Below are 561,161 nucleotides of genomic sequence, written 5' to 3'. Positions count from 1 at the left end.
GTCAGGCTTTTCTGCCCTTCCGCCATCAGGATAGATGATGGATCCTTGTCCTGAATGCATGCCTGATGGCGGGCACCTGGAATAGGGTGCGGGCATAGGTAGATGGGATTCAGCTGAGTTAAGACTGTGCTTTTTAAGGGCGGCGTCACGGGGGGACGCCAGCAGCAGCAGCACCAGCACCAGCAGCAGCAGCCGCCGCAGCCGAAGCCGAAGCCGAGAAGCAGCAGAACGAACGCTAGAGAGCCCAGATAGAGTGAGGACTTGCTGGGGGCTGGGAGGCCTGCCAGCCTCCCAGCCAGCACCCCTGCCTGCCATATGCCTGGTGAACCCCAAATAAAAAACCTGCAAAACTACTGAGGACTCTGACTCCTCCTTTACCCGATCTGCATGGGATCAGAAAACCTGCACTGTATCCAGTCCTGCCCTTACAGGCCTCAAGCAAGAACTCAGTGTTGAAAACAGTGGCCTGTCCTGGACCAGGGCCTGAGCATTAGCGGGAAGGGGTGGCTGCATGTTCAGGATGTCAACTGGGGGCTGAACTCACCTGTCCCGCGGCCTTGGAAAGAGGTTTGACACACACTGGTGGCTGCAGCATCCAGGGCATGAGATGAGGCAGGAAGGTCTTTGTTTCCCAAGGGCAGCAGTGAGGTTTCTGGCCTCAGCACCAGCAGTTCTCTGGCCCCGCAGCTGCAGGGGTAAGATTCCGGGCTGCACCTGGGCGTGCTGTCAAGGACCAGACAGAAGCCCGATGACCAGATTCTGGACTGACCCACAGGCCCACGAACATGCCCTGGAGGGCGAGAGCCTGACCTTTGTCCCCTCAAGCAGGGGGGTTCTGGTGGCCAAGGCAAGGTGAGCTTCCAGTTAACAGGCACGTGTTCGTTCTCACCACTAGGAAGATCTGGAGAGGCTCCAGACAGCAGCCTGGGGGTCGGAGGTCCAGTGAGAGAGGAACAGCCTCATAAGAGGGAAGGCAGGGGTTGGGGCCAGAAGTGGAGCAGGCAAAGGCGGTCGCCCCAGTCACCTACAACCTACGTCCCATACAGAGCCCACCAGTGAAGGCAGGTTTCCCTAAGATGGGAAGGTAGATCCCTGAGATGTGCCACTTTGGCCTGTGAATTATTTTGATTATTCAATCAAGGCCCTGCAGGCTCACAGGAAATTTACCACTCCCTTAACTACCTTGAAGAATGAAAATTGGAGGTATTACCCAGAATTGGGATTTTTACCAGAAATGACCTTTCTGTGGGGGAAACCATCCTGCATGGCAGAGCAAGTATCTAATGACATGCAACAGAGTATCTGGTTGAATTACGCAGTCACCTCTCCCAGCCACGCCAGTCCCTGCCTTGCTCTGTGAAGCCCCCGGCCCCCATGCCAGGAAACCTCACACAGCCTCATTTTACCCCACTGATTTTGGAACCCACATCTATATAGATTTCCCAAGCACATTTAATTAAATTTGTTTTTTCTTCCTACTAATCTGCTATTGCTAATTTGATTACTTGCCCAATCTGAGAAAAACCCAGAAAGGTAGGGCAATTTCCTGTCCTCTCTGACAGATGTGTTTATTTCTGTATCCAGATCATGACCCAGTTTATATGACCACCAAATAGCAAAGCCAGTTCCTGGCCCTCCTAGTCTGAGTCTGAGCTCTTTGGAGGGTTCCAGGCTGGGAGAATGCAAAGAAGAGGTTGTCCTGTTCTCCCAGGACAGGCTGGGAAGCCAACTCTGAGAGCAGGCGGTGGGCTCTCTGGACTTCCACAGGTGTCTGCACAAGGCTGCCTGCCCACCAGGGGGCAGTCTGAACCCTCTCCAGAGACGGAAAGGCACTGGGGTAGGACAGGCAGCAACTAGCTATCCCGTAAAGAACCAGTGAGGGTCCTTCCCAGGACAAAGACCCTCTCAGGCCAACCTGCCAGATCTTCCCCAGATTAGGCAGGCTGGCAGCCAGTTGGACGTCAGATGAGCCACATGAAAGTTAAGTGACTCCTCACTGTCCCTTCTGTTCTTTACCATGAGTTTCAAACCCCATAGCTTTCGTGACATGACAACTGAGGTGCACCAAGCAATGTGGACTGGAAATAGGCTGGTTCAGTCTGGTTTCCCAGGGGGGCTGGAGGTTGGCCTGGCCTGGGGAAGGCAGACAGCTCACTTAGCCTGAATCTAGAGTGTTCCAGCTGCAAGAATACCTCCTAGGATTTGCTCTCTAGGATGCTGAAGACCCAGGGTCAGATGAAGAAGCCGCACCACCAGAAGGATCTATGGTTCCAACAAAGAAAAATTTGATCAGGTGTTTAGAGGCAGGTCCTGGGCCAGGGCTTCCTATGAACCACCAGGGAGCTGGCTAAAATCTAGATTTGGGGCTCCTGGTCCTGGATGAGAAACTCTAGGATTGACAGAGGCCCAGGAAGTGGTATTTTTAACAAGTTTAACAAGTCTGCTAGGTACCCTTTTGGACCACAATTAAGTTTGACATCCATGGCCCTAAGATAAGGCCTCTATTATCTGACTCTAACTTCCCACAAAGGAACCAATGTAGCCGATATGTCTGCTGTAGGGAGGTCTGCACCATTTAACCAGAACTCAGGGGAGGCCCTGCTTTCCTGGCTTGGGTTATTTCCCCAGTTGTTTTGCTTGGTTGTTTGATGTTTCACAGTGTGTTTAAACATTTATTTAAATAGAACTGAAATAATAATAAGAATGAAGCTATTTGCAGAAGAAAAAGCTAAACCAGGAGGAGAAAGGAGTTGAGAGAGAAAGAGAAAAAGCAGCAGGTAGGCTGGATTGGGGGCCAGGGGACCCCTGGGGGTGGGGGCTGTGCACAGGGCATCAGAGGCGCCTGTAAGGTGTTTTATTTTATTTATTTATTTATTTATTTTTTTTTTGAGGCACAACTATTTTTTTATTCCTAAAACAAATTAATGCTTTTTTCTTTTCTCTCATTTCAAACTTATTTTACTGTTAAATGTCCAAAACAAATACAGAAAACTTCATAACACATGTACAAAATCATGAGGCCGACACCCTTGTCATAAACCCCCAGTGAAGCTATGTGATCATTTTGTGCTCCCTCCTAATCACCTTCCCTTCCCCCAAGGGTAACCTTGATCCTGAATTGTAAGAAATTAAATTTAATGTGAAAGATTAGACACCCTTGTGTCCAACAGTAAAGGGAATATATATAGGCATAGTTTTTCCCAGCTACACGGTTTTGTCTTTTTTTTTTTTAAGGTGTTTTAAAACACCTGTAAGGTGTTTTACTGGCCCCAATTTTGAGGGACTTGCGAAAGTCCCTGAGATTCATCCCGAGGCTTTTTTTGGATGTTGGACTGGTTATAACTGAATGTGAATCACCCTGAGTGGCTGCCAGGCACTCCCATTAAATATGAGCCGCAGGCAGTTGTGAAAAGCACAGGACTATGCTTCACACCCAGCTTCGGAGGAGGGGCCCAGGCTGAGGACCCTTTTGCTGGCATGGCCAGCACCTGCCTGGCGTGGTCTGGTTTCAGGGCTTTGTCCACCCTCACTGCTCTCCCTTGGTGATTGGATAGGTACAGGGGCCAGAAACTCCTGTAGGGAAGGAGGTCCCGGCTTCCACCCAGCCCTGGCTCTGTCCACCATCCACACTCTCCTGATACCATGGTTGATGACAGGGTAGACCCAACAGCTGGAGAACCAGAATGCGCTACAAAGAGTCCCCAGAAGGGGATGCTCAGGTGCCTCACAACACAATCCCTGAGAGACTAATTCTTCATAGCGCGCACACGCGCACGCACGCGCGCGCACACACACACACACACACAAACACAGAGGAAATTTCAGGGGCCATCTCAGGTCTGGTCCCTGTTGTGCCTTCATTCTGACCCTAGCTTAGGGACAGTTGCTTCAGACTATTCTGCTCAAAGATTTTGAAGAAAGAAGAGGCTTTTGACTCAGTAAGCTTATCCACTGCCACTTTTGGTTTTACTTGGAAAAGAAATAGATTAAAATTTCAAGACTCCTCCCCCTGCCCTCATGTATTGATCTGCCTTAGTCCTTTGATGCCAAAGGCAGGTCTGGGCTATGAGCCAGGATGGAGAGTTTACATTAGCTCTTAATGGATCTCTTCAGTAGCAACCCTGCTTGAGGCAACAAGGCCTCAAGACAAAGAAATTCCTATTTTAAGTAGCATGAGCTGTGATCCATCTGAGGATGGGCCATTTTAGCTTATTCCTTTCCTGTCTACCTGTCCTGTCTGTGCCCCACCCCAACAACCTCTACAGTGCCACCATCTAGAACTGACCCTCTATTTCCAGTCCTGCCTACAACGTCTAACTTATACCATGTCTTAAAAAGATGGATGCCTCTTTTAGAGGAGCAAAATTTTTGGACACTGCCCCACCCCCATTTATGTCTTTGGCAAATGGTTGATTTCATTGGAGGGGCTCTGAAGGCTGGATGCAGGTTGATTTTGAAAAAGATAGTTATATATAAATTTCTCTCTATAAGGGTATCTCCTCCTCAGAAGATTTAATCTCCTATTGCTTTTAAATGAAGAAGTCAGAACATAAATCTGCATATCTTTGTTTACTGTGGCTTCCTTGGAAACTCTGTAAAGGACCCTTTGCTTTCTTCCCCCAAACTCGCTTATCTTAACTAGGCTATTAAGATGGTGTCTGAAGTCATGCTGTAAGTCACTGCTGGGAACACGTATACAGGAAGCAAACTCATTATTATTCAACTTGTTTTTGGCTTTTTCTCTTATCAATCTGTCTGATACTTTTTTTGATTATTTGCCAGACTAGAATAACCCAGAGGGGTAAAGGATGATTTATTTTTTTGTCCCCACATCCTCCTCAGTATGTCTTCTCAAATGCTCCAGAGAAATGCCTACCTACCTCTAAAGGAGCAAGAAGGAGGGAACCATGGATCTTCTAAATTCCTTCAAGTTCTGGTTGTAGAGCACCCCTGGGCCCACTAGCCATGGGTTCCATGGCCATATATCTAAATGCTGGGTGTGTGTATAAGGTGAGGCAGGGAACAGGGGAATATGCCCCAACTCCTAGGACTTCCCAGAAAACAAATTGATAAGGAAAAGGGGGGATTCGGATCTCAATCATTAGTCTCATACCATATACAAAATTTAGTTTTAAGTTGATCATAGACCAAATTCTAACAGCTAAAATGATAAAGCTGCTAGGAGAAGCATGGAAGAAAACATTTGAGACTAAAGCCCTCTTCCTAATCTCTAGAGCCTATAAATTATGTTATGTTATATGGCAAAAGGGACTTTGCAGATGTAATTAATAACAGCATTTAAAATAAGCGGTATAGCCTAGATTTTCCAAAATGACCCCTGCAAAGCAGAGAAATTTCTCCAGCTATAACAGAAGGGAAAATTAAATATTCCAATTGTGAGAAGAATTAGCATGTTTTTACTGGCCCTGAGAGCTAGGAGCCATGTATGAGGATCAGAGTGAGGCATCTAGGAAGCAACGGCAGACCTACATGATAGTAGCAAGGAGATGGGACCTCCATCCTACAGCCTCTAGGAACTGGATTCTGTCAACAACCTGAATGAGCTTTGAAGTGAACTCTTCTCAGTAAGAACCCAGGCAACCAATCTTATGAAACCCTGACAAAGAAACCAGTCAAGGAACTTAGACTTCGAACTTAAAGAACAGTGAGATAACAAAGTTGTGTTGTCTTACAGTACTAAATTTGAGGTAATTTTTTATGGCAGTAATAGAAAACTAGTAAAAAGAGTTTGAGTTAGGGAAAGATTCCTTAGAACATATAAAACAAGAAACAGAAGAGAAAAAAATTGACAAATTGAACACCATCAAAATTAAACCCTCAGTTCTTTCAAACATGCTTGTAAGATAATAAACAATAAAGTCAACCCGAAGTATTTACAATGCACCTATCTGATGAAGGAATTGAATCCAGAATATACATAGAAATTTTACAACCCTAAAATTAAGAAGACAAAACAACATTTTTTTAACTGAGGAGGACAAAAGACCTCTATCATAAAAGAAGATATACAAATGACAGATTAAAGGACATAAATAGATGATCAACATCCATGGCATCAGAGAAATGCAAATAAAATAACACTACATACCTAACAGAATGGCTAAAATCACAGGACTGACAATATCAAGAGCAGACAAGGAGGTAAAGGATTTATATAATGAAAATTATAGGATCTTACTAAAGGATTTAGATCATAGCATAAGGGTGTAGAAAGACATTCCATGTTCATGGATGGGAAGAATTAATATAGTCAAAGTTACTATTCTACCAAAAACAATATATAATTTAATGCTACTGATGTCGTTTTTGGAGTCAGTAGGTTAGGAGTGTGAAAGGTTTGGCATGGGAAAGAAAAGGAAGGGAAAATTTACTGCGCCCCCGGGGCGAGCTCCGAGGACCCAAGGTGGGGGTCCCTGAAGTCACGCCCGTTGTGGGGGGAGATGTCCTTTTATAGGATGAGGAGAGGTTAGGCAGGAAAACTGGGGTGGCAGCAGGGGAAACAGGTTTCGGCGGAACAAAGTTGTTTTTCATGGAGCCGAGTTGTTTTCCTCCTGTTTAAGGCTTCAGTTTCAGTTGGATGGTATCTGTGGCACTGGTGTCAGGGCCATCTTGTTCTTTCTATGTGGGCTTCCTCATTCCTGACCCCTGCATCGACCTTTCAGAGGGCAGGGTCCTTGGGTTCACTCTGGGAAAGAGCTCCCCTTTCAGTGAGTTTCCCAGGTGAATTTCTCCACAAGACAGAGACGGCACTTATATTTAATTAACAGGTTTGTTAGAAAAGGGATAGAACAGTAAAAGACACTTGCATAGACACAAGCAGGCAGGAGGAGCTGCTCCTCTGTTGGGGGCTCATCTTTGTGAGCCACAGGTGGTTACTGATTTTGGATAACTTTGTAGAATTTGAAAGGGAACGGAGATTCTTCTATGGGCTCAATCTCCATATCTTTACCTTTGGATGCCTCTAGGGTCAATGGCTATGTTAATCTCTTCTCCCCACCTCCAGCCCTTGGCACTGTGTGAGCCAGGTTTCCGGTCTTATGGCATCTCCTTTCCAGCTTTTTTCCTATTCTCGTCCTCCATCAAGTACCAGAGTGACCGCAACACCCAATACCTCCAACAGGCAGTCACCAAGAGCTCCTTGGTCTCCATTCTGCCCTTTTCCTCTTTAAAGACCCTTCCAAGCCTGGGCCTCCCCTAGTGGCGCAGCGGTTGAGCGCTGGGTTGCGAAAGCTGCCCGCAGCCTCTGCAGCACCGGTTCAATCCCTGGCCGTCGGCGAGGGTCCCACATGGCTCGACAGACCTCTCCTGCCGCCCGCTGCTCCCCTCAGCAGTGTATTTCGTCGGTCTGCCTGTTCTGTTCCCCGCTCTGGCTCTGGTGAATCTGTTATAGGACAGGGAGAGGGGCAGCCCAAACCCCGCAAACCTGCCTATTCTAAATGGGTTCTGCCATCCGCCGCATCAACACAAAACATATGAGACTTTAATGGGAAGGAACTTTAATAAAACTAGCAAACAATACAGGAAAGGCAAAGAGTCCAGTTTCTAAATCAAGCACCCAAAGTCACCCGTCCCCTCGTGGGTAAAAGTCCATCCATATGGGATCGGCCCAGAACAAGGCCCCAAAGCCTGCCACAAGTCTAAAGCATCTTCCAGTGGGGACCCACAGAAAAGGGTCAGAAACAACCAGACAAGCACGGAAGGAAAAGGGCAAAATCAACATCAAGATAAAAGCTGCCATTGTCACCTCCCCACGGGTCTCACCCACATCTGTGTCACCCCGTCCACGACCAAAAGACAAGGCAGTTTCTTCACGTGTCTCTAGGCTCCATGTGCCTCCTCCAGGTCTCCTTCTGGCTCCATCCTGCTTCCTTCCTCAGTCTCTTCTGCAGCTTCTCCTCTCCCTGCTCAGCTCCACCCTCCCTTGGGTGGGGCAGGGAACCTCCCCCTTTCCTGGGGACCACCCTGTTACAAATCCACTCACCCTCTGGTGCTTCTGACTGTACCCAGTGCTTGTATAAATAAATAAATAAATAAATCTTAAAAAAAAAAAAAAAGACCCTTCCAAGCCTGACCTGATGAAAGACAGTCTGTGGAGGATTTCATTTTCTCTGTCACAATTATCTGCATATAATAATTTTTTCTTTCTGATAAAATCTGGGCCTGACCTATGGAGGGACATCTGAGGCAGCACCTATTGAGTTTGGCAGCACTGGCACATGGAAAGGGTTCACTGATGAGGAGAGGATCAAGAGGATGAGGCCTGTCCACACGATGGAACCCACTCAGCCACCAGGAACAAGAAGGCTGCTATTCACAGCAGGATGGAGGGCGTCCAAGAGAATCATGGGTGGAAAGTGCGTCAGAATGACAATGTCAAAACTGGACATTCACAGAGTTGACACTTCAACAAAGCAAAATACTTACAAAAACTGGCAGACATTAGCAAGGGAAGTGAGATTTCTGAATTAAAGGAGGAGGAGGAAGAGAATGAGTGCCAGGACAGTGGCGAGAAAAACATGAAAACAGGCATTAAAGGGCTTAGAAAACCTAAGGGAAATCATTTCTTTGGGTAAAAATTCTTTGCAGGGACTTGTCAGCTAGAACCGTGGTTCCCTTGGGGCCTGCCCCATGGAGCAAGGGGTTAAGACGCAGCGCTATAAAGCTATGGCAGCCACTGCAGCACGAGTTTGATCCCTGGCCAGGGAGAAACCGCATGGCACAGCAGACCTCTCCTGCCTCCCTGCTGCTCCCCTCAGCAGTGGATTTCAGTGGATCTGCCTGTTCTGCTCCCCACTCTGTCTGGTGAATCCTCACACCCATCCCCCACTTCTGGCCTGTACCCCAGTTCTTGTATGTATAAATAAATCTTAAAAAAAAAAAAAAAGAACAGTGGTTCCCGAGCATTTATACCAGTCATGAGTCCATGACAAAATGAGAGGGGACATAAAAAGATTAAAAAACTGATATTGACTTCAAACAAGGCAATTGGCTGTTCAGACATCAGGGTTTATTGGTAAACAAAACAACAGAAGCGCAGGCAGAATGGACAGTGGTGATTGGGGGAGCCACAGCCACCCCCAATCCTGGTGTCACACCCACCTAGATGCTCTGGAGGACCCCCAAGTGGCACCAGAAGGCAGCCAGTGGGAAAGGAAGGCGTGCTGGGCCTGTCATTTGCTGACTCACTCACGTGGGGGGAGGCTCTAGCTCCAGCCCTCGTTTAAACAGGGCTCTAAATATTAATGTTTACACTATCAATACAAGCGACAACATGGAAGAGCCCCAAATTAAAATATACTCATTTTAAAAAGCCAGATGCAGAAAAGCTGTTGTATTAGTCACCTGGGCGGCCATAAGAAAATACCACCGGCTTCTTGGCTTCCACAACAGGAATTTATTTTCTTACATTTCTGGCGACTACAAGCCCAAAATCAAGGTGTTGGCAAGGTTTGTCTCTGGCGAGAGCTCTCTTCCTGGCTGGCTGTGTCCTCACATGGCCTCTCCTCCACGTGGACACTTCCCTGATTCTCTCTCTTCATATAAAAAACACCAGTTATATGGACGAGGGCCCATTCATATGGCCTCATTTAACCTTAATTATTTCATTAAAGGCCTTATTTCCAAATACGGCCCTATTCTTAAGTACTGGGGATTAGGACTTTAATATATGTATGGGGGAGAGGGAAGAATTCAGTTCCTAACAGCTGCTAAAGTAAAATTTCATTTCTATGATGACAGCCTAGAGAAGGAGAAACCACAGGGACAAACCACAGATTGTGGGGGAAGGACTCTGATTCCCAAAGGGCCAGAAAACTTCCTGGGGGATGGAACTCTTGTAGTCGTCATTGTATTCACGTCATGTGGCTCTATACATTTGTCAAACCCATCAAATGTACATTTAAAGGGAGGGATGTTTTATTGTAGGTAAATTAACCTGACTCCCAACAAAAATACAAGATCAAGTCATCTGAACCCCCCACATTTACCCAGAGTCAGACCCCACATTTTGGTTCCTCTTGGCCCATAGGTTCCCCCCTTGATTATTTTTGTTTTTTGTACTTTCCGAAGTAACAAACGTATTTTATAGGCTTCTGCAAATACCTCTGTACACCCATTTAAAGGCACAATTCTCAGGATACTGAGTATTTACTAGGCCTTCTCCCTTTAACCCAGAGGTGGAATTCAGAATGAATGGCCTGCTTCCTTCCTGTCATCCAGGCGAAAATTTCATTGCCAGAGTGAGTAAAGATTAAAAAAAAAAAAAAAAAGCACAGCTTATCTCATCTTAGAGCTGTTGTTTTCCTTTGTTTTACCAAAAAGCAACATCTGAATTCTCTAACAGGAGGACACACTGGCTGCATTCCTTAGAAATGCTAACAGAAGATATGACAGAAAACAAATTAGCACTCCTCACAGACATGTTAGCACAGTTACCCCTCTTGGGGTCTAAATGAGCACTTCTCAGCAGGAGTCAGGGCTGCAGCTGCCAGGGCACTCCCCCGGCTGCTCTCCAGTCCAAGAACCCTAAATGAAATCCAGAGAATACCCTGCCCGGAACACCCATCCTGATGCTCTAACTAGATAGCTAAGGCCCTGTAAGAAGTTACCAATCTGCGATTATTCTGCCAACTGCCGTGGGTGGAGTAAGTTCCAGAAAGAGCAAGTGACTCAGAAAGCCTGCAAATTACAATTAGCCTTTCAAAGCCTTTTCCAGAGAATTGTTTCTCTCACTATTTATCTGTTATGCTACCATACTGTATTGCTTCTAACCCACCACAGATTGTAAGGAAAGCGGGAAAGTTGCAATGAAAACCATGCTTTCTTATTTCTTAGGAGTTGCATGGTGTACTTATTCAAAAAACTTTTAAACGTATGGTTTGTAGGCTAAAGATGATGTAATATAAAAATCATCTTTGGTCACATAAAAACATAGATGCAAAGAAAAATTAGTTAATTGGGGTATTCCTTACATTTATTCATTCATGTCTACTTTTCCTGAATCAATTTGCAATTCTAAGTCATCAACTTTCCAGTTTTGTGAGACTACTATCTTACAGGCCGCGGGAGGGGTGTGTGTGTGTGTGTGTGTGTGTGTGTGTGTGTGTGTGTGTATGTAAACTTTTCTGCAAGGGGCCAGATGGCAAATAATTTTGGCTCTGTAGGTCTCGTGTTCTCTGCTGGACCTGCTCACCTGTTGCAGTGATCTATCCTCACGAACTCTTCTCGTAAAGGCCCTATCTCCTAAAACCATCTCACTGAGGCTTAAGTTTCAACACATGATTTGGGGGGAAGACAACACAGCCTAGGGCACAAGTGATTGAGCAATTTTTCTGAATTACAAAAAAAATGTTTAGTGCAACATAAACGATAGCATAATGAACACAACTATGGTCAAACTGATCTTACTCATAGAAATACAACAGATTCGATTGGCTAAGAAAGTCCTATAACTGTTTATGTATAGGTAGGTAGAGAAATGTAAATTTCTCTGTTCTCTCAGTCTCTGTCTAAACATACCTATGTATACAATGTACATGTGTATGTGCATATAGGTATATAATGTGTTGGTATATTGTATTGATATGTATGTATATTGATATATATAATATGTTTGTGTAAACATATATATATCTATAATAATTACCCTTAGATTATGTGTCTATCAATATGTCATCACCAAAAATGGAATTTCCCCTTAAAATTAACCTTTAATAAATCTTTACTGAACACCAGCCTTGTTTATAGCTGACTGGTAACCATTGCACCGAGAGAGCAGGACATTAACATGCTAGAATGTGAGCAAGAAACAACTTGATTCTTTTCCTGGGGCCCATTCAAATCCTATTTGTGGACTCAACTTTTACCTTCCGTTAGATGAAAACTTGGGTGAGTTCTTGGATCCCATAAATTTATATATCACTCTGTCTTATTTAAGTTGTAGTTTAAGAAAAACATATGACATAAAATCAGCCATCTTAAGCATTTTAAGTGTAGTGTTAAGTATATTTTCATTGCTGGAAACAGGTCTCCAGAACTATCTCATCTGAAGAAAAAGTTCATCTGAAACCATATAACCATTAAACTACTCCCAATTCCACCTCTCCTCAGCCCCTGGTAACTGCCATTCTATTTTCTGAGTCCATGGATTTGACTACTGTAGATATTTTATAGAAGTGGAATCAGACAGTATTTGTCTTTTGTCACGGGCCTGTTTCACTTAGCATACTGTCCTCAAGGACAGTATTCATAGTATTCACATTGTAGCATGTGATTCACAGTATTCACATTGTAGCATGTGATAAAAATCTTTTTGAAGGTGGAATAATATTCCATTGTATGTATACACCACATACACAGTGGTGAAGTGATAACTTTGATTTGCTCATATTACTTTCAAAGTCAAATCGAGGCTCTAATTAAAAGGCAAATCCCCAACCCTAGCTGGCGGATGGTTTATCAGCACTAATTATTGATTCAAAGTGGCAGTTTTACTTAAACGGGTCCTCTGCTGTTGATTGTGTGCCCACACGACAGCTGACAGTCCAGCCAGTGAGAGATCCTGCTTTGCAACTCTCGATTCCAAAGTCCATAGACCAGAGGGTTGAAGCACTGGGCAAATGCAAAGACTCCAAAAAGCACCAGATTTAAAACAAAGTAAAACACGCCACACATCTTTCCCAAACCTATGAATATCAGGGTTGGTATTACATGTAAGCCCATCTGCACTAAGTGAATAAGGACTGTTTTTCTTGCTTTGATATTTGACCTACTAAAATGGCCAGACCGTTTCCCTTCTTGGTATATGAGATAGTAACTAACAAGAATGATAGACAAAGGAAGGAAAAGGAAAACCAGGCCAATGGCTCTGGCAGGAATCCCATTTAAGATCACTGGGCAAAGAGGTTGAGATTTTAAAATAGCAACTTGAGTGAAGCTAGTGCCTTCTATGAGGAATAAGCAAACATTCTTAAATATAATGAGCACCCAAGTGCCCACCAGAATCCTATACTTCAGTAAATCTACACAGGACAGAGATTTCAATGGCCAGCAAATCACCAGGTAGGTGTTGACCACCATTAGGGTCAGAGTGAAGAGGATCCCTTCACCAACACATAGCTGTACCCCAAACACCACCCAGCACATCAGCACAGGGACGTTTGCCAACAGGGCCCTCATCCCCTGATAAACCACCCCTAGGCCACAGTAGGAGGAAATGCACAGCAGATGATGGCAGAGGAGGATGTACCGGACCTCTTGCTTCAGTTTCGAATTTTGTGACACTATTGCAATAATGATGGCAGTGATGATTGTGGCAAAAGAGAAAGTGACCATGTACACAGAGGCCTTCACTGTTGCTTCTAGTCTCAGCCAATCTGTTATGTTACAGGGCTCAGAAGACAAATTCATGGTCTTCAGGGGATCTTGACTCCTGCAGGAGAAAAGAACAATAAAGAATGAATTTGTGTTAAAACTTCATATGGGATTTTCTAGCTCTCTGGCCTGTGTAGAGTCTCAGGAAATAGATAGCACCCTTCTTTGCTGTATGAAACATCACAACCTTAGATAGTATTGGCGTGGATCAAAGATGGAGAAATCATCTGGAGTCTTCTCTTCATTTCAGGGCAGGGCATTGTACTATTACAACATTCAAGAAATATACGTATTATATACATATATACACGTTTGGTCTTCATCCCATTTCTGGCATAGAGCTCCTAAAACCTTTGAAATTTCCCAGTGGACAGTAACAAACATCTTTTTTTATGCCAATGAGGTGATTTTTTGAATGTCCCTAGGTTATCCAGAGGCAGAGACTGATCTCTTGGTCCACCCGTGTGATTAAAGGGTTGGAACTTTGAGTCCCATACCCTCCGCCACCCCTCCCCACCACCCATCAAGTCCAGAGAGGGGAGAAAAACTGATTGCTCTATCAATGACCAAGGCTGATGATTTAATTGATCATGCCTACACAATGAAGTCTCCATAAAAATCCAAAAGATGCTCAAAAAACTCTCAGGATTTGCTGAAGGAGGAACTGTGATCACTGAAATGGTAAGGCACATAAAATCTCAAGTGTGCATAGCAGTGGCAACCTGTGCAGCAGCCTGGGGGACTGGAACCATGGCAACTCCCATCAAAAGGAATATTTGGGTGTGGTTAACTATCTTTTTTTTTAAAAAGGATTTATTTATTTATTTATTTATACAAGCACTGGGTACAGTCAGAAGCACGGGAGGGTGAGAGAATTCACCAGAGCCAGAGCGGGGAGCAGAGCAGGCAGAAGGACTGAAGTACACTGCTGAGGGGAGCAGCGGGCGGCAGGAGAGGTCTGCGCGCCATGTGGGACCCTCCTCCGGTGGCCGGGGAGCAGCCAGGGATCGAACCAGCGTCGCAGAGCTGCAGGCAGCTTCGCCACCCAGCACTCAACCACTGCGCCACCGGGGAGACCACCATCTTTTAACTATCTTGTCTTCACAAAAACAACAGCACATGATGCTCAGCTATGAGTCATACATCCTGCATGCAACTGCTGACGCAGAACCAAGAAGCCAGGAAAGAGGACCACATTCAGAAGCAAAGGAGTCTGTCCACCAAGAAGGTCCAGTCATCTAAAAAGGAGCTGGCCCCAAATATGGCAGTTTGTAACTATCCAGTAGACGTCAGCTAAATTCACTTCTTATCCTACAATATTTTACTTTTGTGTTCTCAGGCCTGCTTCCCAAAATACAAATCCCTCCCCTTTCCTAGGTAGAAAGACAGATTTGAGTTTTGGGCTCCTGTCTTCTTGACAGCTAACTGCCAATAAACCCTTTCTTCTCTCAAAATGTTGGTGTCATAATATTGGCCTTCTGCACATCAGGCAGCAGACTCCTTGGCTTGGTATCAGAACCTGCAAACTACAGTATCGGTGTTGCCTCTGTGAAAGTCTACTATAGAGAGACTTTTGAGTCTCATAGGTTTGGAGTCTTAACATCTCAAGTCCTATAGTATTCCCTCCCCCCTGTCAAAACTGATTGTACGTGGGGTAGACATCTTGTTTGTAGATTTTGGGGTTCCTGGATATTCCTGAGTTTTGGAACTCCTCAGTCCTTGACAATGGCCATGCAAGAATTCAAAGCTATATGTCTTAGCAGAAGCAAAGGCAAAGTTTATTTAGAGACAGCAGGAAAGTTCACCCACGGAGAGGTCCCAGGCAAGTGGAGTCCAGGGAAAACAGCTGCAGGGAGAGGTGGGAGGATCCAGGGTATATGGTGTGCGGGAGGCTGCTCACTCCATCCCTTGCTGCAGTATATCGCGCAAGTGCTCCCAGGGTGTTGGCTTATTGATCTGGGCAGCAGTTTTTAAGTCATCCCCATCCTGTGCTCCCTGAGGTGGTTTTATCAGCTCTCGCAAGGTTGGGGCAGAGGTCTGCCTGTCTCCCTTTGCTGCTTATTGCTCTCCTTGGGCTTTATCATCCTGCCTGGAGATTGTGGTGGAGGGCTGCCTTTCTCCCCTCTGGAGAGTCTCTTGACTCTCCTTGGTTTTATCAACTCAGGCAAGTGTTTCCTGTGGACCTGGGAGTAGCTGGCCATTAAATTTTCTTTAGGCACTGCCCTCCCCAATCTAACTGCTGAGTAATCTGACTTGGGAAAAATTCAGTAGCCTGTGCTGAGTCCGCCAGCATTTGTCTCTTTAAAAATCGGACCCCAGTATTCTCAGAGATGGTCGTCTGAGTGTGATGTCATGTAACTGACCTGCCAGTCATGTCAGTGTGGACAAGTAGGGGAGACAGAGATGTGGGAGAGAAGCAGCGAGGAACGGAGACAAAGGAGGCCACAAGAGACCACAGAGTTCCAAAACATATAAAATGGACTCTGAAGAGGCACAATAATTATATACCGATGTCCTAAAGGCATATGGAGATGCAGCTACTACAATGTCCTAAGAATCTAAAATGCCATAGCTCTTTGCGAAATCTTTTGCTGAAGGCAGAAATTTTTCCCCTGCGTATTGTGTTGTCAGCCTTTGTGAAGAATTTTCCCTATTCTGATGGACTATTGTGCCATTATCTGCTACTGAACTCCAGATACGTATTTCCCCTAATTTCCAGTTCTCCAGAGACAACCAGAAATGATAATTGTCATCATCAAGCTTTGTTTTAACTGCAAATTTTTTTAATCAAAAGCTTACATGGAATGTCTCCATGATAAACAGATACATTCACGTCTGCTCTCATAAATGCCTCCTTCTTAATGACACACCCTGCACACACCCCTGGAATGTCTTCAGGGCACCAATATGGAAACTGAGGGGACCCAATGAAGATGCCAGGGAGACCCTGACAAGTGGGAACAAGCCCTGGATCCCTGGTCTTGGGGAATACAGTGACTGGAGACTGACCTCAGGGCTCTTCTCTGGCCCTTGCTTCCTACACCACGGGCACACAGCATCGCCAAGCTCCACGTCCTTTCTCTCTCAATTCAGAGCCACCATTACTCACATATTCGGGAGGCAACTCTTAACTTGGGCTTGGAGTATCTGGGGCTTTTATCTCATTATTACGACCAAAATTGCTCCATACCTCCCCCCAGAACTCTATCTTATTCCCCATGCCTGAGACTTGAACCGAACCTATGACTCAAAACATATGGCCCTGTCCTGCCAGCAGCCCTCGCAGGAGTTGAAACCCACCCTGAGTCCTAGGCTAAGGGTGGTCCTGCTGGCAGGGTGTGCCCTGGTGCCAGCCTTCCCGTCCCCCTGGGCCACCCAACAACAACCTCTCCTGGGATTCTGTTGCCAGGTTTCACTCAGTTAATGGGCTGTGTTCTCCATTATTTGGTCTTGCTCCCCACCCCACATTCTGCCTAAAGCCCCAGTCATCTGCTGTAGCACCCCCTTCATTGCTGATGAAGCCATAACTGGCTGGATCCCTTATTCCTGCTCAGCGAGACTTCCCCGTCCCTGCATGTGCCGCCACCCCTTGGAGCTCTCCCACCCCTTCCATTCTCCACCCGTCTAGTTTATGTGACGACACACTCCCATGGCAATGAGCCGGCTGTGTTCTAAGACTCAAAACCCTACGCAGAGCCTGAGGGACTGTCACTGTGTTTCCTTTAGAATAAAACTTTAAAAGCTAGCCTTTCCACCCCAATGACTGCAGCTGCAGTTATAATACAAGCTAAACCACCAATCCCCCTCCCTCCACATCTAAAATGCTTTCAGGGAATTATTCATTGAGACCAGGCAAGGACTAGTTTCTTCAAGTTTATTTTTTTTTTCCTAATAGGTTTAACTCAAAGATGACACACCGTTGCATCATTATTCTCAACCAATGGCTTTGAGCATTGAATCATACAGCGTGTCCTCTTAAGCAGAGATGTGAAAAGTAGTAAAATACAGTGTTGACACAGAGAGGCTCATTGTTCAGTGGAAGAGGCTAAAGGCACTATAATTACATAGTAACAGCCAAAAACAGCAGGTCTAGTTTTATATAGTTACCAAATCAGTAAGAAAGCTGGGTGTGTGTTGGGAGAGTTCCAGAAGTAGAAGCCACTGTTACAGAGAGGAATCTCCATAAAAGAGGGAGGTGTCATGTTCCCTGTCCCACCTTGCTGAGGGGCAAGGCGAAGACACAGGAGACTTGAGGACACTTGGAGAGAGACGCAAGCGGAGAGATGTGTCTGGCTTCTCAGCTTTGGACTTGCACCAGGGACTTGGGGGACACGGAGGAGACGTGTCATTGAAACATGTGGAGACACTTGGGAGAGACATGGGGTGAGAGAGACGTGGGGGGCTGACAATGGCAGCTTGTATCTTGATCTGGACTTGAAGTTTGCTCCTATTGCTACAGGCAACCCCAGTGTGAAATGACTGCACACTGGAAAGGGACTTATTTTTTTTTTTAAGATTTATTTTTATTTATTTTATTTATTTATACAAGCACTGGGTACAGTCAGAAGCGCGGGAGGGTGAGAGAATTCACCAGAGCCAGAGCGGGGAGCAGAGCAGGTAGAAGGACGGAAGTACACTGCTGAGGGGAGCAGCGGGCGGCAGGAGAGGTCTGCGCGCCATGCGGGACCCTCCTCTGGTGGCCGGGGAGCAGCCGGGGATCGAACCGGCACTGCAGAGACTGTGGGCAGCTTCGCAACCCAGCGCTCAACTGCTGTGCCATCGGGGAGGCCCTGGAAAGGGACTTATAATGAGACTCAACTGCTGGCACACACAAAAAGGGTAAGAAAGGGGTTATTTACAAAAAGGGGGAAAGGAAGAAAGGAATAACTCAGGGAGAAAGATAAAGTGGTCTATGTGTCCTACCAGTCCCACTGAGCTGGGACCCCAACAGCACGCTGAAAGCCAGCGAAAAACCAAGGTCCCCCCAAGGCCCACATGTCTGGTTCTACCAAGCCTGGCTGCTTGACTCCACGCTCAGTTCCCAGCACCCTCCCTGTGGTAGTGATGACATTATGGATTTGTAGTCCTTGGATCTCTTTGGTCTGGGGGCGGGGGTTGGGGGTCTGTAAAACCTATTTGTGGAGTTTGTTCAGGACATCCTCTCCCCACAACACCATCATCCCAATGTTGCCTGGTTTATTCTGCCCCTTTCCTATGGTTCCCTGCCAAAAGGTGCCTTATAATCGTGGCAAGCTTTTTGATCTCAGTGGCCCTATTTTGGGCCAACCTGTTTGGCTGGGCATGTCATGGGTTAAGAGCCAGCACGAGAAGCTCCCCCATGCCCACACCCCCGCTCCCTCACCGCCTTTGCCTGGTATTCGATAGGAGCTGAGCAAAGCAGGCAGCTGCTGGGAGAAATGTGTGTGATGAAACTAGCCGGTGGTTTGGAATACTTTTACGCACATGAACTCTCCAGGAGGGCTGCAAAACTGCCTGATCAATGGGACAAGTTTTATTGTCTTTAATTTATTTATGAGCCCCCACGGAGATCAGCCAGAGGACTCTCCCAGCCTCCAAATTCCATCTCAGAGGTATATTTGCTTATATACATAGAGTTCAAGGCAACCAAACCCATATAATAACCCCTCACTGATACATAAGACCTCCACTTAATGACAGATCTTAGAGACTGTTTCTACTTCCAAAATGAAGAATACCTGTTTCCTTCTAGCCCAAAATGGCTCCAGCTTTGAAATAAAACCCTGGAGCTAAGAGACTTCAGCAAAGAATTGCAGTGTAATCCACAACTGCCCTGTCAGAGTCAGATCAGCTACCACAACTCCCAGCAAAAACCCTGTAGGGAGCAAATGTGTGGGAGGGTTAGATTGGGTGCAGTCAAGACCAGAGGAGACCATAGGTTTCAGTCCTAAGGCAAACCCATGAGGGCAACACAGATAGGACCAGACCACACTCACAAACAGAACCAGACCCACAACCTACGGCAAACCTGCCCAGGAAACCAGCGCGGTATCTGCAGTAACCGGCCCAGCAAGGTGGCCTGCCTCTCCTGGCGTGCCCACTCTTGGGCCTTGTCCTGCGTTCTCAAGCGTGTGGGTGAGGACTCCCACCCAGGTCACCCGTTTTCCCTTGGGGTTGCCCTGTAACACTGCAAGAAATTAAATTCTGTTGCTGAAGTCAGTGCTCCTTTGCTGTGGTAGCCCGAGTAGACTAACACACCAGCGAAAGCAGCAACCGCCCTTCTCCAGGTAGCTGAGAATGGCTTCCTGTGGGCTCAGCCAGCCTCCCCCAGAATCTGCCCCTGGACATTTCTTAAGGAAGAAAGTTCTTTGAACTTTGAGAGGGAGGAGAGCCTTTGGGCACTCACAGTCAGCCCAGAGGTCCGGGTTGGGGCCAGGTTCTGACTTACCGCCATGGAAATAACTCGTCAGCTGAGAACAAACTCCTGAAATGACTTCAAGTGCTCAGTGCAGAAGGTCAAAGAGTCATGGGTGCTTTCAGAAAGGCTCATGGTCGGACCATCTCTGCCCCCCGACAAGCATGTCCCCTTCTGTTGAAAGTATCTTCCCCTTGGCACTAATTGTGGCCTTGCTTCTTAGGTATTTTAAAAGTCACTCCAATTCCTGAAGCTTCTGTGGTCTCCCCAGTTATTCTCCTCAGTGAGAAGAGTGGGAACCAGCATTTACTGAGCGCCGGACTCCTGACACCAAGAATAAGCACTGACTACATATTCGCTGTGTTAACCATCTGGAAACAGCTCCCAGAGGTGCCGGAGAAGTGGGTGAAATCACCAAGCCTCTCAGGTGTATGCTGGGACTCCCGCAGATAGGAAAAATGACCCGTTTCTAGCAAGTGCTTTCTCGGTCAGTTAACTTACTTAGCTTTAATCTAATATATATATGTGTGTGTGTGTATATATATATATATATATATACACATGTATATATGTATACATACATATAGGTATGTATGTTTGTATATCTATAAAGGGAAATTCTCTAACTTCCTTCCCCATTTTTTTCTGACCAAAATTTTGATCTAGTGATGTTCTTTCACATCCTCACCAGACTCATTAATCTAGAGACCCCCTACCTTGGTTTAATAGAAACTAGTCCTTTTCTAAACTACTTAATGTTTAAAAACATGAGCTTTTGAGACAGCAGGAAGACAAAGCAGGATGAAACAAACCCCCAAACTGGGATAGAAGTAAATATTCAGGAAGGAGGGTTGGAAAGACGCTGGCTAGTAAAAGTGATGACGACGGTTTTTTTCATTTTTTAATCCAGAGAAGTGATCCAAATGTTCACAGCATGTTAATATCGAGAGCAAGTGTAGGGTAACGAAAAATGTCAGGCTTTTCTGCCCTCCCGCCATCAGGATAGATGATGGATCCTTGCAGTCCTGAATGCATGCCTGATGGCGGCACCTGGACTAGGGTGTGGGCATAGGTAGATGGGATTCACCTGGGCTGAGACTGGGCTTTTAAGGGCGGCGTCATGGGGACGCCAGCAGAAGCTGAGAGAGAAGCAAGAGCAGCAGAAGCCAAGAGAAGGCCAGAGAGCCCAGAGTGAAGACCTGTAGGAGGCTGGGAGGCCTGCCAGCCTACCAGCCCCCCAGCACCCCTGCCTGCCATGTACCTGGTAATCCCAATAAAAACCTGCAAAACCACTGAGGACTCCGATTCCTACTTTACCCGGTCTGCATGGGATCAGAAAACCTGCTTAGTGGTCATTCCTGCCCTTTACAGCAAGAAAGCATCATGCACAAGAATCATTCCAGGATTTCAGGAAAAAAATAGCTCAATGCTAAGTTTGATGGTAGACTGGGCCCCAGCCTGAATACATGAGCTCATTGCAGTTTCAGCCCCTCCCAAAAGCATCCTCCTAAACCATCAACAAGGAATTTCCAGTCAGCACCAGTGAGGTCATCTCCCTGATAAGAACCCCTGCCTTCCTGAGGGGAGGTGGCTTTACCTGAAATAACCTTTTTTCTTTTGCTAATACCTTCCCTCCCCCCTTTCCATCTATAAATACCCTCCATTTGGTGTAATCCCTTGCAGGATCTCAATGGGATGCTGCCCAGTCTATGAATCATTTCATAAAGTCAATTAGATCTCTAAATTTGTAAATTTTGCTTTTAACAATATGAAATTATGGTGTAGTGGCTGAAATAAAAGTTGTTCCACTCACTTGGCTTGAGCTCTCAGCCTCTGCAGGGGACTCACCAAGGAACAAGAGCGGCAGACTCAACAGACACGTATTCAGTTGGTGAATTCCAAAAACCTGTGTGGCCCCCGCCTGGCTCTGAGGGCTGGGGATATCACAGCATCGACACTCGCCAAGTCTGAGTTCACAGTTTCCACAATCCTGAGTCTTCTGATGGTTACCAAGCAGGCAGAAAACAGATGGTCTTTCTCTCTCTCTCCCTCTCTCTCTAGATGCCAAAGATCGATATTTATAAACCACAAAGAACAAACAGCAATCTATTTGTTGGTGAACATGAGTCACCGCCTTCCTATGTGCCAGAATATGAAAGGATTTTGTCTTTGGTCTACTGGCTTATCTCTACTGAGTTCATCATGCAATGTTTACTTTTAAAATATGCTGGAGCTCTTTCAATGTTGTGTTATTGCAGTTATTAAACTAGCTAGAAGTTAAATTACCCGTGAATGACTGTAACATTGTTAAAACTTAGAAAACAAGACACAGCAGCCAGGATGGCAAGTCCTTGTGTTTCCTAGTGGGCATATGCTACTCCACAGTGGGTTTCTTCCACTGCACCACCCTAAGCCACAAGACACACCTTTCTTTCTCAGCAAACCACACCTGGCTGTAGCCATAGTCCTGGTAGCTTGTAATACTATAATGGGGGTCCCCAGAAAAAGGGGAGGTTCCAGGTTCCCTGCCCCACCCAAGGGAGGGTGGAGCTGAGCTGGAAGGAGGAGAAGCTGGAGAGGAAATTGGGGAAGGAAGGAAGTAGGATGGAGGAGTCAGAAGGAGACCTGGACGAGGCACTTGGAGCAGAGTCATGTGAAGAAGCTGCGTTTGCTTCTTGGTCCTGGACTGGTTGAAACTGACGTGGGTGAGAGACTGGTGGGGAGGTGAACAATGGCAGCTTTTATCTTGACTCTGATTTTGCTCTTTTCCCTCCAGACTTGTCTGGCTGCTTCTGACCCTTTTCTGTGGATACCTACCAGGAGGTGTCTTAGACTTGGGGCAGGACTTCGGGTCTCAGAGGCCTTGCTTTGGGCCAACTCTGTTTGGCTGGGCACTTACCCACAAGGGGATGGGTAACGTCAGGTGCTTGATTTGAAAACTATATTCTTTGTCTTTTCTTTGTTGTACACTAATTGTATTAAAGTTCCTTTCCATTGAAGGTCTTATATGTTTTGTCTTGATGCAGTGGATGGCAGAACCTATTTGGAGTGGGCAGTTGCAGGGGTTTGGGGGTACCCAACTCCCTGTCCTATAACAATACAATCTTGGTAAAGTTAGAATCAACTCTCTCTGATTCAGCATTATAAACTTTATGTCAGGTTTAATTCTATTTCCCCCAATTAAGTAGTACAACTTAATTATAGCTATTGTTACTAACACCTTTATATGCTATGATTTCTTTCACTGATGAAAAAAGAACTCTCTTTGTTTTGAAATCTACCTATAGTATGTATTGCTCACTTAAATACTCCTACCCTTATTTGATCTCTTTGCATGACACATTATACACTTGATTATACATGCCAGGCAAAGTAGACCCTCTGGACCAGAAGACCATGATTTTTAGATAAATCCTATAATTGAAAGTGAAAATTCATGGACTACCTCAATCTCTTACCTGCTCTAAGAACTTTTACTTAGTGCATAATACATTAACTTTTACTTAATGCATAACTGATTTCTCTCTATTGTCATATGCATATATATTTTGTAATTTTTTTTAGCTAAGATATACCACATCTATCACAGCAATTATATTGCCATTTTAATGGCCTTCCATTTTTCCATAGCAAGGTCCACTTATGGTTGGCTATTTTCATTAACATTTATATCTGTCTTTTGGAATTTTCATAAAATTTGAATCATATTTATAGAATAAATGGCTAGTTCAATCTTACTCTGCTATTATCTTAAAATGTGACCATTAAATTTATCTTTTTATTTAATGGACTTATTCCTTAATAGGAAATGTGTTATTGTTATTAATGTTTTTTTGTGACTGTATTCTGTGTCTTTCAAAAGAACTTACATTTGTAGTATTGGTGACAAAATTATTATTAACCTTGAACACCCCAGTTATACTGTCACCTATATTTTGAATGAGCAAAAAACGTGTAAGCAGAATTTAAAATTTTATGCCCACAGCCAACTGCTCCATTTATACATCCACTCATTCACTCTCTCACTCATTTATGCATTCATGCATTCATTCATTCATTCAGTCGGGGGAGGACCATGTTACCCTCCCCACTTAATGATGGGCAGAGCTGAGCAGCCAGGGGAAGCTGTATAACACATAAGGCAGGAGGGGAGGAGAATTCTTTGCAGAAGCAGCTTGACATGTACCCTGGCGGTGTTGGGAAGGAGACATGGTAGGAGACACATGGAGGAGAGACATGTAGAGACACCTGGAAGACACACATCGGTAAGAGAAATGTGGGGGGGCTGACAATCGTGGCTGTTATCTTGATGTGCTATCACCTTTAGTCCCAGCTTTTTGGGACCTGCTTCAGGACCCCTTTCCAATGAGACGCCCCCCACACACACCGAAACTCACATACCACAAGGTGCTTTGACTATGGCAAGCTTTTGGGCTTCAGTGCCTTTCCCTTAGGCCAGCTTTCTTTGTTGTTTTGTTTTTTTTTTATTTATGCATGCATGCAAGAACTGGGGTACAGGCTAGAGGTGCGGGGGTGGGGTGAGAGGATTCACCAGAGACAGAGTGGGAAGCAGAACAGGTGGATTGACTGAAATGCACTGCTGGGGGAGCAGCGGGGAGACAAGAGAGGTCTGCTGCGCCATGTGAGTTGCTCCCTGCCTGGGGATTGAACTCATACTGCACAGGCTGCTGATAGTTTCATAGTGCTATGCTTAACCCCTTGTGCCACCAGGGAGGCCCAGGCCAACCCTCTTTGGCTGGGCATTTACCCATAAGGGAATGGGTAATTTTGAGTGTCTTGTTGGGAAACTATTATCCTTTCTTCTCTTCTCCCTCTATGCACACTAATTCTAGTAAAGTTCTTTCACACTAAGAACCTGCTTTGCCTTGTGGCTGGACCTGTGTTATAACATGCAGGTTTGGAGGTCCCAGGGTGCCCCTGGGTCCAGCTAAAAATTCATTCACTGAACCTGTATTGTGCACCTACCAGTCATTGTGATAGATGCTGGGGTTGCAGAGATGAGTGAGATAGGGCTTCTGTCTTAAGAAATTTACTTTATTGGGCCTCCCCAGTGGCACAGCGCTGTGAAGCTGTCAGCAGCCTCTGCAGCGCCAGTTCAATTCCCGGCCAGGGAGATTCCCATATGGCACGACAGACCTCTCCTGTCTCTCTGCTGTTCCCCTCAGCAGTGTACTTCAGTCCTTCTGCCTGTTCTGCTCCCTGCTCTGTCTCTGGTGAATCCTTTCACCCTCCCATGCCTCTGGCCTGTACCTCAGTGCTTGTATAAATAAATAAATCTTTAAAAAAAAAAAAAAAGAAATTTGGGCCTCCCCGGTGGCGCAGTGGCTGAGCGCTGGGTTGCGAAGCTGCCCTCAGCCTCTGCAGCGCTGGTTCGATTCCCGGCTGCTCCCCGGCCACCGGAGGAGGGTCCCCCATGGCGCGCAGACCTCTCCTGCCGCCCGCTGCTCCCCTCAGCAGTGTACCTCGGTCCTTCTGCCTGCTCTGCTCCCCGCTCTGGCTCTGGTGAATCCTCTCACCCTCCCGTGCTTCTGACTGTACCCAGTGCTTGTATAAATAAATAAATAAATCTTTAAAAAAAAAAAAAAGAAATTTACTTTATTAACTTGGAAAAGAGGACAAAATGAACTCTAACGTAGTTTATGCGAGAGGGCAAAACATAACATAGGTGAGGGCCTCCCCGCTGGCGCAGCGGTTGAGCGCTGGGTTGCGAAGCTGCCCGCGGCCTCTGCGGCGCCGGTTCGGTCCCCGGCTGCTCCCCGGCCACCGGAGGAGGGTCCCGCATGGCGCGCAGACCTCTCCTGCCGCCCGCTGCTCCCCTCAGCAGTGTACTCGGTCCTTCTGCCTGCTCTGCTCCCCGCTCTGGCTCTGGTGAATTCTCTCACCCTCCCGTGCTTCTGACTGTGCCCAGTGCTTGTATAAATAAATAAATAAATAAAAAGTAATCTTAAAAAAAAAAAAAAAAACATAACATAGGTGAATTTCACATATTTGGAATTGGAGAAACCACAAACCTTTGCTCATAGGAAGATACGGTCCTTCTCCTTTCCCCAAGAATCCAGGGAAGTTATTCTTCCTTCTCTTGCTTGAAAAGCCAGGACGTAAGCTGTTGAGATGAATCCCAGACAACACAGGCATGGGGCTAACTGGAGAAGCTTCCTGGAAAAGGCAAGAACATCAAATACAGTTAAGAGAGGCTGTTTGGAGAAAAAGGGAAGAGAGTGGAGAAACCCTTCAGGAAGCCACACTGCACCAGAAAAGGCCAACAGTGTGACAGGAAATGAGGGCAAATCTGACAAAGGCAAGCTTGTAAATGATTTTTGCAGAAAGCAAACTGTCAAAAATGAAGTGAATGTATTCGAAGAGTATCGTCTGTAGATCTAGATACTGGCGAACTTTCGGGTTCAACCCAAATGACAAAGAGGCTTGCCAAGACATGGTGATGGGGGGAGTCCCGCACGACAGTGGCAGAGTGAAGACATCTGTCTCGCCTCCTCCCTATGCTCACAGCTAGACGGTAGCAGAGCGCAGCCAGAAGCTCTGGGGAAAAACACATGACAAGAACACATACTAGCAACCATGGTCTGGTGGACAGGGGTAAGGAAAATTTTAGGTGAACTGTGTTTATAGCGACCCAGGGGCAGTACAACCCAGCTGCTGAGCAGAGCCCCCTAAAGTTGCTGAATCAGGGCACCCACCAACACAGGAATCTCCAGCCAGCACTGCACTGAACACAAGAGGGCAGAGCTGATGCCCAGGGCGCCCTTGGGGAGTTACAGAAGCAAGAGGGCAAAGTGAGGATTACAGGCTTGAGTCAGAGGCTCTCAATACGGAACTGCAGCCTGAGCCAGGGGAGAAGAAAACAGTCAGATCACCTGTGTCTTCTCGTAGAAAAGGCTACTACTAAGGCCGAGGCTGAAATATTCAAGACACCTGCTATCCCACATTTTAGGGATAAAGCTGCTGCACCCCCCCCTGCAGTGACCCTCAGGGCTAATGGCTGTTGCCATGGTCCCTGAGGTCCGGCGTGGGCAAGGAACCATGCGCGCAGGGGGAGAACAGCAAACTCCCTAAGATGCAGAGAAGCCGAATGCCTGTCAAGAAATAATGACCACCAGAAGCTGCCACAAAGATGATTAAAAGAAATGCTGACCACTTGGAACCTTATCTCGCTTTCTCAAGGCCCATAAACTTTATTCTGCTACAACTGTCTCTCTAAAATCTTTCCTTTTTCTGGTCATTGATTGCTAATTAAAAAACATACCTAATTTAATAATTAGGTTAATGCAAATGAAACATTACTAAACACTGTGTTATAATAGAATTGTTAGTTTAATAATCTTTCTATTATGTGCTTAACTTTAGTACCTTTGATATTAACTGCATTATAAAATAAATTCACCCATGACAATTAATTATGATAGTTAATGCAACTAGAAAATAATTATATAGAACAGTAAAAAGAATTTATAGCCTGTCCAAATTAGGAATGAGGCTAGATGTAACTTCGGACATAAATCACTGCCCTGTCAATTAAGCTAAATTTATGAGCAAACTGATCTCTTTGATGCTTTTAGAAAAACATATATATACTGACCACTAACTTAATAAAGACGCACTCAGATTTTCACTCTCTTGAAGTGTGTCTGTGTGTCATTTATTCATCGAATCCCTGACCACCCTGCGCAGTCTCTCAACCCTGAGACGGCCTCATCGTCCATCGCTGTGCTGGTCCGCGGCAGGTGGCGCCCAACGTGGGGCTCGACCTTCATTTCATTGTTTTCACCCAAAGGAGAGGTAAGTAACGAAGAGGTTGCGTTGGGTAAGCTATCTCCTTCTTGTGTGAGTGTGTGAGTGAATTTCTCCTAAAATACCCTTCTTTTTTAGACAGTCAGGGATAGAATCCTCACTGGGGCGTCCGGAGCTCGCTGATAAAGGGTGATCAGTTTGAGACAGTGAGAAGTTTTTCTAAACTGGAAAACATACTCGTGGTGCTGAGTGTGTGTGAGAGTGCATGAATACGGCTCCACGGCCTTAGGGCTACGGAGTCTGAGTGGGCTGCACCCGCGGTTCCCGTGGAGGACGTCATAAGGCATAACGGTCATCTGCTCCTTGGAGCAGCCTGGTCCGGGGTTTATACGGACAGACCTTAGCTAAGACGCCTCCGCAAGTTCCCGCGAGGGACACGGGCCGGACAGCACAGTTGAAATAAAGATCTTGTGTGAGTGAACAAAGCACCACGAGGTCATGGGTCAACAACAGACCAAAAACAGAGATCTTTTTCTTTCTATACTGAAAAATATGATTGAAGCACATGGTATTAAAGTAAATAAAAAAGATTTGTTGTAACTTTATGAATTTATAATATGGGTATGCCCATGGTTTCCAGAAGAAGACAGTTTATCACTAGAAACCTAGAAAAAAGTAGGAAAAGAAGTACAAGAATTCTATGCCCTTCATGGCCCATTACTAATTCCTCATCTACTTTAATTGGTTTAGGCATGGCAGACAATGTAGCTCAAAGCTCTCAGGTTTTACATTGGCAAATGAATGAGCATTCTGGTCTCTTTCAGCCATATGTGATTCCTTCCTTGCCCTTTTCGTTATGGGGCCGTGATGTGATGGAATCTATGGGGTTAACTCTCACCGCTCCTGATTTAATTGATGAACCGGCTTTTTCTTAGGGGCCATTGCGGAAAATTTATTTGCTGATAATATCGCTTGGAAAAACAATGATCCTGTCTGGATACCTCAATGGCCCCTTACATCTGACAAAATCCAGGCTATACATGACATTGTCTCTGACCAATTACAAAAAGGGCATTTAGAGCCCTCTAACAGTCCGTGGAACATGCCTGTCTTTGTAATTAAAAAGAAGTCAGGAAAATGGAGGCTTCTTCAGGACCTCCGCTCAATTAACGACACTATGCATGATATGGGAGCGCTTCAACCTGGACTCCCCTCCCCTGTAGCTGTTCCAAAACAAAATCATATCATAATTATCGATTTGCAGGACTGCTTTTTCACCATTAAACTACACCCTGATGATTCTCCTCGGTTTGCCTTTAGTGTTCCATCTGCTAATTTTAGCCAACCCTGGCAACACTTTCAATGGAAAGTCCTGCCTCAAGGCATGAAAAATTCTCCTACTTTATGTCAAAAATTTGTTGATCAGGCTTTACAAGCTACCAGACATAAATTTCCTGATGCATATATCATTCATTACATGGATGACATTCTCCTGAGCCACTCCTCTAAGGAAGGTGTGGAGACGCTTTTACAATGTGTAATTACTGACCTGACCTCCTTTGGTCTTGTCATTGCTCCTGACAAAATTCAGCGTGATCGACCACTTAACTATCTGGGAAAAACCATTCATGATGATTTCATCATGACTCAAAATCTTCAAATCCGCCTTGATAAACTTTCCACATTAAATGATTTTCAAAAATTGCTTGGAAACATTAATTGGATTCGTCCTTATCTTAAAATTACTACAGGTGATTTACACCCTCTTTTCCAGATATTACAGGGAGATCCTAACCCTAAATCACCTAGGTCCTTGACACCCGAGGCTCTCTCAAAACTGCATTTGGTTGAACAAAAACTTTCTGAAGCTAAGTTTCTCAAATTGATTATTCATCACCATGGGAATTACTTGTCCTTAAAACTGAATTCACCCCTACTGCCTGCCTGTGGCAATCAGGTATTCTTGAATGGCTTTATTTAGCACACAATCAAACAAAAATGGTTACATCTTATACATCTATGTGTGCATTTCTGATAATGAAAGGATTGACACGTTCTAAAGAACTGTTTGCCAGACTTCCTGCCACTATTGTTGTCCCATATACTAGAACACAGTTTGAATTTCTGCTTCAAAATGATGATGACTGGGGCATAGCCTTGCTCAATTTTCCTGGTCAGGTCAAATTCCACCTGCCACAGCACCCTATTTTAAAATTTGCGACGGAAACTGCTTTAACTTTTCCAAAAATTGTTTCCTCGCAGCCTCTGCCCGGAGCTGCCGTTGTTTTTACTGACGGTTCCTCCTCTGGAATTTTGGCAGTATATCATCCTGATCAGCCTCCTATACAGCGTTTCTCTAAAGGAATTTCTGCTCTCCCGCCCAGCCACCACTCTTTTTCCAGTCGTTACTAAACCTACAACTGCATCACATAAAAATCTTGTTCATGAAAGTTCCCTTAAATGCTTCCCCCGTGGCACTAAATCAAGGGTCTAAAAAAAAATAAAAAAATAAATAAATAATAAATAAATAAATAAAAAACTCAAAAACTTATGGCTGTCTGTATCCCTAAATAACATCAAAGAGGACTCAGCTGACAGCCCCATATTAATAAAACAATTGCCTGAACAAATAGGTCGTTTTTGCCTGGCTGGAGGCAAAAATAAAACATGCAAAACAAAAGGTAAAAGAAAAAATAGCCTGCAATATTAAAAAAAAAAAAAAAAAAAAAGTGATCAGGATTATTGGGATAGTAAAACTGTTTTTCAAAAGCCAAAAGTTAATTCTAGAGCCAATACTGACCTCTTTGCAGAGGCATCGGCTCCCAATTATGAGACCATTCCAAAATCCAGCCCAAATTTCCAGCTCAAACTTGGCTAAAATTGTTGAAATAAAAATAAAAACTCAAAAACAAATAACAAATAATGTGTCATAATCTTAAATAAAACAAACAAACAAACAAAAAAATGCTCCAATCTTTTCCTGCTAATTATTTGGGGAGGAGGCTAGGTTCCCCCTGGTGGAGTTTTGCCATTTGTTTCTTTAAAAATAAATAAATAGATAAATAAGGCATTTATAAATTCAAAGTTCATTCACAATTGTTAAAGTGATAAAAATGGTTAAATATGAGTGTATGAGACTATATGACTATAATATGAATAAAAAGTTTTTATTAAAATAGTATAAACCCACTGCAGTGGGCTGGTGGGGGCTGCCCTTGATCTCAACAAGCAGCTGCCTGGATTTTTTCTCCAGTGTTGGGATCACTGACAGGTCTCTACTACCGTCCTGCTGTGGGGAACTAAACTTTTCTATTATCCACCTTAAATAACTATTTTGGTTCATTCTACCAAAAAGTTCCATTTCCCTGTGTTTCTCTGATTTTAAAATCTACATTGTCTTAGGCAAAAACTGCTGAGTTACTTTTGACCTGCTAACAAGCTATACAGAATGCTTATTGGTTGAATAAAAGCTTTTAATTTTACTTATGGGACCTGTAAAACATTAAGTTTCTTGTTAAAACAAACTAACCTGGTAAAACATAAAGTGATAATACAAACATTTTTGAGCTAAATTCTAAACCTCAAATTTTACAGGCAGACTGTAAAAATTTACCTCTTCTGTTCTCAAAATAAGTGTTCTTTTATGTTTTAATATATGACCGTTCCCAGTGACATAATGTGTTAACAACCTAAAGCCAAAAAATCATTTCTTAAAAATGTAAACTCCAAAAATATTTTCTTATCAAAAAAGTTAGTAAAAACTGCCATGACTGCTGTGGTCTCGAGCCCAAGGTCTTTGGTAATAATTAAGATTAGACACTTATTCTGTGTACAGATTTTAGCTGTTAACTCATTAAAAACCTCAGTATCTTCACACATATTGATAAAATAACTATGTTTCAAAATATATGCACATGGCCAAAATTTTAAATGTATATCAAGAGATCTCTGTTTCTGTTTGTCTTTCTTTGTGTTTGTTTTTTACCTCCGGAGGACTAATTATAGATGGCGCCTTTATAAATTATCACAGAACAAATCTTGACATCTTGATCAAACAATTTTTTAATAAACAAAAACTAGTTTAAATTTTATAATATAATTCAAAGCATATATGCCTTAAAGTTATGTTAAGTATTAATACTTTGTTTAAATGTGTTTATTTCAAAAGAAATTTCTGGTATAAAAGGTACTTTTTTCTTTCCTACTGAGTCACATGTATGTGAAAAATGTACATAGTATCTATATGATGCTCTGATTTCTTTTTGTTTTTATTGATTTGCCTAATTGCTTCTTTATTAGCCATCCTAGAAAAACCTAGGTATGTGCCATTTATGTTATTAACAGCCATGCAAAATGGAATTCCAGTCATAACAGAAACTAAAGCTACAACTAAACTTTCAGGTTTACTTTTTGCAACTATTTATAAAAGCTAAAAATTCTAATGTCATATTACCTTGTGTGTTCACATTTAAGTCATCTAGTTCAAAGAGATGACAGTATTATAATATATTATAATGCCTTACTGCTAATGAAATATGTAACAATCCTAAATCAATGTAATGTGAAATGTGTGTTTAAAAAAAAAAAAAACATGTATTAAAAATAGATATTTTAATGGTCTTAAAAGTAAAGTGATAAGTGTTAAAACAAATATTAAAAGGTCTAAAAAAATTAAAAGTAACAAAGCTAAGTAAAGTGTTGAACATCTGAAAAAGGAATTTTAAGAAAACAAATTTTGTATACTCAAATGATTTATATTATTTTAGTGTTTTGGGAACACATTAGCTGAAATAATTTTTGGTTAATAGTAACTGAGTTATAATCTAATGGGTTGTTTCAAAACATGTACTTATACACTAGCATTGGGTATAATCTTGGCCCTTGTCTAGGTTAATAATGTTGGGTACATAATGTCTTTTAGTGTCTAAAGAACTAAGGTTTTTGAGATGACAATTAAAGGTTATGATTTAATTGTCAATATTATCACTTAGGGCTAGAATTTTTATAGAGATTAAATATGGTTGTTTTTGCTGTTTTCTAGTATTTATGACACAGCTTCCCAAACATTTAATTAAAGTAAAATTTGGTAGCCTGTCATTTAATCAATTAAAGGAAATTTTGTGGAACCTCAGCAAAGCTTTAGAGACACTCCACAAACTTTCTCCCTTTCCTCCTGGGAAGGACATTAGATAAATTTATCCTATCTGGTTTACCTGGTAAAGTTACACTACAAGGGAAGCACTGTCACTTGGGAAAATGGAAAAACTCTAATATGTACAAAAATGTTAACATTGGTTTTCTTAAACAAAATCTTTCAATACCTGATATGTATGTAAATTGTCAATGATTATTGTTGCCTTGCAATATTATATACTTCAATGGTTTAATGTCTGCAGGACTTGTTTCTACACACACACACACACACACACACACACACACACACATAAAAGGCCTCAATTGATTCAAAATGATAAACTTTTGAGAGTAAAAATCTTTCTACAAAGGACTGTATAGACTGTTGGAAATACACCTGATTTTTACTGTTTTGTTTGGCATAACATTGAAAATGTTTTTTTACATTTTGCCTTGATTCAACAAAGTTTTCTTGTTTTGACTGACCAGACTCTACAACAATGTTATAGATATATATTTTTTTTTCTTTTTCTAGCAGAGCTAACCTTTTGTGTGACTTTGAGTACAATTCTTCCAGGGAGTTGACATAGAGCTAAACTAAAATGTGGAGAAACTGCTGCTTTGTTCGTAGGGTTCCAGAAACCTCTGAAAATGATGACAAAGCTTGCCTCCATTGGCAGGACTGAATAACCCGGTTCCCTGGACAGAAAGCTCTGTCATAAATCCTGAACTTTTTCGTCTTTTCACTGCCATTAATGATGTACACTTCAAACAACCTGGACAGGACACCGATAAGATCCCAGTGCGTGCCTACGTTGGATACCCCTTCGTTATACTTCTGGGGAATGCCTCAGCTACACGCATTCAATTGCGTGGGACTTCTTACTCTGTACATTGTTCTGGCTGTGTTATTACTAATTGTATTACCCCCTCTCTTGCTCGTATATATCCTGTGGTGGTCTTACTTAAAAGATCCCCCTATGTTATGTTACCTGTTGATTTACATGATATGCCTTGGTATGATAATACTGCCATGCAAGTTTTAGATGAAGTACATGCCCTTCTTCGTCCTAAACGTTTTATTGCCACCCTTATTCTAGGAATTGCTGCTCTAATTTCCCTGGTTACCTCCTTAGCTACTTCCTCTGTTGCTTTAATTCAGGAAACTAAGACAGCTTCTTTTGTAAATGACCTTACCAAAAATGTGACCATGGCACTCTCTGTGCAGCGGGACATTGACTACAAGTTAGAAAGAAAGATAAATGCCCTGGAAGAAATTGTTATTGCCATTGGAGATGAAGTTCAGCTGCTTAAGCAGCAATTATCCACTCGCTGCCACGTTCACTTTCGTTTCATTTGTGTTACACCTTTGCGTTATAATTCCTCTCTACATTGGAATCCTACTAAACATCACCTATTGGGCATCTGGTATGACAATGACCTCTCTCATGACCTTGCATCTCTTCAGTCTGAAATCTCTGCTGTCAGTAAATCTCACCTAGATACTTCAGTCTCTTCCTTTGCCCATTCTCTGGCTTCCACTCTCCAATCTTTAACTCCTACTCACTGGTATCATCTTGTTCTCTCCTTCCTTGTTCTTTCCCTACTTGTCCTGCTTCTCTGTTTGTTTATTCCCTTCTGTGTCCGCTCACTTCACAGGTCCATCTACTGCATCCAGTGTGACATGTATGCTTACCAACTTCGTTCTAAAATCAAAGGGGGACCTGCTGCACCCCCCCCTGCAGTGACCCTCAGGGCTAATGGCTGTTGCCATGGTCCCTGAGGTCCGGCGTGGGCAAGGAACCATGCGCGCAGGGGGAGAACAGCAAACTCCCTAAGATGCAGAGAAGCCGAATGCCTGTCAAGAAATAATGACCACCAGAAGCTGCCACAAAGATGATTAAAAGAAATGCTGACCACTTGGAACCTTATCTCGCTTTCTCAAGGCCCATAAACTTTATTCTGCTACAACTGTCTCTCTAAAATCTTTCCTTTTTCTGGTCATTGATTGCTAATTAAAAAACATACCTAATTTAATAATTAGGTTAATGCAAATGAAACATTACTAAACACTGTGTTATAATAGAATTGTTAGTTTAATAATCTTTCTATTATGTGCTTAACTTTAGTACCTTTGATATTAACTGCATTATAAAATAAATTCACCCATGACAATTAATTATGATAGTTAGTGCAACTAGAAAATAATTATATAGAACAGTAAAAAGAATTTATAGCCTGTCCAAATTAGGAATGAGGCTAGATGTAACTTCGGACATAAATCACTGCCCTGTCAATTAAGCTAAATTTATGAGCAAACTGATCTCTTTGATGCTTTTAGAAAAACATATATATACTGACCACTAACTTAATAAAGACGCACTCAGATTTTCACTCTCTTGAAGTGTGTCTGTGTGTCATTTATTCATCGAATCCCTGACCACCCTGCGCAGTCTCTCAACCCTGAGACGGCCTCATCGTCCATCGCTGTGCTGGTCCGCGGCATAAAGCCAAAATGATGAATGAATGTTTGTGTAAATCAGAGTATGACACCTGTTAGCAATAGGCACATACACCCCAGGATAAAACTCTGTTCTGGAAAAGAACAACTCCTGGTCTGTGACCCCATATTAAAAACAATCCCACCAAGCACTACATCTACTGCTCAGAAACAGTCTAGACAGCTAGAGTGGGGTGTAAGGGGCACAACAGACTATGGTAGAAGGTTAGGGGTACCATGGTGGTGGGTGTGGTAACATACATCTGTAGAAGTGTGAACCTGTACACTTAAATCATACACAGTGTTATAAACTAGCGCTACCTTTAATAAAGTTAGAAGGAAAAAATAGCCTAGAGATGGAAGCTGTAAGCTGACATGAGTATGCAAGAGACACTAAGGCTGAGAAGCTGGCCTAGAGGAGGGGCACTCTGGCTCCCACCATACACCCCTGGTAGCCACAGCACAGCAGGAAGTCTGAATCCCTGAAGTTCACTGGAGATGATTCTTTGGTGGCCTACTACCCCAGTCCTTTTTTACCTACTAACCTTGCCAACACCAGTTCTCCAATTACTTCAACCGCTGCAAAGGCAACAGTCTGAAAGTCCATGACTATTACAACCCAGAGAGAATAATATCAGATAGACACACAATAAGAATTATTATACTAAAGTGGTTGGAAGCCAATGACAAGGTCATGATACTAAAAAATCAAGAGAAAAAAGGGTAACCTATAAGGCAACACCAATCAGACTGAGCAGACGTTTCAGTAGAAAATTACAAGCACAAAGGGATACTTGTTTATCCCTTTTTTTATTATTATTTTGTTATTGTTTCATTTAAAGTACTTATTTTTTTAAATATTTATTTATTTATACAAGAACTGGGGTACAGGTCAAAGATGCAGGGGATGAGAGGGCTCACCAGAGACAGAGTGGGGAACGGAACAGGCAGCCTGACCAAAGTACACTGCTGAGGAGAGCAACGGCGAGACAGAAGAGATCTGCTGCGCCATGTTGGTTGCTCCCTGGCCAGCCAGGGATCGAACTCATGCTGCAGAGGCTGCAGATTACTTCATAGTGTAGTGCTTAACCCCTTGCGCCACCAGGGAGGCCCTTATTTAAAGTACTTAAAGAAAAATATTTCCAGCTTAGAATCCTTACCCTGCAGGATTGACTATCAAGGCTGAAGGAAGTGTAAGATGCTGCACTAAAAAGCAAAAACTAAAATCATTTATCAATACCAAACCACACATAAAAGAAGTCTTAAGGAGGTTATTAGAAAGCAACAGAACGAAGAACATAGAAATAACAACACATGAATCATTTGACACAGGGGGAAAAGAGACTAATAGGTGACGCATCAGAACAAGTCAGGGACAAGACCGTACAACAGTCTCATCTATTCGTACAACAGTCTCGTCTATTCGTACAACACGAATAGCCCATCATATACTAATATCAACAGAAGCCTCAAACAATAATTAATTGACATAACACAAAAGACAATGGAAATATAACCTAAACAAAACATAAAAGGAAGATCTTAAAAATAAGGCAAACCAAAACAAAATGACAATGAGCACTTTTGTCTCAATAATCACCTTAAGTGTAAACGACCTAAACTCACCAGTCAAAGGGATAGAGTAGCTGAATGAATTTCAAAGCAAAATCTAACCTGCTTTTCACAAGAAAATTTATCTCACCAAAAAGACAAACATAGGCTTAGAATTTGACTAGACAACACTTACATAAGCAAATGGCAACCAAAAAGCCGGGATCAACTATACTTCTATCAGGTACAATGGACTTCCAATTAGAAAAGGGAATATGATTCAGGACCCAGTACAACAACTAGAAATAGCACTATAAATATATATGCACCAAAATGATGGAGGACAAAGATACGTTAAGACAATAACAAAACTGAAGAGCAATCATGACAAAAACACAACAATACTAGGAGATTTTAATGTCCTACTTAAAACAATGGGCACATCAATAAGACAATAGTCTTAAATAAGGAGCTAGATCACAGAATTCACAGACATCTACAGAATCCTCCTTTGAAAGCTACTGCATACACATTTTTTTACAAAGGTACATTTATAGCGACCCAGGGGCAGTACAACCCAGCTGCTCAGCAGAGCCCCCTAAGGTTGCTGAATCAGGGCACCCACCAACACAGGGTACATAGAGCATTTTTAAGAATAGGCCATATATTGGGACACAAGTCAACCGTCAATAAAATGACAAAGACCAAAATTGTACAAGTACTTTCTCTGCCCACAATGCCATAAAATTAGAAATCAACTACTGGAAAGAAAGAAAAAACAGAAAAAACTATGACTGTGTGGAGAATAAACAATATGCTATATAATAGCTATTGAATAAAAGAAAATTAAAGCAGAAATCAAAAAATACCTGAGACATATGAAAATGAGGGTGCAAGTTACCAGGATCTGTGGAATGCAGCAAAAGTGATTTTAAGAGGGAAGATAATTGCAGGCCCACAAGAAGCAAGAAAAATCCCAAATAAATTACCCCATACTAACGCAAATACAGTGTGAAAAAAAAAAGAACAAACAAGACCCAAAGGAGAAAATTATAAAGATAAGAGTGGCTTTAAATAAAATAGAGATCAAAAAGACTACACACACACACACACACACACACACACATACACACACACACATACCCCAGTCAAAGGGGATAGAGAAGCTGAATGAATTTCTAAACAAAATCTAACCACACATAAAAAAAGTCCAGAGCACCATAAAAAAAAGACAAATTTCTTTTTTTTCCTTTTATTAATTTTTAATTTTTTTTTTTTACATTCCTGGTCATTTTTGTACAGTATTTGATTTCTCCCCTCAGGTGCAGTCCCTGTAAATATCCCACCCCACATCACCTGTGACCATCACCATGAGAGATGCACAAATTTCTAGATCAATATAGTCTACCCAGACTAACCTAGGAAGAAAGAGATAAGTTGAACAAACTAATCACAATCACAGAAATAGAAATTGCAATAAAAAAATCTTCCCCAAAACAAAAACCCAGGACAAGACAACTTCACAAATGAATATTATCAAAGCTTTAAAGAAGAACAAAGGTCCATCTTGTTCAAATTATTTTGAAAAATATAAGAGGGATGCTCCTAATACACTTTGCAGTACAAACATTACCCTAATACTGACAACGCAAGACAGGGAAGTTATACAACCAATATCCCTGATGAACATTGATGCAAAAATCTTTAACAAAATACTCACAAATTGAATTCAACAAGGATGGTTTAATACATGTAAAGTAGTCAATGTGTTACATCATATCGACGAAAGCTAAGGTAAAAATCATGTGATCATATCAATAGATGCAGAGAAAGCATTTGACAACATTTATTATCCATTTATGATTAAAACTCTAAAACAAGGTGGGAATAGAATGAAAGCCACATATCACAAGCCAACAGCAATGTAATACTCATTGATTGAAAACTGAAAATTTTCCCCTTAAGATCAGGAACAAGAAAAGGATGCCCAGTGTCACCTCCTCTGCTTAACTTAGTATTAAAGGTTTTGACCAGAGCTATCAGACAAAAATAGGAAATAAAGGGAATTCAAGTTGGAGAAGTGAAACTATTGTTATTGTAGACAGCGTGATATTATATGTAGAAAATCCCAACATAAAACCGTTATTAGTAACAACAGATGAATACAGAAAGTGGTAGTTTCCAAAATCAACATACAAAAATCCTTAATTTTTTTACATACAATGAACAAGGAGAATAAGAAAGTAAGAAAATGATTCCATTTATAATTGCTTCAAAATGCAGAGATCAAAAAGAAGGTAAAAGAACTACACAATGAGAACTACAGCATGTCATTACAGGAGTTAGATAGTGACACAAGGAGATGGAAGGACATCCCCTGCTCATGGACATCCCCTGCTCATTTTAATATAATCAAAATGACTGCCCTGCCTTGTATAACATATAAATTTAATAACAATAGCAGCAGTAGTTTTTAAAGGAATTAAACCAAAATATTGAAATTTATAAGGTACCACGGAAGACTAAACTGACAAAATAAAAAAAGATCAATTCTGATTAAAAAAAAGAATAGAAAAGTACATTACCTGATTTCAAACTTTAAAACAACAGTATTAAAAACTGTATGGCATTGGCACAAAAATAGACACATGGATCAGTGGAATAGAATCAAAATCCCAGATGTCTATGTAAAATGCATACAAAAATTTGGACATCAATAAACACTATGAGGACTCAAAGGTTAAGAGAAAGGGGGCAGGAAAGGGACCAGGGGGCACAGGAGATGGTGGTAGGGAAAATAATGTAGAAACTTTAAAAAACAAAGAATAACTTGTCAAAGCAAAGTAAAGGTTGATATAAAAGGAGGGAGAGGTGTCAGGATGCAGACGTAAGAAGCTACAGATGACCAGTATCACAGAAATGTGTGGTGCTTGACACAACTGGAGCAATCCAGGTGACAACACAAGTGCAGGATGTAGGGCCTGGTCCTTCAATAAGGGAATGATGCTTTGAAGGATAAATCCCAGTGGTGGGCACCATAAAAGCATGCCTGTGTCACTCTGGGCTAATGAGACTTGCTCCATTACTCAAAGAACCTTCCAAGAGAACTCTAAATGTCCTGCCTTCCTTTTCCCCACCAACTTGGGCATTTAAATCATCCATTTCCTTGGACTGAGCCTCACAAATCAACAGAGAATGTGGAATCCTTGGCTGTGGCAACTCTGCTAAAGAATCAGGTTCATATCTCAGTCTCCAGTTCTTGCCAATATTATGGAACTTGAGTATCTACTATCACCCTGCCTTGATCTTAAATATGTTTTCTATTTGGTCTATGTCTTTACTTCCTAAATTCCTGGTCTCAAAACACTGACTATTATGTCTGATCCAGGTCTGGGGGATCACCTGGAGCCACTGGCTTTCACAGGTGTCGGAGTGGTGCCTTGCAAACCCCCACCTGGATCCAAGGAAATGCGACCTTATCGGAAGGCAAGCATACCTACCAGAGGAAGGGCAGCCTCCACACAGAGGACAATAGGAGATAAAAGAGTTGAGCCGTGAGTGAGTAGGGTCCACACTGGGACTTGAGTTTGCACGACCAAAACTGTAAGAACACACATAACCCAAGAGGGATATGCTCTTTCGTCATAGCCCGCCTCTTGGTATAACCTCAGGAAGTGACTAATTTGATGCTGGAAATGTAACGCATGGCATCCACCCCGTGGATTGGTTCACAGAGAGGATATTGAAATAACAGCTAAAAATAAAAGGGTTTTTGTTCCCTTAGAACAACGGCTAGCAAAGAGTAACAAAGTAGTAACGATCACCAACACTGAAGACGCAAAAGGGCCTGATTAATGTAATAGGCTGATCCACTCACAAATATATCCCACAAGCTGAGAGATCGTCATGAGGCCACCACAGTATTATTTTATTCAATGAGTAGCTACTGTGAGCCAGACTACTGTGAAAAGTGCCAGTAGTTAGTTAAATGGAAAAATAAGACAGACTCCCTACATTTGTGGAGTTTACAATCTTTCAGCAGAGAGATAAGCAAATAGTTTCAACACTGTGAGTTAAATGCTTTAATTCAAAGAATTAAAGAAACCAAGAGTGGGGAGTCTAATATTCCTAGAAAGGAAACTTTTCAGAGGACAATGACTCTTGAAAATGATAAGGATTCGTTCATGTAGAGAGCCAGCTTTCCATGCGTTCATTCCTCACAACTGTGTTGAGTACCTCCTGCTGTTCTAGGTGCGATGGACTCAAAATTGAATAGACAGGCATGGTCCTTACTCTAGTGAAATTTACACTGGTTGGGGGTGGCTGACATTCCCAGGAGAAACACAGGATAGTTAGGAGCATCTAAGACCCACCTTCTGGCCTTGTTTCCCCTCCCAAATGTCTTTTCCTACTGAGACCATTCAGCTTTGACCACTCAACCCAGAGCATATCTATCCTTTTGGCAAGTAGAGCTCTCCTCGTGAAACTGAAAAAAAAATGCTTGTCTATTGTTTGACATCACCATGGGATAATTCCAGAAGGGCATGATGAGATAAAATCAGGTTTCTGAAAATGAAGACCTGAGAATTCATTCCAAGCCGCCCTAACAGGGAGAATTGGCATGACATGAGAACTCCTTACCTTACTTGATGAGGGGAGGTCTTTTCTGCCAGTAGAAAGACGAGTTCTCTATTCCAGAAAAAAGTACGTAGGAGAGCAGCAAAAGTTACTTTGCAAATCCTAAGAAGAACTTCAACACCCAGCATCAAAGTGAATTAAGGGGCAGGCATGCTCCACCTGCAATTCTCCCAGAATCTTGAATCTTCAGCCCCGAGGCCCTTCCATGGCGCCTGCATCGCGTGTCACACTGTGATTCAACATATGAAGAGCTGCAAGATCTCGGGGAATGCTGAGAGTCTGGTGGCCACTTCCTAAAAAAATGTTCAGTATTTTCTGTCCAAGAAGGAAGTGGAAGAAGCCAGTCAGCACCTCCCTTTCCACAAACAGGGGTCCCTAGGCAAAAAAGATGCTTACTCTGTACCCCTTCTGGGCTTGAGAACTATTTTCTGGTATTTGAAAGTGACATGGGGAAATTTTTCTGAATTTTTCTAAGTGACGTGGGGAAAAATTCAAGCCACTACGACTAGTGGTTTTAAGGCAGACCAACTTTCAAAGATCTCAGACTGTGCGCATAGAAATGACCACAATTTCAAAACAGGCAAGAGAAGAACAGTTAGAAGCTTCTGCAAGGAACAGTTGGTAGCATTCTGAAAACTCAGATTTCCTGTTTGCCAACATGTTTGCTATAAATACCTCAAGCTGCTAATTACAAGTGTTATACACCAGCTTTCCTGCATATTTATAGCCTTCTTTTCTTTTTGAAGTTTTTCAAGTAATCCCTGTTTGTTGTCAAAAATGTTAAATACAGATAAACATAAAAAAGAACATCGGGGCCTCCCCGGTGGTACAGTGGGTTAAGCGCAGCACTGTGAAGCTGTCTGCAGCCTCTGCAGCGCTGGTTCAATTCCCAGCCAGCCAGGGAGCAACCCACATGGCACGGCAGACCTCTCTGGCCCCATCCGCTGCTCCCTTCAGCAGTGTCTTCAGTCCGTCTGCCTGTTCCGCTCCCCGCTCTGTCTCTGGTGAATCCTCTCACCCCACACGCCTCTGACTATACCCCAGTTCTTATATAAATAAAATAAAATCTAAAATAAAAAAAAAGAACATCAAAATTCCCCATAGTTCCACCACAAGACGATAACTGCTGCTGATGCTTGCACACACAACCCCTCAGCCTTAGAATGGCACATGTTAGGATGAGCTTCTCAACATCCTTCCTTCCCACACCGCCGTGGAGCATCCATACATTTTGTTGCCATTAACCCCACATCCAGTTGCGGTGTAGGTCCTGTGTTGCCTAAACTAAACTATTATACAATAATCTCACACTCTTGACACAGTGCTTGGTTAGAAACCAGCCCCTAACCCAGACCTAAGCCAATCAAAAGAATGTATTTCTTTGGCCTCCAGGAAAGGCACATATTCAAGATGGTCCAATCAGAGCAAGCCTGGGGCTTCTGGCAAAGGCCTGGCAGAGACCCTGGCTCCTTCTCTGCCTGGACAAGGTGTCCTGGGAGCTGCTGGCGCCATCTTGCCCCTACAAGACACCTGCTTTTGGATGAAGAGATGTTTCAAAAAGTAAAAACAATATATAAAAGGAAATCAAATCTTTCAGAAATTTTAAAACGATGTCTGAGTTGCTAAATTAAACTGACACCAGGGCCTTCCCTGGTGGCGCAGGCGGTTGAGCGCCACGCTATGAAACTGTCAGCAGCCCCTGCACCACAGGTTTGATCCCTGCCAGGCGGCGAGGGTCCCACATGGCCCTGCAGATCTCTCCTGTCTTGCCCGCTGCTCCCCTCAGCAGAGTATTTCATCAGTCTGCCTGTTCTGTTCCCCGCTCTGTCTCTGATGAATCCTCTCACCCTCCCAGGCATCTGGCCTGTACCCCGGTTCTTGTATAAAATAAAATAAATAAATCTTTAAAAAAAAGAAAAAAGAAATAAACTGACACCAAAGTTGGTCTTACTTTTGGATTTTCTAGTTATACAAACTAGTAAATTTCCTTATTGAAGTCACTTTAAAATTGGATTTTCTATTAATTGTAGTTGAATTAATTGTAATTGTACAATTTTCTATTAATTGTAATTGAAATTGTAAGTGACTTTTTCCTGCATGTTTTTCTCTCACGGTTAATGATTAGTATAAGTGAAAGCAGTAATTCCCTTCCTGTTGCCAAGGTTGTAAGTGAAATTATAAGTCATTTTTATGATAATGGGTTCATGATTTATATTAAATATGAAAGAGATGTTTTACTGTATTTTCATCAGTCCAAGAGACTCAATAACTCTCTTGTCCCCAACTTGTTAAACACTTTCTTATTTGAAAAAAACATATTCACTTAAAGTCATAGCCCTCACACTCTGAGTGGAAGAAAAGTGTAATTGAGAAATGGTTACAAAAATTATGACAGGTAGAATAGCCTGTAAGTCTAACAGGACTGGCCGAGATTGGAATTAAATCATTCATAGTTCATGTGTATTTTCTAACCACTGTGCGTCAGTATTCAATGAGATCAGTATATTTCCTTTTAAATGCATGTTTTAATTTTTTAAAAGGTTCTAGAAAGTTATTGCAGTTCTACCTGTTGTATTCTAAGAGAGAACACCAAAAATGAATCACAAATAATGTTTTTCCTATAAAGCAAAAATTTCAAATAATTTCAATTCACTTGTGAAAAAAATTTGTATATTTTATAAGGTTTTTCTAGGCTTTAAGTATTCATCTTTTTTGTAAATATTCAAATAAGTTATGTTTTTTAAATACATACGTGTCACTTTCATGCACAGAACAAGATCTGGAAGGATACACAGTAAATTAACAATGGTTGTTTCCCAGTGAGGATGTGTGATTAGCTCGGGAGGAAAGGAGGCACCAAAGGAAACCTCTGGCTTGTTATATTAATCATATTCATATTGTTTGCCCTTCCATACTGAGACAGCTCATATATTTACTTTATAAATCTGCAAACAATATTAAAGTTTTAAGTACAGAATGGGAAAAATAAAATTTTCCTTAAATAAAAATTGATAGCTTGTGATTTTTTTTTGTTTTTTTTTAATTTAATTTTATTTTTATATTCCCCATACAATTGCAACCCCCTGATTTTGACCCCAATTCCTCCTTTCCCCGCCCCCCCAAAGTGTGTCTCTGGTTCATAGTTGTTTGTTGATTTTGACTTTTTTCTTTCTTATAGTTATTCTTTTTCTTGGTCCATTATTTAGGTTTTCTAGATGCCTGCTATGAGTGAGACCATCCGGGATTTTTCTTTTTCTTTCTGGCTTATTTCGCTGAGCATGATCCCTTCCAGATAGCTTGTGATTTTTTTAAGAGATGTGTTTTAGCTACTTGATAAGAATGACTTTCAATATGAATAACAGAAAAACCCAAGTCAAACGGGCATTTCTCACTTCACAAGGTATCATGGGGCAGACGCCGAGGTTGGTGTGTTACTTCAGGGGTTCATTGTGGTCATCAAGGTCCAGGGTCTTTCTATCTTTTTTGTTTGGTCATCCTCTGTGTGTTGGCTCTTTGCCCTCATTCTGGTTTCCTGACAAAATCACTGCAATAATTTCTGGTATCATAGCTGGTCATTACCACATCCAGAGAATGAGAGAGGCCTGTCTTCCTGTGTATCAGTACAGAGACACCTTTGCCAGAAATCACAGAGCTGATTTTGCTCCAGCCTCATGGGCTAGAGTTGAGTCATAAGCCCTTTCCTGAGCCAACCTTGGCAACAGGAAGGGAATTACCACTTTCACTTATACTAATCATCAACCATGAGAGAAAAACATCCAGGAACAGGAAAAAACAATGAGGCTTCCTGAAAACTATCTGTTCAAGTATATGTTCATAAATCATAGACCTTGGTATTGTTAAAATGTTAATTCTCCCCAAATTGATCCATATATTTAAAGCAATTTTGATCAAAACACTTGCAACCTTTTTTAAAAAATAGAAATTAACAAGTTATTTATAAGATGTATGTAGAAAAACAAGGAACACAGACTACCCAAAACAACTTTGGAAACGTTGAAAGAATAATACTGCCACATTTGAGATTTACTCTTTTACAATAATTAAGACAGTGCAGGTTGAGGTATAGATAGACCTATTCAGATCGATGAAGCAGAATATAGTCCAGAAAGACTCATGTATATATTATAAACTGTTTATTGACAAAGATGTTAAGGTAAATCTATATTAAATGGAGAACTTTTTAACAAATAGCACTGAAATATTGATTGATAGATAGATGCAAAACAACGAACTTTGACTTGTACCTTGAATCATATACAAAATTAATTTAAATGGATTATAGAACTGAATATAAAATCAACAACTCTACAACTTCTAGAAGAAAACATGAGGAAAATTTTTGCAACCTTAGGTTAGACAAATATTGTTTAGATAGGACACAACTCAAATCATAAAACTTCTAAACAAAGGGTCAGGAAAATGACAAAACTTGCAAATTGATCATAGATCTGAGGCATCCAGCAGGGGAGGGAAAGGGATCAAAACAGTTGTGCTGCCCCTGAGGGTGCTGGAGCCTCTGTTTCTGCTCAGGCCCCTGCACAGCCCTCCAGCTGGCTCCTGCCGTGGCCCTTTTCCTGGCTTCAGGGCCAGGCAGGCAGCACCCCGTTCTCTTGAGAAACTATGGCAGCTGCCATCTTGACTGCATGGTAGATTCAGCTTGGGTGGCACATTCTAAACTTTGGTTATATTCTTCCCTCCCAACCCTTCGGGTCCTGCAAAACCTCTTGCTTGTGTTTCCTGCTGGGAGGTGCCCTGGATTCATCCTCCTGGAGGCTCTGCTTTTGGGCCTGGTTTGCTCTGCTCTGCTCTGGGTCCTGCCTGTTTGCTGAATGTTACCTTATAGTTGTGGGGGGGGGGTAGGTTGTTGTGAAGGGCAACACCACGCTGACAGTCATGGGAGTCGTGGAGCGGGCTACATAATGCAGGATGCTGCTGAGGGCTAGATCCTGGCCATTTTTATTGATAGAACAATCATAGAGCATCAGCTCTGTGCGTTAGGAGGACAAGGAGAAAGGATGGTGACACTCAGGAATGTCATCTAGGGCTTGGGGGACAATGAGTCTGCTGACCATGTTATCAGCTTGATGACCAAGTGTTGTCATCGAAACTGGACCCCAGACCCCCAGCCATGGTCCTAATCTTATCAACAAAGCGTTCCACTGGTCAGCTTCTGGGGTCCCTTGTCATACATCGGTCCTCGGCCCCCCAGGCGTTCCTCGTGACGTATGAGTCGGGAGTAAGTTGATGCATCCGTCCTCAGCCCCCTGGGCATTCCCGGTCATACCTCGTGATGCACACCCTTCCAGGGTGATCAGGCTCTCTGCTCTTGATTGCCTCCCGGTCATACCTCGTGATGCACACCCTTCCAGGGTGATCAGGCTCTCTGCTCTTGATTGCTATGAAAGGCGACTTGTAAGGTTTGTCTCCTGTGGCTGATTGACGGTTCTGAAGGGCAGTTCTGCCCTTGGATAGGAATGCAGGACTGCGGGTAGCCATAATGGCAGCCGAACAGGCTGCTTAAGTTTCACAGGCCCACAGGGTCTGATTTCAGAGTCTGAGTGGGGGTCTTACTGGAAATTCCTTCTCTCCCCTACCCCTCTTCTCTCTCTATTCCCTTTGAACCTCTCACCAGTTATAAATCTTTGAGAACAGGAGATTCCCATTACTTTAATGCACATGAATGGCCACAAACCTTAGACCTAGACACATGGGTTTTTTCCCTTAAGAGTTTGGGGTCCCTGGGCACCCCTAAGTTTTGTCCAGTATCATATCCTATATCTCTACTTACTAATCTGGCAACCGCACCCCTGGGACCAGAGTCTGGAGGAGAGCGGTGGCCCCCGCCACGGTCGGCTCTCCAAATGGTGTTGCTGAAAAGTCCCCGTGGGCCAGCCCTTTGCTGCTCAGGCTGTTTGCCCCCCATCCTGCTCTCTGCCTGTTGCCCTGACGTGCTTGACCTGCCCACATTTGGGGGAAACTTCAGTCCCGAAGTTCACTTAATGACCCCCCTGCTCCTGTCTAACCATCCCTTGATGGACCACCTGTTGAGAACTTGGCACTTGCTCCCAAGGACACTGGCATTTGCTCACCCTTAAGCAGCTTCAGAACAATCCAAGGGCTGGTTAAGGACACAGTCTCCAGACCCGGTAAGTAAGACCTTGTCACAAGATTCCAGGCGATTCATAGGCACACGAAAGTTCCAGAGGTCACTGAGACTTTTATAAGGATCATCTTAACTCCCCTTTTGTTTTATTGTTTGTTTTGTTTTGTTTTAAAGATTTATTTATTTTTGCTTAGAAGAGCTGGGGTACAGGCCAGAGGTGTGGGGGTGAGAGGATTCACCAGAGGCAGAGTGGGGAGCAGAAAGGCAGACGGACTGAAATCCACTGCTGAGGGGAGCAGCGGGGAGTCAGGAGAGGTCTGCTGCATGATGTGTTGCTCCTTGGTCAGGGATGGAACTTGTGCTTTGGTGGCTGCGGACAGCTTCATAGTTTGTGTCTTAACCCCTTGAGCACCAGGAAGCGCCCTTAACTCCCCTTTTGAATCCAGAAAGGTAGAGGAAACTTCTGGCTCTTGACCTTGAGCTCATCTCCTCCCAGCTTCCTAGGTTCACCCCCTGAAATGACTCTGTGCTGCCTGGTCATTTCACAGATGGCACAGGACCTGCCTCGCAAGAGAGTGGTGAGAAGAACTCATTTCACAAAATGCTTATTTAGCCAACTCCACCCCTGGCCAGATGCACTCAGGAATCAGGTTTTTGCTCAACTAAACGAAGGCCATAGACAAAGGGGTTCATGCCTTTGCCCCTCAGTTCTCTTTCTCTTTTTTCTTCCTTCCCCCTTTCTCTCTACTTACAGCAACCAAGACATAACCCAGCAGAAAGCAGAACCTCGAGATAAAGGGGAGAGGGTGTAAGGGTCCAGGTGTCGCTAGGTGGAGAGCTGGAATGGGCAGAATATTTGGCAAAGTATGATCTGCGGATCACGTCAAAACCATTCCTGGGTCCTGTCCTCGACCTTCAACAAACAGCTGCAGTGATTAGTTCGATGTAAATAAACTTTGGGTTCAGGGCTCCCTGGTGACGCAGGGGTTAATTCTCAGCACTGTGAAGCTGTCCTCAGCCACTGTGGCACGAGTTTGATCCCCAGCCAGGAAGATACCCACATGGCACAGCAGACCTCTTCTGTCTCCCCGCTGGTCCCCTCAGCAGTGTGTTTCAGTGGATCCACCTGTTCTGTTCCCCACTCTGTCTCTGGGGAATCCTCTCAGCCCCTGTACCTCTGGCCTACACCCCAGTTATTGTATGCATAAAAAAATAAATCTTTAATAAAAAAACAACTTGGGGTTCATTTATAGCATAAGAAAATGCCTCTGCAGCTGCAGAATGGAGAATTAGATCCTGGGCATGACCGATACCCTCGCACCTCCCACCATCCCGTTGCATCTTCTACTTTCTCCTAAAGCCCTGAACACCGCGCGACAGCGCCAGGCCGCGAAGGAAGGAAGCAGAATGGAAAGCAGAGAGGCCTGGACTCGCCGCAGCAAGACACACACGAGCACAGCGAGCCCCAGCATGAGGGGTGGGAAGTGTTCACGGGCCTTGGGCGCAGGAACCTCAGGCTTAGTGTTCATGCCTGGCCAGCTGGGGCAGGAGATGAGTGGACCAAGCTCATCTTGCGGCTCCTCTGTCTCACCCCCTTCCCGTCCCTGGCCTCCCTGGGCCCTGGGCGCTCTGTTCACGTGCTCCCTATGGGAGATGCCTCCATGGCACCGAGGAGAATCTCATGTTCTCGATACATGCACCCCACAGCTAACTTCCTGCCTGTGTTTCCTGCCCTCACTTCCCTCCACCCCACGAAGGAATGGAGAAACAGATCTGAGTTTAGATGCTTACCGTTCAGAGGACAGTCTCTCCCCAGGTAGTGAAAACTTCTGTGAATGTTTTCAAAAGATAAGCTCCCAAGGGTCCATGGGGGTGGTATTTGGGGAGAAATGCTTCGGAGTGCACTTCGTGGTCTGGGAAGGAGGTGGTGAATAAAGTCAGCCCTGGTGCCTGGGAGCAGTTCCTCACAGGGCCTTGCAGGATTAAGTCAGATGAACCGGGTGCCTCCCTGGCTGTGCCCCTCTCTGTCCACAAAGCAGTCTGATTGGCGAGAGCCAGGTCAGCAGGCTGCCCTGGGATCCAGCCAGCACCAAGTGTCTGAGCTTGAGGACGACCTCACCAGAACTTAGACTTGATCTGAGAACCTGAGAACAGGGCACAACATGAGGAGAGGCGTAGGGGGAGCCGAGAAGATGCGCCCTGTCTCAAAGTCTTCCGGCCCACCTCCTGTCAGATACCTGACAAGCGTTGCCTCATCAGCTGCTCCAGATTCTAGAATCAGTGAGAACAAGCGCGACCCTTGCAGCAATATGGTAACTCACCGTTGGTTCATCTACTCATCTTTCCCAGTGTGTTTGACCACGGGGACGATGCGAGGCACCTGAGATTTATATCATTTAAGAGTCATCAAAAATATGTCACCGAGCCTCCAAGAGCCTCTCCGCCACATCATCTTACTGTGCTTTCACTTGTCACTTGCCTGCCTTTATCACTGTCTGATTAGGCCATCCATCCATCCGTTTCCTTGTCCGTTTGTCTGCTGATTCCTCTCCCCTACTATGAACCTGACGGTGATGTCGATGGTGATGATGGTGATGGTGATAAGTGACTACTCTGTGCCAGGCACTGTTGTGGTCTCTTTACATATATATATATTTAATCCTCATGACAATCTAATGAGGTAGGTGCTAATATTATCCTCCTTTAATGGGCCACCAGACATATTAAAACCCAAGGTCACACGACCAGACTTCAAGGCCAGAGTCCGTGATCGCTAGGGGGGCAGTGGGGAGCAAACTCCGGGTCAGCGAGTGTGTCCTAAACAGGCATCTCAGCCACCTTCCCAGCACCGTCTCCGTGCCAACATCTCTGGTGTCTAGGCTACAATTCTGAACCTGAATGGGGGCTCCTGGGAAGGAGAAAGGAGCAGGGTGGCTGTGTGGAAAGGGGAGAGGGAGCGCAGTCCCACAGGCAGACGCTTCTGCTGGTCTTTCTGCTTGTACGTTTCTGGCTTGAGTGCCTTGGCAAGCCGGTGAGCCTGTTCTCTTGAGAGACGAGGGCAGCCTTCCTCTGGACTTCGTGCTTTGCTTATCTCCTTCCCTCCCGGCCCTGCAGACCCTGCTCAACCCCTTACTTGCATTTTCTGCCAGGAGGTTGCTTCGGTTTGTTCTCCTGGTGTCCGGCTCTTAGGTTTCGGCCACTCCACTTTGGGCCCTGTCTGTTTGGTTGAACTTTTGCCTGCGAGGGAATGGCTGGTTTTGGAGTTTGATCAGTTCATATTTTGAAATCCTTTTCTCCCCTACTCTTCTTCTCTCTCTATTCCCTTTGAACCTCTCACTGATGAAAAATCTCTGAGCATACCAGGGTTCAAATACTTTGCTTTGATGTTGTGGATGGGCACGAACCCTTAGAACTGGTAAGGTGGGATTTTCCCCTGAAAGTTTGGGGATCCCTGGACACCCCTCAGTTTGCCCAGTAGCATGAGCATAACCACTTAGCTACAATGCCCTGCAAGGTTGAGTTAGACAGACCCAGTCCCATAAGAAAAAGTCTGGTGGGGAACATGACACAAGAGATGAATGGCTCTACCAAAAGCAGAATGTGCTAGAACAGACCAGGTGATGGACTGGCTCGAGGAACAGTGAGAACATCCTTGCTCAGTGACAGAATAGGTGCAAGGTGTCCTAGAAGTACAGAGAGGACCAAGAGGGAAAGAAGAGAGAGGCTTCACGTGACCGAGAACTTGGATGACGAAGGCCCAGACACACGAGACCATAAGGCCAGGTTCAGAGCGCGAGGAGAGGAAGGGAGAAGGACCCCATCTGACGGAGACCCGGGTCGCGCAGCCGCCCCAGAGCCAGACAGGGCCGAGACTGGGAGGGGAGGAGGTGGGTGTGGGTGCTCAGGTGGAAGGCATGAAACCACAGCAACACAGCATCATGTGTGGGCAGACTGAGGGGCACCCAGGGATCCCCAAACCTGCAGACTCTGGGTGGGCTCTGCCATCTGCCACACAAAGACAAGACATAATCTCGGTGCATGAGACCTTCAGTGGGAAAGAACTTTAATAGAATTAATGTGTGATAGTGGTTTCCAATAAAACACCCAAAGTCACCCATCCCCTCGTGGGTTCATGCCCAGCCAGACAAGAGGACCCAAGAGCGCAGGGAAGGTGTTAATTCTGAGCAAAGGAAACTCCTTGTAGCTTTCCTGTATTTTCGGGACTGCCTGAGATCCCGGGCTGGAAAGAGGAAAAGAAAAGACAGTGAGATTAGCTACACCTTCTCCCACCCTTGCTGACGAAGGCAACGCTGCCTGCTCGCGCCCAAGGGACTCTGCCATGGACAGCAGATGGAGAATGACCCTGGGCCTTCGTGGAGCACAGGCCTGGCGTGGTTCTGAGACTTCCCATATTTAAAAAATCTTCCTGAATTCTTCCTCTGAATCTTCAGAGAGCATTTCCTAAAAATGGAGTCATTTTCTATAATGACCCCAGCACCATTTTCAAAATCAAGAATGTAACAAGGTTATAGTACTCTGACCTCATCTCCTGCCAGAGACAGAACTGACCCCGGCCACTCCTCGGGGAAGTACAGGCACCTGGACTCGGCCCCGCTCCCGCCTCCTTCCCTGGACCATCCCTAACCTGTGTCGATCTTCCAAGATAGGGGCTTCCTGGACGAGGACAGCCAGTTATTTTTTTCACATAAAGTTTTGCCTGGGGCTGCCTCACAATGAGAGGGATGCTGTGTCTCTCAGCCCCTCACACTGGGAGGCCCATGTCCACCCACTTAACGCGCTCCAAGTCGTCTACACCTTGCAGCAACCCCAGAGGTAAATATCCTCACTGGTATTATGACTATTATGAGCCCCCCCTGCCTCCTCATTTTGTAGATGTAGAAATGCCGATCAACCTCATTAACAGATGACGTAAGTGATGAGATTGGGATTGGAATCCTGGCCACGAGGTTCTACTCTTACAAGAGTGGACAGCCCATGTCTCTGCTCTCCTAGGCCCTGCTCTCGGGAGTTTGTCCATGAGGCACAGTGGGTTCAGAGGTTGCCCTGAGATTAGGGGTTTGGGGCAAGGAAAATTTTGGAGTTATTTGATTCAGGTGCCACAGACAGGCTAAAACCCATCAAATTGTACATTTCAATACATTCAGCTCATACTATATCAATTATACCTCAAAATTTTATAAAGTTTCAGGGCAAATAGCTGACAAGATCTTACAGACCTCTTTCGAACAAGAGCGACCATCTGTACTTACCGTACTTGCTGGGAACCCCAACCTTGACTTGCTGACAAAAGCCGGGTTAAATGAGTAATTTCTGAGAAGACCAGGCCCCGGGAACACTAACAATCCATTTGCTCAAGTTCCCATCAGCAAAAGGAGAGCATTTGGACCACATGAGCCTGTATCTTGCCAAAACAACCTCACTTAGCCATAATTTCTCAATTATTTTTTAATCAAGAGGTGATTATCAGAAGGGGTAAGGGGAAATCTCCATGAATATTCTTTTGCACAAAAAAGAAAAGAGAAACAAGAAAGGGAGGGAAGAAAAAAGGAAGGAGGAACCCGTGGCAGACAGATCAAAGATGCCCACGTCCCAACCCTTAAAATCTGAGAATAGGCTACCTTGGCTGACAAAGGGGAAATTAAGATCGCAGGAGGCACTGCGTCGGCTAACCAGCTGACCTTAAAGCAGAGGGATTATTTAGACTGATCAGTTAAGCTGAATGCAACCCCAAGGGTGCTTAAAAGCGGAAGCGGGAGACAGCAGGAGAGAGAGGAGCACTGTCACTGGAGGAAAGAGGGCACCACGCAATGTTACTGGCTATGAAGACAGAGGATGTGGCCACGCGCCAAAGAATGTGGACACCCTCTGGTCTGCAGATGTAGAAGCTGGCTGCTCTTCCCTAGAGCTGCCAAGAGGAACACAGCCCTGCCAACACCTTGGTTTTAGCCCAGCAGGGCCCATTTCAGAAGCCTCACCTCCAGAACTGTAAGATGATGAATCTGTGTTAGGGGGATGTATTACAAGAGCAACAAAGAAGGACTATAAAAGGCTTCCGGTGAGTAACCTGACACCTGCTTCAGTTATTCACACATTCACTTAACACATACTGAGAACTTTCCATGGCAAAGCACTGGGTGGGGTGCCCTATGGAAAAAGGGTAGGTGTACAAGTAAAAACTGTGCCTGGGGCCATTGTTAGGGGGGAAAAGGCTGTCCTCAAGCTAATTCCATACAGGCTTTGTGGACGCCACCCCCACCCCAGGCCAAAGCCAAAGACACTGGGAACTCCAAATCCCATCCCCACCCAAGGGAAGGTGGCTGGGACCTGAGGGTGGGGTTCAGCACCCAGGTTGGGATAAAGCCAGACACGTGGGCTTTGGGGATTCCCATTTTGGCTCTCCTCCAGCGCAGCGTCGGGCCAGCTCTGAGAGTGCCTTTGGGGTTCCAGGTCGGCGGATCGGTAGGACGCATGAAAGACTTTATTTCCCTATTTTCTCCCTGAGTTGTCCATTTTCCTTCTTTCCTTTTCCCTTGTAAATAAACCTTTTATGAACCTTTTGTATGTAGTGGAGTATTAATAAATCCCTTTTAAGCGCGCGGGTGAGGACCCACAGCCAGGAACCCGTTCAACATCGGGGCTGCCCTATAATAGCGTGAGTGGAGGTGACAGACAAAAATCAGATGCAGGAGAGCGAAGGGAACGGCAGGAGCCAGAGCGCCAGGGAGGACAAGGTGTTGTAGAGCAACCCCGATACAAAACAGGGCGCACCATTTCTCCCTAACAAAGGGACTATCACCGCTCCCCATCAAGAATAAAACTGCAGGCCCTGCTGACGCTGCCCATTCCCAAGTGGCCCCGACTTGGGTGAGGGTCACTTTTGTCTCCTGTCCCCAGCTCGGAATGGGAAGCTGCTTTTGCCCTCCGCTGGATCTTGGTGAGGCTTCGGCCCTTTGCTCCGGTTCCGAATCTGCGAGCGCTCGCGGGCCGGGCGCCTTCGGCTGCAGCAGCGCTTTCCACGTCAGCCGCCGCCAGAGTGTGCACGCGAGGTGGCTGCAATTTTTTTTCTGCCAAACCAGAATTAGCCGGTCCAGGCATGAGCGAGCGTGGAGATCCGAAATCGCACGGATTGGAAGGAAGCGCGGCGAAGGCTCCGGCCCCTCCAAAGCCACCCGGACCGCAGCCTCGAGCCCGGGGCGCCGGCGGGGCCGGGTGACCGCGGAGCGGGGAGCCCGGGAGCCCCGGAGCGCGCGGAGCCGGGCGGAGCGCCGCAGCCACCGCGTCCCCAGCATGGTCGGCGCCCTCGCAGCCGTTCGCTGCGCGCGGCGGCTCGGGGGGCCCCGAGGAGCACCGCCCGCTCGGGGATCCGGGCCCGGGGCCGAGTGAGGCGCCGCTGGGGGGCCGCGGGCGGTGAGTACCCCGAGGCCGCCAGCCGCGGCCGGCCGGGGATGGAGGGCGCGCGAGGGGCCCTCGGAGCGGGACGCGGGCGGCCGCTGCACCCCTCACCTCGGCCAGCAGCGGCGCAGGCCCGGGCCCAAGCCCGGGTCGCGGGGAGCCGCCGCGCGGTGCACCCCAAGACCGCGCCGAGGCTCGGGGGTCGCGCCGGGCGGCCGGCCCTGGGGCTCCGGGGCTGCCGGGACACGCGCCCGGCCCCCCAAGGGCCCCGCGCCCTGGAAAGTGGGGCGCTTCGCCCCGCGCCCAGCCCCGCTCCCCGGCTCCGCGCGCGCGGCCGGGCTGGGAGACGCGCATCTGGCGACGCTGGAGCGCGGAGGGGGCGCTTGGGGCTCAGGGAGGCTCCTCGCGCCGGGACTGCCGTCCACCTCCCTCCCTCGAGCGGGGGCCCCGGCGCGCCGGGGACAGACGGGTGCGGGGGGCGCGGGGGGCGGCCCGGGAAAGGCGGGGACCGCGCGCCCTGGAGGGGCCGGGGCGGGATCCCGCGGGGTCGCTCGGGCGTCAGATCCCGACCCCCTGGCGCTCCGGATCGAGGCTCCTCCGGGAAGAAGAGACGAAAACGGGTCGAGGAACCGGGGTGCGGGGCGTCGCCGTCGGGGGCCGCGAGCGCCGGGCCGTGCGGGGGGGCGTCTGGGGCGCGGGCTCCGCTGCCCGGGACCCGCTTTCTTCTGCGGAAAAGTTGCTTCCGTCTCATTAGCGAGGTGGAGAGGCTTGTTGTTGGGGATTATAAGATTCCCTTTCGCCTCGTCTGACTTGAGGTTTAACAAGGCGGGGAGAACGGGGGGCACGAGGGTGGGGCGCGCTCCGGGGCCCCGGCGGCTCCCGCGGGCTCGGCCTCCCGCGCTGCACCTGCGGCTCCTGCGCCGAGGGCGCCAGGGCTGCGGCATCCCCGGCCGGCGCCCCGAGGGCCTCCGTACGTCTAGTCCCCCCAGCCTGGGCTTCACCCAGCCGGGCGGGTCTCCCTGGCGCCGCGGGCCCCCCCAGCCCGGCGCGCACCCCGGCCGCGAGCTCGGAGACCGGTTCGCCTCCCGGGCGCCCTCTCCAGGCCCAGGAGGCCGGTGCCGGCCGCGCCTGAGGCAGCACCGCGGCCCGGTCCAGCCCCGGGAAGGAGGTAGCCCCGAGCTTTCACTTGGGGGTCCCCCTTGGCAAGGAGCTCACCTCCCGCTAAATTATCACAGCAGCCAAATGAAACACGAACCACCTGCTTTTGGAACTTACTCCCGTAGCAGACCCGGGGCAGGTTTCCTGCGAAACTCTGACTCCCTCCAGCGGGTTCTGCAGCATTTCAAATTCTCAGCTGAGCCCCGCTGAGCCGCTTGCGTTCCCGCGTTGGGATTTCTCTCCGTGGATTCGCATTTGGAGAGAAGGGAAGGTCGGCAGTGGGTCCTATAACCTTCCCATCTCCTTCCTTCACATTTCCAGCGAGGGCTCTTATCCGTGGGCTTCCAGCAGGCGAGCCTAGAATGGGTTACATTTTGCAGCTTGATCCTTAAAAGAAACCCCTGCTGCCTGCCCCCCATTTACCCCGGGGTGCCACATGCATGTGATCATTTTATACCACATCTGGATGTGGAGATGGTGGGGGAGCTTGAAGTCCCTGCAGTGCAGAAAGACATGGGGTGGGCACCTGGCCCAGAAACCCTCTCCTCTCTTTCTCGCTCCCCCTCTTTGTACTCTCCCCAGAGTAGGATTGGAATACTCAGATGATCGCTCAGCGAAATAAGCCAGAAAGAAAAAGAAAAATACCGGATGGTCTCACTCATAGCAGGAATCTAGAAAACTTAAATAAGGGACCAGGAAAAAGAATAACTATAAGACAGTGAAAATCAAAATCAACAAAAAACTATGAACCAGAGACACTCTATGGGGGGTAGGGGGTGGGAGGGGAGGGATTGGGGTCAAAATAAGGGGGTTGTGATTGTATGGGGAATATAAAAATAAAATTTATTTTAAAAAAATAGAATACTCAGATGATTATCTTAGATCTTATAATCATATAAATACTAAAATGCTAAAAGCAAACTCTCCCTCTGTGTAGGGAAGGGTAGACATTTATTGTTCTTGTTTGTTTTTGTTAACCTGGTTGAAGGTGATCCTGATTAACTGAATAGTCCAAGCTGTAATTACTGTCAGAGAGGGTGAGATGTGAAATATGACGGCTCTTGCCTGGGAGCTGTTCCAGCCTCTCAGGAGGAGCCACTCCTCCATGCACCCGTGTGATGCGCAATTCCACATGCACGCTGGGCCTCTTGACACACAATTGTCATTAAATGCTCTCCAGCATCGCTTATCTAGGATCAAATAAACTGGAAATGTCAAGAGCAATTCAGTGACAACTACACCTTTTAACCCATAAAATAAACAATTCAGTATGAATTGAAGGTCTTAACATAGCTTAGGGGGAAAATGCTTACAATTTCAACTCTGGGTTGAAAAACTCTCTTTTGTATTTTTGTTTCAAAATCTTGCTTAGACATCAATGCCAAATTGTGTCGTTTTACCTTGTTAAACACAGCTGAGCATCGTCCTACACTTTGCTCATTTGGGCCAGTCACCTCCTTGCCAAGCTGCTGCTTCTCCTCTTTCTGGCTCCCAACTAGGACAAGCACCCTTCTGGGCCCTTGCCAAGCTCATCCTCTGGGCCCTGCTGACGATGCTGCTCTTTTCTGAGCTGTGAGCTTCAGAGAACCAAGGCTGCCCATTTCTTCCTCTCTCCAAGCAGGCTTTTCTCTCTTCCAAGGAGAAGAGGTGGTGCAAACACAAACACACAGCCTGGACCCCCAGCAGGCTGAGATACCCCAAGAGGATTGTGGAAGCAGGCACAGGGCAAGTTCTCTGTGGATTCAGGCAGACGGATAAGGGACAGTCCTGGAGTCCTCAATGTCTTTTTCAGGCTGTAAAGCTCTTTCTACAGCAATTGTTGTGGGGCAAGCCCGCAGGCTGGCAAGGCAGGGAGGCCAGGGGGCAGAAGGCTGGCCGGCCTCCCAGGCCTGGTGAATCTTTACTCTTTCTCTTTGGGCTCTCTCTGGCGTCATCTTGTGGTCCTGCCTCTCTGTAGGTCCTCTCTGCAGCCCTTCCACTGTAGTCATCCTTACAGCCTCAGCCTCCAGGCTCAGGTGTACACACTTTCGCATGCTGGTGCGATACTCCAGGTGTCCACAATCAGTCATCCGTGCCTGTGCCCACGTTCCCAAGTGCCTTCGGCATTCAAGGCCACAGGTGATAGCCAGAGGCCAGCAGCGTTAAGGCCTGACCAATTCACTTACCCTACGTGGATTGACTCCAAATAGCCACTAAACTACTAGTAAGGCTGATCCAGATGATGTTTAAAAGCTAGAAACAGGGACCTTTGTTTTCTTATAATAAGATTCATATATATGTTTATTCAGAATTATTTAATTATAAGATTAAAAATAGAAAGGAAAATTACTTGTAAGACCATCCTCCAAAGAATGATCTCCAACATTTTTTTGTTTCATCCCAGTTCTTTGTTCCCTGTGGACACATTCTCCTACACCACCACCTCCATGGGATTCTTGCCTGTGTCCCATTGTGTACCCCACGTGTCGTCACAGCGTAGCTTCCTTTCCATGTCATCAGAGAGCCTGTCTGATTTTACTTTCACTGGCAGATTTGCATGGATGGGCAGATCGGGCTGGCTTTATTTAACTCACCCTCCAGAGCTGGATTTTAGAGATGGCTTCAGATTTCTTTTCACTATTTCAAGATTTCACTGTTATAATTAAGTTGAATCTTGAAGGATGAGCTGAAGTTCACCAGGAGGTTAGAAGGACAGATGTGTGTCGCCGAAAAAAGGCAAAAGAAAAGGTCGTGCACGCACATTTAAGATGCCGTGCAAGCTTAGGGAGCTGCAGGTGCTTCCTCAGGCTGGAGAGCAAAGTGCAAATGTGGAGGGAGGGAGGAGGGGCAGGGAAGACAGGCCTGGCAGAGACTGCAGATAACGCAAGAGGAGAACCTGGCTGCTCCAGGGGCAAAGTTGGACACACATGCCGATGGGGTGTTTCAACTTGACCCAGTAGATAACTTGAAGGGGTGGAGAATTACATGATAAGATGCCTCTTGTCACTGCCAGCAGTCTGGATATCAGGGAGGTGGAGGAAGCAGTGGTGGGAAGTCTCCTGGCATACAGCAGCGATGCAGGCAGGAAGGTTGAGAACTGGAGGAGTGTTTAGGAGACAGAATAATTTAATAAATAAAAACAACAACAGGTAAGAGAGAAAGAAAACATCAAGATGAGCCCCAGCACAGAGCCATTAAATTGGGCATCGTTGGCTCCCCAGTGCCCATTTCTTCCCAACCAAGTCTTAGCCAAAGCCAATGCCTCATAGTCTAGGGGTCAGCAAACTGTTCCTTTAAAAGGTCAAAGTAAGTATGTTAGGATTTATGGACCACATAATCTTTAAAAAGGTGGAAACAATTCTTAGCGCAGTTCCCTGTCACTGCCTCTCTGTTCCATCAGAAACTGGCTGAGAAAAGCCCCACAGCTGGGGGCATTCTTACTGTATTGGGATCTTTCTCTTCCTGCCATCTTCCTCCATTGCAACAAAATGATTTTCAGTAATAACCATGTGGTGGTGTATAAGAATCACCATTTTCTTATTTGTCCTTCTGTTTTAAAAGGATTTAAAAATAGATTTCCATTTTAAAGATTTCATTCAAATCAAGTCAAGCATGTCATGGGCTGAGCAAAATGTCACTTTCCCAATTGAAGCTTCTCACCTGGCAGTCTTGCACTCTGTCGCACCATTTTAAACTGGCACAAAAGTAAATCGCCATGTGGCACATGGAGTGACGGGAGTGACATAGCCCTGAGCTGTCACCGTCCACCCCTAGTGTCTGGCTCCAGGCTGAAAGCTGGGGCGCCACAGGGCCTGGCGTCTGCATGGGCTGAGCTGAGGCCCACAGTTCTGTGCTCTTAGGGATTACTCTCAAAACAAAGGGTGCCAAGCTGGGGTCAGCTCTCTACCCAGGAGCACCTAGGATTCAATATTATCCGAAGGGGAGTTTCAAAGCATGTGCTTTGAAGTTAACACACATAACATTAAGATGTAAGTGCAAAAGATTTTTTCACAGAGAAGTATTTGCTGACACACTGTGAAGATTGAAAGAAAATAAAAGCATAACAGCTTTCAGTCCTTTGAAGGTTTTAAGTTCTCTGTGGAAAGTGCTCCACCTAACTGCCAGCTTCTGGGCAGTGCGCCTGTCCGTGCTCCATCCGCTCCGCCCAGGGGTGCTCCGCCTTGGAACAGCCCACCCATCAGCCATGCATTGTAGGCAGCATTGTTCATTTCTTAACATCAAGGTTCCTCTCTAACCTCCATCCTCTTCATCCCAGCCAATGAACGAGCTTCCTACTGCAAAGAAATGAGACCAACTGTTGTAACTTTCCACCCCTCTGCTCCCCATCCTGTCTCCCCTTCTCTGTCTACCTCCAATCTCGGAGGATGGGTCCTTCCCCCTGATCAAGACCAACCCTGTCCCACCACCTCTGAGGTCTCTCTATTTCGCTCTCTCTCCCTTCCTACCTACTTCCCTCCTCTTTTGCTCTTTATCCTCTGTCCCTACCACACACTCCATTCTCATCCAACACAAAGCCAGATCCTCCCCTGACCAGGCCTCGGTGCCCTCTAGCTCCGTCCGGCCTCCCTCCTCTTGTTCAAACATCTTGAGAGATGGATTTACACAAAGCACAAATCCCATCACGTCTCTCCTTTGCACAAACCCAGCCTCTGGCTGCTCATTACAGAGGAGATAAGCTCCAAGCTCCTTATTCGGCACCAGCCACGGTCCTGCCGGCTCCCTGGCAACCTCACCCATATGTCTCCCTAGATCACCCTTTCCTGAGTCTGATTTCCTGTTTTCCAAGCAAATTTCTGGTGACTAATTAAGTTTCCCTGGTAAATGGGGGAGGGGATGGCTTGTATAGCAGACATAAATGTTATTATTATTAGAATAATAAATAAATATATTAATAAATAATAAATTGGTTTCCTCCTTTCTCAGTCTCCTGGGCTCTGCTTGTATGAGTCGGTCCCCCAAGGCTAGTCCACTCTGGCTGTACTGGACAAGTGGAAGGCTTGGACCCTTGAAACTGAGAACTAGATCCTCTGCCAGGGCCCACCAAGGTGAAGGCGGAAGACCCCCTGAAAGGCTTTCAAGGCAGGCGCCTTCCTTCTGTGGCACCTTTGTTGTGACCGGTCAGTTTCCATCTCCATGAGTGTGGGCTCTGGAGTCAGGGGCAGCTGGGTTCAAATCCCGACTCCCAGTCTGGCCGTGAGACCTTGGGAGAGGCACGAAACTTCTATTTCATTTCTTTAAAATAGGAACAGGGCCTCCTTGGTGGTACAGGGGTTAAATATCAGCGCTATGAAGCTATCCCCAACCTCTGCAACACGAGTTCGATCCCCAGCCAGGTTGCTGACCCACATGGCGCAGCAGACCTCTCCTGTCTCCCTGCTGCCCCCCTCAGCAGTGTATTTCAGTCAGTCTGCCTGTTCTGCTCCCCATTCTGTCTCTGGTGAATACCTCTGGCTGACACCCCAGTTCTTATATGCATAAATAAATAAAAATAACAATAAAATAAAATAGGGACAATGCCAGTTACATAGAGAATGACGGTGAAGATGAAGGGGCACACCCAGGCATTTGGTCCTGTGCAGAAGTGGGGTGTGTTCCCAAATCTGCACAAAGACTCATATGAGAGTCTGAGACAGTGACGGGACCACCTTGGTGACCCGGGGGAGGGAGAGCGAGCCAAACGAGATGAAGGTGCTTTTTTTCTGACGATCAGTGAAATTATTTGTCATGTGCATTTCAGGAAATCTTGGAAGATGTATACAAGTCACGAGGATATTAGGTATGATTTTGAAGATGACCCCAAAGATAAGAAGACATTCAAGCCCCACCCCAACATTGATGGCGGATGGGCTTGGATGATGGTCCTCTCCTCGTTCTTCGTGCACATCCTGGTGATGGGCTCCCAGATGGCCCTGGGCGTCCTCAACGTGGAGTGGCTCGAGGAGTTCCACCAGAGCCGTGGGCTGACGGCCTGGGTCAGCTCCCTCAGCATGGGCATCACCCTGATCGTGGGTACGTGAGCACGCGGCCTGCTGTGATGCTCATGGCCCGAGTTTTAGAATGTTGGAACTTGACACAGCGGATGTTAGTGGATGTCATTTTTTTTGTTGTGATAAAAGATTCGTAACAGAGTTTGTCATTTTAATCATTCAGAGGTTGACAGTTCAGTGTCATTGAGCATATTCATCTCTGCCATCAGTCTCCACAAACTAAAACTCATTACCCATTAAACACAACTCCCCTCTCCTCTTCCCCACCCCCAGCCACCTCCATTCTGTATTCGTTCTGTGAATGTGACTACTCTAAGGGCCTCATACGTGGAGTCACGAGGGTAATCTTTGTCCTCGTGTGTGGTGTTACTTGAATGTTAGAGAGAATGTTATATAGAGTGTTGATATTATTTGAGTATGGTGAGATTGATTTTGGAGCATTTTAAAAATTGATCACTTAAAGAAACTCTCTTTTGCCCCAAAAATCTGTTTTCTTAATTGCTATCCTTTATTTTCTATCATTCAAAAACATCTATTTTATACTTATGAATATTTTTGAATGATAACAATTTTAAACACTAAAAATCAAACAACAGTCTTGTTTCAGAGTTCTAATGTTTTTAATTAGAAGTATTGCTCATATGTTATTGAAAAATATATTAAACTGTTTTTGGAAAGCATACTGCTACAGCTAACAGGAGGGAATAGTAATGTATCTTTTATTTGTAGTTAAACTTCACCACTCAGCAATCTTGAAAGCCATTCTTATCCAGGTGGAGATACCAAATCAGAAAGTTATTCTAGATGCTATGCTATTATGGCTAATGGGTTTCAGTTTGGGAACTGAACATTCACTGTCAACTAATATTTAAGAAGCATCTATTATCAATCAAGTGCTTTTGCTTACACTATTTCATTTTACTTAAATGACTCCTATAAGGAAATTACCACTATACCCTTGTGCCTTTCACTTACTTTGCTCAAAAACTAAAACCCATAATTTTACATCTAATTGTTTTTAATGTAAAGTATTTATGGTATAATTTCTACTGGAACCATAGCAGCCTGAAATCTTTTTCTGGTTCTGTGTGTAAAGTGTGTGAATGACAAGCATATGTGTGCTTTCGGGAGTCTGTGCTGTTCTGGTGATTTCCACACTGGTAATTAATCGCTTGAATTAAATTTAGAGATTTGTTGATCTTGGCTGACATTCAATCGATGTTATTTTGGATGGTACCAGTGATGGTGCTAATGAGAGAAGACAAGGACAAAGTGTTATTTCTCAAGATATATGTAGGGTGTGTATGTTTACCAAAGGGAATTAAGAATGATCTGCTTTTAACATTAAATAAGGGCCCCATTATGTGTGTGTGGGCATTGTTGGCAAGTCCTTTCGGTGGGAAACAGGAATGAATGGCCTCCTTCAACCTGCACTGGCTTGTTAAAACCAAGACTCTATGGAAACTGCAGGCAGGTTTCCTTCGGTGTAGGGAATGTGATAGTTTTGTGCTGGATGTTAGTAAGTTAGTGAAAGGAAGATAGTAAGTAAGTAAAGGGAAACTGTGCTTCTTAGAATTCTTAAAATTCAGTTTTCATGCTGTAGTGCCGGCAAGCACAGGGCAGGTTCACTATAGATTCGGGCAGATGGATAAAGGAGAATGCCAGAGCCCTAGGTGGGTTTTTCAGGCTTTAATGCTCTCTCAGAGAACCAGGTACACAGGCACACTGGGCAGGGAGGCTGGCAAGCAAGAAGGCAGGCCTAGGCTGGGCAGGAGGGGATGAGAGGCAGGCAGGCAACCAAGGAGCCCAGCCCCCAATGAATCTTTATTCTCTTTCTCTGGTGTTCTTTCCCGAGTGTGGTCTCGTGGACTCATGGTCTCATCTCTTCTGTGGTCACAGTCGCCCATCCTCTCGCTGCTACTGCTGCCACAGCTTTTAGCCCAGCCTCTAGTCTCAAGTGTGCACATTTGCACATGCACACACCCATATCCAGGTGTCTACAATCAGGCATGTGTGCCCGGCGCCCATATACTCACACTCCCACATGCCTTCTGCATTCACACGATCAAGGCCATTAGGTGATAGCCACAGAGGCTGATGGCTTAAAAACCCTGATTAATTCATTTACCCTACCTTTTTTTTTTTTTTTTTTTAAAGATTTATTTATTTATTTATACAAGCACTGGGTACAGTCAGAAGCACGGGAGGGTGAGAGAATTCACCAGAGCCAGAGCCGGGAACAGAACAGGCAGACTGTTCTGTTCAGAAATACACTGCTGAGGGGAGCAGCGGGCGCGGCAGGATAGGTCTGCACGCCATGTGGGACCCTTGCCAGCGCCTGGGGATCGAACTGGCGCTGCAGAGGCTACGGGCAGCTTCGCAGCCCAGCGCTCAACCGCTGCGCCACCAGGGGAGGTCCCTACACAAACCTTTTTAAAAATTATATTAATGGGTAGAACCAAACACTTCCTCAATCCAGGAAGTGTGTGCCTGCAACAAAAGTGAAAACCCAGCAAAAGGCTAGGATATGTAATGTCCCACTATTTTCCAAACCATCTGATAAGCCTTAGATAATCTGTTGTTTTGTGTTACATGATGAAGTGACAGGAAGGCACAGAGCAGGATCTCTATGATCCGAGCAGACGGCTAAAGGAGAGTCCTGGAGCCCTCAGTGGCTTTTCAGGCTTTTATTGAGCTTTTACCAGGCACACGGCAGGCAGGGGTGACGGCACATCTTCACTCTTCCTGGGCTTTCCGGCATTCTCTCGTGGTCTCATTCTCTCTCTTTTCTGCTGGTTCTGTACCGCTGGTGTCCCCATGATGCCACCCTTATAAGCCCAGTCTCAGCCAAGGTGTGCCCACCTATGCATGCCCACACCCCACTTCAGGTGTCTGTCTTTAGGCATGCATGTAGGACTGCAGGGATCCATCAACACTAATGGTGGGAGGGCAAAAAAGCCTGATAATCACTTACCCTAACATGAGTTCTAGAGAAATAAGCAGTGGAAACCAGCCCTGAAATTATGAGGTCTGGTCTTAAAGATGATACCCAAAAGCAGAACCCCTAACTCACAGTGATGACAAAATGAAATTGTCATCTTTAATTTAATTGGGAGTTACCTGAGCACTGGGCTTGGGAATTCCTGAATTCCACACAGAATTTCAGCATATAGACTAACCTTCCCACAGGAACAGTGCCTGCCAGATCCACCTCTTTTGCCCTGGGGCTCTGAGGTCACAGCCGAAGACGACTTGACAGCTCCAGCAGTCGCTGCTGTTGGTACATCAGGGCTTTGTTAAGGGAGGAAGTCTTGATGGTTCTCATCAAAAGGAGAATCTTTTTCCTTCTTTTTTTCTTTATTGCAACTATATGAGATAATGGATATTAGCTGACCCTTAGCTTTCTTTGTATAGTGATAAATGTTAATTATTTCTTAATAAGACTAGAAAAAATGAAGACACACCAGTCAAAGAAAAAAAAACATAACACAGCAAGGTTCAGTTCCTTCAGTGAAAGGACTTTGATTCCATCATGACCTGACTTGCTGCTGATCATCTTCAGCTGCTGGGTACAGGGTTGCTGCAGATAGGCTAAGCAACATTTGCTGCTTTTCCAAGCAGAAGTTGGAACAACTCTCTTTTTAGCACGTATTGCATGCCAAGCACAATTGTGTACATGATCTCATTTGATGCTACAGCAACTGAGGATGCCCTCAACTCTCTCTGATGCAGGAAGAATACACAATATTCAGAGACATTAAATAACTTACTGGAGGTCAAACAGCCAGGACAGTTACTGGACTCCAAGTTTGTGCCCACTGCCTGCTACTGCCTCACACAAGCACTGAGAATATGCTGGAAGTGAACAGATAGAAACTGTTTTCCTTTTCTAATCACTGTAAAGCACATTTGGATGATCTCTGTTAATTAAAATTTTAAAAAAAGAATTATGTGACAGTAGTTGAGAACCATCTCCTCTTCGGCCATAGCTTGCATGTGATGAATTCAGTCATTTCATTCTTGTGTGATCTTTGCTAGCATGGGTTTGGCAGTTTCCTAAAAGGTCCCGATTTTTAATAAAGTGTAATCACCTCAGTGGGTCCTGTCTACAGCAGCCTTTCTGGATCATTCTCGGCGGAAGACATGTCACTAAGGGACTATCCAGGCTGCAAAGTCATTTACTTACTAGGTAGATTTGGAACAGGGCCGTCGGCCCCAGTGTCACATCAGAACCACCTGGGGACCTTATGGACCCTGGGCCTCTCGGGCTGCACCTGGGCCATTAGATCAGTAGCTCCCAAGAAGGGGCCCAAAGGGTAGGGTTTGTTTGCAGTTTCTCGGTGACTCTAGCATCCAGCCAAGGAGAGAGTCACAGATGTAGAAGTTCTTAACTCTTCACAGCAGCCAGGGTGTGCTCCAGGACACCTGGGCTTCAAAGAACTATCTCCTGTACCCATCCATCCATGCACCCATGGCTCACCTCACCTGGTTTCCCTGCTCACCTGAACTCTTTCCAGCCTTCTTGCAGGCTCAGGCAAGAAGGGATGAGTGTGTTCACTGTTGCAGTGTGACTCTTTATGATGTGGGAATAGGCCATGATGTGGAATATTTGGAAGAGGACAACATCTGTTAATGTGGCTAATTTCACCCCCAAACAGTGAAGGTCTCTATTAAGAGGGGTTATCCTCAGAGGACTGGGTCTCAGTTTTCTTTCTGTGGGGAGTTTGTTTCATTCTGTAAATGCTAGTTCAGTGCTGGAGATGACAGTGACCGTTAGAAAATGAAACAAGATGGTGGAAAGCTTGGGTCGACTTCCTCTCTTCACTGTATCTGTGTCTGCAACTCTGGAGGAGTCACAGTGTGTCTGGGTGACTTTGCCCATCGGCAGATATGCCTGATGCAGGCCAGTGGTGCAGGAGGTGATGAACAAAGTCAGATACCTTTATCAGCTTTTGTTCTTATCAGTAAGGCAATTAGTACTTTCCTTCTGCTCTCTGGCAGTTCTCCAGCTATGAGTATCTGCCCTTACTTGGGAATCCCCCGCCCCCTTTTTTCCACAAATGCTTTCTTTATCCAATGTATCACAAAAACATGCAGTATCTCAGAGAAGACTTGTTTCTGGGCCTGTCTGTAACATGCAGAATTTTATCATGCTACTGAGCTGTCCTCTGCTGATCTTTCATTTAAGTTTAAAAGGCCTACTAACAGTCAAGTTTGCTAGTAAAGTGAGCATGGGTTTAGGAAAATGAATATACTTGTAAAGAAATCATAGTTTCAGGGCCTCCCTGGTGGCGCAGCGGTTGAGCGCTGGGTTGCGAACCTGCCCGCAGCCTCTGCGACGCCGGTTCAATCCCCGGCTGCTCCCCGGCCACCGGAGGAGGGTCCCACATGGCGCGCAGACCTCGCCTGCCGCCCGCTGCTCCCCTCAGCAGTGTACTTCGGTCCTTCTGCCTGCTCTGCTCCCCGCTCTGGCTCTGGTGAATTCTCTCACCCTCCCGCGCTTCTGGCTGTACCCAGTGCATGTATAAACAAAAAACAAACAAACAAACAAATAAATAAATAAACATGCCTCTATAAAAAAAAAAAAAATTGAAAAAAAAAAAAAAATCATAGTTTCAGCTTATAGTTTCTTAATGGCAGTTGCCCCGATGTTTATATTGGTGTGCTTACTTTATTATTCATATCATGTCTATTTTAAGAGGTTTATCTACAGAATTATTTTCCATCATGCCACAGGGTAAATTAATGTGTTTGCCCTCCTAGTTTTTTGAACTAGGCCTTTTCAAACCCATTTGACCAAAAAAAAAAAAAAAAAAATCAAATAGAACTTAAAAAAAAGTTTCTTTTAATTTCAGTTTGGGCTAAAACAGGAAACTCCTTAGAGTTCAACAAGCTTTTAATATCAAAAAGTTCTACCTGAATTCACCACATGATGTAATAATGATCAAAACTAAGATGGTGTTTAAAATGCACCAGTGTACTGAATATTGAGTACTGCGGTGCTAAAATCTGGAGTGCTATTGCATTTGGACAAGGAATCACTGATTGGGGGCATTTAGCTTCAATGACATCAGAAATTAGCCCAAAAGAAGTTGACAGAAACGAAAGCATCATAGCACATGATTAGACCATGTCGTGTAACACTGTGCTGCTGAGTGTGGGTGCATCTTGCACAATGACGTGTAACCCCAGATCTGCACATGGCGTGACAAGTGTGTGACCTGACGGGTCCACTCTGGGACTAAGAGTCTGCAGGGTTAAGTCGTGTGAGTGCACTGAGGAGTCCTTTTCAGCTTGGTTTGCGTCTAGGTGTCCTCATGGAAAGACTCTTAATTTCCTGCTTGAAGGATAGGAGTCCAGAGCACTCCTATCCTGTGCTCCCTTTGGTCTAGAGTCCCAATTCAAATGGGTACGGAGGACAGAGGAGGAACAAGTAATGTAAATGAGGGCAGGGGCCCAGGTATAAGACTTAAGGGAAGGGTGGTGATTGTGGCAAATTAGAGAGCCAGTGTGACCCAGCTAACAGGCCCAGCTACTGCACAGTTGCAGTTTATTTGGGCTGTGTGGGAGGATTTCAGGAGAGCCACTGGATTTTTTTCTTAATTGTCTTAATTTTTAAACATTGGCAACTGATTCTAACCATTTTTCAAATTTTATTCTTGGTAAACCTAGTGCAGCCACAGGCTGCCTAGACCCTCTAGAACACTAGTGGTAGGTAAGAAAATGAGCCAATTTATGGTTGCAAGCCTGCCTTTCTTGAAAACCTTGGACTTTGTGTTCTGTGAAAGCCCTGAAATTCACCTTTGCATGTTAGATGTATTTTGAGTAAACACTACATAAAGCAATGTTTTGTTTTTTAGCGTAACACCTCTAGAAGATTTATTATTCTCTGTCTCCATAGGAGGGTTTACTAGGAGTCATGAAAATACAACACTGACCGCCAATTCCTTCTCTCTGCTCCGTGACAGGGCCTTTCATCGGCTTGTTCATTAACACCTGTGGGTGTCGCCGGACGGCCATCATCGGGGGGCTGGTGAACTCCCTGGGCTGGGTGCTAAGCGCCTACGCTGCAAACGTGCATTACCTCTTTATTACCTTCGGAGTGGCAGCTGGTAAGCATCTCGATGCCTTTTAACTTGATTTTCAATGCTTTTATTGGGCATTTTGGCAGTAAATTTAATTGTGGAGAAAAGAAACCCATTAAAATATTTTGTCTTTTTGTATCCTCTATCCTCTCCCACCCCCACCTTATACTCTGGAACATACTTTTTAATATAAGATAATTAAATATGCCTGAAGTGTGGGAAAATGACCTAACAACCATCCTTGGCCTCCCTAATGGAACTGAATTAAATTTCTCATGACTGCTTCCAAGTGCTAGTCTTTTCTCTTTGGAGAAACAGGAAAAGGAAGGTAATAATCCAGCCTCAGGTGAATAGACCAAATACGAAAGAAATGATTAGCTGTCTCTCATTTACTAATTGCAGGATGGCGTGTGAATCATGGAACAATCATCTTCTCTTTGGGCCCCATTCAAATTAACGAGAGGGCAGCGAAGCCCACAGACACGAGGGTCTCTAGGCAGCATATCTAGAGCGCGGGTTGTGTGGCTCCCGCAATGGGGCAGACTCCAGGGCCAGGCAGCACAGTTAGCAGATCTGCTCTGCCCAAATACACTCCCAGACACAATTTCCTTTATCAACAGGTAGCCAACTTCACACAGATTAGAAGTCACGTCTCACTTGCCCAGTTGTATTTCAGTGAAGCAGATCCAGGATGACTTTCTGAAGCAGATCCAGAGCTATGATCCCTTTCTCTGTGACTTTGGGCAACTTAATCTGCTCGTGCTTACTTATTCCTTGTCTGCTGAGTGGTGTCATTATGAGTGCTGGCTTTACAGGGCTGGTGAACCTACCTACTTAATATATATGTATGTAAAACTAAAGTGGAGAATCCAGAAGTCAGCTAATATATACAAAATGCTTTTGGGCTGTCATTACTGAGGCATGCTGAGGCTGAATGGCCACCTAAGCCTATTTAATAGACAAAAGTTAGATAATAAGACTGACTGCAAAAAGCAAGCGATATGTATATCTATGAAAGGAACTTGACTGAAGTCCTTCATTCTCAAAAGCACTTCGAGGCAGATTTGTATCTCTAACACCTAGGCAGTTGAAATTGTCTGGAGTATCTGCCTATTAAGCATCAAATTAATGTGTGCTTGCTCAATCATACTTATGCAGGGAGGCAGGGTAGACTTCTCCAGCTTTGCCAGAGCTTTCTCTTCAACTCTTAAAGACACCTTCTGCTCCATCCCTGCTGAACCAGAACCAGAGGATATTCTGACCCTCAGGCCACCTCTCTTCACCAGGGTGTGGGACTGAGAACTGCTCCTGTAAACCCAAGGGTGGGGAAGAATGGTTCCAGGGTCTGTGCAGGGATGGACATTATCAGGGCTGGGGCCTTGCCTGGCCACTGAACTTGAGCCCATGTACCCCCAAGTTCTGTCTTATGAGCTCATTTTATTGTGCTGACATTGGGTGGCAAGGTGACATTGAAACAAGGGTATGGGGGGAGCTACAGGCTCTAAAGGACAGTGGCCAGTAGAGAACACTGTCTGGGTTCTCATGTGTGCACACAATTGCAAGACCACTCAGGCTCAGGGAACAATGGGGTTACGTAACAAACCAGGGAAACAGAGACCTCACTGCCACAAGTGCTAGCTGTCTCACCCAGTTAGTGTCCATAAGTCCTAAAAGAGCACTCATCCAAGCTGGCGCATCCTGCCAGCAGGGGCCTGGAGATCATGGTAAGCAGCAGGTCAGGATCTAACTCGCGGCAGCTGGAGGTGCTCACAGGCAGGGCTGCTGAGACTACACCACAGCAGCTCCAGTCACAGTCCGGGGTCAGGACAGACAGCCCCAGACGCTGGACCAGACAGCAAGGAAGGCAGCAGCATGGGAGGCCAGTCAACAGAGGTGACCCAGACACAGAGTGTGGGTCACCCGTCAACAGTAATGGGCAGCACTGGCCAGTAGTGCCGGTCACCCAGTCACTAGAATAACAGCAACTTGTGAGCTGTTGGCCCACACCAGCAACAAACAGCTCTTTGAGACTCGAGGCCCCAGGCCTGGTGTTCCTTCCAGGCATGTCAGTATGGGAGCATTTATTATACTAAGTTAGAACAAATGCAGTTCGAATGTTTAGGTCCCTCAGGAGAAACAGAAGAAAGTTCTGTTTCTTTCCATCTTTTTATTCTGCTGCTATTTAGAAATCCATAACCACATTCAATTTCGGTTGTTGGTAATTGTCAGTGACAAATCAAATTTTTTTTAAATTAAACTTATGCCTTTGGCAAAACCCGGACTGTGACAAATTTCACAAGACAAATGACCCAGTTTCCTCAACAAATAAGTTGCATGGAAAAAGAGTGAAAGAGAGTTCACATGCACATCAACAAACAGAAATGTGTGGGCCTAACTCAGACCCTTATTTATTTTTTTAAAGATTTGTTTTTATTTATTTATGCATACAAGAGCTGGGGTGTCAGCCAGAGCTTCGGGGGGAGTGAGAGGATTCACCAGAGACAGAGTGGGGAGCAGAACAGGCAGATCGACTGAAATACACTGCTGAGGGGAGCAATGGGAGGCAGAAAAGGTCTGCTGTACCATGTGGGTAGCTCTCTCGCCGGGGATCAAACTCATGTCACAGTGGCTGGCAATAGTTGATAGTGCTGAGACTTTAACAACTGTGCCACCAGGAAGACCCCAGACCCTTATTTAAACAAGTTTTTTAAACAAGTGGAAATTTGAACACCTTCTGAATATTTTTTCACATAAAGGAATTTTCAGGTAAGATGATTATGCTGTTTCTAATTAGAGCTCTGTACTAGATATTTGCACATGAAATAATATATTCAGGATTTGCTTCAAAATAACATGGAGGCAGGAGTGGGGCTGGAACAGATAAGAATGGCCTGGAGCTGATAGACTTCGCGGCTGGGTGATTTTCTTTTTAAGCTTATTTTGAATTTGAGTTCAACTGTTTCATTAGCTCGTAGCCTGTTATAAGTGGTAGGAAAGTAACATTGACAGCGTGCTATGACACAGGTGTATTACCTTTATATACTTAGCAGAACATAACACAGCAGGTGTGTAGCTGCTTTCTCAAAGAGCTGAGTCTCTGCGTGTGTATCACACTTGATCAAAGTCGCATGGTTACTTACAGGGAACAGAGCGAAGGTTTTAATCCATGGCTGCTGGGTTCTTTTTTACTATAGACTACTTACCATAGAGCAAAATGCAATGCCCCAACATTGAATATCAAAGAATTTCTTGGTTCTTTAACAAATAAGTTTTTTTTTTTTTAAAGAGGCATGTATTTTATTCATTTATTTATTTGTTTGTTTTGTTTTGTTTATACAAGCACTGGGTACAGTCAGAAGCATGGGAGGGGGAGAGAATTCACCAGAGCCAGAGCGGGGAGCAGAGCAGGCAGAAGGACCGAAGTACACTGCTGAGGGGAGCAGCGGGCGGCAGGAGAGGTCTGCGCGCCATGGGGGACCCTCCTCCGGTGGCCGGGGAGCAGCCAGGGATCGAACCGGTGCCGCAGAGGCCGCGGGCAGCTTTGCAACCCAGCGCTCAACCACTGCGCCACCGGGGAGGCCCTCTTTAACAAATAAGTTTTTAAATAACCATCAGTGCACTTATTTTTTTTTTAAAGATTTATCTAAGCATTCAAGAGCAGGGGCACAGGCCAGAGATGCGGGAAGTGAGAGGATCCACCAGACAGAACAAGAGTGGAGAACAGAACAGGCAGGCTGACTGAAACACACTGCTGAGGGGAGCAGTGGGTGAGACAGCAAGCAGATGTCTTCTGCACCATGTAGGTTTCTCCCTGGCCAGCCGGGGATCGAACTCTTGCTGCAAAGGCTGCAGATTGCTTCACAGTACGGTGCTTAATCCCTTGCACCACCAGGGAGACCCCAGAGCACTTATTTTGCAGCAAAATTTCTTATACCTTAATGGTGCAAATAGAATATTAAATCTTGATCTTTGAAAGCAGCTATAATTTCAAAATATGATCATTTTCTCTTCCCATAGTATTTTCTTTCATTTCATCCCTTGTTGCGTACCAGGCACTGTGCTAAGCAGAAATACATCAGTGAACAAAACAGAAAGACCCCTGTCCTCACGGAGCTCACAGTCTAGTGAGAGGGGAAGAGGGATCAGATCATAAACAACATACAGAAGAGAGAAGTAAATTAAGTCCTTACTATAGGGGGAAAAAGCAGAATCAGGTAAGAATTTTGGGACTAAGGGTAGTGGGAGAGGGAATGCAAGTCAAAGTGGACCTCATTGAGGTGAGCAATGAACAGGAGGGGGCCTGAGCCCCACATCTGTCTGAGGGTAAGAATGTTCCAGCAGAAGGAACAATTAGCTTATAGAAAGGGAAAAGATCTCCAAAACCCCTATTAGCCTTAGAAATCTGGAGGGGTGGGCCTCCCTGGTGGCGCAAGGGTTAAGATACAACCTACGAAGTAATCCGCAGCCTCTGCAGCACGAGTTCGATCCCCGGCCAGCCAGGGAGCAACCCACATGGTGCAGCAGACCTCTCCTGATTCACCCGCTGCTCCCCTCAGCAATGCCTGTTCCGTTCCCCACTCTGTCTCTGGTGAATCCTCTCACCCCCTGCACCTCTGGCCTGTACCCCAGCTCTTGTATGCATACATAAATTTTTTTTAATATTTAATATTTAATATAAAAAGAAATCTGGAGGGAATTTTAATTTCTCAAAGGAAATCTTCTCAAACTAGGTTTTTGTATAAGGATAATCATAGTAGATGGTATATAATTTTGATATTTTGACTTCCAAATTCTATTATTTTCTCAAACAGATATCTCAGGTCTTACTTATAGACTATTGATATTTTCTTTGTCCCTTTGAATATTAGAAAATTAGAGATTTCTGGGGCTACCTGGTGGTGCAGCGGTTGAGCGCTGGGTTGCGAAGCTGCCCGCAGCCTCTGCAGCGCCGGTTCGATCCCCGGCTACCAGGTGAGAGTCCCACATGGTGAGCAGACCTCTCCTGCCGCCCGCTGCTCCCCTCAGCAGTGTACTTCGTCAGTCTGCCTGTTCTGTTCCCGGCTCTGGCTCTGGTGAATTCTCTCACCCTCCCGCGCTTCTGACTGTACCCAGTGCTTATATAAATAAATAAATAAATATTAAAAAAAAAAAAGAAAGAAAATTAGAGATTTCTGCCTTTTGTGGACTTTAGTCATGTAGGCTAATTCAGAGCTTGGTTGAAAATTAAGGACAGCCTTTTTCTTCATGCTCATGTCCCCCAAAATGCAAATTATTGTGATGTTGCCACCCTCAATGAGGCTTCACTGGAGATGTGGGGACGTGCCCCCACTTCTATTGCAAATCACTTCAAGGCTGACTGAATTGTTCTTAAAATAAGGGGTTGAGGATCTATGACGCCTGACAGTTGCTTCAAGTAGCATGACCCTGAAGTAAATAAAAGTGGCAGATTGCTTCTTGGGGCTTATTTTAGAAACTCAGTTGAAGCAACTCCTCTCGGGAAGGAAAGTTTGGGGTCAGAGGCAGTGTGGGCAAGAGAGGGGCCAGGCTCTGGTGTTGGTTGAATTTCACCCTGGATTCTCCAGTTACCTGTGGCAGGATCTTGGGGAAGTATCTTAATTTCCATGAGATTTAAACCAGGTTTTATAAAATGGGCATAACTACAGCCAGCCTTTGGGGGTCATTGTGAAAACCAGATCATCTAAAGTCTGTAAAGCAGCCGGCTTTGTGCACACACAATCTCAGGGGATTATTGCTGCATGTGCTGGTGTGGCTGGTCCGAAGTCAAGGAATTCTGGAACTCTGAAATGATGCTGGGCTGGGGAGGCTGCAGCTTTGGGGAGCAATATCCACACTCAAGGTCCTTTTCTTCTGTCTCCCTCTTAATGTCAGGAGGTTAACATGGGGCCCCATGCTCATTCAAAGGGGGGCTTCTGGTCTCCCGCTGTACCTAGAAATTGAGGACATAACCTACAACCTCTTGGCCTGCATTTCATTTCACTTTTAATAGACAGCATGTTTTCAAGTAGTTTTGGATTCAAGAAAAACTGAACATGAAGTAGTGAGATTTCCCAATACCCCCGCCCCCAACATACATAGCCTCCCCTGCCACTTTGTTAATGTTGCCGAAGTAAATCACAAGCACTTCCAATTTTCTAAGCAAGATGCAATCACCAATCAGAGCTGCAAATAAGTAGTTCGTGGTTATGACAACTAGTCACTGTGCATATTTATGGGACCATTTTGATTCCATTTATTCTTCCAATTAATTTGTGAACAAGTTTGCCCATTCCCGAAGCCCCTGCACATTGCCTGGAGGCCTTTTCCATCCCCGTGTACGGAAAACAGAACTACTTCCCTAGGTACCTGGTGCAATTAGGGTGGACAGCAGAGCCCTCAGAATCCATTCATTCTTTCAGCATATCACCGGGCACTCCCTGGGGGTCTGGGCGGTGCCCGCCACGGGGGAGAGAGATGGGGGGGGGAGTCCCCACACAGCCCAGTCCTCTGTCCTCTGGAGGCCTGTCCCCGCGGGAGAATGGGTCTCATTCTGTCACTGGAGCAGTAACAGCAAAGCCCGCTCGGAGAGAAGCCGGGCCAGAAGCAGGCTTGGGGACGATGGGCTGGATGCTGACCCACAGAGCCTCCTCTCTCCAACCATTCCCGTGTTTGTGTGCACAGCATGGAGACAAACACAGCAATGCAGCCGAGCTGAGGGGCTGCGCCTTCTGGATCCGCCGCTCACGCTGTGTTCTTCTCCCTTCCACCGCGCAGGCCTCGGGAGCGGGATGGTCTACCTCCCGGCCGTGGTCATGGTGGGGAGATACTTCCAGAAGCGCCGCGCCCTGGCGCAGGGCCTCAGCACCACCGGCACCGGCTTCGGCACCTTCCTGATGACCGCGCTGCTCAAGTACCTGTGCGCGGAGTACGGCTGGCGCAGCGCCATGTTCATCCAGGGCGCCGTGGCCCTCAACCTGTGCGTCTGCGGGGCGCTCATGCGGCCCCTGGCCCCCGGGGCGGGCGGCCCCCACCCGGGAAGGGAGGGTCCCCCGGTGCTCCCGGCGCGCTCCACGGAATCCGTCGGGTCGGCGGGACGTCTGGGCCGAGCAGGCGAGCAGGAGGGCGCGCCCGGCCTCGAGGAGGCCCTCGCGGACCCGCAGGCCCAGGCGTGCCAGGAGGCGGCCGGGCGCAGGGCGGACGTGCGCGCCCTGGGCATCCTGAAGCGCGTGAGCCAGCTGACCCTGAGGGTCCGCAGGGGCTTCGGCGACTGGCACGCGGGCTACTTCGGGACGGCCTCTCTCTTCACCCACCGAAGGTTCGTGGCCTTCGTTCTGTGGGCGCTGTTTGCGTACAGCAGCTTTGTCATCCCTTTCATCCACCTCCCAGAAATCGTCAACTTGTATAATTTGTCGGAGCAGAACGATATTTTCCCTCTGACCTCCATTATAGCAATAGTTCACATCTTCGGGAAAGTGATCCTGGGCATCGTGGCCGACTTGCCCTGCATCAGCGTCTGGAACGTCTTCCTGATGGCCAACTTCACCCTGCTCGTCAGTATTTTCGTGCTGCCGCTGACCCACACGTACGCCGGCCTGGCCAGCATCTGCGCGCTCATCGGCTTTTCCAGCGGCTATTTCTCCCTGATGCCCGTGGTGACGGAAGACTTGGTGGGGATCGAGCACCTGGCCAACGCGTATGGCATCATCATCTGTGCCAACGGCATCTCGGCTCTGCTGGGACCACCTTTTGCAGGTAAACTGTGCGAGGTTTAAGAGCTTAGCGTGTTCTCATTCGTGTTAGGAAGGCCAAGATCAGCAGGAAGGAAGTTTCCACTTGTGTAATGATCCTCCCCCTCCTGCCCTCCAAGTCTTCATTGATAATTTTAGCAGGTTAAATTTCTTTTGAAAGTATCTATAATTTACTTTTTATTGAGTTAACAGTGGTTTGCAACACTGGATATGATTTAGGGGTACAGATTCACTCCTCTCTGGTGTGTGCTGCCACACCCAGCCCCAGGGCACCCACAGTCTCCACCACAGTCCACTGCCCCCCTTTTGTCTATTACCCACCCCCATCTTTTCCCTCTGCTGGCCTCATTTTTGTACTCAGATTCCAAGGATTTGTTTAGGTTTGGTTGTGTCTGTTCCTTTGCTTTGTTTCTTATATTGCACATATTGTCTTTCTCTTTCTGACTTACTTTGATCAGCATCATCCCTGCCAGCTCCATTCACGTGTGGCAATGACAAGGTGTCAGATTTTTTCACAGCGTAGCATTCCATGTGTGTATACACTGCATGTTCTTAATCCACTTATCTGTTGATGGGCACACGGGTTGTTTCTTTACCTTAGCTGTTGTAAATAATGCTGCTGTGAACACAGGAGTGCAGATAGCTTTTGGAATTACTGTTTTTGTATTCTTCGGGTAAATACCCAGCAGTGAAATTGCTGGATCATATGGTAGATCTATTTTTAATATTTAAAGGTCATTCTTTCATGTAGAATATGGATGAACTTTTGATCCCCGTCAGCCAGAGAGAGCAGCCAGGTGGTGGGTGGACAGAGCAGAACAGAGGTGTGTCAAGGAGGCAGCCACTGGCCAGCCAGTCCCATCTGATTTCTGTCCCAGGAAACACAGAGAACTGTGTGTTGTCAGAGCTTCTATTGTTAAGGGGTGTTTCTGCCCACCCCCCAACCCCACCCCTCCCCAAGGGAAGCCAGGACTCTGAACTTTTAGGTTACATTTCCAAGATTTTCAAAACACCATGTTTAGGCCCAAGAGGACATGCCTGTGGCCTGCATCAAGTGTCCTATCCCTACTCCAATGAATTGCCACAAATGTACTGGCTTAGAATACAATTTATTGTCTTGTAGCTCTCAAGGTCAGAAGGTTCCACTGGGTTCCATTTTTTTTTTCTTTTTTCCTGTAGAAGATATTTAAAAGTTTTTTCCCTCTAATCATGTTAATTGAGGTAAGGCTGATTTACATCAATCTATTTGTTTTAGGGGTTATGGTTCAATACTCTACAGATGTTATATTTTACCCCATGCCCACCACCAAAGGCCCCATGATCCCCCACGGGGCTCCATTGGACCCGGCGCTTCCCCACTCCCAAACTGCCACCTCCCCTTCTGGTTGCCTCAATTTGAAATGCAAAAATTTTTAATATAAGGAATTCAATTTAAAAGTGTAATGACAGGTAATATACTTAGCAGACATTTTCTGTAGTCTACAGAGACAACGGGGTGAATAAAGGGGAGGGAAGGGAGTGACAGGGAATTCTAGGGGGGCAGTGTTTATTACTCTCCCCCAGAAGGGGGACTAGTTCATATACAAAAAAGCAGCCAAGAGAAAGATGTTTGAAATTCCAAGAAATTCAGCCTGGGTTGTACTCCTGGAAGTTTGGGGTGACAGGAAAGGAAGGTGGGGAGGGCCCACATCACAGAGCCTTGGAGCTTATACCCAACCACTTCAAACAAAAAAAATAGTCTGAACGAAATGCAAATTAATTTCCAATTAATTATCATTTGCACTTGCAATCACTGATCATGTGAAAGTGAGGATTTGAATACTAAATGACAAGGTCAGTTTTCGTAGGAATGAGGGGAATGTGAGAACTTCATTTCCTTTTAATGATAGCTCATCATAGACGCCGCTTAGCGCTGCCGGCCGCCATGTTGTCTGCAAGTGCGTCATTCGTCATCATTCGCCGACGTGCGTCATTGTTCTCCATGTTGACAAATGGCCACGCTGAGGGGAAGTTGGTGCATTTCTGTTCCTCTATCAATGTCGGTGTCTTTCTGATTCAGTTCTGAAGCTGAGTCATGGTGTTTGGATTATATATTTCATCTCATTGGTCCCTCTTATCTCAAATTGAAGACAAAGAAGACAGAGCACTGTACTACCCCCAACTAAAATTCTGATATGATTTTCTTTTTAATTTTATATCACATGACAGACCCAAACACTTAGTTAACTTTTAAAATGTACCCAGAATCTATAGCTTTTGAGTGGTTGGGAAAATTGTCATTTTTTATGTTATCAAGTGTTTGTTTTTCTTTATGATAATCTTGACTGATGTGGCATATTAATTATGCACTAGATGCCATAAAGACTTTATGCAATAAGCAAATAAACTACCACGAAGTCAGAGATTAGTTTACACATTTAGGGTTTGCTTTTGTGCAGCTGTGGTGGGAAAAAAATTTTTTTTTCACATTTTATTTAAATTTTATTTTTATATTCCCCATATAATTACAACCCCCTTATTTTGACCTCAATCCCTCCCCTCCCCGCCCCTCACCCCCATAGAGTGTCTCTGGTTCATAGTTGTTTGTTGATTTTGATGTTCACTTTCTTATAGTTATTCATTTTCCTGGTCCCTTATTTAAGTTTTCTAGATTCCTGCTATGAGTGAGACCATCCGGTATTTTTCCTTTTCTTTCTGGCTTATTTCGCTGAGCATGATCCCTTCCAGCGCCATCCATGTTGCTGTAAATTGCATGTGTTTATCTTTTTTGAATGCTGAGTAATATTCCATGGAGTATATGGACCACATCTTCTTGATCCAGTCATCTATTTTGGGGCATTTGGGTTGTTTCCAAAGCTTAGCTATTGTAAACAGTGCTGCTATAAATATAGGGGTGCAGGTGCTCTTTGGAATTGATGTTTCTGTGTCCTTTGGGTAAATACCTAGGAGTGAAATTGCTGGATCATATGGGAGCTCTATGTTTAGTAGGTCAAGAAATCTCCACACAGCTCTCCATAGTGGTTGGACTGCGGTGGGAGAAACTTAAGTTGCAATTACATATCCACTTGCCACTTAGGTATTTTTTTAAAGATATTTTTGGAAAGTGGCTGTGGAATACTATATTTGGTCATTAACTCACATTTTCCTTAGATACTTGCTAATTAGTGCCCTTGTTGAAATGGAAAAAGTGAATGTTTAAAATTTGCATTTTTGCCACACGTAAAAATTTTTACATGCTCTAATTCTTTCAGTTCACAGCGTTGTCTATGTGGGGTCCATAACATGTGACTGATGCTTAGAATTATTCACTGAAGTAAAAAAAAAAAATCATAGTTCATAGTGTCTCAGACATGATTGTTATGTGTATTTTGTGTTACTTTAACATCTCTGAACTTGAATGCATTTTGCAAAATCCTAAGACAGTATTGAGCCATATTTTTACCCAACAGAGTTTTTCTTTTTTCCGGAGTCTTAAGATAATGATGTGTCATGTAAATCATGGTATCTGAGACTCCATGACATACATGGGTGGTATTTTACAGTGTGCATTGTAAGATTACTATATGAAAGCATTAAATTATAACATTAAAGTATTATTTGAAAGGCCTGGTAATTTCGTGAGCATTGAAGGCTGTATCTTGGGCAATTTAAAGTTTTATGAAGATAAATACTAAAGTTTTATAACTGTAATTGTGAATTTTATAAAATCTGGTTAATTTGGTCCTTTCTAGAATAGATGTTTGACCTAAAATACTTCAGAATGGAGAGGTGTTCACATGTCTTCTGCTCAGTTTCTATTAGAAACTTCTTTAGAAGAGTTTTGATGAGTTGAGAAACTACTTGTGGTTAAATTTGTGCAAAAAAAATGAGATTCACTTTTTGCTGCAGGTTTTGTGGCAGTTGAATGCTGAGAGCCAGAAGATTCTCCTCGTGGGTGCTGAAAAGTACCCTCGGGGCTGGAAAGCAAATATACCACCCCAAGATACTGAGAACTCTAGCTTATGTGGCCCAGACTTAACAGTAGCCAAATGAGATGACATTTAAGTAATTTTATAGAAATATGTACAGTACCAATAAAGGCTTTTTCTGTGTTCCTGACTTTCGTCCACTGCATTACTCTGAATATGTCCTTTTTGTTTTATAGGGTGGATCTACGACATCACACAAAAATACGATTTTTCCTTCTATATATGTGGCTTGCTTTATATGGTAGGAATACTCTTTTTACTCATTCAGCCATGTATTCAAATTATAGAACAATCCAGGAAAAAATACGTGGATGGTGCCCATGCGTAGTGTTATGTATGTTTCATGGAAGGTTTCTTTGTACCCATGCCTACCTCACATGGCTGCTGTGAGGAGCCCACAGCATGTGCAGGTAACTGGCATTGCCACTTGTAAATGCCGTTGTCACTGCTTCACCAAAAGCAGCGCTGCCTTGTCTGGGGAGAAGTGATGCTGGAAGGTTCTGAGGACTTGTATGATCTACAGGTGTCCTTCAAAGAAAGACACCCTGTTCAACAGCTGGTAGAAATGCCCTTTGAAAAATGTTTTTTTGTCAGTCACTGGGACTAGGGTTTTAGCTTCAGTTTTTCAAATAAAGACAAAAAGTGAAAGCTTTTCAACCCAAGGACTTCATTGTCAGGTTTAGGAACGTACCTATATAGATAAATGCATCTTAAGCAAAAGATGCTGAGTAGGTTTCAGAGATTGTTATAATCTATTATGAATCCAGCAGTGTGAAACAAAGGCAGGCCTAAATTTCAAAGGTGATACATTTAGTACAGTTAAAGAAATAGTTTATATTTTTATGAAAGAATTCTGCAGCAAGGGAGTACACTTTCTAAATATTTCTCTTAAAAAAATACTTGCCATCAATTCTAATTGAATATTAACCTGTTGTAAACTGAGTCTTGATATAAAACCTGAATAAGTTCATAATATGACTAATTTTCATCATAAAAGTGATGTTTATGCACGTAACCAATAAATTAAGGGCTATGATTCAAGCACTGGTATTCACACCATTGGCTTCTTAGTTTATAAGCATGATTGAGGCCTACAATATGTTTTTTAGTTTCTCCTGCCCATAAATAGAGAACTAGCCACTGGTTGGCATATGAAGTTAGTGGCTAAAGCATTTGTCAAGCATGCTACTAATCCAGAATATAAGACTATCAAGTTGTGAGGTAGTAAACGGAATTCCCTTGGCCTCACTGTCTGTGCACCCGACCTTAGAGCAGTGATAACAAACAGCCCTTCTCTGAAGCTTCTGGAGTATATAACTCCACAAATCAGTATATAGTCACAAATCAGTGCAGACTATTCATGTGCCTGAACTCGGCACACTTTTAGAAATAAGATTCTCTTGATTGATTTCATAGAGAAGCTAACTGTGATTCATGACAGCAAATAATACTCTTCCTCAATCTGAGATCTCTATTTTTCTAAGCCAAACATTTCTCAGACTGCAGACTGTTCTTCCCAGAATCATTTTGAAATTTCTGACTGCCTTATTTATTTACATGTATTTTAGAACTATTTAAATGTATGCTCACAGTTTGCTCATCACAAAGAAAATTCTTTAAAATTGTTGCCAGTGTCTTGGGTCGAATTTCTCTTAAGTGAGTTACAGACCACTCTCAGTCCCCCCTGACAATTAGAAACAGGAAGGTTCTGGCGATGGGAATCATGGACTCTTATCCCAGGTCTAATTTTAGCCTACACTTGCAGTCTCTTATCCCACCAGACCCTTCAGAGCTTTTAGCAAGTGATTCCATGGACGCATTTCCTCTTTGCCTCATCTCCATTATGTCCTGCTCTGGTGTCTAGTGGGTGGGGGTATGTAATGAAAGAGACCACCCATAGAATAATAATAATAAGAGGCAGCTAATGGAAAGGAGATGCAGAGCATGGCTGCTATACACATTCAGTATTACCTCCAATGATTTGAGAATTGCCTGTCATTATTATAGATAATAAATTGCCTATCATACTCCATCTGGTTCAATATGGTAAACTGTTGTCATTAAAGCTTTGCCTGTTGTTAAAGAATCCAGCTACTTTGATGAAGGCAATCTTAGTATTTGAGAGAGTATTTCTCTTATATACACTTAGCATAAAATGAGGCCTAGATTGAAAAATGTGTGTTTTAAAATGGACTACATTGCTTTGTTACTTTCACTGTCTGACAACACCAAAGGAACAAGCGGTGGTGTTGAATATGCTAACTGGTGCTGTAGCCACCGAGTTTGATCTTTGTATCCAGTTATACCCATTAGACATGCCACAGTCAGTTTGTATAGTTGTTGTTGATTTACTGTATTTATGGAAGTGGTGAATTCTACCAAACCAGAAATTCCCATTTTACAAAAATAGAGTAAACGTGATTGTGTTGACAAAATAATAAACAAAACACTATGAAGAATACAACGAGTATGTTAACTTTCCTGTTTAAAATGTTATCTATAATTTTTGAAGCTATTCTAAAGGGTTAATTGTATATTTCTATCATCTGTTTTATAATGTCTCCCCTGATATATCCAAGTAATTTTTTATTTACAGACAACTAAATAAATTGTTTCCTCTTCAGAGATGGCCAGTGACTTTTTGTATAAAATCTCTGCCTTCTTGGCCTTTCAAGGAAAGCCCCTGAAGTGCAGTGGATGATGATTTGTCTGTTTCTTTCCCTTGAAATAGATTTGCTCAGGTGTGGTCATAGAACCACCTGGAGAAAGTCACCTGGGGTGGTTATTTGAAGTGCTAAGGCCAGCAGTTAAACTTAAAATGCACAATTCCTTTACTCCAGAGATTGCATTTCTAATTTTCTTCCTACATAAAAACAAGGGCATTACAAGGATTTTTTAAATGTATTATGTATATAAAGGACTGGGAATAATTTAAATGTCTACTGATGGGTAATTGTTAAATAAAGCATGGTATAACCATAGAGTGGAATTTATGCAACAATTGAAAGATAAAAGATAGATCCATACATAAAATTAGGAAACAGTCCTTGAGGTAAATTGCCAAAGGAAAAAACACAAGATATTGTGTTTAGTGTGCTCCCAATTATGTGGTTGTTACCAACCAAAAAAAAAGTTTATTCATGTGGCTTGTCTGTGTACAAGACATTTCTGGAAGGAAACATTAGAAAACAGTGATTGGCTTTGAGGATGGAAGCTTGGGGTCTTGGTCTGACTTTGTTTTTTAGGCTTATAATTCTTTTTCTTTTTCTTTTTAGATTTATTTATTTTTATAGAAGAGCTGGGGTACAGGCCAGAGGCGTGGGAGCGTGAGAGGATTCACCAGAGACAGAGCAGGGAGCAGAACAGGCAGATGACAGAAATACACTGCTGAGGGAGCAGCGGACACGACAGGAGAGGTCTGCTGCCCCACGTGGGATTCTCGCTGGTCTGCAGGGATCGAATCCGCACTGCAGAGGCGCCGACAGCTTCACGGTGCGGCACTCAGCCCTCCACGCCACCAGGGAGGCCCCCCTATAATTCTTTTTCAATTTAGAGCTCACATCCAAAATTATTTTATTTTTAAATATTTATTTATTTATTTATTTATGCAAGAACTGGGGTATAGGCAGGAGGTCCGGGAGGGGGCGGGGGGGTTGGTGATTCACCAGAGACAGAGTGGGGACAGAACAGACAGATCTACTGAAATACACTGCTGAGGGGAGCAGCAGGCGAGATAGGAGAGGTCTGCTGAGACATGTGGGTAGCTCCCTGGCTGGGGATCGAATTTGTGCTGCAGCGGCTACAGATAGCTTGGTAGTGCTGAGACTTAACCCCTTGCACCACCAGGGAGTCCCCAAAGATTTTAAATGCATAGTCCTGGGCCTAATGAGTTGGAATCTTCAAGGACAGCATCAACAAGCCTGCTTGTGAGATATGCTCAGCTACCAGTTGATGCCTCCCCCCCATAATTAGAGAGCCCCTCCATGTATTTAAGAGCAAAACCTTTCAATCAATTTCAAAAACTGATCCTGGCCCTCTCACATTATTTTCTCTTCTACAATGTTCTAGACAATTAATATCCATGGATAATAATTAATGGAAAATTATTATCTTATAGACTATATATCTGTATACTCGGTATGTATATATTTTTTCTGATTCAAAGATCCTGTCCTCAAGTGAGAAATGAACCGCTGTAGCAGGGCCCTAATAATAAAGCTAAGGGAAATGTGATTCATAACCTGATTAAATGAAAATGTAACCAATAAATATGACAGAGAGGATCAATAAGACAATGAAAGAACTATATTAGATATGACTGCTCTGCAAATGAAAGATACAGATTGCAAATGCTCTAAGTTTTCAAACTCTTGGGCCTCCAGTCCCCTCTACCCTCCTAAAAACCAATGAAAACCCGAAGATCTTTTGTTTTTATAGACCCTATCATATTATAAAAACAAAACTGGGAAATTTTTAATTATGTCACTTCATTTTAAAATAACAAAAATGAGCCTACTGTGTTAATGTTTTTTATGAAAAATAACTATATTTCCCCCTCCCCAAAATTAGTAAGGACAGAGGCATTGTTTTACAGCTTTGCAACTTTGATATCTGGTCTACTAGAAAATGGTTGTATCTCTTATTTGCATCTGCATTCTCTGTGTTGTGGTATGTGGTTTTGATTGACATATGGAGAGAAAATTTAGATTCATACCTATAATATAGTTGGAAAAAAGAGTGTATCTTTATAGCCTTTTCAGATAATTGTGAATTTTTTATCTCAAAAAAAACCCCACCAAAACACAGTAAGTGGTATTTCTTAAAAGTTAGTTGCAGTACGTAATCCAACATCACATCAGTGAGCTTTTGCACAATGATACAGTAAAAGCCATTATCTGTCTTGTACTTTGAATCTTTTGCCCATTATGATTTTGTGACATAATGCTTTTGTAGTCGTGGCATATGGGTTAAGTCTCAGTGCCATCATTGCTGCGGCCTGAGTTCAACCCCAGCCAGGGAGTTGACCCACATGGCACAGCAGACCTCTCCTGACTCACCCGCTGCTCCCCTCAGCAGTGCATTTCAGTCGATCCTCCTGTTTTGCTGTCCACTCTGTCTCTGGTGAATCCTCTCACCCACCACCACCTCTGGTCTATACTCCAGTCGTTCATGCATAAATAAATAAATTAACTTTTTTTAAAAAGTCTCAGCTCTGCAGTGCCGTGAAGGAGAAGTTACTGGAAGTTTAAGGGGTCTTAACGGATGGATGTGGCTTGGTTAAGGGCTGGCACTGTGGCCCGGGCAAGGGGAGAAAATAGGTGTGTGACAACAAATTAATGTTCAGATTAATGAATAGTCTTATAGAAGTAGGATTAGGGGAGTCACCCAGCTGAAGTGGTAGGTGAAGTTTGTACAAAACCTTGAGAGAGGAGCTAAGAAAAGAAGCTGTGAAGTTGGCACCAAAAAATTTGATATCTGCTAAGAAGGAGTAAATCTCTGTCAGAATTGTCTCCTGGGTGGAAAAACGTTGATTTCACATGGTGGGGTTCTGGAGGTTGCTTTTGAAAAAGACATTTGCATGTAAACTCATTGTAATGGAAAAGGCATGCCTTGTCTCTTTCTCACTTTTCAAGGAAGGCAGACCTTAGATCAGCAAACCTCTGTCCTCTGTAACTTCCTTGGTAACCTCCCTAACTGAATGTCTCCTTTCTTCCCCAACCTCCCCTTCCTTAGCTGAGCTGTTTAAGATGGCGGCCAAAGCCCTGGGGCAAGTGACTCAGCCACCCTGGTCTCTTCCCTATAGACAGGTGTAGGCATGTTATTATTCAGCTTCTGTTTGCCTTTTTCTCTTATCAATCTGTCTGATGCTTGCTTGATTATTTACCAACCTAGAGGGGAATGATAGTGTCACATATCCTGCTCAAGGTCCCCCACCCCACCTCACCCTACCCGCCCTCAGCCTTATAATTTCAAATGTGATGTCAGACAAACCCCATCACCTTTTCAAGTTCCATTGGGCAAAGTGGTATTTGCTATAAATGTGGCCACAAAATAGGTCAGATTAGGTCTACGCCACAGCTTATAGAGCCGTGATCTATAAGACAGCAATAATATCACTTCCAGGGGTGGCTTACCTTCAAGAATTAAATTGGGTTACTACCTGCTTATTTCTTGGCAAACAGTAGGCACTCAATAAATGGCGGCTATTTCGATGATGATTATTATTATGATGATTATTATTATTTCTAAGTTTATTCCAACTCATCTGTGGCCATGGAGCTATGTCTCAACGCTTTTCTGGATGTGTAGAACAGATTTCCCAGTAGAAGGTAACTTTTCTGAATACAGATCTGTGTTTGAGGGACTGTGATAAGCAGGAAATAGGGATAAGCAAAGCAAAGTAGTGTCCCAACCCCTGCTTCCCGCACCTCCCCCCAATCATAGTCACCCTAAATTCTTGAGCCTACTCAGTAAAATAAAACATTTTGGGTTCCTCATTACCAAATTTTAATACATGTGCTATGCCAAGCCGTCCAGGAGGGGAGCAGTAATAGAAGTGGAATCGAATATTTAAGTAAAATAATTTATTTTTAGTTTGTAAATGAAATGTTCTTATTTGCTACCATTGAACTAGAAATCATCACAAAATATCAGTATTTTACTTTTCCCCTGAGTTCTGAGTCAAAGGAAACAGGGATTTGGACACATTTGCCTCACGTCTGCTGCAGGGAGGGAAGTTTTTCCCTCAGATGACTGGCGCTCCTGTCGGCTTCCTGTTCTGTTTCCTCCGGCGGAGCTGCCGCTGGAGCTGCAGCTTGTTGGTGAAGAATATCTGTCGCCAGCCGATGTCCAAGGCCAGCGCCCTCATGTCGGAGGTGATATTGTCGCAGGCCAGCCGGACTATCTGCTCCCACAGTGTGTCCGACATGCACAGCTGCGGGGGAAGGTCAGGGGTTAAGGGACAGTCACTCACCCACTCCCAGAACAGGCTCTGGTCCTGCCCCTGAGCCTCTGAAGGAAAAACAGAAGCCAGGTCAGCCCGTGTTTCCTGCCTCCAGAAGCTTCCCCTTTGAGAAAGAGGCAAGCGCGTGAATATCCACAGGCAAAGCAACATTTGATCAACGGAGCAAATCAAGACCTGACTGCAGTAAAGATGGGAGATGCAAGCTTGCTGTGACTAGTCTGCAGGGCCTGTGTGGTTTATAGACCCGACATCATAAAGTAAATTTATATATACCACGTTGCACTTAATGTATAGATCCGGGCCTCCCTGGTGGCGCAAAGGGTTAAGACGCAACCTATGAAGCTATCTGCAGCCACTGCAGCACGAGTTTGATCCCCGGCCAGGGAACTACCCACATGGCACAGCAGACCTCTTCTGTCTCCCTGCTGCTCCCCTCAGCAGTGTGTTTCAGTAGATCCACCTGTTCTGCTCCCCACTCTGTCTCTGGTGAATCCTCTCAACCTCCCCCCACCCCCACCTCTGGCCTACAATCTGGCTCTTGTATACATAAATAAAATAAATCTTTAAAATATATATGTACATGTTGGTGGGATCAGGAGACTTGGCTTCCCGTGGGTCTTCACTAACAAAAAAAGTATTAAGAAAAGAGACCTGGTTTGGACATGTTAACTTTGTGGTGTCTAGATTATATCTGGGTGGAAGTCTGAACATGCAACTAGAACTCAGGAGTTTGAGATGGCAGGCGGGGCTCGAAACATTTGTTTGGAAGATTTCAGTATGGAAATAAAAGTTAAGACCCCAAGAGTAGCTGCTGTTGCATAAGGGTGACTGTAGAGAGAAAATGGCTGAGGACAGAGCTCTAGGACAGTGCAACATTAAGTGATTTAGGAAAAAGAAAAGTAAGACGAGTTTTCAGCAAGGGAGTAAGCAAAGAGAAAAAAAAAACAACAACAGAGGCATGAAATGTGTTGATAAGTCACAATAAAATGGGCATTAAAAATTGGCATATCCAGAGCTTCCCTGGTGGCAAAGGGTTAAGTCTTAGCACTATGAAGCTGTCCACAGCCACTGCAGCATGAGTTCGATCCCCAGCCAGGGAGCTACCCACATGGCACAGCAGACCTCTCCTGTCTCCCCACTGCTCCCCTCAGCAGTGTATTTCAGTAGATCTGCCTGTTCTGCTCCCTACTCTGTCTCTGGTGAATCCTCTCAACCCCCACACCTCTGGCCTGTACCCCAGTTGTTCTAGGCAAAAAAAAAAAAAGAAAGAAAGAAAAAGAAAAAGCAGAGTGGGCAGTACTTGCATTTTTTCAAAAATTTATGTGTTGATGAAAGTGATCCAGGAGAAGGGGTAACATTAATGATGCAGAATGAAAAAGGGGTGAGTGCACGGGCGAAGTTGTTGAACAGTGAGAGGGGGGGAAACCCGCAAGGAAGCGTGGCCACGGATGGTGAGAAGAACTCGTCCCCTGTGGCGGGGCCAGAACAGAGTGAATGGGCGGAGGGAAGAGCTGGAAGGGCCGGGAGGCAGTTCTCCCGTGGCCACTCGGATTTCTCAGTGAAAGCAGAAGCCACTTACCCTGTAGGAGGGGCGAGAAAGGAGGGAGGTCAGGGAATTTAGGAGAAGAAGGTGCAACATGGACATTTCAGGGGGTGAAAGAGAGTAAGAAACTCGGTGCTTTGGAAGATACTTTATGAACATCATGTAGTTTCCGGTTATGAGTCAAATTTTTTTTTTAAAGTGTCAGCTACATGTTCAAAGAATATGGCCCTATGAAAGATAAAGAAAAGAGGCCCATGAAAGATAAAGGCCTGATATTGCAGACGTTACGACAGATAAATACAGTCAAGAAAATAGAGTTGTGTCACCACCTTCAGATGGTGCCAGCACATGCGGGCGCTGGAGTCATCAGCATTTCCGAAACCAGGCTGTCAGGGAGCCCAGCCGCCCCTGTCCTAGGAGAGGGTGGTCCCAGCAGTCAGCAACCCCTCCGCCCACCCCACCCAGCCATGCTGGAGCTGGGCTCTGGGCCTGGCCCTGACCTGCCTGTTGCCACCAGCTTCTCCAACTGTCCCTCCCAGGCTGCAGCCCCCACTCAGCATCGGAACTGGGGGCCCCAATGTATTGGACAGCCACCCTAAGGTGAGCTGCGTGTGCCCCTGCTGTCTGCTTCCCTCCCCTCCGGACCTCACTGCAGCCCACGCAGCCCACAGTGACCCACCCCCCACCTCCCCTCAACCCCAGGCAGCCAAGCACCCCACTGGCTCTGTCCTGCCTTGTTCCCATGCACCCTAACTTCCTCTGGGGCAGGGAAAAACGTGTGAGCATTAGCTCCATGTCCTGCCACCCTGACACTCACTCTTGAGCAGAAAGAACCAGTGTTCTTGACTCTCATGCCCGGAAGGCAACATCCCAGCCTACCCGCCCCATCTCACTGCGAGCATCACGGCGGGCGCTGCTCCCCCCGCCCTGGGGACTCCTCCACCCCGTCGGGTCACCCGTGGTCTCCCCCAAGCTCCGCAGTCCCGCCAGCCCCAGGCGCTGCTCAGATCTCCGCAGAGCCCGTGGACAACAAGGGGACGCGCAGCGCCAGGACAACCTTCCGCGGACCTTTTGGGAAGCCGCGAACCCCGACGCCAGCGCAGACCCTCCCCCCTCAGCCAGGCTGCAGCCCCCCCTGAGCATCTGAACGGGGGGCCCCAGGTATTGGACAGCAGCCCCCACGCCCTGGGGACCCCGTGGAGGTGAGGGAAGGTTCTGGGCTCGGAACGGGAAGAATTTTCAAGCTGGAGCTGAAATTCCCCCTCGTGTCCTGCCCTTCACGACTCATCCTGCTTAGCCTGAAGCTGTGCAGTCGTGTTTTGTAGTTTGTTGCTCCCACAAATACCCGCCTGGAGAACGCCCCGGGCCAGGGCTCTGCGGGGCGCACACGCCGGGCCCCCGGGTTCCAGCCCCCGCGCAGCGCCCTCTGGTGCCAGGCGCGACGCCCTGTGCCAACCTGGGGCTTCTCCAGGCACAGCCGCTGCCTTCACCGACAGGGCTTTAGGGCTCAGGGAGGATGAAGGTGCTACTCTGGGGAGTGGCTGAGGGGACCGCAGACCAGCTCTCTGATTTGAACCCCCACACTTCACGATGAAGACAGGGGCAGCCACTGCCACCCCAGCTGTCCCGGGCACTCTGGAGCTGGCTCCTCTGGACACTGAGCGTCCACTCGTCAGTCCTGGACCGGCTCTCACAGCTGGGCTGCTGGAAACCCCAGAGGACATGCTGACAGTCCCCGGGCCGGGTCCCCTCACACCCAGCAAACCACACACTCAGACACCCTGGCCTCGATTTCCACCCGCCTCACCCGCTTGGCCAGATTGAGAAGCAAAGTTCCAGGGAGTTACAGGCCTGGGGAAAATGTGCTCCCCCGCAGCCAGAGTGTGCCGGAGGGAGGTGTTTTGCAGTCCAGGCTGGATAGGGTCATCGTTGGTTGGGGCAGCTTGAAAGAGAACCTGGAGCCCTTGGCATCGTGCCCACAGGTGTTTTAATAGTCCTCAGGGGAAGCAGCCAGCAGGGCGACAGCAACTTGGGCCCCTGCGACTCTCTACACGCTCTTGCCTCTGGGCTGTGTAGGGTAAGGAAAAATGTCAGGCTTTTCTGCCCTCCCGCCATCAGGATTGATGATGGATCTTTGCGGTCCTGAATGCATGCCTGATGGCGGGCACCTGGAGTGGGGTGTGGGCCTAGGTAGATGGGATTCACCTGGGCTGAGACTGGGCTTTTAAGGGCGGCGTCACGGGGACACCAGCAGAAGCAGAGAAGGCCAGAGAGCCCAGATAGAGTGAAGACTTGCTGGGGGCTGGGAGGCCTGCCAGCCTCCTGGCCCCCCAGCACCCCTGCCTGCCATATGTCTGGTCAACCCCAATAAAAGACCTGCAAAAAACCGCTGAGGACTCTGACTCCTCCTTCACCCGGTCTGTATGGGATCAGAGAACCTGCACTGTGTCCAGTCCTGACCTTTACAGCTGTCTCTGGCTTCTCTCGCTGTCTCTTCCTCTCCAGCCCTGGCGCGGCCTCTCACAGCCCATCCGCTGTGGCCGTCTCTGCCTAATGCCACCCGTCCATCCCTGACCCCTAGGCGCAGGTGTGCACACTTGCACACGCACACACCTCCACGCTCAGAGGTCCACAGTCAGGCACGCGTGCCCCACGCCCACGCATCTCTACTTAACAAGACCAAGGCCGCAGGTGATGGTCACAGAGGCCGGGGGCGTAAAAGCCTGATCAGCTCATTTACCCTTCCTTCCTCCTCGGCTGCCATTTGCTGAGCCAGGACACTGCGGACCTGGTGCCATCCCGGGGAGCCAGCAGGCCCAGGGGGTCCCCCCAGGCATGTCACCCAGGGGAGCCTGCCGCCAGCCAGGCTGGCCCGTGTCTCATTTTCCAGCCTCCCGTGGCTCGAGTTCACCTTCCAGAACAGTGCAGGGTCCGTCACCCCCCGGAGCTGCCTCTTCCTTCGTTTCCCTGGACAAATACAACCGCCGGCCCTCCAGAACGTCAGGTAAAGTAATGTTCTGTACTCCAGTGGGTAGAGTAGGTAATATAGATGACATTACTTAAATTTTATATATAAAAAAAACTAAGACATCGTATTGCACGATTATGGGAAATGTTGACCTTTTAGATAATAAGTGTGAGGCTGATGTGTTAGCCTGGGAGAGGCTGCCTGCCCCCCTGCAGATGGGCATCTCCCCAGTTCCTGACAAGGTCATCAGGGTTCTTTGGTGGTAAGCAACGGAGCCAACTCTGACTAGCTTCAGCCGCAAAGGGATTCCGCGGAAGCAGCGCATGGACATTTTGGGGGAGGTAAGAGGACTCTTCAGTTGAAGGAATAAGCCATGGGCAGGAACGAAACCGCCTTCCAGGCCCAGGGGGAGGAACTCACACCAGCTGCATCGAGGCCCTGACAGTGGGTGACGTGGGTGCTAGTTGTGTTCCTTGTGCCAGCCTGTTGAAGATTCAGCATAGCGAGAATTTATTTGGTCAGTTGGGGGGTGGGGAGAGGATCGTGTAGGAAATGGAGGCGCTCAGGGTCTCCTTGGGCCCCTGACTCCAGCCTCTACGGCTGCCACCTGTGGCCTCGCTGTCCTCCCAGCTCGCATTACCCACAAGTGATAATGCGTTACTGTAAAAAGCGCTTGGGAGCGTGAGCACAGGGCACAGTGCCCCCATGGTTACGGCCACCCGAGCCGAGAAGCCGCAGAGCACGGGGCACGCATACCTGCAGGTGTGGGACTGAGATGCAGGAGAGAGGCAAGGGGAGATCGTGGGGGTGGGCTGCCTCCCAGCCTCCCGCCTGCTGGTCTGCCTGGGTTGTCCGCCCCCTGCTTCAGCTCCAAGATTCTTTTCCATCCCCCGGAGTCCACGGTGCACCTGCCCAGCCTGAGTTGGCTGCCGCTACAATAGGGAACTGTGATGAACAGTCCCCCAAGGCACCCATATTGGGAGATAGGAAATTTGATAAAGGACTACAGGTGGACGAAGCAGATGAGGAGGGGGCACTTGCTTCTTGCCTTGTTTCTCTTATGCTTCCTTTCCTCTACCTGAGTTGTTGCCTTGACCTGGGATGCTCCCTGACCTTGAATGCCCTGGTCTTCCAGACCACCTGGCAAACTCCTATTTCCCCCCAAAACCTAGATAAAAAGGTCTCCCTGGTGGTGCAAGGGTTAGTTAAGACGCAACCTATGAAGCTATCAGCAGCCACTGCAGCACGAGTTCAATCCCCGGGCAGGGAGCTACCCACATGGCGCAGCAGACCTCTCCTGTCTCCCCTTAGCAAGTGTATTTCAGTCAGTCTGCCTGTTCTGTTCCCCACTCTGTCTTTTGTGAATTCTCTCACCCCCCACAACTCTGGCCTGTACCCCAGTTCTTGTTTGTATAAATAAATAAATCTAAAAAAAAAAAAACCCTAGATATAGAAATCTATGTTTGTCAGGCCAGGCAGAGGAAATCATTCTGTACTTTGTACCTGAAACACAAGTCCCTGTTTGAATTGCTCACTATATTATAACATAATTAATATAACTATACTAGATAGCATTGAGTTACTCACATTATAGTATTTGATTTATATCTATTTCAATCTCTCCTATTAGACTGTAAGTTCTTAGAGGGTAGGAATAATATCTTCTCATCTCTGCTGCTTCTGTACTAGGTCAGTACCCATCATCATGTAAGTATTCAGCAAATACTTGCTGAAATAAATGCAAATGAAAACTACTGCTGCACTTAAAAAAAAAAACTTTTGAGGCAGCACATGGGAAATTAGAGATGCAAAACAATTGACTGTTACCTTTGCAAATCTCCGTGATGTTTGAGAAAGACTGGCGATGTCTTCAAGATCCAGATAAGAGATGATATGCAGGAGCAAAGTGTCTGAGAGCCGCTCTAGGTAGTCAAATTTACCTCTGCATAAATTAGAGATATAGTCTAATATTCTTCCACCAAATATTAAGGCAACTTGAACTGTAATTCAAAGAAACCAACAGACAGACATGGTTATCAGGTGCAATCACTTAGAAGCCATGATGGTTGTCAGCGAGACGCCAGCAGTGCCATTCCCCTGCGAGTGACATTAGATTGTGCTGAGTCACTCGCTGTCACCAAGCTGCCTTCGGGATCAATGGGCGTGTTTTGTGAGGCATCTGTTTCTGATTGTCTTGAGATCACAACCCTTTAGGGACACTGACTGTTTAACACAGTGATAGATACCCCCCCCCCAACCCACCCCCCGTTGACCTCATCAGCACCAGATTCCAGTCCAGGCAACTGATGAACTGGTCTCAGTATCATCAACCTCAGCCTTGCAATCTCCCTGCGCGGGCAAAGATTCTGGGCCATGTGAGGTTTCTGTCACCCCCTTTCTGTCTCCCCAGATTGGCTAGAAACACAATAATATGTCTTCTTTTGATTGATTTTTTTTGTTCTGTTACACGTTTCTCTACCAAGTTTTCTTCTTCACTCTTTATCATCTTTCATCCCTATCTTTACAGTTAATAGAAACAAAATAAAGCAAAGAGAAAAATAGATGAATGTTTCAGGAAATCTGTGTTAACTTTGGCCTAATGATTTCCATACTCTTTCAGCTACTGCCAAATTAGGAAACAGTTCACGAAGAATCAACCAATATTACGACCTAGCTAAACATGTGTGCTGTAAGGAAAAAATAGGGTGTCTTTTTTTATCTCAGTCCCCCAAATAACTGGGAAATGGCTAATAACTAGGAAAGCATGTTCGGAAGGATATATATTCAGAGCTAAATAGTGGTTAAATCTGGGTGGTGACTTTTATTTTCTTCCTTCTGCTAATCTATTTTCTAATCTTTCGATTAAAAAAAATACTACCAGTAAACTAATATACCCAGTATTTAGATGACACCAATTGGCCGTTGCTGCACTGCAGTCCACCAGAAATGAACTTGAGAGTGTTATGAGAAGAAATACTCCCCTCTGGTAGAGTTTTGAGTGGAGTGTTCAGTCACAGCTTGTAGAGAGGGAAGTGTCCTGAGTTTAGAATCTACTTCCACTCGTGAGGAATGTTAAATGGTCTGGCTGGTCAGCTCTGCAGGTCTAGAAGCTTGGCTCCCCAGAGGGATACACTTCCAATGAGGTACACAGTGAGAGCTTCTCTGAGCTCTAAATTGGGCTGTGCGTTTGGTCCCATTGGGCTCCTCATGCCTTGAGGGCAGCAAAAGGAATCACCGTCCAGGTGCAAGAAGTAGACAGTAGAGATTAATGTTGGCTCCAGGAAATGGGCTTGTGCAAGATTATTTCCCCTGCCAGGGGATGAGTCATGGGCCCCAGCTGTCTGCTCCAGGGAGGTGAGATTCTGTCTTCTTACCTACACTGGGGGCAATTTGAATTTCATGCAGGATCAGCTAAGACCTTGGTTATAAGAGCACTGTATGTTATCTTCTCCTACATTTTTTTCTTTCAAAGAAAAAACCAAAAAGCAACAACAAAATGCCCAGCACAATCTGGTTGTCAAAGAGACTAGGAACAGGGGCTCAGAGAGTGGTTTTTATCCTAAAACATTTTAAAACTGACTTAACTCTTGTTTTACTGTTTGTACTTACTTTCCTGCTTCATATTCCAGAGCGGGGTTTCTGAGCTGCCCCCCAGTAGTGCTTCTGCCTCTTGGCCTCCCACCTCTCCCTCCACCCATAGCCCACCCCCAGATCTGCAGAACTGCAGGGTGATGACAAGGAATAGCTGGGCAGAGGGCAGAGAGAAGGAGAGTCAAGAGGCGGTGACTACGTGTGAGAAAGTGAAGTCCCCAGTTAAAGGTTGGGGTATGGCCTGAAGAAATGACCTAGAGAAAATGGATTATAGATCCTGGGCATGGGGTGGTCCGGCTTTGCGGGGAAGATAAGAACTGTTCTTCCCTACCTTGTGATGCTAGTGCAGGAACCAATATTACGTAGTATCTAATACTCAGGTCCATAAGGCAGGATTATGCACACTTGTTAGTGTGATCACGTTTCCCTTACAGTCACGTTTTCCCCGTAAGTCATCTACAGAGTCAGGGGAATCACAATAGTTGGAGAGCTACACTGCCTCTCCCACCTGTCTTTTCACACGCCACAGCCAAAATTTTTTTTAAAACTTTGTCATTCGCCTCAGAAGATATGGCTGTTGGAAGCATTGGGTTTTATCACCGAGATTTCTGTGGATTGGCTAGGCACTTCACCTCTTGTGATTCATTCAGAGATCTAAGCAACTAACTTTAAAATGGACCTAATTTGGAAAGCAACTTATTTTTAGGCTGGATTCCTCTACCCATGAATCAACACTGTCAACTGAACTTCAATAGGCATGTGTTTCCCTTGAACTAAATTTTAAAAATACTTCCAACAGGTCATTGACTGGTTATTCCGACTTTCTTAATATAGGGAAATATCCATAGATACGTCCTCAGATTTTTTTAAAGGTCTCGGGGAAAAAATCCAGACTCATAGACAAAGGGACAAAGAGTACAAATAGGCAAGTTACAGAAAGAATATAATTAAACATGACAGATGCTCAGCTTACTAGTCATCAGGAAAAGGCTAATTTAACATGATAATATTTTCACCATCTGACCAGGAAAGATGAAGAAGTAGTAGCAGTAGCTAATTAGGGACAGCAAAGGTGTGAGAAAACTGTATCCTGTTGGATGGAGTATGAGATACAGCAGTTTGGGGAGGGCAACTTGTGAGTGCAGTGAAGTGATTGGCATTTTATATATGGTTTGAATTACTCAAAATATTGTGACATCAAAATATTAATGAAGTCTCATTTTGTGAACAAACATTGAAATCATGAAAACCACCCAATTTTAAATGCTTTCAAAAATAGCACAATTATGAAGTTGGCATAATTTTAAAGGTCAAATGAATTGCAGACAGCATTTGTGCTACACCAGCAGAGCTACTTAAGCTGGTTCACAGATATACATCCTTTGTCAAGTTGACCTTGAATTAGGCAAGGTTCTTGAGAATTCCCCCCTCAGAATGTTCCATTTCTATGAAAATTTTGAATGTACCTCTTTGTACATTTTGGCAATTTCATGTCTAGAGACATTAGCACAAAAGTTGTGCAGACAGATGTGTCCCAGAATGTACCCAAAGGCATGTGTAAATGTCCAACAGTTGAGGATTGTGTATTTGTACAAGGAATACCTTACAGTCTTGTATACTAACAGAAAATGCTCACAATATACTAAGTGCAAAAGTAAAGAATTAAATATCCTGTTTTTATAAACAAACACACACAATCCAAAACAGAAGGACTGAGAGGTTTTTTTTGTTTTTGTTTTTTTGTTGTTGTTGTTTTGTTTTTTTAAGGACTGAAGTTTCTTTTTTTTTTTTTTAATTTATTTGTTTGTATTTATACAAGCACTGGGTACAGTCAGAAGTGCGGGAGGGTGAGAGAATTCACCAGAGCCAGAGCGGGGAGCAGAGCAGGCAGAAGGACCGAAGTACACTGCTGAGGGGAGCAGCGGGCGGCAGGAGAGGTCTGCGCGCCATGCGGGACCCTCCTCCGGTGGCCGGGGAGCAGCAGGGGATCAAACCGGCGCTGCAGAGGCTGCGGGCAGCTTCGCAACCCAGCGCTCAACCGCTGCGCCACCGGGGAGGCCCAGGACTGAGAGTTTTTATAGTGGTTACCTCTGAGGAATGGAGCTTGGAGAAAGAAGGAATATTTACCTTTTCCATTTTAAAAATGTGATAGCAAGAATTTAATGAGTACTTACCATATACTAGGTTAATTCTAAGCACTTTGTTCAATTAATCCTCATAAGGACCCTCTGAAGCAGTTGCCATTATTATTTCTTTTTTTTAAAAGGTTTATTTATTCATGCATACAAGAACCAGGGTACAGGCCAGCTGTGCAGGAGGATGAGAGGATTCACCAGAGACAGAGCGGGGAACAGAACAGGCAGACTGATGAAATACACTGCTAAGGGGAGTGGCGGGCACAACAGGAGAGGTCTACCGCACCATGTGGGTATCTCCCTGGCCGGCCGAGATTGAACCCGCGCTGCAGAGGCTGTGGACAGCTTCATAGTTCTGCGCTCAACTGTCTGCACCACCAGGGAGGCCGCCATTATTACTATTTCTATAATCAACAATTGAGGGAGCTGAGATCCAAAGAAATTAAACCATTTGCCTAAAGTCACATACTAGTGGGTTTGGGTAATCTGTATTGTCCAAGCATGGCTTGGACACCATGCTCAAGCCCTCTGTACTTTGTAGTATGTGAATGACTTTTAAAGTAATAATAGGCACCTGTGTTTTTCTTTTAAAAATGAAGGTGTGGACAATTCAGCAGTGCTTTCGATTTTGCATGTCAGGCTGCTGTGACCTATCCCATTGTGATCTGCAGAACAGTGCCCCCAGGCCAAGATGTCCTGAAACCTAATCTCCAGGACCTAGGACAACATCACCTGTGTGGCTAAAGGGACACTGCAGGTGTGATCAAAGATCTTGAAATAGCAATGTTCCCAAATAATGAGATGAGCTCCACCTCACAGGGCTCCTTAGACGGGAATGTGAGGGGAAGGAGGGTCAGAAGCAGGGGGTGACAGGCCACCAGGCAGGATCAGAGTGAGAGACTGGACCCACCAGTGGAGGCTCTAAGCACAAGAAAGAGGCCACGAGCACAGGCCACGAGCACCACAGACTCCAAGACGTGGGAGAGGCCAGGAGACAGGTTCTCCCCTAGAGCCTCCAGAATGAATTTGTTCTCTCAAATCCTTGATGGTGGCCCAGTAAGACTCCTCTCAAATCCTTGATGGTGGCCCAGTAAGACTCCTGACCCCAGAAATATAAGATAATAAATATTTAATCCTTAAGCCCCCCAAATCTGTGTTAATTTGTTAGTGTCAATATTATACCAAAATTTGTTAGTGTCAATATGATACCAATGCAATCATTAATTACTATTTTAGGAAAGATACACTTTCTGTACAAGGTGACAGGGGGTTCTCTGCATGGAAAGTTTGAATTTTGTTATGCGCTGAATTGTGCTCTCCTGACCTCCCCCAATTTGAGACCCCAGTGCCGCCAAATAGGTCTCCACTTGGTCCAGAAAACACACACGTGGCTGTTGACTGGAGGTCTTGGGTCCTCCATGGCTGCATCAGGACTGGTGGTTGGCTCCCCCCAAAACAAGTGATGAGGTGTGGGGGGACAGTGAACATTTGGCAGTGGAGAGAGAAAGGACAAGTTGCAGTATCAATTGTAACCTAATCTTGAAAGTGATTGAAATCACTTCTGCCCAATTCTCTGGTCACACAGGTTGGCCCAGGTACGCTTTGGAGGGGATCCCACAAGAGGGGGAGATGCTTAGGACCATAACACCCCTGGGAGTTGTCTTGAAACTGCCTGCCACATAGCTCGGATTCTGGCTTGTTGAAGCAGCAGATTTAGCTTGCGAGAGAAAGAGCAGGACCAAGGACAACTTAGAATTTTGGACCTGGGGGTTTGTTTGTTCTGTTTTGCCTCCCTCCCTCCCCAGGGGGAGATCCAGAGCTACTTTTGGAAGTTTCAAGTTTGAGAGACTATTAAATATTCCAGGGGGCAGCTGGAAAAGTTTCCATATTTGGTGTTTTTGGAGAGAGGCGAGGCTGGGAATGTCTTCGGGGAACATGTCCATCAGTGGGCGTGCGCCCCCTTAATACAGAGCCTCCATGCACTCCTCCAGGGAGGAAGGATAGGCAGATGGGAAGAGGTGCAAGAGCTGAATCCTGATCCCAGCACTGAGATTTAGAGAGGTGAGGAGGAGCTCAAGATGGACCAAGAACCAGAGCCAGGGGAAAGAAAATGTCCCCCCTGAGCTCAATACTGCTGAAAGGCCAGGGGAGCAAGAGTAACACAGGTCTGTCCTCTGTGCGGATGGCCTCAAAGGGCAACCCAGATGCCCAGAGCCATGTGACTCTGGAGGATATAAGCAGGAGGGTCCTTTTTATGAAAAAACTTGGGGCGGGAGGGATCATAGGACTGTGACAAAGAGGGCAGGGAAAGAATAAACCCAGCCAGACATCATATCCTTTACAACGGCAAGCCACATCAGGAGCTGACCACATGCAGTGCACAGTATCCAGCATCAGGTCCCTGTGCGCCCACTGCGAGTCGGCCCTGCACCCCCAGATCCGGAGCAGGAACTGGGCTCCCAGAGCATGTGCGTGCCGGCCACCAGCCTGTGGTCCCACCAGTCACACATCACATTCACCCCTGGTAGCTGAGCCCTAAGCCCCGCTCTGTGCCCTGGGGCACCTCCTCTGCTGCAGAGGCCATCCTGAGGGATCCCCTAAAGGCTGGGGGTCATGAACAGCAGCCCTTATTGGATGTTTTCGTCTCTGTCTGGACTCTGATGCTGTAGGAAAATCTAACAGAAGACACAGGAGCCTTTGAACTTTCCAAACTGATTGAATTTGGTGCCTAAGTGAGGCTCTGGAGGGAGGCCACCAGGTGGCCCTGAAATTAAACCCCCTGGTTTGCTCTTCTGCTGAACCCCTCACTTTTCCACTGTCCAGGAGGGGCCCCTGCCAGACACCTAAGTTCCTAATTTCTTACCTCTGCTTCCAGGATCAGGAACCCCACAGAAGACTATCCTGAAGGCTCTGATTCTGCCCCCCACTCCAAGTATCTTATCAGGGGGCAGGTGTGTTGGAGTGTAGCCCTGAAGCCTCCCATATCTCTGGCCATGTTTTTGTGGAAGTCAGAAAACCTCTGGTCTGTCAACAGACACTGAGTGCTCGCTAGATATGAAACTTTGAGGCAGGTACCATGGTGCTTAGAAAATAAAATGGATCCTCATTTGCAAATGAAATGTGCTGGACTGCAGTTTATAGCTATCTGTGCAGAAACATCTCTGTTCAACTAAATAAGGAGAGCCTGGGTGGATTTTGTTCCATGAAAAGTGGACAGTGCCTCCCCAGCATGACTCATTTTAAATCAATAGTGAATTTTAGAAATACTTGCTATAAAGGAGTCAACAAAATAGGATGTGTGTGATATTAGGAAATGAAGGCCCATTATTAATAAGGAATGGTTATTAAAGAGTTTCATCGATGAGAATCCTCTTAGAAGCATATGCCTAGAGTGAGATGAGATAACAACTGAAACTGGCTTCAGAATGATCCAGTGGGACCTGTGGGCTGGCCTATAGGTTTGGCCACATTTGGGGTATCCTCAATGGCCAGTTACTGGTACGTGGGTGTTTCTTAAAAGCTGTGATGTCTACTTTTGAGGTTTGCAATTTTCGTATTACCAAGCAGAAAAAGCAAAGAGGAAAATGGAGGGTAATTTCTGCTCCTTGATTAAGACTACTTCTCAAGCAAATCTTGCTATTAAAAGAAATGCTAGCAATTTACAATGAACGCCAAAATGCACAGGTTCAAGAATTTGACAATTTGATTATGTTTTTGATTAACCTTTTAATTGAGTTTTAACTAAAGGGAGCCCATTGTAATTAAATATTGTGTGTATATCTATATATACACAAATATATATTTAGATAGTTTAAGATTATTAATGAAATTTACATGCTAACTTGGATTTTTAAACACTTTAAGATTTTTCCCAAAAGAAATTTGAGACTATGTTAACAATTTTCTGTCTTTTAAGAACCCAATGTTCTATAATATCTGTTATATCTAATTAAGCACATAATTACATATTAATATTCAAGTGATGGCATATTTGCTATTTCTCAGAGAAAATCTATCCCTCCCTAAAAGAACTTAGCAGGAAGCAGTACATCAGATGGCCCCTTTCTTACCTTGAAGATTTGCGTTCTCGAGGAAGTATTCATGGTTTTCTTTTACTTCTCCAGGTTTTGTTGATCGATACTCACTCCTCAAAGAGATCTTCCACCATCTAAAGATTACCTGTGATTGAATTAAAACTGATTTCAGTGGCAGCAGCTACCTCTCGGTCTGGGGTTGGAGACGATCACAGTGTCAGGCCAGGCTTCGTGTTCAATAGCAGCTTAACATTGCTTTTAGAGGTTAGAGTCACAGAATCCAAGTGCAGAAAGGAATTTTAAAAGAAATCTGTCAAGTCAAGGGCCTTCCTGGTGGCGCAGAGGTTAAAGACACAGTGTTATCAAGCTATCACCAGCACGAGTTTGATCCCCAGCTGGCCAGGGAGCAACCCACATGGTGCAGCAGACCTCTCCTGTCTTGCCCGCTGCTCCCCTCAGCAGTGTATTTCGGTGGATCTGCCTGTTCTGCTCCCAACTCTCTCTGGTGAATCCTCTTACCACCCCCCTGCACCTCTGATCTACACCCCAGTTCTTCTATGCATAAATAAATAAATCTTTAAAAATATATCAAGTCAGTTGATGTTAAAATCACTCAGATCCAAAGGCTGCATCTTGAAGGAGAACAGAGATGTCATAACTTGGGGAACCAGTTCCACTCTCCATCTCCCCTGTGGGCAGACAAGATAAGCGATTGTTGTCTCATCGCGTGACATGCACCGGGCCAGAGCTAGCACCGTTGTATGCCATGTTTGACACTTGAAAGTGTCATTACACAGGAGACCTTGTTTTAGTGTTAAAGAAGAGCCAACAGGCCCAACATGGAATCACATATGCTAAGTCCATGTCACCAAATTGAGACTTAATACCTAATTGATTTATAATTTCAACCTCCCCCAAGAGAAGAGTCATAATTCAGTCCATCTGGAATCTCCTGGTCTGTGCTAGTGAGGTTCTCCACCTCTTACAACACCACCGCCCCCTAAAGAAGGTAACTTTGCCAGAGAACAATCCTCCCTTCTAATCACTTCCCTGCCCAGCCCGATTCTGCCTATGAAATTCTTTCCTTTTGCTCAGCTCCTTGCAGCTCCTTTCTATCTGCTGGATTGGGTGATGCCCAATCCATGAATCATTGGGTAAAACCATTAAGATCTTCAAACTTTACTCAATTGAGTTTTGTTTTTTAACATCAGCAGGAGGGCTGCTGACAGTGCATTTGACTGCTGTGAGCATCTGGGATTATCTGGACCAAACCTCATTTACATGGCGATACATTAGCCCTGCAGTCCTATGTTGACTTCAGTGGCGAGTCAGCCACAGGGCCTGAGGAGAAGCTCCTGGAAGCGTATCATCTTATGCTTCACAACCTATCATGGGATGATAGAACTTCCACCAATTTGAGAAACAAATTAAACTCTTTTTCTTTTTTAAAATTTGTATTGAAGGAGCATTGTTTTATAGCTTTACAGAGTTCAACATCTATATACACCATCACATGATTGCCACCAAAAGTCTAATTTGTATAAAATTAGACTTTTAACCTGATTCATCCATTCACCTTGCTCCTTTCCTTTTGGTAACTGCCATTTTATTCTTGTAGTTTAGGAGTTTGCTCTTGTGTTTTGTTAATTTTGTTTCCGTGTCTTCCACATGTGAGTGAAATCATACAGTATTTGTCTTTTTCCATCCGAACTAAAGTCTTTCCAAACTAGAATTATGAGGGAAAAGATGGGTAAAGAGACAGACAGCATATGGGGCCTCCCTGGTGGCGCTGGAGTTAAGCACAGCACTATGAAGCTATTGCCAGCCACTGCAGCACAAGTTCAATCCCTGGCCAAGGAGCTGATCCACATGGCGCAGCAGACCTCTCCTGTCTCCCCGCTGCTCCCCTCAGCAGTGTAGTTCAGTTAGTCTGCCTGTTCTGTTCCCCACTCTGTCTCTGGTGGGTCCTCTCACCCCCCACACCTCTGGCCTGTACCCCAATTCTTGTATGCATAAAAAAATAAATCTGTAATAAAAAAAAGAGAGAGAGAGACAGTGCAGAGAAACTGGTGGGCTTACCAGTTCTGGGCGCTTCCCCTAACAATGGTGCTCGGGCAGGCTCTGTCCAAGGCAAGATGCTTAAGCGGGTGAAAGTGACTGGGGTCTCCCTTTGTTTCCCCATATCCCATCTCCACACACTCCCCCACAGGGTCTTTACAGATCTGGATGTGTCTTCTTGGGGTACCCCTGGTCCTGCCGTTTCCCCAGACACTTCTCAGCCCTGCAACCTCTGCACTGCCTGGCACTCCTTTGCTGCAGGCTGTGTGTTCACCAGCTTTCCTCTCAGCTGCCTCTCTGGCCCTGTCACATCCTGAGGCCCTCCCCCTGCTTCTCTCCAGGGACTCCCATACCTGCCTGAGAGAAGACTGAACTCTTAGAAAGACAGAGACTCATCCCTCCATCCTACCTACTGCCCTGTGCAGTGGAAAGTAGGCCCTTCACAAATACCCTTGAATGAGTTAAAAGGTGGTTTTCATTCAGCTTTTGTTGCTACTCACTAAAGGAGCTGAGATAAAAATGTGTGTGTCAGTTAGAAAAGTCCACAACCTCACAAAAATGTGGCTGCTGATCACTTTGAGAAAATCACTTCCCCTCCTATTGTTTTATTTTCTTGCACATGAGGCTTACCCAAAGTGTTTGTCCTTTTGAGCCTCTTTCTGACTAGCCACCATGAAGGGGAGGGTGCATCCGTGTGGCAGGGCTGTCATTACAAAAGCACCACACACTGGCTGGCTTGAGCAACTTGGAAATTGATTTCCTCATAGTTCTGGAGGCTGTGAGTCTGAGAGGAAGGAGTTGGGAGGTCTGGGTTCTCCTCAGCCTCTCCCTGTTACAGGTGCTCCCTTCTCACTGAGTCTTCTCAAGACCTTCCTCCATCCTCATGCACTCCTGGGGTGTCCGCCTCTTCCTTTAAGGACATCCGTCATCTTAGATTAAAGCCCTACCTTTATGACCTTATTAATGCCAATGACCCCATGAAGGCCCTATTTCCAAACAGAGTTACACTGGAGTAGGGCTTCAGTGTAAGAATCTGAGGGACATGGTTCAGTTCCTAACAGGGGGTACCTAGTGTTACAGTGGGAAGAGCATGAATTTTAGTCCAAGATGGGCCTCGTCAACTTAATCTCTCTGCACACTCTTTGCCTTTTCTTTTTATTAAATATCATTAAGATTCATTTAAATGTTATAAATAATAGTTCCTTTCTATTGAATGAAGATGCCAGATCTAATGCTACCTTTTTTATACCACATAATCTAGAACTTTTTTTTTTTTTTTTTTTTATAGAGGCATGCTTTATTTATTTGTTTGCTGGTTTCTTTGTTTGTTTTGTTTATACATGCACTGGGTACAGTCAGAAGCGCGGGAGGGCGAGAGAATTCACCAGAGCCAGAGCGGGGAGCAGAGCAGGCAGAAGGACCGAAGTACACTGCTGAGGGGAGCAGCGGGCGGCAGGAGAGGTCTGCGCGCCATGTGGGACCCTCCTCCGGTGGCCGGGGAGCAGCCGGGGATCGAACCGGCGCCGCAGAGGCCGCGCGCAGCTTCGCAACCCAGCGCTCAACCGCTGCGCCACCGGGGAGGCCCCACATAATCTAGAACTTTAAGAATGCATTCAAGTCAGAAATCATTTAGTCCATCTCCCACCACTCAGACAGATGAGAAAACATTTCAAAGAGGCTAAGTTCCAAAGTCTCCTTCCTTCCAACCATACTGCCAGATGGGGACTTAAAAAAAAAATAAGAATGCCACATTTCGCGTTGCTGCCAATGTTGCAGAGGCTGAAGTCAGCAGACAATGACCTTGCTTGCTGGGAAGACCCCTGTGGCAAGAAGCAAGAAAAATGGCTGGAAAGTCCACAGTCCAAGTGCACCCTGGTGTGGCTCTGAGTTGCAGGAAGAAGGAAGATGGAATAAGTATTTGAGGGACAGAGGCTCAGATCACCTTGGGGCTGTCTTTCCTCCCAAACATGGGTGGCTCAGACCTAAGTAACTTCGAAGTCACCAACAGTGATTCTCCTTTAACAACTAATTCTGGAAATGTCAGAAGTTAACTAGATGCCTTCTTCTCTTTGTTGCAGAACATTTATGTATTCTTTCTGTGTGTGGAACTTACTGATAGGAGCTGAGCCTCCCCCTGAGGGCCTTCACTCAGAGAAATCTGATCTTGGCCCCTCAGTAAGGGCCTCAGTTTGGCTTGAAATAACCTTTTTAATAAATTCCTCTTTCATTAAACTTTGAATTATCTTCACGGTGGTATTTCAGTCAGGCCAGGTCAAGCAACTAAATCCTTGACTAAGTGGAAGCTTCCAGAACAACTGGAGTACGAGGCACTATACTGGACATATTATGCTTTCCACGGCTTCTTATTTTGTTCAAAAAAGGTAGAGACATTTGTACAGTTCTACATGTCAGCCTTATTGCCTGCACATAATTCATATCATCAGCAAAAGACTATTTCTGACATTCTTTATCCTAATTAACGGACCCTTTGGTTCAGATTCACAAGGTAATATTTGAAGAGTTTGTTCAAGGTCCTCCGGGAGGCACATCCTCCAGGCACAGACACAAGTCAACTTGCACACATGGATAAGAAGGCCACTGACTCCTCTGAGCTATAGAAAGTAAATCACTGAGAATACACCACCAGCCTAAGGGAAGGTGACCGGCTGAAACCAGAATTCAGCCCCCCGCGTGCCTAACTGTAAACACAGGCATTCAAATTTTTTTTAAAGATTTATTTATTGGTGCATACAGGCCAGAGGTGCGGGGGGTTTCACAGAGACAGAGGATTCACAGAGACAGAGTGGGGAACAGGACAAGTGGATCTACTGAAATACACTGCTGAGGGGAGTAGCGGGCGAGACAGGAGAGGTCTGCTGTGCCATGTGGGTAGCTCCCTGGCCAGGGATCAAACTCGTGCTGCAGTGGCTGCCCATAGCTTCACAGTGCTGCGACTTAACCTTTGGTCCACCAGGAAGGCCCTGGCGTTCGATATTTTAAATCATCGGTAATCATTAAGAATTGCATACTTCTTGCCATAGACATTCTCCAGTCACATCATAAAGAAGAATCATCACTCTACTCAGTAAACAGTTTACTGAGAAGAGGAACATGCCAGACACCACACTCCATGGGGGCATTCTGGATCTTTCTCAGCACCTGTCAAAGAAACACATTGTAACTCTGCTTTCTTCTACAGACTGTTGTTATTCTATCAGGTCAAATTTCTCCCTGGTTTGGAAATCATATATAATTAGGGGATTTTGCATAGCAGGGTTGAGATACTGTGTCATGGAGAGTTTATGAAACGATCTTTTATTAGGTGAAGAAGGATTTTGGTATCTGAAAGGAAAGAAATGGAGAAGCAAGGACTGCAAGGGTAAATTACTTATAATTTTATCTTCTCAAAATCTCACATAGCACTGGTACCCCAAAAAGTAAAAAGATGGGGCTTTTAAAAAATTAATTATTTTCATAATATATTTTACCACCAATTTAGACTATAAACAATTATATGTTCAGGTATAAATGTACATTGATATGCATTTCTCTGTGTATCTGGTTCAATTTGCCTAAACCCAGCAAAACCTAGATTTTCAGCTATCATAAATTTTACTCTGGAATGATAGTTATTTTTATCATGAGGAATAAAAGCAGCATTATTAGTTACAGAAAAAAAAATGAGTGTGAAGCTGAAAAGACAATGAAATAAACTAGAAATTTTAATATAGAACCGACTACATTGAACTATTTCTTCAATAATTCAGACATGAAGCTGCCCTTGGAGAGTTGAAGGAATAGACTTCAAACACCACAGACATCATCAGGAATCAGTAGTAGATGTTCGTCTCCCCCCTGCTCATTTGCCCCCCTGCCCTTCCTAGGTGAGTTCTCATTTGTCTGGTAGCCTCTCTGTGCTGCACAGCTTGTGTTCAAGCATAGGCTTCATCGCTAACTCCTGGGGGCAGGACATGATTGGTTTAAGTCATATTTTGTAGGTGTTATTTTTTACCCCTGCCAGGGATTAGTATGGGCATATGATAAACTTTTGGCCAGTGAGACACCAGAATTCTGCATGGGCTCCTGGGAAAGATTTTATCATAAGAAGAGACATAACCCATTTGACGACACTGTTTTTTGTGCTTTGCTGTGATGACTGGAGTCATTGCAGCCATGTTGTGACTATGAGGGAAGACAGCTTGAGGTGAGCGCTGTCACCTGGAACAGAGAAGAGCCCAGAGCCCTGGTACTGTATTGGGAACCCCTTTTCCTTTGGATGCATGTGTGGAACTAACACTGTATTTCATCAGATCTAATGTGCCACCCATTGTATGCCATAGAGCTATTTTATATAATGTGTAGAAAGAAACAACACTCAAGGAGTCTGAAACACAATTTTTTATCACTTATTTAAAGTTACTGAAAGAACTCTTTCGTTCTTCACAGACATGTATTTTATTACATTATTTTAGCAATGCTATTCATTAATTGTATTGATTCTATTAACATGTGTAACATTCATTTTAATATAAATTTCGACGAACCTTGTGTATACCTAAAAAATGGAAAACAGAAGTGGAATAAGTAGATGAAGGTGTTCCTAGAACTTCTCCTTATTCAGAGTCAGATTCTTCTGGAGCACGTTGTGAATGAGAGTCTTCAATGCTTCAGTCAGAATATTGTCTTCATTTTGCAGATGTACATCCTTAAGCAGATCTGTTAGAAAACGTATATATGAAGTAAATATTTGCCTGAAAATGTCCATATTTCCTCTCAGGTACTTGTCCTCTGTTACTGTTACTCAGGGTGAGAACCAGTGGCCAGCACAGGTGATGTCCAGGTGTACCCTCAGATCATGCTTTCTCCACTGGGAGCTGCCTCTATAGACAATGCTGGTTCTTTCTCTCTGGGAAGTTTTTTGCCATCAGCAGGCTACACGCTCCTGTTCCTGAAGTATCCACACCTTCTCCAAGAGGTTATGACTCTCAGCTGAGTGAAGGAGAAAAAGAAAAGATGGCCTTGTTACCTATGGTCCACCTTCCTGCAGCATACGGAACAGAGGCTTTTTGCCACTGCTACATCTAGAACCTTTAAAGTTCTCTTTTACCCCTTTTCAGTAGTTAGCCATCTTACACACACTAATAATTCTTAATAGTAAATTGTCACTGGTAGCTGTGTGGTTTCAGTGGACCTTGTTTGAGATTCTTGGTACATCGTCTGTTACTCATTATGCAGGGTGCTTGATAAGAGCTTTTAATCTGTTCACATGAAGTGTATGTCTAGCACATATTCTAGTGCATTTTTTCCTAGAAGGCCTTTATTTCCCAAATATTGTATCTCCTGGTTTAATTCTTTAATTTTATTATCTTTTCCTCCCTATTGTCCATCTTTTGGTTCTTTTCTTCTAGGATATTTTCTCAACTTTATCTCCTAGTGAGTTTTTCACTTTTCCTATTATCATATTTTTCTAAACGTTCTTAGAAATTTTCTAAATATATTTTTTTTTTATTTTGTGCTGTTCTTCTTTCATAGATGACTTCTTGTTCTTCTGAACAAAGCATTGATGAGTATTTTCTCTGGTTTATGCATTTTTTAATTTCCCCAAAATTATACTCCTGTTTTTTGTTGTTATTGTTGATTTGCTTTGGTTTTCCTCAAAAGTCTACTAATAGTTTGTTCTCTGTGTGTCTTCAGGAGTGGGGCACTAGGAAGCTGATTGGAAGCCCTGGGCATTGGGAAAGGCTTTCTCTCCCAAATGTTGGGGGGTTTCATAATCTCTGTTTGCCTACTCATAGGTTCATATCTTCTAGGAGGATTAAAATGAAATGATGCAGGTGAAGGTGTTCAGAGTATTAAACACATCTTCCTGCTCTTTTCTCACCCAGTTATTGCAGGAATTTGTTGCATAACAGGCCCAGGATACACAAGTATTTCCCTAGGAAGCAGAGTCACTCTTGGAGATCCGGTGGAGGAACTTGATTGACCCCACAATTTCCTAAGTCTGGAGAGGGTGGCACCATGCCCACTTCAGGAAGACTGTGTGTCAGGGCCACGCCAGTTAATTCTAACCCACACGATGCAGAGGCCTGACCCCAAAAAACCAGCGTGGCTGCCAGATGAGCATGCTACAAATTTCAAGGAAATTCGAAGTTCTCCAAGACTGAACCAAAAAAAAAAAAAAAAAAACACACACACAACTAAAAACCCAAAAACCTCCAAACATAGATGCAAGTAGAGCCCTTGGGGTTTTATTTATTTATTTATTTATTTATTTATTTATTTATTTATTTATTTATTTATTTGTGTTTGTGTGTTTGTTTTGCACTATTAACATGATTTGATCTTCTGGAACAATGCCTGGAAAAAATAAAAAATAAGACAAGCTGGAACTCACTTTCCAAAACCTGGGTATGAGCAGGAAAAGTGACTGCGCAGGTAGGAAGTCCTGGGAGTCTGTGGCTCCACTCCCCAGGGTGTCTGAGGAGGCAACTGACCCTCAACCTGTCAATTGTTTCTTTGTGAAATCACTGTTTACAACTTCAGGGTATCTGGGCTTCCCCTTCTAGTGCAAAATAGTAATCAACTGGTTAAAAAAAAGTCTTTAAAAATTTCCCCCAAGTGCCTGTCTAAGTCCCTGGCAGGAACAGAGCTGACGTGTTGTCTCTGGATTCGGCCACATTTGCCATCAGAAGCACAGCCTCTGCCTCCCTCCCCCTCCACAGTGGGGCTGGTTATGATTACTCTTGTCACTTGCCCACTTCCTAACTCTGCTCTTTCCAAGGCATCTCCAGGTAGCGCGCCGCCACTCACAAGGGGCCCTTCATGCTTTTTTTTTCTGCGGCTTTTCCAGGTTCTGTCCACACGTAATGCTTCCCTTTCCCCGACAGTGTCTGCTCTTCTTTGTAAAACACACCAGCTGCTGAATACTTACATCGACATAATTTCAGCCCTTAAGTGCCGGCCAAAAAAAAAACCCACTGAGACACTTGTGTTTCTGGGAATAAATATTTCTTTTTTTTTTTTTTCCCAATAGTTGAAATTTTCTTTTTTTTTCTTAAATATTTCTTAAATATTAAACTTATCAAAATTGAATGGCCTTTGATGGGACCTTTTTAAAAAAAAAGATTTATTTTTTATTTATTTATGCATACAAGAACTGGGGTGTAGGCCAGGGGTGCAAGCCAGGGGTGCAGGGGGTGAGAGTATTCACCAGAGACAGAGTGGGGAGCAGAACAGGCAGACTGACTGAAATACACTGCTGAGGGGAGCAGCGGGCTAGTTGGGAGAGGTCTGCTGCACCATGTGGGTAGCTCCCTGCCCTGGGATCAAACTCATGCTGCAGTGGCTGTGGATAGCTTCATAGTGCTGAGAATTAACCCCTGTGCCACCAGGGAGGCCCTGATGGGACCTTTCTTAACTTCTATTATGGACTGAACAGCCTTTCCTCCAATTCCTCTGTGGAAGCCCTAACCCCATAATGTGACTGCGTTTGGGGATGGGTCCTCCCAAGCGTAATTAAGGTTAAATAAGTCCAAGGGTGAGGACCCAATATGACAGATGTTCCCATAAGAAGTGGAAGACGCTAGGGAGGCAGGAGGACAGAGGAAAGGCCATGTGAGGACAGAGAGAGAGTGGCATCTGCCAGCCACAGAGAGAGGCCTCAAGAGAAAAAAACCTGCCACCGCGTTGATCTTGGACTTCAGTCTCCAAAACTATAAGAAAATACATTTCTATTGCTTAAGTCACCTAGGCTGTGACATTTTGTTACGACAACCCTAGCAAATGGATAGAGCTCCCAGCGATGATACAAACAGCAAGGGCTCTTATCGGCTGCCTGCCCTGCGCTTTAGGTTTTATCCCATCAGTCCTCACGGCCCCAGGAGGTCAGTGCCACTCTGTGTCTTACAGGTGAATAAGAAGAGACCCAAGGCAGTATGGAAAAATTTGCCCTAATCCATTCCACTGCCCGGCGGGATTTGAATCCAGGTCTGATTCAAAAGCCTGTAAGTCTGTTGAGCAGATGACACCTGCTGAGCTGGTGGCGCTGGTGGGAAGACACAGCCTGAACTTTTCACATCCGTGATAACAGAGGGGAGCAGCGGTGTTTACAGTCCTAGGCACACTTGTCCACAAATCATTGCTCTTGGGTCCTGAATGGGTTTTGCTCTCGCAGTTGATGTGGGTGTGACTGATGTGCTGAGAAGTCACGGCATCTCCACACTCTCCTGCCCAGAGGGACAGCCACGGTTCTGGGCAAAACATACTGAAGCTGCTGGAGCAGGCAGACGAAGGAATATTTATGTTGACTTGGAGCAGATGAGCAAGTGGCTTTAATTACTTAGGATCTGCAGCGTCACACGAAGGTAAAAAAAATAGCTGGACACCCAAGAAACAAAACTTTTCTCTAAATGACAGTGTTTTTGAACAGGCGCTAAGTGACCTCACCCCCAAGTGCATTCCCCAAACCTCACGTCAGTCATCTTGGCTCCTCCCCATTGGCTCTGCTGAGGCTGGTCCCAGCTTCAGGGGAGCAGCATGCCCTCGGTGCCAGCAAAGGTGGGAGGCCCTGTATCCCATCCACTCGGGCTCTCACGCACAGGTGAGCAGTGGGGTTGCAGCAGCCTCCTCTGGTCCCTCTGTGGCAGTGTCCCCAGCAATGTCCTAGGAGGCACGGGCAGCCAGGGTCGCTCTTAGGCCTCCTCTTGTCATGCGTGGGTGGTGGAGGTCCCTGAGGCCTCTCAGTGTTTTCTTGGCCACCTGTCTCTCGTCTTCCTCACCTGGGGGCAGCCAAAGGAGGAGGTCTACTCAGCTTCCAGAGGGTCAGTCTCCCTGGGGAGGCTACTGGGTTTTTGACTTTCTCCCCCAAACCAGTTTGGAAGGAAATGACAAGGGAGTCTCCCCGTGGACTGGCTGCCCCTAAATCCTCTTTCCTTCCACCCATATCCCTCCTCCCTACTGCAATCTGGTGGTTTGCTAGTCAGAAAATCAGAGAATGGGAAGGTGATGCTGTGTATTCTCACAATCTATAGTCGGTGTCCAAAACTTTCTGCCCCCCATTCTCCATCCAGGGTTTGGACTTTTGAAATTTAAGATCCTAGGTCCTTGATTCGTGAGACTTCATCTTGGGAATTCCCTCAGGGCAATAAATGAAACTAGTTTAGGGAAAGAAAGCAAAGACCGGGAAAAGATGAAGAAAGTCCTCAAACAAACCCAAATTTTCACCTGGCCTGCAGCCTGGTGTGATGGCATGAAGTTCCAAATACACGATTTTATCAGCATCACGCTCTACCCAGCCTTCAGAGACACAATTTTAAATAAAGCAATACCTAGAAACACATTAAGTAATGTAGTGATTAAAATCATGTATGAAATGTTCCCTTGGGGAGAAGAAAAACATTTTCTTGGGAAAAAAAAAAACACATTTACTAAAAAAAAAAATTTTCCCAAATTAGATCTGCTAAAAAGTGTCCCAAGATGGAGTTACTTAGGCTAACTCCCATGTCACCAGACTAGACTTAATTAGTCTTGCCTTCTCCCCAAAAGGGAATGTCAAGCCAGGCTATTGAGAGTCACCTGGTCAGCACTAGTGGGGTCATCTGCCTGATAGGCCCATCGCCCCCTAAAGGAACGTGACCTTGCCACAACCCATTCCCTCATTCTGGCTCCCTTCTGCCTGGAAAAGGCCTTCCATTTTTTTTTTTTTTTAAAGATTTATTTATTTATACAAGAACCGGGGTACGGGCCAGAGGTGCGGGAGAGTGAGAGGATTCACCAGAGACAGAGTGGGGAACAGAACAGGCAGACTGACAAAATACACTGCTGAGGGGAGCAGCGGGCAAGACAGGAGAGGTCTCCTATGCCATGTGGGAGTCTCGCTGGCCGGCTGGGATTGAACCTATGCTGCAGAGGCTGCGGACAGTTTTACAGTGCTGCACTCAACTGTCTGCGCCACCAGGGAGGCCTAAAAGGTCTTCCATTTTGAAGCTCCTTGGAGCCCCTTTCTGTCTGCTGGATTGGAGGCTGCCTGACCCCTGAGTCACTGAATAAAACCAATAATATCTTTAAAATGCACTCAGTTGAACTTTGCTCAACACATCCATGACTGCCGTGCAAATGTTGGCAAGGATTTTCATGTCAATATTTATGAGGTTCCATTCCCAGGCTCAAGTTTAACAGCTGGCCAAAGCACCCAGCACCCTGTCTGCTTAAACTAGACTGGCACTGAGCATTTGATAAACTATCCAATCTAGATCTTTCCTGGTTTTCAATTCCTGGCTTCTGACTTTGGACAGAACGGCCTTATTCCCACACTTTCTATCCCTCCTATACTCTCCTGTGGACTCAGCTCTTGATTTTTCCTTTGGGCTGTGGATTTAATACAAGCTTTCGTCCCCTAGCTCTGGTTGGCTCTCCTGGGCCAGTTCCACCATTCTAGAGGTCAAGGAAGCTCCGGGAAGCTGCCTGCTAAGATTCACTTTTCCTGAGACAGAGTGACGTCAAATTTCCTTGGGTGGGCTGCCATCTGTGTGTCTCCTGTTTTTTTCTCCTGAGAAAAAGCAAACTTTTTCTCCTTTTTTTTTCTTTTTATTTTTAGAGTGTTCAGTAGGCAAAATTTTATTTTATTCTTTATTCTTTTTTTTAAGATTTATTTTTATTTTTGCATACAAGAACTGGGGTGTAGGTCAGAGGTGCCAGCAGTGAGAGGATTCACCAGCGACAGAGTAGAGAGCAGAACAGGCGGATCCACTGAAATAAACTGCTGAGGGGAGCAGCGGGGAGTCAGGAGAGGTCTGCTGTGCCATGTGGGTTGCTCCCTGGCTGGGGGATCAAACTCAGGTCACAGTGACTACCGATAGCTTCATAGTGCTGAGACTTAACCCCCTGTGCCACTAGGGAGGCCCTATTTTTTCTTATAACATTGTTCATTTTTGTACAATACTTGATTTCTCTCCTAAGGTGTAGTCCCCACAGTTTTCTCACCACCGCAGCACCCATGATCCATCACCACAGTCCCTTGTGCTTTTCCCTCCCCTGTTTTGACCCCTCTCCTGCCCCTCCCCTGCTATATGCCTCAGAGCTATGGTTTGCCATTGAGTTTTTGTCTTTTTCCTGACAATTTGCTCAGTTTCCCTGTATTCCACCTATACGAAACCATTTGATAATTTTCTTTTTCCTTCTGACTTATGTCACTGGACATAATTCCTTCCAGCTCCATCCATGTTGCTGCAGATGACATGAGTTTATCTTTTTTGATCACTGAGTAGTATTCCATTGTGTATATAGACCACATCTTCTCGATTATGCATCCGTTTGGGGACATTTGGGTTGTTTCCATATCTTAGCTATTGTAAATAATGCTGCAATAAACATAGGTGTGCAGGTTTCCTTTAAAATTAGGGTTTTTGTGTCCTTTGGATGGATTCTTAGGAGGGGGATTGCTGGGTCATATGGTAGCTCCATTTTTAGTATTTTGAGGATTCGCCACACAGCTTCCCATAGGGGTTGGACCAGTTTAAAGCAAACTTTTTCAATGTACAGTTCATGCATTGTCTCAGATTCTTCATCCCATCAGGTGCCAACGCTCAACAAACTGTTCCACATAGACTCATGGACACTGCTACTGCTTAAGTCAGCAAAGATAACATTCGTGCCTTCATTGGGAAGCCATTCATCCATTCAACAAATATTTATTGTCAACCATATGCTAGGAATACAGATGAAATGATTGAAAGTCCCTCTCTCCATGTGCTTACCCTCTAGGAGGAGGAGAAGAACCATGTAGATTTGCTGATTTCTTTATTGTGTAGTACATTTGTTTCCCAATCCCAACACCCAAGACAGAAATCTGGAAGAGTGTATACTTTTCTTCATCCCTTCACTACCCCCCAGCTCATCAGTCACTGAGTCTCAATTCAACTCCTAAATCTCTCTCTAAATCTTCTCTATAATCCCACCATTAGCCTTAGTTCGACCGTGATGGAAATATTTACCCATGAAATTGACAGTTTCTACCAATCAGGGCTAGTTCCCCTGGAGAGCCAGCTATAAAACATTTACTAGCACATCACCGATTAAGGATCTTACATGCTTTCCCCTTGGACAGGTAAGAGGTTTTCTGCTTTCCAGGCCCCACACCCTCTTTGATTCTCTTACAAAACACTTCTCTTTAGATATCTGCTGCCAAAACGCTCCTTGTAAAACATAGGTGTGAACCTGTCTCTCCTGTGCCTGCAACTCCTGCAGAGCTCTCCAACCCTTTCAAGGCATTGGTATTGCATCTGAAACACTCCTTGGTCTTGTCTATCTGGCCTTACCTTATTTTTCAGTCTGCCTCATACCCATGCTCATATTTGTCTGTCCCTTCTCTGTGTTTTTGCTTAGGCTGTTCCTTCCGCATGGAAGACCTAGCTAATTCTCAGCCATCTCACATGATGATTAAGGCATGCTACTTTGAGGTCTCTTTGCAAGTTCAGGTTGATTAGATGCCTCTTCTGTGTGCTCTCACAGAAACCTGGCCAGGAATCCATCAGAGTGTGTGAGCCACCTCCCTGAAACTGGTTCACTTGTTGAGTTTCCAGTTAACTAGCTTTGGTCTATGACCTCTCTCCAATCCTGGAAGACAGGATTCTCTGTAGGTCTGTTCCTGGCCCGTCCCTTATGTTACTGGGTAGACTTTACACAATCTTCCGGGTGATCTCATCCCAAAACTTCTTCCTTGGCTTCCTACCCTCTACACGTGGATGATTCACCGTTTGTATCTCCAGCCTAGATCTCTTGGCCTAATGAACATCTCTGCCTGGATATGCTGCCTTAACATATTTAAAACAGAATTCAATACCTCCCCCAACTGTCCTCCTCCTGGATTCTTGTGTCACGGGTGGCACTGTCAGCAGTCGGCAAACTCCAGTCATTAAGCCAACTATGCCCACAACTGGAGTTAAGAATGGCTTCTACATTTTTAAAAAGGACACCAAAATAATAAGCACAAAGAATGTACATTTAGGCCTACAAAGCCTAAAATATTTTCTAATTTGGCCTATTCTCTTTGGCCAGAAAAGGTTCGCCAACCTACAGGGCATTACCTTTTGCCAAATAACCTGAGAATCCATGAATAACTCACTAATTCATTGTTAGAATTAGCAAAATGTGGGGCACTGGTCAGGCTACGCATGCGCCTTATTCTCATATCAACCTTGACTGTCAAGACCGCTTGGGCTTCACTTAACAGAACACCCTGACCAACAGGCTGAAAAGGAGCCTAGTGTCGTGGGGGGCACAGGCACAAAACCGCCAGCGGGTCAGCCATGTCCACCCGGACCTAGGGCTTTCCATTGTTCTGCTTTCCAAGCTTAGGCTTCAAGGAAAGCCAGCCCCATAGTCACAAGTTATCTGCCAGTGGCGTTTAGGGCTCCATGTGCTCTGATTTACAGCGGCTGAGAGAAAGCATCCCCCTTCCTCCACTAGGGAATAAGAGCAATTCCCACCTCATGACTGAGCCAAGTAGGCCATGGGCCCATCCCACTGTCTATGGTACAACTGTCTTACCCCAATCCAAACAGTAACCCAGTCTCCAATTTATTTTTCCCTTCTAAATATCTCAAATTTATTTCTATTCTTTATAATGATATCTAGGATTCATAAGGTCCTAGAAAACAAGGACAAGTAGCTTCTCCTCCATAAAGGTTAATTACACGAATGAGTAGAGAAACTTCACTCACGTGCCAGAAATTTCACAGTTGAGGAAAGTGAGGTTCAGAGGGCACAGAGCAGGCCAGGGCTAATTTAGGTCTCACCCCAAAGCGCGCATTGCCTCAGTTATACGGTGTCTTCTTCCTCCTGTTTTGTCATCTTCTCCCCTTTCCTTGGCGCCTTCCTCTTAACCTTAAACATGCTTCACAAACACGACAGTCCTTGGGCCGCGCTTTTGCTGTAACTTGAGCATCTCTGCCTTTGTCTTTATAAGGCAGTTTCTGAAAGCATCCTCCATTTTCCTTGGCTTTCTCATTTCTCATTCATATCCATCATGTTACTGAATCCCTCTTGCAAATATTACCAGGATCCTACCAACCTCCATAGCTTAGGACACCCATCTTTATGTTACTGTGCTCTGCAGCATTAGACACCTTCCTGCTTTCCTCTTCTTTGCAGAACATTCCCAGATTGCCAGGTTAAGGTCTCCTAGGAGCTCTTCCCTGCCTCACAGGATGGCCTAGAATCCCTTCTTTACATCCCAGAGGGGCCTTCAATGGCCCAGATTCTACTCACACCCCATGGTATCCGCTGGAGAGGTCTGTGCAGTGGACATGTGTAGACCAGTGAAGTATAAGTATTTGTTTATTTTTCTGTGGCCATGACTGGCCTCCTCCAGAACACTCTCCAAGACTTAGAGGGTTTTTTTGTGGGTTTTTTTTTTGTTGTTGTTGTTTTTTACCTGCAGCATGCCACAGGGTAGAAAGAACAAAGTTGAAATCAACAAGTGCTTGTCGAATAAATTAATACATTGACTTTCCAGTGGCCCATAGCCAGTAAGTAGCAGAATTCAAATTGAGTAAGGTCAGAGATTTTTCTAGTAGACTACATCGTTGAAGCTGACATTGTTTTCTACATATTGAAACTCATTCATGTGTGAAATATAAACTACATAAATCTATACTTTGGAAGATACAAAACTATGTAAATACTATTTATATTTTACTTTATCTTTATAGATTCATTTTAATAAACATTTAGATTTACTTTACATGAATTGATTTCTATCGAAACCTCTCTTTATTATATACCCAGCTTGCATTTATGTGTTCGTGTTCATTTAAAAGTCAAAAAGAATAAACTAAAGATACCAAGCAATCTAAAAGTTTACAAATCCTTGCTATGAAATCACCACAAAAGCACTTTTCTGTGAGTGAGCTATTTTCTGTTAAATGAAATACAGCATTTTAATCACAGTTAATCATATTAAACACATTTTAAAACTGTAAGTCTGTCATTCAGCCACATCTTCTGATTTTACAGCAGACAAGAGAATTTTAAAAGGGGCTAAATAATCTCTGCCGGTAGTCTTTCTTCTTCTTTTTTAAATACTGAGTGAGGGCAGGCGCAGGGGAAATCAACAAATAAAAATGAAGGAATTATCATGCAGCATTCCTTAAATGGTCATGAAAGATATTAAACCCCACAAAAGGGCAAAAAACTTTTCAGGTTGGGCTTCAGACTATTTCAAATTGGCAGGCGATCCCTCAAATTAAAAAAAGAAGGAAGCTGACATTGTTTTAGAATTTTCCAGCAGAAATTGGGAAATACTGCAATAAACAAGTCTACCGGTAAATCCTGGGTGAGGGGCCCTCACCTCTTCTAAGTGCCCTAGAATTTTATTTCCATTTAATTGCCATGAATCTCCTCGAACAAATACATCGCATTTCCTCATAAATGAAGCGTTTTTTATAACAACAACAAAAAAAAACCCCAAAAATATAAATGACTCGAGATAGGTGTGGGGGATTAAAAACTACACAGATACACCCTGAGGAGGGCGCCCACCTTTAAAAACTCAAAACTTGATGCCATTAGTGAGTTCTTCCACTGTGTGCATAAGTATCTTGTTAGATTTACTAATACTTACTGTGGATATATTTCTAAAGAAAAATCAAAACAAGGTGTCCTAGGTGACTGAGGTTTACCCTGAAACTATAAATAAATTTCCTTACTCCACCCCAACCCCCCCAGATCTGTGAAAAGTGACATGAAAAATAGGAATATATTATTTACTAAGGTGCTCATCTAAGTTTCCATTATATTTTCAGTAGGAAGTGTAAAAATCTGCCAATTAGGATGTCTCCACCTACTGTGGACAACCACAGAAAGGTGAGTCAGTTTTCCTGGAGTGTGTTTTATTCATTTGACTTTTACCAACAATGGCCACACCTCTTCCTCAACAGTTAGCTGGCAGAATGCCCCTTTTTCTTTCCTTAGTGAAATTATATTGATTTATTGCTGATTTATTGTATTATCTCCATTTCAGAATATAGCTTCACACTTCCGTGTGTGTATAAGCACCTTATCCACCGCCAAAGTTCCAGTGCCCAGATATCAGGTGGGCCCCTCCCCCCACCCCCTCTGGCTCCCCTGTCCTTCACCCCCAAATCCTGCCCTGCTCCCCACTTCCCCTCTGCCCTAACCCCCACCCATCCTCCTCCGTGCTGCTCTTCCCCAAGATTATTTTCTTAATATTTTCTAAGAGAACATTTTAAAACATTAAAGGTCTTTATAATCTTCACAATATTAAATCTGATAATAAACATCTTACGTTATGATTTTAAAATGGGGAGAAAATAAAAAAAAAAATCCCCAAATCTAAAATCCCAATTCTAGGCATCCAAGAGGAAGGGTATTCTTGCAGACCTTCCTCAGACATTTCCAGACGGTTCATAGGTTTACAGAGGGGTTTGTGTGCACACGTATATGCACACATACTAAATGTATATGAATAGAATAATGATGAACAGGATTATTTATAATCTCCTTTCATCCTCTGTCATAGACATCTATTCATGTGATGGCTAAATATAACATCATCATTTTTAGTGCCTTCAGTGCTCTCTACAGCATACTGAAGTAGACAGAATTACTTAATTCTCGACTGAGGGACTTTCAGTTATAGCCCCCTTTTGGTTATTATAGACAACGTTGTGATGAATATCTGGCCTTTGTGTCATTTCAGATTTGTGTAACTGCCTCTTGAGGGCAAATCCCCTGAGGTGGGAAGCCAGGGCGAGGATGGCCACACTCACTCTTGAGCTAAATACGGCTGAACTGCTGCTGGGCAGCTCAGTGTCAGAGCCAGGGCAGCTGCAGCGATGGGCATATCCATGCAGGTGGCTTCCTTAAGACAGAGGTGTATGTAAGGGAAGGCGCCTGGGAGCTGGGGGACCCGAACCCTCCCTCCTGGGGCTTCATCCTCCTCAACCTTGGCTTCCAGCTGCTGCTCCAGTCCTACCCATGGGCTCTGCACCCCAGGCAGCAGGAATGAGGAGCGGCTTGAGGGCCGCTTCCACAGATTCTTCTGTGAGGCTGCCAGTATCTTATTGGCCAGAATTTGGTCCTGGGTCCCTACATTGAGCTACAGGGGACACTGAGCAATGCAGTCTTTTGTCTGGGGTGCTCACCTGTTCTACTAAAATTCAAACCATCTTTTACCAAGGACAAGGGAAAGTGGGTTTGGGAGGGACAAATAACTTATACTCCTGTCAACAGTTCCCAAGCCTCTCCCAAACTTCTGTGCCTGCTGCAAATGCCTGTCATTAATCAACAAAGAAATATATTTAAACCACCCTCAAATAACCGATGTAGCTTAGGCCAGTCACATTAGTGACATATACTTCTCCCCCACACACAACGTAAAAAACATGCTAATTTGGGGACACGAGTGTTTCTGGCTGTGTCCCGGGCTGCGTGTTAAGCTCTGTCCTTAGCTGGCTTCTATCCGCCCTCTAGCTAATTCCATCCACTGCTTTAAAGGCAAATGTGTCTGTATTTCTCCAGAATCCTACTAAATTACCCAATTTCTTGCTGGGCAGGTCTACCTGGATAATCCGATGGCATCTTATACTCTACCTGAAAACAACTGAGCTCATCATCTGTTCTTAGAAACCTGCCTATTGCTCTTCCTGTGTCCCGATGGCACTTGAGTCATTCTAGACTCTTATCACTCCATCATCACAAAATATTGACTCTATGACCACAGCCTATTCATTTCATCTCCTTAACAATGCTTGCCATTCCTTCCCTACCCCCCCCCCCCCCCCACTGTGCTGTGCTCTTGGGGATCATGATACAATCTCCTAGGAGGACTCTCCACCTCTACACAAGACCCATCCAGGTTATTCTCCACAGGGGCAGCCAGCCAAAGGCCTCTCGCTCGAATGCTCAGCTGCTCTTGCCTGCGCGCCACATTTCAACACATCACCTCCAGTTCTACAACTTCATATCACAACTCAGTCCTTGCTACGATGGAGCCCTCCTGTCTAGAATTCTTCCTACTTCACACTTCCTTCCCTGGAAAGCATCTGTTCCTTTTAAAAATCAGATCCCATAGTCTCTCCTGAATAAAACCCTTCCCCACCCAAACCCCCACCTTGTGGGCTCCATCCTGGCTTTGTGCCACTTTTGTGCTCTCTACTTATAAACTATTAGAGCACATAGGATTAATGTTTTTTAATCCTGCAGGTATTTACTGCATTCCTACATCATTCTCAGCGCTGGCTACAGAACAGGGGGACTTTTGCAGACTTTCCTCTTCACAGCTCACTATTGTTAAGGTTAATTTCCATTCATCACTTCATTAGGGATTTTCTCAGTCTCATTGAGATGCTAAGAAACTGATGTGGCCTTGTAGCTGATCACCTCAAGAGACATTTTCTTCAGTGTTGTCTTCTCCCTTTTGCTTTGTAATTCCATGTTGACTACATCTATCCAGAGTCACTTGGGTGTTTAAGGTGGAAACATTTGGGGGTAACTTATATTTGACTTGTTATTTCTTAAGCTTTTTTTCTCACACTTACCCCCCCAAAAAAGGCCAGGTTAGGGGGATTCCTGGCAGAGATGGTGTGTCAGAGAAAAGGTGAAGAACTCAGCAAAGACTGGGAAAAGGGTTTTCCAGGTGGAGGGGTGGTGTAAGTAAAGACCGAAGGGACAGAATTTCAAAAGATGACAGTCTTGCAAGGGTAGAGCCCACACACGGGGCTGCCCAGGATTCTGCACAGGACACCTGAGACTCAGCAGAGCCCTGAGCCCTTGCTGTGCCCCCCTGGGTCATACATGTGCCAGGGAAGTGCAGTTCTCAGGTCTTGTTACCTGACTCTGCTTCCCTTCTCCCAGGGCCGCACTGCAAGATTTCTACTCTCGCTTCCTTTTCAACATCCCAACTTCTGCTTTCGCCTTTATGGTCTATCCCAAACAGAAATAGTCTTGAACTGAAAAGTCTTCAGGAAAGAACATAGACAAAGGCAATCCAGCTACACTGAATGCAAGTTCGGGAGAAATGTGTGATTTAGAGCTGAGTGTTGGAATGCATTCCAGTAGGTCAAAAAGACCCAGGTGTGCTGTTCGGGATTGCTGGTTTCCAGCGACAGAAACTCAGCAGTTTAATCCTACAGATATTTAAGTAGTTTAAGAAACCAATTGGGCTGGGTTATTGTTTTGCAACCATACCAGGCTGGGTAGGTTTACTGTAGGTTCTAGCAATTTGAAGAATTTTGGAGTCATTTTCACAGGCTTTATTTGTTATTATTTTTTAAAGATTTATTTTTATTTATACAAGAACTGGGGTACAGGCCAGAGGCGTGGGAGGGTGAGAGGATTCACCAGAGACAGAGTGGGGAGCAGAACAGGCAAGGCAGATGGACCGAAGACACTGCCGAGGGGAACAGCAGACAAGGCAGAAGAGGTCTGCCGTGCCATGTGGGTATCTCCCTAGCTGGCCAGAAATCAAACCTGCATTGCAGAGGCTGCAGACAGCTTCACAGCACTGCGCTCAACCCGCTTCGCCACAGGGGAGGCCCATTTTCACAGGTTTTAATGGCAGGCAGGGGAAGCCACCAGCAGGAGATGGCAACTTGGGCCCCTGCGAATTTCCACTTGCTCTTTCCTCCGGGCTGTCTCTGGCTTCTTTCATGGTCTCTTCCTCTTGCAGCCTTTGCTTGTCCTTGCTGTCATATCGCTGACCTCTAGGCTCGGGTGTGCACACTTGCACACACGCACATACACCTATGCTCGGGTGTGCATAGTCAGGCACCTTTGCCCCACACCCATGCACCCTCTACATAACAAGGTCAAGGCCGCAGGTGATAGCCCCAGAGGCCAATGGTGTAAAAGCCTGACCAGCTCATTTATCCTGTAGTAATGTATCTTGGAAAGACAGAGGTGTGGCAGATCTTAGACACGATGGGACTAAGGGGGTGCAAGTGACAGATCAGACTACAGGTCCTTTCTCTTCCTTCTGTTTCTGCTTGTCTGTTGTGGGCCTCATTACCTTCTGTAGAGGTGTGTCTAACACGGAGGGCAGCCAGGCAGCGAGACACTCCATGCTATGTTATCCAGCTTGAGGCTTCCCACTTTCTTTGAGGCTGAAAAATCCCAGAGAATGATTGTCAGCCCTGGCTGTGTCAACTACCCACACCTGTCCTGGAGGCAGGGGGACGAGTCATTGGGCAGGCCTATGTCCTGGCCCCTCCTTGGAATTGCACCCCAGGGGACCCCTCAAAGCAGTGGAGGTGGGAAGAGTGGGGAGGGGCAGTGGCTGAATTGAATTTCGATAAGAGACTCTGTAGCAAAGAGTAGTAGAAGATAAGTTAGTGGAATATTTTAGAGATCAAATATCCCATAAGTGAAATGCACCAAATAGCCCAAAAAAATCTGTGTGAGAGAGAGAGAGAGTGTGTGTGTGTGTGTGTGTGTGTGTGTGTGACTGATTACTCACTGTAGGGAACTGGGTTCTATAAAGAAGTGCCAACACTGAATTAGTGAACACAGAACCATGACATAGGGGGAAATGCAGGGGAACTTTCTGGTAGGTCTCAGGTCACGTTTTCATCAACCGATCAATACACAGCCTTGTTTTACATCTGTTTCTGTTTAAGCTATTTAATTTATAGTCAGTTCATTAGCTGAACTCACACACAGCCACCAGCACTATAACTCACACCTGAGCAAAGCCCACCTGACAAAGGTATTTTCTCCCTGAGGTACATCACGGCCTTCTCCAGCTTAGGGACACCAGTCATCCCTCAGCACCACGCCTGAGGCCATCGCAAACAGTGAAGTCAAGAAGTACAAGGTTGAGGAGCGTGTGGCACTAGCAGACCCCCTAGAGGACACCAGTTTACAGTAGGAGAGTGGAGAAAGCGGAGACCACACCCTCCACCCCATGGCCCATACTGGAACTGATGGGGGGGGGTGGCACAAAGGAATGTTATCTCGCAGATAAATTCACAGATGTGGGAGTCATGTATAAGGAGGATGGGGTGCATCTTCCCCCTCAGCATTCTGAAAGGTTTGCTTGGGTGCTTGGGCTGACAGAGTAGGAGGGCACTGGATGTGGCAATAAACTGGGAGAAGCAGTGGCACCAAAAGAGGTATAAGGGCACCGAACACGGGAGAGGCCAGAGCAAGGGAGAGAAGATGTGGTTTCCAACAGGTCATGGAGGGAGGACGAGGGCAAAGTCCAAGGAGGGAGGAGTCAGCAGCTGGAGCCTAGAGTCTCGGCCTTCACCGCGCCATATGGCTAGTACAGTCAGGGCTTCTATGTAGACTTCCCTTACCCCTGGCTATTTCCTGCCTCCCCTCTTCCCATCTCAATTCCCGCCAGACCCCTCCACCCAATTTGTGGCTTCGCCAACATCGCTCACTACTTCTCATCTGCAATACCACAGCAATAAAACACATTCACCCTCACTTCTTCCAATTATTTTTCTCCTTAAAAAATCATCTTTGTCTAAACCTATTTCAAGCTTCAGCTTATAAATTCCTAAACCGTTAAAGTCTCTTTTCTGAATAAACCTACATGCTTAATTTTCTTATGCTTAAAAATTACCAGTTTGGCTAGCTTCTATCAGAAAGTTAATTTTCCATTTAAATAGTGACATACTTCCTTTAAATTTTTTTAAAAAAGATTTTATTTATATATACAAGATCTGGGGTACTGTCCAGAGGTGTGTGGGGGGGGTGAGAGGATTCACCAGAGACAGAGTGGGGAGCAGAACAGGCAGATCTACTGAAATACACTGCTGAGGGGAGCAGCGGTTGATACAGGAGAGGTCTGCTGCACCGTGTGGGTAGCTCCCTGGCCGTAGATAGAATTCGTGCTGCAGTGGCTGCTGATAGCTTCATTGTGCTGAGACTTAACCCCTTACACCACCAGGGAGGCCTACCTTCAGTTTTTAAAATTCTTCTCCTTGCCTTGAACAACTCATTTGATATCCTCATGTTTAAAGGAGCACTATTTATCTTCCTAACTGGAACGCTATATTCATAAAATAAGTGGTAAATAAATGCCAGTGTTTCACTAGAACATCTATTGCCTTTTTTGTTAGCTTTACTGTATTTGTTATTTCGCTTTGATTTCTTAAACATGGCTGGTTGCCAGTGTGGAGAAGGTGGGAAAGGTTATCTTTGAGAAAGGTGGGAAAGATTTAATTCAGCAAACATGTATTACTCTGTATGAGGCACTTTATCCAACACATAGGACAATTTTTATGGATAGATCTTGGGAGTAGGCCCTAAGTATCTAGTTTCAAATACACAGCCATAGAGGGAGTGTAAAGCCACTGATGGGTCAAGCTATGAAGTCTTCACATATTTACTCATGTGCTTTTTAAGGCTGATTTTTTTTTGTCTTGTCTTCAACAATAGCCACCATTTTTTATTAACTCAAACCATTCAGCCTTGCCTTACATGTCCTTATTTATATTGGAGAGGCTGAGCTTCAAACTGCCTGTCTCTCCCATAGCTCCCATGTCTGGGCTGACCTCCCTTGAGCACACTTTGTCCTGCAGGTGCCATCTGGCCTGCCAATTGTCATTGCCTATCAGGCCAGGGCAGCCCCCTGACCTGAGCTGGCTAGGACATTTTCCGTTGTAGGTGATGGAAAATCCTCTCAACTTGGTTTGAGTAAAGAGAACCTTAGTTAGCTTACCTAGCCAGTAGCTTTGGAGGCTGCAAATGACTCTGCAAAGAACTGATTTTTCTTTGACTGGCCCCTTGGTTTCTCTCTGTGTTGCCTGCACCTGGCAGGCAGCTGTCCCCAGTGGTGATGGTTTAGCTGCTTGTGGCTCCAAGTTCTGGGGGTAAAGGGAAGCCCCTTCCTCAACAATTTCAGCATCTGATTGGCTTGGATTGTGCTGTCAGTCTGTGTCCCCATCTCTGTGGTGTGACAAGGCTGGGTCCAACTATCAGAGGGCTAGGGAACACGATCTCCCTGGGAAATCAGGGCACCATGAAGGGACAAGCAGTTGAATACAAACACAAAGTCTTCTCTCAGAAGGTGATGGACCTCAGAGCCCAGAAATGAGTGGTTGACAGGGGTGGCCCTGCAGGACACGGGACCCAGCAGCTGGAGGGAGATGGCGCAGCTGAGTGGGCAGTGGTGCAGCAGCTGAGCAGCACATGGTGGTGGCTGAGGCGGGCCAGGCTGAGGGTACATGGCTTTCCACTGGCTAGTCCTGGCTGAGCTGCCCAGGCTCTCAGCATCATTGTCCCCATAGCGTCTTGGGATGAGGACCCCTGAAGCCCTAACCAACACTGTAGTGCAGGGAAGGTAAAGACAAAGAAGGAAAATAAAGGGATAGAAGGTGGAGAGGCAGAGAACAGGTACCCAGGGGGGTGAGGGCTGAGTTGTCTCCCCTTAAACTTTCTATCCCTTACCCCTGGTTTTATTGCTAGGCAGTCAGCTGGAGAGGCCTATGTCCCCTCCCCACTTGTGAGGAAATTTCCCAGAAGTCTTTTCAAGGCCACACCTAGCTGCCAGGGTGCTGGGACAGGCCATCTTTTGGATGGGTGGCTTTAAGCCCAAAACCAGTCTGGCTGTTTACTAAGAGGTGGGAATGGCTGTGGGGGCCACTTGCCATGTGGGCCACACCCTAAAAGCAAGCTCCGTGCTGTGTGTCAACATAATCACCCAGGGTCTTGCCTCTCCTCTAGTTTTTTGGGTTTTGCTCTGCTCTGGGCCAGTGCTTTTGCCCACTTCAAGCTTCCTCTTTTCTTCTGCAGCTAACTGGCCCTGTCCTTTTGTCCAACTTTTCAAAGGCAGGCTCACCTTTTCACACCAGGCCACACAAGTTACATAGTTGCTGATCAGCCAGTAGACTCACTCAACTAGACAAAGATGCCCATCTTGGCTCAGTGAACAGTGGTGAGGGGGAGGGAGGTTTGTATAATACAGAAGGTGGCTTCTCTGAGATGGGGCTCTGGCTGGGGACACATGACTGACAGGGCTAGACAAGAGTATTTTTCCAATAACATATTCAGATGAATCACAGATATCCCCCTAGGACAGTAGGAACAAATGACCATAAGCTGAGTAGCTCAATATTAGAGAAATTTATGGTTTCACAGTTCTTAAGTCTAGAAGTCTGAAACCACAGTGTTGTCCGGGCCCACTCCCTGGAAATCTATGTGCCTCTTCTTGGCTTCTGTGGCCTGCTGGCAGTCTGATTCCTTGCCCGGTCACCCCCATCTCTACCTTGTTCACCACACAGTCTTCCGTGTATATCTTCACATGTCTTACAAGGATACCAGTTACCTAGGATTGGGGCCCACCCTACTTCATTATGACCTCATTCTCACTAATAATACCCACAAGGACCCTATTTCAACACCAGGTTACTATCTGAGGTAATGAGGGTTAGGACTTCAGTGTATTTCTTTTTTTTTTTTTGTGGAGAGGGGCAAGAGGACACAAGTTTACTCAGAACACACACAACATGGGTTGTAATGTCAGCGTCTCCACATATCAGATGCAGAATATACCCACAAGCCACCTCCTCATACAAAAGACAGATGACATGGAGTGAGTACTAAGACTGTGATGTGTCTGTTTTTATGTGTTCACCAGATGCCCTTAGCTGTGCTATTAATAAACGATTGTTGGTGTTGAAAACCTCCCTCCAAAAAAAAAGGAAAAAAGTTAACAAAAATCAGCATTCAAAGGCAGTGTCGAGCAATTTTATTTCATTTATTTAAAATGATTCTTTAGTCCCTGCTTAATTAAATAAGGTCTGCTAACAGGAACAGATAACTTTGATGCAGTAGGCAAAATGCAGCAGCACTAGAAGCATGCCCAGCTGCCCCTTGGCGCCACTAGTGCCTCCTGCAGAGACGCTGTGATGGCCAGGAGGGTCCAGAGCCACCCCAGAAAGTTACGGCGCTGCAGACAGGGGCCGAGGGGCTCTCGAGACAGAGCTCGGCATAGAAGTGTATGAATACATAAACAATTTTTTTCCTGTTGAATGCCAGACATGCCCTTAAAAAAAAAAAAAAAAAAAAGCCAACGAGATATTTCAATGGTTCGAGAGAGGAGTAAGGTGCACATTGGCATTCAGGGAACTCACCCGGATAAAAATGTAAGGTAGGGAAGGAAGTTTTGGCAATAATTAGTGTATCATAGCACATACGATCCTTAAAGCTTATGAGGTAGAAAGTATTATCTCCACTTTTTTGTTTTTTTAATAAGTAAAAGACCATTTCAAGAGCTCCATTTTGCCTTTCCTCTCTCCTTCATGGCTTCCACCTGGCTGGGTCAGAGTCGTAGGTAGTTCTGACCTTCAGCATCAAAGTCATTCTCTGCAGACATCCTGGTGGGGCCCCATCGCCTAACCAGTAGTTGTCAAGGCTTCAGTTTTTCACATCAGAATTTGAGGAAAATTCCATACAGATTTCATCTGTAAAAACTTATGTTTATCCTTGCACTTTATGAAGATAGATCTTTTTTAATCAATTCAGATTAATGTTTGTTATCAAGTTAATGAGAACAAAGACATTCTTCTGATAACAGAACTTTGAAATCAGGCAATGAAATATAGATGAAAATTAATATTAGTGTTACTTAGCACCAACAGTCAATTAATTGGGGCATTTTATTATATAAAATAATAAAAAGAAAACCCTGATTCATGCAGATAATCATAAATCTGTTCTTCACATCGTGTGATCTTTTAAAACGCAAACCTGATTATCATATGTCAACAATGCTAAAATGCAGTGGACTGCATCATTATTTATATAGATAGCCCAGAAAGGGAAAAAAAATACTAGAGATTTTTGATTCTGGAGATATTAAAATGTGTCTCACAATCACTGGCCATTGATTGTATGCCAGCTGCTTGATCCTCTTAAAAAACCAATGGCTTTTGGTTCTCCCGGCAACAAGACAAAGCGCCAGGTTATGTGTTAAGTGCACTCCAGCTGCCCTGGCCTTCTTTCCAGCCACCCCATCTTCACAGGGCAAGCTACAAGTCCTCTGCAGAGCTTTCCCTGACCTCCCTGCCCGGGTCACGTTCTTAGCACTGGGGTGTCTCTCCTTGACAGCACTTACCGTGGTGGACATCCTCGTTTGGCTTATGGTTTGTTTGATTGTGTCTGGCTCCAGGAGGGCAGAGGACATGCACGTTTGCTCTCTACTGTGTCTGCAGTGCGTGGCACAGCACTGGGAACACACACAGAAAGCATACAAACATTTGCTGGAAGAACAAACTGGAAGACTTTGTGTTTAATTCTCATTGATGATCTTAGGATGCTGTTCCATTCAAAGACACAGAAGATCCATAAATGGGTAGTTAGCTTTTGCTTTAGAGTTGAAGTTTTCACAATCTGCCCAGTTCTCGTCTCCTTCTCACAAAAACCAAATGCAGAGAGCTTTGGAGATGTTAAAATTCTCTCTAGCTTGATGGTATTGTCACAAGGTAGTCACTGTGCTTTTGAGAACTCTCAGTGGTCCAAGATTTTGTGCCAAGTTGCTACTCTTGAACCTCTCCAGATTTTCAGGCTTACACTCTGCTTTGATTATACCTGCCTCTGTGGGCGTGAATCCAAACCTGGTCGGAGCCCAGCCTTCCCAAACAATGACACTTTTGTAAGAAATTCTACTGTATTCATGGTGATGACAGATGCTTTCCTCTGTAGCCTGTACCTAAATATGTTCAGTTGGGTTCTGGAAGCACAAGTGAAGGCCTTAAAATTTGGCATATAAAACATTGGAGGGTGTTTCTTCTGTATTTTAAGTTTTTGATTAGTGAAAAACAGTCCCAAAGAGATTGGAGGCGGGGTGGGGGGGAAACGCTTGTGGAACCTCAGGACGACGTTTATTTACAAAACCAAAGGGTAATCTGAAAACCACCCACAGACCTAATCAGTCTTAATTCTTGTGTTACAAAGCACTTCTCGGCCACTTCTTGGTGGTCGTGCCAATTTTATATCCTACGGCAGCACAAACTCAATGACCCAGGAACACCTCTTCCGCCGGGAGGCGGCCCTGCCTCTTCTTCGCCCTGGTCTTGGCTCTCTGCTAGTCCTGGTGAATCCTCCCTGACCAGTGCCTCTGCCACTGTCCTGCAGATGGCTCATAGCCCTGCCTACATGTCTGGCCCACACCTGGCTCCCCACTAGACTGGAAGCTTCCTAAGGGAAGGCCCTTCATCTCTGCATGGTAGGCAGCACTTTGTATGCAGCAAACATGTAATGAAGCCCTTTCTCTCTGTCTTGCCAATTTGGATTGCATCCACTTTTGGCCAGTGGAAAAACTGCTATCTATGGCTTTATGTTTTGTTAGTTCCTTTGGCTTTTTTTTCTTTTAATCAAATTTTATGGATTTGCCGCTTGTTTAATTTGGGGAATATGTAGTGCTCCAGACCTTTGGGATATCTGCTTCACTCACACCAGCACGGATCTGGGGCGATTACACCCCTACCCTTTCCTCCCACCCTTGTCCCCTCTGGTAGCCACCATTTTTTCACTACCTGGAGCTTTAAATTGTATTTTCTTGGTCACTAGTAAGGTTAAGCATCTCTTCATAAGTTTATTAGTCATGTGTATTTCTGCAGGTAAGTGCCCATACCCTTTGTCTGTTTTTCTATGGGGCTATGTAACCTATAATTTGCAGATTTAATAATCTTTGGATGCTGGGTCTATTAACCCTGCACCTGCTAAGTATGGCCAATATTTTCTCCCAGGCAATTTATTAATTTTGTTTTATGTATCATTCACAAACCAAAATTTTATTTTATATTAGGTTTATTTATTTATGTATACAAGAGCTGGGATACAGGCCCAGAGATGTGGGGGTGGGGGTGGGATGGGGAGAGAGGATTCACCAGAGACAGAGTGGGGAACAGAACAGGCAGACTGACTGAAATACACTGCTGAGGAGAGGAGCGGACATGTTAGGAGAGGTCTACTGTGCCATGTGGGTTGTTCCCTGGCCGGCCGGGGATCAAACTCGTGCCGCAGCGGCTGTGGATTGCTTCACAAAAGGGGTGCGGCACTTAACCCCTTGCGCCACCAGGGAGGCCCAAAATTTTATTTTATATATACTTGCTCTATCTTGTTCTTTATGGTTCTAGATGTGTAATCCTGTGTAGAGTCTACCTCCAGATTAAAATATTCCTATTTTTAATGGTATTTTCAGTGTACATTTGTGTGTATAATGCTGATCCTGTCATATCATTTTTTTAATGTATATGATAGAGCTTTAGTTATTTTTGTTCTATTTTGTGACAATTTTGATAGTCACACTATCAATGGCACAATGATAGAGTAGGTGTTCCCCACTGATTTGAAATGTTAAATGGGCCATTCTGATGAGACTGAAAGGGGAGAGGATGTGGATGTGGAAGTGAGCCAGGTGATGGGGGCCTGGTGAACAGCTACAGCCATGGGGAGCAGTGGGTGAGCATGGTGGTCCTGGAGCCAGGAAACACAGTTTAGAGCTAAAGAATGATTTAGAAAAAATAGCAAATGTCAAGTTAGTATACAGCCAAATTTTTTTTTTCCTGAAAATAAACTATCCATTCAAACTGGAAACTTGTAACATGATTTTCAAAAACCTAAAGCAAACATCATATTTAATGTGAATGCTGAAAGCTTTCCCTGTAAGTCCAGAACGAGCTAAGCATGCCTAGTATCATTTCCCTGCAATATGATAGATATCTTAGCCAATGCAATAAGGCAAGAATGAAATAGGCATGAGTATTAGATTCACAGACAATACGAATGTGCCAGAAAATCTAAAAGAACTATAAATTATTAGAATGAGTAGGAAAGTCACTAGATAAGGGGAACTTCAGTAGAAACAAAAATCAGTTGTGCTTTTATTACTAGCTATAGCTACAAATAGAAAATATAATTTTAAGAAGCATTATCACTTCCATTAGAATAAAAATGTTCAACAGACAACAAAACATGTAAGATTTCCACATTTTAACTATAAGGCAACATTGAGCAAAATTAAAGAATGTCACAAAAAATTCTACAAGGACCTACTGTATCTGTGTTAAGAAATACGGCATTTGGAAGTCAATTCGCCACAAATGGATCAATACATGTACTATAATCCCAATGAAAACACCAACCGATATTTTTGTAGAAGCCTGAGCTGACTGTAAAAATAAGTAAAATAAAACAAAACAGTCATAAGCTTAGTCACTACCCTCATCTGCATGGAAAGGTGAAGTTTGACTGATTTGGCAACAATGCAACACAAATATTTCACAATCATTTCTTTAGTATTGGCTGCTAAGTACCAGGCACGCTGCTGTTTCCAAAAGATAGTGCACAGAACCTCAGTTCCTGAGAGATGCTCAGAGCAAAATGGGCTCCACAGTCACCTGCCAGAAGGAAAAGCCCCCAACAGCAGTCTCCTCTGGAAAATTCTCGTTGCAGAGCAGGATGTTTAAGGCTTTGAGAAGTTCTGGAGAAGCAAACAGAATTGTGTGTAACCTAGGCTTTTCTGTTCTTATTTGATCATGAAACCTCTCTAGGAGAAATGTGGGCCTAGAGTGCTTTTTCCATATATTTGGTTTTCACCATATCTGCGGACTAGCCAAAGGTTGAATTGTTCATTCTAGCGATGAAGAAATGGAAACTCATGGGGAGATTTACACCAGGTCCTAGAGCTACTGAGACATAATCTTCATGCACGCTAAACTTTTCTAAAACAAACATAAAATCCAGGGCTTTTTCCAGGGTAAAACAGCTTGCACGTGAAAAAGCATTTTAGAAGGTGGAATAAACCTTAGTAGACTAGTAACCTCATTAGGTTGAGGCCCCAGACAAATGACTAGCAGGAGGAACCCAAGAACCCATGACTCAGTGACTCCCGATTAAGTGCTCTACTGCCCCATATAATTAGGAGGCAAATCTGTGCCAACGTAGGGTGAGACTGAGGAGGCGCTCGCAGGTGCTGATGACAGATGCATCCGGGAAAGGACGATTCTGGAGCTCGCTCAAGATGTCATAATTCTCACAAAAGGATTTAGGAGCCATGGGTTAGAAGACAGGTTAGCACTGCATATTGTAGAGTTTAACCTGATTTTATCCCTCTGCAATAGCCCCGCCCCCCAGGCCACTTCAAAAACATTAAAAGGAATTTAAATAAAAGTGACTTCACAACCCTAATTGGGCATATCCTGAGTGTCACAAGGTCGGGAATCATTTTTCTGAAGTGTGTCAGACGCGAGGACAGGACACAGTGGGCACAGACGCCTGGAGAACCTGCAGGGCAGGGCAGGGCAGGGCAGGGCTGTTTACTGCAGGCGGCTGTGGCTCCACAGACAGGGGACCCAAACACAGGGAGAGGGCGGCCGGGCAAGCTGGGCTGACAGTTCTTAGATGGAGTGAAGCAGGGCAACACCTATCTTTGAAAGGCAGAGGCAAAGGGACTTTGCCACAGACAAAGCCAGGGACTTTGGGCCACAGACAGCTGATGAGGGAAGGGAAGATAAGACATAAACATGGGGAAGAGGAAAAGAAATGAACACAGTATCATGGTGACTTGGGGGCTTTATAACGGGCAGCCACAGTTCTGTGGGAGACATTTTGGCTGTAGCTGGTGGCCGCTGGGCAGAAGGGCTTGGTAGCTTTGAAGTTCCATCAGAGGGGAAGTTTCCATTAGGGGCCAGGAAGGAACAAAAGGTGCATGTCCAGTCACCCTCCTCTGTATGAGTCTTGAGGGTCGGAGGTGGGGGCAGGGCTGGAGCAGAGCATGGTTTAGAGGTTTCTGGGTGCCCTGGGAAAACACCATCCTATATCAAGTTGACTGCACCCCATCCAGCTCCCCAGCACATCTCCTGCTTTAGCTCTTTAGTACTATCTCACACTCACTATGGCAAGGGAGGGCAGTCCTTCAGTTTCTCAAAAGTAATTACTACCTACATTAAAGCAAAACCAAAAGAAGAAACACAAGGTCAGGAATTTCCAGACGCGAAAATCTTGAAGTTTCACAAGTAACCAATAACCCATTTGCACCGCCTCTAAATCTGTTGAATAAGAATGAATCCCCCATCAACAAAAACAGCAGGATCTTTGGGGACACAGATATTTGTTGCCCATCATTTAATATGGGAGGGGCTAGAAGGTGGGGCTGCTGGGCCTAGCAGAAGCCAGTGCACGGAGCAGGATCTCTCAGTGGGAGAGGCATCCACTGGTATTTTTAATATTGATTGCTTTTCTCTGATTATATAAATAAATCCTCAATGTGGAAACATCCAGGTCTTCAGAAACAGGTCATGCAGAGTGAAAGAACTCCATCCCTCAGAGCTGATCACACCTGTGTTTTCTCTGACATTTACTTAAACTTAGCTAACATTTATTTAAAACAAGACTTTTTTAAAAAATGGGATTATACTATGTTTAACCCAGCAACTTGCCTTTCTTGCTCAAGATTTTATTTTGTCTAATGACCAAAAATTACTGTGTTTTCAAAAGGTTGCAGAATATTCCAAGGTATGAATAACTCACAGTTTGGAAAGACATGGAAAGATGTTTTTGAGATGGTTTTTCTTTGCAGAAACTCTTGCACATGTATCCTTGCACACATGTAATGGTATTTTTGGGTATGAAATCCTAGAAAAGGAGTTGCTCTAACATTTTTATTAGATTGTCCTTCAATTTTAAATGTTTAAGATTGGTCTATAGTTTGAAATGACACTGGCACAATTCTTTGCTGTGAGGTTTCTCAAACAGCCACATAGTCTAGTTTTTCTTCAATCCCTTTTTCAGAAGTCAGTGACAGTTTTCTGTCATATTTGCCATTTGTGGGGATTTTTTTTTTTTCCCCAAATGACATTAGCTTCAGCTACCCTTTTGGAATTTTGAGTAGGACTTATATAGTAAGAGATAAAAGACTCTTTTTTTTTTTATTACCCAAGTCTTCCTCTGCCTTTCATCTGTTGGAGTGACTATCACAGGTTGTTGCTCCTGGGACAATCACCAGCTATTGGCTGTAGGAGGCGGCATCTGCCCATCCGTCTACTAAGTGTATGGTTACCTTTCTAGCAGTTTCCCAGTATTTCTCAACATTAAACCTAAGTCACCAGTTCTGACCCTCTTAAGCAGCACTTCCATTTTGAGAGGGTGAAGAAGATAGAATTCCAAGAGTGAAATTCGGATAACAGCATCCTCCTGGGACTCCTAGTCTAAAGTGATTTTTACTTCCCCTGGACTTGGATTTTCAATTGTCTGTGCTGTTCATTAACTTGGTAATTACTCATGAACCTCCTTTGGACTTAAAAAGATACCAAAGTTAACCCACATAAGTGATTATATAAATCACATCACTACACTCTCCCTACTAGATTAAATGCTCCAGGGGAGGGAGGGAGGACTTTGGTTCATTCATGTTACCTGGCTTCTAGAGTAATACCTGGCATCTAAAAGGTGATCAATATGTATTTGTCATGTGATACTAACTTGTTTGAAGACAGGAATCTTCTTATGTTTTGTATCCCCATAATCAGTGGCCAAGTTGCTGATAAAAATTAAGATATTTATTCAGGAGCACAACTTAAGTCTTTGAAGCCAAGTATGAAATATCCCTGGCCTGAATAATATTTAAGACTTCCCAGCCCTAATATACTATGAATCTATTAATTTTCAAAGAATTAAAATCCAATATAAGAAAATACACATACTTTTAAAACCAGAGTGAGAATTGGATAAATCTTTGATTTAGAAAGCAGTGCACTGAATTTTCTAAGCCTCAGATCTAGGTGACAAAGATCAGATTTGGGAATTAAACTATATTGACTCCAGTGCATCTCTGTAAGTTCTTTTTGTGAGGAAAAAAAAATGATGGCATCCAGTTGATAAATAGGAATTCCTCTAAGCATAAAACTGTATCTTTAATATGTCTATATAAGCAAGAAAGCACAGGAAATATTCATGTTCAACATTTACATTCTGGGCTATGCCAATGGTGGCGTGGCATTAAGGAAGCAATATGTGCCTTCGAATGTCGAAGGTGTAGTTATTTGGATTTAAAGTGAATAAAATTAAAAGCAGTAAGAAATAAAAGGAATCTAAAAGAAGCGTGCATGTAAGTCTGGCTCATATTTTGGATTATATATGACATTTTTGGGGAACAGAGGCAAGAAAGGGAAAAAATACAAGAATCAATTTCAATTTTTAGAAAGTTAGAAGAAAAAAGCCCATTTTATACAACACATTTTAATTCTAGTTTTTTAGTTCTTATTGATGTCAGGCCACCTCTTACTGGATGTTTGGTTTCCTGTGCTGAGACTCAGAAAAATTATCTTGTGGTTAGAAAATAGCATATTTTGAAGATGGTTGACTGAAAAGAATTTTTTGACTTACTATTTTTTACAACAAATTTTACTTTAAAAAAAGAGTGAATTAATCAGATTGGAGATGAATTCTCTGTGGCAGAACTGTAAGTGGATATATTCAGTGTGCTTAAAAAAGAAAATGGATCATATCTTGAAAAGGATTTTATATATAAATAACTCACAGAAAGAAGATAAAGAAGAGTTTTAGATCTGCAAAAAACAACAACAAAAAAAAAAAAAAAGGAAAAATTAAAAATTCCTTGTGGGGAGGTGGATTTCATAAAGAGTAGTTAGATGAAAGTTTGTGCCCAAGTTCCATGAGAGCAAAGACTGAAGAACACAACAAAAGCAGCATTTTGGGAGAAAACTAATGCCAGGTAAACAAGTATTCAACTTGTTAAGACTTACATTAGAGTTCAGTAGAGTTGCAAGACCTGACCCTCAAGAAAAGAAATGCGTAAGCAGATATTGTAAAGACAAACTATGAAAAAAAGCAGTAAAGAAAAAAATGTGAACATTCTACTCAACTAGAGAGGCAGAAGAAAATAAAGAAGTAGGGTCTGGAAACATAGTGTTGCTTTCAATTACTCATGTTAGAAAGTTAAGAGTGATAAGGATCATATTCTCTTAAATGGGAAACAGTCAATAATCCAAAAAGTGAACGAAGAAGTACATTTCAGCCATTAAATCTGAAAAATTCCTCAAAAATGTGTTAAAAAAATGTACATTCGACAGGCTACCGCGCTGCCTGTAGTTTATTAAACTTAGATTAAAAAAACAAATTGTACATTATCTCTCTTTTTAAAGAGCCGTTGAAGCTACTAAAAAACTTTCTTTGCCTACTTTATTTTAACAGCGGATGGGAACGCGGGTGGGATCTCCAGGACCCCACCCCCCAACGAGCCCACGCGGCCCCGGGCAGCAGCACCCCGACTCCAGCGCCCAGGCCGGGGCCCCGGGGACAGGTGGGGCCCCCGCCAGGGCCGCGCCCCGAGAGTTCCTCGGTCACCTCCGGGCACAGCCAACCCCCGCACGCCCTCCGGGGCCCGGGCAGTCCCGGACCGGCCGCCGGCTGCCCCTCGCCGCCGGCCCCCGCCCCGCCCCGCCGTCCGCGCGGGTGGCCCTGCGGGGGCGACGCGAGCCCCGGGCCCCGGCGGCCCCGCTCCCCCGCGGCCCGTCCTCGGCCTCCGGGCCCGGCTCCCCCCGGCGGGCGGGCGGGCGGGCGGGCGCGCGGCGGGGCGGCCGCGGGGCTCGCAGCGGGCGCGGGCGCTTCCGGCGGGCCCCGGTCGCGCCGGGCCCCCGGGAGCGCAGGGGTCGGGGGGCCGCCCGCGGCTCGCACTTGCCTGGGACCTGGTGACCACTAACTGGTAATAGTCCTTGCTCGGCGCCCGGCCTTGTCCTACAATTTCGAACAGCGTCTCCGGCAGCCACGACGCCATCTTGGGACGCCACCGCCGTCGCCAAGACAACCAGGAAGGGGCGGGGCTTGCTGGGGGTCAGGGGGCCAGAGCCCTAGTTTAAATCGAACCCCGCTTCCGAGCCGGCCGGGGGTGGCTCGCTGGGGGTGTCGTCCCGTCTCCCGAGGGCCACAGGACGCCCCGCCCCGCGGAGGAGCCCCCCTGCCGGCCCCCGCGACCCGACGGGGAATCAGTTCCTGCTACCGCGGAGGGGCGGGGGTGACCCCGGCGGAGGGATACCCGGCGCCGCGGCCCCGTCCCCTTCCTGGTGCCCCGGCGGGGTCGGGGGGAGCGCGTCGGCCGCCGCGGGAGTCGCGCCGGGCGCGGGGGGCGGGCGGGCGCCGCGATGGGCCGCGAGTAGCCGCGGGGCCGGTCCTGCGGGCGCGCCGGCGGCCGGGCGGAAAGTAGTCCCGGGCGCGGCGGCGGAGGCGCACGCGCGTGCTGCGGCGCAGCTGATAATCGAGGCCGAGGCCGCGGCCGGGAGCCGGGAAGTTGCCGCCGCGCCGCCGAGTCCGGACCGGAGACTTTGGGGCCCAACTAGGTAACGGGGGCGCCGCGCCGGGCCGGGCCGGGCGGCGGGGGGGGCGGCCCGGGGCGCCGGCGTGTCGGCCCCGCGGCCTGGCCGGCCCCGCTCCGGGCCGCGGCGGCGTTGGGGCCGGGGCGCCGGGGCCGGCGGGCGAGGCGCTCGGGGCGGCCGCGGCCGGGGGGCCCGGGCCGGGCGGGAGCGGGGGGTCGCCGGGCCCCCCGGCCCCCGCGACGAGGCGGGCCCCTCACGCCCGCGGGGTGAGGCGCGCGGGTCTCGGGGCGCCGGCGGGGGTCGGGGGGCCGGAAGTGGGCCGGGGAGCTTGGAGGGCGTCTAGGAAGAGCGAAAGTGGGGGGCCGGAAGTGCAGGTGGGGGGTGTGAGGACGGCCAGGGTTCCCCGGAAATGGGAAGGGGGCCGGAAACCGGGAGCGGGAGGCCCGGGCGGCCGGCCCGGAAGCGGGAGCGGCGCGGGGGTGACAGCGGCGCGGCGCGGGGTCGGCGGGCGCGGCCGGGCCCGGGGCGCGGTGAGGGGCGCGGCGGGGGCGGTTGGGGCCGCCGGGGCCCCGGCGCGGCCGCGGGAAGTTGGGGCCGCGGCGGGCGGCGGGCGGCGGGCGCGGGGGAGGCCGCGGAACTTGGCCGCGGGAGCGCGGAGCATCCTCCGGGGTCGCCCCCCGGGGATGGGGGCGGGGCCGGGCGGGCGCTGTCACCCGGCGGCCGGCCGCGGAGCGGGGCGGGCGGTTATTTATACGCGGGTTACATAAAACCCGGGGCCGCGTCCCAGCCGCCCCCCGGGCCTCGCCGTCGCGAGGGGGGCCGCGGCCGGGCCGACTTGGGGGGGAGTTGGCGGCGCGGGGGCCCGGGGGAGGCGCGATCCCGCATTTGCCCGGGAGGGAAAAAGAAAGGATTTAAAAACACATGCCGGTGGGGAGGGGGCGGAGAACTTGCCCCTTTGAACTCCTGCCGGGGCGGGGAGGGCGCCGGAGCCGGGGGTGGCGGGCCCTGGACGCCGGGGCCGCTCCTGCGCCCCAGGACCGAGCGGTTGGCCTTGGCTGAGCCCCCTCGGTCAGGGGAGGCCGGCGGGGTCTGGTTGGGCGACTCGGTTGGGTAGCGGAGGGGGCGGCTGTGTCGGGGTGAACGTCGGGGGGGTGTGGGGTGGGAGCCTTCGGGGCGCAGGGGCCGTCGTGCGGGGACGTGTGGCTGTCCCCTGCCCTCTCCCCTCCTCGGCCTGCCTTCCCCGAGCTGCTTGGGGCGGCCCAATCACCAGATCCCCGGGCGCGGCTGGGTGGTGTAGGCCCCTTAGTGGTGTGTTTTAACTTTCTATTCCTCTTCGGCGGCGCTTTAGGTATATTTGGCATTTCGTCTTTGAAAGGCCCGGAAAGTTGGGGCCCCTGCCATCTCCTCACTAGAAACAAAACCAGAAAAATACGGGGTAGAAAGTTGAAAGAGCTATTGAGTGGGGTGAAAAACCGACGCTGGGAACAAAGGTCCTGGTTGTTGGAGGAAAAGGCCAGAGGCCTGTATGTGCGGCCTGTGTGTCGCGTTTACAGCCCGGGGGAGGGGGCAGTTGGGCTGCAGGAGTGGAGCTGTCAGAGGTTTGGGGACAATGACTCGCCGAGGGCTGCGTGGAGGCTTGTTTTCTTATTCACAAAACGCAAGGAGCTCTGTGTTGAGTGCATTTTAGAGTAAACCGAGATTTCTGATTTTCGTATTCCCTGCTCCATGTTCTGCCCTCGAAAGAGTGAACTAGTGTGGCTTTGCGAGGTGGTTTGGGGAGTTGCTTCATTGATTTTAAGCTGGAGACAGCACATTTACGTGGCGGGGCTTGTTGGCTTTGTCCACATCTGCCTTTCTATGGAAGCGCCAACATCCACAAGAATGGGAGGACTGTGATTAGGAAGATCGTTGTTTCCATTTGCTCCCCAGGTTTGCAGGAATCTGAGTGGTTTTTAAGCCTGCTCAGCTGACATTCAGTACTTAGTATGTGTCCTTGAGCAGGCTTTTTGTCTTAGCTTGCCATTTACTTTCTGAAAGTTAGAGAGCACGTTTGGCAGTTCCAGTTCCAAAAGGTGTTAAACTGCTAAAATAATTATACTTTAAAAATGAACAGGATGGAGGCCAGGGTAAAAATCAGTGCTTTCATTTAGTCAAGTAGTGTTTACTTCTCTATTTTTTTTTTTAAGATGACTATGTTATAGACAAGGTTTTATATTCCTGTTTTAAGGACATCATCTTAGCAAAGAAGACACTGCACAGGCCTGGGAATTTACAATTCGTCTGTGAACTTCAGCTGTTCACTTGCTCTGTCTGCACTCACCTTCATTTTACCTGTAAAATGGGGATGGGTAATCCTCATCTCACCTCTCTGGGAGGTTCTCACGCCTGGTTTTGTTGGGGCTATGAAAAACTACAAGCTGCTAAATAAATGGAAGATACTACAAGCTTTAGAAAATTACTTATAGCCATTTTGAGGTTCTGAAAAAAAATAGCATCTCAGCAAGTGGTGGTGGTAGTGGGTGACGGTGGTGGTAGTGGGGGGCAGGTGGTGATCGTGGGGGGTGTGATGTCAGGTAAGTTGAAGATAGAAAGTTGTATAGCACTTCATGGTTGGAAATTGGCTGCTGAATTGGTAGTAGAACTTGGGGCCATTTTCTACCTGTTAAAATTTTTTTTTCCTTCTGCCCGGCAGGTAATTTTTTCACAATACAGCCTATTGAATGCGGTTGTGAGTTTTGTTGGGAAACTTCAGACAAATTTCTTTTTTTCCAAAATTTGTTCCTATTCTGGTTTGTGGCTCTTATGAAATTGACTTTCTATTATCAGAGACAACAATTAAAGAAAAACATGACTGAATCTTGACCTGTTTTCTTTAGAGAATCCAGGGATTTTTTTTTTTTTTTTTAAGTTCTTTTAAGTGGATGGGTGGGGCGCTTTTTGAGCAAATGTGATACCAATTGCCCCCTTAATTTTTCCATTTGCTGAGGTCATTTGATGGATTCAAGTTGAAAAAGCCTGCTGTTGCCTTTCATCTTGACTCAGGTTCTTGCTAATGCCAGCCTGACATGCGCTTTTCCCTAAGTCCTATTAGATTCACTTCAAGTCACCCTTCATATCACTTCCTGAAAAACTTCTGAGATCTTTCCCTTTTATTTCTTGGTTTCTATATAGGATTCGTTTTTGAAGTATATGTTAAATCTTTTTGACATGTATTCCTTTTGTTTCTTCAGTGGGATTGCAGGCCTCCTGAAGGCAGGCATTTTCTAATACCTTCTGTGTTTTGCACGGAGGTGCACTCATAAACCTGATTGAACATAATATCCTTTCTCCTTCCCACTCTGAACCAGTATCTGCCTTCACTTGCTGAATATGCAACCGGTCTTCATCTTGGAAAGGTTGTTGGCCCCAGTAGATACTTCTGGATGCTGTTTGGTTTCATGATTGTGGCCTCTTCCTATTTCCCTGACTAATGTACCATCAGAGTCGTCTGATAGGGCACAAAAATGAGGATTTAATGGACATTATACATCCACCAGTTGTGTTTATAATCTTGCTGCTTATAGTTATTCACTTGTACCAATAGCTTGACATTTGGGTTTTTTTTTTTTTTTTTAAGTGTGTCCAGTTCAAATAGCAGTGTTACACATTTCTTGAAGGCATTAACTCCTAGCAATTGTTTTTTACATTCTCCACCTGCTCTGGTGGGTGACTCTTCACGTGGTCAGTGCTTGCTGTTGCTTGTGGTAAATGATAAGTAGAATGATGCCAAATTGATTTTTTTTTAAAAAGTAAATGGTACCGTAAGTTTCAGGTGTGCATCATTATTGTTGATTTTAAGTAAAATTTAACTTAGATAATATATTGGATTTTAAAAACTGTAGTCCTCTGCTTCTCATATCCTAACTTACTGCTTCTTTCAGGCTATTGGCAAAAAGAAGTAATTTCCTAGACGGCAAGAAATCTGTTTAATAGTTTTTTTTCTTTGAGGCCTTTTAGATTTTGGTCGTGGTTCTTGGAGTTTCATGAAGCTGAATTGGCCAGAAGAAAATGGAACTTCTCCATTATTCATACTTACCTGCTTTGTCTGGACTGTGCAGAGCTGTTGGTAATAGTTGTGCAGTTATACTTGCTGTAAGAAGTCACTCTCGTGGCCTAGAGTAGAAAAGCTGCCTGCTGCTTTGTACGTTTTCTTCAGGGAAGCAGTTCTGTTCAAGTGAGTAGCTGACTTGAAGGTAAAAGTCTTGGGTTCTAGTCCTGGCTCTCTGCCTTTTCCTGTCTTTGTGACCTTGGCCAATAATTTAACCTTTGAGTTTCAAGTACTGAGTCTGAAAGATGTGGTTATTACCACCTAACTAGAATCAGCTGGCACTTACATGCTGTCCACTGTAGTTAGGAGAGGAAGCCAGAAAGATGGGTTGGGGCACAGACCCTTCACCCAGTGTTTCTGCGCAGGGCTCATTGTTGCCTTCCTCCTTGATCACACTTCTAGTGTGTATTTAGGTGTCTTAATTGAAAATATTTTGGAAAATATTAATAGAATTCATTGAAAAATCCGTATGCGGCTGATTCCTTAGTCAATTATGAGTTCTTGAGCTCATAATTTCTCTTTTTTATCCCTAGTATCCATCCAGCACAGTGACTGGTCCATAAAAGGGCTTCTTTAATTGTTGATTGAAAAATCTTGTGAATAAAATAATTAAAAGTGAAAATGTTTTGTAATGGTTTAATGCCCTAATTTATTTTCATATACATTTATTTAAAAAAGAGATTTATTTATTTATGCATACAAGAGCTGGGGGTGTAGGCCAGAGGTGCGGAAGGTGAGAGGATTCACCAGAGACAGAGTGGGGAACGGAACAGGCAGTTTGACTGGAGTACACTGCAGGGGGGCGGGGTGGGGAAGCAGTGGTTGAGGCAGGAGACGTCTGATGCGCCATGTGGGTTGCTCCCTGGCCGGCCAGGGATTGAACTCAGGGATTGAACTCGTGCTGCAGTGGCTGCGGATTGCTTCATAGGTTGCATCTTAACCCTTACGCCACCAGGGAGGCCCTATATTTTCATACACATTTTGATCATTGTTACTACTAAAATGATTTTGGGAGTATTCTTTGTAATTAGAGAGTGGAAGTCACTTAAGTCACACATGTTAAAAAAAGTAGGGCAAGCCATTTCATAATTTTATTTGCAGGCAATAGTCGATCATTTAAATGTTAACTTTGGAGACAAGGGTAGTACAAGGCACATATTTGGTACAAAATTGAGTCTTATATATCAGTTTATTTCTTTTCAGAAAGGACGTATTTATTTCTATAAATATCGTGTTATTATCCATACATGATATTGAAGGCTATTTATAAATTGAAGTATCTGTCAACAAGCCTTCAAGACTTGAAGTCACAGTATTTCATTGTGTATTTTAATTGACTTGTTGGTTGTCATAAGCAGTGAGTTGTACCCTGACTTCAAAACTCCTACTCATTCCACCCGTGGCAGCATTCTGAATAAATAGATGTACCTTGTGCTGCTGCTTAAGGTCACATTAGCTCAATTTAAAGACTTGATCGTGGTAAACATGTGTGATGCCCTGGAAACCAAAGCGAGTTTTTTCGGAGACCCCATCTGAAATTCACCGTTGAGATGTAATTTAAGCTGCTCTGTGTCCTTAGAGAGCAGGTTCATGGAGATCATGTGGAGGCCCCCCCCCACCCCTTTTTTTTAAACTTTCTCAAAGACCTAGTGCTTGTAACTGCCTAGTAAATAGCCAACATTTGAAAACCCTGTAACTTCTGCTGTGGCCCATGGTGTTTTGTAATCCTGTCTCTTCTGCACTCCCAGGCTCCACGCAGTCAGGTTGAACTGCTTGCTTCTCTCTGAACACACCCAGGAACTTCAGCATTCTTGCCCTGGCTTTTGTTGTTTCTACCTGGATTGATAACCCGTATCTCTTGTAGCTAGATGTCACGCTTACCTGTCTTCTTCTAGTGCCAGTAAATTTCTTACTCGTTTCACTCCCATCTCTCCTTCTGCTCCTTTCTCTGACATTTTGTTTGTCAGAGTTGTGGCTGTCACTGTCTTTAGAGGTCTCTTATCCATACCACAGTGGTTGCAGAAGACACCTAACATGATGTGTAAGCAGCAGTGGTTGAGTTTTGTTTTGTTGACAGTGAAAAGCTATATTGTGAGTAAAATTAGCATCATTGGCCATTACTTGCTCCCTCCGCAGCATCACTTGCCGATTCTAGTTTTCTCATGGTTGATAGCTGAACACAGTCTTAGAATCTTAAGTTTTCCAGAATTAGACTTGCTAAAATCAGTTCCTTAAGGGATTGATAAAAACTACACTATTTTAGTAACTTGGCTATTAAATAATGTTTATTAGTAAGTGATAATTGATTGATACATATTTATGAAGTGAAACAGTAAAGGGAGGTCAGAGGCCTTGTCTGCTGATTTCTGTTACAGTTCAGAGTTGATAATCACTTATCTTGTCTGACTTGATAACTCTTTATAGTATAGAATTTGGCATAGAGGTCTATTCTGTAGATATACTAAATGCAGGTTGCTGCATTTAGAAAACCTGATATGAGAATCTAAATTAAGAAGCAGATGAATTAGGGTATGATTTTTGGATTTACTAAATATGTTGTTGGAAGCACCGTCATTATATAGATTATTTCATCAGTAACTTGTGTGTGTTTCTGGTTCTGTACAAGGTCTACCCTTGTGGGAAGTGCTGAGGAGAAATAAAGCTTTATAAAATGAGATCTTTTATCTTGAAATGTACTTTATTATAGGTAAGTTCAAACTGTGACAATAGAACATTGATAATATCTAACTGCATTATTTCTTATTAAGTACCAAGTTGAGTTTTATACAGGGGGTAGGTACTTAGAAGCGTAGAGACTCAGTCCCAGATGGATGGCACTACAGAAGGCTTCTTGGAGAGAGGGTGGACTTGAACTGGCCTTGCTGGTTTGATGGGAGCTTGAAGGTCTAATCAGGGTGAGAGGCTCAGGGTAAGAGAAGCCAGCCCTCTAGGGTAGAAAGTCCACATTTGTGAAATGACCAGAAATCTAGGCTGAGATTATTAAGACTTTTAAATGGAAGATTAAGAAATGATGTTGAGCAAATAGACCTGTGACGGCATGAAAAATGTGCAGAAACATTTAATTTCTAAGTGAATTGAAAAGATATCAAAGTGCTTTTACGTCTTCCTAGTCTATGAAATTCCTTCCCTTCTAGGGCTGCATATGTGTTCTGGGGTGACAGAGGCAGTGGAGGTAAAACTCCTTGTATAGTTTTCCCTATTTGACTAAGCAGTTTTATTAATAAGTAGGAGCTGCTTAATTGTCTAAATGACTCCCCTGCCTCCGTTCGGTCATCACATTCTTCCTGGAGTGGAAACTGGCAGTCATTTTGTTTCAACACATTCAACTATTGTTTATTCAGAGTTTGGTGATTCTTTTTTTTTTTTTTTAAGAGTACGATTTGAGAATTAATGCATGGTTTTTTGGATGAGTTAGTCACTTGTTAGTCCTGTAGGAGAGACTTGCTTAGTGTATATTGCAGTGAAGAAATGATATTTAAAACAAAGCAAATTGTGGTTTAAGTATTTGCATAGTTTTAGAAAGTAGAAGTTAACATTACCCAGTTGAATCAAAGTTAAGTATTTTTGCCTAGTTAAGAGTATTTGCCTAGCACTGTGTGTGAGTCCAGTAGATTGTTGCCCCTGTTGCCTGTAATGGAAGTTGCACAGGAGGCGAGAGTGCCTATTTTTCTGCAAGACAGTTGTGGGACTTCCTATTTTTCTCCCTGCTGTGAAGCGTGTATTTCCATTTCTTCTATCCACCTAGGGAAAGCAGCTCAGTCTCAAGAGGAAATTAGACCTGATCTCTACCCCTCCACCCCGTGCCAGGAGCATTTGTGCCCTTTTCCCAGTAGATGGCAACAATTAGGCTGATTTTTGAGAAGATTCAGTAGTTCTTTGTGATCAGACCTGTTTGCTAGTCATCTCTGAGTTGTCATTTGGGAACTTTAGTGTTGATTTGCACATTTTGGACACAAAATGCTTTTCTCATGAACTAGACTGTTCCATGCAGAGTTTATCATCTTTCTTACTTTACTCTTCCCCCTGCCTTTTCAATGGTTTTGCCCCTCCAGTTGCTGCTGTGAGGTAAGACCTGGGGAATTTCAGCCTCTGCTGTGGCATTGTAAGACAATCTGCCCGCCTCTCCTGGCCAGCTAGTGTCACTTTGCAGCTGCTGTATATTAAGCCATGCCATTTTTTCCAGGTATCTTCTCATTACATAAGTCAAGTACTAAAAGGAATTACTGAAGAGAGAGTAGGCTATCGTTTAGGGTCTCTGTTGTAGCGCCCGTTTTAAATGATACTCAGTTTTTATCTTAAGTCAGCTAAGGAATTAGTAAACTGAAAGTTTGGAATAGCAGCATTTTTCTGTGGGATGGGCCAGCCACTTACCTCATATTCAGCACAAGTTTTAATGCTTTATTTTTTGTTACTAAAAGAAAATCAAGATGATTCATAATTGCACAATTAACTTTTAAGAGTTTACTGTGTTTAGAGTAACTTCTTCAGGATGCCTGCTGAGTTTACTTAAATTTTAATGCTGTAGTGAAAGGATTTGGAAGTTTCCATATTACTTGAGAATTTTTTTTAAAAAGAGTAGATCCTAAAAAAATTGGTAACTATGGAGATGGTTGTGCATAGACTTACTGTCATGATCTTTTTGCAATATATGTAAATATATCAACCTGGAGCTGAAATAATGTTATGTCAGTTAGATCTCAGTTAAAAAAATAGAATGTAAAAAAAAAAGTCAGGAATTGGTTGATGTGTAGTTTATTTAAGGTACATTTAATGTCGGGGACTTAGTAAAGCAATAGTTCCCAAAAAGTCTGCAGTCACATTTGATTTAAAGGTCAGTGATAACGAAGAAATTTTTTGGTTTCTAGCAAGTGCTGCATTTTTCTTTGAACGGTGTTGGCTTGAATTGTGCTAGGTGTGCTCTCAAGATAGAAAAGCGGTCATGGGAGGCATTGTCACACGCCGTGTACTGACTCTGAAGTTAGCAGTGGAGGTAGAATCGGTGTATTGTGATAAATATTTTTGAACACTCTTCTTTCCAGTCCTAGGTCAAGATTGGAGATTATGAAAGTAAGATGTGGTCCTTGGCTTTGAGCTAATAATCTCGTGGGGGTAGTAACTTTGGAAGAGAATTAACCCTGAAAACACTAAACTGAATCTGAGACATTACTCAGATGACTCATCAAGGGACTAGTTGTTTGAAATAGAGATATGGTAAAAATATTACCAGTATGTTTCTCAAAACAGTGCTAAGGGCGTCCGTGTTTACTCGCTCATGTTGAGTTCTAATGGCAACTCCTTGTTAACCTTTCTGATGTGACATTCACTGTAAACATGTACAGCATAGTCTAATGGTGACCTCAGTCAGTCCAGGGGTGTGGGAGATTAATGGGATATAAAAAAGCTTCTTGAATAATAATGATGATAATGATAATAACAGCAGCAGCCACTGACCTCCATTGAATCCTTCCCTTGGCTCAGTGGTACTTTATGTGGATGGCAGTCTCCAGGGGCCAGGATGCTGGGTTGGGGAGATGAGCCTGGTGGGGATGGACAGGTGAGGAGAGGTCATACAGGAAATGTGGTGGGTGTAGATGAGAGTGGCAGAAGAGGATTTAATTTTTCTGTGACAGAGGAGGCATTTGTACCGCGTAAACATATTCTGCATTCCGTTTATTTTACTGAGCTCTTTACACTAGATCTTCACAGGAGGAGTATGAGCCATATTCTTAACTATGCTTTAAGCAGCTCTGGGTTCTTCATACCTCCAGTTGATATAACAGGAAGACTATGTAGTGAAAAATAAGGTGAACATATGAACAAATTATTATGTTTCTTGTTTTCTGTGAACATTCTATTTCTCCTATAAATTGGCATTTAAAAAATATTTATGCATACAAGAGCTGGGGTGCAGGTCAGAGGTGGGGTGTGTGTGTGAGCGGATTCACTAGAGGTAGAGTGGGGAGCAGAGCAGGCGGATCTACTGAAATAACACCGCTGAGGGGAGCAGCGGGTGAGACAGGAGAGGTCTGCTGCACCCCCAGTGGGTCAGCTCCCTGGCTGGAGATTGAACTCATGTTGCGGTGACTGGTGATCGCTTCATAGTGCTGAGACTAACCCCTGTGCCACCAGAGAGGCCCTAAATTGGCATTTTTAATCTTTTAACTTTTCTCATTTTTCCTAGAAAATTTTGCTTTTCCATGGCTCCACACATTTCTATATTTTGAAGGTACCACTATATAGAAAGACTGAACTTTGAGGCCAGACATTTGGCTTTAAACAGGTTCCTTATTCTAGCCATGGGATCTTGGGCAAGTCATTTCAGTTTTTTTGAGACTTAGTTTACTTAAGTTTAAAGTGGGCTGCATTTAGGATCTGGCATTAATAGTATATACTTGATAAATGCTAGTTGGATTGTTTAATGAAAGTGATAAAAATGTTTATGGCAAGTAGACTTGGGGAAATGTACATTAGTATGGATACTTGAGTGGAGGGTTTACACAATACTATTTTCTTTTTTTTAAAAAAAGATTTATTTGTACATGTAAGAGCTGGGGCACAGGCCAGAAATGCGGGGGGGTGAGAGGATCCATCAGAGACAGAGTGGGGAACAGAACAGGCAGATGGACCAAAGTACACTGCTGAGGGGAGCAGTGGGCGAGACAGGAGAGGTCTGCCTCACCATGTGGGTTGCTCCCTGGCCGGGGATTGAACTCGTGCTGCAGAGGCTGTGGATTGCTTCATAGTGCAGTGCTTGACCCCTTGTGCCACCAGAGAGGCCCCCACAGTACTATTTTCCAGAACAAGAATCGGCAAACTTTTCCGCAGGGTGCCAGATAGCAAATATTTTTGACTTTGCAGGCCCTGCGGCATCCGTGTGCGTCCTCTGCCTGTAGGGCGGCAAGCGCGGCACGGACACGCCTGGGCCCAGGCGTGACTTAGAAGCGAGGCCTGGGTCACATTCGGCTTGTGGGCTGTAGTTTGCCAGCCCCTGCGCCAAGTACTACATGCTGCCTTTACTTTGTCCACAGGAATTTGAAATGCCATCGCTTCATCTTCAAGATAATGTGATAATGTCTAAGCGATGAAAGTTTATTTTAAGTGGCTAAGAGCAGAGATTCAGTCTAAATCCTGACTCTTAACACTGTTCGCTGTGTGACCTTGAATAAATCACTTTATTTTGACTTGTTTCCCTGTGGTATAGTGAGAATAGTAATTGTAGTTATATCCTAGGTTTGTTGTGGGGATTAAATTAAAATGCAAGATGTTTAGAACGGTGTCTGCTACAGAGTAGGCACGTGAGGTTTGCTCTTAGTAACCATTTTCCGAGAAGCAGCATTATTTTCCTTTATTGATAGCATGTCTAACAAGATGGGTGTGAGAGGGTGGGTTTCTCTGTCGTCTCAGAATAACTTAAGTGGGAGAGTTGTTGGAAGGAGTTCATTTTGAGAGTATTGGAGACTGCAGCAAGACGCCTTTGGGCTTCAGTTTTCTGGTTGTCTGAGCTCCCACAAGTCACTTACCCTTGACCATACATACTGCACAGGATTGCTTTGAGATTTTAGAGACATGCCTGATTCAGTTACGTGATCAAGCAGTAGTTGCTACATTACAATTTTGATTAAGGTATTGGCTCCTAGGAGTTGAGTAGTAGCTTTTATTCTAATGGTTATTTAAATGTTTAATTTTTACAGTTGATGTAAGTGTGTAAAATTACAGTCTATGGTGTGTGAATTTATTATTTTTAAGATGTAGTTGAGGTTTGAATAAATTAATGGGCAATTAAAAGGAACATTTAAAGGAAAAAATTCCTAAAGTGAACTAGTAATTAGATGCTTTGAAAAACTTTTGGGGGGCAGTTTCTCCATTTGCTCCAGGTTCAGATGTTTCATCACTGTGATTAGGGTGTCTTGACAACTACTATTAGTTTCAAATTAGATTTCTTTTGATATCTTGTTACAATTTCAGAATTATTCCCTTTGTCCAGTTTCAGAGTCATGCTTTTTTGTTTTCAAACTTTTTTTTAATCAATGAGGAGCTTTTATTTCAAGAAATGATACGGTGACATCTATTGAAAAAAGGCCAATATGGTGAACACTTTTCCCCCACCCTGTGACTCTGGGAGTCATGACATGCTCGTTAACTTTTCAGGGTGTCGGGGGTGTGTCAGGTTGTTGGTCCCTGACTCTTAGCCATTGTTAGTCTTCTACTGAGTCTTAAGTCCCCCACTGGTGGTTGGAAACTGTTAAATGCTTTGCTTTTTAGGACTGACTTGTTTGTTCAGTGAGTGGGTTCCCCTTTACTGATTGGTGGTCTTAAATATGTTTGTGGGTCATGTGACCCACCCCCCCCCCCAACTTTTACTAGGTGTCTGGTTGCCAAACTATTTACTGGAATTCTTTATTAAATCGGTAAGTTCAGAGTGAAGGCTTGTCCCATATGGCTGTAAGAGTGATAATTCTGTTAGCTCAAAGGTATTTTTAAAAGTATATTAGTTCTGAAGGCCTTTATCCTTAGAAAAGTCTTAGGGGATCATTAAAGCCCTTTTAGTAGAAACCTAAAACCATTTGATTTTGAAAATAGTAAAATAAGTGAGGGCCTATTCTGCAGCCAGTGAGGACCTGTTGCGTGCTAAGCGCATGGTGCGAAGCCTCTTGCCCTTCCCTTTCAATACGTCTTCTGTGCCGAAGTGTCCTCTTCTGCCACCCCTCAGGAATGACTTCTACCAGCACTTGCCACCTTGTGGAGTCTTAGGTGCTGGGGACTGAAAAAGTTTTTAAAATAAAACTCTTTATTTTGGAATGGTTTTAGATTGACCAAATAGCTGCAGATAGTTATTACCCTGTACTTCCCCCAAGCCTAACCTATGTTAAGATCTTAGTGTATGCGATGCATCTGGTGAACCAGTACTGGTACGTCATTGCTCCCTGTACCTGATTTGGATTTCCTTAGTTTTTTACCTAATGCTCACATTACATTTTGTGAACAACTTTTCAAAACTTAAACTTTGAGACATTAATTTCTGATAGTAAGGTATAGGGTGATAGTTAAAAAAAAAAATTTGAGTAGGGAAAATTCAGAACCATACAGAATCTCACCACCTGCTACACCACTATAAACTTTTATGTATTCTGACTTTTAATAAAAACAGATACTGTTTTCCTTGTGCTATTAAGATATTCTCCTGTTTTGTTATGTCCTTTATCGATATTTGAGTTGTAGTCATTTAATCATAATTTACACATTCTTTTTAAAAACTACTATTAATAAGGCTTTAAAGAATAGTCTTGTGCCTAAAGTCAAGTTTTAAAATGAGGTTATTTTGTACTAAGTTGAGGCGTGTTCCCATATACTGAGAAGGGGAGGCATGTGTGTGCTTGTGGCAGTTGGGGGAGAATCGGAGGGCTCTCCTGACTCTTGGGGTCCTGTGTGGTCCTCCCTCTCATGTTAACTACCTTTACCTGCATGCTCCTCTTGCTGCCTGGAATCATCTTCAAGACCTTTCATGGCTGTCTCCTCATATATATGGTCCTGGCTCACATAACCCCTCAAAGAGGCTTTTGTTGGCCACCCATGCCGTAATAATTCCTTTATCTGATAGCGTGTTTTCACCTGCAAGTAATAGAAAACTTTGCTATCAGGGCCTTAGACACATGGGGACTTATTTTGCCTCATATAACATGGTTCAGCAAGATGCACAGTGGTTCCAGTGAGGACCAGGCTCTGTGGTTCTTAGCAGGTGATTCTCCTGGGCCCCAGATGACTGTCAGAGCTTGAAGTCATCACGTCTGTTATGTGGGAGGCAGGAAGGAGACAGTTTTTTTCCTCCCCTTAATCTAGAAAGCAGAAGTCTTCTAGAAGATCTCCAGCATACCTTACCGTACCTCTCTCATTGGGAGAACAGGGTCTTATCTCTGGCTAAAATAAGAGCCATGGTATTTCATATAAAGATAGTTTTAAACTACTGTCTAAACTTCTCTCAATCTGCAGTCCATAGTAAGAAATGCCTTACTCCATATCACCAGTGTGGGTGCAGATAAATGTGTATCTCTGAAATACCGTTCACCAACAGTGTCTAGTCATTATGCGTGCTGCCTTTTTTCTGTTCTTTATTTCATGTGAAACTTCTGGTTATGACCTCTTAGGTCTGGAGATTAACCTTTTTTGTGGTGTGGAACCTTCAGAAGTCTTAAGCTGTGGCAGCTTCTTAAAATAATTTTAAACTCATAAAAGAATTACAGAAGCCAGAACTCTCAGTACATCAGAATGCTGAAATCTAACTCTGAAACTGTCAAACTTGTTGTAATACAGTAATGTTTCATTATTAGCATTTTCAATAACATGATCTAGCAACTGTTCAAAGTGGTAATGTGTGTAAATGATATTTTGAGGTAATTGCAACAATTGTAATGTGATATGATAATATCTGTGACTTTTCTTGGTGCACAGTCACAGGCACTGCCACTAGTGCTGTGGTTTGTTACCTATTCCTGATGGGAGAAAAGGTTAAATTTCAGGTGGGAGGTTAGTGAAATTATTATAGTGAGTGCCTGGACTAAGGTGATGTCAAGCCTAATCTTCCCGTATGAGAAAAATACTGGCTTTATCCCAGCCTTGACTTTGTCTTTGGGACGTGAAGGGACCTGTACCCCTTGTGCGTTAGGGTTCTTGTAGCCAGAGAGGTGGGGTATATAGAATTTGGGTAGGGAAATTGTCTTCTGCCTTTTCCTGCCTATAGTCCCTCTTCCCTTATTCTCTCCCTGCTTAGTTTTTCTCACAGTACTAAGATTGTCTGTGAGGGTGGAGACTGTGGGAACTAATCAGATTCTTGTTCAGTGAGTAGATTAGTAAGACCTGGCTCTCCCATATATCTGCAAATAACGCATCCCCCCAAGGCAGGTGCAACCGATGGAAAGTGGGGGAGATTTCTGTCAAGTCTCTGCTGTGTGGTGCTCTTTAACAAAGATTTATTTTCTTAGTTGATGGGTAAAATGACTTGTGTTCCTGTAGCTCCCCACTCCACTGCATTTATGGAAGTGTGGGTATGTCTCAAATAGTTGTAAATTAGAAATGGAGAGGTCTTTTCTTAATTTGTAAGGAGGAATAAAAAGAATTCTCTCAGTCAAGAGCTGTAATCCGAGGACACTCATCTCAATTTCCCTTGGCAACAAACAGTGCAGCCCCCAACCCCTTAAATTTCTTTTTTTAAACCTCAAGCCACTGTCTTTCCCTTCAGCAGTCACTTTCCCTTTTTAAAGCGGATTTACTTAGAATGCAGCAAAACTGATTGATGAAGATGCAGAAGCAATTGGATTTTTTGTTTTAACTCTGTTGTGTTGGCTACATTTCATTTCGAAGGTTTCTTAAGCATTCTTTCTAACTTATAGGACTCACCAGTGCTTTTGCACAGTTGGAATGCAAGCATCTGTTGATTGGTACCTTTTTCTGGTCCACATTCTTAGCTTGAATATCTAACCTCTTGCACTTTAGGTTTTCTTAAAAGGGTTGGTTGAAAGGTAAACTAGTACTTTTTGGTCCCACAGGACCTTTGTGAGTCTAGAAGAACAACTTTTGGAACAGATGAGTGATATAATCCATGTTGGATTTAGTCATTACTGTTTTGTTTGCGTTAGGAAAAGTTTGATGCTTATATTTATCCACATTAGGTATTGTGATATATGATAGTAAAATGTTTCTGTAAATGTTCTCTGTGAGTATTTCTGGTTTTCACTTTATTTTTCTGTTTATTGGTTGTGTAGGAAACAAAAATAGTTACTGACTTTCTAACCCGTGTGACTGTGGGGAGTGTGTCGTCATTAGGATAGAGAACAGAAGGTGCGACGGTAGTAGTAGCGGTCAGTGCGCTGAAAACTCACTCCCCGGTATTTAGGAAACTTCGTTCTTAGCAGATGGTCAAGATTTGTCTTTAAAATGTCAGTTTATAGTACCTCCCAGTACCTGTTGGAGGAGGGATGCGGCCTATCCTATTGTTGGCGTATTTGATGTTTTAAGAGCAACGCATTTAGGGCTTTCCTTTTAATGCAGTACTTTGGAAGGCAGGAACTATTTTCAGAGCAGAACAGAATTTTTTTTTTTTTATTCTGGCAATCACTTTTTTTTTTTTTTTTTTAAATATTCCCCATACAATTGCAACCCCGATTTTGAACCCAATCCCCCCCCCCCCCCCCGCCAAGAGTGTCTCTGGTTCATAGTTGTTTGTTGATTTTGATTTTTTTTTTTCTTATGGAACAGAATTTTTAAAACCACTTTGAGCTAGTTTTTGTGCCATACATCTTACCCATTTTAAGTGGGCGTTGTTTTTAATATAGTCACACAGTTGTGCAGCCATTACCGCCACCTAATTTCAGGACATTTTTATTACTGCAAAAAAGCAAAAACCCTTCTCATAGCTTTTGGGTTTCATAAACTGTGAGGTTAAGTTTTAGAATTGACAACCCGCAGTCCTGTGCTGTCTTCCTGTTAGTATCTTACCCGTAAAGAAAGATGATGTCCACCGTGTGGTGTGGGGCTAAAAGCAGCAAATACCTGTTGTTTAGCTTTCTCCTCCTAGGAGGTCCTTCCCTCCTAGGCATTTTTGACTTTCTGTTTCTATTTAACATGATTGGTACTTGAACTTACATCTTCTTAGCTAGAAAATATGCTTGATGGTTGGCTGTGACAGTGCCACTTGAAGGCTGGATGGGAGACTGTTCTTGGAAGATGCCAAGTTTACTTCAGAACCAAACTTAGAGTGGTAGCTCTTGTCCTGGAGCCACTCATCAGCTCTTTTATATTCTAGGATGGTAGAAGTTCAACTAACAGGTAAAAATTAAATTTGCAATTGACTCTTACAAGCTCCTATCCTTTTCTTATTAGATAAAACATATAGAATGTTCTGCTTTAAAGGAATGTTTTGTTGAAAAAGATGAATTGGCACTGTCTGCATTATTCGGGATGCGGTTTGGTTGGTTAGAGGTCATTTATGTTCTGAGGGAGTCTGGGCCGTCTTCAGGTCTTTCAGACTCAGACCCCTTTCCAGTTATTCTTCCTTTTCACTCACTCACTCACTCACTCACTCACTCACTCACTCACTCACTCACTCACTCACTCTGCTAGGTCTTTCTGAAGCTGTTGCTCTGCCTGAAACGCTCCCTTTTGCCTCCTGTTCCTCACCTCATCCTTCTCTCCTGGGCACATAATTTATTTTGTAATCCATAAGAGTTCTCCATGCCTGGGAGGTGTTACCTCCCCTAAGCCTAGGCTTGCTCCTTCGGTACTAGTCTCAGTACTTGAAATAGTAGTCTTTCGCCTTTTACTGTAATTACTTGTCCGCCATGTGGTCTTCCCGAGTTCCGTCCTGCATGCCTCCAATAAGGATTCCCACATCGCCACTGTCTGCCCCCGGCCTAGCTGCTGCTCTCTTGTCCCAGCACAAGATGGCGTCTCCTTAACCCTTCGTCACTTCCTTTGTTCTTGCTTGTTTCTGTGATTCTTTTTTTAAGTCTTGTGGGTGAGAAATGATTGAGCATAGAAATTTGGTGGCCGTAGAAATTTGGCGGCTGCGGTTTTGTTTACTTTTCTTAATCTTCTATTGCAGCTACAAGTGGGTATTTGTATTAGTCATATTTCATTTCAGCATTTTTCTCCTTTAACTTTCAATAAAGGATGAGAAAAGAAGACCCTACATTTTATGATGCTGTAATAGTTTTTCGTGTGTCAGCCATGCTTTGCGGTACTCTGTGTGGTCAGTTAAGAAATGTTGATTTTTTTAAAAGCTTTCGGTTCTATTTGGCCTACTATGAATGGAAAATTGTAAACGGCCTTTGATGGATGTAAATTTGTCCTTCACAAGGACAGCATGGAAGCGAGAGTCTGGAGGCCAGCGTTGTACTGTGATTTAATCTGAGATGCTTGAGCAGAGATAAATTTCCTTTGAGTCTCTTTTCTTTTAAATAAAAGCGGTATTTGCTCTTGCTATAATTTCTGGAATTATTAAGGTTAGAGAGACGCATGTCAGAAGTATAAAAAATATTCATGTGGAACAACAATGTACAAAGTCTTCTTAGTTTTGTTTTTGGAAAATACTGAACTCCATGAATGAATCAGGTATAAAAGAGCTTCCAGTTCCTAGTTGGAGGCAAAGAAACAATTGGAAGTAGGACTTAAAAAAATTCAAAATTGAGTTGGACACTGGACTTCCTAGAGCTTTACTTGAATTGACCACCCGCCTATGTTTCATGAAATTTTTAAGACTGGAATCAGGCAACTGGATCTTGGGAACAGTCAGCTGAAGCCAACAGTTTAGACACTTACTTGTTGTGTCCACTCTGCGTCTGCTGTATTTTTTCCTCTCAAGACTTTAATGTGTCTGTGTTAAAAATCGCCAGAGTGCCAGACTTTACACTTACGGATCGAGGAACTCAGAGAGTCCTAGGGAGAACCGTGATTGGTCTGTCATTTTCAAAGTCCTGATCCCTAGTTAACTCGTAGTGGGTGTGGGGGAAGTAGGGTGTTGATCATGTGGTAGTTGACTGCTTCCATAGGAATATGTGAGAAATACAGTGGGATGAGAGGCAGCTGAAATATGGTTGTCTAATACAATACAACCTATTTTTAAGCATCTACGGAAATGTCTACATTTGCTAAATTCCAATGGTGCACTTCTCTTCAGACTTGTAAAATGCAGAAACACTGAGAAATTTTAAGACTTACACAAGATTTTAGGTTAGCTTTAATGGGCACAAGTGAAAGATTGATGAATTAGAGGGAAATCAATCTAAGCCTTGCTGATGGATCGTGAACTCTGTGTTAATTGCTGTTAGCCTAGTAAAAAGTATTTAGATGCTACTTAGAAGTTTGTTTACTTTCCACCTGTGGGGTCTTCTGGTTATATTTTGCTTTGGTTTCCACTCATTTCTGTTCATTGTGGTTAAAGAGTATGTGGTTAAACAACATGCTCTTTCCTGTTTCTTATTTGTTGATTTGCTTTATGAGGTCATGTGTGTGAAGTTTTTATCAATATTTTATTTGTGTTTGAAAAGAATACATATTTGCATTGTTATAGTTGTCGAGTTTATTGATAATGTGTTCATATTATTTGTATCCTTTAACTCTTTTTTTTTGCTTGTCTTGTTAATCACAGTTCTTGAGAAATTTTTTAAAAATGCGTATTTTCAATTTTTAAGGTTTCAAAATTAAAAGGTTAAGAATTCCTTTGAACTGAGCCTTTTGTCATTAATAATAGTCCTTTTTTTTCTCTAGCAATGTCTTAAAATTTGTGAAGTCCAGTCTTTTAATGCTAAAAGATTTTTTCATATTTTTGTATCCTTGTTAGATCTGTCTCTTGTAGTTGAAATGTTTTAAAAATCCATTTTGATAATCTTAACTGGAGATTTTTTTTACCATTTTCTAATTTGTTGCCTTTATTTGAGTTTATTTATTTATTAAAGATTTATTTTTATTTTATTTTATTTATACAAGCACTGGGTAGTCAGAAGCGCAGAAGGGTGAGAGAATTCACCAGAGCAGGGAGCAGAACAGGCAGACTGACAGTACACTGCTGAGGGGAGCAGCGGGCGGCAGGAGAGGTCTGCGTGCCATGTGGGACCCTCGCCCGTGTCCGGGGATTGAACCGGTGCTTCAGAGGCTGCGAGCAGCCTCGCATTCCAGCGCTCAACCGCTGCGCCACCAGGGAGGCCCTATTTGAATTTATTTTTAATAGAGGTCTAGTCTCTGAGTTATTTTAGAAATGAAAACACATCTAGCAAGGTTCATAATTAACTGGTATTTTCTTGTGGGAAAAAGACCTCAGTTTACCAAAGTCATCTTGATTTTAAAATATTGTTTAAAACTACATTATATGGTGTAATTTTATACTTAATGTTCACTTCATGTTTGTCACCTTTTTTCCTGTATATCAATACTGTATTTGGGGTCACTTTCATTCCTGTGGAAAAACCATCAATTTTTATCTGACAAGAATTTTACTCCTAGCAGCTCACTACCCACCTGCATCTATGCAGGCATTTTTTTTTTCCTTAATAAATTTGCAGTGTGTTAATGAAAGAAAAAACAACTTTATTCTTAAGAAATTACTTTCATTTGGTGAAGAATTCTTGACTGGCACCTGTCTGTAGGGTGATGAAGAAAATTTGCTGTTCCTGGCGGTCATTGCTGTTGTTGAAGGCAGTTGATAGTCTGGGCAATAATGGCCTCCCTTCCTCTCTGCTTCTGCACACTGTGGCTTCATTACCATACATAGTTTCCTCTGATTTTTAGGTGTAAATATTTTTTTATTTATATTATTTAGGACTTTGAATTTATGGGTTTATCCCTTTAATGAGTTCTAGAAAATTCATAGGTCTTAAATGTTTGAATATACCTCTGCTGTGATTTTTTTTTTTAAATTTTTTTCACTGTATCCCTTTCTGTCCCCTTTGTTGTTACTGTTTTGGCCTTTCTGTGGGGCATTCTGCATGCTTTCTTTTACACTCTCTTAAACTTTGCTAACTTTTCTTTGTCATATGCTGCTAGGCTTGTCTACTGAGTTTTTAGTTTTTTTAATTAGATAAGCTTTTTAGGGGGTTCTTTTCAAATCTTTGATCACTTTTAATAGTTGTGTTTTAGCTTTTTCAAGTGTCCTTTATAATTTTAAGCAACATTTTGCTTTAAGATGTCGATGATTCTGACATGTGAAATCTGTGTGACTGCTTTTGTGGTGTGTTTTTTGCAAGTTGTTGTTCATGGTTCCCTCTTTAGTTTATTTGTAGAGTTTTTCTGAGGTCTGGAATAAAAGTGCTTTTATCCAGGGAAGATGTGCTTTGTGTCTGTCACATGTTCGGGGGCACTAAGACCTCGCCATCCAAAATGTCCTCGCACTGGCGAGGGAGCTTATTAGAAAGGCAGCACACCAGATCTCATCCTGTATTTTAATAAGAATTTGCATTTTAACAAGATCCCTAGGTGACTCGTGGGCTTACCAAATACTGAGTCCCATTGCACTAAGCAAGAAACTGGTAAGATTTGAAGTACCGTGTGGTTTAAGTTTCTTGGATCATCCAGATTGTGCAAAATATGGCTACAAATCCTAGGTAGGCACAAGCAGGCATACACAGAGCTCAGGTATAGGTTTCCTTCTCCCTTTTCCATCTTTTTTTAAGATTTATTTATTTATTTATACAAGCACTGGGTATAGTCAGAAGCGCGGGAGGGTGAGAGAATTCACCAGAGCCAGAGCAGGGAGCAGAGCAGGCAGAAGGACCGAGGTACACTGCTGAAGGGAGCAGCGGGCGGCAGGAGAGGTCTACGCGCCAGGTGGAACCCTCCTCCAGTGGACGGGGAGTAGCCGGGGATTGAACTGGCGCCGCAGAGGCTGCGGGCAGCTTCGCAACCCAGTGCTCACCGCTGTGCCACTGGGGAGGCCCTCCCTTTTCCATCTTGATGTCTCCCCCTGGCCTTGATGTTTAGCACGGTGACTCTTAGCAGGTGGGTGGGGTGGGGACTAGGCATATATCTGGTCATCTTACTCCTGAAGAGGTGTATTTGATAGAATTTTTTAATTGAAGTAATAACTGACATTCATTTTAGGTATGCATCATAATGGTTCAATATTTGTATATGTTATGAAGATGATCAGCACAGTCAAGTCTAGCTACCATCTCTCATCAAAGTTACAATTTTTTTTTAATTTCCGCTGCTTATATCTTTTTTTTTTTTAAAGATTCATTTATTTATACATACAAGAACCATGGTACAGGTCAGATGCACAGGAGGGTGAGAGGATTCACCAGAGACAGAGCGGGGAACAGAACAGGCAGATTGTCTGAAATACACTGCTGAGGGGAGCAGCGGGCGCGGCAGGAGAGGTCTGCTGCGCCATGTGGGACCCTTGCCAGTCAGCGGGCTGGCGGGGATCGAGAGACCGCACTGTAGAGACTGCGGACAGCTTCATAGCGCTGCGCTCAACCGCCCGCGCCACCAGGGGAGGCCCACAATTATTTTTTCTTGTTACAAGAACTTTTAAGACTCTATAGGTTTTTATTGTTCTTTTTGAGTTGGTAAGAATAAAAAAGTTTGTATTAGAACTAGGTAACTAGGTTCTTGAGGATTTGGGGTTTGAAGAATAGAATGAGAAAGACTTTCAACAGAAGGGATCAACATTATTAAACCTTTCAGAAGTATGTTTCACCAACAGTGAGATAAATACAACTCCATCCCCATCGGAATGGCTGAAATTGGAAAGACTGGCCACAGAATGTTTTGGCAAGCTTGTAGAGTAACCACTGAATCTTACATGCTTACTGATAGGGCTGTAAAATAGTATAGCTGCTTTAGAAGATGATCAGGCAGTTCCACCACAAATTCATTATTTCTGCATGAGCTAGTGATTCCACTCTTAGTATTTACTCAACACAAATGAAAGTATCTGCCTTTGGAAAGACTTGTAGAGGAAAGCTTGCTTGTAACTTTAATCATAGTGACCAAAACCTGGAACCTTTTCGTATCTCTCAACAAGACACTATCTGTTTATACGCATCTCACTTATCAAGCTGAGTCAAACTTTATAAAAATAAGTACGTACACTTTGGCTCCATTTGTATAAAATAGTAGACTAGATAGAACTAGTCTCTGCTGAGAAAAGCAAGAACAGTGGTTATAGAGTTAGAAGGAGAAGGATGGACCGGGGATATTTATAAGGAAATTTTCTTGGGTGATAGTCTATATCCTGATAAGGATTTAGGTGTGTGGCTTTGTCAAAACCCATTGCATTTATACTTAAGATTGTGTATTTCCCTAGGTAAATTAAGTGAAAAGCAAAATTTCAACACTAGATAATAATACAAAGTGTGATGATGTCTGCAGTCTACTTTGAAATGCATCAAAAACTAGAGTGCACGTAGCTCTATATAGCCCAGAGCGGCTACTTAGTGCGTAGGTATGAATAGATATGTGAAAAGGGAAATGTAACACACTATTGTTTGTAAAAGCTAGGTGATGGAATTATGGGTATTGAACTGTTCTGAAGTTTTGTGGTTTTTTTTTTTTTTCTCCCATTTTGAAAATTTTCCTAATAAATTCTTGGTGGGGAGGGGTGACAAGTAAAAGCATTAAATTCAAAAGTTCAGGAAGGAGATTGGATTTGTACTGTTAGCCTCTCTTACAAATTATATTTGTACCTGTTTTAAGAAGAGTGGTAACTGAGTCTTATTGATTTGAAAATGGCTTTTTTTTTTTAATTGGTCACTGTTCAGCCAAGAACGCTTGGCTTTAAGCTAGAAAGCTTCAGACCCACTATTCCTTGTCGCCTTTAGTATGCCAGGGACCCTTTGTAGCTCTTCATTGTGGCTGGATCTATCCCCATTTATGTGTAGGTAAAGATCCAGCTCTCCATTCAGGAGATTTTATTATATACTTTGATTTATTGGTGCCACTGGGTCATTTCACTTGGTTTTCAGTGTGTTCCTTGGTTATGTTATGTCTAAACAACACTGGGTGAAATGCTTAAGGCATTGTTAGTCAATACTTAAGACTTATTTAGCAAAAGGCCTGAAGTGCAACTGGAGATGCTTTGTCTTTGGCAGACATGGAGCAGTGATGTAATAGCTGCTTAGGGCCCTGCTACGATCTGGTTGAAGTGTTGAATTGATGCTTCCTTCTCTGAAGCTCACAGATAGGGGCTTGCATCTTATCGGAAGACTCATGCCCAGCTTCTCACTTTGTACGAGGAGGGAATTCTATACTTGGGGACTCTGAAAACAGAACTATGGGAGGATGTTTATAGGGTCACTGTGGTCGCTTCTGAAGTGGGTGTGGGATAGAGGGGTGGTTTGCTTTTGTATCTTGACCTCTGAAAAGCATGTTTTCCCTGATAGTCTCTCTCAGGTTTAGAGTTGGGTGACTAGGATTTAAAGGATGAATTGATGAAATGTAGGTTGACATATTTAGGTCAGGGAAGATTTTCTTTTATTCAGAATCTTAATTTTTCTCATTTCTGATAAAAGGGAAATCTCTACGGGTATAGTTTTTAAAAAAAATAACTGGTGATGACTCTTTGAAAACAAAAGTACAATCTCCCCCTCCCTCCAAAGATAATAACATATATCTGAGTGCTTTTTCTTTCTGTAAACAGCTTCTGTTATGGAGGACTTCTGCTACACACACAAGTAGAACGGTGTAGCGAACCCCTGTGTGTGGCAGCTGCGTCCTGGGCTCACGGCTGCTCTCGTTTCTGCCCGTGCTCTCTCCCATCCTCTTCGTTATGTTGAAGCAAAGTTTGCTCATCATTTGATCTTTAAACACTTCACTCTGCTTCTCTAAAAGGTGAGAACGCTTTCTCAGTACATAAGCTAATTTTGTGATTATACAGTGAAAAATAGTTCCTTCGTATCCGTGCATGTCCAGTTAAGCTCCTGTTTTCCAATCTTGCATTTCCTTTGTCCGTCTCTTAAAGCTTAGTAGATAGGTTCCCTTTCTCTTGTTTCTCTGTCTTTTTTTTTTTCCAGTTAATAGTCATAACTTCACAAAATTTTATAGATAAGGAAACAGGCTTTGAAGGATAAAATTTCTCCAGGCTAATGGTTTATAGTTGAGCCAGGGTTTGAACTACTCAAGAACAAGGTGCTCTTACCACTTCTCTCTCTTCTCTGCTATTGACGTTTAAGTTCACGCACAGATACGGACTTCTTTTTCTGCGTATGTCCAGGCGAACGTGTACTTCCCCCCTCTTTCATAACCTTACCCTTCAGGTCTCAGCTTAAAATAATTCTTCAGAGAGTTATTACCTGATGATTCAACCTAAAGTCACCTTTTCTTCCCCCTTCCTGTTATTTCCTATTTCCTACTTTACTGTTACTCCATCTTTGATGGCACACACCAGCATGTGCAAATAGCATGTTTTCTGTCTTTCCAATTGAGTGTAAACTCCACCGAGGCAGAGATGATGCCTGTCACAAAGGCTCTCAAGTATTTGTTGAAGGAATTCGGGATGCATCGGTGCAGTATATACAAATCTACCGTTGTTTCAGAGGCCTCGCGGTTTGCATCGGGTTGCTGCCGTGTGCGTGTTCAACCCTCTCCTCCTCAGACTCTCTGGCTCTTCTCCGGTTTCTCCCCTGGCAGCAGCAGCGAGCCCCTTGAGTGCATGCATCCGTGCAGACCTTGAGTTAGGCTCCCAGAAAATTCCTAGAAGTGAAATTGCTGAATTCTGAGGACAAGAGTGGCAGTTTCAAATTAATGAGAAGTGGAACAGTCGTGTCGGGATTGCAGAGGATATGTTGTGATGGCGAGAAAACAGAAGCTGTACATCTCAGGTCTTCTCTAGCTACTCCGAGAAGCACCACCAGGGCCGTACAACAGTCTGACGTCCCCGCAGTCCATTCCCATAGGGCTTGGGGAGCCATTTAAAAAATAAGAGCTGGGAACAGGGGCTTCAGTATTTCTCTAGGCTATAGGTATGTACATGTTCTAGCTCCGTTTAGAGGCTGTTTAACATCTACTTATTTTTGGTAAAAATGCTACTGTTTGTATTAACCTTTGAAAAATATCTTCTGAAACTTCCCGAACTTATGTACAGTTCCTCCAGTAGGCACACATGATCTTGGCACTAGGAGCAGAGTTGACCTCGTGTTCAGGTTACAGTCTGTGTCTTCCCAACTTCCACTTAACACTCATAGTTCTTTCTTCTGAACCTAAACACAAGCTTAGCGGTATTTGTGCCAGAACATGCTCCAGGTTTAACACCATGGACGACAGGCAGGCTACCTATCCTTTGTTTTGAAAAGTTTACACCAGTCCTTGATTATCATGTTACTGTTTTATTGTTGCAAGGAAAGCATGGACTTTCTAATTCAAACTGTTAAAAAAAAAAAAAAAAACAACCTAACCTCTGATTTCATTATTATGGTGGAATTCACAGAATGACAACAGCATGTATTAAAGAAGATACTCGGGAAGTATTGCCTTATGTGTGTCCCTCTGCTTGTAAAGTCATCTACTAAATAATCTTCTTGTCCATGGGGAGCACCGCCCTGTGATCTACAGAGTACTTTGTATTTTACTTTCAGTGACAGTGATTCTTACACAGCAGGCATCGCTCTTGTCCCATGGTGTAAAAAAGAGGCATTTCCAATTTCCAAGAGGCAACTATTTTCCCTTTCTCAGGAACTTCCCTTTTGATAAACACTGTCTAATAGTGGTGTTACTAATTCTTTATAAGGAGGGATTTTAAAAGCAATTCTTTTAAGAAAAGCTGCATATTAGGCAAGAGAGTCTTAAAATTTTAGAACTGGATTGGATTTTAGAGACATAACTACTTCAATAAGCTCTTTTTTGTCTCTTCATTCCTGGGTAGGCTTTAAGAGGATACTAAAAATGCCAGTGATGAGCTGACCTTCTGCCCTCACTGCCTGGCTAATAATAACTATAGTAGCCTACAGGATTGAGGCCCGTTAAAGCCGGGTCTGTGAGCCACTTTGGCATGTGAGCTAAAAGTTGCTGACTCTAGTCTATAATCCTTGAGACTTTAAGAGGGGAAGGAGGAAAAGACTATTAAATGCAGTTAGTATTCTGAAGGATTATGCAAGCTGTTTGAGCTAAGATGGAATTTATATGAGGGCATGAGGCTCTCTATATTTCAGAAGTAGCTGGGCTGAGTTGTGTCTGTTAATTATAAATTGATTGATGGTGATAGTATAGTGTTCTGCAGGATTGTCGTGATGCCAGAAATGGAGAAAGATCTCTGACGGTTTCTCTATGTTCTATAGTCTGTGCTTTAGGCGGTAAAAATTCCATTTTCTTGGAAATAGGATTTGAATTACAAAATCATCTTTTTTTTTTTTTTGATGATGATTATGTGTCTGAGATACAGAAAGCTTTGAAAAATAGTCTGAGTTTTTCTCCAGGTTTTGGCAGTGAGCTCACATGGTGTAAAATCAACGTAAGAAGCTAGTAAAGATGGCTAATACCTTGATGTAGGTTTGCTGTTTATTGTTGCCCACAAAGTGCCATCTTCTGTAGTTAAAATTACAACATCTATAGTTGTTTAACAGATATCCTGAATTGGGAAAGTTTGTGTGATTGAAAATGTCGAAGGCCTCGAGGTCCTTTCTTCCAAAGTAGCTCCTTTAAATATTTTTTTGTTTTTCACATTTTCATTGGTCCCGGAGGAAGGGCCTACCTCTCTGACAAGGGAGGTGCTCGCAATTTCCTCAGCCACTCGTGGCTCCAGCCCTCGGATCTCTAGGGTGAGGTGAGGCTGGGCACACCGGGCTTGTTCCATTGTCTTGGGAGGGATAGTGGGTAGTTGTAGGGTGTGACCTGGTTGATCATGATGTGGTGTGGTTGGTGTCGAGGCTGAAGGGGCAGAATTATAGTGAAGCCCTAGATGGTGAAGGGCCAACTGGGGCTCCTTGGCGCAGGCATTCTTGAGGAAAGCCTCAAGTTTTGTGGCCCTCTTGCTCTCCTCGGCAATTTGTGTAGATACAGCATATTCTGTGTCCAGCATTCTGTACCTGCTTTTTTGCTTCACAAAATGTTGACAAGATTTCCATTTTTTGTGCATGGAATATTTTCCTTCTCATTGCAGAATGCAGCAGAATCCTTACGGTTTCTTCTTCCTGTGTTACAGCTTGTTTTCAACGCCAATTTGCTTTTGGTAGTTTTACCTTTGCGGTCATCTTGCTGGCCAGCAGTGCGTGGCACCCTTCGCTTGGGTGGTTCAGTGATGTTTATTTCGCTGATCGTAATTTTGAAGTTGTTTGTTCCCTCCTCGTTTCTCTCTTCCTCTGCATCCGGCCTGTGTTTCTCCCTGGCTGCTCGGGGTGCTGTTCAGTACGCGTGTTGTGCGCCTTCTTTCTCGGCCCCGCTTCCCTCCTCCTCCTCCTGGCGTGAGCTGGCCCAGGGAAGGGAGTGCTTCCCTCTTGGTTGCCTCGCGCCACAGCCCTTTTTTGGTTTTTCATCGAAAGGGTCATCGGTGGAAACTTTAATATTCATGCGGTTTTCATTTTTTTGAAACTCTATGGTCTTTACCTCTTTTCTGTTTTGGGTCCTGACCTTTGTATCTGGCAAATTCTCTTCTATGACTTAGGGTATTGCCAGCTTTCCTCTAGGTTTTCTTCTGAATTTAATTTTTTTTTCTTTTCATTTTGCTTGATCTCAGGGAGGGAAATGAAGAGTCTTTACCTCATCACCTCTATTCGTTGAACTGCAGTAGTAGTATGTGGGTTAAATCCAAGAATCTTGATTTACGTTTGCTTACACTTAAGAAATACTGGTGTCTTCTATTTAATGTGCTGATTAATGTATTAACAGAGACAGCTGTATCTCAAGTTCTGTTGAGCAAAGATAAAAAAGGACACTTCTGTGAGAGTTCCAGCATGAATTTGGCTTCATAGTCAAAAGGAATAATATACTTTGTGAAAATGTCAAAATTAATCTTACTGACTCTTGCCAGAAGCATGTGAGGTATTTTCTCAAGCATATTGCAATTGTAAAATGAGGGCGCTGCCATCAATTTGTGTGTCCTTTGTCAAATTTCGTTTTTAAGTGTTAGATGATACCGGAAAGATCAAGTGGCCACTTCAGTTTTTGTGTGTATGTAAATGAAGGTACAGTATAGAAATATTCGGAGTTCAGAGTCTTGGTGGGTCACTTGCATTCTGTTTTCACCTCTGTAAATGGATTAGATGTCAACAGAACAATAAACAGGAGTAGGATGGCGAGGTGGAAAGTATACTTCTGGCACTTTGGAGAGCTGGATTGAGCTGTTAAATATATCCCTGAATAGATACGTGCTCTTGAGCTGTTGAGTCTTCGGGTGAGGATTTCCTCCTACATAAAGGAGATACATCAGGTGTGGATTGGCGCTTACTTGATGGGTCTGCTCTTCTGTAGGCTCCTCATGCCACGGGACCGTCCTTCTTGCCCGCAGTTCTTTCCCTGCTCTGCTTTAGGTCGGCGACTTTCTGGAATCTCCATTCTTTTTCTGCTCTGCTGTCAGTCACAGATTCAGTCGAGCTAGGCATGCACTTCCCGCCTCCATTTGTCGTCTCTCTTGCCTTGAGGATCGATACACCTGTCTTCTTTTCTCTAACGTATGTTCTCAGTTCTTACCCCTCTCAAACCTCACTTTCGGTAAACTGTGCCTTATGCCCAGCCCTTTCCTTTCAGTAATTGTTTTCCTTAAAACATGCTCAAGAGTTTTTTTGTTTGTTTGTTTGTTTTAGAAAGTATTAACAGGAAAGTAACATTCACTCCTCTACACCCAGCCTTTGCCGGCCCTTTCTCCCTGTACCACGTTGGCCACTCACGGTTTCTTCTTGGTTCTCTTTAGCCCAGGTTCACAGAGAAGAGCTGGTGTTTACTCTTCGCTTACCCATGCATTCTCCACCCCCATCATTTGTTGAAGTAACTCACCAATTTCGAAATCCTGATGTCGTCTTTCCCATGTTATGTGTCAGTCCTTCCTGTGACGTTTGAACTCGGCCTGTCCTTTTGTATTCCTCTTCTTGGTGCCTGCAATTCCACCTTCCTAGTTTTCCTCCGGTGCTTTGTTTTATAGCGTCAGTGTTTATTCCCCATATGTCTGAAGACACCTTGGTTCTCCACAACTGGATTCTTTCATGCTTTTCTCAGTTTTTTAGTGTTTTCATATTTGGCCTCTTCTCTATTCTGCATGTTTTTTCTAGAGGAAGTGAATAATTATCTTGGTCTATCTACTGCACCAGGTAAACTTCTCACAACTGCATATTCAGTTACTCACTTAAGTCTAGGTACAGTTTCCACCTGCATACAGAAACATTTTCCCTAGAGATCCTCCATAGTAAGTCAAATTTGACATGTTTTTAACCCTAAGCTTTTCCTGTCTACCATTTGGTAATGTCAGTACCATCTTTTGTAGCCTTTTTCAAAGTTAAATATATAAGTTAGTGTATAACAAAGTTAAAATTATGGAATGAATCCATAATGAAGACTTTATTCAGCTTAGTAATCAAGGATGGGATGGGATCTGTTAGGGTAAAGCTGATTTCATAGAATATTCAGGGAACGTGATATTTATAAGTAATTTAATAAAGATGTCCTACAGGGCATCAAATTGCAGTCTTTGGGGCTGTCTTGTCTACTGTCATGGAACTTATTTGTATTTTTGCTAAGCACAAATCTGTAAGTCAGTATGTAAATTCTTGTCTGATCCTCTAATTAGTGGTAAATAGAAAAGTTTTGCTGCTGTCTTCTAGAAATTTAAATAATCCCTAAATGAATGTTAATGTTTCATATGACATTGAAAGGATATGTGATCATCCTTCGAGATATGTTTCAGATAACTTTTCATAACAAGGAACTTGAAATACATTTTAGTGTCTGCATTTGTGTGTCTGCTGAAGTTAGATAACCACAGTGCTAGACATTTCCTTCAAATTGTGCAAGGTTTATCATTTATTACAAATGTTTCCCATCTCTTCCTTTCAATTTCCCTTGTTATCATACCCTCCTCCACCCATCTTTAGGTCTTTTTGATAGCTTAATAATTGTTTTACCCCCTGATCTCTAGGTCTTAAAGCCAACATTCAAAAATTTGGACCCTTCATGGTATATTTTAGCCTTACCTCCAGGTCCATATTTTCCTCATGTTTCAACCCCAGGGAACAACTCAACGTTCCACTGTGACTTTCTCTTCTCTCCTCAGTGCCTGCTCACAGCTCTAGCTTTTTAAACTAGACATTTTCACCTTGCTCAAGGGTAAATTAAGTCACCTTTCCTTCTTTGTGTACCATACAGCTTTCTACCTCAGATCTCATTTAACATAATGCATGATAATTACTCATTTAAGGATCTCGGCCAGCTAAGCTGATTTTCTCAAAGAAATGTGAGAAGAGTAGAAATCTCTGGTTATGCCCCTTTGGTTGGAATGATCTGGTTCTATTTTGACTTTTAGAGAAGGTAAATTTCTCATTATTTTCTTCTTTCGATCAGCCAGAAAGCATAGACATAAAGGGCATGGGCTTGAGGTCAGACCTGTGTTTGAGTGCTGGTGGTGTCAGCTGTTGACTTTGTGTTGGCTTGTATTAACTTACTTTTGTTTCTCAGTTTCTCTGGAAGGTATTTCCAGTACCAAATTTGTAAGGTTGTTGTGAAGATGAAATGAAATACACTTGACCCAATAGATGGCAAGTCAGAATAAACATGACCCAAATCACACATTACTCTCATCACTTTAATCTTAATGGTCACTTTCAATCCTCTTTTTTTCCAGGAAATATTATTTTCGAGTATTACAAAATATAACTTGAGAATACTGTTTACTTGTGCATTATTTCATCAAATGGTTTTGGTGCCCCTCACTTGTATCAGTGGACCTTCATTCTCAGGTAACTTTGTCCCTTTCCCTGTACTCAGGGGCTTATTCTCTATTGCTGGAAACTTTTCTGATTAACTGGTTAAAAAAAAAAGATGACTTCCCCCAGTTTCCGTAATGTGAACGTTAATAAAACACATTGTGTTGTTCCATAACCGATAAAACTACTTAAGAGTGTAGCATTTTATTTTTATTTATTTTTAAAGGTTTATTTATATATACATGCAAGAGCTGACGTATCAGCCAGAGATGATGTGGGGGTGGGGAGTGGGGGGTGGGGGCGGGGCTTGGCAGGAAGGAGGGTGGTGGTAAGAGGATTCACCAGAGACAGAGTGGGGACTGACTGAAATACACTGCTGAGGGGAGCAGCGGGGAGACAGGAGGGTCTGCTGCCCTGTGTGGGTGAGCTCCCTGGCCGGGTCTACCTCCTGTTGCTGTGGCTGCTGAAAGCTTTACAGCGCTGAGACTTAACCCCTTGGGCCACCAGGGAATGGCCCCATTCCCATTTTAAAGAGTTTTGTTTGAAGTCCTTGCTATTGTGACTTAAGCCAGAATAACTTCTATTCAGTAAGTGTTTGGGGGTGGAAGTGGGGATGGGGATCAACTGAAAATAGGGCATGAAGGGTCTTTTTAGGGTGATGGAAATTTTCAAAAATTGGATTGTGGTAATGGTTGCACAACTCAGTAAATTTACTGGCATTGATTGACTTGCATGCTTAAAATGTGAACCCTGTGGTATTGAAATTATACCTCACTAAAACTTAAAGGAATGATTTGTTACAAACAGGTTGACTTCTGTTACATTTGTATAGAGTTGCTTTTAATACTGCCCTGCTATATCTGACTTATCTAAGGCCTAGTCACTTTCTTTTTCATTAAGTATATACAGTTGTTAACATCTGCAGTTCCAGATGCTTTTTACTTGCCTCTCTTCTCTTAAATCTCAAAAATTACCCATAAACAGGCTATTGGCTGGTAATGGTGCTGATGACCTCTGAAGATGCTGAGAGCTTTACTAAAGGTACTCTGGTAACTGCAGGTCAAAACAACCAGTAGACTTATATTCATTTGAATGACAGCTCCTTATGACACACAGTAGGCATTTAATAGCAGGAGGTGGCTGAAGTCTTCCAGCCTTGTTGGATGACTGTAGTCGGTCTTTGCTTTTCACAGTGAAAGCGGTAAGTCTCGCGCTGTCCTTTCCTGTCCTTGCTGTTTAGGGTCCAAGTGAAATGGCGTTGAGATGCTGTTTGAAGTGGTAAAACTTGGATGAATCCTGAAATTTAGACTGGCCTTTCATTTCATTCTTTAACAGAGTGTAGTTGTTCTCTCTGGGAGAGCACAGTCAGGAGAGCGCTTTTAAAAATACGCCTCTAGACTCTCTGAGCGTAGCGAGGGGCCAGGCATTCATATTTGACAAAGCCCCCCAGGCCAGTGTGAGGCTCACCCTTAGTTAAAAAACACTATAGTGAAACTCATTTTTAAAAACTATAGTGCTAAAAAGTAAAGATGAATATTAACAGTGGTTTTTATAGTAGTTTCCCTCAGTATATTATTTTGCTTTACCACAAGTATTCTTTTCAGTCTTTTGAATAAATGTGTACCACAATAACAATAATAGTCACTATGTAGTGAGCCCTTGCTATGTGATAGGCATTGTGTTAAGCAGTTTGCGTGGGTTTTCTCACTTAATTCTTATAAATATCCTGTGAGGTAAGCTCCTTTATCCCTATTTGTTAGACTGAAGCCCCAAGAACTGTATCTAGACAAGGTCATACGACTTGGTGATGGTCCGGTCAGGGTTGGAACTCAGCTAGAGGCATTTGACTCCAGAGCCCTCCTTTGTAACTCCTGAGCTACGGGGACCTCCTGTAGTCACTGCGTACAACAGGTAAATAACTCTCAGTGACGGCAGAAACGACTCCCTCAGACCCCCAGCCCTCTTCCTCAGAGACAGTGTTAACAAAGTCTATTTTACAAATCCTTCCATCAGCTTTCACTGCGTAGACAGTCTATAAAGTTTCACACGCAGCCCTTTGACTACACAGGCACACCGACCAGAGGGCTGTACTGTTTCCGCCCCGGACTGACCTTGCAGGAGATCTTTCCCTATCAGTAGATGCCCGTTTAACCTTCCTCTTTTCTCTTTCAACGTTTGCATAGTATTTCCTCCCTTTTTCTTCTTTCTAAAATTGACAGTAATTACATTAGTGATTTGAACTTTGTGATCAAGGTTTATGTGGTATCGAGGGTATGGCCACTGTAACAAAGAAGTAATCCTTTTCTGCTATCGTGGGGCAACCTATAACTCAAAAGAAAACCCATTTTCCTGTGAGAAGGCATTGAATCTCTTAATATCCAGTAATAACTTAGTTTTGGTTAATTTGTGTTCTCTTTGACATCAGTTTCTGTAACATCATACTATCAAACATTCTCTTCCCTCCTTAATAAAAGTAGATTAGAGACTTAAGAAAATTGATTAGAGACTTAAGAAAATTGCCAACGATTTGATTCATACAAACTATAATTCTTTTATGGGAGAAATATTGGCCTATTTTATCAGTTATGCTCATTTTCTTTGAGTAACAGCTGTGTTTTTTCTGTATGATGCTTTTCTTATAGAAAATAAGTACAAATTCATTAAGAACTGTGTTTTAAGCTAAATTGTTATACCTTTGAACAATGCTGGCAATTTCGTGTTGCTGTTCACTCTGTGAGGTGGGTGATACACTTTTCAGGAGAGGTAAATGAAATGTAGAGGTTAAGCTTCTTGTTCAGGGTCTTGGGCGGCACGGCTGGTGAAATCCCGGATATCTGGGGCCATTGCACAGTTCACCATGCTCTGCACGCCTTGCCCACCCTCCACCAGGACATTATGTATTCACAGTTCACTTTGCATTATTTGTTATTCACAGTCGCACCATGAAGCAGGCTTGACATTTGTTGTTTTTAGTTGTGTGGCGGAGGAATCAGGGTGTAGGCTATAGTTTGTACACAGGCAGACGTCTCTAATAGCTAGTCTTTCTCTCTCAGGCCGTGCTCTGACTTTAGTCGCGATACCGTTGTCAAAACAAGTACCCGAATGTGGAAACAGACAGATTTCTACTTGTGCTCTGTTTTCTTTGAATTGGGAGTTTCCTGGGTATCCTGAGAAATCTAAGCTCCTTGTGTGTGCTGGGTTCTGGACCACCTGCCTTGAATTTTGGTGTGTTGCTGACATTTTGTGATACGTCAGTCAGTCAGACATCACACGTTGAGGAGACAGTACCGCCTGGGTGGAGGCCGTGCAGTCCAGCTGTGTACATAAAATCCCCTTCATCTTTGTTGCCCCTCATTTCTTTTCTGTGTTGCACCATGTACGTCTGATTTTTTATTTTTCTCATTTTTTTTTCTTTTAGTGAATGGTAGTGTCTAGAAAGGGTATGTCCCTTCAAGAGAGAGGTGCCAATGTCCAACCGGCCTAATAACAATCCAGGGGGGTCACTGCGACGTTCACAGAGGAACACCGCCGGGGCCCAGCCACAGGACGACTCGCTAGGAGGAAGGTACGTATTTAATGATGATTTGAAAAAGAATTGGGAATGAGAGGAAATACTTTTAAAAACCTTGAATGGTTCTCTACAAATGGGTAATTTCACCCTAATATTTACACTCGATCTTAGCCAAAAGGCCGAGAAGCGATTTTTTTTACCCTAATGTTTGAGCCAAATGATAATACAAACCGGAATTTGTAACGATTCTTTAAGTACCCCCCAAAAATGGGAGGCTCAAAAAACCATTTGCAGTCATCAGCACTATCAGAAGTCTAACTTAGGGGTTGGTTAGCATGTGGTATGTCACATTTTGTTTGCCCTTTCTCTTCACTACCCTAGCCGCATACTGCAACACATCTTTCAGCCATTTGTGGTCCCTTTTTGTATGTCTTGACTTTAATTTATTTACCTATTGAAAGGAAACTTCATTTGTTTTAAGAACTTGAGCTTTGGTACCTTGCTTGTTTTGAGTTTTTCTTCTTTTTCCCCCCTTTTTTTTTTTTTAAATAGTGTAATGCCGATAGGCTGGTGGGACAGTCTTACTTGCATTTTCTTAGTGATCTGTTGTTCAGCTGGTCTTAGCTGGAGTAGTTGTCGAGGCAGTATAGTGTGAAGAATCAGATGCATCCTCTTGAATGTAAAATTCTGAGTCAGATTTAGCCAAGGACTGTCATTTTTATATGACACTGGGAACTTTACTAGTAAGGCCTACTTCTCTGATCCATAGACTAATCCTGTTTAGCTTGCAATAAATAGTGGCTAAATTCTACTATGATTACTGGATGCTGTATATCCTAGGCACTATTAATGTAGATATTGTCTGGTAAACTTGAAAACATTGAAAAGGTCAAATGTAAAGACTCAGTCGCACACATGTTGATGTCAGGCTGTCTTAGTGGTAAAGGCCTGTAGACTTAAGAAGCTCCCATGCAGTTTCTCTCTCTGCCATCCAGTCGTTATGTGTCTTTTCATTAGTTTTCAGAATATCTTGGTGCCATAGTCCACACACAAGCGGTACCTATTTCATGGGATTGAGTGTTAACATTAGTTTTGTAGTATGTTAAATTCTTAACACAATGCTTGGTACATAGTTCTGTCCCAAAATTCCTTTTTGCTTTTTTACATTGAATTATTCTTTGGAGCAGCCACACTTTATGTTGTTAACTTAAAAATACCATTTCCCCATTATAAAAATGTTACATGTTTAGAGAATTTTGAACATAGAGAGAAGAAGAAAGAAAAGCATTGTGATTTCACAATCCACTAATAAGCACTGTTAGCACTTGCTTATTGCTCCTTAGTCTTTTACTATGGCATGTGTGTGCACAGGGATATCTGCACGCCTGTGCACATAAGTAACCTGCACCTTCCAGACCACCACCACTTTACGTTATCTTTAGGCCGTGGCTCTTGACTGACAAACATTTTGGGTTGTCACCTAGCACATTGCTTCCAAAATCCAATCATGTTTCAGCACTATACTTTATTGTATTATGTATTTGAGAAATATGAGTAGGAACTAAATGGAAGTGGTTGATACTAGTGATTAAGATGCAGTAGTTTAAAATTTCAGCTACAATTGGTTTAAATAAAACTGTAATAAAGATGGAATGCAATCAGATTTGTAGAGTGGTAAATCTCTTGCAAGTAGCTCGTGCTTTAGGCCCTTGTATGCTTAATTTAGAAGAAAAAGAACAAAACTTTAAAATGTGTTTGGGATGGCAGAAAACATGCCAAATAATATAAAGCAAATGTAAATAGTGGTTTAATAGCTTTAATTCTCCCCTCTCTTTTAATAATGTAGCCCCATTTCAGCTCTCACTATTTCAATATTACATGTCTTCAGAAAACATTTCCCACAAGAGTAGTATACTACAGAGCTCATTTACCTTTTTTAAAAACTAGCCTCACCATGTCCTGTCTAAACTATGACTTGGCGTTTTTATGTTCTGTACCATAATTTAGTAATAACTTTGAAGATAGATTTTATTCATATTTTATATGGATAAGTATAATTTTGAATCAGGACATTGAAATTTAGAACTTTGTTTATTTTTTTAATTTATTTATTTTATACAAATGCTGGGTACAGTCAGAAGCGCGGGAGGGTGAGAGAATTCACCAAAGCCAGAGCGGGGAGCAGAGCAGGCAGAATGTTAAGTATACTGCTGAGGGGAGCAGCGGGCGTGGCAGGAGAGGTCTGCCCACCAAGTGGGACCCTCACCCGCGGCCGGGGATCGAACCGGCGCTTCAGAGGCTGCAGGCAGCCTCGCAACCCAGCGCTCAACCGCTGCGCCACCAGGGAGGCCCTGAAATTTAGAACTTTAGACTCCAAATCTTACCAGTTTGGTTAAGAATGTACATTTGTAGATACTTGCTCATCTGAATTTCATTTTGCCTTCTGAGACAGCTTGCCTTTTCTACTCGTGGTGGCATCTCAGAACTGGAAGGGGCCTTTTTAGCAAGCTCTGCACTGTCTCGTTGACACCCTGGTGGTGTGAGCTCTACTAGCCATGATCTAACCTCTGAGAAACCTCTGGTGGTCTCTGGGTGGGAGAGGATTGATTTCCTTAGGAGAGAGTAGTTACAACTTTTCCTTTTCTATAATTTCTATTATGTAGCTTTCCTAAGTAAAATGATGGCTTTGGCTGATTTGTGGCTTTTGTTTCTTTAAAAACAGTGACCTTGGTCTTGGAAAGGTGTTCCTAGTGATACAGGAATTCAAATAATGACAGTAAATAGCATCTATTATAACAGCATTAGTTGAGTGTTTTAATTGAAAACAATTTTATTTTATGTTTTTTTAAGGATTTATTTATGCATACAAGAGCTGGGGTATAGGCCAGAGGTGTGGGGCCTGGGGGTGGATGGCAGGGGAGAGGGTTTACCAGAGACAGTGGGCAGCAGAACAGGCAGATTGACTGAAATACACTGCTGAGGGGAGCAGCGGGTGAGACAGGAGAGGTCTGCTGCGCCATGTGGGTCAGCTCCCTGGCCCGGGATTGAACTCGTGCTGCAATGGCTGCGGATAGTTTCATAGTGCTGAGACTTGACCCCTGCGCCACCAGGGAAGCCTTGAAAACAATTTTAATACATAATCTATCAGTTGAGAGTCACAGCAACTGTGTGCCAGGTATATAGTTCCTGTTTTCCAAATGCATTAGTCTGTTCCCTTCTGTTCAGCTAGTGTCAGGACTTCTGTCCTCTTGACTCTAAAGTCACTGATTCCATTCATTATGCCAACTGCTTGATCCATATGATGAAGGACTTAGAGGAGGGCATGATATTAACCTAGTCTGTTCAGAATTTAAGTGGCAGTTTTTCCCTCCTATAATATAATTCGCTCATTTTTGATCCATTGTTTTCCCGTGAACTTGCATTAAGCTATATTTGTATAGCTTCCTTCCTGCCACTCCTGCCCTTTATTTTTTTTAAAGAAGCAAAGTTGTCATACATCCCTAAGATAAGAAGAATGTTGGTTCTCTGGGGTCTACTTCTCCTCATTATTCCCTCTCCACTTTTTCACCCATCCTTCATCTTTGTTCATAATGGACAACTTCTATTATTTTTCTCTTCCCCTTTCCTTGATAATTTTTCGGTCTGTAGCTGATCTGGTCCTTTCTTTTTTGTTTTCTTTTTCTTCAGGAAATCACTCCCTTCCACTGCTTCTCTGTTGGCTTGCTCTCAGGGATACTTCCTAGCCTTTCCCACCTCTAGCACAGGTGTTTGTAGGCTGCCCTCCCTTGTGGCCTTGCAGCAGCATTTTCATTCTATCACGTGCTTTTTCTTGTTTTTCTCAAATGGCAGGGGTGGGAGTGAATTCGGTTTTATAGCAACTTTGGTTAAGATTGCTGTCGTGATAGTTTCATTATCATTTTTGTTTTAAAAAATGTGAGAATAGAAAATTGGGAAGCTTCAGAAAAATTAAAGAAAATAAGATAATTTTCATTCAGTTGCCCAGAGATAACCATGGTTAATATTTCTAGTCCATTATTATTTTTTTGAAACTACCATTTCTTTCTTTCTTTTTTTTTTTTAAAGATTTTTATTTATTTGTTTGTTTGTTTATTTATTTATTTATACAAGCACTGGGTACAGTCAGAGCGCAGGAGGGTGAGAGAATTCACCGGAGCGGGGAGCAGAGCAGGCAGAAGGACCGAAGTACACTGCTGAGGGGAGCAGCGGGCGCCAGGAGAGGTCTGCGCGCCATGTGGGACCCTCCTCTGGTGGCCGGGGAGCAGCCGGGGATTGAACCGGCGCTGCAGAGGGTGCGGGCAGCTTCGCAACCCAGCGCTCAACTGCTGCGCCACTGGGGAGGCCCTCCATTATTTTTTTTGATGTGAAAACCTGTGATTTAAATTTGGACCTACCCACCCACCCTCTTTTGTTGTTGTGAAATACATTGCCTATGTTATGGAATGAATTTTAAGAACTAAAATTTATATATTTTAAATAAAGTAGTGGGCTTTTATTCTCACAAAGCTAAAGTATTGATTATAGATTTGCTGAACTCGGAGGTTAAGAAAATTTTGTCAAGTTAAATTTTTTTGGCTTTAAAACCTTCTTAGTCTTTCACTTATTCTATATATATAAATGTTGCTCTGCCTGGCGCATGTGAGTGTGATTCTGACTTTGTCAGTTAAATTCCTGAAATGGGTTTGTAAGACCCAGTGGTTTGAGTAATTAGAAAACTTTAAACAGACTAAGTTGTCTTTCAGAAAGATTGAACCACTTTATCTTTTTTTATTGCACTTAATTTGTACTCTTAACTGTGAGTGCCCGTTTCTTTAAATCCTAGCCTATATAGCATACTTTTTTTTTTTTTTTTTTTTAAGATTTGTTCATTTTATTCATACAAGCACTGGGTGTAGTCAGAAGCGCGGGAGGGCGAGAGAATTCACCAGAGCCAGAGTGGGGAACAGAACAGGCAGACCGACAAAATACACTTATAGCATACTATTTTTAATAAAAAGTTTGTGGGGAAAAGGAGGTCTTTGGTTACAATTATCATTTCTTTGGTTACTCTGGAGTTGAAGATCTTCCCACATAGTGCCCATTTTTATTTATTTTATGAGTTATTTATTAGTGCCCATTGTCTTGTTCTTTTATTGGAGTCCTTTATGGAAAGGGTATCAATGCATTAACATGGACAGATTCGTTTTGCTCATTTTATTACTTCTTATGGTTTGTTTTAATTTATAGAAGTTTTAAAAATTAGATAATGAAGTCTTACCAACTTTTTTGTACCTTTGCCTTTTCCATCTCAAGGATAAATTTCTCTTAGTTCTGTTGTGGTTCCATTGTTTTCTTTTTCATTTTTCTACACTGTCAAATTTTTTTAATGGTGTGAAGAAATGCTTGAATCCACATCTACTCCATCTCTCTCTTCCCATTAAAAATTTTGCCTGCAAAAGCTTTAATAATTATTGCTGATTGAATAAAAAACTCAGTTGTGAGACTCAGAAGTTATAGCTTTTTTTTAACATGGTCAGAGCAGGAACCTTTTTTTGCCATTATTGATTACACCAAAAAAAAAAATCTATTTCAAAGGAATGGGATATAGACAAGCACTAAAGGAACATAAACATCATCCTGAGATATGTCTGTGTCAACACTTTGATTTTTAGTTGTCTTTAAAATACGATTTACCATGATAACAACTCAAAGTTTTGAATGCTGCTTTTATACTCTGCTTTTTCTGAAGTCATTATGGTTTTTTGGTATTCGCTTACAAATGATCACATGCACTTAATGAATATACAGTTTTTTCTGTGAGTACTTTGCATTGTTTGTATAGTTAGCTAGGTGGTTGTAGTGGTAAGGTTTTTGGTTATGATTAAATGTTTGTATTGTAGACGTCTCATAGTCCTTAAGGGTATAGATTTCTGGGAGTGAAATTGCATGGCTTAAAGGAGGGTTTTTTGGTTTTCTTTTTTTTATGGTCAACTTGTTTCACATATTTTTTTCCTTTATTATCAGGCAAAGAAGTGGTTTTTTTCCTCATCTCTTACTTTTTGCATTTTTCTGCTAATATGATAAGGAAAAAGTTTCCCTTAATCTTACCTTTTCTATAGTAATGAAGTTAAACATTGGAAAACTAAGTTTGAATGAGACCTGTTTGAGAATCCTTTTTGATGTGAGTGTGCTAATAAGTTTGCCTGCGTTGTTAATTAATCTCCTTTTGTGCCACTGTACAGTGGAAACTGACCTTTTGGTTGGTGTTAAGTCCCCCTTGGAACAGTTATCCTCTTTTGCTGAAAGATCTCTCCTAGTTCTTCATCCAGGCACTTTAAATGGTAGTTACTTTTTTCCAGTGTGATCTTACTCTGCTCTGGGCTACCCACTGCCTAGCCTTTTGCCACAGCTGGGAGAATCTGCAGCCCTTCCCTTTACGAACTCAGTTACGGGACTGGAGTCATCAAAGGATCCAAGCTGGGAGAAGCCAGAAACTTTTTCCTCTTTGGTGGCAAAGGGAAAATGTGAATTTGAAATTGCCACCTGAGTGACTCCTGTTTTTATGGAAGATGGGCAGGCAGAGAAAAAGCAAGTATTTTAGAGAGTGTGTTTGTATTAAAGTTTTGACAGGTTTCAAGACCTTAATGTTTTAGAGCTGTGTGGGGTCTGCCTTCTCCAGACTTAATGATGTAGCTGCTGTTTTGATTCTGGGATATGCGTGTGTTATTTTATAAAGCCTCTTTTGGCTTCAGAGTTAAGAGTCTTGCCTTAATTCACTTGTAATACAAACTCAGTATAAGATTGTTTTCAACCATTTGTAGGACACTATGCTCTTGAGCAGGGTGCTAGGTGGTAGTCACAAAAATGAGAGTAGAGTAGCCTTTGTCACAAACCATTCCAACTGTGTATGGGGAACGGGCACAAGGGTGATTAGTCAGGTGAGGAACATTCCAGCAGCGGCCTCATGAATCTGGGTTCTGAATGCTGAGGAAGCAGGTGCAAAGCAGAGAGTACATGCCAATTGTATGTGTCTACTTGACACCTGGAATCGTTAGTTATTTCCAGAGTGTGGATTTTATTTCTAACTTTTCTGTGTCACTTATTACTTTGTAAGTTGGTGTTCCACAAATATTAGTGTGGGGTAGAAATAAGGAAACTATTTTCTTGGCGTTTTTAGGCATGGAATTGTGACTTCCTTTTACGGAAATAGTCATGGAAAGATTGTTGGAGTGAAGAAAGAGTGGAAATAGGGCCTGGTTAAAATGAGGTGGCGAGATATGCTGCACCGTCAGTGCCTAAATACCAGCAATGCAGACATAATGACACTCTCACCGCTAGAAAACTAGTCCATCCTGGGTCAGTAGCTGGTTTTGTTCCTTGCCTGCACATTCAGGTCTTTCGGACCCCTTGCTGGGCAGGAGGATCTGGGGAGCTGCCCTCTTTCTCTCCACGTGGCCCGAGAATCCCAGGAGTGGTTCATTTCCCCTCACAAGTCCCTTGACCAGAATGAGTTATGTGACTGCATGGTACGTATAACTGATTTAGCAAGTACCATCCTGGCCTGTGTCTGGAAAGAGGAAAAACAGTATTTGTAAACAGCATATTATAGCTACCACAGACTATTTAAAAATCATTTTCTATTCTCACTTACATATAAACAGCAGATCAGTTGTTTTCCTAAATTCTACCCAGTGCTAACTAGCCTTGGGCCTGTGTGTTCTCTTCGCTCTACTACTGAACCAGCGTGAGTGTCTTTTTAATAATTGTGTGTGCATCCTTTAGTCTCTTTATCCTGCCTTCTTAGTCAGCTGGAAATGGAAGCTTCTAGTCTTTTAAGGTGAGACTGTGTGTGATATGAAAATGACTTCATTGTTTCTTACAGTGAAATTGAAGCTACTTTTAAACCATTTATACTAGAGTTGGCGGGTAACTTGCAACTCGCTCCTTTCAGTAATGGTGCTCAGTCATGGTGGATCTTAACTGCTCTGAGTGCACACTGTGGGTTGCAGCTGCAGGACCTACCCATGTGTACTCACTCCACTTTCAGTGCTGCTTTGGTAATGCTGAGAAGGCTAGCCTGTCCCAAGATTCATGGTTTTGTGTTCAGTGGTGCCATGATGGCCTTGGTCTGAGGAGCATCAGAATATGAAATCTTTGACCTGTGGAGTCATGTCTTAGATGTTTTATAATTTTCTTTACAGTATCTATTTCCTGTGTTAATCGTCAGATATGAAGTTCTGTCCAAAAGTCATATCATAAGTATGTTGGAAACTTACATGATATCAGTTGCCTTACATTATTTCATACCCCTAAGAGTGTATGTATGGAGATTTTTCTGTCCCTCTGATTTTTCTGTCCCTCTGAGGGAAACTGGTTTTCCACACCACGTAAGTGCTCTCCCAGTCTCAGAATGCCTTTCTAAGAATCAGCGTAACTAAAAAAATGAATATATCCAAATGCTTCTTCTGTAATTGAACAGCAAGTTTTAGCATCACATATGGAAGGCTGTTTTTTCCCTAATACAGAAAGCAGGAGGGTAAAAGGAAATGGTGGTATTTTCTTCCATTTTCTCATATACTGTCTCCAAAGCCTTAGCCATTTACTTTGACCTACATACACCCGGGCAGAAATCCCAGCATGCGTAGGAAAACTTGAGTAACTGAAGATGCAGGCCTTTATTTTGACTATTGAGCCCTTAGATGTAGCTGCAGGGTTTCAGATTTAGGGGATCAGACACCTGAACTCGGCCTCACCTTCCTCGGCTTTGGGAAGTAGGGGGGAGTGGGAGTGTACTTTGGGCCAATCTCATCCTTTTTCACATCTTTAAAATGAAGGTAGACCCGCCATGGGTGTCCCTGGGGGATTAATTTGGATAATGTAGTTAATGAATTAATATACTACATAACCACATCTTGGAAAACATTCTGGGGTCATCTTAATAAGGTTTTAACCAGTGATTAATAAAAGCCAGTGTAGTTCGTGAAATACACTAACCTATCACTCATCACTAGTATGTGTTTACTTATCTTAGTGTTTACCCTTTCCACCCAGCTACTTTATTTGGGGGCACCATCTTTTCCCGTGGTTTTGACTACATTCAATCCCTCTGCTTTTTTCTTTCCTCAGTAATTTAAGTGTTGTAGTTTATTCACCATTGTCAGTGTGCCCAGATTGTTGAACATAGGAGAGTTTTGCTTTTGGCCCATTGCTTCTAACCTTGTCATCGCCTTACTACAAACTATTACTAAGGACACAGTCTAGATCCTTCTGAAAGACAATGCAGACTCTAGCCCGTGCTTTCAACCTCGTGTCCTAATGAATCTCTGTGCTCATGGAAATTCATTATCATTTATCAGACCCAGTGAAAGTTTCAAAATTTCCTGCCTCTGCTCTGCTTTCAATTGGAATGCTCTTCTTCCACAGCTTCTTATCCTTCAGAGTTTGGTTTAAATGCCTGTGATCTGGAGAGCCTGTAATACCTTTTTGTTGGGAACTTGACACAGCACCTGATAGATCGCTTTGTTTTGTGAGATTCTGACTCCTGAGGACAGGGACTGGACTGTGTGTTCACCCTGTTGAGACTCGCACCTTTTTAAGTGGGCTAAGCTAATGAATTTGTTGAAATGAAATAATGGTTTTCAGTGCTAGCAGATCTGCTGCTCATATTCTGTAATGTATGTCTATAATGTACAGTTTTTTACTATGATGTCCCTTTAGTATCTTGAAATAAATTAAAAGATATATAAAATACCCACAATTTAAAAGCACCAATGTAATGTACAAACATTTTACAAAGGTAAAAGTAAAACCTTGATAGGTATATGCCTGGGTATATGGCCATGGGGTGACAGTGTGTTTAGATGGTTGCATACATATTTGAATTCCCTGAGTGTGATCGCTGCAGCAGACTTGAATGCCATTTTAAAGCAGCATTTTCATTGTAGACTTTTTTAAAATGATGAGTGACTATTGGTAAAGTTGCAAAACCAAAATCTTTTGTTGATTCCCATGCCGTATTTCAAATTTTTCAGTGAGGTCTTCATGTATTACCAAGACGATTTGAAATAAATGGGGCAATTTTTTGTTGTCTGACTGTTCTCTATAATACATGACACCTTCAACCTGTAGTCCCTCGATAGTTGTAGGATTTCATATTTAGGTTGTTAAATGCTAATGGCACCCTCGTTTCCCTGTATGTTTCCATAATGTTCCCTAGGGAAGAGCCACTAATGTTTAAAAACTGATTTATAAGCTAAGTAAGGAGTTCTTTGTTCTGAATTACACAGAATTATTTGGGCTAGCAATTTGCCATAACATAGTCTACTATTAACCTCTGCTTTGTAACTGAAGTAGAGAAACAGTACATTTTTACAAAGAATATTAGTGAGGTTTTGTATGAAGCAGTGTAAGTCCCTTCCACTTTGGTTACTGAAAATCAATGACTTAAGGCATGCATTTTATGGCATTATAAACAAAAAATTGGAACTATAGTCTTACAGTTGTGTAAATACTTAAAAACAAAAATGTGTGTGTAGCCATACACACAAACAAATTTGGGCATTAATTAAGCTGTGAATCATTTATATTTGGTAACAGGTACATGGCAACAAGAGTTGCAAGTATGTCTTGCATAGCTATTAAGTCCAAACAAAATTTAAGAACCTGTAGTATAAGCATTTTAGCTAGTTATAACTAGCCATTTCCATTATTTTGCTTAACATTAAGACAAGAATGTTCTCTTTGATGCAAAGTTTGGCCTTTTAATTGTTGGGACTATGAAGGATTTCACTAAATAAGAGTAAAAATTAAAGCATCTAGAATGGACAGTTACTACGATTGGAATCCTGCTTTCTAGTTAATCCTGAAAGCACATAAACCTAGAGTTGATTATTATCTGTTCTGTTGGCACTTGGATTTCTTTATTGTGAATTGCCACATACATTTGGGAAATGATGCCAGTATAATGTGGAAGTAGTAGTGTTGATTCATAGAGAATTTTAGTATTAATACATGAACTGAAATAGGGATAGGCCTTTCAGATAGAGAAGGACTTGGTAACTATGAAGATCTTAGGAAAAACCTGAAAATCTTGCAGAGATCATTTAAAGAAATCATTCAGTACAAGAAATTGCTAGTTCACTGGCTTCCAGAACCACCACATTTTGCACTGTGTTAAACACTCAGGAAACTCAAACCATTTTATCCTTTATATACAAGAAAGAAAAGACAAAAAGGAGTCTTCCCTGGAATTGTAATTTTAGCTTTGTTGTAATTCCTCTTAAAACAAAATATATCTTTAAAAGGTTATCCTCAAAGGAGAAAGTACAAAAATAAGACTGCAGAGTGAACCCACTATAATTATTGGTGCAAGTATTAGTGGACCTTTAATCTTTAATTAAAATTGATTTTTTTTTTTTTTTTTTTTTTGGTTAGGACTCATAAGGCTTGAATTCTCTGTACCCACACTTATTTTCACCATTTGCCCAGTTAATTTTAGTGGCTGACTTTGCAGAACATGAGATTTTTTTTTTCTGGAACACCCATAGAATGACGTCGAAACTTCTGAATACAAACCCACACCTACCCACCCCCATCCTTAGTCTATAATTTACCAAGTGGGCTCACCCTGGTGCTCCATAAGAGTTTACCAAGAGTGTTACTCGTTATTTTTGTAAATTTGATTTATAGTGTATGTAATTTTTACTGGGTCACAAGAGATTATGCTTTTAAATAAAAATGTTGGGCATTAAGGTTGGATAAATGAGGGAGTTGGTGAAATGAGCTGCAAGGAAGCATCAAGGCTTATTTAGCTCTGAGTACTGTGACATTCTAGTTCATGATTCCATGTCAGGCATTATTATTTTATGGAGATTTAATTTGAAGAATTCTGAATATTACTGACTTGTAAATGGTCATAAAAAAAAAATAGAACCCCACTTGATGAGGCCCTGTGTTGTTACTTTGTGGACCATCTGGTCGCCTAATTCTCTTGTGTTAAACCAAGGGTTGGAAAGGTTACTATCCATGAACCAAATTCAGCCTACTGCCTTTTTTTTTTTAAATAAAAAATTTGATTAGAACAGCACCTTGCCTGTCTATTTGTGTAATTTATGCCTGTTTTTGTCACACCAAACACTACTGCCACTGGAGATGAAAGCATACTTTACAGAAAATATGCCAAGACTGTGCTTGCTCAACAGACAGAAGGAAAGTAATGATCAGTATTTCATACTTTAAAATATATTTTTAACCAGTCCTCAGTGGGTGCAAGATCACCCACTAAAATTAACTGAATGTCACATTTAGAAAGTACAGGGTGAGCATTTTAAGCCAGCTCTATGAGCCTCAGTTTCTAAGATGATAGGATGTTGTTTACTTTTTGGGGGACTGATAATTGACAGTTCACCTGCTAAATTCTTTACTTCATTGAAATTGTCAGTAAAGATGTGAAAAATGTGGGAGCAGATTTGAGTGGATATAAAATGCCTTGTGTTTTTAAGACCGGAGAACAATTTATTTGGGTTCAGAAGTGGAGGACGGCTCTCTCTCCAGTGGAGTTAGTGCTAGGTTGGTCTTGGCCAAATTCTGTTGGCAAAGAGAATGAATTAAAAAAGAGAATGAATTTTTAATTTTCATTTTTTGAGACATACTAGGTTATATTATGACTTTTTAATGATTGACAGTTGAATATTTAACCTGAACACCATGAAGTTATCTAGCTTTGATAAAATTTTTCTTTAATATTATTTTAAAATGGTCATCAAGGACATACAGCAAGGAATATTTTTAGTTTTGTAATGAAATGGAGCAGAAATTGTGATTAAATTAGAAAATTATAACAAATGAAAATAAGAATGTAGAGAACCTGAATGACATTAATAAATGGACATTAAACTTTATATCCTGAAAACAAAATATACTTTCCTTCTTAAAATATATCTATAGAGGGCCTCCCCGATGGCGCAGCGATTGAGTGCTGGGTTGCGAAGCTGCCCGCGGCCTCTGAGGCAATGGTTCGATCCCCGGCTGCTCCCTGGCCACTGGAGGAGGGTCCCACTTGGCGCGCAGACCTCTCCTGCTGCCCTCTGCTCCCCTCAGCAGTGCACTTCGGTCCTTCTGCCTGCTCTGCTCCCCGCTCTGGCTCTGGTGAATTCTCTCACCCTCCCGTGCTTCTGACTGTACCAGTGCATGTATAAACAAACAAACAAACAAACAAATAAATAAATAGAACATGCCTCTATAAAATAAATAAATAAATAATATATATATCTATAGAATGATAGGAAAATTCACTCAGTCTCATTTCTTTTTTCTTTTTTTATAATTTTTTTTTTTAAGATTTATTTGTTTATACAAGAGCTGTGGTATAGACCAGAGGGGCCGGAGGGTGAGAGGATTCACCAGAGACAGCTGGGAGCAGAGCAGCAGACGGACCGAAAGCACTGCTGAGGGGAGCAGCAGGCGAGACAGGAGAGGTCTGCCGTGCCATGTGGGTATCTCCCTGGCCGGCTGGGAATTGAACCCTCAATCTCATATCTTATTTAAAAACAAACAAAAAAAAAAAAAAAAACCGCTCAGATTTGTTACTAAAAATAGAACAGAAGTAATTCCTAGTAATGAAATCTTTCTAATTTATGGGTTAAAACAAACTTTCAGTATGCAGTGGAAGACTCGGAAATATAAAAACTAAATTACAGTGTATAAAAACATGGAGAAAATAATGAAACCTTCGTATGTCTGTTTCTGTCTTTATTACTTAAATGAAGATTAAGACACTTGAAAGACTAACCTAGAGTGAAGTCATTTTCTGTTATGGAAAACACTGTTCTGTCATAGAAACTTAAAAATGCAGTTTATTTTGCATCCAAGAAATGCTTTTGAGAAGTTGATTTCTTCTTTCAAAGTATTACATTCTTTTGGGAAAATAGAAGAAAAATTAGAGATATTGAACCAAGAAACTTCAGATCATCTTGTTGAAGGGATAGTGGAACTTTATATTATATGGCCTCCTTGAGTTAGAATTACATATTTAACAGCTTCAATTAGAATTGACCTGTGAGGTCTGTAACTAATTTCCTCAGAGATGGTGTTTGGAGTAAACATTGGAACAAAGTAAACGACTTTGTTATTAATGAAACTTTGTTGTTATTAGAATATGCTCTTTTATGTTATTTATGTGAAGAATGGATACTGCCTGTGAATTAGGTAAAGTGCTTCTGTTACATTGATACCTTACCTGTATAAAACCAACCAGATTTTCTAGGTATATGTTGAGCTTGCTTGCTTTTTACTGCCTAAGTAAATTTTGTGTAGCCATTGCCAAATGTTTTTTTTTAAAGTCTACTGAATAGAGTTTCTTCATGCTCCTCAACTTTGCTCTTAGAACAATGTTGGCATAAAGATTTGATTTATTATAATTATAGCCCCCTCACGTATCCCTGATGGAGTGATTTGAATGTATTTGGAATATTTTTGGTAAATTCTTTTGTGTCTTCCTCTAGGATTGGGTTTTTGGCCTAGTTTCCATTGATTATTGTTTTAAAGGTATAGCAAATATTACTTTATTGATTTCCCATAAGTTTATTATTTAGTTCTTCTAATGATTTTTTTTTTTTTTTTTGGGTAAAATCAGTTTGAGAATTGATTTCATTTGCCTCTACACTTTACTAACCTGAGTTACAATGTACTAATGAGTTTCATTGTAGGGATCACAATATGCCCTTTTAAGGTCATTGCATTGTCTGTTAAAGGTAGTCTGTCGAGCTAAAGTCTCTGTTTGGTCCTTGCAAAAATTTATTTGAATATCTACAGTAAAATTGCTAAAAATCTATCATTGCTTATTGTAACTATAATGTTGCTAATGCAGTGTTGCTGTGGTAATTTAAAAAACCTTAACTCTTGGGTATTGGGAATATTGATTCTAAGAGGGAATTTCTTTTGCCAGATTATTTGAAAGAATAATAATTGTAGAAATATTTGGGAAAGGGGTACAGTTAATAATGAAGAATTGGGAAGCTTTTTTTTTTGTAATGAAAAATTATTTCACTTTCAGCATTGTGTTTGTATCTCTTTTTCCTGATAGATTTCTGTTTTGATTTTCTGCTGACAGGTCACATTTAGGGCAGGCAAAACATAAGGGATATAGCCCTCCTGAGAGTAGAAAATCTAATTCTAAGGCACCCAAAGTACAGTCTAATACTACTTCTGAACTGTCAAGGGGACACCTTTCTAAAAGGTAAATCTTCACATTGCTTATACATTTTCAAGGCACAATTATTTACATTCGAATCATTGCATAATATTGAAACTTACTGGGTTATTCCAAAATGTTAATGTACGTGTTTTCATTATTCTAAGTGTAACTATTACTATTGATACTTTATTACCTTTGCAGTGATGTCAATGTAACATAGCCTAGACAATATTTTTTTTTCCTTGTATAAAGATCTGTGAGGTTCCTCTTTTGCCTAATAAACCATTGGTGGCATCATCTGCAACAGCCATTTTACCATTTTTTCCCTAGCTTTTTTATTGTCAGATCCATAGGCCAATGATATCTAGACATCTAATTGATAAGAGGCTTTGGAAAGGAATGTAATTCTGAAGACTTGATGATACTACAATATGAAAATGTCTAACCTTCATTTTGAAAGTGTATGCGGTAATTATTTTAAGCTTTGACAAAAAGCACTTGTGTTTGTGAATGGAGTCATCAGTATTCTATTTTCAACTGATTCTGAGTTACTAAGCATTGTTTTTCTTATAAACTTAACTCTTGTGATTTCAGAGTGTTTAGTGTCAGTAGTCTTTGGGTTAAAGAATTACCCTGATCTTTGAAATAGTTTACCATCTAAAGTCACACCTGCTATTTTTTTCTTTTTTAAAAGTGCTTTTGCAGTTTTGAACTGTTTGACAAGTTAGGTCTACTGAGTACTGTGCTTACCAGGCAAACTTGTGCTTTTTTCTTGAGCATTTATTTCCACAGATTTGAGAAATCAGTGAGTATTAGGCACAGGCTTAACAATGGTAGGCTGCTACTAACTCTATTCTTATCTGACCTCTTAGAAGCTGCAGTTCATCATCTGCTGTCATAGTTCCACAACCAGAGGATCCAGACAGAGCCAATACTTCAGAAAGGCAAAAACCGGGGCAGGTGCCTAAGAAAGACAATTCTCGAGGAGTGAAGCGCAGTGCTAGTCCAGATTACGACAGGACCAATTCTCCTAGCTCTGCTAAAAAACCAAAAGCACTTCAGCATACTGAATCTCCCTCAGAAACGAACAAGCCACATAGTAAGTCAAAGAAGAGACATTTAGACCAGGAGCAACAACTGAAATCTACACAATCGCCATCAACGAGCAAGGCTCACACCAGAAAGAGTGGGGCAACTGGTAGTTCACGGAGTCAGAAAAGAAAGAGGACAGAGAGTTCTTGTATAAAGAGTGGTTCTGTGCCTGAATCAACTGGTGCCGAAGAGAGATCTGCAAAACCCACCAAGCTGGCTTCAAAATCAGCCGCCTCAGCCAAAGCTGGGTGTAGCACCATCACTGATTCTTCTTCTGCTGCCTCTACTTCCTCTTCGTCTTCTGCTGTCGCCTCGGCCTCCTCTACTGTCCCACCAGGTGCCAGGGTGAAACAAGGAAAAGACCAGAACAAAGCCAGGCGTTCCCGTTCAGCATCTAGTCCCAGCCCCAGAAGAAGCAGCAGGGAAAAGGAACAGAGTAAAACTGGTGGCTCCTCGAAATTTGATTGGGCTGCTCGTTTCAGCCCTAAAGTTAGCCTTCCTAAAACAAAACTGTCTCTTCCAGGGTCTTCTAAGTCAGAGACATCAAAACCTGGACCTTCTGGATTACAGGCCAAATTAGCAAGTAAGTTTACAGATTTTTTTCAACAATTAAAGAAAAATTCTCTCGGAATATCAGAAGTGATTGTTTTCAAGGTAGTCAGAGTTTTGTTCATTTTCCTTTTCAGTCTGGCTCAGTCTTAGGTTTTATTGTACCTCTATCTGTACATAATAGTATACACTTGATACCACAATTGGTTTCATGGAGACAGATAAAGAATCTGCCTTTTTGTCATCATTAAATAGTTATTTCTTAGCGTGTGTCTTTACGCTAGCAACATTTGCTGCTTGACTTACTTTCTAATATCCAAGCAGGACATCACTTTGGATTTTCTTCTTTACCAGATAACAGAATTATTCAGGTCATGAGCTGCTATTGACTTTGGTCAGATATCAAGTGTTCTTTTTTTTGGGTGTCATATATTCTTGATTCAGTGGAAACAACAGAGCTGTTACTAGAATAAATGGACTTTATTCACATGTTATCTATGTTTTTTAAGGAACTTACTCTAAAAGTGACTACTTCTTAGGTTGCATACACTGAGCTCTGAGTCCCAGATAAATGGGAAAGTATGTTGAAGCTCTTGAAGAAGTTGACAGTGGAGTAGAAAGAATGAACCTGTGGGAATAATACATTCAGGCAAAGAAAGCAGTTGAGCGGGAGAAAGGTATCTTGCACTTTTCTCCAGGTCTTTTTTCTAAGACGTCTCTGGGAAGCTCAGTGTTCGTCTTAGGAGAACTGGTGATGACCCTGTTCAATTATGTGCTGCAATGCTGAAGTGTTTCTTTTTTTTGCCACTTTGAGATTCTAAAAAGACAATAATAAACACTTATCTGCAAAATTTTAAGCATTTAACTTTTGTAGTATTTGATAAGGAAGCTTGTTTTGACCATTTCTTTCCCTTTTGGGCCTTTATAGAAAATTTCTCGTTGACATTTTGATAGAATTTTCCAAGGGCAATAGAAGATTTATGTAGTATCTGCTAGTATCTTTGTCAAAGCTTAGCTAATATTGAATCAGTCCAATCTAATATTGAATGAGAGTTAACAGTTTTGTTTAGTTAAACCCTGTGATCTACAACTACTTTCAGTTTATTCAGTATTAGCTAAAATTTGACCGAAATACTAGTAGGCACTAAATAAAATCTTCTTTTTTTTTTTTTTTTTAAGATTTTATTTCTACAAGAACTGGGGTACAGGTCAGAGGCGCAGGAGGGTGAGAGAATTCGCTGGAGACAGAGTGGGGAGCAAAACAGGCAGACGGACCAAAGACACTGCGGAGGGGAGCAGTGGGCGCAACAGGAGGGGTCTGCCACGCCATGTGGGAATCTCCCTGGCTGGCCGGGAATCGAACCCGCACCACAGAAGCTGCGGACAGCTTCACAGCGCGGCACTCAACCCGCTGCGCCACCGGGGAGGCCCACTAAACAAAATCTTTTTTTTTTTTTAAAGATTTATTTATTTATGCGTACACAGAACTGGGGTACAGTCCAGAGGGGTGGGGTGAGAGGATTCACCAGAGACAGAGTGGGGAACAGAACAGGCAGATTGACCGAAGTACACTGCTGAGGGGAGCAGCGGGTGAGTCAGGAGAGGTCTGCTGGGCCATGTGGGTTGCTCCCTGGCCTCATAGATTGTGTCTTAACTCATTGTGCCACCAGGGAGGCCCCTAAATAAAATGTTTTTATTATTTAATTTTTAAATTTTTTAATAAATTATTTTATATAATTCTTAAATCATTTTTCATTTTTGCATAATGTATGCATTTTCATTTTGGTTATATTCCCCATACAATTCCTACCCCCTTTTTCTGACACTAACCCCTCTTCTCCTCCCCGTACACCCTTAAATAAAATCTTAACCTAAATAGTAGGTGTTGTAAATTGACAACTTTTAGGTTGTAGAACTTTGATATTTTAAATATTAAAAAAAACTGCATAAAATCCTTTAATTTTGAAGTTAGAGATACTGGGTAAAGGTTAAGATTTCTATCTTGAAGTCAAAAAGAAAGAAATGCCAGGGTAAAAGGGGTGACCAGCTATTCATTTGTCCTGCCAAGAGTTTCCTGACAGTGGGAGTTATTTATGTCATCTTTTATACCTCCTCTCTCTGCTTTTAAGTGAAGTGGAAGTAAGAGAGAGAGAGAGAGAGTGTGTGTGTGTGTGTGTCTACAGTATGTATGTATGATCTCCATAACTTGTGGGCCAGGTTGAGTCTGCAGGGGGTTGTGTGAGATTGTCCCCTTTTCTGCTTCCTAGTCGGCTTCACTCAAAGAACTCATTTTCTTCAAATCATATTTGGGTGTAGGGTCAGGTCAGAGCAGATTATCCTTGAGTGTCCTGTCCTTGACTCTTCACAGAGGCCTGCTTTCTTAAGGGTCTGTTTCTGTGATCTTCAAAAGAAAATCTGCCCCTACTAGAGACTCATCAGCAGGGTTTCATTGGTTGTGAGGCTGCTCTCTCAACCAGGAAGCATTGAGCCTCCTGCTGTCCACCTACCCCCAACCCTGTGCCAGAATCAAACCATTCCAGACATTCTGCAAAGTCACTCTGCACGTGGTCATGAACTGAATTAGTTCAAAACTCAGTCCATACTTATTTTCCTTCCTTTCACAAAATCAAAGTGTGTTTCTGTGGTCATTGAATATCACTTTTCCATTTTCACTGCCCCTGCCCTAGTTTTAAGCTCTAAATATAGCCTAGCTGTTGGACTAGAAGAGGGAAACCATCATTCCCTTAGCATCTAATAAGAGCTATATGTTTTACATGTGCAGTCATATTTAACTTTCAAAAAATTGTGCTTTGCAGTAGTTATTAAGGGAATTTATTTCAAGGAGGTGATGTAACTTGCCTCAGTAACATATTTCATAAATGCAAGAGTTCGGATTTGAAATGGGAGTGCGCGTGATTCTGTGGCTGTTGCTTGCTTTGCTATGGCTTCCTCCCCTGTTCTCTATTTTTATTGTCACAGCATATTTGGATTATTTAGAGATTTCAAGACCCTAGAGGAGATGAAATTTTACTTGAACCTTTACTGGTTTTGATTAATTTTTAGGGATCAGTACTGTTTGAACCTAGGGGTTCATATCATTCATTACATATGTGCTTCTTTTCTAATAGGTGAAAAACATTCTAACTCAAAATAATAGCAAACATTTAAAAATACTTAATGTGGGTCATCTTAGTTACCCCTCATTAGCCCTGTGTGGTAGGTGCTATTATCCCTATCTTACAGGTAAGGAAACTGAAGATCAGGGTCCTGTTCAAAGACCACACAACTAAGAAGTGATAGGGTCAAGAGTCAAGCCCAAGGTGGATTTCTCATCAGTGTATCTCGGGAGGAGAAACTGTTAATTATCTAAAAACGGAGTTAACTACTTGAGATACAAAGCGTTACAAATTTAGGTAGTTTACTCATTTTCTTCAACTTTAAGAATGAGTGTAAACCTGTTATTTGGGCAAAGACTCATTGTAAAATATGATTGGTGGTAAAGCTTCATTGTAAAAGCCTTTTTAAAAAAAAAATAAAGGAATAGCAGTACTTACATACTTTGTGAAAACCCTAGGTAGATATTATGCAGAGATTCAGGATAAACATTAACACACACAGATAAGCAATTAACGTTATACAGAGATATCAGGATAAGCTGTGAGAAATCGTGCAGTGACTTTTGCTAGACCTAATATTTCAAGCTGGTATTTTACAGGTTTTTTTTTGACTGCCCGTTGTTACCCTGGAAGACAACAGTGTTCCATGGAACCCACTTTGGGAAATGATATCTATTGGTTAGGCCACTTAAATGTACATTTAGTCAAGCCACTTAAAATGAAGACCCTTCCCAGAGTGCTGTTTTGGCAATGTTAATCGACTGATGGACAAGTTCCTGGTGAGGAAATAGGCTGGCGGGAGAACTTGTAAAACAGTTACTTTTGTGATGGACTTCCTGAGGCCTTGTGGCTTGCCAGCTGCAGCTGATCAAAATAGCTCTGGGACAAAGGTCACCTTGTGTCAATTGTGGAGGTCTTGAGAACACCCCAGCTAGAGCTATGTGACATTTTTCAATGTGCATTAGGAAATTTTCTTGCTAGTTGTTTAAGCAAACATTCTTACATGAATTCATATGGTATAAATGGAGCCAGTGAGGCAATGTAATAAGATAGATGATTTTCAAAATGTTTTTATATTCGAATATAATGCTTAATGTTTATAATTAGTTTCACTTCAGAACATTTTCCTAATCTGCCTTTTTGAAGTAAGCTCATTTTGAAATAATTTGACTGTGTCTAGGTATGCTGTCTGAATAGCAGAAGGTGATGGATGGCATAGAAATACAAGTTTGTGGTCAAAATCTGTGTAATAATGGAGCTTATTTATATAAAATTTGAAGGTATTACCTTTCCAATCTGATGTGTCTATCTGTAGATCTGGTTTCTTCATTTTTGAAGTGGACATCATGTGCACATTATTAACACAGGCAGCGGTAGTTAGTTATTTCCAGCTTGAGTTTCATACTCTCCTGCTGACTTAGATGCGGACCATGACCATTATTTAGAACTAGCCAAGAGCCAGGCAGATGCCAAATTCTGGGAAGGTGATTCTGCTTAGATTGGGGCTCTTTCTATCACAGACATGACACTTTGTACCTCTTGCATAGAAGGGAGGAAATAGATTGAACTGAGCAGGAGAAAATAATTTTAAGGTCGAGACCCTTGGTTCATTGTTGGGTCTTGTCAGGGTCATTCCTACTGAGTTTTAAAAAATGGGATTCTTGTAGCTTCATGCCATGTTGGGTGAGCAGCATAAAGGGAAGAGGATTGAGTGTTGAGTTTTCTGTATTGTAAGGCAGTTATTAAAAGTAATTTCACAGCCTTTAAAAATTTAAATCGTTCAATGGGTAACCACTTTGAAAAATTCCCAAAATAATTCCTAAGATTAAATGGAAACAAATGCCACTGGCGTCTTTGTTGGAAGGCTTTGCTTTGTTTTATTTACATTGTGGATTTTAAACAACCGTGCTATGTATATTTTTGTATACAGGTCAGAACAAAAAGTTAACCAGACTGCATCATTCTGAAGTTAGCAAAAGTTGCTCTTTCATAGTCATGTCTCTGTATTCCTTAATTCTGGACATTTCTGATTCTAACATGTTTGTCATTAAAAATAACAGAAGAAACCCAGAAAATACCGCCATGTAAAAAGAAAAAATACAAAATCACTTAATTCCATCACTGAGGATGACCTCTTTCTGGTGTGTGTGATTTGTACTAATCAACTGTTAGGTGCGGTTTGAAGTCAAGCTCTGTGAGATTTATTTTGAAATCAGCAATCTTCTGGCCCAGTGCTCTTCCCCATGGCCGGCTGTTGTACAAATCTTTGTGTCTTTAAATTATGCGCTCATGTGTCTATTCGTTGAGTTTTATTTTTTCAGTTTGAGCACTATTGGGTGCTCCAGGGAAGATTTACCCCACCTCTTCACTCACCAAGTAAATGCCTAGTGTACATACTTCCCGTTTTCCCAGTCATGGCCCACGCTCATGTTTGTAAGGATGTGCAGGTGTCTTTCCGCTGGTCTAGGGCGTCTCCTGCCTTAATTTTACATCTTCTGTGAACACAGTTAATTTTGTTGTTTTCCTTTTCTGTCAACCTATCACTCAACTCCAAATTCTGTATTTACTGTCTCAATCTTTTCCAGTCGTCTACTACATGCATCTGTTATTTTCCTGAGGAAATGAGTCTGCCAGCGGCTGCTCTCGGTGCCTGGCCACACTGTTTTTAGCCTTGGGATTTTCTTCAGCCTTCACTTCTGTTTAGTTTCCTGTTTCCAGATCTCACACCATCTTTCTTGGTTACTATTTCATTTTCAGTGGAATATATCTTCCATTGACTTTCTAAGAAAAAGTCCTGAAGAGATTTTGTCAGATTTTGAGTGTCTTGAAATATACAACGCGATACCTGTTTTGTATAGAGTTCTGAATTGGAAGTTGTTTTTGGTCAGAAGTTTGAAATTTACATTATCTTCCAGCTTTCATTACTGGAGTTGTGATTCCTGACTTGTAGATGTAATCCTGGAAGTTAGCTGCTGTGTGCTTGTTTAGCAGTCCTGGTTTCCACTGTGTCTGGAACTTTCCCCAAGACTCATGACTTTGGTCTTTAGGATAATCCCAGACAAACCAGGGTGGTTGGTCACTCATTTCCTTCTTTATTATAGATCTTAATAATGGGTTTTCTTTGCTTGCGGTTTCCCTCTGTGTAGTGCAGTTTTTTTTTTTTTTTTTTTTTTAATAGAGGCATGTTTTATTTGTTTGTTTGTTTCGTTTATACATGCACTGGGTACAGTCAGAAGCACAGGAGGGTGAGAGAATTCACTAGAGCCAGAGCGGGGAGCAGAGCAGGCAGAAGGACCGAAGTACACTGCTGAGGGGAGCAGCGGGCGGCAGGAGAGGTCTGCGCGCCATGTGGGACCCTCCTCTGGTGGCCGGGGAGCAGCCGGGGATCGAACCGGCGCCGCAGAGGCTGCGGGCAGCTTCGCAACCCAGCACTCAACCGCTGCGCCACCGGGGAGGCCCTGTAGTGCAGTTTTGAGGGGGAGGGGGGATGGCAGTTTGGTTTTGACTTTCATATTAGGAACTTTCCTAAGATCCATGTAATTTCTGATTATCTCTTGTTATTCAAGTTGGGGCGGTGGTTGGAGGTGGAACCAAAAATCTAGTAATCTCTGAGCCTAGATGAGCTTTGGTATTCACTGTCTAGTGATCTGATTGGGCAACGTATTATGAAACCTCTTCTGTCATTATTTTTAGGTCTTTTTTCTTTGGCTGGTAAAATTCCACAGGGAAGATTATTTCAGAGTCCTGCCTGGAGGTGAAGGAGGCCTGACAGCCAGGGTTCTGGGGGCTGAGTGGGAGAAGAGGCCGTCTGTCGCTCAGTATGTCTGTGTACACTTGATCCCTCTCCCCCTTCCCTCGCTTGTTTTTGATATGGTGTACCTTTTTGCAGCGGTGTTCTCGTGGGTTTTGCTGGGTCAGGAGAGAGACAGTTACCTAGCTGTACAAGTGGAGGAGGGGAATCTAGGGATTTGACTTTTCATGTAAATAGTCTGTCAACAACAGTCCTCAGTTTTAACTTTGAAGTGTTCTCAGAGGTATTCAGTACTGTCCATTCCTGAACCTTTGACATTCTGTAGTGTTAATCTAATTGATAGTTCATCTGAGTTTTCTATTTCCAGTTTTTTGAATTGCTAGTTCATTTATCTCTTCTGCTCCTCCCATTACTGATTTATGCCCCAGAATCTTTTTTTTTAAGATTTATTTACTTATACAAGAACTGGGGTACGGGCCAGATGCATGGGAGGGTGCGAGGATTCACCAGAGACAGAGCAAGGAGCAGAACAGGCAGAAGGACCAAAGTACACTGCTGAGGGGAGCAGCGGGAGAGACAGGAGAGGTCTGCCACGCTATGTGGGAATCTCCCTGGCCGGGAATCGAACTGGCGCTGCAGAGGCTGCAGACAGCTTCACAGTGCAGCGCTCAACCACCTGCACCACCACCAGGGAGGCTCCCCAGAATCTTTTAATGCCATTGTCATGGCCTTTCCTGAAAGAACAGAAGTGAATGCATGTGTATTCTATCTTCTGGTTTTTCACTTTTTTCAAAAGTAGGAGCTTGCTTTACATAATAGTCGGTGTTCTGAGTGCCTGTTAAAAGTAGGCTTTAACAGGCACTTTTTTCCTTTCAAAAAGACTATGAATTGTATCATTTAAAATGACTATGTGGGGCCTCCCGGGTGGCGCAGTGGTTGAGCGCTGGGTTGCAAAGCTCCCCGCGACCTCCACGGAGGTGGTTCAATCCCCGGCTGCTCCCCGGCCACCAGAGGAGGGTCCCACATGGCGCGCAGACCTCTCCTGCCGCCCGCTGCTCCCCTCAGCAGTGTACTTCGGTCCTTCTGCCTGCTCTGCTCCCTGCTCTGGCTCTGGTGAATTCTCTCATCCTCCCTCGCTTCTGACTGTACCCAGTGCATGTATAAACAAAACAAACAAACAAATAAATAAATAAAACATGCCTCTATTTAAAAAAAAAAAAAAATGACTATGTGAACATACATTGATTTAACCCATTCCCAACTAATGAGCATTTACATTATTCTTAATTTTTTAATTGACTGTAGCTTCATAATTTACATCACTATTTCCTTGTTAGGTCACTGGTTGTATTTCTTTAAAATATTGACGTATATTTTGAAACTGCCTCTGAAATATGTGACTTTACAGTTCCGCTAACTGTAAAAGTGCCAATTAGTTCACTCCTTCATTTAACGGCTCTGTGTTCTTACACTTTGTATTTCCATACTGATGTTTGTTTATTCATATTGGACAGTTGCTCCCTTTCCAGTTGCTCATTACGTAAATAATAACGCTTAGATGAATATCTGCATATTTCTGGTGTTTTTAATTCTTAAATCAGTATATGAAATTGCCGTGCAATTTGGAAATAAAATTTGGTTTAGAAAAATCTGTTTGGGATTTAGCTCACTATGATCTGTATGACATGTCTCACTGAGTGATTTTAAAATAAATATTGGTGATTCCTTTTTACATGAATAGATTACTTTCCATTTTTGAGAATTTTAGCAAAATAATAAGGATTTATAAACCTGAAAGTATACACATGATCAAGTTATACCAAGTTCTCATAATTCTGTGCTGGCTGAAAGATTAAGAGCTGCTACATGAAAATATAGCCATCATTCATTTCTTAGTTGGGTCCAATTTTTCCACTAACAAAATAGCTCTTTACTTGATTCCAAATTGAACGCTTTATGCATGGTAGCAGTCAGCGTATTTTGTGCTTTTTTCTTTTAGAAAAGAAAAAGGAGTGATGCTGGAAAAGCTTGATATAGATCTGACTTGTAAATAAATGAATATTTAATGTAGTAACCTTTAACATAAACAAATTGGGCATTTGTGTTTTAAAGATCAATTGTAGTTAGATACTTACAAATGTAAATGAATCGTAGTCCTTTTCCAGAGGCTAAGACTTGTTTAAGGTCTTAGTTTGTGTGACTTACTCTTATTAGTTAGTTTACTCCATTTTTAAAGGAGATGTCTGTAGAAATAGGACAAAAACATTAAGTAAAATCAGGATACCTAATATTCTGGAAAAGTTAGGACTGAGAACATTATTTCTAAGAAATTGGTTAAGCCAGAATTTTTTTTCCTTTTAAAACTTTAGAAAGGGATTTTGTTTTGCTTTGTTTTTTGTTTTGGAGAACCTCAAAATTTTTAATTGATTTTCAAAATTTTGACAAGTCCATGTAGTGTTTTTTTCTCTTCCTCCTTGAAGTCCACGTCAGCAGACATTTTCTGTTAGTATCCAGATAGTAAGTACTTTAGACTTTACTGGTCACATACAGTCTTTGCCACGTATTCTTAAAAAAAAATGTAAAAATTGATTTTACTAGTGGGTCCTATGAAAACGAACTGCCTGTCATCAGATGTGGCCTATAATCTGCAGTTTGTCGACACTTCCTCTAGAGTAAGACTCATAGCTAGAAGATTTGGTGTTGTCCAGGACAGTTTCAATCAGAATTAAGTGGAAAGCACAAATCAGAGACTGGTAAAGCCAAGATAAGATACAGAATAGCTTCAAACTTTGCTGCATTCAGGAATTCAGATGGTGGCCCTGTCAGCCCCAAGCCTTGGGACTTAGGACCTTCTCAGCCCCCATCCCCTCCACATACTATCTCATCGTTTATATATCAGTGAAGCCCTCGATTCCCTCAGGTCATGTGTGCCTACCTTTGACGTCACTGTGGTGTAGGAGAAGGGATGGTGATGGTAGACTTGTGATTGGAAATGCTGGAAAACTGGCCAGGTTGAATAGGCTGTGAGGACAGTTCCATCAGTACTACTACGCGAAGAGGGAGCTAGTGCTCTGGGGAACTTGGGAAAAGACCGGGACAGAGTACTCAGAAAACAGTCGGTGAACTTTCACGGTGGATGTCTACTTGGTCATCTTTTAATGTCTCTTGAAAATGAATATATAAGTTGGAGAACAAAAGCTTTCATGTATTTGAATGGAGTCATTATTCACTGAGTAAGATGTTAGGTCAATTTCCCCTTCCTCTCTGCTTGATTTTCACACAACCTTGTCCAATATGCTGACATTCCTATTTACTTTGACTCCTTGTGCAATAGAAAGAATTTATAAGAAATTTTTAACTATTGCAAAACTAATAATACTTTAGGGGACACTATTTTTCATTGTAGGATTACAGTAGGTTTGATATATGTATATCACATCAAAGAGTAGCATACTTAAAACAGATTAAGTATTCATAATTCAATAAAAGCATGACAGTGAATATGTACTGCCCACTTGTCTATTGCTATTTTTTAAAGTAACTTGGAGTGGAAAGCCATACTCCCTGAGATGTATGTATGTTCTACTTTTGGTGATTCCAGTAGTGAAGTAGGCAGATCAATTTACCTAGTGCTCATTTCTCCTGCAAAATGACAAAATTGGAATCATTTCACACTAATGTAATGATTAGTATTTTCACAAATTTCAAGTAGAAAAGTTATAATTAGAAAGTACCTGAGAAGATCTTAACTATTTTTACATTAGTTAGGATCCAGAACGTAATCAAATACCTTCAGTCTTAATTCTTTTAATATATTGCTATATATTTTTAAAATACAAGCTTATAACTGGATGCATAAGAATAATTTCACACTTCAAGTCATACATTGCAAAAGGTCTCTTTAATTTTTTTTTAAGTGAAGCCCTTTTTTGCTTAGGAATACTTGTTAAAAATCAAAACACTAAGACCTATATTGTAGAAGAACAAATCTTTAGAACTTTTAAGAGAATAATACTGCCATTTTCATTCACCTTTATTCAAAGAAGTAAACATTATACAAACATATTTGTGAGGAAGCACATATATTCTTAAACCAATATAGCAAAGTCAAGAACTTTGATAAAAGCAATTTGTCTGCATTTATACCCAACTTAATTACATAAAGCCTCAGGAAATAAAAATAATCTGACTTGTGATGTTCTGGTTGCCTCTCAGAATGGCATAAAAATAACTTTAAATGTAATTTTGCTTCATTATAGGCCTGGGAGAGGACAGGACAGGAGAAGGAGAGAGTTCAGTCCATGCACATGTGTTTTAATAGGTTTTCAGTACATTCAGCAGGTTGTTTACCTTTACCCATATTTCCTCTCTTATTGAAATATTCCTTACTTGACCAATAGAATGCAAGGAGACACATTTCAGTTCTACAAAAATAGTTTATATATATATATATATATATATATATGGAGATATATAGGACCCACCAATATATATATATATAAAATATATATATAGGACCCACCTATATATAATATATATATATATATATATATATATATATATATATATGGAGAGTTAAAAAGATTTTGAAACAAACCAGTAAGGCAAAATTTTAGCACCTTCACTAGAAGTATATTGATGTAGCAAATTCTGTTCACTTTCAAAAAGCGTACTGTGTTGGACAGTTATCCACCTTCAAACAAATCAGTTAATATTTTTGCATCTGAAAAATAGAAATTCTTTATATCAGAAAATGCTTTCAAAAATCTTAATAGCCAGTCTAAAATTGTGAAGTAAATAACATGTTCTAGCTTTGCCAGTTTGCTAAGTGGATGAAAGAAAGTCAAGTTACTTCCTTTTGCTGGGAAATAGGTGGTTTACTGAATTGCTTCAATGTGAACTTTACTTTCTCCCAGAATGTTTGGCATGTCTACTAAAAACCTTTGAGATTTTCAAAAAAGAATTCACCAAAATAAAAGGAGAGTTCTCCAAAGTTTGGCTTAATTTGTTTAGAATGCTGTTAAGTTACCCACCTTTATTTACTGCATGAGCCATGTTCCTCTGTTCCAGTTTCAGAGGAGATAGTGATAAACTAATTCGCTGGTTTTGCCTCTTACCCTGAATTTTAGGTAGTTAAGAATAACATACCTCATTCCCGTTGGAGAGCACTCTATGTAGCAGCTCTTTTTCCAAGGGATTATCTTTCAGGGTATGTGTTTGGAACTGTTTCTCCCAATTTATCAGGTTAGATGGAGTTAAATCAGTTATTTTAGTAGTCATTTTGCATTGTGATTTGATTGTGATATCAGTTACAAATATTTTTGTGTCCTCTTCAGTTCTCCTGTGCCGTTTTTCTGTGTAGTTTAGTACAGATCTTAAAAGTTTAACACCAAGAATGGATAAACAGACTGTGGCACATCCATTCAAACTATTCTGCAGCCAAAGTAGTGGACCGCTGAGCTGTGCAACGATGTGGCTTCCTCTCCAGATGCCTGATTCCATTCAGAGGAGACTATGGGCCTTGTGATGTCCAGCAGATAGATCACTGGTAGCCAGGGGCCTCAAGTGTGAGGAGAGGGGATTAGCTAACTGTGAGGGGCCTGGACATTTTAGTGGGATGAAAATGTTTTGTGACTTGATTGTGGTGATATGAGTGTATACAGTTGTCACAGTGGTATGAGTGTATACAGTTGTCACACTCATTGAACCTCACGTACGTTTTATCAATTTAGAAATCAGAAATTCACTAAGTGAAAATGTAGAAAAGTTTGATCAAAAGTATCCTGCTACCTCCAGTCAGCAATATTGTAGTCACACACAGTCTATTTTTCCCTCCCCCACCCCACAAAATATTAAATTGAATATTTTATGTTGAATGTCCCTGAAGAGATGTAAACATTTATATGACCATTACTATGTGGAGGTATGTGTAAAGATACCTTAGTATTTATGAACTAAGTAATATTACATGACAATAAAAGCACTTAAGTGACAGTGAAAATACTTACGTGTTTTTGGGGGGTATTTTAATGTAACATGCACCTATGTTTGGATTTTTCCCCTCTTTCTAAATTGTATGTTTTAAATCTACTCTAGCTTGGTAACATTTCAGGTAAGTATGATTCATTATTTTCTGACATTTAAAAATTATTTCTCAATTTTTTTTAAATGTTGAAAAATAGTGATAAACTAATTCGCTGAACATAATTAAGGCACTCTCCATAATCTGTCCGCATGACTTGTCTTTCAGGTGACCTGGGTGCAAAATAAAATAGGATATCAGGGAATTAGCATTACACTTTAAGGCGTGAAATGGTCAAAAATCAGAACTTCTTAGGAAAAAAAGATCTGGATGATCTGGAGAATTGTTATATTTGGTGGTTATATTTGGCTGGTCTCTGAAAGAGTTCATGTCTATTTAAAGTGATGTCACAGTTCTTATGGAAGTAAGCTTGTTGACTTTGGAAACCTGTCACTATTGGAGGTCTTTGGTTCCATGAGCTTGCTGCCCATATGTTGTTGTGCAGGGTCACTTATGGGGTGCAGGGGGCACTTATGGCTTCCTGGTGTTCATAAAATAGTAATAAACTTAGCTTAATTGCTTGCCTTTTCAGAACCGGTTATCCTTACAAAAGTAATAATACTATTTTTCTTCCAGAATAACGTGTCAACATATGCTTTATTGACTTCTCCAACTTATACCATATACTGTAAATTGGACACACCAATTGACCTTTGGTTCAGTGTCTATTCCTTACTGATGGGGTTATATAGAAATGAAAGCATTTTGTTACCTCAACCTTATTCCTGAGCTTTATTTAAGCTAGGTGAGATGGGCGTATAAAGTAGTGTAATAAGGTGTTCGGTGAAATTTAGTTAAGTCCTAAAACCTCTTCACTTTATTTAGTGGACAAGAGGCATGGAGGAGAAGAGACATGACAGGAACTTTTAAAGGGGATGGTTTGTAGAACAGAGTGTGTAAGCCATTCGCCATGAGGCGTACTTGAGTCACGGTTGAGCCAAAGTGAGATTGCACCTGAGCTGGGAGGCCTGGCAGCACCTGAACTTTCCTGTGTGAAGGTGCCAAGAAAGGCCGACGAGAAGGCCAGCACAGCCGTGGACGAGCCTCCCAACTTTGGACCAGGATGATGACCCGAAGAATTTTGCAATTTTTAATTCATTTTAACTTCTCTTTTAAAAATTTCACTTTTGCATTTCACATATGTAGGTTTAAGAAAATCTACTAAGAAGCGCAGTGAATCCCCACCTGCTGAGCTCCCCAGTTTGAGGCGGAGCACACGCCAAAAGACCACGGGCTCCTGTGCTAGTGCCAGGTAATGATGGGGGTGGGAGGAGCTTGTGCTGCACAGACATGTTCTTTTTTCTGTCAAAACCCACATCTTGATAAGTCCTAAAAATTACTGAAATTTTCCTTGAAGTGTAAGGAAATTCATTCAGTCTGTCTGTGAATTTACTTAAATTTATTTACATCTTGCGAAGTTTTAATCATGCTCTTTCTTTTGACAAACCTTTTATTCTCTATTCCTCTACTTTTCTTTTGTTCTACTTCAGTGCTAATAGTTGAGCTTTTGGTTCAGAGTTCGCTCTGCCAAGGTAATCTCTTAATGAGCATCTTTATGCAGATTTGGGTTATTTGTTAAAGGTAGCTAAATTTCCCAGTAGTGTGATTGATGGATCAAAAGGGATGCCCATTTCAATGGCTTAATATTGCCTAATTAGTTTTTTAAAGTATTGGCCCCAGTTACTGAGTTTAGTGGGAGAGGGGAAGAAGTGTGCTCAGTGTCACTTGGCGTTGCAGCACCTATGCATCCCGGAGCAACGCGGGGCTCCACATTCCCCTCCCCCCAGTACTGTTCTCCCAGTACTGTTTTTGATATCATTTTCAGAAAATCAACTACCTTTGATGTGATAGTTTATTATTTCACATTCTTTTGTTACCTGTTTGAAATTCAAAGTTTCAAAAGTCTTTTGCTTGAAATTTTCTGAGATTTTTCAAATCTGTTTAGTTGGTCGGGTGTCTTGGAGCTGCTAATTATTTGCAACCATCTCAGACTTTCCCCTCTTTTTCTATGTCTGTGTCAGAAACCAATGATGGGGGCAGATGATTTCAGTTTGCCTTTTCTCTAGCTTGGAAAGTAGAAAGGTTTTAACACTGCTGATTTTTCTCAAAGGCCATCTGTCTACTTTGCCTGCTCTTGGGCCAAGGGACATGGACACATAAGGAAATAGCGCAATCTTTTGCCTGTGAGTCCTGAAAAAAGGACCTTTACCTTATAATCTCTTAATTTTCCACTTATTTTCTAGTTCTCTCTGAATTGTTTAGCGCTAATAGCCAGTTTGCATTGAGGCTTACTGCATTGCTTTTGCGTGATCGCAGAAGCTTTTGCCCTAGTCTGGGCCAGATTTTAAGTTCAGTTTACCCAGGGTTTATAATCTGAGTTACAAATTGAATTCACTGTGCTTGAAAATTTATTTTAAGTTGTCTGCAGAGTCAGGTAACCTAGTGTGAAAAAGTCATCCTCTCCTGTCTTCTCTGCCCCTTCTCTCCACTTGAGGCTTCTGTTAGTGCACGTGGCAGCCCCCAGTGTACCTGGCACGTGGTACTCAAGCCATCTAGCCTCCCGGCCAGGATACTTTATCTCAAACTTTGTCTGAATTGGGTGAAATTCTCCTTGAATGTAGTGCTTTCCCAGTGCAGGACAGCTGTGTCCTTGTCTCTCACTAGACGAACACTTCTTGAGGGCAACAACCAAAGTGTTCAGTGCAATCTATGCCACATAGTTGGTGGGAATTAATTTGAGTTCCACCAACTTGTAACTTGGAAAATTGGGTTTGGGAATGGGCTGTATTTCCCCGTTAGGGAAAGATTGGCTAAACAGACAGGTCCTATTTAGGGCTGATTTTTTACAAACTGTAACTACAAACTGCTAACACTGACAGGTAATTCAGAACCTTCACTTGCAAGTCACTTCTGCCTGCTTGTGAGTCACTGGGCAGCATTCCGGCTTCACTGCGGTCACACTGGTCCAAGATGCTGCTTCTGTAGGACGTCTGGGCATTTTCTAAAGTGATTTGAGGAGTGGCTGATCAGGTTGTGATTGGGCCACTCCTTCATTTCTACCTGATTTGTGTATTGATTTCTCTATTAGAATAGAAAAAATGTCACCAATAAAACATAATTTGCCCCATGAGGAATGGGTGATCATTCTTCCATAATTTATACTGTGCCTTACTCCTAAACAAGTCTTTCCAAATGTCATCTTTATTAATAGCGAATCTTTAGTTCTTTAAAGGAGTTATTGTCCATTGTTAGGATTGGTATCTTTCTAATGATTGAAGTAATCTGGAACTTAGGTAATGGGAGCTTTGCTCTTCATCCCCCAGCCCCTTCCTGCTGTTGTCAGGGATCATCCAGAACATCTGTCTGTCAATCCGTTGTCACCTTGGAGATGGGGATCTATTTTAAATGAATTGTCTCTGCAGGAGGCACTTGTCCATTTAGTTGGAAGTGTTTAAAACTGATTTCTCTCTGTAAGGATGACAACAGCGTGTAGCAAAACAAAAGCTTGTATTGTGATGTGATTTAACTTGGAAGAATTTTATATATACAAAGTCTCAGTTGTTACACATAGTGATTTTCTGCAACAATTTTTATGTAAAAAGAAGAAACTGGCTTTGTGCTCCATGCATTGGAGCTTTGTGCTGTCTGGACCTTGTTCCTGGTCACTGGTAGTGCTGCTTATGATGGCATTTTTCTGTTATAGTCGGCGAGGCTCTGGCCTGGGCAAAAGAGGAGCAGCTGAAGCTCGTCGACAGGAGAAAATGGCAGACCCTGAGAACAACCAGGAGACGGTCAACTCTTCAGCTGCTCGGACCGATGAAACTCCCCAGGGAGCTGCAGGTGGGTTGGCGCTTCTTAGACCTGACAACAGCATTTGTGTATTTTACAGATTTCTTTTCAGATAAATTCCTTTTTAGGTACATCACCATAATGGAAGAGAGGGAGAGAAATATATTAGATGTTACTATCAAACTTTTCGCTCCTTTTTCTTTTACTTAATAGGTTTGGTTTTTTGAGTCACTGTATTCTTTGTTGTTGTTTGTTTAATTCTTGTCTAAATCCAAATTTGTACTAATTTAAAGGGATTTTAGGAGAGGGTGGAACCCTTTCTGTTTAAGCTTCTTAATACATTGATGAGTACATGTAGAAATTGCTCAGATTGTTTGAAAGTATTTAGATACAGAAAAAATGTAAGGACGTGTCTTAATGTTTAAATTCATAATGTACAAATTTTAATTCAGGATTTTGTAATCTGAAAAATAGGTAGTATTCCATTTGAATCTAAGCAACTTTAAAAATACTATTTAAATTTTTTGTGGCCGCCTTCTTATTCTTGATAGTTTAGTGCAGTTTTAAATATATATCCATTACCAATACCAAAGGAAGGTCTTAATACTTCAACAGTTTATTGTGACTAGAGGGTTTGTAAGTATACTTTGTCACTAATATTTCTCACAGCTCCAAACTGCCATGGGTCATCTTGCACATACGGTTAAGGTGTGGGTTTAAGGGAGCCATAAATATATACTTTTGAGCAAAGTAAGTTCTTTCATGTATTTCTTTTTAATATAAGAATATGTACTAGTTTTCTTTAACACCTATGGTTGATTATATTCCTAGATTGCAGGGAAGGTTCTGGTTTGCTTGTGGCTGTCCATGTTTTATGCCTATTGTCTCAGCTTTAGGCAGCCTTAACGTTTTTACCACTGATCTTTCTTTTCTAGTTTTGTATGACAAATTGCATGTTGAACTTACAGGATCTCATGTGGTGGTTGGGGGTGGGTGGGGAGAAGCTTTTTTTAATTGTGCCCTTTTCCTGAAAGAGTTTTTCTAAAGGGTTAAGTGGTGTGTTGAGGGGGAAATACAGTCCATTGCACATGAAACTCATTGAAGCTCTTTATGACACGTGACTTATCCTTCCAGTGTTTAATGTTTACTTCGAGTCTGAATATGGAAGTGGGGCATTCCCCAAATGGATGACAGAAGTAGAGCCCCTGAAGCTGTTGTTAAAGTGGACTCATTATGGAAGTTATAATAGCTAACATTTATAGCATGTGCATGCTATTTTAGCACAGTATTAAGCACTTTACATATATTCTCATTTAATTGTATAAAACAACCTGCTGAGGTGTGAGTGCTGTGTCCTCATTTTACAAGGAAAAACTAAGGCACGTAATGGTTAAGCCTACCTGGGGTTGGCCTGGCATTTGTGACTCTCCGGCAAGGACATAGAGAAGGAGGACTCTGTCCTAGTTCCTTGTGGTACAAACGTTCGCTTAATCCTTATGGATATGACTGGAGGTCAGTATGAGGGGATGCTGTGTACAGTTTTGTTCCTGGTATACCTACGTGTATTTACAAGGAGAAAAGCTTCAAGAGGTCACGGTCAGAAGGATGGCCCTCTTAAACACTCTCCTGAGTTTGTTAATCTTATTTGAAATCAGTGTGATCTAGGTATTTTCCAGGTTTATGTAGAAGTGACATGTGACTTGTTCCACTGGTGTTAGAACAGCAGTTGGCTTCATTACATTTCAGAGACTGGATCCTTTATGGATCCTGTAGAATTCTCTGCCACCTTGCTGAAGTAGTTCTGGGAAAGAAGTAAGTTACTTAATTACCTTTATGCTAAGTTCTTTAGTGTGACCTGCTTTGGTTTCTCAATATGTGAAGTTGTAATTTAAAGAAAAGTAAAGCCCTCTGAGTTACTCTAGGCACATGGCGGAGAGGTAAGCTGGAGCATCTTTTGGCCAGTGTCCATCCTCAGACAGCTCTTACACAGTTAGTGTAAGTTGTCCTTCCTCTGAAACATTTATCGTGATTTTTTTTTTTTTTTTTTTTTTTTTTACTAATTTAAAACCATGACTTAATCTCTTAGTGTTATTTGTATTTATATATACCTTTTTTTGGCGTATTTAATTTTGAAGCTCTTAGCTTCCTGACATTGCTATGAAAGCACTTCTGCATGTTTGACAAACTTGCTTTTGTCACCCTGATTTTGCCAGTATTGCTGACACTCGAAGTTTCTTGATAACCGGTATCCCTGTTGAATCTCCCTGAAGTATACTGTGATACGGAGTCCTCTAGCTCTTCACAGAGGAAATGCCAGCTCTTGAAGTTGAAAGTTTAGTGTTGTCCACATTGTCCTAAGAGTCTGAGACGAACCTTGGACTTTGGAGTACTGCGCATCCTGTTACAGTGCTTATGAAGGTTCGGAAATACTATAGATAATAAAGCAGGAATCAAGTATTCTTCTTAACTTCTGCAAAAACAATCATATGGCAAGGGACAATAGGCTATTGTCCGGCACCTATATTTTGTATTGAAAATCTTAATTTCACAAGAAATCAAACAAGGTCAAGTTGTCAAAACAAAGCCGCCGGTTTTGTAATTTAAAATTTCTTTTTCTAAATTGTGTCCTAACACTAAACATCAGATTGCTACCATATCACCTGGCACTAGAGCCCATATAATTACATGTCTAACCGTCATCATCCTCCTGGCCTTACTCAGAAGTTTTTGTAACATGTTCCAAAATAAATAAATAAATAAATAAATCTTCCCATTGTTTCTTGCACTTAGGTATCTAGCAAACCTGTTGTGGGTTCTTCAAGTAAAACTGATTTCTGCCAGCTTTTAATATTTGATCTCTGTTTTCAGCATAAGAGCTATATCACTTAAAATAAAACAACTTGGAGTTCCGTAATAACATCCTCATGTTCTGATTTAAGCAGTATTTTCTCCACTGTTGGCATTCACCTGTGTAAACGGTCTACGTGATGCTCTGAAGATCTGCTGAGACTGATTGGGCGAGATCTCTTTAAACAAAAATGTTCAAACCTCTTAATCTGACAGTTTTTTTCCTGCTCATTAGCCTTGTCTTCTCTCTATCTGGGGCAGATCTCATGCATATTGTCAGAGGAAGTGTGAGGCTGTTAGTAAAGACTGTTGTTTGACATCAGCTGATGGCTGACATGTCCTTACCTGTGTAGCTTTACAAACTGCCCACGGGCCAGGCTGGTTTGGTTAATCTAACTTTGTAAAACCTACACAGCAGCAGCTAGAATACTTAGTGGACAGATGCTTACTACATGCTGTCAATGAAAGGACGGTGAAGGACCTTTTCTTTCGGCCCAGTAACTGATTTCTGTCCAAATAAGCAGTCCACTAAAAATCAGAATGTTCCTGCGCCTCCTAGTAATGGTTCTGTGGCCTCCCTTAAGGTTGGGATCCTGCTGTAACAGGGACGCTTTTAACGGGGTCCCTTTCCAGGTACTGTGTCTTGATTCACGTCTTTACGGCAGTGCATTTTGAGATAATCATTACTCATAATGAAAGTCATGTTTAAGAAGTAACTTAAACTTTTGTTAAAGTTGTAGGTTGCAGATCTATAAAACGTTTTAAAATAAGACCAGCAGTTAGTTTTCTGATAGATACTTTAAAAACCAGCACTACCTTAGCAGAAGAGTTTTTATCTTTTTCTTTAAAGATGTGTGTTTTCAGAGGGTGCTTTAAAGAATTCCAACCGTTTCATTTGTCAAAACTAAGTATTTGCTTTCCATATAATTGGAAGAATTTTAAAGCAAGTTTAATTGCTACTTTAACAATTTCAGTCACCATTGGGACCTAATAAACAGAATTTGTTAACAAGGTTTCTGTATAATGTGAAATGCAGTTGTGCTTGAATTAAAAGTTTGCATTGAAGATTATGTGTTTCAGGAGCTGACAGAATACACTTCTTCTTAGTACAGCCTATGAATTCAGACTGCCTGGGTCGATATCTCTGACCTGCTGGTAGCTGTCTGAACTTAGGCAAAAACACTCACAGTCACAAGCCTCTGTTTCCTTGTGTCCATGATGAAGTTATAATCTTCTTTGTCTGGATCTGAGGAAACACAGACACCATCTACATACAGTAAGCATTTAATAAATGACTCCTATAAATTATTGACTGCAGTTATTGCTTATTTCATTTATCTTCATCAGAAGCGTGATGTTGCTAAGCTCCAATACCCTTTGCCCTTTAATACTAACATTTCTGGTTAACTTGTAACTCTAAGCCATGGAGTTGCTAACATTTTGTGTGAAGAGTTGATTTCTAATTTTAGAACAGGCCCTATTGAACTCTGACTATAGTATGAAAACAGCTGCAGACACTAGGAAAAGAATGGATACAACTATATGTTCTAATTAAAATTTTATTTACAAAATGCTATGCTGGGTTGGTTCTGGCCTGAGGACCACAGTTTGTTGACTCCTGTTCTTTAAAAACCATACATTTTTCTACAAACTAAAAAAATTCATTGAAATGATAGAAAATACTTGATGAAGTATGAAGAAAGGTATTACGAAAATACTGAGTTGGTGGCGGATGTATTAGCATCTGTCTTTTCTTTTCCCCAGAAAGGTTCCTTAAATTTACATGTTATTCACAGATACCTTTGTATCTGTCACTATATTGAGTGTATAGGTTCTAGGGTATTGTGAGTGTGTGCTCACACATAGTTAAACACTGTAAAAGCATGCTTTGGGTCTCAACAGACAGAATAGGAACAGAAAAACTGCTAGTTTATCAGGAATATAGTTTCATCTCTTAGTCAGATTCCGAATAGGATCTATCTCTATTTCCTTAGACGGTTGTGCTCATCAGGTTATTATTTTGGGTTCTAGATGCCTTTTGAACTCCTCCTACACTTGTTTTGACATCTTCGTTGCCCTCTCTTTTATACCTCAATGTTTTGCAGTCATCTGGTGTGTATCTTCAATTTTTTGTCATAGAATAAGAGTATTAGTCTTTGCATACATAATTAAGGGAAACATGATTGTATCAAATGTGCAGTTCAGGAATAAAATAGACCAAAGAAGGCACATATCTACGTGGAACATGTCTGCCAAATGCCAGTTTTGCTTTCTATTATGTTTGTGACTCATTGCAGTCACAGATGTAACCATCAAGCTATTGAATATGCAGTGTTCTTTTAGCAGTGCTGTTATCTTCATGGACTTTTGGTAGAGAAATTCAGGACAAGACCCGATTCAGGAATAGCACAAGGAATTGTTCAAAGCCATCTGTGAATGAAATGTGAAGGTTGTATTTTTATGCTTATTTCACATTAAAATAGTTGAGTCATCCTTTTGTTCATAAAAGCTAAAGGACGAAGTCTAGAAGGATAGCCATCTGAGTGTGCAGTTGTGAAAGGGGAAGACATTTCATTGCCTGTTCAGGGTAGCCTGTGCTTTCTTTTTTAAGATAAGCCAGATAGAATGAGTTAAGCATTAGTTTCTTACAACCTTAACCTTTTATTTTTTTCTTCTTTCCTTTAAAGCCTCTAGTTCTGTTGCAGGGGCTGTGGGCATGACCACCTCTGGGGAGAGTGAATCAGATGATTCCGAGATGGGACGATTACAAGGTAAAGGCAGTTACTGAATTTACAAGAAGCCATTGCCACGACTGAGTCGTACTATTGGTCTTATTGAAATCAACTTGAAAATTTAACATAATCTAGCAATGCCTGCACCTCTAAAGAAAACTTCTTATGTAGTGTGATTTGAAATTGGGAGATGATCTGACTCTGTTTTTACTGTTTTACTAGACAGAAATGTGCCTTTTTAAAAAAAGTCATTGTGGCTATAGACATAACTGTTGCATACAGCAAAATAGAAAATGTTGGAGGATCTTTAAAGGGGGGGGGTGTAACTTAACATACTATTCTCTGGCACTTAGTAATGTAATGCATCCAACTGGGGGCATTTTTCCTGTGTCCTTTTGGGTTTTTGATCACCTATTTATAAATGAATGTCAGATGGTACTTAAACTCCAGATAAGTGCTTTTTTAAAAGCAGCCTCCTATTACGTATATGCTCTTAACAAATGGATGGATATATATTATCTTTAGGTGCTTGATGTATGTAATAGATCCCTAAAGAGAGGTTTACAGGAAACATTTATAAATCATCTTCAGATGACTTACCTTCTTTCAGGAACTACAGCAATCTTTTTGACTAGAATTGTTCATGAGCACAGTTTTTCTCCCTTTTTGGAATTGAGCACTGTTTTTAGAGCATCTTCTGACGAATATCTCACCGGGAAATATTATTAGAGGGAACATAGGGTGCTTTATATGTAAAATGAGGGGTTTTTCTTGGACCTATTTATAAAATTCCTGTTGACACTGATTTTTATTATCTCCATAAAGCCTTAAGAGGCCTGGGAACTGGCATTGGGTGTTATGACTTATATTTATATTAATACATGTGTGGGCTTGGAAATTTAGTGTAGCTCTTAAAGTTTAAACTAGAAAATATCTAAATCAGCAATGTAGGTGAATCGCTTGTTTGAAACCTTGATAAGATCAGTTGTATCAACATCTCAACTGCTCCTTTGGCCCTTCTGTTTTCTTTAGCTCTCTTGGAGGCCAGGGGACTTCCTCCTCATCTATTTGGCCCTCTTGGTCCGCGGATGTCACAGCTTTTCCACAGAACAATTGGAAGTGGAGCTAGTAAGTAATAATAAATTTGTCCTCTTCCCCGCCCTTGTAATAATTAGTTGGGTATTATTTTCACCGGTTGCCTATTGATGTATGTTTTCATGAACTTCAACCTGTTTTTAGAATAAGGCTTGTGCACATTCTTGCCTCAATACAGCAATTCTAAGATTTCCTTCTGTACTTTTATTTTTGATTACTGAATTGTAATCATTAGAAAAGTACCCAAAGTTTACAGTTAAGATTGAATCATGGGCTTTCCTGGTGGCGCAAGGGAGCACTATGATGCTATCTGCAGCCATTGCCACACAAGTCCAATCCCCGGCCAGGGAGCTGACCCACATGATGCAGCAGACCTCTCCTATCTCGTCTGCTGCTCCCCTCCCCTCAGCAGTGTCTTTCAGTAGGTCTGCGTGTTCTGCTCCCCATTCTGTCTCTGGGGAATCCTCTCACCACCACCCCCCCTCACCCACTCTCCCGCGGCGCCTTGCACCTCTGGCCTATGCCCCAGCTCTTGTATGAATAAAAAAAAAGAAGATTGAATCTATTTTGTTCAAGCTATAAAGAGCAAGAAATCTCAGGTGAGTGCATTGATTATTGTATCATCTAATTACAGGATTTGCATAGACTGAATCTTGAGTTTTTTATGGTGTAATAAAATTTAGCCCATAGACAGAAATCATGATATGCACCTGAGAAGAAAGATTTCTGAGCAGAATTACCAGTCACTGAGCTCTTTTAATCAAATTAATGTATGATAACCCAGAGATCTTGTCTTAAGTGCTAGACACAACAGTGACTCTTGAAGCCTCAATTTGTAACTAAGAATAACCTTGCAAAACTGCAAATCCGGTTGAGTCTTTTTGGTAAAGAATGCTATACAGGTAGAGAATACTGTCTTTAGCTTCTTTAACAGAATTTACGTTTAAGCCTTTTTTAATAACTTCATTGATAGTATTTCCAAAGAATCACTAGGCTGTTTGTAGAGTCCAATCTTGAATAATTTTTAAAGCGTGATTGAAGCCTTTTAATGCTGACCTTATTAATATGTGCTTATATTATTTTCTGCCAAATATTCCTAGTTAGAGAAATGATGGCAACTGTATACATGTGCTCACATATGTGCCTTTGTACTTGAGGCTTTTTCAAGATTCGGTCTTAACATTTGGCAGGAAATTTAAGAAGCAGTTGGTATTTTTGTTTTTGTTTTGCCTTTGCTGCCTTGACTCAGTGCTTAGATAGCATACCATGTTGCAGAGTTGTCATGAACCCTGAATATGGAGCTTCACTTAGTATCATTAAGTCTTGGCATTGTGCTGAATCATGAACAGAATAGTAAGGGAAGCTGTTTACATATGGAGCTTCCATGCCAAAGGGAGGGCCCCCAGCACCAAGCGAGACAATGACCATATGTAGCCCAGTTTCAGGTAGTGTCAAGTATATGAAGAAAATCAGAGTCAGGATGGTTGGTGGGGGATGTAGATAAGCTAGTAAGAGAAACCTCTGACGCGTGGTGCTTTTAAAGACACCGGATTGAAATGACACCAGCTATGTGGGAAAGAGGAAGCAGACCAAAGCTGGTCTGCTTGAGAAATAGTCTTGGAGAAAAGAGTGAAGGGAAAGCGGTAGAAGAGGAAATTGGAAGGGTATAGGCACTCAGGTCAGCAGCAAGCGTGGGATCCAAATCCAGTGGTCATCAGGAGATGCTGGACAATTACTTGAACAGGGTAACAGCATGATCGTTAGGATGACGAAGATTGATCATGTGCAAGTTGGGAGTGTTTAGGTGTAGCCTCTGAACTCATCAGCAACTCTTACTCATCAGCAACTATTACTTCATTTGTATTGTCAACCATTCTCTCCACTGCCAATCCTAGGCATCTTTTATCTGCATATCTTTTAATTTTGTAACTATATAAAATTTTTAGACAATACTGTGGTTAAGGTAAGAAGAAGGTCTTTACTGTTGTTAAGTATCCATTCAGAGTTCAAATGTTTTAGTCCTCTCATAAATTCATTTGAGGATCAGAAGGTCTAATGCTGTCAGTTAATATGTTTTCTAAGTTTAAGGTAGCCATTCACTGTCAAATTCTGTTTCTTCTAGTAGTTTATTCTTTTCCTCTGGCAGGTAAGACGAGGCAAAGGTGGCAGTGTGCCCTACATGAGGCAGTATGCGTGTGTTTGATGGCTCCTTAAGCCATCACAAATCCATCGCTAGATATCAGGGATTTTAAATTATAGTATTTCACACCCAGTAATCAGTTTTCACTTATTTGAATTAGTTTACTTATTAGAAGTAATGTAGTAGAAATATACTTTAAAGACGCGCCCCTCTGTTTGGTTACCCAGGAGAGAGGTCAGTATAGGAAAGTTAATTTTTTCTCCTTTACTTACCAGTTTTCAAGGTAGTTGGTTTTTACATATTCCAAAGTGCTGCTGTTACTGTTTGTGTTGTTAAGTGGCTTGAAACAAATTTTAAATATTTCAGTGATTCTCATTGATGACTGAATTGATGACTGATGATCTTTGGATGATAGGATCTTTCTGAGGTTGACTTCTGAGTCTTTTTTTGATATGATAGCAGTACATTTTGATAACCTCCTGCACTTTGGTATATTAAAATATATTAAGCTTTTTTGATTGCTGAGTAGTATTCCATGGTGTATATGTCTCACATCTTCTTGATCCAGTCATCTATTTTGGGGCATTTGTGTTGTTTCCATAGCTTAGCTATTATAAAATGTCCTGCTATAAACATAGGGGTGCAGGTGCCCTTTTGAATTGTATGCGGACTATAACCAAGATGAAAATGCATACATTGTGCAAAAATGAAAAATGATGTAAAAAAATATATAAAAAAATTGAAACAAAAAAAAGGAAAAAAAAAACTTGTATTAAGCTATCTCCACTCCTGCTAAAACCCAAACGAGGCATTTCCTCAGAAAGTGCTGGGTTTTTGTGTATGAAATGATGTTTAGAGCTCACAGTCAGGGTTCTAGGTGTATTCATTGCTCTTGGGTTGATCATTGTTACTGGAATTTTTAATGGACAAACCTGAGAGAGCTTTGTATTTTACCCATCAAATTCAGGATGGCAGGGGTTTTATTTATCTTGTATCTTTTTCCTACCCAGGCCAAAAGTCCCAATTCCTGGTGATAACAACATAATCAAGCACATACTCTATCCTATAGTACAAAAATCCAACTTTACATCAAAAGTAAGATTATTGAGTAGGTTTTATTTTTTTAATAGTTGTGGTCAAGTTATTTTATATAGTCTCGAAATAATTCCTCTCTGCCCAAGTTGATTTGGCTGATTTGCTTCATTTTGCTTTTGCTTTTTAGGGCTTGCTTTTAAAATGCAACTTTGCTTTTGTAATTATATGCACATGGTTCCAAAAGTCAGATCTAAAAATAAGGTGTATTCAGAAATGTCTTATTTTCTTTTACTGTCCCTTTACCCTGTTTCCTCCTCCACACAAATAATCTTTGTTAATTTTATGGCTTGAGTAAAACAAAAACAAATCCTTGTTATCTGCTACACACACACTGCCTTTCTTAGATAGGAGCAGCAAACTTTGTGTTCTCTATCTTGCTTTTAACAGTATATTTTATTTTATTTTATTTTTTTAAATAGAGGCATGTTTTATTTATTTGTTTGTTTGTTTTGTTTATACAAGCACTGGGTACAGTCAGAAGCACGGGAGGGTGAGAGAATTCGCCAGAGCGGGGAGCAGAGCAGGCAGAAGGACCGAAGTACACTGCTGAGGGGAGCAGCGGGCGGCAGGAGAGGTCTGCGCGCCATGTGGGACCCTCCTCCGGTGGCCGGGGAGCAGCTGGGGATCGAACCGGCGCCGCAGAGGCTGCGGGCAGCTTCGCAACCCAGCGCTCAACTGCTGCGCCACCTGGGAGGCCCTTAACAGTATATTTTAGTGTTGATTCCAGATTGGCTGTGTAGATGCAGCTGAGGTGGGGGAAGGGGGCAGAGAGGGAGAGGAGAGGAGATTCCTTACTTCTTTTGTCTCCCCACGTATCTGCAGTTTTCCAGTGCCTTTTAATTACATCTTGCACTTCCTTCTGTCGGGTTGTTTATAGGCTAAAGAACTTTCTTCACATAGTACTGCCAGCAGTGATCCCGCTCTGCTTTTGTTTGTGAATTCCTTGATTTGCTTTAATTGTGAAGATACTTTACCCTCAGTTACCTCTTTATTAATGTCTTCTGAAGTTTCTGTTGCCTTTTCAAAACAGTGTCTTTTTTTCTTTTTTTCAAGGTATGCTTTTTCAAATTGTTACTATTTTTAATAGTTGGGCTATGTTTGGCCTGTGTGGCATACTTTTTGATTCAAAAAATATCAAGGTAATGCTGACTTACACTACTGTACATGCTTTGGGGGTTATCGGTTCACACCTCTTCCTCTTTGATTTTTATTTGCTTGGGTTTTACTGAGGTTTTGAATCTGTGAGTTGTTATCTTTAATCAGTTTTGAAAAATTCTTGGCCATTTTCTCTTCAGACAATTTTCCTTTTGGGAGTTTCAGTATCATACCTGTTCAGACTTTGCCTTTAAACCAGCATGTGTCTTTGAGTTTGCATCATTTTTGTTTTCCCCTGTTTGCAAATCCACTTATTTTTCTTGCTGTCCTATGTCTTTGGCCAGACTCATCAATGAGATTTTAATTTCAGGTGTTTGTTTGTTTTTTCCAGTTCCAGATAGTTATTTTTCTTTTAATTCTTTTTGTCTATATTTTCAATTTATTCATCATGGTATTACAGGGCGGGGAGAGGGGCACCCGAGACCCTGCAAACCTGCCTGTTCTAAATAGGTTCTGCCATCCGCCGCATCAACACAAAACATGTGAGACTTTACTGGGAAGGAACTTGAATACAACTAGGAAACAATACAGGAAAGGCAAAGAATATAGTTTCTAAATCAAGCACCCAAAGTGACCCGTCCCCTCGTGGGTAAAAGTCCACCCAAATGGGATTGGCCCAGAGCAAGGCCCCAAAGCCTGCTACAAGTCTAAAGCATCTTTGAGTGGGAACCCTCAGAAAAGGGTCAGAAACAACCAGACAAGCCCGGAAGGAAAAGAGCAAAATCAAAATCAAGATAAAAGCTGCCATTGTCACCTCCCCACGGGTCTTGCCCACATCTGTGTCACCCCGTCCACGACCAAAAGACAAGCGCAGTTTCTTCATGTCTCTCTCGGCCCCATGTGCCTCCTCCAGGTCTCCTTCTAGATCTCCACCCTGCTTTTCCTTCTTCAGTCTCCCCTCTAGCTTCTTCTCTCTCTGCTCAGCTCCACCCTCCTTTTGGGTGGGGCAGGAAACCTGGAACTACCCCTTTCCTGGGGACCACCCTGTTACAATGGTAGTAGTGTTACTACTAAAAGACAATTATTTTTTTCCCCTTGTGATTATCAGTCATGCATTTGGCATCTTCATTTGTCTAGTAATTCTTTATGTGCCCAGACATCTTGTGTGAGAACTAGAGGCTCCAGAGGATATTACTAGTGTGATTTTCTTTTTCTGTCTTAAGCATAAAAGGTCAGAAGCGGATCTCTCAAGACTTTGGCTTGTTTGGGCCAGAGTTGAAATTTTCATATGATTCTTTTCACTTCTGCCTCATCCCTGTTGTGACCCCTACTGCTCCCCCCTGCCCCTGATTTTGATTGAGGCTCTTGGAAGTGTTGTCTACTTGCACTTGGAAAAGCATGCTGTTTCACAATATGCGGGTGTTGTGGGTGTCAGGTTACTGGCTGTGTGTGTGTGTGTGTGTGTGTGTGTGTGTGTGTGTGTGTGTGTTGGAGGCAGGCCTCTCCTTCTGTGGGAACTTTGTCTTCTAAGCACCATGAGATTGCTTAAGGTTTTTTTTTTTTTTTTTTTTTAGATTCATTTATGCATACCAGAACTGGGGTATAGGCCAGAGGTGGGGCGGGTGGGGGGGGGGGTGAGAGGATTCACCAGAGACAGAGTGGGAAACAGAACAGGCAGGCAGATTGAAACACACTGCTGAGGGGAGCAGTGGGCAAGTCAGGAGAGGTCTGCTGTACCATGTGGTTAGCTCTCTGGCCAGGGATGGAACTCATGCTGCAGAGGCTGCAGATAGCTTCATAGGTCTTAACCCTTTGTGCCACCAGGGAGGCCCCTGCTTGAGATTTTATTATGTCTCACCAAAACTTCTGACTCAGCCCTCAGCCCTCTCGCAGCTCCAAGAAATCAGCAAATATCAAGTAGGGCTAACTCGGTTGAACGCATCAGCCTCCTGGGACTCTGAAGTGTTGCTGGTTCCTTGTTCCTTCTCTAGCAGGGCTGGCAGGCGACTGCTGCCTGTGGACCAGAGCCAGCCTCCTGCTTGTTTCTGTACAGCCTGTGAATGGAAGTGATTTGTACATTGTTAAAATTTGTGCATGGAAAAATTTTAAAGTAATATTTTGTGACATTGAAAATGAAGTAAAATTCAGATTTATGTCCATAATAAGTTTTATTGGAATGCAGCCATGCTTAGTTGTTAATGTCCTTTGTCTGTGGTGCCAGAGTTGAGTAGTTGCAACAGAAACCCAGTGGCTTGCAGAACCCACTGGCCTGTGATAGTGGATCTTTTTTTTTTTTTTTTTTTTTTTAAGATTTATGTATTTATGCAGACAAGAACTGGGGGTATAGGCCAGAGGCACGGGAGTGGAGGTGGTGAGAGGGTTCACCAGAGACAGAGTGGGGAACAGAACAGGCAAACTGACTGAAATACACTGCTGAGGGGAGCAGTGGGCGAGACAAGAGAGAGGTCTGCTGTGCCATGTGGGTCAGCTCCCTGGCCAGCTGGGGATCGAACTGGTGCTGCAGAGGCTGCGGATAGTTTCGCAGTGCTGTGCTTAACCCCTTGTGCCACCAGGGAGGCCCTGGTAGTGGATCTTGAAGCGTGAGTCACAAACACCTGAGGCTTCCTGAGACCCTTACGTGGTGTCAGGACCATTAGTCAAAACTAATAATAATTACTAGGTACTTATTACTGTTTTTGATAAGACAGAATTAATAGTAGGTAAAGTTACTGAGGTATTTCTCTTTTACACTTTGTTGGTGTTTGACTTGATGGTGCACGAGCTGTGGTGGGGAGAAGCACAACATAGCACCCCACTGCACTAGCAAGTGGCTGCCTGCTCGGTGCCAGGTGCACCTAGTAGAAAGAACACTTTCACTTTTATGTAGGATGCCCTTGCCAAACAAACTTATCGCTTTTACTGAGTAGCATATGTCTTTTTAATAATCTTTATGACAAAACAGGGCCACTTTCCCCCCCCACATACTTCACCTCAGATAATATTTTGCCACAGATTGAGAGAACAGAGATGAGTGTGCACAGCTGTCTTTTGTTAAACCTGACAGTTAAAACAACCTGCAGCAATGATGCCACTCATCACTGAATTTTTGTTGTTTTGGAAAATGTGGTCATTTTCACCAAAGAAGCTATTTATATTAATGTGGAGTGAATTGTTTATCAGCAAGAATTTACAGTTTTTCTCTTTTGGTTCCAAACAGTAAATCTCAGTGATCGAAACTTATATAATAACAAATGCTTTGGGGTTCCTCAATTTGTGAAAGTATAGAATGGGCCTAAAACCAAACTGCCTGCTCCCAGAGCGTTTTGCTCTTCCTCTGTCAGAGGACAATTTATGGTTTTGACTTCTAGTCATTTTGCCATTAGGTTGTTCATTTTTAGCAACAGCCCCAAAATTTAGTGGTATTGATGATGATGGCGCTAGAACAGCCATGTCCTCAGGACTGCTCTCCCAACGTTGATAGGACACGCACTGGTGTGTATCCTATTTTTCCTATTTTAGGTGGTTGTGCTATTAGGGTTTATTAGATAAAATGAGGCATATCAAAACTATTAGGTGCATTTGAGCAAAAATCAATTGAAATTGGGCATCATCCAATCAAGCAGGTAGAAAGGATCTGGGAGGACCTATACAAAATGAGATTTTTATAACAGGGTGAGAATGCAAACAAGGAAGCTAACTAGGCACGAGAACAGACTGGTTATCGGGAGAGAAGAGGTGGCAGGGATCACTCAGGCAGATCACCTAACTGGTAATGATCAGGAGATTCCTTACTGACTGCTGGAAGACTCCATTTCTGGGGGTGTCTGCGCTGTAGTTTAAGTCTTAGTTTGGTGGTGTGGGGCTTATTGTAAAAGTCACCCCACTGTTGTCTTGTTTTTAACAGGGCACACTTTATACAACTATTTCCTCTTTTAAAAATGAATTAGAATCAGTGGGAGTTCTTTTGTTTTTCCTTCTAAATGGTTATGTCTGCTCTAACTTGAACTGATATATAGTTTGAAATTTTTAAATATGGCATCTCTGAACTTGGCTTTTCTTGCAATATATTTTTGGATAAATTCTTAATTACAATAAAGTTAGGTGGACATGGAATTCATTAGCCACAGTCTTTAATTAAGACAGTAGGGAAACAAATCTCCTACGATCAGTAAGTGCCCGTTGAGGGGCTTCAGCCCCCACAAGCTCACTGAATTTTAATTGAAATTAAAAAAATTGATTTCCATATGAATTCCACATTCATTGATAGCTTGCAAACATCTCATTTTTAAGCATTTTAATACTTAATGATGTGGAAATGGAAGAGGTCCTTATATTGAGAATAACTTGAAATAATTTAGAAGTAACACTAGGTATAAATTTGGTAAACACTAATTGAATCTAATACGCATTATAAATAGGAAGGCATCCAAATGAAACACTTTTATAGACTTTATTTTTGAGTGTTTTGTTGCGTTATTGACAACTTCTTTCCCTGGGATAGTTGCTTCTTAGTGCTCTGCAGTTGTTCGGGCAGTGCAGTGTGGCCTCAGCAGTAGTGGAAGCACTCTGACTGACAGCAGCCTCTGCCCATGAAGTAAGATGTGGACAGGACAAGCTTGCTCTTTTTTTGCAAAAAGCTTCATTGTTTCGATTCTCCCATATTAGATGCGTTATTTTGACTTAATTTCCTTGTCTTTTCACTGTCACTGGATTCCATTAATTCTCACTCAGATATGTAGAAGTATGAAGCATTTCCTTTGAAGTCCAGGCAAAGTGTAACAGGTTTCTGTTACTGGACAATACTTTTTCTCCCCAAATTTCTTTAAAAGTAGGCATATTAATGGAATGGACTTATATTGCAGGTTACTATCCAATTAAAATTAAGGCACAAAAATATCAATAGTTATGAGGTTACTTCTGGGCAGAATAAATCCACCTACAGTTGACCCGCAGCACAGGATTGAACTGTGCAGCTGCACTTACACATGGATTTTCTCATAAACAGACAAACATAGACTCATGCAATCAGCCAATACAGTGGTGTGCTAGAGATGTAGTTTCTCTTCCTTACGGTTTTCTTGATTACATTTACTTTTCTCTAGCTTACTTTATTGTAAAAATACAGAATATAATACATATAATACATATACAAAATATGTCATATAAATATATTTTATATGACAGTAATCTGGAGAAACTTAGTAACAATAGCAGGCTATTAGTTAAGTTTCGGGGGAGTCCAAAGTTAAACGTTTGCTTGTGTGGAGGGTCCGCACACCTAAGCCTCACATTCTTCGATGGTCAGCTAATTTCTTTGTCAGCAGCCTGCTTGATGCTGGTGTAGAACTAGATTTTAATTGGGATCCGAAGAAGATAAGCAGCCAATCATCATCTAGAGTCAAACCATATTCTACTAACCGCTTTGAAAGGTTTATAAATAATTTTTTTCCTTCTGTAAAGGTTCTAAGGCCCAACAGCTTCTGCAAGGACTACAAGCCAGTGATGAAAGCCAGCAACTCCAGGCTGTTATTGAAATGTGTCAGTTACTGGTCATGGGAAATGAAGAGACTCTTGGGGGGTTTCCTGTCAAGAGTGTTGTCCCTGCTTTGGTAAGATGAGCTTCCCTCTCCTTTTTAACCTCACCTGTCCTTAGTTGCTGCTGACTTGTTCCCTGGCAACATAATTGTTGTGAATTTAAAAACATGCTGGAACTAAGAAAATGGTGGAGTATGGCTTCGTGTTTTTATTTCGTGCTTATTGTTTGAGTGACTGCTAATGAAGAATTGATTGATTTTCTAAACCACATCTTGATGAATTGTTACCCCATTTTGATACTTCATTGATTGATTTTCAATTTTAAGCTATTAGCCTTATGTAGTAGGTTGACTTGCTGTGCCAAAATTTGTATCCTTTGTGTTTTAAAGTGCTGATATGTGAGGCAGAAAGAAGCAGCTCACTTTTGGGTTGTATTTGTGGGCATAAAGGTTTCATGTATGATGATTGTGTGCTTCATAGAGCTGTTAGCCAAGACACTGAGGTGATCGGTATATGAGGTTTTGTTAAGCAAAAGCAAAACAGAAAAGCCAAAATGAGACAGCTAAAACTCCTACAACAGAAAAACAATTAAAAACATTTAATTACTTTTCAAAGCATTTGTGAGTTGGTATTTAGAACTTATTAACATCTTTATTGCTTAAGTTTTCTAATGTGAAAATAACAGGAAGGGGAATTGTCATCACCAAATGGTAAGCCCTGTAGCAGAATGTCTTTTAAATAATGGCTTGTAAATTTTCCTAGATTAAGGAAACTAGTTGTAGTTTAAGATTAAAATTTAAGTTTGAATGTAATACTAACAAGGCTAACATAAATGTCATAAATATCTTCATAGCATATCTTACCATGGAAGTAGAAGTTAAAAATGCTATCTTTTTTAAAATATCCAATGAAATTGACAATAATGAAATGATGATTCGCATATCAGATTGTTCTCATTTGATCAGTTGTGGAATGAGCTGAGTTTTTAAGGAGAGAACTGAACTACCACCTGTCAGACTCAAGATAACAGTCTTGATTCTGCTGGCTGGGGTCCACTCTGGCAGAGGTGGTAAAGATTAGGTCAGTTGGTGGGCCCATTGTCACTAATTGCCTGTCAATTTCTGAATGTTTAATGAAAGCGGTATCAGCCTCTCTACTTTCACATGCTGCCTGTGTTAACATCCACAATAACTGGGTTCTGCAACTTGAAGTAAACCTTTTGGGTTGTTGTTCACTAAAAAATAAACAGCAACAAAGAACTAGGTTTAACTTACACAGTCTGCCGTTGAAATGCAATTTTTATTAGTTAAATAATGAACCTATTAAGTTGAGGCAGAAATGTTGACACATAATCCAGTTTACTTAATTTCTGGTTGTTGATTAGATTTAAGTGCTTGATAGGCCTGCACAAGTCAGCCCATGTCATTAATGACTGTTATTAGGGAGTTGTCCAGATTTATCTTCCACACCATTGAGTATTGTGATTTTACATCTACCACCATTGTATTTCCGTGATCATAAGTAGTCATTTTTGGAGAAAGGGACTCTTTTCTTACAGCAGTACTTCCCAGTATAGTATCCCAGTATAGATTCATTCCACCATAAGAACTGGATGAATTGTTGGTTTTCCTGACAACCCCTTTGGATTTAGAGGTGTTTTAAGTGCTCCAGATGATCTGAGACAGAGAGTGCTGTTCAACCCGGAAATAGGGTGTATGTGTGCATGCGGGTTTTGGTTTTTACAACAAAAATAATTACCAGGACCTCTGGAAATTTGATATACTTTATTAACATAATTCAGAGCTGAGAAGACACTCATACTAAATGAGTATTATATTAGAATATCTGGTGTCAGTTATTACTGTTCTGCATTTAATTGCAAAGTCCTTTGCAGCTTAAATTCAGTACAATGAATTTTTGCGTTGAGCTGGAAGACAGTGAATGATTGTCTGTTTGCCCAAGCAGCAGAGAGGTCTTCTTCGGTAGCATTGGCAGCATCCAGAGGATGGAGTATCAGTCCCTAGCAGTAGCGCATTCCCTCTTTTGAAAAACCCTGTTGAGATCAACTTAAGGTCTTTCCCACAACAAAACTGAACAAAAATTCAATATTTAGACTCACCCATGTGTTTTGAGTAATTGTATTGATTTGACTTTTATTAGTGCATAATTAGTTTCTATTGTGATCAATATTGTACGTAAATGCTACAGCTGAGTCTTTTACTACCGTGTTCAATGGTGTTTAGCTCAACTTTCCGAGAAGCTTATTCACAAGGGTTGAAGCTATGGTCTTACATTTGTCCTGACAGTTGTTAATTTAACAAATGTCAGCACATTGCTGTTTATTTCTGTTTTACTTATTGACACTTGTTATGCTTTAAGTGAGTCACTTAGTAATGGGCTTCTTTTCTGAAGGGGGTTTAGAAGTATCTGAAGGATTAGTTGAAAGCACTCGGAAGGCTGCTTTTTACCCGCACCATGAGGTGATTATCTGGGAACGTTCCCAAGTCAGAGCTACAGTGTCATGCCATGCAATCACTTCTTATGCGTGTATACTAGGTTTTAACTTGATAAAGTTTTTGAATGATTATAGGTTTAAACTATTTTCCATTTCTCTTGAAGGAGAGGAAGAACTGTAGGGCTTTTTTCGAGAACATAACTTCTAATACTGTTTTGGTTTTTTTTTTTTTTCTGACAGATAACATTACTGCAGATGGAGCATAATTTCGATATTGTAAGTATATCCTGTATTTTTTGATAGCACGCCTAATTAAATTTGGAATTTTTTTAATTGACTAAAAGTGTCCTCTTATTTTCTAGATGAATCATGCTTGTCGAGCCTTAACATACATGATGGAAGCACTTCCTCGCTCCTCTGCTGTTGTAGTAGATGCAATTCCTGTCTTTTTAGAAAAGGTAATTGTTGTTACCACCTTGTTCAAAAGTAGGCATAAAGGAATCAAGCTGAGAACCTTTGACTTCTGGAATTTTAAAGCAACCCTATCAAATTGTAAGGCTACATTAATAGACATTTTTTAGTATCCATTATCTAACAAAGTATGTTTTTTAGCCAAGATTCCCAAAGCAAATGCCGTGTTTAGCAGACGAGTAGTAAGATGGATGCGAATAAAGCACTTTAAAAATCAACTCACTTTTATAAATTTTAATATCCATTACCACATTAATAGAAGATCTGTTGGAAAAGAACTGAAAACTCTTCAAATTATTTCTAGAAGACAACCCAGTGAGGTTGAGAGCACCCTCACTTTGCAACTGAGAAGGCTGAGATGCAGGGAGCCTTGCTCCAGTTCCTAAGTAGTCAGTGAAGAAGGAAAGTTTTTTCATGTACTCTGTTGTCGGGTTTTGGGCTTGTCTTAAAGGGCCATTTTCTTTAAAACGAACAGTAAGATTTGCACTTTTAGCTAACCTTGGAAGATGGTACAAAGTTTAAAACCTGAATTTTGAGGTTTGTTATATAAAAACTCATTTATTTTAATCTTTAATCTTGAAAGTTTAAAATTATGTAATTGGATTTAATTTATTCTGTATATAAAGCATAATATTCAGTATCTTAAAACCGCAAAGTGGTTGGAAAGAAATTATTGACCACGTACTGGCTTGAGGTCATAAATCCCTGGTTTCCTGTGGTAGGTTTCATGTCAAAGGTGGTATAGATTGATGGAAATTAGAGAAAATATCTTGTTTGTTCTTGTGGAAATGCCTCAAAGAGAACTTGGATGATAACCTTGAGTCACCTATTTTTTTTTTTTTTTTTACGTTCCCAGCTGCAAGTGATTCAGTGTATCGATGTGGCAGAGCAGGCCTTGACTGCCTTGGAGATGCTGTCTCGCAGGCACAGTAAAGCCATTCTGCAGGCGGTGAGTGGCACCGGGGGCTGAGCTCTGTCCCTTGCTGGACTTGAGGCCACATTTGTCCTGGCTGCTAGGCTGTAGTCTCGGCGGGGCACGCAGTGTTTCAGAGGGGTGTGCTGGACCTTTTAGAGGCTTTTTTTTTTTCTTTTAATTTCTAGTAAAGGGTATTTCTTTAACAGTTTTCTGTATTTTAGGGTGGTTTGGCAGACTGCTTGCTGTATCTAGAGTTCTTCAGCATAAATGCCCAAAGAAATGCACTAGCAATTGCAGCCAACTGCTGCCAGAGTATCACACCGGATGAATTTCATTTTGTGGCAGATTCCCTCCCACTGCTTACCCAAAGGCTGACCCATCAGGTAAACTATGAACCTATTTAATGTGTCGATTTTTTTTTTTTTTTTTAAATGGCAATTTCAACTAGGATCTTAAATCTTCTGACTGGATGTATAAATTGGAAATGTTCTGATCTGTTTTTTCCTGCATTGTCCATCTATGCTATATTAGGTTCGTTCATAACATGTTGGTGGATTTACCCAAAGCAACTGTATTTCATAAGTTTGATGTTGTTAGCTGTTTTGGCTTTAAGGGATGACTTTGTTACTTCAGCTAACATTGTAATATGATTAGAATTTACTTTGGAATGGCCACCTTTTCCTGAAAGGCACTGGGGTTGAGATCAGAGGAGATACAAAACTGTGTCCCAAATAGAAATGAAAAATGTAGGCTGAGGTTTGAGAAGAGCAGCAGCAATTACTTAGGAGATGGGATGTGTGGGCCTGTTGACAAGCCTGAGAAGCAGACCTGTGAAGCTGCGGTGGAGGACAGATTATGAGTTAAGCCTCAAAGTTCTAAAGATACTCAGTTTTCTTTTAATATAAATGTTTTATAGTTTTGTTATTGCTAAAGAGATTTTTTTTTTCCTTAATCTGGTTTTTAAATCACCTTTGCAAATTATTCAAAGTCTCCCGGGAAAATTGAGGAGCATGAAATATGTTAAATAAGGGGTTTACATCAGGTAGATAAAATAATGATTACTGAATCACTCTGGGGCATTTTGCTTCTAAGATAATTAAAACACAGGTAGTGCCATGCATTGTTTACTTTTCAAAATTGAGATAATTGAGATAACTCCTTATGGGAACTGGAAATATGTTCTCTAGTTAGTTGTGATTTCAGTACCTCATTTTGGAAATAAGAGATGAGAATCAGAGAAGCTAGTTGACCGTTACTACTACAGCACTCTTTCTAGACTGAAGTAGTGGCAGTGAAGCTGTAGGACTTTCATAATACCTTAATTACACTCGTTCTTACACAGACAAGTCTAGATTTCCATCTGAATCCCATTTATCAATTAGGAAACAGCAAGATCTGTCAAAACTCTTATTAAGCCATTAAGTTGTTTTTTCTAATGGGGATTATTTCAGATATTTTCTCAGAGAAGCCATTAATCATTTTCCTAGATTATTTGCATAGTGAATATAGCACACCTCTGCTGAGTTTTTCATGTAGTAAACCTCTGGTTTATACACGCTTAACTTTTCAGCCTTTTTGTGTATGCATGATTAAAATATTCCTACTGGTAATTTTGATTTTTAGAATGGTAGAATGTTTATCACTTACTTAGAATTTTTGTTTAAGCATTGAAATTGTAGGAATGCAGAACTGTTCCTTTCTGTATATTTGCTCTTACTGTTTGGGCCGTTCTAGAGGGGAGAGAGACTGATTGGCTTTGCTTTGAAATCTAGCTGTCCTCACTGCTCCTTGCTCAGGTTTCGTTGCATTTTCAAAGGTTACATCTTATTGAGTCAATCTTGGGGTGTTTATGGGTCAGGGAAAGAAGATGAAGTAGTAATATATGACAGTGAAAATGTTTTACATTAATAAAACTAATTCTCCTTTATAAAAAATAGGACAAGAAATCGGTGGAAAGCACCTGCCTTTGTTTTGCCCGTCTGGTGGACAACTTCCAGCACGAGGAGGTAAGCGCTGAGTCTTGTCGGCACTTCCATGAAGTTGGTAAATTGCTGGATCACAATATAGCAGTTTCTTTTTTCTTGTGTTTGTGCAGAATTTACTCCAGCAGGTTGCCTCCAAAGATCTGCTTACAAATGTTCAACAACTCTTGGTAGTGACTCCACCAATTTTAAGTTCTGGGATGTTTATCATGGTAGTGCGCATGTTTTCTCTGATGTGTTCCAACTGTCCAACTTTAGCCGTTCAACTTATGAAGCAAAGTAAGTGCTGTTTTACTCCCCTACTTTCAGCAGGAAAAGTGTATTTTTTTTTTTTTTCAACTCCATGAAGAAGTCAACTTAAGTCAGATAAGAACAGTTGATAAATGCCATTGTTACTGGGTAGTAAAGGAACGAAAATGTTGGAATGTGTAATAAATTTGTGTTGGGATTATATTGTTTCCTCCATATGATTTTTCAAATATTTAATATATTAGAATTTTATCCTTCATCGTCTTCTAGGGCTAAAGACCCCAAGTCATTGCTTACTATATAATATCAATTATGTAATGATGCTTCCTTCGGCGATTTCTGAGTTTTGTGTTACCAACAAGGACTTGACTTGGCACATTTAGGTAGTTCTTTCTGCCGGTGTTGTTGTTTTTGTTATCATCATCCAGTAGTTGTCTGATTGCAGGATGCTTTCCTTTCTCACAGAGTTGGAACTTGATTATACCTGTGAGTGTCTCTGATCTTTGCTACTTGTTTTCTAAGCGCTTTGTCTACTGAGCAGGAAACGACTTTTTATTGCAATGCTATTGCAATTGACCATTCCGTTCTTGAACCTTAGATTTCACTCGTTAATGTCAGGAGAAGTGGGCTTTGTACAATGTCAGTGTGATTGTTGCTGGTGGAGTGTTGATCACTTTGATGTGGAACACCTGTGGTTGTGGGCCGTTCATGCCCACGTTGTCGTTCCTGAGGCTGTTACCTTGGGAGTCGGTTGGTACTCACTGACAGAGGATCCTTGGGATCCACTGCCTTGGAAAAAGTGGATAGTTATATTTTGGGGGAATCTCAGTTTTATATTTAGCTGTATTTCTTCTATGTTGGCACAGGATTTTATAGAAGAGGAGTGTTATTGAGGTAATTTATTGAAAAGATTCCTCTTAAGGCATTAAGCCATTCTCAAACTTGGTATTCCAGAGAACACTGTTGGCCTTGTGCCATGAACAAAGTACTCTCTGCCTAGATAAATATGGGGAAGATTTCACTCTTTCTGGGGTAGTCACAATGTACTACTTATTAAAATCCATAGGGGCCCTTTGACTTTAGTGCCGCCTGGCGTTCCCTGGTGTTGGAGTACAGATTATCTCACCCGCTGCCACTGCACATCTCTGAATGGCAGTTTGGGAAATTGTGGCCTAACTTTTGTTTAACATTTTTTCTTTTAGTGTGATCATTTTTTTTACTTCTTTTGCATACTCCACGAAGTCTGACATATACATTCATCATGGGGTGATCACTAGATTTACATATAATTTTTACAGCAATAATGACACCCCCCTTTTTTTGCTATTCTCTGAGCGCTTAAAAAAAAAACTTTACCCTGTACCATTGCCATATATTCACATTTCTTAGAAATGTTGGTAAATTCTTTTTCAGGAAATTTTTAAAAATTTTAAACCCGTCTTACAAAATTTCTGAGGCAAAGATTTAACTATCCACATCTCACCCAAGTCAGTGGTGATTACGCTCCTTGATAACAGAACTTACTGTTGGCAAAACAGTTCAACTACATATTTGTATTTTGCATATGTATAGTATTTACAGAAATACATCACCACCAACAAAGACCAGCCCTGACTAAGCTTGTAGATAGTCCAGTGACTAAATCTATAGAGGCTGGTAGCTTCCTGCACTCAAAGTGTCCTACATCAGACCAGTTTTCTTTCAAGTTCCTCTATATACTGATGTCTTCTGGGAATGTGAACTGATATTTAATGATTTTCATATACCAAGTCAGCATTGTTTAACTTATACAGGGTAATAGCTTTCCTGACCACAGTGTGGTAGGATCCAGATACTTTAAATTGCTGTTTTGGCCACTCATTTTCAATATATTTGAATTGAGAATTAAAGTGTGTTGAACACACTTTTGTACAAGGCACTGTGCAACTCAAGGAAAGTAGCAGGACTTCTCTGTTGAGAAGGCAGGATTTGTGGTTAGACCATAGCTAGAACACTGGGGCCTCAGGCCAGTGTCCTTAGAGACACATGGTTAAAATCTTCATCAGTTTCATTTTAGGTTTTTGTTACAATTCATTTTTATTTTGAAATTTCTGTAATATATTACTATATAAACAATTCTTATCGCCTGCCTAGGGAATGGTTGCCTTTAAATTAGGTGATACAGTGTGTTTCATAGGCGTTTTGCTCTTTGTTGTTGGCTTTACAGATATCGCAGAAACACTTCATTTCCTCCTGTGTGGCGCCTCGAATGGAAGTTGCCAGGAACAGATTGATCTGGTTCCACGGAGTCCTCAGGAACTGTATGAACTGACATCTCTGATTTGGTAAAGCTTGGGCTCATGATAACTGTGCTTTATATGAGGCTATTTTACTTTAGAGACATAACATTTGCTAGTAGTCACAAAAGATACTTAATGAAATAATTGTACTTTTTGTTTTCAGTGAACTTATGCCATGTTTACCAAAAGAGGGCATTTTTGCAGTTGATACCATGCTGAAGAAAGGAAATGCGCAGAACACAGATGGCGCGATATGGCAGTGGCGTGACGACCGCGGCCTTTGGCATCCCTATAACCGGATTGACAGCCGGATCATTGAGGTAGTAGTTTCATTGTAGCGTCTAAATAGGTCCCATTTGGTTGTGAGCGGGTGTAAGGCTGAAATGGGGGGGTGGATATGTGGACTGAAATGTGCTCACTTTTGAATTAACTCAAGATTCTCTCATTTTGTCTCCTGAGAACAAGGTCCTCATTTCTGTTCAGGTCAGAAAACATGATGTTCTAGTCCTGCTTCTGCTGCTAACTACCCGATAGACTTGGAGCAAGTAATTTGAGTTCTTTGTTCCATAGTTTCCTCACTTCTGAAAGGAAACACTGGCGGGCCAGGCTGCGTGTTTCTACACGGCCCTTTCTGTTCCCTGTGCCAGAGCAGCTCTTAAAACCAAAGCTGTGCACACAAATAGCTGCCACTCAGTACTTTCACGAGCAAAAAGATGGAGACAAATCTGTAGCTGTGGGTGAATAATTAAGAAAATTGTGATGACTGCATAGACTCAGAGTCCAGACATGAACAGGCTACATTTAGGATACATCTGCAGTGACATAAAATGGAATATAACAAATGAAAACAATATACAAAATTAGAGAAAAGATAATACCAAAGAAAGAACTATACCCACATACTTATATGATGCTGTTCTGTGAAGGCTTTGGATGGTTTTTACTCTTATTTCTGTAATTCCATATTAAATTTATTCTGAAATATTTTTAAAACTCTCAAGTCAGAGAGTTGGTCACTATATTGGATGAAATGGCATACATCATCTTCTAGTATTTTCATATAAGATGTCTGTGAGTCTTAATATATTTTCTAATTTTAACCTGTGATGTTTGAATTTTTAAGAGAATCACACTTAACCTAGACATTCTTTTTAAAGATGTCTTCCATTGATCTCTAAAAAGGAATTTTTGAAAAATTTTAAACCATTGACTCACAAAATCAAACCTATAAAAAATCTCTGAATTCAGAGCCAGCTTTTATGAGGAAGTCAGGTGTGGCTGGTTTTTGTGCATTGTCAGCCTTAGTCTGTAAGCAGGTCATGGTCTCTAACTCTAAGCATTCTTCTTTTTAGCATTTTCCTGATAATTGCATTTTCACTATTAGCTTAATTCTCTTTGTACTTCCTAAGGGTCCGATCTTCCATTCAATCTGGGAGTTCTGTAGATTGGACTTGTATAAATGAATATTTTGTCACTTTTTTTAGGCTAAAATCAAGCAGGGTGTTAATCAGACTGTCTCACCGTAGACCTGTGCTGTGTGGTGCGTGCAGCTCAGCCCTAGGGGTTGCGCTCTCGGTTCCAGTGTGTGCTTTCAGTCTTAGTGCATCACCTAAATGTGCAGTGTGTTTTATTTACCTAAGGACAGTTCTACAGAGTTGTGTTTAAAGGAGGATTTTGATGCACTGCTAAAAATCCATGATGTAACCTAAGAATCACATGCTAAGATTTGTGGATAACAATTTTTTTCTATCAGCTGTTGTCTTAAAAGCCTTAAGGCACAATGGTTCTACGTGACTGGATCTTTCATCAGGATTTTACCTGTATTTATGTCTCAGGGGACCCGCTAGGGCCTGTATCGTACATCTGTTTCAACTAAAAATGAGTCGTTGAATGAATGAGTTTTGTCATAGCCATACTGATAAATTTTTAATATTCTGTTACTTTACCTCCTAAAACCTGATGAAATAAATATCTAAGTTAGCATTTATGGAGGGTCCCCACTGTGGCTTAAGGTAATAAATTTCTCCATGTTTATATTCAAGGTTTCTCTCTCTTTGCTCTCAGGCAGCCCATCAGGTCGGTGAGGATGAGATAAGCTTGTCCACTCTGGGACGAGTTTATACTATTGATTTTAATTCTATGCAGCAAATCAATGAGGACACGGGAACAGCACGTGCCATTCAGAGAAAACCTAACCCCTTAGCCAATGCTAACACTAGTAAGTGCCTTTACTGTACTGTCACCTGATAATAATGTAATAATTGTGTCACAGGGTGTCCTTATTAAGTTGAAGACAACTGCACATTAGTGATTGGTTTCTTGTGTTTATCACGTGCTTGAATTGATGCATGAGCCAGTGTTACTCAACCAGCACCTTCGCCATGGTTTTTCTCAAGTGATCTGCCATGTCCCGGACTCTAGTCAGAACTTCCCAAGTGGTTTCTTTGTCTGATCTTTTTGTGCCTATTCTACTTTTTGTTTAAAAAAAGATTTATTTATTTATGCATACAAGAGCTGGGGTACAGGCCAAAAGTGGGGGGTGGGGTGGGAGGATTCACCAGACAGAGTGGGGAGCAGAACAGGCCGATCTACTGAAATAATACTGCTGAGGGGAGCAGCGGGCGAGTCAGGAGAGGTCTGCTGTGCCATGTGGGTTGCTCCCTGGCTGGGGGATCGAACTCGTGCTGCAGAGGCTGCAGACAACTTCACTAGGTTGTGTCTTAACCTCTTGCGCCACCAGGGAGGCCTTGTGCCTATTCTACTTTCAGGCCCATCCACATTTGCCAGATTGGTTCTTCACAACCTTTTATACATTCTCACCAAAATTGTCTTCTTAACTAATGGAAACTAAACAGATGGTGATTTGTTTTCAGGTTTTTGGCATGTGTCTCCGGGGGGCTTAGTCTGTGGTGCTACAGGTCTAGTCCTAGAGCAGGGATCAGTAGCTCTTTCTGAAATAATTATTTGATTTTGAAACTGCTCAACACTGCTGTTGTAGCCCCAAAACAGCCATATTCAATATGTGAACAAGTATGTGTGATTGTGTTCTAGTAACAGTCTATGGATAAGACTGGGTGATGGACTGGATTGGGCCTTCAAATGATGTTTTGCCAGCTTCTGCTCTAGAGCTTATGCTTTATCAGTTACCTTTCCCTTATTCCCACCAAATAAAGGGACAGTCACCTTGTTATCCCATAGCTTCTAATTGAACATTCCCTATCCACTGCTTGAACTGTTTTTCTTCCCAGTAGCTTAGCTGGTTGGTGCTGAAATGTTCCTAGAAAGTCACGGAACATGAATTAGCGAAAGAAGAGGTAACAAGGTATTCTTCAGCTGGTCAGGATAGTCAGTGGTTTTCTAGCTGGCAAAATTTGGTCGTAATGCCACCTTTAATTTCTTTGGAGGCCCTGGTTGACCTCATTAGAGAATTTGTTTTATAGCCCACCATTTTTTGTAGCATTTTAGATAATTACATTAACTCAAATGCTTTATGCAGTTTATTGCATCTGTAAAGTCTGTTCCTCGGGATTGTACTTTTTTTTTTTTTTTTTACCAGGTGGATATTCAGAGTTAAAGAAGGATGATGCTCGAGCACAGCTTATGAAAGAGGATCCGGAACTGGCTAAGTCTTTTATTAAGACATTGTTTGGTGTTCTTTATGAAGTGTATAGTTCCTCAGCAGGACCTGCGGTCAGACATAAGTGCCTTAGAGCAATTCTTAGGATAATTTATTTTGCGGATGCCGAACTTCTGAAGGATGTCCTGAAAAATCATGCTGTTTCAAGGTGTGTTCATGAAAACAGTGAAAACATTTTAGGAAATTCTCGTCACTGCTAGTAATTTCAGAAATCTTTAAAGAAATGTAGAAAAATATGCATAGAACAGTTTCTTTGGAATACTTTTAACCCTTTTGGTCTTTGCTCACCCAACTTTAATAAAGAATAAATGTAAAAGTTGAATATTTAAGAAAAACTTGTGCTTAAACAGACTGCTTTCGCAATTAAAATGTTTTGCTTTCAAATTAGTGTGGCCAAAAATAACTATCATATTCAGGCAAGTGTTTTAATATACAAATGCTTTCTCTTTTTCAGTCACATTGCTTCCATGCTGTCAAGCCAAGACCTGAAGATAGTGGTTGGAGCACTTCAGATGGCAGAAATCTTAATGCAGAAATTACCTGATATTTTTAGTGTTTACTTCAGGAGAGAAGGTAATTTCATTCATAATTGTCAGTCTTTTAGTGTAGCGAGTTTTTCAATAGAAGTACAGTGTTAATCTCTCTAGACCACAAATTAAACTGTTTCTTTTATATAAGGCATTTGGACGCTTCTGGTCTTCTGTCGCAGTGTGTTAATGCAGGTTGTCTGAGGTGCACACTCTTACTGAATACTTTGTAAGTCTCAATGATTTTGAGTGCTTATGTCCAGAATCAGCCTGTGACTTTTTGTTTTTAGCATTGGTAAATACAACTTCCATAAAGGTTCTTTTCAAAAGTCAGAGGTCACGTAATTTCCCAGTGAACTGTTGTGAAGTCAGAGGGGTTATTTTATCCTTGCTTGTGTAGGTGATGGAATATTTTGAGGCTTGGAATTCTTCAGTTGGTTCTGTTTTCTAATTTGAGGAATTTGAATGTCGAAATCAACCTAGGCTACCTGTACTTTTCCATTCTGTTCTTGAATACCTCAAAAATGAAACTGCCTGGAAGGGAAAAAAAAAACCGAAACTGCCTTTCAGGTGTTTTATCCTTTTTTTAACCTGCCAGGGAAACCTAATTGATCAGGAATTTCTTTCTTATCAATAGAAATCTCTTTGTGGCTCTTTTGGTCTTTTAGATACTTTGGTTTTGTGAGGAATCAGGAAATGCTGGTATTTTCCCCTAAGAGTCTTAGCTTTAGCTTCCATCTGATCACCAATCCTGGCTCTGTTTTATGATCTATTTTTCATTCTTTTGATCATATTTCCTTATGCTGGCTCCATATCTCTTTCTCCATAATGTGGGCAACATGCTAGCGTAATAGTGTAAAAAGCAAATAGGAAGAGGTTTCCACCATTTAAATTTAATTCTGCTCAAGAAACATTAAGTTTTTAAAACATCCAGCACTGCATAGTAATATGAAATAGGCCCAAATCTCTCCATTTCCCAAAGAACCTATTGTTACCAAATTAGTCATATGTATTAATAGATGTTTTCTGTATTTATGTAAATATCTGTTATTATTTTTAGCCTGAGATTACTTTATATTGTATATTCTGTTTTATTTTTGATACTCTTTTTTTTTTTTTTTTTTTTTTTTTTTGTTATTGTCTGCTTTTGGTTGGTTGGCTGCCTTTCTGATTTAAGAGAACTTAAGAATCTTTTTCTCAAAGTGGTTACTTTTTTCACTTTGATAGGATCAGTTGGCCATCGGATTGAATTTCCCGCCCCCCCCCCCCAGATATTTATGTAGCACATTCAGTGGAAGTCTATATGGAAGGGTCCTTCATTGTTCTGCTGTTCTGCCTTTGACCAGGTTGCAGCTTCTCAAGACCTCACCTTACTTTAGACTCTGTAGTATCTGCTACTGTGTGCTCTGCCTGCAGTGTACTTTGCCTCATAAGCAAATCATTCTCACTGGTAATTTCTTATAAAATGTGTCTTCACACTTGTCAGTAAGTGCCCTGAGCACACAGCCTGATATGTGATTGCTTGTTGCAAATATTTGGACCTTTTTTTGAAAGGATTTTACCGTTTTCATTTTTAAAGTATCCAGTGGAAAGTTCTAAACTTTTCCCACAAAAATGTGAGAACATACAATCCTACATCTGGACACACCAGTCTGCATATTTACAGAGACTGACATTCAGACACGCAACATTCAGACTTGTGCCTTTATGTACAATCTGGTAGTTCTGCGGAAGCCCCCTCCTGTATATGTACTCCCCATTACTCTCCTGGCCCAGATCAGAACCCTTGCCCGCTCAGTGACTGTTGAGCTCTCCTTGCACACCTCCAGGATGGGGGAAGTCAGCACCTCAGGTCCTTTTTCTTCTTTCAGAGGCAGCACACTCTGGCCTCATTGTAGCTTTTGGATGACCGTAGGTCCCTCTCTCCCTTTCTTGCTGTGAAGCCACAGGTGCACTCTTCTCTGTAATTGAAGATTGCTTTTATAATAGGTATCTTGAATTTCTAGTAGGACTTAACTTAGGACCCTATTATATGGTATATGATCTTGTTTTGAATATTAAAAGTCATCCAGTACAAATATCTCCTTAAATTTCAACTTGCCTGTTCCTTCTCTGAATGGAGTCAAGTTTTCCTTGACTCCATTTCTGAATGGAGTCAAGTCACTAATTTTTCTTTTCCAAGTTTCTTTTCCCTAAAAGCAGGGGCTTTTAGGCCATTACTTCTAGCTCAGTGGTTGGGGGTTATGTAGTAGCAGGGAGTAGGTCCTGATTAAATCAGACTCTTTTGTCTCTGTTATGATAAAGGTGTAATGCATCAAGTAAAACACTTAGCGGAATCAGAGTCTTTGTTGACAAGTCCACCAAAGGCGTGTACGAATGGTTCAGGATCCTTGGGGTCCACGACATCTGTCAGCAGTGGGACTGCCACAGCTGCCACCAATGCCACGGCTGACTTGGGATCCCCCAGCTGGCAGCACAGTAGAGATGACTCTCTAGACCTGAGCCCTCAAGGGTAAGTCAGAGCCCCTCAACTGTGCCATGTTCTGGAGCCTCCCCCAGGGAATAAACTAGTAAAATATCAGAGAGTGTACCTTTTAGTATCTTTCTGTTTGTGTTTTGTTGGGTGTTTAATGGGAATGGCTGGGAAACTGGACAGTTATTGGAAAGCCACGGTTATGTGTCCTGGTAGGAGCCGCAGTACCGTGCGTGGTGTTTTCCTGACGCACAAGGTAACTGGGACTCATGACTGGGGCAGTGTCACACACACAGTTCCCAGATGGAGGAGCTGACCCGTGTTTCTGACCCCTGCTCCTAGGACTGTGTGCTATATTGCTGCATACGTGCTGGCTTCAAGGTATCTAGATATGAACAATGGTGAAAAATACTAAAAATTAGACTTTAGAATATAAGGGGGAAAAACCTGATTTCCCATTTATTTTTAATTAGCAGATGGGAATTTTGCTCTTCATAAAGGAAAATGGGAATTTTTAATTAAAGAAATTCTTTTCTCGTTTTCCACATATTTTTAGTTCCTTTGTAATCTGGACTAGTAGCAATGCCACCAAACCCTTGTGTTGGTTTTCATTTTGTTGTGTTGAAACATGATTGTTTTGAACGTGTTTTTGTTCCTTTGATGCTAGAAACTTCATCTTGCCATATGAATGGTGCTTGAGGAACCAAACTCCATTCTGAAATTCAGAATGCACTTTTTACTCTTAAGCTGGAAAGTAAGCCTTAGTTAAAACACAGTAATAATAAGTGGGACCCCAATATTTAATCTTGTGAACTGCAGGGTAGCATTGTCCAGCTGGAGGGCTCTGCTCCCTCTGCGACCACTTGATAGCAGTTGTCCTCTCTTGCTTAACTATGAATTTTGGCAAACCTGGGGCAGTCGTGCAGACTGGAACTTCTGGCACACCGGTGGATGTTTGAGGGGGCTGCCAAATCTAAGTGGTACCCATGTCATAGGCCCCAGACAAGGAGATTGGACCTCGAGAAAACCAGGGATCCTCTACCTTCTCTATTTTCAAGTTGGATTTGTTTGCCATTTTCCCTTCCAGCCTTGCCTTCTCTCTACTTCTCCCCTTAACTGCTGCAGCAGCCTCAATTTCTTGCTGGATTTTACTTCCAGTGCAGACTTGGTGCCTGAGATGCCCTGTGCCCACTGAAAATGTGGTGCAGCACGAACAGATGCGGCATTTGAGTCACTTTAAGGAATTAAAGTTGATTATGGATCCTAAAGTTGATTATTCTAAAGAAAGGAAAGAACCATTTTCTCAAAATATTTTCAGAGTTTTAAGTAGTTCTAGTCCTTCCTAACATGGTTTCTAATGAAAAAAAATCCTTATATATTTTTAAAGGGAGAAATTGTTCAAACATTCAAGTATATTGTCTGGAACCTCACTTGTCCTGACTGTCAGGCGTATTTGAAAACATTGTTTGCATTTGACACATCAGATGTTAGAAGCCCTTATATTTTTTTTTTTCAAATTTGTGTTACACAAAGTGAACTGGAATGTTTTTTCATCTTAATCTATTTTTGTTATTTTAAGAATAGTTATGTTATTTTAAGAATCTGCTGATAATTCAAACTACTTCTATTATTAAGTATAGTGAAAATAACAAAGGCTATGCTTATTATATTTTATATATTCTAGTTCAAAATAGGCTATTCACACTATCACTTCCTTGATTTGTTTATAGATACGGCTTTTAAAAAATATCACTAAAGTATTTATAAATGTGCATTATTGCCATTGCACATGACGAAATTACTTTGGGCAATATAAAGCAGACTGGAAAGTAGTTTTGATAATATTATGCTATGCAAAGTTTTTTTACTTGTCATTTCAGTTATGAAAGAAATGATTTAACATAGTTCTAATTTGTGATTACACGGTTCTTTTTAATATTGGTGCTTTGCAATGTATATCTGTTTTATGTGCTTTTCTGTATGTGCTACATTTTATAGTAGAGTTTAGCACAAATTAATGAGAGAACTCTTTTATTTTTAGTACTTCAAGGTAGCCCAAAAGTTAGCTGTTTTCTGATCTGATCATTTCCTATGACTGTACACCTCTAGACCATGACTGGCACGTAGTTGGGATTAATAGATTATCTCTAAATGAAAAATACCCTGGGTCAGCAATATTTTATCACTCATTGTTTCTGCCATCTTTGCTTGATTTTCAATGAGTGAAGATAATAAATTTTGGTAATTGCTAAACTTATCCCATATTTTCCCATGTGATAGTCGATTAAGTGATGTTCTAAAGAGAAAACGACTGCCAAAACGAGGGCCAAGAAGGCCAAAGTATTCACCTCCAAGAGATGATGACAAAGTAGACAATCAAGGTAATTCCTTTAATGAAACTATGGGGTGGTTAAGGGAAAGTCAGCAGCAGTGACAGATATGCTCTTCGTTAAATCTCCTAACGGCTTTGAAGCAGCAGTGACAGATAGGCTCTTCGTTAAATCTCCTAACGGCTTTGAAGTATGTCTGAGTTTCCTGAAAACCTTGTGTTCGTAGTTCTTCAGCTAATTAAACCTACTAAGGATGTGAATCTTTAGAATTTAGTTGGTTTTCATCATTTACACAAAAAAGATTTAACTGCCACTCTCTTCTTTTTGTAGCTAAAAGCCCCACCACTACTCAGTCACCTAAATCTTCTTTCCTGGCAAGCTTGAATCCAAAAACATGGGGAAGGCTAAGTGCACAGTCCAACAGCAACAACATCGAACCAGCACGAACTGCGGGAGTGAGCGGACTTGCCAGGGCTGCCTCAAAGGACACCATATCCAATAACAGGTGACGCGAGGGATTCTGTGTTGCTTCTGTTCTCAGATTAGAAAAGAAAAGCATTTCAGCCCGCACGCTGATCAGGTGGCTGTGAAACCATGGACATAGGGCTTGGGTTTAGGCTCAGAAGTGGTAACACCCAAGCATGGGGTAGGTTCTCAGTTTTTTTTTTTTTTTTTTTTTTTTTTTAAGATTTCTTTACTCATTTATTTATACAAGCACTGGGTACAGTCAGAAGTGCGGGAGGGTGAGAGAATTCACCAGAGCCAGAGCGGGGAGCAGAGCAGGCAGAAGGACCGAAGGACACTGCTGAGGGGAGCAGCGGGCAGCAGGAGAGGTCTGCGCGCCATGTGGGACCCGCCTCCGGTGGCCGGGGAGTAGCCGGGGATCGAACCGGCACTGCACAGGCTGCATGCGGGCAGCTTCACAACCCAGCGCTCAACCGCTGCGCCACCAGGGAGGCCAGTTCTCAGTTCTTGAGCCCTGTATCTGACTGACTGTTCTAAGGTCAGTCTTGCGTTTTAAAACTCCTTTCACACACTACCTGGAATTTGAGTATCCTTATAACCCCACCAATTAATGTTCCCCTTGGAGCTGTTCCTCATTTTTGTTGTAGGCAGGGAATGTGGGCATGTTTTCAGTCTCCACACATTTTTATGATACACTTTTTTAAGGCTTTAGAGAAGAGCCTCTTCTCAGAACTTAGAAATATTTCATCATCGCTTTTAAGAAATATTCCTTTAGGGCCTCCCTGGTGGCACAAGGGGTTGAGCGCCGCACTGTGAAGCGGTCCGCAGCCTCTGCAGCACAGGTTCCATCCCCAGCTGACTGAGGAGCAACCCACGTGGCGCAGCAGACCTTTCCTGACTCACCCACTGCTCCCCTCAGCAGTGTACTTCGGTCAGTCTGCCTGTTTTGTTCTCCACTCTGTCTCTGGTGGATCCTCTTACCTCCTGCATCTCTGGCCTGTGCCCCAGCTCTTGTATGCATAAGTGGATAAATCTTTTTTTTTTAAAGAAAAATATTCCTTTAAAATCCTTGAAATTTGTTTTGGATTTTGGCTCTGCATATAGCACCTCAACAAGGATTACTTCTTTGCAAATAAATTTTTAAAAAATCATACGCCATTGAGAGAACAAACAGGCTCTTTATGTTTGATTGAGTGTGCTGTCTCTGTATTTCAGTTAATAAAAGTAAGTAAGCAGAGGTATTTCTGTAGCCATCAGAATTGGTCATTCGAACAGCCAGGTCTTAGCCGTTAGTGTATGGTCTCTAGTGCTTTCCTTCAGCTTTAGCACCAGTAAAATTCCATACATGTCTGTACCTGAAAAAAAGAAACAACAGTGTAAAATCGCTTTCAGGTGAGCTTGGGAAACAGCTACACTGTTTGCGTGTGCCTCTCTCTAGATCCATCTTACTCCGTTTTGGAATGCAGTTAATTTGATAAACATGGACTCCAAGTACTGCTCTACCAAAGGGGCTTTTAAATGTTGCAGCTATTTGCCTTTGTTCAGAAGTTGTAATTGAAGTCCTCTCTGTATGCCCAGATTTATTATCTCCCTTTCCCTTTTTGCAGAGAAAAAATTAAAGGTTGGATTAAGGAGCAGGCGCATAAGTTTGTAGAGCGTTACTTCAGTTCTGAGAACATGGACGGAAGCAACCCTGCGCTGAATGTTCTTCAGAGACTTTGTGCTGCAACTGAACAACTCGACCTCCAGGTGCGCCGCTGGGCCCTCCTGGGTGACCCAGCTGTCACAGAGCTGCCGCTTCACCAGACACGTGTCTTTAGCACTGGCCTTTAACTTATCCCTTGCCTTCACCTCACATCATTTCAGCCTGAAGTGCCCCTAGAATCTCATGTTTCGCTTTGTAGCACCCATGTCTTGAAAAATGAGGAAACTTGAGAAATGTCCTTCAGCCTTTCTCCTCTTTCATGAGTTCTCTGGCATCAGTCCATAGGGCCCTGACCCTCTCCTGGGCCTGTTAATAGTCAGAAGAGGTTAGAGGCTTAATAAGTCATATTTTATCTGACTCAGTCTTTTCAGAAATGCCCAGGTGCTTTGAGCAATGTGAGTAGTACGTGTTTTCTAAGGAATTGTCCTTTTCATTCAGATTGTAAGTTTAGTAATGTAAAGCCACATCTGTACTGTTGTTTTAGCTTCTTTCTGGTATTCTCATCCAGTGTCTTCTTTAAAAACTGTGTTGGTTAAATGTGACGATGTCCTCTGGTAGTGTGGGCGCGGGTTTTCTGTTTGGAAATATCTAACTTTGTGTGTGTGTGCGCGTGCGTGCGTGTGTGCGTGTGTGCGCATGTGTAAAAGCATATATTCCAAGATTCTACCAAGACTGTACTGCTGCTCCTGCCCTTTTTATTTTGTTTTTTTTTTAATTAGGTGTTGAAAATATATTTAATTCCTTACAGGGAAGTGTGATTGTTTAAAGCAATAAAATTATTTTCCTACTCTTCCAGGTGGATGGTGGAGCTGAGTGCCTTGTAGAAATCCGTAGCATAGTCTCAGAGTCCGATGTTTCATCATTTGAAATCCAGCACAGTGGATTTGTGAAGCAGCTGTTACTTTATTTGACATCTAAAAGCGAAAAGGATGCTGTGAGCAGAGAGATCAGATTAAAGCGGTTCCTCCATGTGTTTTTTTCTTCTCCAGTAAGTTATCGAATGATGCTTGTGTATTTTAAGAGTCATTGTTCCCGATGTGTATCCTAGTAGTAAATGCCAGTAGGTGTTGGTCACGATACTGAAGTAAACTTTGTAGCTTGCTTACCTACAGTTGTATTCTTTAGTCTTTTATATACCAGGTAAACAGTAAAACAGTGAAATGGTGATTTAATAAAGTCCATGCCACAGTTTCTATGGCCGATGTGTCTTGGATCTTTTTTGTTTTCTGCAAGATGAATCCTTAATAGTAGTCTCTTATCTGTGAATGTATTTAGTCTCAGTATGGTTTTTAAACTTACCGTAGTTGGCCTATTTTTTTAGGGATACAGTAGATGTTGATATATATGCTTTCCAATTTGTTTATTCAGTTCCAAGCAAAAGTACTTAGTTACCATTTATGCTTTGGATTACAAGGCCAGACCAGTGCGTCTCCCCTTCCTTGCCCTTCAGGGGCTGAGAGTAAGAGAGTTGCTAACTACTCTTGGACACTGTTAACTTCTTTTCGACTTGTTTACAACTGCTTGAGAGAAGGCATCCCTGGGGAATTTTTCTTTCTGGAACATCTGTGTAAGAGGGCTAAGGAAAACTCTCCTGTGTGTTAGTGAAGAGATTTGGTCGGGCCTTTACAGTGTTTGTACGCATCTGAGCATTGCTTATTATTTTAACTTGTGGGGCTTTCTGTAGCAAAGTTGATTTTCTTTAGACAGTCATCATGATATATAGCAGTATTGATTATATTTTACATGTGCTTAAGATTATATACAGGTTTGTGATAGGTGAACTGAAACTGGGTGGTTTTCAAGAGTTCCACATGTAATAGTGTGCTGTATATTATCTAATATCTCCTATAGGTTCTCAGTAGTATTCTCTGCACATTTGAAAAATGGAACAGAACATGAATACTCCTACTAAATGAAGATAGATAAGACCATGGGGCCTCGTGCCTACCTAAGTCAGATTTTGCCACCAACTAAGTTGTGTTTACTGAACTTTTAGAGTTCAGAATTGTGAGTAAGGCATTCTGGGCCTGTACAACAAGAGCACCTTTATTGACACTATTTATTACAAACATTGTTCCAACCAAATTCATCAGAAACATAAAAGATGAATGATTATCTTTGGTAAAACTGGGTATTAAGTATTCCTGTTGAGAGTGTTCATTTTCAGGAGGCCTCGCTTAACCTGTTGGTGTATTTATAACCTTAGCTACCTGGAGAAGAGCCCATCGGGAGAGTAGAGCCAGTGGGTAATGCACCTTTGTTGGCATTAGTTCACAAGATGAACAACTGCCTCAGCCAGATGGAACAGTTTCCAGTCAAAGTGCATGACTTCCCCAGTGGAAATGGGACAGGCGGCAGGTAAGGATCATCGCCTGGGTGCCTACCTTTGTTGAGGTAAAATGGCAGGAGGGCTGGTAACATTTTGGTCTGCCTGAAGAACACTTTGCTGTAATAACTGAAGAAACTCAATACTCTAAAGAGTAAACTAAATACTTCTCATCTTTAAAATCACACCATGTGCCTTAGACATGATGTTTTAAAAATATATAACCCATGACTGTTGGTAACTCCTTAATTTAATATACTTGAACATATAAAACTTTTGTCTGAGAATTTTCTGGACATGGATAATAAAATATTCGTGTTCTATGCATAACATGATTTTATATGCCATGGAGGTGGTTATAATACTTCGTATTTTGATGGCCTTAACAAGTAAGTATTTATTTTGAAGTTTTACTGTTTTAACCAAAGTTTCTACTTTTCCCCCAACAATATAGTAAGTAGTTTTTATAGAAATCATGAGGTGCTGTAGAAAGGATTCACTGTACACATTAATTGTGATTTGTGGAATATTGTGACGAGAGCAGGGGTCAAAACTGTAAGAAATTAGTTTGGTTTGAAAGTGCACTCTGATGTTTTAAAAGCATTAAATTTTGATTGAATTAGCAGTGTGTGTGCACTATTGGGTAGAAAAAGTGGTGATCAGTATGGATGAGGGTTTTTCTTTAACATTTGATGGAGAGATTGCTGTTTTAGTTTGATCATGAACTCCTGGAAGATTTTATGAAATAAAGGGATGCTTGCAACCATGCTTGAGAAAACCACAAAGCTTCTCAATTTTGTCTAAATTTGTATAAAATATGTAAGTTTACATATGTATCTGTCAACATAAGGGAATAATCTTTCTCCATACCTATAATTTGCATGGTTTAATGTACCTTATAACCATATTTCAAAAGTGTCTGGCCAGCACTTTTCAGAAATAAACAGTTACGGTTTTGGGGTGTTTTGTTTTGTTTTCTTACTTCATGTTAATTTTTGGGACAGTATTTGATAGCTCCCTTCTGATGTAGTCACTGTGGTTCTCCTGCCACCATAGCACCCTTGAGCCATCTTCTCAGTCCTTTGTGCTCCTTCTTCCCCTGTCTTGGCACTGTCATTCCCCCTCCCCCATTCCTCACATCTGTGGTCAGCTTGCAAGTTTTGTCTTTTTTCCTGACCCTTTGTTTGGTTTCTCTATATTCTGCATATAAGTGAAACCATTTGATAAGTACCTGTTTCCTTCTGACTTAATTCACTAAGCACAATCCACCCCCCAGCTCCATCCATGTTGCTGCAAATGGCCTGAGTCTCTTTTTGACTGCTGAATAGTATTCCACTGTGTGTATAGACCACATCTTCCTCTGTTTGGGACATTTGGGTTATTTCCATATCTTAGCTGTTGTAAATAGTGCTGCAGTATGGAGCAGCACTGCAGCACTACCTCGTTGGAGGTAGGAGTGCAGGTTTCCTTTCAGATTAGTGTTTTTGTGGCCTTTGGGTGGATTCCTAAGAATGGGATCACTGAGTCATCTGGTAGATCCAATTTTATTGTTTTGAGGAACCTCTACAGAGCTTTCCATGGTGGTTGGACCAGTTTGCATGCCCACCAGCAATGGGCTTCCTTTATCGCCATATCCTCACCAGCATTTGTTGTTTCCAGTTTTTTTAACATGTGCCATTCTCACAAGCTAAGTCATTGTGGCTTTGATTCAATTTGCATTTCCCTTATAATAAGTGATGTGGTCATTTGCATTTCTTTGGAGAAGTATTTTGTTTTAGCTCTTGTGATGATTTGGTTGTTTGCTTTCTTTCTGAAGTTTAAGCTCTAGATCTTTAGTACCAGCCCCCTTATCAGATGTATGGGATGCAAATATTTTCCCCCATTCAGTAGGGTATCTCTTTATTTTGGTTGCTCTCTGTTTTGCTGTACAGAAGCTTTTTAGTTTGATGTAGTACCAACTCTTTATATTCCCCTCAGTAGAAATGAACAATTAAATGTCATTACCAGCTTTAGACTGGCATAACTGTTACAATGCTTCATTTGAAAGAATATAGCTGAATGAATTTTTTTCATTATGTTTATTTAGTTAACTTGTATCTTTTGGAAGTATAGGTTCATGCCACACCCACCACCAAAGCACCAGTAATTCCCCCCTTGCTCCTGTGTCATACCTTCCCCTCTTGGTAGGTTTAGTTCTGTAGTCAGGCTTGTAGGTTTTGTTTTGGCTTAATTTTGTCTGTTGTTTTGTTTTTTACATTCCACACATACGTGGAATTATGTGGTTTTTGTCTTCTGACTTATTTCACTTTATAACAGTAAATTTAAAGGTTAATTTTTTAAAATATTTATTTATTTATACAAGCACTGGGCACAGTCAGAAGCACGGAAGGGTGAGAGAATTCACCAGAGCCAAAGCTGGGTACAGAACAGGCAGAAGGACCAAAGTACACTGCTGAGGGGAGCAGCGGGCGAGACAGGAGAGGTCTGTGCACCATCTAGGACACTCGCCGGTGGCCGGGGATCAAACCGGCATTGCAGAGGCTGCTGGCAGCTTCGCAGCCCAGCACTCAACCACTGCGCCACCGGGGAGGCCCCCTAAAGGTTAATTTTTAAAGTAATTTTGTAGCTGTATTTTTTCAGAACAAAAAAGTGAGGGCTTTTGGTTTACTTTTAAAGAAATAGGATATAGGTGGCGCAGGGGTTAAAGACAGCGCTATCAGGCTGTCAACAGCCACTGCAACGCGAGTTTGATTCCCCAGATGTCCAGGGAGCTGACCACACGGCGCAGCAGACCTCCCTGTCTCGCCTACTGCTCCCCTCAGCAGTATATTTCAGTGGATCTGCCTGTGCTGCTCCCCACTCTGTCTCTGGTGGGTCCTCTCGTCTGTGCCCTGCGCCTCCCCCCCGCCCCCCGCCCTTGCACCTCTGGCCTGTATTCCAGTTCTTGTATGCATAAATAAATAAAAATTTTTTTAAAGAAATAGGATCTAGTAGGTAGTGGCAGAATATTGCAGAAGTAAGCATGCTCAAATCATTGAGGAAATTTGATTTCAGAGAAATAATTCACAGTGTAGAGGTGTTTCTGCTAAGATGGATTATTCATGGTAGGATGAGTGTTGAATGTTTTCTCCTATTTTTGTTTAATATATTTCTGTGGAGGTAACATTCATTTATAATATTGTGTAACTTTAAGGCGTGCAGGTCCATAATGTGGCATCTGTAGGTTTTATTTTACATCATGACCACCTTCCATTTCTACGTAGTTGACTCTCTCAGTTGCCTCCTCCTGGTAACCATCAGTCTGCTCTCAGTATCAAAGAGTTTGGTCTTGGGATTTATTTTTGTTCATTTGCTTTTTTATATTTCATGAAAGAATGAAATAAGTATTTACCTTTCTCCTTTTACTTCATTTAGCATAATACTCTCAAGGGCCATCCTTACTATTGTGAATGGCAAGACTTTTTTTTTTAAAACTGTGTAGTATTTCATTTTGTACATACATCACACCACATGATCTTCACCTACTTACCCTTTGATGAATGCTTTGGTTACTTCCAGATCTTGGATGTTGTAAATACACTGCAGTAAACATAGCGGTGCATGTATTGTTTGGAATTAGTGTTTTTGTATTCTTTGGATAAATACCCAGAAGTATACACACCCTCTTCCATTTATAACCTTTACTGAGTAACTTGAATTGCTTGCTTTATCTTTCATATAATTGCCAGTTGCATACTTTGTACTTTATGAAAATGAAGAATGTGTATTAGTTTGCTTGTATTTGTATTATGTTTTTGAAAATAATAGAATAACTTTTTTTCATAAATTATCTTGAGCTTTTCTCTCAACAGAGGATCACAGGCTTTAAAATTTTTCAACACTCATCAGTTAAAATGCCAGTTACAAAGACATCCAGATTGTGCAAATGTGAAGCAGTGGAAGGGTGGACCTGTCAAGATTGACCCCCTGGCCTTGGTACAGGCGATCGAGAGATACCTTGTAGTCAGAGGTATGTTCCACATGTGTACATTGCATGTTTGCACATTTGGCATGAAGTTAATGCTAAGGAATATGTACCATCCTTCCCTTCTTACTGCCATTTCTGGTCACACCTAGCAGGAGGAATGTGTTTCATATGTAGAAAAATGTTACACTTTGTAGGGGTTGACTACTTACATGGATGCTCAGTAATTTATCTTGTTGGAATGTAGTAGAAAGGGCATTTTGTTAAGCAAACTTTGTAGATCAAAGTGTAATAGACACATTTTTTTCCTAAGAATATGTTAGTTTAAACAGTGTATAGGCATTTCTTTGCCACCTGAAATTGCTGGGAGTCTAACAGCTTTCTTGGGTCCTAGGGTATGGAAGAGTGAGAGAAGATGATGAAGACAGTGATGACGACGGCTCAGATGAGGAAATAGATGAGTCTCTGGTAAGGTATTATTCCCACCTTGTTGAGTTGTATAAAGTTCAGGGCCTGTAGTTTAAATGGATTTTGTTTTGCTTTATTCAGGCTGCTCAGTTCTTAAATTCAGGAAACGTAAGACACAGATTACAGTTTTACATTGGAGAACACTTGCTACCATATAACATGACTGTGTACCAGGCTGTGCGCCAGTTCAGTATCCAGGCTGAGGATGAAAGGGAGTCCACGGACGATGAGAGCAACCCTCTGGGGAGAGCTGGTATTTGGACAAAGACTCATACAATATGGCAAGTCTGCAAATGCATTTGTTTGGTATTGCAGCTGATCATCAACTTTGGTATTTTTGTATATTTTAGAGTTCGTATTAATGACTGAATTTCGTAGACAGGAAGCCATAAATCCTACATTTTACTATTAAGAGCTCCTTCAAATATTTTTTACGTGAGGAAACATGCTGCATATGTATTTAGCTTCCTCGTTCAGTCTTCTAGAAGCACGTACCTTGTTCAGTCTTCTAGAAGCATGTGATCATAGACAGTGTTTACAGAGATTGCACTTCCTTTGCTAGGTTCACTTCAGGTTTTTATTTTATTATTATTTTTTAAAGATTATTTATACAAGTACTGGGTACAGTCAGAAACACGGGAGGGTGAGAGAATTCACCAGAGCCAGAGCGGGGAGCAGAGCAGGCAGAAGGACCGAAATACACTGCTGAGGGGAGCAGCGGGCAGCAGGAGAGGTCTGCGCGCCATGTGGGACCCTCCTCCGGTGGCCGGGGAGCAGCCAGGGATGGAACCGGCGCTACAGAGGCTGCGGACAGCATCGCAACCCAGCGCTCAACCGCTGCACCACTGGGGAGGCCCCACTTCAGGTTTTTAAATGAGACAAAAGTGTCTCCATAAGATGATATTCCTCTGGGTAAATTGGAAGTTGAGCATCTGAGCCTGTAGAAAGCTGTGGCTACAGCTTTCTGTGTGTTATTTGTGAAGGTCTGCTGCTCAGATTTCACGGAGCCCTTCTTCCCAGATCCACCTCTGGAGTTTCTCAGCTGTCCCCTCCCAGGACAGTGGTCTTTTCTGGGCAGCAGTGCTGTTAGTAATTCCTCTACCCTGCAGCGAGGGAGCGAGGGGATAGACCTAAGAGACTGGTCCTGGTGCTCTGTGGTCTCTGGCTTGCATTATGCCATTGTCGAAGAACTTGCAGGGCTGTAAAGTCAGCTTTTTTGGTTTCCGTGTTCTGTCATTAGGTACAAACCTGTGAGAGAGGATGAAGAAAGTAGTAAAGATTGTGTTGGTGGTAAAAGAGGAAGAGCCCAAACAGCTCCAACGAAAACTTCCCCTAGAAATGCAAAAAAGCACGATGAACTGTGGCACGGTGAGTGGGCATGGGAGGGAAGTGTGGACCGCAGGCCTCGGACTTCCAGTCTCTGGCTTTCCGGGAGCGAGCCCCCCACCCCAATCCTCCCGTACACCTGGTGGTAACTGCCTTAGCTTGTTACACCTGGTAGCTGTGGACACCACCTCCTGTCCGTGTTCTTCAAACACTGGCTGCTGCTGAGGAGGTTTTGCCTGGTGCACAGAAATAATGGCTCTGTGGCAATTTCTTTTTTCCATAAAACTACCTTTGTTTAATTTAAAAGGTTTTTTTTTTTTTTTTTTTGAGATCATTGTTTCTGGTTTTGGTGTTAAAAATTGCTCTTTTATGCAGTGATTGTGTGATTTTTATTTTCTTTGCTTGGTAAATGACAACTGTTCTGATCCCTCAAAAGAAAGAATGCTATTAGTGAAATCTAAGCACAAAGGTAGTACAGATCCTGCTTGGAGGAACTATCAGTCTGTGCTCTCCTAAGCCTTGGATTAAATAACCTCAGGTCTTTTATCAGATTTATAATTTAGGTGTGTTTGCCTAACTTTTTATGTTTTAAGCTGGATATTAAAAATCCCAGCAATTTCTGTAACAGTGACCTTAAGTTTAACCGTTTCATCATTTCTTCTCTCTGGCCTTTTTATTGTTAGCTGTTGTCTCAGTTATAAAGTCTATTTGGGAATGGAAATGGAAGTGGAGTTTTCATAATCCTGAATGATTTATTTATACGATAAAAGCAGGGGGCGGCATTCAAACTGTCAGTGACAATGACATACGAAGCATTGACTCTTGTAGTTACTGCTTTAGGCATGATAAGGTGATGCTGGCTCCGTCTTTCTAACTTGGATCAACACTTAACTTTGATCTTTGCCCTTCAGATGGAGTGTGCCCATCAGTGTCAAATCCTTTAGAAGTTTACCTCATACCCACACCACCTGAAAATATAACTTTTGAAGACCCGTCATTAGATGTGATTCTCCTTTTAAGAGTTTTACATGCCATCAGTCGATACTGGTATTACTTGTATGATGTGAGTAACACTGCCTGCTTATGAAGTTTTCTGTGATGTGTTTTTCATGACATGTTATAGCTAGTCTGTCTAGTGATTAATGAATTTCCTGTTGTGCTAGAAACAGAAAAATGATTCAGCTAAATGCAGGGATCCAGGCCTAGTAAAGAACAGGAACCCCAGTAGTGGGAAACCCACTCTTGTTCCTGGCAGACTTGTCAAATACTCTCTAGCTGTAAGTTTATGTAGTTAAGCCACCACATGAAAATTGAACCTGCGGTTTCTTCAGGTACATTTAATCAAACGTCCATTTACCTACGTTAAGATTGTATATTAATAAACAGTGGGTGGAAGTTGCGTGCTGCCTTGGATGCCTGCATAATGAAGGGCACGTGAGGGATTGGCGCAGTGTGAAGCATCCACTGCCACATCAGTGATGTGAGGGCAGTGTAGTGGCCTGTGGCAGCAGGGGTTGGGTCTCAGCCCTGAGCTGGGAAAATTGTTTTTTGGGTTGCGTCTCACCTGATAGCCTGTCTACTGTATGCTGGAAAGCAGCTGGTGAAATCTAGGCTGTGGGGATGAAGGGAGAGGCAAGGGACACAACCCTACTGTTTGACTACATGTGGCCTTTTTTTTTGTCTTTAATGATTTACAGAATGCAATGTGCAAGGAAATTATTCCAACTAGTGAATTTAACAACAGTAAGTTGACTGCAAAAGCAAATAGGCAGCTTCAAGATCCTTTAGTAATCATGACAGGAAACATCCCGACGTGGCTGACTGAACTAGGAAAGACCTGGTAAGATGAAGACTTACATGGTGGTGGCTGGAGAGTGGGCCCATTGTTCGGGTTTTGTTTATCTTGTTACAGAAACGCAGTCTTCAGGGCACCTGTCTTAATCACAGCTTGCTTATTACTAGGGCAGCTTTGGCATCCACCAGACAGGCAGCTGGGCTGCTGTGAGACCTGCTTGCTAGTGTGTGGCTACACACGGGAATAGGAACATGTGAAGGGGGTCAGAGGACTCTCCTCTGCCATGACATTGGACTCCAGAAGTGTGGTTGGTTGATTACCTGAGCCGGTTTGGTTCAGGCGTAGGTTCTCAGAGCTGCAGAGATCAGGCAGCAGCCACCGGCCATGGGTGTTGTTTACATGGAGATCATTTACAGTTGAATAAAACTAGAAATTGAGGTTTTTTTAATCACTGTATCCTCACCTGGCCACCTAATTGGACAGAACGGATATTGAGCATTTAGATCAGCACAGAAAGTGCTTTTGGCGGCTCTGTGCCAGCCACCAAAGTCATAACATCAGGAGACAGCAGAACTTGTTTTACTGTAGGACTCAGTCTTTGGAAATCAGCAGCTTCCTTTTGGCAGTTTGAGTGACAGGGATGCCAAAGCTAGAAGGAAAATTATGAACTGTAAAGCCAGGGCCAGTGTAGGGGTGGGTTGGCACTCATAAGGCGATCGTCATATTTTACGATTTAGCCTTAGTGATGTCATAGTTCCTAAAAAGTCTTTGGGTATATTGAAGATGATCTTGGATAGACTTTAATTCAAGGGTGGCATTTTAATGGTTGAGATTTCTATTTCATAATGAAAGACTATTTAAAGCACTATTACTTGATCACATAGAAATTTCATGTAAGAATTACGATCTTTCTTCAAAATCAGTTTGCCTAGATCATTCTTGTTATATTTATAATTTTTGCTTTGCAGCATATTAAAAGTTGTTTCTGATACAGGGTTGTTTTTTTTTTTTTAATGGTTTCTATAATTCAGATAATAAATTTCTGTCACATCTTTTTACAGCCCGTTTTTCTTCCCTTTTGATACCCGGCAAATGCTTTTTTATGTAACTGCATTTGATCGGGACCGAGCAATGCAAAGATTACTTGATACCAACCCAGAAATCAACCAGTCTGATTCTCAAGATAGCAGAGTTGCACCTAGATTGGATAGAAAAAAAGTAAGTTCCTTTGCCCCCCCACCCCCAAATATTTAAAGATACATCAAACTGAGATTTTAAAAATAATGGGAAAACTGTAAACATGGCACACCTGGGGTGTTTGTGGGCTTGGAGGCCTGTCTTATCCCAGTCATTTCTTTGCTCATCTGTTTTGTCATCTGTTAGCAGTAGTCTGCTGGGTCTGGGCTATCTGTGAGTCTTCTTTATCCTCCTGAAAAGACTCCCCCCAGCTTCTGAAATTTCTTCAAATCTTTTTTTCTCTTTTAGTTGCCTTAATTTGTATGCCAAGAAAGAATCTTGTCTTCTCTTACTGAAACTTCAACTCAGACTACAGCCTCCCTTTTATAACTGATTACTTATGCAACAGGCAGAATCAGTCAGATCTACTTCAACCCCATAGCAAATTGCTCCGGTTAGAAGTGAACAGACACGTTGTGAGGTCCCACATCTTGCGATCCGCTACCCCTTGCATTGCTGACTCCATCTTTCTGTGCTTCTAATCTTGACACCGCATTCATAGTTCCTAAACCACACGGCCCTGAGCCATTTCCACCTGAGACCCAGGCGTACATTACTGACTCAGCTGCACTGCCTTTTACTTATTAGTTCTGCTCATTGGCTTTTCTTGCTGAGGATTCTCAATCAAAGTTGTGTTCAAAAAAAAAAAAACAATCCTTTCTCTTCAGAAGTCTCCTGGGAGCCATTAGTAATGAAATCAAGAGGGAGGGTAGATGTAATGAGAAGCAAAACAGAAATCATCATGCTTTTTACTGTTCGATCTTTATATGATTCTAACTCCATAAATAGGAATGTTGGTAAATTTGGAAATAAGCGGGATTTTTCTCATCCCCTTGAATCTCATTATTATACATGATTGTAGCCCGTCTGCAGGTCCAAGCCAATAGGTTTCCAACTCCTCTGTCTCACCTCACCTCACCTCCAATACCTATTTCTCCAATATCTAACTCTCTGTGTGCCCAGGGAGATTTCATGAAGTTGCAGCCCTAAATTGCATTAGTTTGGCAATGTTACAGAGGTCTTTTCTTTTCCAGTTTAAAGTTCCTGAACTTGCCACCGGTTCAAGATAATTACTCTTTCATCTTGCTTATTTCAGGATGCTGTTGATGTTTGTAGCAATACTGTTACCTCAACCTTGACTGTGATGCTTTAGAAAAAAAAATAGCTAACAGTTGATTTGAGTATTTTGAGCTTCAGGAAGTGCCCCCTGTTAACTTGTATCTTGAGCGCAGATTCCTTACATTTGTACTTTCCTTTGTAGCGCACTGTGAACAGAGAGGAGCTGTTGAAACAAGCTGAGTCTGTGATGCAGGATCTGGGCAGTTCACGGGCCATGTTAGAAATCCAGTATGAAAATGAGGTGAGCTTATGAGTCTGTTCGTGGTTTTGAGCTCGAGCTTGATAAAATGCCGCTAAAAGTTCTTAGTTCTGTGAAATTCTAAAACACAGTGGGAAATTTATCTAAAAACTTGAGATTTGCTCAGTTTTTCTCTTAAATGATTGGTCTAAGTTCCTCATTGTTAAGGCTCAGTTTTATAAGAATGTTTTTCCCCCCTGTGATGAGGGGAGATAATTGTTTAATCTTTAAATTGATAAAGTGAAAGAATGTCTTATAGGTAACTTTCCAAATGTTTAAATGCTTTTAAAAAAATCTTGTTTACTGAAATGGAGGTTATTATATATGTCACCTTAAGATTTACAGTTGTAAGAGTTGTCAGTGTTCCACAGCCTGACCACTACCCCATCAAGATAAAGAACAATCTCTTCACCACAAGTCTTCAGACCATGTGACAGTCCCCTCCTCCACCCCCACCCCAGTCCTGGTGGCCATTGTTGTTTCCTGGTGCTGTCATTTTGTCTTTTTTACAGTATCATAATGAATGGAATCACACAGCATGTCACCATTTGTTACTTTTTCACTTAGTGTAATGCTTTGAGATTGATCATGTTGCTCCATACATTAGTTTCCTTTCATTGTTGAATAATATTCCGTATATCGATGTGCCATAATGTTTATCTAGTCTCCGGTTGATGCGCTTCTGAGTTTTTCCAGTTTTGACCTACAATAAACATTTGTGTACCAGTTGGTGTAAACATAGGGTTTTCTTTTTCTCTTGGGTAAAACACTTTAGGGTTGGATTTCCAAGTCATTTGGAAAGATAGTTTCAGCTTTATTATAAATGCCAAATTATCTTCCAAAGCAACTGTCCTAAATTTATTCCCACCAGTAACGTAGTCTGCAATTTTCAGTTTCTTCACATGTTCATCAACATTGGGTATTGTTGAGCCTTTAATGGCTTACTGTGTGAGCTTACTGAGAGCTTAGACAAGCTGGTGAGTCTTCTGTAGGCTTTCATCATTGAGTTGTTAAGTCCTAGATACAAGTCCTTAATGAGATAAATGTTGTGCAAATATTTCCTTCCAATCTATGGCTTATCTTTTCATTAGGGATGTCTTTGGAAGCACAGAAATACTGAATATTGATGAAATCAGGTTTTCATCAACTTTTTTTTCCTTTATATATGCTTGTAGCCTGGGATATTTCCTCTGACCCTTGGTCTCAAAGATTTTCTCCTATGCATTTTTTCCTAGAACTTTTTTTGAGTTTTTAATGCCTGACTTTTCTTTTGAGTTATGTTTATATAGGGCATATATAAAATGAGGTTAAGCTTCTTTTTGGTCTGTTTAGTGACAGTCGCCTCTTTTCCCTGTTGAGCACCCTGGGAAGCCTTATTGGCAATTAGTAGATGCTGCGTGTTGGGCCCATCTCCGGAGTTTCTGTTCTGTTCAATAGTCTGCACTGCCTTTGTTGCTGCGGCCTGATGTTTCATCTCCAGTCAGGGAGAGGCAGCTACTTTTTCTTTTCCAGAGTTGTTTTGGTTATTCTCCATCTATTGAACTTCCATGTAAATTTGAGAATTGGCTTGTTAATACCTAGAAAAAGCCACACAGAATAATGAGTGGGATGTGCCTGTTTGAAGAATTGACCTTTTTTGCAAGTCTTTAGGCTACCTGGCCTTTCACTTGCTAGGTCCCTTGTTTCTTTCTTGCAGTATTGCTTCCTAACTTAAGCCTAGAGGTCTTTCATATACAGATTTTGTGTCCGCTCCAAAGAGTTCATGCCTTTTTTTTTTTTTTAAAAAAAGATTTATTTATTTATGCATACAAGAACTGGGGTACAGGCCAGAGGTGTGGAGGGTGAAAGGATTCACCAGAGACAGAGTGGGGAACAGAACAGGCAGATCTACTGAAATACACTACTGAGGGGAGCAGCGGGTGAATGAGGAGAGGTCTGCTGTGCCATGTGGGATCAAACTCATGCTGCCATGGCTGCAGGTAGCCTCATAAGGTTGCGTCTTAACCCCTTGTGCCACCAGGGAGGCCCTAATTCATGGTTTTTGATGGTATTGCAAATGAACACTGTTCATTTATGTCAATTTCTAGTTATGTTGGTTTATAGAAATACAATTTTTTTTTTTAATATTGACCTTCTGTCTTCATTAACTTAATTATTCTAAAAAATTCTATAAATTTAACAGGTATCTAGAGTTTTTGTAGGGCCTGGAAAAATTCTGTAACAAGCCAAAGGGTAAGAATTTCCAGCCTTGTGGACCTCTCCCATCTCCATCACAGCTGCTTGGCTCTGCCTTGGGGCACCAAAGTGTCCATGGACAAGCATGTGACCAGCATGACAGTCCCCACAAAACTTGACACAAGGTCACTGAAACTTGAAATTGTTAAAATTTTCTCACATTGTACAATTTTTCAACCATTTAATGTTGTAAAAAGCATTTTTAGCTTCAGGACCGTATACCAAAAAATTCAAACAAACTTTTTTTTTTTTTTTTGATTCATTTATTTATGCATACAAGAGCTGGGGTACAGGCCAGAGGCTCAGGGTGGGGGGTGGTGAGAGGATTCACCAGAGACAGAGTGGGGAACAGAACAGGCAGATTGACCAAAGTACACTGCTGAGGGGAGCAGGGAATCAAACTTGTGCTGCAGTGGCTGCGGATAGTTTCATAGGTTGTATCTTAAACCCTTGCGCCACCAGGGAGGCCTGTCAAACAAATATTTTCTACATATTTTATTACTAAAGTATTGAGTCCTTTAGGAATGCTTTCCTTCCCTTGTCCCTTTATTTAAAAGACAAAATTTAAAATAGTGTTTGGATTTGTGATGCTTACAGACTTTTCATTCTCCTGGTTATGATAGTAGCCAACCACTCGGCCCGTCGGGGTTTTTATCTGTAAAACATGGGTTTTAGTACAACTTCAGGGTTCAGTGAGCAGGGTTCTATCAGTCCCTGGCTCTTGCTAAGTACTGTGTAGCTCTTGCAATTAAATCTGCAATATTCTGTGGTTTCCAGGTATTTTTATTAATCATGACTTTCATTCTTCATTTACTAAGTTTCTGCATTAGGACTTCTGAAAAGCTGGTTTCTGCATTAGGACTTCTGAAAAGCTAACTTAAAAGAGTAGTATTGCTTCATCAAAATTAACATTTTAAGTAGTAGGAATTGTCCCTGCTAGACTTCCAGGTTATGGCAAAATTCCCGCAGTCAAAGACTTAAAACAAAATTGTGGCGACACCAGACAAAGGTGCAGAAGAATGTGGCCGAGGGATGTAGGGACATGTACACAGGCTGTCAGACAGGGAGCCCTGTCCCTGGGGGTGTGGGCCGTGAGATGGAAGCCCTGGACTTAGACTTTAATGGAGAAGAATTAAGGGACCAGCTTCCATGAGATTTGACTTGAGGATTGGGCTTGGTGGGAAGCAAGGGGATCGAGGAACTGTTGTGGAAATGCTGGGGAGGAGCGCTCATCGGGAGGCCAGATCTCGTGGAGGCCTTGATGCTGGAATAAGAAATTTGAGTCCTCTTTTGAATCCACCGTGATTATTCCTGCTGCTGCTTTCTAGTCCAGGGGCCAAATTCTTTGAGGAAGAGGCCAGGAAAGATGACTGACTTATATATATGCATAGGCGCTCAGTTTGGGAATCAAATTTAACCAAACACGTCAGCTAATGCCACTAGGGAAGAGTGTCACCTCTGAAAAAAATTCTAATTCAAAATGTCTGGTGGCAGTGGGCTCCATTGTGAAGAGGGGTGAGTGATGAGCCAGGGGAGAATTAAGCCTGTATTTGGCCTCAGAAAATCTCTGCCCCCAGGGATTGGCGACAGCTGACCCAGTCTCCTGGACGGTACTGGTTCGGAGCCCAGACTGTGGAGTCAGGCACCACCACTTAGTAGTAGCTCCTCAGTGCCGTTATCTCAACTCTGCATAGTGCATGCACTTACCTCATCTAGTTGTTAGGATGATTAAATGAGCTGATGTGTAATATACTTAGGACATCAGTTGTCACATGATAAATACTAGTCTATACTAGCTTTTCAAAAGCTTTCAAAGTTTTTAAGTAAAATTTGTCATATGTTTGTTTTCGGTGGTTTTGTCTATACAACTAAATTTATGCCTTTGTTTCATTTTAAAAAAGAATCGAAGCGATACCAAAGTACCTAGCTTTTTAGTGGAGTAGCTGGGTAGAACAATGGTCCCTGCAAAGATCAGGCTGATCTAAAGCTGCTGGCCAGCCTGAGGGGGCGTGAATTGCCAGAGCTGCCATGACCTGGTTGTTCCACCTTGACAGGCTCATGGTGTTTCCGGTGATACCTGTATCACTTGAGATTTTAAGTTAAGTTTATTTTACTTTTAGAAATAACAATTTTGATGGAGGAAATGGACTGATCTGATGTGTGCTTAGTATTCAACCTGGGATAATTATGCTAAAGGGAATAGGAATTACATGGCTTCAGAGCACCATCTGGTGGCTGTCAGATGGTACTGCAGGTTTGTTTGCTATGCTGCTCCGCCCCTCCCTCCCCTTCATCACCTCAAGATTCACTGGAGAACAAAATATACAAAAAGCTCCCATCATGGATCTTGTATTCTGTTTTGGAGAGACTGGCACATGTATATGCTAGGCCATGTTATCAAGAAAAAAGCAAAATAAGTAGATTGGGATGGGATGGGTGGTCTAAGGAGAATTTAGGCAGAAGCAGTTCATTGCTTTCTGAGGAGGGAGGATCTTCAGCAAGAGAACAGAGAAGCCAGAGCCCTGAGACAAAATTCCTGCCTATTTTGCAGTGAGCCGTTGGCTGGGAGCAGTAGCCAGGAAGTGGGAGGGAGTAGTAGGCTGAGATCTCCAGTTTTCGGGCACGCAGAGCAATCATATGAGTGTGTGTTTTATAAAATCAGTCTTGGCGCTGTGAGGGCAGGATAGGAGATGTTGAGAATGCTAGGACAGGCCGTTCTGGAGGCTCTAGCAGTGTATGAGATAAGAGATGATGGTGATCGGTATGGAATATGTTTTGAAGGTGGGGGTTACAGTGTTTACTGGTGGGTTGGTTTGTGGGGAATCAGAAGGAGGAGAACCTTGGGTGGTTTTGGTTGGCACATTCACCCCAGGCTGTGGCCTACCAACAAAAGCACGGGAGCACACCAAGAAAGCATCACACGGTTCGAGCACATCACCATTTGAAGTCAGGGTTCAGCATTTGGTAGATACATGTAACCTTTTAAGCTAGTGTGGATATTTTTGGAAAGTGACTATAGTAACTGTAAAAAAAAAAAAGTGTTGATTATTTGCAAAATCTGTAAGTGAAATGTAACCTTCTTGACAAAACAATGGTCTGGATCTGCCATTGTCAGCTGCATAGCTAATTGTGTATCCGAGCTAGTAGGGCCTTGATAGAACATGAAGAAATGACAGGCTGTGAACTCTGCCCCAGGACTATGTGTCTCATGGAGGGGTTGTTAGTCAAGGCTGTACAGTCATCTTTGGAACTTGTTTAAAAATACCAGTGCCCAGGCTCTAAATCATTCCTACCAAGTCAAAATCTTCAAGGCATGTTTCCCCTTCACACCACTCCCCACAAAATGTGTGCATATTGATAAAGCTCTCAGAAGAATCCATTGCTCTGTGAGTTCTGGCATGAATTCATACCTTGCCTTACTGTTGCTTTATTTAGTGAGCCTCTGTTAAGTGACTGGTGTGTGCCTGAGGCACTGCAGAGCATCCAAAGGTGAGTTCAAGATCTCCGTAGTGAGATATGCAAGTGTATAATGGAATCTTGGCAGTGCACGATGATAAGTACTTAAGTAGCTGAAATCTAAGTCGAAGGAAGAGGAACAAAGAAACTGGGCAGATAAGGCCGCATAGGAGGTGACATTGAGCTGGTTTCAGTGTTAACAGTTAACCAAAGAGCAGGATCCTTAGGCAGCCGGTGCCACCTTGTTCCTGAGAGAAAGGTATATAGCTACCGCAGCCCTTTGAGCAGTGAATAGCGGGTAGGAAATGAACGCTCACTCGGTCTTCCTCCCGGTAGCCAAGACTAAAGGAATGCCATCAGGACAGCTTGGAAAATAATCTGTGCACATCCTAATAAACAGTTGCTCTTAGTGTCCTTATTTCCAAGAGGTTGTCAGGTTAAGAAAAGCACCACAAATTCTAGTATTTGAAGTCTTTCTTTTGTTCTTCCTTAGGTTGGTACAGGTCTTGGACCTACGCTGGAGTTTTATGCACTTGTATCTCAGGAACTCCAGAGAGCTGACTTGGGTCTCTGGAGAGGTGAAGAAGTGAGTCTTAGCAATCCAAAAGGTAACATCATCCTGTGAGACAGGCGATCAATTTGTGTTACTCAGATTGTGTAAACAGCTGAACGGTTTTTCACTTTTGCTAGAGGGCCATGCTGTCTGACCTAAATTTCTTTTTGCTTTTGCTTTTGTTTTTGTACTTATCTAACAAGAGAAACCCTTATGACTCTAGAGGACTTCATTCATTCATCTGCTATCTAACTTTGAGAATACTGAATTTCTTAAATGTTCTTTGTGACTGGCTTTGCCTTGTTTTGGGAATAGCATCTAAAGTTCAGTGACTTGCTGGTTTTACAGGGAGCCAAGAAGGGACCAAGTATATTCAAAACCTCCAGGGCCTGTTCGCGCTACCCTTCGGTAGGACAGCTAAGCCAGCCCATATTGCAAAGGTTAAGATGAAGTTTCGCTTCCTAGGAAAATTAATGGCCAAGGCTATCATGGATTTCAGACTGGTAAGTTTGGGGTTATTGACTTTGCCATAGTCATTTTGCACCTATGTTTTACTTAATGCTGTGTGTTACAACTGTGTTTCACACACTTAATATGCAGGTGAATTACTTGGGTATTTTGTTTAAAAGACCAAATCTGATTCAGTAGCTAACGGGACCAGTTCTAGAGTACATTTTCATGTGGAATCCAGGTGGTGTCCAGGTGCCAGCTTGCAGACCATTCCTTTTGTTGCTAGGGCTCAGATAATCTGGCAACATTATGGGTGGCTTATAACAATGTAATTTTTTAAAGTGTTTGATATTCCCCTATAGGAAAACCGGGGGCACTTACCCAGGACTTCCTGTTCACAGAGATTTCAGTATTTCTGGACCTTTATTTCCTTTGTCACCTTTTCTGAGACACTTTCTTAGTTTATTTTCCTCTGTCAAATTCATAAACACAGCTGAAAATTCACTTGCAGCTGAAAATGGGCTCTTAATCAGTTATTTTCAGAAATTTTTCGTTAAATATAATTAATTGGTCCCTTTGCTTTCAAATATTCACTATAACAGACTATGATAGAATCAAACTTTCTAAAAAAGAGTAGGATTCCTCTAAACATCTTTTTGTGTTGAGGCCCTTATAGATTATTATATGGCCACCACTGAAAAATTCCTTTCTGATGTCAACTTTTTAATGGGATTCTTTAGTATTTTATATTATGCACAATATTAGGGCACCAAATTGAGTTGAAATTTAGACATTTTCATCTAATGGAACAGTTCCTCAATTAGCCGCCCTCCCCTACCCACAGTTGCTGCCATTTTAAATAACCCCTTGAAGTGTCAGGCACAGAAACAAGGCAATTCTAGAAGTCTAGTGCGCCTATTACAACATTTGCACATTCCCTTTCAGGTGGACCTTCCCCTGGGCTTGCCCTTTTATAAGTGGATGCTGCGGCAGGAAACCTCGCTGACATCACACGATTTGTTTGACATCGACCCGGTTGTAGCCAGATCAGTATATCACCTTGAAGACATTGTCAGACAGAAGAAAAGACTTGAACAAGATAAATCCCAGGTAGGGATTTATCTTTAGATAAATGTATCTGTAGAGGAGGAGGAAAGGGTCAAGTGGAGCAATTCCTCATTATAGAAACCTGAGGTCTTTGTTGAATGGTTTGTATTTGACCCTGTTGTTATTTTAATGTTGCCTTTTGCTTGTCTTTTTTTTTTTTTTAGAGATTTTTTTTTTTTTTAGAGATTTTTTTTTTTTTTAATATATATTATTTATTTATTTATACAAGCACTGGGTACAGTCAGAAGTGCGGGAGAGTGAGAGAATTCACCAGAGCCAGAGCGGGGAGCAGAGCAGGCAGAGGACCGAAGTACACTGCTGAGGGGAGCAGCGGGTGGCAGGAGAGGTCTGCATGCCATGTGGGACCCTCCTCCAGTGGCCAGGGAGCAGCCGGGAATTGAACCAGCGCTGCAGAGGCTGCGGGCAGCCTCGCAACCCAGCGCTCAACCGCTGCGCCACTGGGGAGGCCCTTGTCTTATTTTTTTAATTGCAGTAAGTAGTACATGATTTCGCAGTGGGTACGGTGATCTTTACTAACAGCTGGTGATGAATAAACAACTTGATTAGCAAGTAAAATACATGCCTAACCCAAACCATGGGGCCCTCGTTTATCAAAATTTAGATGGACATTATGTAGATGGGCATTGACGACATCACACTGAATTCCTTAGTAAGCATTTGAATCAATAAAACAATCTGTCCTTTATTCTAAGGACAGATTGATTTTTCCAGAAAGTTGTCTTGGTTTAGGAGCAGTTTGTTTCTAGAGCGATGGCAGGAAATAGTTGTAAAGGTCCTGTCGTCTCCTTCCCTTGGTGACATGCTGAGGGCTCTCTGTTCCATCTCCTGGGTGAGCTTGTGTTTTATTTCATTAATGTGTATTTAACTTAGTCTGAGATTAATACTCGTTCTGTATCTGACATTAGAAGACAAAGTTATATTTTTTTTAACGGCAGGCTCATATCTTATATTTGGGCAGGTAACATGGATTGATGCTCACGTAGCTCCCATCTTATAAAATGATGTGCAGTAAGAAAGAGTTGAGGCAGTGTCTGTAGTGAGAGGAAAAGCCACCGCGTTGATGGAGAGGAGCTTAGAGTAGACAGGTTGGGGGCGAGGGCCTTAGAATGCCTTATTGTCAAGATCATGATTTGTAGGGGAATTCATCTTATCTTCATTCATTGGTGATTTTTTGAAAAATAAGTTTATTATAAAGAGAAACTAGTATTTAAAGTGATCAACTCCATCTTTTCCAAACAAGCTTGTCTTAGGATTTTTAAGAACCAGTTAGGTTTGCGCATGTCAATTTTGTGAAATTTAAACAGCTACTCTCTTATTATTTAGGATTGTCTCTTAGGTAAATGACAGGCACACACTCGCTGAGAACTCTCTGTTCCATTTTCTGGGAGAGCTTAAGTTTATTTCATTACACCCAAAGTTTTATTACACACACCCAAATGTAAATCAAAAAGGAAGGAAAGGATATAAAACTCACGGCATGCTCCCAAGTGCCTTCCATGTATTAATTCCTTTAATTCGCAGCACCCCTGTGAGATTTAGGCACTTCTGTGACCTGTGTTGCACACGGGAGAACCTCAAGGCAGGCAGGTCAGGTAGCCTGCCCACGCTCACCTGTGGAACACAGGGGAGCTGGAACTGCAGCCCTTATCCCGAGGGATATGCCCCACAGTCCTTTTCCTAAAGCCCTTTCATTCCTGATGCTGCTGATTTAGAACTATAAAATGCACAGCAGACTCTACCTTCCAGAACTGATTTCTGTATCACACCTCTGCCTCCCAGAGCAAGGGAGGGGTGGTTACTCTGGTGGTTACTCTGCCCCTGGGTGTAGGATCCTCTACACAGATGGAGCAGGTTGTCCTGAGCTGCTTGGCAGCTTCGGTTCTTGAACAATTCCTGGAAAACGGGCTAGAGCCTGGCTTGTGATTTAATGTGTAAGCTTGAAATAAACCAACATTGAATTCTCTTTACACATCTCAGGGACACACATATTCTAGATTCTTGTCAAAAATGGCATTTTGTAGTACAAAAACCTTTGCAAATAATATACTTCTTAAGTAGCCAGCAGCATAGTAGGATGACCTCAATCTATCACAAGAGGTGGGGGGACAGTTTTGGGCAACAGTTTTGGGAGCTTCTCAGTTGGAGGCTTTTATGTAAGTTTTTCTGTGGAGAAATTTTCAATTGTGAAGTGAAAAACCTCCCTTTGGGGCTGTGAAATACACACAAAACTGAGAGAGACTTAAATGGAGATTTTTTCAGAAAAGGAAAATTTGGATGCAACCCCACAACTGAGTGATGCTGCCACCTCCTATATTTTGAATTATCTGGAATCCTAAGCAGCTCTCAGTCTCCTCTTTAAAAAATGACTTATTTATTAATAAGAAAGCCACATTTTTTGTTTGTTTAATTATTTTTCTGTACTTTGTTTAGCTTCTAGCATTTCACACACACAGGCGTCTCCTGTTTGGAAAGCCATTTACCTTCTCCCTGATAGGCTGCCTTCATTTTCAGCTAGAATTTGCAGTTTTGCATAGTCACCCTTGATCCTTAATCTAAAAGAAATAGTATTTTATGTAAGCCTTTCCTAATCTCGGGCATTTGAGAAAATGAATAATACAAGCTTTAACATTTTTCTTTAGATTTGACTTACCTTTACTTGGGGCTTTGTTGGAGCGTTTTTCATCACAATGTTACTATAGGAATATAAATGTTTTCAGGTTGGGGATCTGAAGTGGTGGAATGAGGACTCCCCAGGGTGTTCTTCAGACTTAGCATACTGCTACAGATTTTCTATGACATCTGATTTGAAGATGGTCAGGCTGAGTAACAAAGACCTCATCACGGAGGAATACTCAGATGATCTCGTCCCACATGAAAAAGGAGTTGGATTCTGAGGTGTTTGAGATTATTTCCTTTTTGATCTCAGAACTTACATGTAGATTCCGACACACGTACAAACCCCCCCAAGGTACACCAAGTGCCAAAGGAGTCTGTAGCATTCATGAGGATATTTTTACAAATGCAGAACATGACTGCGTGACTGTGTTTACAACCCTCTCTCTCTCCAACTGTGTCTTGCAGACCAAAGAGAGTCTACAATATGCACTGGAGACGCTGACGATGAACGGCTGCTCTGTGGAAGATCTCGGGCTGGATTTCACCCTGCCCGGGTTTCCCAACATCGAGCTGAAGAAAGGGGGAAAGGACATTCCGGTCACAATCCACAACCTGGAAGAGTACTTGAGAGTATGTCACCGCGGCGTCCCGTCCCGCAGGAGCAGCCAGCTGTGCCCCGGGGGGTGGCCCGTAAATGGGGAATTGTGAGGGCACGGGTGGGAGCCCGTCTGGAAGCCCGGGGGGCGCCGGCTGCCCTGGCACCCGCCCCACTGCATCGGGCCTCTTTCCTCAGGCGAGAACGTGTCAGATGTTCTGTGATGCCCCTGTGCCCTTGAATGCAGTGTCTCGGGCCGGATCGCTTCAATTTCATCTCCATCATCCGCAGTCACTAGTCCGCTGTCTCCCCACTTGAGTGCTGAGGAACAGTGCCCCATGGAGCCACTTCTCGTGTTCTCACTACCCTGCTTCCCGTCTCTCCTTCAGACCAGCTAACTCGACAGAATTGCCCACACACAGAGACACGCCCACTCAGGGTTGGGGAGGCTCTTCAAGTTATTATAATTTGTGACCCTTAGCTGTAGTTGCTAAATTATTCTCCCCTGAATACACATTCTATTTTAAGTTCCAACCTGTATAGATCTTTCTTACTAGTGCTTGAAAGTTTCTTTTGGTCCTCCTGACACGAAGTGGAAGGAGCGTTTGGTTCAGGATGATGCCACACCGAGACCTGGCTTTTCTCTTAGTTTCTTCATCAATTTGAGGGAGAGAGGAAATGGCCTGGACATCCTCTGCTGCCTGGTTTTGACGCAGAAGCGATGCCTGTTAGCATCCGGTGCGCTGTCCCGTGCCCCTGCTGTCCCGTGCCCCTGCTCTTTCAGCTTGTGCTGAGAGAGGGAGCATCTCCGTTAGGGTCTCGGTAAATAATCTCTAGTAGTGCTTGTATTTTTGTCAGTGAAACAGTAGTGTTCTCTGAATATGTGCTCTTGTTTCTGAACCTGCTATGCTAACAAAAGTCAGTGGTGACCAGACAACTTGAGGCTTGTGGGGTGCTGTTAGCCTTCGATTTCATAGGCTGGCATTTCCAGAGTTTGCCTTTTTTTCTTTTTTCTTTTTTAAAGACTTATTTTACTTATTAATGCATACAAGAGCTAGGGTGTAGGCAAGAGGTGTGGGGGTTGAGAGGATTCACCAGAGACAGTGGGGAGCAGAACAGGCAGATTTACTGAAATTCACTGCTGAGGAAGGGCAGCGGGCGAGACAGGAGAGGTCTGCTGCGCCATGTGGGTATCTCCCTGGCCGGGGATTGAACTTGTACTGCAGTGGCTGCGGATAGCGTCATAGGTTGTAACCCCTTGCACCACCAGGGAAGTCCCAGAGTTTGCCTTTTTCTAAGAGAGATGTGCACTGCAGAAGGTTTGGGCTGTAAGGATTTTGGATATAGAACTGAAAAATTCACATGAAAATTTAAAAGCACTTATTATCCCTTTGCACTCCGAACCATTTTACGATATTTTGATTTAATTTCTTGTGCCATTTCAAGATAAAACTTCAGGGAAACATGCATGTCTCAAAAAGTTGCGTTGAAATAACCTCAATTCCCCGTAATCACTAATAAATTGCAATGTCCCCTGAGAGGGGGCATCCAAGTGATATGCTAGAATTCCGATGTCCCCTGAGAGGGGACAGCGGAGTGCAAAGGGTTAATAGCTGGTAATTGTGAATCTTGAGACATTTTTAATTCTCAGTAATAACTTTATCCTCAGAAAATTCCCACTGCTCACCTGGTACTCTAGGGATCTTGCCTAATTGAGCTCTTACAACATCTAATTTGGCCAGACCCCAATTTAGTAGTTCATGTGACTGCTTTTTACTTACAGTTTTCTGAGACTTTTTTTTAAAAAACTTTGTAACTTAAAATGCTTTGCCACATACTAGGAAGTAAATTTGAAATTTTGTCACAGCTAAAAAGAATATTTCCCTTTTTTTTTTTTTTTTTTTTTTTTTGTAGCTGGTTATATTCTGGGCACTAAATGAAGGCGTTTCCAGGCAGTTTGATTCATTCAGAGATGGTTTTGAATCGGTCTTCCCACTCAGTCATCTTCAGTACTTCTACCCGGAAGAAGTGAGTAGCTGTGTGTAAAGGAAATGGTCTCGTTTCTAGTTCTGTGTCTGTGATTGTCTTTGTGAGGTGTCCCTGTGCTATCCAGTCAAAGACCCTATTGTTTAAAAAACAGAACAAAACAACGGGTTTAGGAACAGAGGCTGGGTATTTTGGAAAGGTGGGATTGCTTCCTGAGCAGGGCAGAATTAAATGTGCCTCCTTAGAGAGGGGCACTGCTCGCTTGGGAGCACTCATCTGTCCGGCTGGGGGGGCCCACGCAGCCCTGTGGCTTGGATGCACCTCCTCGCTGAGCCTGAGGCCTGCCCAGCTCAGCTCTTTCTCTCCACTCAGTTTGCTGTCACTGGCTCCTGTTACTGTGTACCTTTGTGTTTCTAAAAATGAGGATTCATAAAATGTCCCTAATTAGAAGGAGATAATCAAGTTGAAGCTTGTGAAGAAATGAGAAGAGTTAGGCAGACATCGGGGTCAGGTCCCAGGGATGTTTCGTATGAGATTAAAGGCTTCCTGGAGCCTGGTGCTGAAGGGGGATGAGGGCCCATTGATGGGAGAGTGACTGTGTGCATCAGAAGAGCTCACCGCAGGGACGTCCCCAGGCGGGAGTGTGTGAGGTGAACACTGCACTTACTTGTCTTTGGCTCCGTGGGCATTTACTTGGCCGTAGTGAGAGTCTGGACGCGTTTGCGTTGTCTGCATTTTTCTGTTGTGCGGATTTGTCTTTAAGCACTTGTGTCCCCCCCCTTTAAAAACCCAGCTGGACCAGCTCCTGTGTGGCAGTAAGGCGGACACTTGGGACGCGAAGACGCTGATGGAATGCTGCAGGCCTGATCACGGCTACACTCACGACAGGTCAGTGCTGGCCTTGCCAGCTTTTCAGTCCACGGTTGAGAATTTGATGGGGGTGTGTGTGTGTGTGTGTGTGTGTGTTATAAACCACAAAGGGGGGGGGTTTGTCTTCAATTTGCCTGTCTACTAAAAGAGGCTTTTTATATTTGAACTGTATTTCTCTCAATGTGGCCATTTAGGACCCAAAACTTCTACATTTTTCTGTGAAAAGGGGTAAGAAGTGGGGAGGTATATACCCCCACACCCGTCACTCACTCTGTGTGGTAATCAGACAGGTCTCGTCTCGCACAGCTGTAATCCCATTGAATCCCAGCTACAGCACACGTTTGGTTTCCAAGTGCATTCTCGGTGAATTCCTACTAAATCCCATCACCTCTGATTGTGAGAGCTGTGTGAGAGTTACGCCTTACGATTCACAACTGTATTTTATTATGATGCAATGACTGGTGTTTTTATTTCTGTTGTAGTCGGGCTGTGAAGTTCTTGTTTGAGATTCTCAGTAGCTTTGATAATGAGCAGCAGAGGTTATTTCTCCAGTTTGTGACAGGTAGCCCAAGATTGCCTGTTGGAGGTGGGTACGATGTCGATGCTTGGCATTTATTCTGGCTGTGGGTGCATGTGGGGCGAAGTGTTGGTACAACAGGATAGTCTTCATTTGACTTAACAGCGCCTCTTAGTGATTCTAGTCTAATGTTTCAAGCATTTGTTTTGCATTAAATTAAGAGAGCACTGGCAGGTAAATTTATAAGACTTAAACATGTGGAGGTAGGATTATTAATGCACACAAATCCTGCTTTTCTAGATAAAATTCATATTCTGGGGTGTTTCTAGACTCTTAGATGGAAAAGCGTCCCCAAGTCCAGTTTTCAGAAAGGAGTTCTGATAGGGATCGAAGGGGGACTCGTTTCACAAGGCAAAAGCACTGAGAACTGTTGGCCTCCCCGTTGGTGGTGACTTTTGATGGTAAATAAAGCAGATACAGGCTTCAGTCACTAAGGCTGCCCCAAGGAGCTGTGGGTTCAGTTGCCACAGGACGAATCCCTGACGCGTGGGGCCAAGCAGAGCGGTAGCTTCCGGCGCGTGGGGCGTCGCCACGGAGTCCTTGCGCCTGCGGCTCCGCTCCCGGAGGAGAGCACTGCTCCTCTGAGCTGGCCGGGCGCGGCCTGAGAGCTCACGACAGCCTTTGGTCTCTCTTCCTCCCTCTGCATCAGGCTTCCGGAGTTTGAATCCACCTTTGACAATTGTCCGGAAGACATTTGAGTCAACAGAAAACCCCGACGACTTCCTGCCCTCTGTCATGACTTGCGTGAACTATCTCAAGCTGCCGGACTACTCAAGCCTTGAGATAATGCGCGAGAAACTGCTGATCGCCGCGCGCGAGGGGCAGCAGTCCTTCCACCTCTCCTGATCACCACGGAGCGCGGTGCTGGCCTGTTACAGCAAAAGAGAAATCATGGTTTCTTTCCTAAATGTATCACCTGAGTCGAGGAAACATGTTACGCCTTCTTGTTGTAGGAAAAAGGCTTGCCGGTTCTAAAGAGACGCTTGGTCGATATTCATTCATGGCCCCATGGACTTAAAGTGATCAGGCCCTAAACTGTTGTTGTGATGAGGTTTCTTTAGCAAGTTCTGTTTAAATTATCATTTATTTGATGAGTGAAGTTTTTAACTTGCTTTGCTGTGTGAAATTTAAAAAGGGATGTTTTTTCCAGGCTGAAACAATAAATGTCGCTGTGCAGTTTAATTCTGGGCTGTGTGTATCCATCTAGCTAAGTCTGCAGTCTGTTTCCTCCAAAGACAACTCTTGTACATAAGTACAGAAATTAAAGCTCACCTGTATTTGACAAATACGGTTCAGTGAGTTAGTTCTGTGTGTTCTCACTGCCCGACCTCCTCTCCCTGACCCGTGCATTGTCTGTGCAGCTCACGGCTTCTTGTGTACAGCACCCACGGTGGCTCGTTTTCCTCAGCCATGGACTTTTGTTGCTCCATGTTCTCTTTCAAATTAAGATATAATTTAAATTTCGTTGACTGGAAATATATTGTCAGTATAATTCAGCCTTTGTCACTAGATAGACCGATAGACCTTTCTTAGAGCTTAGTTTTAATATAGTTGTCGGGTGTGACTGGCCTTTTCCCAGGGACACACGAGGGCTGCTGACATGGCGGTGCCGCGAGCGCAGCCTCGGGAAGGGAGGCAGGGGCCTCGCTCCTTCCTCCGCGCAGGGAACCGAGACGACCGCTTGGGCTGGCCGGTGTTTATCACTCCGGCCAGAGCCTTTTGAATGGATGTAAAAGTTTTAAACAAAATTTAGTTTTCATTCCCTGTTGGAGTAAGAATTTTTTTTTCTCCTCTGTTCTTGTTCTCAGCTTCTGTTCATAGTCTCCTCCTCCCGCGCTCCTCTCCCCGTCTCAGTGCTGACTCGGGACGAGCCTTCCCGCTCTGCCCTCTCCGATAACACGCACCTGTAAGCAGCGCGCTGTCCAGTTGTTCTGTGTGCTGATTTCTCAAATCTGCAATAATCCATCAGGTTAATGTTTTTACCTGAAAATAAATAAAGTTTGCTTCACCTTTTTGTTTATAGTTCTGTGCCGTATGCCTAACTTCCCATCGTGTTACATGTACGTGTGATTTCCAGTGCCAGGAAATCACCACGTCTCCATGATGTGCGTCATGGCTGACTACACTAGTCAGAGAATTCCTAACAGCAACTTGAAGAGCCTGCAATGTGGAGGAGAGACTGGGAGGAGAGTCCTTCCTTCCTGAGGTGCAACATGAAGCCTATTGTGTAAATTTGAGAATTTCCATAAATGACAGATGAGCTCATTTTTTTTTTTTATTGAACTTTGAGAAATCAATTTCGTTTCCCTGGCTGTTCCAAAGTCTTTATTTAATTGCTCTAGAAGCCCCTTTGTTGCCCATTTCACCAACAAAAAGACTCGGTGGCTTGTTTTATTTTAATCTCTGTCATTCTACACTCCAATGGCCTTACGTGGACGCGTCCCCTCCTCACGGTGAACTTGGACAGTGACCCCCATTAGGTTGATGAGCTGTCGGGGCAGCCTGGGGTGAGTCTCCCTGGCCCCTGCAGAGACTGACAAGCGAGCGGCTTCCCCTTAAAACCGAGGAGGGAGCCGCCTTCCTGCAGGAGCCCAGCCGCTTGAGCAAAGCGATGAGCGAGCCAGTTGTTTGAAACTGTGCTGATACCGTTTTACAAACTAAGCACAAAGAATTTTGCCTGGACATAGCAATTTGTTCCTCATTTTTTTAAGGGTTCTCTTGTTAAAATGCAGACATAATGTATAAGCAAAGTGATGTTTCCTATTAAAAGATCTGTATTTGACTCCATCCGTGTGTGACCCCGGCAGCTTTGCCTCATTCATTTCAGCATCGAGGGAGACAGACGGTGGCTTTGAGTCACGCTTGAGCTTGAGTGTTTCGGAGGCATCCGTTGCCGGCTTGAACGCTTTCCGTCTTTGACTCTTCCTCGGGTCTTGGGGCCCTTCGTCAGCGAGGGCCAGGAAGACTCTTCCCACTTTAAAGCAATCTCTTGTCAGAGGCCTTAACCGTGCATTGGAGGGAAAAATTATATACTTCATTTGCTATTACTCCAGTTATGCCTTAAATTTATTTCCTTGGTCACCCAGTCAACAAGCGTCACGTCTAAGTCTGCTCTACACACGCGGGCAGCTGGATAGTGACTGAGATTCTGTCGTCCTTTACTTTTTGCTGAGCTGGAGTCATGTCAGTCACAGCTGATGTCGGGTGTGTGGTCATGTCATTTAATGACAGTTGCTGATGTGGCCTGCTGTCTATGAAGAACATAACTATTTCACTCCAAGAAGGAAGAAACAGATAGTTCAATATAACCCCCTCCTCCCAGTCCCCCCCAAAAGTGAACAGTATTAGGTTAACTGAATGGGAGCATGTGGAGAGGGCTCTAGATGCCTCCGCCAAAGCCAGCGGAAGCCGCCTCACAGCTAGTGGCGAGCAGGTTCCTGGGGCTCCTGTGCTTCGGCTCTGCGGTGCGGAGCCTTTCACCAAAACAGTCACGTGCCCCCTTTTGGCATTTGGCTGTTGGGGTGAGTTGGGCACATCCCGTGACAAGGAGTGTGCAGCTGATGGACTTTGAGCCATGCCTGTCGACTGTCTCGCCCGGGGCCGGAAGACCGTAGGTGGCGGCACAGAACCCCAGCGTGCGAGTGGTTAGACCCGACTCTTGATTGTCCGAGGAAGCGTGATGGAGAGGGCGTTGTCTTCCCCTGGCTCATCAGGGGTTGAGGCTATGTTCTCAGAAATGGGAATGTCACTGATACTCCGAGAAAAAAATGTAAGAAAGGAGACGGTGAGAAAAGACTTCGTGGGGCCTTCAGAAATGAAATCATTTTGGGGTGGTTATGAAAACTATTGTTCATTCACATGATCAAGCCTTTCGTTTGTCTTGGGCTTTGTTTTATGGACCCACTTTATTTTCCCTACTGTAATAACTCTGGAAATGTCATTCTCTGTGTTTCTGACTGAGAAATGCTTCTGTATGAGTCTTAGGTTTGATGTTGCACGAATTGACATCGGCGGGGAAGGATAACGTAGTGACAAATGACTGAAAATGCTTCGTTACCTCAAAAATATTCCAGACAAAACACAGCATTTATATTTATAGAAAACAGAATTGGCTGTTTTCCAAGAACTTCAAGTTAATTCTTATGCAAGAAAAAGTTCTTAACTCTCAAGACTTGTTCTGCATAAAGGAGACATTCTTTAATAATGGAAGAGGTGGTTTTATTTTTACAACAAGCCTACTCGTATTACCAAACCTAATAACCGATTGCTGATCTCCTGTGTAAAGCATTTTTTCTCTTCTCTGAAACAGTGATTTATATGAACTGTTGGAATAATGGAACCTCGAACTACAGATGTGTATGTAAAATTGCATAAATGCACTGACTTCCTTCTCCCTGAATATATTTTTAATAAACAGCATTATCCTACATGGTCAATTTTATTAAATCATGCACAGCTGGAGGGCTCCTGAGAGGTGGCGTGTTTGGGCGGCTTGTAGAAAGCTGCTTCCTCTTCTGCGTAAGTAACAGTAATCATAGCTGTGTTCTGTGTTTTTTGGCAGGCGGATAGTAGAGAATGCCATAGGAGACAAACAGATTCAGCAGGAGGACCTTAGTCCCTGAGTGGCGTGAGAGAGACACTCGCCTGGTGAGCTGCTGCCACGTGCTGGCGAGTGACTCACGGACTGGGAGACACTTAGCAATGGTGGAGGCCAGTCAGCCTCCCCTCACCACCCCGTGAGGTCACCGTCCTGAGCTTTTGTGTCTGGCTGCTCCGCCCGTGGCACACGTCCACATCAGTCTCTTCACTGAAGCAGGAAAAAACTGAGAATCCAAGGAGATGGTTTTAAAGTGATGATAGATTTGGTGCTGGGGGCAGGGTCTCTTGCTGTTCTTAAGAGAACACCTGGCTACGTTGTGCGTGTTGTGTGTATAGATGTGCAACACGCATTCCCGTAGGTGCCGTCTGGGGGTCACTGCCTAAGGGCAATCCACGTAGTTCCCCGGATGAATCTCTTGGTCTGGAAAGTGACTGCAAGTCCAGGTGAGAGTCGCTACTGGGTGCAGCCACAGGCAGGCGCGTGCGGACAGTGTCACCAGTGTGGGCCTGTCGTTGCCAGTGCCTGGTGCTGTGGGCGTGGGGCAGTGTACCAGCTGCTGTCATGGGAGTGGTTCAGAGGTTTCCGATCATCGTGGCAGTTGTTGGACAGTGTCCCCGACGAGCTCACAGGTTGCTGTAGGCCCTCTGGGCAGCCATGTCACATAGTTCTCCAAACCCCACGCTTGTGTAAGGACCTGCTGCCAGGCCAGTAACCTCAGTCTTCGCTGGTCTGTTCACCCGCCTCCCATTTATAGGGGGATACCTGGGAAGGGGTGATGCAGCTGCTGCTGGAAATGAAGCTCCTGTCTCTGCAAGGAGGCCAGACCCTGGGACCGCCCACCCCCAGGCTTATTTGTTTCCCAAGAATTTGATAAAGTGCCCCTCAAATTTCCGGGGGTGCCTTCCAGACTCAGGCACTCCCCGGGAACTCAGCTTCCAGGAAGGATCCTTTATGTGGAGAAGATCCAGTGAAATATTCACAGGGGTCATATTAAAAATTTCCATTATGAGCAAGCACAGGGCTGAGGGTCATGAGGGCAGGACACATGAAGATGGGGGGGGAGTTTCTTTACACTTTGACGGAGAGCACCCCAAGAAGCAGACTCTAAAAAGGCTGCCTTGAGGAGTGACGGGGAGCCCCATGGCCCCAGTTGCTGTCTGCTGCTGCCCTGAGGGAACTGGAGTCTTGGTTCACACCCCTTCACCCGGTCGGTCCTCTTCTGTGCCTAGGGTGCCTCCTGACACCAGCCACGGAGCTCGGAGTCCAGAAAGGGCTTTGTGTGGAGACCCCACACCCCTGTTCTCCACCCTCAGCCACCTCCTAAGGCTGCTGCTCTGGCCACTGCCCTTGTCACGATGGCGTCCGTGTCCTCGCTTGAGGCGCGGGCCTTTGGGTGGGCCCAGCCCCTCCTGGGAGAGCACCCATTGTGTCAGGCCTTCTGCTCCCCACCTCCAAACAGCACTAGCGTGCCTCGACACCCCCAAATAACAAGACATTGCACCCCTGTCACTCTGGTTTTATATCCAGCCGATAAAAGTAGTTCAGTTCATTACAAATGACAGCTTTGCACGGCATCTGAGCAGGCCCAGGACAGGCCAAGAGGAGCAAAGTAACAGCTGCTTCTCTGGCCAGAAGAGCCCCCACACTGACACCTCCCACGGAGACGGCCAAGCCCCTCCCCGCTGACATCCAGCCCGCGCCCCGTTGGGGAGAGGGGTCCTCCTTTTGTTTAGAGTCTAGTTAAGAGAACTTGACCTTCTGAAATTGCGTTAACAGGTGCCCCTTTTTCCAACTAAAAACAAACGTCACTAGCTTCCAGTCTTGGGGGGCCCGCCTGGTGGAGGTCGGCATCCGACTTGCTGTAGCTTCAGGAAGGCACGCCGAGCCGCCCCCCAGCCAGCAGGTGTTGTGAAGAACCGCGCCAAACTCTGCAGACCCACGAGCAGGCACAAGATGGAGACTTCGCATGAAGCAGAGCACACGCGTCTCACTGAGGGGCTAAGCGCCCCACCGTGCTCTCCCCTTGCGGAGCGAAGTCAAAACAAGGCGGCCTCCAAGCAGGCGAGGCTGACAGCAGGCAGAACCAGCTTTTCCCTTCGAGGGGCAATCTAGCGTGTGGTGACCCGTCGCCCCCTGGGTTCGGGCACACAGCATTCCAGACATGGGCGCGGCGCTGCACCCACGTCCTCCCGAGTCTGTGCTGAAGCCAAACCTTGGAAAGTGGATGATCTTTTTAGTTTTTCAATAAACCGTCTCCCCTGCCCTTCTCACACGGGGGTGGGCAGGGTGGGATGTTGCGCTCTCTTTAATCCCTGATCAGTTTCACGTTGATTACAAATTGTCTGAATTAAGAAAAACTGTATTTCAAAATCCTTATTTTCCTTCTAGGAGATTTTCATTAGGATCTCACACTCAGCTAAGCATACTAGGAACATCTTAGGTGAGTGTGCAGTTCTATTTTACCTTTTTTTTTTAATTGCATCATTTTTATCCAAGTGATGTTGCTTTACAACACTATGTCATTAGAGGGGGTAGGGTCACGCCTCTTCACATAGCTGTCACCACACCACACCCACCGCCAAAGTCTGGGTAGTCCGCCCCAGCCCACCACCCTTGTGCAGCCTCGGCTCTGGAGCCTGGCTAAGCCCTGGGCCTGGCTGGATTTATGGTCACTGAGGGTCAGCAGAGGAGCCTGGGCTGCTGGTCCACATGGTGAGGGTGTCTGTGTGGTGGTGAGCTGTGCTCTCTGGCTTCTGGGAGCTGAGAATCCAATCTGGGAGCTGACAAGCAAAATGGAACCAAAACAAATATCAATATGCAGATAGTAAAATCCAAAGGGGAACTCGGTAACGAGCAGTCAGAACTGCACCCAGTCAGGAAAACTACCTGTTAACACCACCACCACCACCAGGTAACCACAGGTCTCTAGCCGTAGGGGGCACTTTATTCTCTGCCAAAATGTAATGTGGACACATTTTCTTTATTGGTAAATAGCTCCCTTGGACTAGTAGACAAAACAAACAAAATCAAAGATTGTTTAAAAAAAAAGAATTTAAATTCATGACAAGGTAGGATGAGCTGGGAATTATTAGGAATATTAGTGTGGCCAAAACAAAGCTTTGTTACCCCAAAACTACTGGTTGAAAAACCCAACTTTTTAAACAAATTTAAGGATTCCATGCAGAACTGGGATGTATTTCTTACAAAATATATTCAGTGCAGAAAAAAAACAGGAGCGAGGGAAAGTCAAGGAAATTTTTAAGAGTCCAACTTAGTGATAGGGTCTGGTTCCAACTTCAATTGTGTTGTGTTTTGGATGATAATTTTTTTTTTCCTTTGACTCAAAACTGTCAATTCAGAGTTTTACAAATATTAGCAAAATACCATGAAATTTCAGTGTGACACCCTCTCCCACTATTTATAAAACGCAACCTGAAGCCTTCATTGAACTGCCGTGGAGTATTTTAGAAAGATGACTAACTGAATTTGAAAGCTGCGTTTTTTTTTATTTGACTGGATGAATTATATCATTTTTCACTGAGTGTTTTCCTATCTGTAAAACTACAGAAGCAGGTGAGAATAACTCCAAATTCCCGCCCCCCGCCGTAGGATGCCAAGCCTCTAACGTAGACCACTCTCCTGGGCCCATCTTTTTCAGACCTGCTCCCTGGGCTAAGAATACCACAGTCCTCTCTGACTCAAGTTGAGCCAAGTCACTCTCCTGCTTCATTTTCATTTGCCCAAGGAAAAGTGCAAGGCTCTTCTGGAAATAGTCTGAGCTGCTTTACGTCACTTGTTAACATCAGGTATGATATGGCTCAGAAAATAAATATTATTTTTATCCCATGCCTTGATCTTTTAAATCCATCTTAGGGGGCCTCCCTGGTGGCACAGGGATTGAGGACAGCGCTATCAAGCAATTGCCAGCCACTGCAGCACGAGTTCGATCCCCGAGCGGCCAGGGAGCAACCCACATGGCACAGCAGACCTCTCCTGTCTCGTTGCTGCTCCCCTCAGCAGTGTGTTTCAGTCAGTCTGCCTGTTCTGCTCCCCACTCTGTCTCTGGTGAATCCTCTCTCCCCCACACCTCTGGCCTGTACCCCGGTTCTTGTATGCATGAATAAATAAATCTTAAAAAAAAATCCACGTTAATATTTAGGCATAGGGGGTTTCTTACTAGTTTGTAATGACAAATTCAAGAAAATTCCACTTGTCAAACGAGAGTGGACTTGGGTAGGACTGGGAAGTTAAGACCCACTGCCTTACTCAAGTTCTTCTGACGCAGCCTTCTATATGAAAAGTGAGCTGGGACCTCCCCCAAGATCGCATATCTGTCTTGCCAATAGAGTTAGAACCTACAGGAATCCTAATGCGGCAAAGACACTCCGGGTGTTGCTTATCAGTCCTCTGTTTCTGGTTGAGGGGGTCGGAGCTCGCAGAGGTCATATCCTTCTCAAGGTCCCCTGGGTTCTGTCTTCACTAGAACTTAGATTCTCTGACTCCTAGCCGGTGGCCTTTCCACAAACCCGAGGTTTTCTTCCATTCCTGGAAGTTGAGCGTCCTGGTGTCTCTTACGGTGCCTGAAGGATTCATCTTTGTCTTTCAAGGAATGGGGCCCCAGCGTTGCCTTCTCCCACACTTCCCAGAAGTGGCAACCTGCTTCATTCGGGAAGCCAGGTAACCAGAGGGCTCTTTTGTGGACAAACTTTGCCGAAAAAACGCGTGTCCTGTCACTTCCTGCTCTTTCCTGCTCCGTGGGTGGAGCGGCAGGAAGGGAAGGAGCAGGATCTCCATGAACTTCTGCAGACGGTACAGGAGAGTCCTGGAGCCCTCTGGGGCTTTTTCGGGGTTTTACTGAGACTTCGCCAGGCACACGGCAGGCAGGGGTGCCGGGGGACCGGAGGCTGGCAGGCAGGCAGGGGTGCCGGGGGACCAGGAGTCTGTCAGGCAGGCAGGGGTGCCGGGGGACCGGAGGCTGGCAGGCAGGCAGGGGTGCCGGCGGGGGACGGGAGGCTGGCAGGCAGGCAGGGGTGTCGGGGGACCAGGAGTCTGGCAGGCAGGCAGGGGTGCCGGGGAACCGGAGGCTGGCAGGCTTCCCAGCCCCCCGCGAATCTTCACTCCTCCTGGGCTCTCCGGTGTTCTCCTGTGGCCTTGTTCTCTCTCTCCTGCTTCTCTCTCATTCTGCTGCTCTTTCTCTCCTGCTGGTTCCATTTCCGTGACGCTGCCCTTCCAGGCCCAGTCTCAGTCCAGGTGTCCCCACCTAGGCGTGCCCACACCCCACTCCAGGTGCCCGCCATCAGGCATGCATGCAGGACCGCAGGGAGCCATCATGAATGCTAACGGCGGGGGGCGGGGGAGCAGAAAAGCCTGATAGTCACTTACCCTTCCGTGGGTTCCTTCCAGTCAACTTTCTTCCTGTTTCTAGTGTTCTGTTTTGCTTTGTTTCTGATCCTCCTGTCCTAGGCTGGGATGACAGGGTGAACCACTTACACCTTGAACCTGAGGGTGATGTTTCCAAATCACCCACAAGCAAAATGAAAGTGGAGAGACAGGGATTCTGTAGGAGACGTGATCCTGTCTGGAGCAATCTCAGCCACCCGACCTGCTCTCCCACAATCAGGCCCACGCCCGGGAGGATGGTTGCTAGAAGAAGTACCTTGCTAATAATTTCCTTTTCTGTGAAACGAGAAAATGACCAATGCCCATGTCCCAAGGCTTTTGTAAGTCTACGTGAACATGCACGCAAGGCACAGAACTTACTGGTTAAGACCACGATCTCCGCCCTGTTGTTCTTTACGGCTATATCCTGATTTATATGACCCGTTGGCTATTTTGGGTCCTTTAGTTGATTCTCCTTTTCAAAACCGTAATACTATAAGCTCACAGATTACTTACCTTATTGCAAACCTAGCGCACTGCTGACAAAAGGAACCATTGGACGCATCTGATGCAAAAGGAAATGCAGCATAGACCTTTTTTGGCTTTATCTGTTGAATCTTCCCATATTTTATTTTTCAAGAAAAAGCCACCCTCGTTTCCAGTTCACGAGGTTTGAAAGTAGTTTAGTTCAGATCAAACCAGCTCCAGCTCCAGATGGAGGCGTCTGATCCAGACGAGCCAATCAGAAGAGAGCATTTCCTGGCTCCCTGAACCGTTCTGGAGCTGCACGTGACCGGAGAGACCAGTCGGGGTCAGGGAACGACACTTTCATTCGCCCTGCTGGGAAAGAGAACCTCCCTCTTGCCGCATCTGCAGTGAGTGGCAGACAAGCCTGAGATGCTGGGGCCGTCTGGCCACCGCGTGAGCATCACTGACCCATACAAAAGCCACATCCATGAAAGCAGGAAAGGAAAGAGCGAATCCTTCCTCATGAGACATTCTCCTGGCCCTGCCCCACCTGCCGTCTCACCCGGCCTGTCCACGGGGGGACCCTCCACTTCTGCCCCCTGTTCTACTGAATGAGTCCAAAGTGAGTTTCTGTTACTTGCATCCTGAGATTGGAAGATTTTTCAGACGGTCTGGCAGGTTGTCTTCCAAACAAGAGTGTGCTGATGGACGAGCAGGCACACACCTTTCCAAGACTACCATTAAACCAGAAAGGAAACCTTACCCATTGTCTTCCACTGCCATTGCCGAAGACAGAGTCTTCTTTGCAAATCTTTATGGGCACTTCTCTTGCTCCTTTTGGCAGGGCCACATAGGAACTCTCATTTTCGTGTTCGTCAGAAAAGAAAAGTCTAAATAAAACTTTCTCTCTGGCTTTACTGCAAAGGCACCAACCACGACGTGATCATGTGATGTACCCATTGTCATTCCTCCATGAAATTCTTTTCAGAAAATTGAATAGGGCAAAGAATTGGAGCAAAATTAAAAGGCCCAGCATCCGTCTGCTTAACTTTATGACGGTCTCCTATTGATACTAGAGAACAAAGGGATTTAAGAAAAAGAGTCAAAAATTTTAGAAATGTATGAAATTTTCTGCATAGGAAAACAGTAGGCAATATAGGAGAGAGCGATTATATAATGAAATGAAGCAAAGTATTGCCCTATGGAATAAGGCAAAATGAAGAAAAACAAAATCCAAGTCTCCATAAACAGAAATACTGATATCACCAGCAATTAAGTGCTGGGCTTGCAACTCAGAGACGCCAGGAGTAGGGAAGAGGGCGGACTTTAGAGCTGGAGGAATTTTAGTGGAGGGTCAGTCCCAAGTCTTCCAGAGTCGGGACTTGAGGCAAATTGGCTATCCTCTGTTATCCTCACTTCCTCCTCTGAAAATGTGATGCCAACGGCCCCATCGCGTGAGATTGCCAGGTTCAACCCAGACAACACTCCTGAAGCACCTGGCTTCTTACAGATGCTTGGCAAGTATTGTTTCTCTTCATGTTTTATTTGTCTAAATCATCTCTCTGCCCCTTGAGCTTTGATTTTAATACCTGTTTTCATCCAAGGCCATGGCTCGCAAGTGACGTGTAATCCACCTTTAAGAGTGTGAGAAATAATATGACAAATGTAATTACATCCTCTTACATTGAACAGTGGAAGCAGATTCTGACTAAGCACTTTGCTCAATGCGGTTGACAGTATTTCTCCATTTGTGGGGCAACTTCTACTTACAACTAAAAATATCTGCTGTAGCTTGGGTTGCCTGGCTAAATCTCATTTCTCTTTCATTTTGCAAACAATAAAATCTAAGAAAAGTGATTGCTTCAGCCCTCGCTGAAGGTCACTAGTGACCCTAGCTAATGGCTCAGAGGACCTGAGTAACTTCTACCTACCTGGTTCTGCAGCTGCCTCATTTTAATCCCAGGCCTTATTCCAGGGAGGAGCTCTTGACTCATTAAATGCACTGCCCCCCACTCCAGCCAGCAATGACATGGGGGCCATGGGTCACCCCCCGTTTCACTCTCTGCAAAGCACTTAACTTGCATAATGGCACTGGGTTATCACAGAAACCTGCAAAGTAGGCCAGACTCCTGGTGGCACAGAAGCCAAAAGCCAGGCCACCAATTTTTGAGAAGAGAACCAGTTTCATGCAGAGTCCCTTGGCAGGAGTCTGGCAACAAGACTCTTGAATCAGTCTCCCCAAGGATGGGATTTTGGGCAACAGTTATGGGGCTGCAGAACAATGGAAGCGTTAAAAAAAATACAAGTAGGTGGAGTCTGAACAGCTTCTATGTGCTGAATCAGGATGTCACTTGAATTTGGGTCCAGAACTGCAACAAAGCCAAGCAGCCCTCGCTTCTGATGGTGTCATATGATTTCTGTAGTTGCTGGGACCTCAAAGAAAAACTCCTAAAAGGACACAGAATCTAGGGGAAAATTGAGGGAGGATTCAAGGTGAATGAGTCAGTTAATGTTGGACTTGCTGGGGCTGGGGGTAGGCAGGGCAATCTGAGATGTGAATTTCTAGATGTGACCCTGGCGTGCAGGGTCACGCATGCCTCTTGCCTCTGAAGGAGTTCAGAACAGACCTTAAGGCGTGTCTCTTTGAAATGTGAATTATTGTGAAGTCCTGGAGACTCAGGAGGAGTGACTACCACTTCCCTAACAACCTGGAAGAACAAAAATTGAAATATTATCCAGATATAGGATTATATCTAGAAATGACTTCTCTGTTGGAGGAAGCTCGCTCCATCACAGGGCAAACATCTAATTACCGAAGATCCGGTTTGGCATCTAAGTCACTCGATCCTTATCGTGTGAGCTCCCCACCTCCCTCCTTCATTCACACTACCTGTTCCTTAGCAAGGCTGTAACCCTGTTCTCCTTGGCTGAAAATGGAATCCTCCTCATCGATGTGGCTTCCCTCTAAGAAAGGATCTCTCCCTCTGCTAATCTGTCCGAGGTTTTGATTTCTCAATCAGCCTGAGAATAACCTGGGCGGTCAGGGGGAAATATTTCCTCCACTCTCCACCTCTGAGAACAGGAAATCATGGTGTAGCTCTTTACCTCATATTACCTGTCTCGTTACTTGCCTAAGTGACTTCGTGATAATAATACTCTGTAGAAATATAACACCCCAAACACTTGGCTCAGAAATAAGCTATCACACGATGCCTGTGAAGACAGTTGCTGCTTCTCATGGGTTCACTTTCTCAGCAGTAACGCAGTCAATGTTATTTCCATCCTAAGCCTTCCTATTGCCTTCCTACTGCTTGTTTGGTTTCCAACTGCTTTTCTTTTTCTACTCTTCCAAAGTTAGGGTTTTTTTTTTTTTTTAAGATTTATTTATTTATGCATACAAGAACTGGGGTACAGGCCAGAGATGTGGGGGGTGAGAGGATTCCCCAGAGACAGAGTGGGGAGCAGAACAGGCAGACTGACTGAAATACACTGCTGAGGGGAGCAGCAGGCGAGGCAGGAGAGGTCTGCTGTGCCAGGTGGGTCAGCTCCCCGGCTGGCCGGGATGGAACTCATGATGCAGAGGCTGCTCATAGCTTCCCGGTGCTAAGACTTCACCCCTGCACTCAGGGTTTTAGAGTTCCTCCTACGTGTCAAAACTTTTCCAAGTGCCCAATGAATATCTCATCCCTGAGGCTTTCTTTTAGGTTTCTTGGTCAGCCCCAGTAGTATTTCTGCCATCAGCAGTTGCAATATCAACTAATCAGAACGTAGTGTTTACTCTAGTGTTTGCAGAGCCCTGGGGGCCGACTGCTTGAGCAGAGCAAGCTCTGAAGTAAGTTCAGATAAAGACAAACTTGAGAACCGGGCTTTCCAGGCTGCTGGCTGACGGGTCAGAGACAGTGTTCCTCGCATAAGCTTTGGGGAGGCGCCTTTCCTCCCTCCTGGGGCTGCCAGGCTGATGAGTTTCACAGTCATTGTAGTTGTGGGGCTGGTAGTTTTCAAGACAAGCCTGGAGCCGGGGAGCTGGGGAAAGGACTAGGGCAAGTTAAACTAGCCCAAGGCCGATTGTTCTTGCTGGAACTCGGCAGGTTTCTTGAATAAATGTTCCTGAGATGATCGCACATCTTTGGTTAATCCCCAGAGTTGTAAAAAATTGTTTTTAACAATTTCTTTTGTTGGTGTTCTCACTGATTTTATGGAGAAATGGATTTTTGGAGGTCCTTACTCTGCCATTTCAGAAGTGTTTCCAGAGTGATTGCGTAAGAGACATACGCCTATGTGGGGGGGGGGGGGTCCACATAGTTGGATGTCAGGAGAGTTTAACTTGTAGGCCAAGGTCATCATGTAGGTGCAGTCTGTAGGAAGTTCTTTGCTTGTATCTACAATTCCACCCTTAGGGAGCTGTCCTTCCGGTGAACAGTGTGTGTGTGTGTGTGTGGTGTGCATGTGTGCATAAATAATTCTACCTGAATTCATATTGAAAATGCACATATCCATGTGAGAGATTGGTAAAGTTCATCAAATTGATTCCTTTCTTAGCCAGAGGAAGTGCTCTGAATGAGAACTTGACCAGCATGAAGGTGAAGGTTGGGGCTGAGGGAGGAGTGAGGATTAGAGGGCAGAGGGCCAAGGAAGAGAGCGCCTGGTTTTCAATTCCCTGAAAATCCCTCCATGTGGGATGCGAGTGGGCTCTGTGTGTGTGTGTGTGTGTGTGTGTGTGTATGTGTGCGTGCGCGTGCGTCCACGTGAGCACGTGCGTGCACACAAAAACGAATTTTCATGGTTAAAAGCTCCTGAGACAGACCAGAGGCGGGCAAGTCTACCCTGCACTGAAGCTAGAGGGCAGCGCCCCTCTGCCAAGCCACTGTCCCTCTGCGTGGGTCCCTCTTCCTGCTCCAGTGCTTGTGTCAGTGCAGACAATGTTGTGAGCTCGTCTAAGGAAACTCTGGTTATAAATGCTGTTGTTCTAGAAGCCTCCACAATACAGAAAACCACATTTATCGTGCAGTTGCAAGAATTTGAAACTATTTTGAGCTTATTACTTGGGAAAATATTTTCTCCTCTCACATACATACACAGTGAAGCAAGGAACTACGGAGTCGCAGGCTGAGCAACGGCATCGTCCCTGTTTTTCTGTAGTGTTTGGACAAACGCCCTGAGCCAGGAGCTCCCGGGAGGTGGTTTTCTTCCTGGGAATGGAGAAGGTGACACTCTGGAGGAAGGAAGCAGCTTCTCCTGCAGAAGAGCTCAGGTTATATGAAGAGATCCGGTTGGGTGTTTGTCACCAACACTAATAATGCAAGAGGGATGGCCGCGTGGGGCACAAATAAGCCTGTTGCTAATTTCTCTTACTTCAGAACTAATCAGGAGCTCTGCTGAGGCTAGAAGTTGAGTTTTGAATACCTCCAGATATCTGTGCCTAGTGAAAGCTGAGAGTCCCAATTGTGGTCTCAGAATCTCTCAGTTGCCTGTTATTTTCAGGATTAATTTGTCAGTTTACCTCTTATCACCAAGGCTAGTGGTGACATAAGCAAATTTTCCTGCAGTGCCTTGTCTGCATCCCCTTCAAGCTCTAGACCTGTGCTGATTACATTTTGCTCTGCTCTTGCTTCCAAAGTTACTCTCAAATCATAGAGAAAAACGATTGCTAACAATTTACTGCTCTTCCCAAGGATGCTTTCAAATGAAAAGGGACAAAGGCTTCAAAAAGTAGCAAATGGGGCCTCCCCTGTGGCGCAGCGGTTGAGCGCTGGGTTGCGAAGCTGCCCGCGGCCTCTGCAGTGCCAGTTCGATCCCCGGCTGCTCCCCGGCCACCAGAGGAGGGTCCCACATGGCGCGCAGACCTCTCCTGCGGCCCGCTGCTCCCCTCAGCAGTGTACTTCTGTCCTTCTGCCTGCTCTGCTCCCCGCTCTGGCTCTGGTGAATTCTCTCACCCTCCCGCACTTCTGACTGTACCCAGTGCTTGTATAAATAAATAAATAAATCTTTAAAAAAAAAAAAGTAGCAAATGCTGGGATTCAAGACCAATACATTAACAGCACGTCATGGGCTGGTCCTTATTCTGTCAGGAGGCTCAAGGGAGCTATGAGGGGGAGACAGGGAGAGAAGAGCATCCTGATCGACGAGTGATGTCTGCTGTGAATTGGCAGGAGTTTCCAGGGCAAACATGACATGTCATCCAGCCTGGCTTACAGGGAAGATGCCCTCCTCTGCAGTTCATCCAAACTGGGCTTCATGAGGAGCTGTGCTACTGCCTCTGGATGTGAATTTCATGAAAAGGGTATGCGCACTGTTTGGTGGAGGATGAGATTAGAAGCCAGTTCTGCCTTGCCAGGCTGTGATTTCCCTGAGTATTCACAAACCTGTCTTCTTCATCTTTGGTACCATGCCTGACCCATCACAGGTCTTCGATAAGCAGTTTTTTTTTTTTATGATTTATTTATTTATGCACACAAGAACTAGGGTACAGGCCAGAGGTGTAGGGTGTGGGAGGATTCACCAGAGACAGAGTGGGGAACAGAACAGGCAGACTGACTGAAATACACTGCTGAGGGGAGCAGTGGGTGAGACAGAAGAGGTCTGCTATGCCATGTGGGTAGCTCCCTGGCCGGGGATTGAACTTGTGCTGCAGTGGCTGCCGATTGCTTCATAGCAATTGCGTCTTATCCCCTTGCACCACCAGGGAGGCCTGATAAATAGTTTTTGATTTAATGTTTGGCCATATATTTACTGGCTATTTGAACATGTTGTCTTATAATACAGGGAAAAAAAAAGAAAACAAGGTAAAATTTGGATTGGAAGACTCAGCTAAACATGAAGGTAAGAATTTGGGGGTCACTGGGGCTTTTCTACAGGCTCTGTTAGTCATCTTTATAGGTTTCCTTCTATTATTTTAAACTTTAAAAGTTATAATTGAATAAACACACAAGGAAGTGCACAAGACACAAGGGAACACAACTTCATTCTCATACAGCCATGCAACTAGGGTATAGACCAAACGTGTATGTGTGCGGGGGGTTAGAGGATTCACCAGAGACAGAGTGGGGAGCAGAACACGTGGATCTACTGAAATACACTGCTGAGGGGAGTAGTGGGCAAGACAGGAAAGGTCTGGCGTGCCATGTGGGTCAGCTCCCTGGCTGGGGACTGAACTTGTGCCGCACGGACTGGTGATAGCTTGATAGTTCTGAGACTTTAACCCCTGCGCCTCCAGGGAAGCCCACTAAATATTTGATTTTTAAAATCATCTTAGTTGATAACAAAGACAGTGAGACAAAATGCAACTGGCTTACTGCTGCAGTGGAGGGAAAGAGGTGAAATGACCAGTGTCCACCGAGGCTCCGTGCAGGCGAGGGGGGCGGGCTCACTTGGGCTAATTTGTGCACTCAGGGAAATGACGGAGCCCGTGCCGGGCCCCGTGAGCTGTCACGCGATGCAGACGTCATCTGGCTGTGTCTGTTCAGGCTCATCTCAGTGGCCAATGGAATATTTGCTGCCGAGTAGTTCTTAATCAGTCTGTGACATCTGCATCTAAATCAATTGGCTTCATCTGGGGATAAATGGTGGCAGAGGCGCACAGCCCCCCGGCCGTCCTTCAGTAGCCACAGCCTGCTCTTTGAGGGGTGCTCAGATGACACACACCCCCTGACGCACAAAAGGCCACGTGAGCTGGGATGACATTTGCTGGTGACGTGGAGCGAAGGCTTCAGTTAATCACAAGGCTGGGTGACGAGCAGCCTGGGGAAGCTGCAGCGCTCCAGACCCGGAGGGGCAGACTGCTGGTGACCGCGCCTTACCTTTCCTTGTAACCTCATTAGGTGCCATCAAACAAAGCTGTGCTTTCCTCTGCGTTGTCAGCAAAAAGAAAGTGTGTGCACACCCTGTCTTCTGAGGTCCCGACTTGATTCCCAAAGCAATTACGTCTCATGTTATTTTATTCGTGTTTGGAGAGATTCTCACAAATGTATGGAAGGTCGCACTGTCCTCTCAGGGAGAACCCGGCTGGCTGTGCAAGGACATGAGCCCAAACGGGGGTGCTATTTTTGGAATCGTGTGCTAGGAACGCACTTCATGTACCAAATAAAATAAAATCATGACTTTCGGGATTTCAAATAGCAGTTTGGGTGTCTTCACTGCTAACATAATTCGAAGTAGCTAGCTGCGTCTAGAATTCGAAATAGAGTTCATCTTCAGTATCATTCCCGCCCCTGGCATCCCTCTTCTCCCTTCTTTTGCTCACTCCTGTCACCTGTCACTCACCCCTGCCTGTACCGCTGGCCTCGCCGTCCATCTACCCAAGTCACTGCTGGCACCCCCGACCCCTGCTGCCCTCCCCTTTCCTCATCACCCCAGGAAATGACAATTGCAGTTATTCAGTAGCTCAGGACCTGAATTTTAGGGTCACCTTTGACTCCTCCCTCTTGGTCAAGCCCCTCGGCAGCGCTTTCGATGTGCTTGATGGGGTTCGGGGAAGAATCAGGTGCAACAGGATTTGGATGGGTGGGGGCAGCATGGTGACTATGTCAAGGCAAAGTGTCTTAGGGACTAGAATGTTGGTGGTTTTTATTAAAAAATTGATAGGTCTTTCGAGAAACTTCTTTAGTGAATAAAGTGTCCTGGAATAGGAGGCGATGACAGGGCAGACCATGGGATAGAAATGTCACGTTAGTGGTGAGTCTCGTGGCCGGCAGGCTGTGTGTGTGGTGTGTGTGGGGGCGGTGACAGTTCCCATCTTGGGCCTCAGCTGTATACAGAGTGGGCAGCTTTGGTTTTTAGGACAATCAACCCATAGAAATGAAAATACAAATCTCTCTGAATAATATGAAAAGACAGTTCGACTCATGATAAGAAATGTACTTAAAAGCTACACTGTGATGTCTTTTTTCACCTGATTGATTTTCAAAGATCAAAAGTTTGATAAAACCTATGCTGGAGAGGAAAACAGGGAATCTACACATTTCTGGTGGGAGTATAAACAGATGAAGCTAGAAGGAAGGCAATCAAACAGTATCTATTAACATCACAATAAAAATGATGACTTATAAGTAATCACAGGCTGCTAGTATCTACTAGGACCAGTGTTCTATCGTGAAACACACTTTGGGAGGTAGGTACTGCTTTAAGGGATAGAGATCTTTGAAGTTTGTAAATAATCTTTCTTATTGATTTATGTAACTTCTCTCCATGGTACAGAAATTAGCCCTTTGATTTTGATAAAAGTTGCAAAGACTCCTCAGTGTTTTCACTTTGCATATGGTGATTTTTGCCATGTGAAATTTTGTAATTTTATATTGACAAATGTTTTGATCTTTTCATTAATGGCTTCTGGATATGTGCCACACGCCTGGATTATGAAAGTATTCTGTCTTGGTTTCTTCTTGTATTTTTATGGCTTCACTATTTAGTTCCACTTAAATTTTGGGTCCATCTGGAGTTGATTTAGCTGTAAGTTGTGAGGTATGGACTCAATGCTATTCTCTTTTCCACGTGGTGACTCAGTGGTCTCAATCCCATCTATTGAGCAATTCATTCAACTCTTAGCACATACTGACATTCTCATAAATATTTAGGTCTCTCTCTGAATACTAAAGTATAATAAGGTATTGATTTTCTCATATTTAATTGTGCTTTTATTCTGGAAGTAGATCCTACATGGTCATTTCATATATCTATATGTAGACATGTTATGTATCTCACCATTTGCTGGATTGTTTTGTTAATTTTGAAGGGATCTCTGCATCAACTTTTTGGGTATCTGCTACCTTTGTTGAATTTTGGTGTCAGTGGTTAATAGTCTACAAAAGGAACATGACTGCAGTGGTTGCTAGGGGAGCCTCAAGCCAGGTCCATGGTTACTCCTGGATCTGGGGGTGATGTCACTTTTACATTTATTGATTTATAAAACTACTTTATTGAGGTATGACTGACAAATAAAAGCTGTATTTATTCATTTATTTTTATTTTAATTTATATATTTTCACATCGTTTTTTTTTTTTTTTAAGATTTATTTATTTATTTATACAAGCACTGGGTACAGTCAGAAGCGCGGGAGGGTGAGAGAATTCACCAGAGCCAGAGCGGGGAGCAGAGCAGGCAGAAGGACCGAAGTACACTGCTGAGGGGAGCAGCGGGCGGCAGGGAGGTCTGTGCGCCTTATGGGACCCTCCCCAGTGGCCGGGGATCGAACCAGCGCTGCAGAGGCTGCGGGCAACTTTGCAGCCCAGCGCTCAACCACTGTGCCACCAGGGGAGGCCCTCGTTGTTCATTTTTGTACAATGTTTGATTTCTCCTCTGAGGAGAAATCAACACACCCGTGAACCATCACCACAGACTCTTGTGTTCTTTCCTGCAGTTTTGATCCCTCTCCCTCCCCTCCCCTTCTGAATGTCTCGGATTCATAGTTTGCCTGCTAGTTTTGTCTTCTTTTTTTTTTTCTGATCCCTTGGATGGTTTCCCTATGTTTCTCCTATAAGTGAATCCATTCAATATTTTTCTTTCTCCTTTTGACTTATTTCGCTGGGCGTAATCCCTTCCAGCTCCACCCGTGTTGCTGCAAACTGCACGTGTTTATCTTTTTTGATTGCTGAGTAGTATTCCATGGTGTAACTGTACCGCATATCTTTGATCCATTTGTCTGCTTTTGGGCATTTAGGTTGTTTCCATATTTTAAAAGCTTTGTGTATTTAATACATACAACTTGATAAGTTTGGGGAGAAGTACTTATCTATGAGACCATCACCACAATCTACAGCATAAACATCTCCACCACCTCCAGAACTTTCCTCCTGCCATTATTGCTAGTGTTGTTGGTGAAAAGAACACCGAACACAAGAGCCGCTCTCTTTGCAAAGTTCAAGTGTGCAAGCATGCTGTATGCTGTCTGTGCAGTCTCCTCCACCACTCATTCACCTCCAGATCTGAAGCTCCATACCCCATGACTAATCCCTCCCTCCCTGTTCCCCGCTCCCTCCCTGGCAACTCCATGCCACACTTTGCACTAAGAGTTTGACTGTTGCCGATTCCTCACATGAGTGGTGTGGTGTAGTAGCTGTCCTTCTGTGTCTGGCTTCCATCACTTTGCATAATGTTCTCTCAGCTCCTCTATATTGTCACAAGTGACAAAATGTCCTTCCTCTTAGCAATTGCATAATATTCTGTTGCATGTGTTTCATCACCCTATTTGTCTATTGATGGGCATTTAGGATCCGTATCTTTGCTATTGTGAGTATTGCTGCTACACACATGGGCGGGTAGCCCCCCCAAGATCCTGACTTCAAGTCCCCTGGGTATCTAACCAGGGCAAGGACTGTTGGATCGTATGATAGCTCTGTTTTTAATTTATTGAGCACCCTCCATGCCGTTTCCCACAGTGGCTGCACAATTTGCATTCCCACCAACGGAGCACAAGAGTCCCCTTTCTGCACATGCTCTCCTTTTGCCTTTTTGATAACAAGCACCCTAACAGGTATGGTATGACACCTCCTCGTGATTTTGATTTGCATTCGCCTGACCAGGAGTGATGGTCAGGGCAGGTGACTGAGCACCTTTCATATACCTGTTGGTCCTCTGTAGCCTTCAGTGGAGAACTGCCTATTTAGTTCCTTTGCTCATTTCTTAATTATATTATTATTATTGTTATTTGTTATTGAGTTGTCTGAGTTCCTTATACATTGTGGATATTAATCTTTCATCAGATCTACAGCTTGCGAATAGTTTCTCCCAGCCCACAGGTCCTGTTTGCATGGAATTGTGCCTTTCCTGTGCAGGAACCTCTTGGTGCTAATCCCACGTGTCTGTTTGTTTCTATTGTTGCCTGTGCTTCTGGGGTCGCGTGGAAAGATGCGCGGCTAAGATCAGTGTCAAGAAGGGCCCCCCCACCCCGAGTTTCCTTGGGGTTTGTTTCCTGGGCTGAGAGTTGGATAGGGTTTGTTCCTCCAAAGTAAAATTGGAGCCCAGTTACCCGAAGAAGGAGGGATAGCAGAGGGGGGAAACAATAGATGCTGGTGATAATTCCGCGTGGATAGTTCAAACTGCATCTGTGGCCAAGGCAGAAGATTCTCTGCTGATAACTGTGCAGTTCATTAGGTTATCAGTTCTGGGGAAATACACTGCTGAGGGGAGCAGCGGGGACACATGAGAGGTCTGCTCCACCATGTGGGTAGCTCCCTGGTTGGGGATCGAACTCAGGCCACAGGGGTGATTATGCTGAGACTTAACCCCTGGGCCACCAGGGAGGCCCCCCGGGGAGAATAAACTCTTAACTTCCGTAAACCATTCATGGAAACATCTTGCATATGGCAATTAAAACAGGAACTGCTTTCATGTTGGCAAAGCCAATGAGAACCTGGAACTTCCAAGGGTTCCTGGTATTTCAAGATCACAGACAGAATTCAGGAGCAAAAGAGAGGTCTTGAACTAAACCTCCTTATTTGCAAGCCAGTTGATGAGACATCCTTCTTAGTAATATGTCGATGTTCCAGTATGGCACATTCCTCAAAATAACAACATACTGGCACTAAAAACCATGTTGAGTTTAACATAATTCTCAAGTTCTCAGGCATCTCCACAAGAGGATCTGATTTCCATGTGGTGGTAGTTCAAGTGCTTTATGAAATATTTATGCAGGGAAGTTATGCTTTCTTGCTATCTTTTTATTCAAGACTTCTCATTTAAACCTTCCCCAGATCCACTTGATATCAGAATGATAATGTAAAAGAAATTAAAACTTTTAAGCAACTAGAATAGTGGTTTAATTAAAATCAGAGCAAGTCTAGGGGGAAGAAAGTAAATATGAACCTATCTTAAACATAGCATTTGGGAATTGTTCATGGTAATTCCAAGTAAAATAAGCTGGATGTATATACTAAAACATGTAAGTGACCAACTGAAAAAGGGGTACTACTAATTAAAGGAATAAGATAATAGTTCTGGCGCTTGTGGCTGCAATGCCTGCAAATCACGTTTATTCTTCATGACGGCACTTCAAAGACACAACTCCCACGTACTCAGTATTTACATTTTTTCATTGCCTCTTGATCACTTTTTTGCACAGGAGACAAGGGGAGCAGAGAGAAGGCACTATGAGAAAATGGGGATTCAGAGGAGTGGGGGTCTCCTTGCGTCTGTTGCTACCCAGCCACACTTAGTGATCCAGCTTCCGCAATGCTACATCTTCCTTCTCAGAAAAGACTGTCAAAGGCCCACCCCATTTCACATCCTGCAATGTTGCAAGTCAGGGTAACAGTACACCTTACAAAGAAAGCAAATGAGCAAAAACCTAAGACCCTCCAGTTGTGTCCCCCAACAATCCATGAACATCCTGCAGGCACTGTGCATCACGTTATCCATCTACACGTACATACGTGACTCACATCACACAAGACAGTGTCTACATCACACAGCTGACACACACAGGAGGGAAGGTAGAAATATGGGCAAATGGCAGTAAGGACAATGGGACTATCATTCCCCATCACCTCATATCCTATTGTATTTATTCATTTATTTATTTTTTTAGATTGATTTATTCATGCATACAAGAACTGGGATACAGGCCAGATGTGCGGGAGGGTGAGAGGATTCACCAGAGACAGCTCAGGGAACAGAAACAGCAGACTGACCAAACTACACTGCTGAGGGGAGCAGTGGGTGAGACAGGAGAGGTCCACCGCGCCATGTAGGTATCTCCCTGGCTGGCCGGGATTGAACCCACGCTGTAGAGGCTGCGGACAGCCTCACTGCACTGCACTCAACTGCCTGTGCCACGGGGGAGGCCCCTATTTTATTTATTTTAGCTCAGCATTTAACTGGTAGAAATAATTTTCCAACTTCATTCCAGTACACGTTATATTAGTTGTCAAAATTTGAGCATCTTTAGCATTTCCCTAACAAATTCCTCTCATCTGGTGGTCTTCTGACTAGGTCTGAGACATGCTAGGTCTTCTATCCTAGGATGTCCAGATCACAACTGTTTAAATGGTTTTGAGTATACTTTTTCCATAAGGTGACCATGAAAACTTTTATCACATTATTTGATGAATTCAAGACTCATTTAGATAATGTGTCCTTGACTTATTAATTAGGTCTCTATCAAAAAAGGAAATAAGGAAATGAGATGGGTTAGGATGAAGATTTCAAGTTCTGTGTGTTTGGAACAATGTGAGCCAAAAGTCTGGATAAGAGAGCTTTCAGCTGTTGTTTAAACATAGCATCAACCGTATTTTAATGACCTCTGTTAATAAGACAAGGTGACATAACATCATATATTACTTGTACCCTTTAGCTGGGTATTTGGGGGTCTTGCAGATGTCAGCCAAGCACAAGATCCGCCTTCATAACACACAGGAAACTCTGAGACTAATGATAGTAATAATGATGTTTAACACACTGGTCATGAATGTTCAGGGACTATGGCACATGATGCCATGTTCTATTGATCAGAACTAATCAATTGATCAGAACGAATCACATGAGGACACCTATCAGCAAGAGAGCTGGGAGATCCAGTCTTCCTTTTTAGTTTGGAGGAAAATGAAATGATCTTTTATTGTGTCTGCGACACTATGACCTTTAAAGATTAAAGACAGAATAATTTTTAAAAGCCCAACATTATCTGGAAAATTCAGAAATCAGCATTGCTGCCATGACGTGATGGTGAGTTCTCCCATGTTCCAAAGTCATACGAAATTCACACGGGGAGGTTGATTTGTGAAAAGTACAGTACATGGAGGTGAGCTTTTCATCAGCTCACAGCCCCTGGTACACTCCATTTTCTACCGTGTGTGTCTGTGTGTGTGCGCGCGCGTGTGCGTGAGTCTGTGTATGTGTGCGCGTGTGTCTGTGTGTGCGTGTGTGCGTGCGTGTGTGTGTGTGTGTGTGCGCGCGCGCGCGCTGACAGGAGCGTGGGCAGCGCTGATGCGTTACTCCGGGATGAAAGGTCGGAGCAGGGCCAGGACTCGGGGCGCCCTCCGGGGCGCGCGCCGGGGCACCTGCAGGGCGCGCGGGGGCCAGCAGAGGGCGCTGACGCGGCGCGTCCTCAGAGTCTTTCCTCGCGGCGGGGTGAAGCGCGCAGGTGTTGGGGGGCGCCGGTCCACGCGCGCCGCGGCCGCCCGCCTGGGACGCGGCTTCGTGCAGGGCGCACGGGGGCCCAGCTCGTCCCCGCCCCGTCGGGGCCCGGCGGCTCCGGGCTCCCAGCTCGAGGCCTCGCCCCCCTCACGCCGGCCCAGTTGTCACAAAACTATTTTTGTGCGCCCTAAATTTTTTTGCCCAAACGGTCGACCCAAGCCTCGTTTTTCTCTTCTCGCACGGCCCCCCGAAAGGCGAGGCGGCGGGAAGCCGCGAGGCGGGGGCGGCCTCGGGGGCCGGGGGGGGCCGGGCCGGGCAAGCCCCGCGCCCACTCGGGGCCCGGCGGCCGCTCCCCGCGCCCCGCGCCCCGCGGGGGTCCTGCCGGGTCTCCGCGAGCCCCCCCGAGTCGCGCCTGCAGAGCTCCGGGCTGGGGGTCAAGGGGCCCACTGGGCTCCCGCCTGGCCTGGCGGGGCTCAGTTTCCCCTTCGGCTCCGACCCGCGCCCCCTCGGCCCCCGAGCCTCGGCCTCGCCCGCGCCGGCCCCGCCCGGGAGGAACCCGCGGTCAGCACCACGGACAGGCCCGCGGCAGGGGCGCGCCGTCGCCGCGGGGAGGGGCGCGGGGAGGGGGCGCCGGCCGGGGCGGGGAGGGGGCGCGGGGAGGGGGCGCCGGCCGGGGCGGGGGCGCAGCCCGGGAAGCGAGGTAACCGGGCGCCCGCCGGGGGCTCCGCGATTCTGCGCCGGGGCCGCCCCTCCCCGCGCGGCGCAGCGCCCCCGGCGGGCCCTAGGGGGCGTCCCCGCCTCTCGCACCTGCAGCCGGCCCGGCCCCCGCCCCCCGCCCCCCGGCCCCCGCCCCCCGGCCCCGCCCGCGCCTGCGCCGACCCTCGGCGCCCCGCCTCCCCGCGGCCGCCCGCGCCCCGGCGCCCCGGCACCCCAGCACCCCCAGCCGCGCGGCCGCGCTGCGCCCCTCGGCTGGGACGCCCCCGCGACTCCGCCCGTGCCCCCAGGCCCGGGGCGCCGGCCGCCCGCCCGCTCCCTGCGCTCCGGCCCCGTGGGGGCCCCCCGTCCCCCCGCCCCGCCCCGCCCCGCCCCCCGCCGGCCCCGCCCCGCCGGCCCCGCCCTCGGCGTTGCCCCGGGAACCGCGGATCCCGCATCTGCAGGAGGCGCCGGCCCCGCGCAGCTGCGCTCGCCGCCACCAGCCCCGCGCCCGGCCCCGCGCCCCGCTCCGCTCCGGCCCGCGCCTCCCGGCCATGCCGCCCCGCCGCGCCCCGGCGCCCGCGCCCGCGCCCGCCCTGCTGCTGCTGCTGCTCGGCGCGGGGCTCCGCGGCGCCTGCCGGGCCGGCCCGGTGCCCGCCGCGCCCCTGCCCGCCGCGCCCTGCGCCGCGCTGCCCTGCCGGAACGGGGGCGTGTGCACCCCGCGCCCCGCGCCCGGCCCGCAGCCCCCCGCGCCCGCGGGCGAGCCCGGCTACAGCTGCACGTGCCCCGCCGGCTTCGCGGGCGCCGACTGCCAGGTGAGTGCGCGCGGGGGCCGGCCGGACCCCGGCGCCTCTGCCCCTCGGCGCGGCCCCGGCGCGCCTGGCGGGCGTCTCGGGGGGAGGGACGGCCGCGGCCCTCGGCCCGCCTTGGGGTGCCGCGTCCCCGCTCGCCCCGCTTCTCCGGCCGCGCCGGCCTGAGGCGGTCGGGGCGCGCCGCCCCTGAGCCCCGCACTCTGGCGCGACCCGCTGGCGCGCCCCTCCCGGCCCAGGCCGAGCCCCGCTCCCCGTGCCCGCCGGGGCCGCGCGGAGCAGCCGCCCCGAGTGCCCCCCGAGGCCGTCGCTGTCCAGGGGCCCCTCCCCGCCCCGCCGGGCGCTGCGCGGGCCGAGGGCGCGCCGTGGGGGCGACGGCGGCTCGTGCCGGGTGCGGGGCGCTTCCCTCCCTTCCCGCGCCCCGAGGGCGCTGCCCTGGCCGCCGAGCCCGGGAGGGCAGCGGCGCCCGCGCGGCCGGCGACTCGCCCTCCGCGAGCCCCGGAGGGGCCGGGGCGGCCGGGGGCTGCGGGGCGCGGGGCGCGCGGGCCGGGGCGGCCTCGGGGCTGGACGCGCGGGGGCGCGGGGCGCGCGGCGGGCAGCGGGCGGGGCGGCCGCGGGGAGCCCGGGCAGGGCCAGGAGGGGGCGGCCGGCGGCGCGGGCGGAGCTCGGAGCCCAGAGGCCCGCGGCGAGACACACCTGCCCTCGCAGGGCACCGCCGGGCCGGGTGTGCGGGCGGGGAGGGCCGGGCTCGGCCGGGCGGGGGGCGGGAGACAGTGGCTCGGGCGGGACCCGGCTCCAGCAGGCGATGGAGCGAGGGGCCGCACGCTCGCGTCCCGGGCTGAGAGGGGGCAGCTTTGTTTCACAAACATTTGGTAAAATGCTCCAGGTGCCTTCGAGATCACTCAGATGGGCGCATTTCTTTGGGGGTGGAAAGGTCTCTCCTCCCCCCGTCGCCCCCCCAGACTGGAGATACGCGTTTATAGAGGTGGATGGACTCGAGCAGCTTGACCTTGACAGCCGGGCTTATTGCTGGAACGTAGCAGCCTTTTTTTTTTTAGTGGCACATAATCCACCGGAGCTTCTCAGGGTTGGGACTGTCCTCTTTGTTAACCGGCCCTGAGAAGCTGTATTTAGTTCCCTCAAAGGATGGGGTGTGTGTGTGTGTGTGTGTGTGTGTGTGGGTGAGTGTGAGCGTGTGAGTGTGAGTGGAATGACCCTCAAGTCAATGTGGGACACCAGGACTCCGGAGAGATGCCGGCTGGACCTGCTCTGGCCACCAGGACACGGTCTTGCTCCCTGGTTTCCCCGTGGCTGGCTGAGGACGTGGCTTTTGCAGGAGGAGCTGGCCGCGTGCTTCTGCCACAGCTTCCCCTGCGTGAGCTAATTCCCGCCTCGAAAGGAGGAGCCGATGTGGGCTCCGTGTGGACGGAATGGGCAGAGGTCAGGGGAAGTGCGGATTCGTGTAAGTGGGAAAGCGACCGGGAAGGGGACTCAGCGGCCAGGATGTGTGCGTGCGCGTGTGAAGGTGAAGATAGATGCCAACATCTTCAAGAAAGGGAACGCGCGCTCCAGGGCTCCCTGGAGATGCCCCGCGAAGACGCGGACATGCTGGGGTGCGTGCTCAGCAGCGGCGGGGGACACGGCACCTCCCTGAGCAGAGGGGCAGGACCCAGCACAGCCCACGGGTGCCAGGCCAGACCCCGGCGTCCTGTCCAGCGCCCCTTGGAGGGCATCTCGCGGTCTGGACGCCGCTCCCCTGAGCAGGGCCGCTGTGTGCCGCTCCCCAGGTGAAGAAAGCCGAGGAGCAGCAGCTGTAATTCTAACAGGGAAGCTCAGCGCGTTTGGAACCCGACCCCCCTTGGCTGCCGGGCAGACTCACTGGCAGGACTCGGCCTCGTCACCCCCAGACTAGGTGCCCATCACTGGAAAGCCATCGTCCGGGCTCTGGCAGCAGCACTTGAAAGTCTCATTTTCTATTTAAAAAAAAAAAAAGGGCGATCTCTGTGGAGAAGTTATGCTGAGAATCAAGGAAACCCGCGCAGCCCCAGCTGTGACCAGGGGACTGGAGCTGCCCCGGGCACCCTCGGGCTGCTGCAGCGAGAGCCCAGCCTCCGTGGGGAATGGGAAGTGGAATTTTCCCTGGATGTGAGGAGAATCCTTTCCCGGGCGCTGTGCCTCCCCTGGCTGCAAGCAGGTCTCAGCAGCGCTGAAGTTTCTTTTTCTTTTGTTCTGTTTTTTTTTTTTTTTTTTTTTTTTTGAGAAAACTAAAGAATCCTAAACCCTAAACCACTGACTGGGCTTCAAGGGAGTTAGGCTGTCCTTGGCTCTTCGGGGCTGGGCTGGCTGACCGGGCTGAGCCCATGGGGCAGGTGTTCTCCCATCCTGGGCGCCGGGAGCTGTGCTGAGGGGGCGGGGGTGGCAGCTGGCCCTCAGCCCTGCTGTGCCAGGGGATTGCCAGCCACGAGCCTCAGTTTCCTGGAGGACGGGTCAGCAGGACCCTGATTCTGATTTCTGACGTTTGTGGAGAGCTTGAAGCCACCCCTGCCCTCTAGGCCTTTGCCCCCATGCGGGCAGCTGATCAGAAAGCCGGGGTTCTCTTTCCTTTGGTGCAGGGGGTGGGGGGTGAACCATACACACCCCACCAGGCTGTGTCAGCCTCAGCCCCCAACTGCAGCAAAACCCCCAAGCCAGACTCCTGGGGAGAGGCCCCAGCATCTGTGTGGGAGCTGCCTGCTCTCCCCGGGAGCCTCATGGTGAGAGCAGTGGGCCTTTTCTTGCTCTCGCCTGTGAGTGTGTGAGAGCATGTGTGTGTGCGTGTGCGTGTGTGCGCGTGTGTCACTTCAGTCTTGACAGCTGAACCGCGTGTTGGGTGGGTGACGATCCTGTGTCTATGGGATGGGGTGTCCACAGCAGTTTGGGGGAAGATCGTATTAAGTGTTGTGAGTCCCCAGCACTCGCGCTGCCTCTATAAATACACAAATGGTGCCTCTTCTGTCTCCCTCCCTCCTCCCTCCTCCCCCACCCCCCTTCCTGGGGGCGCACGCTGCACGTGCTCTCTGCCCGGCCCGCGAGGGGCACAGTCAGCATCTCCTTTGGTCAGATGCCGGGGAAGCTCATTTTGATGGAATGACTAATCCAAGGTCTCCCGTCTTGGTAATCCCCTCAGAGAGCACAGAATACCGGGAGTACCTCTTGCCTGTGTCCTGCCGTGCACGTGAACATACAACATCATGAAGGTTCCATGGAGTTTAAAACACATGAACAGAAACCTAATTTACAGCGACCCGATGATGAGGGTGGCGGCTGCTCCGTCTTCTCGCAAGCGCTTGCGCTGGGCCAGCCCTGTTCCGGGGACTGGAGCTCCCAGGTCGCAGGTCAGCACACCCACAGCTCACCCACCCTCGGGGCTCACCATGTGCCGCGCCCTGGGGGCTGCGCCGTCCTGCTGTGGCCCTGAGGAGCCGACACTCGGCCGTTCTCACTGCTGAGCGGGGGTCCGGGCGGACACAGCCTGGCTTGACGCCGAGCCGTGGGGTCCGTGGGGTCCGTGGCAGGTGTTTTCAGCTGTGTCCCCCGGCGTGACCCCTTCGAGTCTGATCCGCACAACGGGGACGAAGGCGCCTGGTCTTGCTCTAAAGCGTTGACCTGGCTTTGCCGCGCTCAGCCGCGGTGCCAAGGCGTGGGTGGCAGAGCCACAGCAAAGTCTCCGCGTCACATTCCACGTTGACCGTTCGGCTCAGAAGTGCCTGGTGGAAGGTATTTCTGCCCTGATAGCGAGCAAATAAAATGGACTCTGTGAAATAAAAGGCATAAAAGTATTTCTGCTGGGTTTGAAAAACTTCAGCTTTTAAAAACTTGAGGCTGCTCTTCTCGCCTTTCTGGGTCGTTTGGAGGAAGCAGGCAGGGACAGCTGGACCAGCTTTTCTTCAGGGGAGTTGTGCCAGGCCCCCCCAGCCCCCTCACCTGTCCACCCATCAGAGATTGGGTAATTGAAATGTGCAATATTTTGTTTGCAAAGCTTTTTGAAATTTTAGTCAAATCATTCCTTGCCACATACTCAAGCAGCGAAGACATCTGCTTGTTTTTTCAGTTTGTGATCCCTGGAAGCTCACCCTTTGGGGTTATAATGAAAATGTATCAGTTTCTGCACTTGGAGAAAAAGGGGTTTATGTGGCTGCCTTTTGGCAAGTTGGTTTTACTCCCTAAGCTGGTTCTGTCAGCCTCTCTTCTGGGGAAACTTGGCACAGTGCCCCGTTCAGATGAACCCATTTTTGGTTGAAGTTTGCTAACAAAGACACAGAATTCTTATCTGTGCACAGCTTCAGTCTCTTTCACTGGACTGTACACACACACACATGCACACACGCATGTGCACACACGCACCCCCCCCCCATATGTCCAATATTATTGAGATGTCAGAAGACGTTGCTGGTTTTTCTATGAACTTTCTGTGATCTTGGGTGAGTGATTGAATATTCCTGAAGCTCAGTGTCTCTAAAACAGACCAAAAAAATTCTTACCATAGATTTTGCATAGAAATGATCCTACATGGGAACATAAGAACATTTTGTTTAATAAGCATAAAGAAATATGGAAGAAAAAAATCCGGATACACAGAGCCCCTGTGTTTCCTGCAGAAACTGGGCTTTCACCCCCCGGCTTGGTGTCTGTGGTTTCGCTGTAATGAACAGACCGAGCTTTTTCTCCCGACAAGGAGGAGGAGCCGGACGACAACCCAAGTTTTAAAAATGGAAAACTGATTGTATTCAAACGGGGAAAAACGTCTTCTTTCATTCCGAAGCAGACTAAGAAGATCCTCGGTGACTTCAAGTCCCCTTTTTAAATGAAAGAGAAAAGCTGGTCAAAATTCTCGTGACGGTTTTAACAAAAGAAACAGCTTCTTTTCCTTGGTGTGACCGAGATGAAGCGGTTCTCTTCTTTTGTGTGTCTGGAGCCTTCTGAGGAAACATCACTTTTCTCAGCTTGGCCGCCTGACAAAAACACATTTCTGTCTTTAGCTTCTCTGCTGAAGCTTCTCATGTGACAGGGCTCCATCCAAGCGGGGCTGTTTGTGTCCTCATTTCCAGAGATGAAATGGGAAAGAAAACCTAGTCAGAAGCTGAAGGGTATTTGAGTCAGAGAACAGACTCCTGAGCTGTTTTCAGATCTCCTTGCCGGCAGCTGTGGTGAGAGCTGCCTTCTCAGAGGGCGGGACGCCAGGGTCTCGCCCCCCCCAATAGAAGACCCACCCCCACAGCCATGTTTGCTGAACAGAATCTTCTACTCACCCCTCCTGCCTCCAGGGGCTCCCCCATCCCTGACACTGGGGCCTGACCCTGGCGCCTGGCTCAGATAAAGATGACCACCTGGTTCCTACCCCTGGTTCTGACTCCACTGGTCTGCATGGGCACCTGGCACTGGGGTTTTTAAATGCCCTCCAGGTGCTCGTGCAAGACCAAGGCTGAGAGGCCCCCGCGGGGGTCTGTCCTCTCGCCCAGAGCTGCCCAGCTAGCAGCACGCGGCGGGGAAAGGACCATTCAACCTGCTCTGGGTCCTTCTCCTGTGAAGAGCACCGGTTCTGCAGGGTGTGGTGTTCCGGCCCATGCCCTCCTCAGATGGCACAGGCTGGCAATGCAAAGTGGACTTGAAGTCTCCACCACAGGAGTGGTGGCCGGCGGGCTGCCCGCAGGGTCGGGGACATGGCTTGAGTCCGTGCGGGGCGTGTCTGCCCACAGCTCTGTCTTTCTCACCTGATGCCCACCTTAGAAGGTATCTAGCCCAGTGATGGGCCCTTGGAGACCCCCAATAAAAGGTCGCCATGATGCATATCTGTCACAAGAAGCTTATTTATTTCACTTTATTCGGGGCCCAGAGAACCCTTCCCCTGGGAACACCCCTCCATCTCCCCATAATTTCTTTTCTCCCTGACTTCCCCACAATGAAGTTCCATCAGTAGAGATCCATTTCTTTGGTTGTGGAGTATCAGATGCTGGAAGACTAGGATTCTGGTGCTGACTCCCTATGGCATTCACTTCCGTTGGTTCCTCCTCTGTACCCCCTTACGGCAGGGGTGGGGGCGCAAGAACAAAAGAGCATCCTAACTGAGCACACACTGTGGTCTACATTTTGTGGAATCATTCATTGCCTGCCTGTCGTCAGTCTTCGTGAACAGCAGCGCGCATCTGGGCGCAGCTGTCTTCAGGAAGAGAGGCTTCTTTGAAATGTGCAGGGCTGGGGGACCCCAGATCCTGTCATTCACTCAGGCAGGCACCCACTGAAGAGTTTGCACACAGTAGGGCTGCTTGAATACGACTGGCTCTAGTCGGGGGCAGCTTTGGCCCCCACAAGGGTGCTGAGCACTCATGGGCAGGAGCTCCAGGCCTGTCTCGGAGGAGTTGGCCTCTGGAATCCAAACTGCTATTTTTATAGAAAATGACTAGACCTGCATTTTGTGACCAAAGAAACTTACCGGGGCCATCTAGCTGGGTGGCAGAGTTGGGGATCTGGGTCCAGGCCTGTGACGTGGAGTATTTTTGCCACGTCTGTTCATTCTGCACGGGCCTCCAGCAGCCGGCGGTTCATCACTTCGGAAGCGGGAGCCGGAGAGGTGGGGAGCGCGAGGAAGTGGACGTGGCTGCAGGCAGACAGTCTTCATGTCTGCGCGGGGCTTTGGGTCTGTGTCAGGTTAAGGCTTTTCTTTCAAGAAAAGACACAGGGCTTTTGAAAGCAAGCAAGCATTTGAGAGATGAAAGGCGTGTATTTAAAAGAAAGGGGCCTGAAAAGAAAACCTTGTCTCTATCATTTGCCATCTTTCTCATGCAAGCGCGCGCATCCCTGGCGATGTTAGCACGGGCGCTTTCCTGCTGCTTGTGGCTCATTGAAAGGAGCATTTGCAATGGCTTTGGGGTTTCAGAGACAGATTGAAACTCCTGTATGGAAGGCATCTAGGGTGGAAGTCACCCCAAGAGACAGAGGAAGGATCCCTGGGGTGCCATAGCCACGGAGTCTGCAGTCAGTGGGACAGTGAGTGGAGGGACACGCACTCAGGGTGGTGGCCAGTCCCCCAGTGTCAGGTCAGCCTCTGAAATGTGTTATTTGGAGCAAAATCTTATGCTTAATTTTCAATCAAACTGGAATGTATCAGAATGCCAAAAACGGCAAGTATAGTCCCGGTATATTACCTTAATAGGAGACTTTTTATAAGACCCCTGAAAGGAAAAGCAAACCATTTTTTTGTAAAGGTTTATTTTTATTTATTTATGCATACAAGAACTGGGGAATAGGCCAGAGGTGTGGGGGTGGTGGTGAGAGAATTCACCTGAGGCAGAGTGGGGAACAGAACAGGCGGATCTGCTGAAATACACTGCTGAGGGGAGCAGTGGGCAGGTCAGCTCCATGGCTGGGGATCGAACTAGTGCCACCGTGGCTGCCAATAACTTGATAACCATGAGACTTTAACCCCTGTGCCACCAGGGAGGCCTGCAAAAGCAAAATCTTCGACTTCAAACTGATTTTCCCTGTTGTTCATTCCACAAAGGATTTCCAGACTCTTTTTTTCCCCCCAACTAAAGTATAATTTACATACAATAAAATCCACCCCTTTAAGCATTTACTTCTAAGTGATTTAACAGATTATTAGCAGCTTATCCAGCCATTTCTCCTGCCCCTTTGTGGTAGACTCTGCATCCACAGTCCCCCACAGTCCCTGGCTACCATTGGTCTGATTTCTGCCCTGAGTTGTTTCTTCTTCAGGATGTCCTATAAATAAAATTGTACAACCTTGTGCTTCTTCCACTTAGCATAATGCTTTTGGGATGGATCCCTGTGGTCACTTGTAGCTGTAGTTGGTTTCCTGCTGAGTAGAATTCCATTGTATGGATTTGCCACAACCAGTTCATCCTTCTACCAGTTGCTATGTACAGGTCTTTCATTTCTCCTGAGTAAACACCTAGGAGTGGGATTGCTGGGTCACATGGTAAGTGCATAGCTGCATCTTTGATTGAAAATCATTTGCCTCTTCATTTGTGTGTCTGTTTCTAGACTGTTCTATCTCATTGGCTTAAGAGATCTATCCTTTTGATATTTCACTCTAACTTGACTATTGTAGTTTTACAATAAGTCTTGAAATCAGGTTCTGTGAGTCCTTTAAATTTGTTCTTCCTCTCCCCTCCCCAATTGTCTGGGCTATTTTAGAGCTTTCAGAACCTGATTTGTTGAACCGCATAGAAGGAGGGCGCCGGGGAAACCACTTCTCCCAAGGATGCGTTAAGGTGACAGGAATTTCAAGAGCTAGTAGAACATCTCACACCTAGAGAGAAGCTGTGGTTCTTACTCTGGAATCTGTGGATGGTTTCAAGAGTATGGGGATGCCTCAAGATGCCAGATTCTGTATGTCTGTGTTTGCCTGGGGAATGGTTTGCAAGTTTCATGACATTCTTGACGAAGAGCTCGCCAATGAAGAGCGCCATGGAAGGGAGGAGGGAGAAGCTGATTGAAAATTGGGGGACTTGTGGGCATAGACTAAGGTGTGAGCTGAGAGACAGCCTGGGACCTTGAAATGGATGCTTCATTGACTTTAAATGATAAACCATGGATTTTGTTTTTTATACTGGGTTGTCTGAAAAGTCATGACACATCTTTGTATAGAAAACAGAAAAAAAGTCATGACTTTTCCAACAATCAAATGTATCCCAAATATTTAACATTGTTTTTCTGAAATTCAAATTTAACTGGGAATCTTGTATTTTTAGTTTATTAAATCTGGTGATTTCAACTCAAAGACCTGATTAATTCCTGTTCCGATTTCCAGTTTTTCTCCTCAGGAGTTAGTCAATGACACTTTACATTGTGCCAAACCATTATATAAAGCAAATTTCACTGGATCGCATTGAAAATATTCATTTAGCTCATAGTTTTACATCTTCATGAGCCCTTTGAAACCGTGTCAGGACTTAAAAAATCTGTGAAAATCTGTGGAAGAAGGCCTTTGGTAACTTTACCTTGCCCTCTTTCTACCCCTTCTGCTAATCTGTATCTCTGTACTAATCATTGTTTACATTTTGCTTTGTAACTTTATATCTTCCTCTCAGACACAAAATTATATGAAGCATGTGCAAGAACTCACACACATTCACCACTATTTTATATAAAAATTGAGGCATCCTTATGCATAGTGATTTGCAACTTTTTCCTTAACATAATTTCAACACCTGAGCATGTCTTACAGCAGAAACCTAGCTGGTTCTTTTTGATGGCTGACTAGTATTCCACGGTGAATATTTTTGTCTTTAGTTCTAATTGAAGTGTGTGCTTCCATTTTCCATTATAAATATGTTGCAGCTACATATACACACACAATAACATATGTGTGTACATACATAAGGGTATACTTTTATATTTTGTGCATTTGTAATAGCATATGAAAATGCTTATTTAACTCACATTTTTGTCAACACTAGTGTTCCAAATTTGTTTTATTTTTGTGTACTAGCTGATAGGTCAAGCATGAGGTCTCTCATTGGTTTTCTGTGCATTTTAACAATTATGGATTGGGAAGAACACTGTTTATGAATTGCCTGTTTTTATTTTTGCATAATTTTCTTTTGGGTGCCTCTTTTCCTCCCATTAATTTGTAATAGTCCTTTGATAATGAAGGAAAATTACACTTTTGCACTTGGTGCTTTAAATACTCTCCCCCCATTTATTATTTTTCTTTGGACTCTTACTTATGCTCATTGTTTTACCCTTTAGAAGCTTGAATTTTGTTTCTCATTTAGCCAAAATTAAGTGGTTGAACCATTTTAGTTAGAGCTCTAATGTTTGATATCAGTACTATCCTGCCCAACATTTTGAGAATTATCCAATTTGAGTCAGGAGGTTGCTTTTGAAGAGTTTCATTTTGGCCAAGATTTATCTCAACAGGACTGATCCTATTGCTTCTTGAGAAAGTGCAATTAAATGTAGTGCCACTCTGTGCCTAAGTTAAGAAGGACTGGCATAACTTTTCTAAATCATTTTTAAATAATTTGTAATTTATCTTGACATTTTGGGGATTGGAACACTGCAACTAATTTATTAAGAGTTATATTTATTTATTTTTAAAGAACATTAACAAATAATTGGCATGAATTCCTTAGTATTTTGTTAAAATCAAGTTCATTTTAATAACAGTTTGGGGTAACAGGATATTTCTTAGAAAATCTTGATGGTGTAGTGGCCTGATTTCAAAGTCTTCTTTATCCAGGCTTGGGCAGAAAACGACTCATCCTAAAATTCAGCAGAATGCAAATTTCCCTTATGCTTCAATCTCCAGATTGCATTTTTAGCTCTTTTCCCCTATGAACAACTTTATTTCTCCTGACCAGACATTTTTGTGGTCTTCTGTCTTCATTTTCACTCTTTAAAATTGGCCATTGGGTTTATTATTTTTTTGGTTGTGCAAACAGGAATTCTTTTATTTCTGTAAAAAGCTTCATAATGAAAGAAATAATAAGACAAAGAAATGAGAACTAATATTAGCATTTCTATGAGGCCTAAAATAAACTCAGTTGGAGAAAAGTAAATTTAATATAATATTATTTTTTTCTATTAGAAAGGGAGGGTGAGACAGGGGGTGGCCTGGGGGGCTTGGGGGCTACACTGACAGAAAGGGAAGCCATGCTTTTTAATTCCTAAGGGAAAAAAATTATGTCTGCCCTTTGTGGTATTAAAAAAACCAATGCTAAGCATGAGGTTGATACCTTTAAGAAAAGCCCCAACTGGATTTTTTTTTTAAAGATTTATTTATTTATGCATATGAGAGCTGGGGTACAGGCCAGAAATGCGGGGGTGGGGGGGGTTTGAGAGGATTCACCAGAGACAGAGTGGGGAGCAGAACAGGCAGACTGAGTGAAATCCACTGCTGAGGGGCGCAGCGGGTGAGACAGGAGAGGTCGGCCTCGCATGTGGGCTGCTCCCTGACCAGCTGGGGATTGAACTCATGCTGCAGAGGCTGCGGATTGCTTCATAGGATGGTGCTTAACCCATTGTGCCGCGGTGGGGGGCCCCCAACTGGATTTTCTGAGAGATTTCCCTTCCCACCCTCATTTTCAATGGCCCCTACACAGATGTTTCAGTGGTTAAAGAGCCTTTGTCCAAGCAGAGCTGGTGAGGACTTAGGGGGAGCCAAGCGCTCTTCTCCCGGCCTAGGCCTCCCCTAGTCCGAGTGTGCGCGTGGTTCCTTTGTTCTTTCTCTTGTCTGTTGGAGAAACAGTCACGGGTGCGTGTTGTGTGGGAGCCGGGGAGGAGCAGGGCTGAGGCCGCTGGCGGGGAGACTCCAGCCCCAGCCCGGCTCCCGGCCTCCCTTCGCCGTTCCTTTAACGGGGGCCTCCTTCCAGGGTGCCTTCCTCAGGGAAGAGGGTTTTCCTTCTCAGAAAAGGAAATTTTTCTTTATTATTTTTAAAACATCCCTGTTGATTTTCGCACAGTCCAGGGTTCCTCCCCTCGGTGTGGTCCCCATGGTTGTCTCACCCCCCGCGCCCACCGTCCCCCACCGTCTTCCTGGCGTTCCCCTCCGTTTCTGCTTTTCCTGCCCTCCCCTCCTGAAGGCCTCAGCTCCTTGTCTGCTTTCGAGGGTCTTTCGGTTTGTCTTCGTCTGACCTGGAGTTTGCTTTCTCTGGGTTCCACAATAAGCGAAACCACCCGGTGTTTCTCTTGCTCCTGCCGCCTCACGTCCCTCAGGACAAGCCCGTCCCGTTGCATCCCTGTTGCCGCAGATGGAACAAGTCTATCCTTTTTGATCACCGAGTAGTATTCCGTCGGGTCCTCCTTCTTGTCAGGCGGGCCAGTGGGGAGGTTTCCTTCGTGGGCTCCCAGCCCCAAGCCTGGACAGAGGCCCATCTGTCCGGAGAGCCTCCCCGGCTGTCTGTGGGGCTCTGCCTCGCTCATGAGAGAGACACTTAAGGAGACGTCCCTGCACACACACAAGCCTCCCGCCCCCTGCTCTTGCCTGGGTGCACGGCGTCCAGAAATCCATTCCAGACCTGCTCTGGGGCCCCACGCCCCGTAACCCCCTGCTCGCCCTAATCCGTGGTCTCTCCACGTCGCGGCCCGCCCGGGTGGCTCCCTCCCAGCAGGGTGTGCCCTGGGAGAGCTCTGAGCTCCGGCCGAGCCTGAGTCCCCATCCCAGTGATTCTTGCTCATCCTGGCTCCTGCTTCCTGCCGAGCATTTTCGTGGGAAATAGCTGGCTTTTCAGGGGCACTGGAGTCACCGTGAATAAGTGGCCCAGATGTTGCGGGTCGAGTCGTCTCCCTTCACCAAGGAGGGAACAGGACAGAAAGCTGAAAAGCATGATGCAAGACCCCCAGGTCCCAAGTGGCTGCATGAGCTTGAGAGAGGTCTCTGGATGTGGTCAGGGGGCTTATGAAACCCGTGCAGTCCCCTCTCAGGCCCCGGCACCTGCCTGGCACGTTCAGTCCATCACCAGGAGCGAGGGAGCCGTGCAGGACTCACTGGTGGCAGCACCACGGAGCCGACTTGTTTGTTAAGCTACTGGCTCCTGTGGGTCCATGTAGAGCACTCACACTGCTGGTTTTTAAGGAGCGCCGCATAAATGAGAAATCTGAGTGGGCTGGAGGGAGGGTCCCTTGTACTTGCCGGGAGCCAAAGTGGGGCTGCTGGCCTGGAGATCACTTGTTGCTTAGCAACCACCGCCGGGCTACTTGGTTCCTGCAACCTCAACCTAGTCGATGTCTGCAGGGATTGGGATTTGGACAGAGAGGGTAGAAGGAGTCAGAACTGGGTGTTTTGTAGGCCCTTAATGCATGGACTCTCCCCTCCTGCTACCCCTCAATTTACAAGAAAGCAAGCTACTTTCAGGGTGCTGGTAGATCTGGCAACTCTGGACAGTCTGTGGTCCAGAGAAACCCATAAAACAATTGAATCCTCAGGTCAAGGGCTCAGCATGAACCACTGCTTACCTCCCACGCGCCATTCCCATGGCTTGGAATCTTCCAGGCTGTCCTACTCGTAGTCTGACACTGAAGTGCTTTTTTTGTAGGGTGCTGGGAGGGAGAGGAGATGGTGTTCTTTGATTTTCAATGCATGTTAATCATCTAGGGAGCTCACCCTTCCTCTGCCTTTTCTGAACACACATTTCATAGGCTTTGAGAAGTTGGAGGAACCCAAATCATCTTGGCCATTGTCTGATTTTGTGAAGAAAGTGAAGGCCAAGAGATGAAGGTCAGAGTCAGGAGCAGAATATTGCTTCCTCCCCATCCAGGGTTCTCCACCAAAGCATTTAAGCTCAGATATTCCAAGCATCAAAGACAGTCGCTAGGAGGCGGGAGTGGGCAGGGATTTATGTACATTCTTATGAGCATGCAAACCCATTCTTCAGTTACTTACATGCCTATCCATGTATGAGATTCCTCCCCTGATATTATGTTTTTAACCTGCATGCTTTGCTGGACAAGGCATTTCCTCTACTTGACAGATGAGACTGGCATGGACAGAGGTTCTTGGGAATTTTCTGGAGTTCATGCAGCAGGTGGGCTGAGCTTGAAGTCCCTTATCTGCAAATACAGCGCTTTTCTCATTGTCAGGCTATCTGCTCATCTGCATCAGAGATAAAAACAATTCTTTCTACAAGATGCTGAACACAGTTCTCAAAAACATTGCATGCATTTGCAGACAATGGGGTAATGAATCAGAAGGGTAAAATATGAACTGTCATCATTTTATTTTCTGGCAACCAAGAGATATCTTAGATGCACAGGTTATTGTTTTAAGATGGACTCAAAATATAAAACCACTTTAACCTGGTTCGGAAACAATTTTTACGTGGGGATTAATGCTTTTGCCCAGTCCCTTCAGAAATAACTGTAAAAAGTGTGCTTTTACATTTTCGCTTTCGGAAACTCTGTAAAGATGAAAATGATTTTATTAAGATGATATTTAACTTGCATAATTGCTTATAGAATTAAGTAACTTGGTTATCCACACCTAAAAACCTATCTATAGCAGTACTGATTTTATGATACGTGCCATATCTCTGTGTTGGCTTGAATATAAAGACCAGAAATACCATGGAGTTAGTTGGGTTTTTATTAAAGTTGGCATACAGTGTTAAGCATACCTCTAAGAACTGTAGTGATCAGTGGAGTCTAATTTTCTCATTTTGTAGATGAGAAAACTAGACATCAGAAAAGTTTGAAGATCAGACCAGATCAGGTTTCCTCCTCTGGGTGGCGAGCAACAGAAAACTCAGTTCAAGGAGCATAAGCAGGAAAGGGAGCCTGTCTCTTCCTTGTACTAAAACGAGAAGCACAGCGGTGTCAGGGGCTCAGCTGATACCACCGGGGCCCTCTGCTCTGCTTCCCTCTGTATTGTCTTCGTGCTTACATTCCAGAGGTGAGCCCTGGCAACTTACCGCATCATACTGCCAGCAGCCCCAGGGGAACAGAGTGCCTCCCTTTTTTGGTTGTTCCAGAAGTTTCTGAGATTAGCTCTGGTTGTTTGGACTTGGGTCACATGCGCATCTGTGAACCAATCATTGTGGTCAGGGAGTTGGAGTCTGCTGCTTGGCCAGGCCTGAATCATGTAACCACCACATTAGCCCCAGTCAGCCACATGGGCCAGAATGGAAGAAGGTCTAGAGGAAAAGAAGGGGAAATAGCTGTGGAAAATGAAGCCAACAGATTCCGAATTTGCCCTGCTGCCTTTTCTTTGCGGGAATTCTTCACATTCGAATGGTATTTCACTAACCATGAATTCCTTCTGTTTGTCTCTCTGCAACCATTCATCTGTCCTGTCAGAACACCTGGGGGCCATTTTTGTTATGTTTGTGTGTAAATTCTGTTCCCTACATCATCAATCTCTTTTCTCATTTTTTTTAAAAGGAATTTTTTTTAAGGTTTATTTATTTATTTATACAAGCACTGGGCACGGTCAGAAGCACGGAGGGAGCCAGAGTGGGGAAAAGAACAGGCAGATTGATGAAACACACTGCTGAGGGGAGCAGCGGGCGCGACAGGAGAGGTCTGCGTGACATGTGGGACCCTCGCTGGTGGCTGGGGATTGAACCTGCACTGCAGAGGCAGCTTCGCAGCCCAGCGCTCAACTGCTCCACCACCAGGGGAGGCCCTCTCTTTTCTCATTTTAAGTGATAATATCTTACACTGGAGGTGGGTTTCAAAGTATTGTGATATATTTTTAGGAGGACTTCTAGTGTCTCTCTCTCTCTCTCTCTCTCACACACACACACACACACACACACACACACACAGGTCCACTTTTAGAAGATGCATATGTGCTTCAGTATCTGTTATTCCAGAATTGCTTCTGTGATAGGCATTTCATCTTGATACAGACATTCACATTAACGAAAAGATCACAGGTGCTGTGAGCAGAAGCTCCCTCCTCAGTTAAAGGTCTCTGAAGCAAAAGTGATGATCTCAGGGATTGGAATAATTTTTTGGTGGTTGAGATTAGAATGAGATAGGATGAGAGTTTACTGCTTTCTCAGAGAGGAATCCACACAACTGTCCAGAGGGAAGGCGGCACTCAGTGTCTGTGCAGAGGAACCCGGGTCACTCTGGGACTGCGCTGCCCTCGAGGACTGTGTTCCTGTGGGGTGGAGGGGGCCAAGGGGCCTCCTTCCAAAGGCTATGATGGGATGGGGCAGGCAGTGAAGAGCAGTTTCACAGAGTGGAGACACCACATCCCACCTCGGCCGTGGCAGGGCTGGAGCAGTACCTCTATCTTTGTCAATAGTATGTGTCCTTGAGGCGCGTTAAAGACACTTTGCCTCTGTGATTTTCCTCCCCAGCATAACCCTAGTCTAATTATGAGCAAAACAGTTGACAGGCCCTAAATGAGGGCCATTCTGTGAAACACCTGGCCAGCACTCCTCACAAAAGGAAGGTCCGAGATGCTGGCACGGTTGCAAAGAGCCTGAGAGGCCACGATGACTATGTGTGACCTGGGAACCTGTCACAGGAAAAGGGCATGAGGACAGGACTCAGGGAATCCTAACAACGAATGAACAGTGGTTAGTGACAGCGCATCAGAGTGGTTCACCAATTATGACTAAGGTAAGGTGTTAACAGTAAGGGAAACAAGACATGGGTTCTACAAGACCGCTACTATCTTTACAATTTTTCTGTTGATCTGAAACCATTCTAAAATGAAAGTGTTTATTAACAGAAAATGAGGAATTCAACCTATGCTTCGATAGTTTTTTTTAAAGATTTATTTATTTATTTTTAAAGATTTATTTATTTATTTATACAAGAACCAGGGTACAGTCAGAAGCGCAGGAGGGTGAGAGAATTCACCAGAGCGGGGAGCAGAACAGGCAGACTGATGAAATACACTGCTAGGGGGAGCAGCAGGCGCAGCAGGAGAGGTCTGTGCACCATGTGGGACCCTCACCTGTGGCCGGGGATCGAACCGGCGCTACAGAGGCTACGGGCAGCTTCGCAGCCCAGCACTCAACCACTGCGCCACCAGGGGAGGCCCTGCTTTGATAGTTTTGTGTTACCAAGGATAGCCCAGAGTAGATTTTTATTTTAAAATGAAAAAAATTTATCTTCTAGATATGAAGAATAGTTTAATGGTGGCTGAATTGCAATAATCATAGCGACAGTTTATTCTCTGCCAGGCACTCTTCTAAGCGTTCTTTGTGTACTAACTTATGTTAACTTTTTAATTATACAGTGAGGTAAGTACTGTTACTGCTGTCATCATCTCTATACCAGACTCCAGTTTTATTGATGAAATGAAGAACAGAAAGGTTAAGCAACTTGCCTAAAGTCACACAGTAAGTGGTGAAACAGTTATAAATCTGAAAAATCTGTGCTTGTCATGACCATGCTGTAGTTCTCTTCGCTTTGGTTGTAAGCCACTATCTCTCATAACTACCTTAAATTTGCGGCCCTTTGTGTTCAAATAATAATAAATTTATACATACGGTGTGTCTGTACTAACTAGGAGACTTGAAGGAGCATCCTTACTCAGCTCCTAGTCATTGTGTGAAGCTTATCTGAGGAAGTAGACTTCCAGCCTTATCACTCATGCCTGACTTCTTCGAGATCTGCCCCCCCACCCCCAGGGCTCCCATCACATGTTTTGAGGTCAGGACAAACATACATGAGGAACTAGTTCAAAAGTAATTGGTTAGACAAATAGTGCTTGGAAAACTGAATTATCCACATGTTTAAAAAATATTGAACCCTCACATTACACCACGCAAAAAGAATAACTCAAAATGAATCAAAGACATAAATATAAAGCTAAAACTATACAATTCTTAGAAGATATCAGAGGGTTAAATTTCTTGACATGGGGCCTGGTGATGATTTCTTGGGTATGACACCAAAATCACTGGCAACAAAAGAAAAATAGAAAAGTTGGATTTCAAGAAAATTTAAAGCTTTTTTGCATCAAAAATATAAGCAGAGTGAAAAGCTAACTCACAGAATAGGAAAAATATTTGCAAATCATACTTCTGATAAGAGGTTGATACCCAAAATATATAAAGAATTCCTAAAATGCAAACAGAAGAACAAAAAACCCAATTAAAAAATGGACAAAGAGATTAGTAGATATTTCTCCAAAGAGGAGACACAAATGGTCAATAAGCAGGTGAAAAGCTGTTCACCGTTACAAATCATTAGGGAAATGTAAATCAAAACCACAGTGAAATACCACTTCACACTCACCAGGATGACTGATATAAAAAAGCATAAAATAGCTAGTGTTGGTGAGAATGTGGAGAAATTGGAACCTTGTGCATTGCTGATGGAGTGTAGTATCTCCCACGGATAAGAGTATAGGCTCCTCAAAAATTAGACGTAGAATCACTAAATGATCTGACAATTCCCCTTCTGAGTATATCCCCACAAGAAGTGGAAGCAAGGGACTTGAGCAGATTTTTGGAACTTCTATGTTAGGAGCAGCATGATTCACAATAACCCAAAGGCAGAAACAACCCAATTCCCACCTGTGGCTGGAAGGATAAACGAAATGTCCTATGGACTTGCAATGGACAATTATTCCCAAATCTTAAAACATGATACAGCATGGATCAACCTTGAAGCTGTTATGTTCAATGGAATAAGCCAGCCAGAGAGGACAAACATGACTCCATGTAAAGGGATATTCCTAGAGTCATCAAATTCATAGAGACAGAAAGTAGAACGGTGGTTACTGGGGCCTGGGAGGTGAGTGGAAATGGGAATTTATACTTACTGAGGACAGACTTTGGCTGGGTCAATGAGAAAGTTGTGGACCTGGAGTTGTGGAGTGGTGATGGCTGCTCAATAATGTGAATGTGCTTTATGCCACTTAAAAATGGCTCAAATGTATTAATACAATAAAAATTTAAAGTGAAGTGATAACAATGTTGCGAGTAAATAAACATTTACTAATAAACTAGTTCACTAATGGAAAAATGAAGTATAAGGAAGATTAGGCCATTATCAACAAATTCAGAAATCAGGGTGGGGAGAGAAAGGAACTCTTACACACTATTGATGGGAATGTAATTGGTGCAGCCACTGTGGAAAATTATATGGAGGTTCCTCAAAAAATTAAAAATGAAACTACCATGTGATTCAATTATCTAACGTCTGGGTATTTACCCACAAAATATAAAAACACTAATTTGAAAAGATGTATGTACCCCTTGTTCATTGATGCATTATTCACAATAACCAAGATATGGAAACAATCTAAGTGCTTGACAAAGGATAAATGGATTAAAAATATGTGGAAAAAAATGTACACAATGGAATACTATTCAGTCATAAAAAAGATGTCTTGCTATTTGTGTAACATGCCTGGATGGACCTTGAGGGGGTTATGCTGAGTAAAATAAATCAGAAGGAGCTAGTCAAATGCCATGTGATTTCACTCCTTTGTGGACTATAAAGAAGAAAAGCATTCAAATAAACAAAATTAAAGAAAAACAAATGATTAATAAACACAACAACTCTTGTCTTGCATATGCTTCTTTGGGGAAATTATTGGAGTTAATTGGCTACATGATTGACTACTTAGTTGATATCTGAGCATGGAAAAGAAACTAAGACTTGGGGCTGATCATTTGGAAAATTTACTTGTAAACATTCTGAGACTATAATGATCCACTGAAGGGAAATAATTGCAGCCTGCAAAAATAATTACTCCAATTACCCTTGTCAAAAGTTGTTGTGCTTAGGAATCCTGCCTTTGAACAAAAGCACTAACTTTTAAGTGCTGTCAGCCTTGGGTACCAGGGATGTAGACTAGAAAGTGCTCAAGATGGGACATCTGGAGGCACGGCCCTGTGGTTACCTTGAAGCAGGACCTGGGACAAGTCACCTACCCTTTCTGAGACTTCGTTATCTCCTGTCAATGATGGAAGGCTGGTTTTCAGGTCCTGTGAAGTCCATCGGAAGACTCAGATCATTTCAATGGCAGGTGCTCTTAGATTTGCTCCATGGGGCCAGGACGGTTTCTGGACCAGGGTGTTTGGTGGGTGTCTCCCCCAGTGTCGCTGATTAGAGGGAGTGTGTGTGCCTGTGTCTATGCCTTCAGAATGCAGCAAGTGCCAAGGGATTTTCACACTGGTAGGCGGTGACATTTCCTCTTCATCCAACTTGAGTTCAATGGGTCCAACATATTTTTTCCTGGCTTGCCATCCTGCCAAGTTTACATCTTCAGTGCTTTTGAGTCTGCTGATGTGAATACTCGCATCTTGCTTTTTTTCTTCCAGTATACTTTAAGGCTAAAAAAATCGTGTGAAGAAACATTTTTAAACGGTTTAAACTTTGCATATGTTTAAATGGGTTTTAACAGGAGAAATATGTCTAAGATTTTGCATCATTGGAAAGTCATGCCCAGTGGTTTTGGCAGAAGCAATCAGCTAGCTCCTACCTAGTGGGAAAAGACAGCGTTCACCCAGGACCAAAAAAGGGGGTGTGGAGTAGGGAGAAAGAGCTGGTCTACAGGGACCACAGCCTAAAAGTCTATATGTTACGCTTAGAGCCTTGAATCTATTTAAAATATGTGCTCAGGTGACATATTTTCTGGTATCACCCAGGAACCGGTAGATTGTAGATTAAATCCCGACATGCTATTAAAGGTCATGGTCTTCGAGATTCACCCTGTTCCCTAGAGGGTCAAGATCCTAAAGAAAGTCAAGCCTACCATCTAGTGGCATCTCTTGCAAACTACAGACATAGCACCCCAAGAACCCAAAGGGGGTTCCAAGAGGATGTGTCTGTCAGGGCCAGCCACCCACATTTGCTGCGTCTTGGTCTTCAAGGCCGTTTGGGATAACTTCTTTTGCTCTCCATCAATTCCCACAATTGAGTGGGAGGAGAGTGACCTGCTCAGTGTTGCTGAGGCTCCAGAATTCAAAGTTGCTCTTGTGCTTGGCCGCGTCTGATGATTGCTGAGAAATCAGGCTGGGTGGGCTTTGTGGTGCTATATTCTCCCACCGTTGTTTGAGAGAACTCAACTTTCTGTCTTTTTTTTTTTAAAGATTTATTTATTCAGGCAAGAACTGGGGTATAGGCAAGAGGTGTTGGGGGTGAGGGGATTCACCAGAGACAGAGTGGGGAACAGAACAGGCAGATTGAATGAAATACACTGCTGAGGGGAGCAGCGGGTGAGTCAGGAGAGGTCTGCTGCACCGTGTGGGTAGCTCCCTAGCTGGAGATCGAACTCGTGCTGCAGTGACTGCGGATAACTTCATTGAGCTGCGTCTTAACCCCTTGCGCCACCAGGGAGGCCCAGAGAACTGAGTTTTCAAGGGGACTTGGTAGATCATGCCCACGTGGACAGGACCAGGCTTTTCGAAGAAAGCCCATCCGTTGTCTCCTGGCATAGAGGTGCTTGCAGCCTCCAGATTGTATGATTCTGGTGAAATGTTTTTGGAAAAACTCTCACTTAAGCGAGTATGACGAGTGATGAAGGTTTCCAGCCGGTGTGTTTGCTGATAAGAGTTTAGCAAAGATTCTACATCACAACTAAAACTCGGCAAACTCTTGCGGGCCAATTTTAATTACTAGCCCGATTAAAAGGACAGAAAGGAAGGAAGGAAATGATGACAGTTAAGAGAAAGTTGCCTGAGAATCCATCTGGAGATCATTATGGCCCAAAGCAATGCCAGATACACAAATATTATGTGAATCACTCTATTAGCCTTATGACTAAATTTGGCAGCTAAGATTAAATATTGTGACAGATTAAAATAATTTTAAATTGCATTAAAAATATACCCCTTGAGTGAAATGGGCACTTACATCAGCATTGGATGTGAAAATCGGTTTGTGTTTTTGGAAGACAGTGAGACAATGTGGACCAAGAACCTTCCAGCCTTTTGACTGGGTCATACTTCCCTTTTGAGGTTTGCTCTTGGAAAGTAGTTGGAAATTTGAATAAAATTTCATAAACAGAGTCATCATAACATTATTTACAGTAGCTCAAACTTGGAAAACACCTACGTGTTAAGTTAAACACAACGTTTAAATAATGGTATTTGCTCTGTGATCGAATTTCCTACCCCCGTGGTAAAAGATACCTTTAAAGGTAACTTTGGCTTGTGATGCCCAATGAAAGGGAAAAAAATAAGATCATGAATTGGACAGTGAGGCTAGCAGGCCGAAAATAAACCTGGAAGGAAGGATTCTCGATCCCTTGACAGAGTGGCCTTAAAAACACTCAAACTCTATGCCCTGAAATCACTGGCAGTGTGTCGATGGGATTCAAGGGGAGCTGGTGGTAAAGTCCATGAGAGCAACGTTCCCCCTTAATGTGTTGCTCTGACCAGGTTTCCCGAGAGGAAAGCCAGTCGTTTGGATCAAGGCAGCAAGGACCTCAGGAATGACTGGCAGGCATTCCTCCTCTAACAGGTGCTTTTCTAGCTGAGCTCAGCGGGAAGCTGCAGCAGGTGGGCAGGCGGCAGGAGAGGGCAGGCCTGAGCGATTTCTCAGTGGGCAGGTGGGAGGGGTGTCTGGTGGCCCTGGCGTGCGCCTGGGTGAGGTGCCAGTGATGAGTGTCTCTGGCATTTACCTCTCTGGTTTAAGTAGGATTTCTGGAATTCTGCCTGTGCCGGTCCCCAGACCGGGTCCAGCAGGTCTAGAGTCCACCCCCAGGGATGTCTCCAGAGGCCGCCGTGGGGCCACGTCCAGGACGCCCCTTCCCGGCCAGGCTGCGGTGTGGTGAAGGCTGGCTCAGGAGCGGGGGAGGGCGGCAGGTTCGCGGGGTGCTCGTGGGGGGCCTGGGCAGGAGGGGTGGCAAGATTGGAGCTGAGGCAGATGAAGAATCGGTGGCAAGATCCCCACCAACAGGCCTTCCGCTTTAGGGGGGCGGTGTGTGCGTGAGAGAGCGGGGGGATTTTCCTGAGACGTGTTGCTTCCACGTCCCGGGTTCTGACTTCCTAAGGACAGACCCACCTCCCCCCTGCACTGCCCCTCACCCCCTCTCGCCAGGGGCACCCCAGCCCGGAGGGGCTCACCTGGAGGCTCTCCTGCCAGGGCCCCTCTCGTGAAGCTCCCCACACAGCCTCTCTGGGCTCTGCCCCCGGAGGGCGCCCGCGACCTCAAACATCCACTAAACGTCCCCCGAGAGTGCCCCGGGACTGCTCCTCGCCTCCCGCTGGCGTCCGCCCCGTCCTGTCCCGACTCTCAAGGACGAGGCTGCTGACCTGTGTCTCCGTCCCCTGAGGGCCCAGGGCCGTGGCGCCCCAGTCGCCAGGTCCCAGGGGTCTCTCTGCAGGGGCACCCCTGGCCCCCGCGACGGCTCCATGGCCGCTGCGAGTGAAGCCCCTGCCCGCTTCCGGGTGACGCCGGTGACGCCGCGCGACGATGGCGGCCATGTTTGTGGGGCGGCTGCTGGGCCTTGTCATGTGCTTGAATTCTTCATTTAATCTTCCCGTCAGCGTTCAGAGCTCTGCTGCCGGGGAACCCTGCCACTCTGCCTCTGAAACACAAGTCTCATAAGATTTTTATTCAAATTAGTGAATTTGAATCTTCCATTGGCTCCATTCCTGTGTCACATCCAGGGAAGGAGGGAAACCAAGATGGCGCCGGGCCGGGCCGTCGCCGTCGGCCGGCAGGTGTCCACTCCTGGTAGTCCTGGAACTTCTGAATAATGGCTGAATTGCAAACCGCATTATTTTTCCAGTGGACCCTTTTGTTCTTCCTTCTCTTCAAAACTGTGGGTCGCTAAGCAACTGAAGAATAGAGCCCTCTAAACTCCGGTTAAAACACTGCGGTGGTTTTGTTACACAACCATGGTCCCGGTGGACAGGGGAAAAAACATCAACAAAGATAAAAACATGCCCCAGAACGAGTCCACTAATGCGGTGATTATCCCGATGGCGGTCGAGAGTCATTTACCCCCAACTATATGTGCGGCCCCTTAACTCTTACTGGGTCACACAAACAGCTTTCACCTAAATTATCTTTAACTGTGGATTCTCATTATAATTCTTCAACAGGAAATTATTTTAAATTAGTTCCACTTGGAAAATAGCCCATGTGCTCCTGACGGGTGATGAACTGGGTAGGTCATAAGCGTGAAGATATTTGATAGGAGTATTATTATTTTTTTAAAGATTTATTTATGCATACAAGAGCTGGGGTACAGGCCAGAGATGGGGGGAGGGGTGAGAAGACTCTCCAGAGACAGAGTGGGGAGCAGAACAGGCAGACTGACTGAAATGCACTGCTGAGGGGAGCAGCGGGGAGACAGGGGAGCTCTGCTGCGCCATGTGGGTTGCTCCCTGGCTGGGGATCGAACTTGTGCTGCAATGGCTGCGGATTGCCTCATAGTGTGGCTCTCAACCCCTTGCACCACCAGGGAGGCCCCAGGAGTATTATTATTTTTTTTAAACCAAAGATTATGGCCCAGGAAACTGGGCAGGGCAGTGGGCCGTGGAGTCAGCGGGCACCCTGCAGGGTCCCTGTCTGCGCGGGTCTGGGCAGCACCAACATCCCGCTGCGTCCTTGTCCGTAAAGGGAGCAGCTGCCGCATCTCTGGGGAGGCCCCGCGGGGTCAGAGGGTGCATGTTTGGCTCCAAATTTTTATCTCATCCTGACACTGGGGAGGCTTTGGAGCATTTTAAGAGACCCCTTTAAGGGGGGAGAACCCCTCTACCCATGACGGAGGCTCATTCGGCCCCGGGGCGCACAGACCATTGTTTCAGCCGGAGTTGAGAAACTACCCCAGAATAGCTTAAACCATCAGCTGTTTCATTTACGTGTTTGGGAACTGATGATTCGGGCTGGACTCGATGGGGCGGGCGGCCCTGGCCCCGCGGGCGCTGGGCTTGGGTGCCCGGGCAGGGCCTGGCTCCTGCCGGTGACTTCACCGCGTGGCCGCGTGGACCCTGTCGGCGGCCTCGGGCTGGGCTTCCCCTGCAGCTGGTTCCCCAGCAAGGAGCCGCAACCGGGCCCAGTGCCACTTGCTCCGAATTCCGGTGCCAACCCGGGTTCAGGAGGCCTCCGCACAGGCGGTGGGGCAGGGGTGGGGGGGAGTGGGCAGCTGACTGCCCCAGGGGTGTCCCTCAGGCCTCCTGCCCATAGGGGGGGTACGGGGGGCCCCTCCTTCTGAAACTCACCTCCTTTTGTAAACCGATGGTCATCAGTAAAGAAAATTTGAGAAAAAGAATCTCAAATTTGACTGACATGATGTTGTTCTTAATAAAATCATCATCAACATTATCACTTACATTTTCTTTCATAAGCGCTGAAGCTGGGGCGCGGGGGGCATGGGGGGGGGTGTTGTGGTGCCCGCTGCAGGGAAGCTGCCAGAAGAGCAGCAGGAAGGGGCGGGAGGGGCGGGAAGCCTGGTCTGGGGCGGGGTGGTGGTGGTGCCACTTCTGAGGGATTTGCAGACAACAGTTTGGAAGAAAAGGCTGAGAAGGAAGGGCCACAGGGAGGTGGGCCACCACCCAGGAGGGATGATGATAAGCGATGAAAGGAATTTGATGGGGTCAGGCTGATGGGCGTGGCCAGGGCTGATGGGCGTGGCCAGGGCGGATGGGCGTGGTCATGGCGGATGGGCGGGGCCAGGACTGACACACACTAGACCTGAAAAGGTGTCTGACTTGCAAGGAGCATTTTTGGAGTGGAAGCCGGGCTTCAGAGGGGGTGCAGTGGGCTGGAGGGAGGAGGTGGAGAAAGCAGGTAGCCCCACCTCCTGGAAGCTGGAGTAGGGGGGCTGGTGTTGGGGGGAGAGGACGTTCTGAACAAACTCCACAAATAGGTTTTAGGGCCCCACCCCCACCCCAGACCCAAGAGACCCAAGGCACCGAGGACTGCAAATCCCATAATGTCATCACCACGGAAGGAGGATGCCGGGAACCGAGGGTGGAGTCAAGCAGCCAGGCTTGGTGTAACCAGACATGTGGGCCTTGGGGAGATTTTTCGCCCAGCTCAGCGGAACTGGTAGGACACATTCACCCGTTTATCTCCTTCTCTTTCTCCCTGAGGTATTCCTTTCTTCATTTCCCCTTTTTGAAAATAAGCCCTGCAGTTGCGTCTCACTATAAGTCCCTTTCAAGCGTGCAGGTGAGGACCCACTGTCAGGCCACCCCATTTCACATTGGGGTTGCCTATAACAATGGAGGCTAGAGGCTGGAGGGAAATGTGGGTTTGGGTGAGTTTTTGTTTTCAGGTCAGATTGCTGTGAGGAGACGAGGATGTGCAGGGCCGGGTCTGGTAGTGGAGCTGATGGGCAGGAGAGGGGGAGGGGGCAGCAGGGGATGCAGAGCTCAGTAAAGGAATTGACACCATGGGGCTGGATGCACTTAGTTAATGGGTGGGGGGATCAGAGAGGGAAAGAGGAGAGCTCAGTTTGGGGAGCATAATTTTTGAGGTGCCTGGCAGGGCATTCCCTCTGTTAGGCAGGTGCCCTGGAGCTCAGCAGGGAGGCGGGTTCAGAGAAGTGGGTAACCCCAGCAGCCAGGGGGGTGTGTGAGCTGCTCAGGGCCAGCAAGTATGGTGAAAGGACCAATACTCAAGTGGCCAGGGAGGAAGAGTCAGTGAGGACGAGGGGAGGCAGCGGTGGCAGGGAATTCAGCAAAGCAAACCTGTCCCCCGACTCCCAGTTCCTCCCATCACCCCTTTCCTGCTCATCCTTTAAGGTTCAGCTCAGCTGTCACCTCCTTGGAAGCCTCCCTGGAATTGTCTCCCCCCTAACACCACACACCTGGTGTTACAGAGGGCTATGGAGGGACAGGGCTATAAAGGGAGGGGATGCGAGGCTCGCCGCCCTGGTGCGGCCCAGCAGCATCTCAGATGCGTTCATCACTGTGCTTTTCAGAATGCTGCCGTGGCCTCCGTGTCTGCTCTCCTGGAGACCCACCTTGTGCGTCTGCTTCATCGCTCGGTCCCCAAGCCCCGCCCAGTGCCGCCGGAGAGGCCCTGCCTCCCCTTGTTCATCCTGCCTTTGCCCTGCACTGCAGCCTTAGGGTCCCCTGGGCCCCAGCCCTCATTTCTGCCTTGCTTTCTGGGGAAAATGGCTGCACAGAAGCAGGAGGTATGTTTCTGGCACCTTGTTGCCCTGGAGGGATGTTATCAGGGGAGTTGTACTTGCATCTATGCCTGCTTGGTCATGGCCATCACCACCGGCTCCATTATCACCTCCACTGCCACTACTGCCCCACCACCGCCATTGCTACTGGGGTCTTCATCCTCAAGAAGTTAGTTTTTCTGAGCTGATGTCTTATTCCTCTCTCCTCCCCTCCCTCCGCTCCCCTCTCCTTCCCCTTTCCTTTCCTTTCTTTTCTTCTTCAGGAAAATGTGCTTTGATTTCTAAACAATCAATTTAATACAATTTTAAGGAATCAAGTTGCAAGTTGAGGAAAATCTAGACTACTTTGCATTCTCTCCGACATTCATTATTTGTAGATTTTATCATTGATTGGTGAATGCTGGATAACCATGATTGGTAAGACCTCTCATTAGTAGGGAGGCAGCAAGGTGTCAAGGTTCACACTCTCCACTTCACTTTGGAGGCCCAGATCTCAGAATTAATTAGCCTGGCGTGTTTTTTAACAAATTGCTAAACCCGTTGAATCTCAATTTCCTCATCCATAACGTGGGGGTATTAGGGAGGGTGGTGTGAGGATTAAATACATTATGTATAAAAACCACCAGCTGCAAAAAAAAAAAAGCAAAAAAAGCAAACCAAAAAACAACCCCCCAGGTGCACCAGCTAGCACGGGCACATGTGGGTAGTCAGTTGGGGGAGCTGCTGGTATCAGTCTGGATTTTTTTTTAGTGTGTTTTGTTAGGCTGAGTCAAACTTTATGCTCTGTTATTGCATCTTACAGTTAAGATGTTAGATGATTAGCTTCCTCCCCAAATCAATTTCTGTCCCTTGTCTGCCTGGAAATTGTTACTCAGCTTTGCAGTTTTGTAGCTCAATCTGCAGAAAGCAATGACCTTTCTAACCACTCACCTGTCTTGTTGCTGGACGGTCTGCGCCTTACCTGTGGCTGATGTTTGTTATCTACATCTCTTGGCCCTTCACCATCTTTTCCATCCTACTTTGCATTTTTCAGATGAAGTACCAGGTGTAACTTCTAAGCTGCCACTGGCTTAGCTGATTTTCTCTGTAAGATGTACTAAGAAATAGGATTAGTGAAATCTTCCTGCGTGTTCCAATAACCTCAGTGAAATATTTGCCCACACTAAGATAAGCAGACTTAGCAGCCACTGAAAGTTGCCTTTGCTTCCTGCAATTAAAGAAGTATTGAGCTTTATACTGAAGTTCTAGGGAGCTGCATTAACACTAGCCACATTTTAATTTAAAATTCTATGTCTGTAAAGTTTTTAAGGGAATTTCAGCCTATAATCTGCTGAATTTTATCCAGGGGTTGGGGAAGCGTGTGGGATAAATTTGTAAACTAGTCCTGAAATATGTTCTCACCTGTTCAAATGTCAGTCTGCTTCTAAATGCAGTGCAGCCTGCTGCTGTGGCCTTTAGTTCTGAAGTACTCGAATGCTCTCTTCCCTCTTTTGCAGCCTCTCCTGCTCCTTGCCTTGCTCACACTTGCATGATTTCGATTCCCCTTTAACGTGGTTTCCTTGGCATCTGTGTGTAGCATCTGGCAATCTGTCGTGCCTGTTTCTGATTTCTTGAGATGACATTTGCTCACTAGAAAATATGTAATTGTGCTCTTGTAATTATGGACCCAGGACGTGGTGCATGATTTTGGGTGGAGGTGAAATAGCTCGTAACCTGCTTTGTGAACTCTGCTGAATTTGGAGGAGGATTTAAGTTATGGGTTCATAGATTTTGAAGAGCACTGCTTCCTAACGAAAGCTTGCTGAATCTTTCTCCATCCCCAAGGACAGTGGTATTGGCCTCCCTAGGATTGGGGAATGGAATTCAGTAACTGTAGTTACCAGCATCCACTTAAAAAAATGACCAAAAATATTGATGATGTTTTTATGGTGTTATGGGTGACGAGGAAGGAATGTGTCATTTAAGGGAAACCATAAAGCGTGCATTCTACAAAATAATTCATTTTGTGAGATCGGATGCTTTCTTTCAGGCGGGACCAAACTCCTTTTTCTGTAATTGCTTTAGGGAGTAACACCAGGGTTGGTAAGAGTGACCTTGACCTGTCATTCTATAATGGATGGTTAGACTCTTACCTGGTACAGTGATTAACTGCCACCGGGTACCCCAGGATTGGGGAGCAAGACACCAGGTCTCTGTACTCCGCACTGGAGTGACACTGCGCTTCTGAGGAAGACCGACTGAGCGCCTGCCTGGCACCTGGGGTGACCGGTCCTTCTCTGGTTATTGTGAACTGCCAGGTGCATGTGGGCTGCCATGCAGGACACAGGGCTCGCCAACAAGAGTGAGGCCCACGGTCCACTTAACAGAGGGGCTGGCCCCTAGGCCCCCAAAGAATGCATCCAGGGAGGTAAACTGAGCTGCTTTCCAGATGCAGCGTATAGATTGGGTCTTTCTCAGATACCATGTGTGCCTCACTGGCCTATTCATGTGTCCATACACTTTCTGTGCCCCTTGCTCTACACGCCTGGGACCATGTCGAGAGACTAGTGAGTTTCAGCTCCTCATTATTATTATCTGTAAGCGGCGCCTTCCCTTGCTTGTCTTCCCTTCCTTCTACGTTGAGGGGTAGAAATAGTTACTCTGGGGTCCTCGCACTTGGTGAACGGACCCAGCATCACTGCTCGTGATCGTGTAGGCACCAAACAGAGGCCATCTTGTTCTCGGCAGCTGGGGGAGAACTAACTTCGAGTCAGGTGGTTTTCCAGGCATTTGCTCCAGGCATTTGCAGTTGCACACCCAGACCCTGGGGACAGAAGTGAGTCACCTGTTTGATTTTTTTTTTAAATATGAGAGGGCTTGAGCCAGTTGAGCTCCTGAAAATGATGGTACTGGACGCAAGTTTAATGTGAAAGCTGTGGGTTCAGGTGCTCAGCTTATTTATTTGCGCTGCAACAAAGCCCAGTCTAGAGTGAGTGACAGGTGGGTGAGCAAAAGTCAAAAGTCAGTGTGAAGACAGAGCTGCAGAGTGTCATCAAATGCCAAATGAGCCCTTTAGACACTTAGAACAAGGCATTGGTGACGTTCTTGGATCTTGGCATTTCTGCTGAGATGCACAGCTGTGTGACAAGGGCCTGTGAGTGAAATGCTCCTGCTGTCTTTCCTGACTACTGTTTTTAACTGTCAGACTCTGCGAGTTGTGTCCAACGATTGTAATTCTGTTGTCAAAAAATAAGTGGAATAGGGTAGTAGAGAGAGATGGTTCAAAGCTCATTAGTCTCAACACAAGCCTGGCCTACTCAAGGGCAAGCCCATAGTGGAGCAGACTCGGGTAGATTTGAACCTGGAGCCTCTTGACCAGCAATGGTTGTGTGGACCCACACAGAAGTTTCCTTATTTGGTGCTTACAGATTGGCTTGAACAGTCCCCAGTTCACACCAGCCTTTTCAGCTACCTGGCGGACACAGGATATAGGAACAGCAGATGTGGTCATGTCTTTGTCTGTCTTTTTTTAAAAAATTTACTTGTGCATAGAAGAACTGGGATGTAGGCCAGAGGGGCTGGTGGTGAGAGGATTTACCAGAGGCGGCACCTGAAAGGTGCGGATCTACTGAAATCCACTGCTGAGGGGAACAGTGGGGAGACAGGAGGGGTCCGCTGTGCCCTGTGGGTCAGCTCCCTGGCCGGGGATCAAACTCATGCTACAGTGCCTGGCGGTAGCTTGAGCGCCCTGAGACTCTGACCCCTGCACCACCAGGGAGGCCCCCTTCTTCGTGTTTTAGTATTTCCAGCCTACACTTACTTTTCTCTGATTACAAAAGTAACACATGGCTGATTATTATTATTATTTGGAAAGAGAGAAAAAGTACAAAAAAAAAAAGAGATTCACCCACTTTTCACACATCTTGCCAGTCTCAATAGTCTCCGTGCTCAGCGGCCACAATGGCGGGTGGCCGCCGCGGGACAGGGCAGAAGGAATATTTCCGTCACTGCAGAGGGACCCATTGAAGCCCATGATTTGACACACTAGCTGACTCCTGCAGGTTAACGTGTGTTTTATTAATAAATGCATTTGTTTTTTAACCACATTTATGGTTCCTCCAAAGTTTCTACTTACAGCAGAGTTGATGCTGCCTACTCTATGCAGATTATCAGCAGCTACTGCAATATCATCAGCTCCAGGTCCTTGGAGAACCCCATGGAAAATCTGTTTTGTTCTTGTAGTCAGACAGTGCTGGTGTCTCAAACGCCCCAGATGTATTTTCGTGGGATGCAAACCAGCTGCTCCCTGGAGTCTTTTGTCACTGGCTCCATGTAATGATGAAGAGGCTTAGCTGGGGTTATTCTCTTCACACAGCCACGTGAGACTCTGAGTCCTGGGAGCACAGGGGTAGCTGCGGCAAACTGGGGGGCTTCATCCACTTTGACCTTGGAGGAGGCTTAGCGAGGGGCCTTCTGCGAGAGACTGAGTGGGAGTCAGCCCCCAATCTGCTGACCTGGATCCTCGGATGACCTTCGTCTTTCCTATCCATAAACTGCATGATTGGCTGCCGCCTGGTGAGCATGACTGCAGCGGCATTTCCAGAACTTGCAGGGTGCCCAGGAGCCCTCCCTCCACCAGAGCCTGGCCTGGAACCTTCCACCTGAAGCATAGTGTCGAGGTGGCGCCTGCAGCCTGAACGAGGATGGGTGTGCTTGAGCAGACACAGCGCCCTGTGTCCTCACGCTGATCAGGAACTCACACCCATGTTCCAGGGACCGTGTGTAGTTTAGAAAAAGTTCGTGATCCTTTCCCTGCTTCTTCCTTTTGTGTCTCCATTACTTCTGTGGGGTGTTCTTGTTCTGCACCGAGCAGGGGTATCCTTTCCTGATGGGGAAGTCAGAAGCTGCTGCTTTACATCCCGCTATGCACCTGGCCACAGGCGCGCTAGCTGAAGGCTGGTGTGAGCACCTAGAGCCCCGTCTGCCCCAGGGCAGCCTGCGGAAAGGCCTGGGTGGGGAGGCTGAGATGGTCAGGCAGCAGCCCCTCCACCCACCTGCCTCTGCTGGTCATGAGAACATCACGTCTGCAGGTGTGGGCGGTCATAAGACCCCAAAATTCTCTCCATGCCCTAACAGCGCTGAGTCAGGATGGCGTGAGAGACACTCTTGGCACGTCTGCGCTTCAGAAACTCCCATGGCGGCACCACTGTTGTTTTGGCTACAGTAGGGCCTGAGTGCTGAGTGCATGAACCCTGGAAAGCACAGTAGCCAATGAGGCCTCTCGGGGGGCCCCCAGTGGCCCAGGTAGCAGATGGTCATCTTCCCATGTGGAGACCGAAGCTGCTTGTCAGCAGGACTGTGCAGGACAAATGATGGCTCCTCCCTCTCCCGCCTCCTTCCATATTGCATTAAATTTCTATTTTCTCTGTTTACAATTATAAACACAAACCACCTTGCTGTTGAGTTAAGGCACATGGACACTTCTCAGTTTTCACTTTAATGTGCAACACCTTTGTTAGAAAGTGTACTGGCAGTAGTAGCCAGCGTGGGGGGGCACTCAGCTCTTTAATGGCTGCCATTTATGGGGGTTCATGCTGTGATATAATTGTGCCCCCAAATCTGGATGCATAAAACCAAAGAAACCTAATGAATATAAATAGTAATGGTGACTTGGGCCTCCCTGGTGGCGCAGGCAGTTGAGCGCAGCGTTGTGAAGCTCTTCGCAGCCTCTGCAGTGCCGGTTCAATCCCCACCAGCCTCAGAGCAAACCACATGGCAAGCAGACCTCTCCTGCCTTGCCCGCTGCTCCCCTCAGCAGTGTATTTCGTCAGTCTGCCTGTTCTGTTCCGGCTGTCTCTGGTGACTCCTTTCACCCTCCCATGCATCTGGACTGTACCCCGGCTCTTGTAAAAATAAAAAAATAGTAATGGTGACCATTGGCCCCCAGGTACGTGTGACCCAGAGCACTTTGTAGTCATTACAGATGCCTGTTTGCCAAAAAGTCACCCCGCTGAATGGGAGAAGGTACTGTACCCATATACCTAACAAGGGGCTGACATCCAACGTCTGCAAAGAGCTGATACAGCGCCACAAAATAAAAGATGTGTGTTTGCTCCCAATAAGTTTTTGATTAAAATACCCGGCTCGGCGTTCCCGAGGGTGTTGGTTTATCAGAACCTCTCTGCAGCCTCACACTGTGCTTCCTACTTCCCTCTTCTGTGTCCCTGCAGAGCGTTCAGACCCACGTGCCGTGTCAGGCTCGTGCTGTCTGTGTCTGCGGCGCTGGCCTTTCAACGCATGGGCCCCTCGACGGGCTCTCTGTTGCCAGTGAATTCTGGTTGCCTCCTCCGGAAGCTATCGTCCTGCTAAAGAGAAAGGACAGGAGCTGTGGTCGAGGCCACTGGTGACGGACTGGATGTCTGGATCATCCTGTGCTGAATCACCCCGCGTCTTTGATGCAGAGAAGTCTTGAGCATCCGACACCACACAGGGCTATTGTAGAGCCTTAATTGAACCTTCGGGCATTTCTCAGGGTGACTCTTATATTTTCCTGCCCAAACAAGACCGTTGCTGGTTTCAGCCTTAGAAGAACAGCGTTCACTCAGTTCCTCCCGGTGCCTGTTGGTGGCTGCTGTTCTGAGGCTGATAGGAAACACCGTCAGAACAGCTGAACCGAAAGGGAGCTTTCCTGGAGCCAGTCAGGGAGCCGTGAAGCTCCCCACCTGCTCTACATGCCCTGGCTCCCGACAGCCTCCTGTGAATAGGATAAGGTCGGGGTCATGGCCTGCATTTTTATTGAGAGTCATGGTAAGAAATGGCTGCCTGGGCGTGTGCTCTCAGTCAACAGCTACAAAGAGATCATCTAGGATGTTAACTTGTTTTTTCAAAGAATCGAGGTGCAGCTGACATAAAACGTTAGTTTCAGGTGTACGATCTCAGGATTCGCTGTTTGTCCACACTGTAAAAATAATCACCAAGTAAGTCTAGTTAACACCAGTCACCCTACATAGTTGCAGAAATATATGTTCTTGTGAGACTTGTTAAGGTTTATTCTCTTAGCCCCGCTGACAGTGGCCATCCTAACAGATGACTTGGGAGCGCATGGCGGTGTTGACTTGGATCTCCCTGATGACTAGTGGGGAGCACCTTTTCACATACCTAGTGGCCATCTCTAAATGATTTTTTAAAAAGATTTATTTATTCATGCATACAAGAACTGGGGTATAGGCCAGAGGCGTGAGGGGTAAGAGGATTCACCAGAGACAGAGTGGGGAATGGAACAGGCAGACGGACTGAAATACACTGCTGAGGGGAGCAGCGGGCGAGTCAGGAGAGGTCTGCCGTGCCATGTGGGTCAGCTCCCTGGCCAGGGATTGAACTTATGCCGCAGTGGCTGGTGATAGCTGATAGCACTGAGACTTTAACCCCTGCGCCACCAGGGAGCCCTGGAAATAATTTTAATATAATATTACACTTGGAAATCTCCTTTCACTTCAGATCTGGGGAAATTGTATCTCTACTAATGAATTCATTTGATTAGACACACAAAGAAGCTACTCAATATGTTTAATCACTTCCTTGATTGCTATAAAGTTCAAAGATAATTTTTGAAAATTGGTTTTTTTTCTGGTAACAGTTTATAGCAGCGTGTATGGTTTAGGGCCCAGACTCCTACCTCTCCAGGTGTGTGTGACCTCACCACGCCCACCCCCAGAGCCCAGCATTCCTCCGCCAAGCTCAGAGAGAATTTTCATGCTCAATGGCAGACATGTAAGTTTAGATTTTTAAAATATTATTTCCACCATTCTTTATCTTTATTATTTATGTCCTGTCTTTGTGTTACTGGGAATATATTTTGGGGTGTTTATTCTACAGCATTTGTACTTTTTCTGATGAGCCAAATCGGATTGGCTTTGGAAATAGGGATGGGAGAGATACCAATAGTTTATTCTAGATTTTCCCAGTTGCTCATGGGATGTTTTCACCACTACCTGGGGAGAGAAGGGGTGGTGGAGAAGGGTTTGCATGGGCCAGGGAAGGGGAAACATCAAAATTAAAGGACAGTATGAACAAAGGTGAGGGGTGGGATGTGAGCAGGGGTCATGAGGTCAGCAACTGGAACATCGTGGGAAGGAGTGGACCATCAGATGGAGGAGAGGAGCGGAGGGTAGGCTCTGGGAGTCTGGCTTTGAAGATAAACTCCATGTAGGACAAAGTTAAGTGAACACAGAAATTTAGGTTTTTGAATAGAGGTGGAGTAAGATGAAGGTGTGCGTAGAATATTTACCCAACATGCATCATGACTGGGATAGAGATTAGAAGCAAAGATCATCTAATAAGAGGTTGTGGAAACCGGGATTCACCTGATAAAGATCCAGCTTTGCAAAGAGAGAGAAAGAGGACTTTGACCTCTGATGTTAAAAAGAAAGACCCAGGGCATTGTTTACTCTCCTTCAACCTGGTGTCAAAGACCCAGAGCTAACAGTGTCAGGAATGTATATTAGGTGTCATTTTGGTTTGATTTAAAATCCAAGTGGGGATTTCTTTGGTAGGTTACATAGAATCTACCCTACCTCGGAGTAGGGTACAAATATTAAAGTCCGATGTTTTGGCTTTCTTTGTGTAATTGCTTTTATATTGAATTACAACTGTTTGAGGTCAACACAAAACATTTTAAGTGATACTGCTGATTATAGATTCTCCCACTGTTGTATTTTCTAATTGGTGATTTAGAGGATCATTTGCAGTGTTAGCGGTGGTTTGAGGTCCCTCTCTGGCTGCTGTGTCCTAAGCTCTGGGGGGAGCGGTGGGGTGGCTGGCCCTTTGGTATCTCGCTCACTCTCTCATTTGGCTTGGACCTCAGTAGAGGAGTTGACTGACCCCTGGCTTGACTGACTTTCTTGGAACCCCCCGTGATCCGACTTTCTTTCTTACGGAGACTTCGCTAATGAGCGTCTTAAATCAGGCACAACTTGCTGCCTTGAATTCATTTGTTCCCTTGATGACTTTTTCAGGATTCTGACTTTGTCACCTTTATGGCTTCTTCCTCGGTTTTTGTGGACTATCAGCACCCACTCTGGCTGGGTCTTGGCCTCAGTTGTTGTAGTTCCCGCTGGAGACAAGTAGCTTCAATGAGGGTCATAGTGCTCAATGACATGTCACCCCATAAATTTGCTCCCAGGAGCTGTTCCTCAAGATGATCTGAGGTGCCTGAGTGATTTGATTTTAAGGGAGTCATTCTGCTATTCCTTGTGATAAGAAAAACTAAGCTTTGTTCACTGGAGTTTAGTTAAATATAACTTTTATTATTATTATTATTATTATTATTATTTTGTTCAGGGTCCAATTTTTTTTCCTTTTCATTTCTTTAGAAATTCAGAGTTATATATTACTAGAACTAACAGGGATGTTAAGCCAAAGAATTCAACATGTTGTTATACTGGGAAAGAATTAATGAATGTCAAGCAGTTGGAAAGAGAGAAAAGACAGTTTGTCTGAGGCGGGACCTGTGTTTTTTCAGGTGTATTGTGACCTCAGTCCAGTGTGCCCTGAAGGTATTTTCCTTGGACCTGGGTAAAGGGATACAGTAATCTCCGCAGAATGCCTTCTTTTACTGTGGAGTGCAAATTTTGTAAGTAAGACAGTCTGGAACACACTCATCACAAACTTTGGGATCCAGTTGTCACTCCTTGATTTACCAGCTTCAAGTGAAGCCCTCGAGCTTCTCTGTGCCTGCATTTGCTCCTGGGGTGCGGGGAGAGCAACCCAGTGTCTGGTCAGCTTCTTATATAGCTTCCAGAGTCCCCTGCCCCGAGGCCTCGCCTGCCAGTGTCAGCTCCCGATGCCCGGGTGGAGCTTCCAAGCTGTGTGCAAAATGGCCCTCAGTGAAAACTGTATTATAGGGATTTTTTCCTTTGCTGAAGTTGGGCAAATTGCTTACTGCAAGCAAGTGTATTTTAAGTGTCGACTGGCAGGAAATGCCTGCTCCTCTCGAAATTCATTCAGGTTGACTAGAAATCTCTGCGGTTGAAAAAGACAAATGCACATGATTTCATGAATCCCCTCAAAATCAACGGGAGCCAAGAGCTGGACTGTGAGCAGGGAGAACAACACAGTTGCTGGCATGAGGGCAGTTAAGTTCAAGGACATTTTTGGAACGTCTGATTCATTTTGAAGAGAGAGGTCAAAAACAGAGATGGCTTGAACTAGCGCCAGAACTCTGGGAACTCTCAGACGCTTGTGGCCATTCCAATGGGCACGGACCACCACCAGTCCTGCCCCCACTGTGCCGCCTGTGGCACACGACTCTCCAGTGCGGCTTTCAGGAGCCAAGGACGGAAGCCGACACTGGAGCGGCACCAAGGTGATGCCTGCATCCTGCCAGCTGCCTCCTGAGCCCACGGGCAAAGTGGAAAACCCAGCTCCATCTTGGGCATGTCAACGCTCTTGACACTCTCTAGAATGAAAGACCACCACGATGCCCCACACCGGTTTCCGGATAATGGGCTGCATGTGTGAGTGAAGAGGCTAGCTTATGATGCAAGGTGTAAGCAGCTCTGCTTTGCACAATAAAGCAAGATTTTATCTTATTGGTATACCTTTTTAAAATTTCATATAGGGGCCTCCATGGTGGCCTAGGGGTTAAGTCTCAGCGCTATCACACGTACGGCCTGAGTCCGATCCCCAGGCAAGGATCTGACCCACATGGCGCAGCAGACCTCTCTTGTCTCGCCCGCTGCTCCTCTCAGCAGTGTACTTCGGTCAGTCTGCCTGTTCTGCTCCTCACTCTGTCTCTGGTGAATCCTCTGACTCCCCACACCTCTGGCCTACACCCCAGTTTTTGTGTGCAACAAAGACAAAGAATATAGTTTCCAAATCATAACCACCACGATGCCCTTAGCTTGAATAAAGGATGAACTTTCATGTTTCATTCTTTCAAGAAGTATTTCCTATGCAAGGCAATGTTCTGAATCCTTGGGATTCAGCAATAAACCAGCAGGTAAAAATCCCTTTCCTGAGGGAACTTACAGTCCAGAATGGGGTCATGAAGAGGTGGGTTGGTAAAAAGCAATACACAAAATAATTAGAGTTGCCAGCAGCTAACTTGTAATTTATTTTCTCTTACTTTTAATGATTTCTATTTACTGTATTGATCTTTTTTTTCCCTGAAGACTGCAGTCTTCAACAGAGTCCACACAGCAGTTTTAAGACATCCCTTCCCTTTGGGAATGAGTGTCTGGAAATTGCTGAATGTGGATGTGGAGTTTCTCCAGGTTGAGGCTAGAAGATTTGCCACCCTTTACCCCAACTGCCAGCTAATGAGAAGGTAGAACTAATCACTCCTTTCTAACTCAGCTAATCATCCTAGGATATCGCTTCAGAAGCGATCATGAGGCCATGAAGTCAGTCTGAATTCTGCTATTTAGGACTGTAGCAGTGCTACATAGATTAGGGGGACCCACAGATCAGAGGCACCTGATGGTATGTTTTCATCCAACTCCCCTTTCTACCCACCTGTGTCTGTGATATAACCATTTCTCCCCTAGACTCAGCCAACAAAAACTTAGAAAAGTGCATGTAAGCGAGAGGTCAGATTCTCAACCACTCAAGCAGTTACAGTCCACTTAAATAAGCCACTTAAAAATGTCAGCAACTGAAAGGTAGGTCAGAGAGCAGCCCATGTCCTTGGATGCTGTTTGTGTCTAGACCCAAGGTCCAAGCACAGTGAGACTAAATACAGCGAGATGCAGGCATGATGTCGTAATTCCATCAATAGAGTCTCAGCAGGTAACATGTGAGAGATTGTACACGTAATACATAACATCAGTAACATCCGTAATCCATCATCGATGACATCACATATGTCATCTAATAAACAACAGTAACATTCTGCTCAGACGTCCTTTAGACCAGCTGTCCTTAAGCCCAGCTATGTGGTTGCTTAAGAACATCATCAAATTGGTCATAAACGCCAGTGTTTATGTGGAGAGGATGGTAATTGAATCAGACTTTCAACGTGGTGATTTAAGAAATGCTCATCGAGCCCAGATCTCAGTGGTAGAAAAACTGACTTACTCAAGGTCGCCCGTTTCTGGCAGCCTAGATCCCCGGCCCACAGCTGGGATCTTGTGACCAGACTACAAATTAGAGGTGTTTACATCACGGTGAGGTTAAGTAAGGCAAATATCTCCCTCCTATATGAGAATCAAAAGCTTGGAATGTGAGGAGTTGGGGGCGTGTGGATGGATGGAGTCAGAGACCGCATTTTTTTTTTTTTTTGCAAATGTAGCAGCTGGCAGAGCTTTTCAGAATATTTTTGAAATTTAGTGACTTGTAGGTGTGTCTGTAGTGAGTGTTGAAAAGAATAAATTTACCGTTTAAAGGAAAGGCTGAGGGCTTACACATGTGGCTCCTGCCAAGTTGGCCCTGTTTCCTGAAGTCTGGCTCCCGAGACCTTGAAAGGACACCCCAGCCTTGTCTTAGGACAAAGAAACACGCCCCTGTTTGGCCTTGAGTCTACAGGCCCCTCTGCGGCTGCTCTTCTTCATCAGTGATGCTGGCTCAGGGCGCTGCAGAATTCAGATAATGAGATTGTCACTTCTATGTAGGTCACTGCCTCCTCCAGGACAAAATTCAGATGCAGGAAAGTGATAAGTAAAAAAAAAAAAAGGTGTCACATTCCATTCAGGGGAAAGCTGGCTACTTTTTTAACTTCTCTCTTTTCAGCTCTACTTTTTAAATCTGATGTTACAGGGCAGGGAGAGGGGCACCCTAGAATCCCCAAACCTGCCTGCTCTAAATAGGTTCTGCCACATGCCACATCAAGCCAAAACATATAAGACCTTCAATGGAAAGGAACTTTAATACAATTAGTGTACAACAAAGAAAAGACAAAGAATAGAGTTTCCAAATCAAGCACCTGAAGTCACCCGTCCCCTCGTGGGTAAACGTCCAGCCAGACAGGGTTGGCCCAAAGCAGGGCCGCTGAGGCCCGGAAGCCTGCCCCAAGTCTAAGGCACCTCCTGGTAGGTCTCCATAGAAAAGGGTCAGAAACAGCCAGACAAGTCTGGAGGGAAAAGAGCAAAACCAAAGTCAAGATAAAAGCTGCCATTGTCACCTCCCCACGGGTCTTTCACCCACGTCTGTTTCAACCAGTCCGGGACCAAAAGGCAAGCGCAGCTTCTTCACACGTCTCTGCTCCATGCGCCTCCCCCAGGTCTCCTTCCGGCTCCTCCTGGTCATCCTCCTCCAGCCTCCTCTCCAGCTTCTCCTCCCTGCTCAGCTCCTCTCTACCTTGGGTGGGGCAGGGAACCTGGACCCTCCCTTTTCCTGGGGACGCCCCTGTTGCTCTGTTACTCCTTTTTTAAGGCTGTGTTGTACAATTTGAACTGCAAACGTGTTTCCTCCCCCCACCCCAATCTTGATGACTGTAGGATTTCGTCAGAATGTTTCTCAACATCTAGAAGAGTCTGGAATGCAGGCAAGATACTTGTTGAAAGCAGTAGGTCTGAGACACTCAGGAGGGGTGGGTTGCGTGGAGAGGTCGGGAGAGAGCTCGGTGGAGGGTGGTGGACAGTGGTGGTGGGAAAACTGTGGTGCCTGCCCCTGAGGGGAGAGATCCTATATTGTGAAAAAAAGTAAACAAAGATGTTAAAAAAATAAAAACCAAAACAAAAAGACGCTTTTTTTTTTGGGATTTATTTATTTATACAAGAACCGGGGTACAGGCCAGATGCACAGGAGGGTGAGAGGATTCACCAGAGACAGAGCAGGGAACAGAACAGGCAGACTGATGAAATACACTGGTGAGGGGAGCAGCGGGCGAGACAGGAGAGGTGTGCCGCACCATGTGGGATTCTTGCCGACTGGCGGGGATGGAACCCGTGTTGCAGGGGCTGCGGACAGCTTCACAGTGTGGTGCTCAAGCCCCTGCGCCACCAGGGAGGCCCAAAAAGACACTTTCTGATTAGTCTTTGGGTGGGTTTCTGGACACTGGTTCTTCGAGCTGGTTGTCATTCAGATTAAGGCGTAGACTACCTCTGTTTGCCCAAGGTCTTCCGGATGGGCAGCTGGAAAAGAAAAACAGCAAATACCCCAGGCAATAGCCACAAATACCCCAGGCAATAGCTACACTGTTGGAGCTTCAGAAGTTCACTGAATGAATGAATTCTTGTTGAATGATGGCAAGTCTTCACCTTTAATTTGTGAGTCCTGGAAAGCACCATTCCAAGCAGGGCAGGACTGGGTGGGCCTGGAGGGGGTGATGTTGGGTGAGATAAAGCAGGAGAAAGACAAATACCAGGTGATGTCGCTTATAAGTGGGGTATAAAGAGACAAAGCTAAGGAACAGACAAAACTAAACCCAAACAAACCCTAGAAATTTGCCTGCAGGACTAAGGCGGTGGGGGGGGGCGTGGGGGAAGCAGAAGGAGGGGGGCTGGGTGGAGGATGCGGGTGCCAGGGGGTGGGTGGAGTGTGCTAACATACATCTGAAGAGGTGTGAACAGATACCTTAAATCACATACAGTGTTGTAAACCAACACCACCTCAATAAAAAGTAGTTTAATATTTTTAAAAAAGGAACATTAGCTACCATTATATTTTTACCACAGATTATTAAAATAATACAAGATAATTGTAACTGAAAAACACAAACAAAAACTAAGCAGGAGGTTACACGGGAAGGTTCTGTAAGGATGCTGCTTCTGGAAGAGTGTAAGAAAGGGCCTGTGTGTTGACCATGGCTCCTGGGAACTTGCAAAATCCATCCATTAACTGGGTGGTCCCCAGGGAAGGGAGAAGTTTCAGGTTCCCTGCCCCACCCAAGGGAGGGTGGAGCTGAGCAGGGAGGTGAAGGTGCAGAGGAGACTGAGGAAGGAAGCAGGATGGAGCCAGAAGGAGACCCAGAGGAGGCACATGGAGCCGAGAGACACGTGAAGAAGCTGTGCTTGCTTCTTGGTCCTGGACTGGGTGACACAGACGTGGGTGAGAGACCCGTGGGGAGGTGACAATGGTGGCTTTTATCTTGACTTTGATTTTGCTCTTTTTCTCCTACAGTTGTTTGGTTGTTTCTGACCCTTTTCTGTGGGTCCCCACTGGAAGGTGCTTTAGACTTGGGGCAGGCTTTGGGGCCCTGCTCTGGGCCAACCCCATCTGGTTGGACATTTACCCACGAGGGGATGGGTAACTTCAGGTGCTTGATTTGGAAACTATATGCTTTCCTTTCTTTTTAATCCGTGCTATTTGTTTTAAGTTCCTTTCCATTAAAGGTCTTATGCACTAGAGTATGTTTTATCTTGCTACGGCAGATGGCAGGGCCTATTGAGAGCAGGGGGTTCTGGGGTGCCCTTCACCCTGCCCTGTAACAATCCCAGCTGGATGAAGTGATTTCTCTCAAGTCTTCAGGCAAAATAGAAAGTGCTTGACGTAGGCAGCCTGCACACAGCAAGGCCGCATTGTCAGGTGGGAGAGGAGGGAAATCTTGATTCCAGACTCCTGAGTCTGTAGCTGCGATGCATGAAGGCAGGTTTGCAATTAGGGTAAATTAAGACAATTAAAGGAACCTGAAACGCCTCCCCTCTCGTGAAGATGGGGCTCTTTCTAGAACATCAAGCGAGTGGCAGTTTAGCTTTGACTTTCTGTTGAATTCCAATTTAATTCACCGTTTCCTTTTTTCCCTTCTTGTCCTCACATCCTTGGCGGAGGGGAATCAAGCCAGTTCCTCAGGACTGTGATAAAGAACGAGCTTTATCATTTCTCGTGAGTTCCCTGGAAAGGCAGGTGTGATGGTCAATCTGGTACCATCCTGTCTGGACCAAGGGAGGCCCAGAGAGCTGGGGAACAGCACTTTGGGGTGTATCTGAGAGGGGTTTCTGGACGAGAACAGCAGATGAATCTGTAGACTGAGTCAAGAAAGTCACCCTCACCCTTCCGGGAGGGCATCGCCAGGTCCACCGAGGCGTGGCTAGAAGGCGGAGGAGCGGCCGTTCTCGCTGTGGGGTCTTCTCCGTCTTGACCACCCGTGCTCTTGGCTCGCCTCGTTGTCACCCGGCTCCTCCCGCCCCATTCTCCAGCTTGTGGACTCAGACTTGCACTGTGGGCGCCCCTGGTTCTCAGGCCTGGCTCAGCCCGAATGACCCCCTGGAGTTTCTGGCTCTCGGCCTTACTGTGGAAGATGGTGGCCTCTGTGGCTCCATCATCCTGGCGTCGCGAAGCTCCATTTCTGTATGTGCTGTTGGCTCCGGCTTTCTGGAGAGCGCCTATACAGCATGTCTCAAAGTTGGGGGGCTAAGCCTGGCTGTGTCATTACACTCCTTTTTTTATTATTGAGGTGACATTGGGTTACATCACTGTATGTTTCACACCCCTCCAGCTAGATGTTGCCACGCCCTGCACCACCCAGGACTGATAGCCCCCACCACAGCCCACTGGCCCCCCACCCTCCCAGCCTCAGCTCTGCAGTTGGAGGTCGAGCATTTGTTTGGCCTGTTGCTTTGTTTATATTCCTCGTACAAGTGAAATCATCCAGTATTTGTCCTTCTGACTTATTTTGTTTAGTGTAACCCCTCCAGCGCCATCCATGAGGCTGCCAGTGGCAAGATTACATCTTTCTTTATAGCTGAGTAGTATCCTGTTGTGTCTTTACAGCTGAGTAGTTGTCCATTGCGCGTGTGCATGTGTGTGTGTGTGTCTGTGTCACGTCTTCACTCATCCGTCTTGGGCATTTGGGTTGTGGTTTCCATATCTTGGCTGTTGGAAACAGTGCTGCAACATCTTTGCAGTCTGGAATGAATTTCTTCTCCACTCTGAATTTACGAGGAGCGGCTGGCTGGAGTGTGACTTGGTTTTCTCCACCAGGCAGATATTTCAGCTCCCTGTGGATGCAGAAGCCGCTTTGAGGGTCTGGACACGTGAAAGGCGTCGTGTTTCCAAAACGAATGCGTTGTCACAGAGCTGGTACTAAGCACACACTGGAATGAATGATGTCTGTTACTTTGCAAACTGCGGTAAAACCCCACAGGGGTAAACATCTTCAGGATCATAATGACTCGTGTTTTGTTACCTGCGTGATACAAGGTTGATTAGAAAAATCATTGCCTTCTCGTTTTCCAGAAAGGAAATGAATTGCATTCTAGTTACATAGCTCCAGGACTTCCAAATGTCTCAAAAACACTTTTGTTGAACTACATTCCTCCCGTGAGAATTAATGAGTAAGTGCTTAGGTGCGAGAGGGAGAATGAAGCTGATCACTTTAAGTATTCTAAATACAAGTGTGGGTATCCAGACACTGGAATTACTTTAATTATTGACAAGAAGATTATGGAGAAGAAGCGATAGAGGCCATTAGCAGTGAGCTTTTCTGTTATCATTCTTGAGTCCCCAGCATGAGTGCCGAAGCAGGCACTAAATTGTGCTCCCGTCTTGCTTGGTGTTAGGGAACGTATTTTGCCTTTTGTCTGCGCCTGGACTAAGTACTTTTCCAGGAAATCTCATTTATTTTCAACACCAGTGAGGTCAGTGCTATGTCTACCACCTACCTTTTTGGAGATGACGCCGAGGAACAGAACAGAGAGGTTAAGAAACCTGGCCAAGGTCACACAGCATGCAATGGAGAGAATCTGGATTTGGCCTACAGCTCTTCTTCCTGCAGGCTTGTCCTTCCAGCCTCTAGGGTACCTGCTTGCCCTGACAGCAGGCTGCACAGCCACAGACACGGTTACTTCCTTGATGGCCAACGTGCCTGTGTTAGTTTCCCAGGGTTGCGGTAACAAGTTGCAGTTGATTTGCTGGCTTAAAGCAATAGAAATGGATTTGCACAGTCTGGAGGCCAGGAGTTGAAAATCTAGGTGAGGGCTGGGGAGTCCTTCCCCCAAAATCTAGGGGAGGAGCCTGCCTGGCTCTTTGCAGTTGTTGGTGAGGATGCCTTGGCCTTGGTGGCATAATCGAATCTCTGCCTTCATCTCCCCCCGGGTCTTCCTTCACGCAGCCTTTTCTGTGGCTCCCCTGCCTGTCCTGCCTGCCCTGCCCTGGCTTCTTTGGCCTTGGATTTCTCACCCTCCTAATCCAGATGGTTTTACCACCAGTTCCTTAATTTAATGACATTTGCAAAAACGTTTTCACAAACCAAGTCATGCTATACAGGTTCTGGAGGTCAGGACATGGTCATATATTTCGGGGGGCCCACAGTTCAACCTACAGTGTACCTGTGAAGGCAGGAATGGATCACTGAGCAGGTTTTCTGATGCAGCAGACCGGGTAAAGGAGGAGTCAGAGTCCTCAGTGGCTTTTTGCAGGTCTTTATTGGGATTTAGCGGGGACATGGCAGGCAGGAGTGCTGGGGGGCCGGGAGGCTGGCAGGCCTCCCAGCCCCCAGCAAATCTTCACTCTATCTGGGCTCTCTGGCGATCTCTGCTTCTGCTTCTTTGCTTCTCTCATCGGCTTCTTTCTCAGATTCTTGGCTTCTATTCGGCTTCTCTTTCGACTTCTGCTCCTGGCGTCCCCGTGACGCCGCCCTTAAAAGCACAGTCTTAGCACAGGTGTACCCACTTCAGGTCCCCACCATCAGGCATGCATTCAGGACCACAGGGTTCCCTCATCTATCCTGATGGCGGGAGGGCAGAAAAGCCTGATTTTTTACCTTACCCTACAGTACCACTCTATGTACCCAGATTAAACTAAATTATTGTGTTTTTTTTTTTTAAGAACAAAAATGCTCCCCCAAATGAGCTGTTTGCTGTGTTCATTGTATTCTTTGCTTTACTCATTTATTCCTTGTCCACCGTCTCCTGTTAGCCACTGCACACCTGCCCCTAGGCTGGCGAGGACCCTTGTGAAACAGCCTTTCTTTTCTACGATCTGATGGTGTTTAATGGTTATTCTCCCCTCCCTTGCTGAGCCCTCCTTGGGGTTCTTTTAAGACCCCAGGTCTTGTATACATAAATTAATCTTTTTTTTTTTTAAAGATTTATTTATTTAGGCATACTAGAGCTGGGGAACAGGCCAGAGGTGTGGGGGATGAGAGGATTCACCAGAGATAGAGCGGGGACCAGAACAGGCAGAATGACTGAAGTACACTGCTGAGGGGAGCAGCGGATGAGACAGGAGAGGTCTGCGCCATGTGGGTTGCTCCCTGGCTGGCTAGGGGATCGAACTCGTGCTGCAGAGGCTGTGGATAGCTTCATAGGTTGTGTCTTAACCCCTTGTGCCACCAGGGAGGTCCAAATCTTTTTTTTTTTAAAGATGCTTTTCTGGTGCTCTTATTAACTTTTTATTTCCTATTTTTACTAGTTCCTCCACTGATTTCATTTCTTTTACTTTCTTTTTAGTGTATTTTTAAATAAAACATTCTTTTTGTTAGCTATTTGTATATTCGCTATCATTCTTTTTATTCTTGACCTTCATATGTTTGAGTGAAGATGTTCTGCTACTTGGCTGGTGGCTGCTGATGTGATGGTGACTCCACTGCACCTTCCAGCCTGCCCCAGCCCCGGGGGACATCCTGGGATCTGGGCATGGTTCTGAAACCTAGGACAGTCAGTGCCGCTTCTGTTAGATCAAGCTCATCCCAGTTATCTGAAAGACAGTCTAAAAATTTCCAGGTGTGATTTTAGTAATGCTTCTGGTATTTCTTTCTTTCTTGTTTTGTTTTTTAAAGACTTATGTATGCATAGAAGAACTGGGGTACAGGCCAGAGGTGAAGGGGGTGAGAAGATCCACCAGAGACAGTGGGGAACAGAACAGGCAGACTGACTGAAATACGCTGCTGAGGAGAGCAGCGGGCAAGACAGGAGAGGTCTGCAGCGCCATGTGGGTCAGCTCCCTGGCCAGGGATTGAACTCATGCCAAAGTGGCTGGATAGCTTCATAGTGCTGAGACTTTAACCCCTGCGCCACCAGGGAGGCCCCTGGTATTTCTTTATGTACATTTTTTCGTTTGTAGAGTTGGAGCCTATGAAGTCAGCATTTTGAGTGGGTCAAGATTAAACTCTCTGCTTGTGGACAGTGACATGTTGGGGTTTGGTTAGTGTGTTAGGGCTGAGTTTCAGTGGCCGCCTGGGACATTCTAATTTGACCTCAAAGACTTGGAAGTGTTACCTCGATGGTAGTTTCTTCCTCTAGGAACTCCTAGGTTGTGGGGATTGGAACCTTCTATTCCAACCCAAAGTCTGAGACTTGTGACGTGAGCTAACAGCACTCATGGACCAGAATTTGGGTTCAGGGCGGTCCTTGGAAAGGGTTCAGCAGCCACCATGCACTGGTGACAAACCGGACAGAACGCTCCCCTGAGATGGGTTTTCCAGAATTGTTACTTTTCTTCCTATTTTTGTAATAAAGATAAGCCCACCCTCCCCCACCCTTTGCCTAAATCCTCGTTGGCTGTGGCTCTGGACACCCGGCCACGCTTCCTCTTGACTGGCACATTTTTCTTTGGCATTTTGCAGCCTGGTTAATTGCACATGAAGGATGTCAGACCGCCAGTCACTCTAACCCCCGGGTTTTCCTGTGCTGCCTCTTCCCCTTAGAATAGTCACCAGATGGCATAGGGCTGAGGCGCTCGGGTGTGACGGGGCACCTGTCGAGACAGGCCCTGGAACAGGAAAGCAGCCTCTGGAGGAGAGGGTTGATGGACACTTAGCTGGAGCTGGTGTTCCTTCTTTGTCTCCTGCTTGACGATGAGGGTTTATAAGCTCATTTAATGTAAAACAAGCCTCAATTAATATTTTTCTCATCCAGAACTGCTCAGGTGTAATGGGAAAGTGTAAGAAAAATGGGGGCTGGCCAAGGTGCAGGTGGTGTGATCGCCAGCCTGGCTGGGCTCATATACATATGAAAAATATATATGAAAATATACATGGAAAGAACAAGATTCTGGCCTTGCACATGGTGGAGAATGTGTTTATTTTAGATGTTTGTAGTGAGTAACTCAGGCTGGCTTCAGGCCAGGGCTTCTAGACGCTGCTAAACAAAGCCTGGACTTGGCTTCCATGGCTGACTCTGGGCCCCAGAGACTAACTTAGCCTTCCCCACTGCTGTGCCTGAGATACGCCAGCCTGGGCAGCACCCCCTCCCCCAGGCCTGGGACAGAGCAGCACTGCCAGCCGCAGGGTGTGGCCTCCCAAAACTGTTAACCAAAGCCAAAAAGGGCAGATGATTTTCCCCTACAATCTCTGACCCAGGATCTAATTGCACTCAAGGTCCTACATTACCTATGCACTAGCATCTGGGGATTTCAGATGCTACAGAAACTCCTGGACATGCTCACAGCCTCACCCACAGAAACCCAGGCCCAAATAGCCTGCTGGCTCCTGAGTCAGTAGATCACAATTCTAAGAGGACCAGGTCTAAGAAGACCAGGGAGAAGAGACATCTTGTGTTAGCAATGGAGCTAATCATCCCGTCCCCCTGATTAACATACTCCCGCACCGCCACCCCGCCTGGCTCCCCCGCACAAGTGCACAGCTCTTCACAGCTTCTTTTCCATCTGCTGAAATAAACAATAGCCTTTGCAACCAATGGAAAAAGCAGCAGCAGGTGAAGAACTATTTTTAGATGTGCTGAAAGTTCCACATTGATTACCGTATTTTCACACCTAGAAGATGTGAGGCTGCAAAAAAAGGATTTTGCATCCACTTCTGAGCTCATGCCTTCTACTGTCTTTTGCATGCCGCTGACACTTCCTTCTGTCCCTGGAGATGATCAAGGGTTACCCCCTTCTCATGGCACCTCTTCCAGGCTCACCGGATAGCTTTTGATAACAGTCACTGCTCTGTTCTTCCAAGTCTCTCTTTAATGTAATGCTGACGCGCAGTGTTAGAGAGGCTCAGTGCACAGTGGGAGAAGATTTGCTTGCCGGATGTTGATGCGTTCATGGCCTCTGGTTCCCTGTGCCGTCTGTACGTGGATATAGGATACACACTGAATCACATTGAGAGTAAGATGCTGGTTGGCTTGACATGCCATCTCATTTATTGGCAGAATAAATTGCAAGATGGTGGTCTTACCCATTTTGTAGGTGAACAATGACAGCACGAGGGCTCAGAGGGGCTGGGAAGCTGCCAGCCCACCTAGCTGCGATGCAGCAGTTGGGCCCCATTTTCATGATTCATGATTCCAGATCCCATTCTCTGCTCCTTCTTTTCCTGCTGCCCCTGTCACTGATTTAATTTCAAACTGTTATGGACTACAGGGGGTGGGACTCCATTTTTCTTTTGATATTTCTTCTAGCCTTTTGATTCTATCATTAAGTAAATCTCTTTTGAGTTCACTTTCTCTTTGAAAGGCAACAGTAATGACCAGTAATAGCTAGGATGTCAAATGCCTGTCATTTTCCTTTTCTAATTGAGACACATCCATTATGCTCCCCACTGACTTTCTCTCTACCACCAGGGCACCCGGTTTAATTGCCCCCACCGCTGCTTTCTGGCTGTAATGCTGAGTCTTAAAAGCACCCTGGTTGCTGGTGCTTGGACATTTGGGTTGCCCGGGTGCGTCATGCTAACCTGCATGTCGTTCTTTGTCCTGCCTCTGTTTGTTCGTTATTTCCTCATGCTCCCTTTTGAACATCAGGGACTTAATCTGAGATGTCACCCACAGAAGGTCCTTGAGGTCCCCTTGGCTAATATTGTGCTAATTCATTGTTTGGGAATAAATGAATCCTCCATCTGTAGCCTGTTAAAATGTGCTGACTTTTATCCTCATCTGCCCCATGCCGAGTTTCCTAAATCAGGCCCCAGATTGCAGCAGGGAGGGACTCTCAGCTCTGGTCCTTCTTTGTCCTCTGCTCCCAAAGGGCACTTCTGCAATTTAGTTTTGTCTGAGACTTGAGGAATGTCTTGAGACCCTGTAGAGGTTTGGGGGAAAAAAAATGATCCCTGGGTTTGCTCACAGCCAGGGCTTGGGAGAAGACTCTTGGGTCTCTTCTGAGATTCACAGGAAAACAAAAGAGTAAGACTTGACTCCATTAGGGTTTTCAAAATATTAAAAGTAGATTGTAAGGGCTGGACCCAGTGCAGGTTTTCTGATCCCATGCAGACCGGGTAAAGGAGGAATCAGAGTCCTCAGTGGTTTTGCAGGTTTTTATTGGGGTTCAGCAGGTATGTGGCAGGCAGGGGTGCTGGGGGGCCGGGAGGCTGGCAGTCCTCCCAGCCCCCAGCAAATCCGCACTCTCTCTGGACTCTCTGGCCTCCTCTGCTTCTGCTTCGGGCTTCTTCTCTTTCACCTTCTACTGCTACTGGCGTCCCCGTGACGCTGCCCTTAAAAAGCACAGTCTTAGCCCAGGTGAATCCCATCTACCTATGCCCACACCCTATTCCAGGTGCCCGCCATCAGACATGCATTCAGGACCGCAAGGATCCATCATCTATCCTGATGGCAGGAGGGCAGAAAAGCCTGACATTTTTCCTTACCCTACATAGATGTACCATATGACCCAGCAATTCCACTCCCGGGTGCTTGCCCAAAGAATGCAAAAACATTAACTCAAAGGAATAAGTGCCCGCCTGTGTACATTGCAGCACTATTTACAGCAACCCAGCTCTGAAACAACCTACATGCCCAAGGGTGGGTGAGTGCATTAAGAAGATGCTGCATATCCACGCCATGGAGTACTGCTCAGCTACAAAAAAAGAGAACGTTTGCCATTTGTGACAAAATGGATGGAAATGGAGGGGTGGATGCTAAGTGACATAAGTCAGAAGAAGACAAATACCAGATGATTTCACTCATATACGGAAGATGAAAACAAAGCAAAGGAATAGATATGAACAGAACAAAACATATCTGACTGCAGAACTGAGTCTACAGGGTGGGGCTGCTGGTGGTGGGGGGTGTCAAGGGGGAGGGGGCACAGGGGCCGTAGTGGAGGACTGTTGGGCTTTGGTGGTGGGCTTGGTGAGGTCACATCCATCCAAAGAGACATGAACCTGTACCCCTAAATCACATACAGTGCTTTAAACCACTGAGATCAGCTTAGTGAGGACATTGGCATGTTTCACTAGAATGAGGGGTACCCCTGGACCCCCAAATCTGCCCACTCTAAATAGGTTCTGCCATCTACCACATCAAGACAAAACATACTCTAGTGTATAAGACCTTCAGTGGAAAGGAACTTAATACAATTAGTGTGCAATAGGGAGAAAATAAAGAATGTAGTTTACATACAAATCAAACCCCCCAAGTTACCCATCCCCTGGTGGGCCAATGCCCAGCCAAACAGCGTTGGCCCCAAGACTACGGTGCCTTCTGGTGGGGACCCATCGGAAAGGGGCAGAAGGGGCCAGGCGAGGCTGGAAGGAAAAGAGCAAAACCAAAGTCAGGAAAAAGGCTGCCACTGTCAGCCTCCCCACGGGGCTCTCACCCACGTGTTTCTTTCAAATGTCTCCTTCCACGTCCCCCAGGTCCCTGGTACATGTGCAGGGCCGAGAAGCAAGTGACCTCGTCACGTGTCTCTCTGCGCCTCCAGGTCTTCCTCCATCTCCCTCACGTCTCCTTCTGCTCCTCAGCCCTCCCCCCCAGTTCCTTTTCCAGCTTCACCTCCCTGCCCGGCTCCTCCGCCTTAGGCTGGGGCAGAAACTTACACCGTTGGGGTCTGAGCTCTGGTAGAGTAAATTCTCCAGCTGATAGCCTCCTAAGTCAATAACTGCTGAGTTTGTTTTGTGGGGTGTGCGGTTCACCTGGGACTTAGGCTAATGACTTTGATGCTCCCCGCCCCTTAGAGACTGAGGAGAGAGAGCAGACAGGGGAGACTGTAGGCCACCTCTCCTTCCCTATGAACAAGGGGGAATGGCCCCGGCGTTAGAAATTTCCTGTCACCATCTTGTAGGACATGAGTAACCCTCCTGTGGTTGCCTCAGTGGCTGGAGTCCTGGTATGATTGTTTTTTAAAGATTTATTTTATTTATTTATGCATATAAGAGCTGGGGTACAGGCCAGAGGTGCAGGGGGTGAGGGGATTCACCAGAGACAGAGTGGGGACCAGAACAGGCAGACGGACTGAAATACACTGCTGAGGGGAGCAGTGGGGAGCCAGGAGAGGTCTGCTGCACCATGTGGGTAGCTCCCTGGCTGGGGATCAAACTCGTGCTGCAGTGGTCGCAGATAGCTTCACAGTGCTGAGACTTAACCCCTGCACCACCAGGAAGGCCTCAGTTCTGGTATGATTTTATGATCCTCTGACATCAGTGGGGAGCTGGCTTGTCCTGACTACTGACAGTCACCCCTCTACATTACCTCCTGATTCAGGATGCGGTGACATCACCTTGGCAGCTGAAAATTTGACGTAATGGGAATTTTATACCATGGAAGTCGGAAATGTTGTAAAGCAGGAATTTTTGTATTCAGAACTGAATAGTAAACATTTATCCACATGTTGCTGAATAGAATTCCTGCCAAAGAAATGCTGTGATATACCTAATGCTCGCCCACCTGTGGAAGGTGACATGTTTTCAAATGTGCTGCTGCTAAGTGTGTGAACACAGTTCAGCTTTGCAGATCATCACTGCAGTCAGCCTCTGTTATTAGCGTTTTTACCTTAAAAAAAGAAAGTGCCTTATTTTTTTAACTGTCGTGGGAAAATACCATGAAATGAGTGTGGGTTACAAGAGTCAGAGGGTAACCACCACCCTGCTATTCTGCTGTTGTGGCCCCGGCCTTTCTGCCTCCCCCTGTCTCTGCTCTCTGTTACTGGAAAGACTGACAAATACTGGCGAATTCAGGATGTTGAAGTCCTGATACATGTTTGCAGAGACACATTAGCTCTGGGTGGGAGGAAGCTACTGTAATTGCAAACCCATTTTAATAGAGGAAGATTTTGCAAATTTACAAAGAAAAGTGGAGCAGTGAGTGTATAGGAAATGAGTTATTCTGGGCGAAGTACACTCCTCAAAGAAATGTCTAGTAGCTTTTGTATGTGTAGAGAGAGAAACAATGTGCCAGGTCATGGATAATTGGAGGGCATATGTGGCGCTGTTTACTGCTTAACACCTTGCTTTTATTATCGTAATGTCTATTATGCTTATGCTTAGCATTCCCAATGGCAGACTAAAGACTGAAAAAAGGATTTCTTTAAAAAACGAGATATTTTGAAACATCTAAGACGTTGACATCTCTGAGGTGAAGTAATGACAAAGAATATGGAGGAAGAAATCACTGCAGTGACTTTGGATAGTTCAGTACATTACTGCCAAGCAGCACACACACACACACATAGAGACACACACACACACACACACACACACACATTAAGTTCTTTCAAGCACTCGCAGGCTTCACAAAAAGAAGGCCCTAAATACTGAATCACAAGCAGAACAACTTTAGCATTACTCCAAAAATAGTATATACTGTGACGTTAATAAATATCTACTCTCTACACAGAGGTGAGAAGTTTCTAAGTAGAAGGAAGTAGAAGGACTGATAGCCTTGAATTTGCAACTTGACTCGAATCCATCCTTATTCACTGTCCATCTACTATGTGGCTGACACTGTGTTGCAAATGTGGTTGTGATACGGCCCCAGGTCTAGGCTGATGGAAAGCGCCCATGCTGACGCCCGGGAAGAGAAAACCACAAACACAAGAAAGAAGGTGCTTCCCCCAAACACTTAAATTCTACCCCAAATTTTCCCAAAGGTGTAATACATTCCAGGTCTAGGATATAAAGTTGTATACTTTTACTTCTTTAATTTTTTTCATTAAAAAAATCATGCTTTTGTGGACCAAGAAGTTCAGAGAGCTATAAAGACATCACCTGTAATTTTTCAATTCAGAGATAATAACCTTTTATGAATATTTTTTAAAAAGGCTTATTTATGCATACAAGAACTGGGGTGCAGGCCAGAGGTGTGGGGGTTGAGAGGATTCACCAGAGATAGAGTGGGGAGCAGAACAGGTCGATCTACTGAAATACACTGCTGAGGGGAGCAGCGGGGAGACAGGAGAGGTCTGCTGCGCCCTATGGGTCAGCTCCCTGGCCGGGGATTGAACTCAGATTGCAGTGGCTGGCGATAGCTTGATAGTGCTGAGACTTTAACCTCTGTACCACCAGGGAAGCCTGATAATCACCTTTTAGCACATTTCCCCCAAAATATGGTTTGTGTATAAATGTAAATATATCATATTTTCAATTAGAATAATTGATAGAAATGATTTTATAGTCTGATTTTTTCCTTAAAATTCCCACGAGCAAATCCACATTATTAAATGTTGTACAAAAACTTACTTTTTAATTGTTGGGTGGCCGTTCATCATTCAGACCTGTTGTCATTCAGCTAACATCATTTCATGAGTTATTACTTGCGGAGGTCATTTCCAATATCTTGCTGTAATAATTCACACTTATCTTTGATGCAGCTGTGTATCAGTATCCTTATGCAGATTTATGAATATATCCTTATGCTACAGTCTTAGGAATAGAATGACTGAATCAAGCAATCATAATTGTACTAGCTCTGATATCTATTTTCAGATCCCATTCCATGAGGGTTCCTAGTTGATATTCCCACCTGCAAATATCTTTGCTGCAAATGTCCTCAGAATGCACTTTTTGGTTCATTGGTGTAATGAACACAGTGGGGAAGTTGAGTTCTGAAAAAGATAAATTTTTATGGATGAGCTTTTACCTCCCTGCTCTCCCCCAGATGCTGCGTGGCCTGCCCTCTCTGCAGTAGTGCCCCTTAGGTGGTGCCTTCTGGAACCCTCTGACCACTGTTACCCTGCTTTATGCCTCTTATTTGCATTCCTTGGCATTAACTATTTATTCTTTTCTTTTCTATTGCCTCTGGCCTCCTCCCTATAAGCTTCCTGAAGGCAGGGAGCTGGTCTGGTTTCCTGGACACCATACCCAGCACAGCCTGTAAACACGTGGGACAGAGGTGCCAAAACACTTACAACATTTACTTTTACCTTGTTTAGTTATTGTCTTTCAGAACACCTGAGCATAGTGTTAGGTAACAAGCAACTACCAGCTGTTAAGCCCACCCCCTAGTAAGTAACACCGAGGTAGCTGGCTTCCCTGCCACCAATTATGCCAAGAGCAGTTGCATAGATAAGCATAATGCACTTGGTTGGCATCAGCAAAATATGAATAAAAATGTGCGGTCATTTGATTTATCAGTTTTGATATTTAGGATTCTGAATTAGACCAGCCAGTGTTATTTCGATGGAAGAAGCCATCTGTGTTTACCATGCTTTTACAAATCAGAGTTTTAAGGGGAGCTTTTTTATTAGTTATCACAGATTTTTCTTGGCAACCCAAGCTATATGCTAGCCCGCACTTGCCGGGACTTGCTTGGTCATCTCTGCTTCCTATAATAATGTCCTAAAATGAGGGGGTGAAAATAATCCACACTCTCGGTGGGATTATTGGATGTATAACCCCTGGTTGGGATTTGCAGCTTTCCCAGGAGGCACAGAAAGGAAAGAGGAGGCAGAGAGCTAAGTCCCACGTTCAGGTAGCGGCAGAAGAAGGGCTGGAGTCCACTTTGCCAAGGATCTGGTCCAGCACCCCTTGTGAAGTGACGAAAGGACTAGATTCCCCACATAAATTGCTTCTGGCTGGGCCCTGAGGGGGTCGGCCAGGCCTCTCAGGGCTGTGTCTGTGTGTTGTGTGCTGCCAGCTCTGACTGCACTGGGCACGATGTTGCCCAGGCCCCAGTGGCCCTCTGTGCCTGCAGACAGCAGCTCTGCAGGGCCAGGAGCGCCAGCTCACCGTCCCTGGTCCAGTGCCCCATCTGGGCCTGGCGCAGGGTCAGGGCCTAGAAAAGACCTGACGGAGTGAATGAAAGAAGTTCAAAATAGAAATGTTCTGGAGTGCTGGGTAAGGTTTAACCCTCCACCTTTACCCGGCTAACCATGCTTCCTGAGCGGCCTCCTGGTAATTACTCTTAGCTTCCCTGTACTCTACAAGTACCTGGTTTTGATGATAAATTGCTGTAGTCATCCTCCACTACAGGCCGCTTGGGTATGGGGAGATTGCTGAAACAGTTGAAGAAGCTAAAAAAAGATGTAGCTCGATTTGTACAAAATGTGTGGCCTATTTCCAGGGCCTGAAGGTGCTTTGAAGATCCCAGGTGCGTAGGTGGAGACGGACTGTCCGTACTCGGCACAACCTCCATCAGGACAGCTTTCTGCTTAGGCACAATGTCCCAGCTTCTCGCTCCCTCAACACCCAGTCCAATATTAACCGCGTTAACGTTTCCTGCAGGCCGTGGCTTCTGCTGTGATCGGTGAGCTGGTGCCATGCCCCGGCTCTGGATTTAACTCTGTGCACCCAGAAGCACATTCTGCACACCCCCCAGTCACTGATCACCCATCTCCTTAGGACAGTATTTACAGCAGGGAGGGCGCTCTTTGATGACTGGTGTAGTCTCCTTATTAAACGTCTATTCAATTGTAAATATTAGAGCCGTCCACCCTGCACAAGCCTCTCTGTTGTCATGTTGGTGATCCAGGGCATTGTCCCTTCTTCCAGCTGGCGGACCGGGCAGCCTCAGGAATGGGCAGCTGCAGGTTTAGGTGGCTGCTGAATCTGGGAGGCATCTTGATATTGAAAAATAAGCTCTCGCTTCAAAAGTCAAAGCAGCTGTCACACTTGGTGGGTGCTAGTGCGTGGGAACCGTGTGGCCAGTGATGGACGGGCGCCGTGACGGCGAGCTCAGGGCTGGCCTCGGGTTGGCAGTGCCTGGGTTTTCGTGAACCCGCAGGGCAGCGGCGCCGAGCTCTGAGCACCAGCCATGCAGGTCACGTCGGCTGAGTGACTGCTGGTGGCTTCAATACAGCGAGGCGAGCAGAAGTGAGTTTATTAAAGAATCGAGACTGAGGACTCGAGCCTGGGAACAGCCTCCAGGCAGCTCTGGGAAAGTTGCCTGAATGCTGAGCTGCTCAGTGAGGATTTTAGACCGTCTACGAGGAAAACATTTCGGGGGTTTTTCACAAAGAAGGTCCAGGCAGGGGTCTGGGTAATGCACCCCTCTGATGTTGCCCCCGCGGCAAAGAAAACAAACAGGGCTGCTGGAGTTTAGCCTGTCTCCGTAGAGCCTTGTCTGCTGGGAACTGGAGCTTTCGCACCGTCCCATACTTGGAGTGGGTGTTCTTTGTGCATGTGATTTGCCTGCGAGCGGCAGCTTCCAAAAGCCTGCTTTTCCACAAAGAGCATTTTTCCCCTGGCAGTTTCTTCAGGACCAGCCCAGCTGCTCCCTGACTCTTGCTGTGCACCCTTTTGTGGGGCCGGGGAGGGGTCCCCGCTGAGGTTTAGCTTTGGTCCCTCCCCCTGCCCTGTGCCAAGCAGATGACCTCTCCCCTTCTCGGCCCTGGACCCCAAGGTCGGGCTGCTGTCCTTGGGGAACATACGGGATAAGTGACTTTGACTTTGAGAGGTCAGGGGAAAAGCAACCCCCACATGAAGTGACTGGTTTGGAGCATACACAGGGGAAGAAAGTGACATTGTGGAGACACGTGGGAAAAACTGCCGCTGCCTGCACCCCAAGAGAAATGGCCACGTTGTGACTCCCAACTGTTTTCCAGGCTCTTCAGCACTTGACATGGATGTTATTTATTTATTTATTTAAAAAAGATTTATTTTTATTTATGCATATAAGGACCGGGGTGTAGGCCAGAGGCAGGCAGGGATGGGGTGTGAGAGGACTCACCAGAGACAGAGTGGGGAGCAGAACAGGCAGATTGACTGAACCACACTGCTGAGGGGAGCAGCGGGCGCGGCAGGAGAGGTCTGCTGCACCATGTGGGTCAGCTCCCGGGCAGAGGATTGAACTCCCAGGCAGGGGATCGAACTCAGGTCATAACTATTTGAATTCTTTATCATTATTTTTAAGCTTCCATTTCTATGTGCTCCCCTGGCCCTCTGCAGCCTCAGAAAATGTGGACATAGTGTCCTTACCTGCCTCGATCTTCTTAGGCTGCTGATGGGTAGCCCTCAGGTGTGTTTACACCCTGGGGAAGACTTGGTGGGATGTAGGGAGGGACTTGACTTCATTGCAAAAATGTGTTGAGGGACATGGGAGCTCCGTCCTGGAGGAACCCAGTGCCTGGGGGAGCCGCATGCTTGGGGCTGCTTTTCCACAAAGGGCTGGCAGGAGGGCGGGGGCTGCTGCGCTGGGAGGCGGACTTGGCCTGAGGGAGGGTCTCTCCTCCTGCTCTGGTCAGGAGAGAATGGGGCCCACACTGCCTGGGGGATGTCTTTCTGCCAGAAAGTTTGTCCCATGTTGGGTTTTTGATGTCACCGATTTCCTTGAATCTTGACACTGATGCCCAAGAAGCCAAGCTAAGCCATTTTCCTCAGTATATTCTGGAGTCTGTTACTGAGCAGAGAGACTGATGCTCTGTGTAAAACTTTGTCAGAACACTGTAAAAGTGACTTTCTCCTTGACAGAGGAAAACCATATCCCCTTCGCTGAATTATTCCTGAGGTAAATAGGACGATAATTCTTAAATTTGCTGTAACAGGATTGAAGGATATGTTAGCGATTTCTCTAAAAGCTACAATAAATAGGCACTTTTGAATCAAAACTTATTCCCAATACTAACCAAATACATTTAAAGATGAGTTAGTAGCGGAGTGGGGTTAGTATTTTAATATAACATAATAAACTATGTTTAATGTAACAACAACTTAGAAGGTGATAAACTGAGATTTTTATAATCATTTTTATTTTTCTTTTGCTGCTTCTTCCTCAGCTCTGCTCCCATTTTCTCACCTCTCTAATTACTTCCCTCCCCACCCCAGCCTCCTGAGGTGGTAGCTCAGGAGTGGAAGATGGGCCGGGCCTCTGGAGGCTGCTGATTTCATTGGCAGGCCAAAAACTCTGCGTTTCCCAGACGGAGCTGAGTAGCTAAGGGGAGGCCAACTTAATCTCTTACAGAAATGCAGATTTTATACGATTTTCCAATTCCATTAAAAGAACATTTTAAATGTCCAGGAGAAACTCCTCATGTTTTTCTCGTTTGATTTTGTTTCTCTTCTTGGAGGATTTTTCATATAGGTTGTAACTCTCTGTGTCCTTTTCTACAATATGAAGCGTGTAATATTGCTAATGGGTCAGGAGGCCAACGGTGTAGTTCCCTGTCTAGTTTAAAAAAAAAATCTAAGGAGGGCCTCCCTGGTGGCCTAGGGGTTAAGTCTCAGCTCTGTCATGCTATCACTGCTAAGGCTTGAGTTCGATACTGGCCAGGGAGCTACCCACATGGCGCAGCAGACCTCTCCTGTCTCCCCGCTGCTCCCCTCAGCAGTGTATTTCAGTCGATGCACCTGTTCTGCTCCCCACTCTGTCTCTGGTGAATCCTCTCTCACATGCACTCTGGCCTGCATCCCAGTTCTTCATTGCATAAATAAATAAATCTTTAAAAAAAAATCTAAGGAGGTGAAATAAAGGATTTTTTATAAAAGGTTTATTTATTTATACAAGAACTGGGGTACAGGCCACTTAAGTGTACCTCTCACCTCACAGGGCGGTAAGAGGATTCACCAGAGACAGAGTGGGGAACAGAACAGGCAGACTGACGAAACACACTGCTGAGGGGAGCAGCGGGCGTGGCAGGAGAGGTCTGCTCACCATGTGGGTTGCTCCAAGGGCGGTGGGGATCAAACCGGCACTGCAGAGGCTATGGACGGCTTCACAGGGCGGCGCTCAACCACCTGCGCCACCAGGGGAGGCCCTGAAATAAGGATCTTGAAGAGATGTCTGTACTTCCAAGTTCTCATGCACAGTAGCTGAGGTATGGAACCCGCCTAAGTGTCAGGTGGGATAAAATGTGTCCTGTATGTGCATTGATTGATCTATACACACACACATGCATGCACACACCGGAATGTTATTCAACCATAAGCAGAAATCTTGCCATTTGTGACATCCTGGATGAACATGGAGGTCATGGCGCTAAGTGAAATAACCCAGGTGGAGAAGGAAAACGAGTGTGTCATTTCACTTGTATGGAATCTGAGCAAGTTGAATCATGGAAATGGAGTAGAATGACAGTTGCCAGTGGTTGAGCATTAGAGTGGGGGAGAGATTGGTCCCGAATACACACTCTAACTTATTAGATGGATAAACTCTGGAGATCCATGAACGACAGGTGACTGCCTTTAATAATACTGCACAGTACACTTGAAATTTGCAAGAATAGATCCTAAGTGTTCTCATCAGACAAAAAAAGAAGTGGTAACTATGAGAGGTGATGGGCATTTAACTTGAATGTAGTCATTTCACTATGTCATCACTTAGACCTTAAATATATACGACTTCGCTTGTCAGCTATGCTTAATAAAGCTGAAAAAAGAAACGAAAAGCCCTGAAGATTGCAGGTCTTCTCCATCCTGAAGTCACAGCTTCACTCTGATCACAGATGTGTCAATGTAATGTGCTCGTGGAAAACCCACTTCCCTCTCGGCCTCGCTGGGTCCCTGTCCCCACAGCTGCCTCTCAGCCCCATTTCGGCCACTCTCAGCCCTGGCCATGTCCTGGATAGATGAGCCCTGGCATCTCCTGGTCCAGTATCCAGGCTGGTCCTCACCACAGCCACATAGCCTGCATCTCCTGGCTCCTGGCACATTCCCACCACGCATGTCAGGTGGATAACGATGTGACCTATTATGGATGGATTTACACACACACACACACGCACACGTACACACACACACATGATCTTCTTAGATCATGGGTCTAAGTAGGACTTAGGACTGCTCTCTGGCCTCCTCCCTGGTTCATGCTGGAACTCAGCCATCCTTCAACTTCATCAAGACCCCATGGCTAAGAAGGTTTCATTTTCTCCCACCAACCCCTCTCCACCACAGAGCTGTCATCTGAACGCATCCCACCCAGTAACTCAGCTCCCTTCCCCCTGAACATCCAGCTGCACCAGCTCAGTAAAACCACAACCCAAATCTGACCTGGTGTTGACCTTCACTCCAAACCCAGGCTGCTGAGCTGTGCCAGGGGATTGCCCAGCCCGGAGACTGGTTCTTTTGCCTGCTCCTAGTTCTGCAGTTTCTGATGTGTCCTCAGCTTCGCTCAGGAGATTTCCAAAGTCCCAACAAACTGCTAATGTTGCCTGGATTCCCTGTGTCCATCCTCCCAGAAAGTGGCCACCCCAGACTCCTGGGGCTGGTTTTGATGTCTTCGGCTTCCTGTCCAGGTTTGCCAGGACTGAGAAGTGCAGTCAAAATAAATATGACTTGAAATATTTCTTGATCCCTGAAATGATCACAGATATTTGAAGTTGCCTAACTGTAGATACCTGGTGGGCACCGCAGATGAGACACTGTCTTCTGGAGGCTTCTGTCGGGCGTGAAGCGACTTTCTCTTCATGGATCAGCTGATGATAATGTTTTGCTCGCGAGTCACATATCTTTAAATAATTTGGCACAAATGCTATATTAATCCTTTCCACGAAGCTATGGTTTCGTGAGGGGGAAGTATCATGCTGTAGTGTAATCTTGAAATCTGCAGATCAGAGCTTAGAACGAGGAGTTGAAGACCTGCCACAACACACTTGAAGCCGTGTAGACCCTCCTCCAGGACAGTCCCTCAGGGCCAGTATTAACCTTTGCCTGGCAGGATGCTGTGTTTTAAGAGATTTGTTGGAGGGGGGCCCACGAAAGCTGTGAGAAGAAATTGGTGGCAGTGGGGGGCTCCTGATGTTCCTCGTTCTCCATGTTATGTTTCTTCAAGGTCACCTTCATTATTATATGTTGGTGACTGAGCTCCCATCACCAGTTCAAATGGAGGCTGTCCCTGGGAGCAGGAGTCAGAGCTTTCCCTGGATTAGTGAAACTGGTCAAGTCCCATGAGCTCTCTGTCCCTCAGAAGCCTGCTCTGGGCCCTGGGGCTTTGGACACTTGCCTGGCTTCCCAGTCCATCCCGTGGAGGCTGGATGCTCAGTCTTGGTGAGGGGGGAACCGGCAGCTCTTGCTTTTTGCCACTTTCCAGATGTAAATATGTGCTCCCCGCACTGCACCCCAATGCTTTCCATTTCTGGTATTAGAATGTATTTAGAAATGGCCTTCCGTGTTCTTCTTTATTGAATGTCTGTGATTGTCCAAACAAGCCGTTTCTCAGTGGGAAAAACTGTCAGAGGGAGCACAGTCCGAGATAATTGTGCTGTGACAATAAACCGTTTTCTCATTTTCGAAAGCTGCGTTTTCGTAAGTTCTATGTGCTTTCTTAGAGCAGAGAGCTGAGTGGTCCCCAAACTTAGTGTGTGTCCCCACTACCTAGATGACACGGTCAGTGAGCAAAGCTGTGCCCACTTCCCCGTACTGCCATTCAGAAGGCTGATGGGGCCAAAGAAGCCATGTGGCATTGCTCCCCGGGGCTCTGCTGCAGGTGGATCAAGGTGGGCTTTCTGGAGGTTCTGCTGCAGGTGGATCAAGGTGGGCTTCCTGGGGACTCTGCTGCAGGTGGATCAAAGTGGGCCCTGACACACGTTGAGAAACCTGCTGGAACCAGCCCTAGAGTGATGACTAGAGACCCTTTGATTCTTGGGATCAATGACTTGATCACTTTGGAATTTATCTTAATCTGTGAAGTGGATTGAATCAGGTGATTTATGATTTGTTTGAAGGAAGTGACTATGACCTAGAAGGCAAAGAAGATCATTCTTATTAGTATTTTTATTTTGTTTTAGACTTTTGGCCACAGTTTTAGCAGGTCCTAGTAGGTAAATAGGTCCTGCACTTGATCAATTTATTAAAATAATTAGAAAAGATAACATCTCTGTATATTCTGATTAAAATTAAATTTATATCATGTAGGAAGATAAACATTTTTAAGCTTCTCTTCCTGCATTTTGGAGTGGATATCAAAATGTGCAGATTGAAAAAGAGCTTTGAACACCAAGGAGATGTTCTCCATATGGATAGTCAATTGCCCTGCACCATTTGTTGAAAAGAATGTTCTCTCTCTATTAAATTACCTTGACACCTTTGCCAGAAATCAATGGACCATATGTTTATGTCTATTTCTGGGTCCTGGTGCATTGATCTATTTGTCTGTATTTTGTCCAATGCTGTATTGCTTTGATTAGTGTAGGTGATCTGTACGCTACTGCAGCTCAGTATAAATTCTCCCTCTAACTTAGTTCTTTTTTTCAAGTTGATTATAGTAGCCCTCTTATACTTTTATATGCATTTTAGAGTTAGAATTTTTACCCACATCTATTAAAAAAATACCTACTAGAATTGTAACCAGGATTGCTTAGGAAAGCAATGGGGAAAGAGTGGACATACAAAGCACTGTGATTTTCCCTCCTGTTTTCTTTTGGTTTCAAATGATTGTTCATCATTCAAGGAAGAGAAATCCTGGTTAGCAAATGTATATTTAAGATAGAAAATAGATAATGACTTCAAGTTTCTACTATCTGCTAATATGCCATCTATCCTAATTATTTCCATGGTGATAAGAATGTCAAATAATTTTCTTAAAGCAACTTAGTAATTTTTTTTTTTAAATAGAGGCATGCTTATTTATTTATTTGTTTGTTTGTTTGTTTGTTTATACATGCACTGGGTACAGTCAGAAGCGCGGGAGGGTGAGAGAATTCACTAGAGCGGGAGCAGAGCAGGCAGAAGGACCGAAGTACACTGCTGAGGGGAGCAGCGGGCGGCAGGAGAGGTCTGCGCGCCATGTGGGACCCTCCTCCGGTGGCCGGGGAGCAGCCGGGATCGAACCGGCGCCGCGGGCAGCTTCGCAACCCAACGCCCAACCGTTGCGCCACCAGGGAGGCCCAGCAACTTAGTAATTTTTGAGAGAAGCTAAATTAAGTAATTTAGAAATGATATTTCCATGCTAGCCAGAAGGTCAGATTCCTCTATGTCCATTTAAAATAACTAATGGGATAATTTTTATGTCTGATTTTTCTTCTTAAGAACAGCAGTAAATATATAACAACTGACTCTCCAGGAAGAAAAAAAATCCTTGATTTGCAGCATTTACCAATCTCTGTTGTGATAATCCTTCCACTACGGCTGATTTCAGGTCATGCAAGTGATGTCTCTGAACTCAAAATTGGAAGAGATTCGCCTTATTGCCGCATGTTCTAGAACTCTCATCAAATGGACACAGCAGATGTACATAACTTCAAGAGTACAGATGACACACAAATGCAATTAGGAGGAGATAGAATTTGAATATGTTTTATATAATTTATTTAATTGTAAATTTGTTTAATTTTCAGTAATGCCTGTGTTTAACAACAGGCTGGCAAAATCCCTGAGAATTTCACAGCTTCCAGCTGTGTGAACTGGCCCCATACAACCTTGTGAGCAGGAGTAAGCGTGCTTAATATCGAGTTAAACTCACAGCTTAGGGAATTAATATCAAATAATCAAAATAAAAGCAAGTTTGTTATGTTTTATAGTTTAAATCCTTGATTCAACAAATCTAAATGTATGGGCTTGGTAGATAGGATACCATCATTTTACATATCAAATTGGTGCACTTTGTGTGTGTGTGTGTGTGTGTGTGTGTAGGAACTGGAAGTATGTCAGGGAAGATCAGCTGAACTTTGATTAGGGTGGGAGGTGAGGTGGCAAATTGAACCAAGCACTGATGTTTATTTCTCATACACTCATCATGGTCCGCCAGCTACCAGCTACCGAGATGATGGTTGATTTTGTCTCGGGAAGGTGTCTGCTCCAAACTCTGGGCAGATTCTGCTCACCAAGAGAGAGATTTTTCCTTTCCAAACTCAGCACTTCTACAGAAAGTGCCCATAGTCAAAACATCCTAATGTCTGATATTTTAGCCAAGCAGAACCTTAACCACCTAGTTGTTGGGTTTTTGAGATGATCAGGGGGTTTGCAGGGAATTGCCAGGATCTGTAGGGCTGCTCAGGGGAATTTGGGGGGAGGAGAGGAGAAACCTGGGGTGCTTGAAGCTGCAGGGAAGGATGGATGCATTTTCCTGTTAATAATTATGTAGCTGTCCTTGCAGAAATGGGCTGAACACACATTTTGCACAGACTTACTTGCAACACCACCACCGCTCCTGCTGCGAGGGGGCTTGAAATGAAAGGCTTGGATAGCCAAGTGGTACAAGATGTGGTCCAAAGAGGGTCTTGAAAGTTGTAAGAACTTCTGGGGAAGGATTTGACTTGGGCCCTGATGGGAGTCCATTTGCAGAGGGAGGAGGGCATTTCAGGTGAGGAGCGGGGTGAACAGGGGCCAGTGTGAGCCAGACCAGTGAGGCAACCACTCCCACAGCCTCCCAGAGGATGCTGCCGGTTGCCATGGTGACGACAGACTCCTATGAGCCACAGACTGGTGAAGCCATCAGAGCAGAAAGGCGTTCCAGCCCCTGGGTCCCCTTTCTTCCAGGACTGTGAAGTGGCAGCAGATGCTAATCCGTTTTCCTGTAAAAAAGGTGATTTTTCTTTGAGCCTTACCTTGTACATTCTAAAGAGCTAGTAATTCACCACCGACAAATAGAGTCATATCATTATAAAATGCACTGCTTTTCTGTTTTTCTTTTTTTGGGGTATATGTTTCTAAACATTCAAAAATGACATCAGACTACTTTTAGAATCAACCCATGTACAAAGTAATTGCTTGAGAAAAACCATCTTTCCAGATTTATTAAGAAACACTGCAGGGGGCCTCTGCTGGTGGCGCAGTGGTTGAGCGCTGGGCTGTGAAGCTGCCCGCAGCCTCTGCAGCGCCGGTTCGATCCCCGGCCGCAGGCGAGAGTCCCACGTGGTGCGCAGACCTCTCCTGCCGCCCGCTGCTCCCCTCAGCAGTGTATTTCGTCAGTCTGCCTGCTCTGTTCTCCCCTCTGGCTCTGGTGAATTCTCTCACCCTCCCGCGCTTCTGACTGTACCCAGTGCTTGTATAAATAAATAAATCTTAAAAAAAAAAAAAAGAAACGCTGCAGGGATGTGGCCCTAGAATGAACGTTGACGGAGGGTGAGGAGATGAGTCGTTCTTTTAAAATCTCGTTTGCTGCCTGGCTAGTTATCACTATTGCTTTGCTTTGCTTTTACGCCTGCTTTAGGGTTCATAGTCTCTGTCCTTCATCTGTTGCTGCTTTCAAGTGATAAATTCTTGTTTCTGCCTCTTTCTAGTGTAGAACGTGGGACATTTTACCTGCTGCCTCTTAGTTGCTTCTTTACAGAGGGAGCTCATGACATCATTTCAGAGAAATGTTGGCAAGAGAGAAAGTTATCCATAGCCCAAACCCAGCTACTATCATTTTTTATTGATATTTGTTCAACCTGTTTTGAGCAAAGTTGTAGCCCGGGTCTCCAGATACTCTTATACCTGCTTCCTCACTTCACCTGCCCTTGGCACACTTTCCAGAGGCTGTGTATGTGCGTTATTGTCCCTTGGGAGAGGGAAATAACAGCCTGCTGGGTGTTGGCATTCACAATTTATTCCTTAAATGCAGCATTGAGGAGTTTGATTGGATAGATATTCTGGTGTCCTGGTTTTAATTTTTAATTTAAATTTCTTTTTAAAATTTTCTTACATCATTGTTCATTTTTGCACAATATTCGATTTGATTTCTCCCCTCCTATGTAGGCCCCGTAATTCTCCCACCACCAAGGCACCCATCACCAGAGTCCCTTGTGCTCTTCCCTCCTGTTTTGACTCCTTCTCCCCTAAAGGATCTCTCAGGTCTACGGTTTGCCTGAAAGTTTTCTTTTTCCTGACCCTTTATTCAGTTTCCCTACATTCCCCCTATAAGTGAGACCATCCTATGGTTTTCCTTTTCCTTCTGACTTACTTTGCTGAGCATAATCCCTTCCAGGTCCATCCATGTTGCTGCACATGGCATCAGTTTATCTCTTTTGATTGCTGAGTAGTATTCCACGGTGAGATGTACCCTATCTTCTTGCTCCATTCATCTGTTTCAGGGCATTTAGGTTGTTTCCATATCTTAGCTGTTGTAAGTAGAGCTGCAACAAACATAGGGGTGCAGATTTCCTTTCAGGTTAGTGTTTTTGTGTTCTTTGGGTGGATTCCTAGGTGTGGAATTGCTGGCTTATATGGTAGCTCCATTTTCAGTGTTTTGAGGAACCTCCACACAGCTTTCCATAGTGGCTGGACTGGTTTGCACTCCCACCAGCAGGGTAGGAGGATCCCCTTTTCTCCTCAGACTTGCTGTTTTTTTTGAAAGGCAGTTGCGAAAGCACCTGGTCTCAGCCCAGTAGCTCAGGCTCTCTGCTAGGTACACGAATAGGATGGGAGGGCTAGCGCTGCCCAGAGAGGACGCTGTGCTCACCCATGGCGCTGGCTTTTTTGGATGTGGCTGTGTTGAGGCAATAGGCCTGACACTGGGGTGGCTTGGGTGCCTGCTGTGCCCCATGCCCCAGCCTTGGGGGGCAGGCATTGGTGGGCTGCTGGAGAGGTGTGCTGCCCAGGCTGGGAAGGCCTTGCTGTCTTCTGTGCCAGCCTACATACATCAGAGCCCACATCGTGTTTCACCTTCAATATTTGGGGGTTATTTGTAAGTACAGGCTGCCAAAATTAATTAAAAATTTTTTCAATAAAAATGTAAGTGATTATTTTCATACTTTGGATTCAGCTTAGCTTTCCTAAGGAAGGTTTATTTCTTCATGATTTCACCCTTCATCAGTCTTGTTTGTTTCTGCACAGCAAGAATGGGAAACACCTTTACAAGAAGCTTAGCCAAAAAGAAAAAACCCACAACCTCAACACAGCTCTTCCCATTTTTATTTATTCCCTATTGATAGTCAACATGTTTACTGAAAACATACATACGCAGGATATGGGTTTTATAATCTGCTTCTTCCTTTTGCCTGCCATTGTTAACACTTTTCTATATTGCTTTACAGAATGTCTTTTCTTTTCTCTTTTTTTGGTAAGAAACACATGGGATTTAATATGATAGAAATTGCACTTTTCACAAGCTCACATATAAACTAAGTTACTCATCTGTCCTAAGTGTGTTGTCACCCAATGCCATCCTTCCATAGCCTTATACGGATGATTCTTCCCCCGAAGATGGAGGAAAAACCCTAGAGAATCCTACCCAGAAAAAATTGACCTTAGTTTGCAATATCAGAACTAAAAGCTCAGAGTTTCTGTTCTGCGAGGGTTTCTATATTCCACATGGTGGCTGTGCCATCATTGGTCTAACCATTTCCTGATGTCACGCGTTTGTTTTTCTCCACATTTACTGTGTCTGATATTCACCTTTGAACTTCAGTTTTTCCCAGATCAAATCAAAGTGACTTCATGCCATTGTTTTACTTATCGGCTGCTGGGTTCCCACGATGAGCTCACCATGTAGCTGACAGGCGGTACTGACAGCTGCACTCTCCTTGAACTGCTGCTGACACCCGAGGTGATGATAATTATTCATTAACTTATTTTTACTAATTTAGTAGAGTGAGAGGATATCTTGTTTCAGTTTGCATTTTTAATTTCTGGTAGGCTTGAACTTTGCCCTGAGATTGCTTACTTATTAGAGCTTTTATTTTTAGATACTTTGAATATTTGGGGTTGATATTTTTCTGATTGCTTACATAAGAACACTGTTACTCTTTGCTACAATCACTTGTTTGTTTCCTATTTAATGTCCTTTTTGGATGGATATTTCTATTTCAGCGATCTGGGCTTCTTTGTTAATAGCACAGTTTAAATGGTGCTGCCTTGTAATTCTTTCAGAACTTTGTGTTCTTATTCTTCCCCTTTGTTACAGGAAAAGTATATTGTTCTGTGAGTTGTCCTTATTCCACATTAAATGAAAAGAAAATCCACCTAGAGTTTTGATTGCACATGGGTGAGATCTGCATGTTAATCTTGGAAGCACAGCAACATGCTAATGCTTTATCAAGATGGTGCTCACTGTTGGCAAGTTCTCCTAAGTGTTTGTAGAACTGAGTTCTTCAAATGCTTGGTTCATTCAGTCTCACTTCTAGATCTGCTCTGTGGGCTGCTGGAGTTTTTAGTAGGCAAGTGCTATATTATAGTTCGTGTTTATTTTGCCAGAGTCTCCTACTCAATGTTCTGTAATACGTTAGTAGAAAACATGAGTTGCTTGGAATTTATACCCCCTCTTTAGTTACGCTCCTTCTGGAACCGTTGGATGTTTGAGTGCTTTCTCTAGTGTGGTATAGTGACTTCTCATCGTCATCAGCGAAAAGTATCATCTTTTGTTCAATAACAACGCCTTTGGTGCTGAAGTTTCAGTCAGAGAGATGTACTTAATTGTAGCTGTATATTTTGACAGAATAATTTATGTTAGCTCAAAATGTTCAACCGTGTTAATTTTAGTAGAGTTAGAGAAAATACTGGCGGAAACATTTTATTGGTTGCTATAGAATCAATAATGACAATCATAAAAATAACCCTAGCTCACACCTGATGTGCTGTAGTTACCAGTTATTTTTCTTAGCTACTTAATTTACTTAATTCTTAAAACAGCCACAGGAGGTAGGTGCCATTACTATCCCCATTTTGCAGATGAGGAAACTGAGGCTGAGTGATTAAACCCTGCATTTCATTTTCTTCTCCTTGGTCCTTTTGCTAAGATGTGGAAGTAGAAGTGCTGGGGTAGACATTCTCTTATTCTCTTAGTCTTAAATGGACATTTTCAATATGATGTCTTCTTTATTATGTGGAGAAAATGTTGTATGCACTATATTCAGACACTATATTCAGACACTGTATTTCAGTACTTGAGTTACTCAGTACTGGCTTAAAGTGGAAAGACAAGTTGGAACAAGTCCAGCCTTATGATCGATCAACTGAAATATCTAGCAACAAAGCCTTTTTGTTGAATGAAGGATTTATTGATTTACATTCATACATGACATGCTGGCATTATTTCCCAAACAGGCAAATGTAGGAAAAGGAAATGCTGCTTCTTCTATAATTTCAATATGATCCTTCTTTCTCTTTAGGCTTTTACACTAAAAATTACATTGATTCCCTGTAATTGCTTGATTGTCTGGAATTGCTTTTGGTACCGTGTTTGAATTTTTTTAAAAGATTTATTTTTATACGAGAACTGGGGTATAGGCCAGAGGTGCAGGAAGGTGAGAGGATTCATCAGAGACAGAGGGGGAGCAGACCAAGCAGATGGACCGAAATACACTGCTGAGGGGAGCAGCGGGCGCAACAGGAGAGGTCTGCTGTGTCATGTGGGTATCTCCCTGGCTGGCTGGGATTCAAACCCTCACTGCAGAGGCTGTGGACAGCTTCACAGCACTGCACTCAACCCACTGTGCCACTGGGGAAGCCCCTCCATTCTGTTTTATCTGAACTGTGGGGAAGTTGGGTTGATAAGGGGAGACGTTCAGGACAGTGGGGGAAGGTGGTGATAAGAAGAAATGGGGTAGGGAAGCAGAGGATTAGAAGAGACATGAGTGAAGGATTAGCAGAAGGAGAGAGGGCTCCTTGGGGAGGCCTAAGAGCCAGTCTCAGCCTGTATTCAATTATTCATACTCTGTCTGCTCTCCTCACTGCTTCCACCCCTTCCCGGCCCTCATTGATTTTCCAGGAAAATAAAATAAAAGAGTACTACATTGGGGAAGCAGATTTTTCTGAATTTGCTTAATACGCTTTTCTTTGGTTTGGTGCAGTTTTATCTAGCCATGGGCTCAGGGGTCTATTTGAAAGAAATGTCATCATCTTAGACGACTTCTCATATGGTCTTCTCAATACAATAAAATGAAATAATAGTGGATTTCTCACCCTCACAGAGAAGGACTTTAGGAGATTTGCTCGCATATTGAAAGTCTGAGGAAACTGACTAAAAAAGCAGTAATAGAAATTAGAGTCTGGAGTACATTGAGCTAAGCTCAGCAGGAATAAAATTAAGGGGCATGATTTGAAATGATAATTTTGTGTAGCCTGCAGAAATGTACACCAATACAGAGGTGTTATGTAGCTCAACGGTGGCTCTGTCAAAGCTGATGGAAGTGAGGCCTGAATGTCACAGCCTCAAAAATGCAGAGAGAAATTGATTTTAGGTTATTTTTGTACTGGCAGAAACTGCTGACCACAGGCAAGCAAACATATCTGGTCTTGTTGAAATCAGGGCATGCGACTATATTTAAGGCAGGGGCTATTTTATGCTCTGTTAATTTGCTGGAGATATGAGAAGACGTAATTATATTTTTGGTCATGGAGAAGAGTTTGGAAGGTCTCTTAAAGCCATTATTGAACTCTTTTATTCTATTCTTTTGTTCCTACATATTGCATTTTTTTTTATATTTTTGGGCAAAGATTAAAAAAATGTTAAAACATTATGGAAGGAAGGAATGGGATTTGGATTCCAGTATTTTTCTGTAGTAGGAAATGCCTGTTTCCAGACAAGAAATTCCTTTGCTCCAGAAATACTTCCAGCCATCTCTGAAAGATCTGCTCGGCTGCCACAGGATCCAGGAACCTCCTGTTCCATCCATTTCCCTGCTTTTTTCCTCTTCACTTTTTTTTTTTAATATTTATTTATTTATTTATGCATACAAGAGCTGGGGTGCAGGCCAGAGGTGCAGGGGGATTAGAGGATTCACCAGAGACAGAGTGGGGAACAGAACAGGCAGATCTACTGAAATACACTGTTGAGGGGAGCAGCAGGGAGACAGGCGAGGTCTGCTGCGCCACATGGGTCAGCTCCCTGGCGGGGCATTGAACTCATGCCAAAGTGGCTGGGATAGCTTTACAGTGCTGAGACTTTAACTACCCTGTGCCACCAGGGAAACCCCAGAAAACAATCCTCTTGACCACAATTTAGAAAATAAAACAAAACCTTGACATTAAAAAAAGAAACCGAACCAGTCCATAAAAGGGCAGGTGAGGTACGTTCAGGGCAAAGCATGTCAGTTGTAGAACGTCCAGGTGACCCGGAAGGGCTTCCTGGCTACAGCCAGGAGAGGGGCCTGTACCTGGGCTGGACATGACACAGGAAGCTCCACAGCTCAGGGGCGTCAGTGGGAGCCTGGGGACTCCGTACTGGTTTGCAGGAACCTCTCAGAGATGCTGACTTGGTATTTGGTAGGCTGAGCTGGGACTCAGGAATCCACATTTTTTATTTTTCCTGTTTTAGGTGCTTCCTACTCAATTGTAGCAAGACCAGGTTGATAGGCTGGATTATTACAAATGAATTTATGAATATGCCAACTTTGTATACACATGAGACTTAATTTGGTGTCTCATCAAAGAAGAATGTCACCTAGCTATCAGTGCATAGTAAATATTCAATTAAAAAATCTAGACAAATATTTTATTTAATATTTTTTAAAGATTTATTTTTATACAACTGGGTACAGGCCAGAGGTGTGGGGAGTGAGAGGATTCATCAGAGACAGAGCGGGGAGCAGACCAGGCAGACGGACCGAAATACACTGCTGAGGGGAGAAGCAGGCATGACAGGAGAGGTCTGCTGTGCCATGTGGGTAGCTCCCTGGCCCGCCAGTGATCAAACTAAAACTGTAGAGGCTGTGGACAGCTTCATAGGTTGTCTCTGAACCCCTTGCACCACCAGGGAGGCCCATAGACAAATAATTTAAATAGTTTGGAAAACAACGAGACAAGCCTCTTGCTCAGTTGAAGGATCTGGGAGTAATTTGTCTTTAGGACTCATTACCTGCGAGCATGTCCCTCTTGCCGGAGTTGGTGTCTTTTCATCTACTCTTTAAAAAATAACCTTACATTGATCTACCATTGAATTCTTACACTATATAAACATTGGGGGTGCATTTTCACCTCTGTGTGTATTAGCCTCACATCACCCCGGCTAATGGCTTCCTTCCACCATCTTCTCTCTCTGGTAAGCCACTGTATTTTTCCTGGAGTCTAAAGAGTTATTTTTGTTGTGATATATTAGTTCGTTTGCTTTGGTTATAGGATCTGAATTTCAATACACAATCCAGGTGATCTTGATACAGGTGACCTCATTAACCAGGTTTCCAGGTTATAATGTCATTCTTTTCACCCTTGACCGCACCGGATCACAGTGCATTGGAATCACATGGAAAGTTTTAAAAATTCAGAGTCTGGGTCCTGCCCCAGATGCTGGCTTTCCTGGCCAAGGGTAGGTCCTCTTGAGTTGCTGTGCAGCCGAGGTGGGGAAGCCCTGCTCCTTTGAACAGTACTAGAGACTCATGGGGTGCTCACCCTATTTGTGGGTTTCATTGTCGTAATACAAATGCAGGCCAAGGTGAAGTGTACGCATGTATAATCTAAGAGAAAATGGTTTCTGTGATGAATAGTGTTTCTAATACACTGTGGGGATTATTAGGCTGTTTACAAAAGCAAATCTGAACATTCTTTAAGACCTTAGCCTTGACATGCTGTGTGTGTAGGTAACGTTGACTTTACACTGTGCTCATTCCAGGCGCTTCTCATGTACTGAAGAATGTCAGGATTTCTGTGTGATTTCATACAGTTAGCCGCTTATCTAGGTTACTGTTAGATAACTGAAAACTTTGAAGATGTCGTTTCTCAAGGACTCCAGAGTTAACATTCCCCTCCCTCCCAATTTGGATTAGGTTACTGCTAGTTCTTTTTTTCCTAGAATATTTGCTTATTTATGCATACGAGAACTGTGTTTACATAAGGAGAGACTTTATTTGGAAGGGCAATTGCAATAGGGGAGGGAACTATTTTTTTTCCTCCACCACCATTTCTTATATCTCCTGTCCCTTTTCCTTCCCCCTCCCTCTTAACGTCAGAATATTTATTGATGTACACTAGCTTTTGAAAGTCTTTCATGTTATTGAATTTTCAGCTATGTGAAAGTCCACTATTAGTACTTAATCATGCTTTCAAATTCCCTCCATTTTTTCAAAAATGGCCACATTTCATCCTTTCTCATGGCTGTATAATACTCCACGGTGTGGATGTGCCACATCTTCTTGATCCAATCATCTGTTGATGGACATTTAGGCAGACTCCATGTCCAGGCAATTGTAAATAATGCTGCTACGAATGTTGTGGAACATACGGGTTTTTGAGTTGGTGGTTTAATGTTCTTTGGGTGGATGGCTATGAGTGGGTTTGCTGGGTCACATGGTACTTACATGTTTAGTTTTTTAAGGCAAATCCAGGTCACTTTCCATAATGGTTGCACCAGTTCACATTCCCACCAACAGTAAATTGGGTACTTTTTTGTCTACATCCTCTCTAGCACTTGTTGGGGGTCTTTTTAATATGTGCCATTCTCACATTGCAAGATGTGTTTCCTTGTGCTTTTAACTGGCATCTTTCTTATTAGAAACAATGATGAACCTTTTTCTCATATGTCTTTTGGCCTTCTGGAGATCCTCCTTGGTGAATAGTCTATTCACATTTGCTGCACATTCATAAGTTGTTTTTTTAGTTGTTGAATTATATGATTTTGAAAAAATATCTCTTAGATATTGATCCCTAATCAGATACATATTGTGTAAATATTTTGTACCATTCAATAGGGTGTCTTTTTAATTCATCCTGTATTTACTTTTATTGTATGGAAAGTTTTTGAGTTGAGGTAATCGTGGTGGTTTATTTTTGTTTTGGGGGCAAGTAGTGCAAGGGAGGGGAGGTGCTATTGCTTTAGGGACCATGCTCCCACCTTAAGATCTGCAAGTGTCTCAAAGAATGGAATTTTCATTGATAGAGAGGAGTGAATAAAGCTCCAAAGACTTAGTGTCACAATTCTATGTGCTGTCATGACACAGGAGGATGACAGTCGAGCAGACTTGTCCTCGCTGCATTGCTTTGCTGGGGCTGCTGTAACAAAGTGCCACAAATTGGATGGCTTAAAACAACAGAATTTTATTCTCTCATAGATCAGGAGACCAAAGTCTGAAGTCCCTGGGGTCTCTTCCTCTTCTTAGAACATCAGCCCTACTGGATTAGGAATCCATCCTCCTAATGTCATTTTAATGGCATCTTCTCTTTAAAGAACTTCTCTCAAAATTTCTTTATATTTTGAGGTCCTGAGTATCCTGAGTGTTCTTTATATTTTGAGGTCCTGACTTCAACATATGAATTTGGGGGAACACAGTTCAGCCCCTGACGTTTCTTAAGGGACTGGTGTGGCATCAGAGCAGGGGGTTGGTGATGCTCGCAGAACCATGAAACAGCCTCTGCCTGGAAAGCCCCAGAGAATCATCCTTGTCTACAGAACAGTAAGCCCCTGTCTCCTCTCTGCACCTCATGTCTTCACACACAGACAGATGATTGACATAAGCCCTATTTTGAAAGGGAGGCTGGTGGCAGAAGCTCAGGGGATGACATTTAATTGTTTGGGGGAAGGAAAGTGGCAACTGTGAGGGCCCATGTGTGCTTTGTCCTTTTCCAACATGATAATTCTGATATTAAACTAATTTGAGCTAAAAAGATGCATGAAAAAAATTAAACAATCACGGTGAGGTCTGCTTTGCTCAACCCTTCCTGTTGGCAGTTCATTAATTGCTTCCTGGATTTATTCCCTTTCCATTATTATTTCTGTCTATTCCACCTCATAGGCCCATTCAGGCCCAGGAGATGTTGGGTTCTACTTTTCGGTCGCAGCCCCGGGCTGAGTGTTTGTCCCTGCATCACTTCAGTTCAGAAGGAAGTTGTAATGATTCCGTATTAGCTCCATCAATCTGCTTTCTCAAGAGTGAAGAACTTCACCCTGGTGATTTTTCTCTTCTTCCCAGTTTCATACATAACAATAAAAGAACCCTTAATTACTTGATCTCATACGGCTTTTCCTTGTACAGAAAACAGTGGTGAGGATGGAACAGCACAGCAGGGGAGAAGACCCCTGGGATGAGTGAGTAGATGAGAAAGTTAATTCACATGTTCATAAGCTCATTGCCACTGAATTCAGGCATTCTTAGAATAAAAGTAATGTTAAGACTGGCAGGCGTATTTGGTTTACTCTCTACCTGGCTCTCTGCTAAGCACCTTTCATGCATTCTCTTATGCAATTTCCAAACAACCTTAGTAGTTAAGTTCTTGGATGAGAGGTGTTTTAAGTCAGGGGGCAAGGAAAATGACTTCGCATTATGCATCGAGAAGGAATGGTGCCAAACGTGAGCCCAAGGCTGGAGGATTTCAAAACATGGGCCACTTCTCTTGTTTAAAGACTGGTTCTGCCCTTTTGCACCAAATTCCCTTGTCAAATGCAGGTCAAGCAAACATAGTATGTCTGGCAGGATGGCTGTCATTTCTAATAAGCATGAAAGGCCACTGCGTGATGTGACGTCTGCGAAGTGAGGGTTCATTGCTAATAGCTGATGTAGAATCATTAGCCACAACTCCCACTTTTCTATTACATTTTCTTGAAAGATGCTGGGGGAGAGGGTGAGGTTTCCCAGAGCAGCACACCAGATACCATGGGGAGAGTGGAGTGTCCATTCAGCTTTTCATTCATTTGATGGAATCTGGGCAGGTGTGCGGGGACCATCCGCAGTGGCTTCAGCTGCAGCTCTCAGCAGAGTCCGCCAGCTGTGCCTGCCCTGCCTTTGAAGGCTGGGCTGGCTCTGCTTCCACTGGGCAGCCTGAGGCTTTGAGGGTACCCCCCCATGGAGCTGCCCTTTGCATGAACAAGCACCCAGTTTGTCTTTGCTTGACGCTGAAAACCAATCATTGAAAACCACATGGCCTTCTAAAGGTCACCAGGAACAATCCAGAAATGGTCAAATGGCTCAATCCTAAGTGACATTATAGTGACATTATTGCAAATATAGGTGCAGGAAGTTTGATTTTTTTTTTTGAGCTAATTAAAATTTTAGCTAATCTCAAGTGACTGATACTTATTTTAAGACTTTTGGGGAAATGATTTAAATATATCTGGGTATGTATATGAAATAGTGATTACACAGGAATCCTGAGTTTGATTCGGAGAGTATTGAGACTATGAGTTATGACATGATCCAGTGACTTAATTATGAAAACACCCAGCTGTGTGATGTGATGATATGTCAAAGGTCACTTTCCCCTCAATAAAATTAGTGAAATTTTATGTTAGTCTAATGAACTTCAACCATTTCCAAATGGTTAATGGACATTAAAAATATTTTTATCAAGGTATTTTTAAAAGCTTTGTATTTATTTACTTTTTTAATATTTTATTTATTTATTTTTGCATAGAAGAACTGGGGTGCAGGCCAGATATATGGGGGGGTAAGAGGATTCACCAGAGACAGAGTGGCGAACAGAACAGGCAGATCTACTGAAATACACTGCTGAGGGGAGCAGCGGGCGAGACAGGAGAGGTCTGCCATGCCAAATGGGTCAGCTCCCTGGCCAGGGGTCCAACTCATGCTGCAGTGGCTGGCGGTAGCTTCATAGTGCTGCATTTTAACCCCTTGCATCACAAGGGAGGCCCCCTGGTTCAGGCTTTGTCCTGTCACTTGGAAAATAGGGAGGGCTGGGAGTTGTGGGTGGGTTGGGAAGACTGAATGAGTTCAGTGTGCTCCTGGCACACCCTAGGCACAAGGTAAACATTTGCTCGTAGCATGTAAGTTGCTGGTTCACTGTTATGAACGTAACTTAGATACTGAGCTATGGTCTAGTGTAGCTGAGTTCTCTGTGATGCTCACAGGACTCTCGACTTTTCTTCCTTCTTTTGATTTCTATAAATAGTCTTCCTCCCCACTGTCTCCAGGCCATTTGTTTCCCCCGCTGTCCTTCATTCATTCCATGGTTGTTAAGAAAATGGCTTTGGGAGATGGGAAACAGGTTTTGCTGCAGTTATTACTACTTTCCAACTCTGAGATTGAAGTTATTTGTATTCTTTATTAGCAAGTTATTCCATGGCTATAAATCTCAGTTTTCTTATAGAGAAAGTGGACTGGTTATGCCTTTCTTGGAGGAAAAGTATGTAAGCTTCTTGACATGTGCTTGGTGCTGAGTAACAATAGCTGCCATTCTTGGTATAACTTATTTATGCCCAGTTGCCTTGGGCAGATCCTGAGGTAATTTCATGCTTTACCTTCAGAGCAGAGTTTCTCTCTCTCTCTCTCTCTCTCTCTCTCTCTCTCTCTCTCTCTCTCTCTCTCTCTGTGTGTGTGTGTTACATATATAGTTATATCTACCTACAACACTCTTATCTTCCTATCTATCTACCTACCTACTTACCTACCTTCCTTCCTTCCTTATCTATGTACCTACCTACCTACTTACCTATGTATGTATGTATCATCTCTTTCTCTAACTTCTTTTTACTTCTGGTTCCAAGCAGTGGCATCCATATGTTTTACTTGATAGGCAAACAAGCTGTCATCATGCATTCATGCATTTCAGGTATTCCATAAAATTGTATAATGAAATAATCAATGTAAAAATAATCAGACTGGAAATTACTGAAATAATTTTATATCTGCTATTATTTCATTATTTAAAAATACTGTCTCAGCTGACACACCTAAACATGTGTTATTTCTTTGAGTTTCCAGATACCTGAACTTTACTCTTCAAATTCTGACATTTGTTTTGCAATCATTTTTAAAGATTTGTCCCCCAGTGCACTATTTGTGTCAGTGAAGCAGAGAGAACATAATGTATACAGCGGACTCAAGGTCATAATTTTGAGCATCATCATGGGTTGTTTGGGATTGCAGTAGTGCCCGAGTGGAGGCGAGGCAGGGACGTTCTCCTGCGGCCACCCCGAGGCCTCGGCGGCCGGCTCCTTGGGTCTGTCTTTCTCCAGTTACCTATTTTCCAGCTTCTCCCCACACCAGATGTCCCTGTGCTCATGTCGCTGACCTCCCCGCAGGATGACCTTCTCCTTCTCAAGTGTCTCTTCTACTTAATTTTGGGCTGCAGGGGAGTTAGCCGAGTTTGTTAGGCTTGTCGTCAAAACGAGAGTACAGTTTTCTAATTAAAAACCTTATCCGTGAGTACAACGGGTGATTGTTCAGTGAGTCTGAAATCTATAGCAGAATTTTCAGTTATGTCCCTTGCATGGGCTACATCAGTGAATTATATGAAATTTTGATTGGGCTGTGAGACCACAATAAGACGCATTTAAACAAAAGCACAAGGGGCTGATGACAGTTACTGAATTGGCATTCCTCAAAATTGGGAAATTTAGCCAACTTACTAAATGTGTTAACTGTAGCCTGGGAAGAGTCTCGAGTAGAGTATGAAAAATGCAGCGAGCACTAGAAGGCGGCCGGGCTTGGCGCTGGCGCAGAGGAGCTAAGCGGTGGGGGGTTCAGCAGGTGGCGGGGTCCCGGCTGGGAGCTTAGGTGCTGCCTGCGCGGAGCTGACAGGTGGGCGCAGGTGCACGCATGCGCCGTCGGGTCCTTGGCGCTGTGTCTCTATTGGCCGGCGGCGGCCATGTTGAGCAATTCTGGAGTGAAACACAAAACCCACCTTGAAACGATCATTTGTGACGTTCCATGTTTTTTTTTTTTTTTTAAGAAAAACTTTTTTTTAAAGATTTATTTATTTATTTTATATAAGAACTGGGGTACAGGCCAGATTCGCAAGAGGGTGAGAGAATTCACCAGAGCCAGAGTGGGGAGCAGAACAGGCAGACTGACGAAGTACACTGCTGAGGGGAGCAGCGGGCGGCAGGAGAGGTCTGCGCGCCATGTGGGACCCTCGCAGGCGGCTGGGGCTCGAACTGGCGCTGCAGAGGCTCCGGGCAGCTTCACAGTCCAGCGCGCAACCACCGCGCCACCAGGGGAGGTCCTGAAGTTCCATGTTTTACGACTGTTTCAAAAAGAGGAAATGGCAAGAATTCTTGTCCAAGTGAATTGTCTGGACCGTGTGTTGTTTCCTTTGTAAACTGAAAATGTTTTCTCCTATGGGGCCGTCACATCACAGAGGTTTTTGTGTAGCATCAGTCAAGTATTTCCACCTACCTCCAGCAACTTCAGAGAACTTGTGATCCACTCTTTCCTGGTCAGAACTACAAGTGATTAAAGAAGAAATGGCCAACCCCATTTCTGCACGTGTTGTCTGTTAGAATACAGGTGTGCGGGCTTCGGCTGCAGCTCTGCCTCCTACAGGAAGGTGTGTGGTCTCCATTTGACAGGTGAGGTACCATGCGCAGCTCAGGTGACTTGTCCAAGATGAGTGAGTCTGGGATCAGATTTTCACTTAGGCATCCTTTTCATGCTGAGAATACACTAATTTTCCTCTGGCTTTTTAAAAAAATGAATTATTATAGAGATAAATGACTTAAGACATTAGCAAAATTAAAACTGTTTTTTTATTAAAAAGTTGAGGTGTAAAGGGGAACAACATATCCTATGGATCTGTCTTTAATGGCTCTTCTCAGAGGGCTGTAAGTCGTTCAGAACATTTGTATCTAAGCAAAACTAATTTAAAATTTAGAGCTACTTTTCTGCTGTCTAAATCAAGAGGAAATTATTTGGACTAATTGTCAGGTGACAGTTTTAATTCAAATGGGAAGCAAATCAGTATTTAAAATAGTTCTACATAATTAGGTTGCAATTATGTGAATAAATTGGATTTAATCCTGGAAACTATAACTCTGCCATAATCTACATTCTCAACTGCAGATTTATTATTTTAGACTCAAGAATGACTTTTTCCTTCTCTCTCATTCTTTCCTTCATCCCTTCCTCCCTCTCTCCTCGCTGTTCTCTCTCTTCTATTTCTTTCTTTCTCTCATTCTCCCAGTTCTCATTTTTGTCGTAAAGCTAATGTTCAACTTTGAGAAAAAAAGACAAATCATTTCTCATTGGTGGAATTTGACTTGCCTACTTTGAAATCAGCCTGAGTTAAATGCCTGAAAGGTGGACATGAACATTGCAAGCTGGGGCCAGGCTTCAGGAACTTTCCCAGGCAGCTCCTCACCCCAAAGCCCTCCACTGACAGAGCCAGCCCATGGCCTCACCGTGACCAGGACAGGCCACACTTTACAGAACTGATTCTGGGAAACTCGAGGAGGTAAAGCAGCTCTTGGCTCCCAGCCTGACGTGCTGTGACCCCAGGGCCCAGCTCCCAAGGGGCCTTCCTCAGCAGATGCTGCTGAGCTGGGAATGTTTCTGAGGGATCCATCTACTCTCAGAAGATGTTGACTCCACCGACTTTCATGGGGAATTTAAAAGAAATGAGAGAATTTGCAGAAAGGGTGATATTAGGCTGCGGGAGGGATTAGGAGACAGGGTTTTTTTTTTTTTTTAAAGGTTTATTTATTTATGCATACAAGAACTGGGGTACAGGCCAGAGGTGCGGGAGGTGACAGGATTCACCAGAGACAGAGTGGGGAACAGAACAGGTGGATTGACTGAAGTACACTGCTGAAGGGAGCAGCAGGTGCGTCTGGAGAAGTCTGCTGCACCGTGTGGGTTGCTCCTTGGCCGGGGATCGAACTCGTACTGCAGAGGCTGTGGACAGCTTCATAGGTTGCGTCTTAACCCCTTGCACCACTAGGGAGGCCCTAGGAGACAGAGTTTGCAATCTGTGTCCAAAGACCCAACCTGCAGTCCCTCTCCGGATTGTGGGATGAGCTTAGCGGTTCCTATGACCTGCTCTGAGAATTCAGCTTGGCTAGCCCAGTTCATGCTGGTTTTCATCTTGCTATAGTCTTCAAGAGCTGCACACACAGAACGTTCAACTTCAAGCCTGTGAACTGCGTAATGAGATGTCAAGATGACACCATACTAATTGTCTAAAAGCTTATAGCACTGGACATTTGATCTCCCCAACGAGCTGTGAGCAAAGTGGGGTCATTCTCTCAGTTTCTAAAGGAGGAAACTAATTCAGAGTGGCTGTGGGGCCAGCAGAAGAGGCAAGGCGGGAACCCAGGCCCCTCTGTCCAGACTCTTAGCTTTTTGTCTCATTCTTTACCTTGGGGATAAATCTGACATAGCCCCTGAAAAAGTGGGTCTGTGAGCCTTTGTGGCCCTCTCCACAGCAGAGTCTAGAAGGAGGAATGGAAGAAGGGCACTGATGAGGTTGTACAGGCTGTGCTGGGAGCTTCAAATAGTAATCTCAAACTCCATTTAGTGCCAAACAGAATTATTTTTCCTTTACTCTCCACTTGGCTTTGTCTGTGTTACAAAGTCCTTCAATTAGCATCCATAATTAGCAATTCATGGCTCAGCTGTCCTGAAGAGGGGCTGAAATGAAGACTGATGACTCTCAGACTCCTGGTGTAGGGACTCCCGTCTTTGAGACTGTGTGCTCAGATTGGCCCAGCTCAGGGTCCTTTCTGGAAGGTGGATGATGAAAAGAAAAGAAAAAAACACAGAAAACATAATAACTGTTACTTTGGGGAAGGCAAGATGTAATCAGATGAGCTGGGTCGGATGGTTCACTGTACCACGTGTTCTGTGTGTCGATTTCTGAGTCTCAGATTTCCCCCCTGTGTAATGGAGTTGGTACTCCTACCTAGCAGAGTTGTTTTTACGTTTAGAACTAATGCTGTTGCAGTACTACAGGACACTCACTCAGTGGATGAGAACTTTTATCACTCATTTTATTTTCTACACTATACACTGAATGCATCTTGGCTTCTAAATTGAGTGTGGCGTGAGTATCATCAGATCTGCCTCTTGTGAGGTCACGCGCTTGAACGCTGGATTTCGCTTTGACAATAGTATGTAGTGATTGCCCAGCTACTAAAAATGCTACTGTAGTAATTGGTGATGCTGTTTGGATTTTATTTCTTCTCTTACCAGCAAAACTTCTGTCTTTGGAGGCGATATTTATAGAACAAACTGGCTATTAATCTATATTGTATTCAGCAAAATTAGATTTTTAAACGGCTTTGTTTGCCCAAAATCTCCCCTGCAGAGTAAGACAATAGAGATGCTGATAACTGGAGGCTTGTCAGACATTTTGCAATGCAAATGTTGTAATGAAGACACAAATGCGATTGAATTTTAAATAGAGCAAAGCCATTATTCTCTCTTAGCAAGTCATTTGTACGCTTGCATAAATACGCAAACACATATTTTGCTCTAAAACAATTTTGTGTATTGGACTAGAAGCTCCTTTTAGAAAACATAGATGTATCTTGGGCCACTTTAAGATTTCTACTTCACTCACCCAGTTCTCTTCCCATATGTGCATAGACGTGATAATGAAAATAGATGACCACCAGAGTTGCTTCCTGCCCAGAATTATTTATGGGACCTAGAGGTCATGCAGAGGCACAAAGACCCACCATTCAGAGCACCGCGTGCCCCATACCAGTCAGAATGGGACCTGGCTGAGCTGAGGGGTGTCAGCACCCCAGCTCCCATTGTTATAGGGTATGGAATTAGCTTTAGGACATCCTTTTCCCCCTAACACCATCAGTGCTTGCAAAGTGCACCTGTAAGTGACCCCAGAACTGTCCCGTCAGGTCTGGCCTGCAGCTTGGTAGTTGAGCTTTCAGAGAGCAGCTCTCTCAGTCAGTGACTGCCCTTCGTGGACAGCGTGTCACCTTAAGTCGAGAATCTGCTGATGCTTGATACCCAGAACCCCGCTGTCCTGAGTGGCCTTACTGCCAGCACCCCCAGACACCTTTTCCTTTCTGGTCAATACCTCTGGGACATTTTATCCCTTTCGGCTTCCATCAGGATACCCCAGCACATCACAAATGCCACATCACCTGAATCTCAACAGTGGGTACAGTTCAGTCCTCCTGACCTGGCTGGGGGACAGGTGGATGCGGGTGACCAGGACGCCCAACTGCTCCGACTGGGCTCTGTGTCCACAGCTCAGATCATCCCTGAGAATCCTTTGCCATCGGGGCCCCAAAGAAAATAACTACCCCAATTTCAAATATGGAAAGATTGGAGTTTGAGAAGTTGCTTCAGCTCCCCAAGAACTAAGAGGCAGTGTGTGTCCAGGCTGCGATTCGAACCTACATGTCGGGTCTATTTAGTGCAATTGATTTCCTTTTGCAGTTGATGTCCAGTTAATTACACCATCATGACCAGGTGTCAGGGTGTGAGAGCAGCCGGTGACACAGATGCCAGGTTGGCGAGGTGAGGGTCTCAGTTCTGTGCTTGTGTGTTGAGATCGGGTTTCAGAGGGACCCTGGGCCTGCAGAATCGGGACCTGTCACCATTATGTTTCCGTCAACACATCCTAGAGAAGGGTGGTGGGGACAGCTCCAGGAGCTGGGTGGAAGTTGCACTCTGCATGTGGGGACCCCACACGTCCTGTGTCTGGGTGTGGGGGTGAAGCCCTTGACCTGCCTGCCCCTCTAGGTGATGTGGGCCCTCAGAGCCACGTCTGTCATGTGCTTGGTCATGCTGACTATCGTAGCTGCTGATGTGTTCGTATCCTGTTCTCCGGGAAGTTCGGTGATTTGACTGTCTTTGGAAGTGACAACTGAGGGGTGGCTGAGCTTCCAGATTGTGGGCAGGTCTACAATTCTAAGTGATCAACTTTTAGAAATTTACTTTTCATGGATGTCATTTATAAAGCGACTGCATGATAAAGGATTTTAGTGCATCACCTCTCCACAACCATTTGGGTAGAAGCCAGAGCCACCTACACTTTCTTAGTTCAGGGTGCTCTTAGCATTGCAGTAAATTTTTCATTGCACCTCAGGTCAAAAGCAATAGCTAATGGTGCCATTTGTGAAGTGACGTTAAAGAAAAATCAGAACTGGACAGTAAAGTGCTAAAAACGGATTTCGGTCAGGATTATTGCCAGGGGGCCAGAGGCTGCCGTCTAGAGCTAAGCTCCTGTCTGGATAGTGTGGGCAAGTGGAATTCATGGCCAGGGAGCAGGTGGTGGTGGGGATGGGAAATTGCAGAAACGTCAGGGGTTAGGAGGAGGTTCTGGCTAACTTGACGTAATGGGACTCTTGCCCAAAGCAGGCAGGTGAGCAGACATCAGCTGGGAGATAGGGGCCAGGAGGCCCGGGGAGCTGTCAAGGGTCTGGAGGAAGGGGAGCTCTGGCTGAGGCGACCTAACAGGCTTCCTGCTGAGAGCGGACAACCCCGAGATAAACGTGGCTTCCCGAAGTCACGGCTGTCCAGCAAGTTGAGAACGCGAGTGGCCTTCGGTCAAGGGAACGAGTCCAGGTGATCCGTTTGTCACCAGCTGGGCTCGACAACTTTCTTCCTAACAACTCGGCAACTGAAAAAAACATCACTTTCATTTCATTCCTAAGTGACCATTGTGATCTGCTGATGGGGGGCTGGGGGTGCCTGTCGAGTAGGTCACGGTTTCTCAAAATGGCTGCCACCACCCTGGCCCCCTGTCCTGGCGCCATCCCTGCAGCCTTTGCTTTTGGTCCCAGTAATCTCTGAAGACCCAGCTTTGGCACAATGGGGTGTCATCGCGGGAGTGTTGGGGGCCCCCGGTGGGAGCGGGGTCCGCTGGGCTCGTGCTGGCCAGTCTGCACACGCATCTGTCCTGCAAACTATGAAACAGATGGCGTCCTTGGTGCCCCTGCGCCGTCACCGCTGTGCTCGACGGCACTGGCACGTGGCTTGGGGACACTGATAGGGGAGCTTGCATTTTATACTTATTCCTTTAAAAAAAAAATCTCTTTTTTTTTTTTGTTCTTAGTGAAACTGCCTACCTGAAGCTGCTGCTTCTAAAAGGCTTACCTCAAGGCTAATGAGGTTGGACAACACAGAAGGCTAGATTTCTCTGCAGAGCCACTGATTTTGAACGCATCTCTGGAAGCAGATGGGAATTAGAGCAGCTGTTTTCACTTAAGGTTAGGAAGGCTGAAAGGAGAGCAGAGGGAACTTCGTGCCTGCAGAGAGAGAAACCCACCAGCAGGCTGCCAGGGCCCGGCAAGTACACAGCACCCTGCAGCACTGTGTGCCTCGTGTGTGCCTGGAGCCAAAGCTCGAGGCCTGGCTCTTCTGCACTCTCCAGTGTCATGGGACCCAAGGTGCTCTCCCAACCTTTTTAGGATCCTGGGCTAGGAGGCCAGTAGGGAGTGCCCTGCCTTTTGAGCAACCCCCTGAGGGAAGGGAAGACAGTTCAAAAGAAAGCACAGGTTGTTCCCACACCAGCTATTTGTCCAGTGCCTATGTGCCTGTTTCTGCAGCTCCCTGCCCTCCCCGCTGTCACGTGTCATTCACACCCATTTTAAAAGATGAAGAAATGACACATGTGAACATTTGGAGACTGTGTCCCAGGTTAGCCCCTCAAATGCATCATCTGTTGTGGCTAGAGGCCTTTTTCTAAAATGTGTCACCTGTCATAAAGTAAATATGCATTATAAAATTCATTATTGATTTGCCTTCAGAGCCAAACTCCTTAGACTATATGCTATCACTGATATTCCTTTTTTTTTTTTTTTTTTTTGGCAAATCTCCTTTTAAAACTCCCTGACATATACCTGTTGTCCAGTTAAGTAAAAGCACCTGTAGCTCTCTCACTACCACCCTCTTTGACACCACAGGGCCTTTGCACTTGCTGTTCTCTCTGGCACATGCCCCATTTTCTGCTCTTCTCACCTTGGATGGCTCCTTGACCTTAAAACTTTATACAGGATGATTTCCTGCATCCCCTGGATGAGTCAGTGCCCTACTCTCTGTTTTCCACAGCACCCCGTGTGCATGTCTCCTGGCTCGGTTTGCAAAAAGCCATGGTTTATTAATCTCTTACCCTATTAATCACCAATCTCAGGGCTTACCTCAAGGCTAGTGAGGTTGGACTTTGCCCTCGTTTTGATGTGCCATTTATGTGGTTATTTCTAGACACGTTGCCAAACCTTTTTTATAAAGTCTACACTGGTTATATGAGAGTGTTCCCTTCAACATTTCATTGCTAGATGTAGGGATTATCATTCATTTAAAAAAATTAAACCTTTTTTTAAAGAAAGAAGATCGTAAGCTTTATAGCAGAGCATCTATGATACATGATAGTTAGGATTCTCGCTGTCAGGGCTCTGTATTTGGGTGTGTTGGACAGTGGCACAGCTGGAGAAAGGCTTAGAGAATTAGGTGGAGTAGGGTTCTGAAGGTGGGACTTGCCTTTAACTGCCTAGTCGAAATAACCTAAACAGCAAATATTGTGACATATGTATACAGAAAAGCGCATGAAAGAAACACAAACAACTCAATGTATGATCATAAAACTACTGCTTTTGTAATGTTGTTCAGATCAAGAGGGAGAATGGTGCCTTCTAGCTTCTTCCTCATTCCCATATCTCCCTTACTTCCACCTTACCCAGGAGGTAACCACCATCCTGACTTCCGTTGTTATTTTGCTGTTTGTGATCATTGCATACATGGAAACAATATTGTGCTTGGGCAATTGAGTCATATTATTGTATAAGGCGACTTTTCTTTTTCACGACTGTATAGTATTCGTTGTGTGACTATACTACAATTTATTTATGTATTCTACTGTTACTGGATATTTGGATAGGCTCCACTTTTTATTGATTACAAACAGTGACACAGAGTGTTTTGTATGTCTCTTGGTGTACATTTGCTTGTGCTTCTATTAGGCATATATAGTAATATGTCATTTAATGATGTTTTGATTAACAATACACCACATAAATGGTATTTCTCACAATAGGCTTTACCATCCAGCCTAGATTTAAACCATCTAGGTTCGTGTTGTGTAATTATATGACATTTGCAGAATAACGATATCATCTAGTGGCTAATTTCTTAGTACATATCCCTGCTTTTAAGCAAAGCATGATTCTCTCTAGGGGCAGATTGCTGGATTGGAGGGCAAAGATTTGTTTAACTTTAGTGGATAAGACCCAACAATTTACCAAAAACAATTATCCTAACATACTCTCCTACCACCAGTATATGCTTCTGAAGTGTTACGTCCTCATCAACTCTTGACTTTGCCAGTGTTTTGACTTTAGTCATTCTTGTAAATATGTAGCTATCTCTCATATGTAGTTATGATTTTAATTTTATTTCTCTAGTCATTAGTAAAGCCAACTGTTTTTTTTTTTATATTTACTGTCCTTTTGGATATCATTTTTTCTGAAGTGCCTGTTCAAGTTGTTTGTCCATTTTTCTAGGAGTGCTCACCCAGCCTCACTGTCTTCATTAATGTAAAAAAACTTTATTCTGGAGATGAACATTTGTGGGTTACATGTATTGCAAATATCTTCATTCTGTGACTTACATCTTTGCGTTCACTGGAGGTTTTTTTTTTTTTAAAGATTTATTTATTTATTTATACAAGCACTGGGTACAGTCAGAAGCGTGGAAGGGTGAGAGAATTCACCAGAGCCAGAGCAGGGAACAGAACAGGCAGATTGACGAAATACACTGCTGAGGGGAGCAGTGGGCGCGGCTGGAGAGGTCTGAGCGCCATGTAGGACCCGCAGTGGCAGCTGGGGATCGAACTGACACTGCAGAGGCTGTGGGCAGCTTCACAACCCAGCACTCAACCGCTGCGCTACCAGGGGAGGCCCACACTGGAGTGTTTTAATGAAAGAAGTCCATAACTCTGGTATAGTCCAGTTCATTAATTTTTTCCCTTTCACTCAATGCTCCTTGTGTCCTGTTTATTAACTACTTGTTTATGCTAATGTCATGAAGAGTGTCTCTTCTGTTATCATTTTGAAGCTTATTTTTTTGCCTCCCATGCTTAGATTTACACTCCATTTGCATTTTATTTTTGTGTATAGAGTGCGAAAGGAGTCTAGATTCACTTTCTCCCCCATATGGATATCAACTTATTGAAAAGACTATATTTATCACACTACTCTATTCCAGAAACGAAGTGTCCTCATATGACATTCTATTTCTTGCCTCTATTCCATTGTCCTAATTACTATAGCTTTAAAATTCCTCATCTCTTATTGAGCAACTCCTCCTACATTGTTCTTCTTACTCAGGGGTGTCTGAGTAAGTCATTTACACAATAATAAAATAAAAACTACTGTGATTTTTATTTTTATTACAGTTGCATTGAATTTGTAGATCACTTTGGGGAAAACTTGAATCTTTGAAATATTAAGTCTTCTATTCCAAACTGGCTAGAATCTCTCCCCTTTTCTGTATATGCTCTTTAATTTATTTAGATATTTTATGATCTTAAAGCTCTTTTGGCTGAGGTCATGCGTTTGTTTCATTTGACTTATATTTGATCTATTGTACACAACACCTTTAAACCTTTTACATTTATTAATGAGACATGGAGATGCAATTAAAAATATTTTGACCTGTATCCAGCATAATATTGCACGAATAATCATATAGTTGGTGAATAAGATGGGTTTTGTTCCTTTTCAATCTGTTTCCTTCTTTTTATTCTTGCTTTCTTGCATTGGCTGGCATCATGAGTGCTATGATGAAGGAAGTCTTAGTAATAATCCTTGCTTTACTCTCAGTTTCAGAGAGAAACTTTTTAAATTTCATCAAAAAATACTACATTTGCTGCCCTTTTTTTGGTTACATACTTGCTATCAGATAAAAGAAGTTCCTTTTTATTTCTAGTTTGCTAAAAGTATTCACTTTCAGTGGATGTTGAATTTACTGGAATGCTTTTCCTGTATCAGCTGAGATGGTAATATGATCTTCCTAGATGTTTAATTCCTAGTTTGCTGCAAGCTTCTTTCCCTATGCAGGCAGAGAGGTAAAAGTTGACATATTTCCTATAGTCATCAAGTTGTTCTGTAAAAAGACTTTGCTGGGATACGTTAGTGTCTCTGATGAAAAGGACACAAGAATGTCTGTGCTGAAATTCTGTCAATTTCTGATTCAAGAAGCTGGTTTTTTACTAAAAGGAAAAGGAAAACAAAAACAAAGCATTTTATTACCTATCTTTGTAAATGCAGTGGAGTGGTAGCCTTTAAAATTTAGTTGAAGTGGAAACCAAGGGACAGAGGGCTTACCGGATTTTGAGAGTTATTTGCTCTTTGATACATCTGCAACAGGGCAGAACTTACAGAGTCATCAGGATGACTATGAGCCATGTGTGTTAGATGAACTACAGCAATTGTGGGGCAATTTGAAGATAATTTCCAAATGTAGCATGTTTTAAAGAGATACCTCGAAAAACAGCAGGGAAATAATTAGAGGTAGTGGCTTTTTTAAATGGGCTCATTTCATAGTCAAAAGTTCAAATTCTGCTCGCACTTTCCTTTTAACTTGCAGACAAATGTGACTCAACCCACTTGCAAAAATCAGGGCAGGCTGATTTCAAAAAAGTTAACTCAGAATTGAGGAAAGAAAATGAACTGCTGAGAATTTGGAATCATTTTTCAAGTAACCTAGACACCCCTGGAAAGAAGGCAAGAAATATCAAAATATGGGATGTGTCTTTACCTAAGATAACTGGATTCAGGGAAGTGAATGAGCATTTTTATTTGGATTTGGGGAAGAAAATACTCGGGATGTGTTTCCTGGCTGGGTCGACGGCTGGCAGAAGCTGTGCTGATTTTCCCCGCAGCTTCACTTCTCGTGCTTAAGTGGCTGGTGCTGGAAACTCGTTGAGATCTTGAGTGAACAAAGTGGGAAAAATCCATTTATAAGACAGAAATACAGCGACAGTTGGATCCCAACTGTGTTCACTGTCTTTCAGCTAGAAGCTGACATTTCTAACCAGCGCAGTTCCTATTTTGGACAGAGAGACACGACAGGAAGAACCGAAAGGACAGTCACACTCTGGTTGCATCCCTTCCTTCACTGTCTGGAGACAGTGCCCGAGATCCTCCTGGCTCGTCCAAGGCCACCCACAAGGGGATTGTCCACACGTAGAGCTTCTGGGTGGCTCTTGCTTATCATTTTTCTAAACTCTATTTCTAGAATCATCTGTTGGGTCGTGGTGTCTCCCACTTGGCACACACAGACTCTGCCCTGCTGTCCAAGCCCCTCCTCCCAACCCCCTTCCTCCAGCTTCCAGCAGTTTCTGTGCAGCCTCTGCAGTGGGCTGCCACCCTTCACCTCCCCTTATGTGAGTCCATGAGCGGGAGGGTAGGGGGAGAATTCCCACATTTCATCCAGGGAAGAAAAGGTGAGTGTAGGACCCTGTTTGACAGTCTCACTTCCCGGGCGGTCACCCAGGTAAATAGTCCTTTCACTGCCAAGATTCGTCCTGCCACACTCTTTCCCATCCTTGTGATTAAAAGGGAATCCAGTCCCTCCTCTGCCTTCAGTTGTGAAAGGTCCTCGGTGATGTGCCAGCTCAGGAGGGAGGAGGAGAAATGTGATGGCCTGAGCTTTGTCGTGGCTTTGCTTAAGCTCGTCCTCTTCCACGAGGTCTTCCCAGGGGAGTCCATCTGCCGGTTGTGCATCCCAAAGTCCATGTTGTCTGGACCAGAGCTTGGCAGACTGAAAGGGCAGATAATAATATTGTGCAGGGTCTCGGTGCTGGTCGTTCAGCTGCTGGCCTGGGGTCAGTCAAAACACCGGCAGATGGCCGAGGCCTTGTCCAACAAGACTTTATTTACAAAGCCTGGATTTGGCCCGCAGGGTCATTTGCCAGCCCTGGTGTATACCGAACAAATTGCAAACTTCAAGTTTTGGACAACATGCCTCCTATTAATCCCGGGAAAGCTGAAATACAGCTTCCTGGGTCTCAACTTTGTTGACTCACAGTTTGGGAGTGGGAATCTGTATTTTAAAAGAGTCTTTAATTGATTCTACAGCTCAGATTTCCAAAAGAAAGGTCCAAATCCCTCTGCTTGTTGATTTCTTTGCCTTTTTAACAATGAGGTCTCTGTTTTTAATTGCTCTTGAGGACTGTATGTAACTGACATGTTTGTGTCCTTTGTAATATGTCCTGCATTTTCCTCCACATGCTGTTGTCTTTTCACTTTGTTTGTGAAATCCAATGGTTCTTCAAACGTGTTTGATGGAGTAAAAGATGCATGTCTGTCCCTGGAAGACAGCAGTCTTTAAGTGGAGGACATTTTCCCCCAGGGGACACTGGCATCTACAAGTAGAGAGGAGGCAGTGGCTGTCCACCCTACACTGGACTGGGCAGCCCCACAACAGGGAATTATTCAGCCCAAGGGGTCAGCAGCCTCAAGGTTTAGAAATCCTGTCTGGCTTTGGGTTTTGTTTCTTGCTTAATAAGGCACCACTTCTCCCTATAATACTAATATTTGTATCAAAGTCTGTATTAAAAAGTTCCTGGATTGATACTGCTGCTCAGAAATATTCCTGAAACTGTTCCAGGGCAACCCCACTCTAAAATGGGTTGCCTGACTGTGGGTCCTCACCCGTGCACTTAAAAGGGACTCACACTGCAGGCACACACAAAAGGTTAACAAAGGTTTATTTACAAGGGAAATGAGGAAATGTACAACTCAGGGAGAAAAGAGGGAGATAAGTTCTTAAATGTGTCCTACCCATTTCGCCGACCTGGAATTCCAAATGACCCACCAAGACCCAATCTGCCTGGCCAAGAGCACAAGCCAAGTGCCCCCAGACCCCACTAACATGCCTGGTTTTATTTGCAAACTGAGATAATGGCTGCTTAACTCCGCCCTTAAGTCCTCGCAACTTCCCTTTGGGGATCATGGGATTTGTAGTTCTCAGTGTCTTGATGGAGTGGGGGTGGCATCCACAAAGCCTGTATGGAGTTTGGCTCAGCCCACTTCTTACTTAACATGCAAATTGTCCCCCAGTTACCACTTTCTGTGCCCCATCTTGCTCCCTACTCTGTACGTGGCACTCCTTCACCTCCCGAGTGCCAGGCGGGGCACCTGTGCCAGGGTGGCCCCCATGCTTACCCTGAACACCCCCATAAGTGCTCCTGATTGTAGTGCAGATGACTCAAATATAGGTAAAAAGTCTCAAGTAAAATGTGAAAGTAGTTTCAGAATTTTTTCTGCAGTGTGAAAAAATCTGGTTTAAAGAGATGAATTAATCTGATATAATGGACGTAGGGCATTTAATAAGTGAACCTGCTGGCTGACAGTAGGTAGAGACCCCACCGGCTTTCTCTTTATTCTCTCTTCCAGCCAATATTAAAAAAGCCTTAACTCCTCCCCCACCCCATCATTAGAAGCTATAAATTATAGCTGAGAAAATATCGCCTGTTAAATTTTGAGAATCCCCAAACTCAGCTCTATTCATTATGATTTTTGCCTCATTATGCACATTGGCAGCTTATTTCCTGCTTATAATACAAACTTAATGAGATTCAAGGATGGCAGTGACCTCTAGAGCAGCACTTTCTCCTGCAAGATAAAATACACACACAAACCGCAGGCCAGCTCAGTAGGTTGTGTACAGTCAAACACGACTTACAATAAATATTTATGATGCCAGGATTTTGCTTAAAGGTTAATGATTGCATTTTATCTTATATTTGTTGTTATACAATTGAAACAGGTTTTGTTTTTTTTAATGAAGCTAGTCTGAAGCGTTAGAGATTGCAAAGGCAGACAGTTCTCGTTGTCAGTGGGGAAGGGACATACAACCCAAGAGGGCGGCAGCAGCGTGGGATGATTATTCACAAGAAAGGACCAGACCTCAGGGTGCATTTAACTCCCTGCTTTGTCTCTGTGTGTGTGTGTGTATGTGTGTGTGTGTATGCACACACACAGGCACACTATCACATTATTCACTGTTTTGAATCCCTTTTGAAATCTATACAATTAACAGTTTAATTTTTAGCTTTTGTCTTCTTCTTTAAACAAGGCGGGCTCTCCTGGCCTTCCCGTTAATCTTTCTTTATTTAATCCCGTATGCTATTTGCGCTTTCCTCTCATCTGTGAAGCCCAGACAGCAGCTCCTAAATGGTATCGTTTATCTTCAGCATATTTTCCTTTCAGCTTTTGTTCCCTCACCTGCTGGACCTGAGTTTCGGGGGGGTGAGCTGGGCATTGCCGTGGGGACCTGGCCTTCCCACCTGCTATGTCCACCAGCAGCCCAGCGCTGCCCAGGTGGGGGGGTGATGTGCATCACCCCGTGGCTTACCTGGATGGTCTCTGAGGACCAGAGAAGGTTGGCTGGGTGCACGGGTGCTGGGACCACCCATGACCCCCAGAAGCCCAACTCTCCTGCCCTCATCAAGGAGGGTGCAGGAGCTGTTTTACTGCTCAGACTGACAGAGTCTGCTCCCCTTTAAAGCTGGCTTAGAGTTGTTTAATTGTTCTAGAAACATGATAGTAGAATTATTTGACTCCCCGTGATTTATGTTCTTGAGACCTGGAACTGGACTTGAAGAATCCTAATTTTGTTTTCTACAGCGAGCTCTGTAGATACATGTGTATAACTCCATCCATCTATCCACTGTTTTTTTTCAGCAGCTCCCATGTGCCAGGCAATGTTCGAGGGCTGGGGAACTCAAATAAACAAAACAGAGTAAAGACATCTGACTTTACAGGGTTTACATTCTAGTGAGGGAAGAGAGAAAATAATAAATAAATAAATAAACAAACAAACAACCTCCCCCCCCCCAATCTATAAGAAGGTGACAAATGTTTTTGGGGAAAGTAAGGCAGGTTAAGAGGCATCTACAGTGCCAAGGGGTGGAGACTGTGTCCTGTTGAATACTGTGCTCAGGGAAGGTCCCATGAAAAGATGTCATTGGAGCAAAGACTCACAGCCTGGAGCAGCCAGAAGTAAGAGCCTCCCAGAGAGAGGAAAGAGCCAGTGCAAAGGCCCCGTGGCTGGAGGTGCCTGGAGAGTTGGAGAACAGTGAGGCAGGTGCGCCTGGAGCCAAGTGAGGGGAGCGAGAGGAGCAGAGCAGAGCAAAGAAGTGGGTGGGAAAGCAGACCCCACAGGGCCTCCGAAGACTTTGCAAAGACCTGGGCTTCTTATTCTTTATGTAAGGGGGTCATTTGCTGAACAGTGCTAAGCCTTGATGGCAAAAGCAGAATAATAAATCAACTTACCATAGATGGTTTTCGTTAGCACTTGACGGAAGTAAGGCCCACACAGTGGGAAAGGCAGCGGAGACACGGAGCAGGCGCTTGGTGACCAGTGGGCAGACTGACGTGGCCTCTTGTTCCCAGTGCTGTATGGGATTGCTGGGTGTTGACTCCATTGGGACAGACCCTGCACCTGGGGGTGTGTGTGGCCATTGTTCCCAGACCTGGTCTAGTTCATGTCACATAGTCAGGTTCAATCAACACTGGCTAAGTATATCTCATTGTTATACCTTTATTCTAAGGAAGCATTTCAGGTGGTCTGCCGTGGCCGCAGGGGAACCCTGCTCATTGAAATAGAGCCTCTCCCTTCTGCCGTCTCACACAGGGGGTGAGGAAACTTGACAGCCAAGCAGCCATACTGTCTTGGGGGGTGCTCTGGGCTGGAAGTCGGAGCTGTGGCCTATGGCTCTGGCTCTGGCTCATTCACGGTGGTGGTGAGGGTCATCCTGGCCTGCCGCTCCCCAGTGGTGACGTGGTTCAGAACACCCTTCTCGATGTCAGGGTTCTATGAACACACAGGTACTTTCTGGCAACGTACTTTGAAAAGTCTCCCTGATCATTTTACGGGAGCAGAGGGCTGGCATGCCGGGAGCTTTCCGGTGGAAGGCGGATGGACACCTGCGCCTGAAGCCTTCCTGGGGAGGAGATGACTTGGGCGCCTTGGTAATGATAATGACCTCGCCAATGTCTTTAAGTGATTTGCATGTATTTCTGTGCTTGGGTGCTTGCAGTAAAAGTCTTAATTTGTGACAAGTTCAACCTCAGATATTGTTTCAGAAGTTCACTTCAGGAACCTGGCTTTCCATGTCTTCTTTTTTCATTAGTATTGAATTCTTTCTCCTTCCCATCAAATGATTCTTGAGGCAATGCCTTTACATGAAACCTTCCTAAAATCATTCAGAAGTGAGATGAAAATATTGCGACTAAAGAATAGTTCACATCTGCCCTTTATCATGCATTGTTTTCTGAATATCAATGAATCAATCTTCTACTTTTTCAGCACCTTTGTAAAAAACAAAAGGCCCACTGTGCTTTCTGTGTTCCTTGATAGGCTGGGAATAGAGCTGGGATGTGGCAGGTGACATCCCAGCACTCACAGAAATCACATGTCCAGGGGAGAGAAACAAGGGATCATTGTAGATTTTGTAATGTGGGAACTCTTCTTAGAGGAGGTGAAATTTGAGCAGAAAACTTCATGAAATGAGGTAAAGTCCTGTAAAGTCTGGGAGAAAAGCATTCCAGGCAGAGGAGCTGGCAGGTGCAAAGGCCCCGTGGTAGCGATGAGCTTGGCATAGTCCAGAGACAGAAAGAAGGCAAGGAGGGGAGCGCACCAGGGCGGAGGAGCACACCCGGAAAGGGAGGACTTCAGGGGCGAGAAGTCAGAACTGCAGGGCTTTGTCGGCATGGGAAAGGGTTGGGTTTTACTCTGAATGGATAAAGATTGTAAATATTTTCAATGACTTGCAGTTTAAACATACTCTTGAAATACCAAAACATCAGCGCTTTCTGAGATTCTGTGAAATGATGGCAGAGAATTACCAAGGTGATATTTTTCAAGCTTCCTTTTATTCCATCCCAAATCCCTTATTGTCCTTTAAGAAGTTCCCTGGAAATGGAAGAGGCGCGTTGGCAGGAGGGGTGGCTATTTTGCCAGGCACAGTTCTATCTATGTGTGTTTCTGTGTGGACTCATTTCAACAAGAGAAATTGGGGGTCCCATCTCTCTGCAGTCCAGTCTCTAGAGAGTTCTGTTTTTTTTTTTTTTAAAGATTTATTTATGCATACAAGAACTGGGGTCCAGGCCAGAGGTGTGGGGGGTGAGATGATTCACCAGAGACAGAGCGGGGAACAGAACAGGCAGATGTACTGAAATACAAGGGGAGCAGCAGGTGAGACAGGAGAGGTCTGCTGCGCCATGTGGGTAGCTCCCTGACTGGGGATCGAGCTCATACTGCAGGGGCTGCAGATAACTTCATAGGTTGCATCTTAACCCGTTGCTCCCCAGGGAAAGGCCTGTAAGTTCTGTTTTATGGTCAGCCCCGAGAAGCCAGGGGTCCACCGGTAGCAGGCTCATCTTCTCTTCTCACAGGAACAGATGATAATTGAATAAGCGCTGGGAACACGCCTGCGCCTTTGTCTGTCTTGGGAAAAGCGGGTAATCATTTCACATTGTTTTGCAGCGCCTCCCCAAGTAATAACACGTGGTGAGTCAGAGGTCAGCAAGGGACTCGGAGATAAACACTGCCTAGAACATGAACACAGCAAAGGCGTGCTGATGAATTTTTATCTTCCATATCCAGCAAGATCACATTTCCCTGTCATTACCCTTCAAAGCCATGAGTGAAAAATTTTCATCAAATCTACATACCACGCTGCCACCAGCCTCGCTTCTAGGTAGCGGCCTTCACACCAGCTGGTCATCTTAGTGCCTTTCGTTAAATAGCATCACCTTCCCAAAGGTGGCTCATCAGGTGGGAAGAGGGGAGCAGGTGATGCCTCCTTAGGGGAGAGAAACTGACCCGTCGTTCCTGCAGAGGAAACCTTGCAAGGGTTCGGGTGTGAAGGGAGATTCCAGTGTAGACGTTCACCGTGGCCGACTGAGCGGGGGTGTTTTCCTAATCCGCATCTGTGATTGTTTTTTTTTTTAAACTAGTTTGCTCTTAGAAGCGCCTCTAACCAATGTGTTCCTGAAATCAACCTCATTTAGGACTGTGGATTGGAGGGGCCCCTTTCCAACATGCAGGTCTTCGCAGGATGCTCCGTCTCTGTGCAGGGTTAATGTCAGGGTCACCTGGAGAGGCTCCCCCGTCGACCCCCCCAACTTGAGTCGTTAAACCATGTCGGCAGCAGGAACAAGGCGATCATTGGAGCGGAGCGCGGGGACTCAGAGCTAATTTCCCAGGGATGGCTCCGCTTTTCTTACGAGGGAATAATTGACCCATTTATGGTCTTCTTTCAGCTCGTTGTGGATCCTTGTGCCAGCAACCCTTGTCACCATGGCAACTGCAGCAGCCGCCTGGACGACTACCTCTGCATTTGCAATGAAGGCTTCGAAGGTCCCAACTGCGACCAGGCGCTCCCCAACCTCCCAGCCTCGGGCTGGACCGAGTCGCTAGCGCCCAGGCAGCTCCAGCCGGTCCCCGCCACCCAGGAGCCGGACATCATCCTGCCCGGCTCCCAGGCCACCGTGACCCTGCCCACCTGGCAGCCGAAAACAGGGCAGAAAGTGGTAGAAATGAAATGGGATCAAGTGGAGGTGAGGACGTTTTATCGCATGTAATTTTATGGAAGAAACCATTGAGGTTAAATAATTCCAGTGGTTGTAACAGCGGCCATGACAATGAAGACTTTCAGTCACCCTCTGCACACAGTCAGGCCTTTTCCCTTCTGTAGGGAATCTCTCCTGGTTACACAGCCGGGGATTTCCAGTACAGTTGTTCTTGTGTGCAGGAAGGGTGAGCAAGAAAGGAAAAGGGGTGACATTATTTTCTGGAATCATATCCACATACATTTCTGGGAGAGGTGGGGGCAGACAGCAGGGAAGAGCCATCTGAACAAACCTAAGGCTTGTTCTGCCTGCGGGCCACACCTTTCTCTGCCTTCCTTATGGGTTAGTCTCCAGTTTGGGTAGCAGCACCGTGGTGGGGTTTAAAAACAGCCATCACTGACTTGTCAATATACTGAGAATGCATTTGAGAACGACAATTTCAAAATGTATTTATTTTGGCAATAGCAAACTCTCTTGACTATCATCCAGTCTGGATTTGGCCTGTTGTATTTTCAAGCTCCTCAAAAGTCTCATTCTGAGGGTTTTTCAGCAGCTCCATAAAAGTTTGGGAACTAATCGAGCCCACGCATGTGGGATATCAGTAGTGTGGAATGTCATGCCATGTCTCGTGCTTCTAGATGACATCCTTACAGTTGTGTATTAGTATAGGTTTTGTCACATATATGAAATAACACCTAGATCTTGATGTCACATATACTGGAATTAAGCAATGTGCCTAGAAACTTCTCTTCTTGTTATAAAAGAGGAAAGGCAGTATTTCTTCTTGCTAAGGAGAACCAGTTGACCCACTTTTAGTTTTCTGTCCTTGTCACACAATTTCTGAAGGCCACCTTCAGCTAGCAGTGCGGTTAACCTACTAAAATCCATGAGCTTGTTCTGATTTCAGAATTAATAAATGCGTTCAAGTTAGGAGGGTAATGCCTCCTTGCTGAGTGACTTACTTCTTGCATGTGAACTAAATTTGGTTCCACACTTTTGAAGAAAGTATCCTTTAAACAAAATCCTTTCCCCCCACCCCCAGCCATTTCAATCCTTTTATTTAAAGACACGCGTCCTGCAGTGGGTAAGTGTAAAAAATACACGCCTCATCTTCCTGCCAGGCTGTTCTGTCTTAGGCTCTTCAAGAAGCAGGTTAAAAGTGCCAGAATAAGTCACTTGGTTATATGTGGGCTTCCCCGTTTCATGAAATAATGATGCCTTGGAAACAGGGGACTCTGGAGTCCTGGGGGCTAAAATCTATTTAGCCAGTGCGGCGCCCATCGTGTCCTCAGTGGGCATTATCCACAACGGCTCCCCGGCCTCTGGGCAGTGACCACTAAGGCTTGGGGCGGGCTGACAGCTGAGGATTTCTGTATTCCCAGTTCATTCGGTGATGACAAGCACTTTGATCTAGGCTTTGAAGGGTCATGAGGGACACGAGGCATGAGCAGCAAATGAAGGGACTGGTTGGAAGCAGCTGATGGGCACGGCTCAGGTGTTCACAATATGTGCTGATCAGCACAGCCTCCCCCCTCCCCGCTGCCTTTTTTAGTCACATCATGTAACACTTTGGGGAACACGTCACTTCTAAGTAACATTTCCACGGGGAAAGAGAAGGGCAACTATCCAGCTACCGGCCTTGGCATGGGCCCCGAGACCCACCTTGGCCAGAGCAGGCTGCCTGACAGGCCGCTTCCTGCCCACCGCTTTGTAGTGATGCACCTGCCTTTGTCGGCCAGTCCTCAAGGTCACCCCTGTTCGCCAAGCACTTAATCCCTCTTTACCCTTAGACTGAGCTGTGGCCCCGCCTGCGGTTACATGAAGCGAGCAGGGCCTGCGGCCCTCACCTGCACTGTCCCTTCATCCGTTTCGCCATCCAGGGACTGGCAGATCTTCTCAGGGGAGCTTTTGCTTTCAGACATGCTTAGCTTTTATTTTCTTCTGAGTTCTTCAGGTTTCTTTTGTCCTGTCTCTCTCACAACCCAGTGTCATCGATGGGGACAGAGGGGACTCAGCTCATGGGATCCTACAGTGTAACACCACCTTGTGCTGGGATCAACCCTGATCATTTGTCCTTTTCGGTTCCAGGTGATTCCAGATGTTGCCTGTGGGAATTCCAGCTCGAACAGCTCCGCGGGGGGCCGCCTGGTGACCTTTGAGGTGCCACAGAACACCTCTGTCAAGTAAGCAAGTCCCAGGGTAGCAGCTGTTGAGAGCCTCGCCGTGTTTCTGTTCCCGTTCCATACTGTTTTGACGACTACTGTTGTGTAGTATAGTTCGAGCTCAGGTTCAAAAATGGTTCCGCCATTTTCCTTTTCTCTCAGGATTGCTTTAGCTATTTGGGGCCTCTTGTGTTTCTGCACAAATTTAAAGATGAACTAGTGTTTTGGGGGACAAAAGTAGATGGCTCTTAAGGTGATGTTGCTAAGTGAAATAAGTCAGGAAGTGAAAGATGGCTACTGAATGTTTTCATGTATTTGTGGACTATTCATAACCAAAGAAAACAAACTGGCAAAGCTCAGCATAATTAATTCTTAGACTGAAAAACATACCGGTTACCAGAGGGAGAGAGGGCGGGGAGGAGCATAGGGGCAGGGAGGAGGTGAGACATTGGCATGGGATTCTGGTGGAGGGTGAGTGAAGCATGTATACATATGGAGGTATGAAATTGCACCCACAAAATGATACACTTATGTAAATGACTGCCAATTTAATAAATTTTGTGAGGAAGAAAGGGTTGTGGCGTTACGCTGGGTTATCTACCCCTGGAAGCGGCCTTTAGCTGATCAGTCAGAGAGAATGATGGGTGGAGTTCTGTGTGCAGACAAGGAAGGCCTACATCCCTCAGAAGCTGGGGAGGCCATTTCTGAGACTATTCCAGTGGAGACCCGGGCGGCTGGGGAAGCGGAGCTGTGGGAATGAGGCTGGTCTGGGTAGCGCCAGTGTGAGGTAAGAAAGGCTGATGCCTTAGAGAAGATCCAGGGAGCCTCTCAGATCGAATGGCTTTGCTTCCAAAATTTCTTGGCCTCTTAAAATTGGGATGGACCATTGGTTGAATTCATATGCACAATTCCCCCCAATTTAAAATCCAAACATTTTATCTTTAAAAACAAGCAGCTGGGAAGAGAGTGTTTTGATTTGTTTTATTCTTAAACTCTTTCAAGTTACATCTTGTCCATTGTCACCAGGGGGGTTGGGGAAGAGACATGTGTGGGGGAGCAAACTGGATGAACACCTGCTGGGGGGTCAGGTGCTTTGGGTTGCTGGGGAGACGGGTGCAAGGGAGTGAGGGTACAAGGTGGGGTGTCCCCACCTTGCAACGGAATATCCTTGCTGGCCAGTCTTTGGCGGGTGTTAGAAGACTGGGGAGCAACAGGGCCCTCGTTCACCAGCCTGCCGTGCTGGCTGGCTCTAAAGGGGGCAGTGGGTCCTATCAACTGTCCCCCATCAATGCAGGCTATTTTTGCCCTTCTTGCCTTCCGAAAAACTGAGTCCCTGAAAAATGTTTGGAAGGGGGTCTTTGCTGCATTGGCCCTGCATCCCCTCCCCCCAGCCTCGACCTCACTCAGGAGGGGAAGAGCCTAATGGGCTGTGCCTGAGGGAAGAAGTTCCAAGAAAGGTGTGGCTGGGTGGCAGCTTCATGTTCTACCAGCAGGGGGACCCCGGTCCTAAGCGTTTCCTCGCTCAGCTCACAGATGAACCCCCACCTTCCAGAGCGGGGGTTTTGAAAATAGGGATCTTAGTTTCCTGCCAGCCCTTCCTGGTCTAGGTCACACCCTCTTACGCTCATAAGCCTTTCCGAACAGTTCCTACCTTCTGTCCCTTTACTGTTTTAGTTTCTGTTTCTCCACAAACCCCACAATCTCCAGACCCTCTGAGGCTGCAGAGCTGGACAGAAAGAGCCGTCCAGCCAGTGCTGGCGAGCGGGAGAGCCGAGTGGGGTGGGCGCCTGGTTGCCCGGCACCTGCTGTGCCCTTTATTCACGAGCCCGTCTCTTTTGAAGCCCATGTGAGCAGCCTGCTACACCTGGTGCTCTGTGTGGGGGCAACTGTGTTCTTCTGGAAGCTTCCATTCCCCGGGGCACAGAGGAAGGAATGGCAGCAGGGAAGGTCTCTGGCTGAGCCCTAATAAGGATGCTTCCCAGGTGGAGAAGGCAGAGGCTGGGAGATGGGGACAGACCTGGTTGGGAAAGAGATGCCCCTTATTCCCGGAGCATCAGGGTGCAAGGATGGAGCTGCAGGGTTGAGGCTGACAGGAAAGGAGGAGGCTGAGGCTGATTTGCCTTCTGAGGCAGCTGTTCTGAGACTTTTATCCAGACCACAGCTCCCTGGTGCATGGCGTGCTGCACCGAGCCAGACAGGACTGTCTTCTGTGGGTGCTGGGGAGTGGGGATGCTGGAAGTGCTGGGGAGGGGGTGCTGAGGGGTGCTGGAGAGTGGGGGTGCAGGGGGTGGAGCCAGTAGTTGAGCCTTCCATACCTGACAACCCTACTGCGTGTCAGTCCTGCTGACAACTCTGTCTGCTGTGGGTAGGAGCCGTGTCCCTCCCGCTCTTCATCAGTGAGTCAGATGGCTGCCCAGAGCTGAGTGTCTCTCAGTGTTTGGGGGGGCATGTTGTGAACAAGTGGGGGACAGAGGGCAAATGGCAGCAGTGTGGCAGAGAGGGCGCCTTCGCTGCCAGGCCTTGTGGGTGGACGGCGCCTGTGTTTTCATTTTCCATTTGCTGGGCTGAATTTTTCTGCTGACATGGCTCCTGTTTTCAGGATCCGGCAAGACGCCGCCGCCTCGCTGATCCTGCTGTGGAAGGTCACGGCCACGGGGTTCCAGCAGTGCTCCCTCATCGACGGCCGGAGCGTGACCCTCCTGCAGGCCCCCGGGGGGCTGGTGCTCCTGGAGGAGATGCTGGCCTTGGGGCACAACCACTTTATCGGTGAGCGCGGGGCCTTTACCCACTTGGCTTGGCGTTTACGGGCCGCGGGTGGGAATCGCGTCCAGCTTATCGAGCTCCGGCCATGGGCACTATGTCTGGTGAGGATCTGCTGGCAGTCAGAACTGCTTCCCAAGGTGTCACTCGCCGTGTGGCTGAGTGGAGACCGTGGGCTCGGCCCTGAGCTGCCCCCGGCCCTGGACGCGGCTACGCCGGCCTGTGGTCTTGGGCACGGGATGCTCTGAATGTCACGGGATGTTACTTTTTGACTCTCTAGTCCATTTTCTCCAGGAATTGTGGACAAGCGGAGGCACTGAATGCTGGTCCCTCAGAAGAACCCTGTTCTCACTCACTGTAGGCCTTCCCCAGGGCCCCCCAGCCAGTGATTTCCCACGTGAGAGCCTCCAAGGCAGAAGCTGCTTGGAGACCACGACCCTCGTGGGGATTCCTCTTCCCACCCACCCACCCATCCACCCTCACCCTCTCCTCCAAGGGTCACTCTGCCCTTTTACTCTTTGTCAGCTAACTGCTTCAGACCTCTCTGCCCTGGAAGAGAGAAGCACCCCCAGCCCCGCCCCCCTCCACTCAGGCTCGCCCCTTGAGTCCAGCGCCCGCCTTGCCAGGTCGGTCGTCCCCTGGGTTGTCTCCATCCCTCACCGAGCATGACGTGCCTTTGCAGGCGAACCTTGGAGCTCTGCCCCGGCCTCTTTATTGGCTTGTTGCTTCTCAAAGTCTCAGCTCAGAGACGCGAGCTCAAGGTTTGCAGCCCCCACCCCGGCCAGTGCACCTGAGACCCCACCTTGCTCCCTGCTCTTGACACTGTCTCCTGCTCAGTCACATATTCCACGGGTCCTCAGGCAGCGTGTGTCTCTTGGAGGGGGCTGGGAAGGTCAGATAAGATGGAGGATGTGAAAGTATAGATCATAAAGATTAGGGGTGATTCTAGTGTGCTTTCTCTACTTTCTTCTGAGATATGGTAAGTAATTTGCTAAGATATATGGAAAATATACAATAAGACTTATTCTCCAGTGTATATATATATAAATATAACAATAAAATGAATGACTCAGCTTGGTATATTTCGTATTGCACTTTACAGTTGATGAGAAGGTCTTTTCCCAGTCCTTGCAAATCCTACTTTGGAGGAGGGGGTGTGGAACAGGCATGTTGTTGGGTAGACAGAAGAAGGTAAGGAGATGTGAGCTTGGGAAATGGACTTGTTGGGAAAGAAGGGACGGGTTTTGAACTATAGGCTGGGGTTTGACTATTAAGATGGATGTTAGATCGGCACAGCAGACCTCTCCTGCCTCGCCCGACCCCCACCCTCGCCCCTCAGCAGTGTATTCAGTAGATCCGCCTGTTCTGTTCTGCTCCCTACTCTGTCTCTGGTGAATCCTCTCACTCCCCCCCACCTCTGGCCTATATCCCAGCTCTTGTGTGCATAAATAAATCTTTAAAAAAATGGCAAAAAAAAGATGGATATTGGATCATGACAGCGTTTGTGTGATGTAGTATAGTCAAGAGTCAAATCTAAATTTTATTCCATACTCTATTCCAAGCAATTGTGATTTGCTTCTGGGCTTGTGTTAGCATTGTTTCTAAAAGGAAACGGCTTGTTTATTTTGACAAATAGTTTCAATTTTATTTTATATGGGTCTTATGATTTTCTAGATTAACCTGCCTTTCTATGACATGGAGCTAACACTTCAAGAAAATCTCTGAGTTATTTCTACTCTTTAAAATGTCGTCAGAAGAAACCCATGTGAAACATTAGCCTACATTTTATACTACTCTTTAAATGGGGTGGAGAGGGAGGAATAGGGTTGGACATTAATAGAGAAATGTTTTCCAGCATTAATGTGAAATTTTTCTTTTGAGATACAAGGAAACTTGAATTCCAATGCAATTCAAACTCATTTTGTTAACAAAAAATTATGGAAATTATTTATCTTTGCTTGAAATATGTCACTGTTTGAGCAATAATTAAAATAACCATTGGATGCATTCAGACTAAAATAGGAATTCTTTCCCAAAAGAGACATCTTCGGTGCTGACAAGGTGCCTGATTTGGAGTAGCATGCTTTACTTCTCGAAACTTTTGTTTTCCATTTTGAACATTTATAATCTGCTATCTTTTAAAATTTCCTAAATAGAACTTTCTAAGTGTTCTTGGGGCTTTGTACTAGAGATCACAACCTTCCAGTGTTGTTCTCCTTCAAGGCAGCAGTCGCTCCCGTCTCCAGTTCCTGCTGAGGGATGATGGTAGCTCCTGACGATGATAAATTGGCCACATCCACACATCAGGACCTCTATCAAAATCTTTTTATCTTAAAGAAACAAGTTTTATCTCTCGTGATCGCTGTGAAAGCTTTACGCTTACTACATCGACATGTTTAATGCTCTTTTTGTTAATTTTTTTTCTCGAAAGCAGCTTCTTAAAATAATTGATTTTTATCATACGGAACTCCACAGACATGAATGCGTTTTTGCTAAGAGCCAAAAGTTTATTTTGAAAAGGACAGTAGCATCCCTCTGACAGGTGAGCAAATCCACGCTAGTGCAGAAGGGAGAATGTTCCCCTCAAAGCAGACTAAAGCCCCAGCATTGGCGCCTGGTCCTGTGTAACTACGCCTCATTCATTTGATCATTCACCTGGAAGAAGCTTCTCTCCCTTTCATTGTTATTCCTTCCATCGCTCACAACCAGAGGTGCCAGAGACCTGCTCCGGGGAACAGGGTTGAGGAGAGGAATCCGAAAGAACCAAGAAACGAAGAATTGACAGACATAAAATAGAGTTGAAGAGAAGTGGGTCCCAGGGACACAAGGCTTTTTAGTCCCAGCTCAAGTGTCCCGAGTACCTGGTGCAACTCATTTTTATTGATACAAACCGGTCCCCTCCTCCTTGCTAGTTGCTAGACAATGAATCATTCTTAGTATTTAGCCTGGTCTGGGCACACATTCACCGCCAAGGTTCTGGGGTATCAGGTATATTCTACTCCCTTTTTAATCTTGCCTGTTTCTCAGGCTTAGCTTTGCTGACACAGGAAAGGGCACTGTGGTCTGGACACGGGCCCGTCTTGCAGCCTGTGTCGGCCAGTCTTTCAGTCACCACCCTGACATTCTCCTGTCTCAGCACCTCACGCCTTAGGGGTCTCCAACATAAAGGTATTTTAAAATCTCTCTGCCACCGAGCAGAGGGCATGCTTCTTTGTCTTTAGAAGGCAAATTTGGCGGCTGTCCCCAGGGTCACACAGTCTTTTAAAAAATTCATTGCCGCGTGCCTGGTGTTCATGGTCTACGCATTCCAGATAATGACCTATTTCAGTGCCACCACATTGAATTTTTTTTATGGTTTCCTTCATTCCCAGCGCCTTCTGAATAATCACACTGCTTCATGGAGAGGAGAGGCTGGAGGGACATCCTACAGCCTGCTGCTCTTCTGTGCCTCGGCAGGAGCTGTCTCTCTCCTGCCCCCAAATTTCAGCTCTTCTGCCCTCTCCTTAATTATTCCCTCTGTTTCTTCTAAATATGTTTCTTGCAAATATGTTAGTTGCTTTATGCACTGTTTTGGGGTAAATAGCTAACTTGCCCTTTGTTTAGCCTTGTGTGCTCCATGGGGAGCATTGGAGGTGCTCATTAGCTCCCTGAGTGATTTGTTGCTCCAGCTGCGTTTCCTTGAAACTGTCTTCACTGGGCTTATTTGTTTTTGACTTGGCATTGCTTGGAGGCACCGTGTGATGGACCATTTCTGGGGCGAGGCTGTGCTGGCCGTCTGGTGTGTGCTAGAAGGCTCTAGGTGAACCCCCTTGGGCTCCTTCCCTAGGCTTTTATTTCTTCTTGTCCATTACCCTTGGGTGTATTTCTTGTTGCTTCTTCATGGTGGACCCACTGTCCCATCCCCATCTGGAACCACCCCCCGCCCCCATTCTCTCTAAGCCTAATAAGTCCCTTAAATCTAGTCTTTAAGACCTCATTTAAATTTTTATTTGGAGTGGTTTTGGAGAAAAATGAGCAGCCAAAGATTCTGCTCTATGTGGATTCTCAAAGCTCCTCTAAGGCTTATACATTCTGATGCATACACAGACAGCCCGAGAAGGGGCTCGTGGGGATTCTCTTTAGATCAGGACGGCGGGGGACTGGGGTGGGGTAGATGGCAGGGAGGGGTATGATTGTAGACATTCATGCCTCTGGTCTTTGCACTTGCTCAGACAAGTCTTGCTTTTCCCCTGACACCTTCCATGGCCCATATTTGTTGTGGTTCTGTATGGTGCTTTAGCGCTTCTCTCTCCTTTGACATTATTTTCACTTTGATTCAGCTGGTCCTCTCTATTCTCTCTTTCCAGGGCTCAGCTGCCTATATGTGCCTTTTCTTCTTCCCTTATTCTACTGCCCACTACCCACCATTTTTCATATTATTTTTCCCATATTTGTATCATTCTTAGAGTTTTTAGTACATTTGTAGGTCTAATTATATCATAAAAATAACTGAATTTTTGTGTTTAAACCAGATCAATGGTGGTTCATCTATGATCTACTGAAAAGCTGTCTTATACCTTCATAGATCCGCCTCAGCTTCTCAGAATCAATGTTGTATCCGTGACCCATAGGGATGTCCTTGTACGGGCCGGGATCATGTCAGGATCACAGCTGCTGGATTAGCCACAGAGCCCTGGGAACAACTTCGAGGTCTCCATAGCCCATGTGGTAACTGGATCCAAAACTTCCCCAGGGGCCTCCCCGGTGGCGCAGCGGTTGAGCGCTGGGTTGCGAAGCTGCCCGCAGCGTCTGCGGCGCCGGTTCGATCCCCCGGCTGCTCCCCGGCCACCAGAGGAGGGTCCCACATGGCGCGCAGACCTCTCCTGCCGCCCGCTGCTCCCCTCAGCAGTGTACTTCGGTCCTTCTGCCTGCTCTGCTCCCCGCTCTGGCTCTGGTGAATTCTCTCACCCTCCCGTGCTTCTGACTGTATCCAGTGCATGTATAAACAAAAAACAAACAAACAAATAAATAAATAAGCATGCCTCTAAAAAAAAAAAAAAAAAAAACACAAAACTTCCCCAGTCTGCCCATGCCCCACTTGTGCCTGTGGGCTGGCATGCTTTATGTTGCCTTGATATGAAATTTCAAATTTAAGAAGGTTCTTGTCTTGCAAAATAATTTCCAAATTAGTGCATTCTGTTTCTTTTCTTCTCTTAAAAAATAAAGAGGAAGAATGAGATACTTCAGAGGGTCCAAAGAGGTTTAAGACTTTTCTTGAGTCCGTGAGAAGATGGCTGTGGTGCCAAGGGCTGAGTTCTTTATCACCTTCCCTGCTACATTTTCCCTGGCTGGCGTTGTGGCACTTCCCTGGAGATACAGTCTTCTGCAAACCAACAGTTTATACTGACTTGTTTTAAAGAAAGAATGGAATTTTCAATGCAAAACCAACTCTTGCTGACATTCTTATGCAGAAATTCCTATTCTGGACTCAGTTGACCCTGGTTTTGTGGTAAAAGTCATAGAAATTGAAGGTAAATTCCTGAGGCCCCAGAAATTCCCGGGATGCAAATGTCTGTGTGTTTGTGCATCCTGCTCTAGGGAGAGTGAGAGGTCATTGGGTTCCCAAAGACCTCTGCTTCCCTAAGCATTTCAGACCCACCACTCCGGCTGCACATGTGATCACGTGAGAGTTTGGGCTTTACAGCATTCGCTGCTAACCCAGTGATGTTTCCTTCCATGGAGTCACCTGCTTCCTGAGTCTCCACGTAGAGGAACGTGAACTAGTCATAGTTTTAGGCAACAGGACTATGGGAAATACTCAGTTCTGCATTCTTTTAGAAAACAAATACTGCATACCTCTTGTTTCCCAGGCACAGTACTAGTCTAGAAAGGCAAGGATGACTTAGGAGCAGTGTCACATGAGTGGGCAACAGGGGCAGAAACCAGCATACCGACAGGGTTTGTGCAGAGGCACCCCTGGGGTTCAGAGGAAGGACCAGTAAACTGTCGGGTGAGGGAGGACAGACACTGTGGTCTGCTGTACAAAGGGCACTGTATGACATTTTGACGGCTCAGGAGCCTGTATCATTAAGATAATTCAATACTAGTGTTAGAAACTGACTAGAGACTCTCACACCTGGAAACAGAACTTATTTCAACAAGCACAGAACAGAATCTTTGAAAATCCCGCCCACCCCTCCAACTGCCTCTCATCTTGGATGTGAACGAGTTTGCATCAAGTTAAGTGCTCCAAGAGTGAGTTTTATTTCCTAGGCTCTCTGTTTATTTTTAACAGGCAAAGGAAAGACCTTCTCATCTTTGATGTGCATTTTCAGATAATCTTTTGGAATCCTTTATTAAAGCGCAGTTTTCTTATTCCTGGCCTCTCTTCCTTTCCTTCTGAATAAATTATTCCTTAAGACTGGTCCTTTAAAATCTAAGTTTTAGGATAATTTAACTGGAGTTTGGGTGTCCTCGGTACATCTAATGAAGAGAGGAATTTGGGGGGAGATGCTCTGAAAAGCAAGAGATGCCATGAGGACTGCCATGGGGGCCAGCTTGAGCCAGATTCAAAAGGGAAGAAATCACAGTAGGAAAGTAGGGACAGGAGCTGTTTTGGCATCCAAGTTAAGCTGTAGAACTCCCAGAAGCCTTGTATCATGGCCCATATTAATTTGTGTGTGTGTCTGTCTATCTTAGTAATTTAGGCACCAGACCTCCAAGTGGGTCTGACCTTATCTCAGTCACTTCTTGATAAATTCTTTTGGTTTTTGCTCAGCAGGTAGAAGGAACCAGGGCATAAATAAACTAGACCTGGCCACTCTCACTTGCTCTATCTTGTCCTCACCCGCCTTCTAGTTCCCTGACCATGCGAACCACAGAGGATGGCCAACCTGTCCCTCTTTGAAAGACTCAGGGTGGCAGGGTAGGGATGGGAGGAGAGAAGGACCAGGTCCAGACCAGGACACGTCAGGTACCATGATTCCCATGTGGAAATAAAGATGCCTGGCATATGTTGGAACGGCCACTGGGAGATGCAGAACAAACTTTTGTAACAGTGAAGAACGGACAGCTTGCCTACTTTTCTTCTGTATGTTCTTCCCGTTATATTTTCCTGGCTCGGATGTCCCTTTTAACTTGTATTTTACTATTTAATAGTATGTATTTCCTGTCAGTCCCTCAAATCTTATAGACTAAATTAGGATATAAAGAAATAAGATAGTGGTACTTAGAATTTCAGAATGTTCTGTTTGCATCCTAGGTCTGACCCAGTAAAGCTGGGCTGATTCTTTGAAGTGTCTTAACTCCTCTTTCCCAGCTGTCCATTGCTGCTGGACTGTTTGCAGAAATCACCCCTTTCATTCTCAAAGTGTCCAACCTGCCTGCTCACACAAAGACCTCAGTGTCCAGGTCATTCTCAAACAACCCTGTGATGTTTTGTTAGTTCTTCTTGGTGGAGGTAGATGGGTACATCCCATCTTATTCAAATCTGGGTTTCTGGGACCTCCAGCCCCTGGGCTGTGCCTTGAGCTGGAACCTTCCCCTCTAAGCCCATAGGCATGGTGTCTTCTCCAGTCAGTATACTGGATGAATTCTCATTTTTGCCGCAGCCCCATGCTTTCCTCCACAATTGCTGCTCTGTCTGGCTGCCGGCCCATGGTGGGCCCCCATTTCTGTGGTCTGGACCCTACCCTCACGATACCCCAGCAGTTCTGATGTGGACCATGCCTGGCTCTCCATGCTAATGATAGCATAAGGGGGATCCATCTTCCTGGTCCCTTGGCTTGAATTGCTGACCTTCTTTTCTAGACATCCACATAACCCCAACTCTGCGAGTTTCCCTTTGTTCCTCGGGGTACAGCCTCTTTCCCAGCTCTGTCTCTTTGCCCTTCCTGCAACTCTTTTTTTAAATTAAAGATTTACTTATTTATGCATACAAGAACTGGGGTACAGGCCATAGGTGTGGGGGGTAGAGGATTTACCAGAGACAGAGTGGGGAGCAGAACAGGCTGATCTTACTGAAATACACTGCTGAGGGGAGCAGTGGGGGAGATAGAAGAGGTCTGCTGTGCCATGTGGGTAGCTCCCTGGCCGGGGATTGAACTCGTGCTGCAGCGGCTGCGGGTAGCTTCATAGGTTGCATCTTAACCCCTTGAGCCACCAGGCAGGTCCTGCCCTTATTCCAAATCTTTAATAAAACCTTAGCTTTCCTAGCAGCTTGCCTCACTTCCCCCCGACACCTCCTCTATAGCCAGCATCACATGACTTAGTATCTGCACATTTATGTCCTCATGTTTTTGGTGTGTTGGTCTTAGAGCTTCAGGTAGACGGTGAACTCCTTGAGAGAAGGGACCTTACAACACGCTGGCCACACGTAGTCACTGGAGTGATTCCAACTTTGTTCACATGTGACTGTTGTTCTGCTTGAGAAATGCCGTGCAAAGAAAGCTTCCAGCTGCAAATGTCAATCTCAAGAATTTTTGTACATTTTCATAGCCCGCCTCTGTGACCTTTCAACTTACCCCCTTTTTGTTATATTAAAAGTATTTGAAGATCAAATGCAAAAAGAAAGGAAAAGAAAGTCAGGAAGAAACTTCATCATTCTTTTGGGAACACTACATTTTGCATTTTGTCCTTTAAGAGATCTTACTCTGGGGAACAAGGAAAAACAGTCAAAGAAAGTTTGGAAAGGATACCAGCTATTGAATCATTAACATTTTTTTTTTTTTTTTTGCTACAAGCTTAAGATTTAACAAAGAAAATGCAAATGTTTTACCACTCCCAGGTCATCTTACAACCACAGTTGAATATGGTCTACTGAACTCTCTGCAAAGGGGTGGTGGTGGGGGACTTCAAATAAAAAGCTATCTTTGGAAGAGAACAAAGGTAGAGAAAGTATAAGATTGCCCCAAAGAGCATAATTTAGATAAAATTCTCATAGCTCACCTCTGCCTGGTCAGAAGATTTCTATTTAATTTAAATTGAAACTATTTACTTAAACTGAAACTATGTTTCAATAGTATTAGCAATCTGGATTACTGTTTTTGGTTTTTTTTTATTGGTAGTGAATTTGTGTGTATATGTGTGTGAGAGAGAGAGAGAGAGAGAGCGAGAGAGAATGTGTGTGTGCACACATGTGCATGTGCCTGTATGTATTTATATTTAGTTGACCTGAAACTTCAGTATCCTGCCGTCTTCCTAAATATCGTCAAGGTCACTGAATGATGACTGCCCAGACTTGGGGGATTGGAGGCTGGTGATCAAAGATGGAGACATTTCTCCCACCCTGGAGTTAGGCTTTGTTGAAAGGCAGCTTGCTGGGTTAGCCACAGGTCTCACTGCTCCATGGCAGACTCTTTAACAAGCTCCTCCGGTCCCTCTTTTGCACACCACAATTTTTGAAAATTCTAGGAACTAATCAAGAAGTAAAGAACAACCACTGTGTCAGGGAATAAAAGCAGTCTGAGTTCATGAATAAGGGCAGTTAAGCCTGTTTTCAAGATGCTTTTATAGTTGTCAGCATTTGTTTCAGAATATACGAGAACACAGCAGTGGCAGATAATTCTGCAATTTAGGTCTGAGGCATTAGGTGGGCTGGTTTGCCTGGCTTTAAGAAGCAAATTCAAGGTGTTTCTTTATAATCATCGAGTCTCCGCTCCCTCTCCATTCTGCCTTACTTTTTCCTCTTCCCTCAGCCCTTTAATTAATTAATTAATTAATTAATTAATTTATACAAGCACTGGGTACAGTCAGAAGCGCGGGAGGGTAAGAGAATTCACCAGAGCCAGAGCGGGGAGCAGAGCAGGCAGAAGGACCAAAGGACACTGCTGAGGGGAGCAGCGGGCGGCAGGAGAGGTCTGCGCGCCATGTGGGACCCTCCTCCGGTGGCCGGGGAGCAGCCGGGGATCGAACCAGCGCCGCAGAGGCTGCGGGCAGCCCCGCAACCCAGCGCTCAACCGCTGCGCCACCGGGGAGGCCCCCCTCAGCCCTTTAAAACACAAGGATAATGCATTTACTTATGGAGTAATTTGAAAAAATTAATCAGGAAATTTGGTTCCTGATCCAAGTGATTTTTAACCCAAATCTCACCCACATAATTTCATTAAAATACATCCTTAAAACTTTCTCTGCTTTTTTTAACTTAGAGACAAACTTTCTTAGAGCTTTGCCAGTTTTCTGTCAAAAGCTTTACTGGGTTTCTGACAGTGCACATTTCTACCAAGAAAGTAATTTCTTTAATTACCTTTTTTATAGCCAAATTTCTGATTCTTCATAACATCTTTTTCTTCTTTTTATGGAGGAGAGAAGGGAGAGAGGGAGGAAGACAGGGAAAGAGAAAGAAAAGAGAGAGTGTGGGAGAAGGAAGGTGAAATCAGAAGATCAGGGGGGTGGGGGGAGAGAGAGAGAGAGAGAGAGAGAGAGAGAGGGAGTTAAATATATAAATCTTATGTAAACCATATATAAACTCTTGGGACTATGGTTTTCTCTCACTAGAATATAATTTTCCAGTTTGCTCTCTTGAAAAATAAAAAAATTCTGTTATCCATGCCTTACTTTAAAAGTAATATATACAAGAAGAAAAGAATATCTGAAATGTACTCTTCTACAATCCTCCAGCCTTCCCTGACAACCAGCATTTACAATTTGTGGTATTTCCTTGCAGAAACTTTTCTTTGAAGGCCAGCTCGTGCACATAAACACACACTCACACTTTGTTGGAAAGAAGAACCCATTTGTGTGCTGTCTGGTTACTTGCATCTTCCACTTAATGTCTCACTGATGTTCTTTTATGTTAATAAATGTAAATCTACCATATTCTTCTTAACGACTGTATAGTGCTCCATTCAATCAATGCACTTTTAATGGATATGGTCTTGGTAACAAGTAGCTTTTTCTTCTCTTTTACCTGTGTCTTTCATACAAACTTTCCAACATCCTTACAACCTCATCTTTGTATGTTTTCTGGGGATTTATTTGGGTTCTATTCCCAGGTATGGAATGTACTACAGCAAAGCTTTTGAATATTGAAGCATCAAATCGTCTGCACCTTTCTTGCGGCGTTCATTCATACGGCTGCTGTATCTTTGGGGTTGTGCACTGTTCCCCTTCCACCCACTTTTGACTAGATGCTCCCAACTAGATCCAACTTGAAATGGACATTTACCTCTCAGCAACTTCCTTCACCATCTGAAGCATTTCAGAAACTCTTCAAGGAGAAAAGGGATCATTAACAGTTTCCAGAGCAAGACAGTTCCAATGCCTTTAGCAGAAAGTATTTAAAAGTGGTTTCAGCACCACATGCCAATTCACATTCACACCCCAGAGTACTAGGAAATGGAACGGTGTCATTCTGTGAGTACATCTGCATGTCAGAGTGAATGCATCAATAGAATGATGCCAGAGCAGAGGGAGTGAACAGGGGCCGTGCTCTCCTGGGCTCCTGTCACACTGTCACCTCCCACTTAATGTCATGCAAAGAGCATTCCTGTTCCGGAAGACAGCAGCCCCCTGCTGTTTCCAGCTCTCCTTAGAGGCTTTTGCTTTTCTGCTTTAAAACCTTGAAGATAAATATTCAACTTCCTTTCACATAGCCACTTTATGTGGTCAGAATCATTTCATAAGAATAGGGCAAAGGATTTTCCAGAAAAGACAAATATTTTAAAAGCTGCCAGGGATTCTTTCAGGATGCTCATTTGCTGTGGACACAAAAACCATGGCAGTTGTAATTGTTTTTCACAAAAATCTTGCATGTAAAACTCAAAGCAGCAAGGAAGTACACCTAAGGCAGGCACTTCAGCAGGAGAAAATTGACCTGTTTTTGGTGGGAGACGTGCATTTCAAAAGGCTCTCAGGCTTTCTCATCTCTAATGTTCTCTCTGACATTTGGGTTTTGAATGCTGTGATATTTTTGGTTCACACACGTCCTTAACAGGCAGTGCTCTTAAGGTTGTCCTATTTTAATGCTGGCATTGTGAGTTTGACCTACAAAAGTTATATTTGCTTGGTAGACAAGTGGAAAATCTCCTTAAATACATACACTAACAAATACTATTTGTCTACATCGCTAATAGCAAAGAACAGGCTCTGGAACATCACCAAGTTAAAAACCAGGATATATTATCTGCTCATCCACAGACATCCCTGTTTTTCATCAACACACATTTTTTTTTTAATGAAGATTTATTTATTTATGCATACAAGAGCTGGGGTACAGGCCAGAGGTGTGGGGGTTGAGAGAATTCACCAGAGACAGAGTGGGGAACCGAACAGGCATGTATGACTGAAATCCATTGCTGAGGGGAGCAGCAAGCGAGACAGGAGAGGTCTGCTGCACCATGTGGGTAGCTCCCTGGCCGGCCGGGGATTGAACTTGTGCTGCAGGCTGTGGACCGCTTCACAGAGCTGTGCTTAACCACTTGGCGTCAACACACATTTCTTGATTAATTACTGTGTATGGGACACTGCTACTACTGGGGAGATGTGGGTGCAGTAAGGTACATCTGAAGAAGTATGAACATGTACCTCTGAATATTATACAATGTTGCAAACCAAACTTGGCCTCAATGAAACAATAACACAAATAAATTAATAAATAGAACTTCTCTGGGGGGCAAAAAGAAAATAAGATTCCAATTCCTGACTTTGAAAGAATTTAATCTCCAGGCAGACACTATGTACTAGTAAATTATGTAGCCCAGATAAATCTTGTTGTCCCAAGGCTCAAGCTTATTTATAAAGTTACATTCAAATAAACAGTTTAGTAGCAAAATAAATAAATAAACTGATTTAAGAATCTTTAAATCTTTATTATCTTGAGGGATTATGAATAGGAGCTGGACAAGCGCGTTCCTCTTATGTTGCAAAACTGGGCTCAATTGTATCATCTTACCATTCTCTTAACTGTCTCCATGGGTGTCACTCACCTGGTGAATTTCTCTCTCCCACTTTCGATGTCTGCTCCTCAAAATCTCAACCCAGCACTCAGACGTTGAGGCATTTTCTCCCTTTCTGTTCCTGTTCTCCTAGCTCTTTATTTGGTATATCAGCATAGTCGCTCTGTTCTTTATTTTTAGTTCTTCTCTCTGTCTTGTCTACTATCTGGGTTCTCCACTACAAAGAACTTTCCTGGGAATGAACCCAGCAAGCAAGAGTCCTTCCCCAGCTCACCCCACCCTTAGGGTGAAATGCAAGCTTACTGTGCCCACATCTCCCCAGTACCAGCAATGTCCCATACATAGTAATTAATCAAGAAATGTGTGTTGGTGCCAAGTGGCACATACACATATGTCCATCCACAGATGTCCATGTGTACATGCATGATTGCTCATCCAGACTTAGCACAGGGGAGCAGAGACACGTGTGCCCAGCTCTGGTTTTAAACTCGATGAGTAGAAAGCTCTGAAGTGTCTTGCTGGCGTGTGTGGTAGTGACCATGAGACTGGGCAATGAATCTGAAAAGAAATAGGATTTTTGGAGTTGGAAATAATGCTAACATTTATGTGATGGTACAGTGGATAATCATGAATAAAAAACCAAATTAATAAACAATAAAAAAGCAAAGGCACAAGTAAATTTTCTATGGATGTGACAGTTGTGTTTTCAGAAGCGTTTTCTATAGAATATCAGGATGTGATCAGCTTCAATAAGCAGTCCTGATTATGAAGCTTGCATTTCATTCTGGGGGGCTGGGTCTGCTCTGGGGGTGGCAGACAGGCCCTCTACCCAGGCCAGGACCTGCAATTAGCATCAGAAATGGAAACTAAAGAACAAGAATCACTTGGTGTGTGCACTAATATTTTCTTTGTTTCAAATACAAAGGATCATTTTGCTTTGTTTCGTTTCTGGACTTCCCTTATACACTGAGCCCTGTTAGATATTGCAACAGTGAAACAGGCTGTTCAAACAAAGCCAGTGGGGATTTCGGACAGTAAAGGCTGTAAGAGAGATGGATAGCAATTTTCACTTGTTACGTTGATATTACAGAAAGAATCGATGACCAGATAGCAGTCTGGGGCTTATGTAAAGACTGAAGCAGATATCAAATCTGTTCTGGGCAAATAAAAGGAGCCCCTTTCAGTCACTGGACTGCCCGTCATGTTGAATTAAAGTGTTATTCCTGGAGAGATCTGACTGGGAACGGGGACAACCTGTCATTCATTCTTTCCTGGTAAGGCCCCCGAAGCAGGCTTGGTGGTGTTGCCTGTGGTCTGAGCAGGCAGGGTTTGTAATGAGTTTTACCACCTAAATTGGTCTGAGGCTCCGTGTCGAGGCTGAAGCTGCTTTGCTCTGTGGTTGGTGGTGTTTGATTCCTGTGCCCACTGAGGCTGTTAGCTAGATCGGGGGTGGGGGAAGGGGTTGCTCTTGTCACTGTCAGTTTTCTTTCCTGAGTGCCTTGTTATTCCTTGTTGCATAACCCTCTGGTATCCCAGATGTGCTGCCACCACATGTAGCCCCCTTTTCTTCCTCACCCTGCATCCTTCCCCAAAATATTTATTGAGCACCTAGTTAGGAGCTAGAAGTTCTTCTTGGTACTGGTGATACAGCATTGAATAAAACAATAGAAAAATCTTTGACCTCATTACTCATATATGTTAGTGGGGTGACAGGTGATAAAGAAACAATTCTGCAAATAAATAGAAAAATTGTAATAGGCACACTCTGCTGTGACTATAGCTGATAGTAAAAAATCTGGAACAGTGAGGGCACTACCTTTAAGAAAAATGATTAGGCTGAGATATTAACTAGACAGTAGGGAAACCTTTGCATGACGTGTGCAAAGGTCCTGTGGGTACAGAGAATTCATAATATGGGAGGAACTGCTACAAGCACATGACAGGAGTTCAGAGAACAAGGGTGAGAGAGGTGGACATGCAGGGGAGAGGTAGGCTGGGTCAAACGTGTTGGACTGCGGGTCCAGTGAAGGTCCTACTGGCAAGGAGTCATTGAAGAGAAGGGACTGATAAAGTCATTCCTCTAGCTAAAGGTCCCTACTGAAGTATTTGCATTTTACTTGGCAGAAAAGAGTCATCCTTCAGACAGCAGCTTCCATATCTGGAAGCCAGACACCTGGGGGATGTGGTAAACCCGAGGTGTCTTTGGCCACATTCCCAGAGATCCCGATTCACTGGGTTATGGTGGAATCGAACTAATAGTCCATGAAATAAAGTCTGTAGGTAATGCTGCCGCACTGCAGAGTCTAGGCATTTGTGAGCCAACTTGGAGGGGGGCTGAGTTATGGAGACTTTTCTGGAGCTCCAGAAAATGGAGCAGAGAGCAAAGGCTGCCTCTGAGCATCTTGAGGACTGAGTCTGAGAGGGCGACTTCTCTTCTGATGAGGATGCTACCAGGAGCTAGAAATAGCCCAGCCACATGGGCTGACTCTGAGTCAATCTTTCCACATTCCCTCACTTACTTTTCTCAAATCATGGCTCACCATTGGGACTTCATTGCAATACATTGAGTAGTTCTATTTTTAGTGGATTAAATACCTGCGCTGAAAAATGAAGTTGTTATGCGTAATTCAAGAAGCGAATGCATTTCAAATTAGACATCTGACCAAACACTTGTAAATTCAGGTAGCTTCTTTTATATAATCTTGAAGTTACCAGACAGTCTTGCAGTGGCCACTTAAACCTGGGCTTTTGGATCAAGCAGAGCAAAGAGCTGTAAAGAACAAAGACGATGAAACGATTATGTTCCCAGTGCTTGCAACAACCAGAAAGGAGGAAGCAAACATGTCAATCAACAGCTTTTCCTGTGAGTGCATCGGAAGGCCTGATTCTCTGACTCCCTAACTTTTATACAGTCATCCACAGGCCAATTAGCTGTGCATTTATAATTTCCCATTATTCTCACGTCAACACTGAGAAGTGATTAATTATTTTGGCATTATTAGTTAAGCCATTAATCAGGATGCATTCACAGGGTATTAATGACTGGATGTGGTAGGCAATTGAATATGAGTTCTACAGTAATTTAGCAATTGATTTACTAGTATTTGATGAGTTGAAACTATACTAATGGAAGATTAAGTGATACAATTCGAACTGATTATGAAAAGGCGATCAAATGGACATTAAAAAAGAGATAAGTGAAGAATTTCAATTGTATATTTTCCGTGAGCCAACAAAATTTCAAAGGAAAGTGCAAATTAATTTTTATGTTCTACCAATGGGTATTCAAGAGCTGGCATTAAAAAATGTGTCCAATTATGATGTGGTTTTCATATGGAATGAGAAAATTTTTTTTCTAAGTGGAGATTACTTCATGCCAGAAATAGGCACAGGGAGAGATTTGACAAGCCTAGTTATAAATTTTGCTTCAAAAAAGGATATTATAATTTGAATATTTTTATACCATCTTGTCATTATATTGGCCAGGGTCTATTGGATTAATTGTTGGTTATTCTTTAAGAACTCTTTTAACCCTATGAAATGTAGTTGTACCTCATTTATTCAGATATATATCTTTACAACTTTAAGTCTAGAGCCTAGCTTTTGAAAGTGGAGCCTAGAAATGATCTATTTAATATGGTAGATAATAAAAATCACATTATGAATGTGTGATAAACTTTTATTTGGACATGATTTTCAAATTCTAGTAATAATTTTTAAAAGTAGCGATAATTAAAATTCTATTTCAGAAGTTTCACATGAGAGGGACCGAGCTAGGGGAGTCTCAAAATGACTTCCTTGCTATTTCTTAGTTCTACTATATCTTTGTTCTGCTGTTTACTCAGGGACCATACTTTCTTTCCCAGAGCCTTTTCCTCAGACTTGCAAATATCTATATTAATTCAGGACTCCACTTTAAATAGATGTTGGTTGTTGATGTTGCTATTGATAGTGATGATGATGGAGGTGATTATGATGGTAATAATTCTGATGATAATGATGGTGATGATGGTTGCCATGGACTGAATGTTTGTATCTCTCTCCAAACTCATAGTTTGAAACTCTAACCAGCACCATCATGGTATTTGGAGGTGGGCATTGAGATCAGATTAGGTCATGAGGGTGGAGCCTCAATTTATGATATGGTTATATCCCAATAATCCTATCATAAGTTGAAAATATCATTAAGTTGAAATTACATTTAATATGCTTAATCTACCAAACATCATCGGTTCCCCTGACCTACAGTAAATGTGCTCAGAACACTTACATTAGCTGACAGTTGGCCTATTTTATAATAATAAAGTATTGGGTATATCATGTAATACATTGAATACTGTACCTAAAAAAGTCTGTAGAGTATCAGTTGTTTAATTCACGTGGGTGACTGGGAGCTGCATCTCACTGCCACTGCCCAGTCTCATGGGAGAGTATCCTGGGTTCTACTGGATGCATGTTGCTTTGGCTTCATGCATCCAGTGGAACCACAGGATACTTTCCCATGCTTTTTCTAGACTTACTCTAGGTTCCAGGTTGTTCCCTGAATCAAGCTGTTTTTTTTTTTGTTTTTTTTTTTTTTGTTGTTGTTGTTTTTTTTTTTTTTTTTTACCTCTGACCCAACATTGTCAAAAGAGCATTATCTCTCAGGTTTTGTGTCCAACCCACCAGTATTGAGTCCCAAACCCGGAAGGATCTTGACTGGCTTGACCTCATCCCACCTTCTTAAAGAGTTGATGTAGATACACCATTTCTTCCTGACTTCTGTGGAACAAGATGAGGCAATTGGAAGTATTTGCCTTCCCAGGCCTAAATGAATGCCAAAACCATGGTCACCAGCTGGAGTGAGATCTGCAACATTGCAAATCTTTCATACCTCTCTGCTGCTAGCTGGGGGACTTCGGGATGGCAAACAGCTTTTATAGGTTGTGGGTTTGGGCCAAATGGCTGGCCGAGTCTTAATAAGAAAACTCGGCAGTCTGTTCCCAACACCTACTGCTCAAGTATTTACGGTTTGAAATTTTATTTTCCGCGTATGCGTTCCCTGTGACAGGAGAGAAAATGGTCTTTCGCCAAACCACCGAAGTGAGAAATGCAAATCGCGTTCGCTATTAATCCCAATGAGGTATTAACTACAAAGTCCATTTAAGACTCTTTAGTGTTAATATTAAAGGAGACAAGTAAAATAAACAGTTAATTGCCTGGAGCCAGCCATCTTGGGCCTTGGAACCGCTGCTCGGCCCTCCTCCATTTGCGCGACGGTGACTGGACCCCGCTCAGTTGCTCTCAGCTTCTCATGGGCACCGAGGGAGGTGAGTTTGGCAAAGTCCCTGTTTTAAAAGGACTGTAATGATGGCAGAACATTTTATTGCCGTGTTAATGAGCACAGTGTGGGGTTGTGGGCAGGGCAGCTTGTGGGCCTTTGTAGAGCCTGAGGGGAGTAGGCAAGGAGGGGAGCCGGAGAGGGGAAGCAGAAAGAATTCTGACTTTTATTTGTCATCGTAACTAGTTACTTGAGGGTGTTAACAGATCCCTGGGTAATCTTTGGAGAAAGTTTTCCTTCATTAGAGTTTTAAAACTCATTAGGGAAATTACCCAGCTGTGTAGTGAGGAGAAAGTAGTCTCTGAAATGCAGGGATCTTTTTTCCTCCTCCCTCTCTCCATCCCTGCCTTTTCTCTTACTTCCCCAGCATCCCAATGTAGCATTCAAGTGTGCAGAGTCCTTGGGACTTTTTCTTTGTCATGAACCACAGTGTACCCCTTTGAGATCTGTTGTCAAAATCCGCCATCTTGTAGTTGTCCAAGTCCCGCCATCTTGTAGTTCTGCATACCCTTCATGCTGCAGAAATCCAGTCTCTTCTTAGCAGCTCCACTGTGGAGAAATCATATAGTTATTTGTTTTTGTTGATTTTGCTAGCAGGATTCTGTCTCATCATAATATTGGTCTGTAGAACTTGGTGCTGGATGCCTCCCATGCCCCCAAGTGCACATTCTGTCTCAAAGCAATAATACCCCCATTAGATGAGAACCACATTTAAATCTTCAGCCATGATGTTTCAAACTACCATGTACTATGTATGATCACTAACCTGACTGCTCCACTTGGGGGCTCATCAGATTATCAAAAGTAATATATTCACAGTAGGAACTCAATTTACTTGCCTGCGGCCACCGCCACAACCACCTGCTTGGCTGTCCCTACTCTCCATGTGAGATAGCTTCCTTTCTCTCACATCCCATGTCCAAATACAAATTTTTGTTGGTTCTCCACCCAAGATGTGATCCTTGAGAGCGTGCATCTTGTGTTAGTCCCCTGCTTAACCTTACTCAATGGATTTCTATTGCACTTGGTGTGAGATCCAGATCTTTACTCAGGTTCATAGGACCCCCAGTGACTGATCCCTCCTGCCTCTCTGTTCTTGTCAAGGTGCTAGCCATTGACATATGGAGACTTCAGGGCTCAACCTGCTCCTTCTTGGGGCTCAGGGAGCATCTCCTGAAGGTCAAACAAGTGAGCTCAATCTCCCTACATTCCCAGCTTCCCTGCCCAGTTTATTCACACGGACTACATGATCTGCCATTGGCGTGACCCTGTATTTCAGCCTCATAATCAGAATCACAGGCTTGGATTACACACAATTATGATCTAAATCATGTTTATTCATGGAAAACATAAAAGGTCTCTAATTTTACATTTGTTGCAGTTGGCTGGAGGATGATAAAGGCTAAAAAGCCAAGGAAAATGAGATGATGAAATGTCCTTCTGTAAAAAGGGTGTGAGAGACCCCAAACCTTCCAACAGGGAGGTTCATTTTCTTTTCTCTGTTTCTCTTATTTTCTTCTGACTCATGGTTTCTTCTTGTGCTTTGGTTTGCTTCTCCTTTCCCTGCCCAGCCTCCAGCTCTCTCTCCTTCCTTTTGTTTCCCTCCACTTTTTTTTTTTTTTAAATGGACTTGCTCTTTCTTGCTTTTAATTCAGACTAACCTTAGACTGGAGCAGCTTCATTGCCTCCTGTGCACCAGCCCTTTGGTCTCTAAAAAGAGCTTGGAAAGGGCAGGGAAGCCCGTTGTCAACAGCTCTGTGTGGGCGACAGTTTCTCTTTCAGTCGGCGTTACCAGCTTTTGTCTCCAGTTGCTCAATTAACCCAAGATCGTAGAATTCTGACTATGACAAAGAGCCTTTCTAGCCAGGTCCTTCCCAGGAATTATGATGCCTGCACTGATTTTATACCTTTAAGAAAGGGAAATGAGTGACCACTGGCTCTGCCTGCTCCCTAAGTCACAAGTGCCCATCAGCTGGGGTGCTGGGATGAAGAAATCACACTGGCTTTTCAACAGCTCTCAGATGAGCACTTATAAAGCCCCCAGGAACTTAGAAAGAAAAGAATTCTCTCTTATTTCACACCTTCTGGGTGCCCATGGTGAAGGGCGCCACCTGCTCATGGCCTGTGGGGTTCCTGAGGGCTGCAGTTTGAGGGAAATTAAATTAGAATTATTTTTCATCGCGAGAACTCTGAACATTTCTCTTTAGACAAGGTACAAAGAACGTTCTGGAATGACACTTTACCTGGCCGGAACTGCCAGGCACACTTCTCACCCGTGTGAGCTGTTATCACCCTGTTTGGGGGTCTGGGTGACATGATGGGACTCGTAGAGTAATGTGATTCATTCTGAGTTTACTGAGGGGATTGAGGACCGCTGCTCCCAGTCTTGTTGGGCAAGTAAAACTAATTTAGAAAACTTTTTTGGGAGGTGTCTCCAAAATCTTTAGAGACCTGTGATGAGCTGGGAACATAAATATTGTCTAAACATCACACAGTCACCTGTACTTTCAAAAACAGCTTGGAAAAAAAGGGCTTGCAGAGGCTTACCTGTGCGCCTCTAACTCAGGGTGGTTGTTACCTTAATCACAGCATTACCTGTTAAGACTTAGATTTGTTTTTCCACCAGAGTGGTGGTTCTTATTGGAAGCACATGTTTGAATTACTTAGGGAAACTCTTTCAAAAGCAGGCCTGCCAGCAGCCCACCCAGACTCCTGGTTCTCAATCTCCTGTGTGGAGTCTGGGATTATCGTGGGAAAAATCCCCTAAAAAATTGTGTGAAGTGTCTGGTTTCAAAACTAGTTAAGGGTCACCGCTCTGGACTGCAAGTTTGGAGTGGCAGAAGCTGGTAGGGGATCTGTCCTTGTAGCCTGTAGGGTAAGGTAAGACAGTATCAGGCTTTTCTGCCCTCCCGCCATTAGGATGGATGATGGATCCCTGTGGTCCTGAGGGCATGCCTGACGGTGGGCACCTGGAGTTTGGTGTGGGCCTATGCAAGTGGGTACACCTGGGTGGAGAGACTGGGCTTATAAGGGTGGCATCACGGGGACGCCAGAGGAATAACGGAGCAAAGGAGAAGCCAGAGAGCAGAGCAGAACAGAACAACCAGCAGAGAAGCAAGGCCACAAGAGAAGGCCGGAGAGCCCAGGAAGAGTGAAGACTTGCTGGGGGCCGGGAGGCCTGCCAGCCTCCTGGCCCCCCTGCCCCTCTGCCTGCTGTGTACTTGGTAAATCCCAATAAAAGCCTGCAAAAAGCCACCAAGGGCTCCAGGACTCCTCTCCTTCACCTGTCTGCTAGGTCATGGAGAGCCTGCCCTGTGCTCATCCTGCCGCTACACAGCCTGAGCATCTGACCCAGTGTGTGGCGTGTGGATGTGAGCAGGGAGAATGTTCACTGAGGAAATGGAAGCAAATAAACTATATCGCATCTATTTTAAACTACTCATTCCTGTGATTTCTTACCAGCTAAGTAAATTTAATGGTCGAATAGAATTTTTAAAGTAACCTTTACAGAGAGACCTATGGAATTATGGTGCATTATGTGGTGTACCTGCTTAGTTAAATGGGCAGATGTTATAGATTTAAAAAATAATTAAATGTGAAAATAGAGAGGAACAAAGCCAAGGTTTGAAAAATACTTTTATAATTGCTGCTTCTTGGCTTTACCAACATTATTTTATGTGTACAAATGCCTTTTAGGGTCCAGGCTCTGGTGGGGTACTAACAGTCCCCCAGGTTCCATTTCTCTGGTAAGGCTGACCACAAACTGAGCTGTTGCACTAACCATGAAGTTCCTTCCTTCAGTGATATCAAAATCAATGATATCAAAATGCAGTTATGATTGTACCTGTTTTATTAGATGGTTGAAGCTATATAACTAAAGTTGATACAAGCCCAGACCAGCACAGAATGGGAAGTGTATTGCATGCCTGTCTGTGAGGGCGCAGGGAGCTGGTAACAGGTGCAGCCTTGGGGTGTGTGTGTGTGTGTGTGTGTGTGTGTGTGTGTGTCACAACCCAGAGCACCAGGAGGAGAAGTTGGGAGACACTGGCAAGTGGCTCCCTGGGACAAGATGGATTCAAGAGCAGAGTGCGTTCTAAGGTGCTAGTGGAATGAATTCCATGGAACTGAGATACCAAATGGGGGAACATGGGGTACTCAGGCTCTTTGTTGCCTCCTGCCACCAGCCTCTACAGCTGCTCCTGAGACCTTCGTTTCCTCCCAGGTTCATTACCCCCATGTGCTGTTGTGCTGTACAACAGCGCTTGTGAGCACGTGCATGGGGTGTGCACGGCTGTGGTTACAGACGCTGCCTGGAAGCCAGAGAGCATGGCTGTGTGCATATGTACATGCAGACACCTGGGTCAAGAAGCAGAGGATAGAGGGGAGATTTCAGGGGGCTGGGGGCCCAGTTGCTGCCCGCCTTTCTGCCTGCTGCTCTGCCTGTGAGCCCAGTCTCCCGATTCAGCATTAAAGGCATGTGAGAGATACCGAAGGCTCCCAAATTCTCTTCAACTGCCCAAATTAGCACTGAGCTGCCTGGCCTGGCGGGTTGCACAACACCAAGTGACCACTGGGTGCAAGGACAGAAACGAAGCAGAAGGACCGAGGCGGACGACAGAGGCCTGGCTGCCTCTTCCTGGCCATGGGTGCTTCTCACGATGCTCAGGGGGTGCGGCCCAGCCAAAGGACCAGGTCCGAAAGGCCATTAGGTCGTGCTTGGTTCTTGCCTAAATTACCACGTTGTGTTTTGTTTGCCAGATTCAGCTCTGAGGAAAGGATGTCGGTAAAGCCTGACTGGACACCTCTTCTCGTCTCATTTTCTTTTAGGTTTTGTGAATGATTCTCTCACCAAGTCTATTGTGGCTTTGCGCTTGACACTGGTGGTGAAGGCCAGCAACTGCGTTCCACGGGAGAGCCGTGCCGGTGACTTGGAGTGTTCTGGAAAAGGGAAATGCACCACGAAGCCATCCGAGGTGAGGGACACCTGGTCGCCTTAAATACGTGTGTTTCCACAAATGTGCTTACAGAAATGTGTGTGTATCGACATTCCGTGTGTGTGTGTGTGTGTGTGTGTGTGTTTCGTCAGACATAGGTGAGGCAAGGGTGGACGGGGCGAGGGCAGGTGCATTGGCTGGAAAGGTTTCCTGGGCTCCTAGTTTGATTCTGCGCTAGCACACACCACGTAGCTATGCGAACCTCCACAGAGCTTTTCACGTCATTATAATAAACCTGTCAGGGCTAGATCTTACTTTGGTATGACGTAGGGATTTTGTGAAGAGAAGTGATTTTTCTAGCTGGAAGCTGAATTAAGACCAATGAAAAGTAAGCCCAGAGTCTTTTTCTCCCTGGTTATGGCACACCCCCCTCCCCCACCGCCCGGGCTTCGCGCTTCCCTGGCACTGGTACCAGAGTTCCAGAAGGAAAAGAAACCTAAGAGAAGTGATGGGATGAGAGGCAGGCTGACCCTGGGAAGGAGAAGGCTGACTCACGGCCCTTTGACCTTGGGGACCAGTGTCATTAGGCCACGGGAAAGTCGGGGCCTGTCCCCTTTGCTTCAGTAGCTCAGGCCCCAGGGCACAGAGCAGGGGCAGAGTGAGGTCCCTCATCTGTGTTTTCTGGGGACTGACGGGGACCAGGGGTCAGACCAGCAAAGGACCCCAGTGCCATGGCGGCCCCTCTCCACCTGGATAGGACTCCCTAAAAGCAGAGTTGGCAGGTGGATTCCAGGGCCCCTGAGTGGGCCACGACAGGCGTTCTCTCCACTGCCTGGCACTGCTCTGTCCGGGCCCTCCTCCCATTCGCCCCTGCTCTGTCTGTCTGCTGCACGCCCCTCCCCTCCTCTCTTCCCATTTCTAAGCATCTGCCCATCCAAGTTCATGTTCAGCAACATGAACTCAACCCTGAATCCCAAAAGAACATGGTTTCTTTGGGACAGACGACAAGGTCACCCAGGTGAACCTTCCGACTGCAATTCCTTGCGGGCCTGTCAGCGCGTGGGGAGAGCGGCGTGAGCTGGGACAGGGGCAGGAATGGCACCAGCGGACGTGGGGTGTTTGGAGGAGACGGCTCATGTCGTCTTGGAAAACCCTTGACGTTGGTGTCCTGGGTGTCATGTTGCAGGGACCCAGTAATACCCTTTCCCCGCCAGAGACCCCCTGTAAGAGGCAGAACGCAGCCAGGAACTTCAGAAGGAGCAAAAAATAACAATTTTTCTGTTAAATCTTTGAAAAGGGACACAAATGTAAGTTGAAACCAAACTAAGTCCCCTGGGGTGAGCGGAGACGGGAGTGAGGCCAGGTGAGGCCTGAGATGTCTTTGCCCAGCCAGGTAAGACACATCCTGAGTCTCAGCCAAGTTGGACGCCTGTTCTCTCTCCGGAGGGGAGGTTTCATTTATCAACTCATTTTGTAGGAAACAAAAGAAAAGGAAAGGATGTTGCCTGTTTTTCTAGGACAGTCAAAGCTCCGGAGGGTTACGCTAGCTGAAGAAATGACGAGAAGCAGGGGGGCTTATGTGACAGTTTCCAGAAGAGAGGCTGAGGGAGGTGCGGCTGCAGTGAGGAGACACTCGGGTCTTCCCCAACACACTCTCGCTCTTCCAGTGAATAATGGTGAGGCCTGACCCGGACCCCCCATGAGAGTCCTGGCAAGGTAGACAAGTCTGCCATGGGGCTGGATGTCTGGTCTCAGGATTCTGACTGACAAGGAGCTGTTTCCTTGGAGCTTGTGTTACAGTGGATGGTGCTTCTGGGGGGAATTTTCACCCACAAAGCATCACCATGTCACCTCAGCATGTGCATGTTGGTGTCGCCAACCCCACGTCAGCCTTGTGCCCAGGAACACTCCTGTGTTGAGGCTCTGCCCGGGGTTTAGAATTGACTCATTGGAAAGGCAGTAGGTAGAAGATGTTAGCACCTGGCAGGTAACTTGGCAAACCTTGCCAAGCAATCTGATGCTTTGTTTTCTGAGGAAGAAAGAAAGACTCCAAAGGCTTAGGGAAGAGTTGATGCTAACCTCAGCAGTAGCTCAGGGGAAGCACCCTGCATTCTGGGAACCAACTCCTAAGACAGGCCCCCAGGGCCTGCCCTGATACCACACTGCCTCCCTTCCCACACCCACACAGGCTGCTTCGAATTACCCACCACAGGAATCTACCCCACAGGACAAAACAAAAAGGGCTCTTTAATTTTATCATGTCTCATCATTTTATATCTTTTTATTAGAGCATCTATCAAAATAAAAGCAATTCTATTTGCAAATCTACAGCCTCTCTTGTGGACCTGTCAACACCTGCATTGATTTACCTTCAGTGAACTTCAGGAGACTGTGGTCCATCCTATTACCTGAGCCATTGGAGTTACCTCTGGTGACCAAGGAGATGATCAGGATGGAATGACCATATCCATTCACTTCATTTGTTCTCTTGAAAGAACATGTGGGAGCCAGGTCTACAGTTCACAAATGGTTGTTGTGGGAATGAGAGGCAGGTCATCTGCTGTGTCTGCTTGAGTTCCTGTGACTTCTTGTGATCTTTGTCAGAGCTGCTGCGGTGACTTAGCAGTGGTTTGCGACCAATGATACAGTCGTTACTGTGTTTCTTTTTACCATTTCCTGTGTTTCCTGTAGAGCCCAACCTTCCGCCCACTGTAATCCACAGTAGAAAACAAAAGGGCTATCTTTGATAGCTTAAATTTCATTGTTTCTAATCATTTTGTCTTTTTATTAGAGCATCCATCAAAAATAAAACAATTTTGTTATTTCCACGCTGTTCTCATTTGGTAGCAGAGCCCATTCCTTTTCTGTCAGACACACTTTGGCCGAAGGGTATTTCACAGTTGGGGTGACGGGTGGTGGGTGATTCAGCGCCAGCTCACTGTTCTTGGACACTGCAGAAGCTGAGGAGGGTCCTTTTAGATGTTTCCTGAACACCATGAGGAGCTTTTTTTTTTTGAAAACTGCCTTTGTTGTTAGGGCCCGTTTGATGAGTTCTTGATTATCTTAATAATGAGTGTCAGGGAGGCACACGGGGTCTGTGCTGGCGTGGACCTTACCTTAAGCCTTCTTTATATCCATACTAGGTTCCATGGACTATATTCTCAAGATTGAGAAGTTTGTGTTAGGGTTTTGTAGTAACAGATCCTATATATATATATATATATATATATATAATTATATGTTTATATATCTTTATAATAACATAATAACATTATAATAACATAATTATATGTTTATATATATTTAAATATAAATATATAAATAAAAGATAAATGTAATATATTTATGTATTTTATATATTTTTATATATATTATATAGTATATTTACAATATAAATATATTTTATGCAATTATATATTTATTAGCTGTTATAGAATTATAATACCCTTATGTATTATTTATAATATATAATTGAATATTTAAATGATATATAACAATTATATATTTCTATATTTATAATATATATTTATAATGTCTATGTAGTTATATTTATAATTTATATTTATAATACCTTGAAAGTATAATAAAATATATCTCCTTAATTAATACTTGTCAATTAAGGAGGTTTATTTTAGGGAATTGGCTCATGTGAATGTGATGTCAAACGAGTCCAAAATCTGAGAGGGGAGGCCAGAAGACTGGAGACTTTGAAAGGAATTGCACTTCTGGTATATAGGCAATCTGCTGGTGAACCAGGAAGAGGTGATGGTGCAGAAGAAGTCCAAAGGCTGTCTGCTGGCAGAATTGCCTCTTGTTGGGAGTCAGCCTTGTGTTGTAGAAAGAGCTTCAACTGATTAGACAAGGCCCACCTACACTGTGGAGAGCAATCTGCTTTACACACAGCCCACTGACTTAGAAGTGTGTGTTATCCAAAAATATTATTACAGAAAATATTATTCCAATATTTGGAATAATGTTTGACCATTTAGCTGGGCACCATGGCCCAGTCAAGTTGACATATGAAATTAATCATCACAAGGTTGTACTTTCCTCATTAATTCCTACTTGCCCCCTTTTTTTTTTTTAAGACTTATTTATTTATACAAGAACCAGGGTACAGGCCAGAGGTGCAGGGGTGAGAGGATTCACCAGAGACAAAGCAGGGAACAGAACAGGCAGACAGACCGAAAGCACTGCTGAGGGGAGCAGCAGGCGCAGCAGAAGAGGTCTGCCGCGCACCATGTGGGTTGCTCCCTGGTCGGCTGGGAATGGATCCCGTGCTGCGGACAGCCTCACAGTGCTGTGCTCAACCTGCTGTGCCACCAGGGAGGCCCTTCTTCACTGCAAAATTAAGGGAGTGTTTAAAGTGCTAGTTTACCTTACAGTCACATTAATTCCTAACAAAAATTGTATTTCAGTCATGTCACTCGCATTCTGATTCCTTTTATTGGGTAACCAGGTGATTCTAATGCAACAGTAGATTAGGAACATAATTCTGGAAATTGAGGTCTTAGAAGTACTCATCATATTCTCAGTCTTTTTGATTTCCTAAAACAAATATGCAAATCTTTTTATTCAATGATTTCATTGCTAATAAGTTTAAGGTCACTTTAAGTTAATTAAAAAAGAAAGTGCTGAGAAATGATCTAATATTTCATTATACATTTCAAAGATTTCCTATGTGGTTTCCCTGCTCAATGTTGATAGGTAAATGGGGGCAGGTCTCCATTCTTAAAGGTTGGTTCTCTAGAAATCTCTCTAGCTCTTGCCTTAGGAATCCATACCATCATCCTTAGACTGCTTAGATTGGATAGTACATATGCACACAGGTTGATAATAATGAAACACACCTGGGGCCTCCCTGGTGGCACAAGGGGTTAAGCACAGCACTATGAAGCAATCCGCAGCCTCTGCAGCATGAGTTTGATCCCCAGCTGGCCAGGGAGCAACCCACATGGCACAGCAGACCTCTCCTGACTCACCCGCTGCTCCCCACAGCAGTGGATTTCAGTAGATTGGCCTTTTCTGCTCTCCACTCTGTCTCTGGTGAATCCTCTCACCCCCTGCCCCTCTGGCCTATACCCCAGTTCTTGTATGCATAAATAAATAAATCTTAAAAAAAATGATACACACCTGAATTAGCAATAAATAAATAGCGAAACTTGACAAGCAGATTGGATTCTAGAGTAGACTGATCATACTTTGTTTGAAGAGAGAATTGAGCTGGCATTATGGTCGGGAGGCATTCTCCATCTCTTCCAGAGACTGTGTCTTCATTCTGTCTCCTGGTGTGGTCCAGGACATGAGAAAGACCCTGGCCTGCCTGGTTTCTGAAGAGTCCACCTTTCATGACCTTCCTTCCTACTCTTGGAAGTCAAGACTCTAGCTCTAGAAGTCCTGGTCCTCTTATAACCAAGTTCTTCTGGTTGGATTTGGTTTGTTGGAAAGAAATCATTGACCTGAACTGGTTGCTTTGTCCACTTTTTTTTTTTTAAGATCTATTTATGCATACAAGAATGGGGGTACAGGCCAGATGTGCGGGAGTGTGAGAGGATTCACCAGAGACAGAGCGGGGAACAGAACAGGCAGACGGACCGAAATACACTGCTGAGGGGAGCAGCGGGTGAGTCAGGAGAGGTCTGCTGTGCCATGTGGGTAGCTCCCTGGCCAGGGATCAAACTCATGCTGCAGTGGCTGCAGATATCTTCATAGGTTGTGTCTTAATCCCTTGCGCCACTAGGGAAGCCCTGCTTTGTCCACTTCTTGATGAGACTCAGTGTCCTTGGTCTCTAGCCCATGTGGCTTAGGGAGAAGGCCTCATCCTTCCAGAAGGCTATCTGCCTTACATCAGCACCCTTCCCATCTATTTTCCTGTTTCAAAAGGACATGCTCTTTGTGAGACTCACAATAAATTTCCCTTTCTGAGATTTATTTCCCAGCTCATTCCCAGAGCACAGTGATGAACTGCTTCGAGGTGCACATACAAGTAGCCTTTCCACCTCCAACCTCAGCTTCTTCCACAAACCCCCAACCCCATTCCTGCCTCAGATCTCTGCTTTTGCTCATGCTATTCCCTCCATCTGCTACCGTGCTCCCTCCAAAGCTGCTTCACATCTCACCCAACCTCTCTTCTCCCTGCTCTTCTACCTCACTGTATTTCAGACTTGGTTCAACATCTTGCTTCCAGAAGTTGCCCTTAATCCCACAGTGCAAACTCCTGCCTCTCAGTCCCTGTTCTTAATTTCTCCTGGGAGACTTGATTTATGCTTCTATTTCTTCATCTGTGTTAGCATCTGCCTTTGTGTCACTGCAGAGTAATTACCTGTCATGTGCCTGCTTCTCTCCTAGGCTCTGAAGGACTCACATTTGGTCAACTAAGATGTGGCCACTGAGAAGGTGCTGGGAGGGGGTGGGGCAGGGTGCTGGGTGGTGCTGTGGGTTAGGATGCCCTGTGCCTCATGCTGTGGGAGAGGTTTGCAGCTGTGTTCCAGAGCCCAGAGAAACATCCCACTCAGCTGTGAGGTCTCAGGCAGCTTCCCAGAGGGATCTGGGAAGGTGAGTCCCTTGACATTAGGGTTGGCCTCTGGTTCAGTCTGTGCCCTTTGTATTAACCAGCAGGGAGGTGCTCAAAAACTGCCTATGAGCAATAAGGAACAAAGATAGGATGGGAAACCAGTTCTCTGGGTTTTGATTAGGTATGTGATTGGGCCACATATTTGGTAAATATGGAGAACACATGGTGAATTTATATTTATAAAATAATAACCTGATTTTAGGTGCCCCTCACCTCAGGTTGTGTCACAGAGAGAGTGACCCAGAACATGGGCCTCTTGGGGACATTTTAAACAATATCGCTGATCCTTTCCCTACCATTTCAAAAAGAAAAAAGTCAGAATCATTTGAACGCATGGAATCTTTGATGCCATCCTCTTGGTGTGAAGCCATTGGTTTAGGTTATGTGATAGCAACAGGCCGAGGACTGGGTGAGGTGTCAGAGCCACTCCACCGTCCTGCCTCTGAGGGCTAACTTCCCGAAGGTTGTCAGTGTGACTGCCAAGGCCCTTCCTTATGCGACCCCGAACAGGCATTGAGCTCGTGGGGGCATGAGAAAGAATGGTGTGGGAGCGCAGAGGAGGAAACCCACTGCAGACCCCACAAAGACGTGCATCGAATGCTCAGCCTCAAAAGAGCAGCTGGTAGTCAGGGTGTGGACTCGGCTTTCAGCGTGTGGGCCCCTGAGGCTCTGCCAGAGCTACAGAGTCTCATCTGCAAGCAGGGAGCAGAGCACAGCAAGGGAGGGTCGGAGCGGGAGAGTGAACGGGGAAGCACTTGAGGAACCAGTGGTTAGTGACATTGCAGAGAAAAGAGATTCATTTACTCTAGGAAATTGTTCTTTTGAGGGTGTGTGTGTGAGGACCTTTCTTCTTGACTGAATAAAATAGCTTATTGGCAATGCTTATTAAAATCTTTAAAGCTGGAGAATGGCTGCTTTGGACTTAATGCCAAAATGAAGGTGTCAGAGACACATTATTTGCTAATAAAAGATGGATGATCTCCTGCACAGATTTTACTTGCTTTGAGGATCTGGAAGAAAGTATTTTTATGAGTCATAAAAATAGAATAATAATTAATATAACATACTAACAGCAGAGATCATAACAGTAAGTAGAGCCCGGCAGGTCTTTTTCAATAGTTAAAAAAATAGTTCATCTTGAATTTCATTGACCAGTGTCTGAATTACAATTCTTGATACTAATGTAACTATAAGCCATGGCTTTCCTTTATGTTATAGAATAGAAACAATGACCGTGTCATTGCCTGCACAAAAATATGGCAATCATGTTGTCATTTATTATATATGACTGAAATAATTTGGAAATGATGTCCTAGAAGAGAGATATTTCATCACGTCCATATCAGCATTTTCAAAAGGCTGTCCATGCTGGTTGGCGGTGTTGGCTGTTGGCATATTCCAAATATATTAGAAAAGATTATTTCATGGGTGACATTTCCAGAGTCATAGAATTTAGAGTAGAAGGTAATTTTAGAGGCCGCCTCTTCCCTGATTTCATTTTAAACCAGGAAACTGAGATCTAAGAAGGATTTTCTCTCTGCCCAAAACACAAAGGGCTAATTTATGGTTGAGGTTATTAGTTATATAAGAAAGTGATAGTCTCTGGAAGAAATTTATTTTCAACATCTTTTCATTAATAAATGATTAGCTTTTCAGAAAACAGCCAGAAACTAATCAAGGGAAGTGAAGAAAGATTACAGAATTGGGGGGCAAAGCTGTTGGAAGGGTTTCTGCCCAAATTCTCATGCTCTTGGGTTTCATTGTAACAACAATGGTGAGCTCTTCACATCACTGTTGTTAAGTGACACAGACCCAACCAATTTAATTTAAAAGGTCTAATTGGCTGTATTAAATGATCCAGGAATCAGGCAGCACCCCCTCTATCAAACAGAAAGTCACTGCAAAAACATACAACATGGAAGGTTTCAATCGCCAGAAAGCGGATAGGACAAGGTCATTGGCAAAGATGCTTTTGGGAAAACCATCTTCCACTAGGAGAAAGTAGGGGGTCTTGTTGTGCAGGTCACCCCACTAGTGCTGACCAGGAAACTCCAGGTTGATCATCAGTTTAAGTTTCCACTTTTGGGAGAGGCTGAAGCTGTAGTTAGGGTTGGTATTAAGTCTTGGTGGGGTTGGCATAAAGGACTCCATTTTGAGTCTGTTCTTTCTTTTTTACCTTTTTTTTTTTTTTAAAGTACTTTTATGGGTCCAGCCCCTGGTGCAAAGCTTTCTGGAGTATTTCATTTTTCCTCAGCTTTTTTTTTTTTTTTTTGCTTTTGTTAAGATAAATCGTTAAATCTTTGCCTCCTTTTCTCTCTTATTTTCTTTCCTTTGGTGTTTTCAATTACCTTGAAGTGCTGCCTTTTGAGTCTTGGTTTTATTCTTCTGCTTTCGCTCTCCTGTTCTATAGACCTGCAAAGTTCTGCTCTGTTGTGGTTTTGAAAATGTGAGCGTTTCTGCCTCTGTGAGAGCACAGTTTTCCATCCCTTTTTGATTCCAACCAAACTTCTGTCTTTTCGAATGATGTTAGCACAGTGTAGGTTTTGCAGTCCCAAAATTTGCTATGCATAAGCCAAATAGTTTCTTTTGCTGCAAAAAAAAAAAAAAAAAAAAAAAAAAAAAAAGTTACGAATGGAGATTTCTTGACTTTTGTTCCAGGGCCCCTCCTGCTGGCTAGCACTGCCCTGGTCACCACTCCCTGCTCCCCACTCCCACCCAGTGGTGTCTTCCAGCAGGACATTGTGCACAGAGGGCGCCTTACTGCTCGTCTAGAGTCTCATGTGACGCCTCATGTTTATTACAGGGAGGCCAAGCATTGGGTAGGACACTTTACAAACCATCTGACCTTGTGGAATCTTGGCTCAGTGATTCTCAACCTCAGTGTACACACGACTTGCATGGGACCTTGTTCAAGTGCAGATCCTGACCCAGTGGGTGTGGCTGGGTCTGTAATCAGATGCCTGGAGCATCTTACAGCACCATGGACACACACAGACATTAGAGTATCACTGTGAGTCCTGCTGGGCTGGCAAATAGTCAAATAAACATCAGACAGATTGATAAGAGAAAAAGACAAAAAAGAAGTTTAATAATAACATGCCTACCTGTATACATGAGCGTGACCAGCAGGACTGAGTAACTTAGCCATGTGGTTTCACATGTTTCCTAAATAGCTTTGCTACAGTGGGGGAAGGTTGGGAGGGAGAAAGAGGCAGGTCAGTCAGGGAGTTTACTAAGGAAGGCCCAGTAAACAACAGTGTGGAAATTTAAGTTCTACCTGTTCCACTTGTCCAGATAAGGAGCTGGGGTTTTCCCGGTGAAGTGAGGGAGATGTCTTGAAGAGAAATGTCTTTTTTTTTTTTTTTTTAATATTTATTTATTTATTTATACAAGCACTGGGTACAGTCAGAAGCGCAGGAGGGTGAGAGAATTCACCGAGCCAGAGCAGGGAGCAGAGCAGGCAGAAGGACCGAAGTACACTGCTGAGGGGAGCAGCGGGCGGCAGGAGAGGTCTGCGCGCCATGTGGGACCCTCCTCCGGTGGCCGGGAAGCAGCCGGGGATCGAACCGGCGCCGCAGAGGCTGCGGGCAGCTTCCAACCCAGCGCTCAACCACTGCACCACCGGGGAGGCCTGAAGAGAAATGTCTTTTCAGAAGCAACCCCCGGCCCAGCCTTCAGAGCCCCTCCCATGACATCAACCTTTGCCAAGGATGTATTTGGGGTGGCAGATTTTTGTTCCTCTACACCCAGGGTGTGTTGGGAGATAGACCAGCGTGACTGTGTCCATACTCAGCAGCAACACCAAGATCCAGGGTATGGCAGGCGGAGTTGGTGTTTTTTGTGGTACTAGTTGGGGTTACTGACCCTCCTGTCCCACACTGCTCCCTGCTGGCCTTCCTGGGCTTTGTCTTCCATGCTTGGCCCCGTTTTCTTCCTACCGAGTTAGAGCTGACTTAAAGATTTGACCTCTCACTGGGGTGTTTGAGTTCACCTAGACCAGTAATTTTCACCCTAACAATGAACTTCCACCCAGGCCAGTCCTTTTTGGTCTAAGGACTCCTTTACATTCTTAGAAGAATCCCAGGATCCCAAGAAACTTCTGTTTATTTGGCTATGTCTGTTGCTGTTTATCACATTAAATGAAATCTGAGGAATTAAACATTTTAAAATTTCATTTAATTAATAAGCCCATCACATATTAACAATTGTATCTTTTTTAATGAAAAGTAACTATATTTTTGCAAGTAGGAGGAATTTAGAGAGAGGAGACGTATTGTTTTCATTTTTACAGATTTCCAGTATCTGGTTTAAAAAAAGACAGCTGGATTTTTACATTTGCTGTTAAACTCAATCTATTTTAATGTGCTGTTTGGGTGAAATATACGAAGAAAATTCAGCCTCACAAATATTTAGATGGAAAGGGAGAAATATCTATTAATAGTCTATTTAGATAATTGTGGCTATTTTTCTAGAAAACACAGCAAAATTTGACAAGTAGAAGATTCATAAAAATTAATTGAATGTGGAATCTGGAGCCAGAACAATGAACTTTTTGCACTCTGTTACATTAAAATCCACTGGTCTGTCTTGTGTTTTGAATCTTCTTCCCGTGGATGTTTTTTACAACATCACGCAGGGGTCATTCAGAAAATATCAGTGGTACATGGAGCCTCCAAATGTTGGCACATATCAGTACACAGTATCAAAAAATACATCCGTGATTAACACCTCCATCAATCTCAGAAGTATTGAGAAGCCACCAAGCTCACAATGGAAGACAAAAGTTTTCCAACGTGCTGATTTTTTTTTCTTGAAAGCTCACATTTCATCTCTGGCAATGGAAACTGTTGGTTGTTTTCCTTGAAGTGACTGGTTCACTTGGCTCCTTTCAGAGAAACTGCCTACAGAACAGCCAGGTTGGAACAACCCTCGTTGTGGGTCAAGGCAAGAGTGTTGTGGGACCCCAGACACGAGGCTGCCCCCCCGCTTGGTCACCTGTAATGTTACAGCGACGTGGCTCAACAGTTGAGATGTTATAAAATTTTAATGTTTAAGCTGCTGCTTCGAAGATATTCTGGGTGAAAGTGACATTTTTTTCTCCCTGCAAATAAATGCCTGATGATCGCCGAGCTGACACTTGTCTGCTTTGTGCTAAGACATCAGCGTTTTCCTCCCCCTTGTGTCCTACGTGCCAAGGGCAGCAGAGTGAAAGGGCACATCATGTCTTAATATCCCCGGGAGTTTTGCCCTTTGGGGTCCCTTGCAAGGGTCTCACAGACACCCCCTGCCCCAGAGGTCTGGAAACCACATTTCAAGAACCGCCGCCCTGGTCCAGGCCTCACCCCAGCCCTTCCCTCGGCTCCGCCTTACTCCCCGCACCGCGAACCCCTTCTTCTGGACAGCTCCAGTGTGGTTTCAGACCATTCAGTTTGTTTCTCTCTTTGACTTTGAAATCCACTTTGTCAGTTTGTCCCTCCTTGATGGTGATTCTCTGAGGGCCTCTTGGCAACAGCTCTGGGTTAATCTGCTAAAAGCCAGTTCTTCTGTGTGTCTGTTCCTTGACCTTCAGGCTCCCCTCACCCCCTGGGCCAGCAGCCCCCTCCTGACTGCCTCAAAGCAGAGAACCTTCTCTCTTTCTTTTTAAAAATATGTTATCTTTATTGCGGTATTTTTCTTTACAACACTGTATGTGGTTTAGGGGTAGAGCTTCACACCCTTCAGATGTGTGTGACCACCCCACACCCACCGCCAAAGCCCCCCCCATCCTCCACGGTCCACTGGGCCCCTCCCACTTTCTCATCCACCACCCCCCCCCTCCCCGCAGCCTCAGTTCTCAGTTCTGCAGTCAGATTTCTAGGGTTTGTTTTGGTTTACTTTAGTCTCTTTGTTTTGTTTCTTTAGAGTCCACATGTGAATGAAACCATTCAGCCTTTTTCTTTCTCCTGAGTTATTTCATGTAGCATTAGCCTCTCTAGTCCCATCCCAGTCATTGCAAATGGCACGAGCTCATGTGTCCGTAGCTGGGTAGTGTTCCGTGGTGTGTGTTTACCACTTTGTCTTAATCCACTCACCTATCCTTGTCTCTTCTTCCGGCGAGGGGTGCTCCCTGCCTGTCCCACCCTAGGGAGCATACTGGAGGCAGAGGGCAAGGGAGGGGTGATAAGTCCCTCGCTGGCGTTGTGTGGTGCATTCCTCAAGTCTCCTGTGATTGTGGAGCACTTTGGGGCCCCATGACGAAGGGATCCAGTCAGAGCCCCAGCAATCCCATCATTCTACTGTGTCACCTGTTCTGTTTGCTTTCTCATTCTCACACTCTCCAGCCCCAAAGACACTGACACATGAACCCCAAAATTCAAACATACCTCAGTGGCCTTGGCGCCCTGGCCCCATTCACTCCCAGGTGGGAATTCAGGCAAATGTGTGCAAAAATCACAGGCAATACGTGTATGGTTCTGTGCAGTGCATTGGAATAGGCTGAAGGGAAGAAACTGACAGATAATGAGAGCGTGTGATTAATGAATGAAGGTTCTGGAAGACGTGGAATCTAGAGGCAAATCATGCCAGCCATGGGGTTTGACAGTTTTTTAAAATTATAGTTTTTTGTTGGGGTGAAATTCCAGAACATTCCATCACCCCAAAGGAAACATAATACCATTAATCACTCACCCCTGTTCTTTCCCCAACCCTTAGCAAATGCCCATTTGCATTTTGTCTTTATGGATTTACCCTATTTTTCATATTTCATGTAAATAGAATCATATAATATGTCACCTTTCGTATCTACCTTCTTTTGTATAAGGTAATGTTTTTGTGGTTCTTCCATGCTGTAGTATGGGCTAGTACTTCAACCCTCTTTATGGTTGGGTAATAGTCCACTGTTAGATATACCATAATTTGTTTCTTCCTTTCTAGTTGATGGGCATTTGGACTGTTTCTGACTTTTGGCCTTTGTAACTAGGGCTGCTATGAACATGTGTGTACATGTATTTGAGTACTTATTTTCAATTATTTTTGGAATATACCAAAGGTGTGAAATTGCTGGGTCAGATGGCAATGCTAGATTTAACTCTGAGAAACTGTCAAACTGCTGTTCACAGCGGTAGAGCCATTTTACGTTCCTACCAACAACATGAGGGTCAGATTTCTCCACTATGTCCTCGTTTTGATTTTGCCACTAGAGTGTTTGTGAAGTGCTATCTTATGTGATTTTGATTTGCATTATCCAAATGATTAATGATGCTGATCAGATAGGATTGAAAAAAATCATAAGCTGTGCTTTCTATCTTTGAAAAAAATATTGAATTTTCTCAGCAAAATTGAATTCCAGTCATATCCCCATTGTGCAGGAGTATATAAAAGGGACAATCTTGGTTACAGGGAAAGAAATAATTGGCTGAGTTGTGTGGGAGCAGCAACCCCTGAGGATGCCAGGTTGCTTTCCCTCTGGCAATGACAAGTGATGTCTGCCTGGATCACCAGGAGCCCTGATCTGGGCCATGTCAGCACTGTGACATTCAGTCAGCTCAGGTTATCCAGGCTTGAACTCCATTTAGTAGCTTGGTATATTGCAGAGAATGTGAGTTAAGACAGATTTAGAGAAGATGGTATCTGATCCTGCCTCGACCAGAAACAGTCTGGGAACCTGCCACCTGCATGGGGAAGAAGGAAGACGTGTCACTCCAGCAGCTGTCATCTGTCGTGAGCTGTCATGGGCTTTTTCCTTCAGGTCTCCTTGTATTCCAAGAAGACCCCCCAAGGACCTGACTCAGACCTGCTTGCCTGTAACTCTGCTGCTTACCAGGGCCAGGGAGCTCACTCTGTACCCACCGTCTCACTAATGAGCATCTGGGGGCTCCAATCAGCTTCAACTGAGCCGAATATGAGTCCTTTCCAAGTTCAGGATGGAGAAGTTTCTAGTTTAATGACACCCTGCAACCAAGCAGGAGAGTGTTAGCTCAATAGGGATGGAGAATCTGGCTCCAGAAGAGAATCAGAAAGCTCTCCCTGGACGACAACAGCTGCTCAGGAATGGATAAACAGAGCAGGATTGCCAGTGCCCCCTGAGGTTATGAGCCTCTGTATGGCCCCTGCATAGCCATACAGGTTATGAACCTCTCTTATGTGACTGTAGTTGATTTTCACACAATTTCTGGACAGAAAACTCATACCAGTTTTAACCCCTAACCATGTGAGATGGGCAGTGGGACAACATTTAGGGCTTGAGCTTGGAGGCAAGGGCATAGAGGATCTGGTGTGACAGATTTCCAACAGCTAGGCTAGGCCCTCACAAATGTGGAATGTTCCAGAACTGTGCAGAATTCAAAGGACCTTACCATGCAGAATTCCAAAGCTGTCACTTATGCATGATGTTTCCGTGGCCCCAATATTTTAGCAGGAACCTGGGGGAAAAATGAAGCCCATGAACAGGGGGAGTGCCCACAGCAGCCCACATAATCCTTAACGCCTTTTACACATTCCACAGATAATTGTGCAGCCCTCTTTAGGTCTACACTTATAGAAAAACTTACACATTTTGCTTTCTCCCCATCTTGTAATTCAGGAAGCCCTTTCCAAAAGTCATGAGTTTTTTTTTTTTCCCACTAAAAATTTTTCATGTATTGATTTGCTTTCTTAGGACATTTTACCTTCATCCTCTTTCTTTGTCATTCTCCATTTGGCTTGGTAGATATTTAATGGATGCTGGCAAGGAAACCACAATAAGTAATGGCCATCGAATGGTGTGAATACCAGAGTTGAGCAAAGTTATGTAAATCAAGCTAATTAAACGTTGGTGCAAGAAGCTTTAATAGTCAGGGTAAAGTAGAACAATGGAAGAATGAGGTATAGGCTGCTAAAGTTCCCACCCATGTGATGACGAAGCCTTCTGCTGAGCCGTGTAGCTGGGCTTGTGGTTTGTGTGAACTTGGGGGCAGCCCCGCTCACAGATTGTGGGAACTTGCGGGCAGCCAAGGTCACAGATGGTGGGAACTTGTTTTTAGGCTCTGCTCTTACTTCAGCAAGCTTGAATAGTTTTCATTGATTTTTCAATCAAAACTTGCTCCTCTATTTTTAGGGTTTCTCCCTATATGGAAGATGTGGGGAATAAAAACAAAAGATGCTGTGCTGTGAAGTCTAAACCAGAAGCAGCAGCCACGTTTGTTGGATACCCATGGGGCTTTCCCAGGTTACTCAAATCAATAAAAAAGCTAGAAGTAAGGGCTTCTCCATCTACAGTGGTATAATGTTACTCTCCCACTTTCTACCATAGGAGCAATTCAATTTTCGATTCGATCAAATCTACCCACTGCATTCAGCTTGGTTTAAATGCTAATGAGATACGAGTGGAACCTCATTGCTGCATCCTGGTGCCAGGAGCCTTCCACGCCCCATAGCCCTGTGGCTGCCAGGACTCTTGAATGGGTACCAAGGCTCTCAGAAATGAAGCGATGTCATTTCAGTAAGGGTTGACATGAAAATGCTTTCTAGTACTTCCAAAGGTGCTCATGTTTTTAGTTTTGTTTAGGTCAGTAAAAATCAATGAAGGCCTTAATATTTTTGTCATTGGTGGGAGAGAAAATTCAAGGCTGCAGCAAATCCCGGTGTGCTTGAAGCGTTCCTGTACTTGATGCAGACAGTTTGTGAGTGGGTCTCCAGCCTGTGGGGACCATTGTGATGAAGTTTGAGGGGTCACTGGACCCAGGAGCAGATCAGGGGCCACGATGTGATTCTGCCATTTACTGAAACAGAAGCATCATATTCCCTATCCTCTCCGTCCCCCTCCTATGATGGGAAGATGGAAATGTCTGTGCTGCGGGGCTGGAGCATGCAAGGCGTGGGCTAGTGCAGATGCAGAAGGTTCTGGAAAAATCCTAGTGGAATTTGAAATGAGGGGATACATATGGAAGCATTCTGGAAAGTTCTTTATCAATAAAAGGTGGCAGTACCATATGAAGCCAGTGCAAATGGCATCTGTTGACTCTGTGGACAGGCCCCTTCCGCCGGCCCCTGTTGCCCTTGGCACCCACTTTGCTGGCCCGAGGTTTCTGCACCCACTTATCTGTATCTGAACTACCTAGAATGCTTCTGGCTCCACAACTGATTCTAATTGACTTTAGTGGAAATCATTTGGGGCTAGACTCACATTTAATTTCCTTCTCAGAGTTCTAATTTTAAAGGATAATTGTTGGAAGGAAGTTGATTCTTGAATTTCACCATCTAGGCCACCAGCCTCTGCTTTATAAATGAGCAGTTTTGTTCTGTTTTTAAGACCTGTGCTGTGACAAGAGTTGGTTCTGTCGGCCCCAAAAATAAGCCATTATTAGTGTTTGCCTCACTTCTTACCCATGTTTAAAAGCACTGCCCAGCTGTATGTATTATTTGATTTTGCAGTTAAAAAGCAAATTGTTGAGAAATGTCGATTATAGCCAGAAACACACATGAATGTACAGTTGCTCCTTCAGAAGAACTCTGATGAAAGAGTCTTCTACAAACAAGCAAAACCATAATTACCAGTCAGCAGTAGTCAGAGGAGACTTTTTTTTTTTAAATTTATTTTTGTTATGGGAGCCTTATGTTTGAAAATTCTTTTTTAAAAAAGTATTGTAAAAAAAGGAAGGTAACTGGACATTGGTAGAACCAAGTCATCCACGCTTCTGGACAGAAGGCGGTGGGCTGGGCGCCGGCTTGGTGCAGGACCCAAGGATATTGGGGCGCTCCCTTCGTTCCAAATGCCCTTGACCTGGCAGCCTGGCAGGCAGCCTGGGATCCTGCTGTCTGAGCTCAGTTCCTATGTAATAAAGGCATAATTTCCTATTTAAATGCAAATGCCCCTAAAATGGTATCCCATTAACGTGTTATATATCATTAAAATGGGAATGACTTAAGAGTCAGGGGTTACTTTTAGTAGGAGACTAGTAGTTGATTCTAGAATGTGGGTACTGCCAGGAGGAGTTGGTGGGAGATCTGGGAGCTGGGTTTGGGGGGTGAGATTTGTCAGATTTGTCAGATCTGAGCCTGGTGTTTGTTTTTCATTTCCCCAGACCTCAAAGAAGACAGGAACTTGGTCAGCTCATAGAATTGTTTTTCCCTTTCCCATCTGAGCATCCAGTTATTAAATTTCAAAAGTTACTTGAGATGGGCTCCCCTGCAGAGGGTGGTCTTGTCTGCAGGTCACATCTTTGTCAGAACCTGGGACATGAAAGAGGAGAACTTAGGGCTTCCCCACCGGCGGCGGTGGCAGAGGGAGGGTGGGGGAGCCGGGCCTGTGCTGGCCCACCCTCCACCCCAACCCTGCAACATGGACTTCCCATCACCCCCATCTGAGGTTGTGGACCCTGAGGCTCTAGGGAATTAAGTATGTTTTCCTATTTTTCCAAGACCCTAAATCCAACATTTTACTCTAAGAGTCACAAATGAGTTAGAAAAGAAATGACTGGTGTCAAAATGGTTAAAATATGCTATTTTAGCAAGAAATTTTGAAGGGACATTGTGAGCAGTGCTAATGTTCTTGCATTCAAAATTTTATGCAGATTTGTCTCTCTCGCTTTTGCTTTTGCTCGCTCAGAATCAGAAGATTAAATTATCACGGAAAGGAATCACTTCATGTGAATACTACAGATTATAAAATAGTGGCAAGCTAGCGAGGGCCGCCTTGCCTGTGAATTTACCTAATTCTTTTGCCACCCCTGAGTTAGATATTCTGATGAGTTTCTTCAGCACATTATTAAAATGATTCTAATTATTCTGGAGAAACACACTTATTAGATACAACCTGCCCTTCAATATTAAAATGATAAAGGCAACAAACAGTTAATGCAATCAGATCTAATAAAAGTGAATGCTTGAGTCTCTCCTCCTTTTTGGTGTCATTTCACTTTTGTGTGAATGTAAATTCACACAATTTAATTGGATCAGGGTCTCTCTCTCTCTCACTCACATGCGTGCGCACGCACACTCTCACACACACACACTCACTCACTCACTCACTCACTCACTCACTCACATACTCACATTGGTGAGTTCTCTGTGGTCCAGCAACATAATAGATCACATATGTGAAGGCTTCCATAGGGCCTGAGGATGAACAGGAAAATAGGAGGAAGGAGGGAAGAAAGAAGAACCACAGCCCAGAGGGCCGTTCTGAGAGAGGAGCCCCCGCAGTGAAGTAATGTCCCATGGGTGCAGTTCCTCCCTCCTTCCTGGGACACTCGTATCTCAGATGGTGACAAAGGTCTTGAGAACTCAATGCTCTCCAAAAAGGACAAAAGCTGTCACTCTAGACTCACCTAAGGACAGACCCAGAGCCAGTGCAGGAACCTGGGGTGCTGCCTAAGGCATGGGGTGCTATACCCTTTACCTGGAACAGGGGCAGAAACCTGCCTGGTCCCCACCTCTTGTTTGCACCTGTGACCTTTCCTGTCTCCAAGGTGCATAAAAGGCTAACACTATCTTAGTGGGAAAAGGATTGTTGGGGGTGCTGATGATTTCCCCAAGTCCAGTTTTTAATTTCTGCCTCTATCCTGGTCCCTGAATGTGGTGTGTGATTTGATTGATTGGTTTTCATTACCTGACTCAGGAACTGAGCAGTGGGACTAAGTCAACCACTTACTCATCCTGTGTCTCAGATACAAGCATCCTGTGTGGTGAGTGTCTGAGGTATCACGCTAGGTCTTCCATCAGTTAAAATGGAAAAAAAAATTACAGCATAAATAATAGCATCTTCGTGTCACAGCACATCTCTTTTCATGTTCTCTTATTATTGAAGTGAGGTCCAACAGGAAATGAAGTAACAAAAAGTATAAACTTCATTCCCAAGGTCAGAACAGGGGAGAAATCAGGAATAGGAGCTCAGGAGGCAACCCAGCACCTTCTCCTCGGTTGCTGCCTGAGGTCTGCAGCTCACTCTCAGTGTTCTTCTATGGAGAGGGCGAGTCCTAGAGTCAGGTTTCCAGGGTTCACATTTCAGTCCTTCAATTTATTAACCTACAGATGTTGTACAATTAATTGCCCTTTTCTGTTTGGTCAAAAACTGTAGCCAAAGTAACAGTGGGGATTACTGCATTCTGCAGAGCCCTTAGGATCTCACCTGGCATTTCCCAGATTCTTCCTTGATGAATCTTCACGAGGAGGAGGCCGTAACGACCGACCACAGCTGCACAGACTGACTTCGCCAGAAAGATCATCAGTTCCTGGAGCACATGAGCTCTACCTTACATGTTCTATATGTGTCTTAATCTCTTCACGCAGCCCTGGTTCACTGCTTATTGCGTGTCCTTCAGGGTAATGACTGACTCTAGTGAAGCATCAGTGCTTGGCAAGGACCAGAAGCCGCATTTGAGGAGGACGGCTCAGGAACTTGTTGGAGGAGTAAGAGAGAGAGGGGATGGCTGAATGTTAAAGTCCTAACCCCTAGTGCCTCGCAAGGTGACAGTGGTTGGAGATGGGTTATTAAGGTAAAATACGGTCAAATGGTTGGACCCTAATCCAAAATGATTGGCATCCTTGTAAATAGAGGAGATCACTGGTCTCCCGGGTGGCGCAGGCAGGTTGAGCGGTTGAGCGCCACACTGTGAAGCTGTCCGCAGCCACAGCAGTGCGAGCTTGATCATGGCTGGTGGGGAGAAACCCACATGGTGTGGCAGACCTCTCCTGTCTTGCCCGCTGCTCCCCTCAGCAGTGTATTTCGTCAGTCTGCCTGTTCTGTTCCCCACTCTGTCTCCGGTGAATCCTCTCACCCTCCTGTGCATCTGACCTGTACCCCGGTTCTTGTATAAATAAATAAATCTTTAAAAAATAAAGAGAGAGGAGATCAAGACAAAGAAATAAGAAGAGAAGACCACGTGAAGACACAGGGGGAGACCTGTGACCTTTGTAGGCGAGGATAGAGCTTTCAAAGAAACCAGCCCTGACTCCAGAACTGTGAGGAGCAAACACACCCCAAGGTAGTTCTTAGCACCCCAGCATGGGGTGAGAGACTTGCACCAGAAGTGGCCGTGGGGGTGCGGTTTTGTGGTTCTGAGACTCCGGCCCATCAGATCTCAGAGTGGAAGAGGCCTCTGGAGGTCACCCTCTTCCATGTCCCTCTGTTGGTAGTTGTTCCCCTCACCCCCAGCCCAGAATGGCGTCTGAACCCTGTCCCTCACACCTTGTAACTCAATTCCTTTCATTTCTGAAACATCTTAAGTTGTGAGAATGACTTTACAATGAGATCCAACCTGCCTCCCTTGGCCTCTGACCAGCTGTGTGACCTCGAGCAGGCTACTTACATTCTCAGATCTGTTTCTTCCTTCCTGATTAAAAAAAAAAAAAAAAAAAACTGACTTTTCAGGACCCTTGGGGGACTTGGATGAAATAATCTTTACCTGGTGCTTGGCAGATGGTCGAACTTTCTTCAGTAAAGGGTAGCTTAGTGCCCTCTCCTGCCCCTTAACTTTCAGCTATTCAAAAAGTTACCATTGGTTTATCATCTTTGCTTTACTTTTAAAAATGTAATTCTGGGGGCCTCCCTGGTGGTACAAAGGGTTAAGTCTCAGCACTATGAAGCTATCTGCAGCCACTGCAGCATGAGTTCAATCCCTGGCCAGGGAGCTGACCCACATGGCACAGCAGACCTCTCCTGTCTCCCCGCAGCTCCCCTCAGCAGTGGATCTCAGTAGATCTGCCTGTCCTGTTCCCCACTCTGTCTCTGATGAATCCTCTCACCCCCGCACCCTGGCCTATAACCCAGCTCTTTTTTTGTTTTTAATAGTTTTTTTTTTTATAGAGGCATGTTTTATTTATTTGTTTGTTTGTTTATACAAGCACTGGGTACAGTCAGAAGCGCGGGAGGGTGAGAGAATTCACCAGAGCCAGAGCGGGGAGCAGAGCAGGCAGAAGGACCGAAGTACACTGCTGAGGGGAGCAGCGGGCGGCAGGAGAGGTCTGCGCGCCATGGGGGACCCTCCTCTGGGGCTGGGGAGCAGCCGGGGATCGAACCTGCGCCGCAGAGGCCGCGGGCAGCTTCGCAACCCAGCGCTCAACCGCTGCGCCACCGGGGAGGCCCTACCCCAGCTCTTGTATGCATAAATAAAGACATCTTTTTAAAAAATTGGACTCAGTATGTTTTCCATCTAAGCAGTGAGTCCCTTTCATCAATAATTTATACATCAAAATGTCCATTTTATTAGTTTTTCCCCTATATTTTCTTTTGATGTAGCAAAGAAAATAACTGGAAGGCTAGATGGAATTTTAAAATAAAGCAGAATGGCTTGTCATGTACTTGTGGGTTCAGGCTATTTTGTTTTTTTTTTCAGGGAATTTCAATAGATGAATTTTCAGCGACATTCATTTTTCTTAAAGTCAAACTTCTGTTAATGGAGGGGAACATTATAGCAAATAGGTGGATGTTAGTGAATTGAAGGCCAAGGCTGATTACGTGGAGTCTGTGGCCACCCTCTGCGCCCTGGGAACACGCACGATGCCCGGCAGGATGTGGTCGGAAACCACTGGAACATCTCCCTTTGCCAACCCATACATCCAATTTTAGGAAGAAAGGCTTTTACGCAATTTTCTAAAAGACATTGACTTTCTGCTCACTTGAGTCACCAGTAAATGTCAATGTCCTTTGGAAGCAACTAGTGGGACTCCCTTCCCTGTTGTTTCCATTATTTACGATAGAACATTTAAGCCAAAGAACTAGATTCTACGAATTCATCAAGTCTTGAATTGAATGGCGAAATGAGCTACAGATTTCTCAGCTTATGTAAACAGAATAAGCTACTACATTTGCAATGAAGGAACCCAAAGAGGAGTAATATTATGTCTGAGATTAATGGGAAAATAAGGTGATGAGCGCTAGGCGCTGTGAGTGTGCTGTTTAAATTACATGTGTGATGAATGGGTGAACCGTAAGGCCCAGCTCATGGACATGAATTTTCAAATACACTTTCTGGTGAGTTTTCCTTTGAGAGAGCTCACTGTGATCCTCCAGGAGGCAACAATTTGTCTCTTCGGCTGGATTCCAGGTGCTCTTGTGTGGCCTGGGCTCAGGAAAAAGTGTTCACCAGCACTATTACATCTTAATATAACTCTCAGATAGTCTCTTACATTTGACATCTAAACGATCTTTTCTGTCTCTTAAATACTAAATCTGGGCTCAGTAACAGGGCTAAATTATACCTAACAGAGTGTGCTAGACTGAGCCAAGCTGGGTTTAATCAAATGAAAAAGTAACTACTTTTCTTTTTTTTTAAAGATTTATTTACTTATGCATGCAAGAACTAGGGTGTAGGCCAGAGGTGTGGGAGGTAAGAGGGTTCACCAGAGACAGAGTGGGGAGCAGAACAGGCAGATCTGCTGGAACACACTGCTGAGGGGAGCAGCAGGGAGACAGGAGAGGTCTGCTGCGCCATGTGGTTCAACTCCCTGGCCAGGGATATCAAACTCAGGCCACAGTGGCTGGTCATAGCTTCATAGTGCTGAGACTTACCCCTCTGCCACCAGGGAGGCACAGAAAAGTAACTGCTTTTCATCTTGGCAGGAGTTTGTCCACATGAGTGACCCCTGGTCTGGTTCCCATGGCCTTGGAAAATAGCTGCCTGCCTGGCTGAGGATGACCAGGATGGGACTTCTGGGGCATCTGTCTCCACAGATGCAGGGTCTGTGCACTTGGGGTGATTTCAGCTCAGACTGAAATATGGCGATGGTGCATGAGTTAGTTGGGTGTCACTGCCTTTCCTCCCTAACCCCCGAAAGGAATAGAAGCCCAAGACATCAGGCTGCAGAAAACACTCGTGGATAGTGGCCTTAGAGCTCCTCCATTAAACAAGAGTGAAAAGATTCCAGAACTTTCCACTGTTAGGACACAGGCTCTACTTGACTCAGCTGGTACTTGGAGAACTGGTTTAGAGATGCCTTGTGAATTTTCACCCGCAGGCTGTGTGAGCAGGCAGACTCTGGGGTTGCTGTGCCTGGCCATGGCCCCACGTGCTGGGGAAGCTGAGAGGCAGCCAGGCCTCCTCTTGGCCCAGGAAAGATGAAGCTTCTCTTCCAGAGGACTTGGTTGTGGAGGGAAATATGCTGAGTTCCGTGATTCATGTTGTCCATGGATGAAAACACACCCATCCCCTAGGGCCCACAGAGCTCTTCCTGGCACTTGGTTGGAAATACATCCCTGGAGGGGGCCGCATCTACGGGCTGGTGGTGATGGGCATACAGCCCCCCTGATGACCCACAGAAAGGCCACAGCAGATTCCACAGGGAGGAGCTGGACACAGGGCCCTGAAATGTGATACTAATGTCGCCAACTTTTATCTCTCCTTTCTTGGGCCGTCACCAGACTCTTAAAATAAAAACATTTTTTTTTTTCATGATGGAAAATTTCAAATCTATATAAAAGTTGAGTGTTCGTTGGCAGCCTGCCATGTCTGTGTCACCTGGCTTTGACACTTAGCAACTCTTTGGCCAGAGTTTTGACCTTGCAGATGTTCTGGCTTTTAACTGTGAGAGCCCAGATGTGTTTGGAATCAGGCTGGCCCAGGATGAAATGGAAGTTGCCCTGCAGAGTCCTTAAGCCAGGAGGACCTGGAATCTTCTTTCCCTTTTCAGAGGCTTTGGGGCTGGTCAGTCAGCTCTCCTGCCGCAGAGCCCCTCAGTGCGATGAGGAACGTCATAGTGGTTAAGAGGCCGTCTCAGCAAAACAAAGGATCTTCAGAGAGAGACAGGGAAGTCAGAGAAAAGAGCCCTCGGCTGGCACACACTCTCCTGCAAGTCTGCTTTGAAGCAGCCGAATGCTGTGGGCTCAGGCATCTGCTCTCCACATGCAGCCAGGCCCTGACCGCCAGGGGCTTCTAGGCTGGCCCAGAACTGCGTGCAGCTTCTGAGTCTGTTTGTGAGGAACTGGGCACTTTGTGTACAAGAGATGCCTTCAGTCCTCAGGAAGGATATTTTCACTCAATTTGGACACCTTATTTGAATCAACTTGGTATTATACTGTAGACTAAAGAAGACAGAAGCAATGAGCCACAGGGCCGTCAAGGATGCTGGGGAGGGAGCAGCCAGCCAGGGCAGAGGGGAAAGTCTGGAGCAAGAAGAACCAAATACCACAGTTGTCAGGGGTTATTTTAGAGGAGAGGCGTAGGGCCCCCCCGTGTCTGGCTGCACAGCCCATCCCTCCAGGACAGGCCCCGGCGGCTCTCAGGGGACAAGGACCTGGAGACTCTGGCTCAGCCTTGACCTGGGCCTCGCCAGCTGGACACCTTAAATAAATCATCTGACCTCTCTGTTGAGTCTGTTCTCAATTCCTAAAGTGGATCGTTTAACCCCCCAGCTGGGAGATGTGGTGAAGATTAACGAGGTAAATCAATGTAAGCAAGCTCTATAAACAGTGCGATGTTCTGTCCTGTCAGCTGGGGATTTTATGTTCACACTGATGTCAGAGGGACCCCAGAAAGAGATAAATGTTACTTTCTGTGTCCTTCTCTCAAGGGAGAAGGTGAAATAGGATGGATAAATTCTGATTCTGAAAGAAAGCAAACTCCCTGAAACCTTCTCTCTTTCTTCTTTTGGTTGCTGACAATTGTAATAGAATACCAGGAGGCAGATTGGAAAGAAAGAGACAGAAAAAGCAAGTTGGGACCAGATTGTCAAGGGCTGTGTGTCCCACCCAGGGAATTCAGACTTACGTATTTGTATGCTTAACGCCATACCTCGAAAAGTTTTAAAATATAAAAATACCAGGAAAAAAAAAAGAAATCAGATCCTATCCAGATTGGAACACAGCATCCAAATTAGAGAGGAGAAACACCACGTAGGTCCTCAAGCACTTCTAGAGTGAAGTACAACTTCCAAGACGCTGAATCCAAATCCAAAGGAAATGTCAGGGCAGTCAGGCTACTTCCGTTGTCCTTGAGGCCCAAACAGCAGTTCTCACGACCAGCAAAAATCTGATATTTGGCAGCGTGAATGTCCTCGTGTAGGACTTTATAAATGGTGTTTAGTGTTGTCAACACTGTCCTCACTCTAACTGCAACCCTCATTTTTCCAGATGTTTCCTAGAGGCCCTTCCCTACTTGATTTTCCCAGCAGATATCACCTGGTTTGCTGCTTGCTCCTTCAATGGTTCATGGTCAGTCACCCACACTACCCTGTAGCCCCCCGAGGGAGAGCTGTTCCCTTCTGAGTCCTCCATTCCTAGTACGCAGCCTCGTGAGTGCTCAGTAAGTATCTGTTGCTGGGTGTGTAGATGGAGAAGAGAAGGATCCCTCATTTATTTTCACGAGCGGTATATTCGGGGTGCAAATACATCCTGAATTGGTCTCGCCTAGAACTTCTCAAGGCAGGCTATGCCCTGCCAGTCTCATGAATGCCCTCGTGGGAAATGTGGCTTCAAGCTCTGGAGAAAAATTGAGATTCTGCACTGGGTTTAGAAATTCATCTCTGAGGGTCATTTTTCATTTCACTTGAATAATTGTTTTACATAGAAATATACAATTATTTGGCAAGGAAGTAGCTTTCTGTAATTTAGCTAAGCTGCTCACTTTAAGTGGATCATTTTGTCTTTAGGCTGTTAAGTTAATTGGGCCTAGATTAGTGCTATCATAGGCGGGGATTAAGCTTTTCAAGGTTGATATAACAGTTTGCAGCTCTCCGTGATTAACACAGTTTTTCACAAAAATATGAGAACAAACCTAGTTTCCTAATTAATATTCATTGTGTCTGACAAGGCAACAGTCTTGAAACTATGAACAGCCCTTCTATTATAGGAACTCTTCATTCTTAGAAAATAGACTAACTATATGTGACGTGATATAGAATATATCAGGATTTAACTAAAATTTTATGGTTATGTATACGTTTGTTAATCTTCTTTGTCCATCAGTCCAAGTTTTAAGAATCATTTCAGTGTTTTGCTGGGTCAAACTGTTTTAACAGTTTCTCAAAGTTTCTTTGAGGTCCCTGCTCACCACTAAACAAACACGAATGTGTGGCTTCTGTCTGAGATTTAAATTCAAACAAAGCTGAAACTCAAAGATATTTGATTTGGAGCTTTTAATCATTTATTTTTGTGAGCGGCATGTTTTCCATGGAACTCACCAGAAGAATTATATGCAAAATGTATTTCCCAAATAAGCAAAGACATTTATCTGCAATGTGGAGCATCTGGATAGAAACCAAGTATATTTTAGAGGACAGCTGCCAAAAATAATGACATGCAGTGATTTATGGTGGTGCTGAGACCCCGCTTGGAACTGTGTGCTGTGTTTCCAATTCCAACGGCTCACTCACAAATCAGTAGACACACCAAGGGCTCCAGACATGTCTCCTGCAAATGGCAAAGCTGGACCCAGCTGCATGTTTGAGCGAGGACAAACTTTTCCTTTGAAGGCAGTTCTAGCAAAGGAGTTTCTTACTCAGAAGGCTACCTTCCTAGTAGCTGCAAGTCTGTGCAAATACACCCCAAAGAGGGAAACCCTACGCCAGGAAGGACCAGACAAGAAGTCAAGCTATTGCTAGAAGGCAGACGGAATTTCCATCCCACAAAGATGCGCGAGGGAGGCTAGAAATAGAAGACAGAAAACTTAGCTCCAACTTAAGAAGGAAAGCTGTTGCTTTTATTCCAATTTCACTGGTTTCTAAAATCAAATTGAAGAATGTATTCTTAAACTAAAAAAGATTTGATGATGCAGATTATGAAGGTTTGTCCTATTTCCTTAACCAAAACACTCTGAATTAATGCCAGGAACACACCACTGTAAAACCTGACAGCTTTCTGGAGCTCACATCCTGGTCCTGTTTGGTATTCTGGCCTCTTGGCTGGCGGCTGAGGCCAGAGGTCAGGGGCCTCCCCCTGTGGTGTATTAACTGTGGTCTCCTGAGTGAGGACACTTGTCTCTTGGTTGCAAAGCAGGTGGGCTGGAAGGCACTGGAATCTAACTACTGAGAAGAAACCCCTGTAGAGCAGTTTTGCACAATGACCTCTGTGTGATCCTTCCAGGAATCCGAGTTTGAGTCCGCACTAGGAACAGTCGAACATTCAGTTCACACATCGATAAGTTAAAGATAAAAATAGATCATTTTTAAGGTACAAAGGAGCTGTTTTTTCCTAGAAGCTGAACAAGCCTTGTTGGTGGTAAATTCTACAAACCTCCCTTTGAAGCTGTATTTTTCTGAGCCTCCAGTGTGACCCTGAGGACGTGGAGAAGGGAAAGCAGCTTTGTCCTTGTTTGTGAGTGATGTGCACTTTTGGGGAGGTTGGGACTCTTGTTTTATCGGGAAAACCCAAGAGAATCAGCTCATCTGTCATGAAAACTCATCTGTCTCATGTGTGATGACCGGGAACCTAAGTCTAGCATTTTCTATGTCAGTCGTGATCACTGGCACATGGGATGGGGTCACAAGAAGGGACGAGGTTGTGTCTCAATAACAGCAGCTGCAAGCAACCTAAATATGCAGACATTGATTTATCCGGAAGGGCCACAAAAGATGAAACTAGATAGACAAAAAAATCATTGAAGAGAACAAGGACAAGCCCCTCCTCTTTTAGGAGGAAGTGAGGTGTGTGTTGTGCTGGGGGTGGGGTACAGATTGAGGTTCCCAAGTTAAGAAGGGGTGAGTCCCTCTCTAAATTAGGGCCAGGAGGCTGGGGTGGGGAGAGCAGGGCAGGGCAGACAGGAGTGGCTGTGGGCAGGGGCTCGGGACATGGAGACTTATTTTATTTTAAATTGTATTATTTTTATGGAGGTAAAAATGGTTCACACCACACCCATCACCAGAAACACCCATAATCCTCGACCATCTTCCCTTGAGGACTCAAAGGTTTAAGGCCCTGCCTGAGGTGAGGGGCGGGAGGAGCTGGGAAAGCTGTTGTCTGCTTTGCTTCGATGTTGTCAGCAGTCAGGTTTGCTGATTCCTCTCTCCTTAGCCTCTACCCCTCTGCTCTTTGTGGAAGAATCCCGTAGCCACCCTGCTGCCCACAGGCTTTGCATCCAGATCTGTTTCCTTTAGACACGTCACTACCCTCTGGCTGCATTCAGAAGTGCTCAGTTCTGTTGGGATTTCACAGCTGTCTCAGGAAGGGAGCTGCTGGCCAAACAGCCTCAGGGTTGGGGGTGGGGGTGGGTTGTGGTCTTCTACTAGTTTAATATGCTAAACCCAGGCCATGGTCATTTGACTCCCCAACTTCCTCTCCCTGTGTACCAGGGCATGTGTGTGGCCATCTACTGGGGCTCATTTTATTTTTTTCTAATAAGTTTTTATTTTTTTTAAGATTTATTTATTTATGCATACAAGAACTGGGGTGCAGGCCAGAGGTACGAGGTAAGGGGGTACGAGGATTCACCGGAGACAGAGTGGGATGCAGAACAGGTGGATCTACTGAAATACACTGCTGAGGGAAGCAGGGGGGAGTCAGGAGAGGTCTGCTGCACCATGTGGGTCAGCTCCCTGGCCGGGGATTGAACTCCTACCACAGTGGCTGCCAGTAGCTTCATAGCACTGAGACTTAACCCCTTGCGCCACCAGGAAGGTCCTAGAGCTCATTTAGAGAGGAACTCAGTAGCCTTTCAGGGTGATCCCGGCAGACCATGTTTCTGCCATGAGCTCACTCTGTGCTGAGGGATGTTGGTTGGTTGATTGGGGTGACACCCAATTCAAGGGGGGTAGTGGAGTGTATCTGCTCTAGCAAAAAGTCCATTTCCATGTCAGGCCAGCAGAACTTCATTTTTTGCTTAAAATGAAGTTATTCTTCCCTGTGTTAGGAAGATTAAAATGGTTGAGATAAATATGAAAAATGAAAAAAAAGCGATAAAATAAATGTTTGAAATTAGTTAACAGGACACGCGAACCTTCCATGCCACAGAAACACTTGATGTTGGAAATTAAGCTGTAAAGAAATCCTACTTCTCTGAAAACCATCACTGCAATCAGGTCACACACGCTGTGATTCGGATCCTCCGTGTTGGTGTCACTCTGAAAAGAAGGGGTGCATTTGAACTTGAGTTTCACATTTGGAAGGACTCGCGTGACACACCTGGCTGTTTGTGTTTTAGGCCACTTTTTCCTGTGCCTGCGAGGACCCGTATGTGGGGACCTTCTGCGAGGAGTTTGACGCCTGCCAGAGCAAGCCCTGCCAGAACAACGCCAGCTGCGGCGACGCCAGCGAGAAGCTGGACGGAAGCAATTTCACCTGCACCTGCCTGCCTGGTATGGTTTCTGGGGTTCCCCTCTCTCTGTGGGACACGCATGCACTGAGGCACCCAGGACGGTGAACATGCTCTCTCCAGCTCCTGGACAAGGGGCTTGACGATCTCAATTGATTCTCACAGTCCCTCTCCCTATAATTGGGAATGACAGTTCACGAGGGCTTGAACATCGGGGTCCTGACTTTCTGGGGTGCTTCTGTCTTAACAGTCCACCATTTTTCCACTGGGATGATTATAGTCTTAGTCTAAGAGAGCCCTGGATGTTTCAAAGAACAAACGAGTGAATGTGTACTTGAGTATGGACTGAGGCTATAGTGGCTGATTATGCTAAGTAACTTCAGAAAATTGCAGACTTGAGTGGTTATGTAACTACCTAATCCTCCCATTAATGTGAATTTCTCTGCTCATATGTGTTCAAAGCCCAAGTTCATGGTGGACAGTTCTCCACAATGAGGCGAGTCTTTACTATTTATTCCTTGGTTATTACGGGGTATTTGTGGATATTACAGGAGACTTCCAAATGCTTGCAGCATGAGTGACTCGGGAGGGCAGTAGAGTGTATCCGCAGACTTCTGAGCTCTGGCCAGCCCTTAATTGACTTACTGCTTGGCCAACTATAGGATAAAACTCTTAAGAAGCCAGGAATGGCATGTTACCAGTGAGCATTTTCATACAATTTTTTTGGATACAGCTTAAAAGAAAACACCAAATTACTGTTTTTTTTTTTTTAAAGACTCATTTATTTATGCATACAAGAACTGGGGTACAGGCCAGAGGTGTGGAGGGTGAGAGGATTCACCAGAGACAGTGGGGAGCAGAACAGGAGGACTGACTAAAACACACTATTGAGGGGAACAGCGGGCGAGACAGGAAAGGTCTGCTGCGCCATGTGGGTTGCTCCCTGGCTGGGGATCGAACTCATGTTGCAGTCTTAACCCCTTGCGTCACCAGGGAGGCCCCACTTCTCTTTTCTTATTATGAAATAATGTGCAAAACTGACATCATCTTTCCTTTCCCATCCCATCCTGTGGCCACTTTGCCACTGGGTGGGGATTCAGCATGAGGCAGGAGATGGGGCTGGAGAGGGAGGGAGTGAGGGGGAAGTTGGGGTGATCGGGTGCTCATTGGAAGAACCAAGACCCAACATTAGATGATTCAATACTTGCATGCTTTTAAAAAATGATTCCAGTATGCGCTTTGCTCTGTAACTTGCTCTTTTCAGTGTGTATTTCCTAGTCACAGACATCTTTCCATGCCAGCACATTTCATAAGGTATATTGCATTTTGTTCGATGCCAGTTTCATAGTGTGCCTCCTAAATTTCTGTCTCTAGGTCAGACTGCTCTTGGCATCTCCATTTCCCTGTCTCAGGTCACCTTGAGCTCAGTCCTTTCCAAACTGGGCTCACATGTCCCAGCCCACACCACTCAGCTTCTCCCAGCCAGGCAGCTCCTAGTCTCTGGGGGCTTCCCTCTCCCTCTGTCCACATCAGTCTTACCCCCAAGTGTTTTCCATTTTACCACGAGAAGACTTCTCGGCTCCCCCACCCTCTCTGCAGCCCACTACCAGCCCCAGGCTGGCTGCCTCTGGCCCTGTCTGCACGACTGAGAGAATCTCCCACTGCTTCTCTGTCCACCTTGACCTTGCTGCCCCCTGCAGTCACCTTGCCAAAGTGAGCACAGCCTTTCATCAGGTCAGTCTTCTGTCCCCTCCACCCTCCATGGGTTGCGGTGATCATTTCCCAGGGCCCCCTGGTATAGTCACTCTCCTACTTAAAGCCCTTCTTTCCATTGCTGTTGGGCTGAAGACCGACACCCCCAGACTCCTTCTCCCCCACACCTGTCTCTCCTCACTGTTCCAGCACCACCTCACCCCGCTGTCTGCCTGCTCTGGGTCCAGCCACCTTGGGCTTGCATTGACCTCACAGCCTGAGCACCCTCTGTCCTGGGACTCACCTTTGTGCCTGGACAGCTCTTCCTGCTGCCTCCATTTTGCCTGGTCCCTGACCCGGTTCCTGTTTTAACCCATGCCCCTTTCTTCAGGAAGCCCTGCTGGGCCTCGCTCCCATTTTCTCTTTTGTAGCTGCGATCCCTTTCCCTCATCCTCGGCCTGTGTTTACTCTGTGGTTCTTGATTACCTCCTGTCTCCCCTGCCTGCGTGAGCCCTGCTTGGGTGTTGCTCATTAGCGTCTAATAAACCCCGGATGCAGTGTGCTTATGAATTGAATGAATGAAGGGGGGTGAAGGTGGCCTCAGGTTGAAATTATTCCTCCTTTGATAGATCTCTAAGATGTTTTCAATTTCTCTTTGATAAATAATGTCAGGATGAGTCAAGATCCTTCTACAAATAGTCTCAATCAGAGCTGGGAGGTGGAACTTGTCACTATCTGGACTGAAGTGATTTTAGTTTGATATTTTATATGGATCGGTTCTCAAAGGGGATTGCTTCACTTTTTATAAAAACTAGTTTAAACCTATTTTTCTTTTGGAAATGTCTTTAACTTTTAACTTTTATTTATTTCTTTTTTTTGGAAGATTTATTTATTTATGCATACAAGAGCTGGGGTACAGGCCAGAGATGCGGGGGGTGAGAGGACTAACCAGAGACAGAGTGGGGAACAGAACAGGCAGATCGATTGAAATACACTGCTGAGGGGAGCTGTGGGGAGACAGGAGAGGTCTGCCTCACCATGTGGGTTTCTCCCTGGCCAGGGATCAAACTCATGCTGCAGAGGCTGTGGCTTGCTTCACAGAGCGGTGCTTAACCCCTTGCGCCACCAGGGAGGCCAACTTTTATTTATTTTTCTTGGGGTAGCATGGATTTACAACGTTGTATGCGATTCCAAGATGTAGGGCCACATCTCAGATCCATCACCCCTTGTGCACAGGATGGAGCACCCCCAGTGCTGTGTGTGACACTCTGTCCTCACGCCCACAGCTTGCTTTCATGCATTTACTTGGCTACTTTAATACAGTAACGATGCCTGCCAAGACCCTTCCCAACACAGAAGTTATAACTGATCATGGACTCGGGTCACCCCACGCACCCCTGACCTCTCCTCCCACCCAGAGACAACGGTCACTCGGAATGTCACGTTTATCAGTCCTTTGTCTTCCTTTCTATATGGTTTTAATGATTACATGTTTCTAAAAAGCATTATTTTAAGTTTTAATTGTTTACACCTTTATAAAAGCAGGAGCACGCACGTGACTCTTGGGGCTTACTGCTCCCTCACTGGGCCCCGCTGCGTCGCTGGTCGCTGGGTTTCCTGCTTTGGGGCTGTTGCAGTCAGCTGCATTCATCTGTGCCCCGCGGCCCAGCACGAGAGGCACCTACGTGTGTGTCTTCTGTCGCCCACGTGTTCGAGGTGGCTTTAGGGCTACCTAGGGGTGGACTTGGGAGAATATAAAATTTAAAATGTTCCAATTTTCAAAGAATAATACCCCATTTTATTTTCCATATAGATACCTGTGTATTGGGTTGTCGGAAAAGCCATTTTTGCAAAGAAAACAGAAAAAAATACATCATGGTTTTTCCAACAACCTGATACAAAGGTTACAATTTAAACAACTTTAAAAAAAACAGGGTAAGACACCTCCACCCACATTCACTATCTTGTCCGAGCTTCCTGCAGAAAGGCATGGCTGGTGTGGAGTCGTCCAGCTGTGAGACAGCCCTCCACGGACAAGAAGCTCCTTCCTGTTGAGTAGAATTTAAAGCAGTGACGAAACAACAATGGCCATTTGAAATCTGTTGTGCTCGCTGGAGCTTGCCACGCTCTTGCATCCTTCTGACTGTCTACATTAGCCAAAGGTGGCCTCGGATTAGCTGGGCCTCTCAGGCCTCCTGCCTATCTCAGGGTTTGCCTGACTCCCAGTGGCCTTCACAGAGCTGGGTCCACGGGATTCCCTCCCTGTGACTTCTGTTCCTCCTCAGGCTCTGGAGCGAATCTTAGTCAGAGGCAGAGAGATGTGGGAACTGTCACTCCGGGGCCCTAACTTTCTCTGTGCCCAGAGACTTGCTCTGACTTATTCCTGCTGGCTCTGCTTTGTCACTGTCCCTGTGGGACAGCTCCCCACCTCCTTCTGGTATCTAGTCCTACCTCTCAGTGAGATTTTTACTGTAGTTAATGCACATACAGAGACATATAACACACACACAGACACACACTGATACACACTGATACAGACACACAGGCACACACTGACACATAGACAGACACACATACACACACACACACACACAGAGCTAATGTTTATAGAATGTTTATCATGTGCCAGAACTGTGCTGAGTGCTTTCTAAGGGTATTCTAGAACAGTCTCTGAGTTAAGCACTCTTCATTATACCGGTTTTGTAGACAAGGAAACAAAGGCACAAGGGAATTTTGTAATTTGGCCAAGAATATCAGCACGGGCCATGCTGGACTCTGCTGCAGTGACACATGGACCCAGACCTCTGTGGCTTCCAAGAATGGTTGATTCTATTGGGTCATGAGAAGACACCTACCCGCAGGGACCCAGGTCCCTTCACATTGTGAAGAGAGGCACCCACAGCTGCTGCAGAAGAAAGGGGGAGCTGCAGGGTCTTGTGTGAGGTGCTGAGGACAGAGCTTGGGAGGCCCACTATCACTTCCACCACAGCCATTTGCCAGAATCCAGTCACGGTCCCTAGAGACTCTGACTTGGGGACAGTGTGGTGGGCGCCCTTCTGGTCTCTGTCATGCCAGGAGAAGCAGCCAGCAATGGGTGGGCTTTGAAACTGCCCACAAGGCCTAGGATCCAGTCACTCACTCAGCTGTCTTCCTGTGCGTGCAGCCACACAGCCGGCCCTGGGGTGACTGTCATTGCAGGCAGTGTTGATCTTTCAACTTTCTCACATCAAATAGGCATCTTTAAAAAAAAAAAAAAGATTTATTTATTTATGCATACAAGAGCTGGGGTTTAGGCCAGAGATGCAGGGGGTGGGAGGATTTAACAGAGACAGAGTTGGGAGTTGTTCTGGGAACAGAACAGGCAGACTAACTGAAATACACTGCTGAGGGGAGCAGTGGGGACACAGGGGAGGTCTGCTGCGCCATGTGGGTTGCTCCCTGGCTGGCAGGGGATCGAACTCATGCTGCAGAAGCTGTGGATTGCTTCATAGTACGGTGCTTAACCCCTTGGGCCACCAGGGAGGCCCTCAAATAGGCATCTTCTTAAGAGAAGGGATATTAAGCAAAATATGCCCAAAAAAGGGGACTGGTAGCACAAAATGAAGAGTTGTCTACTTAGTTCTGAACACTCTTGAAAAACTTTCTTTTTTTCCATAGAAAAACTACATTTCCTTTGAGGAAGAACTATTTACAGGTTAATTAACATCAATTAATTGACCTTTGGAGCTCTAGATTTATGCACGAGAACTCTCAAGCATTGGGAAGTATGTTTTTCTTTTGAAATTGCTTCCTGCTCTGCTCAGATTATTGCAAGTTTGATCTTGAGAAATTACCTTGTTTGATGAGTGAATTAATTCAAACCAGGTTCTCCCAACAAAACCTCTTCATGGAGATGTTGTTCACTTGATGCAATAGTATTCATTTCTCTTGAGAGGTGACCAATTCTTGGAAAATGAAATGTTATTTTCAGCAAAGAAACCTCAGCTCCAAATTTTCTACTATTTTGATATTTTGCTTTAATTTCTACATAAAATGCCATGGACATGGAATTTTCTGACCTGTAGGAAATCTAGAAATGCATGAATATTACAGATCCGGTGTTGAGTTGGTTAAGTAACAAACTCTATGCTTGAGCTTTCGTTTTGATTTTTAATGCAATTTTTTTGGAAGCAGAAGTTGACCTTTTACATAGCGAGATATTGATGAATGCCGTAGACACAGTACAGAATGGATTATAGATTATGGTCAGTGCAAGTTCTGTGGTGGGGAATGCATTTTTATCAAACATAACTGATATTTTCCTAGAAATTTCTTATAATACTGTCAAAAAGAAGGGACTTATCAGCAGCACAAACTACTCTTGATTATCGACTTTGGCAGCTGGGTTTGTCCAAACCACAGGTGGCCGCCGTTTGCACTGATGTCGTGTGGGCTGTGTCAGAAGCTCTGACATCACTCTGAGAGGTAACGCACAGGGACAGGAGCAGGGGAGCTGGCCAGGAGCTGCCACACAGGCCGCAGGGCAGCACCATGTTGGAGACGGTCATAGCCACTGGGTTTTCACATCGTCATGAGGTGTCCAACTCCCCCACGTGGCCCTGTTTGCAAGGACAAGAGATGGGCGAGACATGAGCGTGAACCAATGTGAGCTTGGGCCACTCTGAAGGCATTTGAGAGGCAAAAGTAACGCAAGGGATGAAATTGAAACAGTCTCCATTATTTTATGTCCTGAAATGATAGCATCCTATGTAACAGCAGGGGCTGGAGAGTCTGAATCCCAGACGACAGTCATGGATCCCACACGGTGAGCCCTTCAGTGTGGGCTGTTCCCCTCTCCCTTGTCTGCTTCCCACCCAGCCCTGAGCCCACACTGTCTGGTTCAGAACCAGGAGGCTTTGCTTTTCCTTTGAGGTCATGCGTGCCAGCCAGGGGCCTGGTTCCATCTGCCCTGGTGCCCAACCTGTCCCACTTGGCCACAGCCTCCGGACCCAGCAATCTGAGTCCTGCTTCCATACTGACCAGTTTCCGACTCAGCCTCTCTGGGCTGCTTCTTTGACGCTTGTCAGATTACAAGAGCCCTCACCACAACTGAAGAGGTGTATTAAGTGAGAATGCAAGCCCCCACCTGTTTTTTGGACACATACTTCCAGAACCTCTTCCAGTGTCTGGCCCATAGTAGGTGCTCAATAAAGATTTGCTGGATAATGATTGAATGAAGGACTAGAATAAGGCAAAATTCCATGTGAGGTGTGCAGGGACGCAGTAGGGACGCACGCCCTGTCTCCTCCTCTGTCCCCTCACCCTGTCGCTGGCCTGCGGGCAGAGGCCTTGATGTCCTCTTCATTGTCATTGCTCCGTCCCCCGTCAGCACCAAGTCCTGCGCCGTGGGCACAGTAGACACGCGACACGTGATTAAGTTGAAATTTACCTTCTTTAATCAGGCTTTATTTTCTAAAAGCCTTCTAATTTCAGGAATATAATTTTTCCTCAAAGGAGCTATATCTGAAGAGAATAGCTGTGATCCACGTTCAGAACACCACTGCCAAAATATTATTAGCTTTGTACAAAGCATTTTCCAACTGCAAAGCACTTCATTGTTCTGACTAATTGGTGATTTCAGCCTATTTTTAAAAAAAATCATCATTTCCTAGGCAAGGGGAAGGAACTGTGTTCCCGCCCTGGCTTTACGCTGTCAGACACGCCTGTTGCCCCAGCCGGCACCGAGGCCCCTCGAGGTGGGAGTCGGAAGTGGGTGACCCCCTGCAAACAAAGCAGAACTGGCTGGGTCCTGCTCGCCCTGGGCTCAAGGAGAGGATACCCGGGGTGCGTCTGTGAGGGGTGCACACAGAGTTCCAGAGTGAGGAGCCCCAGGCTCGCCTGCGTGTGTGGAGTATGGCAGGGTGGCTGTGAGGCTGAGGGAGGTCACCAGAGGGAAGCAGCCATTCAGGCCTCTTAGCTCTGTCCATCTTGGGGTGACAGTATGTTTCCCGGGACTATAGTCCCAGTTTCTCAATTTCCCGTTAGTATGACACTGGTCGCGGGGGATGGATGTCACTGTGGGGTGTCCCCTCAGGCTGGAGGAAGGCTCTGGAAGCCATCCACTCGAGGAGATGGCTGAGAGTGACGGCTCCCCAAGGGGAGGAAGAGGGGGGGCTGAGCTCTCCAGGTGAAGGGGGGAGGAGGGAGGGAGGGGCTGGCAGGGTCTCAGGAGAACACTGGTGGTGCCTGTGGTGCTGATCTCCGCCCCCCAGAGCCTGGCTGGTGCTGAGGGAACCAAAGCAGAGCAGTAACCGGCTGGCAAGGGCTTCAGTCCAGCCTCTTGGTTAGCAGTTAAGTGACCTCCTGTAAGGGCTGACACTTTCTGCTCTTGGGTTTCCTTGTTTTTTAAATACAGGATTGTTGCAAGGAGGGTCATGCGTTGGGCAGGTGAGGGGGTGAAGAATCCTGGACGAGGCTGGAGCCCGGTAGGGAGTCCCAGAAACACGGTGAGGCTGATCTTCACAGAGCTGGGGTGTCGAGTCTGCTTCAGGGCCCTCCCTCGAGGTAGCCCCTTCTCTGTCTCTTGTCTTCCAGCTCCGTTGGCCTTGGAGCTCAGCTCGAGGGCAGCTGGGAAGCCTCCAAGCTCTGCTCTGTCACAGCAAGCTTCAGAGAAAAGTTGAGACCCGCTGCTGCTCTTTCTTTTTTGTGCTCTTACCCATTTAGCTTCGTTACACCATCCCGGGCTCAGCGGTTGGCAGCGGCAGGGCACGGAGAGTGGTTCCCTGAGACCCCGCCGGCCGCTCCCTCCCGCCTCTCCCTGCTACCTGGGGAGCTCAGCCCGCACCTTCCTCAGCTGGTGGCCTCTCCTGTGTGTAGCAGCCGCTCATTCCCAGCCTGCCTCCCTCCCGAGCGCCCCTCAGCGCCCCACTTGACCAGATGCATCTGCCAACACCGCATCATCCTCTTCAGACCCAAGGCTAGACCTGTGGGTGTGCGCCCCCCACATGCCCCCATGTGCCCCCCACGCACCCCACCGTGCCTCCATGCCCCCCACGCCCCCATGCGCCCCACGCGCCCCCCCATGCACCCCACATGCCCCCACGCACCCCCCAAGCCCCATGTACCCCCATGTGCCCCCCACACCCCACTCCCTGCACCCCCCCTCGCACCCCCACTTGGGCTCTAGTTCCTGCCTCCACCCTCATCGCACGGGCTGGGAGCTCATCCTCCCCATCGACTCCTGGTCGTATTTCTCTTTGGTGGCCCACCTGCCCCTCTTCTCTCCCACCCCGTGACCCGATCCAGGCTGTCGTCACCCGCTGCCTGCACCCTGGCCACAGCCTCCCCGCAGGTGCCAGAATCCCAGGGCAGCCGGCTGGGCGGAGAAGCCCGAGGGCAGAACCTGCCCGCGCACCTTTCCTTGTGACCTTCGGGAGGTTTCCTGCTCCGACTGGGTCTCAGTTTTGGTCTGACTGGGTGACAGCACCCAGAGTGCGGCTGCGTGGCAGTGGTTGTGCAGGTTAAATAGAAGGTTGTGCGCGCTGTGCTTCAGAGCTACCTGGTGCGCACCTGTGTGGGCAGGTGTCACTGCACCGTCACTGGGAATCAGAGGTGGGTGCCCTGGACTGAGCTCCGCTGCCCCTTCCTGGCCGGAGCTTTGGCTTCTGCTCTTCTGTGTCTCCCTCCCCAGCGAGCCAACTGGGCCGCAACTTCAGTGTCTCCAGGGGAGTTGTTAGGCCCTGCTGAAGGAAAGGAATCTTTCTTGAAATCCCGCCCTCCCTTGTCATCACCGCCTAAGAAGACAGATTCTGGACTCTTTCAACCTCACAATTTCTTATCTGGGTTCTAGGGGAAATGGAATGAAAGATGATTTAAAACCCAGTAATGCCCGGAGCTTGTGCTCCACTAGATAAGGAGTGGAGTGTTCATTTCCTTGCCCTGCGCTGGGTGCTGGGGACCTGCTCTTAAACAGCAGGGCTGCAGATCTGGAGATGATGCAGTGGCAGGTACAGTCACTGAGCTTACAGAGGCTTGGCCAAGAAAAGCCACGTGTCGGCGCTGCGATCAGTGAAGACTTTGTGACACGATGGAGCCTCTGACTCTTGCTCTCCCATCTCTTTCCTTGGCCACCTGCACCCCATGGGTAATTCTTAAATGAATAATATTAGTGTTTGATGTTAAAAAAACATCTGCTGATGTTCCAGATCTCAACCTTGAGCAGGTACCTTGGATCAGAATCATGGGGATGGTTTCTTAAAACTTAAAATGCCGGGCCGTCCCAGAAGTCTGGTTCTGTAGGTCCCAGATGATGAGGTGAGGGGCAGAGATAGCAGGTTCCCAGTGCTGCTGGTGCAGGGCCCCCACCGGAGCACCCTGCCCTGGATGCCTCTTAAAAACAGAGAGATAAAGGATATTGGCATTATGCTTGGACGTGTGAAAATCCACAAATTATTCATTCATTCATTCAATAATTATGAGCCTGCTACAATGTGCAGGCGTGACACGGCCTCTGTGAGTTCAAGGACGCAGTCAACAGCAATGGTGGCTGCTGCTCAGGGCTGATCTCATCCATCGCAGGGGTTACCTGTAATGGGAGGCAGGTGCCTGTGGTGCCCCGTCCAGCTGTGAGGGAAGGAAGGTCCAAGTCAGTCCTTTGATGTTCTCACTCAGCAGCTCGAGGCACCATCGTCCCAGACTCTCACCCACTGTCCGTGCACGCTGCCTCTTGCCTCTTCTCACGAGATGTGGCTTCCTTTGTTTTTGAAGCTGGGGCTGAGCTTCCCCAGGGCTGTTGAGGGTCAGTTTCTTGCAGACTGTTCTTTCCACTGCCTTTTCACTCCCGTTTTAATGATAGTTCATTAGTTGCCTTGCACAGATGGGCCTCCGATAACTTCCCTCCTTCGCCTTTGGCTTTGAATTTGTTCAGATGTGTTTGTATCCCTTTACCAGAGGTTCTTACTAGTTTTTTCTGTGCAATCATTTCTGCCCTCCAACTTTGAAATTGGATGTGTCTGAGATGGGAGAGCTGGGTGGTACAGACTCCTGTGATTTATTTCTTGCTCAGCAGGCTATGCAGACCCTCCATCTCTGCAGCAGGGCCTGCTGGTCCGTCCCCGAGGGCACAGGCAGGCCGGGGGCCTCTCTCTGTGGCATCAGCTTTTAGCACAAATCCCGAAGCTTCGCTTCGCTGCACAGGCTCAGCTATTAAAAGACCAGCAACAGTAAAAATAGCTCTCACCACAGCTCCCACCTTGGAAGCTTTCAGGACTACTCTCCAAAGAGGCAATTAGGTTCCACTTCACAGAGTCAGCTCAGCACAGAGGCACATTTCCATTTAAGCAGAGGACTCGTGAAGTTGGCATCAAGTTGGTTGTGCAGGTTGGGGGAAGACTTAAAAAAAACGGCTGATGGATTGCCTTGTTTTTGAATAGTCTGCCTCATGTAGCCCATTTCACTTATGCCTCATGGAATTTGTCATTAAACTCCAGGCGGGCTTCCTTCATTTGGAGACGACAGTATAGGCAGTGCTTTGGGTGTACTTGGGGGTGGGTGTTTTATGCCTTGCTGGCAATTAAAAGTCACCCCTTTCTCCAAACCATTGGGATATTCATAGGGAACCAGCTCCTTTTCTCCATGCACTGATCAAGTGGAAATTATATTTTATACTTAAATATAAAGTGATATAAATGTTGACAATGGTTCATAGCAGAACACAGGTGACATGTGGGCTGAGGCACTTGGTGCCTTTACTCAGTGGCTCTGCTCACCTTCCAACCTGCCAAGCACCTCTTCCTGACTCACCTGACTTCATCTCTCGGGATCAGGCTGCTTTGTAAGTTCTAAGCCTCATTTTTAGTCACCCCAAGGGCCTTGTGAGGCATCCTTCCTGTATATGCTGAGGCATGATGTTGCTTACATCTTTTTTGTTATACTAGAATGTTCTCCAAAGAGACACTCTAGCCCCTGTGATTCTTGACGAGGACAGTAGTTCTAGTAGTCACCTATTTTGAACCAATTGTTTATTTCTTCACGAGCCACCCCAGTGATAAATCCTCCATTTATTCAGTGTCAATTTATTTAAAAATAGTCTTTAACTAGCTAGACGTTGCAAATATTCCCAAGGATTATTTTTAAGCTCTTCTGAAGGTGCCATTCTCTGCTTTGCATAGGATTGGTTTCTGGTGAAGGGATGGTAAGAGGCATTGAGACAAAAATGCAGGGTTTCAGTCTGAAGGACCCAGGTTTCTGAATGTTGATGTCAGGGACATTTGGGGCTGGCTAAATGCTCGAGGGGGCTGTCTTGTATATCCTAGGAAGTTTAGCACCCCCTGCGTTGTGACAGGATCCAGAATGCGGCCACATAGTAGTGGTTGTGCAGGTTAAATAGAAGGTTGCACGTGTTGGGCTTCTGAGCTACCTGGTGCACACCTGCGTGGGCAGGTGTCACTGCCACTATCATTGTGAGTCAAAGGTCTGGTGCCCTGGACTGAGCTCTGCTGCCCCTTCCTGGCCAGAGCTTTAGCTTCTGCTCCTCCTGCGTCTCCCTCCCCAGTGAGCAACTCAGACCCGTGATCTTGGCTCTCTCACCAGGCCCAGCGTCAGGGCGACTCTTCTTATGCAGAGACAGATGCACAGAGGAAGGAGTTCTTGTTTGTTGTACCTGATTGCAGTGATCTCCTGTCCGTACTCTCCAAATGGAATTGGTTGCACACTGCACAGCCTCTGGAGTCCTAAGCCATCCCGACCTAATTATTCTGATTTTATTTGTAACTCCCATTCAGTGTGTGGTTAACTTCCTTCCCTGTGTACTTGTGTTAGTTCCCTTAAGACATTTCCGCAGCTCCCTACCTGGCTCCAGAGATGACTTTAATGTCCTTCTATTAGGTCCTCCACTTCTTTATGTAATTCACTTTCAACCTCTACTGTCTTTCCTGATTTTATGGCTGAAATCCCACTGAATCTCCACCAGCTCCCTCCCTCCCCAAGTTGGCGGCTTAGCTCTCTTGAGTAGCTTCTCTATTAAGTGCCCAGTTTAAATCTGCACCAGACCTCTCTCTAGGGCAGGACCATACCTGCTTTTATTGTAACCTGCACCACCTTGTGTATTCTGTGTAGTCCTGAGGGCGCAGCTCAAAAACCAGGCTAGAGAGTAAGATGGCGCCTGGTGAGACTAGGAACAGCAGGAGGCCCAGAGTGGCAGCAGCGTGGTGGTCAGTGGGGAGAGTGGACAGAGCAGAGGGGGCAGTACCAGAGCAGATAGTGCCCATTAGCCAGGGGCTAAAATGTTTTTTTTTTTTTTTTTTTTTTTTTTTTTTTGTGGGACCCTCGCTGGTGGCCGGGGATCGAACTGGCACTGCAGAGGCTGCGGGCAGCCTCGCAGCCCAGCGCTCAACCACTGCGCCACCAGGGGAGGCCCCTAAAATGTTTGGGTTTTATTCTAACTCTTTGGGAAGCCACTGGAGGGTTTAAGTCTAAGAGTAATTTGCAAATGATGTCTAGAAAGATCTCTTTGGCTACTTGCATGTGGATTGGAGGATGTATTGTCAGAGAGCAGGGGTCGTGGGCTGCCGAGACAGTGCTGGAGTCCTGGGGAGAGGCAGGGATGCCCAGAACTAAACAATATGAAAGGCTTCACGTGGCGTGGCCGTGGCCGTCTTTTGGGAGGTGGTCCAGGAGAGCGGGGTCTGGCTGTAAGAGGAAAGGGCATATCACTGGCTAGGAGGAAGGGGGCGATGATGGTATTTGCCTTTGTAGCTAGGTATGGACTTTAGTCACCTGGGAACTGGAGGGAGGGACGTTTGTCACTGTGCATTTTTAGGAAAGTCTGAACCACATTTACAGCTGCCCTCCAGACTCCTGTGCCTTCACATGGACTTTTCTTCATGCCCTCGTGCCTCCCTGGAACTTATGGCAGAGATTTTTATGGCCTGAAATGCCCATTTGTATGTATGTGTTAAAGCAAATTCTTCCACAGCACACACACACGGTGGCCACCTCTCCTATGCCCAGCTGACTTCACAGCCTTGCTTGAACATCATCTACCACATCCCGTGGGGTGGGCACCGATTTGGTAACTTGAAGAGATTCATGATCAGCGAGGTTACTTTCTTATCTGGAGAAAAGACAAACTTTCAGCAGGCTGGAAGAAAGAACCCAGCCCAAACTCTAATGGTCTGTTTCATTTAAATGCCTACCACCCTTTCATTTGGTTTTGATATTAAGTAAAAAAGCAAATCAAGCTTAAAGCTGGAGAACACAAAGACAGAGCCAAAATGATTCGTGTGTCTTAGGTATCCAGTAGAGAGTTCATTGCTGTGGCTTTGTCTGACAACCGCAGGTGAGTCACTGTTCTCTGAGGCCCAGGAAATGACTCGCTGGTGTTTAAAGCCCCTTATGCCAACCACAGCACCTTTGGTTTTCACCCTCTGCCCACCTCTCCCTTAGTTGATGAGTAGGAGCAGCAGGGTTAGTGATAATGGGACATTCCAACAGCAACTCCCTGAGGTACATAACCCATCCTCATGTGGACAGGTCAGGGCCTGAGCAACAGGTCAGCACGTCACAGGGTGGGTATTGACAATGGCTCCTGCAACTGGGGATGCTGGGTGATGCTGTGACCCCATAACCCCAGTCCCGCCTCTCTTACTCCGCCTCACACTTCTCCCTTCTTGCTTTTATCTCCAGTTCTGCTGAGCCCATGGACACACCCGTGCTCACACACTTTCCAGATCTAGCCAACTACACTCAGCCCTGTTCATTATAGTTCCATTTTCCCATATTTAAAAATCTTTTCATGTGAACCTTTAAAGCCCTGGAACAAAAAGCAACTAGACAGGGACCAATCCCTGACTAATGGTCCTCAATGTGCTTTTGGCTGTGGAGAGAGAAAACTCTTGTTATATTGAACCATCTTGGCAGTGCAGGACCCCCAGACCATTATGACAACCCCAAACACCCCACACACTGCCAATGCGGATTGGCTTCTTAGATTGAAATCTTACTAAACTTGCATACAGGGTTGGAGCACTTAATAGCATTCAAGACTTACCTTGCCTATAGGTTTAACTATTTTATTAGAATTTAATAAGTGCACGGGATTCTTAGCAGGATGAGGCTGGGTTTCTGATGCTGCCTGTCAGTGCAGAAAGCCAATAAGCAGAGACAGAAATTAAATCAATAAGCGCTTTTATTTTTTAGATCACTGCCCACTGAGCTGAGAGAACAGTGGGCATAGCAACCTGAAGAAACTGTTCTGCCATGTCATCTCAAGCTGGACTTTTTATAATGAGTTAGACAAAGACAGTCATAGACAAACAGCCATCGGGACAGCTGGTCACCACTGATGCTCCTGGTGTTCAGCCCCCAGAGTTTGTTCTCAGCTCCTGGTCATCTTGACTCTGGATCATCTGATGGCATCAGTGCCCCGCACTCCTTTGGCATCATCAGGGCAGGAATCTCAGTTTAAAGTAAGAGTTTTAGTGTAAAGAAAACAGCTTATTAGTCATCCAGTGTGTCCTTGTGGCCTCTGCTGTGTGTGCAAATTCCTGTCCTAGGCTGGTGCCTTCCCTGTCCTCACAGCCCCTGTCAAGAAGACTCCGTATCACCAGACAAACAAATCTGGGTCCTTAAAAAGAAATTGTTGATATTAATAAATTTAGTTATTATTGAACCTCTTCCAGAACATAGGGTATACATGTTGTAATTAAACTTCTTCTTGGCTTTTTTTCTTCAAAATCAAATAAATTGTTTAAATAAGTTTATAGATGGGACCAAACATTAATTAAAGAAGTCATCAAAAGTCATCTAAAAACATCTCCTTTTATTAGAGATGATACTGAAGTCTTTGCAGTGAAATGACATGCACTCCCAGATACCCCCACAGGGCCATAAGAAAATAGGAATCTGGATGAACTTAAATGGACAAAATGTTCCTAATGGTTGAAGCCATTAGGTGATGGACACGTGGGGCTTATACCCCAGTCTCTAAAGTTCTGTCTGTTCCAAATTCCCGAATAAAAAGTTGAAAGAAAGTAACCATTAACATTTTCTCTAAAGAATTCGTGGAATCTTACATTCTTCTGCCTGGAATGTAAGGCAGGAACATGCTCCTCTTGCAGGTGATCTCTTCGGCTCTTGGCCATGTTTCAGGGTTTTGCAGGACTTTGTGGTCACGGTTCTAAGGTCTTCCTAATGACAGGATTCAAGACGCTTTATCCTTTAAGCCATGCTGCCTCCGAGAAACTGCCATTCGTAATTGGCTTTACCTTTTCATAAATGTGCTTTCCTAGCCATCCTGTAGAACCTTTGAAGGCAGGGATTTAAAAAAATAATTACTGGCAACAGTTCTCAAAGAGTAAAATCTGTTGGACTAGGCCGAGGTTCAAAACCCCACTAGGATGAGCTATCATAAGCTCTTTTTTTTTTTTTAAAGATTTATTTATTTATTTATACAAGCACTGGGTACAGTCAGAAGCATGGGAGCATGAGAAAATTCACCAGAGCAGGGAACAGAACAGGCAGACCGACGAAATACACTGCTGAGGGGAGCAGCGGGTGGCAGAAGAGGTCTGTACACCATGTGGGACTGTCGCCTGTGGCTGGGGATCGAACTGGTGCTGCAGAGGCTGCGGGCAGCTTCGCAACCCAGTGCTCAACCACTGCGCCACCGGGGAGGCCCTCATAAGCTCTTAATCTAACTATCAAAAAAAAATTTCCTGATACCAACAGTGCACATGTAACTACAAGTCCACCGGCAGAAACGTGTTATTTATGGTGTTTCTTTACACCTATCTCTGTGTCTTTCTATATTTTCTTACCCACTGTTTTCTGTTACTTTCCCTTCATGCTGAGTACACAGCTGTGGATGGTGAGAAGCTTGCTGACTGAGACATAGTGTTGTGTTCAAGAGCAAGGTGCTTGACTTGGTGCAAACTACTTCACCCTCCCAATCTTCAGTTTCCTCATTTGTAAAACAGGCATTATTAGTAGTATTGACCCTGCAGGATTGCACTGAGGATGAATTACTGTATGGGAGAAACAGATAAATGCCTTCTTATAAATATTAGCTATTTTTTTTGGCCAAAAGGTGATTTGTACCCACCACTTAAAAAACATTTGCTTTTTCTCCTTCTGCATTTAGAGCTTTTATTTGGAAATGTGTTCTGGCATCATATTTTCATTTTACAACCTTCTTGTCTGGAATTTTAAGATAGCTTTTAGTTCCAATGCTTGGATTTTTAGTTCACACGATTATCTTCTCTTCTCGTACCCACAAATCAGCTAGAATCTCCTGGACTATTTCAAAGCACGTAAGGCGGAACAGGATCTCAAATCAGTGCCTCCACACTTGCAGCCTGTAATTTAGACTAGCTTGGCAGGTGATCAAAGCTCAAGCAAATCCTCTCTCTTCTAGTACCGTTGGTTTATTTTTGCAAATCTCAAATTCAAGTGCTAATGACAGTCTTTCATAACTAATAATTCTGAAAGACGAATTTTTGTGTACTTTATATACACCCTAGAAAGATACTAAATGTTACAGTATAATTATGCTGTGTAGAAAATGTCTATGCATAAACATTCCGAAGGAATTAGCTCCAACGTATTAATGGTTCTGTCACTCAAATAACATCGCTACGGGCGGTTTTCTTCTCTTTCTATTTTACATCTTATGTTTTCCAAACTTTGTGTGATAGCTGTTTCCCGCTTTAAAAGGAAAAGCCTATTAGCATGTTCTTTTTTCAAATTCATCTCTCTGGAGGAATTTTTTTCTTCAAAGTCAATAAAAATTTGGATTTGATTTAAAGCTATTTGGTTGCACAGGTGTTTCTCAGGCTGTGTGAAACCACCGCGCAGAGAATGTATTAGGTTGGGTTTGTGATTGAACAAGAATGAAGATTAGTAGACTAATATACTTCCCCTTCTATCTCTCAATCTCTTTATCTTCAAGGTGAGGGGGTAGGGCATGGGGTGGACATAGAAGCATTCTTCTAGCTTGAATATATTGTGACTTAGCATATGGCTCTCTAGCCATTTTCCTGATGTTCGTTTTATAGGTGTCCGGTTGACTTAGGGATATGGTCATCATTTCAAGGAGGCTGAGCAGAGTCTTGTCAATTTTACTTTGCCTTATGTCAGAAGAAAGCAATCGACAGTGGTATTCATCTCAGCTTCTGAGGGTTTTTTTTTCTTTGAAGAGTCATTTATTTATACATACAAGAACTGGGGTACAGGCTAGAGGTGCAGGGGGTAAGAGGATTCACCAGAGAGAGTGGGGAACAGAACAGGCAGATTGAAATACACTGCTGAGGGGAGCAGTGGGGAGGCAGGAGAGGTCTGCTGCACCATGTGGGTCAGCTCCCTGCCTGGCGGGGAACAAACTCACGCTGCAGTGGCTGCGGATAGCTTCACAGTGTTGTGCTTAACCCCTTGCACTACCACGGAGGCCCCAGCTTCTGAAGGTTTGGACTAGTGTTTCAACATAAAATGCAACCCTAATGCTGAAGAAAAGTCTCTTTGCACTAAAGACTTTTGCAAAGTAAATGATCTTTGAAATAGGATTCTTTACCGCAATCGTTGTTTCTCCGAGCAAATCCAGATTCCATCCAGGAGTGTTGGGGAGACTGTAGCTCAAGGCAGTTGCCTTCTGCATCAGTGCTGCTAACTGCATCAGTCTATGTGGTTTGGGAGTGACATACTTTCTAAATTGTCTCTCTGGTTTTACTCAGGTTATACTGGAGAGCTTTGCCAATCCAAGATTGACTACTGTGTCCTTGACCCGTGTAGAAATGGAGCAACTTGCGTTTCTAATCTTGGAGGATTCACCTGCCAGTGCCCAGAAGGTAGATATGATCATCTTTGCATTTGTTTCATATCATAAATTAACTTGATCAACTGTGTATTTTAAATTTCTGGAAAAGTCTATATAAAAGAACTTCCTACTTTGTTCCATTTACAAAATATAAGATTTTTTTTTAGCTTTTTGCTGGACTAGCTTGAAAATTATTTTTGAATATTAGACATAGCTTGGAATTACTGTGATTTTTGTTTACACATTGAAAATGAACAATTAATACAATGAATTTTTTCTAATGGCAAAATTTCACTTATAAAGTTTCCTCTTTTTTTCAATTATTTCATTTTTGATTTTGATTTTGATTCTGATTTTGTTTTTAAATCAACCTTATAATGTCCTAGAAAATTTAAGTCTCCTGGAAAACCTTCTCTTTAGTGCTACTTTTATTTAAAAACACAGTTTTATTGTTGGACTAGTTTCATCCAAACAGGCAGATGATCACAGTCATCGAGCTGGTGTTCAAGGAATAATTTGGTACTTGAAGGAAGTGTAGTCCTCATTTCTGCTTGGAGCATTGCTGTGGATGGGATTCCTTTAAACTTTTAATGTTGTAAGAATAACACGATATTGGAGGGTTTTTCTGCTTTAAACCAGCCTGTAAGCTCCCTGTCCACAGACTTGATGCTGGAACTGCGTGAAGTAGGCTGCCATCCTCCGCGAGGTTAAATATAGCGTCTGAGTGTGTAAGAACATCTGTCTGTAAAATTCCCCACAAATGCCCCCTGGCTGAGAGGCCCAGGGGACAGTGGTACAGATACACAGGTGCTGATAAAAGACCACCCTGGCCACCACGGTAACATTTTACTTCTCAAATACGTCATTTTTCTAGTTAACAAAGAATTGCCAACCCCTTCCTATACATGAGGTACTGTGCTGGGTTTAAGGTTTAAGGGGTTCAGCAAAGCTGAGAAGGCCCCTCCAGAGGGACACAGATAATTACGTGATTCAAGCCTGTGTAGGTGGGTTGGGCACAAAGGAAATCTTCATGTACCCCTCTGGGTTCTTGTAGGCTGGCAAATAATCAAATAAGCCTCACACAGACTGATAAGAGAAAAAGTCATCAAGAAGTTTAATAATAATGTTGGGGTTTGGTGTGTGGTGTGTGGTATTTCTTGGGTCCCTCTGCGAATAGATTCAGCAGAGTTTCCTGTTCAGTAGCACATGGCAAGTTTATGAAGGAAAAAGACATTTGCATGGACACATGTGGACAGAAAACTGCACTTTGCAAGAGCAAGGCAAAATTACGTGCTGCTCTTTGATGAAATTACTCTATAGAATTTATCACTTTGGGATCGGGTTGGTTTCGTTTTCAGTAACCACTGAAAATCTTTTCTGCCCCCACCTCTGCCTGGTAATCCTTTCTGCCCTCATTTCTGGGTTTTGACCTTGTGAAAACGTCCATCTTAAATTTTCTACTCTAAGCGTCCATCAATAACCTCTACACTGTAGGTATATATGGGAGGACACCAGCACAACTGAGTAATTTGTCCACATGGCTTCAGATGCCTCTTAAATAGCTTAGCTACAGCAGAAGGACTTTAGGAGAAAGGGCAGATCACTTAGGGAGGTAACCAGGGAAGCCATAGTAGGTAAAGATATGCAGATTCAGGTTCTACCTTTGCTGAGAAGAAATAGATGAGGTCTTCTAGTACACGCATTCATAGAAACTTACATGTAAACATCTTTTTCAAAAGCAACATCTGCTTTCAATACCCCTCCCATGAAACTGACCTTAGGCCAACAGGACATAATTTGGGGTGGGAGGCTTTTATTTCCCTCTACATGTCTTGAAGATGTAGGATAGTGACCTGCTTGGTCTTGGAGATCTGGGAGAATTGCCTGTGTGTGGACACCCTGAGTGAGGAGGAGGGGTGTGGTGAGGTTGAGGGCATCATCAGGGAGCAGAGAGAACAAGGAAGAGGGTGTGTGAGGGGAGGGGCTGCACAGGCTCGTTGGTTGGGTGTGGATGTTTCACCCTCATCCTTGAGGGTAGAGAGTAGAACTTCGGTTTGGAGCCTGGTTTTCCTACTCACTCACCAGCTTCGTCCCTTGGGCAAGTGAGTTCCCATGTTTTAGTGTTTTAAATCTGTAAAACTGGGGCTATGATGATACCCACTTCATAGGATCAAGGATGATGAAGTGAGACAACACAGATAAAGTGTTTAGCACAGTGCCTGCCTGTGCTCAATAAATATTAGCGGTGATATCATTATTGTTTGCCTAATAATGATCGTCATTAAACCAGTGATGCATTTCAAATGGATTTTGAAATCTTCATTCTGGAACAGAGTGGAATGTAGGTTGGGAAGAGACAAGAGGGTGAATAAGGAGAAAAGCTGTCCAAGTCCCAGGAATGGGTGTTAACGGCAGGAAAAGAAGGAACAGAGGATTTGGAACAGAGGGAAGCTGGTAGGTTTGAGTGAACTCTGGAGAGTTCTACAGTTGGAGGGTTTGAGGGTAGGAAGAGGGAGGTAGCAAGTCCATGACACCTGTCACCTTGTGGCTGGTTGTGCCATTCATGGAGAAAGAGATGTGGAGAGAAGCGTTCTACTTCTTGAACAGGTTGAGTGTGAGGAGCCCTGTGATATTCAAGTGGAGAAGTCAGCTGGACAGTTGTACTGTGAGCCTAGAAGCTGGATGTCTGGGCCAAGTGCAAACAGAGATGTTAGCCTACAGGTGGTGCTCTAAACCTGGGTATCCTCGGGACTGTCTAGGGACCTGGCCTTTATCAGTGACCCATCAATTCCACGTGATCCACATTTTATCAGTGACCCATCAATTCCACGTGATCCACATAAAGACTGGAGGAACTGGGATGATCTAGAATTGGAAAGATGAAGACAAGCTTCCCTGCAGTCTTTGTATGGAGACTTTCATCCAGCATTTTACCTCCGTGAGGGGCTGACCACGAAGGGGGCTCTTCCTTTAGCTCCCTCACCGTTCTGCAGGGTTCTTGCAGTGTCCAGAAGCCTCTTCTCGAAGTAGATAGCTGGGGATCGCCATTTCAGAAGGAGCCTCTCCCACTGGCTTGCGCTTGGGTGGTAGTTGTGGAAACTAATATTTATAGAGCACTTTGCACTTTCAAAAGAGCCTTCGCCTCCAGGGCACTTTCATATAAGCCACACTGTGAAAACAAGTCTGAAAAGTGCCTTAAATTCACAAAATATTCTGAGGTTCTGAGCAAGCTCTTGACCTCTGCCCACTAACTTTTCTTTCTTCCTTTCTTTTCCCCCCAGTGATTAACATTTTGGCAGGTTTGCTTTATGTGTGTGTATTTACATATGTAGTTTTTTTGTGTTTTTTTTTTTTTTTGCCAAGTAATTTGAAAGTAAATTATAGCCCTCATGACACCTCCTCCCCACAAATACCATGCATGTTTTCTGAGCATAAAGACATTTTCCTTCGAGTCTCTAACCCCATTATCACACCCAAGAAAATGAATAATTAGCTCCTATCTGGCCTCTTCTCAGTTACTCCTTGGGGTGTTTGTGTTGATTCTGTCTGCCCCGAATTCCCTGGGTTCCCCTTTTAGGGTGGGAAGTGTGTGTTTGTCACCTGCTCCCAGTTCCCTTGCCAGGGCACATTTTTCTCCTTATTTTCCATTATCAGAAAGTTGGTAAACTAATTATAAAAGTCAACACTTAGCTATCGCTCACTGTGTCTACCAACTCATTTGATCCTCAAATGAAGCAAATACTGTTTATAGCTTCCCATTTAACAGATTGGGAAACTGAGGCACAGGGGAGTAAATATCTTGTGTGTGATCTCATAGCAGGACATTTAAACCCAGACGATTTGGCACTAGATTTCTTTTATCTCCTTACTTAATCAATATTAATTTTTTCTGTAGCTTTTATTTAAATGAGCTAACAGCTTACAACACTGTACATGATTGAGGGGACTAGGTTCGCACCTCTTCAGATGTATTACCACAGCACACCCACCACCAAAGCATCCATAGTCTTCCACCACATCCACTGGGCCTCCTCACCCACTTTGTTCCTCCCCCTCCCCCTCTAGTGATCCCAATTCTGCAGCCATATTTCTAGGGTTTGTTTTGCTTTAGTTTTGTTTGTTCCTTTGCTTTATTTCTTTATATTCCACATACAAGTGAAATCATTTGATATTTGCCTTTCTCCTTCTAATTTTGCATAATCCCTTCTAGTTCCTTCCTTGTTTCTGCAAATGACAAGATTTCATCCTTTTTTATAGCTGAGTGGTATTCCGTCATGTATATAGATCACATCCTCTTTGTCCATTCTTCTGTTGTTGGGCACACAGATTGTTTCCTTAGTTGGCTATTCACAGTGCTGCAGGGAACACAGGAGTGCAGAAAGCCCTTTGAATTAGTTGGCACTAGAATTCTTAACCAATTTCCTATATTATCTCTGAATATATTTTTAAAAACATTTTCTACTTTGTGTATTTTTAAAGATTATCTTTGTAACCATAATTGAGAGTATAATAAAGTTGATTAGGTTATAAAACTTCTAAATGTCTCTGCTAAAAATTCTTACATTGGGAGAAAGCTAGAATTTTTCCTTTTTTTTTTTTTTTTTTTGTTTAACAAGTATAGTGAAATCCTTTCACAAAATCCCTCCCAGATCAGGAAGCTGTTAAAACTGGGTTTTCCCTCTGGATAGTTCTTTCAACACTGCAAGTTGATGGCCTTGCTCTTTTCCATCCTTTTCATCATCTATTTCCTTCAAGGAACCTTATCTATCTGATCTTGGCAAAATCCTTGGAGGTTGAAATCCTCCCTGGGTAACTGTGTCTTTGACTTCTGCTTCCTTTTTAACCTCTTTCCAAAAGTTCAAACTCAGGCAGACCCAAGAGTCAGCTTGTGCAGTAATTAGCACTTAAACTCTGCTCCTGGAAGATTCCTTCTCTCCTCTGAGTAGATTTTTATCCTTCACGAATGAGTTTTGTCTTTCCTTTGAATTTTTACTCAACTTTTACTAGGTCCATATTTGAAAAGTGCAGTTTCAGATTCTAGTTACAGTGGAGTGTAAAGGCACAAAAGTGAACATGTCATAAGTGTTTTCTTATATTCAACTTATTGAATAATTACAAAGTAAGTGATCAGAGGCTGATTTATTGCCTATGTGTTTTTTCTTTACATCGGCATTGTCTTTATTTATTTATTTTAAGATTTAATTTTTTTTATACAAGAGCTGGGGTACAGGCCAGAGGCACAGAGGGTGAGAGGATTCACCAGAGACAGATTGGGGAGCAGAACAGGCAGACAGACCAAAAGCACTGCTGAGGTCAGCAGTGCGCGCCATTGAAGAGGTCTGCCATGCCATGTGGGAATCTCCCTGGCTGGCCGGGAATTGAACCCACCCTGTAGAGGCTGTGGACAGCCTCACAGTGCTGCGCTCAACCTGCTGTCTTTATATTTAATTTAGGACATTGAGTTCTCAACATTTTAAACTAAATGCATTTTAGTTCTAACGATGTCTAATTGTATATATCTATGATTATTGCTTGTTAGTATAGAATATGTAGGCTCAAATATATGAATATATTTAAATACATACATGACTAAAATCTGAATATCACCATCTAGCTGTCATATTTGCTTCTACATCTCAATTTTTATCCCCCAGTTCCAGGTATTTTGAAGTAGAATGCCACACAAAGACATACTAATAGTGATTATTCATGTGATTGTTTGCACCCTCAATAGTGATGAAAACACTGAGCAGTAGAGTACTGCTGTTTATCTGTCCTGCATGGGTGACCTCTCATCTGGGGTACATATCCTAGAGCCTCGTCATCTTCCTGCCATCTACCTGTGGTGGAAGGCATTTGGTGATCAGAGACCCAAGTGACAATGTGTGGCTTCATGTACTGTTTTGAGAGAATATTATTCTATGCAATGTATTTCAAAAACATGAATTTAAAGACACTTACGAGTGCTACATCTTCTAAAAGATGACAGGGACCTGAAGTTTGTATTAAGTGCTCTTGCACTTCTGTCGTGAGGGCAAGATCATAACCAGGTATGGACTCTGTCTTATGACCATTAGGACATGGCCAAGCCTTTTACCATCATATGTCCCAGATAGTCTAACTTAGAAACTTTGAGAAGCAGTGTCCTCTTTGGAGGTCAGTGGGCCTGAGTCTGGGCCCTGTAGTGATGACAAGGCAGGAGACTGGATTTGTTAAAATTGTGGGTTTTTGGGGTCATGCTGCTTGAGTTTGAAGGCTGGCCCTACCTCTCTTATAGCTCTTTGCTTTTCTGAGGTCCATTTTCCTCATTTAGCAAATGGTGGTGCTACTTGTGGACTTTATGAATTGATATGAAGAACAGACAAAACTCTCAGATTTGTGCCTGGCAAATAGTAAGGGCTGAATAAATGTTGTTGTTGATGATGAAGAATTAGTCACCTTGGTTGGGTCAAATCATTTTTATTTCTTCCGGCCATTGTTTCCTTGTTAACGACGGCCTTTAAAAGACCCTATTCCTAAAAGTCTTTGATTACAATATAGTCTAGAGTCCCTTGCAGAGTCGATCAATCCATCTTGTTGTTTCAATAGTGTTTATGAGGAAAGTTTCATAACCTCCAAGAGACTTGAAGGATGGTCTGGGTCTAAAACTTAATGCTGACCTAAAGGTCCTATGAGTCATATCTCAATGTATCAAGTTCCAAGGGTGTAGCCAAACTATTTTTATTTTTCTACATTTTATAGCCTTGAGTATTCTAGCCTTGTAAATTCTTCTGTTCAATTCATATGTCAGTGGCAGTGCTTTTCATCGTAAGGGATTTATAGGCAATAGTCACACATGTCATAAAAATTATCTCTGAGAAAGTGTGCATTGTTCAGAAACTGGGCATGTTACCCAGTAAAAATATGGGAATACTGTAGTCCTGAGATTTGGTTATATTTTCCCAGCATCCAACTATGTATGATTTTGGTGAAAATACTTGCTTTGGACCATGTAAAACTGCATGTATTTACATAAGAAATGTGCAACCTGTCCTCATAAAGTTACCAGGCCTGAATAAAATAATGTTCTTAGTCTTTTAAAAATTTGCCTTATCCTTAAATCACCCCTTCCTTGTGGGATATAATTTCACCTTTTGGAAGCAAAGCAGAGTATTAGGCTTAATAAGTCTGCATACAATTTTATTTCTGTTTGGTGCACACCGATTAATTTTTAATTTACAGCTAAGTTCATGTTTCTTTTCATTCTTTTCTGTTTTTTTTTTTTTTTTTTTTGCATAGCATGGTTTCTCTGAGATTGTTTAAATAAACAAAAATACTGCAAGGAATCTTGTTTGCTTACTTCTCCCTTCGTGGGGGGTGGGGTGGACGGTGGGTGAGTAATGGGAGGCTGTCCTCACCGCTGCTCTGTTTTTCTCTTGGGAGCCAGTCTGATGCCATACAGTGTTGAAAGATGGCAGCAAGAAATGAATGAAAAAACCACTAATGATCACTCAGTGCCTTTTTTTTTTTTTTTTTAAAGAGGTAGGATATACCTAACAGGTAAAACAAATTCTGATTTTACAAGGTGTGTCTTGATTGGCACATGAACATGACAACATTCTTTAAACTTGTTAGCTTGTTGAGCTTTAACTTGCTGCTTCTGTCTTGTGACTCAGGGGAACCCCAGCAGCATCAGCAGTGACAATAACAACGAGACCCCTAGCCCCCCATAGAGTGTCCACTCTGGGTTCAGCTGCGATTGGGCTTGAGGTTATTGTTCAGTAGAACTTCGTAGGTAGCATCTGGGGCTCAGGTCAACATTGGATTTGGGTCTGTGTTGAGTCACTTATTACCTGGTGACCTTGAATAAGTAATCATGAATTCTCCATGCCTCAGTTACTGCACCTGTGGAGGTTTAGGATGGTATTAATACCAACTTAAAGAGGTTGTTATAAGGATGAAGTGAGCAGACAGTGCTTAGGACAGCGCCTAGCAAGAAGTAAGTGATTTGCATGAATGTTACTGTTGAATCCCCATGACAGCCATCCAGGGTAGATCCTGAGGCTGCAAGATCTGGGGAGGGCTATGCTATCAGCCCAGCTGTCTGATTCTGGAGCCCATGACCCCCACTGCACAAGCTCCTCTGGTCAACGTCTGCAATGAGTGACAGTTGGCTGGGTGCAATCTGCTGGGACTCTAAGTTTGTGGAGGGCAGCAATGATAAGCCTTTTTTTTTTTTTTTAAATTCCATTTAAGTGCTTGTGAGTTGCTTGTTGAATGGATGAGCAATATCATGATTTCAAATGGGAGGAAACTATAGCTAAGGTGGGTTCACCAGGGTAACCAGGTGACATGCATTGGTTAGACTTGATGCCAAAGTAATCCCAGCAGGGAGGGGTTTTAGATCTCATCTCATCCAGTTGCTTCTGTACCCCATTCAGCGTGGTTCTGGGCTGTCCACAGATTTGGGCAGAGTTCACATGCCCATTTGGGGATTCCCTTCTCTGATTTTCTTTTTTTCAAGCCTCTCCCTCACTTCTCAAGTTGGGCCTGTCTGGGGCTCCTTTTCAAGTTTCCATTATATGGAAAGAGCAGGTTCTATGCCAGTGTATCCTCTCCCCTGTGGCTGCCTGCAAGGTGGGGTGCCCCAAACCTGAAATTCACCCCGTGCTGACTGCTGCTTCCATGTTTGACTCCCCTCCAAAACCCTCTTGCCTTTGCTCACTTTCCACAGACTTAAGGTAGATTTTGGGGGATATGTGTGTGGAGATTACAGTTGTTATTTGTGGGACTCTGTTTGCTAAAAGCTTACTTCTCCATATCAGAAGCAGAATGTCCATACAGTTTTTCTTAAGAGCAATCACAAAGATCCCTCATAATAGAAATACTAGAAGTAAATATAATTTTTATTTTTTTCTGCAGCAGGATTTGTTTCCTCACACATACCCCTCTTAGAACACAAGAATCAGAAGTTTGGAGTGAAATTTTTGTCAAACTTGCACCAAAATATCATGCGATGTGGTCCTGGGTCTTATTCTTAACTCATCAGCTTTCGTATCTGACTCCTCCAAGCCTCACAGAGACTCAGGCCAAAGAGAAAGTTGAACAAGCAGAAAGTGGTAGAAGCAAGAGAGTGCTGGTTGCTGTATCATTTCTCGGTTAGTTAAATAAACCTTCGTTCAATCCTGCTTCCCTGGTTCTTATCTCCTGGGACCTCATATCCTGCTGACAACAGCACCTGAAGGCAGATACTTCATGCTTCTCCTTATTAATAGAGCCTATTTTTGAGCTATCACCACCCCCCCTTCTTTTGAATTGCCCCAGTTACAGTTGGATGTAATTTATATGAAGAATTTGTCATTTTTACACAAATGACACTTTCAACTTCCATTGTCGTTTTCAATTTCCGAGCAGTCTGCACTGAGTAATCTTCCAGAGCGCTGCGACCCAGGTTTTCCAGCGCCGTCTGCTCCCCACTGTCCACTTCCCTCTAGTACCCCTGCGTTTGAACATGACCCTCTTTTCCAACACAGTGCAGGGCTTTATGGGGCACTTTATGTTTTATCATTTCCTCCTGGTTATTAAATCTGTGTTCAGAGGAGCTCAGAGGGGGAAAAAAAAAAAAAAGACATGACATTCCATCTCCAGGAGAGCTCATTTTAAATTTTAGGCAAAGATCTTTGAGTCTCTTTTGCAAGGCACTTTTAGGAACTATTGGATCTCACTGTACAATGTGTTTCAAATGTCTCCGGCATCATTACTTTTCTAAACAATTGTTGGGTAATGCTCAGTAGGTGTTGAGGACTATATGGTAGTTATTCACTACCTGTGTCTCCCACTCCCATTTTTTCCCCTAGTGAATTTTTTTCCATAGTGAGTTGAAATATCAAGATCTAGCTTAAGTGTGAAAGGCCATCATCTGACTTATCTTACAGGCAAATTTCTGTTGTTCATGTAGAAAGAATAGTTGTGTGTTGCCCACGATTCGCGCCTCTAGTGGCCTGGCCAGTTCCTGTCCCCCAACTCCCATCTCTGATGGTGCTTTCTCATGCTCTCTTGTCCCCTGCTGCAGTCCATCCTGCACACAACAGAAGCGACCCCTCTGAAATGTAGATCCTGGGTTTTCATCCCATGCTTCTTACATCTCAACTGATTTCCCATCCAAAGAAGAGTCCAGGACCAATACATCACTTGCAAACTGCACCCCCCCCCCCACCAGCCCCCCAAGCCCTTGCTTTTCCTCTTCTTCCAACTGCTGGCCTCAGGCTTACCTGACCTTGGTAATTATCCTCCAGGGGCCGCCACTCACTCAGAGCACAATGCTGTTCCCTTTGCTGGAAGCTTTCTCTGCGTCTTGAAGATGGTTTATTCCCTCTTGTCATTCAGGGCTCACTGTTAAGACAGCCTGCACCATTCCCTGTCCCTTACCTGCTTCAGTGGCACATAGTGCTAGCTGATGGTACCTTTTTAATTGCTTAACTTTCTATTTGTGTGCCTATCATAATAAGGATATCGATCTATCCATCCGACCATCTGTCCATCCATCCTTCCATCCATCCATCCATCCATCCATCCATCCATCCATCCATCCATCCATCCATCCATCTATCCTCCCACCCACCCACATATTCTTGAAGCAGTGCCTGGCATGTGGTGGGTCTCAATCAGAACAGATTAGGCATAGGCCTGCCCAGAGGAAAATGCAGAACTTTCTAGCCAAACCTGTCAATCTCCACTGTTCATGACCAATCATTTTTACTCCTATAACTCCTCTGCATTAAGTTTTATCCCTTTTATCTTTTTCTAGTTCATCTAAACTGGGGAAAAGTTGATTTAACCTTCCTCTATTTCCTAGTTATTTTTCATTTTCCTGTCTTAGATGTAAATTTCCTTCTCTTCTGCTAACAAGAAAGTCCTGACGGTGGTTTTCACCCTCAAATGGGTTTTCTTAGAAATTAAAAGTCACAGTTTAAATGTGATTGTCTTGGGTCTTTTCTGCCTGATGGTTGAATAATAGCCCTTCCTAGACATTCCCTCTTGCCCTCTTTATCTTGCATAGCTATCAGCTCTCTTAGAACTAGAACAAATGTGGTCCCATATTTTCCCATAAACATCAGCCAAAACCCCTTCTTTGATTCTAGTGTCTTTTCTCTTCCTCATGTACCCAGCTGGATCTTGGCCTGGCACAGCACCCGACTCCCCCATGACATTTTCCTGCCACCCCGTCCACTGCCTGCTGGCTGCAACACTGCGCCGCCTGCAGCTCTTAGACCCTGTGCCACAAACACGAGCCGTGTTGACAGCCTGGACAGGGTCTCCAACCCACATGCCCTGGGGGCCTCCCGTGCATGTTGGCTGGAAGGAAGGATGGCCTCAACTTGTTTTCTTTCATCCAGGGTGTGTTCTTCTGGGCTCTTCTGTAAAAGAATAAGCTCTTTGGGAGTCAAAGTCTGACCTCCTCCTTCCCGTGACCTCTCATCAAGGGACTTAGATGAACCCCGTTTTCTGCTTTGGTCTTGATGTGTGTGGTGCAATCAAAACAGCTAGTGGCTCGTATTCATCCTCTTCATCTCTGGCACTGCAACTTCCCAGGCCTAAAGCACTGTAATGCACATCAGGCTCCTTTTACTAATCACCCTAATGGCAACAAATCTGTGGGAACACATTCTCTGCTGCTCATCCACTCATCCGTCAGTTCTTTCATTCCACAAACATCTGCTGAGTGACCCCAGAGCCCAGGCACTGTGCCGGCTTGCTGAGGCCCAAGGATGGGAGGAACCCACTGGCTCTTCCTCCAGGAAGCCTGTGGTCCTTTTGGGGTGGATGATGGACAGCAGTGATGTCGTTACTCATTAAGGAAAGAGCTCTGAAAGTCATCAGCAGTGTTCTGAGCTACAGAATAAGAATCCCTAGATGGGATGACCAGGAAGCCTGTCTAACACTGAAACCAGAACCAAACCTACGAAGCAGCCAGTGATGCATGCAGATTGGAGCAGAAGCTTCAGGCAGGGGATGGGCATGCTGGTCTCTGGCTGGGGCATGGATGGTATTTCTGGGAACTGAGGAGCACAAGAAGGGCCTAGCACAAGAGGGGCCACTGAGTGCAAGTCAGCCAGACAGGTTTCTCATAGAAGGGGGAGGAATTTTATTGTAAGTGCAACTGGACACCGTGGTAACATTTACATTTTAAGAAAACTAGGATCATATTTGTTTGGAAAATTGCCTGCAGGGGGTAAGATGGAACAGGGAATCTCATCAGAGGAAACTTGTAATTGGCAGGAGAAGTACCTGTGTCTGCTCTAGGATGGGGACTGTGAAGATGACACGTTCAGGGTCAGCGAGTACTTTGCAGGTAGAGTCTTAATAGTCACTCATTGGCTATATGTGGGGCTAAGGGCGAGGGAGCAATGAGGCAAGACCTCAGTTTCTCACTTGAATCCTTTGCAAGACACTGAAATCATGGGTTTAACTTTTATTTATTTTTTTAAATATTTTATTTTATATAATTCTTATATCATTTTTCATTTTTGCACAATGTGGGTTTAACTTTTAAATGCCTGTCTTCACCATTTCTTCTGTGCAAACAGTCTTTACACTGGCAGCAAAGATGCCAGATTTGATTTATTCCCAGTTTCCCATATTAATATTGTAGAAGCTTCTGAGATCCAAGTAGCTTTGTAGATAGTGTGACTTCATTGCCTGTATCACACTTTAAAATCTTCCAGAAATGTTTTCTTTTTGGTCTTAAACAACTGATCTCCATACTGTGCATTTCTCAAGGATATTGATTTCTTTCTTAGCTACCTATTAAATATTCAACAGGCATAAGTATGTAGATATTAAGTGCAAAGTTTGAAAAAACAGTCACTAGTATAGTTTTTTTTTTTTTACATTGGTCTCTCATTTCTTAGATTTCCTTCATCATTCTGTTTTATTTATTTTTCACTTTCATCTTTCATCTTTTTGTAAACTTTTGTAATGAGTTGTTTGAAATCTCTTGGCTCCTGATGTTGCTTCCATGTATCTGAGTTTTTCTCTGGAGCTATTGAGTTTTCTTTCTAAAATTTCCTGATGTTTATGAGAATTATCACTATCTTCATCATTCTCTCTGTACCTTTTGCTTGGCATTATCAAATAGTTTTCCATTTTTGACCTTTCAGACAGGCTTATTATAAATCCAAATACACTTGCTCATTAGCTTACGATTAGGACTACATATTACTCCTCTAGCATAGTTAACTTGTTAATCTTTTAGTCATTCAGAAGCATTGCTGTTGTTTTCATTACTTATCTTACCATATTCCACAAGACAGCCTGCCTGTGCACCCCCCAAGAGAGAGCTTCAATGACTGCAGTTTGATTGTGGCCACAAATGTGAAAGGACCCGAAAGTGTTCAATTTCATTTTCAGTCCTCTTGCCTTTGCCACCATAACTAATTGGCTTTGCACATTCTGCAAGAAGAGTTTCCAAAAATCTCTACCTAAGAGACCGCCACTAACTGATTGACCAATTGAACCTTTAAAGAGAACTTTCCCGAAGGTGATCTAAAACAACTACTGAGAGAGAGGTGTAGCATGGTGCAGGAAAGGGAAGGCCGGGATCCTGGTGTCAGAGATGGAGTGGAAGACACTAATGTGTGTCTGTTGAAAGAGGGGAGGGAGGCTTAGGTGGAGGCAAAAATGGAATGAGTGAGAATCTTGGTTCATTTTTAGAATGTTGCTTGGAAAAATGAAGATGGCTGTGGCTGAGTCCCACCTACAGGTGATCCGTGGCCTTCCCTGTGGTGTAAGATGTCTTTCTACCCCCACGCAGAGAGCTGCCCTGCCCACTCAGCTCAGCAGTTCTTTAGACCCATCTTTGCCTTAGCTTTGGGTCACAGATGTCTGTGTTTTTACACAGGGATACCACTCTCACGCAACACTAAAACCATGTTTAGGATCACTTACACAGTTGCTTATTTATTTATCTAGATATTGATTATATATTTAATATATAATAAGCATATTGAATATATATCTCGATAGCTGGGCTGTTGTCTAATGGTTGAATCTGCCTTTACACAACATGTACGCGTTCTGTAGTCAGTATCATGTTTGTAAGCCAGTTTTGATTCCAAGTTCCTAACATTACGCATTAATGGCCCTGTAACATGCATTGTAGCAAGAGCCGTGAATGGCCACTGCTGGCCTGCATGGTGGGTCAGCTGGCCTTGCCTTCATTAGTTAGCACCTTGATCCTAAATTTGATATTTGCGAAATGGGAGGGAAGAGCACAAGAGTCTATGATGATGGTTCATGGGTGTCTTGGTGGTGGTAATTTTATGGGGACAGAACCTGAGGGGAGAAATCAAATATTGCACAAAAATGAACAACACTGTAAAATATATAAACAAATAAAAAAAAATCAGAAGTCAAAAAAATAAATTTGATATTTGGATTATTTTAAAGATGACCTGATTTTTTTAAAAAAAGATTTATTTCTTATTTATTTTATACAAGAACTGGGGTACAGGTCAGAAGCGCGGGAGGGTGAGATTTCACCAGAGCCAGAGCGGGGAGCAGGGCAGGCAGATGGACCGAAGACGCTGCTGAGGAGAGAAGTTTGGCGAGGCAGGAGAGGTCTGCGCGCCATGTGGGGTTCTCCCTGGCCAATGGGGAATTGAACTGGCGCTGCAGAGGCTGTGGACAGCTTCACACTGCAACGTGCAACTGCTGCACCACTGGGGAGGCCCAGATGACTTCTGATTTTTCCGAGGAGCCAGTAGTATACCTGGGATGTATACTCCTTAGCATTCAAGTTTCATAATTGTTTTTTAAAAATATCTTCGAGCTGATATTGAAAATACTGAGAACTAAGACATGAGGCAGAACCAGAATGTTTCAAATGCACAGAGTTCAACATTTGTAATTGTTAAAAAATGTCCATTTTCTAAAGCTGTCTTAACTGAAAGCAAGTACTGATGGATCTAATCTGGCCAGAATTTGTTTTTTTCATTTTTTAAAATTTATTTTTATATATTTTTATTGTGGTAATTTTACAATACTGAGTAGGTGTCAGGCCCACAATTTCTCTCTGCCTGCCCACACCATAGTTTCTTATGTGAGCACAGCTCCTTCGGTCTCCCCAGTGCCCTGGCACATACTGCCAGGGAAGGCAGCCTAGCACAGGACACGGGAGTACAGGTGTGGAGTCAGAGGCCAGCAAGTAGGGGCGAGCCCCTGCACTAGTTCCCTACTGTGAAGACTTGCTAAGCTTCCTTCTGAAAAAGGAGTTCATAGTAGACCTTAGATGAGGCCATGATTGTGGTAAATAAAAGATAATTTCCACTCACTTAGGTGTATAATAGGTCAGTATAGAATGAGAGCCTACTATTTGTTGTTAGGATTAAACACTATTTCTCATCTTTCTCTTCTTTCTACTAATACAGCCACAACTACTTGATGTGGGCAGCTGGTCTGATTTCCACTGTTAACAAGTGATGAAGCTGAGACATAGAGTTAGTTACTTCATTGTGTTAAGTTTATCAATCAGAATTTAATTTCCTTGCAAATATTAGGTATCCAAACAATTGTGATTTTATTACTGTAGCTTTATCCTCAGGTTTGAAGTCAGCTAGTGTAAATCCTTCAAATTTTGTTCTTTTTTTTTTTTTTCTCAAATGCTGTTTTGGGTATCTTAGGTTCTCTTCATATTGATGTAAATTATAGTATTGCCTTGTAAATTTGTGCAACAGAACCCAACTGATCTTTTGATTGGTATTGTAGAAAATACACTTGGGCAGTTTCTGTCTTAGTAATATTGAGCCTTCCAATTCATGAACATAGTTTGTCTCTTCGTTGATTTGGGCAATTTTAATTTCTTTAAGCAATGTTTTGTAGTTTTCAATGTTTTGGAGAGGACTTATAACAGCTTTTGTTAAATTTATTCCTAAAGAGTTTATACTTTTAAATAATATTATAAATGCTACTTAAACATTTTAAATTCTAGGTGCTTATTGCTAGGATATAGAAATACAATTTTTTTTGGCATCCTGACAGTTTGCTTTATTTTCCACTTTTTACTGTAAATTGTATAAAACAATGGATCAATAGATAATAAGTCTTACTTTTTACTTTCCATGTTTCATGCTTTATTTCTTTTACTTGCCTTATTGTGTATTTGAATCTTTAGTAAATTATTGAATATATAAATGCTGAGGATGGACATCCTTGCTTTGTTCTCTATATTAGGGAAATTATTCATGACTTCACCTTTAGATGTGATGTTACCTGCATGCAAGGTTTTTTTTTTTTGTCCTACCAGATGGAGTAAGGACCTTCTATTTCAGTTTGCTGATAGTTTTTCTTTTTAAAATAATAAATGAGTGTTGGTTTTTGTCAAATATTTTCCCCTACCTACTGAAACAATTGACTTGTTTCATATGCATGTGAAAAGAATTCGTTTTCTGAGTCTTTGAGTGCAGTTTTATGTAAATATTTATGGCCCATAGTGTTTTTTAAATCCTTAATTATTTTTAATTGAAATAATACTGCCTTATAACATTATATAAATTTCAAATGTTCGTTGTTGAGAATCAACGTATGCCTGTGAATATACTAGACCAAGTTCACTGCTGGAAACCCAGATCTGTCTTTCAACCATGTCTGTGTTTCCTTTTCCCCAGCCTGCTCACCACCATCTCCCTTATCATCTGGTAACTGTGAGCTGGTCTTAGAGTTCAAAAGTTAGTTTTTGTTTTATTTAGGTCTTCTGTTTGTTTTCTCTGTATTTTGCATATGAGTGAAGTCATGTGGTGTTTGTCTTCCTGTTTGGCTTATTTCTCTCAGCCTAATTCCCACTACCAACATCCATATCACAGTGGTTTTTAAATATTGCACACACTAGCTCATTTTGTCAATACGTGGTCCTAAGGAAGAAGTCTTTCTGACAGTGCCTGGTTGGTTGTCTCTCTCTCTCTGGCTGTGTGCTTGCTTTCATGTGTTTTGAAGTTCTCTTTCTAGGTGCCTGTACATTAGGATTGTCATATCTTCTGATAGATTGCCTACTTTTTCCATATTAGACATCCCTCTTTATCACTGAAATCCTTCTATTCCTGAAGTCTCCCTTTTCTGATGTGTTGTAGCCACACCAGTTTTCTCATGCTTATGCCCTTCCTGGTGTGTCTTTTCACATCCTTTATTTTTTTTCCTTCCCATTTATTTTATTTTTTTATTTTTAAGTGGGTTTCTTTTAAAGAACATGTAGTTAGATCTTGTTTGTTTTTTTAAATTCTGCCTTTTAAATGCATTGTTGGTCCATTTACAATCAATGTACTTATTGATACTGATTTGATAGCTATGAACCGTTTTGATCATCAAGTCCACAAGTATTGATTAATCTCCACTTAGTTAAATGTGCTTCTAGTATAGAATCAATTATGCTTTCAGGTCTTTCCCATAAAGCAAAGTCCCCTTGCTCTTACATCGTCATCTAGATACAATTCTATATCTGCTATCACTTTGTATCAGGTAGCTTGTGCCGCTTAACAACCCACCCCAAATTTAGTGGTTAAAGCAATAGCCATTTATTTAACTCATGTTCCTTGCAGATTGGCAGTGTGACTGGATGCCACTGGTCACTGGCAGATTTACTGGTGGCCAGCGGTTCCAGCCCTGCCTCCCCGGGCTGGCTTGGTTTGTTCTGGGTGGGCCCTCGTCTTCTGGCAGGGTAGCCTGATCTTGCTGACGTGGCTTCTCAGCAGGGATCAGTGACGGGTTTGAAACTCTGTTCATGACATTCCTTTCTCCATTGTTTTTGGTGACACTGAAACAGTGGAGTCCCTCGTGACTGTCTTAAAACATATTAATCTTTCTGTCTCTCTGTCCCTCTGTTCTTCCTCCTGTCTGTCCATCTCCCACCCAAGGTTTACCAGTTTCCAGGCTGTGTGATAGACAATAGGGATAGAAGGACAAATAGGCTATGTCCCCTGATGCCAAGGAAGAGAGAGCTCAGTCACTCAGGTGCCCCACAGGGTGAGAAAGAGTGAGAGAGAGCGAGAGGCACAGAGCACAGAGGAGGGGCTATCAGTGAGACAGGCGCTGTCTCCTCTTCTTCCGGTGCTTCTCACTATTACAGTTGTCCAGAGTCTCAGCATTCACTTGCCTCAAGGGTTAGCATCTGAATGTGTGAATTCAATTCCCACCCATATGCATGTGACTGCTACTCCATGTGCTCTAATTCAGATCCCTGTCCTGGGCACTGGATCTATGTATAGTCACCTGAGTGCTGGATAACCACAAAAGTACCTTAACACAACCTGGGCAAAGCTGAACTCACAATCCACCCCTAGAAATCTCTTTGTATTTTCCATCACCTCACCACCTTGTATCCTGATCTGGAAAACCTGGGAATCACATTAAACTTACAGCTGCTTCTGACTGGATATTTCCTATTTCCCAGTCCTGGTGCCAAATGTTTCAGATAGATTTTCGAACTTGAGCTTAATAAAAACTTTATATTGTATGCATTACTACCTCATTCCATGAATGAAGAAACAGATCAGGGGGATTAACTTGCCCAAGGTCCCACTGTTTAGGGGCAGAGATGGTATTAAAACTTAATTCCCTCTGGCGCCAAAGTCTGTGCCTTAACATTCAGTCACTGACTTAAAGCCACATATACAGGAACCAAAGACCTATTTTACTTACTAGAGAAATGATTTATTAACATTTTAAAATAGGGAGGGCTCAAACAGTATCTGGATTTCAAATAATTTTTGAAAATTCATACGATCTGGTAACTGGCCTCGCATTCCAAATGATAATAGTTGGCTACAGGTGAACGACACCCACCTAGTTTGGAAGGGGTGTGCATTTCCCAATTTGCCATAGTCCCCAACACCCCCTATTGTCTTACAACTAGCTCACTTCCTCATTATCTGCCTACTCTTGCTGGCATTTGAGTTTCTGGCTCTTGTTCTCATGGTAATCCTAGACTCTCCCTCTTGTTTATTATTCTACTATCCATTTGCTCCCTGAACTGACAGAGCTAGTTGTAAAATCATTGTCCAATCTGTCTCACATTCTTTACCCATATTGCTACAAATTGGTCCTGATAACCTCTCACCTCAATTACTGAATTAACACCTGGTTCTGCTTCCAGCCTTAACATCTACTAATTCACACTTCACATGGCTTGGCTTGCATTTATGAATGTAAAAAAAAAAAATAATAAGCCCTTATGTGCTGTCCAGTGGCCTCAGGATGAAATGCAAACTCTTTGGTGTGACATATAGGACCATACTTGATCCCGCCTCTGACCAGTGCCCTCACTGATGTTAATATACATGCTTCTCTTGACCTTATTGAAATATGGGTCCACCCAGCATCATGACCCTTCACATCTCCTGGCCTGTCCCCCTCTCTGCTGGGAATATTCTATATGGATTATGCATTATTTGTAATTGAGTAAATCAATGTGAGTTTAGAGTGATTGCCTTTCTGAAATTTGTTTTTCCTTTATTTGGCTTGATTGACAATCAAGCTTATTTCTTTTTTCACCAAGCTACAAACAGAATAGAAACACAAGTTCTAGTTATGTTATACATCCTGATGTCTCAATTGATCCATCTTTCACTTCTCTTCTCTGAAGTGCAACACAGGAGAAAAGAGCTTGAAATTTGCAGCCTAGCTCTGCTGTCTTCCAGCTATGCAAACTTGATGAGGTTATTTTACATTATTTTACAATTCCGTGTTGCCATTCTCATGATGCAAAGTAGAGCTGCTTGCTCTTAGCTCTTTCCCATTCCCTGTGGGGTTAGGTTAAGTAAAATAGTGCATATGAAGGCTTAAAACCATGTGGTTCATATTGGCTCCCAGGGGATGACCACTGTCTCTATTATTGTTACCTTCATTCATTCATTCATTCATTCATCATCATGTTCTTGGCATGTTGATGTCTATCTTTTTGGAGCTTGCAGTAACTTTATGAAGAAAATAACTTCTGCCTTGTTTTCAGAGTGAGGCAGCAGGAGATTAGAGAGCTCCGGATCTGCCTGGGTTGCAGTTTGTCATATGGTGATAAGTGTCTAATTATCTTCTTTCAATCAGAGTAAAATGGAAAAATCTCACGAAGGATAGAGTTATATTCTGCTCTAGAGTGTGAAGGGACTCTTTGGAGAATTCAAGTGTTATTAAAACTGATTGTATGGTTCATGTTTAGTCTGATTTCTAAAATTTTAAATGACCAGGAACTTTAAAGTGTGGAATAACAGCATTAGACTTTCATTTTGAATTTTCTATTTCTGCACAGAAGAATGCCAGGTTGATTATGCCAATTGGTGAGTGATGCTTCAGGTAATTAAGTCTGGGAGCTATTTTTGTTTGTTTCATACATTCACTGTATCCTTAGCAATAACAACAAAAACTCCCAATATTGCTAGGAGTTCTTTGGTGTGAAGGTGGGTAAACATAAACATAAATGAGACAGAACATAGGAATAAAAACTATAGATGAGTAAAATCAGTTAACTTTTGTTTCTAAAATTTGAATAATCTTGATTTAATGGTTGATTAAAATAGATTTTGCCAAAGCATTGTTAAATACCTACATGGACACCCAGACCGGTCAACACGCACATTATACCCATTTATGTTTAATTTTTAAAGCTGAGATACTGAGACACCCACACTCCAAAATAAAGCCACTTGTAGAATAAACACATTTCAAAATTAACCACTTTAAAAGTTTTGATTGAGGTCAGTTACCAATCAGAAATTTCATTTAAGTTTGCAATTCAGTGCTTCACAGTACATGTAGAGCTGGGCAGACATCGCCATAATCCCATAGGCTACATTTCCACCAACCTCAGCAGACCCCCTCATGTCCGCTTCCCATCCCAACAATGCAATCCCACAGCTTCAGTTTGTAAGCCCCACTTAGCAAAGCTAAGAGAACCGGCCTGACCCGCCTCCTTAGGCTGGGTCTGTCTGGAAAGAGGAATGAATGGGCTAGCCCGCTGACAGTGGTTTGCCCCCCGGTGAAGAACTGGGGGCTTGGTGGGTGAGCTGTTCCTTGGACACCTGTTTCATTCTTCCTGCCCCTGCGCCCTCTGCATTTCTTCACAGGGTACCTGGGGCCGACCTGCGAGGAGAAGGTGGACCCATGCGCCTCGGCGCCCTGCCAGAACAACGGCACGTGCTACCCCGACGGCGTGCGCTTCAGCTGCAGCTGCAGCGCGGGCTTCACCGGCCCCACCTGTGCCCAGCTCGTGGACTTCTGTGCGCTCAGCCCCTGCGCCCACGGCACCTGCCGCAGCGTGGGCACCAGCTACAAGTGCCTCTGCGACCCAGGTGGGTACCGTCCATGAACCCAAACCCTCCTGCGGCCTCCAGGGCTCCCCTTTTCTTTTGCCTCTGGGCCAGACCTGGCCGGCTGTGTAGCTGAACACAGACGTGGACGCTGCTCATGCACTTTCTCTTGGCTGCATTTTCTGAATGCCCCGGCCTCTTTCTGTGAGCAGTTGCAGAAAAATGGAAACACACAAGTAAGCAAAATGAAGAAAATCATAGCCAGGCTTAATCTTTTCCTGGCATAATCGTTGCTAACGATTGCCCTACATTACCCCACGCTTTTGCTGTATGGCAGATCTTGAATACTGTGTTGGGGGTGGATGGGATGTGTTTGTCTGTTTCAAAGTGTATGAGAAGTAGATGGCAGCCCGTCCAGAGTGGTGCTGTCTATTAAAATTCTTCCTCTTGCGCAGTATGTGTTACAGGCCCTGTGACTGTGTAAATGTTCAGAGGTCTCAGCATTCATGTTTCAGATGTCTTCTGCATTTGTGTCACTGGCTTTTGGTGGGTTTTTTTTTTTTTTGATGTACATTTTGATGCTCAGAAGTCAGCATAGTCACTAGTCAAGATTTGTGTCGGCGAAACCATCTGGTGTGGTCTGAAAAGAAGACACTCAGCAACTCTTTCTCCTCTTTCTGTTCTGCCCACGTCTCCATCCTTGTGCACGCTGGCTCTTTAGCACACTGCCCAGCACTGTGATTCCCACACATGTCCCACTGGCCCCCTGGCTGCCAGCACCCCAGGGCGCTGACTCCTGGCTCTGCTCCTGCAGCACCTGGACGGCTGCTCCCTGTGCCCTGTCTCACCAGCAAGTGTCTTCTTTGGACTCTGCTCAGCTTTCTGTTCTGCGCTCCAACAGTCTCCTACAATGTCACTTTCTGGTCTTTCCAATGTTAGGCTAATTATCCTTGCATGGCTCTGCTGTGGGGGTGACTTCGGTATAACCACAAGGGTCCCAGACAGTTGTCCGTGAACGTGACTCTGTCTAGCTCTGAGCTGGTGCTTCTCTGGTGCTTTCAGTGCCCTCCCACAAAGCAGGTGTTGTTGACGAGTCACCTTTAAATGCAGGTATGAAATGCCTCTTAGCAGATACAGTTCTGTGCTGTGACCACACTGAACCCAAATTTCCCCTCAGGTGCCTCAGTGCCTGGCCCACACCTTTCAAAGGAGCAGTCTCACACTCATGAATCAATTAAAGGATGTAGTGGAAAGTGCAAATAAGTATTTGAAGGGTGTTGAAAGCCTTTTTCATAGAGACTTTTAATTCTCTGCCTTTCTGAGACATCATTGGGTTCATCTTTTGCCAAGTGCCCCTTTGTTCTCTGCTCTGAAATGCAAAGCGATGAGGTTGTTTCTCTACTTGGCAACAGTATTAGTTAGGATTTTTCAGAGAAACGGTATGTCTCTGTGTCTGTCTGCCTACCTGTCCGCATCTGTCTACCTAAACTGACTAAGGAAATGCCTTATGCACTAATGGGAAAGGCAAGTTCAATATCTGTAATGCAGCTGGAAACTCACTCCGGGTTTCTGTGCTCCAGCTTGAATGTCTTCTTTGAGAAGCCTGTCCTTGCTTTTCAGACCTTCAGCCTTAGGCCCACCCACATTATGGAAGGCCGTTGCTTACTCAAAGTCTACTGATTTGCTTGTTAACCTGACATGTTCCTGGTATTTGTGGCACCGGATTCATACTCATGTGGCTGAGGCCAGGTGACATATAATTTAGCCATCACAGTAACATTTGGGGTCCTCATAAACTTGGATGTGAAGATGCCTTCCGCCCTGCGTGTGACATGAGGACTCTCTGGGTTTACTCTCTCACCAGAACCTTAGTGGCTATGGATGCAGTATTCCGTCCTGGGGGTCAATTTGCTTCCATGTGCTTTGCAGCGTGCGTGTTTTGGGGCTACCGGCTGCAGAAGGAGGCAGTGCTGGCTGGTGCCCTTGCTGACCCGGGACCCCAGAGTGTCAAAACCACTGGTGTTTGCAAACAGGACAACCTGCGGTTGTCGTGGGCAGAGGCCTTCCTCACGTGGTGACTCCTGGCAAGGCCCTGCTCTGGGTGTGAGAATGGAGATCCTTCCCCGCGTAGCCACCAGAGTTAGACCCATCAGGACCCTCCATGCCTGTCTCCCAAGAGTTCCTGCCTTTAGTGAAGCCCCACAGAGAAGAACCAGCAATTCCATGCTTGGTCTCCTCCTCCTGCCCCTACCCCCTTCATCATATTGTATTTTGTTTTATAGTTAGTTGGTTTATTTTTTTTTAAAGATTTATTTATTTATGCATACAAGAGCTGAGGTACAGGCCAGAGATGTGGGGGGTGAGGGGACTCACCAGAGACAGAGTAGGGAACAGAACAGGCAGACTGACTGAAATCCACTGCTGAGGGGAGCAGCAGGTGAGACAGGAGAGCTCTGCTGCGCCATGTGGGTTGCTCCGCAGCCGGCGGGGATTGAACCAACGCTGCAGAGGCTGCAGACAGCTTCACAGCACTGCACTCAACCACCTGCACCACCAGGGAGGCCCTAGTTGGTTTATTTTTTAAGTAATAAGTGGAATGCGGTTATTTTAGTTAACTTTAAGATGAAATGTGCATTTTTTATTAACACCCGATGGAGTTGTTCAACACTGTGAGGAGGCTTCGTGAACCTAAGTGGGCAACAGACACCCTGGTGTTTTCCTACAGGGACAGTGAAAGAGGGTGGAAAAAGTGCCTTTTTTTTTTTTTTTTTATCAATTCTTCCCTTCTTTTTTTTTTTTTTTTTAAATATTTATTTATGCATGTAAGAACTGGAGTACAGGCCAGAGGTGTGGGGGGTGAGGGGATCACCAGAGACAGAATGGGGAGCAGAACAGTCAGATTGACTGAAATACGCTGCTGAGGGGAGCAGCGGGTGACCCAGAAGAGGTCTGCTGCACCATGTGGGTCGGCTCCCTGGCTGGGGATTGAACTCGTGCTGCAGAGACTGCGGACAGCTTCATAGTGCTGACGCTTAACCCCTTGTGCCACCAGGGAGGCCCTCAGCTCATCCCTCCTGACTGATCCTCATAGGGGGCTTACAGAATGTCTCTAGGCCTTGGTTTTTATTTTCACGAGTAAGGTCTTAGATGCCCTCTATTTGGCTGGCATGAGGGTCGTGGAGGAGGCCTGGAGCAAGTGGCCACCTTCTGCTGACCACATTCTTAGCGATGGCCATCATGTGGCATGCAGCGCCGCTGTTGGCCAGCTGTGTAAGAGCTACGCCTCTCTCCATCCATGAACACACCACCATTTCTCCTCCAGCCCTGCAGGGGTGAGGGGTAGGGGTAAAAGGTCTCCTGTTGAACTTACACTCTTCCTCCTCTGTTCTCTGTTCAAACTTCATCCCTGTCCATTTGGAGTCTTTTGCTTGGTAACAGTCATTGCCCAGCCGCCATGTAGCCTGAAAAGCTTGAAGAAATGTGTATTTGCTCTGCTGGGCCTCCACGTCTTGGGACGACCTCCGGAGGGGAGCCTTGGGGTTCTGTCAGCTCTCTTTCCTGGAATCTGGATGAAATCACGTGCAGAGGGGCTGCAGATCATTAGGTGACATTGTGTGAAAAAAAAAAGGCATCTGAACATCTGGCAAGAATTTACATTTTAAGAGGTGAAAATGACAATTCTCTGAAGGCAGAATTTCTAGTCTTAATCTTCTGGAGCATGTAATTGCTTTACCACTAGTTTGCATAATAGTAGACTCGGGAGACTTGGTGAGATGGGGTCTCTTGCTGAAGAGCACATGTGCGATCATCTCCACAGAGAGGAGCAGACCCCACCTCATAGATGGGGGTGATTGAAATCCCGTCAGGTTGGTAATTAGTTCCCCTCTGACAAAATGCCATTTGGGTTCCTGCAAATCAGATTTGCCAGCTGCTTTATTTTCAGACCTCATTTTTAGCTTATCAGGCTAGGGATTTCTGAGGGGGGTTTAATATTAAATAATAAAACGTCAGTACTGAGTAATCACAGAAATGTTATCCTTCAGTGACAGGGCTAAGTGACAGGCCACATATACTCAAAAGACCCTGCCAACTGAGCTCTCCAGAAGACTGTTGGCAGTGAGGACTGAGGCTGTCTCTCCTGTGGGAAGTGGTGCCACAGAGTGTGGGACTCCCAGGGGATGGGGAGGGGGGGCTGCATTGACCCTGCAGGTAGTCTCTATGCAGTGGTGGCATCTGGAATGCCATGTGGACACAGACCAAATCAGGAAGGAGTTCCCGGGATGAAGGGATGTGATTTCCCTGGGTTCACTGGCGTTGGCTCCTGCCAGTACACCACCATCTAGCCTGGCTGGTTGGATGGAATTAGCACTGTCACTGCACAATGTGCCTTCAGAGGCTGTTCAAGGAATTCAAAGAATAAGACATTACTGAACTTTTGTATAGAAATACATTTATCAGTTTTTATTTTCATTAATGATCTTTCATGAGTCCTCATCTGTTGTCACAGCTTAGGCCTGGGACAAGTTGAGGATGTGTCTCTGCCGATTCCTCTCTGTCTTAGGGCATCTCAGGTCAGCCAGGCTATAAAAGAAAGGATATTTAGCCTTTTTCCAAATGAAATATCTTTTGAAGGCAATTATATTTCTAGGAATTTTGGATACTGTTGTTTTTTTTCCTACTTTTTACATATGTCTTACATGTGGGCTGCATTTCCGTTCTTCATGACCTGCACGACACAGTTGACATTGCTTCCTGCTGTTAAATTCAGATTTGGCAATATCAGAACTCTGATAGTGTCTGCTGGAAACAGAATCTAAGATAAGACTTAAGGGTCAAGAATTTAATAGCAGGTAAACAGTGGTAAAGAAAAAAAGTCCCCCTAGAAAGATATGAAGACATTCACTTCCCAAAGGAGTGTCTAATGATATTTAGATTCTCAGATAAGTATACTAGGTGACTTTCATTGTATGTTAACCAGAGAACTTTATCAGATTCAATAGGATGAAGACGCTCTTGTGTTTCACCTGCCCTTGGGTGTTTCTGATCTGCACATCACATTATTTTTGGAGAGTTGTCACTTGCATAGAATTGTCTTTGTCTCCACATCCTAATCCTAATCCTGATATTGTGGCCCTTTTAAGTTATATTCTACAGTCTATCTACCCTCACTATTAGGATTCCAAATAGAATCATGTCCACCTAGCTGAGTGATAGGAACTCTTGCTAACCTTCACTCTACCTAAGAAAAAACTAAGTCTCTTCATTGACATCATGATGACACTAAGAACTGAGAGGGAGAAGAGTGGAGCCTCTTGAACACTCACAGGTTGGCCTTGAGTTGTGAGCAGCTGGCCTGGTGCTCACAGCTGGGCCACAGTCTCTCCTGTGGGACTTAAGGCATGAGCAACTCACAGAACAATGACATCATCCATGGACACATAGGCCATGATGAAGTGAGACAAACAAGGCCATTTTGTAATTTTGTCCAAGTCCAGACTTGAACAAGGTCATCACAACAACTGACAAAATACAAAACAATCCATGCTCTCAAAAATAAATTTAGAGCCAGCTGCTTCTTCACCAATAATAGCTTTAGCCTGTGCTCCCTATAGATAAGCTTTGTTGAAATATCCAAGCATAGAATTACTCCGGCTTTGATTGAAATGCTCAGATATTGAGGGTTCCAATTGATTGAATTCACAATAGTGAAATCAGAATTTCCAGCATTCTCAGTTGGATATTGAAAGAATGTCTGCATAGAGCAATGGCGACTGGGGACTCTGGGATGAAGGTCTGGGTGAGGGTCTGGTGGAGAGGGAGGAAGTTCAGCAAACAGTAGACCCAGTTGACTGCAGGATAAGATGTACCAGATGTACCAGATGCAGTAAAGGGTGTTAAGGCCAAAAGTGCTCATTGGGGCAGATTACTAAGGAGTTTGAAAAATGAAGACGTGGAAACATTTTGCGGTGCTGCCAAATGTGAACTGATCTGTGTCTTAAAAAGTTTTTCTCCTAGAAGCAGGTGACTCCTAGAACGTTTGGGTGACCTTTGAAAAGTTTATTCTGATACAATTAGATATTATGGTCAAGAAGAGATAATAGGGCAGGAGAGCGGCCACGAAGCTCAGGCACATAGGGGTGAGGACTTGAACTGTGCTGGGTGGGGTGAGTGTCACAAATCTACTTGAGGTATGGAACCATTGGAGTGTGGTCATTACTTGACTGAAGGGAACAAGGTGAGGATGGAGTGAAAGGGGTCTCTAGGGCTTTGACTTGGGAGACTTAGAGAAATAGGAAAAGTATGCAAATGCAGCCCTTGAAATATTTGGGTCCAGCAGGCCCTCCAAGGGGGTGAACCACTAACCTGATTGTTACCTGAGCTAGACTTGGTTCATGAGCTGACACCGGTGGTCAGGCATGGGCTTCCAGTGCATGGCTGCCAGAGGATGGCAGTGAAAGTATTGAAAGGGAAAGAATTGGAGAGAGTGTTGGAGAATTCTTGCATTGAGGTGGGAGAGGCAGCCAGGAAGAGCTAGAGGAGGCATCTTGAATTGTGGGTCTTTGCAAGAGGACAGTGCTGGGAAGTAAAGGGAGTGGAGGGAGAGAGAGGCCACTGGCCAGGGCTTGACGAGCTGGGTCAGACTTGCCCAGCCTGCCCCACACTAAGGGGCCTGTCCTACGTCACCACTGCCATTCTTTCTCTCCATTGGGGGGGATTCCTATGTGCCTTCTTCAGGCTGGTGAGCCAGGGGGTTAATGTGCGGGATGAAGGACACTGGCAGTGAGGAAAGGGCACTTGCTGGTGCAGCATATGAGATCTTTATGAGCTTCCTGATGTTAAAAAAACCTGTTCAGATGGCTGCTTTTTAGCTTCGCTTTAAATGGCTGATCCATATGTATGAAAGTGTTAATGAACTGCCCTTTAATTAGATGGGATTTGTGCTCCACATCTGCTTGCACTGCTGGCTCCCAGCTTCCCCTGGAAATTCAGATCCTCCAGCAGTCACTGTTGGCTGAACTAGTGTTGAACTAGTGTTGATTTACCTGCCGGCAGCTGGGGCTAGCACAGTCCGTGAGGACAGCACAAGTCGGTTTACATCATCTTACCTGGAATGAATGTTGGAGAAGAAGCTGATAACTGCTTCCATGACCAACAGTGCATTGCTGGGGTCGGCTCTTTTTGAAGCATCACCAGCACATAATTTCAGGAAGTTCTCATCAAGCTCATGGGTTGATGGAGATTTATTTAAAACTATTTTGTAACTAAGCCTTTGAGTCTTATTTTGTCCTGTGGATGGGAATTATTATGATGCAATTGCTAACATCTTTTGACTTCTGAGAATGACTGGGAATCTTTTATTTAGGACTGAAATTCGTCGTGCCTGACCTCTCTTACTTGGAATGCTGGGGAGGGGTCTGGGCTTAGGGTTGAGTGGGACCCATTTTAAATCCCAACTTCCTCAGAAAATAGATTGGCCTCTGTTAGCCTCACCTCCTCATCTTTAAAGTGGGAATAAATACAAGGAAGGTCAGATTGCACTGGAGACCCCGGAAGCATGGTGGAATAATGCATGTATTCACGTACTTTGAAATCTATAAAACCTATAAAATGATGGGGTAGACATTCCATGTCTTGGGGAAGACTATTGAGAAAGGTGTTGAATGTTGGCCCAGAACAGAATCGAGGCAGAATTGTTTGAGAGGTGGAATCCATTTCCATGGCCATAGCGGGTATTCTGGAATAATGGCTATGGGTCCAGCTCCCAGCAGGATCCGGGGATTGCTTGGCTCTGTGGTGACAAGCTTGTACATGCCCAGAGCTGGGCTGGAAGGGTTCCTTGAGATCCCACAGTCCTTACAAGGTGGGCCGCCTACTTATTGCTATTTCCCACTCTCCATCTGTAGAGCTAGTTACAGATGAAGCTGGGATTTGAACCTAGGCTATTGGCACCTGGAGCCTCTGTTCCCTTAGAGCAAACATGAGTGGGGTCTGAGGATGATCTTGACTCACTAGTGGCAAGCAACTGACTGAAAAATGAAGACTTTAACTCGATTTTCTAGTGGTGGTTGTCTTAATAGCCACCTCAAGTGAACACATTAAATTGGGGTACATCAGGACGCTGGCTCAGGCAAGCAGTTCTCCAGCTTGGCTTTTCCCAGAAGAGTTTCCACGCATGAGATCTCCCCGCACTGAGACTCTGTGCCTGACACTTGGTAAATAATTTCCCCTACTTAGCCCCAGTGTACAGTATGCTTGTTTTTTTATTAAAAGAGAGGAAACTGAGGCATCGAGCATCTAAACAACAGTCAGTGGAAGGGAGAGAGCCCCAATTGAACCAAGATTTGCCTAACAGTAAGCCTGCTGACCTACGGACCATGTGCCGGAGTCTAGGTGTGGCCCCTGTGCTATGAGTCTGGGTGTGCATGTATGTGTGAGCCACTAACAAGAAGGAGCTTCTAGATTCCCTGTATCTCAGCACAGCTCCTGAGAGGGGTCTTTAAGTGGACCCCTCAAAGCCAGACCTGAAAACTGACATTGGTTGTGGATTTTGACCGATAGTTTCTTATGTCTGGAGCAGAGAAATCTCCCTGACCTCCAGGAAACAGCTGCGTGTGCACATGCAGGCTCTTGGGCTTTGCAGCCAGGGCTGAAGGCTACCTGGGACTCAAACTTATGATTCCATTTGAATCTGGAAGCACCCGATGAGCAAAACTGCTCTTGCTACTACTCAGCTGAGAAATGCAGGCACAGCCTCAGCCAGAGGCATCGCCCTTCATCTTGGGTATCTGGGCGTCTCACATCCTGGGTCTCCAGTGCAATCTGATCTCTTACTGCCTGGACCTCTCTCAAGCCCCGTGTTGACTATAGTACGCCGTGGGCTTTTCTGCCACAGTTTTTTTCCACCTGGCTCTGGTCATATCCTCAAAATGTTCTTTCCTCTTCATAGTTGACTTTGGGGCTTTCAGGGTGCTGCCTCGAGAGAGCACTTCCAGTATCTCTTTCCCACAAGCGCGGCTCAGTGCTGTGGTTTGTCCTCAGTGTTGATGATGGAAGTGTCCTTGAATTCCCGGTCTTGTGTCTCAGACATTTAAGAGGAATAGAATTTATAAGCAGCTATATTAATTTGTCGACAAATGTGGACGGTGGCAAACTCGAGTCTGTCCTTCTCAGTAGCAGAGAGAGAGCAGGGGTATTTAGACTAATTAAATACGGGAATAAAAATGGGGTGGGTGGCAGGACAGGCTCAGCGATTTTGATGTCGTCTTTGCAAAGATTCTGTTTCTGGCTATTCATGGCCATTTAGGCTGCTGCCATGTCACAGCTACTGTGAACAGTGCTAAATTAGACATTATAAAGCGGGCCTCCCCTGGTGGCGCAGGCGGTTGAGCGCCGTGCTGTGAAGCTATCTGCAACCTCTGCAGCACTGGTTCAATCCCGGCTGGTGAGGGTCCCACATGGCACAGCAGACCTCTCCTATCGCGCCCGCTGCTCCCCTCAGCAGTGTACTTCGTCAGTCTGCCTGTTCTGCTCCCCACTCTGTCTCTGGTGAATCCTGTACCCTCCACATCTGGCCTATACCCTGGTTCTTGTATAAATAAATAAATCTTTAAAAATAAATAAATAAATAAAAACATTATAGAGCATGCAGTTTTTTGTGTTGGTGGCTTCATGTTGTTTGGACAGATGCCCTAGAGTGGGATTGCTGGTCACACGGCATTTCCATCTTCAGTTTTACAATAAATCCAGATCACTTTCTGTAATGTTGCGCCAATTTCTGTTCCCACCAACAGTGTGAGGGGGTTCCTCTCTGTCTGCATTCTCCAGCACTTGTTGTTAGAGGTCATTTTAATATGTGCCATTAATATGCAGGAATGTAAAGTCATTGTGGTTTTAACCTGCATCTCTGTTGCTGGAAGCCATGATGCACGTTCTTCCATGCATCTGCTGATCTTCTGGATATCCTTCCAGGTGAACTGTCTGTTCATATCTTCCGCCCGTATATTAACTGGGCTGTGATTTTATTTATTAAAGTTAGGAATTGTCCTTGCTAATTAAACGTTTGTACCAGGTAATTACCACTGTATAACAACCACTGCAAAACTTTGTGGCTAATCCAACTGCTGTTTATAATTCTGTGGTTGGTGACTTAGGTGGGACTTGGCTGGGGTGTCTTTCTTCTTCTCCACGTGTTGTGGGGTGTGCTCACTTGTGCTTTTCTGGTCATCTAGTGAGTCAGCTGGGGTTTGTCTGGTTCTGGATGACCTCACTCAATTGTCAGGTTGGCATGCTGGGGGCAACTGGATTGCATGTCTGTCATCACCTAGCAGATGGTCTGAGCTTCTTCACAAGGAAGTCAGGTTCCAGAAACAGCAAGAGCAGCAGCCCAACACACAAGCAGCTCTAAAAGGTTTTTCTTCTGTTATGTTTGCTAATGTCTTGCTTGGCCAAGTGTGTGGACTTCATTTCTTGATGGAAAGAGCTGCAAAGAATTTGTGACCTTTTGTTTTTTTTTAACAATCGATCACAATCTTAAACCGAAATATGTGAAGAAACTGCATACACACACACACACACACACACACATACTCACACATATATATGTGTATACATATGAATGTATGTTTGTGCAGATTGCAGGAGGAGATGTAAAAAACAGAATCACCTTAGTCGTCCTCTGTCACTTCAGAAAATGCGCTGAGGCCCCACTGAAGTTGCCCACTCGGGTGATAAGGAATGTCCAGGAGACGACTTCTTTTCTCCTTCATGATGTCTTCACAGTTCCGTGCAGCTTGAGCCTTATCTCTGCCTTGCTTCAAGGAGGTTTCATTTTCTAGTTTAAATTATTAATGTATCTATTCTACTAGTATCCTAAGTCACCTTTCCACTGCTTCATGATAACTTAAATGAATAAATGCATATTTTTAGGGATCCTTAATATTTGTTCAGTAGAGGAAATTGGAACAAAGTTCAGGATTTACTCAAATAATTGAGTTCTGAGTCCAGTTGGTTTGCATTTTGAATTCTTCTTTGTAATACAGCCACCTTGAGGTATGCCTCTCTGGCAGCTGATTTTCTCCTGGATGTTCTCTAGTTGAAGTCATGACACAGAAATCGTCATATACTGCACGGCATGGTCATACACTGAATGCCATCGTCCTGAGGTGTGGCGGCCGAGTGGGAAGTGCGTGTTTCTAAAATGTTTCTGCACAACTGTGAGAAATTCCCATGGCATTCAATGTCTTAAGGATGCAGCATCTGCACTTGAGATTGGCAGGGACCAGTGAGGGGAAGGGTAGGGGGCTGTCCCTTTGTGCCCAGGGATAGGAGAGAGGAAGTCAGTTTAGCTGGGGGAGGACATGTATGCCTGCCTCACAGATTCCATGTGTCAGAATTTTCAGGAATAACCCCAAATCACAGGGTTTTCTTTTCCATTACACAAAATACTTTGGCACCAAACTGTATGTCCATGAGGCCACCTCTGTTCATGACAAGTGGCACCGCTTCTCAGCTCACGGTTCCCTGTTTGGGTTTGGAAAAATGATTACAGACTGGTCTGCCATTTAAAAAATATTTTTGTAATGAAAGCTCTTTTTCTAACTTTACTGAGGTCTCCTTGACAAGCGCCGTTGTGTGGGTGAAGGTGTCCGGCGTGCTGACTGGATACACCAGGACACTAGTTAACGCCTCCCTGGTTACACTGCAGTGAGAACATTGAAGACTTACACTCTTCACGACTTGCAGCGCATAATCCCATGTTACTGGCTATAATCCGCATAACCACCATACCCCAAGCTCACAAGTGGAAGCTGTACCCTTTCCCCAGCCTCTCCCCATGTCCCCCACATCCAGCCCCAGGCGACCCCCATCTGGCTCTCCATTCTGCGCATTCCCTCGGCCACGTTCGGACATTATTCCTTGTAGTGAAAATGTTCTCAGAGGTCAGAGAAGCTGGATCACAGATGTGGGGGAAAAATTGTGCCTCCTGCCCCGAATTTAGACTTCTCGTGTGAGTAGGGGTAGATGACTCCCGTCACACGTGAGTGAGTCATCGTAGCTCTTTGGCACGTCTGTGTCCTTATGATTACCTCGTTGGCTTTCCCTTTCCAATTCCACACTGGCTGCCAGTACCAGACCCCGTTACCTTGCTTTCTTCCTGAAGTAAAACCTCAAGGGGCTTCAAAGCAGCAAGAAGCTGTTTGATTTATTCCATGTGGCTGGTGGGTCACGGCTGTGGGTCCCCCGGTGGGTCCAGTGTGCCGTGATGGTGCGTCTCCTGCCTGTGTGGTTCACGGCTGGTTTATGGATCGCCGAGGCCATGTCTTGTGTAGAAAAACCGCATGACTGTGCCATGCCTGGCCCTAGCTAGGTGGATGACTCCTACCGTGTTCTGGCATTTCTGAGAGTCGGGAATTGTGGGAGATGTTGCGCTTGGCATTTCTGTAGCTCAGAGGTTCTGAGGCATCAGAATCGCACGTAGGGTCTAGTAACTCACAGAGCTCTGTCTCTGTAGGTCTTGGGGCCACTAGGAACTTGCATTTCCAACAAGTTTCCAGGTGATACTGATGCTGCTGATATGGGGACCACACTGAGAAATACAGGTCTGTGATGAACACAGACACAAGCACTTTTGAGGGCAAACGCCTCGAAAAAAGCCACATTAGTAACAGAGTAAGTGTCAATTCAAATGTAACCAATGGTTTGTGAAATAAATGAAAAAGAAGTAAATATTAAAAAAAAATTCTGCTGTTCAAGCTTTCCGAACCCCTCTTTGTTAATAACATCTACCTGCTTGTAACTAGTTATCTAGGTTTTATTTTCTCTGCCAAGTGCTTGATCTTAGACACTCGTCCTGTGCCTGTGACCAAGATGGTGTCCATTTGGTACACGCCGCACCCAAAGGTCCCTGTTACATAACAGCTTAAGTCCACCTTTTCTGTTCAAATGCCCTATCCCTCTCTCCACTTCAACCATAAATGTGCTAGAAAATCAATTGAGACTATGGGATTGTTATTTTTTAAGAGATCTATTTTATTTATTTATGCCTACAAGAACTGGGGTGTAGGCCAGAGGTGCGGGAGTGAGAGGTTTCACCAGGCAGATCCACTGAAATACACTGCTGAGGGGAGCAGCGGGGGAACAGGAGAGGTCTGGTGCGCCATGTGGATCAGCTCCCTGGCTGGGGATTGAATTTATGCTGCAGTCACTGCGGATAGCTTCCCAGTGCTGAGACATAACTCCTTGCGCCACCAGGGAGGCCTGAGATTATGCGATTATTTCATTAATACATTTTACTTATTATTTATAAGTAAACACACCTATACAGGACTCAATCTTGAATCTTGGTGCTTTAATCACAGTGTTACGAGCATTTACAACTTTAAAAATAAATTTTAGAGACTGTCAGTCAGGAAAATAGACCCCTTCATTATAGGCAATTTTAACAGTAACTGCTATATGTTTTGAGGACACATTGGTGAATTTGGGGGTGAACTGAAAAGAAATATGTGCATGTTGGTCTTTATCACTGTAGGACATTTCTCCTTTTAGGAGTTTGCATCCTTGTGTCCCGTGCGTTTCCTGTGATGACACACAGCACATCTTCACATCGCTCCTCTGTGGCCAACCCCCGAGCAACATTCTTTTTCTTCTTCTTTGAGCTGGTGCACATCCTGGGTACAACCCACCCTCTAGTGGCCAAAAGCACCGTGAAAACAAAAAAAGCCTGAGACAAGGCTAAGCAATTATGGAGACACTGATTTTTTTTCACATGCCTAGTTTGTGACCTGGTTCTAAAGGCAAATCCAACACAAGACTTGTAGCAACGTTTTCATCAACATAAGTTAGAAAAATTCCCCAAGGGTGGATAAATTTAAGGCCAAAGCACCATTTAGTACCGGTGCCAAGTCACTGTCGAGCTCTCTTGCTGTCTGACGCCTCCTGCCATAGTCACCCTTCCCCTGTGCTCCACCATGCCTGCCCTCCTTGTTCTTAGCCGGGTTGGCTGTTTTTGTTTTGTTTTGGCTTATTTTTTTTGTAAGAACCATCCAAATTATTTATAGCTGATCAGCTATTTAACAGTTATTTCTTTCAGCTATGAATTAATTATGATTTAGACTTTATTAATACATTGAGACATCTCGGAATTTTTACCCTCTCTGCGTATCAAAAGGACAAGTCTCCTTTGAAAAAGAGTTGTCTTAGTGGCGACGCAATTTAGGATGACGACTGATGCCAGTATTTTATTTTATTTTATTATTTTTTTTAATTTTTATAGAGGCATGTTTTTATTTATTTATTTGTTTGTTTGTTTTGTTTATACAAGCACTGGGTACAGTCAGAAGCGCGGGAGGGTGAGAGAATTCACCAGAGCCAGAGCGGGGAGCAGAGCAGGCAGAAGGACCGAAGGACACTGCTGAGGGGAGCAGCGGGCGGCAGGAGAGGTCTGCGCGCCATGTGGGACCCTCCTCCAGTGGCCGGGGAGCAGCCGGGGATTGAACCGGCGCCGCAGAGGCTGTGGGCAGCTTCGCCACCCAGAACTCAACCGCTGCGCCACCGGGGAGGCCCGATGCCAGTATTTTAAGCCTCTTCTTTTACGAAGACTACATTCTTCTATTTTCTAAACACAGTACGAAGCGCCTCATTTTTGTTCCTTCCTCCTAGAAAATAATCCCTAACAAAGTCAGACTTTTTCTAAGAGCACCGCCGTTCAGGTGCCTGCCCCTACTTTCCCTGGGCACGGAGCCTGCCCCGCCTTGGGGTAGTCAGTGCCCCGAGGAGTTGTGACACCCCAAGTAAGAAGCATCGTGCTATCACCTCCATTGTGCAAAACTGGAAAAGTAGAACATGTGTATGAAAAATAAAATAAAATTCCTTTCTTTCACAATGCCCCACGAAAACCACATTAAGTTTGGAATCTTCCTTCCCAAGCATTTTTTATTAATACTTGTGCAGGGCAGACGTTTGTGAAGCAGAGAACCCTTGCTGGCTCTCGGTGGGCAAAGGTTATTGTGCCCTCTGATTCCACGCTCCCAGCCAATCAGTTCCCCCCTCTGGTGGAGCACCTTCTCCACTCACCAGCCGGGGGCTAAGGAAGTGAGGTCGGACAGTGGCTAAAGAGGAGACACAGCAGACGTTGAGCAGTGAGTCAGTTTTACTGTCAAGCAGGAAACAGGATCCTGCACAGAGGTTAGGGCAGGACGTGAAGTCAGCGCAAGGGCCAGGTCAGTAAACTGAGCTAAACACTTTTCCATATTAGAAAAATCCAGGTATTTGAGCATCCGACGGGTGAAGTCTGGGCTCTGCACTGAGGCTGGGGGCAGGTGGGGGTTGGTGTGGGGGGATCGGAGCTGGGGAAAATGTGCTTTTATGGTGAATGGTCTTCGCTGCCCACCGGCAGGAAAGACTCTGGATGGTAGTGTCCTCGGGGTTCCCGGCTCGGTGCCGTCGCACACGCGCGAGGCAGGCAGCCCTGTCAGAACCTGCACCAGGCCACGCTGAGGGACACACATGACAGCACTAGGTGCTCATCACAGGCCAGTGCCTGGGCTGCTGCTTTCCTGGTCTCTGCTTCTGTAAAGCCAAGCGCATGTCCTCTGGAGGGTGGGGCAGGAGCGGCTCTTCTAGAAGTGCCCTTGTCAGCACAGTACCCCGGAGATGGGACATGTCACTCATGGCGTTGAGCCAGTGGTAAGCGTGGATGGTCCAGAGCTCCCGCCATCAACTCTCTCAACTCTGGAGGTTGTCACACAGAGTTTAGGGAAACAAAACCAGTGATCCCACACATTTTATTTGAATAAGGGGTAACTTAAGGAGCAAGAATCTTACACTATCCCTTCATCTCTCAAACTTTCTAGTCACCGCCCCCACCCCGCCATCTTGGTGACCCTTCAAGATCAGCATCCAAGGTCTTCATGCTGGTGGTGAGGGACCCACTCTCTGACCATGTTGTTCCATGATGTCCTGGAGCAGTTTCTCTTTCTCCAGTCTTGGTGGGTGTTTCTTATTCCGTGTTTTTCCATCTCCATCTTGACACCTGATGGCATCTGCTCCCTCTTCCTCTCTCTTCTTCCCTCATGCTTCCCTCCCTTCCTCACTAGTCTCTCCCTCTCTGCTTTTTTCCTCTGCTTTCCTGCTGTCTTTTGTCTTCTAACCAAGACTGTCCTTTTAAAACCATGCCTGAAGGCATCCCGTCAGTCAGGAGTCCACGGCAGGGCTTCACTGTGGCCACTGTTCATTAAAATCAATGTCGATCTTTTCTTCTAATTGCTTCTGCTTTCCTGGGAGCAACTGTCCATTCCCTTTGTTCTGTTGAGATCTACTTCCAGAAAGAGGTTCCCTATTCCCTTTCATCCCACCCCACCCCACCCCCTTCCTATTAATGCGATTATGTTGTATTTGAGAGTGCTTGGTCCACAGAGGAGACCTCAATAAATGCCAGTCCACCGCCCACCCCCATTCCTTCAGGAAGGAATGACAGCCTCTGTGGGTCAGACAAGCCAGGGACCAGGACTCACTGCACCCTTCCAGATCCCATTCATTACCTAGTAACTTTTCCTTGGCTTGTGGCATATTCTCTAGCTGGCATCTCCACTACCTTCTACGTAGCCGCCTTTCCCCTGGGACTCTTGCAACAGTCGCTGAACTGATACCTGTAGGCCTTGCCCCACCCTCCAAAGCAGCTGGCTCACGTGATGGAACTGAGAGGCACGTCTGACTTGGTCGCCTCTCCCCTCCAGATGGGCATCACTGGGCCTGGCACCTGCCTGCCTCTTATTTGCTCTTGGTCCTTTGCTCTGCAGAAACCCTGCCCTGTCCATCTCCTTAATACGGGGCTTCTCTGCACACACTGTTTACCTACCTTAGATTTTCTCACCCTCTTCTCACCTCCTGATACTTCCATGCCCCTCTCTCAGCTCGCTGTCCCTTCCTTCTGTCTCTGGAAGCGTAGCCTCCTCCTCCTGGCACCCCAGACCCCTCCATGCACCCAGTGCTGATTTTATATTTATTTTGGATGGTTATTTGGTGTCTTCCTTGCTTCAGAGTCCTCAGCAGAGATAAGCACCCCCCATTTCTAAAACACCCTCTCAAGGCTGGTACGGTCCCATCAAGAGCCATGATTTTGAGGGTCTCCAGCCACCTTCTAGTCTTGTAATCTAGTCGGTCATGCTCTCGGAGGACTTGGCCCTGTTCACCAGCCCCCCAGCCCTCCGTTCCTCTCCAGGCTTCTATGCTGCCTTCACCATGGACATTCCTCCTGTCCTCCCGCCCCCAATGTCCTGATCAGACAGACATCTTGTTCTCTGCTTGTCGCTCCCACCTCGGGCCCTTCCTTTCTCCTTAACATGTTCTTTGATAAAAACTTTAATGCCCCCTCGAGGAACTAATCACTAAAGTGTGATTTCTATGCTGTTCAAGCCACCAGGTGCGTCCCAAATCAAGCATATACCAGATCCACCAGGGAACACCTGCTGGTCCCTTGGTCAGACTTGCTTGTGCTCAAGCGTCTTCTGCTCGCCCAGCCTGCGTGTGGCAGCCACCTGCACTTGCTCACACCTGCTGCCAGTCGGGGCTGTGCTCTGTCCTTTCTGAGGGAGGGATTGGAGCAGAATGCTCAGAAGCAAGGCTTGCAGGGACAGGAGGGGTTGTGATGAAGATCAGTGCCTTGAAAGGGACCACTCTGACCCTTCTTGTGTTTTATTTCATTTAAAAAAAATTTCTTTGGACTAGCCTAATTTTTCTAGCCCCTGGGCACACTGCCTTGAGCTAATTTGTTTGCCCAAATTAATTACCAGCAGGAGGTGGTAGTCTCTTTCTCACAGAAGCCTTCTCTTTTGTAAGGAATGTCTTTTTGCTCCAACAGTCCGATTTAGGTTCTTTGGCACCAAGTGTAAAGGGTGCCTTGACATTTCCATGAAGACATTTAAATGTTACTGTCTCTGAAGAAACAGTTTTAGAATATGAAACCTTTATCTTTTTTTCCCCCCAAGGAAGAAAAACCTCACCAGCTTAATTATCTCTGTAAAATAACTTCCTTATTTGCTTTTCTTGTTGCTAGAGGAAAAAGATAATGATACAGTTTTCAACAATGAAAACAGTCCTGAGAGATTTCATGAAAGTTGTATTTGATTTTGTCTGTGTAAATAACACCTCAATTCAGGGGTCAAAGATGTTCGTAGGGTTGTGTTTTATCCTTTCAAGTTGGTTTTTAAAAGATCTGCTGGAGAGCATATGCAAAGGAAAATTACTCCTTATTGCTTCACACTGAGAAGAAACCAACAGATACTTACCCCCTCTTATGGAGATCTATGTTTTTGAATTTTGATAAAAATCACATGGCATGAAATCTATTCTGTTAGCAAATGAAGAGTACAGTATTGTTAACTATATATGCACCGTCACAGCCAGATCTCCCTAGACCATTACTAGCCTGTTGTATACCTTCATTCAACACCACCTCCAAGAGATCCATTCAATAGCACCTCCTTCACCCACTTCCCCCAGCCCCAGGCAGCCACCATTCTCCTCTGCCTCAATGCCTTTGTCTAGTTGAGATACCTCATGTAAGTGGGATCATAAAGCATTTGTCCTTCTGTGACTGACTTATTTCACTTGGTCTATGGCCTCAAGGTTCACCTATGACAAGATTTCTTTCTTTTTTAAGACTGAATAAATACCCAGTAGAGGGAATGTAGATTATATGGTAGTTCTGTTTTTTGAGGAATCTCTACACTGTTTTCCATAGCAGTTGCACCATGTTACCATCCCACCTACAGCGCACAAGTGTTCCTAATTCTCTACATCTTTGCCAACAGTTGTTATTTTCTGTGTTGTTGTGTATATATATATTTTGATAAATGGCCCTCCTGCTAGATATGACTTGGTATCTCCTTGTGGTTTTGCACTGCATTTCCCTAATGATTAATGACGTTGAACATCTTTTTGTATACCTGTTATCCACATCTATTATCTGACCCATTCATAAAAGATCAGTTCCAAATGGATGAAAGACTTAATGTTGAAACTGAAACTATAAAAATGCCAGAAGAAAACATAGGGGAGAAGCTTCATAACATTGGTCTCATCAGTGCTTTCCTGAATATGATATCCAAACCATAGGCAACAAAAGCAAAAACCAACCACTGGGATTCTATCAGACTAAAAGGCTACTCTGCCTCAGAGAAAGGAAGCAGTGGTGTGAAAGGCAGCCTGTGGAATGGGAGAAACTCTCCAAAGTTTTTGTAAAAAGAAAGATTTCTGTTGAATCTATACCTGTAGGTAGAAAGCTTGTTCTATAAGGGGCCAGAGAGTAAAAATGTGGGGCTTTGCAAGTCAGATGACCTTTGCAAGCACCATAGCAACCTCTTCATCAGGCCGTGGGGTGGGAAAGCAGCCATGGACTCCACATAAGGAATGGGTGTGGCTGTGTCTCAGTACATCTTTATTTGCAAACAGAGTGTTGCATTTGGCCTATGGCAGTAGTTGGCTGATCCCTGGTCCCGAGTGGGTTTTTTCCATCTGGCTCAGTTAATTTATCTACTGCATAGATTTTTGTTGGTGGGAACCATCCTGTGCATCATGGGATACTTAACTCTGTCCTTATACCAGATGCAGTAGCAACCCTGCCCCTTCACTCTCCCTGTGATAGCCGAAAATGTGTCTAATGTTACCATCTAGTTTCTGGAGGTCAACATTGCTGTCGATGAGAACCTCTGAATTAGATGATTGAAATAATCTGATGAAGAATAATCAGCAATGTTTCCCTAGTGCTACAAAAATGTATAAGATGGAAGAATTGAAGACCATGGTAAAACCATGGAAAAAACAAAAAACAACAAAAAAGGAAAAACCATTTGTAGCTTGAGGTTTTTGCCAAGGGGCCATTATCATGGTCTCCACTTGGGAAGTAATTCAAAACAAACTGAAATGGCAACTGAGTTGAAAATGCTGCAAACATGAGCTTAGCCTATTTTTGTGATTGGCATAAGAAAAAGCAGCTCTGCACATGAACACGTCCTAGCTGGACTGTCTGAGTTTGAGGGTTGGCTGTGTGCTGGAAAGATGGAAAAAAAGCTAGTAGTTGTAGTTTCCACTGAGGCAAGGGTTTGTTTTTTCTGCTTATCTGAGTTCTAGAACCAACACAGGCAGGGTGATTTGTGAAAGCGCTCACATGTTCCTCATTGTTTGGATGGGGCCAGGCAAACATGGCCCGATTCACTGCGCATTGGCAGTAACATCTGTTTTGAAAGTTAAAAACAGGATGACATTCATGAGTGAATCTCAAGGAGTGCTGTCTTCTTGTCCTTTAGAATCAACACCTGTTTTGCAAACAGGAGAATGTCTCTATCCTCATGGCTGTTGCTGTGTATGTAACCGTTACAAATTTTATTTTATTTATTTATTTATTTAATTATTTTTAAAGATTTATTTATTTATTTATTTATACAAGCACTGGGTACAGTCAGAAGCGTGGGAGGGTGAGAGAATTCACCAGAGCCAGAGCGGGGAGCAGAGCAAGCAGAGTGACGAAACACACTGCTGAGGGGAGCAGCGGGCAGCAGGAGAGGTCTGCGTGCCATGTGGGACCCTCCTCTGGTGGCCGGGGAGCAGCCGGGGATCGAACCGGCGCTGCAGAGGCTGCAAGCAGCTTTGCAACCCAGCGCTCAACTGCTGCACCACAGGGGAGGCCCACAAATTTTAAATAAAATCTAAAATTTTATAATTTAGATAGCCCTCATTTTAAATAAACACAAAAATACCCCACATTTTATCAGAAATGCCAGTTTAACCTTTTTAGCTGAGTTGCTTTCCTTGACTTGAAGAACAAAGAAGATACAGTTCTACAGCTTTTTTCCTTTAATAAAATTCTCTTTGTTTCGCTATGTTTTTCCAATTGATTGGAGGAAGCATGTGGTTCACATATCTGGGAGGAGCTATTCGTCCTGGACCGGAGGTCCTTCCCTGTCACTGTTGCCTGTGGCTGCATGGACAAGGTGTCCGGGCGTCCAGGTCATCAGTACATTGTTGGCCATGATGTATTAATAAGACCTCTGGTGGATGACCAGGATCTTGGACAAGAGTGATCAGAACACACGCATCATAATTCCCCTGGAAAACAACATTTCAGCTGGATACCAAGACCATCTCCTCTTTCCTATGAATCCTCACCCACTGTCCTTGTGGGTGGGGCCAGTGTGGGTTTCAAGGGAATGCCTTTGACGCCTTGTCTTTCATTCTGTCCATCAGGTTACCACGGCCTCTACTGTGAGGAGGAATACAACGAGTGCCTCTCAGCCCCCTGCCTGAATGCAGCCACCTGCAGGGACCTCATTAATGGCTATGAGTGTGTGTGCTTGCCAGAGTACAAAGGTGAGCGGTCACCTGGTCTACCTGGGCCAGCGTGGCTCTGGCCGACTGCATGGACTTCTCAATGTAAATGTATAAACCTCTAATGGGAACATGACGTTGTTTAGAATGGATATCAGATATGGGAAATGGGATGATTTATGGGACAAGGGGACCAATTTGCAAATCTCAGGTTTCGTCTTGGTAAACTGAACAAATATCTCTTCTGCCTTTTCCCTCTTATATCCTCACTCTTTCACTGTTGAATGTATAAAAAGCTGGTGATGAAAAGGAGCATGAAGTGGACTGTCAGACATATCAGAGGACTTGGCTGGGACACTGTGGGAGAGGGATTCGAGCTGTTCTGTGAGAGAGGATGCTGGGATTTTTGGTGAGATAGCGGGGAATCTCATGGGTTGGCAAATAAATCAATTCTCATTGAATGAGTTAGGTGGGAGGGGAATATTAGTTCATTGGAGTGGACATATGTCAAGTAACTCTGGAAAAAACAGACACCAAGTGAGTATTTATAATGCAGGAACTCAGGTCTTAGCCCTTATGTGCATTAACTTATAAAACCCTGACAATGACTTAGGGAGGGGTCACATCATCCCTCAGGAACCCACCAGCGTGGTCTCTAAGGTCCTCTCACCTGCCTTCCTGAGGGACTAGAGCCACCATTTGTGAATGGGAAGCTCCATTGGAGCCCCCGATGGTGCTCCCCAGGACAGCATGTCCATCAGCCCCTGTGCACGGTTCTCTAAGCCACAACTTCAGGACTGGGGTTAGATTTTTTTTATTCTTTTGTGGACTCTCTTCATAGTTTCTCACTTACCCTCTTGCTCCCACCTGCCTCCCTTGCTACGATCCATCTGCCTGCTGACCCTGCCTGGTAGCCACTGTGGCTTCCCTGTGTGTGGACCCACCTTTATGGAGTGGTTCTTTGGTGAACCTCTGGAGTTTGTAGGCCCGATGGATGAACGGGGGCAAGGCCCTAGATGGAAGGGCCGAGACTGGGCCCGATCTGTGTTATGTCCAGCAGACTGGCTGCTCTTTTCAGCCAGAGGCCCAGTTAGAACCAGACTCCACTCACCTTCACAAAGGCAGATGCTGACTTTCTCCACATGAATTTTAGTCTCGGACTAGCAGAACTTTGGGAAGTGTTGTAAATGAGAGGGAAGGAGCAATGAATCAGGAGACCAGGGGTTTAATCTTAATTGTGCCACAGATGGGCTGTTGGGCCTGGGTAGACCTGTTGTACGGACTTCAGACTTTCCTTTATCTGTGTGAAGGAAGGCTGCTTGCAGAGGTTTCAAGAATCTTTCTTGGCAGGATTAGTCATAAATTTGGTTCAAGAATTAAAAATTCCAAAAATCTTTAGTTCATGATAGAATTTTATGAAGAATGTTGTAGCTTGATAAGTGACAAAATCATTAACTGGGTGTCTTCTGAATATGCTCCTGGCTTTCTGTTTCTGAGACAGGGCTATTGAGAGCATGACTAAGAAATGAAAATCACAATTGCATATTTGAGACTCACTCCTGTCACCACACACTCAAAGATTGGGATCTTAGCCTTCTTTGTGCTGTCTTCTTTTTTCTCACTGACTGTTCCTATATTTTCCTGCTTCCTCCAAGCTCCTATGAATTTTGGCACTCTTAGAAGGTACTGACTTCACCTCCATTTTATGGAATAAAAGAGAGTTTGTCATTTGTAAGTATTTTCAAATTAACTAATGTTCTGTCTCCTACAGCAGTGGTTTCTCAAATGCGAGTCTGTATCTGAATCTGCTGGGGGGTTTGCTAAAACTTAGCTGGGCTCCACCCACTGATTCAGTGCATCTAGGGTGGGGCCCAAGATTTGAATTTCTGGTAAGTTCCCAGGTGGTGCTGATGTGCTGGTCCTTGCTCCGCCCTTTGAATACCCTGCCCTGCACACCTGTCTGAGCCACAGCTACTAAGACAGTCTTTTCTGTTTGCTGACTGTGTGTGCCTCTTCATGCCTGAGGTTAAGCCTTCCTTATTTGCTCTAGATTCTACCACTTCTCTGTTTCTGGAAACTTCCTCCACCAGTTGCTCACTCTCTGCTGGGGACCACTGAAGAAGGTGGATCCCTGAGGGAATCTCAGACACGAGGGAGGATTTGGGGTTTTAGAACAGAGGGTGGGTGCAGGATTCTTTGCATACAACAGGATTAGTCATCCCAGAATGAGGACTCAGCCACCAGCTTTGCACAAGGACTCTCTTCAGTGGAGAGGAAGTGCATGCTGTCTGTGTGACCCCATGAGGCAGAGGGCGCTGATGACCTCAGGGATACTCAGCTGTCCTTGAAGAGAATCACCTGTGGACTCAGCTCGTCCCTCCTGCCTGTGTGGCCGGTGGAGAGAGGACTCTCCTGCTCACGCCGACAGGGCCCCAGAATCCCTATGGACAGCACCCCAGCTGACCCGTCCAGCACCAGATGTCCCCTGATGCCGATCTCCAGTCTGGCCAGTGTGTGCATCCTGTATCAACAACTCAAAAAGAGGGAAAAAGTTAGGAAATAAAACCAAAACAGCAGCAATTACCAACAACTCTAGACTCTCAAGTAAGGAAGTTTTAAAAAAAGTGATGTGTCCTGCTCAAAACTGAATTTTTATCTGGGAAAGTCCAGCAAGTAATTTATGATAAAGGTAAAAATATAAGGAAACAGAGACCATGAGGAGAAAGTGTGATGTGTGGGGAAAAGATCCAAGAGCTCCCATTTCCGTGGGGACGCTGGATGCCACCAAGGAAGAAGGACACACGGAGTTAGGGGGTTAAACCAGACTTAACTCACTCTGCACGTCTGTGAGCTGAAGGCAGCTAGAATTTTCAAGTGAAATGGCCTTGCCAAGTGTCAGAGAGACTAATGAAGGAGATGAATGATTGGAGAATTTCTGGTAAAAATTTACAAATGCAAGGATAAAGAGAAATGCTTTTACAGAAACCTACAAAGGGAGTACAGTTGAGAGAGAGAGAGAATATGACTCAAGTAATGGCTTTGCTCCTCTCAATAAAAAAACAAATTATTGGTGGAACACTGTTCAGACTTTTCAATAAAAAGGGCTGGTAGTTAAAAGACAGTGCACATTTGAGGGAAAGATAAAGATATTTGGTCCATTTAGGAATGTTGAAAACACAGCATCATGTACCTTCTCTAAAAAAAAAAAAAATAGTTTAAAAAGTATCCTCATGAAATTGTAATTAAATGAGAACAAAGATAGCCAGATAGGACAACATGGAAAACAAGAGGGAGAGGGTTGAGACTTCTTGAAATGTCGGGGTAAACCTAAACGCATATGCCATGTGACTGTCACAGTGAAGAAAAATCCCTTGAGGGGAAAAAAAAAAGTCAGCGTGCCTGCTATACTCATTTTATTGCTGCACGGTGGATTGCTACAAAATAATGGATTAGGACAACACTTGTGTTATCTGACAATTTAGTTGATCCAGTCATGGCTTAATGAATTCTTTGCTCTGTTAATGTAAGGCTGAATCAAGGTGTTGGCTGGGCTGAGTAAGGAAGGAGCTGAGAGTTAAATAGGGAAGGATCAGCTTCTAAGCCCCCTAAGTTGTTTGTGGAGTTCGTACCCTATGGTTGTGGAATTCCTGACAGCTTCCTGAAATCAGAAATGGTGAGAGTCCCTCTGCTGTTTCAAGTTTATAACTTTAGCAGAGGCCTGGATCCTCTTAAAGATCTCACCTGGTTAGTTCTGGCTCACCTAGAATTAACTCAACTGATTAGGGACCTAAACTGCATCTTTAAAATCCCTTAACTTTCGCTCTATGCCACATCCCTTTCTCCTTATTCCCCACCTTTTCATCCCTCTTTCTTTTTCAGCCAAGTTTCCTTAGATTTGGTATAGGGAACGCCTCTGTTTCCTAAGTTTTTATTCTCTTCTTCACCCTCTGCAATTTGGATCTTGTCCCATACCATTCCATTAAAATGGGTTTCAGGAAAGCCTGTGGACCTAGTTGAAGCCTTCCACCAATCTCCTACAGCCTCTGACTCCCAGTAATGGCCCCTTCGCCATAGCGGTCACTGGATCCCTCTTGCTTTAGCTTCCTCAGCTCTGTTGCTTCTCCCCCACTTCACTCGAACCTTGTCCTCTGGGCTCCACAAACGCAGGTGGTGCCCAGGTGTTCCTTCTTGGCGCTCTCCTCTCTCTTCTCTGCCATCATCCAATCCTGTGACCAGACCCAGGTCTGACATCTTGATCCCCAAGTAGACAAACATTTTCTGAACTCCACCAGCATTTTCTCTGCATTTGCTCCGACCATTATGATCAGCCTGGCAATCGATTCTTTCTGGCTTCGGACTTCCCTCTCCCTTATGCTAGATCATAATCTGAAGGGTACGGACTTTTTTTTGTTTTTTTCTCTTTTAATTCTCTGCAGCTCTTGATATGGTGGCTTGCACAAAGGAAATGCTCATAGCTCTTTACTGGAATTGAAGCTGCTGCTTAACATACTAATTAAATCAAGGAACCAACTTGAACATTTTCCCAGTAAGTTTCCACTGTGAACCAGGAAATTGTTAGGAGTAAAATGCAAGGAGGGTCTCAGAGCAACCTCCCTTCAGACATACAGAATCACTGATGCTGCTCTCAAAACTAGTTCATCAGAGGGCTTTTGAGACGTTGGTGGGTGTTCATAACCTCATTTTGTCGAAAAATCAAGTGCCAGCCCCTATTGTGTTGATTTTTATTTCTAGCAGAAATTCTATGATCAGTGTGTCACCTGGGATTTTGGGGGTTGAACATTAGAAAGAAAATATTTCCATTTTTAGTTCTGAAGATACAGTAATAGTAAAAACATAGATATTTGAAATCGCTCATAGCTTTATAACAGAACCCAGCGGTGTGCCATCAGAATTGTTTGTATCCTTTTTAATGCCTGTGTCTTTACAGCTATAATTGAGAGTACTTACAGGGTTGTCTTGTCCCACTCACATTTAGCATTATGTTGCATTCGGTTCAGGTATTGCTGGGATGTCTTACTAGTTCTGCCTTCCATGGCTCGGTGGTGTTTCCAGGAGGGATTACTTATCCATTCCCTGCTATACCTAATGTGAAGTGATTATAAATAATTCTGGAATGAACATCTTTATTCATATCATTTTTTAAATTTCTGGAGTTTTGTTTCGCGGAGGGGGTGGGATGGTTAAAAGTGAAATCTTTGGGTTATGAGTCTGATCACCTTGTCCATAATTATTTATTTTTAAAGTCTATAGAAATTTATATCAAAAGGATTTACTTTGTGGGCTAGAATTATTTAAAAAAAAAAGCTTTCTTTGTGGGCTAGAATTATTTCGTCGGTGTAACCAGTGAATCAGAACTTAAGTGTTTTGTGCCCCTAACCCTTCTCAGACTATTATTTAACTGGAAGGGTAGCTGAGCCTGGCACACACAGGGAAGAGTGAGGTCCAGATGTCCGCTGTCATTTCTGAAATAGTTTGAACTCCGTGAGGGATGAGATACTGGAAAAGTTTACATGGAGGAAATAAATAGCTCTGAAAAAAAGTAAGATGATGTCTTAAAGCAAATACTAATTCAAAGAACACTTGTGGTTAATTTTTTTTACCTGGCTTAATTTTCCTGGAGCTAAAGTAATGATTTTTCAGTGCTCAGAATATTAGTTGTGACCACGTTGTGATGACAAGAGATTTATAGCGGGTGCAAGCCTCTTTGAATTTTGCTCATTTTTAATTCTAAAAGTAGCTTCTATAAAGAGCCATGTTGGAATGGAGAGCTTTTCAGAAACATTTCCTCTCTATCCCTTAATATGAAAAGTATGAATTTTTATTAGTTTTGACTGAATGACAGTTTATTTTTGCTTGAGACTAAACATAGGTTTCGTAATAGTGCGTGCCACGTCCTTTGCCAGTGGGTGATGCTTGTGCCGTTCCAGACTTAGTTTGAAGCACGGACCTGGTTTCCCCGGCAAAATAGGGTGTTTGTGAAGTGGATTTGGAACGGCTGCTCGCTCCTCTGGCGGCCTACCTGTGCGTCAGCCAAAGCGCCCTGGCCGGCGCCTCCTGCAGGACGGGCCTCTGGGGTGTTTCTGCTATTTCTTCCACTCACAACATGGCCCCTCAGATTGGGGGCATCAGACAGGAGCCCAGATAAGTGAGGGTCTCACACAGTGAACTGGGTGATGACGGCAGGCATCTCAGTGTGCTCTTTGCCCACCCTGGTGGAAGAACTTTCCCTCTGGGGAGAGTCGGCTCTCCCGAGAAAGGGCTTTGGAGCTGGGCATGGACAGCACTGCCAGGTGAAGACCAGCTTGGGGCAGAGGTGAAAACAGGTGTTCTTGTCAGAGGGCAAGGGATGCCCCCCCTCGGGTTGTGTTAGGGCCAGGTCCTGGGGGGCAAGGCAGGAGGGCAGGGCCCAGGGGCCTGAGGAGCAGGGAGTAGGGCTGTTGTTTTTTTAATAATTTCTTTTCTTGCATCGTTGCTCACTTTTGGACAGTGTTTGATGTCCCCCCCTCAGGTGGGGTCCCCAGTCCTCAGGTGGGGTATACAGTTCTCCCACCACTGTAGCCCCATGATCCATCACCACAGTCCCTCCTGCTCTTCCCTCGAGGGGCAGGTTTGGTGGAGGTTTCTTGGGCCCATCGGCCCAGCCCGTGAGGGCCTCTCCCAGCCTCCACCTTAAGGAGATGCACCGTGTTCCGCTCACATCAGCAAATGCAGCAATATCAGAAATACTCTGATGTGGGATGAGCGAGGCTCACCGTACGGGAATGTGAGTCGCCTGTTCTCTGGGGATGTCTGTGTCATGGTCGCGCGTACGTGAAGCTCAGCTTGGGTCCCGTCTTGCTGCCAGAACACTCTCAACGGTCACATGAAGCCGACAGTCTTATCTTTTGAAAAGAGAAAAATAACCAGGGGTAACATGATTGCCAAGAAAGAAAACAGCCCAAAGTTTGAAATGGCTTGTTATCTTGGGTGTTTTCATCAACTCTCACTGAAGACTTTGAAGGTTAAGATAGTCAAATATTTAGCCTAGAACTTGCTTTACAGCCAGATTTGAAAAAATGTGGTCATCAGTGCGTTAATGTGGTCATTCTGTTGCCATCCCCAGACGAGGCTGGCTCATGGATTACTAGGGACCCAGCAAAGGTTACCCAGCAATTGCTCTTCCCTGAGCGCTACTAGAAATTTTTCTAAGATTCTGGACATCTTTGAACTTCGGTTGTGCTTGTATTTTCCATTACAGGGGAAAATCTTTTTTCTCACCTGGTTCCCACTGATGGATGCCTTGGGGACTTGGAAATATGTGACTTCTTATTTGTTGGATTTGGAAGGTGTACACCCCCATCTAAAGAATTACCAGTTTTGTGTCAATCTTTAAATTAGTTTGAGCTTTCTATCCTGGGTTGTGAAGGAAGTCGAAAGTTGGGGAGACTCACTCACTGTCCCTGGCACCTGGCACTGTCCCTGGCCCATCCCACCAGGCAGGAAGGCGTGGCATGGGGTGGAGGTTCCAGGAAGAAGGGACATGTCTGAAAGGCACTTCAGAAAAATATCCTGCAAAACATGGCTCGTGGGTTGGGTGTGAGGGGCAGGGATTAAACCATCCCCTGGACACGCTTCACCGGGCCCAGGGAGGTCGTTAGGGTGGGCAGGGGTAGGTGTTTCTGTTTTCTCTTATCCTCCGTCTCGAGCCCACATCTTAAGACACTGGAAAGAAACAAGAGGAGAATCCCAGCAAGTCTAATTCCAGTGAGTAAATGATGAGTCACTGGGTGTGGCGGCCCTTTGCTCCACATGAGCTAAGCTGCGTAGCGAGAGCACGTCCAGTCCACGCCAGTCGTCGGCTTGGCTGGATGCTGCTCTTCCCGGGGCCTGCCGGGAAGGGATGAGTGTATCATCCTATACATTCTTGTCCAGACTATAATGATTTATCTTCCTCTCCAAAGGGCAGGGCCAGCGCTAGAGAGATGAGGCCGTTCATCTGTCTTGACTCTCCAGTGAAACAGCAGCAAAAATCTCAGCTTTGAAAGAGCAGCGGATTTTTACATTGTTTATGGAAATGTAAAATAATACACACTCAATGTAAAAAAATCCCGACAGAGTAATCCATTCCCCGCTCAGTCCCGTTTCATAGGCATTTGCACTCACAGACTTTTTAGTTTTACACCAATGGGAAACTGCTTTGCTCTAAAGGGTTGCTAAGGGCCTCATTTCGTTCAATGGGAGTCGCGCTGCACAATAGTATCTAAATTTCCATGGCGAGTCTGAGCTCACTCCCGGCAATGGAGTGGCTCAGATGTTGGTGGTTTCCAGTCCCAGCCACCCCCGTGACTGGGTTCTGTCCTCGGTGTCCTCGTCTGTAGAGTGGGGGACAAGGGGTGGCATGGCCGTGAGGATCCCGTGAGGCCTGGGGCACGGGCGAGGGCGTGGAGCAGAGCATGTGCCCAGGGCCTGTGAGTGGGGCCGGAGCCCAGGCCTGGAGTGCGAGGCCCTGGAGCCCCCTCAGGCAGGCCTCCTGGGGGCTGTCTTCAGTAGCGTCGGTGTTTTATGAAGACTGGCCGTTTTCTGTTTCTTGTAGAGATGACGTAGAAAACACTGTCGCTGATACTTTTTCTTTCTGGGTTTTAACCTTTCAGCTCCCAGCGTGGGGGTCTGAGGCCAGTGAGAGCTTGAGGGGGACCGAGTTTGTTGTTGTCTCCCAAGGCGTGTCTTTACAACAGCTCAAGTCAAGAGCAGGCATGGACACGTGCGTGTGCACACCACACACGCCGCTGGGGTCTGCCTCCAGCCTGCCCCAGGCGGGTCAAGCCTTGGCTTTCGGAGGCCCGGGGAGCCCGCAATGCCCCCTTCACTCCCTCCTCCCTCCCATTCCCCCCTCCCGTGGTCGGAACTTAGCAGACGACAATAATGTCTCCTTTAACAGCGCCCGTCAGAAGCAGGTGCATTTAGTGACAGCAGAAACTCCTTGAAGTCCTAGTTTCTGTCAAAGACTGAGTGATATAGGAAAATGATCACATTTACTTATTTCTTGAAAGTCTTATTTTTTTTTTTCTTGAGAAAACACTGGTTTCTAGTGCTGCATGTTTTAGGGACACGGGTTCCTCTTCAGATGCATGTGACCTCGCCACCCCCGAGTCCCTATCGTCCACCACAGCCCACGGGGGCCTCCCTGAGGGCACCCCCTCCCCTTGGCCTCACCTCTTCTGCATCTGTTCTCCGCAGGAGTCCACTGCGAATCCTACAAGGACCCCTGTGCCAACGTCAGCTGTCTGAATGGAGGCACCTGTGACAGCGAAGGCCTCAATGGCACGTGTGTCTGCGCTCCTGGCTTCACAGGCAAGTGACCTGCAACTGAGTTTTCAGGCTCACCGTGGCTGAAGTAGGGTTGCTGTGGGAAAGAGTCGGGAGGCATTTTGCTCGGCTGCAGCTCTCTTTTTGAACAATGCATTGTATTATGATTAACCGAGGTGCTTCTGAAATCAGCGTTTGGTGCAGAGACCTGCCAGTTTTCCTTGAAGCATGGAAGGCAGGAAGTTCCAGAACTGTCTACTATAGGAATTGCATTCAGCAATCACGTTGGTTTTTACTGGAAGATGTAAAAGTGACTGGGTTTCGGAAAGCAAAGGGAGGTGGTGGTGTGAGGGAGGGCGCACTCCAGGCTCAGGGCTGACGGTGGGGAAGGCACACAGGCGTGGAGGGAGAGTGGAGATGGGGATGCACCCCGGGCTGGCCGCTGCTGAGCTCCGGGTGGGAAGAGTTGGCTAGTCTAGGGTTCTGCTCAATCTGGGCTCCACAAGTCATCCCCATGGTCTTCAGGGACTTTGGGGACCCCTGAAAGCAAGTGTGGCCTGGTGCTTGGAGGAGAACAGCCCAAGGGGACTCTCAAGTGCTTATCAGCTTCTCAAGGGAGAATAGTGCCCTTCTCTGCTCTTCGACAGCACCCCAGAGCCCCACAGTGCGCGTGTGGGCCCTTCACCTCTAGTGTTCCACCCTGTTTCACCTTAGAAATGAAAAGGTAACCGTATCACTTTCTACTTAAAATCACCTGTTGCCATTTTATTGTCTATAAGAAAAAGATGGAAACCCTTATCTCCACCATCAAGACCCATCCAGCCTTCCAGCCCTGCTCTGGACCTTTCTTTCTGCCTGTTTGATTCCTGATCACTCCATGTAAGCTCTTCTAAGTCGTGACCTCCCGTCTTCTGCCTCCCAGACGCCTGGCCCCGCCCTGCCCTCGCCTCCAGCCTGCAAGTCCCCCCAGGCTCTCTTCATGGTCCTCACTGCAGTCTTGGGGGGACAGTAGATCTCCACTGGTGTGGTTCAAGCTCACCCCATCTCTCTCTTCCCATCAGCCCTGGTAGTTTCTCAAGCTGCAAACAGCAGTTCCCAAGCTTCCTTGGGGGGCTGTGCTGTCAGTGTGTTTCCCAGAGCACAGTTCCCTCAGATGCTGTGGATGGCGTGTCCGTGACCACGTGGAATCCATGAGTTGTCACATCCAAATGCTGAGAAGTCTTACAGCAAATCATCTTGTTTCCTTTTCCAAATATATTTGACCATAGGACTTTTTTTTCCCCTTTAAAAAGGAACCTCTTGTATCCTGAGAACAAGCATTCTGTGGAGAGGCTGACGGCATTAGCTGTAGATGTGTGAGGAGTAACGGTCCCTCTACTCTGTGAGCTCTCATCTTGGACGCCTTCATTTCTCGGGAGGTGTAGTGAGCCTTCCTCCCTGCTTGACTGAGTGGAGCAAATTAAGGAGATTGCTGCTCTGTGATTAGATGCTCATTTCAATGTCACATTTACCTGTGAGTCTGGAGCTTTCCCTTGGGTCAAGGCACTTCCCTCAGGCCAGAGGTGACTCTGGGACGTGGTGTGGAGGGAACGCTCCTGTCATGCTGAGCTCAGGCTGCAGTAATCTGGTCATCTGACCCTGCAGAGCCTCCCTCTCCCATACCTGAATGCCTCTCTAAGCTCCTTCCTTGAGGACCTGGCCTCTGGCCTGTCCAGTTTTCAGTTTTGAACTCATATAGCGTCCGTTCTTCTCTTTAAGACTTTGTAATTTTTCTTCCCTCCTTCCCCTAGAATTATCTGGCTCAGGACAGAATACACAGAAAGTCAGGAGACCCTGGGCAACATTAGGATCTGCTTTGTTTTTCCAGGTGGTGCTTTATTTCTTACCTATCTGAAACCATAGACTGTGCCCAAGGTGACTGTACTCCAGCAGGGAAGCCAAAGAGTCTCTGTCCAGCCTACTGACATCGATGAGCATTTGAATAACAGTTTAAATCAGACACCAGTAAACCTCTCCTTTCCTAGCAGAGCACACAGTCAACATGCATTGTTAAAGGCTGAGTAATGTGAGGCCGTCCTCGACTTTCTGACTCAGCTACTTTTCACTATTTGTCTTTCATTTGACAATGTCCTGCAATTTCCAACTCATTTTCTTTTTTAAAATTTATTTATTTTTACAGCAGTGTTTATTTTTTTTTTTACAATATTTGATTTCTCCCCTTGTGCATAATTCCCACAAAATTCCACCGCGCCACCCGTGAATGTCACCATCGTCTCTTGGGCTCTTCCCTCCCGTTTTGACCCCTCTGCCTTCCCTTCCCCTGCTGTATGTCTCAGATTTATAATTCGCCTGGTACTTTTGTCTTTTTTTTCTGACCCCTTTTTTGGTTTTCCTACATTCCTCCTATAAGTGAAACCATTTGATACTTTTTTTTTTTCTTTCTGACTTATGTCACTGAGCATGATCCCTCCCAGCTCCATCCACGTTGCTGCAAATGGCATGAGTTTATCTTTTTTGATGAGAGAGTAATATTCCATGGTGTATATGTACCACATCTTCTTGATCCAGTCATCTATTTTTGGGCTTTTGGGTTGTTTCCGTAGCTTAGCTATTGTGAATAGTGCTGCAATAAACATAGAAGTGCAGGTGTCCTTTTGAATTAATGTTTTTGTGTCCTTTGGGTAGATTCCTAGGAGTGGAATTGCTGGGTTCTATGGTAGCTCCATTTTTAGTAATATGAGGGTCCTCCACACAGCTTTCCTTAGTGGTTAGAACGGCGTTGTTCCCACCAGCACTGTGAGACGGTTCCTTTTTCTCCACATCCCTGCCAGCATTTGTTGTTGCCAGTTTTTTTAATATGTGCCATCCTTACTGGTGCGAAGTGGTACCTCATTGTGGTTTTCATTTGTATTTCCCTGAGTATAAGTGATGTTGAACAGTTTTTCATATACCAGTTGGCCATCTACATGTCCTCTTTGAAAAAATGTGTTTTTGGCTCTTCTGCCCATTTTTTGACTGGATTGTTTATTTTGTTTTCTTTGAGTCATTCCAATGCATTTTCATGGGCAAATGCCATCAACATTTTAGACTCCCTGAGATTTAAATTTGTATTTCTTTGGTGTTGAGCTTCTTTCTCATAGTTACTGGCCATTTCGAAATCTTTACATGTTAAATGTCTTTTGCTCCACAGAGTCTAATCTATTGTCTAAAAATTCAGTGTTTTTTTAAAGTATTGTTTGATTTTTAATTTCATATATTTTTACTATCTAGAATTTCCATTGTTCTTTTTTATGACTTCCATTTCTAGCCTCTTTTTCTTTTTTTATCTTTTCCTCCACATCTTCAGCAAATTCCCTACTAGCCATCATTTGTTATTTCTGAATCCGTGTATTTTGACTATTTTTCCTTCTGGCTATGGGAACATTTCCTGCTTCTTTGCATGTCAGATAATTTGGAGGGATAGTGGTCTTTTTGAATTATGCCGTTGAGTGGATTTTGTTGTTTTTCTTTTAAAAGAAATGGTTTGTTTTATATTGGAGGGGGGTGCACGTTTAAGACTGTATTAGCTATAGTGTCCTTTATTCTACAGACATGTGTGTGTGTTGCTGAAATTTGACTGTTTGTTGCCTCACTGAGTAAAGTAGGAGAGCAATGAAATATTTCCACTCTGACTTGTGAGAGTTTGCGTACTTTCCAGTCTATGAGCTTTGGGAACTGTTCATCTTTCCTCTTGTTTTCCAGGCACATGCAGTTTCAACAAATTCATGTTCAGCATCAAATTCAAGGGAAGCAATGTATTTCTGGTGGGATTTCCCTGAATGGCTCTGTCTTCCATGGTAGCCTGTCCTATAAGTTGACCTCCACAAACTTCACTTCTCCTCAATCCAGTGACATCATTCTATTCCAAATTGTCTGAAGGCAGAAAACCAGTACTGGTGTTCTTTAAAATCTGTGTTTCATCCAGTTGTCTAATTGTTTACAATGGGAAGGCAAGACAGATTACTCATGTCTTTCTACCTTCATGATAGAAGAAGTTCCAAGTAATTTTTTGGATTCATTTCATTTGGAATAAAATACTCATCAAGATGAAGGAGTTATAGTTAAAAGGCCATCCCAATACCTGGCACATAGTGATTTATATTTTATACTCGCTATGATAATTATAATGACTTTCATCGATACCATTCAGTGTGAGTTCTATTAACTCAAGGATTTGCCAAAAGCAATGAATTTCAACTATTTTTTGCCTTTTCTCATTTTAATTTATCTGAGGAAATCATACAGAGTTTAAGAGCAAACTTGTATATTTGCATAAGTTCTGCCAAATGCATTGTCTCTAAGAATGTAGGCGATTGAAAAGAAATTGTGAAAGATATGAAGTTTAGGTTCTTATTTTCAACCGCAGTCAAGTAGAAATTTCATTTTGTATTCTCTTCACAAATGTTATTCAAGCACAACAGTGATTTAAAAGTAATTGATTTTTCTCAAACTCAAATAAAAGAAAGTAAGCAAGTCAATGAAAAGTCTGCAAAAGCATAATGATTTATTAAGTCAACTACAAATAAGGAAAGATGATTTAATATACTAAGAGCCCTTCTACTGAAATTAGCTAGAATGCATATTGATTGCAAACAGGGTGTTGAAATGTGTATAAAAATCCTTAATACTCTTAATATGGGGAAATGTAAGGGAAACCAAACTTGCTTCCCAGAGTTCATAATAAATCTTCAAACATTTTGCGTCAGACTGATGGACAAAATCCCAATCAGCATAAAGCAGAGAAGAACTATCATCTTTGGGGTTCTTTGGGCTGATGAGCCCTGACATTAGAGTCACCCCATAGCCCCATCACCAACATGCGACACAGTGAAAGCTCAAACTGAGAGCCAGTTGGAGGATAACTGGTTCAAGTAGAAGGATTGCAGTGTCCGTTTATAAAATGGGCCATTAGAATAAATCTAAAGTAATCTGAGCACCATGAATCACACCAGGGTTCATTCATATCGCATAAGCTGCAGAAGCCACTGCCAGGTAATTGGGCGCCTAAATGGCATGGAGTTCCTATCATTAGTTAATGTCATTTCGCCCCTAGTTTAGCTTGAAGAATATTCTGGAGTTGGAAGTCAGCCTGAGATTGGTTTAGGATTCTCTCTGGACCCCAGTCCTTCAGATCCTGGGTCTTAGATATTTGATAAACATCTATAGACAGAAACAGGTCATATTTTTGTCTGTCATTTTCCATTCCTACCAAATCCTTCCAACCTGGTGGGCCCAATATCAGATACATCCAGGGATCTTGGGCCTCTCCCAACTCTATTAGAGCCTTGTAGAGTTCCCAGAACCAGTGTACACATTAGGGCACCTTTGGACCTTGAATTCTGTTTTTACCTCCCTGGGAAAGCTCTGCACCAGAGCAAGACTTCATGGCCTGGACTGAAGTTTCTGGATCTGCTCAGAGCTCAGGTCTTGATAGTGACATTGGACTTTTGGAGAAGACTGGGGTTTTGGGATAGCCTCTCTCTTTTCTCGGCTGGGAGAAGTCAGGCTGGGCCTGTAGCTGTTGCTGCAAAGAGCATCTTATTTCAGAATTTGCAGGATTCAGATTGCCAGCCCAAGAAAGCGATTGTTTTGTAAATACCTCAATAAAGCTTGTCTTCTGAAATGGGTGGAAAGTAGTACTGATGCATATGTTTGCCAAGGCCTTTTATTTCTTCCTTTTAACATTTCTCAGCACGCTCATGTTTATATGTCTCTTCAACTGGTCTCCTGTGTAATGCCGTTCGTAATAGTTTAGTCTGTGACCTTTTTCCACTCAGAGAGATTACCCCATTAATAGAAAGACAACCTTTGAAATAGGCTAGTAAAGGCAATCAATTTCATGTCTTTCCTATTGACATAAATGACTATATTTATTGCAGGAAACAAATTCATTTAGACACTAGTGAATTATAACAAACCTAGAAGGACCGAGAAGTAGTAAATGTTTCATTCCACAGATTTTACTTTAAAAATAAAATAGATGCCAGGTACAAAAAGAGTGTGAAATGAAACAGATGTGAACTATTTTGGTGAGAGATTCCTCCTCCATCATGGTTCGTGAGTGACATATGGTGGTTTTATAAACAGGAGGTAAACCAATAGCAGATAAAAAGGCACTTTAATACTAATTAACTCAACCTGGAAGTAATTACCCAAGTGTACACTGAAACACTGCTGTTTGAAAATGAATAAAATATTTGATTTTGCTCCTTTGCTTTAGTGTATGACTGTAGCAGTGGTGGGAATATTTTTTAAATCACTTTTTGTATTTTTTAAGCCAATGGAGGCATATTTTAAAAGTTTTCTTTTGAAAAGAGAGGCCTCTGTTTGAAATAACCTCTTCTATTCAGCTTTGATGAAACATCTTTAAGAAACTCTCCATTTTGTATTGATTCGTGGTGTGGCCTTTAAATCTCAGGAGGATGGCTTTGTTCATGGACCTTTCCATAAACAGCTAGTTTCTATACACTGGTATTTGGACCCCAGTCCTATCAGCCCATATTCTAGTTTGCAAGCTTAGACTCTCTTTGCAGGAGGCAAGAATGCCTCGAAATGCTGGGCCTACAAGCATCAGAAGCTCTAGGTGCCATGTTTTATTATGGGATGGAGCCTTCTTCAAGCCACTCTGTCCCAGGAAGCTTATGTCAGAGTGAGGCCAAGATCAGACCTCACAACACCTTCTCCTGGGGTGGGCCGGGAGGCCTCCCTGAGCACTGAAGCCCCTCTCAGAAGGGATTTGGAAAGTGGACAACATGTCCCCAGGTGACTCAGGCCAGGCACAGAGCCCTGCTATAGGACTCTATCAGGACAGTAGTCAGGCGTCCAGACACATGCTGAACACTTGGCCACAAAAAATCCATCAACTGAGTTTTCAGCTTCCTGGAGTTTCAGAAAAATAAATCAGATTTAGAAAAATAAATCCAAAATAAAACAGATTTCTGTAGAACCCAAGTTTGCTTCTCTGCTAAACCCGGAAAGTTTTATCCGACCTGGGCCTTGGCTTCGGGTAATTAGTGCATTCGGGGGCTGATGGGGAGAGGCTTTTCCCAGTGCCATTTGTTTTCTGGTTTAGTTTCCCTTAAGTGAGAGGCCCTTGTTCTGGAAACTTGGGAGAGTTCTGCACTTTTTATAAACAGCAGCGTGGGCCTTGCTGCTGGAGCTCGAGACCCGGCCGTGGCTCTCGGCTTCACCCCGGGACTGAGGGCGACAGGCGGCCCCGTGTCTCACTACCGCGTTTCCCTCTCTCCTCAGGTGAAGAGTGTGACATCGACATTAACGAGTGTGACAGTGGCCCCTGCCACCACGCTGGCACCTGCCTGGACCAGCCCAACGGCTATACCTGCCACTGCCCACACGGCTGGGTGGGCGCCAACTGCGAGATCCGTGAGTATTTCTGCAGCTCCTCCTGGGGGATTGACCCCCACACTCATTCAAGAAAGGCAGGCGGCCTCCGTCACTGAAGATGAGGAGGTGGACCCCAGGGCGACTCCAGACCTGTGTCCCCAGCCCCAGCTCAGCCCTCTGCTCCTGCCTCAGGCCACACCCACCCCTTCCCGGGTCTGAACCCAGAGTTGTCACTGGGATAAGAATGGCTGATGTCATCCAGGGGTCACCGCCTCTAGTGCAGCCAAAAATGCGCTGGCAGAGAAGCATTAGAGTCCTATCAAAAAAGAGTCTTTGTGGGAAAAACACAACACACACACACACTTGACGTTGCCTGTACATTGTCAAGTGTCTTCAAAGCACTGGGTCCCTCTAGTATGTGCAGAGAAGCCCCGTGAGGATGAGCGGCAGAGCAAGGCCAGAAGCCTTGGAGCTGCTGAGCGCCGGGTGCCCTCCAAGGAGGGGTGACAGAGTCTGCCAGTGCCATGGTCAAGACTGTGGACATAAAATACTGTGTCTGTTAGGACTGAGGCGGAGTTGAGAGCTGACATGGACTTGGGTTTGCAGTTGTTTTGAGAATGTTGAAAATTCAACATGGAAGGGTCTTTTCTCATTTAAATTAGAACAGTTGGATCCTCATTGAAGTTCCCTCCTGGACCCTCTCCAAGCCCCTCTGCCTGCTCCTCATCAGTTACAGGTCGTTCCTATTGTGTGCTCTGGAGGGAGGCAAATCCGCACCCTGTCCGCCTGCCTGCCTCCTCCCTGGCTGGGCTGCCTGCAGCCTCCACTCCTTGCCCCGCCCCCACCACTCACCTGCAGCCAGGTCCTGTCTCCAGGGCCGCAGGCTGTCTGAGGTGCAGGGTGGTCAGCGGAGGTGACCTTACCTGCAGGGATGGGCCACCTTCTCCTCCTGGGCCGTGGCCGGTGACAGGTGCTCTCTGCTCCACCCACTCTTACCTGCTCAGCTTGGTGCTCTGGGCTCCGAGCTTGAGGGGAAAGGACTTGTCTTCAGGACTCACCCTCAGCTTTCCCAAATCTTCCTAAGCACAGTGGCTTTAGGATCGACTGTCCTTTCTGAGGATGGCTGAGAGGAGCTTTGTCACTGAAGGAGGAGACAGGAAAGGATTCCAATGGCAGAAATGCAAAGGGCTGCGATTTGGTGGAGGACGTTAAGGCTAGAGAAGGTGTGGGGCGTGAGGAGCAGGCTGGTGGGAGGGACCCCAGACCCAGCCGCAGACATGCTTCCTGCCTGGCGGGTGCCCCTGGGTGTCTGCCTTCGTTGTGCTGTCTCAGAGTACTGACCCACCAAAACCAGTTTTCGTTCCCATATTTGGGCATTCTGTGAAATAACAATTCTTCTGCCTTGGGGGTAATGTCTATTTAAGACTTTATTTTTTTTAATTTAATTTCAATATATTTATAACTTTCTTCTTCATTGTGAACGTAAGTATATGGGGAAGGATGGGTAAGAAATTGGGCACACACAAGATGCCCTCAAGTTTTTGAAGTAAAATCTAATTATTTAAAAAAAATAAAGACTACCGCCTTTCAATGATGACAATATAGGAAAAATGAGAATGAAGTAATAAAAAAGATAAAAATCAGCCTCAAATTCTAGCTCTATATTATAGCTCCTTCATATCCCAGCTCTGTGAGATAGACACACACGTACCTTTAGAGCCTCATCTTTCTCACATATAAGAGGTGATAAGAAGATCACTGTGAGGATTAAAGGAGGCAGATAGATGCAGATTTCTGCAACACAGTAGGCACTAGATAAATGCTCATTTACTATAGCTCTGTCACCTTGAGCCCCTCACCAGGAGGACTGACTGATCCCATGGCCTTTTAGATGACGCATGGTCCAGGGCACAGACCTCCCGAGGGGCTGGGTGCTGTGGGCCCATCACACATCTGGTCCACCCTGGGCTCTCTATTCTGGGTTCACCCGGAATATGGCTTTCTATTTTATCTCATTTGCACCTTTCCAGTAGCTCAAAGGCATTAAAAGCAGCCATCTCAGCTTAGGTTTCTGCTGGGCCCTGTTGGGTGTTCCACCCAAATGTTAGACTGGAGACCATGTGTCCGAGGCATGTGAGGACAGGTCCCCGGAGCCAGAGGCCAGTCTGGAGAACTGGATCCGATGTGGAGTGGATCCTCGGAGCAGGGGTGGTGCAGAGTCTGGCCTAGCCCTGGGGGGAAATGGAAGAGGCCTCTGTCTGCTGTCGGCGCCTGGCCTTGGGGCCTCTAGCCTGAGCCTCTGCATTTCTGAAGTGCCAGAAGCCAAGAGGTGGACAGCAGGATGGCGCAAGGGCAGGCTCAGGCTGTTCAACGCCCGCAGGGGAGTTCTGGTGCATACAGAGGAGAAGGCGAGGCATGGCCCCCGTGACTCCACAGCATGGGGGCTGCTGAGTTGTCAGGGATGGGGCAGATGTCCCGCCTGCCTGACCCCCGCCTCGAAGCTCACCTCCCCTGCCTCCCTTTCTCACTCATTCTGCTTTAGTCACATAGCCCCACGTTCTTCTCCTTGAGCAGGTGGGCTTCATTCCTGCCTCAGGCCTCTGCTGGTGCTGCTCCCTGTGCCTGCAGTGCCCTTCTCTCCGACTTTAGTGCAGTGATCTCCTCAGCTCTCTTCTCAAATGTCACCTCCCAGATGCCTTTCCTCACCACCTGTGCTAGTTTCCATAGCTGTGGCAACACCACCAATGTGATGGCTGAAAGCATCACATCACCTTGCACTCTTGGGGGGCAGAAGTCCACAGTGGGTGTCCGTGGGCCAAAGTCAGAGGACCAGAGGGGCTCTTCCTTCCAGAGGTGCTAGGGGAGAAATCCTTCCTTGCCTTCGCCTGCTCAAGGCCGCACACCTGCCCGGCTCCTGGCCCCTTGCTCCGTCCTCAGAGTCAGTGCTCACGGCTCACGCCACTCTGAACTCCAGTTCCATCCTCATGCGCCCTCCAATTCTCCCGCTTCCCTTCATCCACTTGATGATCCAGGACAACCTCGCGACTTAATCACAGCTGCTAAGTCCCGTTTGTCAGGTGAGGTAATAGCCGCAGGTACTGAGGATTAGGACGTGTTTGTCTCTGGGGGGCCATTATTCTGTCTGCCGCAGCATCCTGTTAATTGGTTCCTATCCCCGCACCCCCATTTGACCTTCAAAATTATAATATTTTGGGATAATTTAGAACTGCTTTTTTCCTGTTACAGTATCATCCTAATTATCATGGTAAGTATTCACATAGATGTGATTTAAGCCGATTCAAGGTGCAGGATGTGGTGGGCTCTGCACAGGGCAGTGAATCAGCCATCGCCAGGGATTCTGCAAGCTCCATGGAATGTGCTAGCAAATCAGTGCCAAGTTGGTGGTTCTGTGGCTGCCTCCTGTGTCTGGTATTTACCCCAAACATGAACATTTCTTAGAAATTTGCTCCTTTAGAGTTGCTATCTAGCCCCCAATCAGTTATGAGAAGCGGAAACCTAGCAGACTACACAGATTCATCAAAACCATCAAGGAAATTGATCCAGAACTACCCTAAAAGTGTCATTCCAGTCACTATGGTGTTCATCCATCCTCTGATGCCAATGCAAACCCTGAGCTTGGAGCTTAACAGAACAACCCTGTCAAGACTTTAATTTTTTGCCACTTATTTCTACCACCTTGGAACTGAACGCAAAGGTGTTTTCTTAGAATTTAATAAAAATTCTGCCTTCCTGGAATCAAGGCTTTAAAACCACAATTCTATAAGGGTGTGTTCTGTGTGGTCTTGCCAGAGCTGTAAGGCTGACACAGCGTTGCAGGCAGCCTTGCTGCCCACAGAACTGTTGAGTCTGTGGTTCAACTACTGAATCAATGACACTCTGCAGGTGAATAGGCTCTCTGAGGTTTGTGTGGCCCTCCAGTGATCAGTGGTTGCTTTTTGTCAATGTGGACCGTGGACATAGGGTGTAGATCAGTGAAACAGCCCTGCCTTCTCCCGCTCGTCAGCCCAAGGCCTCACCACTGTTGATAAGAGTTGCTCGTACAGGCAGCTCTTGCCTCTCCTTAAAATGCATGGAATTTAATAATAGCTTAAGGAATTTGTCCAATGGTTATATTGTATGATCAGACTTTATTATACAAAAAGATTGGGGTTTTCTTGTTGTTGTTCTCATAGGATAAAAAAATTAATCTTCCTTTCCACCCAAACTCCCACTTCCCTCCCCGGCGGTAACAGCTGTCAGCCATTTACAAGTCCCATTTTCTCCCCCAGGAAAGGGCATCTTCTCCCCCAGGAAATGACACCCAGCATCTTGCTTTATGTTCACTAATACACCTTGAACATCTCTCTGTCTTGGCTGGTGCAGGTAGACCTCACTCATTTTAACACCACATGGTATTTCTACTCTTTAGACACTCCCTAATTTATTTAGGCAGCCCTCTGATCACTGATCAATAGATAAACCACTTCTGGCTTTTTGCTTTTAAAAACAATACTAGATGGACGTTCTTGTCTATGCATCTCTGCACATCCTTGTGTGAGACGATGAGCAGGATAAATTCTCAAAAATGGAGTCACTTAAGGGTTTTTGCAGTTAGTATCTTGATTTCGGTTGATAGCATTGTTCTAAGTTCTCATGAGCATTTAAACCCACATTAACTCCTTGTCTTTAAAATTTTCCCAATAGTGGGGGGGGGGGGCCCAAGGGTGAGTCACTTATTCTATTTACTCCAACTAGTAAATACATGGACTCCGGGAATGCAGCCTCTGCCTGCTTCTGGAAGAGCGATGGTGGGAAGAGGTGGTGAAGCAGCCCGACTGAACAGGGCCTCCTGTAGTTCTAGTTTTGAACCCTTGGCCAGAAAACAAAGTCTGAGCCACAGGCCTTGATAAATCGGTCATAAATGTATGTGATGCTGTCCGGTCTGTGGTGATGTGCCTGCCCCACAGCAGGTTGCCCTTTGACTATCAGTGGTCACATTTGAGCAGCTGCTCTGGGTCCTGTCCGTTTACCACCCTCAAGATGATATTTTAGGTCCAACTGAAAGGAGCACGTTGAAGGCATTCTGGAAAACACAAAGCTCAAACAAAATGAGCTTAATCCAAAACACAAATGATCCCTCAGATGCGTCCATGCTGCATTTGTTCTGAACAGTTTGCATGCGTGGTTCCTGCTTATGCATCTGCTGGGGCTGATGAGCTCATCCCTTCCAGCACGTTCTGGGTGCTTCCTCTCTGAGCTGAGCTGGAGTCAGTATGGTAAATGATTCATGAGATGGGACTCTAGGGATGCCCCTGGCCCAGGAGATGGCAGCTACAGCCACCTGCTGCAGATCCATTTGCTGCTTCTTAGACCAAGTGTTGCATTTATTCAGCTCCAGCCTGGCTACTCACCTGATTCATGTGTAAAGCAGCCATGTTCACAGCTACCAGAAAAGTCTGAGATGGCAGTAAAGTTGCATTTCACTTTTTTTTTTTTAAGGAGGGATTGGAGAGAGTAGGGAAGTAGATATGTTGGGAGAAATTTTAAGATAAATTTCCCCCAAACCCAGACAGCTTGGAGTGCAGAGTTGGGGGAAGTAGAGCAGATGATCAGAAATGTGAGCAATTTAGGCAGCTCATCAGGCCTGGAATATGTCCCTGAGCTCATAACCCAGCGTAGTTGTTGAATCTCCACTGTGCAGTTTTTCTCTTGCTACATTTGCACAATCAATAAGATGTGTAGCCATTTACATGAAGTTATGCATGGGCCATAAACGCTGATCCCGAACTCTTGTGGCCCCGCCACAGCGGTCAGATCTGAGCCCTCCACTGTGCTGGGGCAGAAACAGCCCTGGCTGTCCTCATGTTGGTGCTGGTGGGTGTCAGAGCATACTCTGTGAATGCTGGGCTGCAGCCTACAACTAAATTTTTCAGGGTGTTGAAATACTTGGAAATCAAGCCAGTCACACTTTTCTTGCAGCCAGAAAAATGAGTTCTCTGTCTCAGTGTGTACCAGGTACTGCCAAATGAAATGGCTGACTTGAGGATTGAGACTTGGTTCGAGTTTCACAAAAACCTTCTCCCTTCCATCACAACCATTTTTGTGGTGATTTATGTCACTCAGCTTCCTGGATGTGAGTTAGTTCAGAGGGAGCAGTGAATGTACTAAATGTCAGTCTTAGTGCTCTGGGTTTTGTGAGTTCAGACAGGTGAACTCAAATGGCAAAAACAGATTTCAGGGGTCTTGGTAAAAGACTCAGGAGTCAGCCGATCTGTGCACAAGCTCAGCAGCAACTTCATTCATCTCCTTTTTGTCTAAGTTTCAGGAACCATCCAGGCTCAGCGCGTGGGTCCTTCTTCCACTGGGTAAACAGGAAAGGGGTCTGCACCCTTGGTTCCTTGTTTGGGAGTCTACTTGGGAGCTTCTTTAGGTTGTATCCTTTCAAGATAAAGGAAAGCTCTTTCTGGGCTTCCACAATCACCGAGGATGTAGCTATGATGAGATTGCAAAGGCTCCCACCTGAAATGGAACAATAAGAAGGGTCCTCACAATTTCATGGGAAGACTGGCCCTCTCATTCCCCCAGAATCTCATGTGGAGGTGATGGCCTGGAAGAGGAGATGGTGGTGTGAAAAGAGACGGCATCTTGTTTCCAAATGAGCTTAGCTTGCCTTTGGTCTTATCTACACTCTCTTGAAAAAAGTTCCACAGCTTTCTTTTCTATCGTGTTCTTGTTTTCCAGACCATACCATTGAGCACAGGTCTGTAAACGGGACATGATTTGATACTGTTGACCTGGACAGACTGAGATTATGTTCCATTTTCTGTTTTCTTTCATTCTCATACAAGTGGATGCATTTTGGAAGGGCACAGGGACTGCTGAGTGACCCTTAGCTTGGAGCACCAGCCTCTAAGGACAATATTCACTTCCTTTTTATCCTTCCCTCCTCTGCCACTGTGACTTCCCCTCCTCAGGGGCCACCCACTGAGGCAGTAGATTTTCTTACCATCCTTTTTTTTTTTCTCGTGCTCACAGCAACCTCATGGGGTATATGTTGCTATTTTCATCTTAAATATCAAGAAAATAAGGCTTAGGGAGGTTGAATAAATGTTGCAAATGGGATTGAAAGCAAGGTTGGTGTGATCCCAAGATCCACATTCCTTCCTCCACTAATTATGTTGGAGGATAATTCCATTTTTTAATTTTTAATAATGTATTGCCCATGTTTTATTATCATTATTATGAAAGCTATGCACCCTATTTTTGAAAATATCTGGAAAAGACTATGAAATTTAAAGGAAGAAATAAAAATACTTGTAATTGTTCCTTCCATAGGTCACTGTTATGAGCACAGTCCTGTAAGAGGCAGAGGCTAAGGACTTGGACCTAGACTTGCATTCGATAAACCCATCTAACAAATGACATCAGTTTCCTAGAATTTATCTGTAAAGTGGGAAAAGAAAATAATATATTTTCTGGTGCCTGCAATGATTGAATGAGATGGGTTTTATTTTATTTTTTTTTAAAGATTTATTTATTTATTTATACAAGCACTGGGTACAGTCAGAAGCGCAGGAGGGTGAGAGAATTCACCAGAGCCAGAGCAGGGAGCAGAACAGGCAGAAGGATTGAAGTACACCACTGCTGAGGGGAGCAGCAGGCGCAGCAAGAGAGGTCTGCGCACCATGTGGGACACTCACCCGGCGGCAGGGGATCAAACCGGCACTGCAGAGGCTGCGGGCAGCTTCACAACCTAGCACTCAACCACTGTGCCACCAGGGGAGACCCCCATGAGATGGGTTTTAAAAGCTTAGAATAGTAAGAAAACAAATGCCATCATTATTATCCTTTCCACCTTTTCATTGTGTAGACAGACTTAGAGCTCACATGCAGTTGTCCTATAAAACTAGTCCTGCTTGGTAACCTACTTTTATTCCATTGCTATTTGATGAATAGCATCTCTTCATCTCACTAAGAGTTGAATATTTATGTTGTTTCCCATTTTTTCAATTTCATCAATTATGTAATCTTTTGTCAAGGTCAAAATGTCTGTAACATTTTATTTTTAAAAAAGATTTATTTATGCATACAAGAACTGGGGTACAGGCCAGAGGTGTGGGGGATGAGAGGATTCACCAGAGACAGAGTGGGGCACAGAACAGGCAGACTGACTGAAACACACTGCTGAGGGGAGCAGCGGGCGAGACAGGAGAGGTCTGCTGCACCGTGTGGGTAGCTCCCTGACCTTGTATGGAACTTGTGCTGCACTGGCTGTGGGGAGCTTCATAGGTTGTGTCTTAACCCCTTGCACCACCAGGGGGGCCCTGTAACATTTTATTTATTTAAAAAACTCGTGAAAAAATTTGAAACACAAGTGGTCACATACAGACATTTATTAACTCTGAGTAGTCAGCACATGGGTGTCTATGCTAAGTTTCTGAATCCTTTTCCACATGTGTACTAGTTGATATTTTAACATTTAAAAATTGTGATGCTGTGATGAACACCCTGGCACTTTGGACTTTATATATCTATAGGACTATTTCCCCAACATATGTTCTAAAAACTGGAGTTTGTAGTTTATATTATTCAGTCCATACAAGGGCGGTGTGTTAATTTACATGGTCCACATTTCTGTCCTCTTGTCAATTGTGGTTATCAAAATTTTTAAATACTATTTGGAAACTGATAGGGGAATTGCATTTTTCAAAATAATTGTGAAGTTAAACAGTTTTTCACTTGGATTTCTTTGGTGAATTACTTTTTATACCCCTTGTCTAGTTTCCTATGGCTTGTATATATATATTTTTTAATACTGTGTAAGAGGTCCTTATGGATTAAGGAAATACCCCTTCATCTGGATGATGCGTAGACAGTAATTCTTCCCAGGTTCAACAGCCCTTAATTTCAAATACCTGTGCAAGGACAGGAAAGAACTTTCGGTTCTGAAGCCACAATCTACATCCAACCACTTGCTTCTCTTCTTCAGACCTCCAGTGGAAGTCCGGGCACATGGCGGAGAGTCTCACCAACATGCCCCGGCACTCCCTCTACATCATCATCGGGGCTCTCTGCGTCGCCTTCATCCTGATGCTCATCATCCTCATTGTGGGGATTTGCCGCATCAGCCGCATCGAGTACCAGGGCTCGTCCAGGCCGGCCTACGAGGAATTCTACAACTGCCGCAGCATCGACAGCGAGTTTAGCAATGCCATCGCTTCCATCCGGCATGCCAGGTGGGCAGCGGGAAGAGGGGGAGGGGGGGAGAAGGGACATTCTGCTTCACATGAGCATTCTTGGTACTATTATAAACAGGACTTTACATCTGCAGAGAGGATTTCAAGGAATCAAACACAGGTTCAAGGAGCTATTGGGCAACAGATAATTCAGTCACTTTATAAGCAAATCCCTTTTAATTTGCTGCTCTCTCTTTTTCTCGTTGACTATATCTATTCATTTAATTGTATTTATCTGTGCTATGAATATTTGATTCTTAATCCTTGTATATGAAACATGTTTTGATGATTTTTTTGGAATGTGTTTAGCTGAGTTGCTCTTCAAATCATCAGCATGGATATCAATTATTCCACTTGATTTAAGGGCTTAGTAAAGGCATAACAAACAGCGATCACTCTGCTCATTGAGCTCATAGTATATAAAACAGTGTCCTTTTCCTGGAGAAAATCCTCCCCAAGAGACAAGGAGTTAGTGTGACATCATAGAAAGTATTGTGTGTTCAGCATCTGACATATGTCATTGAGATCAACGACTCGGTTACCTGACTGTATTTAACCTCCTACAATACAGTTCCCTCAACTGCAGAGCAAGATAGTGACCTCCTTAGGGAGTAATGACAAGCAAATTAAATTAAAAATACTAAAATGGTGTATAAAGAGATAGCACCGTATTTACTTCTCCAGATCTACTACAACACCAAGAAATTCAGTTAATCTAACATTTTGTAGAATTTTGCAAAGAATATTTATTATAAAAATAAAAGCAGCATTGAGCTAAGCATTCTATCTTTTCCTTTCGTTGGTGGAACAATTTAATTGCACAATTCAGGAGGTCAGTATGCTGGGTAAAAAGTGGGCTGATCTGGGTGTCTTAACAGAGGCTCAAGGAAAGTATTAGCAGCTTTATCTTTATCGGGGTGCTGTATATTAGTTTGATTGAGACATAAGGACCCACAAATTCTGTGTGAATAGCATAGAAGCTGAGTCTGTTGGTGGGATTTAGACTCTCGCTCCCCCTCACCTGCACATACAGGCCATCGCTTTCAATTTGATGTTGTTAATAGATCCTGGCCTGTCATGGACTTACCACAATATGAGGTCTGAAATAAATGGCTGATCATGGTTAGGGGTTGGCATAGGATATTTTGACCTGAGAGGCAGATTCTTTCCAGTGCCCCTGCTTATTAAAGGGTACCAGCTTGCAGGAGTGTTTGCAGTATCCTGAAGTCACTGGTTGGGGTGGCAAGAAGGTTAAAAAAAGATAAGTTCCTTTGCTGCTCAGAAATTGTCTCTCCTCCCAATGCCTGGAGGGACTTCATTCACCAGCAGTGGGTAGAACCTGTGACTCTAAATACTGGGTAGAGTAGGAGTCCCTGGGAACCGGATTCCCTCTAACGCCCAGAGGAGTCTCTGGTACAGTCTATTGCATTCAAGAGGAATTTTATTTCAGTCTCCAAAGAGTTGAAGGTGGATTCTTCTGAGCCTCCTGCTTATATAGACCACTGGGAAGATATTTAACTGAATACTCTTGGAATGAAAGGATAAACTTGAAAGCCTTTACAAACCTGGTTCTCATTTGGTGCCGATTTTATCACAAATCTGCACTGCAGAATTCCTACCCAAGCTCTGCACGCACCAGCAACTGCGCATAAAACCACTGAAGATAATACAAGGCCTCCCCAAATATCTGGGAACACTCCCTTTGAAATGTCTACTGAGCTGTGCTGTGATTTCGACAGCAAGGCTCTGGAGGCCCTGGCTGGGTCTCTGGCTGCAGAGCCCCTTTGACTCCCTTTTCCTGGAAAGCCTGGACAGTCTTGTTAAAAACTTGGCATGGCATCACCCTCTCTGTAGTTGTCAGCGCAGCCTGTAGCAAAAGTCACTTTCATAGTCTGTCTCCCCGCTGCTCCCCTGACAGCGACATTGGCTCTGAATGAGTGCAGCCCAGTGGCCACACGGGTGTATACCCAGGGGTCATCTGTGACAGTCACAGCCACTGGGAAGTGTCTGGTGGCCCTGCTGTTGGCAGTGGGGGCTGCTGCGTCTAGGTTACACGGCAGCCGCCTTTCATCCTGAGTCACCTGCTCCAGGTTTGCCTTGAAGCAGCAGGAGGGAAGCCAGGACTTTCCAGTTCCTGGAGTCCAGGTTTAATCTCCGCTGCTCGGCTTTGAGTGCCTGGTCCCAGGAGGCAAAAGGGGTGAGGTGTGAAAGGACACGCTTTGTCTCAAATAGCATCTCCCCGTTTGGACTTTTCTCAGGGTCAGAACCACCTGCCATTCTCTGCGGTGCTATTTGAGCTGTTGACTTTCAGAAGACTGTGAACCAGAAGAATGTCCACTCTTTGATGTGCCTTGTGTTTGGTTTCTCCAGTGGGATAAGGTGCCCACAACTTGCCATCATCCATGATGTTTGAGATGCCAGTGACAGGGGCTCTGCTGCTGCCCCAACTGGCCAGTGCTTCTCTGACCTGCTCTGTAGCTACACCCTTGAGAGAGAGGCCCTGTGGGTGCCTATAGTCCTCACCAAGGGCCTGCAAGATATGTAGACTTTAGGTCAGTCTCTGGGTCTCAGTCCTAACTACTCAACTCTGCTTTTGTGGTGTGAGACCTTTATGAATGGGCGAGACTGTTCCAATACAACTTTATTTTAAAAACAGGCTATAATTGGTTTAGTTTATAGTCAGTTGTAGTTTTCTAACCCCTGGTCTACACAGTAATTTTTTTCTAGCTTCCAATTATTTTTTAACAATCAAATCGTGTTATGGTAAGGGAAGGCAGCATGGTAATTGAGAAAAAGAACAATGCCATAAAAACTCTGCCTTTACAGTTTCGTGCCTGAGAGGTTAAGGTGGAGTCTCAGAGGTGTTAGCCTGTCTCTTCACGCCCACCCAATCCTGAGAATCAAAGGAGACAGAAAAAGATGTCGATGTCATAAATCTAAGGATTGATACATCTCCCCTTCTCACCAGGTGTGAGCTCCCCACTTAATGGGGCTGGGAGGTTCAAGGAGAGTCTTGTCTGGTTTGGTGTGTGTTTGTGTGTGTGTGTGTACTCCCCAGCTGTGTTTCTGTGAATGAAGCCATCTGAGTTTGCATATAGTCAATCCTTGCACGTTGAGTGGAGACCTCTATGTCTCACCTGAGGAATTTGGACAGGCTTCTTGGCCAGTAGTTAAGTCATCACGCAGGGGTTTTCCAGAAGAGTGGTGGGGACATTGTCCTGTTTTAACCATGGGACTTTGTCATCAGTGTTATACTTTGGAACCCAGGCTGGTTTGGAGTTGACCTCACAGCACCAACCAATCTGAAGCCACACCCCTTGTTCTCTGGTGGACGTTGCCCATGTGGTGTGGACATGTGGGTCAGTCCTTGCCTTGTTTTGCTCAGTGTACCCGAGACTGTCACTCCCAAACACCTCTTGCCAGCGTGCAGTTCAGCCCCAGGGCAACCGGTCCTTATAGCCCTTTGAACGGAGACACCTAACTGTCTAGATTTGGAGAAGCAGATTCCTCTTTCAACTGTGAAAACCTATGAAAAATCAAATGGGCATTTTAATCATCTATTCAGCTGCTTGGATTTTCCTCTCAGCTGCCCATGGTTGAGATTGGCGATCCCTGGTTCTGTGACAGTGGCCTCAGCTTCCCACAAGAAACTGCCCCCCATGGCCACTGTGAGGATGAAGAGAATTTTTCACTGGGATGGCCAGATTTCAAATATTAATCCATTTAAGTGACTTGATATTGTCAGTGGTATATTGTTACTATGTTAGCTATTTTATTAGAAATAGAGCATCAGAATATTTATTTGCACTTTAAAGTGGCCTTGGGAAGGTTCAGAGTTGTGAGAAAGTGCAAGAATCAGTTGGCTTTTACACTGTTAACCCCTTTTCCCAGTCTCAGATTATGCCAACCTCACTCAATTAGAGAAAGGCACCCCTTGCTGGGGTCCCACCACATTTATGCACAGTCCTGGACCTTCACCAAACCTGCACATCATCTTTTTTGTACTACTATTTATTTAATTATTTATTATTCATTCATTCATTCATTTTTTGTGGGACCCTCGCCTGCAACAGGTGAACGAACCGGTGCTGCAGAGGCTGCGGGAAGCCTTACAGCCCAGCGCTCAACCACTGCGCCACCAGGGGAGGCTCCTTTCTACTTTTTATTGGGGTGACATTGGTTTACAGCACCAGATATCATTTAGGGATGGAGCTTCACATGTCTTCAGATGAATGTCACCTTGCCACACCCACCACCAAAGCACCCTGAGTCCTCCACTGCAGCCCGTTGGGCCACTCCTCCATTTGCTCCCAGCTCCCTCACTCCCGTCTGGTAGCTTGAATTCCGCAGTCATATTTCTATGGCTTGTTTGATTTAGTTTTGTCTGTTCCTTTGTTTTGTTTCTCTGTATTCCACATATAAATGGCATCATCCACCATTTGTCTTTCTCCTTCAGATTTATTTTGCTTAGCATCTTCCCCTCCACTTTCATCCATGTTGCAAATGGCAAGAGTTCATCATTTTTTATAGCTGAATAGTATTCCATTGTGTGTATAGACTGCATCTGAATCCACTAATCATCCTTGGGCACATAGGTTGTCTCCATGACTCGGCTATTATAAATAGTGCTGCAGTGAACGTAGGAGGGCACTGAGCCCTGCAGATAAGTGTTTTTTTTCACTCCTTGGGTAGATACCTAAGAGTGGGATCACTCGATCATATGGTACATCTATTTTTAATATTTTGAGACACCCTCCCCACCAAACACACGCCATGTTTCATAGCGGTTGGGTCAGTCTACCTCCCCTCAACAGTGTAGGAGGGTTGTTTCCTTTCCGATGGCGTTCCTGAAGCTTTTAATAATTGTGTTAGTAGTAGAGGGTCTCTGCGTTTTGACTGGTGCCCTCCCAGTGGGTGAGGTTTGTGCCTTTGGGCTCCTGCGGGCTAATAAACCTTGAGCGAATTGGAACAGAGCTCGAGGAATGTTTAAATATAAAAAATCTAATGAAGAATGTGAAGTTTTCCTGTTCCCCACTAAATTCCACTTGTCATTGCTCTGAGGAGACAGACTTTCACAGACAGCAAAAGACAGAGAAAATGGGGGGGCGTGGGGTAGGAGTCATGGTAAATAAACCCCTTTTTGTGCTAGGGACCCATCTCAGCAGCCTTTTAAAATTTTTTAAATCCATTTTAAAATTTATTTTTTCTTTGGACTTGAAACTATTGAAAACGTTGTCTATCAGGCGGCGGAGAGGCACAGCCGTTACGTGTGGGAGATTGTTTAAATCATTTTGCACTCCAGGGCTCTAGGGAAGGTGAGGTCTTGAATGGGAAGAGACCACCCAGAAGTTGAATTGGCTTTATTTTAATAATTGCCATTTTAAGACTGGTTTGGCAGGAGGACCTGAAGTGGGATTCTGACACCACTGGCTTTAGGCCATCCGTTCTGCCGCTGAGAGGATTTTGATATATACCAATCTGCTGGGACAGTGGCTTTGTGCTCAGAGGAAAAACAATGATGTGTGTGCACATCGGGGGTGGTGGGGGTGGTGGAAGGGGGGCTCCAAGGGTGGGTGCTGGCACAGTCTGGACAAACACCCTTTCGAGGAGGTTGTCTCCGCCCTCCATCCCTCAGATGACCCCTGAGCCTGCACCGTCCTCTAGAAGGTTCTGAAGGAGATGTATCCGTCTCCAGTCCAGAAAGACCCCCTGCCACTCTGTATTCCACACAACAGAGTGGATGTAAAATAAACTTGTCTCTCCAAACAGTTATGGGTCTCAGAAGGAAAAGACAAATCCATACACGTTTTCTTAAAACCTATTGTAGAGCTGTCACGCTCGACTGCTTTGCCAAGATTTAACCTACAAGCTGCCACATTAATTTGGGCTCTGTGTTTTGTGAAATCCATTTTTTTGCCTCCTGCACTGAAGACTAATATTTATACTCTTTCAATGCTAACATCGGAGGGCTTAAATTTCTGCCCTTGCTAGAGAATATATTTTTTTTAGCGTATTTTTATAGTTCCATTTGATTCTTGAATAGAAGACATTCTCACCGCCTGCCTTTTGTAAGTCTGCCACCCAGGATTTATCTAACAGACCCCTCTCCCCCTGTCATTTCAGGTTTGGAAAGAAATCCCGGCCGGCCATGTACGACGTGACCCCCATCGCCTACGAGGATTACAGCCCCGACGACAAACCGTTGGTCACACTGATTAAAACAAAAGATTTGTAATCTTTTTGGGGATTATTTTTCAAAACGATGGGGGTCCTACACTCATTTCAATATTTTTAAGAAAATAAAGAGCTTAAGAAATTTAAAACGTTAGCTGCTCAAGAGTTTTCGGTAGAATATTTAAGAACTAATTTTCTGCAGCTTTTAGTTTGAAAAAAATATTTTAAAAACGGAATTTGTGAAATCCGTAGACAACGTTTTCATGTCCTCCCAGCTCTCTAAACCGTCCGCTTCAGCTAGTGTGTGGTCTCTCCGCGGTAGACACGAGACCAGGTTCATGTCTGGGGTTGTGACGCGAGTCTAACCAAGGCGAAGCTCCCATGTGGCCTGTGAGTGCAGCTTTCCGAGTAGAGGTAGGAGATGCTTGTAGACTACGACGCCTAATCAGTATACCTGTGACTTCACCAGGAGTCTGAAATGTCTGTTTTGTGAAAAAGAAGCTAGTTTAATTTATTATTCCTAACCCGAATGAAATTAGCCTCTGCCTTATCCCGTGCATGGGTGAGTAACTTATTTCTGCACCGTTTGGTGGAACCTCGCGGAAACATTCCTTTAAGTTTGTTTTTTTGTCATTTTTGTGACAGTCATCAAACCGGGCCTCGCAAACATCCATCACGAATGGGCCTCGTGACGCAAATGGTGATCGAACTGAATCTCTATTTTCTTTAAGAAGTCCGGGGTTTTATATTGTGAGTAAATTAACTTTACGTTGGAGTTGTTTGTTGCTAAGAATTAGTAAGTGTACCAGCGTGCTGGTTCCTTCAGTACTGAGTATTACCCTAGTGCATCTTTATTTATATCCAGGACATTTTTGTGGCTGTATTTGATTGATGTGCTTCTTCCGATTCTTGCTAATTTCAAAGAATATTGAATAAATGTTACCAAGTCAAGGATGTTCTTGTCTCTTGTTTTTTTAAAATGCTATAGATTTTTTTAGATTTGATATTATTGGGCCAACAGACAATCCTGCTGTTTTTTGCATTTACCATTCTGAGGAGGACAGTCTCTGGTTGCTTCCATCTCCCAGGAGCACTCGTAACCTAATTGTCCCCAAACCACCCTTGCCTTCCTGTAAACATGAAGGGTGAAAAAAATAAGAACGATTTTCATCTTAACTTGTGCATCAAATTTGCCATGTCAATGTGGGGGGACACTGAAATCCAGAAATGTCTGTAGGCATGATGAGAGAGCTCCAGTGGTTTCGAGAAACATCTCCCAAGCTGCTATCCTGGGGAGGTGAAATGAAATGGCCTTCACAAATGGCAACTTAGTCCTTAGCAACTTGAAGGCTAAGAAACTCAATTGAATGTTTTATTCAATTCGATTTTGCAGCCAAATGCCAAGCAGAAGTCCCAGACTCATTATTTAAAAATTCATTATACCTTCACATGGAAACATTTGGCAAAGCCAGGAGAAGCCCTTCAACCAGGTAGGAGGGGAGGGTTTGTGCAAAAGAAGTATTTCAGAATTTCAGATGCTTTTCCTTCCTTGTCTCTCCCCTAAACATCTGTCCCTAATCCTACCAATGACATAACAATACACCCACAGGCTGATTATTAAATGACACAGTGAAATATGTTAATGTTTTTAGTTTGTTGACGTGTTTGGAAGTGAAGTCAGAATACAATATGAACATGGTTGCTTCAGCACCATGGAACACACACAGACCTGCTTATTTCAGTCTTCCTGGTTGCGTGGCTCACACACACCTCTATCCACAGGAAGGGCTCGAAAATGTTGCCGGGGGTTGAACTCCACTTTCTTGTTGCCTCTCTTCCCTTGCACCCCAAGATGAACTGAGTGGCTGCCAAACTGGACACTATGATTAAAGAACATTTTCATCTCAGAAAGTTCTAATGGACAGAGCTGGTCTAGAGCAGTGTTTTTATTGTTTAAACAGTTTTAAATTGGGTATTCCATCACTATCACCCAAAGCAACACAACTGCTGTTGTAATTGTGAAACATAAATCCGAGTCAGATGGCAATATGGGGTGGGATGTGTGAACAGTCTTTCTGTCAAAAGGTCAGAGCTGGGGTCTTGTGGGAGGGAGCAGGAGGGAAAACGACAAAGACCAAGGTGAGCCCCTATGCAGACAGCCTGGTCACCAGCCTGGGAAGTCAAGGATTTTTCTTATAGTCAATGGAGAATCACAGTAGAAAAGACACAGACTTTGAAATTGTACATAACAGGGCTCAGTTAGTTCTCATGTGATTTGAGTTATGCCCCAATCCCAGTTTCTTGAGCTGTAAGAAATGAAAGCAGCTAATTTAGAGCAGGGAAATGAAATGAAAGCAGCTAATTTAGAGCAGGGAAATGAAATGAAAGCAGCTAATTTAGAGCAGGGGTTGGTAAACTATGGCACTCCCCCCTCCCCAGAGAAGTGTCCCCCATACTTGATTCTATACAATCTCCCATCTCCCTAGCTCAGTCCGCTCTTCTATCAAGCAGATGTTAATGGAACATTCAGCATGCAGGGGCCAGTGCTCAGTGGTAAGTGAAGCAGAAATAATGACCAGTAGTGACCACACAGACATAATACTTAGCCCATGGGTGTTAGCGACTAGAAGGAAGAGAGACTAGGAAAATGTCATTGCATCAGATTCCTGTAGCAGGATAAGGTGCCCCTAGCAGTGAGAACCTGGTGAATTTCTCTACGGCTCAGGGAAGGCTTGTTATGTAAGATCCAAATCAGGTCCTGGAGTATGGTCAAGAGTTAGGCTAGACCATCAACCTACAAGTTCAGAATAAACTCACATTCCATTATGACCCACTAATTTTACTCCTATATAAATTCCCCAATAAAAACATATGAAAAGTTTTATATAAGAATATTTACGCTAGCATTATTTATAACAGTATACAATATAATAGAATACTACTAAAAAGCAAAGAACAAGTAGGCAGTGACATATTTGATTGTCTCAGGCATAAATTTTGAGCAAAAAAGCCAGCATTTTTGATGAGGACATAATGTATGAGCCCATTTATGTGAGATTCCAGATCAGGTAAAACCAACTGATGATGATAGAAATCCAAACTGCGATTGCCTCTAGTTGCAGAGAGTGGGAGTGTCTTTACTGAGTCTGTATCTTGATTTGAGTGATAGTATACAGTTGTCAAAAGTCATTAGACTATACAATTAAGATCTGTGCCTCTTATTGCACAGAAACTTTTAAAACTCAATGAACTTTTAAAAATAATAAGACCTCTAGAAAATGTACGAGAGAGTGTGGGTAGATGGAGAGGTGGGGAGGGGGCAGAGGTCCCTAGGGTTGGGGGTGCACTTGTTTTGTGCCATGACAGGAAGAAAGCAAAGATCATCTTGCAAACAAGATGACCTTGCCATAGAAATGCAAGCAGGAATGAAATACAGTTAGCATTGTATTTGAATCAGCCCCATGACTTGGTAATGTAGGTTTTGCATGGATGAACTTCCAGGCTAGTTATTAAATTTTTCTAATAAAATTTTTTCTAATTTATTATTTATTTAGTTAATCCACAGATTAACATTTAATTCACCGACACATTTCCAGACTGCCATGTGGCAATAGAGACCAATAGACAACCAATTACTGTCGTCTTTCTGTTGGCTTGTTTGAAAATCTCCAATCACTAAAGAGAATATTCACAAAATTAAATCCTTTTATTATTAAACTAGTCCCTGTGGAAAATGCTTCATGGCCAAATTATCTTTTAATAATGCAATTTCCTGTTTTCCAAGTCAAAAGGACCCTTAACAACTTGAAGTTCTGATGTTGTGGTTCCCTTATATTAGCACCAAGCAAGTCTTTCAGAAGACTTTCAGAAATTGTAGTCTTTCAGAAATGTGACTCCCATGGGGAATTGCAATTTACCTCATTATAGTGCCACCTTTCCCAGAGTGAGATGGGTGTAAATCCCTTAAGAACTTAAAGGGCAAAGTAGACATACAGAGTGGTCCTTAGATCAAACTAAGCTAAATTTAGCTAAAGCTAAATTTTGGGCAGGCTTACCTCAAAACACTTTACACAGACACACACACACACATGCAAACACACACACATCTTTCTCTGTGGAGGAGCAGAGTTTTAAGACCAATGAACCAGATTAGGGTTTCTCAAGCTCTTCTCTAGATCATTCTTTGTGGGGGGACTGTCCTGGGGGTGGTAGATGTTTTATAGCATCCCTGGCCTCTACCCATTAGACGCTGATAACATCCTCATTGTGGTGACAACCAGAGTCCCCAGATATTGTCAAATAACCCCAAGGGAAAAAAGTCATCTGTGGTCGAGAACAACTTAACTAGACAATCTCTCACACATTCAGTTCCTCCCATCTTTTCATGTTACAGGTGCTCTGTTTTCCCTGCCCTCACTGCCTTCTGCTACTATAAGTCCCAGCATGCCATGGAATGGACTTCCTGAGCAGGGCAGTGACTGGGAACTAGGAGAGGAGCTGAGCAGCCAGGTGGAGCTATGTAACATGGAAGGCAGGCGGGCACTCTTTCTTGTTTTTCTGGCTTCGACTTATCCCCTTGTACTGCTGAAGGAGACATTTGGTGGAGACACATGGAAGGAGAAGGATAGAGGAGAGAGAAGTAGAGATACTTGGAAGAGAGGCTTGGAAAAGAGACATGAGTGAGAGACATGTGGGGGCTGCCCCTAGTCCTTGGCAGAGACAATGGCAGCTGTTATCTTGGCTTCAATTTGATTATTTGGGGTATTTTGCATTTTCTTTCTCTCTTTCTGTCTCACCTTTCTGGGACCTGCCTAACCCCTTCCTTGTGGTTCCTTGTCAGAAGTGACCTTAGATTTGTGGCAAACTTTTGGGCCTCAGACCCTGGTTCATGCACAACTTGTTTGACTGGGCCTTTGCCCACAAGAGGATGCATCATTTTTAGAGTTTACAGTAATTTGAATCCTTTCTTCTTCTCCTCTCTTTCTGCACACCAATTCTTTCAGTGTGCAAGTCTGCTTTATTTGCCTTTGTGAGCTCACATGGCTGGATTCCTTTTGATACACATGCCCCTTAAAAGTTTGAGGACCCTGGGCCACCTCCTAGTCCTATGCTAAAATTCATATTACAAATATTCACCAATATTCACTGAGAACCCACTCTGTTTTACAGGTAGTGTTTTCACATGCCTCTTATGAACCTCTGGTATTTCACAACTGGTGTAAAGGGATGGAATCAACAATGTGCTGCTAATTCTAAAATATTGAATTCTTGAAATGTCTTGCATTTCTCATGATATAGTTAGATTCCAGATTCTCTTTATTATAAGGTGACTCACATTAAGTATTTTTCAATAAAAAGCTAATATTTATTAGTGCTATGTGCTAGACAAAGTGATGATCAATTTCTGCAATTTATCTCCATTAATTCTCAAAATAACCCAATTAGGTGGAAACTTTCATTGCTGCCATTTTTAAGGTGGGAAAACCAAGTCTTAGAAAATTTAAATCCTTTTCAAGGTCCCAGTTTTTTTTTTTTTTTTTTAATATTAAATTTTATTTTTATATTCCCCCATACAATTGCAAACGCCCCATTCTGACCCCAATCCTTCCCCTCCCGCCCCCCACCCCCCAAAAGTGTCTCTGGTTCATAGTTTTTTGTTGATTTTGATTTTCACTTTCTTATATTCATTTTCCTGGTCCCTTATTTAAGTTTTCTAGATTCCTGCTATGAGTGAGACCATCCGGTATTTTTCTTTTTCTTTTTGGCTTATTTCGCTGAGCATGATCCCTTCCAGTGCCATCCATGTTGCTGCAAATTGCATGTGTTTATCTTTTTTGAATGCTGAGTAATATTCCATGGTATATATGTACCACATCTTCTTGATCCAGTCATCTATTTTTGGGCATTTGGGTTGTTTCCAAAGCTTAGCTATTGTAAACAGTGCTGCTATAAACATAGGAGTGCAGGTGCTCTTTGGAATTGATGTTTCTGTGTCCTTTGGGTAAATACCTAGGAGTGGAATTGCTGGATCATATGGAAGCTCTATGTTTAGTAGGTCCAGAAATCTCCACACAGCTCTCCATAGTGGTTGGACCAGTTTGCACTCCCACCAACAGTGCACAAGAGTTCCTTTTTCTCCACATCCTCGCCAACATTTGTTGTTGCTAGTTTTTTTAATATGTGCCATTCTCACTGGTGTGAGATGGTATCTCATGGTAGTTTTGATTTGCATTTCCCTGATTACAAGTGATGTTGAACATTTTTTCATATGTCTGTTGGCCATTTGCATTTCCTCTTCAGAGAAGTTTCTTTTTAGCTCTTCTGCCCATTTTTGACTGGATTATTTTCTTTGTTGTTGCTGAGTCTCATCAGCTCTTTGCAGATTTTTGTGATCAGTCCTTTATCATTAGTGTTGGGTGCAAAAATGTTCTCCCCAGTTGGTGGGGTTTCTCTTTGTTTTTGTTATTGTCTCTTTTGCTGTGCAGAAGCTCTTTAATTTGATGTAGTCCCAGCTGTTTACCTTTCTCTTCACTATCACTGCTTTGGGTGATGTGTCTGTAAAGATGTCTTTGATGTGCAAATCCCGTAGTGTTTCGCCTATATTTCCTTCTATGTATTTTATGGTTTCAGGTCTTATGTCTAGTTCTTTAATCCATTTTGAGTTGATTTTTGTGTATGGTGTGAGGTAGTGGTCAAGCTTCATTCTTTTGCATGTAGCGACCCAGTTTTCCCAGCACCATTTATTGAACAAACTTTCTTTGCTCCAATGCATAGTCTTTGCTCCTTTGTCAAAGATTAGTTGACCATAAATCTGTGGGTTTATTTCTGGATTTTCTATTCGATTCCATTGGTCTGTATGTCTGTTCTTGTTCCAATACCATGCAGTTTTGATGATTATGGCTTTATAGTATAGTTTGAAGTCTGGGAGTGTGATGCCTCCATTTCCTTCTTTTTTTTTCAATAGAGCTTTGGCTATTCGGGGTTTTGGTGATTCCATATGAATTTCATCAATAATTGTTCTATTTCTTTGAAGAATGCCATTGAGATTTTGATTGGAATAGCATTGAATCTGTATATTGCTTTGGTAGGATGGCCATTTTAATAATGTTTATTCTTCCAATCCATGAGCAGGGGATGTCTTTCCATTTCTTTGTGTCTTCTTCTATTTCTTTTAACAGTGTTTTATAGTTTTCTTTGTATAGGTCCTTTACCTCTTTTGTTAGATTTATTCCCAAATATTTGATTTTTTTGTTTCGATAATAAAAGGGTGGTTTTTTTGATTTCTTCTTCTTCAGATTTATTGTTTGTGTATAGGAAGGCTACTGACTTTTGCGTGTTGATTTTGTATCCTGCCACTTTACTGAATTGATTGATGAGTTGAATTAGTTTTTCTGTGGAGATTTTGGGTTCTCTATGTATATTATCATATCATCTGCAAATAGTGATAGTTTGACTTCTTCTTTTCCTATTTGGATTCCTTGGATGTCTTTCTCTTGTCTTATTGCTCTGGCTAGGACTTCCAGTATTATATTGAAAAGCAGTGGTGAGAGTGGACATCCTTGTCTTGTTCCAGATCTTAATGGAATTGCTTTCAGCTTTTCGCCATTGAGAATGATACTGGCTGTTGGCTTGTCATAGATGGCCTTTATGATGTTGAGGTATGTTCCTTGTATCCCAAGAATTTCAAGGGCTTTTATCATGAATGGGTGTTGCACTTTGTCGAAAGCTTTCTCAGCATCTATTGATATTATCATATGGTTTTTATATTTCTTTTTGTTGATGTGTTGTATAACGTTGATTGATTTTCGGATGTTAAACCATCCTTGTGCCCCTGGAATGAATCCAACTTGGTCGTGGTGAATTATCTTATGGATACATTGTTGGATTCTGATAGCTAAAATTTTATTGAGGATTTTTGCATCAGTGTTCATTAGGGAGATTGGCCTATAGTTTTCCTTTTTTGTGTTGTCCTTATTCGGTTTTGGTATTAGTGTAATATTGGCTTCATAGAACGTGTTTGGTATTGTCCCTTCCTTCTCAATTTTTGGAAGAGTTTGTGAAGGATAGGCACTAATTCGTCTCTGAATGTTTGGTAGAATTCATTTGTAAATCCATCAGGTCCTGGGCTTTTGTTTTTGGGGAGGTTTTAATTACCATTTCAATTTCGCTGCTTGTAATTGGTCTGTTTAGGTGTTCTATTTCTTCTTTATCTAGCTTTGGGTGATTGTAGAGTTGTAGGAATTTGTCCATCTCCTCTAGATTGTTGAACTTGTTTCCATATAACTGTTCATAGTAGTTACTGATTATTCTTTTGATTTCTGCTGTGTCCGTTGTGATTTCTCCTCTTTCATTTATGATTCTGTGTATTTGTGCTTTCTCCCTTTTTTCCTTTGTGAGCCTGGCTAGGGGTTTGTCTATTTTATTGATTTTTTCAAAGAACCAGCTCTTGGTTTCATTGATCTTTTGGATTGTTTTTTTAGTTTCAATTTCATTTATTTCTGCTTTGGTTTTATTATTTCTTTTCTTCTACTGGTTCTGGGGTTTTTTTGTTGTTCTTTTTCTAGATCTTTAAGCTTCGAGATTAGGTTGTTTCTTTGAGTTCTTTCTTGTTTTTTGATGTGAGCTTCTATTGCTATATATTTTCCTCTTATTACTGCTTTTGCTGCATCCCATACATTTAGGATATTGGTGTCCTCCTTGTCATTCAATTCAAAGAATTTTTAATTTCTTCTTTGATCTCCTCGTTAGTCCAGTGGTCTTCCAGTAGTGTGGCTTTTAATCTCCATGAGGTAGGATAGTTCCTTGCCTTCTTTTTATGATTTATTTCTAGTTTGATGCCTTCGTGGTCAGAAAAAGATGGTTGGTATGATTTCAATCTTGGTGTATCTGTTGATGTTTGTCTTGTGCCCCAGTATGTGATCGATCCTGGAGAATGATCCATGTGCGCTTGAGAAAAATGTGTACTCCGTTTTTTTTGGGTTTAGTGTTCTATAGATGTCTGTTAAGCCCAAATGCTCTAGGTCCTTATTTAGAGCTTTAGTTTCTTTACTTATTTTTTGTCTTGTTGATCTATCCATTGTTGATAGTGGTGTGTTGAAGTCTCCCACTACATATGTGTTTTCTCTGATGTCTGTTTTCAGAGAGGACAACAGTTGTCTGATATATTTTGGTGCTCTTTCGTTTGGTGAGTATATGTTAATGAGTGTTATTTCTTCTTGAAGTATTGTCCCCTTAATCATAATGTAGTGACCATTGGGGTCTCTTTTTATTTTTTGAGTTTGAAGTCTGTTTTATCTGATATAAGTATAGCTGTTCCTGCTTTCTTTTTTGGCCCATTTGCTTGTAGGATTGTTTTCCATCCTTTGACTTTGAGCCTATTTTTATCTTTTGTAGCTAAATGTGTTTCCTGGAGACAGCAAAAGGTTGGGTTTTGTTTCTTAATCCAGGCTGCAACTCTGTGTCTTTTTATTGAAGAGTTTAGTCCATTTACATTTAGAGTTAATATTGATATGTTAGCATCTGTATTTGCCATTATGTTTGTCTTTCCTTTGATTTTATTTATTTATTCTTTTAATAACTTTTTTTTTTTTTGGTCTTCTTTCGTTATTCGTCCCTCTGAGGTTCTGGCTTTAGGATTCCTTGTAGTATTTTTTGGAGTGGGGGTTTAGTCGCAATGAAATTCCGGAGTTTCTCTTTGTCTGGGAAGGTCCATATTCTTTCTTCATGGAGGAAAGAGAGCTTTGCGGGATAGAGTATTCTTGGTTGGCATCTGTTTTCTTGGAGTCTGTTGACTATGTCCCTCCACTCTCTCCTTGCCCGTAGTGTTTCTTCAGAGAAGTCTGATGTCAGCCTGATTGGTTTTCCTTTGAATGTTATCTGTTTCTTCCCTCTTGTCAGCTTCATTATTTTTTCCTTGTCCTGGATTCTTGGGAGCTTTACTATTATGTGTCTTGCTGTGTTTTTCCTTTCGTCGTGGAAGTTTGGTGTTCTTCTTGCTTCTTGTATATCAATTTTCAGCTCCTTCTTCTCATTTGGGAAGTTCTCTTCAATTATATCCATGAATATTTTCTCTGTTCCTACATCTCTCTCCTCTCCTTCTGGAATTCCTATAACTCTTATATTTCCTTTCCTCATGGAGTCAGATAGTTCCCGAAGTCTTTCTTCATTCTTTTTCCTTCGTACTTCTCTTTCCTTTTCTGTTTTGGTTCTTTTTATTTCTGTGTCTTCAAGATTACTTATTCGTTCTTCCAATTCATCTATTCTGCTTTCATTGCTTTTCCTAGAGTTCTTTAGTTCCTCCATTAATTCTTTGATCTCCTGCATTTCTCTTACTTCCTCTTTAGGGACTCAATTTCCTTCTTCTGATCTATCACTTTTTTAATCATGGCAATTTTAAATTCTCTTTCTGGAAGGCTCAGAAGTTCTTCCAAGTCGCTGTCGTTGCAATCTGGGGAGTGGTTTTCTTTTTGTGGTGTGCTTCTTTCCTGAGGAGTTTTTAGGTTGCGTGTGGTTCTTCTACTCCCTACTGTCTGTTTTCTAATTTGTCGTATGCGTTGGGACACTGTGTTGCTCGGACTGACTGACATCTTGGGTGAACTTCTCCGCTCCCCTCTGGCTCTTCCAGGAGCCATCTCTGTCTTCTGGGGAAGCTTTCTGCTGGTTTTAGGCAGTTTTTACTGAAGAAATGTCCCTGTTCTCAAATGGCGAAGCGGGATGCAGTCCCTGCGCCTCCGGTTTCAGGCACACTCTTCTGCGCACCCGGTCTGCCCCGGACGTGGGTGCCTGCTCCCTCTGTGGGCTCAGACTGATGGTCGGAAGGGGCCTGGCGTGGAATAACTTCCCGGCTGGCCACTGGGTCCTCCAGAAACCTTCTGCCCTTTTCAAGCAGTCTTAAGAAATGTCCTGTTTTATAGGGTGTTAGTGACTTTTTTTTTTCCTGGTCGCTAGGTGGCGCCAGAGATCTCTCCTATTGTCCTTGGGGGGCTGTTTTTTGCCTCCCCCCACCCCGTGGGACAGAGAACAGAGCGGGAATGGTAGGGTACACCTCAACAGCTTTGGGGTGCTGTGTCTGCCTTGTGCCCCACCGTCGTGGAGAACCCACGCCCCGAATTTTCGTGCCCCGGGTCTCAGTTCAAAGCCCTCAGTTCCAGGACGCGGGCTGTAGCCCAGTTCAGTGGCGCGGGAATGGCGCCTTTTGCACAGCTCCCGTGCCTGGGCGCCTGGTTCCTGCTCACTCAGGGAGGGACCTTCACCTCAGTGAGGACCTCCGCGCGTCTCCCCGCAAGCCTAGGTCGTCTCCCCCGCAAGCCTAGGTCGCAGGCGCGGGGACCTGGGCAGCCGCGATCCAGGTCTGCACTTGCTTTTCAAGCTCCCCGAGCGCGCCGCGTTTCCGCGCCAGCTTACCGGCAGCCCGGGCTGTGTGCGCGTCTCCCGGGGTGTTCTTCTCTAATGGCGCCCGGAGCCGTTCGCTCACCGCCGCGGCGGATCCTGCAGGGTTCGCCTCAGCTCCCGTTCACGGGGTGTGGTGGCTGCAATAGTTCCTTTCCACGCACAGTCCCGCTTGCTGCGTCGTTTGTTCTTGTGGGCCGTTTTGGTTTGTTGTTTCCTCCTCTCTGCCGGTCGGAGAGTGCCGCCTCTGTGGGCGGGGGAGGGCAGCAGGTTTCTGCGCTTCCCTCCCTTCTAGTCCTCTTTTATGGCCACTTTCTTCTTCGGGCAGTTCGCTGGCGTCACCCGTTTATCTTCCGTGTCCCACTTCTCACTGGGACCTGCCGCTTTTCCTCCCTATTAACTTTTTTTTTTTTTTTTTTTTTTATTTTAATTTTTTTTTTTTTTAATTTTTTTTTTTTATAGAGGCATGCTTTATTTATTTGTTTGCTGGTTTGTTTGTTTGTTTTGTTTACACATGCACTGGGTACAGTCAGAAGCGCGGGAGGTGAGAGAATTCACCCAGGCCAGAGCGGGGAGCAGAGCAGGTAGAAGGACCGAAGTACACTGCTGAGGGGGAGCAGCGGCGGGCAGCAGGAGAGGTCTGCACGCCATGGGACCCTCCTCCGGTGGCCGGGGAGCAGCCAGGGATCGAACCGGCGCCACAGAGGCCGCGGGCAGCTTCGCAACCCAGCGCTCAACCACTGCGCCACCGGGGAGGCCCCCTATTAACTTTTTTTAATGGGAGATCTTACTCGCAGCGTCTCCTCGCCGCCATGTTGCTCCGCCCCCTCCCTTTTTTTTTTCGGTCCCAGTTTTTAAGACATTAAACTGGAACTCCTGCTCATAATCACCCATCCATCCTCCTGCCCAATCACTCACTCACCCATCATTAGTTCATTTGGCTTTTATTAGTTCATCAAGTCAGCAGGTACTTATTAAATGCTTACTATGTCCCAATAAATCCTTGTCATAACTTTCAGGTTTGCCTTGAGAGGTGAGGCGAAGTGTGCCATGAGACCAAAGGGGCTAGGAATTGCTCACAATCCTGGGTATCACGAGCTTTGTCAAAGATGCTGTGCCTATGCCTCTTAATAGGGCTGGCACAGGAAAGCTCTTTTCTGAGTGTCAGTTCAGAAGGTAATGAGGAAAGTTGGCCCTGAGGTTTACACTTGGGAGTGAGGCTTCCTATGCGGCAATTGGATGTTGGGTTTTTGCAATTTCCTTCCTGGGTTGCTTCTGGCTGGAGGCGCTGAGCTGCGTGAGATGGACACTGACTAAGAAGAAAGCACTTTCAGAGACTGCCAAGTTTTTAATACTGACTCAGGCTTCCTGTGGTTGAGACATGAAGGGTGTTTGCAAATTACTCTGTTCAATCCTCATTCTACAGATAAGCCAATCAAGGCCTGAGAAGACTGGAAGATGACCTTTCTGAGGTCATTGGGACACTGACACTGTTAAACAGAAGATGGGTTCATGTAGCTGGAAGGATGAGCATTACACTTCCTGGTACATTTTATACAGTTGAGCAATAGTAACTATTATTCCTTGCCTTTGTTGCTCATCCTGAGGTCGGTTGTGTGCACAGAGGATAAGAGGTATAGGTATAGAGAGAGATCAGGAATCGGCTTCAGGGAAAACTACATAACTCCTCTTGTTGCCACTTGAACAAGTTGGTTGAACCTAGCTTACAGTAGACTTGCAGGTGCTTTAGCTCTGAACTCAGAGGATTAAATGCAGCAAACTTTTGGCACAGGATAATATTCACATGGAAAGACTTCCTTTCACATGGAAAGACTTCCTTTCCTTAAATCAGGCAGCTTGGAACATGACTCATGTGCTTTGTTCTTTATATGAATTTTAAGGTGGGCCACAAATGGGTTTATCTTAATTCTCAAAGGATCTCAGAGGCTAGTGATGAGAAATAATTATCTAAGAACTGCCATTCAGCTTTCAATATGGAATAGCCTATTTTGCAGGTAGTGGGTGAGTGGAGGCACTATCGTTAAGTTGATGGTTACTATAGAGGGAGGTTGGTTGCTTTTCAAGTCCTTATTTTCAGGGTAGTCAATATTTCTTGAAAAGCTATGGTTATTTGGACCCCCTCCATAGGAATGGGTGGTCTTTATGGCATTCCTTATGATACCCTCCTTGAAGGTAATCAACCCAACAGGTACAGGTTGGATATCTGGTTACTTCCTTCCTAGGTAGTCTCATTCCCAGATCCATTGCTTCCAGGGAAGAAAATAGCTCTCCCTTTAGCCCTTTTTGATGAGTTTAGATTCTTATTTAGCTAGATTGTTTTACTCCTTCTAGCAGAAATTCCATACCTTACCCTTGTCTCACTCATCAAAGGCATCCATTGTTTGCTGAGTGGTTATCTGTGCACATTTCCTGCACATTCCATCACATCTGGAGTGGTTGAAAAGTTCCAGTGAACTCATCCCAACCTCCAATTTCTCTGACCCAATTCCTTTATTGCCATTATGCCAAAAGAATATGTTTGCACGAAATCAGTTTCCTAAGCTGGTGTGATTATGAGAATCACTGGCATGCTTGTGTAAATAATAGACTCCACAGTCTTCTTCAGTGGGGAGAATTGAACAAACATCTGTCCTGGGCTTTCTTTGGACATTGTTCTAACAACATAGGACAAACTTATTGATTCAGGTCAATTGCCTTCAAGGAATTGCAGTTGGGAAGCAAGTGTGTTGAAAGCTTTGGATAGGATGTGAGCAGAGGTACAGTAATAGAAGGGTCGACCCAACTTTCTATGTGTTCATGGCTGTGCTGCTCCTTGAGCAAAACCTTTGGGGCAGCTCAAAGAAGGAAACCTTTTATCCTGAGGGGGAGTAATGAAACCGATGACTGCTAGTTAGTTCTGCTCTAGCCCTGACTGTCGTCTTTAAACCCCACTACTCAATTTGGTTAGCCAAATGATCAGCACAAGAATGTATGCTGAGGGCCTCCCTGGTGGCGCAGCGGTTGAGCGCTGGGTTGCGAAGCTGCCCGCAGCCTCTGCAGTGCCGGTTCGATCCCCAGCTGCTCCCCGGCCACCAGAAGAGGGTCCCACATGGTGTGCAGACCTCTCCTGCCGCCCGCTGCTCCCCTCAGCAGTGTCCTTCGGTCCTTCTGCCTGCTCTGCTCCCCGCTCTGGCTCTGATGAATTCTCTCACCCTCCAGCGCTTCTGACTGTACCCAGTGCTTGTATGTATAAATAAATAAATAAATCTTTAAAAAAAAAAGAATGTATGCTGATCTTTGGGTATATACCAAGGAGTGTAATTTTTAGGTCATAGGGCAGATCCATTTGAAGTGTTTTGAGAAACTTCCATGCTATTTTCCATAGAGGTGGGGCCGGTTAACCGAAAAACACAAATTTTAAAGGAAACCTGTGCTCCCATGTTCATTGCATCACTGTTTACAATATCCAGGATATGAAAACACCCTAAATGACCAAAAACAGATTAATGGATT

At 44.5% G+C, this 561,161-nt stretch overlaps 5 protein-coding genes and 1 long non-coding RNA gene across 21 annotated transcripts; 4 read left to right on the top strand and 2 right to left on the bottom strand.

Moving 5' to 3' along the window:
* Positions 1-8,955: 8,955 nt before the first annotated feature.
* LOC119256282 (uncharacterized) lies at positions 8,956-41,634 on the bottom strand. The gene is made up of 3 exons (XM_037524186.2): positions 41,379-41,634; positions 25,819-25,963; positions 8,956-13,450 (listed from the first exon to the last, which is right to left on the bottom strand). The coding sequence occupies exon 3, from the start codon at positions 13,426-13,428 to the stop codon at positions 12,514-12,516; it is 915 nt and encodes a 304-aa protein (XP_037380083.1). The 5' UTR covers positions 13,429-13,450; positions 25,819-25,963; positions 41,379-41,634; the 3' UTR covers positions 8,956-12,513.
* Positions 41,635-54,863: 13,229 nt separating this feature from the next.
* SLC16A14 (solute carrier family 16 member 14) lies at positions 54,864-81,217 on the top strand. Of its 2 annotated transcripts, XM_037524183.2 has the most exons (6): positions 54,864-54,927; positions 60,994-61,187; positions 61,808-62,079; positions 69,026-69,169; positions 75,914-76,891; positions 81,032-81,217. In XM_037524183.2, exons 3-6 carry the CDS (start codon positions 61,821-61,823, stop codon positions 81,181-81,183), a joined length of 1,533 nt encoding a protein of 510 aa, XP_037380080.1. In that variant the 5' UTR covers positions 54,864-54,927; positions 60,994-61,187; positions 61,808-61,820; the 3' UTR covers positions 81,184-81,217. The 2 variants fall into 2 exon arrangements, with proteins under 2 accessions (XP_037380080.1, XP_037380082.1); XM_037524185.2 differs by lacking the exon at positions 60,994-61,187.
* Positions 81,218-87,430: 6,213 nt separating this feature from the next.
* Positions 87,431-139,064, bottom strand: FBXO36 (F-box protein 36). Its single transcript, XM_037524182.2, has 4 exons — positions 138,818-139,064; positions 102,127-102,235; positions 94,158-94,330; positions 87,431-87,789 (listed from the first exon to the last, which is right to left on the bottom strand). The coding sequence occupies exons 1-4, from the start codon at positions 138,911-138,913 to the stop codon at positions 87,601-87,603; spliced, it is 567 nt and encodes a 188-aa protein (XP_037380079.1). The 5' UTR covers positions 138,914-139,064; the 3' UTR covers positions 87,431-87,600.
* TRIP12 (thyroid hormone receptor interactor 12) lies at positions 138,819-275,367 on the top strand. Of its 15 annotated transcripts, XM_037524173.2 has the most exons (44): positions 139,380-139,472; positions 163,682-163,872; positions 170,801-170,915; positions 174,301-174,447; positions 189,500-189,625; positions 190,456-191,258; positions 205,320-205,425; positions 207,877-208,013; positions 213,497-213,580; positions 214,574-214,669; positions 224,427-224,575; positions 227,197-227,232; positions 227,319-227,414; positions 228,284-228,376; positions 228,565-228,726; positions 230,281-230,349; positions 230,439-230,604; positions 232,781-232,898; positions 233,017-233,176; positions 234,918-235,071; positions 236,410-236,638; positions 236,945-237,063; positions 239,322-239,529; positions 241,771-241,871; positions 242,151-242,325; positions 243,893-244,034; positions 244,787-244,978; positions 246,197-246,348; positions 250,153-250,325; positions 250,675-250,748; positions 250,830-251,029; positions 251,989-252,116; positions 252,986-253,137; positions 253,772-253,914; positions 254,931-255,087; positions 256,367-256,465; positions 262,647-262,761; positions 263,055-263,209; positions 264,102-264,266; positions 267,366-267,530; positions 269,410-269,523; positions 270,275-270,369; positions 270,834-270,937; positions 271,578-275,367. In XM_037524173.2, the coding sequence occupies exons 4-44, from the start codon at positions 174,350-174,352 to the stop codon at positions 271,772-271,774; spliced, it is 6,207 nt and encodes a 2,068-aa protein (XP_037380070.1). In that variant the 5' UTR covers positions 139,380-139,472; positions 163,682-163,872; positions 170,801-170,915; positions 174,301-174,349; the 3' UTR covers positions 271,775-275,367. The 15 variants fall into 15 exon arrangements, with proteins under 15 accessions (XP_054556108.1, XP_037380070.1, XP_054556107.1 ...); XM_054700132.1 differs by lacking the exon at positions 170,801-170,915; XM_054700133.1 differs by lacking the exons at positions 139,380-139,472; positions 163,682-163,872; positions 170,801-170,915 and adding an exon at positions 138,819-138,841.
* Positions 275,368-277,920: 2,553 nt separating this feature from the next.
* On the top strand, positions 277,921-288,189 carry LOC119254875 (uncharacterized). Its single transcript, XR_005127399.2, has 3 exons — positions 277,921-277,968; positions 279,187-279,334; positions 288,138-288,189. It is a non-coding gene; the product is annotated as an uncharacterized LOC119254875 (long non-coding RNA).
* Positions 288,190-297,686: 9,497 nt separating this feature from the next.
* Positions 297,687-547,128, top strand: DNER (delta/notch like EGF repeat containing). The gene is made up of 13 exons (XM_054700131.1): positions 297,687-297,947; positions 395,028-395,324; positions 397,425-397,519; positions 400,098-400,264; positions 423,278-423,423; positions 452,983-453,136; positions 471,489-471,602; positions 492,655-492,879; positions 514,081-514,203; positions 523,399-523,512; positions 530,758-530,889; positions 539,840-540,086; positions 546,210-547,128. Exons 1-13 carry the CDS (start codon positions 297,687-297,689, stop codon positions 546,319-546,321), a joined length of 2,187 nt encoding a protein of 728 aa, XP_054556106.1. The 3' UTR covers positions 546,322-547,128.
* Positions 547,129-561,161: the final 14,033 nt, after the last annotated feature.

Source organism: Talpa occidentalis, unplaced genomic scaffold, assembly GCF_014898055.3.
Source record: "Talpa occidentalis isolate TD23 unplaced genomic scaffold, MPIMG_talOcc4v2.1 talOcc4.3, whole genome shotgun sequence".
In the NCBI taxonomy this organism is placed as follows: Eukaryota; Metazoa; Chordata; class Mammalia; order Eulipotyphla; family Talpidae; genus Talpa; species Talpa occidentalis.
The sequence above is the reverse complement of the archived record's forward strand: the minus strand, read 5'-3'. Positions and strand labels throughout refer to the sequence as shown.

What these genes read in the sequence shown, in the direction of transcription:
- LOC119256282 (XM_037524186.2), bottom strand. Translation starts at nt 13,428, where the DNA reads ATGAATTTGTCTTCTGAGCCCTGTAACATAACAGATTGGCTGAGACTA.
- SLC16A14 (XM_037524185.2), top strand. Translation starts at nt 61,821, where the DNA reads ATGTATACAAGTCACGAGGATATTAGGTATGATTTTGAAGATGACCCC. An exon ending in TACCTTCGGAGTGGCAGCTG is followed by an intron (nt 69,170 to 75,913) that starts GTAAGCATCTCG and finishes TCCACCGCGCAG; the next exon opens with GCCTCGGGAGCGGGATGGTC. An exon ending in GCTGGGACCACCTTTTGCAG is followed by an intron (nt 76,892 to 81,031) that starts GTAAACTGTGCG and finishes TTTGTTTTATAG; the next exon opens with GGTGGATCTACGACATCACA.
- FBXO36 (XM_037524182.2), bottom strand. Translation starts at nt 138,913, where the DNA reads ATGGCGTCGTGGCTGCCGGAGACGCTGTTCGAAATTGTAGGACAAGGC. An exon ending in TAGTGGTCACCAGGTCCCAG is followed by an intron (nt 102,236 to 138,817) that starts GCAAGTGCGAGC and finishes ATTCAATCACAG; the next exon opens with GTAATCTTTAGATGGTGGAA. An exon ending in CATCACGGAGATTTGCAAAG is followed by an intron (nt 87,790 to 94,157) that starts GTAACAGTCAAT and finishes CTTCCCCCGCAG; the next exon opens with CTGTGCATGTCGGACACACT.
- TRIP12 (XM_054700133.1), top strand. Translation starts at nt 174,350, where the DNA reads ATGTCCAACCGGCCTAATAACAATCCAGGGGGGTCACTGCGACGTTCA. An exon ending in CTGAACAACTCGACCTCCAG is followed by an intron (nt 244,035 to 244,786) that starts GTGCGCCGCTGG and finishes CTACTCTTCCAG; the next exon opens with GTGGATGGTGGAGCTGAGTG. An exon ending in ACAAAGACTCATACAATATG is followed by an intron (nt 251,030 to 251,988) that starts GCAAGTCTGCAA and finishes TTCTGTCATTAG; the next exon opens with GTACAAACCTGTGAGAGAGG.
- DNER (XM_054700131.1), top strand. Translation starts at nt 297,687, where the DNA reads ATGCCGCCCCGCCGCGCCCCGGCGCCCGCGCCCGCGCCCGCCCTGCTG. An exon ending in CAAGTGCCTCTGCGACCCAG is followed by an intron (nt 492,880 to 514,080) that starts GTGGGTACCGTC and finishes TCTGTCCATCAG; the next exon opens with GTTACCACGGCCTCTACTGT. An exon ending in CTGCGCTCCTGGCTTCACAG is followed by an intron (nt 523,513 to 530,757) that starts GCAAGTGACCTG and finishes CTCTCTCCTCAG; the next exon opens with GTGAAGAGTGTGACATCGAC.